General features: G+C 44.8%; 5 protein-coding genes across 19 annotated transcripts; 3 read left to right on the forward strand and 2 right to left on the reverse strand.

Annotated features, from left to right (window-relative positions):
• Positions 1-30882: 30882 nt before the first annotated feature.
• Positions 30883-84116, reverse strand: KCTD10 (potassium channel tetramerization domain containing 10). 4 transcript variants are annotated; one of them, XM_029620088.1, is made up of 7 exons: positions 83946-84116; positions 81193-81406; positions 51828-51997; positions 51092-51181; positions 41027-41079; positions 40281-40476; positions 30883-31528 (listed from the first exon to the last, which is right to left on the reverse strand). In XM_029620088.1, exons 1-7 carry the CDS (start codon positions 83946-83948, stop codon positions 31310-31312), a joined length of 945 nt encoding a protein of 314 aa, XP_029475948.1. In that variant the 5' UTR covers positions 83949-84116; the 3' UTR covers positions 30883-31309. The 4 variants fall into 4 exon arrangements, with proteins under 4 accessions (XP_029475948.1, XP_029475949.1, XP_029475951.1 ...); XM_029620089.1 differs by having other exon boundaries at positions 51092-51178; positions 83946-84112; XM_029620091.1 differs by lacking the exon at positions 83946-84116 and adding an exon at positions 83796-83874.
• A 313-nt stretch (positions 84117-84429) lies between these two features.
• Positions 84430-209805, forward strand: UBE3B (ubiquitin protein ligase E3B). The gene is made up of 28 exons (XM_029620092.1): positions 84430-84649; positions 85250-85385; positions 85666-85835; positions 97992-98106; positions 105666-105725; positions 109497-109601; positions 120656-120752; positions 121569-121654; positions 136555-136637; positions 137976-138081; positions 138258-138378; positions 140880-141057; positions 152943-153100; positions 155214-155381; positions 156372-156543; positions 157429-157547; positions 157650-157764; positions 159299-159398; positions 160172-160291; positions 167173-167349; positions 167532-167642; positions 176274-176411; positions 184654-184719; positions 186206-186264; positions 187824-188006; positions 188992-189103; positions 205048-205140; positions 206822-209805. Exons 3-28 carry the CDS (start codon positions 85675-85677, stop codon positions 207011-207013), a joined length of 3195 nt encoding a protein of 1064 aa, XP_029475952.1. The 5' UTR covers positions 84430-84649; positions 85250-85385; positions 85666-85674; the 3' UTR covers positions 207014-209805.
• A 3228-nt stretch (positions 209806-213033) lies between these two features.
• Positions 213034-240806, forward strand: LOC115100958 (aldehyde dehydrogenase family 3 member B1-like). Of its 3 annotated transcripts, none has more exons than XM_029620081.1 (11): positions 213034-213175; positions 214473-214627; positions 215005-215209; positions 217385-217495; positions 217809-217929; positions 226267-226352; positions 236091-236169; positions 237074-237460; positions 237737-237903; positions 238332-238431; positions 239499-240806. In XM_029620081.1, exons 2-11 carry the CDS (start codon positions 214575-214577, stop codon positions 239696-239698), a joined length of 1509 nt encoding a protein of 502 aa, XP_029475941.1. In that variant the 5' UTR covers positions 213034-213175; positions 214473-214574; the 3' UTR covers positions 239699-240806. The 3 variants fall into 3 exon arrangements, with proteins under 3 accessions (XP_029475941.1, XP_029475939.1, XP_029475940.1); XM_029620079.1 differs by lacking the exon at positions 213034-213175 and adding an exon at positions 213202-213571; XM_029620080.1 differs by lacking the exon at positions 213034-213175 and adding an exon at positions 213599-213751.
• MMAB (metabolism of cobalamin associated B) lies at positions 227056-260019 on the reverse strand. Of its 5 annotated transcripts, none has more exons than XM_029620085.1 (9): positions 259814-260019; positions 255595-255656; positions 250664-250757; positions 249294-249351; positions 248089-248161; positions 247644-247741; positions 247454-247518; positions 243891-243950; positions 227056-230277 (listed from the first exon to the last, which is right to left on the reverse strand). In XM_029620085.1, exons 1-9 carry the CDS (start codon positions 259933-259935, stop codon positions 230190-230192), a joined length of 720 nt encoding a protein of 239 aa, XP_029475945.1. In that variant the 5' UTR covers positions 259936-260019; the 3' UTR covers positions 227056-230189. The 5 variants fall into 4 exon arrangements, with proteins under 5 accessions (XP_029475945.1, XP_029475946.1, XP_029475942.1 ...); XM_029620086.1 differs by lacking the exon at positions 227056-230277 and adding an exon at positions 230284-233361; XM_029620084.1 differs by lacking the exon at positions 227056-230277 and adding an exon at positions 241165-241369.
• Positions 260020-260194: 175 nt separating this feature from the next.
• Positions 260195-311472, forward strand: MVK (mevalonate kinase). Of its 6 annotated transcripts, none has more exons than XM_029571450.1 (11): positions 260195-260284; positions 266651-266742; positions 272978-273125; positions 280974-281121; positions 286296-286451; positions 287355-287458; positions 287814-287859; positions 292477-292567; positions 300496-300612; positions 301358-301511; positions 311164-311472. In XM_029571450.1, exons 2-11 carry the CDS (start codon positions 266665-266667, stop codon positions 311328-311330), a joined length of 1209 nt encoding a protein of 402 aa, XP_029427310.1. In that variant the 5' UTR covers positions 260195-260284; positions 266651-266664; the 3' UTR covers positions 311331-311472. The 6 variants fall into 6 exon arrangements, with proteins under 6 accessions (XP_029427310.1, XP_029427309.1, XP_029427308.1 ...); XM_029571449.1 differs by lacking the exon at positions 260195-260284 and adding an exon at positions 260312-260712; XM_029571448.1 differs by lacking the exon at positions 260195-260284 and adding an exon at positions 260324-260378.
• Positions 311473-576716: the final 265244 nt, after the last annotated feature.

Genomic DNA, 576716 nt, shown 5'->3' on the forward strand with positions numbered 1-576716 from the left:
ACTTAAAGATCACAATGAAACGCTGTGTCAACTGTCCATAATCATCACAGAAGCCCCGTCTTCTGCCAGATGTTCATCTAGAAAGGACAATAAAAAGCCATTCTACAGACCTGGCAGGTATTATCCACCTGCTCCTCGTGGAAGAACAACTAGATCACCTCAAAGAAGACATCCTGGGCAACCAAGAACATCCAGACCTCAGCCTCCCCCTCAAACAGGCCAAGCATCTGGTTTATGAAGAACTCCCAGAGAACAGCAGCCTCTCCAGAAATCCAAATCAAAGTTTACCAGTAGGAGGCCGGGTTCATCATTTTCTATCCAACTGGATACGCATCACCACAGATCAATGGGTACTTTCTATTATATCACAAGGTTACCGTTTAAACTTTCTCACGGTACCCAGAGATTCCCCACCCAACTTACTGTGGGTATGCAAAGATCGCACAACTCTTCTCGAGTTAGAATTATCCACCCTACTAGGAGCCAGGGCCGTGGAACCTGTTCCCCAACCTCAGCAGGGCAGAGGATTTACTCCTGCTATTTTCTCATTCCAAAGAAAACAGGAGGCCTCCGCCCCATCTTAGACCTCCGCATTCTCAACAAATTTCCATGAAAAGAAAAATTCAGAATGGTGTCCTTGGGCACTATGCTTCCCCTTTTACAAACAGGAGATTGGCTCTGTTCTCTGGATCTTCAAGACGCTTACGCTCACATTCCAATATTCCCACCTCACCACAAGTACCTGCGCTTTCTAGTGGGAAATCAACACTTTCAGAACCGGGCAGTGGCATAGCCACGGGTGGGCAGCTGCCCAGCCAACTTAGACCCAGGCCCACTCAACTGGCACTGGAACTGCAAGGCTGTCGCGGGATCCCATCCCCATGACAGCGAACAAGAGAACCCACACCTCGCGTGCCATCACTGCACACATGGGGAAGCGCTGCTGCGGCCATATGGCCAACCGATCTTCCTATTTGGGGGGGGGGGAGCGGAAGCGCCACGCACAGCTTCCGCTTCCTCCCCCCAAAGCAGGAAGATCAGCTGGCCTCTCCTGCTGCCACCGGCCTTCCTGCTATCTTCGGGGCCATAGGCCTCGCCGAACTTCCTGTTTGGAGGGGGGAGCAGAAGCGCAGCGCATAACTTCCCAGCTTCCTTCCCCCCCCCCCCCCAAGCATGAAGATTGGCGGGCCGTAACGGCCCGACCCCCGAAGACAGCAGGAGGTCGGTGGCAGCCGGAGAGGCCAGCTGATCTTCCTGCTTTGGGGGGGAGGAAGCGGAAGCTGTGCATGTGCTTGAATGTGTATGTATGGATGAGAATGGGAGTCTGGGTATGTGTGTGGGTGAGAATGGAAACTTGAATATGTGGGTAAATGGGAGCTTGAATGTGTGTATGTGTGGGTGGGAATGGGAGTCTGGGTTTGTGTGTGGGTGAGATTGGGTGCTTGAATATGTGTATGTGTGGGTGAGAATGGGAGTCTGGGTTTGTGTATGGGTGAGAATGGAAACTTGAATGTGTGTATATATGGATGAGAATGGGAGCCTGTGTTTGTGTGTGGGTGAGAATGGGAGTCTGGGGTTTGTGTGGGGGGGGTGAGAATGGGAGTCTGGGTTTGTGTGGGTGGGTGAGAATGGAAATTTGAATATGTGGGTGAATGGGAGCTTGAATGTGTGTATGTGTGGGTGAGAATGGGAGCCTGGGTTTGTGTGTGGGTGAGAATGGGTGCTTGAATGTGTGTATGTGTGGGTGAGAATGGGACCTTAAATGTGTGTATGTATGGGTGAGATTGGGAGCTTGAATATGTGTATGTGTGGGTGAGACTGGGGGCATGGGTTTGTGGGTGAGAATGGGAGTCTGGGTTTATGTGTGTGGGTGAGAATGGGTGCCTGGATGTGCGTCTGTGTGTGCATAAGAATATAAGCCTGGGGAGGGGTGAGAAAGTGAGAGCTTGTATGTGTGTCTGCAGAGAATGTGAGCTTGTATGTGTGTGTGTGGGGGGGGGGGAGAGCATATGAGAGTGAGAGCGTGAGTGTGTGAGGGGGAGTCTGTGAAAGAAAGCGTGTATGTGTGTGTGGAAGGGAAGAAGACAGTAATAGAAGAAAGACACTGAAAAGGAATTAGGAAATGAGTGACAAGGGAATAAAATGGGAAAAAGAGACCAGGACCAACTGATTAGAAAAATACAAAGATCAGACAACAAAGGTAAAAATATATATATATTTTGAGATGTTAGCAATTTAAATATAAGCAACACAACCGCTCTCAAAATTTATGGACAGGTAGTAGCTATGTATAAAATCGTAATAATAAGAAGGCTAAAGTACCACAAATCACCGTGAATTATGTTTGTATCATTAAGTAGACCTCATACTTAGGCGTAGATGTGAATGCTATTCTGCATAATGTTTTACACCAGTAGTATAATCATGGGTCAGAAAAGAATTTTATATGCTTAGTGAGTCCAAAGTGAAAAGAATTCAAAGTTGATGTAGCATGACATTTCCCATTGTATTCATTGTTGCAGAATTTCTTAACTCATCATAGTATTGACAACATTCAGTTTCTTAAGATAATGTAGCTACTTAGCTTTTTTTGCATGTGAAGAAACGCCTGAGAGTTAAAGATGATACAAGGCTCGAGGTGTACTAGCCTGACACTGACCGTGTTTCGGCATCTGCCTTCATCAAGGACCCGAATGTATGTGAGATGATTTTCGTGGCATTTTCACCAACATGGAAGTAATGCGTTTCCTCACATTCCTACATCATCTTAAGAAATTGAATGTTGTCATTACTATGATGCATTAAGAAATTCTGAAACAATGAATACAATGAGAAATGTCATGCTACATCAACTTTGAATTCTTTTCACTTTGGACTCACTAAGCATATAAAATTCATTTCTGACCCATGATTATACTATGGTGTAAAACGTTATGCTGAATAGCATTCACATCTACGTCTATGTATGAGGTCTACTTAATGATACAAAAAACCGTAATTCACTGTGATTTGTTTTGTTGATAATCTGTTGTACTTTAGCCTTATTATTACGAGCAATTTAAATATGTCATCTTTGGGAATGTGTATTTCTTATATTTTTGTATTTTGCTCTTTCTAAAGTATTCCACTGTTCAGAAATTTTAGTTTCTCAGGCTTTCTATTTTGGTTTTATCTGCATGTTTCTGTTTCTAATTTATAGTCTCTTATTTCTATATTAGGTAAGGGTCGGTCTCAGTTTTGCCTGTGTGTGACAGAAATGCAGTATTTCTGCTAGTGTGTAGTTTCTCTGTAGTAGTAGTCCAGCTTGTTCTGTTATTCCTGTAGGTGAGGTATTAATATTCTAGGGCCTGGTGTATTTTCATTGCTGCTTTTTCATAAGTTTGCTGTTATTTGAATCCTGAGAGTCAGTGCTGTGACTGTATGGCAAGGTTCTAGATGCCTCTTTCTTTGCAAGAGTTTATGTTACTTCACAAAATAGCAGTGGAGGGTTATTTTTTGCTGAGGTGACACCAGAATTTGAATTTTTTTTTCATATTAGTTGTAATGTGAATTGCCCTAGCTCTGTGCTGCACATGTTCTGATGATTAATTATATTTTATTGTATTTATGAAGATTTCTGGTTTTCTGCAAAGATGGTTCATGAAAGAATACATTAATTTTTGTTTTATTACATGATTGGATCTGATTGTTTTCTATTCTTCTGCATTTATAAACTGCAATAAATACAAAATAAATTCTGATTAGTAAGGAATTTTTAATGCTGGTAAGTGCTAGAAATAATTGAAGTAAATTATTTTAAAGTTTCATACATGATGCATAATGGCTGTTGCAAATTACTTAGAAAGCCATTCTAGGATGCAGTATATGGCATTATTTATCAGTAAACCTGCATGTCTCTACAGCCCACCCATGTTAACCTTGTGCCCACCCAAAAAAATCAATTCTGGCTACGCCACTGAAACCGGGTCCTGCCTTTCGGACCTGCCTCGGCACCCCGGGTATTTACAAAGTGCCTAGCAGTAGCTGCGGCCCATCTACGCAAGAAGCACATACACATCTTTCCTTACCTGGACGACTGGCTCATCAAGAGCCAATCCATACAAGGAGCTCTCAACGCTCTCAATCTCACTAACAAGCTGCTTCACTCGTTGGGATTTCTCATCAACTATCAAAAATCCCACCTGACTCCAACTCGCCTGCTACAATTAATCAGAGCAGAGTTGGATACCACCATAGCAAAGGCCTTCCTGCCCAACGACCATGCAAACACACTCGCCAAGCTAGCTGCATCTCTGTGTGTAAAGAAAACAGCTTCAGCCCATCAATTCCTTACACTGCTGGGGCACATGGCTTCCATGGTCCACATCACTCCTATGGCCAGATTAGCCATGAGAATAATGCAATGGACCTTGAGATCACAGTGGCTCCAAGCCATTCAACCACTGTCATCTCCAATTCAAATAACCCACCAGTTACATCTATCTCTTCTCTGCTGGACGAACACAAACAACTTGCTAACAGGCCTGCCTTTTCAGCAACCAGTTCCGCAAGTAACCTTAACTAAAGATGCATCCACCTTAGGATGGGGAGCCCATGTGGACAATCTTCAGACTCAAGGTACTTGGACAAAGTTCGAAGCAACATTTCAAATCAACTTCCTGGAGCTTCAAGCTATTCGTTATGCTCTTTATGCATTCAAGGACTGCCTTTCACACAAGACTGTTCTAATACAAACAGACAACACAGTTGCCATGTGGTACCTGAACAAACAAGGAGGCACATGCTCTTATCTCCTCTGCCAAGAAGCCACGCAGATTTGGGACTGGGCCCTAACACATTCCATGTTTTTCCGGGCCACTTATCTAGCAGGCATACACAACGCAGATCGCCTCAGCCATCAATTCTATCCCCATGAGTGGTCCCTGGATCCTGTGGTAATGAACAGAATCTTCCAACGCTGGGCCAATCAACAATAGACTAGGGATGTGAATTGTTTTTTGACGATTTAAAATATCGTCCGATATATTTTAAATCGTCAAAAATCGTTAGGGCCACGATACAATACCAATTCCCCCGATTTATCGTCAAAAAATCGTAAATCGGGGGAAGGGGGAGGGCAGGAAAACCGGCACACTAAAACACCCTAAAACCCACCCCCGACCCTTTAAATTAAATCCCCCACCCTCCCGAACCCTCCCCCCAAATGCCTTAAATTACCTGGGGGTCCAGCGGCGGTCCGGAACGGCCTCCTGCAATTGAATCGTGTTGTCTTCAGCCGGCGCCATTCTGCGCCGCCATTTTGCAAAATGGCGGCGCAAAATGGCGGCGGCCATAGACCAACACGATTCGACTGCAGGTCGTCGTTCCGGACCCCCGCTGGACTTTTGGCAAGTCTTGTGGGGGTCAGGAGGCCCCCCCAAGCTGGCCAAAAGTCCCTGGGGGTCCAGCAGGGGTCCGGGAGCGATCTCCTGCCGCGAATCGTTTTCCGTACGGAAAATGGCGCCGGCAGGAGATCGACTGCAGGAGGTCGTTCAGCGGGGGTTCTTTAAATTAAATCCCCCACCGGGAGGGTGGGGGATTTAATTTAAAGGGTCGGGGTGGGTTTTAGGGTGTTTTAGTGTGCCGGTTTTCCTGCCCTCCCCCTTCCCCCGATTTAGCTACGGACCGCCGCTGGACCCCCAGGTAATTTAAGGCATTTGGGGGGGGGGTTCGGGAGGGTGGGGGATTTAATTTAAAGGGTCGGGGTGGGTTTTAGGGGTTTTAGTGTGCCGGTTCACGATTTTAACGATTTTCACGATACTCTAAACACCCAAACGGCGACGATACGATTCCCTCCCCCTCCCAGCCGAAATCGATCGTTAAGACGATAGAGGACACGATTCACATCTCTACAATAGACCTCTTTGCATCCGAACTGAATCACAAAGTGGACAGATTCTGTTCCCTGCACAAGCAACGAAACCAGTTATCCATGGACACCTTTGCTCGCCCCTGGAACTTAGGCCTCCTATACGCGTATCCTCCGATACCGCTGATAGCCAAAACTCTCGTGAAGCTACAAGTCAAAGGGTCAATGATACTCATAGCCCCATACTGGCCTCAACAAGTATGGTTTCCCATACTTCTCGACCTCTCAATTAGAGAACCAATTCACTTGGGCACAGCGCCCACTCTCAAAACTCAGAACCAAGGCATGTTACACCATCCAAACCTTCAGACCCCGTCCCTCACAGCTTGGATGTTGAAAGCTTGATCCTCCAACCGTTCACCCTTTCAACTCATGTCTCTAAAGTGCTTGTAGCTTCACGAAAGCCTTCCACACGAAAATCCTATCTTTCTAAGTGGAATAGTTTTACCATATGGTGCACACAAAAAGGTATAAACCCTTTTTCCTGCCTCACTCCATCTTTATTAGACTATCTCTGGCACCTTTCAGACTCTGGCCTCCAGACTTCCTCAGTGAGGGTGCACCTGAGTGCCATCTCAGCATACCACAAGGGAGTAGGAGATGCCCCAGTAACAGCGCAACCCATTGTGAGTAGATTTATGAGGGGTCTATTGTAACTTAAGCCCCCTTTACGGCCACCAGTCCCTGAATGGGACCTAAATGTAGTACTAACAAGGCTCATGCGTTCCCCGTTTGAGCCTATAGATTCTTGCGATGTAAAATTTCTTACATCGAAGATTCTCTTCCTAGTAGCCATTACTTCTGCTAGAAGAGTTAGTGAGTTACAAGCACTTGTAACATACTCACCCTATACCAGGTTCCTACATGACTGAGTGGTCCTACAAACTCACCCTAAATTCCTTCCCAAGGTGGTTACTGCCTTCCACTTGAATCAGTCTATAGTCTTGCCCACATTTTTCACAAGGCCTCACTCTCACCAGGGCGAGAGAGTTTTACACACCTTGGATTGTAAACGTGCACTTGCATTTTACCTAGACCGCACTACAGTCCATAGGAAATCCACCCAACTCTTTGTATCTTTTGACAACAACAGACTAGGAGTTGCAGTGGGCAAATAAACTCTCTCCAACTGGCTAGCAGACTGTATCGAATTCTGCTATGAAAAAGCAGGCCTTCTTCTCCAAGGACGAGTAAAGGCACACTCAGTGAGAGCAATGACAACCGCAGTAGCATACTATCATTCAGGTCCGATTGTGGACATCTGTAAAGCTGCAACATGCACACCTTTGCAGCCCATTACTGCTTGGACAAGGAAGAACGACAAGATTCTCCCTTTGGAAAATCTTTCTTATCGAACTTATTTCTTTCCATTATAGTCCCAACTCCTTCTACATCCAACCTGCTGTGATTTCAGGCTGCTTCATTTTTTCCAACAGTACACCAGTTGTTGTGCCTGTTGCACAAGTTGTACGCTGTTGGACCAAAACAAATTTATTTATTTAATTTATTTAACAGTTTTATATACCGACCTTCATAGTAAATAACCATATCGGATCGGTTTACATTTAACAAGGGGTATAACTGGAGTAACAATTCAAGTGAACGAAGATAACAAAAGGTAGGAATAAGTCAAAGTTACAATCAACAGGGGAGGAGAACTTGGAAGCTTGCAACAAGCTGGAAGGAAGACAAGGCGGGAAGAAATTATAACGTATTACAACGTGTTACCAAAAAAGCGTACGGGTTAAAGCTTAAAAGGTGCTTTAACCTGGAAGTTTAACCTAGAAGTTTCAGAGTCCATTGTTCATGAGTATAAATGCTAGGCTGGGTTAGATTGAAGGACAACTAGTGAAAGACTGGTGGATCGGCGAAGGCTTGGTGAAAGAGCCAGGTTTTAAGTCTTTTTCTGAAAGTTAAAAGGCATGGCTCTAATCTGAGATTTGATGGGATGCTATTCCAAATGACTCAGCCTGTAGCTTGCTAATCACCCATATGCGAGGACTACCATCCTGCTTGTCCTGGGATAAAGCAGAGTTGCTTACCTGTAACAGGTGTTATCCCAGGACAGCAGGATGTAGTCCTCACGAAATCCACCCGCCAGAGTTGGGTCCGAAACGTTTTATTATTTTATTTTTCGCTCGCATTTATTGCTACAAACGAGACTGAAGGGAGACCCCTGTAGCTTGAGGGATAATGGCATGCTGGGCATGCTCAGTAGGCTCACTGTGCCAGTCAAAAGTTTCTAGAAACTTTGACAGAAAGTTTTCCGTGATAGGGCTCCATCTGGTGACATCACCCATATGTGAGGACTACATCCTGCTGTCCTGGGATAACACCTGTTACAGGTAAGCAACTCTGCTTTACCTCAGCGAGAGGGATTATTCCATCATTAATATCTCATTGACGGAATCGAAAGCCAGTCACAGTCATTACTCAAGAGTGACACCTGGTGGCTGAGTTCAAGGCCCATGAGTGTAGAGCTCCAGAGGCTGCCCTGTCACTATTATAGTTATGTAGAGGGTGGGGGTGGGATATAAAAATATCTCTGTAGTTATGAAAGAAGGCTCATGGCACCAGATCCCAGCCCTGTTTCCGACTGAGCTGCATGTGCAAAGGAACAGGAAACAATGTGCTGTGTCAAAAAAAATAAAAATAATCAACCTATAACTAAAATACCTCTACACTGTTCATAGGTCAATGGATTCTAAAATCCATACTCTTCCTACCAATTAGACAAATGGAACAGTAGGGTTATTTTTTAAAGTAACTTTATTCCACATATATGCATGAGAAGCAGAATGACATAAACCACATCTATAAACAGTTGAAACGTATGTGCATAGCAACAAAGTGACAGAATTTCAAAAAACTGTACAAAAAACAATACAGAATAAAGTTTCTAAGTTACAAACCTCTGTCCTATGAAAGGCTGTGTTCGATGACCGAATACAGTGCATGCCGGGATGAGCAACCTGAAAGTAATCACTCACAAATCTAGCACTTAAGCTCTCCACTCACACCCCTAAACCAAACAAATTACTGTTGCACCGTTTGAGTATAGAAGAGCATCAGATAATGTTTTATACTGCACCCAAGGATTAACAGCATTTTGTTGCACAAAACCACGAAAGACAAAGTCATGAAGCGGGAATGTTTTCTGATATTAAAGCATACGCACACTAACAAATCTTACAAATGTTTCACATTGCCTGTACAACTTTTGTGTGTTAGATTCTATAGACACTTGGGAGTCTCTTCGCTGATGCATTTTTACCATAAGCTTAGAGGTAGACAGTCCCTCTTTAACTGTGTTAACAAAAGCTTTTCATAAGCAGGTGATGGAGTAAAGCTAGTGTCCCTCCCTGATCCCAGTGTAAGGTGGCCCTAACATTGGTAAGGCAAGAGAACAGGATGATCAGTTACTGAGGGATGGCAGCCTAAATCCTAATGCACCTTTACTAGATAATAAGCGACCTTGTTAAGAACACTTTCTTTTTAAACTCAGCAGATATAATCTATACGAGCCTTATGTAAACATGTCAAGGGTCCCATTCTATGACTGAATTTTATTGCCACAGGTCCACTGTAATTAGACATCACGTTAAATTATTTTTACAGAGGGAAAAAATATCAGCAAAATGTTCCATGGTATTTGAAGCAAAAGAAAATTCATCTCAATTCACTGCACACATGAACCATTTCGAATGCACTAAAAGCATGTCTGTACATGTATTTATCTTATTTACATCTCACTTGCTTGGATTAAATCTGAGATATCAGGAGTTTGCACAAAACATGAGAGTTTGTCTTAAAGGAATCCATGAATTACTATTTGCACTCCATTTTCAGCGTTTGGTTAAAGACACTCATCCACTCTATACTGCACAAATATGTATCTACCTGCACTTGGTTGTACAGAAAGCTACAATGAAAGGCTCCCACTATTACGTTCTCTTCTGACTGAAATGCTTTCCCTCTGTGCAAAGGTCATTTCATTCTAAGCATTTCAGGGCAAACTGTGGTTTTATCTACTAGCTTTTACTAGTTTTAGTTTTACAAACTACCGCTTGAATATTTAGTCATTTTTCAGTGCAGACACTTACAAATCAGGACTTCATCTGTTGAAATCTAAGCACTTTCTTCCACTCTCCCACCAAAAGCGCTGGTGAATGAAAAGGCTGGTTTACATAAACTAACACATATAAGGCTGATGAGATAGAGCGCCTGCTGATGTGTCATTTACTTTCCATGGCAAGTGTAGTGCAGTTTTAGAAGCCATCCTGATTCTGGCGAAAACCGTTTTTGAGTAGGCTTGCTGGCTGTTGCTGTCAGCATGTCCAAGTTGTCAGTTATTCATAGACTATTTTTCCATTTTCATACTGGCATTCTTGAGGTAAGAGACTTTTTTTTCTGTGAATTTTTTTGCTGGTAGATTAGTGTGGATTTGCATCCTTCCCATTCTTTGACCTATTAAATGGCAGTGAAGCTGTGTTTACCAAACTGTCATCAGTGGCCAGTAGACTGGAGTGTCTTAGGTTAGGAGACCTTTTAACATACCAGCAAAAATCAAAGTTTTAGTATCTGAGATTTGTAAGACCACATAGGTTCACTTCTGCAGGTGAGGTCTCCTAAGCAAATGTTACAGCATCATTTTGGTTATGAAATTACAAAATGTAATTACAAGATGTAAAATAACTGGACAAAATAAACAAATGCATGAATACAAAAAACAAACACATAAGTACATTTTTGTCTTAGCAACGGTAGAAAGCTTTGAGAATTGTTAACATCTATACCAGGGAGCAGGTAAACGATGGCCTGGCACCACCTTTTCCGAGCTCCATTATCTCCGGCCCGCTGTGCTCTGACCCGACATCATCATTGATAGCTCCATCTCATGTGCATCATTGTGGGCCTTTGATGATGATGTCAGGCTGGCAGATGGAGGGCAGTGGAGCCAGCATGTGGGAGAAGGGGAAGCCAGCGGCTGCTGCTGGACAAGAGGGAAAAGAGAGGAGCCAGCCACTGCCCTGTGGGAAAAAGGCAGTGGTTGAGGGAGAAAGAAAGGAAGTTTCTGAGGTAGGAGGGGGATGCTGGAGGTCTGGCTACAATTCTGCTGTCCTTTCTAAACTCCGAAAGGGACTCCCTCCCCTCCGCCCTGGTGCAGACAAGAATCACAAATATGGCATTACAATAAAAACCACCCTGACCTATACACAATACTTGATATGGATATACATAAAGAGTCTCAAAGTCTGAAAGTACAGGTCACAGAAACCATTATACAGGCCTAGAAACTAGGTGCCTGTCATCATGACATTCTAGAAATGTATTCATTTACAAAATGCAAGCTGTCGCTGCTTTAAAAAAAAAAAAAAAAAAAGTTATGCTCTACAGTACAGGAACAGTTCTGCCATGGTTTCCAAGTAAGGACATTGTCAGAGACACCAAAAACACACAGTAGCAGACTCCCTAGCTTATTTTATCATCACGTGGGTTGGTCTTTGGTTATTCCACGTGAATGACGAGTCGTTGTGGGCAATTCTCCTCTCATTATGGGGGCTCATCATTTATCTGCAGGAAAGATTAGCTACACAGAAGACAGACAGAGGGAACCATGACAATCAATTTCCATACAACTCTGCTGGCACAAAGAAACGCAAGTTCAAACTAAAATATGTTACAAGAGTGAAGCAGTACTTGAGTAATCCGACACACCAAAAGATGGTGTATTGAGTTCAGCCTTCTCCAAAACTACTACATAATGATTTAGCTGACAGATGAGCAGTCTGAGTTTATTATTTATACTGAGAAACTTGTACATGAAGGATACTCATAGGACTAGAGAGCATGCACTCTTAAACACCTCATTAAAAGGAAACCAACACCACACAGACACCAATAATTACATTCTTATTGCAGGGGAATCTGAATCAAACAGTCTGCTGTCATTGCTAAACTGTGACTGGAAGCCTTAAATCACTAGAAACTAACATGCTCCAAAGCCCTCCTGGTCCTTCAGTGATTTGGGAGCCATTCTGCATTAAAATCTCAATTCAGAAACATGTACACTACAGACCGGTTAGCCTGACTTCAGTGCCAGGAAAAATAGTGGAAAGCGTTCTAAACATCAAAATCACAGAACATATAGAAAGACCTGGTTTAATGGAACAAAGTCGGCATGGCTTTACCCAGGGCAAGTCTTGCCTCACAAATCTGCTTCACTTTTTTGAAGGAGTTAATAAACATGTGGATAAAGGTGAACCTGTAGATGTAGTATATTTGGATTTTCAAAAGGCGTTTGACAAAGTTCCTCATGAAAAGCTTCTAGGAAAAGTAAAGAGTCATGGGATAGGTGGCGATGTCCTTTCATGGATTACAAACTGGCTAAAAGACAGGAAACAGAGAGTAGGATTAAATGGGCAATTTTCTCAGTGGAAGGGAGTGGGCAGTGGAGTGCCTCAGGGATCTGTATTGGGACCCGTACTTTTCAATATATTTATAAATGATCAGGAAAGGAATACAACGAGTGAGGTAATCAAATTTGCAGATGATACAAAATTGTTCAGAGTAGTTAAATCACAAGCAGATTGTGATGAGTTTCAGGATTTCCTTCTGAGACTGGAAAATTGGGCATCCAAACAGTAGATGAAATTTAATGTGGATAAGTGCAAGGTGATGCATATAGGGAAAAATAACCCATGCTATAGTTACACAATGTTGGGTTCCTTATTAGGAGCTACGACCCACGAAAGAGATCTGGGCGTCATAGTGGATAACACATTGAAATCATCAGTTCAGTGTGCTGCGGCAGTCAAAAAAGCAAACAGAATGTTGGGAATTATTAGAAAGGGAATGGTGAATAAAACGGAAAATGTCATAATGCCTCTGTATCGCTCCATGGTGAGACCGCACCTCGAATACTGTGTACAATTCTGGTCGCCACATCTCAAAAAAGATATAATTGCGATGGAGAAGGTACAGAGAAGGGCTACCAAAATGATAAGGGGAATGGAACAGCTCCCCTATGAGGAAAGACTAAAGAGGTTAGGACTTTGCAGCTTGGAGAAGAGACGGCTGAGGGAGGATATGATAGAAGTGTTTAAAATCATGAGAGGTCTAGAACGGGTTAATGTGAATCAGTTATTTACGCTTTCGGATAATAGAAAGACTAGGGGGCACTCCATGAAGTTAGCATGTGGCACATTTAAAACTAATCAGAGAAAGTTCTTTTTCACTCAACGCATAATTAAACTCTGGAATTTGTTGCCAGAGGATGTGGTTAGTGCAGTTAGTGTAGCTGTGTTTAAAAAAGGATTGGGTAAGTTCTTGGAGGAGAAGTCCATTACCTGCTATTAATTAAGTTGACTTAGAAAATAGCCACTGCTATTACTAGCAACAGTACCATGGACTAGACTTAGTTTTTGGGTACTTGCCAGGTTCTTATGGCCTGGATTGGCCTCTGTTGGAAACAGGATGCTGGGCTTGATGGACCCTTGGTCTGAACCAGTATGGCATGTTCTTACACCCCAGAGATCATTTTTTTTGACTCTGCAATAACTACAAGGTAAGCACATCTCAATTGTAGCTGCTTTATGAGCCCCTCGTTCGATAATCACTACACCATAATAATTACATTTTTCAAAAAATAATATGGCACTACTGTGGGTGTAATATATATTTAGAAGGGATCTGGATTCATTTCCATGGCTACATTTTGTGTCCATACAATTTTATGCGCACAAAACAGAATTTATGAGGGTATACTATTGAAAACGGACCCAAACAAATCCCAAAAAAACAAATGAGCAAAATGAATTTGTGTGTGTGCACATCCCTAATATTTAACACTCAATATACTATTATTTTTTATGTACAGTCCAATTCTATAGAACTGCTGTTATTCAAGCCTGAATGATTTGATAACCTTCCAGATTAATCAAAGGGAGATTTATTTCCAAGGATCCATATAGTAAGCAAATAAAGACAATCCACTCAGAGGTAGTATTTTGAAAAGTGTATATTTGCACACAATTCTATAAACAAAGCCTTAGAAAGGATGTACATCCATGACAGTCATTTGCATTTCAAGCTGTCTATAGGGGCACTGTTCAAGCAGGCCTTTCCTTTCCCCTTACACACTAACTTGCCGTTACTGAATTGAAGAAAAAGATTTGCAGGGACCTATTTAAAAATGCTTTAGGCATGCTAAACTCAATTATGTGAGAGCAGATTGGGGCCAGTATAGTCTCTGTGCGCCACATCTGTAATACTGCTCTATTCCCATTCAATTAGTGATCAGGGTTCATGACAAGAGATATGGAAGAAGACTGAGGTCTTTCCGCCATTTCCTCAGCTCAAAATTAATGAAAAGTAATGAGAAATTTCTACTTACCTAATAACTTCCTTTTCTTTAGGACAGTCAGATGAATCTAGACAAGTGGGTTATGCAGATGGAGAAGGAGCAAACTGGTGTGTGTGTGTGTGTCTCCAAAAACTTGATTAAAAACAGATAACCATTTCAATACTCAGCCAACAGGAAACACTGAGCTCAGACAAGAATGTACTAATGCTTGTCTAGGGACTGGACTAACACTTAACCAGTAATCCCTGTAAAACGTAACCACGCAGGAGGAACATAATAATATCATTCAGCAGCCAAGGGAGGGAAGCTGGATTAATCTAAATGTCCTAAAGAAAAATAAATTATCAGATAAGTACAAATTTCTCAGTTTCCAGTCAGATGAATCCAGAACAAGTGGGATGTATCCAGACTACTTCCAAACAGAGTGGGAGACTGCCCGCAGTCCAGTCAAAACTGCGTGTGCAAAGGCCACATCCTCCCAGGCCTGCACATCCTGAAGATAATACCTGGAAAAGATGTGAGGAGGACCATATTGCAGCTCAGCAAATGTCAACTGGAGACAACAATCTCACTTCTGCCCATGACACTGCTTGAGCCCTAGTGGAATGAGTCCTGAGTAGGTAACGGCTTCCCAGCATCCACGTATGCAGCCGTCACAACATCTTTAATCCAGTGAGCTATTGTAGCCTGCGAGGCCGGTTCTCCCTTTCTAGCACCGCCGTGAAGGACAAACAGGTGATCCAACTTCTGCAAAGGGTCAGTAACCTCTAGAAACTTGACAATATGTCTCTTGACATCCAAGGGTTGCAACAGAAGATACTCCTCTTTCTGTCCAGAGACAGCAGGGAGATGGACTGATTCAAGTGAAACTCAGTGACCACCTTCGGTAAAAAGCAAGAAACAATATGCAGCTATACTGCCCCTGGAGTCACTCAGAGAAATAGCTTCTGGCAAGACAAGGCCTGCAGTTTGTAAACCTTATGCACAGAACAAATTACTACAAGAAACACCATTTTGAAGGTCAAAAACTATAAGAACAGAGTACACAATGGTGTAAACGTAGGGCCTGTCAAGAAATTCAGGCCCAAATTAAGACTCCATAGGGGACCGGAAACTGCAACCGCAAAGGAGGACAAAGATGTTTCACTATTTTCAGAAAATGGGCCACATCAGGATGAGCCAACAAGGATTCACCATTTATCTGACCCCTGAAACAGGTGAGAGCTGCTACTTGTACCTTCAAGGAATTGAGAGCCTTTATTCCAGCCATCCTGAAAAAAGTCCAAAATTAGTGGAATCTTCACCAAGGAAGGAAGAATTCCTCGACCCTCACACCAGGCTTCAAACACTTTCCAAACCCGCACATGAGGCCAAGGAAGTGGAGAACTTTCTGGCTTTTAGCAAGATGGAAATCACTGCTGCAGAGTATCCTGCGTGCCAGAAGTCGAAGAGGCGAGTCCACCAGGAGCCTCCACAGATCTCCATACCACGGTCCTCTGGGCCAATCTGGAGCGACCAAGAGCACCATCCCTCTGTGTCGCCCAATCCTTCAAATCAATCTGCCCAACATGGGCCGTGGAGGAAAGGCATATAGCAGCTTGTCTTCCAGCCATTCTTGCATTAGGGAATCGATCCCCAATGACTTTGGATCTCTCCTGCATCTGAAGAATCACAGAACTTTGGAATTGCGTGAAGTCGCCAGCAGGTCTAGGAATGAGAGACCCCAGTGATCCAGAATCAGTTGAAACACCTCGTCTGTCAATGCCCACTCTACTGGGTCCAGACTCTCTCTGCTGAGAAAATTGTCTCTGCCTGCAAGTGCGAGGCTGAGATTATCTGGAGATGCACCTCTGCCCATTCCATAAGTTGATCTAATTCCTGTGACACTTGTTGGTTCTTGGTACCAACCTGTCAAGTGAGTTAAGCCACAATCATCGCATTGTCCAATATTAATTGGACAAATTGACCCTGCAACCTGTTGCCGAACTGAAAACATGCCAACCGGACCACCCTGGCTTCCAGCTGATTGATGTTCCAGAGAGACCCTTCTGGGGTGCCCCACTCAAGAGCAATCAATCTTGAATCGCCTCCATCACGGGCAAAAAAACAAAAGGCTTTATATGTAAGGAAACTAAAATAGAATTTCTCTTTGGCTCAGTCACTGAATCTGCCCCAGGAACTCCAAGCATGTTCAAGGTCTGGGAAATTAGGGCTGGCAGTTCATTCCTATGAAAGAACCGTAACAGTTTTATACAGTTATAATCTGGGGGGAATTTCACCATCTTCAAGAGAGTCACGATCGGCATCATCATCTGTGCCATCTGGATACTGATCTTTTTTCATCGTGTTGATGGATATATATGAGTCTATTTAAAATGGCAGATTCAAGCACATTTTTTTTGAAGTGTGTGTTTATTATTGTTTTATTATGTATGTATTTTTGTTCATCGCCTAGGCCTATTCTGTGTTAAGCGATCAATAAATTTTAATAAATGAAAAAATGAAAATGAAGGATGTTGTTTCCTACTATTGAATGAGGATAAAGAGTTTGCAAACTGTTGACCTAGACAAGTATGTTTGTGGGTTTTGTTTTTTTAAGTTTTTTGCATTATATTTTATTACATATTAATGTTAAGCTCTTTTGTTTCAGAAAAAATCTTTTTACTTAATGCCTCATTAGCCCCTGAAGAAGGAAGATTTTCAAAATGTGTAGGACTTGGGCTTTATAATATTGGCATAAGTTTTCAAAATTACTTTATAAAGGAATTTAAGTGGCACACTATTCAAGATAAGTAAGTGTCTATGGTTAATTACTGTTAAAGTTTAAAAAAAAAGTTTCCATGTAAGAGACTAATGATTAAAATAATTATGGGCGATTTTCACCTTAGTGGTTTAAAGATTAACTAAATATCGCTATATCCATGGATAAATAGTTTCCATTTATCCCAAATAACTGATTATGAAGGTCTCTTTTCTTGGCACTTTTGCAAGTTCTGTAATTTATGGCATTTTCTTGGTTTAAATCTGCTATGATTGTCACCAAGCATCTCCAAGTTGTAACTCACGTTACAGAAAAGGGGCTGAATGGTCAAAAATCTAAATACATCTATAAAGACAAAGTATACAAATCTAATTTCTCTGTTTAGAAAAGTACAGTGTCCTAGGACAACCTAGTCATGGTATGATGGGGATAGGTCTGTTTATTTCCTTTAATGACTGGCAGCCTTGCAGCTGCTAGATCAATGAGAAGAACAGGCCCGAAATGGTTGTGGAGAATACTGCACAAGGGAGCATGTGTTTAACAAATGGGAGACTGAGAATGGGAGGGCAGAGAGCTAAACAGCAACTGTGCTGGTGAATGAACAGGATCTGGGCATATTGCTTTGCTGGGGAATTTATGTGACTTAAATCTTGGGAGAGCAGAGATTGTGGGGTAAATTGGTTATTCCTGTGGTTTTGCTTGTAAATTATTCCTGTCTTTTTTTCCCCCACCTTCCTCCCTGAACACCTACCCACCCCAAGACTGTTGTCCCAATTAAAAAAGGACATTTTTAAAACAAGAGTCAATTAGGGTTGTAGAAAAATCAAGGGAGTAATCCTGCCCTTATAGATTTAAGTGCTAACTCCTTGCTAGTCACTGATAAATTAATGTTTAATACACCAAATAAGTTTAAGGGACTTTACTTTAAGCATCCCTAATCTCTTAGCACTCTTAACAATTCAATAATATTAAGAGAATGAGTCTGATCTCTGGAGGTGCTGAGGAAGACAGAGAGGTATATAGACGAGACCTTCAGGGACATAGTAGAGTGGTCCCACTTCTGGTCTAACAGCACCGTTACAGTCTTGGAGATGCAAGATCACATGGAAAGACAGCATCAAGCTGGTGTGGCAGGAAATGATCCTGTATCTAGGACCTACCCTCCAAGTGATGCAGTATCCTCTTGCACTGAGGATGTGTCTTCAGGGATATATTCCCAGGAGGGAAGGGTTGGGATGGCCATTGTAGTTGATGATTCAATCAATAGGATTGTAGAAAGCTGGATGATTGATGGGTGAGGGTGGCTTGGTAAGTTGCCTGCCTGGTGCAAAGATGGCAGACCTCACACATGAGCTATATAGGATTTTAGACATTGCTGAGGAGGTGTTGCAGTACACGTGTGTACCAATGACATAGAAAGGTGCAGTAATGAGGTTCTGGAAACTAAATTTAGGCTTTTAGGTAGAAAGCTGAAATCCAGAATTTCCAGGTTAGTTTTAGAAATGCTGCCCATTCCACATGCATAACTCCTGAGTCTCAATGTGTGGATGAGACTATGGTACAGGGAAGAGGGCTTTAGATTTGTTAGGAGCAGGGCAATGTTTGAGGAAGGGGAAGCCTATTCAAAAAGGATGAGCTCCATTTTAAGTGAGGAGGAACCTGGCTGCTGCCATTAACCATTACAAAGGAGATAGAACAGCTTTTACACTAAATCATGGGGGAAGCTGCCATGCTCAGGAGCACATGGTACGGAGAGGAATCTTCAAAGGGCATAAAGATGAAGTTAGAATATCCTGACAGACAGCTTGTGATAGAGGGGAAAGTAGCCCAGTTGTGTTTAAATAAATAGCAGAGAGAGAGAGAGAAAGGATTCCAAACTACTCATTTTAACTGCAAAGCAGATTGTGAATGCAATTAAAATATATACTTTTAATTGTTTGTATCAAAATGCTAAAAGTAAAAAAAAAAAAATACGATTGGAGAGCTGGAATGTCTGGCACGGAGCATGTAAGTATAATGTGCATCTCAAAAACCTGCTGGAAGGAGGATAACCAATGGGATACCGATACAAATGTACAAATTATATTGAAATGGTAGGCCAGATCAAATTGGTGGAGAGGTGGTGCTATATATTAAAGATAGCATAAACATAAGAACATTAAAGATGCCTTACTGGGTCAGACCAAGGTCCACTGAGCCCAGTATCCTGTCTCTAATACTAATTTGAGTCACAAGTAACTGGAAGATTCCACAATGTAGATCTATTTCTTGTTACTCCCAGGAATAGCAATAGATTTTTTAGTCTACCTGGCTAATAATGTTTTATGAACTTTTCCTTATCCAGATCTCTCTTAAAACCAGTTATGCTAGTTGCCATGACCATGTCCTCTAGCAACAGATTCCAGTTTGATTGTGCACTGAGTAACAAAGCACTTTCTAGAATTTGTTTTAAATCTGTAGATTGTTCGTTTCAGGGAGTGTCCCTCATTTTTAGTATTCTTTGAAAGTGTAAATAATCACTTTATTTAGCTGTTCCACCCCCCACTCATGATTTTATAAACTTCTATCATATCCTCTCTCAGCCATCTCTTTTCCATTAGTACATATAAGAGCACAAGACTTGCCATACTGGGTCAGACCAAAGGTCCATCAAGCCCAATATCCTGTTTCCAATCCAGGTCACAAGTACCTGGCAGGATCCCAAGGGGTAGAGAGATTCCAAGCTGCTTATCCCAAGAACAAGCAGTGGATTTCTGCAATTCTTTTTTTTTTTTAAAACGCAGCTACACTAATAGCTTTCACCATATCCTCTGGCAATGCATTCCAGAACTTAATTATATGTTGAGTAAAAAAAAATATTTTCTCTTATTAGTTTTAAATGTATCACCTAGTAACTTCATTGTGTGTCCTTTGGTCTTTGTATTCTTTGAAAAAGTAAACCCGGGGGGGGGGGGGGGGGGGAGGGGCTTGCTGTCAGGCATTCATGGTGGTAGTCACATCTCAGTTAAACTCCATATTCTCGGGAGCTTACCCTGGCAATTATCCTGCTATTGATCCCCACAGTCCAGTAATAAATTGACTTGGAGATGCTCCGTCAGTCTGGTTTCAAAACCGTGGGCTCAGATTAACTGTGGATCTAATCGGGGCAGAAGGCACGGTGATGTGAGATGTCAGTCAGGTGCACCCGCAGTACTTTAGAAAGGCCAATTACAGACTTCTACAGAGAGGCAGGTGAGTCGGAGGCAACTCCTGACACAGTAAGGGAGAATAAGTCCTGGGGGAGGACCAACAGAGTTCCCTGAGCAGGCCATGATGGGCAATGATATTGAAGAAATTAAGAGGGCTGCAAACAGAGGTTAATTAGGATATGGGCCAGATGAAAGCCTCCATGGAGGAAATAAGGACTCAAATGGACTCCATGTTTCCCCAGGTAGAAGAGCTTGAACAGCGGGTATCTGCGGAGGAGGACTGGGAATCGTCCGCTGTGAATTCCATATCTGGGATGAAAAAACTAATCATGCAACTTGAAGATAAAAGTTGTAGATTTAGAGGACCATTCTCGCTGCTTCAATGTGCGCATCATGGGAATCCCTGAAAAAGAGGAAGGGTAGAACATAAGGGAGTTCCTGGGAAGGTTCTTTCACAAAGCATCCAGACCAGGGGGGAAAGACCCACAAATGGGCACAGACAGGGGGCTCGAGTTCCTGGGGGGAACCGGCCGATCAAGAATGTCCCAAGGGCCATTATTGTGAAATTTCACAAGTATCTGGCTAAAGAATTGGTGCTGCGAAAAGCATGGGAACTAGGCCCGATAAACTATCATGGCTACCTTGTGGCGATATTCCCCGATTACAGCACAGCCACGGTGAAAAAGCAGGCTGAATATGCACGTGTGAAAAAACAGCTCCACAAAAAGCAAATGGGGTTCAGTCTCCTGTAGCCTGCTAAGTTATTGGTAGAGGTGGATGGTGTGTGGCTGCGTCGGTGTTTGTAGAAACGCAGGGAGGAGGAGGATCACCATCTCCCCAGTCAGAAGCTCAGCAATGGAGATGCAGGTAAAAATAGCAAAAATAACTCTGCGGACGACGGCTGCCATTCAAAGGGGAATAAATCAGGGCAACTCTAAGAACACAACAAAGTCCTGAACATTGGATTCTTTCACCCACCAATGAGGAGTGGCCTAGTTTGGCTGTGTGTGCGGGGTCTCTGACAGAGTTTTAGCAAGATGGGTGGACAAAACTCAAATGGAGAGGGGGCCTGCAGCAGTGTGACATTGGACCAATGGAGAAAAAGCCCAGCAGGGAATGCTACAAGTGATGTGGAATGAAACAGAAGGCAAGGGGTGGGAGTGACTACCAGGTTGCACAAGGAAGAAAACAATCATACAGGACACATGCTGCAGATATCCTTTTATTCGGTTAAATGATTGATAAATTGGAAGAACAGGACTGACTGGGCTCAGTAAGGTCTGGAGGGGAGTGAGCTCCTGAGAGGAGTGAGAGATGCTTCGGCAGTAGGTGGAGGTTTTGGAGGCTGGTGATGGTGTTGCCGAGGGGGATTTGGGTTACAAATATATAGTATTTTCCTTGTCTTTCTATTTTTGTGCCACTGGGGAAGAAGTTATATCGACAACATTCAAGTTGGACAGCGATACCCTGTGTGGAGAGAATGCTGCTGACTAGTTCCAGAACTGTATTTATTCCGATCCAGGAGTTCAATGCCGAAGCACAAGCAGGGGACCTTGGCAAGATGAAAGGCACAAGGACAGGATAATGATGTCATTTTGGGGCTGTTTCAGAGGGAGAGGAAGGGAGAGTGAGGGAAATGACAGATGGGTGGGGGTATGTGGAATAGGGAAAGATTATGGGATAGGGGGAGGGGAGGCACATAGGAAAGGATGGAAAACAATTATATCAGGAAATTAATACTAAAGTAGATGCTTCTGGGTCCAGACATCTGTCCCACGCAGGAGATCCTTGTTGGCAATTAGGAGGGCTGGGGTGTCAGGGCTGGACTACCCTTTTTGAAGGAAAAGTCGTAGGTTGTGTTAGTTGAAGGGATTGAGTTCACCAATGTTGGGGGATGGGGGAACTTCAAGGTGGGAGTTCAGGGGGGAGTTGGGGGTTGGGAATGTGGGAGTAGTGCATTTGGAAAATCAGACAGTAGCACTTCATAGTTTGTTAGATGGGAATGCCAAGCAATTGTGGTCACAATGAGTGGGCTGGAATTAAGGAGGTTAATCATCATTTGTTTTTCTTAGTAGTTTGTTATGGGTCAGATTAAAATAGTCTCTTTGAATATTAGGGGTATTTCATATCCTATAAAAGGAAAAGGTTGCTATAATTCCTTAAAGGGCCATATATGTAGATTGTTATGCTACAAGAGACACTTAAATAGAATGGAACATGAGAAGCTAAAAAGGGACTGGGTGGGGCAAGTTTAGGCAGTTCCTTACACATCACAGAGCAGGGGTATATGCGTTTTAATACACAAGAATTTGCCGCTCCAAGTGTTAAGTCATAAAACTGATGGGGAGGGAAGATATCTCCTGCACTGTCATCTCACCTCCTGGGAGTTCAGAGAGAGGGTATTGGGTTACCATTATTACAGACGTTAACTACTACGTCTTTAGCTGTGAGAAGGGTTTTGAGTAGCAATCCAATCATAGCTCACACAGTTCAGGTGTGAAGGGTGAGAAAACACATGGATGGGGTGGAGGAGGAGATATCCCCTATAATGCCTCTGGCCAAAAACCATATTTGTCTTACTGCTCTTTTTATCTAGACATGGCTAATTGGCAGGATTCAGGCCAGAGATATGTAGGGAAACTGTTGAGGGGGGGGGGGGGGGGCAGTTTCGGGAATTTGGAGACCTGATTACGGACTACCAAATTGAGCAGAAGACTCATTGTATTCACCTGCAATTACGATGTTCTTTGCACAAACAGAAAGGGGAAGGATGGGCTCCAAGAATACAAATTCAATGGAACATTTGATGAGTGACCCAGCCATTAAAGGAAGAGTGATATCACAACGCTAGAGGGATATCAGTGACAGTGATGAGATTCCAGGAAAAATTTCTTCCATAATAAATAAATGAAATGAAGATTTGCAGCTTTTGCTGAACAATACAGATTGGGGTGTGATACAACAGGCACCATACTGTGTTAATATGTGCCAAAAGGGTTGACCTTATGGTTAAATTATTACATAAAAGTATATCATTACCCAACTTTCTTTACTGCCTTTTCTCACTTGGCCTCCCCACTACGTTGGCAAGGTTGTGGGCTAGATGGCATGTACTTACATGTTTGGTGGACATGTCCCTACATCTTGGCTTCTGCGGAGATATGGAGTGGGAGATTCAGCTGATTAGTAAAACCAAATTTTATTAATACCGAGTCTGGGGCTATGGAGCTACTGGCAAGGTGAACATATGAACATAAGAACATAAGAAATTGTCATGCTGGGTCAGACCAAGGGTCCATCAAGTCCAGTATCCTGTTTCCAACAGAGGCCAACCAGGCCATAAGAACCTGGCAAGTACCCAAACACCAAGACGATCCATTGCTACTAATGCAATTAAAAGCAGTGGCTATTCCCTAAGGCATGGAGGTAAATGTTAATGGTTTGGATAGAGCATTGACTAACTATTGTATCCATGCAGCACGGGCATACTATTACTTTGATTTGGAAGGAGGCACTTAATATATATCAATGGCAGGTACAATTGACAAATTGCTTTGATAGAAAAGATTACTTATTCGATATGAGGAAAACTGGATAAGTATAACAAAATTTCAAAGAATTACTGCTAATATTTGAAGCAATGAGAGTTAGGATCTAAGGATGCTGAAGGGCATAGAGTGAAGCGATTAAAGTGAAAAGGATGTTTTATAGTATTGCCCATGATTTTTGGGTAGACGAGTTATTAGCTGTGCAGTTGACATTATGTGTATTAACTTTCAGGTTATGTACTGTCTGTTAAATAAAGAGTTTAGAAAACAAACCAACTGTTTACTCATTCCACTCCACTCATTTTATAGACCTCTATCATATTTCCCTTCAGCCTACTCTTTTCCAAGCTGAAGAGTCCTAACCTTTTAGTCTTTCCTCTTAAGGGATTCAGTCCATCCCCTTTATCATTTTGGTTGCTCTTTTCTGACAAGCTCTAACCTGTGAAGCCTCATTATAGAGGAGCCATTCCATCCCCAAACAAGATAAAAGTTATGCAGGAGACAAACTGCAATGTGGAATTTCTATGGATAAAAAGTCCAAAGAGTATAGCTGTGAGGGGATACTAACATCCAGTTGGCTAGGGTGAAGAGACAATAGGTAAATTGGTTCTTACCTGCTCATTTTTATTCCTGTATCATCATAGATCAGTCCAGACTCCTGGTTTTTGCCTCCCAGCCAGCAGATGGAGAAGAGGGTGAAAGTGCACATGATAGAGAACCGCTTTGGACTCTGCTCAGATTTTTTCTTTTTTTCACAGAGATGTCTTGCTGAGTTTGTTGGCACACACCCTGAACATGCTTAGGGTAGCCGAAGGTCAATTTTAAGTTAAGCGATCTGTTTCTTTCCCCCACTCATATCCAATTCATGAGATATTGGATTTAAAAGAAGGTACAAGGGGCTCTCAAGGTTCCCCTTTTCTGTATAGAAAAGGAGGTCTCTCAGTTTCTATATCTGCAAATAGCCATCAGGCCGGAGCACCAGAGATTACAGAGGTTCATGGTCATATGGGAACATTTTTGATTTTGAGCCCTTCCTTCTGGCTGATGACAGCGCCCCGTACCTTCTCCAAGGTGATGGTGGTGAGGGCAGCCGCATTGGAAAAGGAGAGTGTGTTGATGTATCCATATCTGGATAACTGGCTCATTCATGCAAAATCAGATGACCTCTGTCGACAATCGGAACAAAAGGTACTGATGTGCTTGAAGTCTTTAGGATGGGTGGTGAACCTAGCAATGAGCCAATTAGTCCTCTTACAAACTTTGCTAGTATGTTGAACTGAGCTCCCAGATACTCCAAAGTGTTTCTCACAGAGAGATTGCTGAAATTGCAGAGTCTGATTAGGCTTCTGCTAGAGCTTTCGATGCCCAGGGTCTGGGACTAGCGATAGGTAATGGGTTCTATGGCATCGCCCTTGGAATTAATGCATTGGGTGTTTGCATATATGTTGCCTCTGCAGGGGGCTCTTCTCTTCTGCTGAATTCCGTTATTGGAAGAGTTTCATCTTCCTCTTCCATTAGACAGGGAAGCCAGGGACAGTCTTTGGAGTGGCTTATTAGCACCAATCACAACCGTGGGGTGGAATTGGAGATGCTGAATTAGATAACAGTCACCACCAATGCTAGTCCCTCTGCATGGAGGGTGGTATGGCAAGATCAGTCAGCACAGGGCCAGTGATCGAAACAGGAGGCCTCATGGCCTATCAATCGGTTGAAGAGGAGAGCGGTGCATTTCACATTGCTTGCCTGACTGCCAAGGTTACAGGGCCATCCAGTACGGATCCTATCACACAATGTGATACGATGAACTACATCAACTGTCAAAGCGGAACCAAGAATCAGGCAGTGGCTCGAGAGGCCCAGAAGTTGATTCTCTGGTTAGAGCAGTACTTGGAGTGGCAGGCAGCATCTCACATTGCCAGAGTGAACAACATTCAAGAGGATTTTTATCAGTTGGAGAAAGTTCCCAGATCTGATCAACATGGCCATAGAAGGGTACCTGAGGTTCAGACATCAATCGACTGTTTTCCACCAGGACCCAATATTTTTGGGTCAGGAGGCTCACTTCTGTCTCGCGGCTTCGCTTCTGAGAGGAGACGATTCAGATGGAAGGGATATTCTGAAGCAGTTATTTCCACCTTATTGCAGATTAGGCAACCTTCTACATCACTGACGTATGTGCGAATTTGGAGGTTCTACGAATCCTGGTCTACTGTGACAGAGTACAGTCTCAGCCAGTGTTGCATATTTTGGCTTTTCTACAGAAAGATTCTGATCAAGGGCCTAGCCTTTAACTCCGAGTCCAGGTAGCAAAATTGGGTTCTCTCTGGGGTAAGGTGTAAAAATATCTTCTGTCTGCACATCCGGATGTATTCCTTCGGGGAGCTAAGAACTTGGGTCCTCAGGTACGGAACAATTGTCCATCTTTGAATCTGAATCTAGCCCTTAGAGGATTGTGAGAGGCTCAGTTTGAACCACTAAAGAGAGCTATGGTTAAGGACTTGATTCTTAAAGTGGTTTTCTTGGTGGCTATTTGCTCAGCAAGGAGAATTTCGGAGCGCCAGGTGCTGTAGTGTCGAGATCTCTTCCTACAGATATCTGATTCAGGGGTACTTTATGCATGGTGTCTTCTCTTCTTCCTGAGGTAGTCTCGGTGTTCTATCTTAGTTAGATAATAGAGCTTCCAGCTTTTATGGATTTGGATTCCTCTACACTTAGGCTCTTAGATTGGAAGTATGCATTGAGGTATATAAAGGTCACTTGTGATTTCCATAGATCGCATCACCTCTGTCGATTGTATCACCTTTGTACTGTGGAGTGGTCCAAAGAAGGGAAATAAGTTGTCTAAGGCTACAGTTGTGCAGTGGCAGAAGGAAGCGATCAAGTCAACTTTCATTTCTAAAGTGTGCTGGCTGCTGGAGAATTAAGGAGCGCACTTAACGCGTTCTCAGGTGACTTCCAGGGCTGAGTCACAACAGGTGTCTCCGCATGAAATTTGCCGGGCGGATTGGGAAGTCATTGCATGTTTTTTCTAGGCAATATCGCTTGGATGTGGGGGATCCAGTTTCCATGTGCTTTAGTGAAAGTGTTCCATGTTCCACCCAAATTAAGGGGAGCTTAGGTACATCCCAGGAGTCTGGACTGATCTGGATACAGGGAAAGGAGAATTGGTTCTTAACGGCTAATTTTCATTTATGTGTAGCACAGATCAGTCCAGAGACCCACCCATTTACTAGGAGAGGAACAGTCTGCTACTCGTACTGTAGCTTTGTATATAATGCAGAGTTGGAGATTTTCAATGCTGATCTCTTATGCTAAATTTGGGAAACGAGTTTTCCTTTGTCTTTTTGGGCAACTTCACCTTCTTCTGGCTCGTTGGAGGGGAGTGAGTTTGGTTAGAGGTTTATGGTTGTTGCTGTCATCTTGGCTTGGGTACAGGTTATATACAGCGTCAGTGAAACTTTGTCTCCATCTGCTGGCTGGGAGCAAACTCAGAAGTCTGGACTGATCTGCGTACGTACAGGGAACAGGATGCCAGGTTTGATGGATCTTTGGTCTGACTCAGTATGGCATATCTCATGTTCTAAAGCTAAGTAGAGATTCCTCTGAACACCCATCAAGCCTTTCATTAAAGCAAACTCTTTACTGCCAGCCAGACAACTACTTATTGTTTCTATAGTACCAGAAGACATTGTGCCACACTCTACAGCAGGGGTCAGGAACCTTTTTGGCTGAGAGAGCCATAAACGCCACATATTTTAAAATGTAATTCCATGAGAGCCATACAATATGTTTAAAACTAAATACAAGTAAATGTGTGCATTTTATGTAAGATCACACTTTTAAAGTACAATAAGTCTCTGAAAATATTACACCAGGCCTTAAGACACCAATACATCTCCTATTAGGAAAACGGACCAAGTCAGGCTGCTATAGAGTCCTACACAGAAACTACACGCCAGCAGAAAACCTCACCTGAATCACGTGCTGTCCCTCACCTAACATAGAATAAAGAGACCAAAACGCATAACAAGAAGCATGCAGAAAAAACTGAATTGGAAACTGCAACAAGCCAGAGTCTCTGTATGCAGTGTAACAAAGGAAAAAAGAAACATCACCCATCCTTATAAAACAAATCAAGAAATATAAAATCAGCAGTAAAACTGTACTAACAAAAAGAACATATTTTGAAACAGCTGATGAGTGGAATATCCAATAATTAAAAACTCATATAAAACATTTCCAGATACCAACAAAATATTTCAAAATAGCAGACACAAAGACCCAGTAATGAAAAATAATAAGGATACAAAAATTTTTTTGCTCTGCATACCTTAGAACATTTGATATCCAGGTGTCCTGAGATTGTTCTGAATTAGCAGGAGGTGGGGTGGTTTGCTTGGAACTTTCTCCTCTCTCAGTCACATACCAGCGCTCTCTCTCACACTGGCTCTCAATGACACACCTATACACACATGCTCTCAGTACTCACATATACACATGTTTTTTCTCTCTCACTTATATAGGCTCTTAATTACACATTTACACACATGCTATCTTTTCACGCTTACACACACACACACAGGCTTTCAATCACATAAATACATGCTGTCTTTTTCTCACACACAGACTCTCATTCACATGCTTACAAACATGTCCTCTCTTTCTCATTTACAACCAGGCTCTCAATCACATACTCACATGCTCCCTCGCCTAAATCAGCTCTCAATCACACACAGACACACATGGTCTCTCTCTCTCTCATTTAAACACAGGCTCTCAATCACATACTCACATGCTCCATCACCTAAACCAGCTCTCAATCACACACAGACACACATGGTCTCTCTCTCTCATTTAAACACAGGCTCTCAATCACATACTCACATGCTCCATCACCTAAACCAGCTCTCAATCACACACAGACACACATGGTCTCTCTCTCTCATTTAAACACAGGCTCTCAATCACATACTCACATGCTCCATCACCTAAACCAGCTCTCAATCTCACACAGACACACATGCTCTCTCTCTCTCTTACTTATACACACAGGCTCTTAATCATACATACACATGATTTCTCTCACACACAGAGGATCTCAATCATACACACATACTCTTTCACACAAACAGGTTTTCAATCACAAACTTACACATACAGGTTCCCAATGGTAAACTTACATTCATGCTCTCTCTCTCACAGGCAGGCTCTCAATCACAGACATACTTTCTTTCACATGTACAGGCTCTCAATCATTCACATACATGCAATCTCTCACACACACACACGCCCCCCCCCCCGCGGCCCGGAAGAGGAAGTGGAGAGCATCGGGTACCTGCGCGGCAAGAAGAGGCCACGCTAGTGCGCTCGGCATCGGCCCGAAGAAAAGAAGACTGCAGCGCGGCTCGGAGGAAAATGAAGAGGTTCAACGGCGGCCGATGGGACTCAACTCGCGGCAGCAGCAGCCTCCTCCCAACGCTAACCTCTTCATTTTCAGCCCTCGCGGAGGCAGAGTCCCATCGGCCGCCGTTGAACCTCTTCATTTTCCTCCGAGCCGCAGTCTTCTTTTCTTCGGGCCGATGCCGAGCGCACTAGCGTGGCCTCTTCTTGCCGCGCACGCACCCGATACTCTCCACTTCCTCTTCCGGGCCGCGGGGCGGGGTAGGAAGAAGAGAGCACGTCGGTGCCGCTGACTCCAGCTGTCCTGCTGCGTTCCGCCCGGGCTGACAGCATTTTAAGCCCGGGCGGAGGAGGACCAGGGAGCAGCTGGGTCAGCGGGAAAGTGTGGAGACTGTCTGCGAGCCAGATGCAGCCCTGAAAAGAGCCATATCTGGCTCGCGAGCCATGGGTTCCCGACCCCTGCTCTACAGCTACAAAACTAGTCACAAGCAATGGCTACAGTACTGGCCCTCCCGTGCCCCTATGTCCTCATACGAATTCCAAAATCTAAGCTTACAGATAGACTTGACATGTGAAAATGTAAGCCTTAGAGCAGTCTAAATTATTTACTTACACCAGCTGCTGTGGGCAGCAGCGTAATCTGCAGTTTAGTGGGAACTTCCATACACTACTTTGGGAATGGCTGGCAAACTGCCAAGCTGGAAGCTCTTGCAAATTCCTTACACGACTCATGCAGAAGAGGCAATCAAGATACGCCTATTTTTACCATCTTGTTTTCGAGCCAGCCTTGTGTGTGGTCAGCACAGCTCTCTCAAGGTCACACAATAATTGGTCTGGAGATGGGATTTGAACCACCACTGCTATACTACACAAGTCTAATATCCTCACAATGCTACTCAGATCCATTGTGAGGGTTTCCGTCCTCCCCAGACTGGTTGCTGTCATCAGTTAACCCGAAAGAATTTCTCTGTTTCTTACACTTTTCTGCTCATTATTGCACTAGGGTACTAAACAGATGTGTTTTGCTGTGCTCTATGGGATTAACGGAGAAGGCTTGCAGATCATCATCACTTTGTGACACTCAGGAACATCCTTTTTGCTCCTGTTTTCTCTGCCCCCACAAGACACCTCTCTTCGTTCCCTGTCTCATTCTGGAGCAGGCTGTAGTTCACTTTTGTTTTAGTGAGTGGGGGCAGGGAGGTATATGTGTCTGCCAAGCCTGCAAGGGATTCAACATGCTCCTTTTTAAAAATCAGCAATTAAGGCATCAAACCGCTCAAGGATTACAGCATGGTACTAAGGAACAAGAGAACAGGGCTTCATTTACAGCCCATACTGATCAAGAACCGGCTGATACTATTTAGATTTGATTACTCACCTTTCCAAACCTGAGCTCAAGGTGAGTTACAGTCAGGTACAGTAGGTAGTTCCCTGCCCCAAAGGGCTTACAATCTAAGTTTGTACTTGAGGCAATGAAGGATGAAGTGACTTGTCCAAGTTGTCAGTGGGAGCAGGATTTGAACCCTGACCTCCCTGGTTCTCAGCACATTGTTGTAACCACTTGGCTACTCCTCCACCTGTAAGTACATATCACATATAGTCTGCCACAATCCAAAAGCTTGGACACCTCCAGCACTCCTGTCACATGCTCAGTTTGAGAAACTGACAAAAAGTTCAACAATTTTAAAGTTTTGGGCAGGATAGACGTTTGGACCAGTTTACTAAGCCTTTATTGTTCCTTGCTGAAGAGCTCCAAGTGAGAATCAAAGGTCTTTAAAACATCTGTTAGTAATCCGGAGGGAAAAAATCCTTTTCACAATCCATGGAAAGTGTTTAAAAATTCACAGATATTCCAGGATTCACTGGCAAATGGTTTGTGCATCATCATGTTTATTACAAAAGTGATAGTATATATATTATTCTCTTACTTGTACAATGACAGACCTACTTCAGACACTAAAATATATTTATATATATATATATAATCTATATAAAATAAAAATAATCTAGCTTGATACAAACTCAACAGACACCATAAATAATGAATTCACCTGGCTGTCCTTGTCACTTAATCACACTATTAACCCCTCCACTGCCATTGGGAGAGGGGGCAGAGCAGCTTCTCACTTTCACATGACCTTACTGGTGAAGATGAGCTCTGTCATCTGGGCGTTTCACGTGAATCCTTCGCACACGCTCAATCCGTTCCCGTTCTTCCTCCTCATCCACATGATGGGAGCGCCCCGCAGCTCCTCCCGTGGCCTCCAGCAGCGCATTGTCTGGGCCACGCCCATCCTGAGCCTCGTACAGCAAAATGTTCAGAGTCTCTTCATAAATGCGTGCTTCTGGGAACTCGACCTGCGTTCGCAAAGAAAAGGGTCACATTGTGAAGACCAAGAATAAATGCTCTCTCCGTGTTATACTGTATTTATTTAGTTGTTTTATACACCGTCATTCCAAAAGAAGATCACAACAGTTTACAGTAACAGTGTTCATTATTTGTGGTCTCCAATCATATACCGTGTGTCCACAATCCATATTTCATTCACTACTATAGCAAGTATATATCCTAGAATATGTATAACTATGAACCAGAATATCAAAGTAGCTATTATAGAAATTTACTTCATATTTCTAGTTCAACACAACAGCATATACAAATTTTAATTCTGTCAGCAATACCCTATCATTCATTATATATTGAACACTCGTTTAGCATTAACTGGTACTGTCGTTGCATATATCAGCATTTTACATGAAATCATATGCCCTTCTAAAGAGCCATGTTTTCAGTTCGCACTTGAATTTCTTTCTGTTATCTGGCATAATGGCTCTGAAATTGAATTCCACAGCTTGGGGCCGGCTATTGAAAACATTTGTTCTCTTATTTGTGTTAGGTGTGTATTCTGAGTGCAGGGTACCATTAGAAGTCTTTTGTTGGACTTATAATTGGAAGAAGGATCCAACAGAAGAAAATAGGATAATGCATAAACGTTGGCAAGTTAAATGTAAGACATTGATAAGACAGGCTAAGAGAGAATTTGAAAAGAAGTTGGCTGTAGAGGCAAAAACTCACAGTAAAAACTTTTTAAAATATATCCGAAGCAGAAAGCCTGTGAGGGAGTCAGTTGGACCATTAGATGATTGAGGGGTTAAAGGGGCACTTAGAGAAGATAAGGCCATCGTGGAAAGATTAAATGATTTCTTTGCTTCAGTGTTTACTGAAGAGGATGTTGGGGAGGTACCCGTAATGGAGAAGGTTTTCATGGGTAATGATTCAGATGGACTAAACCAAATCATGGTGAATCTAGAAGATATGGTAGACCTGATTGATAAACTGAAGAGTAGTAAATCACCTGGACCGGATGGTATACACCCCAGAGTTCTGAAGGAACTAAAAAATGAAATTTCAGACTTATTAGTAAAAATTTGTAACCTATCATTAAAATCATCCATTGTACCTGAAGACTGGAGTATAGCTAATGTAACCCCCATATTTAAAAAGGGCTCCAGGGGAGATCCTGGAAGTTACAGACCGGTTAGCCTGACTTCAGTGCCAGGAAAAATAGTGGAAAGTGTTCTAAACATCAAAATCACAGAACATATAGAAAGCCATGGTTTAATGAAACAAAGTCAGCATGGCTTTACCCAAGGCAAGTCTTGCCTCACAAATCTGCTTCACTTTTTTGAAAGAGTTAATAAACATGTGGATAAAGGTGAACTGGTAGATATAGTGTACTTGGATTTTCAGAAGGCATTTGACAAAGTTCCTCATGAGAGGCTTCTAGAAAAGTTAAAAGTCATGGGATAGGTGGCGATGTCCTTTCGTGGATTACAAACTGGCTAAAAGACAGGAAATACAGAGTAGATTTAAATGGACAATTTTCTCAGTGGAAGGGAGTGGGCAGTGGAGTGCCTCAGGGATCTGTACTGGGGACCCTTACTTTTCAATATATTTATAAATGATCTGGAAAGAAATACGACGAGTGAGGTAATCAAATTTGCAGATGATACAAAATTGTTCAGAGTAGTTAAAACACAAGCAGATTGTGATAAATTGCAGGAAGACCTTGTGAGGCTGGAAAACTGGGCATCAAAATGGCAGATGAAATTTAATGTGGACAAGTGCAAGGTGATGCATATAGGGAAAAATAACCCATGCTATAGTTACACAATGTTAGGTTCCATATTAGGTGCTACTACCCAAGAAAGAGATCTAGGCGTCAAAGGATAACTCATTGAAATCGTTGGTTCAATGTGCTGCGGCAGTCAAAAAAGCAAATGTTGGGAATTATTAGAAAGGGAATGGTGAATAAAACGGAAAATGTCATAATGCCTCTGTATCGCTCCATGGTGAGACCGCACCTTGAATATTGTGTACAATTCTGGTCGCCGCATCTCAAAAAAGATATAATTGCGATGGAGAAGGTACAAAGACGGGCTACCAAAATGATAAGGGGAATGGAACAACTCCCCTATGAGGAAAGACTAAAGAGGTTAGGACTTTTCAGCTTGGAGAAGAGATGGCTGAGGGGGGATATGATAAAGGTGTTTAAAATCATGAGAGGTCTAGAACGGGTAGATGTGAATTGTTTTTTTACTCTTTCGGATAATAGAGAGTTTAATAGAAAAATTAAACTCTGGAATTTGTTGCCAGAGGATGTGGTTAGTGCAGCTGTGTTTAAAAAAGGCTTGGATAAGTTCTTGGATGAGAAGTCCATTACCTGCTATTAATTAAGTTGACATATAATAACCACCGCTATCATTAGCAACGGTAACATGGAATAACAGACTTGGTTTTTGGGTGCTTGCCAGGTTCTTGTGGCCTGGATGGGCCACTGTTGGAAACAAGATGCTGGGCTTGATGGACCCTTGGTCTGACCCAGTATGGCATATTCTTATGTCTTGTAATTGTAGGTCTCTCTTTGATGTGTAGGGTTGAAGTGTCACTCCTAATAAGCATGGATCGATATTGTTGATGATATTGAAAATTAGGGATAACACTTTATAATGAATTCTGGATTGTACAGGAAGCCAGTGCAGGGAGATCAGCGAGGGAGTGATGTGTTCGAGTTTCCTTGTCCCCAGTAAGCGTCTTAAGAACATGCCATACTGGGTCAGACCAAGGGTCCATCAAGCCCAGCATCCTGTTTCCAACAGAGGCCAAGCCAGGCTAGAAGTACCTGGCAAGTACCCAAAAACTAAGTATATCCCTCATGCTACTGATGCTAGTAATAGCAGTGGCTATTTCTAAGTCAACTTGATTAATAGCAGGTAATGGACTTCTCCAAACCTTCGATAAACCCAGCTAAACTAACTGCACTAACCACATCCCCTGGCAACAAATTCCAGAGTTTAATTGTGCAGAGTGAAAAAGAATTTTCTCTGATTAGTTTTAAATGTGCTAATTGCTAACTTCATGGAGTGCCCCCTAGTCCTATTATCTGAAATAGTAAATAACCGATTCACATTCCAGTGGGAACACAGAGGAGAGGATCACCTTGCTGGTGGCTGAAAGGAATCAGTAAGTTTTTGCTTGGGACATTGTCTTTTTTAAAAGTATTGGGGCAAAGTTAACAATCTGGGAATATTATTTAGTGTGTTTGTGCCTTTAATAGTCAGAAAGGCAGTGAATAAACAAGTTAAGACTGTTTGTATTTTTAAATAGTCAATAAGGTAGCTAGTAAGCAATAGGTAGTGTGTTTATTTTTATAAGTTTGCAGAACTGAGTGTTCTGCAGACTTTTAAAGAACAGAGTGTTTGATTTAATACAAAATGAGTGTTTGTATTGAAAAAAAAAAAAAAAACCACCCACAAACACCCCCCCCAAAAAAAAAAAAAAGTAGCCAGAAGCAGTGTATACCTAAGTAAAAAAGTTGAATAGTTCAGCTCAGTTACTCACCTGGGAAAGGTGTTGAGGTAGTGTGATTGGGTTTGAATAGGGACCAACATTTGTTAATCACGAGAGCAGTGATTCACTTTGGCTGACTAACAGAAATTAGACTAACCACAGGTAAACTTGTTTTGGTTATGTGAGGCCCTGATAGTTCTTGCCTCCTGCCAGCAGAGGGCCTTGGTGGGCCCCTTAGTCTGATTAGTCCTTCTACTCTATGGCCCACACTTCCTGCTGGCGGCCATCTTGTTCCATTTGGACATAGTTATATTCCAGAACCACAGTTTGCACTTTGCCAGAGCTTGGTCTTGCATTTGGTCTTAGATTCGGTACTATGTTTCATATTTCTGTTTGCTCCTGGATTGCTCTGTTTATCTAGGGTTCCTGCCCTACTTCTGTGGGCACCTTCATGTCTCCAGTTTGGGTTCTATATTATCATGGTGTGTGCCGTATGAATCCTGATGTTCCTAATCCTGCCGGCTACCAGCACCTGAAGTTGCAACTCTAGGGGAAGGTGGCTGCCACATGCAGCAGATGCCTACCCTGACTCCAGTTAGAACCCACTAATCTTGCCTTGTCTGTGCACTGCCCATCTCTTGGCTTTGGGGGTCATATACCTCTGGCTAATTATGTTGTCACAGGGTATTCTGAAAAAGCCAAACTTGCTGAGTGTTCTTGAGGGCCACATCTGGGACCCAATGACATAGAATACAACAGATGGGTTGGCATTACTGAGCCTTGCAGCTGGCTAGAACTGGATCATATGGATGGGTGTGCTTGGATTACAGCCCAGCTGGCTTGCTTCCCAGTCTCTTCAAACAGCAATAGAAATCTGTATAATGCTGTTTCTATAATTTTTTTATTTTTATCTTATCGCAACTAGCCTCCTGGAGATATGCCTTGGTAATGAAACGATAAGTAAAAACAGAAGATACTGGAATTCAGCCAGATTCTGGGCCTCCATTCTGTGACTCTGCCAGACTTCTGAACTATCAGGGTTTGTTCAATAAATATCAGCAGATCACACTCCCATGAAAGACAATCAAATCAAATAGTTGATGACAAAGTTTTCATTGTGTTCAAACTAGGAGGTCAGGAAAGGAAAATTGGTTCTTACCTGCTAATTGTTGTTCTTGTAGTACCACAGATCAGTCCAGACTCCTGAGTTTTGCCTCCCTTCCAGCAGATGGAGAGAGATATTTTCACCACCACCAGCAGATGGAGACAGAGAAATTTTCACAACCACTGGCTTATAACCTGGTGTAGCTCTTACAGCATCTCAGTATTACTATGTACCCAAACTGATATCAAGTCAAGAATAGTTCCAAATAAAACTAAGAATAAAATATCCTCAGAACAAGCAGAGGAAAAAAGAAATACAAATTGTCAACTATGATACAGAGTTTAACACCAGACAAAAATAACCTGTGCCATTCTTCAGATAACAAATAGACTAGACATACAGAATTAGCGGACTCTCCAGACCTGGGCATGACTCTGGACTGATCTGTGGGACTACAGGAAAAACAATTAACAGGTAAGAACCAGTTTTCCTTTCCCTGTATGTACCCAGATCAGTCCAGACTCCTGGGATGTACCAAAGCTTCCCTAAAATGGATGGGACTGTGAGAGTTCTGCTCGAAGGACGCCCTCTCTGAAACCAACAACTTCCGGAGCTTGAACATCCAATCTATAATGTCTGGCAAATATATGCAAAGACTTCCAAGTCGCTGCATGGCAAATCTCCTGTGGAGATACTAGCTGACACCCTGCCCAGGAGGCAGCCTGGGATTGCGTCAAATGACCTCTCAACCCCTCCTGGACTGGACGACCGCGACAAATGTAAGCAGAACCAATAGCCTCCTTCAACCTATGAGCAATTGTAGCCTTTGAAGCTTTCTTTTTTTTTTTTTGCATTTTCAATAATCTAAACAAAACAAATTTTGTACATAAATACAGATTATTCGGCATTCAATGAAAAACAATGATACTGTTTAACAAAAGCAATATTAGAATCCTCTGTTTCCCTTCAGGAAAATACCAGAGCTAAACAATTATTTACTGAGTGAATTATAAGAAATTTAATTGCGTTGAGAGAGAGGTATCTTTCCTCCTCTCAATCTCATCTAGAGAAAACAATTGGTATCTTATTTATTGCGCCTAACCCAGTCTTATATTTGGGAGGTGGGAGTCTAAAAATTCCTGTAACTTAGATGTTTCTAAAAAAACATATTTATGCTCCAAATATTTAACTTCACACCTACAGGGGAATTTTAATACAAATCCAGCTCCTCTAGAGAGAACCTCTGCTTTTAATTTCAAAAATTTTCTTCTTCTATTCTGAGTAGATCTTGTCAGGTCTGGATATATCCAGACCTGATGTCCGTGAAATTTTTCTAATCTATTTCTAAAAAATAGACAAAGTAAGGTGTTTCTCTCTGTAGGAAACAAATGATACAAATGATACAAGTGTAGCTCTGACAGGTATATCCGTATCGATTGAAGTTTCAATTACTTCAGATAGATTTAATGTTTCTGGCTGCACTTTTCCTATCTGTGTTTCTCTATCAGGTTTCAAAGAGATATAATAAGCTTTTGCTAATGCTGGTAATGCTTGACTAGGCATTTTTAATATATGTAACAGATATTCTTTAAACATTTCTACAGCAGCTATCAAATCTTGTTTGGGAAAATTCAAAACTCTTAGATTAGAATACTTCAATTGATTTTCTATATATTCTAATTTCTTTTGACTTATTATTTCTGACTTAAGGTTACTCTGCACATTTTCCAACTTTTCTAATCTCCCTTCACATTTAACCAGCTTGTTTTGAGATAACAAAACCATACTTTCAACATTCATTATCCTTTGTTGAGAATTGACAGTGGTCTGGGTCAATTTATTTATGGCGAATTCCAATGATTTAATAGCTGTCCATAGTGTATCCATAGTTATCTCAGTAGGTTTCTGGAGCAGACGTTTGTCCAACACAGGTTGTGATTCCACATTATTACCCCCCTCGGCCAGGTATCCACGCCTTTCTCCATTTTTAGATAGAGTAATAACGTCATCCGAACCCACATCCACCTCTGTAGGTCTGACAGGTATTCCTTCTTTTACTGAAGGTGGGGAGGGAGCTTTAGGGGTGCCAGGGCTCAAAGAGATGTCGTTGACCAGTGCAGTTGCTTCTTGCTCTGAAGCTACAGTCACAGCAGTCCCCTCTCCCAGCATTGTACCAGTTGTGACATTAAAGAAAGAGGAGATCTGAGACTGTGCAGGTGTTGATAGAGGAGACTAAGTCTGTGTCTCCCTTATACGAGCCTCTCTCTTAGTATGAGGCATAAGGCTATTAAAGAAACTTTTTTAAACAAATAGAGTTCAAACTCCCTTTCTTTTATGTTCCTCTATAATACTATTACTTGTTGTTTCCCTGGCCTGGGGAGAGTCGAGGAGAGAGAAGGACAAATTAATGTAAGCATAAGTAATCTTACTTACAAGTTTGCAGACAAATCTTGTTCCTTTCTTGATTGACAAAATTGCCAGACAAAGATTTCAGGCAAAGCTGCGCGCCCCTTAGGCACGTGCGGCTTGGGCGACACACCGGCGGCACCTATGCACCACAGGAGGAGCTGACTTTTAAAGGCCTTCTGGTCCCTCCTTGATGACGTCTGTGAGGCCTCCTCCCCACGTTCGGGGCCTGGACAGCATCCCAACCCTCAGGCAATGTCATAACAGGAAAAACAGGTATTGGTTGACCTCATCGGGCTCCTCTCTCTCTCTCTCCTCTCCCCCACCTTTGAAGCTTTCTGACCCTTATTTGCACCACTCCACAGCACAAAGAGGTGATCTGTCACCCTAAAACTGTTGGTCACCTCCAAGTACCGTAACAAGGCCACCTGACAACCAAACTTAGTTCGGAAGCATGAGCCGAACCTGTCTCTAGATTGTGAAAAGCCGGCAGCTCCACTGACTGACTCAAGTGGAATGCAGACAAAAGATGGAACCGACCTCAATGAAACCCTTAAGTCCGAGATCCTCAAAAAAGGCTCCTTGCAGGACAAAGCCTAAATCTCTGAAACCCTTCTGGCCGAACAAATAGCCACCAAAAAAACAACCTTCAGAGTGAGATCCTTAATGGTAGCTCTTTTAAGGGGCTCAAACGGTGCCGCACAAGCCCCTAAGGACCAAATGAGGTTCCAAGACGGAAAAAAGCCCGAGTGCGAGGGTGCAAATGCTTTACTCCCCTAAAAATATGCACCACATTTAGGTGTGCCACCAATGGCCTACCATGGACCTTGCCCCCAAAACCGGCCAGGGTGGAGACCTGCACTCTCAAAGAGTTACACGATAAGCCCTTCACCAGCTCATTCTGCAAGAAAGCCAGAATCTCGGACAATGAGGCTCACTGAGGGTCAATTTCTTTATGAGTGCACCTTCCACACCCCAGCAAAAGCTAAAGAGCTGGAGGACTTACGAACTTGCAACAAAGTGGTTATAACATCCTCTGGATATCCCTTTTTTCTCAAACGCTGCCGCTCAAAAGCCAAGTCTCTAGACAAAAGCGATCCACCTGATCAAAACATACAGGACCTTGATAAAGCAGGTTTGGAAGATGTCCCAGCCTCAACGGCCCGTAAACTGCTAGATTGACCAGGTCTGCAAACCAAGGTTGTCGAGGCCACTCTGGAGCCACCAGAATCACTCTTCCTAGGTGGACCTCTATCCTTCTGAGTATCTTGCCCACCAGAGGCCATGGCAGAAAAACATAAACGAGACAGCCTTATCTGAAGCCTAGCATAGGTTCTCCAGAAGGTGAGGGAACTGAACCACCAGCTTTCAACCTCTGGCGTGGTAATTACAGCAAATTTGGGTCACCAACCCCTGCTTGTCCATCCCTACTACTAGGAGGAATGGTCCCATCAGGACCTGCCAACCCTCCTAGGAGGGAAATCCTTTGGGGAAAAAAAAAATCCTAATTCCCCCCCCAAAGAGGTTCAGAATTGCAGTTTTTGCACCTCCTCCATCTGCTAGAGACAGAGAAATACTGAGGGGTGGCAGGTGCTACACCAGGTTATAAGCATTTCTCTATCTCCATCTGCTGAAAGGGAGGCAAAACCCAGGAATCTGGACTGATCTAGGTACCTACAGGCAACCAGGTATGAAGACTCTGCAGCAGCCCAGCTATACACTTGTGCAATACTGCTAGAAATGCTTACTTTAGTCTGTTTTTTCTCAGTAGCATATACGATTGACGTACAGCAGACCTCTGCAATCTTGCGACCCTGTCCATAAAAAGACCAGCAGCAGATTTCATCTCCAATGACATCTTTGATGAAGAGGACTCGTCCATTAAACCGTAGCGACAGCTTGTCAAACAGTTCGATGTTTTTCAACATATTGTCATCAGAGTTACTACAAAAGAACACCAACACATGACAGTGAGCTATACCGGTTAGAATTAAACAAGAGCATTTGAAGCTTTACTTTTTAATAGCTATGTCTTGTTACTTACTCTCAGGAATAGCAAGTTTTTTTTAATCTACCTGGCTAATAATGTTTTGTGAACTTCCTCTCAGGAACTTGTCCAAGCCTTTTTTTTAACCCTGTTATGCTAGTTGCCTTGACCATATCCTCTGGCAAGATTCCACAACCTAACTCTACACTGAGTAAAAAAGTACTTTATACAATTTGTTTTAAATATGCTGGTTGTTAGTTTCATGGAGTATCCCATGTTTTAGTATTATTTGAAATAATAACCATCCTTTGATTTACCGTTTACCCCACTCATGATTTTATAAACTATCGTGTCCCCTCTCAGCCATTTGTTTTTCAATCTGAAAAAGCCCTAACTTGTGTAGCGTCTTATCACTGAGGAGCTGTTCCATCCCCTTTATCATTTTTGGTGGCCAGCCTCTACACCTTTTCTAATTCTGAACTCCCATCTCAGAAACAATGGCAGTACCTGGTATATGAATACTTGTTGTTACTCCTGTTATAGAGCAACTTTACTGCTGGCTGTAAAAAAAGGAAAATAAAATTTAGTTAAGTGTATTCACCAATACGGACAAGGAAAGCTGGGGATTTACAGGCAAACAACAAAAAATGATTACGATCTGAAATAGGGGCAAAGCCAAGAGGAAAGCAGACTATAAAGAAAACTGGTACACCATGATTACCAATTTTTGTATCCAAGAGGGCACCCAATGATGATGAAGTGGCACTGCCACATGGAACCTGCCACTTTGTTTGCTTTTCAAAACCATAGGTGAAGGCAGATGGCTAATAAATGAAAATCGAGCGAACACTAAACATTAGGACGTTTGTGCCAACTTTGTATCATCATCCAGCTACTTTTTTTTTTTAAACTTATGGATTTTCACAATTTATACAAAGAATCAGCTTTGTATAAGAAATACATGGACAAAAGTCAGAAAAGAAGAAAAACATAATAAATGAAGATAAATATTGTCTCTATCCATTACATACAAAAAACAACAATTTAAGGGGGGATCCAGAAAACTAAGGAGAAATATACAAAATAAAAAGAAACAGGCACAGCAAAAAAAAAAAAAGGAGGGGGATATGTCGTCATCGGAGCGATTGGACACCTAAATCAGGGCTCTGCACTTTGTCAGACCAAGCCAGCAAATATTGCAAGCATTCAGAGTAAATTATTGGCGTATTTTACCTCACTCAAATGCAGAACATAACGATGTCGATCCGACAAAAATCATTTGATTTTCACAAGTTTTCCTACAAGAAAGCAGCTGGAGGTTCCCTGGCTGAGAAGGACAAGCTGGCAGAGGAACCAGGGGTTGACTCCGATGAGACCCAAGAGGAGCAAATGCTCCCCCCTTGATTCAGAAATCCTGACCCAGGTTCTGGGAATTGCGACATGACATGAAAACATAAAACTGAGGTCATGGAGCTGGTGGGAGAATTAAAAGAAGGCCACCACCTTTGAGTATGAAACGCTAACAGAATCACAGGTGGAAAAAGCGAGCACTCTGCAAAAAGATAATAAAACTATGTCTGCAGAGGTATCACAACTTGCTATGAAGTTAGAAGATATGGAAAATAGAAATTGAAGAGTAAATCTACGATTCCGTGGAGTCCCTGACACACCTGAATATTCGGACAGTGCTCAAGTGGTAACCCAGATCTGCAAAGATATTTTAAGCGGAGGAAAAACTGAAAATACGATGCTCCCTGAACCAGAGGTTCGCATAAAGATTGAAAGGGCCCATCGTGCTCTAGGCCCGAAACCAGTGAATAGACCATGATTTTGGCTGGATATCTCTAACTGGCTGAGTGTTGTTATTAAAAGCGAGATTATATTGACTCCCAAAACAGCGTTGCTAAATGAACCATGTTAAAGAAAACAACTATCAATAGAAACTAATAAAATTTTTTTCTACAGCAGCTAGATGTGAAATGGCCAGAAAATGTAGGGAATGCACAGTGCCCATTTTAGCATTAGTTCAGACTCGCACAGAAGAACTTTATCGACTGTGCAAAATAACTGAATACAAAAATAAAAGGGTTTCAGCATTTCAAAAAAAAAAAAAAAAAAAACAGCAACAAAAGAAAAAACAAAAAAAACCCAAACAACCCACACATGGTCCTCTTATCTGAACTGGAGAACTACGCAAACTTAAAACACTGATTGTTATTTTCCTCTTTTTAAGGCATGCCTATCCAACAGACTCTTGAGAGGCATGGTTTCTTTGTATTAGCAGATTATGGGGGGGAGAGGGAGGGTTGGGATTTAGGTTCAGGGTAAACAATGACAAAAGAGACTAAACGGAGTTATAAGTTTTATTATGTTATGATAAATCATACAAATTGTTGACAAGTAACATGTAAAGAGAGTCAAAATAAGTTACTAATTATGTAGAAGCATCCTGTGGCAGAAATTATAGTAGTTCGTTTATTTTTTCTTTAGAGACTTATGGTCCTACTATTTTCGATCCATGACTATATAACTTTGACCTTTATTTTGATAAATCGGGAAGTACTGCCTGGGATATAGTTTATGTTATATTACTGTATACTTTTGTGATCTCAAATAAAGTTTGAATTATAAAAAATAAAACCCCACATTTTAATCTACACCCAAACTTCTCTAGATTGACACTGGGGAAGACGTTAAAGGAAAATTGGTTCTTACCTGCTAATTTTCGCTCCTGAAGTACCCTGGATCAGTCCAGACAAGTGTGTTTATGCATCCCTGCCAGCAGAGAACAAAAACCTTTGAGGCACTGCTACATAATAGAGAGTGCCAACCTGCAGTCCTTCAGTATTGACCTGTACCCAAGCCAAGATGTCTACATGAACAAACCTCCAATAAACCTTAGGGCGAACAGAAATGAAACTAGAACCCCCTGAAAACTAGGCCCTCTTGACTTAACACAAAGCACATACCAAACTATGTACATCTATCATTAATCTGAGTATATCACATACCAGCTCAGGAACATCCAGAAGAGAGGAAGTCTTTCAAAAGATGGGGAAGGGGCTCTGGACTGATCCGTGGTACTACAGGAATGAAAATTAGCAGGTAAGAACCAACTTTCCTTTCCTGTTCGCACCCCGGATTAGTCCAGACAAGGGGGATGTACCCAAGCCCCAAAAGTCGCCTCTTCTGGCACCCGCACATCCAAGTGGTAATGTCTGGTAAAAGAAAGAAGAAAAGACCACATCGCCACTCGACAAATCTCCTGTGGAGAAAGCAATTGACACTCTGCCCATGAGGTTGCCTGCACCCTGGTGAATGCACTCTCAACCGCTCCGGCACCAACCAGCCCTTGCAGATGTAAGCAATCTCCTTCAATCATTGTGCAATAGTGCCCTTAGAAGCCTTATTGCCCTTTTTTGCTCTACTGAACAGGACAAACAGATGATCAGCTCTCCCAGGACAAGCAGGATGGTAGTCCTCATATATGGGTGACATCAGGCAGAGCCCTATTATGGAACACTTTTGTCAAAGTTTCTAGAAACTTTGACTGACACACTGAGCACGCCCAGCATGCCATGATCCCTGTGTCCACAGGGGTCTCCCTTCAGTCTCTTTTTTTCCCGAGCTGCCCTTTGCCTCGCGTTTAAGGAGCTCTGTGAGATTTTTCTTACAACTTTTCCTCACGGAAACACAAAGTTTTACTTCACAAATAATTTCCCTACACGGGTCTCCCTTTGCGTACATTTCATCGGCTCTCGGTGAGTACTATGCCCTGTTCTCCAGTCGGTTCCTGTCACCTCACTATTGGTTTTCCCTGGGTTACCAACCGAATTGCGGCCCTCTTTTCTCCCTATGTCTATTACCCTCGGTCCGCCTCACGATGCCCGCGAGTGTCCTTGCTGCGATCTTCCACCAGGTCCATCGGGGCTGGAGGGATTGGGACGTCCATGGTTCCCAATGCCCCATCGGTGCTTCCGTCAATGCCTTCGTCGATGCTATCGAAGCCGCCATCTATACTTCCATCGATGCCCTTGACTAAAGAAAATGCTCCATACTTTGGGTTCTCAACCAGAGACCGGGGCGAGAAACAATGCCAGGAGCAGTAGAGGCACGGTGACCGTCCGTCACCAATATCATCTGGGACAGCGAGGGCATCTTCCTCGGTGCTGGAAAATAACCAGGCCGAGCACTGAGGGAAAAATTATCGCTGGCATCAACGTGGTTCCATGTTCGGTGACGGAACTGATACCACACCGGCATCAATGTCCACTGAGCCAGTTGCGAAGCGGGCCCGGGGAGCAGATCTGGGCACTACAGTCACAATGGCCTTCCTGCCCAACAACCACGCAGACATCCTATCAAATTGTCCACATCTCTGCACGCATGCAACATAGCCTCAGCCCATCAATTCTTCCATTGCTGGGCCACATGGTTTCCACGATCCATGTCACGCCAGACTAGTCATGAGAAAAACTCAGTGGATTTTAAAATTTCAGTGGCTCTAAGCCGTTCAATCGCTTTAGTCCCTGATCCATATCACCGATCCAATAACCAAATCCTCAGATGATCTTGGCCATGGTCACATCCAACTTGGGTTGGAGAGCTCGTATCAACACCCTCCAAACCCAAAATACGTCAACTCCACTCCATGAAAAGTCTCAGATCAACTTCCTGGAGCTTCAAGCCATGCGTTATGCCCTTTATGCCTTCAAACACTGCCTCACAAAACTTTGTGGATACAGACAGACAACATAGTGGCAATGTGGTACTCGAACAAACAGGGACGCACAGGCTCTTATCTGCTCTGCCAGGAAGCCGCACAGTTCTTGGCCTGGGCCCTTGCACACTTATCTAACAGTCATACTGAACATACTAACAGACCATCTCAATCGATGTCTCCATCCCCATAAGTGGTCTCTGAATCCATGTGTAGCAAGCAAAATCTTCTAGCACTGATGTCAACCATCAACCTCTTGTGTCCGAATGGAACCACAGAGTGGACAGATTCTGCTCCCTACACAGGCTTTGAAATGTGTTAGCCATGGATGCCTTTGCTCGCCCCTGCAACAGAGGCCTCCTATTTGTGTCTCTTCTGATACCGCTCATAGCCAAAACTCTCGTGAACTTACAGGACAGGTTTTCAATGATTCTCATACCCCCATACTGGCCTCAACAAGTATGCTTCCCTATACTTCTCAACCTATCACTTCAGGAACCAATTCGCCTGCCTACAGGTCAACCTTATAACACAGACTCACTGATATTCTCAGGTACTTGTAGCTTCACGAAAACTTTCCATACGTAAATCTCACCATTCAAAATGGGCAAGATTTAGCAAATGGCGTGCACAAAAAGGTATTGGCTCCTTTTTCCTGCCCTACTCCATCTCTATTAGGCTATCTTGGATATCTTTCGGATTCTGGTCCCCAGACATCCTCTGCACGGGTACACCTCAGTTCCATCTCAGCGTATCACCAGGGAGTAGGGGATGCCCTGTTAAGCTAACCCATAAGGGGTTGAGCCATTATCATGGGTTTTCTACAACTTAAGCCTCCTCTACAATCACTGGTTACGGAATGTAGTGCTTACAAGGCTCATATGTTCCCCATTCGAGTCTTTGCATTCCTATAACATTAAAATTCTAGCATGGAAAATTCTTTTCCTCATAGCCATCACCTCTGCAAAAAGGGTCAGTGACTTACAAGCCCTTGTTGCATACTCACCCGACACTAGGTTCCTCCGTGACTGAGTGGTCCTCCGTACTCATCCTAAATTTCTTCTTAAAATGGACACAACCTCTCGCCTTACTCAGCCTATAGCCTGCCCACTCTTTCCGAAGGCCTCACTCTCACCAGGGTGAAAGGATTTTGCACACCTTGGACTGTAAGCATACACTTGCATTCTATCTAGACCGCACTGCACTCTATAGGAAATCCACCCAACTCTTTGCTTCTTTGACAAAGACAAGCTGCGAGTTCCAGTGGGCAAACAAACAAACTCTCTTCAACTGGCTAGCAGACTGTATCGAGTTCTGCTATGAGGAAGCATGCCTTCTTCTCCAGGGGTGAGTGCAGCACATTTTGTAAAAGCCATGGCAACATTGGTAGCACCAGGCTGCGACATGGAGCTCTTCACACATTTACAGCCCTCTACTGCTTAGATAATGAAATCCGGCAAGTCCACCTGCACATTGACCCCCCCCCCCCCCGTGACATGGAAGCAGCTATCCTCTCCAGATGAATCTCCGCCAAGACAAACGGCTCTTGCACCCCCCGCGTTACCAAACTCTTCGTACCACCCTGGCGATTGATGTACGCTACTGTTGTGTGTTGTCTGAAAACACTCGCCTTGACTTGCCTCGAACGAGTGAAAAACACCAGTAAGGCCTTGAGCACCACCCTGGTCTCCAGACGAATGATGGACCATGTTGCCTCCTCCGGCGACCAATGACCCTGGACTGACTTCCCCTGACAAACCGCCCCCATCCAGAGAGGCTGGCATCTGTGGTCACCACTATCCAGTCGGCCACTTCCAGATCCACTCCTGTCTCCAGATTGGGTCAAGATAGCGACCACTAGAGACTCTACCTGGCATCCTGTGGCAACAGTAAAGGAAGCTGAAATTTCTCCGAAAGTGGGTCTCAATGGGATAGCAGTGCTCCCTGCAGAGGACACATGTGAGCAAATGCCCATAGCACTTCCAGCATAGACGCCATGGAACCCAGTACATGCAGGTAATCCCAGACCCTGGACACAGACAGGCTCAGTAGCCTCCGGATCTGACCTTGTAACTTGACTTATCCTCTCCGTAGTCAGAAACACTTTCCCTAACTGGGTACGAAGTGCACTCCCAGATATTCCAACGACTGGGCCAGCCTCAGCTGACTCTTTGCTAGGTTAGTCATCCAGTCCAACGATTCCAAAAGCTGAAGTACCCTCTGGAAAGAGTGAACATCCTTCACTTCTGACTTCGCCTGGATCAAGCAATCGTCCAGATATGGGTGTACCAGGATACCTTCCTTCCTGAGAGCCGCTGCACCACCACACTTTCGTGAATGTGCACGGCGCTGTAATCAATCCAAAGGGTAAAACCTGGAACTGGAAATGTTCTTTCCAGGACCATAAATTTCAGAAACCTCCAGTAATCAACCCGAACAGGGATATGAAGATAAGCTTGTGTCAAGTCCAATGACGCCAGAAACTCCCCTTTGAGCACTGCCACTACAATGGTGCACAAGGCCTCCATCTGAAATTGTGGCACCTGGAGGGCAGCATTTACCTTCTGCGTTCTAGAATGGGGCGAAAAGTGCCTTCCTTCTTTGGAACCACGAAGTACATGGAATACCGACCATGCCCTCTCTCTTGAGGAGGCACCGGTGCAACGGCGTGCAGGAGCTGATATCAGACTATCCCACACTGCCTCCCCACTTGCTTCAGGAGACGCTGCGGGAGACCACAAATGGTCCCTGAGCGGACAAGAAAATTCTAAGATACAGCAGTTTCTCACCATCTCCAGGACCCACCGATCTGACGTGATTTTGGTACACTCCTTGTAAAAAAAAAAAAAAAAGGGACCGCCATCCTCCAATGGCCACCAGAGAAGAGTGGACCAACACACTTTCATTGTCTCCCACCCCCCCCCCCCCCGAAGAGACACCGTCCCTCTGGGGTTTGTGCAGGCTCCGAAAGGACTGCTGTCTGCCAGAACTTTGCTTCTGCATCGCCAGTCCATAACTTCTGCCCGCATGAAATCTACTAACTTCCCGAAAGCGAGTTCACGGCAGAAAGGACATCTTAGGGGCCTTCCTGTCCTCTGGTAATTTATTGCCCTTGGACTCTTCTAACTGCTTCTTGAGCTGCTCCAGGTCCTCCCAAAAGAGCAGCTTCCCTTTGAAGGGGAGATTTGACAGTTATGCATTAGACCACTCATCTGCCGACCAATTATGCAGCCAAAGGAGCGTCCATGCTGCCACAGCAGAGACCATACTTCTGGCGGAAGCTCAGATCATGACGTACAGAGCATCGGCCATACAGGCCACTCCCACCTCCAAGCGAAGCTGCCTGTGCTGGCTCAGCCGCCACCCTCGACCACTTGTCATGTGGCTTCTGCACCCAGCACAAATAGGCTCTCTGCATTAAACTTCTGCACACCATGGCCAGAAGACTTAAAATTGAAACCTCAAACAGCCTTTTGAGCAGAATCTCCAACTTCCTCATCCTTTTGGGCTACCGCCCTGGCACAGGGATGGTCTTCTTTGTGACCACCGATGCAGCTGCATCCACTTTGGGAATTCTTTAGGACTCCAAGATCTGCTTTGGCAAGGGGTATAGCTTCACCATAACTCTCGCTACCTTCAGGCCAGCCTCGAGAGACTCCCTCTCCCGACCTACCAGCTTCTTCATCATCTTCGGCAATGGAAAGGTCTTAGGGGGGGTTCTCCTTAATTCCGCCAGGACTGGATTCACCCCTTCATTATCTGAGTCCTCCTGGGTGACCTTAATCCTGAGCTCCTCAATCACCTGGGGAATTAAGGGACCCAGCTCTTCCTCGTGAAATAGGCGGACTGCCTTCCACGACCGGCACCGCATCCGGATCCTGCATGGGATCCCCTAACATGTGTACCAGATCCTGGACCAGATCCCCCAAGGCATCAGCGGGGTCCTTGTCTGGATCCAACAGATCCCCTGATCCATGCCGTCTGACCCATCTTCCTCCTCCAAGGCCCTCCTGAGCCCCAGCAAATGCAGGATCCCTCGACTCCACCAGCTTTATAGCCTTCTTGTCCAACTGGGACTTCCTGGCGCAGGAACTCTTGGACCCCAACTCCTTCCTGGCTAGATAAGCCTTATGGAGGAGCAGCACAAAATCCATAGAAAGAGACTCCAGATCTGAGGAATAACAGTCTGGATTACCAACTCCCTGAGCTGCAGCCCTTCCCCCACTACCAGCGGGGTCCTTTTCCACCAGGAACAGGCTCGGGAGTCCAAGGACCCGAAATGACCAACGGAGCTTCAGCACGTGCTGTCAAAATGGTCACCAGCTGCTCTGACACCCCCCCTCCCCAGGCTTTCAGAACCAGCCCACCTGCCTTCTGATTTCTGCTGCCCCCCCCCCCCCCCCCGGGGGTCTGGCCGAGGTCCCAGCCCCTCCAAGGCACAATTGAGGCAAAACTCGGCCAAATTAAGGCAAGCCCGACTCCAACCGCAGCAACGACAAAGTCTGCCACGCTGCGCGGGAGTTGACATGCCGGCACGGTCAGGCCTGCACACACAATCAGGTCTAAAAATAACCCCTGCCGATGAAAATGCTCCCGCCGCTGTCCAGTGCTGAAATTCAACATGCACCTGGCCCGAATGAAGGCAGGCAATTCAGCCTGCTCCCTCTGCCTGCCTCCTGGCAGGAAACATTATCTGCTCCTCTGCACTGTTCAGCGCTGCAGTTGTCTTTCCCTGTTGCAAACTTTTTTTTTTTTTTTAAAGAAACAGCACATCACAGGAAAGGAAATGAAAAGAAAGTATTTTCCTGCTTCTGGAGGCCACTGAGGAGCCACGTACACCAAGGGAGATAAGGGCCCAGAGGGGGGGTGAGGAAACCAGGGTCCCTGGCTATCAATTCCCCCTGCCAAGGAGGGCAGAGTTCGGTCAGGAGTCACCACCCCCACGCCACCCGAGAGATGGCCCTCGAAGGAACCCGACACCTTGGGGAGCCAAATCCTCCTCTTATTCAAATCCTAACTTTTTAGAACTCTAGACTGCAGGTTTGCATCTCTACCATCTGCTAGAGACAGAGAAATACTGAAGGACTGCAGATGGCACTCTTGGATATGGAGCAGTGCTTCAAGGTTTTGTTCTCTGCCTCCATCTGCTGGTAGGGATGCATAAACCCACTTGTCTGGACTGATTTGGGATATGAACAGGAATGGCTTCTTGGAATCCAAAAATGCTCTAAGTTGCTCAGGAACAAAAAAAGATGAAACAATGTGTATTATATTTAATAAAACATTTACAAGAATAATGAAGACAGAGGGCAAAGGCTAAAGAAATAGCCTCATGTGAAATATCAGGAAACAGGTGAACCAACAGACCATGGAACAGTGAGGACATATTCCTAAAGTATTTACGCATGACATTACTCACATCTTGAGATGATACAAATGAAACCAACAAGGGAGCACCTTCTCAAATTTCAGTTGAAGAAGAAATTAGTCTAATTAGGAAAACCAGACTGGATTTGAACACTGGCATTCACACAAGGAGCCACTGGAAGAAAAATTTTACTAACAAATGGCAAATGCTCAGAATCAAATTTTAGAACTTCTAATATTTCTTTAAGTAATATCAGAAATTTCCCCTAAAGTCTTGGGGAAATTTAATAAATGAAGATTTAAATGTCTGGAAAACTTTTCCCAATAGTTCAATCCTTTTTGACAAGGCATTTCAGTTCTTCACTGAGATAAAGATATGAAAACTTTTCAGTCTAACATCACCTTCCAATTTTATTTTTTTTTAAATGGGCAAGCAAAACGAAAATGTGTCATAACAGATAAGACAAGTACCAGGCACTTTTTACCTTATTTGAAGTTGCTATTAACTTTTGCTCTTCCTTGGAGGATGTGATTACAGGTACTTTGCAGAAAGGTTCATAGGCATCTTTATTCTGCTGGATCAAAACATTCAGTCAAGAGGGGAATATTTAATGTGAGAACAGTCCTAATTATCTTGGTTAAGTCAGTCTTTCAACAGAGATGAGGAACAGTATCATGACAGCACAAAACTAGGGTATAGCATGCCCAGCAAGAGAACTAAAAAAGTGATGTGTGTATGCAACCAGCACAAAAGACTTTTGAGGAGAGGGGGTGTGGGGGGGGGGGAATAAATATTTTGAGCTTTTTTTTTTTAAATTAGAAATGAACAGATATCTTAGAAACCAATCCTTCCTTTTTGTTTTATTTTAATGTGATCCAATTAGAATCAGTCAACTTAATCTTCTGATGTCAGGCAAGAATTTCACACATGCAGAATCACTATCAGCTAAGCTCTGGTCTCATAAAACTGCATTAAAAACTCAAAATTAAAATGCTTTCATCTAGTTGATGTTTGCAAAATTACAGCTTTTCATACCACTTACAGTGCTCATTAAACTATCTACCACAGTCCCCTTTTAGATCACACACGCTCTTTTACATTTTCCTGCAAACAAAAGTTAGAGAGTAGTGCTCATGCTGAAAATTCAGAGGTAATTTGACATAAGATAAACAGGTAATTTAAACTGACAATTGCTCAAAAGAGGCATTCCTTGTGCTTACCTGCAGAGCTGCCTGGCATTCGTCCACGAGTCCCTGTACCAAGTAATATTTTGCTTCTGCGAGTAACTCTTCTATCTCTCGTCTGCTTTCTGGGAGAGGGACAGCACCATCGCGTAGATAATTTAAAATTGTACCAAAGTGTTTCCCACATCGATCTATTAGTATCCAGCCTATAGAAAAGGGAAAAGTGAAAAATGAACCAAAAGAAAGATGAGAGAGTGATGTCTCATACCATAAAGAGATTTCTTCTGGGGGAATTCTGCACTAATCTGGAGCGCAGAATTTGTGCAGAATTTCAATTTTTGGTGCAGAATTTGAACGAAGGCACAGCTGGTTGTGAGTAGAGCCTATCCTGCTTGCAACGAAGATTTCATAAGACCAGCGCACGCGCAGAGCACTTTGTGTTCGTGGTGAAAATGACTGAGGCCCAGTGGCCATGAATGAAGTCCAGCCCTGAACAGCTGCTTTTGCCAGAAGAGGAGAAACAGTATAGGTATATGTGCAAAGTGGAAGCGAAGAAAGCATTTTGGGAGAGGCAGTTGAGGGAATGAGTGCAGGAAAAGCAAGTTTGCTTACCGTAAACGGTGTTTCCGTAGATAGCAGGATGAATTAGCCATGCTGTCATGGGAACTGTCCATCAGGGCTTGGGAGGCGGCGCTTGTTAAGCAGAGGTCAGAGTTTTGTTCCCGTGCAGGAAGTAACAGATTCTCCTCAGTCTGTAATTAAGCTTAGGCATATAAGAGAAATGGTCGACTAACAGGGAGGAGGGTGGGTCAGCATGGCTAATTCATCCTGCTATCTACGGAAACACCATTTACGGTACGCAAACTTGCTTTTTCCCCGTCGATAGCAGGGCTGAATTAGCCATGCTGTAATGGGAGTCCAAAGCTCCCTATCACACTGTCGTATATGAGTCATTTTGAGCGTGATCTTGGAAGTGGTAGTCGGCCCTTTGTTGCACTGCATAAGTTCTATGTCCTTTTTTTTTATACTGATAAGGACTGCAGTACAGCTCGACCTAATTTCGCATCAGTCATTGATTGTTGGTCTAAACAATAATGAGAAGTGAAGGAATGAAGAGATGACCACGTAGCCGCTTTACAGATGTCTATTGGTGGAACGTGGAAAGATGTGCTATGGATGTTGCCATAGCTCTAACTTGATGAGCGTTTGGAAACTTCGGTAGAGTTTGACCTTGTTTGTCATGAAAGTTTATACATTGCGCTATCCAGCTAGAGCTTGTTCGTTTGGTCACCGGTAGACCTGGTGCATTAGGGTTAAAGGAAAGAAAAAGTTGAGAAGCACGTTCAGCAGATTGTGTTCGTTTGTAATACGCTAATGCCCGTTGCAGTCAAGCGTGTGTAGCAAACGTTTCCTGTCGTTGGATTGAGGCTTGGGAAAGAATGTTGGTAATTCTATCATTTGATTTAAATGAAAGTGCAATACTACTTTTGGAAGGAAAGCTGGAAGAGTTCGAAGAACTGCTTTTTGGTGGAAAACTGTAGATAGGGAGCGTAGTGAACTAAGGCTTGCAATTCACTGACTCTTCTTGCAGGAGTAACTGCTGTTAAGAATACCACTTTTCAGGTTAAGTATTTTATGTGAGCAGAGTCCATGGGCTCAAATGGTGGCAACATTAGTTGTTCTAATACTACGTTCAGGTTCCATGGCACTGGTGGTTTAGCAATTGGTGGACGAAGATGCGTGAGGTCTTTGATGAAACGAGACACCAATGGGTGAGTGGAGATAGGCTGATTCTGGTACGGCCTATGGTAAGCCGCAATTGCACTCAGTTGAACTCTAATCGAGGAAATTGCGAGGCCCGAAGCATACAAATGTATAAAGGTAGTCCAGGAGTAGCTCCGGGGAACAGTCCAAGTGGGGAATTTTATTAGATGTGCACCAGTTGGTACAGTGTTTCCACTTGAACCCATAATTGCGCCTAGTTGACTGTTTCCTAGATTCCAACAACACCTGCTGGGCTGTTGCAGAAATGCCTTGTTCGTTTAGTAGGAGCCGCTCAATCTCCACACCGTCAAGTGAAGAGAGGCCACGCAGGTGCTATGAGGATCAATTGTGCCCGGTCTGTTATACACTTCTGAATAGTCCTCGTGATGAGTGGAATTAGAGGAAAAGCGTACATCAGGCTCTCCTGCCAAGGAATCAGGAATGCATCCTGTGCTACTCTGTTGTGATTTGGCCATAGTGAGCAGAAACAAGGAAGTTGAGCATTCCCCTCTGTTGCAAAGAGATCCATTGTTGGGATCCCCCATTTTTGAAAAAGACTTTGAACTACGTCTGGGTTGAGAGTCCATTCGTGAGGATAAAACACCTGACTTAATCTGTCCGCTCTGGAATTTGCAATTCCTGGCAAGTACGTCGCCTGCAGATGAATGGAATGTTGGTGTGCTAATTGGAAGATCAGTAGGGCTTCCTGGCAAAGGGACCACGAACCGGACCCTCCTTGTTTATGTAAAACATCGCCACTTGGTTGTCCGTGTAGACCATCACTCTGTGACCCCGCAGACGGGACTGGAATGCTTGGAGGGCATTTTGGATCGCCCGAAGTTCCAATAGATTGATTTGTAAATGTTGTTCATATGGGGACCATAGACCTTGTGTTTCCAGGAGGTCTAGATGGGCTCCCCATCCTTTGTGGGATGCATCTGTGGTTAGGACTGCATTGTGAGGAGATGGGTTGAACAATGCTCCCTTGGAAAGGGTGGATTTCTTGAGCCACCAATTGACATCCTTTGCCATTTCCGAAGTGAGTATTAGGCGTCTGTGCAATGGTTGCGAGTATTGATTCCATTGTCGCTTCAACCCCCATTGTAGAAGTCGCCATGTGAAGTCTGGTATTGGGCACAGTGAAAATGGCTGCTGCCATATGACCCAACACCATTAGGATTTGACGTGCTGTCGGTTTGTGCGTGCGGAGAAGAATTCGTAGGAGGCGACACATTTCGAGTTTTCTGTCTTCCGGTTGGAATGCTTTGTTGCATACCGTGTCTAGTTGAGCACCAATGAATTGTAGAATTGAGTGGGTTTCAAGTTTGATTTGTGGTAATTGATTATCAGTTCCAGAGCGTTCAGACATTCTATCAACTGTTGAAGGTGTTCTACTAATATCTGCAGGCTCGATGCTACTATGAGCCAATCATCCAGATATGGAAAGATTGTCATCCCTTTATGACGTAAGTGAGCCACCACTACTACCATACACTTTGTGAAAACTCTGGGCACCGCTGAGAGTCCAAAGGGGAGAACTTTGTATTGGTAATGTTGCTGCTTGTATTGAAAGCAGAGGTACTGCCATGAGGACGGTTGGATAGAATGTGTGTGTAGGCATCCTTCAAGTCTATTGAGCACATCCAATCGTTTGGTTGTAGCAGGGGGAGAATGGACTTGAGGGACACCATTTTGAATGTCTCCTTGATGAGATATTTGTTTAAGTCCTAGAGATCCAGGATTGGACGGAGTCCTCCCGATTTTTTTGGAATGAGGAAATATGGGGAGTAGAACCCTGTGTTCCGGGTTGTCTGTGGCACAACTCGGATTGCTTGTTGTTGTAGAAACATGGAGACTTCTTGTCCGAGTTGAGGATGATGCTTTCATATTGACAGATGCTGTAAATGAGGGAGGAGGGGTTTCGTTGTAAACTGGAGTTGATATCCTTGTTTTAGTATATCTAGAACCCACCGGTCTGAAGTGATCGCTTCCCACACAGGTAGGCATTGTTGAAATCTGCCCGGGGGTGCGTGCTGAAGTAGTGGTGGCTGAAGATTCAAAAAGACTGTGTGGATTTTAATCGGGGCCACCAGCTGTTGTGCCTGTTGCCTCTGGGTCCTTGGCTTCTCTCCTATTCTGTGATGGTTGTTGTGGCGTTTGTTGCCTTTGATACTGAGGGTATGAAGGATGCCGATAAGGTTGAAAAGAACGATATGGCCTTCTAGCAAAGGGTTGGTGTTGATTGCTGCCAAAGTATCGGCATGAAGAGGAAAATGATGATGGGGTCGTCAATGACTGTACTGCTACAGCCTGCTCCTTCAGCTGGGTGACAGTAGCTTGGAATCTTTCGCCAAAGAGGTTGTCCCCTGTACAGGGTAAATTTGCGAGCTTGTCGTGAAGGTCTTCCCTAATAGCACTAGCTCTGAGCCAGGCTAATCGTCGAGCTGCCAGCCCCCTAACGGAAGCCCTCAAAGAGGTTTCAAAGCCCTCGTAAACTGCCCTTAGGAGGTGTCTGGAACATTCCTCCATGTCTTGGAGAGGCTGTGGAATTGGCTGTGCTGTAGAAGAAAGCAGACCTTTAGTCGCCTGAATGCATTCGTACATGTATTGAATCATGTAGAATTGGTGGGTGTGTATTCGCGCCCCTAGCATAGAATTTTGGTAGATTTTCTGTCCAAATTCATCTAGTGTACGATTATCCTTTCCCGGAGGGTAAGAGGTGTGGGACTTTTATCTCTTCGAGCACTGCATAGCCGATTCCACCACAATGGACGTATGTTGAAGTTGCGGCACGGTATAGTAAGATGCTTTTGGCATACGAAAACTTCAAGTCTGTCTTCCGCGAAACTGCAGAAAGAGTATGTGGGGTTTCTCACGACTTCCGAAGGACAGTGTCTAGTACCTCCGGTGGGGGTAGTGAAGCTGGTTCCCTTGGAGCCTCAAAGATTTTCAGAAGACCAAGTGTTTCCGATCTTGTGTCAGGTAACTTTTGAACCTCTAAATGGAGGATGGTCCCAAGTTTATCCAAAAACTTAGGATAAGATAAATCCTCAGGAGGAGAATAAGGCTCCTGTGGTTGATCCGGGGGATCTGTAGGATATCCTGTCGAGGAAGAAGCTGATGAGTGAGACAACGGAGAAGCTCCCGGTGATGGATGTTCGGGAACCGGTGTGTCATCTATCAACGGTGTTGGTGAAGGCTCTGGTTGTATCGGAAGTTCTTCCTGACCTTGTGTTTCAGGAGAACTAGGTGAGGAAGCATCTGGTAACTGAAAGGAAGATTGAAGGGAGTCAAAAAAGCCTGATAGAGCCTCAGATAAATGAGAGAAAGCCTGTTTCGCCAATGGAAGCATCCTCGGACGTGGGACCACAGCTGGAGGGGCTGGGGTTTTGTCTGAATTAGGCCTTACTGGTAGTGTGTTGGATCCTGGAATCTGATCTTCATGATAATTTGTTTTGTCTTTTTCGGAAGGTGGATTGGTACGTTCATACCACGGACATGTGTGACTCTGTACAGAGGATCGTGAAGGCGAGGAAGAGTATGTCCGGGAAGAGGAAATGCTGACATCCCTCCCTGAGGCATGTTTTGAGGTCCTGGCATGAAGTGATGATGCAGACTCTGAAAACTCTCTATCCGATGTATGAATCTTCCTTTGTAATTGTCTACAGGCATGATCCCTTCTAGAGGGATCATGTTCCTCGTGTCTTTTCCGTCTTAGCGTTGAGTCCAGAGACGTTGAGTGTCTGGAGGAATGCCTCCTCTTACACTTATGCATCGACTTATGTGTCCATGGCGTCGTCTGTGGAGCCGAAGGTGCCGGTATATACATCACTTGCTTCGGAGGCTGTGTGTGAGCCGGTTACATCGGGGGTCAGCGTAGATTGTATTACTCTCTGCGCCGGCTGCTCCTGCCTCGACTCCTGCTGTTCCGATCCCGACGCAGGTTGCATCAGCTTCGCCGCATGCTCCGGCGCCGACGGCGCTTGCGTCCGCTTCGACGAATATTGCATCGGCGTCGAGTGATGTTTCGACGCATGCGATTCGCGTGCTGACTTCGACCGATGTGTCGAGTGTTCCCGGCGCAGTTTTCGGACGGTGCCCTGCACCTGCGTTGGCAGGCCAGATCCCTGGGAGCCGCTTGGGATCCATGGCAAATTCCGATCCCCTCCTTTTTCCTTAAACTCTCCAGGCCTGGAGAGTTTGGAATCCAAGGATGACGCTCGTCTCGCCGTTGGGGCTGATATTTTAGTCGGCCCCGGCGAGGAATGCGATTCGGAAGGGGGGGGGGGGGGGGGGACCATACAAGCCACCTACCATCCGCTGGAGATCTTGTATTTTCTGGGCCCTCTGACGTCAGGCCCTCTGAGACATCCAGCCACACTTTTCACAGTCGGCCTGGATGTGTTGTGGCCCGAGGCAACAATAACAAACATCATGTCCCTGAAGGACGTCCCTGTTTTTTGGACATCGTGAGGAGAAATGAGTTCCGCGTGCGATCCCGCACGTGGAAAGAAACAAACTGAGGAGAATCTGTTACTTCCTGCGTGGGAACACACGCACAGCCGCAGAGGAAACAAAACTCTGACCTCTGCTTAACAAGCTCTGCCTCCCGGGCCCTGATGGACAGTTCCCATGACAGCATGGCTAATTCAGATCTGCTATCCACGGCAAGATCTGACATTCCCAGTGAGAGAGAGCCAGTGTGCAAGTGTGCCAGAGAGAGAAGAAGCCTATGTGAGGGTGCATGGGTGTGTGTGAATGTGGAGAGAGATTGTGAGGAACTGTGTATATAAGTGAGATTGGGTGCTGGGGTATGTGTGTGTAGGAGGAAGTGAGGATGCATATCTTTGATAGGAGCTTGTGTCAGTGTGTGTGGGTGTATGTGCAAGAGGGAGTCTATGTGAGGTTCGGGTGTGTGCACAAGAGAGGGATCCTGTAAGGGGGGAGGGCTGGGGTGTGAAGATAGCCTGAAGGGGAGAGAGGTGGAAAGCAGAGGAGATGGGGCTTGAGGGGGGCAGAGTGAAAGAGGTCTGGCCAAAGGAGTAGAGAGAGAGGCAGAACACGCAAAAATATTTAAAACTCTGCTATTTTGAGTAAAACCTTTTCTGTATTACATTTTAAATTAATTACTCAAAGACTGTGATGTGTAGTGTGTTATTTTGACCAATATAAAGTAGCAGAAGTTTACATTTTTGTGTAAATTCCCCCAAGAGTAAAAGATGTATTTTATTCTAGGGACGCTCTGCAAGGTTTCTCATTCATCCTAAGCTTAGCAAGTGTATGGGTTGTTTGCAAATACTCCTGCTTATACTTAACATACAGAAACCCAAAAGTATGATGCTGTTTTTCAGAGACTGGGGCAGAATGAAATTGGTGTGATCTTCTACTGGGCAAATGCTTACAAAATTTATTTAGATTTTTATATTCCGCTTTTCGCACTTTAAGCCCAGAGGGCTTACAATCTACGTTTGTACCTGAGGCAATGGAGGATAAAGTGACTTGCACAAAGTCACAAGGACGACAATGGGACATGAACCCTGGGCTCCTGGTTCATAGCCCACTGGGCTACTCCATCTTTGTGGTGTTAAAGGTGCCTTTAGTTTTTCAGACCTTTGTCATCTGCAGACTGCCTACTGCATGTGGCAGTGACGGAAAAAGTAAGGGAATAAAGGTTAGGATTCATAAACTAAAAGAAATGGCAGTAGGAAGAAGACGGGCATCAACATCTGGAAAAGCTAAGGGAAGCTGGAAACGAGGTCAAGAGAAGAAGCAAATAAAAAAAAAAAAAAAATCACCCACACGTTAAAACCAGGGAACAAGATTTACTTTATATTTTTAGAAGTGTTAGTTACAAATGGATGTGCAAAAGTGGGATTATAACACCCAGAGGTCAAGGGGAGCAATTTGTAGAGTCTGACAAGGTGAAGACAGAATTGCTTATCAAATATTTTTGTTCATCAGCAAGGAAGTGTTTGGAGTGGGAGCACAAATAACTGCCACAAATATGCATGGACTTGAGAGAGACCTTAAACAATCTTTATGAAGGCTGTTTTGAGAAGCTAGCAAAACTAAAAGTAGATAGGATACATCCAAAAGTATCAATGGAACTTAGGAAGTTCTGTCATTTCTGCTGTCTTCTTTAGCGTTGGGAGCGATTATAAAGGATTATACAGGCAGAGGTGGCCCCTCCTTACAAAAGCAGAAGTAAGGAGTAATCTGAAAACTACAGGACGGTTAGCCTGACCTCCATGGTGAATAAATCAATGGAATCTCTGCTAAGAGAGAGGATAATTCAGTTTCTGAATCCTGTAATCCATTGGATTCCTGGACCACATTGTTTTGCCAGAGGTAGTTCTTGCCAGATGAATCTAATCAACTGGGGAGAATGCCAGATGTAGTGTACTTTGACTTCAGCAAGGCCTCAGACAGTTCTGTACAGATGACTTATGAACAAACTGAGTGCTTCAGGTATGAGCTCTAAAGTGAATGCCTAGGTTAGAAATTGAGAAATGGTAAACAGAGTTCACTCTGAGATAAAGGGGACTACCAGAGTGTGACACTGGGATTGGTTTTCAATCCATTTCTGTTTAATATTTTTGTAAGGGTTATTGGATAAGATTTGCCTTTTTGTGGATACAAAAACTTGCAAAAGGGCAGACACTCTTGAAAATGCAGAAAACACAGAGGAATCTAGTGAAGCTTGGGGAATGGTCTAGAGTCTGGCGGCTAAAATATCCAAGGATTTGCATTTGGATTGATTGCTGTACTCTGTTTCTCTCCAGGTCTGCTCTGCATGTCTATTGCTCTCTCCCCACATTGTGCCCTGCTCTCTGATGTCAGGATTGGGCTGCCCTTGAGAACCCTGCTCCGCAGGGATGCACACACAAAAGGAGCTTTGTGCATTCTGTCATGCCGCCTTTGTAGCTCTGCAACTCCGGAACTGTATTTAACCATGTTTCTTTTATTATGTGGGTGACTATTATGTAGTTTTCAATATTTTAGTTCAATCTTGCTGTTTTATTCCCTTTCAGGAGACTAGACTTTCTATGGATAATTCAATCACTGTAGAACAAGGCCATGGCCACTTATCTTCTAATGGTGTTATTATAGACCTTCGTGCAACGTTCAATCAACCGCGCTATGTCTCTTTCTGCTAATAGGGTTTCATCCTTCAGACTTTTGTTGTAGTTAATTAATAGACAAACCATTCACCGGAAGATTGCAGTACTTGTTGATCTTCTTAAAACACAAGAGTCCTGACGTATTTTATGTAATGGAATTGTGGCTTCTGCCTGATGCTTTTCTTTTGAATCTCCTTAATGTTTCTGATTATCAGTTTTTTTCCCCCTAAACTCTGCATTAACAGGTGCATGGGTGGGTGAGAATTTCTAATTGTTAAGTCCTTTCTTCAATTGTCCTTCACATGTACTTCCCCATCCAATTGGGGGTTGTGTTTGTTGTACTGACCTCTGGATCCCTTCTCTTTGTATTCTCTATTAATAGAAACCTTGTTCACAATAAAGCTGATGTTAAGAACTGTGTACCGCTAGGTGAATTTCATCTGCACATTGAAGTTGTTCCTTTATCTCCTACTTATGACTATCTGCTATGCAGGTTTTAGGGTGAGTACAGTTGATCCATTTTCCCACTCATTAGCTTGGACACACAGATTTCATATTTTGTATTTGAGAGGTGGTCAATGTGATTTATTTCTTCATTCTTGTTTAGAAGTTCCCTGGTCTGACCATTCTTATACAATTACTAATTTTGGGTACAATATAAAACAAAACTGCAATGTTGGCTTTTTTAAAACTGATTTCAGTTGACAAACCACCTTGGGCAAATGCTTTACTTAGACTTTATTGCCCTACATATACCATATGATCACAACAAAGAGGTTTATTGGATATACCTTTAGCACTCAAGCTTGTTTGACTAACTAGAGACTATGCTTTCTCTGTTGCTGTGCCAACATTTGGGAACACTTTACGTGAAGAGATCAGGCAACTAGACAGTTTTAAAAAAAATATAAGTCGATGCTTAAGACCTTTTTGCTGTTAGTTTACTGCTCTGAATTACCAATCAATCAGATTTGGTTGTAAAGTACTCTGTGGCTTTCTAAAATTGTATACTTATATGTATTATTTATTGTTTATGTATTTTACGCTTTTATTTTATGATTTGTTTTTATGCTGCTTTATTTTATTTATTTATGTATGTTTTATTATATAGCTTAGTATTTTCTCTTAGGAGCTTAAGACATTTTTAATAAAGATAAAAAAAAAAGATGATTAAGTTTCCAACCATTGGATTTTATGGACTTTCTTCACTGTCTAGAAGATCTCAGGTTGACCTAAATATATTATGTGATTTGTGGCTACCAGATTTAGATAACTATTCTGGTGACAGCTGGTTTTGTGTAGGCAGAAGTCTTTGCAATCTGCCATAGTTGTGTTTGCCCCAATGAAATATTTAATCAGCAAGTGCCAAAATTGTGCTCCCTGGTTTATATCCAATTTACGTATTGCAAAAAAGCTTTGAAGGTCCGAGCATCAATGGTGGAAAGAGAAGTCAAACAATTTTTTTTTTTAAATCATATCAGGCCAAATTGGGAGGCCTACAGCACACTTTGACTGATAATGTTAAAAAGACTTTCTACTCCTCCCATATATCAGCAGTTTCTCAACTTCATGAATTATTTCAGATAGTGCACTCATTAACTATGATGCCTTTGTGATAAATATGCACCCTTTTTTGTTTTAAATAAGACCTCACTTTATTCTCTCCCACCTGCATTTCCTTCTTGCCTTTTTGAGTGTCTTCATGATGCGTAATGTTAGAATAAGTTTTAACTAACCTCATCATTGGAGGTTTGTTCAATTGTGAGTAAGATAAAGGACAACTTTTGTCCTTTAAATTCATGCTCTAATGCACCAATTAAATCCTTCCAGACTGAGTTGGGCAGCTTTATTGCTAGGATTGTTAATGCATCTCTTAAGGAAATTGGTTTGCCCCCCTTTTTAAAAACAGCAGCAAGACCATTGATAAAAAAAAAAAGGACAGTCTGGAGTCTAGTGACCCTGGTGATTATCAGATTCTCTCTTCCCTTCCTTTTCCAGCTAAGCTAATAGAAAAGGTGGCATTAAAGCAATTGCTACAGTATACTGATTTAAATGTTTGGATAATTTTTTTGATCTTTTCACAGATTTTTCTATTGTCAGGTTTTGCCATTATTTGTTGCAGCTTTGACTCTGGGACCAAGTACTTGTTAAATTGTCGGTTCAGTGTGCTGCGGCAGTCAAAAAAGCAAACAGGATGTTGGGAATTATTAGAAAGGGAATGGTGAATAAAACGGAAAATGTCATAATGCCTCTGTATCCCTCCATGGTGAGATCGCACCTTGAATACTGTGTACAATTCTGGTCGCCGCATCTCAAAAAAGATATAATTGCGATGGAGAAGGTACAGAGAAGGGCTACCAAAATGATAAGGGGAATGGAACAGCTCCCCTATGAGGAAAGACTAAAGAGGTTAGGACTTTTCAGCTTGGAGAAGAGATGGCTGAAGGGGGATATGATAGAGGTATTTAAAATCATGAGAGGTCTAGAACGGGTAGATGTGAATCTGTTATTTACTCTTTCGGATAATAGAAAGACTAGCATGTTGCACATTTAAAACTAATCAGAGAAAGTTCTTTTTTTACTCAACGCACAATTAAACTCTGGAATTTGTTGCCAGAGGATGTGGTTAGGGCAGTTAGTGTAGCTGTGTTTAAAAGAGGATTGGAGAAGTCCATAACCTGCTATTAATCAAGTTGACTTAGAAAATAGCCACTGCTATTACTAGCAATGGTAACATGGAATCGACTTCGTTTTTGGGTATTTGCCAGGTTCTTATGGCCTGGATTGGCCACTGTTGGAACCAGGATGCTGGGCTTGATGGACCCTTGGACTGACCCAGTATGGCATGTTCTTATGTTCTTTTAGAACTTTTGGCCGTGTTTGGCACTCTCAACCACCTTATTGTTTTGTACCATCTTGAGCCTTTGGGTATCTCTGGTACTCTTTTGTATGGGTTTTCCTCTTTTATGCATCATTTTTATAGTGTCTATAGGTGATTCTAGTTCTGGTTTGTTTCCTCTTCACACTGGCATTGCTCAGGGCTCTTTCCATAATTTTTTTTAATATCTATTTTCTTTATATCATGTTCTTGCTAACCTTGATGACACCTACAAGCTATTCACAGTTGATATTCAAGTTTTTTTCTTCTATTTCTTTTACATTTGAGAATACCCTGAGGAAATTGTCTTGTCTTTAGGGTAAGAAACTGCCTTGATAACAATAAGCTTCTATTGAATTTAAAAAAAAAAATTTGTTGATTCTATTTTCCTAAGGATGATAGGAAAATTAGTTTCTTACCTGATAATTTTCGTTCCTGTAGTACCAAGGATCAGTCCAGGACACCTGGGTTGTGACTCCGCACCAGTAGATGGAGACAGACTAAAACTTGTGGGCGGAGCCATATATGCCCCTGTGCCAGTCACAGCCCCTCAGTCATACGTAATGTCAAAGTAGAAAATACCAGAAGGCAACCATAGCTAACCATACAAAAACTTGCAATGTAAACGGAAAAATTCCAATACCCCTACAGGAACCAGACTCCCCAACCGGGAGAGCGACTAAACAAGGGGTCAGCGTACGGCAAACGACAATGAACGGACTCTCCGTTACTTAAGCGTATCTCTGCGGGCGGGATCCTGGACTGATCCTTGGTACTACAGGAACGAAAATTATCAGGTAAGAAACTAATTTTCCTTTCCCTGTACGTACCAGGATCAGTCCAGGACACCTGGGATGTACCAGAGCAAACTTACCGAGGGTGGGAAGCAGAGAGTCCCGCTCGGAGTACCCTCTCTCCAAAGCTCCCAGCTTCAGTAGCCGGAACATCCAACCGGTAATGTTTAAAGAAGGCATGCAACGACTTCCAGGTAACCGTCCTGTCAAACCCTAGAGGCGACACCTGAGAAGATTCCGCCTAAGACGCCGCATGAGAACGCGTCGAATGAGCCCGAAGCCCCACCGGCGGTGATTTGCCCCGCACAATGTACGCGGAACCAATGGCCTCCTTGAGCCACCGGGCGATGGTCGTGCGGGACGCCGCAGAACTTTACTTGGGACCCGACGTCAATACAAACAGATGATTCGTCACCCGAAAGGAATTAGTGACCTCTAGATAGCGAAGAAGAGATCTCTGCACATCCAGAATTCTCAATTCCCCCGAGTTCGGGTCCGAAGAGTTTCCAACCGTGAAAGCAGGAAGCCCGACCGATTGATTCAAATGAAAAACCGACACGACTTTAGGCAGGAAGGAAGGAACAGTCCGCAAGGAAACCCCCGAATCGGAAATGTGCAAGAAAAGCTCCCTACAGGATAGGGCCTGCAATTCCGAAACACGGCGAGCCGACGCAATCGCCACCAGGCATACGGTCTTCAACGTGAGATCCTTAACCGTTGACCGCTTGAAGGGCTCAAAAGAAAGAACCCAATTGAGGTTTCAGGACGGACCGGGATGACGCAATGGGGAACGGAAGTGCTTTGCCCCCGAAGTAAACGGGAAATATCCGGAAGCAGGGCCAGGGGGGGGGACCCCTGAACCGTATCACGCAAGCAACCAAGCGCTGCCACCTGTACACGCAGGGAACTGCACGCCAACCCCTTGGCGGGACCAGCCTGGAGAAAGCTTGGATCTCGGAGATGGAGGCGGAAGAGGGGACCACACCACGCTGCAGACCCCAGGTCTCAAAAATCACCCAGACTCGGATATACGCCAGAGACGTAGACTGCCTCCTAGATCTCAACAGCGTGGACACCACCGCATCTGAGTAACCTTTGCTGTACATGCCGCGAGACAGGAGTGATCCGCATCCTTCAAACAGACGGGACCCTGGCGAAGAAGCCCCGCGAACCCCTGGAGACGAAGGGGGGCGACCACCGACAACTGAATGAGATCGGCAAACCACGGACGAGGTGGCCACTCCGGCGCCACTAGGATCACTTTGGACGGGCACAGCACTATGCGCCGCAGGGTCTTTCCCATCACCGTAACATGTCCGTCGGCCAGGGAAGAGCCAAAGCGTCGACGCCCTCTGCCCTTCTCCCCCGGCGTCGGCTGCAGATGAGAAGGAAGGCGTCCGCCACCAGTTCCCACTCCCCTGGATCCAGGTGATGACGACAGAGAATCCGCCTGGACATTGTCGACTCCGGCAATGTGAGATGCTGCGATATTGCCGAGAAGTTGCTCCGCCCAGCCTAACAAGAGCTGCGCTTCCTCCGCTACCAGTGGACTCCGTGCCACGCCCTGACGGTTGATGTAGGCTACGGTGGTCGCGTTGTCCGACAATATCCGCACCGCCTTTCCCCGTATCAACGGCAGGAAGGACTGCAGTGCCAGGCGAGCCGCTCTGGTCTCTAGCCGAATGATGGGCCACTGCGCTTGCATCGCGGACCACTAGGCAAACCGCGCCCCAACCGGAGAGGCTGGCGTCCGTGGTCACTACCGTCCAGTTGGGAACCAACAGGGACACCCCACAAGACAGGTGTTCCGACACTAGCCACCATAGTAGGCTGTCCCTCGCCGGAAGCGGCAGCGGAAGGTGGATTTCCCCTGACACCGGCTTCCAACGGGATAGCCAGGAGGATCGAAATGGACGTAGGTGAGCGAGCGCCCAGGGGACCAACGCGAGCGTTGACGCCATAGACCCCAGAACCATCAGGTAGACGCAAACCAACGGTAGCCGAAGAGACAATAACCACTTAAACTGAGACAGCAGCTTGCGCACGCACTCTCCGGACAGGGACACTCGGCCCTGTTTCGCATCGAAGATGGCTCCCAGGTATTCCAAGGACTGGGTGGGAACAAGATGACTCTTGAAAAAGTGGACGACCCAGCCCAGAGACTGCAGCAGCTGGAGGCCTCTGTCCACAGCCAACCGACACTGACTCTCGGACTTGGCCCGGATCAACCAGTCGTCCAGGTAAAGGCGTACCAAGAAGCCCTCTCGCCGAAGCTGAGCTGCCACCACGACCATCACCTTTGTGACCGTACGAGGAGCCGTCGCCAGTCCGAAGGGGAGCGCCCGAAACTGATAATGTCTTCCCAGGATGCAGAACCTGAGAAACCTCTGAAAAGATGGCTGGATCCCCCCATGGAGGAACGATTCCGTGAGATCTAGCGAGGCCAGGTAAGAGCCGGGCCGCACCGAGGCAAGTACTGAACGAATTGGCTCCATTTTGAAGTGGGGAACCCGAAGGCACCTGTTCACCGCTTTCAGGTCCAAGATTGGTCTGGACGTGCCGTCTTCCTTCGGAACGATGAAGTAAAGCAAGTAACGTCTCGTGCCTTGTTGATCTGGAGGCACGGTAGAAATGGCCCCCAAGTTTTGCAACCGTCCGAGGGTCCCGAGCACGGCCGCTCTCTTCTCTGGATGCTTGCAGGGCAACCCCAGGAACTTGTCTGACGGTATTCGAGCAAAGTGTAAAGCATAGCCGTGTCTTATGACGTCGAGGACCCAGTGATCCGAGGTTACCTTGACCCATTCCTCGACAAACCACGTCAACCTCGCCCCGACGTTGTGAATTACGGTCTGGGGCAGAGGCGAGGGATGGGTCAGCCTCATCCCATTGCAAGACCTTGGACCCGTCGCCCGACGGGGTTCTCCCCTGTCTACCGGAACTTTGCCACGAAAGGACAGCGACCACGGGGAGGAGCGAGCAGGATACGACTGGTATGCGGAACCCGAGGATCTCCGAGGGCGCGACTTTCTGCTTCCACGAGAACGGGGCCTACCGGACAACGAGGACCGGGACCTAGCCCTGTCCTCAGACAATTTGAAAACCCTGTTCTCCCCCAAGGAAAGCATCAAATCATCTAGTTCCTTACCGAACAAAAGCTTTCCCCTAAATGGAAGCGAACCGAGGTGAGCCGTGTAGGAACCATCCGCCGCCCAGTTGCGAAGGCATAGGAGACGACGCGCAGAGACCGCCGCGACCATGGATCTAGCAGCAGTCTGAAGGAGATCATGGAGAGCATCCGCCCCATATGCTATCACCGCCTCTAAGCGATCCGCCTGTGAGGCTTCCTCTTCCGAGAGACCCACACTTGCCTGGAAGACCTGAGGCCAGCGCAAACTGGCTCTCCTCGCAAAGTTGGTACAAATGGCGGCCCGGACTCCTAAGCCGCTACCTCAAAATCTTCTTGAGTTGTACCTCCAGCTTCCAGTCCTGAATACCCCTGAGGGCCGTGGCTCCTGTGACAGGGATCGTCGACCTCTTGGTCAGCGCCGACACCGCTGCATCCACCTTCGGGATCCTTAACAGCTCCAACGCTTCCTTCGGCAGAGGATAAAGCTTGTCCATGGCCTTTGCCACCTTGAGGCCTAACTGCGGGGTATCCCATTCCTGAAACAGAATATCCGTCGACGAGAAATGGAAGGGAAAACCCACCGCGGGGCCAGTGAGTCCCCAGGAGTACCGGATCCATGTTGGCCTGCTGTCTAGCGACCACTGGCGGGCCCAGCTCCGCCAGAATAGCTGGGATACGCGGGGCTAGTTCCTCCCTGCGGAAGAGGCGGACCACTTTAGGATCGGCCTCCACAGCCTGCGCCCCTTCGCCCGCTCCGGGCAGGGTGGAACCGCCCCCTGGCGTCCCCTCGGTCCCCCTCGGGGACTCCTCGTGGGAATTCACCTCCTCCGAGACGGAGGACTCACTATCCGTGGCCTGTGGAGCTCCCCGCGGGGTTCTTCACGTCCTGGTGTCCGAGGACCCCTTGCGTTTCTTCCGCTTGGGACCCGACCTGTGGGTCCCCGAAACGGCCTCCGACCCCTGCCTACGCCTGCGGCTGCTATGTTTAAGGCCCTCGCGTAACAAACAACGCAAAATCCGTGGAAAACGAAGAGGACCCAGAAGCCGAGGACTCCTGCCCAGAACTAGCATCTCTAGGGGCACCACCCCTGCTGGAGCGGCCCCCCCCCCCCCGTCGGACCCGTCGCGGGGAAAGCGGAGGAGGGAAGGCGCCATTTTCTGCCAGCACTCACGCGATTTCGCGGGCCGAATTTAAAATGGCCGCCACTCCCGCGCTAGCCGGAAAGAGCTCCTCTGGCCCCCCCCCCCCCGACGCTGCTGCTACACGCGGCAGCGAGCGGATCGCCCGGGAACGGCTCCCCCCACGCGGCCCGGACAGCCCTTCCCCGCCCGGGAGACATGAAGCGCAAAAAACCGTCCCTAGAGAGGCGCGCGCCGAGCCACCTGCTCGGCAGACCGACCCGCGCGAATGCGGCGAAAAAACGCCCCGAAAGAACTTAATTAAATTAAAAAATTAAAAAATTCGCCCCCACGGCAAGCGGCCCCCCCCCCCCGATGAAGAGAGGATGGAGTCGTGACGAAAAGGAGAGCCGACAAGCAGAGAAAAGTAAAACTTTTTTTTTTTTTTGTAAGTACTCATTGCTGTCCACGGTCCTGGAGCCCTGTGCCAATGGGGGTGAGTGAACCGGGCTCCCCGGTGTCACCCCCTACGCTGCCACTTGAAACAGCCGGGCCCTCAGCCCTGGCAGCGGCCTCAACCGGGGGAGGGTAGTCCCCTCAGGACCTCTCAACTCCCCTGGGAGGCAGGGCACTCGGGAAACGAATAAAAACAAAACCCAATTTAGTACAAAACAATTAAACCTAACAAAACTAGCTCAAAAATTAAACCTGACAAACTACCAGAATCAGGTCAGGCAGGGCTGTGACTGGACCTGCACCATCTACTGGAGACAGAGTAAGACTGAGGGGCTGTGACTGGCACAGGGGCATATATGGCTCCGCCCACAAGTTTTAGTCTGTCTCCATCTACTGGTGCGGAGTCACAACCCAGGTGTCCTGGACTGATCCTGGTACGTACAGGGAAATGTCCCTATGATTCACATTTGATGGCTGTTTTATTCCTATTAGCTATCAAATCCATGAAGTAGGAGTGCTTCTTGTCTCCTCTATCTTTACATCCTCACATTAACACAGTCATTCAGAATTCTTTTTTCAAGCTGCACCCTTTTTGTTCTATAAAACATTTTCTTTTTTAATTTGTCACACCTTTGTACAGTAGTTTTCTTCGCTTGACTACTGCAATGCTCTTCTTTTAGGTCTTCCTCAATCTTCCCCGAAGGTGTTGCAGTTGGTATTAAACTCTGCAGCCTGCCTAGTGATATTACATCTGTGAGGACTCCTATGCATTGGCTTCTGAAGGTTGAAAATTTTGACCCCGACTCATAAGGCCATAAAGGGGATTGCATCCTGCTGTTTTAACACTGCCCTAAATAAAGATGCATCGTCCAGCGCGTACCATGTGTTCTGCTTCTTGACATCTGCTGGCTGTACCATTATTTAAGCAGGTGCATTTAGAAGAGTCTAGGGCAGTGGTTCTCAACCTTTCTAATGCCGTGACCCCGCAATACAGTTCCTCATGTTGCGGTGACCCCTCGCCCCGCCCTCGCCCCGTGAGGGTGGGGTGAGGGCGGGGTTGGATTTTAGTGCACACTTATCATTTAATTATGACATTTATAATGTGAATGTAACTCAACTCACCATAGGTTCTCACATGCATGGCACACTGACCCATGATCGTCACGGGGCTAGATGTAAAAGTACAGTTTGTATCCACAGGAACCCCCCTGACCCACAATAATGGATGTAAAGCAGAATTATGACATTCCCCATACAACTCACCCTACAAAAAAGATATTCTGGTTCTAGTGACATCTCAGTAACAGCAACTCAAACTCCTATTTCCAGGCTCAATAGCCCTACTTATGAAAAGACAGCAGTTTACCACCAATGCATGTCCTCTGAGAAAACACAACAAATAAGACCGATACAAACGCTTACATGCTAGCAAAATATCTCATCTCGGTAACAGACACAGAACCGACCTAACATACTCCCAGGATCTGTAGTAATGCACATAAACTAATCCGCACACAGTTACACCTGTATTATGGAATACACTCAAACAGGAGCAACCCTATCTATGAAAAGGCAACACTACAAATATTAAATCAGGTCCTAAAAACCAATACACCTCTTATTAGGAAAACAGAACTAGCAAGCAGCTATATATCCCCACACAGAAATAATTGTAAAACTATACTAATAAGCAGAATAAATGTTTCAAAACAGCTATGAACATCCAACAATTAAAAACTCATAAAAACTATTAAACATTCTCCAAACACCAATAAAATATTTCAAAAAAGCAGACATCACACAATTAAAATGGCAGTCAAGAAAAATAAACTTAAAAAGCCACCTTTACTTACCCCCTCCAGCAGCTCTCCTACTCCCCTTCCCTGCAGGCCGTGGCACTCACCAGAAGCAGCAGTAGAAGCTAAGCTCTATACTTATGGTCCTCTTCCTTAGTGCCCATGTCTCTCACACACACACACACCATACCAGTCATGCCCCCATGACCAGTTTCTGTCTCTCACACACCAATCATCTCCCAAACAGTCTTTGGCACACACACACCAGTCACCTTCCTGAACAGTTTCTCTCATGCCATACACACACACACACACACACACACACAGGCTTCCCACTCCCGTGTTCTACTTACATATATGGGCTTCTCACTCTCATAATCACTTTCTCTGTCTCTCTCTCACACACACACACTCACTCACCAGTCTCTCACTCCCATGCTTGTTCTCTCCACGTGCACAGGCTTCTCATTCCTTGAATCACATTCTCTCATATTCACACACACACACCAGTCTTTTTCTCTCACACGCACCATCACCTTACCAAGCAGTCTCTCTCTCTCATGCATGCACACTCACCCAGGTTTCTCACTCCCATGCTTTCTTTCACCCCCACAACACCAGGCTTCTTACGCCCATGCTTTCTCACATACCCAGACTTCTCACTTCCATGCTTTTTCTCTCTCACACACACAATCAGTCACCTCCCTGACTAATGTCTCACACTCTCACATACACATCAGTCATCTCCCTGAGCAATCACTTTCATTGTCTCTCACATACACACACACACATCAGCTCTCTGACCAGTCAATCACACAGGCTGGCTGGCTGCTTCTCTCTTTCTCTCACTCACTTCCTTCCCCCCCCCCCCCGAGCACAAATGGGAGCTGCAGCAGCCTCCGCTGGCCAAGAAAGAAGAATCCCATCGGCCGCGGGAGGCTCATGCTGCTGTCTCCTTTCTCCATTACCGGCTGCTTCTATTGCTCGAGGACCGATGCTGCAGCCGCTGCTGCTACTTTTTCGCGCGGCTCTCTCTCCTTCCCGCGCACCGCGATTCACTTCCTGTTCCGGGTCACGGGAGGGGGGGGGGCAGGCGCAGGAAGAAGAAAAGGCCCAGCCACGGGTGCACAGCTTCTTCTAGCGCCGCTGCCGTTCCCGCTGGACTTGAACGTGCTGACAGCCCGGCGGCAACGGCAGCGGGAGAGACCGGGAGCGTGCGACACAAGGCGACCCCTGTGTTTTGGGCGTTCGACCCCCGCCGGGGTCGCGACCCATAGGTTGAGAACCGCTGGTCTAGGGAAACTGCTGTGGAACAACGCACCATAATTAAGATTGAGGCTGAGCTCCTCCAATTTAGGAAATTACTGAAAGCATCTCCTTTTGTCTTCGCCTTTCCTGACTGGGTGAAGTAATTTGTTTTCCTTTTGGTCTACTTCTGTTCTTCCTTTTCTCACTGCAGTGCATCTGCTCTTGTAGGATCTGTTCTTTCATTATTCTGACTAATCATGTTTATTAATGCCCTTGTATTTTATTTCTTTTTTATATTTAGTTTTTATTAATGTCAGCAGTGATAAGAAACATTTGTGAGAGGACACATCTAACACATAAGAAATGTAAAAATGCTAACAGGTTTTGACACTGAAATCTCTACCCCCGCCCTGAGCAATACATAAACCACATCCAAGGAAGATGAGCTAGAGAGTCACATACTCCAAGTAACTAAGTAACAGAACTATATCCCAAGAGACAGATAAAGAAAAAGAAAAGAAAAAACAAAATATGACAGCACTACAAGAAAAGGACACCATAAACCACAACTGGAGCTGCCGATACCATCGAAGAAAAGGCTCCCAAATCTGCATGTGAGAAGCCACAGTGTCCCTCCTAACAGCCGTTAAGCAAGTCTAATAGTGAAGAGTCCAAAGCTGTCGGAGAAACAGTGTTGAAGATGGAGCAGCCTCTTCTTCCAATGGGCTGCTATTTCCTGCCGGGCTCCACAGAGTACATGATTTACTAAAGACCGCTCGGCAACAGGCCAAGCAGGTAGGTATTGTAAGAGGAGATAAAGTTTGGAAACAAGAGGATATTTACAACAGTCAGGTCAGAAAGTACTGATGCAATCCACCTCCAGAAAAGAAATAGCTTGCAACAAGACTGCCAAATATGGGAAAATGACCCAACCTTCCCACATAATCTCCAACACTTATCGGAATAAATCTTACATAGCTTAAGAGGAGTGAGATACCATCTGAGCAGGCGTTTATAGCTAGTCTCCACAATATTAGCGGAGCGAGAGACTTTTGCTATGGAAATATAGCATGATTCCCACTGCTCCACGGACCAGGTATGCCCCAGTCAGCTTCCCAATCCAACATATGTTTGAATGGAGGAAAATGTTTGGGAAACAACAGAGCATACAATTTGGAGATCAGACCCCTGGTGGTGGTGTGCTAAAAACACAGATCTTCAAAGTCAAATAAAGCTCGGGTTACCTGACTCCTGATAGATGTACTAGAAAAGCAATGTGACAATTGGATAAGACGATAATATTCACAATCTGGTAGACCATACTGCAATTACAGACCTTCAAAAGATAACATTTTTGAGTCAGCAAACAATTGGCCACACCACATCCCCCTCTGGCTCCACCGGCTAAAAGTACACAGATCCAGAGATACAGTGGGCCCCCCCTTAAAAAACCCAAAAGGTAACATGGGTGAAAAGAACTCATGACCCATCAACATTGTTTCCACTGATGCCAGATCTTCAAGTTCAGCATAGAGAAGGGATTAGCCATAGTATAGGCCCTTCTCATCTCCAGCAATCCCCAGGTCCTGGTATATAATGAACCATTGGCAGAATCAGCCTGCTCCATATAAACCCATTGCTTAGACCTAGAGGACCAGTCATAATCAGTTCTCAATTGTGTAGCAACATAATACTAGGTACAGCCAATCCACCCTTAAGTTTAGGGGAAAAAAAGCACCCTTTGAGCTACTCTGGGCAGCCACCTCCTCCAAATGTAATGAAAAACGTACGTATAGTGTAATTTCGAGAAATTAGTCAGTACTTCAATAGGGAGTGTCTGAAAAAGATAAAGCCACCTGGGCAGAACCATCATCTTGACAGAGGCAATTCTGCCCAACCAAGAAAAATTATAGGGGGGCCATATATCCAAATCCCTGGAAGTTTTTTTTTCCAGTAAAGGGAGGTAGTTCATAGCAAACAGTTGTTTCCAATCTGCTCCCAGTTGGATACCCAAATAATGAATGCTATGGCTTGCCCATTTAAAAGGAAACATCCTTTAAGCATGGCTATCTGAGGAAAGGAAAGGGAGATGTTCAGAGCCTTTGCTAAACTCATCCAGTTCCATAACTAACACAGGCAAGGACAACTGCGGATTAGCAATGGAAAATAAAATGTCATCCGTGAATAAAGAAATCTTAAATTGGGCAGGAGCTACAGAAATTCCCTTGATGTCTCCATTTTGCCAAATCACCCTCAAAGGCTCCATGCCCTTGTATTTTATTATTGTTTGGTTTGCATTTTTAGTCCATTTGTGTGTGTATGGTTTTCATTTGTTTTTGAATTGTGGGCATTAGGTGCTGGGACTGTTGTACTATTCTCCATGATCAGGCTGCAGAGCTTTTATCCTGGCTGTTTATGAATGTATTAATTATTTTTTTAAGCAATGTTTTTAGTTTAAACTTATTTTTATTCTATTGTTGTTGTTTTTTTTTGGTCTATGTATTTATTAGCTGTATTATACCCCACTGTAGATCAGTGGGATATAAGTTCTATACATGACAACAGTGAAGTTCTGTGCACAAAAGAGCTGGATCTGAGGTGATCAGATCTGATGATCTTAAGGTGGCCAAACATGTAGAAAAGGCAAAGGCAAAAACCAAAAAAAGAGTGCATAGGGAAAGGAATGATCAGCAGGTAAAAAAGGAGGACATTTTGCCTCAGTTGGAGTAATGTTACTAATTTTAGAGACTGCATCTTCAAACCAGCTGCATTTGCTTCAGGGTGCAGCTCCTAAAATGGTCAACTGTCTTCATCCTAAAGCATATGGACATTTTTTTTTTTATTTATAGTCTGCTTTTCGGATTACATTCAGATACTGTAAGTATTTCCCTGTCCCCAGAGGGCTTGCAATCCAACAGACCGATGCAATATCGGGAGGTAAGGTCAGTGTGTTGCTGAACACGTTGGACTTACACACAAATCAATACCAGGAGTAGCGTGTTCAAAACGCACATCCAAACCAATGTGAGGCTAATAGCGCTCATCACATGTAAATGCACGTTGATGAGGCTATTAGCTAGTGCGCCAGATGTTGGATGCGCCTGCTGGACGCGCATGTTTTTACACTCAAAAAATTTAATACCAATCCCAGAGCTGGTGTTAAGTTCTGAGGCGCCCCAAGCTGTGTACAGAAAATACTTTGTGATTCCTCCAACTTAATATTGTTGCAATACTGAGCAGGAGGAACCTCAGAAGCAGCAAAAAAAAAAAAAAAAAAAAGCTTTAAAATGGTCAGGTTAAGAAAAAGATGCTCAATTTACAAGCACCCATTTTCCTAACCCGCGCACAGCCACGTCTCCTGGGCGCTCGATACCACAGATGCCCTCGGGACGCACAATTTATCCCTAGCACATCCTTTTTAGCACATCTGTACTGCATTGGCCTGCAAGTTTGTACCTGAGGCAATGGAGGGTGACGTGACTTGCCCAAGGTTATAAGGCAAGCAGTGGAATTTGAACACTGGCTTCCCTGGTTCGCAGCCCACTATTCTAACCACAAGGCTACGCCCTCCACTTAAAGATATAAACATGCATACCCTAGAGCAGTGGTTCCCAACCCTGTCCTGGGACCCCCCCCCTCCCCCCAGCCAGTCGGGTCTTCAGGATATCCACAATGAATATGCATGAGAGAAAGTTTGCATGCACATAACATGCACATTCTCTCTCATGCATATTCATTGTGGATATCCTGAAAACCCGACTGGCTGGGGGGTCCCCAGGACAGGGTTGGGAACCACTGCCCTAGAGGAAAGAAGGGGGAAAAAAAAAAAAAAAGATATGATAAATATATTTAAATATCTCCATGGATTAAATGGAAAGGAGGCTTTAGAATGAAGGGTCATGGGATTAGAGTGAAAAGGCCCAGACTCAGGAGCAGTGTAAGGAAATATTTCTTTGCTGAGAGGGTGATGGATGCACAGAATGGCCTCCCATGCGTAGTCAGAGTTCAAGAAAGCATGAATCAAATACAGAGAATCTCTGAGGGAGAGGAAGAAATTGTAAAGCTAAGTAGGAGGGGGGATGGGTAGACTGGATGGGTGTATGGTCTTTATCTAGCATCATGTTCTATATTTCTAAAAAGTAGAAAAGCAGAACAGTATTAACTCAAAAATAATAAAAATGTAAAAAAAAAAAACCAACAAAGCAATTAGAAAAGTTATCCATATTAAGCTAATCAATGTTTTCAGATAGAAGTTTTTGAATGATTAAATTCCCATTAAGGACACTGCTCATGGAAAGAATTTTAGACCCCCAAAAAATCCTTTTCACCTAAAACAGATTAGTCTGATAACAGCTTCTTTATCCAGCTAATTTTCTTTTAATCAATTGTATTCTACTGGGCTTCTAGTTGGAAGCGGATGTTGAGCAAGGAGAGCAGATGTTAGTTTGCTTCCTTGTGATCACTGTAAAAACGAACACAGCTCAGCTTTTAAGATGCCACAATGAGACATGACAAATATTAAAATACTTCAGCATGGCTGAAAAACTCCTGGGCGCCATACTGTCCCAGTCCTAAAATTTGGTACTTGGTGTCTGATGCCAGGAAGAGAGGCCAAAAGTAGCAGCAGTGGCTGTAAGGGGAAGCAGTGGGGATCACTGGGGCCAGAAAGTAACCAGCAGCTAACAGCCAGGGATAAGCATTCAGAATGTGATACTGTGCATTAAGGCAGGGCTTCCCAAAACTGTTCTGGTGACTGCATGGCTAATCAGAATTTCAACAAAAAATATACATAAAAAACTTGCATGCATAGGGGAGACAGCATATGCAAATGTATCTCTTGCATATTCATGATAGATATTCTGAAAACCCAACTGACTGCAGGGTCCCCAGGACAGGTCTTTAAATACAGAAGCATAAATCACATTCCACAACTCAGAGGGCAAGTCCAGACCAATAAGAGGTAAACCTAAGGGTGGATTGTACTGAGGGATACTTGTAAAGCTCTATGTGATTTGGAAATTCTAACTTTGATATCATATTTCTCAAACATTCTTCAAGTGCAAGTGGCAGTTGAGAAAAGTCTAATGGGACTGTGTTAAAGAGCAAAGTGCCCAATCTGCAAGTCGCTTTAGGTTCAGAAACTATTCTACTGCAGCCATGTTTTATGCTTAATTTTGGGTGCAAGTTCTTGCTGAAGTACAGCTAGGATTGTAGAATAAAATATTACTAACTTAATCCCTAGTGCATTCAATCCAGAGAAAAAAAAAGATTCACATATGGGTGTTCACACACACAAACCCAACAGCCAGGCAGACAATGGCAACTATAAATTCTTGTCTCCCAGTTTTAATCAGTAGCTGGCCACATGCCCATCAAACTTCAGAGGTGATGTGACAGCTATTCCTGGTGATCACCAGGGCCGGTTTAAGTGGGGAGCACATATGGCAACTTGCCTGAGGCCCTGGCACCACAGGGAGCCCCCCCTGGTGAAGCCGAGTGATACCACTTAGGTAAGGTTTCAGGGCAGGCCTGGCACAGGTTGGGTCTACAGCCCTAGGCTAACAATGAGTGGATATCAAATATTTTGACACGTGCCAAGTTATTATAACAGGTATACTTCTGGGGAAGGAACATGCTGGGTCTAACTGAAAAGATGTTCATACAAATGAAATCTTCTTTACTAATATAAAGATAACTGATGTATTTTTATTTTGCTGTTTTACTGTCTCTTGTTAATTCCTATCTTCCAGACAGGAAACTTGTCTGTAAGTAGCATAGAATTAAATATTGTATGCTTTATGCATAAACACCCATAAACAGAAAGTAGCAGTTTCTGGTCCTGAGAGGATCTGGGTAGGAGAAATCCACTCACACGTCTCTCCTAGCACTAAACATGGCAACCGCACGCTATACCTTCCAGTCCAACCTTTTCAATCATGCACAATGAAACAACTGGAAAGAGAATCCATAGGAGGAAAGCAAAACAAAGAATGGGGTTTTTCCTGTTATTAAAAATGAGTGAACTTCAAGCGTGCTGAGTCAGGACTCGGTGAGGTCACACAGAGACCTTACTAACAGAGTCTGTTCACTTGGGACCAGGCTCAAGAATGCACTCAGGAAATGCTTGTGGGGAAGGATTCATATTTTGGACAAATAAGGGAAAAAATGAAAGAAAAGTTAGGGCACATGTTTTTACTTAACTGAACTTTCAAAAGTATAAAATAAATAAAACAAACCCCCCCAGTTACTAACTTTGGCTAGGCATAGAATTTTCCCCATGGATACAAAGCAGGAAAAGCCCTTTATGAATAATTTACATCTCCTTCTATTCATTACAGCTGCTGATTAGCTATTATTCAGAATTAAATACCACGAGCATTATTTTCATTCTCTCGGCCCCTGTGTACAACTGGGGGGGGGGCAGAAAGGAGCTAAGGGAGAAAGCGGCAGATGTGCGCTCGGTTTTACATTTATTGCAGAGGCTGCTTCCATCATGCCAGGATCATTTTACATAGTCTAAACTACTACAGTAAATTCCTGCTAGGTTGTGCCTCATTACTTAGTGCCAGAATATAAAATGATCAAACAAGAAGGCACTGGCCCTCTCTGGGACGAGATCTACAAGAGCGCAATCCCATTATTGCAAATCTTTGAAGAAGTCCCATGGGGCAAACCTGTTCTAACAGGCCTATTTGCCACAGGCACAAAACAGAAGAAAGTCTTTTGAAGGAAACCCAATAGGCATCAATCCGGCACTAGTGACATATTAGACAAAAATATATACATCCAGCTATTTTGCTGAAACATATTTTGCCTGTCAAGGTAAAGACAAGACATGTATCTTATAACAAGAAATAGCTCTCCGTAATATTACACCAGGTTGCCATAATGACTCATAAAAGGAAAGTCATACTGGAGAGAGCAGGTATTTGAAATTGCTTTAATAGAGAAAATAACTTTTATTCTTAAAGGCAAACCTGATGTGAGCAATAACATTTAGATTGAGTCTAGTATCAATACCGCATGGATAAACGGTGAAAAACCCCAGAGAGGAATATCCACAAGAAAGAAGGGGGGGGGGGGGGGGGTTGTCAGAATATTCAAAGTCCACAAATATTGAGATTGGGCAAAGATTTCCAAATTTTATTTAAGGCAAGGGATGGCACTGCAGGTTAAAAAAAAAAGTCTTTCCACCCTCCCCTGACACGGAGCCGCGTTTCGGCAATCTGCCTCGGGAGGGACCTCTAAGCTTGGCTGCTTCATTTTCAGCTTAGAAACGCGGCTCCGTGTCGGGGAGGGTGGAAAGACTTTTCCTTAACATGCAGTGCCATCCCTTGCCTTAAATAAAATTGGAAATCTTTGCCAATCTCGATATTTGTGGACTTTGAATATTCTAGATATCCTGTGGATATTTCTAGTATCAAGAACAACATGAGGAAGATGAATAGCCTAGTGGTTAGAGCAGTGGGCTATGAACCAGGGTTTGAATCCTGCTGTCACTCCTTGTAACCTTGGGCAAGTCACTTTACCCTACAGTACCTGATGTGATATCTCAGATCAAATATCGGTATATAAAAAAATGAATGAAGATAAGCTAGTGGATGAGAGCTGAAACTTACCCAATAATATAGCCAGAATTTCAGTAAGAACACCCCCCCCACTCTATCACAAGACAAGTCATATTCTGTACAGTTAAAATGTCATCATCAGGAAACCTGGTACAGTGCTAGTCACCTGGCAGTACAATTTATAGATCTATATACAATACACATTTGCTGCTGGTTTACTGTCTATCTATGCTGATTTGCTTGTGACCGTCAAGGGGTGCTGTGTACTCTAACGCATGGTCTCTGAAAGACAGCCTCTCTCGAGGGTGGTAGTACAATGGCCAGGCAGCAAGGAAGAGGACTCCTGGAGGGAAGCACAGGGAAAGAGGGCTAAGGATGATGATCAGGAGAGGTGCAGGAAAAATGCCAGGCTCAGGCTGGGGAAGGGGGCCCAAATAGTCCCTGGTGAAATCTCACTGGGTTGCAGCTACTATTCTACATTATTTTATTAGCGTTTGCAGTAAAGGGTCAAGAAACAGAGTAGATGGTAGTCTTCTCTCAGGATGGTTCTTCCAGTTCAATAGCTATTGCTTAGTGATGAAGACCCTGCCACTAGCAGTGGGCGAATTCCTCTGGTCTTAATGACATGACGAACACATTTGTTTTAGATCTAATGAAATAATTCAATCCTGCACCACCGCTTTTGACTAAACATTTCCACTGCATGGTGCAATACTTATCTCTCAGCAATAAATAAATATATAAAAGTTTCTCATTGATTGCAACAGAGCAGCCACGGGGTAACAAGACACACAAAGACAGATCCAGAAAATCCAAACTGGGCCCTGCATATAGTAACATACATAGTAACACTGTAAAAGATGGCAGATTAAGATTAATTAACCCATCCAGTCTGCCCAGCCATTTCCATCCGCACTGCTAAGGACAGGCCTATATTCATGCGCAGACTTCCTTAGCAGCGAGGCTGAGCCCAGTACATGCTCACAGCGGCAATGGCCCCAACCCCATTTTGTGGGAGATGGGGCTTATGGAACAGGGCTGGTTCACGCTCCACATTCACTCAACCAACAAATATTACTGTGCTGATGAAGCTAGTGCAGTGGGAGATAAGTGACTGACCGGCCATACCGCCGACTGTAGTCGGAAAGCCACTCCTATGGTAGAGCAGCTGCTTGATCCTAGGGTAATCCTAAAGGCTGCAGCTGCTGCGAAAGGCAGAGATGCCAGTTATCCTGTTTCTAATTAAGTAGCTTGCTAAAATTATCCACACAAAAATAAAAAAGTTTAATGTTTTCATTTTAAAGAACATTCACAGATATTTAGATTTTTTTTTTAAATACACTGCCTGCTAAACAGTTCTTGCAGACACAATCTGCCTCTGTTCTGAAATTTTTCCAGAAATGCAACCATTTTTGTCGTCTTACCTGATGCTAATTCTCAAGTCATATCCTAACAGATACAAATATAACTAGCAAAAGGGAAAAAAACCCCCCAAGACTGCTCAGCAACAGATGCAAATCCTGATTTTACCTTCGCTGTCTGTGAGGACTTCCATTCGGCCACTAAACATGGCCTTCAGCATGGTATCTTGCTTGGTCAGTGTTTGCATGGTGGTGTAATAGAGGGCTCCGCCGACATTTAACTTAACATATTTTGAGCTTGGGCTAGTCCCTTTGAATGAGGTGGTGCGAGTGGAAGCTGCCGGCACCGCTGAGCTAACCACACTTTCTCCGGACATCTCTTCCTGTAAGTAAAGGAACAGTTTCATCACGCACAGTTTAGCAGGGCCTGAACAATGTGCTCTTGAATCTTCCCTAGGAGAACATTAACTACTTTTCATTGTTGGCTCTCCTGAGCTGAAGGGAAGAGACATTTTCTAGGTTATTTCAATTGTCCTAGACTGTTCAGTAACTTCTATCTATTCTACAGCACATTCAAGGGTTGCCTGTACCAGTCACGGCTAAGCTTTTCACTGCTTCTCCTCAGTTTCAAAAGTTTACAAAATTTAACAATTCATACATTCCACAATTTTATTTTATCTATTGCAGCTTACAAAATGAATTTAGGAATCCAAATGGACTATTTTCTAGTATTTCAGAAAATGCTACAATCCAGGTGAGGCTGTTGGGCAGTAAGTGTAGTGGCTGGACACATTACAATGTCCAGTTCCATAACCTTGAAGCCAGCAGCCTTACATAAGAGTTTCAGTCCTCGAAGACAGTGTAAAAAGACAGTTTAAAAAGAGTAAGACCTGAATGTTTTTCTCATTCTATCAGAAACCCCAAATCACTACATAAGCTTTGTGATTACATTCTATCTTTTCATGGTTGTGTGCAATGGCTGAGATGAAATGCTCTTACTAAATGTGACATAACAGCCAGCCACAGCAGTTCCACCTGCACACTGCTATTTCAATGTCCATACTGCCTTACTCTCCAAAAGGGAGAATATGGTTAACAGATAAGGTATACTATTTCAGTTATTGTCAGCCACATATCAGCTTTCCCTGCTCTTATCTTTTCCACCACACAGGCTTCATGCTTCATTAACCACTGTACTTCACCATTCAGAGCAGCACAAGGCAGATGTTTAAGGCTGTCACTACACGAAAATGTATCAGGTCCCTGGATCCCCTCCCCTTACTAAAAGCTCAAAATCCTCAAGAAATAACAAATGAGGGCAGAAAAAAACAAAAAAGCCCACCCAGTCTGCTCAGTTGAGATTCATTCTCTTTTGGTAGATGTGCATATAAAATTCCTACATGCAACCCAACACCAACTTCTTGAGGTCTTCCAACCAATCTCACAACCCTCCTTTCATGTATGTCCCAAGTATGGGCAAAATCCATCAATATTGGTCTCTTCATGCTTTCTTGGAGCCTTGATGCAACTGAACCACGACTGTTTTAGGTTGTAAATGCTGTTCTATACAGGTTACCCAATGTCCTTCATTTTCAATCTCTTTGCCTATAGCAATTTTCAGCCCTATACTCCCATTTGCACCCCCACTTCCCTTCCTGAAGCCATTGCTCCTTCTGCACATTCCTGACTTCCAATGCCATTCCACCTTCCACCATAATAGTGCTGAGCACTATTATAATTGACAGAATTTTTATACTATGGGCAGGACTCAGTTCCTGCACTCCCAGTTTCACTAGCTGTTTCTTATGCAGATTCTTAATAGGCCTCATTCCTTGCAACGTTATGCAATTCAACTTATCCTTAATGTATTCCACCTACAACCAACTACTTTAATTCTTTTGGATCTAAAGTCTTACCATAAGCTCAAAATATCATATTATTTTGTGCATCTTAACTAGGATGTGGCCCTTTACATATCTCTGTACAGTACTATATACATCTAATATGTGGTATACAAATGATAAACCTGTGGGAAAAGGAGCAAAGCTACCATAGGGACTGTGAGCATGGATGCCTGTGCTCCCATACAAGGTAGGAATATCCCATCGGATGTAATTGGCAGCATCTGTCCCACCTCATCTAAAAAAATACCACAATTTGAGCATGGTATTTTGAAGGCTGACAAGTCATGCCTGATGAGTAGGCTGCCCATACAGCACTATATCCAATAAAAGGGTAGAAGGGGCGTGAGGTAAGCGAGACCAAGCTGAGCCAGTTATGGTTTTACCCCATTGCATGCAGGCAGTTCTATTTTTCTTAGGGTTCGCAACATAAGGAAGACAGAAATGCGTCTTCCTACATGCGCTAGGGTAAAGCCAGGAGAGACGCTGCTTGGTCCCCTGGACATGGAGGCTACTCTCCCTGCAGATAGGGTCAACTCGTTTTGTTCACATTCTTCTTTCCTTTTCAGTCCCATCTGCTCAGTAACCTGTGGAACTTACACCGTCCTTTTCATTTCAGCTGAAAATGACAAAATAACAAAAGCATCAGCTTTTGTTAAAGGCATCCCGAGAACAGGATAAAAGAATTAGGTGATAAACAATAATCAGAAAATATAACTCTCGGCGTCCACCATAAATAAAATAACAGAGGTTAAGACTGATCTAAAATAAAATATTTATATAACGATGTTGGTTACTCTCACATGAGATACAAATACTTCCGCTTATTAAGTTTAGCTCAGTTTTTGAGGTGAGCGTCCTGTTCTCTTACTGCAGGCGCTCAGCACGGGGCACTGCAGCTTCCAACTCGGCAGAGCTGAGCATCGAAGCTGGCCACAGAGGAAAGCGCCTCGCTAAAACGAACCCGAAACGCTAGGGCGAAGTAATAAAAAGAAAGAAGAAAAGCAAGTCCACTACTCACCATCAAACCGCGAGAGAGACGGCGCTAGAGAGGAAGGAACCACCCTTTCTCCAGTCAGAACCGGAGAGAACAACGACGTCGCCAGCACTTCCGCCCTTCAGTGACGCACTTCCCGTCTTTCCCTCTCGACCAATTAGCTTCTGCCCCTCAATGACGCAGTTCTTCCACGGTCTCAGTCTGTCTCTCACTCAAATTAGTGCAACTGTTTAGTCAACACTGAAACTGCTTCAACAGAAAAACAGCAGTCCTACGAGCAAATGTTGAAAGGAGCGCATTGTCCACCCAACCAATTAATTAATATTCTCACAAAACATCTTCTTCGGATAAAGCTTTCCACTAGCTTCAAAACGATACCTCGTTTATTCATGTACTACATTCCTAATCCAAAGTGGGTACATTTTAATATTTTGTAGTCCACTTTTTAGGACTACAATTATGCCTGTGCTTATGAGGAAACGGTGGCTGCTGGTGACATCATCAACATGTGCCCAGCTATGCTAAGGACCCCAGGAACAGCATGTACTTATGTACTCGCCTGAGCCCATTTTGTAGTTGCCTTTCCTTCGGTGGCCTCTTGACTACTGCTGTCTTAGTATTTGTAGTTTTCGAGCGACACCTCAGTCCTCAAAAACAACACTTCCATACCGATGCAGCTGCCGAGGCTGCCACCCATCCTGCGAGCTCCTCGGCTCACCTAGGACCAGGTGACTTTAGTTTTGGTTTTTCGTTTTGTTTTGTTTTTAGATGCGGCTGAACCTCACTGATTCTGCTCCTGAGACTGAAACAAACCCAGAAATATCTGAGCCAGTTATTATCACTAGCTCTGGCTGTATTAAGCGCTGCATATTTTTAACATGCTCCGTAGAGCTGTCTCTTATGACAGGATGACATTTCTTATTCATTCTGCTTTCCTTTCTGTTGCTAACATCCCACATGAATAATTTGTGACCATGCCTGCCTCACTGCTGAAATATCTTGGGGTTTTTTTTTAAACAACCTTCTATGAGGCATTTACAACAAATGATCTGTAGAAAAGTAGCTTTCATGTAAAATCTTGATCTTTTGCTTGGCACAACTTTTCATTGAGTTTATTTTTCATAAGAAAAGGGTATTTTCTTCTACCTGCTAAGAATATTTAATGCTTTATTTGGATGTCATATGCATAGATGATAAGTTGCTTTATACAGTTGTTTAAAGACATATATATATATATATATATATATATATATAATCTAGGATTTCATAGATCATGTTTATTTTGTTTTAAAAAGCGTATTAAGATGACTTCATGGTTGGGGCTGCAGAATATCTCTTTCTTTAGGTAGTGAAAGGAAGCATTCTGTTGCATAAAGGCCTTAGCAGAGTGGCATCAGTACAACGGAGCAAAAACCCTTTCTGCAGACCTCCTCCAAGCCTGCCACAACCTGGCACCATTTACAGGCAAGGCACTGTTCATTTAGGGCTCTGGGCATCACATGGGCATTAAGAATCCCTCTGGCTGGAAGCATACTCTGAATCATACAGTCTAAATTCACTTTACTTAAAATCGTGCAGTGATTTTCTTTGTGTGTGTGTGTGTCTGAGTAAAAAAAGAGCCCTCTTTCAAATATGAGAAGTATCTTTTTTTAAAACTAGAGCCTACAATTTTAAAACTTATTTTATTTACCTACAAGTACAGCAGCACTAAAATACTTGTTGCTGGCTACATTTTTATTTTCAGGTTTCAAAAATGTTCAGTGCAACCCAGCTATCAAAGGCCCAATTCCTTGACAAAGCTCGTCAAGCGCGTGAAGAGAGGAAGGGGCTGAAAGAAAGAGAACGGGCAGCAATTCAGATCCAGGCTCTCATTAGAAGGTTTCTCAGCAGATGTCAACTTCAAAGAGAGATCAGGTAGGTCTCCTTTTTTTTTTCATTCCTTTTAAACAAATCTTTCCCTAACTACATAACTACTGATACTGTAAAATGGGAAGAAAATCTTGCAACAATGTAATCCTGATATTTAAAAAGGGCTCCAGAGGTGATCCGGGAAACTATAAACCAGTGAGCTAGACTTCAGTGCCAGGAAAAATCATAGAGATTATTCTAAAGAACAAAATCACAAAACATTTAGATATACATGGTTTAATGGGACACAGCCAAATCTCCTACATTTTTTTGAAGGGGTGAATAAACGTGGATAAAGGTGAACCAGTAGATGTAGTGTATTTGGATTTTCTAAAGGCATTTGACAAAGTCCCTCATGAGAGGCTTCTAAGAAAACTAAAAAGTCATGGGATAGGAGGTGATGTCCTTTTGTGGATTGTAAACTGGTTAAAAGACGGGAAACAGAGAGTAGGATTAAATGGTCTATTTTCTCAGTGGAAAAGGTAAACAATGGAATGCCACAATGGAGTGGACCAGTGCTTTTTAATATATTTATAAATGATCTGGAAAGAGGTATGCTGAGCGAAGTGATCAAATTTGTTGATGAGACAAAATTATTAAGCATAGTTAAATCACAAGTGGATTGTGATAAATTGCAGGAGGACCTTGTGAGACTGGAAGATCGGGCATCCATATGGAAGATGAAATATAATGTGCACAATGCAAGGTGATGCATATAGGGAAAAATAACCCTTGCTATAGTTACATGATGTTAGGTTCCATTTTAGGAGTTCCTACCCAGGAAAAAGATCTGGGCGTCATAATTGATATTACATTGATATCATGGGCTCAGTGTGCTGAAGCAGTCAAAAAAGCAAACAGAATCTTAGGGATTGTTAGGAAGGGAATGGCAAATAAAAATGGAGGATGTCATAATGCCTCTGTATCACTCTCTGGTTAGTCCACACCATGAATACTGTCTGAAGTTCTGGTCACTGCATCTCAAGAAAGATATAGTTGCACTGGAGAAAGTACAGAGCAGGGTGACCAAAACGATAAAGGGTATGGAACAGCTCCCCTATGAGAAAAGGCTAAATAGGTTAGGGCTGTACAGCTTGGAGAAGAGATTGCTGAAGGGAGGATATGATAAGAGGTCTACAAAATTGTGAAAGGATTTGAATGGGTTTATGTGAAATGGTTATTTACTCTTTCGGATAATACAAGGACTGGGGCCACGCCATGAAGTTAGCAAGTAGCACATTTAAAACAAATTGTAGAAAATTCTTTTTCACTTATCGCACAATCAAGTTCTGGAATATGTTGCCAGAGGTTGTGGTTAAGGAAGCTAGTGTAGCTGGGTTTAAAAAAGGTTTGGATAACTCCATAATCTGCTATTAATCAATAGGGAATAGCCACTGCTTGTTTCTGGCATTAAAAGTATAGGATCTATTTAATGTTTGGGTACTTCCAGGTAGTTGTGACTTGGATTGGCCACTGTTGGAGACAGGATACTGGGCTTGATGGACCCTTGGTCTGACCCAGCATAGCAAATCTTATATTCTTATATTTGTTTTGTTTTGTCTCAGAATTTCCTTTTCTTGTTCATATGTGGATCAGTCTAGACTCTTGGGTTTTGCCTCCCTTCCAGCAGATGGAGACAGAGAAAATTTCACTGACACTGGCATATAACCTGGTGTGCCACCTGCAGTCCCTTAGTATTGATCTGTATTTCTCTGTCTTCAGCAGATGGTAGAGGGTCAATCCCTGTAGTCCAAAAAAAAAAAAGGGGGGGGGATTCAGAGGAACTCCTCAACTCCTCCCAGGAGGTTGCTAGGCCCTGGTAGGGCTATCCCTCCTGGTGTAGAGGTGGATGAGCAGGGGGTTGGAGACCCTTGCCTGGCTTGGTCTTTTTGCCGCCGGGGGGGGGGGGGGCAGTTCCCCCCCAGGAGAATGTTTGGATTCTTGAACATACCCAGATCAGTCCAGACAAGAGGGTTTTGCATCCCTACCAGCAGATGGAGGCAGAGGACAAAACTTTGGGCACTGCTACATATGCGAGAGTGCCCCCTGCAGTCCCTCAGTATTTCTCTGCCTCCAGCAGTTGGTAGAGGTGTTTGGAAGATTTCTGCTCCCTGAGGTGCCAGGTTCCTGTTGAGGGCCATCCCTTGGGTTGAGCTGGGCGAAGGGGGGTGGGAGGGGTTGTATACCCCTGGCAGGTTTTACCCCGGGACCACGGACAGCCAGGGGACTGGTTTCCTCAGTTGGTCCCAAAGTCCTCCTCTGCCTGCCCCTTGGGATTCAGGGAAATATCCCCCTTTGGGGCTATTTTTCTTTCCTATGCTTTCTAGCTGCTGGGGTTTCTTTAAAAAAAAAAAAAAAAAATCTAGGAGGCTCAGCAGCAGTGATAGCTCAGACTGAGTGTCTGAGCTGCCTATCAGGCGCTCTGCTCGGCAGGATTGTCAAGGGTCGGTCCTGGAGGATCTGGGCGGTGCTGGGGGGGTGGGGAGGATGGGCCTTTGCTGCCTTAGGAGCCTCCAGTCAGGGGAAAGTGCCTCTTGATATCTGTGCTCAGTGGCAGCGAGCATGCGCATTTCCCGTGGCGTCGGCGCTTGTTCTTTGCACCGGTGGGAACTTCGCAGTGGTGCGCCCTCTAGTTCCTGCTTTGTGGCAGGTGCAAGGTGCGCCCCTCCTCCCTGCGAATTCAGCAACTGGAGGTGTGTTGTTTTTTTTTTTTTCAGACAAGATGATGGATAGGCCGCTGGTGGAGGCCTACCAGGCCTGCGGAGTGTGGTCCACCTATCTCAATCCCCTCTCCCTTTGCACGGAGTGTGCGGGGGTTGGGGGGGGGAGGGTGCTTCAGCCAGACCTTCAAAATCGCGAAGGCCTTCAGGCCTGAGGTCCTTCCCCTGTAGATGGGGATTTGGGGGCTCAATCCTGGGGCTCCAGGGATTCTCCTTCCCCCTCTATCCTTCGCTGTCCAGCAGCGTGCAGAAGGGGCGTCTGGGCCGGGTCCCGACAGCCTGGAAAGGCCCTCGGGGGACCAGAGGGGCTTCTTGCTCGAATTCGTCCTTAAGCTCCACGAGTCTTTCCTGTCTAGGGAAACTGGGAAGAGGCATGTTAAAGATAGCCCAGCAGACCCTGCTAAGAGACAGAGGGGCGGCCCGTCGAGGTCCGCAGGAGCAACCTCAGGGACCCCGCTCAGTGTGTCTGGGTTTGGATACCAGGGATTCAGAGGATTCAGATGACCCTCAGGTCTCCGGCAGGGGATCTGGATGCTGATCCAGATGGGGGGGCATCCCCAGGACCCAGATGACCCTAAGGATTATTAGGGAGCTTTTGAGGGGTCCGAGGCAGAGGGCGATAACCCGCGGGTAGTCCGCCTGTTCAAGAGGGAGGAGTTGTGACCCCTTATCCCCCAAGTGCTGGAGGAATTGGGGGTTAAGCTCTCCCTGGAGGAGTCAGATAACAAAGGACTTAATCTGATGTTGGACAGTCTGCGGAGGCCCCCCCCCCAGTGCCTTCCCCATTCCTAAGAAGATTCAGAAGCTGATCAGCCGTGAGTGGGACTCCTCGGACTACAGTTTGAAAGTGGGGAGGGCGATGGAGAAGCTTTATCCATTGCTGCAGGATCATTTGGATACACTCAAAATCCCGAAGGTGGATGTTGCTGTGTCAGCGGTCACCAAGAAGACCACAATTCCGGTCGCCGGGGCAGCTGCTCTGAAGGATGTGCAGGATCGGAAGCTGGAAGTGCAGCTTAAATGGGTTTTTGAGGTGTCCGCTCTGGGGCTCCGAGCGGCGGTCTGTGCCAGTCTGATGCAGCACGCCTGTTTATGTTGGATCCAGAAACCACAGGAACGCTGTCTCCACTCTAGGCTCATATATGTGGCCGATGCTTTATATGACCTTGTGTGGACCACAGCGCGAAGCATGGTTTCGGTGGTTGCAGAAAGACGGCTGTTGTGGCTGCGCAATTGGTAGGCGGATCTCTCATCCAAGTCGTAGCTATGTAACCTTCCCTTTAAGGGCAAGCTTTTGTTCGGAGAGGACCTTGACCAACTCACGAAGTCTCTGGGGGAGACCAAGGGTAACAGGCTGCCGGAGGATAAGAAGTCGGCACGGAAGCCTTTTTCCCCTCGACCCTGGTTTAGAGAGTTAAGATGTTTTCGCTCTGGCAGAATCGCCGGATCTTCAACGCCGTGACAGCCCTCGAGTAGACAGCAGTCCTTTCGAGGTTCTGGAAAGTCTTCTACAGGCGGGTCCGCTCAGGGAGCGGGCAGACTCAAATCTTCCCAATGAAGTCAGGCAGGTGCACTCCTCAGATTTGGCGATTGGGGGCAGACTGTCCCTTTTTTACGAGGAGTGGACCAAGATCACCGCTGGCCAGTGGGTGCTAGAGGTCATCAGGGAAGGTTACATCTTTGTTTTCTCACCCGCTCAGGTAGGTCTTTCAGGAGTCGCACTGTTTTTCCCAAAGCAAAAGGGTAGCCATCGAGGAGACCCTCCAAAGGTTATTAAGTCTGGAAGCTGTAGCCCCTGTTCCAGCTTTGGAGCAAGGTCAGGGAAGATACTCCATTTATTTCACGGTTCCAAAGAAGGAGGGCACCTTTCGACCTATCCTGGTCCTTCAGAAGGTCAACTGGAGTTTGAAGGTACCATGTTTTCGGATGGAGACGTTAAATACCATGATAGCGGCGGTCCGGAAAGGAGAGTGTTTTACCTTTCTGGATCTCACCAAGGTCTATCTGCATATCCCATCAGAGGTTTCTCTGTTTCAAGGTGCTGGGTCAGCATTTTCAGTTTCATGTCCTTCCCATCAGCCTTGCCCACGGCTCCTCGTACCTTCACAAAGGTGATGGTGGTCATCGCGGTGGCCCTGAGGAAAGACGGGATTCTGGTGCACCCCTATCTGGACGATTGGTCATCGGGGCAAAGTCCCAGGAGGAGTGTACGTGGTCAGTCCTCCGTGTCTGTTCCCCTCTGGAGTCGCTGGGCTGGAACAATCTGCCAAAGAGTCACTTGGTGCCTTCTCAGGTCCTGGAGTACTTGGGTGCCCGTTTCAACACTCATCAGGGAAGAATGTTGCTCTCTGCCGACAGGGTGGTCAAGATCCAGGCTCAGATAACTCATTTATTTCACCTCCCGGTTCCCAAAGTCTGGGACTACCTACAGGTCCTGGGATCGATGGCTTCAACGTTGGAGCTGGTGCCTTGGGCATTTGCTCATATGCGCCCCCTACAGAAGGCGTTGTTGTCCTGCTGGAGCCTCCTGTTGGAACAGTATTTTCTGCCGCTGCCCCTATCAAAGGAGGCCAAGTTCAGTCTGGCATGGTGGATGACGTGCAATCTGGAGAAGGAAATGCCCCTTGAAGTCTGGGATTGGGTGTTGGTGACCAGGATGCCAGTCTCCAGGTCTGGGGGCCTGTGTCTGGGCGATGTGTCTGGGCAAGTCGGCGCAGGGCATCTGGTTATGTCGGAATGGTTGTAGTTCATCAATCAGCTGGAGACATGGGTGGTACACAGGGCCCGTCAGGTGTTTCTACCTTTGGTCTGTGATCAAATGCTGATAGTGTTTTCAGAGAATGGGACGACAGTGGCATACATCAACCGCCAGGGGGGAACCAAGAGTCCCGCCGTGGCTCGAGAAGCTCAGCTCTTGTTCTTGAGGGTATTGCTGTCTCACCGTCGCAGGAGTGGACAACATCCAAGCAGATTACCTTAGCTGGCAGCAGTTGGACCTGGGGGAGTGGGAACTGTCCCTGGAAGCCTGGAATCATATTTGTGCCCATTGGGGGACCCCTCAGCTGGACCTCATGACAACGAGAGCCAGTGCCAAGACAGAGAGGTTCTTCAGTCGCAGGAGGGAGACTGGGGTGGTGGGCCTCGATGCTGTAGTGTGATTGTGGCCGTCCAGAATCCTTCTCTATGTTTTTCCACCATGGCCCCTCATAGCATGGGTGCTCAGGCGGATAGAGGCTCAGCCAGGTTCAGTGGTTCTCATAGTGCCAGAGTGGCCGCGACACCTGTGGTTCGCAGATCTGGTGCATCTAGACGTGGATGAGCCGCTGTGTCTTGCTCACGTACAAGGACTACTGCGTCAGGGTCCCTTATTTTTGGATCGGGCGGATCGCTTCTGTCTCACGGCCTAGCTTTTGAGGGATGGCAGTTGCATCTGAAGGGGTATTCGGAGTCTGTTATTGCTACCCTCCTCCAGGCTAGACATCCGGCTACCTCCCTTGCCTATTCCAGAGTGTGGAAGATTTTGACTCCTGGTGTGGGCAACAGGGTTTGGACACGCTGCTGGTTTCCGTCCCACACATTTTGTCCTTTTTGCAGCAGGGTTTGTCCAAAGGATTGGCTTATAGCTCGCTTAGGGTCCAGGTTTCGGCTCTGGGTTGCCTCCAAGGGATGGTGCAGAGCAAGTCTTTGGCTTCCCATCCTGACGTGCGTTTTCTGAGGGGTGTTAAACATCTGCATCCCCCTCTACAGAACATGTGTTCGGAGTGGAATCTTAATTTGATGTGTTGAGTTCTCTGCGAGGATCTTTTTGAACCTCTGGCTCGAGTATCTTTAAAGGCCCTCACCTTGAAGACTGTCTTTTTGGTGGCCATTTGCTCGGCTAGACGGATCTCAGAATTGCAAACCCTTTCTTGCTGTGATTCTTTCCTGCAGATTTTGTCCAACTCTGTTTCTTTACGTACGGTGCCTTCATTTCTCCCTAAAGTGGCTTCTGCTTTTCATGTGAATCAGACAGTGGAGTTACCGGGGGTTTCCTGACTGGTCTCGGGATCCCGCTATGGGCCGGAATCTCCATCTTTTGGATGTGCAATGCACCCTGTTGCGTTATTTGAAGGTTACCAAGTCTTTTCATCAGTCTGATCATCTATTTGTATTATTCGGGGGATCAAAGAAGGGAGAGAGAGAGTCTAAAGTTTCCTTGGCTCACTGGTTGAAAGAAACAATTTTCTCGGCCTATGTTTCTAAGGGCTGCGCAGTGCCGGTGGGGCTTAAAGCTCATTCCACTCATGCTCAGGTGGCGGCGTAGGGCTGAGTGTCAACTGGTCTCTCCTCAGGAGATATGTAGGGCTGCGGTTTGCTCTTCGCTTCACATTTTTACCAAGCATTACCATTTGGATGTGCGTGCTCCAGAGGCGGCTTCCTTTGTGTACTGAGAGCGGGTCTTTCGGGTTCCCGCCCGGTATAAGGGGGGCTTGGGTACATCCCACTTGTCTGGACTGATCTGGGTATGTTCAGGAAATGAAAATTGGTTCTTACCTGCTAATTTTCATTCCTGTAATATGTAGAATAGTGAACTGCATATATCCTGCACACATGTAGTTATAGCACTGTGAAGCACTATGATCACTGAACTTACCAGAGAATCATCCAGCACGGATGACATCATTCCTGGAAGGATGGAACTAAGTTTGTTATTCTAACTGATAAGAAGAGGCCTGTGGCCTATAAGTAAGAGCAAGCTAATGTACACATGTTAAAATATATATCGATTGGCTATTAAAGGTAATGGGTGTGGATTATGCAGATGACTGATATTCAGCAGACCCCAGACCCTTATAAACCTGAAGCGCACATCTTGGAGCTCTGAGCAGATTCTGAACAGACTTTGTACACCTTTGCTTGTATTGCCTTCTCTGTATCTTTTTCTGCTCCATAGAGGAATTGTCCGCCTTCCTCTATTAATTACCTTTATCAATAAACCTCTTTCTTTATTATTGTTTGAAGCTGGTATTCATTCTGTAATTAGATAGAGGGGAAGCCCCTCTTTTAACAAATACCACAGATCAGTCCAGAGGCCCACCCTTGGGATCTGTGCCGAAAGACTGTTTGTTCTGCTCCTGGGCCTTTTGGGCTCATACGAAGAAGGTTTCAAAGATCTGTTGAGATTAACATGTTCTAGAGTTTCAATGTTTACTTTGGTTGGTGGCTATCCACTTCAGGGGTAGTTCGCCCTGTTATTAATTTATCTTGGCTTGGGTACAGGTCAATACTGAGGGACTGCAGGGGACACTCTCGGATATGTAGCAGTGCCCAAAGTTTTGACCTCTGCCTCCATCTGCTGGTAGGGATGAATAAACCCACTTGTCTGGACTGATCTGTGGTATTTCAGGAACGAAACTTAGCAGGTAAGAACCAATTTTCCTGTCCCGCAGCTCTTCTGCCACAGGGAAGTACCCTTTATTTGTTTTGCCTTCTTGGTGGATTTTTATTGAAGTTTGGGGGGGGTGGAAAAAAAAAAGAGAAGAATATCTGCAGTGTTATAGCAGCCAGGAAGGCTGCGGGTGGAGCTGAAAGTGCTCGATTTCTGCTGGGACAGGCGGCAGGGCTTGTCAGCCATGCGGTCAGGCCTTCTTTGCCAGCGCGGTGGTGCTTGTTGACCACGCAGTTTGGCCTCCTTTTGCCGGCGCGGTGTTTTTTGTTGCTGCTGTTGGATGGTGCATGGCAGTGCTTGCCGCTCATGCGGCAATGCGCGTTCGTGGCTTTCCTGTTCCGGGCTTTGCTCCCGCTGCCTCTCTGGTGGAGAGGGTGGGTCGGGGCCGGCAGAAGCCGTGCTGTAGCAGCAATCTAAGCAGAAGGCAGGTGCGGGAGTGTCTCTGAAGTTGGCAACACCGCTCCCCCCACACCAAGTGCGGGAAAGGCGTGGGAAAGGCAGCCATGTTTTCTGCGACTGAAGGCATTTCAGGGCTGTTTAGGGATCGGAGGATCTTCCTTCCCTATTGTCTCCGGCAGTGCAGGGCTTTGCTAATAGAAGAGAGCCCGATTTCAGAGGAAGGAGGGGAACCTTTCAGAGATGAATCGGAGGACCCCGCAATGTTTTTGTCAAAGTTTGTGCTCCTTATATACGAGGCATATTTAGCAAGAAAGGTAGCCGGGAAGTAGTTGGGCCGGACTCAGGGGTTCCTTGGCCCGCATCCTGGTAAAAGACCTAGGAGCTCCAAGAATCAGGAAGTCATACTGGAGAAGTGATCCTGGTAGCACTGGAGTGGCCACGGTAGCCGTGGTTTATAGACCTAATGAACCTGGCTGTAGACGGTCTGCTGTGGCTCGCTCAGTTGCCGAACCTTCTTCATTGGGTCCAATATTTTCAGATCGAGCGGATCGCTTTTGTCTCCAGGCTTGGCTTTTGAAAGGAGGCGTTTGAGAGAGAAAGGATAGCCGGCGGATGTCATTTCCACTTTATTGCAGGCTAGGAAGACCTCCACTTCCTTGTCCTATGTGAGGATCTGGAGAGTCTTCGAGTCCTGGTGTATGGGTCAGAGAGTAAGATCTACTCAGGCCTCGGTAGCTCACATCTTAGCTTTTTTGTGGAAAGGTTTGGTGAAGGGCTTGGCATTTAACTCTCTCAAGGTGTAGGTTGTAGCTTTGGGATGTCTTCATGGCAAGATACATAGAATATCTTTGGCTGCTCACCCGGATGTGGTCCACTTCCTTTGGAGGGCAAAACATCTGTGTCCTCCAGTGTGAAAAATATGTCCCCTCATGGAATCTTAATTTAATTCTAAAAGGAATATATGTGGCTCAATTTGAGCCTCCAAGGAGAGTAACTAAATGAAGGACCTCGCTTTGGAGGTAGTTTTTCTGGTAGCAATTTGTTTGGCCAGAAGAATTTCGGAACGACAGGCATTGTTGTGTAGGGAGCCCTTTTTGAAGATCTCAGATTCTGGGATCTACTTGCGGATGGTACCCTCCTTTCTCCTGAAGTCAGCGTTCCATCTGAGTCAGACAGTAGATCTTCCGGCTTTCTCAGATTTGGATGTGTCAACTCCGCATGCTAGGGACCTGCGATGTCTGGATGTGAAGCGGACTTTGTTACGTTACCTCAAGGTCACCAATAGCTTCAGGGTGTCTGACCATTTCTTTGTACTATGAAGTGGGTCTAAGAAGGGGCAGAAGGCCTTAAAGTCCACGATAGCCAGGTGGTTGAAGGAGGCAATAAGCTTGGCTTATATCTGTAAGGGGTGTCCTATCCCAGTGGGATTGAGGGCTCACTCAGTTTGGCACAGGCAGCTTCTCGGGCTGAGTACCAGCAGGAGTCACCACAAGAAATATGTCAAGCAGCTACTTGGAAGTTGTTGCACACTTTTGCCAGACATTATTGGTTGGATGTCCAGGCCCCAGAGGCCATGGGCTTTGGTGAGAGTGTTCTTCAATCGGGACTCTCACTGTCTCACCCTAATTAGGGAAGCTTGGGTACATCCCAGGAGTCTGGACTGATCCGTGTATGAACAGGAAAGGAAAATTGGTTCTTACCTGCTAATTTTTGTTCTTGGAATACCATGGATCAGTCCAGAGTCCCACCCTGCTTGAGGGGAAGAGTCCACTTGTATTTCTGTCCTGAGCTGCTCAGGATTTCTTCTCTTGATTTGGAGTTGCAAAGAACAGATTTTTTACAGCGTGGGGTTCCACCTTTTCTCCTGCTCATTGTGAGAGGTTGTTTTCTATTTCATTAGGATTGTTATGGGATGAATCTTGGCTTGGGTACAGATCAATACTGAGGGACTGCAAGTGGCACACAGGTTATGTGGCAGTATCAATAAAACTTTCTGTCTCCATCTGCTGGAAGAGAGGCAAAATCAGGACTCTGGACTGATCTGTGATATTCCAGGAACGAAAAGTAGCAGGTAAGAACCAATTTTCCTTTGCTCCTTTGGGTTTCCCATTCAGTCAGAACCAGGGCTGGGATCCTGGTGCATTGAGCCTGCATTTGCAACTACCCTGATTTGATAATTTAGAGGTCAATATTCAAAGCTGGCCATTGAAGTAACTTAGCCGGATATAACTTATCCGACTAAGTTTCAATGTATATTCAGCGGCAGGGCCAAGCCGCTGAATATACATGTATATGTGTGCACTTTGCCGGATAAGTCTACCCTGCTAAGCTTAGACCTGATCTATGAGGCACCCAAACTTAGACCTATATTTATACGTCTAACTCGTTCCACCCCGATCCGCTTAATGTGTGTACATTTTAACCGCATATGGGACTTGTATGGCTAAGCGGGCGACCGCTACTTAGCCGCATAAGTCCTGTTTATCAGGCTAAATAGCGCTGAATGGGCTTTGAATATTGACCTCTTGGTGTTTCACTTTAAATGTTCTGAAAGCAGAATACGTGCTTAGCTGGGGACTCACTTTACCCAGTCATTATATCAACCATCCTTTAGCTGGCGGCCATGCACATGAGCTGTTTCTGGAACCCTGCAATCTCGGGCCCTAAATCTGGCCAGTAAATGTCACTGTTGCGTGGTGACTGTGACCCCCCCAGGTGCTGTGAGCATTCCCTCCACATCCTCTCCAGCCCTGGCTGATGTCCACGGAGCAGATGACTTGAGCTGGCGGTTGAGCCCCGGTGTCTCTGCATGAAAATGAACAGCACTGCCTCTGAGTCATTGGATTGTCCCTCTTGCAACATTTCACATTGCGCATGATATGCAGTAGTGTTCATGTACAAATTATTTGTAATTTTAAAAGACCTATAGAGTTAACTCTGTCGAGCACTTAGCCACCACCAGAGCATCCTTTGTGCCTGCTTTATGCCTTTACGAATATTGGACATGTTCAGTTCTAATGAGTAATTACTTTTTACGTGAGTACTACATTGAAAAAAGTACCAGTATTTTGTCTAAGGGTTAATTGTCTAAGATACCGACATTCCAAGCTGCACAGCTTTTCACGCATAAGTTGTGATTTTACCTGTGTAACTTTTCTTCTGGGTCTCGTATTCAAATAAACCCAGTAGAGAAGTTATAAATATAGTTTCCTTATGGGCAACTTTGCAAAAAAGTTGTAGTTACCATTTTTTGTGAAAACCAGTTTGCAAAGATGGGTTTTTTTTTGTTTTTTTGCAGAATTCATCATGAAATGAGCTGCTTTGCTTAATTTTGCATTGTAGCAGTTCATTTATTGATGATTTAAACAGTTTTGTGCATAGTAACTTATCTACTTGCAAAGCCCAAACATTTCACAAAGTCTTTTTCATTCATGAAAAGGGGAAATTATGCGCATAAATGCAACTTTTATATATAAAGCGGATTTTGTGCAGCTTGGAATATCAGCCTCTTTGTGCTTTATAAGTTCACAAAAAGAGCTTGCAATTTATCCCCTGCTGCAGTCTGCCATAATGATTTAACCTATTGAATTCATAAATGTTTCTGTTTTTCTCCAGGAAAGAAGTTGATGACTTTTTTGAAGTAGCTGAATCTACAAAAAGAAATGCTGTTTCCATTTTCAAAGTCTCCAGGAGATTCTTGTTCATATTTAACATTCAGCAGGACAAACTAGTAAGTAGTGTGTGTGTGTGTGTGTGTGTGTGTGTACATCTGGATGCTCACGCTTGCAAACCAGGCACCATAAGTTGAGGCAAATTTTTAGCATTGATGCTTAGCTCTGGCTGTCATGGTGTAAGCAAAGCAGTGATCCTTTTATCCAAGAGCTTTAGGTGAAAGTTCCTGTTCATACTCCAGATCAGTCCAGAGAAATGGATTTTGCATCCCTACCAGCAGTTTCAGGCACTGCTACTTGACCAAGAGTGCCACCTGCAGTTCCTCAGTATTTCTCTGTCTCCAGCAGATGGTAGAGGTGCAAATCTGCAGTCTTCCAAAAATGAATAGAAATAAGGGAGTAGTGAAGGAGAAGAATTTAGGAGAAGATTATAGGATATGCTCCCTTTAGGCTGATCTGTGGTATTTCAGGAACAAAAATTACCAGGAAAGAACCAATTTTCCTTTACAGTGGCTGCCTGTAGTGTATAGGATTCAATTTAAACTGTTTCGTTAGACATTCAAGTCATTGTAGGATATGGGAGTGGCTTATCTTTTCTTGGCACTATTCAAAATAGCAGTTAAGAGCATCACAGAGAGCATATTGATAGAGACCACGCTGAAAGAAATAATTCACGTGGCAACAAGAAGAAGGGCTTCCTCTTTACCCAGGCAAGCCAGTCCACACTGTGGGTTGTGCACTCCAACCAGCAGGTGGAGATGGAGAACAAAGACTCGCTGATGTCACCCTCATATAGCTCTGCTCGGGCACCAGCCAGCCAGTTTTTCTCCGTCTCCAGCAGATGCTGGACATGCATCCATGCTTGTGGATCTTGGCCTGCCAAGATTAAGCTGGCTGGTTTGACCTCCTGTGGTGAAAGCAATAGCTCCCTCCCTAGTAGAGTGTCTGAGAACCAATCTCAGGAGACAAGCAAAAATAAAAAAGGACAGGAGTGAGGTGAAAGCTGTGGCTCTAGCCCTTCTCCAGGCAGCAGAAGAGATCCGGTAGGGTAAGAAGGCCTTGGCCTCAGCCCTGCTGCATAGTCCTCTGTCTGGTCCTGCTTTCTTCCCTCTACTCTCCCTGCCCAGTCTTATTTTGCTGGTTTTGTCTGTGTAAAGTTTATTGAAAAACAAAAAAAGCACATGTTGAGCAGTGCTGGGAGCAGGTGCTGGCGCAATCTTTTGCAGGCCGGGCAACAGTCAGTTGCGATGGCAGCCACGCAATTTAGGAGGGCTGCGGGACTAATTTTAGAACTGGCAAAGTTTCAGTGGCAAAGCCACATGCTGCAGGCACCATTTTCATTGGCAGGAACTGCTGAGGCAAGCGATGGGTCGCGTTTGCTCAGCTTTTAGAGGAAAAGAGTTTGGCATGGCATCAGGGGGAGCAGTGCGGGAAGAAGCTTTGCATCTTCTCAGCATGCCATGTTAGGGTTCTTAGTCTCAGGAGCTCCCTCAGTGTGTGTCAAAAGTGTGTGGAGGCCCAGGGGGATGCCTCTACAAGGGAGTTTGTTCCTGAAGGAATCTCAGAGGCCCCTGCTTTACAGGCAGAGGTTGTGGTGGCAACTTCTACCAGAGCGGCTGAGGAGTTTTCCCTGCTCCCTCTCCTGCCAATCCCCTTGGGAGTGGGCTCCGAGAGGGTTTTGCCTATCCCAGGGATGGATCTTTCTGCCGTTTTGTGGGAAGAATTTTTCAAGGGTTCCCATGCCTTCTGTCAGGGGCAAGGAGCTCCCCGGGAAGAGGCTAGAGATCACCCATTTCAGAGTCTCCCTCCTTGGGAACTAGAAAATGTTCCAGGGATTCCTTGTCTCCTTCCAGGAGGAATGAGGCAGACGGACAGAGAAGAAGACAATGACGGGGATCCTTCATGAGACTCAGATGGGGAGCCGGAATCCTGGGAGGGGGATCCCGATGATCCATTATTGGAAGAGCGGGAGATTCCCCCAGATGCTGAGCCTCATAGAACTATGCTGCAGCTTTTTCACAGGGACAATATGTCTGGTTTAATTTTACAGACCTTCAAAGCCACTGAGTGTGAGGAGATCTTGCCGGCAGTGGCCAAAGATCTGAAGCAAAACCCTGTAAGGATCAGCTTGCGCAAGGCTTCCTGTTTTTTTTTTTCCTCTGCACGAGGGCCGTCCAGGAGCTGATAGATTTGGAATGGAGTTCACCTGAAGCTAATTTTAAAGGAGGTCGCTCCTGAGCGTGATTGTATCGTTTGGACTCTAAAGCGAGGGAGCAACTCTGGTTTCCTAAGATGGATGCATTATTCTGTGCTGTGACAAAGCGGACCACCATTCAGGTGGAAGGTGATGCGGGGAGAGGGAAGGGAATGGATTTACCTGTTTTATAATGTTATGTTAGTTATGATATTGTAGTAGGGTGTATCAGAAATCAAGCACCCTGCTATGTATTTGCTGTTAAAGACTGATTTAATAAAAAGATTTGACATGAAGATGCTAAAGATTGGAAGATTGAGGCTGTTTTGAGGCAGGCCTTTGAAGCGATGGCCATGAATCTCCAAATCTCCTCTTGCTGTTGTATGGTGGCCAGGGTCGGGTTACATTTAGCCCAGGAAGCTCTGGGAGAGAATGGCCCATACCTTGAGCCGGGAGCTGCCTTCCTGGTGGATGTTGGCTATGATGTGGCACGCACAGCGGCTCAAGGGGTGGCTTTGGTGATTGCAGCCTGAAGGCTCCTGTGGCTACAGAACTGATCTGTTAATACTATTTCAGAATCAAACCTTTCAAAGTTACTTTTTAAATGACTCTTGTTGTTTGGGGAGAAGTTAGAGAAGGTAGTGGATCGATGGGGAGAGTCAAGATTTCCTTGGTTACTGGAGGATAAGAAGTCGACTCCCTGATTTTCTCAAGCCAATAGCGATTTCGGAGCGTTTTCGCTCCTTCAGAGGTTCGAATAGTCAGAAGTCTTGGATATTTGGGAGATCTCACTCCTTTTGGCCAAGGAAGCCAAACAAAGATGGTGCCTCCAGCTCCGGAACCCTATGTTTTTTCCCAATTAAGTTTTGGGGGTCCATGCTCCAGTGCAGGAGATAGGCGGTCGCCTATCTCAATTTTTTCAGAGGTGGACCCACATCACTTCCAACCAGTGGATTTTGGAAGTGGTGCTTTTATGGTTTCCCCCTGCATCTCTGTAGAAAAGAGGTCTGTAGTCCAGTGCACGCTGCAACGGTTGCTCACCCTAAAGGCAGTGGTTCCAGTTCCAAAGGATCAGGAGGGCACAGGGCGCTATTCTATTTACTTCGTGGTTCCCAAGAAAGAGGATTCATTTTGACCAATTCTGGATCTCAAGGGGGTCAATCGGGCCCTCTTGGTTACCCGTTTTCGGATGGAAATGTTAAGATCAGTGATCATGGTGGTAAAGAAGGGAGAATGTCTCACTTCTCTGGACCTATCGGAAGCTTACCTTCATATTCCAATTTGCAAGCAGTATCAACGATATCTGCACTTTGCAATGTTAAGTCAGTACTATCAGCTCCAAGCGTTGCCCTTTGGTTTGGCCACGACACCCAGGACTTTTTCCAAGGTGATAGTAGTCATAGCCACAGCCCTCAGAAAGGAGGGCATTATGATTCATCCGTACTTGGGCGATTGGCTAATCAGAGCCAAGTTGTTGGAAGAGTGCCAAATGGTTGCCAGCACTTGGGGTGGATAGTGAACTTAGCAAAGAGCAACCTGCAGCCATCTCAGGTCCTGGAGTATCTGGGTGTCTGATTCAACAAGGTGCAAGGCAAGGGTCTTGCATTCAGAAGATCTGAGGTCAGATGTTGGGGTCATACCTTTATAGTGTGCACTTATACATCCTCTGCAGAGTTCTCTCCTTTCTTGATGGAATCCCCATCAGGAGTACAATGTGACACTGGCCTTGCTGCCAGAGGTGAGGCAGACGTTTCTCTGGTAGTTGAGAAGGGAGCATCTAGAAAAAGGTATGGATTTGGAGATTCCCGACTGGTTGGTGGTCACCACGGATGTGAGTCTCCAGGGCTGGGGAGCACACTGTCAGGAGTTGATGGCGAAGATAGTGCGACATCCAAGCCTGGTGCTTCTGGTGGTCCTGGATTCGCCGCGCAGGCAATTCCCTCTTCTTGGGGGGGGTTGTTACAAAAGGGACCGATTTTTCATGACAATCCAAGTCAGTTTTGTCTTACGGTTTGGCCCTTGAGTGGTCTAGGTTCATAAAGTGAGATTACCGTATTTCCACGACAATAACCCGCCCACGTATATAACCCGCCCACACACATAACCCGCAGGTTTTCCAGATTTATGAAAAAAAGTTTTAATATACCCCGCCTCCTCATATAACCCGCGGGCAGACAGGGCGCTTGTCCGAGGGGCATCGCATCCCTCGGTCATTCATTCGTTCATTTAACCGATTTCTGGTTCCATGCGAACCCCTCTGTCACAATCAGACCGTGAACACGGAGCAGTGAGAGCAGGCTGGCGGGAAGAGCCGCTTAAACCCCGGGGACCTTTGCGCGGTTTGCAGGACTTGCAAGCTTAAAGCCTGGGGAGGGGAAGGCCGTAAAGCGCCGCTCAGGTCTGGGCCAGAACCCGCGCTTCCCTCCAGCCTTACCCCCATTGCTCCTTCCGTGCTAAGCGGCTTTTCCCGGCAGGGCGGACGCTGCCCGCTCTCGGAGCGCACGGCCGGGCTCTCAGTCACCGACCGGAAGCTACAGCTCCGCCATGGTTGTGAGGGCGAGACAGGCGTGAAGCGCCGCTCAGGTCTGGGCCAGAACCCGCGCTTCCCTCCAGCCTTACCCCCATTGCTCCTTCCGTGCTAAGCGGCTTTTCCCGGCAGGGCGGACGCTGCCCGCTCTCGGAGCGCACGGCCGGGCTCTCAGTCACCGACCGGAAGCTACAGCTCCGCCATGGTTGTGAGGGCGAGACAGGCGTGAAGCGCCGGGGCGGGGGGAGAGAGATGTTAACCGCTGCTGTAAAATTTTTTCTGGATAACCCGCCCACGTTTATACCCCGCGGGGGGCATGCGGGGTAGGTAAAAACGCACATTACCCGCGGGTTATATGCGTGGAAATACGGTACTCAGGAGCAGTGGTGGAAACACTTTTGAAACCATGCAAGTTTTCCACCTTGGCATATATTTGAGTGTTTGAGAATTGGTGTCAGAATCATGTTTCTTTGCCCGCTATGGTCCCTGTTCCCTTAATCTTGGAATTTATACAAGAAGGTCTGAGTAAGGGATTAGCCTTGAACATGCTGAAGGTGCAGGTGGCTACTATAGCGTATCGGGGCAGCGTACAGGGGAGACTGCTGTTTCGACACCCAGACATGGCTACGTTCTTGAGGGGAGTAAAACACCGTAGACCCCCCCTTGCATTTCTTGGTACCCTTGTGGGATTTCAGTCTGGTTCTTTCCTTTCTGGTAAGTCCGACCTTTCGTCCTCTCTGAGGTATTTCCTTGAGGTTGTTGACTCTGAAGACTGTGTTTCTAGTTGCTATTTGTTCTGCGAGGCGGATTTTGGAATTGCAAGCCTCGTCGTGCAGAGATCCTATTTTGATTATCACTCTGGTTAAGGTGCAGATTCAGATGGTACCTGCCTTTCTTCCAAAGGTGGTTTTGGATTTGCACTTAAACCAGTCAGTGGTGTTTCCATCCTTGGATAAGGATATGGATGGTCAGGAATACAGGAAATTGCGGCCATTGGACTTGCGGTGGCACTTATTGCGTTATCTGGAAGTTACGAATGAGTTTCGTAAATTGGGTAGGCTTTTTGTTCTTCACCGGGGAGGTGAAGAAGGGGGAGGCAGCTTCTCGGGGCACAGTGGGTCATTGGATTAAAGAAGTAGTGTCAGCAGCCTATGTGGATTCCAGGACACCTCTTCCAAGACAAGTCAGAGCGCATTCGATGGTTTCCTATGCAGAATTGCATTTGCTTTCTCCAGGAGAGATTTGTAAAGCAGTGACGTGGTCTTCTTTACATACGTTTGCCAGGTATTACCGACTGGATGTGGCGGCACGGGAGGGTTCTGCCTTTGCTAGGACAGTGCTGCCAGGGCCTTTCCCAAAAGGTCTCCTGCTCTTTGGGGGAGTAGCTTTGGAGCATCCCACTGGTGTGGACTGGCTTGCCTGGATGAGGAGGAAGATAAAATTACTTCTTACCTGATAATTTCCTTTCCTCAAAGTAAGGCAAGGTAGTCCACCTTCCTGCCCGGGGCTGCCGCCAACTTTCTTCTGTGTTGCTAGATCCTTGCCCAGAAAGGAATAAGGTTCTAGGATCTTTCATGCGTCTGGGTTCCCACAAATTGGGTAAGTGAATTCCGTTCTTCTAAGATATTCTGATTGTCCTAAGGGACTTTTTAAGCAGAGCTGAATCCAGTGTTTCCATTGTTATTAAAAAGAAAAGAATCCAGAAGGTTAAGTTTAATAGTGTTTGTAGGATGTGATATTATTATTAATGTTTAGTGGTAGGTATCCACAGTTTGCTTTTGGAGAATTACTGACTGGCTGGTACCTGAGCAGAGCTATACGAGGGTGACGTCAACGAGTCGTCGTTTTCTGTCTCCACCTGCTGGTTAGAGTGCACAACCCACTGGTGTGGACTGGCTTGACTTTCTTTGAGTAAAGAAAATTATCAGGTAAGAACTAATTTCACCTTTTTAATGTATAGTACCTATTTTATGTAAAGAGCTCCCTAACTGTACTAGTGAAAGCTGCTTCTTTTTTTTTTTTTTTTTTTAATTGCATGCAGCTTTTAATTTGCTTTGTAGTGGTCCTGATGGTAATAGCAGTGGTAGCAGTGTCCCTAGTGTGACCTTGTCATTGGGTGCCCAGGAGAGGTGGCTGTGCACAGGTTAAGAAAACCGGTGCTCGTAAATTGAGTGTCCGTTTTCGTAACCTGACCACCGTCAGAACTTTTTTATGTTTTCCTGATGCTGCTTTCTGTGGTTCCTCCTGCTTAGTATCGCGATGATATTAAGTTGGAGGAACCACAGAAAAGCAGAATTTTCTTCTTTTCTGTGGAGGCTTGGGGGTACCTCAAGACTTGATGCCAGCTCTGAGGCTGGTGTTAATTTTTGGGAGTAAAACCGTGCACCTTGGGTGCACAGTAATCTTTTGCATAGGGAATAATAGCTAATAGCCTCATCTACATGGCATTTACATGTGACGAGTGATATCAGCTACACGCTGGTTTGGATGCGCTGATCTCATTATTGCATGGGGAGTTATTGTATCGCGTCCAGCCAAGCTGTGCACTAGGCTGAGCACGCTGTATTGCATCGGCCTGCTAGTTTGGGCATTTCTGTGTGGTGCTTTCATCCAATGCACTGTTACAACATTTAAAGCAATGATTATCCAAAGAAGCTTATTACATAATGAAGAAAGCCAGGTAATTGAGCTTATTACATAAGCCAGGAATTTGAGAAATGGATTTTTTTAAGGAAAATACTATGGCTTAAAACAGTTTAGTGCTTTTCTCGTAATTATTTGGGAAATTAGTAAAATGAGCCCTTAATTAATGTGTGTCTTTAGGATGTACTGGATTTGGAAGAAGCCCATATACATTACTTCGTATATCAACACAATACTGATTTTTCTCTCGACAGAGGTTTGAAAGCTTATGTCGCTGCATCCTTACCAGTATGGATTATGATAATGAGCCCAAGGTCAGTAGGTGTATGCTTAAGATAAAAGTTGTGTCAGTCACTAAATAATCCTTTAACGTCACTGTCACTCAAGAGTGACCAAGGAAATAAGGAGATGCTGACTAGTCTGGCCATCTTCCCCCCCTCCCCCCCCCCCCCCGAAGGATTACCTGCACAGGTATAACTAAAGGCTTTTTATCTGTTCAAGTGTGGCTAATTAAATTCATAGGAATGGTTCAAACTGCTACAGTCTGGGAGTCTGAAAATATTCCCTAGAAATAAGTAAAGGTGGGCTTGCTGCTGACTGCAGGAGCTAAATGCTGCTGTGTGGCCATTCTCATGACTCTTCTCTCTTGTAATGCCACATAAACATAAGATTTCCTAGCGTGTAGCCAGATGGACTCAGGATCAATGGGTTGTAGGCTCCCCTGCTAGCAAATGGTGTTGGGATTCTGCCTGCAGGCCTAGCCGCAGGCAATCCCTTACTTCACATGGCCCGGAGGCCGCTGCTATGCCGGTGCCTCCGCGATCCTAGTGCCACTGCCCGGACTGCTGCTCCTGCTTCTTCGCGGCTCCTTGCCGCCGCCGGGATTTCCTCATCGCGGCAAGAAGCCGCCACTGCCTGTTACCTCCGGCGGGGGTGCCACCGCTGCTGCCTGCTTCTTCTTCCCATGTGGCAGGACGCAGCCGCAGGCTCCTGCTTCCTGGACTCCTCTTAGGCACGGGCGCCACCTCTTCATTTCTTTTAAAGGGCCAGCGGCCGGAAAGGCCCCACGGCCCTGACCTATGATGTCATCATTGTGATGCCTGGATCAGCCCTATAAAAGGGCCCTCCCTCAGTTCCTCAGGGCCTTCGGATCTGGTCTTCACAGCGTCTGTGCACTTCTTCCAGTCCAGGTCCTCCGTGGTCTTCCTGTGTCTTGATGGATCTTCGTTCCATGTTCTTCATATTCCTGGTCTCCTTCATCTTGATGTTCCTCGTCTGAGCTCCTTAGTCGCTTGTTCCTTGTTCCAGATGTCCTGATGTTCCAGATGTCCCTGATGTCCGATGTTCCTGTCCTGATGCAGTCAGTCTCATCTTCAGTTCCTCGTCTGTTCACCTTTCCTGGCGTGCCACCGTCGTGGTCTGTGACCAGCCCATGGGGGCTGTGTAGGGCACCTCATAGTACAAGGCCTTCTCGTCTGCAGTGCAAGTCTCCAGACGGCTCCTGTTTTTAATGCCAAGCTTCTGAATCTTGAGTCTTGAATCCTGAGTCTTGAATCTTGTCCCGGTCTTCGGATTTCCTTGTGCCTGCTTCCGTCCATGCCTAAGACTCAGCCAGAACCTGCTCCGCTTCATCGTGGTCCGTGACCAGCCACCAGCAACTGTGTAGGGCACGCCCTGGTGCAGGCCTCGCCTGAATCTTCGTCATGTCCTGGTTTCAAGTTTCACTGCTTCGCCTGGAGTCTGCTTCGCCTTCTGCGTGGTCCGCGACCAGCCATGGACAGCTGTGTAGGGTGCACTGTGTTGCAGCACTCACCCAATTCTTTCTCTTGAATCCTTGCCTGAGACCTCCTTGTATCCTGAAACCTTGTCTGAGTCCTCTGAGTATCCCGAGTCTACATCTGAGTCTTTGTCCGAGTCTTATTGTTTCTGCCCTCAGCCTCCATCTGGTCTCACGCATTTGTCGTTCCCAAGCGGAAGGGCTATCGAGTGGCTGGAGGGCTACTCTTGAGACCAGCATTGTGTTGCTGGGTCTCATTGGTGCTTGTAGGTCCAGTGGAGGGCTGAGCCTGTATTGTTCCTGTTCCAGACTATCCTTGCCTTGTCTTCAGTACAGCCTTGCTCCTGCTCTGCCAGTGCATGTACTTGCTCACCTCTTGCAGTGTGTCTTGAGCTCCTCCCTGAGCCGCGACGTGATCCAAGGGCTCACAATCCACCCTCGAGAAATGACCACGCCTCCGCGCTCGTAACAGATGGAGATGGAATCAGGTTTCAAATTTGACATCACCTTAGATTCACCCCTGCAGTGACCTCAGCCCTTCAGTGTATCTCTCTGTCTCCTAGCAGATGTGGATGTGCTTTCCCTATCGGGATTGCTGTACTCTTTCGAAGAAGACATTTTTACTTTTAAATTGTAGAAAGACTAAGCCCTGTTCTCCTGCGGTGATACCTAAAGGTCCCTCCCCCAGTTGAGAATTCCTGAGGTGATTTCTGAGATCCCTCAGAGGTGTGCCTTGGCCCGGTAGCCGATTCCCGGCGTGGACTTTGCTGCTAAAGCAGCTGAAAGGCAGCAGGTGCAGGAAATCGAGCATAGCAGTGATGGCCAAAGCCCTCTCCCCCTGCAGCCGGAGACCATCTCTGTATTCAGCCGGTAAGCGCTGACCCCAGGTAAGTAAAAAAAAAAAAAAACGAAGAAAATTTACTGATCCAGAGATGATTGGAGGGACTTCCATTAGGTTTCCTCTGGTCTCAGTGCTCGGCGCACTGTACCGACATCGTTCCTGCTCCCTTGGGGTACTGGGGTAGGTGCCGCTGAATTTCCCTCTCCCACAGATGGCCCAGTCCTGGGGTACTAAGATCCGGGGTACTTCTAGTTAAAACTTTGGCTTACCCATCATCTGAATGGGAGGAGCCAGGCTTAGCAAAGTCCGAGGAAGCCAACTCTTCTTGGGCTTCCTCACAGTGCTGACACAGGTTGGAATTTAGGTCAGGCTGAGAAGCCGTAATACGACAAGTGGCACAGAGAGCAAGGTGCTTAGGTTTCTTGGTTGCCAGCACCATTGACGGCGGTAACTGTGCGTTCCATTCGGCTTGTGCTTAAAAATTATATGCGCACAAATTTAGAGCGCCTAGATGGGGCGTGGTGAGGCACATGCTCGGTCCGTGCGCTCAGATTTTCCTGTATGCGCTTACGAGTTGTGCGCTTAAGTATGAGCTGACGTTACGCGCACAGCACGTGTGCTTTCAGAATTGTGCACGTAAGTACACACTGACGTTATGCTCACAGCCGACGCGCTGCGCATATAGACATCCTACAACACACACAGCAAATTGTACAAGAGGGCTGTACAACACACTCAGCAAATCGCACAAGATGGTGCTGATGAAACCAACCACGCAGCTTTCCTAATATGGGGCCTAGCCCACCGAGGGCTGCTCAACCCACTCGGAGGTCCAATTCTTCCTACCTCAATGGGAGCGGGAACGATGTCGGTACGGTGCGCCGAGCACTGAGACCAGAGGAAATCTACTGGAAATCCTTCCAATCGTCTCTGGATTGGTAAATCTTCTTCAGCGCTTACCAGCTGTGTACAGAGACGATCTCCGGCTGCAGGGGGAGAGAGCTTTGTCCATCACCGCTGTGCTCGGCTTTCTGCACCCGCTGCCTTTCATCTGCTTTAGCAGCAAAGTCCACGCCAGGAGCCGGCTACCGGACCAAGGCACACCTCTGAGGGATCTCAGAAATCGCCTCAGGAATTCTCAACTGGGGGAGGGATCTTTAGGTATCACCGCAAGAGAATGGGGCTTAGTCTTTCTCCAATTTAAAAGTAAAGATTTCTTCTTCCAATGGGTACAGCAATCCCGATAGGGAACGCACATCCACATCTGCTAGGAGACAGAGAGAAACTGAAGGGCTGAGGTCACTGCAGAGGTGTATCTAAGGTGATGTCAGCTTTGAAGTCTGACTCTGTCTCCATCTGTTGGCAGGGGAGCATATAATCCTGAGTCCATCAGGAAACAAAATTATCAGGTAAGCAATTTCTCCAGTCTTTCTGTTTTGAGTAACCTTCTGGAATTTCTGTCTTTAGGTGTGGTATGTATCATTAGCACTGTCTAAGGATCTCACATTTCTGTGGATTAAGCAGATCAAGGACATTCTGTGGGTTTGCTGTGAATTTCTCAAACAGTTAAAGGTAACCATTTTTTTTTCTCCCTTGGTTCCCCTTTATCTTGCGGCCTTCTGACTTGTTACTAGACTAGACAGTACACTGATGGGTGCCTAAAAGCAAATAATCCTAAGAATGAAGCAGTAACTTGAAAATGTAGATGTCTTACAGTTCTTTTACTGGGGACTAAGTATATACACATAAAGTCTCTTCATGCCGTTGTTCTGCTAGCAGTCTTAAAATATTAGTTTCTTAGCGTCCAAACAGATGAATCCAGAATCAGTGGGTTATGCACCTTTACCTGCAGATGGAGATGAAGCAAACTGATGTCACAGTATATATACTCCTGCAGTGAGATCAGCCTGCCAGTATTTCCCTCTCCAGCAGATGGTGGACATGCATTGCCCTACTGGGGATTGCTTTAGCTTCTAGAAGGAGAACTGAAAAGGAAAATTAATTGCCCTGCTCTCCTCCAGTGATACCAAAGGGTCCCTCCCCCAGTTGAGAATTCCTGAGGTGATTTCTGAGGTCCCTCAGATGTATGCTTTGGTCTGGTAGCTGGTTTTTCAGTCGACATGGACTTAGCAGATTGTACATCTTTTAAAGGCAGCAGAGGAGGCTGAGTGCAGCGGTAACAGCATATGCCCTCTCTCTGCGCAGTCGGAGACCATCTCTATACTCAGTAGGGAAGGGCTGAGCTCATGTAAGTGTTTTTAAAAAACAAAAAGAAGAAACAGTCAGAGACAGAGTGGAGGGGTTAATTTAGGACTTTCTCTGGTCTCTGTGCTCGGCATGCCGTCTGGACATGCGTTCCTGCTCCCGTGGGGGTTAGGGGAACTGGGCAACATGGCGGGTTGAGCGGCCCCATTCGTCTAAGCCCCTCTGTTAGCCTTCTTTTTTGTGCACTGCGTGGTAGGCCGCCATGGCGTTTTTATGTGCTTTTTTTTTCTGCACGGTGGGCTGCCCTCTACAGGATCGTCAGTGTGCGCAAGTGTATCCTGCTGTGTGTCCGATTTGTGTGCACAGTCTGTGCACGCGCTTTTTTGCATATCAGTTGTGTGCCAAGGTTTTGAGCGGTAATAGTGAGCTTAGCTTTTTCGGTGCACAAACTTGGATGCTTAAATTTTGTGCACATAAAATTTGTGTGCATAAACTTTGTTTTTTTTTTATTTTTGTCTTTTTATCTATTTATAATTTTACCAATACATACAAAGTATTAATGTACTTAAGAAACACGTATAAGCCAGTGTGAAACAACACTAAGCAACAAGAAAAATAAAAAGAAGAAAATTAAAGATATCAATGGCTTATTACTAAATCATAATTCAGCATAGCCAGGAGGGACAATTATATGAGGAGAACTAGATAATAAAACAAGGAAAGAGCATAGTCCTGAAAATACAGAGCTACCTAATATTCAAAGATATTGGAACTTTATGGAATTTAGAAAACTAAGTAGAAAATGAATCAAGAAAAGAATGAATTAGCTTCTCCCGGGCCAAAAAAGATATAGCAATCACTATCTTTTTTAACAATGCATTTACAAGGGTATCTTAATAGGAAAGTAGCTCCTAAGGAAATAGTTTCCTGTCTCATTGTTAGAAAGCCCTTTCGCCTTTCTTGGGTAATTTTAGAAATATCAGGAAACATTTGCACATTAGAGCCATGAAAAGGAGAATTTAAATGGCGGAAATAGCATGACCTTAATTTGTTAATGTCCTGTTCAACTATAAGTAATACAAGTAAAGTAGGGCGATCAATTATCTCGATACCCGAAGATTCCAAGAAAGTGGTTAAATTTTGCATATCTAAAGGAAGTCCTCCAGGATCCATTGATGTACGTCTCTCAACAGAAGCAACAGGTAGAAAGTATACCTTTATTAATCAGGCGAATCTCGGACTAATATAAGAAGTACCTCCCGAAAGTATCTCTTAAGGGTAATTAACCCTGGGAAAATGAATCAGTCTAAGATTCGGACAACGATTCCAATTTTCCAGCATTTCAAGCCTCCTAGATAAAGCTGCTCTGTCTTTAACTGTAGCCACGTTAAAAGTTTGGAGTTTTTGAATATCAGTTTCCACTTTGGCTACAGAAGACTTCACAATATGGAGAGAATCCTCCTGAGCTTTAATTTTAGAATTCAGGGAGGCAGTAAGTTGATCCATTTTACTATTGCAAGATTTTACTGCAACTGAATTTTAAAAAGGCTCCAGGGGCGATCCGGATAACTATAGACCAGTGAGCCTGACTTCAGTGCTGGGAAAAATAGTGGAAACTATTCTAAAGATCAAAATCGTAGAGCATATAGAAAGACATGGTTTATTGGAACACAGTCAACATGGATTTACCCAAGGGAAGTCTTGCCTAACAAATCTGCTTCACTTTTTTGAAGGAGTTAATAAATGTGGATAAAGGTGAACCGGTAGATGTAGTGTATTTTGATTTTCAGAAGGCATTTGACAAAGTCCTTCATGAGAGGCTTCTAAGAAAACTAAAAAGTCATGGGATAGGAGGCGATGTCCTTTTGTGGATTACAAACTGGTTAAAAGACAGGAAACAGAGAGTAGGATCAAATGGTCACAGTGGAGTGCCTCAGGGATCTGTACTTGGAACGGTGCTTTTCAATATATATATCAATGATCTGGAAAGGAATATGACGAGTGATGTTATCAAATTTGCGGATGATACAAAATTATTCAGAGTAGTTAAATCACAAGCGGATTGTGATACATTCCAGGAGGACCTTGCAAGACTGGAAGATTGGGCATCCAAATGGCAGATGAAATTTAATGTCGCTAGTGCAAGGTGTTGCTGTAGTTACATGATGTTAGGTTCCATATTAGGAGCTACCTCCCAGGAAAAAAATCTAGGCATCATAGTGGATAATACTTTAAAATCGTCAGCTCAGTGTGCTGCAGCAGTCAAAAAAGCAAACAGAATGTTAGCAATTATTAAGAAGGGAATGGTTAATAAAACGGAAAATGTCATAATGCCTCTATATCGCTCCATGGTGAGACTGCACCTGGAATACTGTGTACAATTCTGGTCGCCACATCTCAAAAAGGATATAGTTGCGATGGAGAAGGTACAGAAAAGGACAACCAAAATGATAAAGGGGATGGAACAGCTCCCCTATGAGGAAAGGCTTAAGAGGTTAGGGCTGTTCAGCTTGGAGAAGAGACGGCTGAGGGGGGATATGATAGAGGTGTTTAAAATCATGAGAGGTCTTGAACGAGTAGATGTGAATCGGTTATTTACACTTTCGAATAATAGAAGGACTAGGAGGCATTCCATGAAGTTAGCAAGTAGCACATTTAAGACTAATCGGAGAAAATTCTTTTCTCTGTACGTACCCGGATCAGTCCAGACTGTGGGTTGAGCCTCCTTTCCAGCAGGTGGAGACAGACAAATAGTCTGATCCGTGGTACTACAGGAACGAAAATTAACAGGTAAGAACTAATTTTCCTATTCACTCAACGCACAATAAAGCTCTGAAATTTGTTGCCAGAGGATGTGGTTAGTGCAGTTAGTGTAGCTGGTTTCAAAAAAGGTTTGGATAAGTTCTTGGAGGAGAAGTCCATTAACGGCTATTAATTAAGTTGACTTAGAAAATATAGGAGGTGAAAAATTCTCACCCGATGTAGAGGGGACACAGTCAGATGAGGATAAAATAGGAAATCCAAAGGAGTCAAAGAAACCTCCACCGACAAATCTTTTCCTGTCCCTGGCTGGGCAGATGCCAAAAGCTCTCCATCCTGCAGCTCCAAGTCGTTGATCTCATCTTTCAGCGATGCCTGCAGGGCATCTGAAGTCAACACACCCCTAGCTGCCAGCTGTCGAGAATCGGGGGGGGGGGGGCTGAGGGAAACCTCCGCCCCAGGTGAAAACGGCTCTCCTTCAGACGAAATCGCAGCGGGGGAAACCCCTCTGACGTTTGTAACTCCAGGAGCCATGAAGGTGGTAATCAGAAACTGTTCAGATACGGGCCAATACAGTAAAATTCGCGGGAGAGCAGGCAAGCGAACAGAACACTCTCCTGTGCATGCAATACAGTAATTTAATTTATTTAAATTAGGGCCGGCAATAAAAAGAGACGCTAGGGACACTAGCGCGTCCCTAGCGTCTCTCTTTTGACGGAAGCAGCGGCTGTCAGCGGGTTTTTACTGCTTTTCTGTGCACTTCCCCGGTGCTGGCAGAAATTAACGCCTACCTTTGGTTAGGCGCTAATTTCTTAAAGTAAAATGTGCGGCTTGGCTGCACATTTTACTTACTGAATCGCACGGGAATACCTAATAGGGCCATCAACATGTATTTGCATGTTGCGGGCGCTATTAGATTCGGGGGGGTTGGATGCGCGTTTTCGACGCGCTGTTACCCCTTACTGAATAAGGGGTAAAGCTAGCTTGTCGAAAACGTGCGTCCAATCGCAGGTTAACAGTGCGCTCTGCTGGAGCGCACTGTATTGTATCGGCCTGTAAGTGAAGGAAAAACCCTCACTTTACCTTTGCATTTAAGCAGCATAAAGTTTAACAAAGCAATGCAAAGAAAAGGCTAAGAGCAGCTCTCACTCGTGGCTTCGTTTAGAACACCATCTTGCCCCCCTGCCGTGCACATAACCTTTGTTTCAGCAGGGCTTTGTCTGGATGCATATCTTCAGTCACCTGTTAAGTGTACTGATGGATTAATGGCGCCAGTGGCTAAGAAACCTAAATGCCTTTCTCTTTGCTGCCTGTCACATTAGGGCATCTCAGCCTGGAGTGCCCTCTAACTTATGCCAGCGCTGCTTAGAGGCTGAGGGAGAACTATCTTCCTCTGATTTTACTAAGCCTGGGTCTTGCCTGACCTTGGAACCTCCCTTGATTGGTTCCTCAGCAGGGGATGGCAGCTCAGTGGGTGCTGCACAAGTGCCTCCTAGTCTTGGCATGAATCCTTCTGCCTTTTCTTGGTTAGAGGTTTTTCAAGGATTGCAATCCTTCCTTCAGGTGCAGTCCTCAGCACCATCCAAGCCTGTCAGTTCATTTCCTCAGGCAGTAGCTTCTCCCTCTTCCGGTATGTTTAAGTGCCGAAGTATACCTCAAGCTGCAGGTGTACCTGACAACCATATAGATCTGTGTTGATGTTCTTTTATAGAGATGAATTACTGGCCCTGATTTCCCACCATTGAAGGTGCTGGGAGTCCCTGAGGCAGATTCCATTTCTGAGCTAAAGAGAAATCCCATTTTGGTTTTGTTGAGTAAAGCCTCTTTTTTTTTTTTTTTTTTTCCTGGTTATGGATGCCATTCAGGAATTGCTTGATCTTGAGTGGGATGCCCTGGAGGCAAATTTTAAAGGGGTTCAGACCTTGGAAGGACTGTAGCTCTGGATCCAGTGGTGAGAGAGCATCTGCATTTTTTGAAAATGGATGCACTTGCCTGTGCAGTCTCTAAGCGGATGACTATCCCTGTGGAGGGAGGAGTGGCCTTGAAGGATGTGCATGATAGAAGGATTGAAGCCATCCTTGAGCAAGCATTTGAAGCAGTGGCAATGACATTGTAGATATCTTCCTGATGGCTCACTCTTGATTGCTTCTCTGTCAGGAGGTTGATGACTCTGGAGTGAATTCCTTGGCAATTATGGAACCTGCTGCTGCCTTTTTAGCAGATGCAGGCTGTGATTCGGTCCACACCTCTGCCAGAGGAGTGGCTTTGGTAATAGCGGCCAGATGCCAGTTATGGCTGAGAAAGAGGGTGGTCAATGCGACTTCCAAAGCTAATCTTATGACATTGCCTTTTAAAGGATCGCTCTTGTTTGGGAGCAAGTTGAAGAAGCTGGCCAGTAAGTGGGGCAAATCCCCAGTTCCTTGATTTCTGGAGGATAAGAAGCAGTCACTGCGCCCTTTTGCTATGAGGGGTCGTGTCAGGGGTTCCAGGCGTTTTTGCCCCTACAGAGGGGCGACCTTTCAGAGGACTCGGTCTTTTGGCAGGTCTCAGTCCTTTCATCTCAGATAGCCAAGTAGGGAGCAGTTCGGGTAGTGGAACCTCCCGAGCCTCCCAATGAAGCTTTGCCGACCCACGCCTGGGAACAGGAGATAGGGGGGGTGTCTCTCTCTCTTTTATCAGAGGTGAGTCGAGATTACATCGGTTCAGTGGCTCCTGGAGGTAATACGAGAAGGATATGTGCTGGAGTATCACAGTATTCCTCGGGATGTGTTCATGGTATCTCCCTGCCATTCTTCACTGAAGAAGCAGGCAGTCGAGAGTACGTTGTCATAGCTCCTGTCTGAGGGCTGTGGTTCTAGTGCCCACTTCTCAAGAAGATATGGGTCGATTTTCTATTTATTTTGTTGTGCCCAAGAAGGACTCCTTTCATCCCATCCTGGATCTTGAAGGGTTCAGTCGTCATTTGTGGGTGACTCATTTTCGCATGGAAACATTGTGCTCAGTGATAATGACCGTCCAATCGGGGGAATTTCTGACCTCCTTGGATCTGTCCGAGACATACTTCCATATTCTTATCTGATTGGAGAACGAACGTTTTCTGTGTTTTGCGGTACTGGGGGTGCCTTTATCATTTTCGGGCGCTGCCTTTTGGTCTAGCCACCGCTCCCAGAACCTTTTCCAAGGTGATGGTGGTAATGGCGGCAGAACTGAGAGAAGATGGGAGCCTTGTACACCCGTATTTAGACGACTTGTTGATTCAGGCCTGGTCTCTGGAAGAGAGCCGTCTAGTGACCCGCAAGGTGATTTCCTTGTTGCAGGAGCTTGGCTGGGTGGTGAACCTAGCAAGCAAGCAAGAAAATGGCTGGTGTGATAAATGTTACTGCTGTTAAAACAATATATCTTTTTAAATTTTTTTGAATCTTTTTTTTATAATTTTTAATATGATTTTTTGAGAGGAAAAGACCTCAGCACTGGTTTTCTACTGAATATTTCATCAGATTTTTATACCAGTTAGTGCAATCATAGGTCTGAAAAACCTCTCTATATTTTTATTCCAATTATTTCTTTAAAAAATTCTTCTCTGGTTTATGATTTCTTTTATATTCATTTGAAAGAATGGTTTTTTAAACCAGACTCAGAATATGTATAACTCTTCTTCTCTTTCTATTTATAACAGCATATTTGCACATTATTAGAAAACACAAGTGTGAGAGGCCATTACAAATGTGGACATTGTAGCATTTGCGAACAGACCCTACAATTAAAAGAGTTGCAAGGAGTATGGAGTAGGCAGAAGTGCATCTTCAGGAGATCTCAACCTCGCACATTGCAGGAAAAGACAATGTAAGAGCAGACTTTCTCAGCAGGGAGAGTCTGGACCCAGGGGAATGGGTACTATCAGACAAGGCATTCCAGCTGATAGTGGATCGCTGGGGTCTTCCATTTATAGACCTGATGGCGACTTCTCGCAATGCAAAGGTTCCTCGATTTTTCAGTCGCAGGAGAGAGCCGAAGTCCTTAGGGATCAATGCTCTTGTGCAGGTCTGGCCAGAAGGCAGGCTGCTGTATGCTACCCCCCCCCCCCCCCCCGGGTGACTGCTATTGGGAAGAATGGTTCAAAGGATTGAAGTCTACAGCAGGATGGTGCTTCTGGTGGCACCGGATTGGCCCAGAAGACTATGGTATGCAGATCTATGAAGACTTCTGATGGAAATCCCCCTTCGTTTTCCACTGTACAGGAACCTGTTGCAGCAGGGGCCTGTCCATCATGAAAATCCATCTCAGTTTTGTTTTACAGTATTCCCCTTGAGAGGGCTCGATGTTGAAGCATGGATATTCTTCTGTGGTGATGCTACGAGCATGAAAGTTCGCCACTTCCTTAGCCTATGTGCAGGTTTGGTGAGTATTTGAGGCTTGGTGTGAAGACTGAGGAGTACTTTCTCATTCAATTGGGATCCCGCTCATTTTGGAATTTTTGCAGGATGGGTTGAATAAAGGGTTGGCCCTTAATTCCTTGAAGGTATTGGTAGCGGCTCTAGCTTATTTCAGGGGCCAGGTGAATGATGAATCCTTATGGTCTCATCCTGATGTGACCCGTTTCTCGAGGGGAATGAAACATCTTCATCCTCCCTTGCGGTTACCAGTTCCTTTGTGGAGCCTTAACCTGGTGATGAATTTCTTGGCGGGCCCTACGTTTCGACCGCTGCATAGCCTTTCTTGCAGTTACTGACCTTGAAAATGGTATTTCTGGTGGCGATTTGTTCTGTGTGTTGAATTCCGAGCTGCAGGCTTGTCTTGTCGGGAGCCATTCCTTACTTCTTGCCTAAAGTGGTTTCAGATTTTCACTTGAATCAGTCCATTTCCTTACCGTCCTTTTATAAGGAAAGAGATACAGAGGAATGCTTCCTGTTTTGTGTCCCTTGCATGTCAAGAGACATGTCATGAGATAGCTGGAAGTTTCTAAATCTTTCCGAAAAACGGATCGCCTGGTGAAGAAAAACAGGGTGAATGAGCTTCGTGAGCTACAATAACTCATTGGATTAAGGAGGTGGTCACGGCCGTGTATATGGTGGCTGAAAAGCCGCCTACTCAGGTCAGGGCTCATTCCACTAGGACTCAAGCAGTGTCATAGGCGAAGGTCAGATTGTTGTCTCCTGTAGACATTTGCTGAGTTGTGACGTGGTCCTTCTTACATACCTTTTCCAGGTATTATCGTCTGGATGTGCAAGCCCGGGAGCATGCGGCCTGTGCACTTGCAGTTTTGACTGGACCATGGGCAGCCACCTGCCCTGTTCGGGAGTAGCTTGGGTACATCCCACTGGTTCTGGATTCATCTGTCTGGAAGCTAAGAAATGAGAAATTACTACTTACCTGATAATTTCTTTTTCTTTAGGACAGACAGATGAATCCAGCTTCCCGCCATTGGCTGCCAAATGATTGGGCTATGGTCCTGCATTGCTAAGAGTTTCCAGGGATTACTGGTAAGTGTTAATCCAGTCCCTAGACTAGTGTTAATACATGCTTGTCTGAGCTCAGGGTTTTGTGTTGTTTGAGTACAGACTTGCTTGTCTGTTTCTAATCACATTTTTTGCTAGTCTGTCCACAGCTGGCCTTTGCAGAGAATACTGGCAGACTGATGTCACTGCAGGGGTGTATATAATGTGATGTCAGTTTGCTCCGTCTCCATCTGCTGGTAGAGGTGCATAACCCACTGGTTCTGGATTCATCTGTCTGTCCTAAAGAAAAGGAAATTATCAGGTAAGGAGTAATTTTTCATTTCCTAGGTACTTTTACTCAGTTTGGTTTGACAGCGGTAAGAGGGCAATGCCTTATACCCTCACTGGAAGGTTGCAATGCTTACTGATGCTATTGGACAGGGCAGCTTTTTCGGAAGCAAGTTGGCTGCCTGGCTATAATTACCCCATGAGGGTTTCAACAATGTGCCCGCTTTAAGCCAGATAAAAAAGTAGGCATGTCTGGGGGGAGGGGAGTGTTTAGGGCAGAGGAGAAAAGTCCCGCACATGGATTCTGTTTTCAGATCTATGCGCATTTATTTTGTATGGGAAAAGTTCCCGTAGGAGAAGCAGATGCAGAGCTCTTGCAGGTACATTTTTCCCAGGAAAAAACCACACATACAGGTCGATACAGTAAAGTGTGCTCCGTCGGAGCGCACTGTCACCCTGCTCTGGACGCGTGTTTTCCCTTACCCCTTATTTAGTAAGGGGAGGAAAACACGCGGCCCACCCGCGGCACCTAATAGGGCCCTCAACATGCAAATGCATGTTGAGGGCCCTATTAGGTATGCCCGAGCGATCCAGTAAGTAAAATGTGCAGCCAAGCCGCACATTCTACTCTAAGAAATTAGCGCCGCCCAAAGGTCGGCGCTAATTTCTTCCGGCGCCAGGGAAGTGCACAGAAAAGCAGTAAAAACTGCTTTTCTGTGCACCCTCCGACTTAATATCATAGCGATATTAAGTCGGAGGTCCCCAAAAGTAAAAAAAAGTAAAAAAAAAATAATAATAATTTTGAATTCGGCCCGCGGCTGTCGGGCCGAAAACCGGACGCTCAATTTTGCCGGCGTCCGGTTTCCGAGCCCGTGGCTGTCAGCGGGCTCGAGAACCGACGCCGGCAAAATTGAGCGTCTGCTGTCAAACCCGCTGACAGCCGCCGCTCCAGGCCAAAAGGAGGCGCTAGGGACGCGCTAGTGTCCCTAGCGCCTCCTTTTCCTCGTTTGCACCGCGTCAGCTCATTTGAATACTGAATCGCTCACACCGGCCAAGGGCCGGTGCGTGCGCCGGGAGAGCAGGCGTTCGTCCGCTCTCCCACGGACTTTACTGTATCGGGCTGATAGTTTGGCCTTGAAAAGCTGGTGCAGAGCCCCTTGGGTAGAAGAAATACCTGCAGACGTTTCTTCTTGTGGGCAGAAAATTGCCCCCTTGATGCTAATTTTTAGGAAGAAAGATATCAGTTTGGGGGGAGTAATTCTGAGTTCTAAATCTGTTGTTATTTTTCAGTGTATAAAATAGATTTTTTTTTATGTGTATGCAGTGGCTACACTGTTCTGGACTCATAAATGATTACGGGTTTTATTTTTTTGCCATTCTGTGTCCATGGGGAAAAAAGCTTAGCAAAGCAAGCCTTGAGTCGGTTTCCTGCTCCCTTCTGTTATCCATATTGTGTTTTACTCATCTCTTTCTACTCTCTTACTGCAAGACTCATTCTCCCTGAACAGAACTGGAAAATATGTATCTATTAAATTGTATTTCCCGCCTGAGTTCTTTGTAAACCGGCATGATGTGCTCCACGAATGTCGGTAAATAAAAGTAAATAAATAAATAAATAAATACACACATATTACAAATATGCTCCCATACTATATTTATCTCCTGTTTCTCTTTACTGGGCTTCAAGTTCATATACAGGGACCTTCTTGGATAATTTTTATGTAGGCCCAGTGCTGGGTATTGTAGCCTGTGAAGAACCACGCCCAGCACAGCTGACCAAACTCTGCACTAGAGCTGATGAATAAATGCAAAAGCTAAATTGGGTTTTAATACTGTGTAGCTGGTGTAATTGTAACAACTAGCCATGCCCCTAATTTCACCTGGCGACTTGCAATATAGAGTGACTGCATGGTGCTGCTTTGAATTTTTTTTTTTCAGCCTGACATCTTACAAGACTCCAGACTAATCACGTTGTACCTCACAATGCTGGTCACTTTCACAGACACATCCACGTGGAAGCTCCTTCGAGGCAAAGGTGTGTGTCCTCTTTTCAAAATCATGGAGCTAATGCTTTGTGTGACCTGCCACCAGCTACCAGCACAGACAGCCTCGGGATGCTCTGTTTTAAGGATTTCCTTTCATATATAAATCATTTTATGCCATCTTGATACCTAGTTTGATTTCAACAGACTCCAATCCAATCAGGCAGTTTTGTGTGCTCTTATCTGTACAGGCGGTGACCTCGTCCCTCCCTTTAGAACAAAGAAGGGAGGAGCCAGTGCATTTGGTAGACAGAAGATTTACCATTTCATTGACAGAACAAATACCAAATTACTTTGGGGAAAAGAAAATTTTGTTACAACCAAGAACTATTGTAAAGGGTTTTCTTATAAATCTTGGAGTCTTTATTAAAAATAAACGTGGAGGGGTGACGTGCAGTGTTTCAGAGGGCAGCCCAAGCTGTCTGAGAGCCGACAGATTTCCATTGCTTGGCATTCTGACATTTCATCTCTGAGTGCTTAATCTTAAGCCATATGGTGGCTTACTCCATGGAACTCATTACATCCAAACTTATTTGTAATTATTCATTCCCTGTAAGTACCCAGATTAGTCCAGACTCCTGAGTTTTCCCTCCCTGCCAGCAGATGGAGACAGAGAAAGTTTCATTGACACTGTACACAACCCAGAGTGCCACCTGCAATCCCTCAGTATTTCTCTGTCTCCAGCAGATGGTAGAGGGTGTAAAACCTGCAGTCTGGAGAGAAAGAGAAAAAAAAGATTAAAAGACAAATTTTCTGGATCATCCCAGGGAGTTGTGGTAGGGCACTGACATTTTTTTTCCCTCTGACAGGAGAGACTCTGAGACCTGCCATGAACCATATCTGTGCAAACATTATGGGACACCTCAACCAAAAGGGATTTTACTCCGTGCTGCAGGTTTGTTTTGCTGAATTAGCAAAGTGAGGTGGCAAACACACAGTCTTTTATTCTCTTTCTCCCACATCTTCTCTTTCCATCAGAATTGTTTAATGAAAACTAAATTAACATTTCATACGTTCCCTGTACGTACCAGGATCAGTCCAGACTGCTGGGTTATGCCTTCCTTCCAGCAGATGGAGTCAGAGAAAAGCTGAAAAGCACCCCCTAGATACACTGGTGTGCCACCTGCGATCCCTCAGTATTCTCTGGCTCCAGCAGATGACAGGTTGACCTAACCTGCGGTCCTGAAAAGAAGGGGTGGATGCTCCTTACAAGACAAAACTATTTATTAATTACTAAGTTTCAAACAGGTTTCTAGTTGTTTTTTCCTTACGCCATTGACTAGATCAACAAAAACAAAACAAAACAGTATCAAAAAGACAGGAGCAGAGCGCTCTCTAAAGGCAGGCAAGGCTGGGCAGTGCCCTAGGCCTCTATACTCGGAGATGTGTCCCTTACCCGGTGAGTTGGGGGGAGATTTACCGGTGGGCCGGTCCCTCTCCCCTCTCCTATACAGGACCAGAGAAGGATTCATTCCTCTGGTGAATGGTATTGCCTGTGTAGTGCATGCAGGGACAGTAATTCCCCTGCTTGGTGGCTTAAAAAAAAAAAAGGGAAACGAAAAAGGGGTGTTTTTAAGACATTTTACATAGCACTCTACCTTTTCTTGTTAAGCCCTTAGCCTGTCGAGTTTCTCCCGGGCTTCCGGAAGGGGTGGATTTCTTCACCTAGCTACCGATTCATTTTTGCATGTTTTTTCATGCCGCGCAGGTCCCGTTGTGGTGCTTGTGGGGAGCCGGCGTCGCGGCTCTCCCATGAAGGCCTCTGCTCCCGATGTATTCCCGGGGACAAGGGGCCTTCACAGCGGCCGTTTCAAGGGCAAAAACCGGCTCTGCCATGCTCGCGCGGCTCGGGGAGCAGGCAGGCAGGCAGCCCGGGGACAGGGTACTGCTCCGTCCCCGCTTGCATCGGGAGCGGCGGCCATCTTGCCTGATCACGATGTTCAGAGCTCGGAGGGAGATTCCCCTCCGCTTTCCCCACCCTCACTAAGCCCTCAAAGGCATCGCGTGTTCCAGCCTGATTTAGCTCCTCCCTCAGTATTACCTCAGGACTCTGCTTCCCCCACGGGGGGGGGGGGGGGGGGCCTTAAAGCGGCAGCGCCCATTTTCTTCTCAGTTTGTATTGCTGATGCATAAAGTGTATTTGGAAGCTGAAGCTGAATGGGAAACGCAGCTTCCCCCTCCGGCTAAGGTTTTGAAGCCAGCGGAGGGGCAGGGCAGTGCTGGACCACGGCTCCCTCGTCCAATTCCTGGTGGTGGGCTCCCAGACCCCTCCTCAGGGGATATGGGGGATGATGTAGATGGTAACGCTCCGGTGGAGGGGGATGATCCACAGGTGCTCCGTTTTGTTCCGCAAGGAGGAACTTGATCTGTTAATCCCTCACGTGCTTCAGGAACTGGAGATTCCAGCTCTGCAACCGGTGACGGATTCTTCTCTGGGAGACTCTGTTTTATCCGGGCTTCGAGCACCGCTTCAGACTTTTCCTTTTCATCTGAAACTTTTCCAGATTGTATCCCGGGAATGGGATGCACCTGAAGCCTCTTTGTGGGTTAGCAGAGCCATGGAAAAGCTTTATCTGCTGCTGAGTGAGTCCTTGGATCTCCTCAGTATTCCTAAGGTGGACTCGGCAGTCACAGCCATAGTTAAGCACACGACGATTCCTGTGACGGGGGTGGCAGCTCTCAAGGATCTTCAGGATAGAAAATTGGAGGTTTTACTCAAGCGGATATTTGAGGTATCCGCCTTAGGTATGAGGGCCGCCGTCTGTAGCAGCCTTATGCAGAGAGCTACCTTCCGATGAATTCAACAGTTGCTCACGTCCCAGGAGCTACCTCCGGAGGAGGTTGACCAAGCTAACCGCATGGAATCGTCGGTTACCTATACAGCGGATGCGTTGTACGATCTTCTACACACCTCTGCGCATACCGTGTCTTCGGCGGTGTCCACAAGGCGGCTACTGTGGCTCCGTAATTGGTCTGCTGATGCTTCTTCTAAGTCTCGGCTAGGATTCTTTCCTTTCAAGGGAAAGCAGTTGTTTGGGGACTAGCTGGAACAACTTGTTAAAGCATTGGGAGACAACAAGGTTTACAAGCTCCCTGAGGACAAGCCCAGACCACCTCGTTCTTTCGGTGCGTTCCGAGGGTGCTTTCGGGGTCAACGCCGTTTCCGTTCAAGCAGGGGTTCTTCCCTTGCTCCTCAGCAAAATTCGACACGGTCACAGGCATGGGCACATTCCTTTTGTGGCAGACTGCCTCAGCACACCGGCAACTCTCACAGTTTCGCCTCCAATAAGGCTCCCCAACGAAGGTGCGCCGGCCCATTCCTCCGTTCCGGAGATCGGGGGATGGCTCTCCATGATTCGAGAGGAATGAGTCAAAGTCACGTCGGACCAGTGGGTTCTAGATATTATAAATCGAGGTTATGCTTTGGATTTTGCTCGACCGCTTCAGGATCTGTTTCTAGTGTTTCCCTGCGGGTCGCAGAACAAACAGCAAGTAATTCTTCAAACTCTGTCATGTTTGAAGGCACTGGGAGCGATTGTCTCGGTTCCGTCAGCCGAGCGTCGGACCGGTCATTACTCCATTTACTTCGTGGTTTCCAAAAAGGAAGGATCATTCCGGCCGATATTAGATTTGAAGAAGGTCAACAGAACGTTGCGAGTTCCATGGTTTCGGATGGAGATGTTGAGATCTGTCATTGCGGCCGTCCACAAAGGCGAGTCTTTGGCTTCTTTGGATCTGACGGAAGCTTACCTGCACATAGGAATCCAAGAGCACCATCAGAGGTTCCTGAGGTTCATGGTTTTGGGGGATCATTACCAGTTTCGAGCCCTCCCATTCGGACTAGCGACGGCTCCAAGAGTCTTCACCAAGGTGATGGTGGTAGTAGCGGCATGCCTTCAACGGGAAGGGATTTTAGTTCATCCCTACCTGGACGACTGGCTCATTCGGACAAAGTCGGAAGAGCTTTGCAAAATTTCGGTTCAGTCGGTTTTACGCCTTCTGCATTCGCTAGGATGGGTCGTCAATTACCCCAAGAGCCAGCTGGTTCCGTCCCAGGTGTGGGACTATTTGCAAGTTCTTGGTTCTATGGCATCTACCCTGGAGTTAGTTTTGTGGGCTTTTGCTCATATGAGACCTTTGCAGAGGGCTTTGCTTTCCCGTTGGGACCCCAAGTCGGAGCAGTTCCAACTGCCCTTCCTTTGCTGGAACCGGCCAGGTCCAGCCTGGATTGGTGGTTGTTCTGGATCACTTGCTTCAGGGCATGGACCTGGACATTCCCCGATGGATAATCATGACGACGGATGCCAGCCTGACCGGTTGGGGGACAGTCTGTCAGTCACAATCTGCACAGGATCAATGGACCCCTCAGCAAGCCAAATGGTCTACAAATCGTTTGGAAACCAGGGCAGTTCACCTAGCACTGTGACACTTTCTGCCGCTTGTCCGAAGCCGGGCAGTAAGGATCCTATCAGACTATGCGACCACCGTGGCATACATAAACCGTCAAGGGGGTACAAAGAGTCGGCGGGTAGCATCCGAAGCGGACAAGTTTATGGCCTGGGCGGAATGCAATCTGACCCGCATAGCGGCATCTCACATAGCCAGAGTGGACAACGTTCAGGCAGACTTCCTCAGTCGGCAGCGGCTCAATCCCAGAGAATGGGAATTGTCCGAGGAGACGATGTGGCTCGTGACACACCGGTGGGGAACCCCCGGCTGGACTTAATGGCGACTCGACTGAACGCAAAAGCAGCTCACTTCTTCAGTCGCAGAAGGGAGCACGGAGCGGAAGGGGTGGATGCCCTGGTCCTTCCATGGCCTCCAGACATTCTCCTCTGTGTTTCCTCCTTGGCTATTGGTGGGAAAGGTTTTAAGGCGAATAGAATCCCACCGGGGACCGGTCATTCTGGTGGCTCCAGAGTGGCCACGACGGCTGTGGTTCGCAGATCTGATCAATCTATCAGCGGACATTTCCCTGTGTCTGGGTCATCTGCCGAACCTGCTGCGCAGGGTCCCGTATTTTTCGATCAGGTGGATCGCTTTTGTCTAGCGGCTTGGCTTATGAGAGGAGACAATTGAGAAAGAAAGGCTATCCGGAGGCAGTGATTACCACTCTTTTATGCGCACGAAAGACATCTATCTCCCTCACCTATGCTCGGGTGTGGAAAGTGTTTGATTCCTGGTGCAGTGGGTTGAACATGTCCCCACGGCGGGCCATTATAGTACACATTCTTGCAGGAAGGTTTGAAGAAAGCTTGCTCCGGGTCCAGGTAGCGGCGTTAGGCTGCTTAAGAGGTAAGGTTGATGGTACTTCCATTGTGGGGCATCCGAACGTAGCCCGTTTTTTGAAGGGGGCCAAACATTTACACCCGCCGGTACGGTCGGTCTGTCTCTCGTGGAGTTTGAATTTGGGTCTCCGGGGGCTCTGTGATTCTCCCTTTGAGCCTGTTAAGTGGGCCACGTTGAAGGATTTAATGCTTAAGATGGTATTTCTCGTAGCTATCTGTTCAGCTCCCTTCAAGCGTTGTCATGAAGGGAGCCGTTCTTGCGAATAACAGCCTCTGGGGTTTCGCTTCGGATGGTGCCTTCCTTTCTGCCAAAGGTGGTTTCGGCGTTTCACATCAACCAGACGGTTGAGTTACCGGCCTTTCCGGATGTGGATAACAGTTCTCCTCAGGCTCGGGATTGGACATCCGCAGGATACTTCTGCGGTATTTGGAAGTGACTAATACCTTTCAATTGTCAGATCATCTTTTTGTCTTATGGAGTGGTCCTAAGAAAAGGTGTACGGCTTCCAAGATTACTATTGCCTGATGGTTGAAGGACACTATTGCTTCGGAGTACATACGTCATGGGCGACCTATGCCGGATGGTCTTAGGGCTCATTCCATCAGATAGCAGGCGGTGTCCTGGGCGGAAAACCAATGTGTGTCGCCTCGGGAAATTTGCAGGGCAGCTACTTGGAAGACCCTGCACACATTTGCTAAACATTACCGTTTGGACGTCTGGGCTCCGGATCTGGATTCTTTTGGCAGCAGTGTGCTTCGAGCGGGACTCTCCGGGTCCCACTCCATTTAGGGCAGCTTGGGTACATCCCAGCAGTCTGGACCGATCCTGGTACGTACAGGGAAAGGAAAATTGGTTCTTACCTTCTAACCAAGGATCAGTCCAGATGCCTGCCCGGGGATATAGTATTTAGGAGAGTCCACTCGGCTATTTGTTTGTTTCTTTTTACAGATCTTCGACGCCTTTGAAGTGTCGCACGAGCTTATACATAGTTTTCACAGGTTGTTGTTTTAAGAGAATTATATTTCGCTTGATCTAGTCATTGGTTATTAAATTTACTTCATTCTGCTTTGATATTGATTATACTGAGGGATCGCAGGTGGCACACCAGGTTATATGGTGGGTGCTTTTCAGCTTTTCTCTGACTCCATCTGCTGGAAGGGAGGCATAACCCAGCAGTCTGGACTGATCCTTGGTACTACAGGAACGAAAATTAGCAGGTAAGAACCAATTTTCCTTTATATTATCAAAGTAAAGCATCAAACCAGTGAATTTTGGTTTCTTGTGAAATGGAGAATGCTGGCCCTCACTTTCTGCCTCACCTTATTCCCCTCTACAGATGTTTGCGATGCTGCTCATATCTTTTATATTTTGCAAGTGATGGTACTTTTTTTCACGGGACAAACATGAGAACTGTCCAGAGGGAATGTTGGTCATGAGCTTTTGCGAGCATTTAGGTTTCTTCTTCAGATGTGGTTTTGAAAGCTCACGTGCCACATCTTTTATCTGATCCTTGTGTTGATTCAGTAAAAAGTATGACAGCCCACACAGAATCCAGTTTCTAATGCTCTGCACTTCAGAAAGTTTTAGTCATTAGGTTGCGGGGCCTTCAATATTTATCATGAAATCTCTGATTCATAAGCCAAGATATAGGATAGGCATGCTATGGATACAGCTGATACCCGTACGCTATTTTTGACGTGTGTTTCTTTTCCAGTAATATTAAGGAATTTATCATGATATTTAAAGAGTGCTGTTAGAATATGATACAGCAACATGTCCCTGTACGTACCCGGATCAGTCCAGTGGGTTAAGCCTCCTGTCCAGCAGATGGAGACAGAGAAAAACTGAAAGGGTATCCTTTATCAGGACAGTGCTCACCCTGCGTCCCTTCAGTATTTCTCTGTTTGCAGCAGATGCAGGCAGTTGAACCTGCGGTTCCCTCTTCCTAGCTGTTTTCTCTCTCTCAGTGGGAATTTCTTCCTACCTTTTGGGTTCTTTTTCTTCAGGATAAAGCAAGTATTAGTTGCATAAATTATATAAAACAAACAAAAAAAAGAAACAAGTGAGACAGTTCTGTCTCACAGCTCTTACAGGGTCCTAGGGGGGTTTCCCCTTGATTATTCAGCTTAGGAGCCCTTATTCCCGGTGCCTTCTGTCTGGCTGGGGTGATACTGGTGGTCCAGTCACTCCTCCTCATGCTTTGGTGACCCCTGAGAAGACTCATGCCTCGGGTCCCACTGCAGAGCTGTTTCCCTGCCTCTGCTCTGTTAAGTTTCAGCACTTAATTACTGAAAAGCACTTTTGGCGGCACCCGCGATTGATTTTGAAGTGCAGTGGAAAGAGGAGCGTAGCAGAGCTGAATCGCCTGCTCCCACTCGTGCTCTCAGCCCGGCTCAACTGATTTCATTTTTTCTCCGCGGCAGCTTGTTTTCTCATGCCGCACTCAGCTGTCTGCCTGCGGGGAGCCTGCTTCGAGGCTATCCCGCAGTGGTCTGTGTTTCCTTTGCTTGCCCAGTGGGGAGGGCCCCTCAGTCGTGGCAGCGAACTCAGCGGTCCATGGTCGAACCACCAAACGTGCTCCCAGACCGGCCCCCTCAAGAAAAACCACGGGAATGGCGGACATATTACCTTTAAGTCTTACAGCATTCGGGGCAGGAGCCTTACAGCATGGCGGTGATTTGCCGCCAGATCTAAGCCCCGTGAACTCCCCAGGGACGGACCCTGACCTTTCCCACCAGGTTTCCCCTCACCCCCTACCCGGGAAAACTCGTCACCGTTTTTCCCCGGTTTGTTCTTTTGATGCACAAATCTTTTCTAGCCAGCCTGGAAGAACAGGTCGATCCTTCCTCGGGTCCACCCCCCCCCTCTGGCTAAGGTTCCTCGGGTGTCCGCTGGGCAGGCCCCTCACGCCCCGGATTCTCAGGGTTCCGTCAGGGTCAGGACTGTACCGGGCGTACTAGATCCCCCCTGATCTGCCTCAACCCTCTCCGCTGCCAGACCCAGATCAGGATGTGGACTTGCTCCCAAACCCGCCTGTCGAGGGGGAAGACCCGCGGGTTTTGCGATTATTCTGTCGGGAAGAACTTGACCTGCTCATTCTTTTATTCTGGACAAGCTGGGTATAGAAGTCCCTCCTGAAGAATCCACGAGTGCCTCCACTTCTCAGACAGTGGACCCGGTCCTGGCGGGGCTTAGGGCTCCTCCATGTACTTTTGCATTTCATCCCATGCTAATGCAGCTTCTGCTTCAGGAGTGGGAGTCCCTCGAATCTGGTTTCCGGGTAGGTAGGGCGATGGATAAGCTCTACCCCCTACCAGACCAATGCTTTGAGATGCTCAAGATCCCTAAAGTTGACACATCTATTTCCGCTGTCACTAAACGGACCACCATCCCGGTTGTGGGGGCAACCGCGTTAAAAGATCTTCAGGACCGTAAATTGGAACGCTATCTTAAGAGAATTTTTGAAGTCCTGGCCCTTGGTGTCCGGGCGACAGTCTGTGGCAGTCTCATGCAGCGGGCAAGTCTCAGGTGGGTTCAACAATTACTTGAGCACCCAAGACCTCCCGTCTGCAGAGGCAGAACAGGCGGAACGACTTGAAGCTACGGTGGCCTATGGCGCTGATGCTCTTTATGAGCTCCTCCGGGTGCAGGCCAGAGCCATGGTTTCTGGGGTGGTGGCCAGGCGCCTCCTCTGGCTGTGAAATTGGGCAGTGGACTCCTCTTCTAAATCCCAGTTGGGCACTCTACCTTTCAGGGGTAAGTTGCTTTTTGGCGAGGACCTGGATCAGCTTATTAAATCTTTGGACGACAACAAGATTTATAAGCTGCCTGAGGACCGCCCTAAACAGTCCAAGTCATTCTTCCCTTCGCGCTCTCATTTCAGAGGACAGCGTAGATACAACAAACCGCGTGGAACTTTTCAAAGAAATGCTTCCACAAGATCTCAATAGTGGTCTCATTCCTTTCGTGGGCAACGCCCCTTCCGAGATGGTAAACACCAAGGCGCTGCTACAAAGTCATTACAATGAGATGTGGCTGGCCCATTCCTCCGTTCTCAACTTAGGTGGATGTCTGTCCCTCTTTTACGAGGAATGTGTCAAGATTACCTCGGATCAGTGGGTCCTCGAAGTCTTCGAAAGAGGCTACGTGTTAGAATTTGCTCGGGATCTCCCGGACTGCTACTTAATATCTCCCTGCGGCAGTCGAAAGCACTCGGTGGTCTGCCAGACTCTAGATAAACAAGGAGCTCGGGGCCATAGTCCTTGTTCCCCTGGAGGAACAGGGATCCGGCCAGTATTCCATCTACTTCGTTGTCCCCAAAAAGGACGGCTCCTTCCGACCGATCCTGGATCGCAAGTGGGTCAACAAGGCTCTAAAGGTCCCCCATTTCCGAATGGAGACACTGAGGGCGGTAATAGCAGCGGTTTGCTCAGTCGAGTTCCTTGCCTCTCTCGACTTGACGGAGGCTTACTTACACATTCCGATCCGACAAGAGCACCAGAAGTATCTTTGCTTCAACATCCTGGGGATGGCACTTCCAGTTTTGGGCGCTCCCATTCGGTCTCGCCACTGCTCCTCGCACTTTCACCAAGGTCATGGTGGATGTAGCAGCCTTCCTCTGCCGGGAGGAAGTCCTAGTCCATCCTACTACCCCAAACCAAATGTGCCTGATACTTCACTTTCGATGCATATCCAGCATGGCTCTCTGCTTCAACAGCATGGGAGAAGAATAAACTGATACTTCAAGCATATCCAGTATAGCTCCCTGCTTCAACAGCAGGGGAGAAGAAAAACAACCAATAAGGGCTGTATAACATAGTCTGGGTAAAACAAATAAGCATGGGTGTAGCTTGCTTATTGCGGCGGTTACTACCCCTACTACCCCTAACTTATCAGCTAGATATTCACTTGGATGCAGCTCCATCACTGCTTTCTACATTAATGGTGGGGGTGGAAGGGAAATAGAACCAAGAGCTAAGAGAAACAGATAAGTATGAGAGAAAAAAGTGTGTGAAGCTTGCTGGGCAGACTGGATGGGCCATTTGGTCTTCTTCTGCCGTCATTTCTATGTTTCTATGTTTCTTTCCTGGACAGCTGGCTCATTCGGGCAAAGTCGGAGAAACTCTGTGCGATAGCCGTCGACAAGGTCTTGTCACGCCTCACTTCCCTCGGGTGGATAGTCAATTTCTCCAAGAGGAGCCTCAAGCCCTCTCAGGTCCTGGAATTCCTAGGAGCATGCTTCAACACCCACGTGGGCAAAGGCCTGGGCACTCAAGCTCGTGGGTCAAGTGCAACATCTGTTATCTCTCTCGGTGCCCACGGCCTGGGACTACCTTCAAGTCCTGGGATCTATGGCTTCCACCATAGACCTGGTTCCTTGGGCTTTTGCGCATATGCGACCTTTACAGAAAGCCTTGCTCTCCCGCTGGAAGCCGGTTTCGGAGGAGTTCCGGACCCCTCTACCGCTCTCCGATGCTACCATCGCCAGCTTGCAGTGGTGGCTCTTTCTTGCTCACCTGTTGAAGGGGATGCGCCTGGAAAAACCCCAGTGGGTCATTGTTACGACTGATGCCAGTCTCTCCGGCTGGGGAGCGGTGTGCCAGACTCAGTCTATCAAGTCCAATCTCGATGGCACATCAATCATCTGGAGACCCGAGTGGTCCATCTGGCACTCAAGATCTTCCTGCCCTTGATTCGTCACAGAGCTGTGCGAGTTCTCTCCGACAATGCCACCACTGTCGTTTACATTAATCACCGGGGAGGCACCAGGAGTCGCCTGGTGGCCCTGGAAACTAGCAAGCTGCTCTCCTGGGTGGAGGCCATCTGGATCGTCTAGTGGCCTCCCACATTGCAGGGAAAGAGAATATTCAAGCTGATTTTCTCAGTCATCAGCACCTGGACCCAGGAGAGTGGGAGTTATCCGAAGAGGCGATGGAGCTGATCATGTGCCGGTGGGGAACTCCCCACTTAGACCTGATGGCCACTCTGAGGAATGCGAAAGCCCCCAGATTCTTCAGTCGCAGACGGGAGCACTGCTTGGAGGGGGTGGATGCCCTGGTCCTACTTTACGTGTTTCCACCCTGGCCTCTGGTCAGCAAGGTACTCCGAAGAATAGAACTCCACAGAGGGCCAGTCATCCTTGTAGCGCCAGAGTGGCCCCGGAGGCCTTGGTTCGTGGACCTGGTGAACCTCGCGACGGATGGTCCTCTTCGACTCTGTCATCTCTCTCACCTACTACATCAAGGTCCCGTATTTTTTGATCAGGCGGAACGCTTTTGTCTTGCGGCCTGGCTTTTGAGCGGCGGCGACTGAGAAAGAAGGGGTATAAGGAGGAAGTGATATCCATGCTGCTGTGGGCATGTAAAACTTCCACCTCCCTTGCTTATGTTCGGGTTTGGAGAGTGTTTGAGAATATGTGTGCCGAGTCCAGAGTACCGGCATGCAAGGCTCCGGTGTCCCTGGACCTCTCCTTCCTACAGGTTGGTCTCTCCAAAGGTTTGACCTTCAATTCCTTACAGGTGCAGGTTTCAGCTCTCGATTCCCTCTTAGGGCGAGTCGATGGTTACACGGTGGCAGCCCATCCAGACGTGGTTTGGTTCCTCAAAGGTGCCAAGCATTTGAATCCGCCTGTCCGAGCTACTTGTCCGTTGTGGAGTCTTAATTTGGTACTTCGAGTTCTCTGCGAGCCACCTTTCGAACCCCTACGGCGGGCCACTCTTAAGGATCTGACTCTTAAGACGGTATTTCTTGTCTCTATAGCTCTGCCAGGAAAGTGTCCGAGCTACAAGCTTTGTCCTGTAGGGAGCCCTTCCTCCGCATTTCTGATTCAGGGGTTTCTCTTAAAACGGTCCCCTCCTTTTTACCCAAAGTGGTGTCCTCTTTTCACGTAAATCAGTCAGTGGAGATTCCAGCTTTTTCTCCAGAGGACATTGCCAGTATGCCTGGCAGAGAACTGCGATGACTTGATGTTAAGAGAGTCCTACTGCAATATTTACAGGTTACTCACGAGTTTCGAGTCTCTGATCATCTTTTTGTTCTTTGGAGCAGACCAAGTAAGGGGAACAAAGCTTCTAAGGCTACTATAGCTCGATGGCTAAAGGAAGCAATTGCTTCGGCATATATCTGTCGGGGTCGGACGGTTCCAGAGGGCTTATAGGCTCATTCTTTGCTTTCACAGGCAATCTCGTGGGCGGAGAGCCGGTTGGTGTCTCCACAAGAGATCTGCAGAGTGGCTACCTGGAAATCTCTGCATACATTTGCTCGGCATTATCGTCTCGATGTTCAGACACCAGTCTTTGGTTCCTTCGGCAGACAAGTGCTTCAGCGGGACTATCTCAGTCCCACCCTACTTAGGGAAGCTTTTGTACATCCCACTGTCTGGACTGATCCGGGTACGTACAGGGCAAGGAAAATTGGTTCTTACCTGCTAATTTTCATTCCTGTAATACCATGGATCAGTCCAGACTCCCGCCAAGGCTGTTGCGTCCGTCGGTCTCAGACGGCTTCGCCCCGTATGCCTCACTTTGTTCACAGCTCCTCCCGCTTAACTTGGGAAAATGGCTATCGCCGCATCTGCAAGCTGCCTTCTCTGGTGTCCCCGGAACGGCTATGGCGTTGCCTCTCGCCATGTTCCTACTAGGGTGCGCACGCGTGTGCGCGCGCTAACCACATCTTTATTCCAGCATTGGTGCGAACCTCAGGGGCGTCCCCCTCAAGTGACATCACGCCATCCGGGTATATAGCCTGTACTTGTTTGCTAGCTCATTGAGTTAGCAAGGATTGCATTCGTCCGGTCTAAGCTACTCTTCCGCTTCCGTGCTGCCGCTGGAAGCTCTCTCTGCCCTTCGGGGTATTGACTAACCTGGGTACCTGCTCCTCGGGGGCCCTCTGCTTTATTTCAGGTGCCTTACAGGGATCAGGTACTCGCTCCTCGGGGGCCTGCTCTCCCTGCCTCGGTGCCAGAACCATCTATTTCAGCCTGGTGGAATCGCCTACCTTCAGCTACCATCTAGTGAGTAATCTAACTCTGTCTGTCTCATCTACAGCATTAAAGGAAAAAATTGAGCAGCTGTATATAAATAAGTGGTACGGACAGAATTTATTAAAAGCCAATCTTTATTCTACTATGGTCAAAATTTAAAAAAAGGTTTTTTATATAGAGACAGAAACCTCAGAACTGGTAAACCTTGTATTTTTTGCAAAGGTTTTTAAAGAACCAGTAAGTTCGATCATAGGTTTCCTGTTGTCTCTTTTTTTGTTTTTTCTTTAAAAAGATTTTTAACTTATATATATCTTATTGGACATAGTATTCTAAATGTTTAGTGAAACTTGACATATTATGTCGGAATGAACTTCCCTTACAGTTTTGTGTTACCATTAGTAGCACAGCCGTTATTTTCTGGCTTATGAATTTTAAGCTGATTCGGTTAATATACCATAAATTAACCTCAATATGTATTTCGTTCAAATTTTTCACTGAGAAAGTTCTTATGCCTTTTCACGTTACAGAATGTCCTTTGAAAACAGTGTCCGTATCAACTTGAAAATACAGCCCAGGTTGGAGCAGGCAAAATAGTTATTATAACTTTATGCCTTTAAACAAAATGACATGGTTTGAAGACTTGTTGCTTTGCCTTCTATAATGTAGCACTAATTTTGTAAACTTGTTGCAATATGAATGTTTCAAAACAAGTCTGTGCTTATAATCCCCGCCACAGTGTTGCACTTATCTTTCAAACTTGTTGCGATATCTTTCACCGCTTGAAACAAGTGTGTGCCTAGAATCGCGATTCTAGGCAACAAGTTTGAAAGATAAGTGCAACACTGTGGCTGTATTTTCAAGTTGATACGGACACTGTTTTCAAAGGACATTCTGTAACGTGAAAAGGCATAAGAACTTTCTCAGTGAAAAATTTGAACGAAATACACATTGAGATTAATTTATGGTATATTAACCGAATCAGCTTAAAATTCATAAGCCAGAAAATAACGGCTGTGCTACTAATGGTAACACAAAACTGTAAGGGAAGTTCATTCCGACATAATATGTCAAGTTTCACTAAACATTTAGAATACTATGTCCAATAAGATATATATAAGTTAAAAATCTTTTTAAAGAAAAAACAAAAAAAAGAGACAACAGGAAACCTATGATCGAACTTACTGGTTCTTTAAAAACCTTTGCAAAAAATACAAGGTTTACCAGTTCTGAGGTTTCTGTCTCTATATAAAAAACCTTTTTTTAAATTTTGACCATAGTAGAATAAAGATTGGCTTTTAATAAATTCTGTCCGTACCACTTATTTATATACAGCTGGTCAATTTTTTCCTTTGATATATTAGAGACCAGCTGATCCCAATTCTTTCATCTACAGCATTGCCTTGCTGGGAAACCTACACCGGAATTCCCCTATACCAACGGAGTGAGAAGGGTTCCCTCTGCAGAGGGTCCCGAGACTGCTACATCTGATCTACCTCACTACTGCCACCTCTGGTGGTACACATCAAGCTGTACAATAAAAGATCTAATTCTGAGTTTGTGCGTCCTGAGTCTAGCCCAGTACTGTGGCTCCCCTTGGGGCTTTGCCCCGTGGGCATGGTCATCTGCCACAGTACCCAAGAATCCACACAAACACCGCTAAACCATAACAGGGCTACATCTGTTTTTTGATACGTCCGCTCGAAGTTTCTTTTTCACAGATTTTTTTCTGCACGTTTACGTCATGTCAGTACGATAAGGCACCGGAAGTATCTGCCAGATAGATATATACCAACCAATCACTACAATGTTTTACTTCTTGTTAAACTTTTTATCTTTCCTTTAACTCTAATCCCAGTTAGAATAACCCCTGTTTTATTGTAACTTTTTTTCTTCCGTGCACCTGTTATACTCCTGTAATGTATACTCTTATGTTTTAGTTATGTACGTTATAATGTATTGATCACCCCTTGTTTTATGTAAACCGACATGATACGAACTCTCGTGAATGCCGGTATAGAAAAACACAAATAAATAAAATAAAATAAATGTAAGAGCAGTCTTTCTTAACACTGTTTTACATTTCAAAGTTCGAGTTTGCGGTTGCAGCTTTTTTGGCTACTTGCTTGATCTTTTCTCTAGTTAACTTACACTTTCTGCTTTGATAATGTTTATACTGAAGGGACGCAGGGTGAGCACTTTCCTGATGTAGGATGCCCGTTCAGTTTTTCTCTGTCTCCATCTGCTGGACAGGAGGCTCAACCCACTGTCTGGACTGATCCGTGGTACTACAGGAACGAAAATTAGCAGGTAAGAACCAGTTTTCCTTTCTCCCTGGTTTAACAAACCTTTGTTGACCAGCTTTCAACCTGTGGAGGAGTACAGGGGAGGGTAAGGGATTTGCTCCTCAACCACCTACTGAAATTCAGACTTGACCTCCAGGTTTCACTGCTCTGTACTACACTGTCATCTGGAAATGTTTCCAGAAAATAATGTTCTACAACAATAATTGCAAATTTTCTTTTCAGATTTTGTTAACAAATGGCTTGGCCCGATCCAGGCCCTCCATATCCAAAGGCACTTTGACTGCAATCTTTTCTCTTGCATTGCGGTAAGTCACTACTGTCCTAGCTACAACTGACAGGTGGTTAAAGATTTCACCCACTTAGAAAGTCTTTGCAGTTGAAATGTTCCCTGAGTGTGTTTAGTGCATAATGTGCTGGGCTCACAAAGGAAAGATATTTTCTCTGTAGCTCCGGGGTTTGGCTCTAGGTGCCATATCGCCGGCTGCTGTCTAGCATTCTGATGAGCAGACAGGCAAGGCAGGGAATTGGGTGCATTATGTTCCCTGTGGTGTGGAGCCCCACATAGGACAGGGACATGCCTTCACTTGATCTAGCATAAGTATCAATCCGTCATGGGTTGACGGCAGAAGGGGGTAGATTCAGGAGTAATCTACAGAAAGAGGTGGTGGATGCAGGAAATGGCCTCCCAAAGGAGGTGGTGGAGACAAGGACAGTATCTGAATTCAAGAAAGCATGAGACAAGCACAGGAGATCTCTGAAGAGCTGAGCAGTTGAGGGGCTTGGGCAGACTAGATAGCCCGTATGGTCTTTTTCTGCCATCCATGGAAAGAATGTTTATTATTTTTTTTAAATTGCAAAAGTGTTTTCTCCATACGATGGTATATCACTAACATCTCCAAGGAACATTTTAACTCTGCTGAGTTTGAGTCAGCAAAGTGGAAAGGTCTCTTTAATAATCACACTCTAAAATGCTTCTCTTTTCTGTCCTGGCTCTGTTAGGATTTATATTTTGATTCTTTACATAGGTGTAAATTTATTTATTTTATTTATTTAACACTTTTTTATACCGACCTTCATAGTAATAACCATATCGGATCGGTTTACATTTAACAAGGGTATAACTGAAGCGCCAACTAAAGTAATTAAACAATAGAGGTGAATAAGGCAAAGTTACATTCAACAAGGAGTAAAGAACTTTGAAGCTTAGATAGCTGGAAAGAAGGTAAAGGCAGGTAATAATTATGAATACAATATAGATAAATATTATCTATTGAATGTGTGTGTGTGTTCTACTCTGAATTATAAATGTAGAAAGGTGCTGGGACTTGGCTTTTAATGTCTTCCTCTTTATTTCTGTATTCTATTTTATTTTTATAAGTGGATAGCAGTTGTACTTTTTGACTGGGCTGTTCCTGTGCCATAATGCCCCATTAGCTAAGATTCATGGCTTTTGCCCTGTGCCCTCTACCAGGAGATGCCACCTCAGGCAGGCATGATTGCTTTAATATTAAGAGAACAGGAGGTAAAACCTGTTTTGTAGAATTGGACTCTGTTTGTATTTCTTGGGAAGGAAGTCCGAACATTAAGTCATAACATTCTCAATATGTTCTTACAAAACCTGATGTTAGGTCTTTTCCTGTTAGTCCCGTAGTTGCCGCTCACTTCTCGGACAACTTGTTGCGGTCCTTGTTGATCCACATCATGTCTGTGCCAGCCATCGTGTCTCACCTCGCCACTCTTTCGCCCGAGGTAAGAAGCCTCTTTGCGCTAACGAGCCGCACCGCAGCGGGCCTGAAATACTCAGATACTCTCTCCCTCATCTCTTCTGCTAGTTCCACGCAGCTCCCGGAAGTAACTTAGAAAAACACGGTTTCAGCTCCCTCCTCATTTGTTCCTTTGGGATCGTGTCTCTTCTTCTCTTTCAGCGGCTGTCAGTAATAGAATCCCACGATCTATTTCGTAAATTTATCTTGTTTTTGAGCCGTGAAGAACAGTGTAGAGACGTGTGTGTTTGTCTAGAAGGAAGCCATACTTTGTGCTTATTGGGTGAGTATGTCTCCAGAATCTGTCTGTTAATTTTTGTGCTATTTTTGTATTTTGAAATGTATATTATGCCCTATGGCTTTACCCTGCCCCTAGTGAGGGGCAGGGTGGGGGTGTTGAGGTATGTGTTAGGTTTTTTATGCTTTTGTATTAATATATGTAATCTGCTTTGGACAATATTTTTGGAAGGTTAGTGGAATATAAGAATCTATAAATAACTAAATATTTTATTATGCTGTATTTTTAATTTGTGAACCACTTCGGGGTGTTTATTTGTAAAAGGTGATCTACAAATCTAAAATGAAATGAAGAAAATAGTGTAGGAAAAGATTATGCCTAATGTAGGACACGCAGAAAAGGAGTGTCTTTGTGGTTAGAGCAATGTGCTGAGAAGCAGGGAACCAGGGTACAAATTCCATTTCCCCCCGCTGCCACTCTTGTGACCTTGGGTAACTCACTTTATCTCCCATTGCTTCAGGTACTCGCTAAGGGGTTGATTTTAAAAGTGTTGTTCCTGCTAAAGTGCCCACATATGCGTGAGCAACATGGATTTTAAAATCCGCGATTTACGACCATGTATGCGTGTGCAAGAGGTAAAAATAAGGGGGCAGAAAAGGGGTATGGCATGGGCATCCTGGGACAGGGCCAACAGTTACACACGTATCTTTGTATTTTAAAACCGGAGGCCGCAGCGGGCGGTGGCTTGTTAGCCGTGCAACTTTACTGCTGCTCCTGATGAGGACCAAGTCTGCAGATCTCGCATTTTAGGCCTAACACGACAGGGTGAGGGCCCCGGGTGACCTGGGGGGTGTATAAGATGAAGGACCAGCAAGGTCTGGTTGATCTCAAGATTGACTGGGCAAACTGGTGGATTAAGTGGGAAAAACGGGGAATGTCCCTCGCGCCAACATGTTTCAAAATCTGCTTACTTGTGCTTTTTAAAGCTGGTAGAGTCCTATGGAAGATATGCGCGTAGGTTTGCTCGAGTAAACTCTTAAAATTAGGTGCACACTTACGTGCGGTAGGTGTATTTTAAATTGTTCACGCACGATTTAAAATGATAGCATATCTCTGCTTGTGCGCCACTACATGCGTGTATGGGTGCATGTGCGCTTGTTTTAAAATTAGCCTGTATGACTATTAGTACATGAATTCTAATAAATGCTGCATCATTTGGAAAGGCAGGCTAAAAATCCAGAACTTGTTGTGGTTACTTCCCTGTTCTCTGGTTACTTCATGCTTCCTCCCCTTCACCTACCTTTCGTGGTTTTTTTCCCCCATTCTCTCTCTACCATCCTTGCTTACTTTTTTGCTTCACAGGTTCAGATGCCAGCATAGTCCTGACTCAGCTGAGATAGACGATGTGGGTATAAATTGTAATTAGTTTAAACGATGGAGGTCACTTTTTAAAGGCCATTTATACGCATAAATCCTGAGATCCTTATTCAACCACCGTGCGGCTTGGTTAGTTAGCCAGAAAAACGTACCCACTTAACACATATATTCAGCAGTATACCACTGGGTATATCCTGCTATCAGCAGGATAAGTTTATCCGGTTAACGTTAGGACAAGTGTATGGGCTGACCAGAGTTAGCCAGATAACTTATCCGCCTAATTCAGCTTCTCCCAGTTACACCCCCGGAATGCCCCTGACTTATCCTCCCAAATTTGAGCTGGATAAGAAGTTATCTGGCTAGAATTTAGCCAGATAAGTGCCCAAATATTCCTTTAGCCGGATAACTTCTGCGTTATCCAGCTAAATGCTTCTAACTGAAGAAATCTGAAAAGAGAACGCTGAGAGGAAAACAGTGAGCAAGAGACCCGCCCCCCTTTGACGTCATCCCGCCTAGCGTCGAGCCGGTAAATGGAGCCATTCTACCAGGCGTTGCGCGCCGGGCGTCGTGCCCCAAAGGGGCGCAACAAAGGGGCACTCCCCTTTATGCATCCCTTCGTGCAACCCATTGTGCCTCCTTTTCATTTTTAAACTTCTATGTTTCTTCCTCTTTTCTTTTATATTTTTCTCCATGTTTTTCTTAGTTTTTATCCCTTGTTAACAATTTCCTTGTTATAAATGTTCAATGTATTAGACAAAGGAAACATTTTGCCTGCATCTTCTGTTTTAATGTAAACCGGTATGATTTGTATATTATACAAGAATGTCTGTATATAAAAATTAAAAATAAATAAATAACTATGGACCTCCCTGGTTTTATGAGCACAAGGGACCATTATAAAATAGCCCAGAGAGCATGTAAAAGTCTGCAAGTAACCCTGTTCCACAAACTGCAGGGAGGCGTTCCTGGGGAATGGAGTTGGAACATGTGCGCAAGTTAAGCTTTCTGAAGAAGTATTAAAGTGACTTAGTCTGTGCATATACATGGATTCCTATGCGTGAGTTTTCAAAGCAACGTACATACAATTCATGGTGAAGTCTGTGACTCCAAGGTATGTGTGGACTTTACCCCGCTGCGCACTCTGTAAGTCTTGCTTGTTGTGGTTGTAGGTAACCTTATATATTTGGGCTACTTGACTGAAAAAGTGTTAGAGGAGGAAGCGAAGCATTTTGTGAACGTCCTCACTCACATGCTGTCCTACTGCCAGAAGTACGTTTCCCAGAAGAAATCTAATCTAACCCATTGGCATCCAGTCCTTGGCTGGTTCTCGCAGACCGTGGATTACGGGTAAGAAGAGAAAGCAAATATTTTGAAGCATGGTGAGACAAGCTGCAAGGTAAAAGTAGCTGCTAGGTAAAAGTAGCTGCGGAGGTTTACACCTGGTTTTTCCAACAGAAACAGGCACGGTTTTGAAAATCCAAAGCTTAGATGCCTTGTTTTCTTCCCTTGCCCTAATCCTGTGAGAGGGTCTATTTACCTGGGTAAATTGCTTTCTACCTGCATAAGATACACTGGAGTGGGGGAACAATTTTCAAAATGATCTCATTTTCATGAACGGCTGCAAGTCGACTGTGGCACATTGACGCGTGTCGTGGAGGTGATGTCCAGGAGGGGCAAAGAGAGGGAAGGATGACTGTTTTTTGGGGCTGACTCCTGTTTGCTCAAGAGTAGTACTGAGATATTCAGGCTCCGAGGAGACTTGCCCGTCATCCTCAGCCTGCAAAGCTGAGCCTGGATAGAGGAGAAAATATAAGGAAACAAATGACCAGGAAACAATCTCCTTGTCCTTTTTTTTTTTTTTTTCGTGTATCTAAATTCAGTTCCCTGTACGTACCCGGATCAGTCCAGACTGGGTTATGCCTCCCTTCCAGCAGATGGAGACAGAGAAAAAACTGAAAAGGCACCCTTCCTTAACCTGGCATGCCTACTGTATCCCTTCAGTCTTTCTCTGTCTCCAGCAGATGGAGATGGTGTAAATCCTGCAGTCTTGCCCTGATTTAAGGGTTGAAACACTATTCCTTTAAAAAAAAAAAAAAAGTAGTGTAGGTTTCTTTTTTATCCTATTCTTACACTTCTACAGCGATTCAAGCTACTAAAAAAAAAAAAAGGAACATCAAGAAGTCCTCCCGGGGGATAGTTAGGTTCTAGTGAGCCCCCCCCCCTCCCCCCCGTAGAAGGCTCAGGTGCCGGGGTTGGTTACTCCATGGGGCTCCTTGCAGATAAGATGCAGGAGAAGATTACCGGTGGTCCGGTCCCTCTTCTTCCTTGCGATACCGATTGAACTTTTCTGCTTCAGCTCTAGGCACCATCCACCCCAATCCACTGAAATTTGCGGCATCCTGACGAGTGGGACAAATTCTGGTGCAGGGACGGTGAACTACATGTCTATGAACAAATTCATGTTAAAGTCTCACAATAGTATGCCCTTGAGAGGGAGAAGAAAGGAGAAAGACAAGACTAAAGAAGTTACAGGCAAGATGGCGCTGGCGCCAGGACACAGTCCTTCTCCTCAGCACATAGACTGACAAAGGGACTCGCAAGACGACCTTACAGCTCAAGTGACTAATGCAGTGGTAAAAGCTCTCGATTCGAGATTTAAAGATCTAGCCTCACAATTTCAAGAGCTTAAGATCTCCATTGAGGAAATACACCCGCGTATTCATCTGCATCCAAATGGCAGATGAAATTTAATGTGGATAAGTGCAAGGTGATGCATATAGGGAAAAATAACCCATGCTATAATTACACAATGTTGGGTTCCATATTAGGTGCTACAACCCAAGAAAGAGATCTAGGTGTCATAGTGGATAACACATTGAAATCGTCGGTTCAGTGTGCTGCGGCAGTCAAAAAAGCAAACAGAATGTTGGGAAGTATTAGAAAGGGAATGGTGAATAAAACGGAAAATGTCATAATGCCACTGTATCGCTCCATGGTGAGACCGCACCTTGAATACTGTGTACAATTCTGGTTGCCGCATCTCAAAAAAGATATAATTGCGATGGAGAAGGTACAGAGAAGGGCTACCAAAATGATAAGGGGAATGGAACAACTTCCCTACGAGGAGAGACTGAAGAGGTTGGGACTTTTCAGCTTGGAGAAGAGACGACTGAGGGGGGATATGATAGAGGTGTTTAAAATCATGAGAGGTCTAGAACGGGTAGATGTGAATTGGTTATTCACTCTTTCGGATAATAGAAAGACTAGGGGGCACTCCATGAATTTAGCATGTGGCACATTTAAAACTAATTGGAGAAAGTTCTTTTTTACTCAACGCACAATTAAACTCTGGAATTTGTTGCCAGAGAATGTGGTTAGTGCAGTTAGCATAGCTGTGTATAAAAAATGATTGGATAAGTTCTTGGAGGTGAAGTCCATTACCTGCTATTAATTAAGTTGACTTAGAAAATAGCCATTGCTATTACTAGCAACGGTAACATGGAATAGACTTAGTTTTTGGGTACTTGCTAGGTTCTTATGGCCTGGATTGGCCACTGTTGGAAACAGGATGCTGGGCTTAATGGGCCCTTGGTCTGACCCTGTATGGCATGTTCTTATGTTCTTCTGAGGACCATTGCGGAAGATAGTGAAATCAGGGGTCTGGAAGTGGGCAATACCTCCTTTGAAATAGCGGCATTTGCTGATGATACATTAATTTTCTTAACCAAACCCCAAATTTCCTTACCAAAAGTACTTGACCATCAAGCTAAATTTGGGCTCTTCTCAGGGCTCAAGATAAATAGGGACAAGTCGGAGGCCATGGTAGTGCACGGGAATCTTCAACAAAACTGGGGGTCCCCTTTTCCGCTCTGTTGGATGGGCACTAACCTTAAATATCTAGGGGTCCTTATTCCACCTGACATCAACAAAATATACCAGTGCAATATACACCCCATGCTGCAAAAAATTAAAAATCCGCTTGAAACAGTGGTCTCATCTACCTATCTCTTTAACGGGCAGAATTCACCTATTCAAAATGAATGAACTTCCCAGATGATTGTATTTATTAAAAATGCTTCCCCTATGGTTAAATAGGAAGGACCTTTGGGAAATTAACAAAGCCCTTAGTCAATACATCTGGCAGAGAAGGAAAGCCAGATTAGCATTACGTCGGCTGTGTGAGCCTTTGTCAAACGGGTAACTGGCATGTCCAGACTTCCAGAAATACAATCTAGTTTGCATGATGAGGCATTTGAAAGACTGGTTTTCTGGTTCATCATATTTTCCCCAATTACTCACTTACAGACATGGCTACAAGGCCATTCTCTATCGGCCCTAGTTAAAATCCCCCCTTCCTTTATCCCTGGGCATTACAGAAACTTTTTAATTTTAGTCTCAGGGCGGCAAGCTTGGGCACATATTTGCAAATTACTTACAATAGGTTCATACATAACTCCACTATTGACTCTTTGTGGTAACCCTCAGTTTCAACCTGGAATCGAGACTATAGTCTTTCGGAATTGGGCAGAAAAGGGCTTGGTGTATATAGGACAATTACTTGCCAGCATGTACAGTTTCCAGGACTTACAGAACAAATACGGTCTACCTAACTCTGACTTTTATGCAACTTCGGCACTATGTAGTATCTCTAGGCCTGCAAAGTTTCCCCACCCTCAAAAAACAGAAAATTAGAAGTCTTGTTTTTCAACCCCCGCTCTGTCAATGTTTCATGCTCAAAATTCGCTAAATTATTAAACGAGCACCTTCACAGTGGGGTTTGCCTGATGTTGATAGAGAGATGGGCCAAATATCCTTCTCTAGCGTTATCTGCAGCAGATATAGCAAATGTTGCTTACCTGATGTAACAGGTGTTCTCACAGGACAGCAGGGATGTTAGTCCTCACAAATGGGTGACATCGAGGATGGAGCCCACCACGGAAAACTTCTGTCAAAGTTTAAACAGAACTTTGACTGGCCCCTACTGGGCATGCCCAGCAAGGGCACTGACCCTGCAGCCAGCAGGGGTCTCCCTTCAGTCTGATTATCAGCTACAGGCAGTGCCTAGAAAGGAAAAATAAACGAACCCAACACCGCGGGGAGGCGGGCGGGTTTCGTGAGGACTAACATCCTGCTGTCCTGTGAGAACACCTGTTACATCAGGTAAGCAACATTTGCTTTCTCACAGGACAAGCAGGATGGTTGTCCTCACAAATGGGTGAGTACCGAGCTGAGGATGTCCCGACTTGCACCAAATGTACCAACGGTGTGCAGCAGGCACAACAACTGAGGGAGAAATTTGGGAAAGGGCATCCGCACCCTACCGGGGTAGGTGGAAGGGTGTTGGTACATCAGGTTGGAAAAAAGGTTACGCAAGACAGACTGGCCGAAGATGGAGTCCTGTCTTCCAGCCTTGTCCAAACAATAGTGGGCTGCAAAGGTATGGAGAGAACTCCAGGTTGCAGCTTTGCAGATGTCAGGAAGCGGCACCGATCGAAGGTGTGCCACTGACGTCGCCATGGCCCTCACAGAGTGTGCTTTAACACGGTCTTGAAAAGGAATGCCAGCTTGCTCATAGCAAAAAGAAATGCAGTCCGCCAACCAGGAGGAAAGAGCCTGCTTACCCACAGGTTGTCCCTAACTGTTAGATGGAAAGAGACGAATAATTGAGTGCTCTTCCTGTGAGAAACTGTACGGTCTAGGTAAAAAGCTAGAGCCCGTTTACAGTCTAGGGTAATGCAGGGTCTGCTCTCCAGAGTTGGAAGTGGGGCCTGGGAAAAAAGATAGGTAGTACGATAGATTGATTGATATGAAACTCCGAAACTACCTTAGGTAAAAATTTAGGGTGAGTGCGGAGTACCGCCCGGTCCTGCAGGAGCTTAGTGTAAGGCGGATAGGTAACTAGGGCCTGCAATTCACTAACCCTGCGAGCTGAAGTAACAGCCAAAAGGAATAACACTTTCCAAGTGAGATATTTCAAGTCACAGGAGTGCAGAGGTTCGAAAGGAGGTTTCAATTAGACGACCAAGAACCAGGTTAAGGTCCCAGGATGGGGCCGGAGGACGCAAGGGTGGCTTTAGATGGAGTAGCCCTTAAGAAAGCGTGTTACTAGGGTTGGACTGAAATAGGAATTACCCCAATACCCTTATGGAATGGCGGTCTACCGCACTGACATGCATTCTGATAGAAGAGGTTTTAAGACCTGATTCAGAGAGATGCCATAAATAGTCCAAGAATTTGGAGATTGGACAGGAAAGGTGATCAAGGGACTGAGAAGTGCACCATGATGTGTACCTTTTCCATTTGTATGAGTAAGACTTCTTGTGGAAGGCTTTCGTGAAGCTATCAGGACCCGAGAAACGGAATCTGAAAAGGTTAAATGGTTGAAGGATTAACCTTTCAACATCCATGCCGTCAGGGACAAGGCTTGGAGGTTGGGATGGAGGAGGCATCCGTCGTTTTGAGTGAGCAGATGCGGGTCCTTTCCTAGAGGAACGTGCCTGCGGATGGAGAGATCCTGGAGTATTGGAAACCATACTTGGCGTGGCCAGTAAGGTGCTATCAGGATCATGGTTCCTCCGTCCTGGCGTAGCTTCACGAGAGTCTTTGACACAAGAGGGAGTGGAGGGAATGCATAGAGCAGACCGGTTGTCCACTTGAGGGAGAATGCATCTCTCGGCCGAGAGTGCTGGCTCCGAATGAGAGAGCAGTAATCGTCCACTTTGTGGTTCTGAGGGGACGCAAAGAGGTCTATGCGGGGAGAACCCCACTTGTGAAACAGAGAGGTCGCTACCAGAGGATCGAGTGACTACTCGTGTGGTTGGAAGACACGGCTCAGCTGGTCTGCCAATACATTGTCTACTCCCGGCAGGTAAGTGGCCCTGAGGTACATGGAGTGGGAGAGGGCTTCCGCCCAGATCTGCACAGCTTCCTGACACAGAAGGAAGGAGCCTGTGCCTCCCTGCTTGTTTATGTACCACATGGCCACTTGGTTGTCCGTCTGGATTAAGATTATCTGATGAAATAGATGATCATTGAAAGTTCGGAGCGCATAGCGGATTGCTTGAAGTTCCAGGAAATTGATCTGGTGTTCGGCTTCCTCTTTGGACCATAACCCTTGGGTTTGAAAGTCATCCACATGGGCTCCCCAACCGATGTGAGAAGCGTCGGTGGTTAGGATTACTTGCGGATCCGGTGGAAGAAAAGGTAAGCCCTGAAGGAGATTGACCTGAGTCGTCCACCAGGTTAAGGATAGGCGCAGCGCTTGTGTGACTGTGACTATGGAGGACAGAGGCTGAAAAGCTTGAATCCATTGGTGTCGTAGAGTCCATTGTGTTACTCTCATGGCTAGTCGGGTCATGGAGTGACTTGAACCGAGGATGCCATGTGTCCTAGGAGAATGAGGAACTGGCGAGCCGTGGCAGTGTTCTGAGACTGGAGCTGGCGAGCCAGGGATATTAGGGTGTGGACCCTCTGAAGAGGAAGGTAAGCCTTTGCCTGTAAGGTGTCCAAGTCTGCCCCAATGAAGGATAAGGTTTGAGATGGGACTAAGCAAGATTTGTCGTAATTGACAAGAAACCCTAAGGAAAGGAGTGTTTGAATTGTCAATTTTAGGGAGGATTGAGCTATCTGTTGGGGTGGAGGCCCTGATTAGCCAATCGTCCAGGTAGGGTAGACGTGGACACCTTTCTTCCTTAGGAATGCTGCTACCACTACGAGACATTTGGTAAAGACTCGTGGGGCAGAAGCCAGACCGAAAGGTAGGACACGGTATTGATAATGGTCGTGGCCTACTAGAAACCGCAGATATTTGCGATGGGATTGTGTGATCGCAATGTGGGTATAAGCGTCCTTGAGGTCGAGAGAGCACAGCCAATCCCCTCTTTGTAGCAGAGGGAGCAGCGCGCCTAGGGTTACCATTTTGAACTTCTCTTTTTGAAGGTATTTGTTGAGGGCTCGAAGGTCCAAAATGGGACGTAGTCCCCCTGATTTCTTTGGTATTAGGAAGTATCTGGAATAGAATCCCTTGCCTCGTTGAGAGGGAGGAACGGGTTCTATAGCATTTGATTGCAGAAGAAGAGATACTTCCTGTTGTAATTGAGTCAAATGGGTGGATAGACTCCACGCTTGAAGAGGCGGGGAGTCTGCCGGAAGAGTTATGAAGTTGAGGTGGTAACCCTGTGCGATAATTGTTAGCACCCACTGATCTGAGGTGATCTGCAACCAAGGTTGTAGAAAATGGTACAGTCGACCTCCTACAGGAATGTCTGGAAGAGGGGTTTGGCATGTGTTCCCTACAGGGGAGTCAAAGGCCAGCCGCAGGCCCAGGAGGAGGGGCTACAGTAGGCCTTTGTTTCCTAGGCTGACGCGGCTGAGGCCTAGTAGAGGATCGAGCTGGACGAGGCCTGGCCGATGGAGGGTAGTAACGGCGTGGCCGAAAGAACGACTTCTTAGAGTCCTTCTTAAGTGGTTGTTTGGAGGAAACCTCAGACGGAACAGAAGAAAGTTGTTTCAAACGTCTCGTGGTGATTCTTTTAATTCAGCTACAATTTGCTGAATTTGTTCTCCAAACAAATTGTCCCCTAAGCAGGGTAAATCCGCTAAACGATCCTGGACCTCTGGGCGAAGGTTGGATGATTTTAACCAAGCCCAACGTCTGGCCGAAATGGCAGTAGCTGAAACCTTTGTGGAGGCATCAAAGATGTCATAAGCCGTTCTGATCTCGTGCTTCCCTGCTTCAAACCCTTTGTTAAGAAGGGTCTGAAGCTGTGGCTGGTATTGGTCAGGTAATGTGTCAGCAAAATCTTGCATCTGTTTAAGGATGGCTCTGGTATATTGCGTCATGTAGAGTTGATATGAGGCTATGCGAGAAATCAGCATAGCTCCATGGTACACTTTCCGTCCCACACTGTCCAGGAATTTATTGTCCTTGACCGGCGGAGTGGAGGAGTGTGGCTTTAGACGCTTGGCCTTTCTTTGTGCGGACTCAACCACAACAGAGCGATGATCCAGTTGAGGCTTTTGAAAGCCTGGTGCTGACTGGACGAGATAATGTGGAGTCAGCCTTCTTGTTAACTGGTGATACAGATTAAGGAGATTCCCAGTTTTTCTTTAAGAGATCGAGAAACACCTGGTGAATGGGGATGGAAGCGATGATTTTTGGAGCATCCAAAAATTGAAGCAGTTCCATCATCTGGTGTCTGTCATCGGTCTCAGATTGCAGCTGAAAAGGTACAATTTCGGACATCTCCTTTACAAAATTAATAAAGGAGAGATCCTCTGGAGGAGATCTTTTTCTACTCTCTGTAGGAGAAGGCGGTGATGGTAAATCTGTGTCAGAAGATGTATCATCACCCCAGGTATCATAGGGATCAATTGGGGGCTGAAGCCCCGATGGACCTGGTTGAGGATCCGAAGGCATCGAAGGAAACCTTGGAGGAACCGGTGGTACAATCGGTACTGGGAACGGCATCGAGGATTTCGGTGCTGCCGATGGAGGCGGTGCCTGTCTTGGAACCGATGGAGCCAAAGGATAAATCGGTGGAGATATACGAGAAGGCACCGATGGGAAACCACCCCGGAAGGGGGAATCAGGAACGGTGTTTCTCCCGCCGATGAAAATCCAGTCGGAGACGATGGCGCTGTCGGTGCTACTGGAATCATCGATGGAAGGGCATGTACAAGTGCCTCCATACGTTGTAGTAGCGGTGCCAGCGCTTCCACCAAAGGTTCGGTGGTCGGTTCCTTCCTCGGTGGCGGAGTCGGTGCCGGGGTCGATGCCGGTGGCGGTGCCGGAATCGGTGCCGGAGACGGTGCCAATGGAGGTTGGAATCTTTGCATCGCTTTCTCGATGGCCTCCTGGACCAGCCGGTCCAGTTCAGCCCGGAGACCAGGGGTAACAATACCCGCTCGACGGGAGAAGGAGGCTGAGGCAGAGCCGGAGGGACCACCGTAACCGGTGGGATCACGGCTCCCACACCCCGAGAGGGTGAGGGTTTCCTCGATGCCTGCGAACGAGACGTGGACGGTGCCAAGTCTGATCGAGGCCTCTTAGTCGGTGGTTCGGCCTGTTCAGAGGTCGATGACTGTGGATCCTCGACAGGCCGAGACTTGTGCCGTCGATGGCGATGCTTGTCCTTCCGGTCTCCTCGCCCATCCGGGGAGGGGACAGGAGTCGACGGCCGAGAAGTCATCGATGGTGGACGGTCACCGGAGGGTTGACGATGGTGGTGCAATTTCGATGGTGCCGGTTCCGATGACGTCGATGCTATCGATGGCGTTGGGGTGGGTGCATGGAAGAGGAGCCCCATCTTCTCCATCCTAGCCTTGCGACCCTTAGGTGTCATTAGGGCACATTTGGTGCAAGTCAGGACATCATGCTCACTACCCAAACACAAAACACAAACCCTATGGGGGTCTGTGATTGACATAGTCCGGGTACAATCCGGACATCGACGGAACCCCGTTGCCATGGCTTAAGGCCAAATTTAGTCGCGGGCTCGGTAAGTGCCAACAGGCCTCGAGGGCCAAATTCGACGGTAGTCGAGGAACAAGGCCAAAAACTTACCGGTTTCCGCGAAGGTGACAAAAATTTGTCGAAGGGAGACCCCTGAGGGGCAAATTTTCTTCGGAAAGAAAAGTACCGAATTCCTGTCAGGAACGTGGTAAGGGAGCTCCTTTCACCGTGTGGCAACTGCTGCGCGGAAAAAAGAAGACTGAAGGGAGACCCCTGCTGGCTGCAGGGTCAGTGCCTTGCTGGGCATGCCCAGTAGGGGCCAGTCAAAGTTCTGTTTAAACTTTGACAGAAGTTTTCCGTGGTGGGCTCCATCCTCGATGTCACCCATTTGTGAGGACAACCATCCTGCTTGTCCTGTGAGAAAAAAATATTATCTGCAAAATATTCCCAGGGTATCAGGAAACTCCAATTTAAGGGAACTGCTTCTCAAGTTTGTTTGGCAATTTTACTATTCTAAAACGAAGGCCTTCCAAATGAAGATTTGTCAATCTTCAAACTTCCTAAAATGCGAGATCTCTGAGGGTGATTATCTCCACTGTTTCTGGTCCTGCCCAAAGATCATAACATTTTGGTCACAAATACGAGCCTTTTGTTCAACACTATGGGGCGGATTTTAAAAGGGTTATACGGGCGTAACCCAGGCGTAACGCGCACATGTATAAAATCGGGCGTAGATTTGTGCGCGCCGGGTTGCACGCACAAATCTATGCCTGCACATAGGTACGAATATCTAGCCCTATATGCTCAAATTCCAGATGACCCAAGAATTTGGCTTTTTGGCATATATTCTGGCAAGCAGGCAAAAATTATTCCTGGATAAATCCACATTAATGGTTTGGCTTACTGCAGAGGCCCCTGTTTTTCAACATTGGAATAATAAGATGCTTAAACTAGCTACCTTCGATTTCATGACGGCTGGGAAATCTGCTGTTACTAAATGGGAGGAAACCAAAAACAGCTGGGACTGATTCATACAGCACCAGACCAGGGAGATTAGAGACAGGTTCACGGCCTTGAGCCCGACAGGCAAGGATAAGGATACGGGAGCGGTTCTAGTTAGCACGAAAACAATGTCAAAACTGTTATAGCTTCTGTAAAAGAGTGATGGGCTTAAGGACAGACAACGGACTCAAAGATGAGGCCAGACTGTCCTGCCTTGACCTATGATGGAACAATTAGCTGCGATCAGTAGTACAAAGTTTACAATGCACTCCGGAAGGAGGGGGAGGGAGGGGGGATGGGCGGGGGGGGGTGAGTTGGGTTAGGAAAGAATTCGACAAAACCTAAACATGATATGTAATCTTACTGGCAGAGTGCCACCATTGTCACATATACATTTCACATTTTACACCGATGAAGTATTGAACAATGATTCTGGTACTTACTCTACAAAGTAAACGACAGGTTAAATTGTCATAGTTATTTTGTTAACTTTACCGTTTGTTTACACTTTGTACTGGTATTGTTTGCATAAGTTTTAATAAAAAGATATTAAAAAAAAAAGTCAGTCAGTAGCTTTTTTTCCAGTTTGTCCTCTGATGAGGGAGCTGCGGCGTCTTGGATGTTCGGCGAGCTCTTTTACGTTATTTGGAAGTCACTAATCCTTTCAGATATTCAGATCATCTCTTTGTCTTTGGAGCGGGCCTAAGAAGGGCAGAAAGCTTCTAAACCAACGATTGCACGATGGTTAAAAGAAGCTATTGCATCCACTTACATTTGCAAAGGAAGACCTATCCCCAAGAGATTAAAGGCCCATTCCATTCGTTCACAGGCGGCTTTGTGGGCTGAATGCCAACTGATCTCGCCACAAGAAATATGTAAAGCGGCTACCTGGAAGATGCACCATACATTTGCGCGTCACTACCGCTTGAATGTTCAGGCCCCAGATGTCAGTAATTTCGGCAGTGGGGTTCTTCGCGCGGGACTCAACGTCCCACCCTGTCGAGGGAAGCTTTGGTACATCCCACAGTCTGGACTGATCCGGGTGCGTACAGGGAAAAGAAAATTGATTCTTACCTGCTAATTTTCGTTCCTGTAATACCACAGATCAGTCCAGACGCCCACCCAGGGAAGGGTTTTTCGACAAGTCCGCTCTGTTCTTCACTTTTATTGCAGATAGCTACGGAAGAGGAAGAAGGCTACAGGTTGCTTACTTAGTTACAGGCAAATAATTCACAAAAGTTAACTTTCTTCCAATTCTTGCTTGATTCGTTGTTATAGTTAAGAATATCCTAGCAGAACAGTAATAATATTAAGACTGAGGGGATACAGTAGGCCCGCCAAGTTAAGGAAGGACGCCTTTTCAGTTTTTTCTCTGTCTCCATCTGCTGGAAGAGAGGCATAACCCACAGTCTGGACTTATCCATGGTGCTACAGGAACAAAAATTAGCAGGTAAGGAATAATTTTCTTATCTCTGATCTTGTTTAGAATTTCTTTCCCAAACTAGGAACTCTGAGAAATGTCATAGGCACTTGGGAAGAAGAGAGTGGCTCTTCCTGGCTTCCCAGCTCTAGGATCCATTTGTACTGTATATGTATTTCTATCAGGAGTTTTTCGCAGTGTTCTGCTAACTGAGTGCTTCTTTTACAGTCTATAGCTAAAAGCTTTCTACTTTAGTGTGTGTGTTTTATTTGTTTTAACAAATATATATTTTTTTACGAGTATGATCTCTTGCATTCTAGGAGCCTGGTTTGTGTCTTACTCTCTTCCCCTTTCTAGTTTAAATGAATCCATGCCTTTACTGACCAAGCAGCTGCAACACCTTTGGGGGATCCACATGATCCGCATCTTGTTCAGCGATGTCCTCAGCAAGAAGCTCGCAGAGAACCACGAAGCGACACACAGCGTTTCCCCACAGAACAACCTGCCAATGAAAAGTTAGTGTCGCGCTAGCAGTGTGCATTCTTAGGCCGAGCACTTTCGGCATCCACCCTCTGTCCTGCACAGGATGGTGTTTTCTTATTTCTACACTGCACATAGATTTTCACAAAGAACTCATCAAGGTCCATATTCATTTGTTGGCCAGCTAGAAAAGCTAGCCAGGTAAACGTATTTGGCTAACAAGTTAGCTGTCTTAAAGTTAGCTGGCCACAATAGCCAGATAACTATCTGGTTAACTTAGCTGCATAACTGCGCTGTGCATTGGAACGCCCTCAGACCGCCTCTGACATATCAGATAAGTTTTCAGCCAGATAGCAAGTTATCAGCTATGTTGGGGCGGTCAGACCTCCGGGAATTTTAAATCCTTGTGTTTTGTCTGGCTAAGTGCCAAACTTCTCTGGACAAACACGCTGAATATGGACCTCATAGCAGTTGCTGCGATTGCCCAGAAGACCCACTGCTGATTTCACTGTGGCTGCAGGTCACAGTGCTTCTTTTGTCTGGCCTCCCGGGAAGACAATCTGGGAAATGTCAAGTTGCCAATTCTAACCTTTTTTCATGCAGGACTTGAACAGCATCAAAACTTTGTTCCCTGTTTGATTTATGTACCATCTTGTATTCACACTTTTAACTACGGTTCCACTAAGCAACAGAAAATGGAAAAAGTTGATGGAAAAAAATGTTGCCTGTAATGGGGTTTTTAAATGTGCTCGCAGGACAGTTCAATGTGCCTACTTCTTTGATGACTGGAAATAATGTATTACATGATGCTTCAGTCAATAACTCCAGTCTTTTGTGAGCCACCAACAGGTCTTGGCTTTAGGATAACCTAATGTACAAACAGACCTGACTTGCTGGGCGACATGCATGCAAATACATTTCATAAAAATTCATAGTGACTAGCCTGAAAACATGACGTGGCTCAGGGGACCAGGGTCTAGGACTGTGGAACTCTAAGAGGTCCATATACAGAGGCATTTAGATGGATAACTCAGAAATTATTCATCTAAATGCCAACTTTTGAATATTTTGGGCACTTATCCGGCTAAACTTTAACTAGATATTTCATCTGACTAAAATTTAGCCAGATGTGGGGCATTCTGGGGGTGTTCTGGGAGGGGTTAGGCGAGCCGGATATGTTATTCGACTAACTCCAGATAACTTATCCGGCTAACTCTAGCATGCTATAGAGCTGTCCTAAAGTTAGCTGGATAAAGTTATTCAGCTATCCTTAAGATAGCCATCTATATTCAGTAGTGGAACTGCACCACTGAATGTCCCTCCAAAGTTAACCAGGAATTATTAGGAAAGGAATGGAAAATAAAACAAATATCATAATGTCTCTGTATCTCTTCATAGTGCGATCTCGCCTTGAGTATTGTGTGCAGTTTTGGTCACTGCATCTCAAAAAAGATATAATAGGCTTAGAAAAGGTACAGAGAAGGGTGACCAAAATGATAAAGGGATGGAACAATTCCCCTTTGAGGAAAGGCTGAAGAAGTTAGGGCTCTTCAGCTTGGAGAAAAGATGGCTGAGGGGGGGATATGATAGAGGTCTATAAAATAATGAGTGGTGTGGAATGGGTAAACGCGAAATGTTTTTTTTTTACTCTTTTTCAAGAATTAAAAAGACTAGGGGACATTCAATGAAGTTATGATGTGATACATTTAAGACAAATAGGAGAAAATATTTTTTACTCAACACATAATTAAACTCTGGAATTCGTTGCCATAGGATGTAGTGAATGATGGGTTTAAAAAAAGGTTTAGACAAGTTCCTGGAAGAAGAATCCATAAACCATTATTAAGGTGGACTTGGGAAAATCCATTGCTTATCCCTGGGATAAGCAGCATGGAATCTGTTGACCTTCTGGGATCCTGCCAGGTACTTGTGACTTGGATTGGCCACTGTTGGAAGCAGGATACTGAGCTTTATGGTCCTCTGGTCTGACCCCATATGGCAAATCTTATGTTCTTAACCGGCTAACTTTGCAATCCAGCCAGTGACTGAATATTGACTTCTAAGTATCTTGGTTAACACTTGATGCTAATATGGGTTAGCAGTTTTCTCCTGTGTGTTTCATAAAAGGGCCCCTTTGTTTGTCCCCAGACCTTTTCAAGCGTGCTTTCCAGAAGTCTGCGTCCGTGCGGAACATACTGAAGCCCATCGGAGGGAGGCGCATCGATTCGGCCGAGGTGCAGAAAGTTTGCAGTATCTGTGTGCTGTATCAGACGGCGCTCACCACCTTATCCCAGATCCGGCTCCAGATCCTCACAGGTGACAGGTTCACTCCGAGATGTCCCTCCCTATGTGTTTTTCTTTTCAGTGTACACGTAAACTCAGTTTTGTTTAGCTCCTCCGTAGCAGTCGTCTTCTTATCAGGTTATACAGCGGGTCGTGCTATTCCTGCCACTGTTCGGATATAATTCGTTTCACTTTTGCAGGTTATCGGGAGAAAGTAGAGCTATGAGAGCCAAAATTCACGAGGCGGCGAGTCAAAGCTGGCAAAGAAATCGGGCTGCACTGAAAGCTGCCTGATGAGTTTCTTAGAAATTCAAGTTTCAAGTATTCTTGTAACTTGTCTTGAGCAGTTGTTATCGAGGCTAACTGCTCTGTAGTATTTTCAGAAATATGTTTTGTTGTTATCTTTCCTGCAACATAAAACCAAAACCTACGTTTCAAGGGCATAGAGTTAATTACCATTTCTTAGAAAGGAGCATGGATGTGTGGTTTGAACAGATTTAGAGAAACTTTATTAAAAATACTGGTGAGCTTCTTGCTTACTCAGACTGTTTCTTGATATCTCACTGGAAGGAGTTACTTCGCCAACTAATGTCAGCTGCCTGTGAGAAAGGGTAGGTAAAGGGGAATATCTGTGACTTTGTTTCTACCGTGGACTCATTGTGTGAGTGAAGAGGAGCCCCCGGCAGGCCTACCATCAAAGAGGCCTGGCTTTTTTATTTTTCAACAAGAATAGCTTTGCTTTAGCCAAATTCAAATGAAGGATTCCGGTTTCTCTTTTTTTTTTTTTTGTAAGAATCAAGTAACCAGGACCACAAGTTCTGCCACCTTCATCTGCTGGAGACAGAGAAATACTGAAGGAGGCTGCAGGTGGTGCACCATACTTACAAGGGTGCCCTTCAAGTTTTTCTCTGTCTCCATCTGCTGGAAGGGAGGCATAACCCAGCGGTCTGGACTGATCCTTGGTACTACAGGAACGAAAATTAGCAGGTAAGAACCAATTTTCCTTTTCATTCTCTTTCTCAGGCCTCACATATCTTGATGACTTGTTACCCAAGCTGTGGGCTTTCATCTGTGAGCTGGGACCCCAGGGTGGCTTAAAGCTTTTCTTAGAATGCTTGAACAATGACACTGAGGAATCGAGGAGACTCCTGGCCATGCTGGTCCTGTTCTGTGACTGCTCCAGACACCTCATCACGTGAGTTACTTACAGCTGAATAACAAAAAAAAACAAAAAACCAGCACAGATGAAACTTTTGCTTTTTTTTTTTTTTTTAAATCCATGGAAATAAATGTATGTTTTCAGATGGCAATTAAATTGTAATACATAAAAGCTTTTTTGTGGCTCATGTTCATGGACATAATGATGGTGTGTCTGGGACTGGGCGGGGGAGTACTTGATACTCTTTGGGGGCCATTTTTCAAACAGGCTAAACAGGCACACACTGCAAGGGTACTTTCTACCCACTTTCTGCCCAGTTTTCAAACGGAAAACTGCCCAAGGGCACAAAGGATCTGTGGACTTTGCACCTGCTTTTGCTACACAACAAGGTTTATAGATGTGAAGAGCCCAAAACATGTCAGCACTGTCTGAATTTTCAAGCAGGCTCATCACCCAGTAAAAATGTTGCTAGCAGTACATTTTTTATGGATTGTCATAAAGCTTGGGAATAACTGCACGGACTGACAGTAGCTACCCTTAAGAAAAACCTGAGGGTAACCTGCACGGCGCTGCAGATACTGCCATAAGAAGCTTGCTGGACAGACTGGATGGACCATTTGGTCCTTTTCTGCCATCATTACTCTGTTACTATCCATGCCTGTTGCTTTCCCAAACATGCCTTCCCTTGGTCCAGTTACATATGCAGGCTGAAGGGGACGGGGGCAACTGTCAGACAGTCCGATTTACCCGGGTAATTGACTTAGAGTATTGTCTGCTTTATTGCTTGTATCATGTCTGTGCATGTTTGGCTGCATCTGTAAATTTATATTTTTAACAAATAATTCATCATGCCAAGGATGTGAATAAGAGCTCTCGTGGTGTCAGATGATAACAACAAAATTGACTTCTTGCTCCTTTCAGGATTCTGGATGACATTGAGGTTTATGAAGAACAGATTTCATTTAAGCTTGAAGAGCTTGTAACCATCTCTTTGTTTCTGAATTCATTTGTATTCAAAATGATCTGGGATGGGATTCTAGGTAAGGAAACTATATTGAATGGAGCCCAAATACCTGAGGGAGGTGGTGATGGGGGAAGCAGCTGGTTCTGCCTGACCTTCTCCTGCTTCTTCCTGTGTACAGAAAGTGCAAAAGGCGAGACGCTGGAGCTTTTCCATTCCGTTCACGGTTGGCTGATGGTCCTGTACGAGAGAGACTGCCGCCGGCGCTTTGCTCCTGAGGATCACTGGTTGCGCAAGTAAGCGTCGGAGGCTGGCGCGGCTGACATTTGCTCCGAAAGCGCTCCATGTATTGTGGAGGAAACTGATTTCAGTGATGCATATAATCATTTACGTACAATCAACAATGCTAGTGATATTCACACACAAAATAAGAGCCTCTCGCCCTGACTCTTTTTTTACTTTGTGTGTTTATTATTAGCTCTTTCCTTTATAAAAAACAAAACAGAAAACTTAGGCATTAATAGAATCTGTTTCCTATACAGGGGGAGCATAGTTGAGAATAACATGTAAAATTGCTTTTTTGAAGCTTAGCTTTATGACAGGGCTTCCCAAACCTGTCCTGGGGACCCCACAGTCAATCAGGTTTTTTAGGATATCCACAGTGAATATGCATGAGATACATTTGCATATATTGAGTCTCCATGGTGTTCATTGTTGATATCCTGAAAACCCGACTGGCTGTGGGGTCTCCAGGACAGGTTTGGGAAGTCCTGCTTTACGATTAAGGATCATCACTAGGCATCTCTTCGGTCTAAGGAAATTCAAAGAACTTTGGAACTTGAAGCTGTCTCTTGTTTTTTTTTTAATTTATTTATTATTTTTTATTTATTTTATTTATTTAACGGTTTTATATACCGACATTCATCAAAGATATCACATCGGTTCACAGCGTAACAAGAAACTAGTGCCAGTGGCGGCGCTTTACATCGAACAAGTTTAACATAATACAGTTAAAAAATATTGGAACATAATAACTAGAGCATGAGGAAAGGTAGGGGAAATAAAACATTAAACTAAAATTAGAATAACATGATTACAAGATGGTAAGAGAAGAGGAAAAAGGGGGGGAGAAGTGACAGAAGAATAAAATTAGATTAGTAAATTATTGTAAGCGAAGATTGCAGGTATATACAAAGTGTACAATTATAGGGAATAATATAAAATAACAATTGTTCAGGGAAGGGGTGAGGTGAGAAGGGGGGGGAGAGGGGTAGGGAATGGAGGGGGGAAGGGTAACACAGAAGGGAGGGAGAAGAGGAATGGTGTAAGCTTAGGGAGAAGCCAGTTCGAGCGGGGACTCACCCGCTTTTAGTGAAAAACCAAGTCAAGAGGGGACAGAGATGGGAGGGTGTAGATGAGAGAAAGGGGAATTTAAGTATATGCTTTGGTGAAGAGCCAGGTCTTGAGCTTGCGCTTGAAAGTTTTTGAGCATTCTTCTTGGCGAAGTTCAACAATTTGTTATTAAAACAATTTGTATACTGCATGATCAGTAAAAACAATAAAAGCAGTTAATTAAACATCATAAAACAAACAGATCACAAAAATAACATAAAATGCTGCTGAAAGTCCAAGTACTTCTGAAGATCGAAGCCCTTTCATTTTTGCTGTGATCTCTCGTTCACACTGTACTGAAGATGACCATAAATAGCAGTCAGGTCACCTGCGAGGCCATGAATCTGTGTTGTGCCATCGTTTGGCAAAGCTTTGATAATTCTCAGGGTTTTGTTTTGGTTTTTTTTTTAACGGGCTGTGTCTTTTTGTGCCTTCCAGGGATCTCAAACCCAGTCTACTTTTTCAAGAGCTAGACAAAGACAAGAAGCGAGCCCAGCTGCTCCTGCAGTACATCCCTCACGTCATCCCCACAAAAAACGTGAGTAACTTTTACCAACCTATCCCAATGGCTCTGTTGCCAGAGTAGCACTGGCAACATTGTTGTACATCTGACCTGGACAGGTGAGTGTCACTTGGCAGTACTCTGTCAACTTTACACATTGCCACGATCATATTGCTTTACTTGTGAATAATATCTAATAGAATACAAATAATTATTAAAAAAAAAAGGTTCCAGCCAATGTTGTGAAGAGATGCTTTGGTGTAGGTCTTCCAAGCTCATCAGTTATAACTATGTCTGGAAGGAGAAATTGTCATTCTCCGATTCCATCCTGTTTACTGCTCACCTAAATATAATTACAGAATGAATCAGACCTGTAATAAAAAGAAACCCACCATTTTTTTTTTTTTAACAAACAAAGCGTGGGGAAAGAAAATCCAAATTTGCAATTAAATAAGCCTAATTTTCAAAAGCCATTGACCCGCATAAATTGGCTTTCTGACAGTTGTGCACCTTGCATGCATTTTTACCCGCACAGAGCGGAGGCATTCCTAGGGGCGGAGATCACTGCAACGCTGGTAGTTTGCAAGGGGAAAAAAATGTCTGCAGAAGAAGCAGATGCAGATCTCCGCGGGCACTTTTCCCTTAGGCAGTTCTCCCTGGTGAAAAGCCCTCGGAAATACAAACTTTGCGGGTACCTGCATGGTTATGAAAATTGAAGCCTTTTAGACAACAGAGTTAATGGTCGGCCATTTGTTTTAAAATTGGAGGCCACTATTGGTGGTTTTATTTTTGTTTTTGTTTTTTTGCAGAGGGTTCTTCTCTTCCGAAACATAGTCACACAAGAAAAGGAGAAGCTCGGTCTGGTGGAAACCAGCTCTGCCTCGCCGCATGTCACGCACATTACCATCCGCAGATCCCGGATGCTGGAGGTTGGTGCCTGCGCCACTCTCGGGGGCGTGTCATCTCTGAGCTTGTGCTCTGCTTTAACTGCCAGTCAGTAGTGCGGTATTGGTCTCCCACCATAACCTCACCTTGCTCTGTTTTGAAAGGTTTTTCCTGGTTCCAGTGGGAGTCAGTCATGAGGACCCTGTACACTTATATTTTCAAATGCTTCTTTTCTGTAAAACAAAGGAGGACCCATATTATTTTAACTGGACAGGTATAAGAATGGTTACTTAGCCTAAAACATGTGGATTACTATCTATTAAAAGGAAGGGGTTTTGCAAAGGGACATATGTGTTCCAATTTCCTGCACCATTGATACATTTCTGAGGAAATCCATCCAGTCCCATAAGAGTCAAAGGCCGGAGACAAATAGATAATCTTTGTTTTGACAATATGAGAATCACCCACTCTCTACCGATAATTGCAATAGTGTTGCCTTTCTATACTTGGCGTACACAAGCATGGCCTTTATAGAGTGTGACTCAGATGTGGAAGCCTGTCTGTTTTCCTGAATTTTCTGGGGGGAACAGCTGTTGCCAGAAAATGTGCTAGTAGTTAAATAAGACGAGGCTGTTGGGAGTTGGGGTAGGAAGAAGTAGAGCACTGGAAGAGCAGCTAAGAGATTCAAGGAAGACTCAGATTCATGATATGGGGCTCAAAGGGAGTAGACTCAGGAGTAGCACAGGAAATGCATGGCATGGCCCAATGGTGGTTTTGGAGACAAAAATAGTAATAAGATTTGCCATGCTGGGTCAGAGCAAAGGTCCATCAAGCCCAGTATGCTGTTTCCAACAGTGGCCAATCCAGGTCACAAGTACCTTGTGGGATCCCGAAAGGTCACTAGATTCCATGCTGCTTATCCCAAGGATAAGGCATGGATTTCCCCAAGTCCATCTTAAGAATGGTAGGGTAAGCACAAATAATCCTTAGTTAAGAGGAAATTTAAAGTAAAATCAGAAATCAAATAGATTCTGATTTTTGCAAAAAGAAATGAAATTGGGCAGAGTAGATGACCTTCCTGCCGTCATATTCTGTGTTTCTGAGATAACTTGGGTGAGGCCAGGAAAGGATTTGGCAGCAGCTCCATCCATTCAGAAAATGAAGGATTTTTTTTGTGTGTACCCTCAACGAAGACCATCAGGCTAGCGTGACAATGAGAACATTTGTAAGTTTGTAGTTTGCTTATCAGATGGTTTTCAGATAGAATCTGAAGATATGGCTGTTTCCCTTCCTTAGTACCTATACTGGTTAGCTATTGTCAGTAGGGTGATCTTCAGAAAAAAAGACACAAGGAATCAATTTTCAGTGGCTAGCCAACCAGAAAGTTAGCAGGATAAAATTATCCAGCTAACTTAGCTGGATATTCACTCAGGGGTAGATTTTATAAATTTACGCGCACTCGTACTTTTGTTCGTGCACCAGGCGCGAACAAAGATACGCTGGATTTTATACGATATGTGCGTAGCCGCGCGTATCTTATAAAATCCGGGGTTGGCGCGCTGCCTGTTCCCTCCGAGGCCGCTCCGAAATCGGAGCGGCCTTGGAGGGAACTTTCCTTCCGCCTCCCCTCCCCTCACCTTCCCCTACCTAACCGACCCCCCCCCCCTCCCCGGGCCCTATCTAAACCCCCCCACACCTTTGCAGGGAAAAGGTGGGGGGGGGTTTAGATGCCCCCGACCCGGGGGCTGGTCCGGAGGCCTCGACCATGCCCCCGGGCCGGCGTCACGCCCCCGACATGCCTCCCGCCCCGCCCTGAAATTTGTGCCGCCCACCTGACACGCCCCCGACACGCCCCCCTTTGCAAAGCCCCGGGATTTACGGGCGTCCCGAGGCTTGCGCGCACCGCCGAGCCTATGCAAAATAGGCTCAGCGTGCACAGGGGGGGTTTGGGGTAGGTTTTCGGGGGGTACGAGTGTATCTTACGCGCGTACCCCTTTGAAAATCTACCCCACAGTGTGGGTGTCCTCTGAGTTTCTCACAGGACAAGCAGGATGGTAGTTTTCACATATGGATGACGTCGGTGGACGGAGCCCTGTTACGGAAAACCTTTCTGTCAAAGTTTCTATAAAGCTTTGACTGACACTGGCACACTGAGTGCACTGAGCATGCTCAGCCTGCAATTATCCCTGTGACCACAGGTGTCTCCCTCAGTCTTCTTTTTTCCGCTCTGCAGTAAGCATAGTGGTTAGGAGCTCTGTGAGAAATTCTCATAATTTTTCCTCACGGAAACACTTAAACTTTTACTTCACCTTCGCTTTTTCCCTGCACGGATCTCCCTTCGCGTACATTTAATTGATGCTCGGTGAGTACTATGCCCTGTTTTTCGGTCGGTTCCTGTCACCTCACTACGGTTTCCCCAGCCTACCAACCGAATTGTGGCCTTCCCTCTCCCTATGTTTTCACAGTTAGCCCCACATAGCCTGCGAGTGTCCTTCTGTGATCCTCTGCCTGGTTATTAGTGCTAGTGGGATAGGGACTTCCACGGTTACCATTGCCACCAGGGCCTCTGTCGAATTCATACCTCGGTACCTTTGTGCAGTCGATGCCCCCATCGCTACCATTGGTACCCCCATCCAGGCCATCCTGCCTTTTTCGATGCCATCGATTCTTTCAGTGCCATCAGTGTTTTCATCCATGGCGCTGATTTTTCCATCAATGTCATCGATGCCCGGGTGGATGCCATCGATGCATACCTTTGTGTCGTCTGTTCCATCGGTGCCCAGGTCGATTCCATCAGTGCCCATGTCGGTGCCATCGATGCCGTCGACGCCCATGGCCATGCTGTCGGCACCCGTCTCCATCCATCGATGCCGTCAACACCCACATCGTTTCCATCGGTGTCCTCTTCGTTCCTATTGATGCGGTCATCGATTCCGTCGATGCTGGTATCAATTTCCCGATGCCATCGATGTCTATTCGATTCTTTGATGCCACATCGTTTCCATCGATACCTACGCCAATGCATTCGGTACCTCCATCACTGTTATTGTTGCTCTGCCCGGGCCATCAACGTTTTTTCATCTATATTTTTGACGATACCCTCGAGGCCGCTTCTGTGCTGCCATCGATACCGTCAATACTGACATAGCACCTACACGCAATGCCCGCGCCTAAACACAGTGCTCTATGCTTTGGGTTCTTAACTAAATCCCCATATCAGCCTACGACACTACATAGTGCCAGGAGCAGTTCAGGCATGCTGACAGTCTGTCATCATTCGCCATCCAAGACAGCGAGGGCATCCACCTCTGCGCTGGGGAAAGACCGGGCTGAGCACCGTGGCACTCATTGTCACCGGCACGGTGACCGTCCGCCACCGACGCCATCTAAAACATCGGTGCTATCCTACTCGGTGCTGGAGAATGCCCGGGCCGAGCAACATCGCTACTGCACCGCCACTGTTCCACAAAGTGCTGGCAGTCCTCAGTGCACCAGAATGACCAGACCGAGTTCCGAGGAATTCTGCACTGGCGTCACGATACATCGAGCCGCTGCAAAGAGGGCCGGGTTCATGAGTCATAATGGCTTCCCTGTACCCGAGGCGTTCCCCACCAACACCGGTGCGGGGTTCTGACCCTCCACAAATTACTGTGGTAGCGCCAGACACGCTCAGCCTGTCTCCTCTGTACCTGTGCTACCATACCAGGTTACAGAGTTGAGTCGGATGTTTACGTCCTTCAGGCTGTCCCTCGATGCCTCCTGAAATCCACGGAGCCATCGATCTTCACTGGCTCGTCCTTCTGCGATCCACGATGGATGGTAAGTACTCTAATCCCGCTTCAGCGACAATCCCATTAAGACCTGTTCTCTAAATCGGGCCATATGGTTTGAAAGGTTCTAGGTCATCTTGTCTTCCAAGAACTGTATTAGTGTCACATATCACTATTGCCAGCTATGTCGGACACAATACCAAGAGAACCTCTCTACCAATCATTTGGGTTTGCATCAGGGCATCCTCCTGTTGTCAGCAACAGGACTCTGTACTGATTAATACTCTAGCTTCTGGTTCCTAATTAAGGACCGAAATCCCAGATGCATTCGCTGATCTGCTAAACACAAGATCCAGCAAACACTGCCTCAGTTGCAAATCCACCTCGAGGCCTGGCGAAAGGTCTCGACGTTTTCTTGTACAGCACACAGAAATGCGGGTAAGACTTTTACCGCTCACGCTCCCGTGGGAGATTACATGATATCCAGATTACATCAGCCCCACCAGTTGGACACCTCCTGGTCTCTCAACTTGCTGGATATCAGAACGGCCACCCCACTTGGGTCCCCTGGATGCTACAAAGTGCAAGGGGGGGGAGTTTTAATCTCACTATTCTTTCTTTCAACAGAAAGTAGTTACTCTCCGCCCATCCTGGACCTCAGAAATATCAACTTTCTTCAGAAGGGACAGGTAAAATAGTGTCTCTCGTCACCATACTTCCATACCACAGTAAGTAGGTTGCCTCTCTCCTCTAGTGAGTCAACAATATTACAATCCCAAGCTCTGCTGGTTGCTTCAGCTTTGGCAACTTGGGTATTTCATTAAATCACTAGCAGTGACTACTGTTTCTCTACGGAGTAAAACATCATTCACGCTTTTCCTTGCATGGACAGCTGCATAACAACAGTCAATCCAAGCAAGGAGCTCTATCTTCTTCACGACTCACTATAAATCTACTACCTGGGATTGCTGTTAGCTCCAATAAATCCCATATAGAACACTTCTGGACACCACAGTCACAACAAACGTCCTGTCCAACAACCGCGCAGACATTCTGATATATCTCTGCACGCATACAACATAACCTCAGCCCCTCAATTCTTTCATTGCTGGGCCACGGGATTTTTTCACCATGCACTTTACTCATAGGTCTATATTTGCTATGAGTAAGATTCAGTGAAATTTCAATTATCAGTGGATCTAAGCTGTTCAACCGCTTTCGTCCCTGATCCATATTGCAGATCTAGAACCAAAACCTAGGCTGGTCCTGCTCATCCTCGCATTTACTCAGGGTTGCAGTGTTCGAACTAACATCTTCTCAACCCAATATGCGTCTATTCCGCTCCATGCAGAGTTTCACATCAACTTCCTGGAGCTTCGAGCCATGAGTTTCCAGCTACCTCACTTAGCCATGAGTTTTCCAGCCACCTATTTCCAGCTACCTCAGCTCTCAAGTTCATTTCTCCTTGTTTATTGTAAATTTTACTTCTTGTTAAATGGTCTTTTAAAGTTATAACCCCCCTTGTTCCTTGTAAACTGATGTGATATGATACTGTTCATGAATGTCGGTATAGAAAAGAGTTAAATAAATAAATAAATAAATAATGAGTTATGCCTTTATGCCTTCCAATACTGCCTCTGCAACAAACCTTTGTGCATACAGACAGACAACATAGTGACAATGTGGTATTTCCAACACACAATCACGCACCTGCAGTAGAAAACACGGGCACAAATCTTTGTGGCTACTCTTTCCCAGAGCAATCTTCGAAGGGAAAAATTATGTATTTGTTCTTTCCCTTTTTAAAAACTGTTGGAAAGCCCGCGAGTTAGAATACTCACAGATTTTGCATCGGCGTGCCCAGTTTTGAAACTGCCCTCTCGATTCTCAAATGTACGTGTGCTATTCCCTAGCGTGTAGCCAGATGGATTCAGGACCAGTGGGTTTTTTGCTCCCCTGCCAGCGGATGGGAGACAGAGTCAGGTTTCAAAGCTGTCGTCACCCTAGATTCACCCCTGCAGTGACCTCAGCTCCTCAGTCTCTCTCCGTCTCCCTAGCAGATGTGGACGCTATCCCCTCGCTAGCATTTACCTGAAGAAGATTTATGCGGTAATACCTAAGGGTCCCTCCCCCAGTCGAGAATTCCTCAGGCGATCTCCGATCCCTCAGAGGTGCCTTGGTCCGGTAGCCGGCTCCCAGCGTGGACTTAGCTGCTAAAGCGGCTGAAAGGCAGCGGGTGCAAAGCTGAGCACGGCGGTGAAGGCCAAAGCTCTCTCTCCCTGTACCTGGAGACTGTCTCTGCATTCGGCTGGTAAATGCTGAGACCAGGTAAGTTTTAAAAAGAAATCCAGAGCAAAAGAAGGGCTCCGACGAGTCTTCTCTGGTCTCCTTGCTCAGCATGCCGTACCGACTTCGTCCCGATCCTGGCGAGAAAAAAGGAGAGGCTCCGAACGGGTTGAGCAGCCTCCAATGGCCTAGGTCCCATTTTCAGCTCAGTGGGTCAGCCATGTAGCGACCCCGGCGACGCCATTTTGCACGTGGTGGGCTCCGGCCCCATCTTCCCACTTCGGTCATCTGTACGCTCGGGGCAGGCCGGCCTTTTGGGCGCACAACGGGCTCTTTTACAAGTGCATAGTCAAGCACATAACTACGCGCAGAGCACATAACTCACAGGTCCTGAGTCCATCTGTCTACACTAAGGAAAATGAAATTATCAGGTAATTTCTCCATTCCCCCCCCCCCCCCCCCCCCCCCATACACGAATAACAGGTGCAAAGTACACAATCGCTTTTAATGTGTGCGCTTTGCGTGTGTAACATGGGTAGTTCTTTCTTTGAAAATTCGGGCAAAGAATTGCATGTTAAAAGCACCCATTTAATTTGTAACTATCCGGGCTGTTTGCAGCCTGCGCCTAAAATGTGTTCTGGAGAGCAAATTAGCATCTCAGTTGGGATGAACTTGGCAGCCGCACGTATTTATTGAGCCTTTGGTGTTATGCACGGGTAAGCAGGAGCCTTAAACCACCACCCTGTGCAAGAATATAAGCCATTTCTGTAATCATGGCTATCATCATGGTAGAACTGCTCAGATGCATTTCTTGGTACGTGAAAGATGCCGTCCGTGATTGTAACGTGTTGACTTATCAATGTGCTTAGGATGGATATGAACAGCTCAGGCAGCTCTCTCAGAATGCCATGAAGGGCGTCATCAGAGTAAAGTTTGTGAATGACCTGGGGGTGGATGAGGCTGGAATTGACCAAGATGGCGTTTTCAAAGAATTCTTGGAAGAAATCATAAAGAAGGTGTTTGACCCTGCACTGAATCTCTTCAAGGTATTCGATTTTTTTTTTTTTTTTGAGGGAGAAGGGGGATGTTTGAAGAATTTTCCTTAAACATGAAAAGAACATGAATGACTATGTAAATGGTAGGTTTCCCTCTCTGAACACTAACAACAGCTGAATGTCATGCCTCAGTTTGAACTTCCTGTTCTGTTTTCTGTTTTATCTGTGGGCAGACAACTAGTGGAGACGAAAGGCTGTATCCATCCCCTACATCCTACATCCATGAAAATTACTTGCAGCTTTTCGAATTTGTAGGGAAAATGCTTGGAAAGGCTGTGTATGAGGTAGGTGGAAGAACAAACCAGGCTCGCAGAGCCACATAAGGAGTCTTCACATGGTGACTGGTGCAGCATCCCCTGGAGTTTTATTTTAAAAGAATGCACTGAAAATGTAAAACTAGATCTTTTCATGGCCTGCTAATGATTAACTTCCCTAAATGAGCCTTGCCTTTGTTACTTTTCTATCTCCTTTTGAGCAGTGTTCGCAGTATGACCGGAAGTGTAATGAGAATTTTGTATTACATAATGTTTTTCCTTCAGACAGGATCCCAATGTGTTTTATTTGTTAATATAGTCACCTGTGGGGTGAATAGCTTGGCAGGGCATGTCTAGCACAGCACTTACAGTAGGTGAATGGAGAACAAATAAAGCGAATATGGTCTCATTACATTTGGATACCTTGAGACCTGGAGATACCGTGACTTGCCCATGGTCACACAGTCAGTTTGACCTTGCTGCCGAGACTTTATTTTCACATGTAGTTCAATGTTGTAATCTCAAGACCACACCTCCCCCCATCCCATCAGTATATTTTTCAGCTAATATAAATAAGTAAAATTTATTTATATTTACCCTATGTTAAATAGAATGCAAACTACCCGTGGTCCTGCAAACCCTGTGAATAATTTTAACCTACAAGGTTTGCAATAAAAACGAAAGCAAAGTTATACACACATTTTGCTTTCATTATTGGTCCCTAAAAAATTACTCAAAACTGCACCTGCTTTTTCTGTGGATAATTTTTCTATCAGAAACAACATGCATTATTTTGATTGTAGAAAATGACGTGCTTTGTTCCATTTCTCACCGTTTTCCTGCCCCAGGAATGGCTCTTTACCCTTGGGGATGTTGTCAGAGGATATGGTTGATTTTCGGAACAGGGTATTCGTGAGGAGCTAACTAAACTCAAAGTAGATAAGGCGATAGGGCCGGATGGTATACATATGAGGGTACTAAGGGAATTAATGACCTGGAAGCTCCGCTGGCTGACCTCTTCAGTGCTTCTTTAGAGTCAGGAGTACATTTAGGATGCAAAAATCCAAGGGAAAGGTACAATATTGACGATGAAATTCGTCTAAGCACAAAGAAAGAACAGAATCTGGGGGTGTTTGTATCTGATGATCTTAAGGTGGCCAAACAGGTGGATAAAGCGATGGTAAAAGCCAGAAAGATGCTTGGCTGCATAGGGAGAGGAATGGTCAGCAGCGAAAGGGAGGTGATATTGCCCCTGTATAGGTCACTGGTGAGTCCTCACTTGGAATACTGTGTACAATTCTGGTATCTGCACCTTCAGAAGGATATAAACAGGATGGAGTCGGCCCAGAGGGTGGCTACTAAAATGGTCAGTGGTCTTTGTTCTAAAGTATATGGGGAAAGATGTAAAGATCTAAACTTGTATATCCTAGAGGAAAGGTGAAATAGGGGAGATATAATAGAGACATTCCAGTATCTCAAAGGTTTCTATGCACAGGAGGTGAACCTCTTTCAAAGGAAAGGAGGCTCTAGAAAGAGAAGCCATGAGATGACGTTGAAAGGTGGTAGACTCAGGAGTAATCTTAGGAAAGTTTTCTTTACAGAGAGGGTGGTGGATGCATGGAACGGCCTCCCAGTGGAAGTGGTGGAGACAAAAAACAGTATGGGGCAGATTTTTAAAGCCCAACGCGAGCAAATCCTGGGAGATACGCACGTGGCCGGGGCCTCGCACGCCGAGTGCGTTTTCCAAGTGGCCCAGCCACGCACATATCTCCTGGTACGCGCGGAAGTACCAGGCTTAGAAAAAGGAGAGGGCGGGATGGGGGCTGGCTGAGACAGTGCGTGCTGGCAGCCAGCCGGCGCACACAACTTCTACTCGGAGGAGCAGGTAAGTTGTAAAACAAAAAAAGTTAGGGTAGGTAGGTGGGGTTTAGGGGTCGGGGAGGAGAGGGGAAAAGGGAAGAAGGATAGGTAGGGGGGGTTAGGGAACCGGGGAAAAGGCCAATTGCATTGGTGCATGTGTAAAAAGAATTCCCTCCCCCCCCGCGCTCACGGGTATCTGATTTCATAACATGCGTGCAGCGACACGCACATGTTAGAAAATCGGCGCGGCCATGTGAGCGTGCCGGGAACCATGCGCACATGGATGCCCGCGCTGATTTGAAAATTTACCTGTATCTGAATTTAAGAAAGCATGGAATAATTACAGGGTATCTGTAAGGAAGTGATGAGAATTATTAATGCTAAATTGGATGGATGGGCCATACAGTCTTTTTCTGACATCATGTTTCTATGTATCTAGCATGGGTGGGTATAAAAGGGATTTGGACAAGTTCCTGTAGGAAATGTCCAAAAACAATCATTAGCCAGGTGGACTTAGGGAAAGCCACCACTTTTATCTCTGGGAGTGAGCAACGAGCAACTGGATCTAGTCTTTGGTATCTGCCGGTCACTTCCTAATGACTTGAATGGGCCACTGCCAGAGCCAGGATCCTGAGCTTGATGGACCCTTTTTCTGACCCATCATGGCAACTTACGAATCGTTTCCCAAATCAAGCTAGGATTTGCCCAAAGCACTTCTTATGTTCTTTTTACAGTGCTGGCAAAATTATAATTATTATTCTACAATAATGCAGGTAATTTGGCCTATATTGATAGTTGGCAATAATCAAAGCCCCCATTTTCATGGGTAAACCACTGTTCCCTGTACGTACCAGGATCAGTCCAGACCACTGGGTTATGTCTCCCTTCCAGCAGAGGGAGTCAGAGAAAAAAAAACTGAAAAGGTACCCTTCTTAACCTGGTGTGCCACCTGCAATCCCCCAGTATTTTCTCTGACTCTCAGCAGAAGGGTTGACAGAACCTGCGGTCCTGATTTTTCAGTTTCTTTAAATTTAGTTACATCTTTTTTTACAGAGTTCTAAGGCTCTGGATGAATTAGTTAACACCTTTGGCTACAGCAAGTTGGTTGTATAAAAAAAAAAAGCTCAGTGCGGTTTTATTTTCCCGGGCTTTTCACTCAGCAGGTAGAGGTAAGGCAGGGGCTGGCAGCTCTAAAAGCCTTGTTCCCGGAGGGTCATCTATCTCTGGAGGAGGATTAACCGGGGGGGGCCGGTCCCTCCCTTCGGCGCCCCAAGACGAGTTTCCTCGGTGCTGCAGCGTTCCCAGAGCTCCGGAAGGCCGCGAGTTGGCAGGGTATTTTAAGTTCTTCTTTTTTCTTTCCTACCGTGCTGTTTGGAACACACACACCTCCCCCCCCCCCCCCCCGAGATGCCACGAGGGCTATCATGCTCAGCATGTGGGGAGGCGGGGTTGCGCCTCTCGCGGGATGGGGTTTGCGCCCGCTGCCTCCCCAGGGAGGAGGGCTCGTCCGGAGTTGATTTTGGGCCCATTTTACCTCGAGGCACGGAACGGCGATCCGATTTCTCCTCCCAGTCTGAGTCCCGTTCGACCGCGCGATCCGGGGCCCGCCCCCTCGGGGAGCCCGGTCCTCCCCCCTCCTCCTCCCCCCCCCCCCTTACCTATCTGATCCCTTAAAGGGCCAGTCAGTTTTTTCTTCAAAATTTATTTTACTTATGCATAGGGCTTTTTTGGAGGCGGAAGCTCATCAGCAGGATGCGCAGCCCCTCCCGCGAAGATTGCGCGGCGGGACACGTCTCTGGATGCCCTATTGGCCCCTGGGGGGCTCCGAATCCTGCTCCCTTGGGATCTTTTCTGGATCCTGTCCTCCAAAACCTAGATGGGGGTGTTGATGAGTCCGCTCCAGTAGAGGGGGACAACCCCCGGGTTTCTCGGCTGTTTCGCCAGGAAGAGTTGGATCCCTTGATCCCCTATGTTCTGGAGGAACTGGAAGTGGAGGCACCAGTCCCCAGTTCAGAGCCAGTTAAGGGGAAACCACTACTCTCTGGGCTGCGTGCCGTGCCCCAAACATTTCCTTACCACCCAATGCTTAAGCAGTTGGTCACTCGGGAGTGGGAATCTCCGGACGCGACCCTGCGGGTGGGACGGGCAATGAACAAACTCTACCCTTTACCCGAGGAAGCCTTGGATATCCTCAGGATTCCCAAGGTGGACACGTCGGTTACTGCAGTCACCAAGTGGACCACCATTCCTGTTACGGGAGCGACGGCTCTTAAGGATTTACAGGATAGGTGGCTAGAAGTCCTCCTCAAGCGCATTTTTGAGGTGTCAGCGCTCTGTGTTAGAGCGGCGGTCTGCAGTAGCCTCATGCAGCGAGCGACCCTCTGGTGGGTCCAGCAAATGCTCACATCACAGGTGTTGCCGCCAGAGGAAGCAGATCAGGCAAATAGGATGGAATCCGCGGTAGCTTACACAGTGGATGCATTATATGATCTGTTGCGGGCATCTTCACGCAACATGGCCACTGCAGTTTCGGCTAGACGGCTTCTCTGGCTCCGGAACTGGTCCGCGGACTTTTCTTCCAAAACTCAGTTGGGCAATCTTCCTTTTAAGGGAAAATTGTTGTTTGGGGAGGAACTTGACGCCCTTATTAAGTCTCTTGGGGAGAATAAGGTGTATAAATTGCCAGAAGACAAGCCCATGTTTTCCAGGCCCATGTTTTCCAGGCCCTTTGGGGCAGCGTGTTACCGTTTCCGAGGACAGCGCAGATTTTGGCAGTCGCGGCCGCCCGCTTTTCCCGCCGACAACAGACTCAGAGGGCTCAGTCTTGGCCTACTTCCTTTCGTGGTCAGAGGCCTTTTCGGGAGGGAGGCTCTCAAGGGGCCACCGGAGGTAAGCAGTCCCAATGAAGGTGTTCCGACCTCTCTCCGGTTCCAGTGGTGGGCGGTCGTCTTTCCCTGTTTCTCGAGGATTGGGTCAGGATCACGTCGGACCTGTGGGTCCTCAATATCATCGCCCATGGTTACGAGTTGGATTTTGCCCGCCCGTTAAGGGATCTTTTTCTGATTTCTCCCGCCGGCTCTCTGGCCAAGCAAGAGGTAGTCGGGCAAACCCTGAGTCACTTGAAATCCCTGGGGGCTATTGTTCCGGTACTTCCAGAGGAGCGCAGGACCGGCAGGTACTCCATCTGTTTTGTAGTCCCGAAGAAGAAGGGATCCTTCCGGCCAATATTGGATCTCAAGGCAGTCAACCGAGCACTTTGGGTTTCCCGATTTCGCATGGAGACTCTACGGTCGGTCATTGCGGCCGTCCATTCAGGAGAATATTTGGCCTCTTTGGACCTGACCGAAGCGTATCTTCACATACGCGAGCGCCATCAGCGGTTTCTCCGGTTCATGGTCCTGGGGGAACATTATCAGTTCCAAGCTCTTCCGTTCGGCTTAGTGACAGTGCCTCTGGTCTTCACCAAGGTAATGGTAGTCGTAGCAGCAGCCCTCCGGTGGGAGGGGATCTTAGTTCACCCATACCTGGACGATTGGCTCATCCGGGCCAAATCGGAGAGCCTCTGTCGGGAAGCAGTGAGCAAGGTTCTACTCCAGCTCCAGTCTCTTGGTTGGGTGGTCAACTTTGCCAAGAGTCAGTTGGTCAACTTCCTAGGAGCACGCTTCGATACCTCAGTAGGCAAGGTCTTCCTCACTCGGGAGAGGAGGCTCAAGTTAGTGGAGCAGATCCATCGGCTCATGTCCTTACCCCTGCCCATAGTATGGGATTATTTGCAGGTTCTTGGTTCCATGGCGTCTACTCTGGAAGTGGTTCCCTGAGTGTGGGCACATACAAGACCATTACAACGTGCATTGCTTTCTCGGTGGGATCCGAAATCGGAGGAGTTTCGCCTGCCTTTGCCAGTGATGGAACCAGCCAGATCCAGTCTCGATTGGTGGTTGATTCCGGCCCACTTGTTACAGGGGAAGGATCTGGAGGAGCCACAGTGGGTAATAGTCACGACGGATGCCAGCCTCACTGGTTGGGGAGCAGTTTGCCAGTCACAATCCGCTCTGGTTCATTGGACAAGTTATCAGGCAACATGGTCAATCAATCGATTGGAAACCAGTGCGGTACGCCTGGCGTTACGTGTTTTTTCTCCCTCTGGTAGCCCAGTGTGCGGTACGAGTCTTGTCAGACAATGCGACGACAGTAGCCTACATCAACTGCCAAGGGGGAACCAGGAGCTGGTCGGTGGCCTGGGAGGCCGAAAGGCTCATGACGTGGGCAGAGCGACATCTAGTCCGGTTGGCGGACACGCACATAGCCGGAATGGACAATGTGCAGGCAGACTTTCTCAGCCGCCAGCATCTAGATCCTGGTGAGTGGGAATTGTCCAACGTAGCTTTCCGGCTGATCACTCGTTGTTGGGGCGTTCCACCCCTCGACCTGATGGCAACTTGGACAAATGCAAAGGTGTCCCGGTTTTTCAGTCATCGGAGAGACAACGGGTCGGAAGGAGTGGATGCTCTTGTTCTTCTGTGGCCTCGCAGCGTACTACTGTATGTGTTTCCGCCTTGGCCACTAGTGGGCAAGATCGTGCGTCGGATAGAGAACCACGTGGGGTCTGTCATTCTGGTAGCCCCAGAGTGGCCCCGAAGGCCGTGGTTTGCGGATCTGATCTCGTTGGAGATCAACGGTCCGGTGCATCTCACCCACCTTCCGAATCTTCTTCGACAAGGTCCAGTATTTTTAGATCGAGTGGATCGCTTTTGTCTAGCGGCCTGGCTTATGAGAGGAGGCAATTGAGGAAGAGGGGATATTCGGATTTGGTTATTTCTACCCTTTTGCAAGCACGGAAATCGTCCACGTCATTGGCCTATATTCGTGTTTGGAGAGTTTTCGACTCTTGATGCCAAGGTTTGAACGTCCCCCCTGCGTCTGGCTTCGGTGGCACACATCCTATCCTTCCTGCAGGAGGGACTGAAGAGAGGTCTAGCTTGTAGTTCTCTCCGGGTGCAGGTCATGGCACTGGGTTGCCTGCGGGGCAAGATTGATGGCTTTTTGCTGGCAGCTCATCCAGATGTGTCCCGTTTTTTGAAGTGGGCCAAGCATTTGTGCCTGCCAGTATGACAAATTTGTCCTGCCTGGAGCTTGAATTTAGTTCTGAAGGGCTTATATGGTCTTCCTTTTGAGCCCCTCCGGGGGGCTACGTTGAAGAATTTGACACTCAAGACTGTTTTTTTGGTAGCCATTACCTCCGCACAGCGAATTTCAGAGCTTCAAGCTTTGTCGTGTTGGGATCCATATCTTCATATTTCGGATTCCGGAGTTTTGCTGCAGACCGTTCCCTCCTTCTTGCCCAAGGTGGTATCGGCTTTTCATGTCAATCAGACAGTAGAGTTACCGGCCTTCCCGAATTTGGATCTGACTTCTGAGATGGATAAGGATCTGCATAAGTTGGATGTGCGCCGGGTTCTTCTTCGCTATCTAGAGGTGACCAATGCTTTTCGATTATCGGATCATTTGTTTGTCTTATTGACTGGTCCTAGACGGGGACACAAGGCATCCAAAGCTACGGTTGCTAGGTGGTTGAAGGGGAGGCCATTTCCTCCACTTATCTTTGCGCTGGGCGGGCCATACCAGAAGGCTTGAAAGCGCACTCTACCAGGTCTCAAGCAGCCTCTTGGGCGGAGAGCCAGTCAGTCTCGCCGCAAGAGATTTGTAGAGCAGCCACTTGGAAATCCTTGCATACTTTTGCGAAACATTATCGTGTGGACGTCCGGGATCCGGAGGTCGACTGTTTTGGCAGCAGTGTTCTTCGTGCGGGACTCTCCAGATCCCACCCCAATTAGGGCAGCTCTGGTACATCCCAGCAATCTGGACTGATCCTGGTACGTACAGGGAAAGGAAAATTGGTTCTTACCTGCTAATTTTCATTCCTGTAGTACCAAGGATCAGTCCAGACGCCCACCCTTGGGTTTTTTGGAGAGTCCGTTTTTTCTGTATGTTTTCTTCCTCCTTCTTACCTCGGCAGAGTTCTTTACAGGCATGGGAAGGAATCTTCTTGATTGATATGTTATGCGGCAGTAAGGTTTATTTCTTTTACCGCGCGTATTGTTGTAGCCACTGGTTGTTATGTTTGGGGATTTGTTCTCCTTTATTGGTTATTCTGCTTTGATATCGTATGTACTGAGGGATCGCAGGTGGCACACCAGGTTAAGAGGGGTGCCTTTTCAGGTTTTTTGTCTGACTCCCTCTGCTGGAAGGGAGACAAAACCCAGCGGTCTGGACTGATCCTTGGTACTACAGGAACGAAAATTAGCAGGTAAAAACCAATTTTCCTTTTTGCCCACGAAAATGACTGTTAAGTGCCCTCATTATGTATGATGAACTTGTCTGTACAGCTGACCGTTGAGAAGTCCTTTTTACGGGTGTTTTAAAATAATTAAATGTATTCTTTCAGAATGGTGCTTTTATGTTAGATTATCGCCTGTCAGTTTGGAGGTGTACTGTTTGCTTTACATTTCAAAAGTTATTACTAAAATAATTAATTGTGGGTCCTCTGTTAGTGATTCAGAGGGGATATGTAGACTTGCAGGCAGGGTCCAAAGCTGTTCATCTTATTCCAATCATGTTTTCACTCCCATCCTGCTCCTGGGGGACCCTTCTTAAACCATAAGATCTGTCCTGCAGCAGTATTAATATCTAACACAAGTATTGTATGGTGGGATGGGAGACATTTGAACCTATTGTGTTTAGAAAGCAGATGTACATGCAGACAAGGCAAACTGTAAATCTTGTGTTCTGTTTCTTTCTTAGGGGATAGTTGTGGATGTCCCTTTTGCTTCTTTCTTCCTAAGCCAATTGCTTGGACATCACTACAGCATTTTCTATAGCTCGATTGATGAACTTCCTTCTTTGGACTCTGAGTTCTATAAAAATCTCACTTCCATTAAGGTTTGCTCATTGGTTTTTTTTTTCTTTATTATTGCTAGTTGGAAGGTGTATATTAAAGGACGGGTAATTGCTTGCCAATATCAAAAAGAATTATGCATGCGTTATTGGGCATTATGGGAATTATTATTATGTTATCCTTATAAAAAAATTAATTAGAAAGCTAGCCCCAGAAAATATCTGGCAATGATTTGGGATAAAAGTATCATCAAGAGACACTTTTTTTTTTTTAAGCTTTCAAAGTATATTTTATATTATTGGAGGAATGGTGGGTGGAGATTTAATTATTCTTTCATACTTTGAGGTTGGTCCACAGGAGCAATGTTGAAAGACGTGTATAGTCAATCTTACCTTCCTGCCAGTTGCTTTGTGCCTATTCTGTCTAACTCTCTCCCAGTTTCCAGTACTATTAACGTGACGCTTACCGCAGGTATGAAGCACATGAGTAACTAGAGTTACTGCTACCCCAGCATCAATTGGGTGAATGTTTCATCCTGAACTGACAAGGGGGCATACTTTTAGATCTAATTTTCAGTGCGACGGGGGACCTGGTGGTGGAGTTGCTTGGCAATAGTGATCACAGAGTCATCGGAGGGACATAGTATTTAACTTCAGATAGGGAGACAATGATAACATTTTAGAAGGAAACTAAAAAAAAAAAACCAAAGCAGTTGTGAGGGCTAAATGTTTGCAAGACGCTTGGAGACTGTTTAAAAATACCATCTTAGAAACCCAGATAAAATATATTTCACAAGTTAAAAATAAACTGACAGAAGGGAGCTAAATGGCGCTATAAAAGAGGCTATTGTAGACCTCTGATCTGACTTCCCTTCTGCAATTGAAAAACTGATTTGTCTTCTCATTTCCTGAAGTCGCCATGAGGCCCACCGCTGGTCTGCCCAGCCTGACCTGAGTCAAGGAGAAGGCCTCCACTGACAACTCCCACTCCCCCAAATCCAGATACTGTCTGCTGATGAAGTCCACCGGCATGTTGTCCACTCTGGCTACATGGGAAGCTGCTACTCTTGCCAGATACTTCTCCCCCAAACAAAAAGTTCTTGCGCCGCCAGCGATACTAGACAACTCTTCTTTCTGCCCTAGTGGTTGATATTAGAGATGTGAATCGGAACTGAAATCCGAACCGATTCTGGTTCCGATTCACATCTATAGAGATGTGAATTGGAACTGAAATCCGAACCGATTCTGGTTCCGATTCACATATCTAGTTGATATACGCCACTGTCGACACATTGTCTGAGAACACTCTCACTGACTTGCCCTGAATGAGCGGGAGAAACGCCAGTAAGGTTTCGCACACTGCCCTGGTTTCCAGCCGATTGATGAACCGGGTTGCCTCCTCCAATGACCACTGACCCTGAGCCGATTTCCCTTGACAAATCACTTCCCCCAGCCCAAGAGGCTGGCATCCGTGGTCACCACCACCTAGTTGGGCACTTCGGGGTCCATCCCTTTCTCCAGATTGTGCCAAGACAGCCAACACGAGAGACTGGATCTGGCCTCCCCCGACAACAGCAAAGGAAGCTGAAATTCCTCTGAAAGTGGATTCCAACGGGACAATAGAGCCCTCTGCAGAGGACACATCTGCGCAAAGGCCCATGGATTTAATTACAGCATAGAAGTCATGGAACCCAGAACCTGCAAATAACCTCACACCCTGGGAACTAACAGCTGCAACAATCGAAGGACCTGACTGCAATTTGACTAAACTTTCCATAATCAGAAATACCTTCCCTAACTTGGTATTGAAGCGCGCCCCCAGATCTTCTGACAACTGGGCCAGCTTAAAATAACTCTTTGCCAGATTCGTAACCCAGGCGAACGAATCCAGGAGTTGCGGGACCCGCTGAACTGAGCGACAGCACTGCACTTCTGATTTTGCCTGAACTAGCCAATCATCCAGGTACGGGTATACCAGAACACCTTCCCTCCTGAGCGCCGCCGCCACTACCACCATCACCTTAGTGAATGTGTGTGGCGCTGTTGCTAAACCAAAGGGAAGGGCCCAAAACTGGAAATGCTCCCTCCAGAACCATGAACCTCAGGAACCTGCGGTTCTCGGCCCGAATGGAGATAGGCTTCTGTCAAATCCAATGACACCAGGATCCCCCCTTTGCGCACTGCTGCAATCACCATGCACAATATTTCCATTTGCACCCAGAGGGCAGCAAATCAAGAATGGGCCGAAATGTCCCCTCCTTTTTGGGCACCACGAAGTACACAGAGAATCAACCCTGCCCCCTCTCCCGAGGGGCACTGGACCAATGGCGCCCAGGAGCTGAGGTCGTTACGTCTCCTGCATCGCCACGGGAGAGACAGCGGGAGATTACAAGTGCGGCCCTAAGCAGTCGAGAAAATTCCAGAGTGCAGCCGTCTCTCACCACTTCCAGGACCCACTGGTCTGAGACAATCATGGTCCACTTGTCATAAAAGAGGGACAACCTTCCCCCTACCAGTTCCACGGAGAAAAGGACACCTCTGGCATCATTGGGAAAATTTTCCTCCACCGGTCCCTTGATCGGCACCATCTGTAGCGGACCTGCGGATCCTGCTTTGGACCTGGCGCAGAGGAATACTTGTCGGAATAAAACCATCTGTAATCCCAAAAATGGGACCAAGGTGGGAAAACCTTCTTGCCACACTTCTTAACTTCCGGCAGCCTGTTTACTTTGGGCTCCCCCAAAGTCTTCATCAACTGATCCAAATCTTCCCCAAAGAAGAGCTTTCCCTAAAAGGGGAGATTACATAACTGGGACTTGTACCAGGCATCCGTCGAGCAATTTGGCAACAATAAAAGCCTACTGTTTGCCGCTGCAAAAATCATGCTCCTGGCTGGAGTACGACCCGTCTTAGAGCACATCAACCACCTTAGCCACTCCAGCTTTCAGCTGCGCAGACTGAATTGTGCTAAATGCCCCAGATGAAGCCTGTTTCTGAGCCATAAACAGGCCTTCTGCATCATGCTGCCACAAATGGCCACCCTTATGCGTAAGGCAGACTTCAAACATCTGTTTCAACTGGACCTCCACGTCGTGGTCCTGAACGTCCTTCACAGCGGCATCCCCCGCCACTGGGATCATCGTCGTCTTAGTCACAGTGGACATGGCCGCATCCACCTTTGGGACCTGTAGAAGATCCAGAATCTCTTCATTCAATGGATACAACTTCACCATAGCATGTCCAACCTTCAAGCCCGCCTCCAGGAAGTCCCACTCCCGGTTTACCAGCTTATGGATCTTTTTAGGTAGTGGACAAGTGCTAGGGGGCCCATGCAGGCCATCCAGAACTGGGTTCACTCCTTTGCTATCCAATTCACCCAGGGCTACCTTTACCCCTGCTCCTCCAGAATCTAGAGAATGAGGGGCCACAACTCCTTCTTCTTGAATAGATGGACTACTCTGGGGTTATCCCCCTCCGTCATGGGGATCTCATCTGGATCTAGTTCATCCACGTTCCCATCAGAATCGGAATTTGGATCCGGGTCAGTGGCCACATCCGGGCCTGCTCACAGAAGATCCACAGCATCCTACTGCATAACATCGGAGACCCCGCAATTCCCAGAGACCTTCTCAACCCCCGCATGACCAAGACCCAGCTGCCATAGAAGATCTCCCAAGACATCAGAACATCCCACCTTCTGATTCTTGGCCAAGCGACCAGAACCTTCTCACGGGACGTTTCCCTCTTGCTCCCTTTCTCCCCAGAAAGCCCTTATGCATGAGGAGTATAAACTCTGGGGAAAATCCTCCGGATCCACAGGATCATGATCTGACAAGCTATCTTCAGACTCCCCTCCTCCATGCTGATCCTCCTCAGGTACCCGAGATACAGGGGAGAGGGGAGGAGGGAAATCACCGCCCCCCCCCCCCAGGGCCCATAGACCACTGCCCGTGCTCCTCTGATGATCCGTCTGCCGCAATTGGTCCCCCTGGGACCTCAGCCACGGCCCCCAATGAGCTTGAGGCCCTCTGTCCTTCCGAAGCGCCAGAGGAAGTTCCCTCCCCTCCTGCAGCACAGCTGGAGCAAAGGGAGTGGGAACTGGGGTGGGCTGATCAAAGGCCGCAAGCCTTGCAGGTGCTACGTGCAGCTTTAGCGCCATTTCCACATGGCCGCCAAAGGAAAAAATCTGCTGAAGGAAAAGCGACTGCAGGGATGCTTAACTGCACACACAGGCCTCACACACGGTCCGGAGGCATCACAGGTAGGCCGCACCGTGGTGAATGGCACACAGAAAAAAAACCAGCCCCGCAACCACCAGGATCTCCCGGCAGAGAAATTCGGCATGGGCTTACCCCTACCCACCTGTACCTGGTGCCGAAAGCGCCCTGCCGTCGAACCGCCTCCAAACAGAAGCTCCTGGTTGCCTGCTTCAAATTGTTCAGAGCTTTTACTTTTTTTTTTTTCCAACAACTTAATTAAGACCACAAAGACAAGAATACTTCCCTTTATGGGGACGACAGCAGGTAGGAGGAGGCTTTGGAGGCCATGAGGGAACCGGTTAAGCAAGGCCTCCGGCACCAAATGGCTACAAACAAGCAGGGGTTACCAACTCCTCAGTCGCCTAGCTCCACCAGAGGGATGGCCCACAAAGGTGCCTAACACCTCAGGGAGCAACGAGTCGAATCCAACATTTTCTCCTCTATCTGTTTTCTTTTTCTTTTTACTAAAACTAGTTAGACTGCAAGTTTGCACCTCTACCATATGCTGGAGACAGAGAAATACTGAAGGACTGCAGGTGGCACTCTCGGTTTTGTAGCAGTGCCTCAAAGTTTTTGTTCTGTGCCTCCATCTGCTGGTAGGGATGCATAAACCCACTTGTCTGGACTGATCCAGGGGTACGAACAGGAAGCTTCCATACGAGTCGTTATCTTCCAGATAACTTTTAAAGAGACATCCTCCAGTTCCTGAGATGCATTATTCGGACTACCTCCGAAGGAAACAGAATGAAGAATTGGAAGTTTAGAAACATTGTTTCCTTAAAAACAGGCTCTGTAGAGGTGAGGTCCACATTAACAGCCTCAGAGAGTCCAGGAACAGGATTGATTAAAGCAGCTGGTAACTCTTCTGTAACACCAGGGAGCATGGAACCAACCGCATCGAGGGTAACAGAGATACTATCCTCAATCTCCACTGGTGACCTTAGATGGGACAAAGTAGGGTGGGGGAGCGGACCTCCCCAGACCCATCAGAACCAATTACCTTAGGGGTTGTAGGAGCAGTACGATGTATATGGTCATCCATAGATCCTCTAAGAGGGGTCAACACCATCGGGGAAGCAATTATCTTCCCTTTTCTTTTCCTTCCCATGTTCTGAAAAACAGAGACAATGGGTGCATGGCTTCGGCACGCCGCATGCCAGCTGGTTTTGAGGGCTCTGCTCGGGCACTGTGGATGACGTCAGCGTGATGTGACAACCCGGTCTCTCCTCCTCCTGGAAGAACCTAGGAGGGCCACAGGCAGAGTAGAAGGCAGAAATCCTCCCTATTAGAATTCTTTGAAGGTTTAAATAAGCATATGGATAAGGCAAGGCATTTGATAAAGTCCCTCGTGAAAGATTCCTGAGAAAATTTAAAAAAATCCATGGAATAAAAGTCAATCCTCACTATAGGTACACAGCACTGGGTTCCATATTATGAATTGCCACTCGGGAAAAGGACCTTGGAGTCATTATGGACAATTACATTGACATCGTTAGCTCAATGTCCAGCAGCAGTCAATTAAGCAAAGAGAATGTTAGAAATTATTTGGAAAGGAAGCGAAAAAGTATGACTATTGTAATGCCGTTATATAAATCCATAGTGTGACCACCTGGCATATTGTGTCAGTTCTGGTTACCCCATTTAAAAAACAAAAAAGATCTAACAGGGCTAGAAAAGGTACAGAGAAGGACAACAAAACTAATAGAAGGGCTGAAATGGTTTCCTTATGAAGAAAATGTAAATGGGTAAGGAGCCTTCAGCTTGGAGAAGAGATGACTGAGAGCAGGTATAATAGAGGTTTATAAAAGTATGGGCGGGTAAGGAGAAAGTTAATAGGCAACGGTTATTTACCCTTTTAAATAGTACAAGAACTAAGGGACATTCCATGAAACTAGCTTGTAGAAGATTTAAAAATGTAAGAGGTTTTTTTTTTCAGTTAATGCACAATTAATCTATGGAATTTGTTGCCGAAAGTGTAGTAGTATAGCTGGGTTTAAAAAAGATTTGGATGAGTCTCTGGAGGACAGGTCCATTAACTGTTATTAGCCAGTAAGACTTGGGGTTTGCCACGTCTTACTTCTGCGAGTGAGCAACATGAAATTGATTTCCCTGTTGGGACCTAGGAACATCCCACGATTGGAGACAGAACACTGGACTTGATGGAATTGTTGCCAGAGGATGTGGTTAGGGCAGTTAGTGTGGCTGGGTTAAAAAAAGGTTTGGATAAGTTCTTGGAGGAGAAGCCATTAACGGCTATTAATCAAGTTTACTTAGGGAATAGCCACTGCTATTAATTGCATCAGTAGCATGGGATCTTCTTAGTGTTTGGGTAATTGCCAGGTTCTTGTGGCCTGGTTTTGGCCTCTGTTGGAAACAGGATGCTGGGCTTGATGGACCCTTGGTCTGACCCAGCATGGCAATTTCTTATGTTCTTATGGATTATTGGTCTGACCCAACATGTCATGTCTTTAAGTTCTTGCAGTCCACGTCCATGCTGTTTTTCAGCATTCGATTATCTTAGAAAATAAAAAATGAGAGTATAGGAGTTGCAAAAGTTAGATCAGAAAGTTTGAGTTGACACTCTTTGTGATAATGAAAAGTGGAGAGCAGTTTTACTATCTCTCAGAAGGCCACATTAACCTGTTTTAAGACTTTGAGGAGTGCTTCTTCCAACAGATAGAAATGATGGCAGAAGAAGGCCAAACAGCCCATCCAGTCTGCCCAGCAGTTTAAATTTCTGCACAGTTCATATATTTCCCAAACATTGGCCTTCAAGACACATATCATCTCCTCTGAGATTTGTCTGAAATGTTCGCAGGGAGAGGATCACTTAATCATGCCTTTTGGATATGCCCTGTAATTTTATGATTTTGGACAAGGGTCATGTCTTATACTGGTGATCTTTTGGGTTGTGATATTCCCTTGGGGACCAGAATCAGAATTGTTTGGTATGGCACTAAACAAATATGTGAGAAAAGAGGGAGATTGGCTCCTTGTTAGAAAACTGTTGGTGCAAGATAAGAGATCTATTTTGCTGGTTTGGAGAGAAGCGAGTTCTCTCTCTTTCTGGCAGTGGCACAATGCTTTACATAATAAGAGGTTTAGAGAATCTTTGGCCGCTCGTACTTCTTTTACATGCAAGAAAAGATTTTTGGATACCTGGGACAAATATATTCAGAGCTTTACCTAGCAGTGCTAGAAGTTTAATTGTGAATATTTTATAAAGCGGTTTCTAAGGTCCTCTGGGTTGCCTCCTTGCAGTGTATTTGAAGTTTAAACCCCGAGTATTGTTGGTACAAGTTTGAACATGAGTTGTGAGATGGTGGGGGGGTGTTGTCTTGTTTGGGAATTACATCCAAATCACAAGAGCAGGTATATCAGAGAAAAGACATCTGAATCCAACTGTGCAGGTAGAACTTGTTGCTGATAATGGGTTTGAGAAAAGGGGGAGGGTTTAAAAATTAAGAAAAGAAAGGAACCTGGTTGGTTGCGTTTTAATGAATGAGCTTATCCAGAATAGACGGCCCACAAACCTTTCATCCTATGTATCACCACATGGTGTTTATGCTTTCCTCATATTGAGGACCCAATTGTTCTGTTAATCTTCATAGCTGCTTCTTGTTACCCCCCTCCCAGTTCTGTTTTTCCCTGTTAACATGTAACTTCCAAGCCTAATTTTGTTCAATGTAAGCCAGTATGATGTCCACAACTAATACCGGTATATAAAAATGTATAAATAAATAATGACGGCTGTTGTTATTGATTTTTTTTATAGACTATCCCGATGTTATTTTTGTCTCTTGATATTTATCTTTGCAGTCTTCTCTTTTTCATGCATTTGATGTCATAGTGTTATTGTAATTACATTTTAAAACATGATCAAAAAGGAGCAAAACTCATATCCCCCGGCATCTGACTTGATGACAAATGATGAATAAGGGGTTTTCGTTTTTGTTGCAATTGCATTGACCAAGAAGACCTATAAACTGAACAAGATTATTCTGCTTCCTTTCTCGATTGCTTGATAGCGCTATGATGGCGACATTGGCGATTTGGGCTTAACCCTGTCGTATGATGAAGATGTAATGGGTCAGGTAGGTCTCGTCCATATTTTATTGTCCCCTTCCTAAACGTTCTTCCTTCCAACAGCTAGTTTTAATATTTTATTTCCCTAATACTCTGCAGGAACAGATCATGTTTCCTGATTGAGTAGTCTAAGCTATGTATTGCTATGTATTTCTCCAGCATATTTGTACAAAGTTGGAGCTCTATAATCTCCTTTATATTTTTATTTAACTTTGTTTAGCATGGAGAGCGCGTAGCTTTCTTCTTCAAATGTGTAGTCTAAACTTACTAATGGCTTTAGACACGTGCACTTTTGGTGTTGGAAACACAAAGTGAAGTCTAGTGGTACTGATATCAAACAACAGCTACGGGGACCGAGCCCACTGAGACATCTTACTGTAGTATTGTCATGGGGGCTTTAAAAGGGGGAAAATATTAGGAAAAGGCAGGTGACTGTACAGTTAAGTGGCACATGACTGAATGGTTTGGGAAACCTTAGCAAAAGTAACATTTCACAAGTTCACATGTAGCACCTTGTGTCGTCATCACAATACCCAACATACAGGCCAATTCAGTAAAAGTCGTGGGAGAGCGCCCAGGCTTCTCCTGTGCGCGCGATTCAGGGGGGAAGAAGATGCAAATTAGGGCCCGCGGTAAAAAGAGGCGCTAGGGACACTAGCGTGTCCCTAGCACCTCCTTTTTGACAGGAGCGGCGGCTGTCAGCGGGTTTGAACCCCGACGCTCAATTTTTCTGGCATCGGTTCTCGAGCCCGCTGACAGCTACGGGTTCGGAAAACGGATGCCGGCATAATTAAGCATCCATCTTCCGACCCGCGGGCGCCGGCCGATTTAAATTTTTTTTTTTTTTTTTTTTAATTTTGGGGCCTCCGACTTAATATCGCTATATTAAGTCAGAGGGTGTACAGAAAAGCAGTTTTTTCTGCTTTTCTGTACACTTTCCCGGTTGCCGGCAGAAATTAACGCCTACCTTTGGGCAGGCGTTAATTTCTGAAAGTAAAATGTGCGGCTTAGCTGGAGCGCACTGTACTGTATCGGCCAATAGCAAATGGCGGCAGAAAAAAGACACAAGTTGTCCATCCCATCCCTAATATAGAATTTATGAAATAGCAAACGGTTATTCGTTTGAGGTCCATATAAATGTGCATCAGCTTAAAACTTATCAATTACTACTTCTTATTTCTAAAGCGCTACTGGACATGTGCAGCGCTGTACAAATGCACTTAAGCGAGAGTCCTCCTCTGTAGGGCTTACAATCTAATCCGGACAAATAAGAGACACTACACTCTTATGATATGCTATGGGTATGAGATGCTCAAGTCAGGAAAAGGACACAGCAAACTATATTTACAGTGTTAAAAATCAAATAACCCTATTTGATTGTAAGAAAATGAGTACTTTTCTCTTCAGTAAATTGTATTTCTTCAGAAGTTCCTTGTATTTTCTTTCAAATTTCATGCGTTGCAGTTTATACATTCCATTCTGTCTCTTTGTCAGCTTGTTTGCCACGAACTTGTTCCTGGTGGAAAGACCATTCCGGTCACAAATGAGAATAAGTGAGTACTGTAAAAAGAAAAAATAAACCCATCCTATTCCGGTTGTCTCCCAAAAATCGATCTCTGTCCAGTTCCCCGGCTTTTGATTAAAATTTATGAAGACAGATGAAAGCAGAAAACTCACAGAGGTTTCCCGGTGGAATTATTGATGGCGGTTTCTCTGCAGAGACGCTGGAGTATTTTCATTTAGTTGTCTGTGTTTGACACAGTTCTTTTAAGGTCGGATGCACTGAGTCTGAGACACAATGAACAAAGTTGCTCAGGCAGCTGGAGGCAGTGCAGGTCTGACCCCCCCTGCCTTGAACTCACAGGGCGTTGATGTGCAAAGACACCTTGGAGCCTGCAGACCAGATTGGGGGAATGAGAAAATATGGCAGGAGATAAGAGAATCAGGGGAAGGAGAGGAGAATTGGAGCCCTTTGGCCATTCTCTCAGATAACCCTTTCTTAACAGCTATAGCAGAAGATAAATTTTCATCAGATTGTGTTGGCCGGTGTCAAACGCACAGTTCTGTTATTGTTCACTAGTATGCATTTTGATTTTCGTTAGGATTTTTTTTATATATATTCTGTTTCTAGATCCAGACTTAGCATTGTTCTTGCATCCAATTTACTGGTACTGTGGCAGGATAGAGAAGGAAATGAGCGAGGAGACTAAAGCAGATAGGGACTGGTCTGTCTTCGGTTCAGCTAGTAAAGCTGCTGTATTAGCTCAGTGATGGGAGTGCCGGGGTTGGGGGCTGGTGGGTTTAGGTTCAAATCCAGAGACCATCCTTTGGGAAAAGTGGGTGTGGGACCCTGCCAGATGCTTTGCATTATTAGCAAAATAGTAGGCCCTATCAGCAGCATGAATTACAAATGAGTCTGCTCAAGCCTCTGGTTGACTTTGGGCATTTTTGATGCTTTCCAACATATGGCATACTGGGAATAGTTTTGTAAAAGGAGTCCTTGTCTGTCTTGGAGCAAAATAATTCTCCAGAGAGGGGACATAAAATCACTAAATTTGGCTCAGTGGAAGAAAACGGGATTATAATTGCACCAGTTCGGAAACAAATCCTCATGTCTTTACTGTAGGGAATGGTTAAGGCTGCAGAATGATGGTGAGTGCTTAATTCCAAAATTTTCCTTCCCCGCCTCCCCAACCCTAGCAGGTTGGCCTAGAGGAAGACAGGCAGACAGAGGGTTGGGGGTGGGGATGGACTAAAACAGCTGGTGAAAGATGGTGCATCTCTCATCACTCATACCCCATAATCATCACCTCTCTCACCACACTCACCCCCTCCCACTCACAGCCGAGGGATTGGGGCAAATTTACAAGACAACTAAATATGGCCTTAAACAAAATGTTTGATTCTGAATCAGACCTGTCTTCTCTTTTCCACCCCATTCCTGAAGCCATGCCACTGTATGCTGGCCTCACTTGTCTTAAATCATTTTCTCCTGTTTTATTCTGGGATATTTGATTGATTATATTGTATAAAACTGATTTTGAAGACTTGCTGCAAGTCTCTAAAGTGCCTGACTTCCTAAAGTGCATGTTTTTCTTTCCATTTTGAGCAGAATCAGTTATATCCACCTCATGGCTCATTTTCGGATGCACAAGCAGATAAAAAATCAGACTGCGGCTCTTATCAGCGGGTTCCGATCCATCATTAAATCAGAATGGATTCACATGTTTTCTGCGCCGGAACTGCAGCGGCTCATTTCTGGGGACAATGCAGAAATCGACTTGGAGGATTTAAAGTAAGAAACAGGGAACCAGAGTATTCTAGAGAAGCGCTTCACTTGGCCAACTTGAGTGGAGCAAGTTGCAGTGCCTTCCATGTTAGTTTAGTGCTATACGCCCACAATCACGTTATATCCAAGTGCATGACATCAAGCTGCCATCTTTATCTCATCCCCTCGTACTGCGGGTATCAGAACTGCGGCAGATAGGCACAACTATTTGATACATGTAGTTGTTATGGCCTGGATTGGCCACTGTTGGAAACAGGATGCTGGGCTTGATGGACCCTTGGTCTGACCCAGAATGGCATTTTCTTATGTTCTTAAATGCCTGCTTAGGGCACTTAGCTCTGTGATAGTGAGGCGTAGTGCCCATTCAGAGGATGAATTTGATTCCTGGGTCAGCTGAGGATGAGGATGCTGTGGAGGCAGTGTTCACAACCCCTAGTGGTGGTGGTGCTGGGTCGTGGTCATTGCATCGTGGTGATACCTAGTGATCAGATTTAGGACACGGAATTGGGGAGTTCCAGAATGAACCCCGGCATGTGGCCCCCCTAGAAGAAAGAGGAAATGGGAAGTCCTCCAAGAAAGTGAGCAAAGGGGGGAGGTGGAAAGATACACTTTGCTGAAATGGGTGCATCCACGTTTATCCCAGTGGAGCTTTCCTGAGCGGTGGCATCCTGCCACACCTACCCCCTTAAAAGCACAGGGGTTAGCCGACAGCAATGTTTGTTTTACAATTCCCATTGTCACTGGCCTGCGAGCCCTCTGCATCCATGCTGCCTAGCAGGAAATGCAGGCCTGACTGTAAAACCCAGATCCTTTCCCTGGTTTGTTTAAAAAAAAAAATAAAAATCCAGTAGCTCACGCTTGCAATAATCTAGGAGCACGGATACTAAAGAAATTACCATGGAAATGAAAAATTTATTGACAACAATCAACAGCCATTGAGTAGCATTGATTAATTCTGCAAAAATGATCGTTTTACCTGTTCACGTTGCAGGAAGCATACGGTATACTATGGTGGATTTCATGGTAGCCATAGAGTCATTATTTGGCTCTGGGACATCTTAGCCAATGATTTCTCCCCTGAGGAAAGAGCTATGTTTCTTAAGGTAACTAAGGCGTCTGTGATATATTTTTTCATATGCTCATTTCTGTGTATTAAAAGTATATGGGGAGGGCAGTTTTGAAACAGGCCACAAACACTTTGTTCACATACAGGGGAAAGGGCAATGTTCAAACTGCATTTTTAAGGGAGTAGGCAGGCGTTCACCCGTGTGAAAGCTTTTGAATGTTTTCCACTTACTGTGCAGACTTAGTGAGAATTTAGCATTTCCTAGCATGTAGCCAGATGTGCTTAGGATCAATGGGTTTATGCTCCCCTGCCAGCAGATGGAGACAGAGTCAGGTTTCAAAGCTGTCGTCACCCTAGAAACATCCCTGCAATGACCTCAGCCCTTCAGTATTTCAGCAGATGCGGACGTGCTTTCCCTGTGGGGATTGCTGTACCTTCTGGAAGAAGAAGTTCTACTTTTAAATTGGAGAAAGATTGAGCCCCGTTCTCCTGTGGTGATACCTAAAGGTCCCTCCCCCAGGGCTGAGAATTCCTGAGGTGATTTCCGAGATCCCTTAGAGGTGTGCCTTGGTCCGGTAGCAGGTTCACGGCGTGGACTTTGCTGCTGAAGCAGCTGAAAGGCAGCGGGTGCAGGAAGCCGAGCGCAGCGGTGACAGCCAAAGCCCTTTTCCCCCGCAGCCTGTACTCAGCCGGTAAACGCTAATCCCAGGGAAGTAAAAGAAAAGAAAAGAGGATTTCCTCCCGATTCAGAGATGTTGGAGGGATTTCGGTAAAACTTCCTCCGGTCTCCTTGCTCAGCGAGCCGCACCAACCTTGTTCCCGTTGCAATAAGGGGAAGTGGGCTTCTGAGAGGGTTGAGCGGCCCCCCGGTGGGCTAGGCCCTGCTTTAGGCTTGGTTGGCACACTGCATGGTAAGCCGCAGCAGTGCCATCTTGCTCGCGTTTTTGTGCCTATATTATCTGCCATAGAGCTTCGGTATGCGTGGTGCGTGTCAGCTCTGCACACGCGCTGTGTGCATAACACTGAGCACAGGCTGCGCGAATAACGGTGTACACGTACATACGCACACAACTTACTAGGTGCAGAATACAAGTAAAGCCGGGTGCATAGGCTGTGCATGCGCCTCGCTGCAGCCACGTAAGCGCCCAAAATCTGTACACATAAAATTTTAAGCCTAAGCCGTCTGAACATGCAATTACTGTCGCCTGTGGCTCCAGCAAAGAAACATAAGCACTTTTCTCTCTGCGCTGCTTGTCATAATAGGGCTTCACAGTCTGACCTGGATTCTTGCTTATGTCAGTACTGTGAGGAAGCCCAGGGAAAGTTGGCCTCCCTGGAGTTTGCTAAGCCCGGCTCCTCCCATTCAGAGGATAGGTCAGCCACAGCCTTAACCAGAAGTACCCCAGATCTGAGTAACCCTGGGACTGGGTCATCCATGGGAGAGGGAAATTTAGTGGCACCCACCCCATTACCTCCTGGGCTAGGCATGGACCCAACCGCCTTCTCTTGGGTGGAATTCTTTCAAGGCCTTCAAGCCTTTGTACAGGCACAGTCTGCTACCTCACTTGCCCCTGTCTGGATGGAACATCAGCTAATAAGCCCTCCCTCTCCCAGTCCTATCGGCAGACCTCAAGGCATGCCTCGACTTACTAAGGGTATCCCCGGCAGGGACCCGGGTGGCACGCACAAAGAAGAGGATTCAGATTCCTTGGAAGATGGGGAAATCCCCCCTGATTTAGAATTATATTGCACCATGTTACAGTTTTTCCAAAGAGACGAATTGCTGGCCCTGGTTTCCCAAACCCTGAAGATGTTTGGAGTTCCTGGGGCGGGCTTTATGATGGAACCAAAGAAGAATTCCATTCTCATTTATCTATGGAAAGCCTCTTGCTATTTTCCAGTACTGGAAGCCATCCAGGAGTTGATTGACCTGAAATGGGATGCCCCAGAAGCAAGTTTTAAAGGTGGACAAGCATTTGAAACGCTATAGCCACTGGATCCGACAGCAGGAGAATGTTTGCATTTCCCTAAAGTGGATGCGCTTGTCTGTGCCATCTCTAAGTGAATAACTATCCCAATGGAGGGAAGAGCAGCCTTAAAGGATGCGCATGATAGGCGGATGGAGTTCATCCTTAAACAGGCCTTTGATGCAATAGCAGTGACCTTACAGATTACTTCTTGTGCTCTGGTAGCTCGTTCGTGCCTGCTCCTCTCTCGGGAGGTGGATGACTCAGGGGCAAATTCCAGAGCAGTTATGGAACCTGTCGCCACCTTTTAAGTTGATGCGGGCTCAGACCTAGTCCGTACCTTGGCCAGAGGACTGGCCTTAGTGGTGGTGGCCAGAAGACAGCTATGGCTGCAGAATTGGTCAGCAGACACAACCTCCAAGGCAAATCTCACAAAAATGCCCTTTAAAGGATCACTCTTCTTCAAAAGCGAATTGGAAAAGCTGGCCAGTAAATGTGGCAAATCTCTAGTACCCTGGCTACCAGAAGACTAGAGAAAGCTGTTACAGTGCCCCTCGCCCATGAGAGGTCGATCCATGGGCTCCCAATGCTTTTGCCACTACAGAAACTCAACATTTCTGAGGTCTTGGTCCTTTGGGAGGTCTCAGTCCTTTCAGAGTAGGCAGCCCAAGAAAGGGTCAGGCTTGGGTTCAGGTTCGTCCCGAAAATCCCAATGAAGTTTTGCCGACCCACCCTCGGAACAAGGAGATAGGGGGTCAACTGTCCCTCTTCTACCAATGGGGGGGTCGAGATCACTTTGGACAAATGTGTACTGGAGGTCATACGAGAAGGATATGCACTGGAATTTTACAGCACTCCTCCGGACATATTCATGATATCTCCTTGCCACTCCCAGCTCAAGAAGCAGGCAGTGGAGACTACCCTGTTAAGGCTCCTCAGGATAAGGGCTATAATCTCAGTACCTGTGCCCCAGGAAAATATGGTGCGTTATTCCATCTGTTTCATCCTACCCAGGATGGAAGGTTCTTTCACCCCATCCTGGACCTCAAGAGCGTCAATTGACATCTACAAGTGATTCATTTCCGCATGGAAACCCTACGCTCCATGATAATGACTGTACAATCAGGAGAGTTCTTAACCTCCCTGGACCTATGTAAGGCCTAGCTACATATTACAATATGGAAAGAAAATAGTTTCCTACGCTTTGTGGTACTGGGTCGCTGTTATCACTTCTGGGCACTGCCCTTTGGCCTGGCCACCACCCCAGAACATTTTCCAAGATTAATGGTGGTCGTAGTGGCAGCGTTGAGAAAAGAGGGAATCCTGATGCACCTGTACTTGGACAACTGATTGCTCCGGGCAAAGTCCATAGAAGAGATTCTCTGGGTGACCAACAGGATGACCTCCTTGCTTCAGGAACTCTGTTGGGTCGTAAACCTGGACAAAAGTAGTCTCAAACCATTCCGGTCCTTGGACTATCTGGAAGTCCGGTTCGACACCAAGCAGGGCAAGGTCTTCCTCCCAACCACGCGGATAAGGAAGTTGATGTCCCAAGTGCATCTGTTGATGAACACGATATGCCCAACAGTGTGGAGCTACCTTTAAGTCCTTAGTTTGATGGTGGAAACCCTGGAAGTAGTGCCGTGGGCGAGGGCACACATGCGACCACTTCAATGCCCCCTGCTGTCTATTTGGAACCCGCTGTCTCAAGACTATTCAGTTCACCTTCCCTTACTGATGGAAGTATGCTCTCAACTCCAGTGGTGGCTGCAGGAAGCTCATCTGCGCAGGGATGTACCCCTGTCCCCCTCCGAACTGGCAGGTCCTGACGACAGACGTGAGCCTCCGTGAGTGGGGAGCTCGCTGTCAGGAAATGATGGCCCAGGGGCATTGGACCAAGGAAGAGGCCCTCTGGAACATAAACCGCCTGGAAGCCTGGGCAGTCAGATTGGGGTGTCTACAGTTCAGCCACAAACTCCAGGGTCAAGCGATCCACATAATGTTGCACAATGTTGCACAATGTTAATTGTATTTCTATCTGTTATATGTAAGGGCTCTGCCCAAAAGTTCTTGTTTTTGTAAACCGATGCGATGTGCGAACGGCTATCGGTATAGAAGAGACTTTAAATAAATAAATAAATAAATAAATAAATAAATGGTAGTCTATATCAACCACCAGGGTGGAACCAAAAGCCAGTAAGTGTCACAGGAGATAGATCTCCTTATGGAATGGGCGGAAATAAATCTACAGATGTTCTCAGCCTCCCACATCACAGGAAAAAACAACATCAGAGCAGAGTTTCTAAGCAAGGAGAATCTGGATCCAAGAGTGTGGACGTCGTCGGCCAAAGCCTTTCAGCTGGTAATAAATTGCGGGGGTCTCCCGTCCATCGACTTGCTGGTCGCATCTCACAATGCGAAGGTTCCCCAATTCTTCAGTTGCAGAAGAGATCATTTGATCCTGGAGATCAACGCTCTCGTTCAGACCTGGCTGGAAGAGGAGCTCCTATATGTCTTCCCTCTGTGGCCCCTCCTAGGCAGGGTCATTCGCAGAATCAAGCACACAGGGGATTAGTTCTACTAGTAGCTCCAGATGGGCCCAGGCGTCCATGGTATGCAGACATGCAAAGACTCCTGGTGGAGATCCCCCTGTGCCTCCCACCACTCAGGGACCTGCTATAGCTGGGATCAGTCCTTAACAAGGATCTGACTCGATTTTGTCTTACGGCCGAGGGCTCACCTGATGAAGCAATGATATTTTTCAGCAGTAATTGCCATCTTACTCCGCATGCGGAAGTTATCCCAGGACAAGCAGGATGCTAGTCCTCACATATGGGTGACGTCACTAGATGGAGCCCTATCATGGAAAACTTTCTGTCAAAGTTTCTAGAAACTTTTGACTGGCACACTGAGGCCACTGAGCATGCCCAGCATGCCATAATTCCCTGATCCACAGGGGTCTCCCTTCAATCTTCTTTTTTCTGCGCTGCTATTAGCCTCGTGGATAAGGAGCCCTGTGTGGTATATTCACACTTCAAAAAACTTGTAAAAATTGTTGGAAAAAGTTATCCCACCGTAGGGGTCTCCCTTTTTTTTCACCACCGGTGAGTAAAACGAATTTTCCAGTCGATACTGTTTTCAAAACTTTTAGTCAGAAAGTCACGACGGCTGTCCGGCTTTCAATATGTCCACTGGGTTTAAAAAATGCCCGAATTGTACTCACACCATGTCCATAACGGACCCGCACACTGAAGGTGTGCTATGCTTAGGCGAGAAACACAACGTATCGACATGCCTGAAATGTGCTGAAATGACATCGAAGGGCAGACTAGCTCATATGGAAAAGATGGAGCATCTTTTCCATCTTCAGTTGTTGCCGTCGACTTTGACTTCAACCCAATCGTCTCCGGCTGGAGCGGTTAACAAATTGGTTTTGAAAACTCGACATTGTCCGGACGAAGCGGGTGACCGACCATCATCGACTCCTTCTCGGTAGCCTATCAAATCAACCTCGATCATCGAGAAAAAGAGTGCCGAGCATCGAATGAAACATCGGCATCGAAGGACTCTGGATCCAGATTCTGACGCGATGCCCGGAGTTCCTTCGATGCCTATTGAACCAACTCCTAATAAACCTCGGATGGATGAGTCATCGATGCCCTCGAGGCCTATGACTCCCAGGCGATCCCCACCAACATCAGTGCCGGGTACCGTGCCACCACAGGGACCTGTGGACTGGCTGGTTTCGCCCTCACTGCCACCCCCTATAGCTGCTCTGAATTCACCAGCTATAAGGGCGGAACTGGACGTAATTATACGCCAGATGGTTCGAGATGCTATCCGAGAGTTATCTTCGATGCCAGCACTGGCGCCGATTCTACCTTCGATGCCGATTCCATTACCGTCACAGTCCATTACCGATGCCAACACCTTCACTGGCACTAGTGCCTATGCCAATGCTGGATATGTCGCTGTTGGCGCCAATACTGGCAAAATTGGACACTCTTATCAGTGCCATGCCGGTGCAGCTGCTAGACATTTCGATGCCACGGCCCACAGATGAGGATGTTTCGAAGACTTTACCGATGTCTGAACCAACACCAGGTCCATCGGGAGTTTCTCATCCCAAACCTTCCTTCTCTCCATTACTTCCATCAAGGCCACCGATGAAACCGTCAATGCCCTCGATACCATCTTTCCATCTTCCTTCGACGCCTCCACGTCGACCTGCCTCGGACATCTGGGAAGTTGCAGGCACCGATACTTCATCAGACAAAGTCCTATCTGATCCGTCGCCTCCGGAGGAAAGAAGACTATCCCCCCCAGAGGATCTCTCTTTTTCTACTTTTGTTAAAGAGATGGCTGATACCATCCCTTTCCAGGTAGAGACTAAGGAAGATACCAGACAAAATACTCTATAAGTTTTACAATTTGTGGATCCACCAAAAGAAGTTCTTGCAATACCAGTGCATGAGGTGCTTGTGGACCTCCAACACAGGTTATGGGAACACCCTTGTACAATACCACGTGTCAATAAATGGACTGATGCCACCTATTTGGTACAGCACATTCCAGGGTTTCAGAAGCTTCAGCTTCCCCACCAATCTGTGGTGGTGGAATCGGCTCAAAAGAAATCTAAAAGAATCAAGCCACATTCATCTACTCCTCCTGGGAAGGAGCACAGATTCTTAGACACCATTGGAAGAAAGATGTTCCAAGGCTCAATGCTGGTTTCCAGAATGGACATGGTGCGAGTACAATACGCTGGTATTGTGTCATATATGACACAATACCAGCGTAATCTGTGGAAACAGCTGCAAGAACTATCTGATTCACTTCCACAATAGTTCCGGAAAGCATGAGGTACGTGCAGCATATGACAGCTTTGAAACATCATCCAGGATGGCTGCAACGGGCATCAGTGCTCACAGATGAGCCTGGTTGAAGGCCTCAGACCTTTGGTCAGAGATACAAGAAAAACTCACAGACCTCCCTTGTACAGGAGATAATCTCTTTGGAGACAAGGTACGTGAAGCTGTATCACAGCTCAAGGAGCACTCAGAAACTCTACGTCAGCTTTCCTCTGTTCCAGCAGAACCCCAATCTTCTGCACACAGACCTCCCAGGAAAGACTCAAAAAAGCCATATTACAGACCACGGAGATACTATCCCCCAGCACCCCGAGGTAGGTCATCAAGGCCTGTGCAAACAGCCCAAGTCCGACAGCCAAGAGCTCCTAGAGCCCAGCCTCCACCCCAGACAGGTCCGGCCTCAGGGTTTTGAAATCTCACCAGAGAACAGAAGCCTGTCCACCAATCCAACCCCAACTCTACCTGTAGGTGGTCGAATAGCCTTCTTTCATCAAAATTGGTCGCACTTCACCACCGACCAATGGGTACTGTCAATCATATCTCACGGTTACCATCTGGAATTTATAACTGTACCAAATGATGCTCCACCCAGATCATTTTGGACAACTCAAAATTATTTCACGCTTCTACAAAAAGAATTATCCACCCTCCTGAGAGCCAGGGCCGTGGAACCAGTTCCCTGACCTCAGCAGGGCAGAGGATTCTACTCCCGATATTTCCTCCTTACAAAGAAAACAGGAGACCTACGTCCCATATTAGACCTCCGGAAACTCAACAATTCCTGCAGAAGGAAAAATTCAGAATGGTATCCTTAGGCACCATGCTACCTCTACTTCAAACTGGCTCTGTTCTCTGGATCTTCAAGACGCTTATGCTCACATTCCAATATTCCCTCCTCATCGCAAGTATCTACGCTTTCTGGTGGGACATCAACATTTCCAGTCCTGAGTTCTACCGTTCGGACTTGCCTCAGCACCTCAAGTGTTCACAAAGTGCCTAGCAGTGGCAGCGGCTCAGTTACACAAGAAAAGTGTACACGTTTTTCCCTACCTGGACGACTGGCTCATCAAAAGCCAGTCAAGACAGGGAGCTCTCAACTCTCTCAAGCTCACAATCAATCTACTCCATTCCTTGGGATTCCTAATAAACTACCAGAAATCCCATTTCATACCATCTTGCCTATTGCAGTTCATCGGAGCAGAATTAAACACCATAACATCAAGAGCTTTCCTTCCAAAAGAACATGCAGAGACATTCTCCTCATTAGCGGGATCTCTACGCACAAAGACACATGCGACAGCCCATCAGTTCCTAACCCTACTCAGCCACATGGCCTCCACAGTTCATGTCATTCCTATGGTCAGATTAGCCATGGGGATCACTCAATGGATGTTGAAAGCACAGTGGATACAAGCCATTCAACCATTGTCGTCTCCAATTCAAATAACTCATCAACTACGTTCCTCTCTCCTCTGATGGGCGAACACAGACAACTTGCTTACAGGCCTACCCTTCCAACAGCCAATTCCGCAAGTAACTTTGACTACTGATGCATCCACCTTAGGATGGGGAGCGCACATAGGAAATCTCCAAACTCAAGGTACTTGGACGAAACTCAAAGCAACATTTCAAATCAATTTCCTAGAGCTTCAAGCTATACGTTATGCGCTACATGCATTCAAGGACTGCCTTTCACACAAGACTGTTCTCATACAAACAGACAACACAGTTGCCATGAGGTACCTGAACAAGCAAGGAGGTACAGGCTCGTATCTCCTTTGTCAAGAAGCAGCACAAATTTGGGACTGGGCCCTGACACATTCAATGTTTCTCCGGGCCACTTATCTAGCAGGCATACACAACGTCATTGCAGACCACCTCAGTTGTTAGTTCCAACCTCACAAGTGGTCCCTGGATCTCTTAGTAGCGCCCAGGATATTTCAATGTTGGGGTCAACCAACAGTGGACCTCTTTGTATCTGAGCTGAATCGCAAAGTAGACAATTTCTGCTCCCTATACCATCAGACCAACAAGTTTGCCAGGGACACCTTTGCTCACCCCTGGAATTCAGGCCTTCTATATGCATATCCCCCAATACCTCTACTAACCAAGACTCTAGTGAAACGACAACAGGACAAGGGGTCCATGATACTCATAGCCCCATATTGGCCTCGACAAGTATGGTTTCCCATACTCCTCAATCTCTCGATACAAGAACCAATTCGCCTGGGCACTGCACCCACTCTCAAAACTCAGGATCAGGGCCGGTTGCGCCATCCCAACCTTCAATCCCTATCTCTGACAGCCTGGATGTTGAAAGCTTGATCTTGCAACCACTTAATCTTTCAACTAATGTCTCTCAAGTGCTTGAAGCTTCATGTAAACCTTCCACACAAAAAACTATCATTCTAAGTGGACAAGATTCACCACATGGTGTGCACAGAAAGGCATTAACCCTTTTTCCTGCCCCATGTTATCTTTATTAGACTATCTTTGGCACCTTTCAGACTCAGGTCTCCAGACCTCGTCAGTAAGAGTACATCTCAGTGCAATCTCAGCGTACCATAATACAATAGGGGATGCACCAATATCAGTACAACCCCTTGTTAGTAGGTTTATGAGAGGTTTAATTCACCTTAAACCCCCTATACAGCCACCAGTCACAGAATGGGACCTTAATGTGGTACTGACAAGGCTCATGCGTTCTCCTTTTGAACCCATGGCTTCCTGCGATATTAAATTTCTTACATGGAAATCTATATTCCTGATAGCCATTATATCTGCTAGAAGGGTTAGTGAGTTACAAGCACTTGTCACATACTCACCCTATACAAAATTCCTACATGATCAAGTGGTACTCCGTACACACCCAAAATTCCTTTCCAAGGTAGTTACGGAATTCCACTTGAATCAATCCATAGTCTTTCCCACATTCTTCCCAAAACCTCACTCTCACTTGTAAACGTGCACTTGCATATTACCTAGATCGCACCACAGTCCATAGGAAGTCCACCCAACTCTTTGTTTCTTTTGATCCAAACAAACAGTGGGCAAGCAAACTCTCTCCAACTGGCTTGCAGATTGTATAAAGTTCTGCTATGAAAAAACAGGCCTTCCTCTCCAAGGGCGAGTAAAGGCGCACTCAGTAAGAGCAATGTCAGCTTCAGTAGCACACTATCGTTCAGTGCCAATAGCTGACATATGTAAAGCTGCAACATGGCGTTCTCTTCACACCTTTGCAACTCACTACTGTTTGGACAAAGAAGGAAGACAAGATTCAGCCTACAGACAATCTTTCTTAAAGAACTTGTTTCCAGCATAATTCCAACTCCTTCTACATCCAACCTGCTGTGATTTTAGGCTGCCTCATTTGTTTTTTCCAACAGTTCACCAGTTGTTGTGCCTGTTGCACACTGTGTTCCCTGTTGGTCCACTACACAATGATTCAGCCACAGCTTGCTAATCACCCATATGTGAGGACTAGCATCCTGCTTGTCCTGGGATAAAGCAAAATTGCTTACCTTGTAATAGGTGTTATCCCAGGACAGCAGGATGTAGTCCTCACGAAACCCAACCGCCACCCCTCAGAGTTGGGTCCCGATACGTTTTATTATTTTATTTTTGGCTAATGCTTATTACTATAAACGAGACTGAAGGGAGACCCCTGTGGATCAGGGAATTATGGCATGCTGGGCATTCTCAGTGGACTCAGTGTGCCACATAAAAGTTTCTAGAAACTTTGACAGAAAGTTTTCCGTGATTGGGCTCCGTCCAACGATGTCACCCAAATGTGAGGACTACATCCTGCTGTCCTGGGATAACACCTATTACAAGGTAAGCAATTTTGCTTTCTTTACGTCCCTATCGTATGTGCGGGTCTGGCGAGTATTTGAGACCTGTTGCAAGGAACGCGGTGTTTCCCCTTGGTCAGTCAAAATCCCACTAATTCTGGAATTTTTGCAGGATGGCTTGAATAAAGGTTTGACCCTTAACTCATTGAAAGTCCAGGTAGCGGCTTTTTCCTGTTTCAGGTGTGAGGTGAACGGAAGCCGCCTGTTGGCTCATCTGGACATGGCTCATTTCCTAAAAGGGGAGAAGCACCTCCAGCCACCCTTATGGTGGCCGCTTCCCTTGTGGAATCTTAATCTAGTATTGGAGTTTTTGGCAGGGCCTTCCTTTTGGCCGCTGCGCAGTCTTTCAGGTATCTGAAGGTCTGTATCTTATCTCCTCTGCACCCCTCTCCTCCAGGGTATACATAGCTCCTTCAACTTCTCCTCATAAGTCATTTGATGGGGATCACCTGCCTCCTTCCTGTCTCTGTCCCTATGGAGATGCGGTCTCCAGAACTGAACACAGTACTCCAGGTGAGGCCTCACCAAGGACCTGTACAAAGGGATTATCACCTCGTTTTTCTTACTGGTTATTCCCCTTTTTATGCAGCCCAGCATTCTTCTGCCTTTAGCTATCACCTTGTCACATTGCATTGCCATCTTCAGATTGCTACACACTATCACCCCAAGGTCCCTCTCTTGCTCCGTGCACAACAGCGCTTCACCTCCCATTATATACAGCTCTTTTGGATTACCACAGCCCAGATGCATGACTCTGCATTTCTTGGCTGTTATGAATCAGCGCTGCCCGCGGGTCCCCCCGTGAGCAGGCCACTTACCCTCGCAGCTTTCTTCGCCAATGTGGCAGGACGCCGCTGTCAGCCTGCCCACGCAGCCAGGAGGCTGCTCTGCTTCATCCTCCGCTCCGCGGTCGGAGCCGTGGCCTTCTTCAGGGCTGGGAGTGCCCCCGATGTCATCTGCCTCTTCGTGGCGTTCAGGCCGCAGCCCCGGGCTCGAGTAGCGGCTGGAGCTGCCCCTGGGGCCTCCTGCAGCGGCTGGAGCCGCTGCCGACGTTGGAGCCTGCGCCCAGGCTCAGCCCTGCCTCCTCTGACGTCTTCGTGTAGAGCCGTCGGTGCAGGCCGCTGTCTGCGGTCCTGCACAGCTCCTGCTCTCCTAGGCGCGCGGCCGCGTCTTCTCTGCATTTAAAGGACCAGACACAGGAAGTGTCTGGGCCCCACCTTGATGACTATTTCCTGCTTCAGCCCTTTAAAGGGCTGCTCCGTCAGTTCTTCAGTGCCTTGCATCGTCGTCATGAGTCTTCGCTCTGGAGGCTCCTGCCTACCAGAGCCTGTTGTAAGGTCTTCTCATCTCGTGGAGCTCCTCATCATGTTCATTGTTCCATGTCCAAGTCTTCGTGCCTGAGGTCCATATCCAGGTGTTCCTGCCTTCCTTGATGTTTCTTCCTACGCCATGCCTCGTCAACGCTCTCGAGCCTTCTGGTACCGGTAGGCCGGGGGTCCCTCAGATGCAGTACTCCTGGGTGGACTGCCTGCCGCTGGACGGTTGTCCTGTGCTCCTGAGCCGTCAAGTCCTGATGTGTGTTCCTGTGCTGTCCCGCTCCCGTCGTGGTCCGTGACCAGTCTGCAAGGGCTGTGTAGGGCGTGTAACGGACAGGGTGGTCCGCGACTCAGTCCCGCGGGTGGTCTGAGTAGGGCGCCCTGAGAGACAGTGCCAATGACCATGCCTCGTGTTGCCTTTGTGGATGTCAAGAGTCTCGTCTGGATGCCGTCCGCATCGATCCCAAGTGTCTACGTCATGGATGCCGTTGCATCAGCCTTGTGTCCTCGCCATGGATGCCGTTGCATCAACCCCTAGTCTTCGTGCCTCGTGATGTCGTCGCATCAGTCATGTGTCTTCGTGCCTCGTGATGTCGTCGCATCAGTCATGTGTCTTCGTCCCTGGATGCCATTGCATCAGCCATGTGTCTTCGTCTGGATGCCGTTGCATCACTCCACAGTCATGTCTTCATGTCAAGGCCAGTCTGCCCTCAACCTCAGGCCAGGCCTGCTGCTCCATGCTGCTCGCAGCAGGTCCGAAAGGGCCCGGAATGGTCGGAGGACCATTCACCTTCCAACATCCTCGGATGTTTGGCCATGGGAGCTTGCCAGCCTGGCGGAGGGTAGACCGTCAGCCATGCGGGACCACCGTCAACCCTTGGCTCGGTCCGGAAGGTCTGGGTCGGGCTGAGGCCCATGGGCACACTAAACCACCCATGTACAACATTGGCATTGAATCCCAGCTGCCATATTTTCGACCACTGTGCAAGCTTTTTTAAATCATATCTCATTCTTTTTTTTTTTAATTTTATAATTATCAATTATACATTCACAATCAAATGCATATACAGAAAAGGATTTATCAATAACACTATAAGAAATATTTCTTCCTCATTACAGCATTTAAATAACTCTACTCTTTCCTAGTCTACATTATATAGGGGGGAGTTGTACCCAACCTCCTTACAATTTTCATTAACAAAGAAATAAAGACTAAAATGGACTGTTGTAAGGGAGGTCTCTTAATTACGTGATTACAACAAGCGTTCTTACGGCGTTCATCCAGTTATGCAGAGCTTATAACTTCACTTGTTTTATTTGCCAAGAAATTTAACACCTGATCTGGAGTAAAGAATACATAAGTGTTCCCTTGATTTTTCAGGATACACTTGCACGGGAATTTTATTAAATAAAATGCTCCTAATTCTAACACTCTACTTTTAAGGTTCAGAAATTCTTTTCTCTTCATCTGTGTTACTCTTGACACGTCAGGAAATATACTTAATTTAAAGCCCATAAACGATTCTTGTCGTTGGCGAAAATATAGTCTCATAATCCACTCTTTGTCAGATTCTATAAGAAAGGTAACAACCATTGTGGAAGGCACTAATAATTCCTCATTTCTTGACTCTAATATTCCAGATATATTCATCGGGGGGGGAGGCTAGTGTAAGAACTTGAAGACCCTCTCGATTTAAGGGGCCTTTTTTTTTTTTTTTTTTTTTTAATTGTTTATTGGAAAGAAAGAGCATAGCATAATAACAATAGATATAGCCGTGTCAGGCTAAACAAATGTTATACAAAAGCGTAGAACATCAGTTATTACAAAAAAAAACATCCATTCCTGTTTTAACAAATAGAAAATATATTCCCTGTAACCCCCCCACCCACCCAACAGTGAGTATCTAATCAATGGTTGGATTCTCAGAGATAGCAGATGGTGAATGCTGAGGACCCGCTAATGAACCTTAGATATGTGTACTGTATTTGCTGATTTCTAGACATTATAACTCCTGGTGATCAAGTTATGTTATTATGCCTTATCCCTTTATTTCTCCTCTCATGTATTTAAGGGGTGGTATAAAATATGCCTTAGATATTATTGGTAAAGACTGCTCTGAAATCTTAAGTATTTGAAGCATATACTTTTTTCATAGTTTCTTTAGCTGATATCATTGGTTCTCTTGGGAAATTTAATATCCGCAAATTTTTCCCCCTTATTACATTTTCAAGCCTTTCTACTTTATTCGTTAGATCTGTTTTCTTTAACCAAGTTTATTTGAAGATTATTGTTTTCCTTAATTTCTTTCTTTAAAGTCTCTATATTTTCAGTTTTTTCAGTTATATTCTTTTCTAATTTATCCATACGCTGTTCCATTACTTTTTGAGCATTTACCAGAGGGTTGATTTTCATCTGTAACTTCTAGTCAAAGTCTGGATGGCTTCCCATATTACTTCCAAGGTGATTTGTTCAGGTCTTACCATAACCAACAGCCTGATTGCTCATTGGGGAGAACTTCTGTTGCTTGTTGCCTCTCCGGTCAGAGCTGGTAAAAGAAACGGAATCCCATTTCCTCCGAGTGTGAGCTTCAGCATGGCTGCCTCCAAATCAGCAGTCTTGCTTACTTCCCCTCGTTCTTCCTCTCGGAGTCACTCCTACTTCTGCTGGGTTCTCCTGAGCCACACGCATGATCGGGGACAACGATGTTTGCAGTTCAAGCGAGGCCCTGGTTTCCTCTTCCTGCCGAAGGCTTTGCAGCGAACCTCCTCTACTCAATTCCAATCCTCTCCAAGTCAGGTGAGGATCCATCGGTCCAATTATTGAGACGGCTTGGAGCGCTGAATGTATTTCGCGCTCCCTAGCCCGGCGCTTTCGGGCTGAGTGTGGCATAACTCTCCACAGAAGAAAAAATGCAGAGGAACCACTCTCATCAGCAAACGGTCCAGTTAGCCATCTTGACTCCTCCCCCCAATCATGTCTCATTCTCTTTACTCCTTCCGGCATGTTCACTCTGTTACGGATCTTAGTATCAGCCGCAAATAGACAAACTTTACCTTCTATCCCTTCCGCAATATTGTTCACAAAGATATTGAACAGAACCGGTCCCAACATCGATTCTTGTGGCACTCCGCTTATCACCGTTTTCTCTTCATTTACTATCACACGCTGTCTTCTGACCGTCAACCACTTTGTAATCCATGCCACCACCTTGGCGTTCACTCCCAAGCTTTTCATTTTTTGTGCAAGCCTCCTTTGTTGGGACCATATCAAAAGCTTGCCGAAATCTAAGTAGCTCCCATTGAGTGCTCTTCCTCGATCCAATTCTTTAGTCACTCAATCAAAAAAATCAATCAGATTTGTCCAGTCCCTAGATCAGGGCATCTATAATCTTACTGGAATTCAATGTTTATGTTTGGTTGAGTACAGTTATGGTTATCCGATTTTAGTCGAGTTTTTTAGATAGTATGTCCACAGTGGCTTTTGAAGAGAATACTGAAGGGCTGAGATCACTTTAGGAGTGTATCTAGGGTGATGTCAGCTTTGAAACCTGACTCTATCTCCATCTGCTGGCAGGGAAGCATAAACCCATTGGTCCTGAGTCCATCTGTCTACACTAAGGAAAACGAAATTATCAGGTAAGTAATTTCTTCATTCTAGTTCACCCCTTCCAATATACATATATTGTAATAGAGTCAAAAAGCTCCTAGCACTTAATCCAGGCAGAAATCTTGGCTGCCTAGTGTACGTTTATGTTAACAAATTGGATTGCCTGATTCATAGTTTATACCAATTTTTTCAGTCTTAATAAGTTGACATTCCTTATTGGAGGAAAGCAGACTGCTAAGGGAGTGCATTTTGGTGTGTGATGATTCATTAAACAAGCTTCTACTGTGCTGTTCAGTAGGGATCTTTTTTTTTTTTGTGGAAAATGTGTCTTAACATTTCTAGATTTGAACAAGAAATCTTTAATTACAGTTTGTTACCAGCTGCTCCAGGCCTCCTCTTCTGGGATTTGCCTACCTCAAACCTCCTTTCTCCATCCGCTGTGTAGAGGTCTCAGATGACCAGGTATGAGAGTTTAGTTTACTGATATTATTTACCTTCTGAGACTATATGTGATTTCCTTATAAACACATTTAAAAATTAAAAAACAGAAGAGATTTACATATGGTGATTACATTATGGGATAAATAATTTAATTATTACATAAGTTTTGATCAGATATGATGAAAATACCTGCACATTAAAAATAATTGCTGCTCCAGCTGTTGTAACATTTGTATTATCTTATTGTTTTTTTCAGTAACATAAGTTATTTATCCATATCTGTTTGTGATGTAATTAATAGCAGAATATATAATGCGGTATGGCAGCATAAAACTGTTTTATAAGTTTGGCATGAGAATATAACTCAGACATAGCAGTCACAGGTGAGCTATACAGGTTGAATTAAATATATATATATATATATATATATATATACTTACTCAAGACCAGTCATTGCAGCGACAACATCTGGGCAGGGGCCATGCACTTTGCAATTGTGGGTCCTAACGTCAGCCACCAGAGGTCGCCATTGCTTGATGACCATGACTCTCCCCTACCTCCCAGTTGCCTGTGATCGCTGCTGCCTCCACAACATCCCCAGGCCTGGCCAACCCCCTCCCCCTCCCCAAGTCCCTGTGCATGGCAGTGAAAAGCAATTGCACTGAGCCACCTGATCAGCCTACGCAAGTTCATTTATAAGGAATGAAGATAAAAATATCCTTGTTTTCCATTTGCACATTCCATCTGTATTACAGTTTTTGTTTTCAAGAAATAATTTTCAGAGAGGTTTTAAGCTTCCGGCAGCATTCATCATGTTGTGACTAATTGCCTGAACACCATGAAATGTGTAATTTGTGGATCCTATCTGTGTGTATAATATATGTTTTCAGTTTTGTATTATTTTTCCTAGGAATTTCAATGTTAAGTGGAAAAATTAATTTATTGTAATACACAGGAGAAAAATCAGTGGAAAAGTTATATACTATAGAAATGTATGTAATGGTCAGTGACTGTGTGCAAATAAAGATAGCAGGTTGCAGTAAAATAACGTTTTCCTTGGACTAAATATATATTGCCTAGTTCTTGACAGTTAAATGACTCCAGTAAACTGGCATCGCCTGCCACCTGTTGGTTGACCTTTTGTCTCTTTCAAGCAGTGGTGTGGAATAATATGGTGACCATGTTACTTCACTGAAGGAGGCCTTTTATTTGATATAAAGAATACATAATGCTTGCTCACCAGAGCAAGAATTCCGTACCATAACCCTTTCTCTTATGAATGAACAGTGAGAATAATATGTATCAAACAAGCATGTGTGAGTTTAGTTTATGTCATCTAATAATAGCTCTTTTTTCAAAAGGCCATTGAATTTGCTCCTTGTGTCCGTGTGAATGCTGAAATTCTCTGACGATGACCTCAGCCTTTGTGAAAGCAGCTCTTGTGCTTTGTGACATCGATCACAGCCGATGGGTTGGAAATGTCTGTTGCATCCCTGTGTTCCCAGTTCAGAGCAGTTCATAAATGTTCCAAAATTAATATTTTTCTGGGCATTGTTGCTTGGATGCTTATTTCATGGCTGCTTGAGTTAAAGGTCTGTTAGACTGATGACCGTTGAGCTTACCTATAAGTTATAATTGTCTGTGCGCAATGCAAGTGTGTCTCATTAAAAAAAAAAAAAAATACCCGACCTTTCTTTTAAAGGATACCGGAGATACGCTGGGCAGCGTGCTGAGAGGATTTTTCACGATACGCAAGAAGGAACCCGGAGGGCGCCTTCCTACTTCTTCGACCTGTTTTAACCTCCTCAAGCTCCCCAACTACAGCAAGAAAAGCGTTCTGCGGGAGAAACTGCGCTACGGGATCAGCATGAACACTGGTTTTGAGCTCTCATAAGACTACAGGCGCGCAGCTGCGAGTGGCAGTCCTAATGCCATTAGCAAGGGACCTGTAGCCGAGTCCTCTGATCTCAGACACGTTGACTTCAGTGAAATCCTTCAGCTGTGTCCGTCTTATCCTTGTAACCGAGGCACGGACATGGGACGGCGCGGATTCAAATGAGGATTCGGAAAAACTTTGTCAGGGAAAGGAGGATACTGTGTATCACCTGAAGAGACCCCCACTGCCAAAATACTTTTTCTGTGTATATATATTAAAGAGAAAAGCTATTAAAGCAGCATTAATGGACCACTCTGGATCATGCACACAAGAAGGCTAGGGATCTTTATTACACCCGGTGCACGGGGTCACAGACCATTTCTCTTTTATAAAATTATCTTTGCTGAGACCCATGGCGTGTTTGCGGTTTTTCTCACCGATGGAGGCATCAAGGTGTGGTTGTGCACTTGAGTTACTTAGAAAGAGAGCGATGGGAACATATCTTCGCCTGCATGGAGTCTGCACGCTGCTTAATTTCGGATGCCCTGCACCACACATCAGCTTCTTTAAAACCTTCACTCAGGTCAGGCACAATAATTGCGACTCCCCCAGGGCCTTAATGCAGCTGCCAAAAACCCCATGTTCTTTGAGGCACTTTGGGAGCTTCAGGAAAACAGAAAGAGAGGCTTGTCTTGAACGCTGGCTGTTTCTTTCAAGCCTCTGTTGTATAGTAGTAAAAATGTGTATTCCAAAAAAGTGAGAAGGAGATCATGCTGTCTTAAGTTTGCAGGCTCTGGGGCTTTTGCCAGCAGAGAGAAGATAACAGGAGTCCACTTTCCGTCCTCTGCTGCTGAACTCGACACAACTTTGTTTTATTTTGTGTGCAATTTTATTTAATCTTCCAGCAACCAGAAGCTAGTGGATTGCAAGGAGCCTATCTGTATGTCCACCATTTTACACTGAGGGCTTGAGAAATTTTTTTTTCTTTCTCCAATATAAGAAAATATATCAAATTCTCATTAATGTTTTTATGATGAAATCTTATTGCTAATTTAAATGTTATGAATTCAGAATTCTTTTTATAGGTGTGCAGTTATTATTTTATTTTAATGTCAAACTGTTGTGGCACTATATAAATGATACATAGCAGCGACGTTGTGCCGTGTGGCGTTTGCCTCACAGGGACTGGCTGATGTTGACACGTGACGTTTGCTGAGCACTAATGTTTTCTTATCACTAACATCCACCTTACATTTTGATCCTAATTTGCTTTAAAACTGCTTTGAGTCATCCAGCAAAAAGTGCTATAATACAATGAGTGTAATGCTGCCCTTTCTACCTCAACCCGTTTCTACCGTGCACCAGGTCTTGGCGTGCGTTGTTCCCATACCATCCTGTTTCAAAGGTTCTCTCATTTTTTGTTTGCTGTTGATAATTATTGTGGATAAAATGCAACAAAGATCTTTGAAACAAGGACCACTTTAAATAAAAAGCACTGAAACTCTCTTTGCTTTTCCTTTCTGACATGTACATTTTTTAACGTTATGATAAAAGTAACTCCTAGATTTCTTGCTCATGAAGGTGAAAGCACTAACTCTGTTGTCCAGTTAAACAGCTTGCTACAAAAATATCTGTAGAAAGAGGTTGAATCGGGCAGTAGAAATAAGATTTATATTTCCTTTTTTAGGCTGTGACATTTTGAAGGGTTTTATTCTGGGATTCATTGAAAGCTTTGCAGATGTAGTAGGTCCTACAACAGTTTTGCTAAAGAAAGATCCAAAGTCCTCCCAGGAAGAGAGAGACATTAAAAACCTCTGACTGTTTGTAATGTTATTTACAGATTGTCAGATAATTTTGTTACCAAGTACAGCAAGAACATTTTACGTTGAATTCTGTTGTCACTTTGTTTCCCCATTCTTTTTAGTGCAATTCAGTTCAGTTAGTGTTTTAGAGGCACAACAATCTAATGAAAGCATGTCATTTTAACAGACATATATACTGAAAGTTATATTTGCCATCATTCCACAAATGCATAAAGGATAGTTTACATTTATATAAAAACCTGTAAGTGACGATAAGGAGGATCAAAGTGGTAACCATGTGCCCTTTCCAGGTTATCGAGTAAATATCCTTGGCTTGAATCCTAGGCGCTTGGTTTGCATCCATTTCAGTGTTGAGAGTGTACTGTACCCTCATCAGGCCTGCACAGTAAACATTTGTCAGAACCTCTTGTGTTTCTCATGTTTTAAGATGCAGGATTAGGGAGGAAAGCCATCTTCTCAAATCTGGTGAATCCCCAGCCATCATAACTTTCTGTAGTCATCCAAGGTCTGATTCCTCTATAACATTGTTTGATTGTCTTTTCTTTGGTTAAAGTTATAATTGTAATGTTTCTTTAGAAGGATGTACATGTTGCACTATTAAATACCGAGGGCTCTTATTTTAAGAGATGTTTTCTTGGTGGTTTTCTGTTGTCTGGGAAAAACCTTTCTGAGACCAGGCCTAAAATCTGTAATTTTGTAGTTAGTGTACAAAATATGATTTATATATATTCTTGCTGTAAAATGTTATGTAACTAACTTATGTATTGTATCAACAATGCTTTATTAAATTTCTACTTAAGCAGTTTATAATTTGTTTTTGCACATAATCGCTGTAGTTGGCATGTGCAGATTGGAAAACATTGTACAAAAAGGTGTTTCCTTTGTTTCTTATGATAACTTTTTTGTTCTCAAACATGTTAATATTTATATCTCATGTATGAAACAGGTAAAAAATAATACAATAAAATTAGATATTAGTTATTTGCACAAGGCAATTTCTTTTAAGGATGGTATAAGAACAGACATAATGCTGTGTGCCTCTATATCTGGGTTTACTTTATCTGCAGCTGACATTCGGGCCAATACAGTAAAGCGCAGCCGTGGTTACCCGGTTCTTAACCCGCTTTGGACGCACGTTTTGGACGCGTAAGGCATACCCGCGATACAGTATCGGCTTTTACGCGTCCTTACCGCTTGCCAAAAAGGACGCGAATCCCTTTCCGCCCGCTGCATGTATATAACATGTTAATGATTGGATTAGCTATTCCCTCTGATACAGTAACGTGCGCCCAAATTATCGCCCTGTTAACCAGCTCATTTACCGCGTCTTTAACCTGAATATTTACCGCCTACCCTGTTCCTGGTGTTAGTGTGGTGTTGAGTCAGCTTCGTACCGGACAGCGGTTGAGAAATGCTCGAAATGCTCAGCAAGGTCGTAGCTTAGACGTCCGAGGTCGGGCGCTCAAGGCAGCGGTGCCTACAGCGGCTTGGACATCCGCTGCCTTGAGCGCCCGGCCAGACGCCCAAGCCACGACCTCGGACGTCCAAGGTTGCGGCGTCCGTGATCGGAGGCACTGCTGCCTTGAGCACCCGGCTGGACGTCCAACAGCTTGGACATCCAGCCCGGCTTGGATGTCCAGCCCAGCTTGGATGTCCAGCCCGGCTTGGACGTCCAGCTGGGTGCTCAAGGCAGCGGTGCCTCTGATCATGGATGCCCAGATATTTATCAGACCCCATATGATGGCAAAGAAAAAAAATTGATTGTTTTCCTTCACACTATTGAAATTGAAAGGATTTAAGCAAGCTTTTTCCCCAATGTGGAACTCAAATTTGACACAGAGTCAAACCCAAGAGAAGAACTGTGGTACCTTAACAAATTGAAATGATAAGATCACTTTAAAAAACATTTTACATTGAAACTGATAAACAAGCCTCGAGCTTGGACGTCCTGCCGGGCGCTCAAGGCGGCGGTGCCTCCGATCATGGACGCCCGGATACAGGCGGGAAGGTTGGACGTCCGAGGTCGCGGCTTCCATTCATGGACCTTCCCGGCTGTATCCGGTCGCAGCTTGGACGTCCGGCCGGGCGCTCAAGGCAACGGGGTCTGTAGAAAAGAACCATCCACTTACCTGGTGGAATGACATTTCAAATGACAGGTACCAACGCACCCTGGATATCGTATAGGTGCTGCATACTGCTCTATACAGTAAAATGGTTGCGAGCGCCTACCGCTTCATTGACGCCCTTTGGATGCCGCTTGGATTTGCATCTAATTTGAATACTGAAGAGCGGTATGTGAACCAAAATATGCGAGCGGCAAACGAGCGAGCGCCCGGCACTACCACACTGTTTCTTATGCGTCCTTACTGTATCGGCCCGATTGTGCAGATAAACCTCCATTCTTCAAAGTTCCATTGAACCAGTCCATCTCCCTGCTATCGCTGATCAGGGAGAGAGATGTAGAAGTCTCATCTGTTGCGGTCCTTGGATTTCAAGTGGCATATTGTCAAGTATCTGGAGTCACTGGGCCTTTGCATAAGTCAGATCACCTGCTTGTCCTCCATGGTGGTACCACATAGGGAGAACCAGTCTTTCGGGCTACAATAGCTCGCTGGATTTAGGAGGTAGTCACAACTGCAAACATGGATGTTGGGAAGCCATTATCTAGTCTGGTTCAGGCCCATTCCACTTGAGCTCAGGTAGTGTTATGGGGAGAAGTTAGATTGTTGTCTCCCATCGACATTTGCCGAACTGCGACTTGGTCCTCCTTATACACCTTTCCAGGTATTATGCAAGCCTGGGAAGATGCAGCCTTTGCATGTCCGGTTTGACTGGACCACAGGCTCCTCCCGCCCCATTTGGGAGTAGCTTGGGTACATCCCACTTGTTCTGGATTCATCTGACTGGATGCTAAAAATGAGAAATTACTACTTACCTGATAATTTCCTTTTCTTTAGGCAAGTCAAATTAATCCAGCTTCCCTCCCTTGGCTGCCATATGATTGCATAATGATCCTCCTATGTGTCTGTCTTACAGGGCTTACTGGTAAGTGTTACTCCAGTCCCTAGGCTAGAGTTATTACATTCTTGTCTGAGCTCAGTGTTGCCTGTTGGCTGAATATTGAAATGGTTATCTGTGTCTAATCAAGTTTTTTTGCCAGTCTGTCCACAGATGCTTTTGAAGAGAATACTGGTGGGCTGATGTCACTGCAGGGGTTTATATACTGTGACGTCAGTTTACTCAGTCTCCATCTGCTAATAGGAATGCATAACCCTCTTGTTCTGGATTCATCTGATTGTCCTAATGAAAAGGAAATTATCAGGTAAGTAGCTAACCCAAAATTTTCTTTTCATGCTGAAGGAAAAAATAAAGTAGGGCTGCCACACATTCTTCAGTTCTGTCCCAGACAGTGTTACACTTATGCATAATTCTCTGCATATATCTGAGTGGAGGCGTAGCCTAGTGCTTAAGAGATTGTAAATTCCCTTTGACAGTGACCTATCACCTGCACTTGAGTTTGTAATGTGCCTTGGGCTGCAATTTGGAAAGGTGAGTAATTAAAACCCAATTCCAAAGCCCACAACCGTTCTTGTGAAAATCATACAATTGAGACACGTGCCTCTTGAAACAGACATTCAAGCTCCGGGCAACTAATAGCCTCATCAGCATGCATTTGCATGTGCTTAGTGCTATTAGTTTTCGGAAGGAGGGGGGCTAAACCCCTTACAGTATAAGGGGTAATAGACGTGAGTTGGAAACGCGTGGACAAGCACGTGCTAAGTGATGCGCTCGCCCAAGCGCACTGTACGGCATTGGCCTTCTTGACTGAACCATGACCCTGTTTTTTCTTAATGGGGCTGGATTTTTTTTTCCATCTATGAAATATTTAACTGTCTCCCAGCTATGTTGCATGGATTCCATCTTTTTCTTGAAAAACAGTAAACAAACCCCAAACCACCCCAAAACCCCTGCAACTGCAAGCACTGAAACAAATTAACAAGGTCATCCAGCGTAGGATTCTTTAAAGGGCACTGCTCCAACAACAAAAGCAACCTGAACATGATTTCACGGCTCCTCAGAAACTGAGCGCTATCAACGAACCCCTAAAGGCAGTCGCTGTATACCCAAACCTACTGTATCTGTTCCTTGGTTTATACAGAAATCAGTTGGGACGTTTCTATTTAAGCAGAGCCCAGGAGTCTACAGCTATAATCCTATAGCTGAAAAGCGCGATACAAAGAATGGTATTTTGTCACGCCCCAAAACTCCCGCTAATGCGCGCGGTCGGACCCCAACGGCGCCGACGCACGTGCACATGAGCCCTGCGTCCCTTTCCCGAAGATTCGGGATCCAATAGGTGGGCGCTGGGCAGGTTTTATCTGTGACGTCACGGCGCGTTGTCCCCTGAGCGTTAGATGAGAGAAGCCGCGCGCCAGGGGTGGAGGGGGCTCGCGCTAGCGGTCCAGGGTTGGGAGTTTGATTAAAGCGGGCTTCGGGCACTCTCTTTTGCGCTTTGCTCGTCATTGCTTTATTTATTTTGCTTCTAGCGATCTGGCTTCTCTGGCAAACTCTGTGACTTTGGACGCTCCGGAAAGGATTAGTCTTCTCTTGTTATGGGCAAACCCTGCCCCAGAACGTAGTAAAATAATTATAAAAAAAAAGTTTTGTTTAGAGTCCCCCCCCCCCCCCCCCCCTTCCTAGTTATTATAAATTCTGGTAGAGGTTGGTAAAAGGTGTGGATTTTAATGAAACGGTGAGGAAATGATGGGTTCGCCAGTTTCTCCTTGTGAGAGGGGGTGCAGCCTTCTAACTTATAATTAAGCTGCTGTGAATTTATGACATGTGTGCAGTTAGGTAGAGGACTTATTTTTAAAGTTGTTTAATCTATGGTGGTCAAATTAATTCCGCGATACTAATGGACGTCTAGCCTAGGGCAAGTATTTTCTTGCTACAACTAAAAAAATGCACAAAATGAAATGACAGATTCTATAACCTGGTTTCGGTAGGAGTGGGGAAACTGACTTGGCTGCGATGTTAATGTGTTGGATAAGACCAAAGTTAGTTGAGAAAGATAGCAAGATACCTTATAATGCAGCTGTGCCCTGGGGGTTAGGGTTGCGCCGCTACCTTACCCCCAGGTCAACTGAACAGGCTGAGCCAGGCCTAGTTTTGCCCCATTGCATGCACGGATTTGTAGCCCTGAAATTTTTCTCTAATGTTCTAAAAAAAATAAATCAGAAATCCATCCATGCAAAGGTGCAAAATCGGACCTGGATCAGACTGTTCGGTCGATCTGGGGTGAGATGTTAACTCTGCCTAAGACGTCTCTTCTGGTAGGGAGGCGGTCCAAGCTGTTGAAAGTGTGAGGTTTTATGGTTTTTGATTTTTTTTTTTGTTGCAACTTCTATTTTCATAGCTTCCCAGCCAGTTTTTTTCAAGCTATACTAATTCACTTAGTGTAAATTTTCTCCATTTAATTGTTATAAAATGCAACTACTCATTCAAATTAGCTAATGCAAACGAAAAAGTCCACAGACGGTTACTCCCGTACCACAGAATCCCATCTAAGTTTTCATGCAGTATTTTGAGTGGTGTTGGTCTTGCCCAGATTCTCCTTGTGTTCTCTCTTGAACTGCTTTTGCTTTCTCTTCCAGGTAGGTATACAGCTGAGTATGTGGATCAAAAGTGGCTTCTTATCCAAGACTAGTTTATTTTTTCACACTTATAAACTACTAAAATTGTAATAAGGGTGAGCAATGGACCTATCCTCGACTTCTCCGGCTGCTCGCTGGCTCAGAGCTCTCAGGAGGTAAAACTTCTCAACTGCTTTTCTTTTTCAATAGACTTTCTATAGCAAAAAAGCATCCAGCCTGAATCATGTCACTACTTATAAACAGAGTATCAGATCATTTCCAAAATATTTAATAACATTTCAGTTCTTCAATGAGAATAACTTGTGTATGTCTTTTTAATTTTAAGAAGCAGTTACATGAAACATGAACATAGCTTCCTGGAATATTATAAGAACCCTGAAATCAGTTTCTGTCCTTGCTCATCTTAGTCTCTGTTTCTGTAACTTTTTTTAGGATTAAAATATAGCATTTTCAGGCTTTTGAGTGTGCCACTGTTACCAGATGTTTTTCAGACTTTTTTTTTTTCCCCAAATGCATTTTCCTTTCCCCCCAGAACTGTGTCTGGTGAAAGCAATACCCCAAGGAAACCTTCCAACTCTTCTATTTGTGATGAAATCCTTAAGAGAGCTCAAGGGGTGTTCTTGGCAGGAAAACCCAAGCCTTTCAAATTTCGAATTGCCCAGTTAGAGGCTATTGTTCAGATGCTTGAAAATGATGAAAGTCTATTTGTAGAGGCCTTGGAGAATGATTTGCACAAGGTATGTACAGACAGGGCAAATGTCTCCCCCTTTTTTTTTTTAAAGTTCTTTTTCACTTCTACTTTGAGATAGATGAATCTTTGTAACTTATAAGGAGTCTGGGTTGTTCCAAAACACATTCGGATCGATACTGTAAAACCGCGGGAGAGCGGACGAACGCCCGCTCTCCCGGCGCGCGCACCGGCCCCTCGCCGGTGCGAGCGATCCAGTATTTAAATGAGGCGACGCGGTGCAAACGAGGAAAAGGAGGCGCTAGGGACACTAGCGCGTCCCTAGCCCCTCCTTTTGGCCTGGAGCGGCGGCTGTCAGCGGGTTTGACAGCCGCTCAATTTTGCCGGCGTCGGTTCTCGAGCCCGCTGACAGCCACGGGCTCGGAAACCGGACGCCGGCAAAATTGAGCGTCCGGTTTTCGGCCGACAGCCGTGGGCCGAATTCAAATTTTTATTTTTGTTTTTTTTTACTTTTGGGGACCTCCGACTTAATATCGCCATGATATTAAGTCGGAGGGTGCACAGAAAAGCAGTTTTTACTGCTTTTCTGTGCACTTTCCTGGCGCCGGAAGAAATTAGCGCCGACCTTTGGGTCGGCGCTAATTTCTTAGAGTAAAATGTGCGGCTTGGCTGCACATTTTACTTACTGGATCCCGCGCGCATACCTAATAGGGCCATCAACATGCATTTGCATGTTGAGGGCGCTATTAGGTGCCGCGGGTGGGCCGCGTGTTTTCCTCCCCTTACTGAATAAGGGGTAAGGGAAAACACGCGTCCAGAGCAGGCTGACAGTGCGCTCCGACGGAGTACACTTTACTGTATCGACCTGATTGTGTCCCAGGGTTTTCGGTCTAATCTCCATTCGTTGAGCTTCCTGCTCAGTTGGAACTGGGCTCCACTGGATACAGTACCACTTGCAACCATCCAAGTGTTTTCCCTGTTTCTCCCCCCCCCCCCCCCCCAAACTCAGCCCAGCTAACGTGGACCCTAAGACCGGGCGCTAGGCAATGCCATTGAGAAATGGCTCTCTCCCACGGGGACACCTACATGATATATGAAACTTTCCTCCAACTCCATTAATATAATTTTTATTACAGTATAATTTAAATCAATAAGTATACAGTATTCCACACAATGTAGGTGTAGATAAGCATATTATAATTCACCTTAAAATTGAATCAGCATTTTACATCAGCGATTGAGGTTCAGCTCATGATCGTTTAGATATACAGTTTAGATCGCTGAATTAGTGGTGTATTCTATTGATATCTTTTGACTCTCCCACGGGGCTGGGAACGCTTCCTTGACAGCATCCTTGGCCACTTCGGGAAGCAGAAGCTGAGATATAGAATCAAATGCATGGCAGACCCTGAGCCACCAGGCTAGCCCCATGGTGGATGGATTTTTTTTTTTATTAAAATCAATAATACAGAGTAAAATTAAAGCTTGCCTAGTATGGCAAACAGTACTTTCCCATAAATTTTAATTTCTATTTCCAACATAGTTGTCACACTGCAGTATTTTCTATGTACTCTTTTTTTCTGATTTATTTATAGTAGCAAAAATGAAAAAAAAAAAAAAAAATTCCAGCTAGGTGCTCTGGAGAAAGAGAGCCCCAGTAACTGGGATAAAAAGATAAGGCAATGTATTTTATCCTTCTGAACAATTAATTCTCTGAAAAGGGCACAAGCATTCCAGTGAAGTGTGTTGCAAGGCAGTGCTGTGACAACTAATTGTATTGCTTGTAATATTATACAGAATATACTTTTATTAAAAGTATCTTCATCTTGTAATGTTTGGTGTTTTAAGCCTTCCACACAGTGTTTACACTCAACTATAATGTAATGTCTGATATCTATCGATCGATCTATTGCTACCATGCAGAAGAAAGATGAAGCCATAACCTGTCATTAGTTCTTTACTATCTGTTTCCATTGTAAATTACTTTTAAATGTATTTTCCTTCTGAGATATTGTATCTGAGACAAAGGTTCTTAGACCATTATCTAGGCAGGCACAAACATGGCAGCAAATGTTTTAGAAGATGAACTGGATTAAAAAATTTAAATTTAGAATATAAATCACTTTAATTTTAGTATCTATGGTAAATATAAGATTTCCGTAAGAAAGCTGGAGTGGAGTACTTGCTTTATAATCTTTTGTACTATTGTGAATTTTGTCTCTAGCCTAGGTTTGAAACTCTATTATCAGAGATCACCACTGTAAAGAATGAAGCCTGTTATGCTATAAGTAACCTTGAGAAATGGATGCAGCCTGAATACATCAAGAAGAGCATAGTAAGATTTTTTAGGAATCTGCATTAAAGCAAACACATTAAAGGCCCTGTGCACGAAGCATTTAGAAGAGAGCCTCCTAAACCATCTCTCAAGATGCCAAGGGCATGATTTTTGCTATAGTTTTTCACCCTTTAGTCTTATTCCTGGTGGTTCTGTCTTTCATTTGGCATGGTCTATGCTTTCAGAGTTAGTGGTAGCATCTGAAGAGGTGCAAGCCCTATTTATTTTAATAGCTGAATTGTGTTTTTCAGTCCTCGTGTATATTGCAGAGCTGTTAGGTATGGTTAATGCAGATGTATTTTCTTTGCACTAGACTTCTATATTTGATGATTGCTTTGTCCAGCGTGAACCGATGGGCGTGGTGCTGATCATAGGTGGCTGGACATTCCCCTTCCAGCTTTGTCTCATCCCCTTGATTGGAGCTATTGCAGCAGGTAGGAAGCCTTAGAAATAAGCATAGTTTACCTGTCCTAGACAGTAATATTAAATTTAAAATGCTCAATAGCTCTCTCTTTTAAAAATTTTGGTAGCGCTTCACCGCTTTATTTCACAATTCTGCTCATGTACTATGAGGTCCTGTTCCAGTACCTGCTTTGTGGTGCGCCAGCTGGTTTGCAAGCTCACTGGTATAAAATTGCTACAGTTTGCCAACTTTTCCTATTTTTTTTTTAGTGTGTTGGGGGGGTGGGAGAATCAACCTCTCTGTTCTTGAACAGCCCATGTTATGATTTTTAAGTACATATTAAAAAAAAAATTGTATTCACTTTACAGCTACTTGATGCAAATATTTGTAGGCAGTTTGGCCTTGAGGCAGGCAAGCAACATCTGTTGGCTAAATTCTCAAAATGCTTTACAATCGTGGCTAGATTAACATCCTTTCCCCACGGTGGAGTATCAGCTCAGTCTCCTCTTCCGTTACCTGCTGTTTTATTTATTTAACTTAGCTTATACTACATTTCTAAACAGAAGATTACCCAAAGAGGCTTGCTTACATAAGCAGAAATATGAACACACACACACCTAAAAGGGCATAAAACAATCTTAAAAACAAAAATTTGTAGATGAATCCAATGTGGGTCTTACATGTTGAGACTGCAGGGCTCAGTCTCTCCAGCCATTTCCAAAATTTCAAGGTTTGCAGTAATCTTATGAAAGGAGGACGCAGGTTTTTCACAGTTGGGTGTACTTGCTGTCTCATCTCTGTTGGTTTGTTTGAAGGTTAAAGTAAGTTAAATAAGATATTTTAGGACGGGCCATGCTTTTTTTTTGTTGTTGCTAATGCAATAGGAAGAAAAATTCTAATCTGTATGAAGTCACTCTGTGTTTCCATTTTGCTCACTCATGGGGTAGAATTCAAGCAGTTATGTTGGTTCTGGATGGTACTAGATATTTTTTGTTTAAAATAAAAAGAAAATGGCCCCACAAACTTTCAGTTTTATATAGGTCCAGCTGGAGTTTAAAAAAAAAAAAGAGGTGTAGATCTATTTTTTCTGTTTAACTATTACTACTTTTAACTATTACTATGCTGCACCTTTTTTCTCTTTTCAAAACTGGATTTCTGGCTAGTTGATGTCTATTGAACCAGTATAAGAATTGGCCAGTAATGATGTCTGACTTTCACTATGTATGAGGTGTCTTCAGATGTCCACCCTGAAGAATGGATTTATGATCTCCAAAAGTGCTAAAACTGCCCCACATAGATCCCTAAATAAAGCAGTCCAAGGGTGGAGTGGATTAGAAACTGGTTGAGAGGATGGAGCATGGTGGTAAAATAGACTTCACTTTTGAAGGAAAAAAAGTTGAGTGGAGTATCTCAGGAATTGTTCCTGGGGCCAGTCGCGTTCAATATCTTTTGAGTGATATTGCGGAGGAGCTGGAAAGAAAAGTTTCATCTTTTGCAGATGACACACAGTTCTCTGTATGTAACCAGATTAGTCCAGACTCCTGAGTTTTGCCTCCCTGCCAGCAGATGGAGACACTGAGTTTCACTGACACTGTACATAACCCAGTGTGCCACCTGCAGTCTCTCAGTATTTCTCCATCTCCAGTAGATGGTGTAAAACCTGCGGTCTGGAGAGAGAAAAAAAAAATTAACATTTCTGGATTCTCCCAGGGGGTTGTGGGGGCCATCTCCCCTGGGTTGAGGTGGATGAATAGGGGTGTTGGTGACCCTTCAGATCAGTCCTGAGGTCCGTGGGGTGGACATCTGGTGGTCCACATACCTCATGAGACAATGGTGGAACCTGCCGGCAGTTTTACACTGCAAGCCCAGTGGAGCAGGGAAATATCCCTTTTATGTTTATCCTGGGCTGGGTCACTTAGTTTGGTGAAAGGAGACTGATATAGCCAGTGGTCTGGCTCTTTTCATATGGCCTGCGCTTCTGGAACCTCTGCACCAAAGGAAAATATTGGTTTCTATGTATCTTTATTTGTTCTGTGTTAAAAAAAAAAAAAAAAAAAAAAAAAAATAGTTGGAGGAGTCTGTGCTGGATTTGGGTTCCAATGGGGGAGCTACCTTACCAGCTCAGGGAACTTAGTGATGAGGTTTTCCAGCAGCTTCTCTGCCTGTGGAGGAGACTGGGTGTTGGCTCTGTGGTGCTGAGGAACTGTTCCCGTTTGCCATTGAGGTGGTGGTGTGGAGAGGAACAGCGTGTGTGTGTGTGTGGCAAAAACAGCATGGCATTCGGGGGGGGGGGGGGTCTGCATCAAACATGGCCATGCCAGTAGTGAGCCTTGCGGATGACTGCAGCCGTTTTCAATTCCCTAGCAGTGTCGGCGGGGAATCCCCCTCCTCAACTATCGCTGATGGTTCCCTGTCCCACGAAGATGCAGAGCACTTGCACCAAGGAGGAGTTTCATCTCCCTCTTCCATTAGAGGGGGAAGCCAGAGTCGGTCTTTCATGGTGGCTTACTTGCACCAGTCTTGAGCATGAAATGGAACTGGAGGTTCCAAACTGGGTAATAGTAATCACCAGTGCAAGCCTCTCCAGATGGAGGGCGGTGTGGCAAGATCAGTGAGCACAGGGCCAGTGGTCAAAATAGGAGACCTCATGGTCTATCAGACTGTTAGAGTAGAGCGGTACATTTCGCATTGCTTGCTGTCTGCCAAGGTTATGTGGCTATCCAATTTTGATACTATCGGACAATGCAACAACAGTGACCTACATCAGCTGTCAAGGCAGAACCAAGAATCTGGCAGTGGCTTGAGAGGCCCCGGGAGTTAATTCTGTGGGCAGAGCAGCTGGCAGTATCTCTCACCGGAGTGAACAACGTTCGGGTAGATTTTCTCATTCAGAGGAAGTTAGAACCTGGGAAATGGGAATTGTCAGAAGCAAAGTGCCTCATTCATGGAAGACCAAAGAACTCCAAGGCATTGCGGTTTTACAGCCACTAAACAGAATACAGTACAGAAGGAATCTGAGCTCTGGAGCTGCCATGGACTTGAGGGATTCTTTTGTCTTCCCTCCATAGCCTCTGGACAAGGAATTAAGGCGGATAAAGAAACATCTGAGCAGTGTGATCCTGGTAGCACCAGAGTGGCCACAATTGACCATGCTTTCCAGATCTGATCAACATGGCCATAGATGGGCCTCTGTTGGACATCAGTCGATGCTTTTCCATCGGGGCCCAGTATTTTTGGGTCAGGTGGCTCACTTCTGTCTCATGGCTTTGCTTCTGAGAGAAGACTGAGATGGAGGGGATATTCCAAAGCAGTTATTTCCACCTTATTGCAGACTAGGCAACCTTCTACATCTTTTGACATGTGCAAATTTGGAGGATCTTCGTCCTGGTCTACTGTGACGGAGTGCAGTCTCAACCTATTCACCATACTTTGGCTTTTCTATAGAGGTTCTGATCATGGGACTGGCCTTTAACTCTGTAAGAATCCAGGAAGCGACATTAGGTTGTCTCCAGGGTAAGGTGCAAGGATATCCTTTGTCTGCACATCCAGTTGTAATACAGCTCATTCGGGGAGCTAAGAACTTGCGTCCTCAGGTGTGGAACATTTGTCATTCTTGGAATCTGAATCTAGTCCTTAGAGAATTGTGTGAGGCTCAGTTTAAACCAATTAAAAAGAGCTACGGTTAAGGACTTGACTCTTAAAGTGTTTGTTCTTGGTGACTGTTCAGCCAGGAGAATTTAGAAGCTCCAGGTGCTATTGTGTCAAGATCCCTTCCTACAGATGTCAGATATGGGGGGGGGGGGGGGGTATCTTTATGCATGGTGCCTTCTTTTCTGCCTGAGGTAGTCTCTGTTCCATCTTAGACAAACACTGGGGTTTCCAGTTTTTCCGGATTTGGATTCCTCTATGCTTCATGTGGAGAGGAACTTAAGCTTTTAGATGGGAAGCATGCATTGAGGTATCTAAAGGTCAATAGTGGTCCAAAGAAGGGAAGTAAGGCTACAATTGTAAGGAAGTAAGGCTACAATTGTGTGGTGGCTGAAGGAAGTGATAGTCAACTTAGATTTCTGAAGGGAGACTGCTGCCGGTGGTTTAGGGGCATACTTGACGCATGCTCAGGCAACTTGGTGGGCTGAGTTGCAACAGGCGTCTCAGCATGAAATTTGCTGGGCGGCTACTGGGAAGTCGCTGCACACTTTTGCTAGGCACTATTGTTTGGATATCTGAACTCCAGCTTCCATATGCTGCTTTGAGAGTGTTCGAATGGAACTCTCCAGGTTCCATCTGAGTTCAGGGGAGCTTAGATACATCCCAGGAGTCTGGACTGATCTGGGTATGTACAGGGAAAGGAAAATTGGTTTTTATACATGCTAATTTTTGTTCCTTTGGTACCTCAGATCAATCCAGAGAATGTGGTTCGTGCAGTTAGTATAGCTGTGTTTAAAAAAGGATTGGATAAGTTCTTGGAGGAGAAGTCCATTACCTGCTATTAAGTTCACTTAGAGAATAGCCACTGCCATTAGCAATGGTTACATGGAATAGACTTAGTTTTTGGGTACTTGCCAGGTTCTTATGGCCTGGATTGGCCACTGTTGGAAACAGGATGCTGGGCTTGATGGACCCTTGGTCTGACCCAGTATGGCATTTTCTTATGTTCTTATGTTCTTATCCAAAGACCCGTCCATTTATTTGGGGGGGGGGATGGGGGACAGTCCGCCATTTGTATTGATTCTTTGTATATAATGTTGAGTTGTTGGGAGGTTTTCAATGCTGATTGCTATGTTAAATTTTGGAAACAAGTTTTCCATTGTCTTTTTGGGCAACTTCACTTTCTTCTGGGTCATTGGAGTGAAGAGAGTTTGCTTAGAAATTTATGGTGGTTGCTGTCATCTTGGCTTGGGTACAGGTCAATACTGAGGGACTGCAGGTGGCACACTGGGTTATGTATAGTGTCAATGAAACTTTGTCTCCATCTGCTGGCAGGGAGGCAAAACCCAGGAGTCTGCTCTTACCAGGAGCAGGTAAGAACCAATTTTCCTATCTGCGGTAGTGGACACACTTGAGGGAATACAGAAAGTATAAGAAATGATCTAAGAAAGTGGTTGGCTACTTGGCAGTTTCAGTGCTAAAATGTAGTTTTATGCATTTGAAGTGCAGACATCTTAGGAACTGATATATAACTGGGGTGAAGAATGGATGCGATATTGATGTCCACAAAGCAGGACCTTAAAGTAATTTTATATCCAATTTCAAGGACAAAAGCAGTGGCCAGAGCTAGAGGGATGGTAGGATGCATAGGGAGAGGCATTGCTAGTAGAAAATGATTAATTTGTCATACAGTTAAACTTCACCTGCAATTTTGCGGAGGCTGTACCTCCGGAAGAACACATTTAGACGTTTGAGAGAAGGGCTACCATGGGGTCTATTTCCACAAGGTCCAAGATGAGACTTAAGGATCTAAATACATAAGCCCTAGAGGAGGGGAGCTGTGGAAGACAGTTCAAACACCTGAAAGGTATTGATGATGCACAGAAGATGAGCCCTTTTGTCAGTGGAAGGGAAGCTCTAGTTTTGAGGCTCTGAGGGGGTAGGCTCGAAAGCAAAGCTGGGAAATATTTTTTTTAGGGTACAGTGGTGGATGCAAGAAACACCTTCCTGAAGTGGGCAGTGGAGACTGAAATTATAATAGACTTTAAGAGGGTAATTTTTATAACTAGGGCTAAAGTCTGCAGGTGGTACTTAGCCTGGAATTTCAAAGCGGATTTATGCGCATAAGTCTGCTTTTGAAAATTTGTGGGTTCACTAGGTATGCATGTGGACATACATGCGCAAAGTTACACCTGCTCCCTGGTTAGTCATTAATATTTTATCCTCCACCGCTCACTCCTGGAAGGTATTCACATCCACCCCTATACCCTAGTTATGTCCCTTGGCTACTGCCTTTGTTGCACATAAAGCGCTTTTGAAAATCAACATCATAGGGGGCAGAGGTTGAGCACAGAGGGTAATGGACTTCTCCAAGAACTTCTCCAATCCTTTTTTTAAACCCAACTACACTAATCACATCCCCTGGCAACAAATTCCAGAGCTTAATTGTGCGTTGAGTGAAAAAACTTTCTCAGATTAGTTTTAAATGTGCCACATGCTAACTTCATGGAGTGCCCCCTAGTCTTTCTATTATCCGAAAGACTAAATAACCGATTCACATTTACCTGTTCTAGACCTCTCATGATTTTAAACACCTCTATCATATCCCCCCTCAGCCATCTCTTCTCCAAGCTGAACAGTCGTAACCTCTTTAGCCTACCACTCAGGAAAAAGGTCTAGGCATCATAGTGGATAATACTTTAAAATCATTGGCTCAGTGTGCTGCAGCAGTCAGAGCAAACAGAATGTCAGGAATTGTTAGGAAGGGAATGGTTAATAAAACGGAAAATGTCATAATGCCTCTATATCGCTCCATGGTGAGACTGCACCTGGAATACTGTGTACAATTCTGGTCGCCGCATCTCAAAGAGATAGTTGCGATGGAGATGGTACAGAGAAGGGCAACCAAAATAATAAAGGGGATGGAACAGCTCCCCTATGAGGAAAGGCTGAAGAGGTTAGGGCTGTTCAGCTTGGAGAACAGATGGCTGAGGGGGGATATGATAGAGGTCTTTAAGATCATGAGAGGTCTTGAATGAGTAGATGTGATTCTGTTATTTACACTTTCGAATAATGGAAGGACTAGGGGCATTCCATGAAGTTAGTAAGTAGCACATTTAAGACTAATTGGAGAAAATTCTTTTTCACTCAACGCACAATAAAGCTCTGGAATTTGTTGCCAGAGGATGTGGTTAGTGCAGTTAGTGTAGCTGAGTTCAAAAAAGGTTTGGATAAGTTCTTGGAGGAGAAGTCCATTAATGACTATTAATCAATTTTACTTAGGGAATAGCCACTGCTATTAATTGCATCAGTAGCATGGGATCTTCTTAGTGTTTGGGTAATTGCAGGTTCTTGTGGCCTGGTTTGGCCTCTGTTGGAAACAGGATGCTGGGCTTGATGGACCCTTGGTCTGATCCAGGATGGCAATTTCTTATGTTCTTATAGCATGGGTTATTTTTCCCTATATGCGTCACCTTGCACTTATCCACATTAATGTTATATGTAAGGGTTCTGCCCATTTGTTCCTTTTTAACTGTAAACCTTTTTAACTGTAAACCTTTTTAACTGTAAACCGATGCGATGTGTAAACGGTCATCGGTATAAAAGAAACTTTAAATAAATAAATAAATAAATTAAATTTCATCTGCCATTTGGATGCCCAATTTTCCAGTCTCACAAAGTCTTCCTGCAATTTATCACAATCCGCTTGTGATTTAACTACTCTGAACTTTTTGAGTGTGGAAATTATGTAAAAAAAACATTTGGGAGAACCATTTGTTGGAGCAGCATTAACCATTTATTACATGTTGAATATTGCACAAAACTGCGTGACTTATGATGTATTTGATTATTGGTTCATTTTTATTGGTGATAGGATGTTTTTAATGTTTGAGTGTTGCGTGTATGAGATAATTTGTTGGTGTATTTTTTACGTGATATTTTGTAAATAAAAATTGACTCTCATTCATGTGATTTGGTATTTAGTAATGAGTCCTGTGTAATTCCACCCACATTTTGCTACCTTAACTTTTTAACTTAAACAATTTCTAACATCTCCCTTCTGCAGCATCTCTCTAGCAAAAGCAAAGCACAAAACTGAAGCATACATGCTACTGAATACTTATTAGTGATTATAAAGCTACTTATGATCAAAAATAAAAAAAAAAAAAAATTAGGAGACAATGACTTCTTGTGTGACATGTCAAAAAGTTTCACTGCCTCTTCACCACTCTTATCACAAGTCATGCCCACAGCAGGGGCTACAAACACTCACATTAGTGACCTGGATTGGCCACTGTCTGAGACAGGATGCTGGGCTCGATGCACCTTGATCTGACCCAACATAGCAATTTTGTAGTTTGTGGCCATTTGTAAGAGATTGCTCCTTTATTTAGGACAGTATTTGTCGTTATCTTCCTCTGTACCCCACATTGGTTAGAGGAGTGTGCAAGATTGCCTATTTAGTTCCCACCCAGCAGCCCCCTCTGTTCCCATGTTGAAGAACTAAGTACCAGACTGTGAAATACACAACATTTTTAAGTTTAGAAGCAAATGTGTGGGGTTTTTTTTTTATTGTGGCAGGATATACGTGAGAAACTGAAAACCATTCTTATCATTGCCATACAAAGGTGCATGCAGCACACCACTTGTTTCCAGAGTTCCTGTGTTCAGCCCCTTGCTTTATTGCTAAGAATGTGCTGGGTTTTTTTGTTTCTTAAAGGTAACTGTGTCATACTAAAGCTGTCGGCGATAAGTTCCAGCGCTTCTGAGCTGTTACAGAAACTTCTTCCTAATTACCTAGATAATGTGAGTACCAAAATCAACTGTGGGGAAGCTATGTATTGCGCTTTTCCTGGTGGGGTGGGATGAAATGTTTACGAAAATCCATTCTTTGTGAAACTGGTGTTCTGCAATGCAGTAGCGAAACAGAAGACCATTTTTTAAAATCTTTTCAGTAACAAGTAGGTATTTCCTTTCCACAGTGGGCTTAAAATCTATTTGTGTCTAAGGCGATGGAAGGTGAAGTGACTTGCCCAAGATCACAAGACACCTCAATGAGAAAAGTGGCATTTCATCCCTGGCTTCCCTGGTCCTTAGTCTGCTGCTCTAACCCTACTACAGAGCTGCTCCACTGCATGCCTTTTGACTTCCATTGGTGGAAGACTAACAGATCCTTCAAGTCCTTTTTGATGGCTACAACTGTTTGCCATCATGATCTGTGCCTGCCTCTCTTTGGACCCTATTCTGCTACCAGGTCTTAAATCCAGAGCATCTCCGCATCTTTCCAGCCGCTGACTGCACATTCTGCGCAGTGCTTGGACCCCTGATTCAGTATGGGCAGGCTGAATTGTAAAAACGTAGAGATCACACACAGATGACATTTAAAAAAAAATGTGATTGCATTTCAAATCTTAAACACAAATAGCAGATACAATTTAAACCTGATGGAGTGGGTTTCTTCAAACCATCAGGTGAATCAGCACGATGAGAAATACATTTTTTGTCAATTCATGAACCCCCTTTCCCCTCCCCCTATCCTGAGCTATTACAATAACAAATTAGTGCTATTTCCACCATCAGTTTGTTTCATAATGAGACAATCATGTTGCCAAGTCATTTATAATCAAACCCCTTGCATAAGGGGACAAAACTTAAATATACTTCCCACCTCTTCACAAAATCTCGCTTTTTCCTAAACCATTCTTTTTTTTCAATATATTTATCTAATATGCCCATTTGATGCCCAATATTCCTTAATTGTGTCAAGGTTGGTGGATCCATGGATAACCATTTCTGCAAGATGCATTTCTTCACTAACAATATCGTCAGTCTGCACCACCATTTAACATATTTATTACAAAAGGTGATTACCTCTCTTAGTCCCATAAAAATATATTTACCTCTAACAGGAATGTTAAACCACTCACTCTATAAAGGTATCCTTTAACAGTGCTCCGAATCTGTGGAGAGGAGGACATATCCAAAACTGATGACTCAGGGTGCTTTCCACCTCTCCGCATTCCTTACAATGCCCCAAATCTGTAATGCCCAACCTATTAGTCATGGATGAGATGTAGAATCTTTGTAGAAATTTGAATTGGGTTTCCTTAAGATTAACCTTAACAGATGATGCTGAGCTCGTGTGAAACATCCAGCAAAATGTCAGTTTCGTCCCCAATTCTCTTTTATTTGAATTTATTAATAGCCCATATTCTGGATGATGTACATAAAAATAACAATCATAGAAATAATTTTGATTTGTGTGTATTTAACAAATCATGGAAAATACAGGAACTTTCCGTGGACTTTATAAAACGCTTGCCTGAATAGCCATATTTTTAGCAGGATCTTCAGTCTTGGCACTGACTGCTATGCATAGAGCTTCAGGGAGAGATTTCCAAATGACGGAGGCAGCCACAGAGAGAGCACAGTCTCTGGTATCACTCAGTCTGGCATGCAAAGGTGAGGGCACATCTAACAGGCTTCGTTGTGCGGAACGAAGCTGATGGAATGGACAATAGCTGTAAAAGAGCGATGCTCCAAGGTGAAGCATCTGAGGAAAGAAGTTGAATGTGATAGTTGCGATCTTACTTAATGCATTCCGCAATTGGAAGCCAGTGTAATAATTCAGCGAGCATTGGCATGCTGATGATATGCTCGCAGTTAGTACCGGTAATAAGTCGCGCAGTGGCATTTAACAATAATTGAAGAGGTCGAAACATTATCTCAGGGAGACAAAGGAGTGTGGAACTGCAGTAGTCTAATGGTAGTATGGAGGCCTGTGCCACTGATGGAAAGTCTGCTTTCTCTAGCAGATGCTAAAGGCCACAAAGCACATGCATTTTGAAAATCCTGCCCTAATTCTGTTTTTAACAAATCGATGAAAAGATAAGGCAAGGTCAAAGAAAACACCCAGATTGCATATACAAGAGATCTGTTAAAATGAGGTATTGTCAATCAGAATACAATCATGAGGAAATTTTGACACAGAGCAATAAATTAACAAGCATTGAGTTTTTGAAAGGTTTAGTGACAGTTTATTGAAAAATAGCCATTGCTTGATGGTGGATACACACAGGTTTACTAGATCAACTGTTTCAGTCCATGAAGGACGAACATAAAACTGGATATTGTCTGCATACAATTTGTATCCATCACACAGCCCAGCTAAAAGTTGCACAAAGGTGAACGGTACATGTTAAATAGCATGGCTGATAATGCTGAACCTTGGGGCAGTTCTGTGGTGACTTCAGTCCATTGAGAGGACTTGTTAAATTCGACACGCTGAACTCTGTGAGTCATGAACAAAGTCAACCACTGTACCACGGTTCCGGAAATGCCACAGTCACGAAGGCGATATAATAGGATAGCATGGTCAACAGTGTCAAATTCCACGGTGATATCTAGCGACTCCAAGATGTAACTGTGGTCTGAGTCAAGGCCTCTTCTAAATAGTCTATAAGAGACAAAACTAGCAATTCAGCACTTAGAGGTTCTGAATCCAAACTAGTGGGGATCCAGAATTTGATAGGACTCAGTCAATCCGTTAAGAACACTACTTTCAATGAGTTTTGCCAAGAAAGGGAAAGAAAAATGGGCCTGAAATTGTTGAGATTTACAGGGTCTAAATTGTTCTTTCAAATGAGGCTTGACTACTGCTTTAAGGGATGCAGGAAGTGAGCCCTCAGATGGTGATTAACTAAGACACATAGACATGGTAAATAGTGTCTTTGATCCCCTTCAGCATCACACTGTTGCAAGGATTCAAAGAGATTCTGGCTGGATTTAACTTAGAAATGATCTGCCCTAGTTCTAGAGAAGATACAAATTCAAAGTTACTCCATGTAGGTTCGGAAAATATAATGTCTGAAGGGAGCCAGTCAGGGACAGAGGAGAATGAAGCCGCAAGAGTAGAAATTTTGCCAACAAAGTGCTTCAGAAAATCAGTGCAATTGAAATCACGAGGGGACATAGAGCGCACCTGCAGAGGAATTTGTAAGAGATTTAACTATCCTAAACAGTTCTTTGGGGTTATAATCTTCTACCAAATTTTCATAATTCTTATACCAGAAAGAAACTGTGTAACTACTCAAATCCTCTAAGTCTAGAAAATCCAAGAGGAGTTCCCAAACCGGGTTATGGAGTCTCAGGTAAAGATGAAGAACTAACATAATGTCTAATTTGTAAGTAAGCAAAAAATTGCTTAGGATTTAGATCAAATTCTTCTTGAAGGGACTGAAATGAATGTAGTTGATTCTTTTCTTCTACTATGTAGGCTACAGTATTGAATACCCTTGGTTTGCCTATTCCTAAATATTTCATTCTGTATGCCAGGGCTGAAATCATTGCCCAAAATAGGCAAATAATGAGAAACCTGAGGTTGCACTCCTACCTTTTTGCAAAACCATTTCCATGCTTTTAAGAGAGGGTCTATGAGCACACTACTCTGGAGATGTAGTGGCAGAACACTTTGTTTTATGTAAAACATACCGTAATTCTAATGGTTTAACTTTAAAATTTTCTATGATAAATGGAGCATAATAATTAGTACCATCAATACAAGTGCAAGAATAAAGTAAGATCCTGGGAAAGTTTTTCAAATTGGTTATTTATTTAATATTTTCATTGCGGCTACTCCTTATTTTAGATACAGTCCTTAGATGGAATCCCCCAACACGGTCCCGTGTTTCGCCACCCGGCTGCCTCGGGGGGGAATAATTTAAGCAAATATCTGAAAACACAAGCATACACAATACCCAGGATCTGAATTAATACCTCACAGACTATTGACATAAGGTGCATAGTTTCATAAACAATTAATATACAGATTCTCAAAGAACATACCTGTATCAAACTGACATGGATTCTGATCGGAGTGCACCTACGGCGTCTTGCCACGTTTAAAAGCGCTCCCTTTGAGCGCGAAAATCACCTCAATAGTTTGCCAGCTGTGATGTCCAATGAACGCCGGCCTGAAGTGCCGACGTCATTGTCCTTATATGGAGTCTGTAACTGGGTATACCCCGCTGACGTGATGACGCGTAAAACTAAAGTGTGATGACATATGAACTAATGGGGAATTGTAATACTGTACAGGCGAGTCCGTTCGGCAAATGACTAAAGGAAATGGTTCCACTCAATCTCACTGTTGAGACCGTGTGGAATAATTGTATTAAGTCGGAATATCCATCTTTGTTCATGCCGTAAGAGAATGAGGGAATAGTCTCCTCCTCTTGCTGGGGGCAAAACGACCTCAAGAACAAAAAATTGTAAATCAGCTGTTGTATGGGATTTTTCTATCCAGTGAGAGACTAATGGAGCATTCTCCTTGCTAATATTGATACTTGATCTATGTTCAATAATGCAAGTTTTTATGCTTCGTTGTGTCTTGCCCACATATAGTAATTGACAAGGGCAGGTGATGACGTATACTACCCCCCTCGTATTACAGTCCGAGGTGCCACTTAACTTATATAGACAGCCAGAGTGTGGATGTGCAAATTGAGTGAGTGTATTGGTATGTTGACAAACTGAGCATCGGCCACAGGGTCTATGTCCACCCTCATATGTCATATCGGCTGGATGTCCTACTGTATGGACTAGTATGTCTCTCAAGTTTCTACCCCTGCGGTACATAAATCTTAATGATCTGAAAAATTTGTCTAAAGCTAATGCTGCCCAATGTTTCCGTATAAGTGCAGAAATCGTTTTGCTAGATGTGGAAAAAGGTAATATACAATTTACCGTGGGGTCTTGTTGGTGTGTCGATTTTAAAAACAAAAAATCTCTAACATAGAGTGCTCGCTTGTAAGCTCTCTTTAATATTTTGTAAGGGTATCCTCTTTCTTGAAACCGCACTATCATATTTTGGGCTTGTGTAATGTACTCCGTTGTGGAAGAGCACAACCGTCGAAGTCTGAGGAATTGTCCAGTAGGAATGTTAGTTTTTAAGTGGTGTGGGTGGAAGCTGTCAAAAGCTAGAAGGGTGTTTCTATCTGTGGATTTACGAAATAGCGAAGTAGTGAATTTCTGATTTTGATACATTACTGTAATGTCCAAAAAATCAACCTGACTATGGTGTATGTAATGGTTAAATTGCAAATTGGGGTTGCACTGGTTGAGCCAATCAAGAAAACCAAAAAACTGTGCATCTGTTCCAATCCAGATAAGCAGAACATCATCTATATAACGCCACCATTTAAAAATCAAGGGCCACCATTCTGATTTATATATGTGGTGTTCTTCAAAGGCTGCAACGTAAAGACAAGCTAAACTGGGGGCCATTGTGGCCCCCATAGCTGTTCCCTTAATTTGTTGAAAGAATTGTGTCTGAAACTGAAAATAGTTACATGTCAGTGCTAAACTCGCTAGCTGAATCAGAAAAGATGTGGGTACCCTAATGGGGGTTGGACGAGTATCCAAAACCTGTTCAATCACCATGAGTGCCTCTGCTTGCAGTATATTCGTGTATAATGATATTATATCAAGCGTCACTAGATAGCACGGTCCATGTGGGGACTCAGTTATCTAAATAAGTAATTAACTGCGTAGAGTCTCTAACATAGGATTGACTAAGTGAGACAAAGGGTTGTAAAAATGTGTCCACAAATTTTGATAGTGGTTCTAAAATAGAACCTATGCCTGATACTATGGGGCGTCCTGGTGGCTTAACCAGCGATTTATGGATTTTTGGGACTATGTAAAAAGCTGGAATAGTAGGATTTGTGGTGACAAAAATTGTGATTCGCGAGAAGTAATATACTGAGCATCCATTGCCTCTTGTACTAGTTGTTTAATATATTCCTTTAATTCTTCAGTAGGATCATCTGTCAGTGGTCTATAGAATTGTATGTCATTAAGTTGACGCCAACATTCAGAATCATAATCTTCACTATTCATAAGAACAATCCCCCCTCCCTCGTCCGCTGGTTTAATGACGATACTGCTATCTTGCGATAAAGTTTTAAGAGCCTTGCTCTCTGACTGACTTAGGTTAAAGTGCACATACGGTCTATGCTGCATAACTTCTGATAACTCTGATCTCACTAACGATTCAAATACCGTCAAACATGGATCATAAGGGCCTGGTGGAATCCATTTGGACCGGGGGTATACTAAAGAACGATCTTGAAATGGCAGGGAATCTCTAAAGAAAGCTTTAATTTTTAAAGCTCTAATAAAACGATAAAGATGTACTTGTATATCGAATTCATCTGGTATAACAGTGGGAACATAGGATAAACCTTTACTAAGTGTCTTTAGTTCTATGGTAGTAAGTGTCCTGGATGATAAATTAAAGATAATTTGTTTGTCAGTCATTGCCACGGATCTTGAGTCTGTCGCGTGGACCGTGTAATTCTCTGCGATTGTTGGAAAGTCTGTTGTCCTCTTGTTCTTGGGTTCCTCGTATTGCGTAGTATGGATGCAGGTTCTAAAAAAGACAAGGCCGATGAAGAAGATGATGTGGATGAAGTTCCTCTCGTAGCTCCCATGTGAGTTTCTCGGGTAGCAATTTTTGTTGATCCTTGTTCCTCGCCGGAGCTGTCGTCTGAGGATGACTGGGCAAACGCCACCCGACGTTTGTTGGTGCGTTTTGTGGATTGCCATATGTATACGTAGCCCTGTTTATAGTCGTATTCGCGTCTCAAAAATTTTTTATGCTTTAGATTTTTTAAATCACTGGTGAATTTGGTTAAGTTGTCCTTAAATTCTGCCAATTGTTGGTCAAACTTGTCAATGGGGGCATTAATCTTTATGGCTTCCAACTGTCCGGCCAGTTCTTCTTTAAGAGGAGTGATCAAAGCTTTAGATGTTTCTATAATAAGAACAATAAGATCAAATGAACATTTGTTCAATATTTGTATCCATCTTGTCAAAGTCCTTGTTCTCCGCATGTAAACGAGGTTCTTTTTTAACTCTGAGGCCTCTGGGAATTCAGCTCGAGTTATACGTTTCTGGAGGTTGATGACGTCAGTCCAGGATACAGCGGGAGTAAACGTTGCAGATTCTTCAAAAAATGGGGTGTCGGTTATAACTGCATTGAATGCCTCATCGGTGTAGCTGAACGTCAAGTCGTCTGTTTCGGTACCCATTTGAAGTACTTCTCCAAAGGGAAATTGATCCAATACACACCGAAGTAGACCTTGCACTCTCAATTATGACTATCAATACAAGTGCAAGAATAAAGTAAGATCCTGGGAAAGTTTTTCAAATTGGTTATTTAATATTTTCATTGCGGCTACTCCTTATTTTAGATACAGTCCTTAGATGGAATCCCCCAACACGGTCCCGTGTTTCGCCACCCAGCTGCCTCGGGGGGGGGGAATAATTTAAGCAAATATCTGAAAACACAAGCATACACAATACCCAGGATCTGAATTAATACCTCACAGACTATTGACATAAGGTGCATAGTTTCATAAACAATTAATGTACAGATTCTCAAAGAACATACCTGTATCAAACTGACATGGATTCTGATCGGAGTGCACCTACGGCGTCTTGCCACAACGTTTAAAAGCGCTCCCTTTGAGCGCGACAATGACCTCAATAGTTTGCCAGCTGTGATGTCCAATGAACGCCTGCCTGAAGTGCCGACGTCATTACAATTCCCCATTAGTTCATATGTCATCACGCTTTAGTTTTACGCATCATCACGTCAGCGGGGTATACCCAGTTGCAGACTCCATATAAGGACAATGACGTCGGCACTTCAGGCCGGCGTTCATTGGACATCACAGCTGGCAAACTATTGAGGTGATTTTCGCGCTCAAAGGGAGCGCTTTTAAACATTGTGGTAAGACGCCGTAGGTGCACTCCGATCAGAATCCATGTCAGTTTGATACAGGTATGTTCTTTGAGAATCTGTACATTAATTGTTTATGAAACTATGCACCTTATGTCAATAGTCTGTGAGGTATTAATTCAGATCCTGGGTATTGTGTATGCTTGTGTTTTCAGATATTTGCTTAAATTATTCCCCCCCGAGGCAGCCGGGTGGCGAAACACGGGACCGTGTTGGGGGATTCCATCTAAGGACTGTATCTAAAATAAGGAGTAGCTGCAATGAAAATATTAAATAAATAACCAATTTGAAAAACTTTCCCAGGATCTTACTTTATTCTTGCACTTGTATTGATGGTCATAATTGAGAGTGCAAGGTCTACTTCGGTGTGTACTGCATAATAATTAGTATCCATAGTCCAATCCTCAACATGTCTTAAGTTGCGAGCAACATTATGCATCCTAGTATCAGCTAGACCCAATCCCCCTTGTATCTTAAGTCTTGTCAATTTAGTTAACGCTATACGTGGTTTTAAATCTCGCCAAATAATTTGCTTTTCTATGCCAGTAGACTTTCCATGTCTGGTAGATTGGGGCCAACTGCATCAAGTACAACCATTGTGGAAGAATCTTTATCTGATAAAGTGCTGCTCTTCCAGCCAGTGAAATCGGAACGGCCATCTTTTATTTTTTAGCTGATTTCCAATACAATGCCACATTTCTTTATAATTTATTCCTTGTAACTTATTGGGTTCCTGATGCAGCTGTAGCCTCAATACTGCAAAGAATCCTCTTCCCCAAGCCAATCCTGAAGTTCTGCTTGAGTTAATAGGACCCTAGATTTTCCTAAATTCAGTTTTAATCCTGCCACTTTCCCCATAGACAGTAAATTCCTCTGGTAATGCTGCCCAAGATACTTCCAGGCCACTGATATGCACCAAGATATCGTCCGTGAATGCTGGCAGCTTAAATTGTCACCTCCTCCCGTCCCATTGATATCCCCCTGCTATTATCACTTCTCCTAATTCGATTTAATAGTGGCTCCAGGGTAGTAAGTAAAAGTGGGGATGGGGGCACCCCTGCCTCGTGCCTCTTTGGAGTTCAGAGTGGGCTCCATTAACTAGAGGATGGAATTTAAAACTCCAGGTGGGATGTTCCTTTTATTTCCTTGGGCTGTGCTGAACTTGGATTTTTTTTTTTTGGGTGGGGGGGGGGGGGGGGGAAGGAGGATATTTCGGCATAAAGGATGAACTGTAACTTATTGGTCAAATTGGAGGTGCCTTTTGAATATGAGATTTGAACAAGACTGGACTAGATGTGGAGGATACCTGAGCTGGGTAAAGGCAGTTCTGCAGTATATATATTTATGTGACTTTAAATATATTTATATTTTAAAGTTCTGCAGATTTTCTGTTCATTTCCCATAAAATTGGAATAACCTGAATTTTTGCAAGTTTGAACAAGACTTGCAAGTAAGGTTTGGGCTAGAAGAGCGGAAGGAAGGGAAGGGCAGATCGTCACTTTTAGAGCGCTGCTTGGAATGTGGCTTCCAAACATGGCAGCTGCAGGGTAGAAATACAAATAGAAATATTCCCGTTCTTCCCCATAATACCTAGCAGCAATGTGGGTTGAGGGAAAGCAACATAAATCAACTTTTCCTTCTCAACAGAAGAACCCATGCTCTGGGAAAACAAATTATATTTTTCTGTGTTACGGACTTCTGCCTCTCTCGTGTTATATATAATTTTTTCTTTTTAATAGGAGTGCTATCATTTGATTGGAGGAGAAATTGATCTCACAGACATACTAGAGAGCAAGTTTGACCATATATTCTTCACAGGTCAGTAGATGTGTCTGGATTAGCTCAGCGTCTTTGCTCTGCTTTTTTTTTTGTTTGTTTTTTTTTAACCAGCGTTCAGCTTGGAAATTGGAGCTGATGTACACGTTGATGCTTGTCTGCTCTAAGACAGACATATGCAGTTCAAGACTTAATTTCTGGGGCAGAAAATGTGATTCCATCTTCGTTTTTTGGTTTTTTTCCCTTTCTCGTGCAGTAAATGGCTATAATTTTCCAATGCTGCTTTAGTTTCAATTTTTTACTTTAATTCTAGTTTTGATTTTGCCAAATTATTTTTCTTTCCCTAGCAAGTAAGTGGTTGGCGCAGTCCTTGCATAACTTCCCAACTGCAGCTGTGCTGTTCATATGTTGGTTTACCTGAGTGTGGGAGCTGAAGGTGGATTTGGCTGTATTGAGCGAGATTAAAAAATGCAGAAAGGAGAAAAACTTTACTTTTGTGTTAAATTCAATTTAAATATCTGGGAGACTGGATTCTTATGCTGCCATTCGTTTTTACTTTGCAATTACTTAATATTTGTTATTGCTGTAATGTATACAGATGACTTATGTTTTTTGGTTTTAATGCTGGTCCTCACCCTGCCTGGAGCTTTTTAAGGAGACACTGGTTTAAAATCTTACTTTGAATAAGTGTCTCAAGTAGCTCCAATATAGTTCTTAGGATGGATAGGAGGCGTTTAAATGATTCCACAGATGTGGAGCAAGAGGATGTGCCCATGAGGTGAAGAGCACAAATAAGAGTGAAAGGAAGTAAGTGTAGAGAATCAGTAAGAGAATAAGATTTGAACCCATAATGGTGAGAGGAATTGCTGCTTTTACTTACCTAGGACTGACTTGACTGAGCAGAACTCCCTCCCCGATTCACACCTGCATTTCCTTGTGCCTTCAGGTGACAGTATCACTGCAAAGCTGATCATGCAGTCAGCATGCAAGTACCTGACGCCAGTCTCTCTCGTAGTAGGGGGCAAGAACCCTTGCTATGTAGACAAAGACTGCGATGTCCCCGTGGCAGCCAGGAGAATCGCCCTGGCCCGCTTCACCAACGCAGGTCAGAGCTCCCTGGCCCCAGACTATGTCCTCTGTCATGGCGACAGGCGTGACAAGCTGATGCAAGCGCTTCATTCGTCCGTGCAAGAATTCTATGGCAAGGATCCTCAGAAATCGGCACACTTTGGGCGTCTGGTAAACGTGGAACAGTACAGACACGTAAAGCAACTTCTCACCTGCGGAAACGTGGCTTTTGGAGGTGACACCGAAGAAAGTGATAAATACATAGGCACGTTTGCATCTTCCCCCTAATTGTATACCTACTCCAGTGGGCTGTCCATTTCTACATTACTTTTCAGGGTTGGCATTGAGATAATGATGGACATAAATTATCTACCTACATGACTGCTAATTGGGGTTTGCAATGGGTGGTCCTAGGTGTTGTCTTTTTAATGGCATGGGGCCAGGGGTGGGGATTGGAAATAAGGAGGTGACGACATCTCTAAAGCCTGTTTTTTTGGAGAAATTAATTCATTGCAGCAGTCCCCCTCTTATTCTTCTACAGCTCCCACCGTGCTAGTCGATGTACAGGAAATGGATCCAATTATGCAGCAAGACATTTTGGGACCTGTGCTTCCCGTTTTGACTGTGCATGGCCTGGAAGAGGCAATTGAATTCATAAACAAGAGAGAGCGGCCATGGGCAACCTATGTCTACTCTGATAATTCCCAGGTACTTAAGAGAAGCTGCCTGGATTACAAACAAGCTGGGTTGATCAATGGAAAGGCCTGAAGAAGCCTTTTTTTTTTTTTGTTTAAAGCGTATCTGGCATTGCATTGTTTTTGCATTTTACACATTTATAATGTGTTTTAGCTGGTATACAATAGGCAGAATATTACTTGACCTTATCTTTTATTTATATTTTTTGGTTGAACTGGCAGCATTTCAGTTAGCTTGGGAGAGGCATTCTGCACTGATAGTGGGAAGCTTCAGAACTTCACCAAGACACACAACATCGGTATCCCCCCAAATTATCCAGAGGATAAGAGCTTAAGGGCAGATTTCTATTTTTCATGATCCCAATGCAGTTGCTGCTGTTTTGCACCATCTGTGCACATGTAGGCAGTTTCCTCAGCACATTTTCACCTCTTCCTCTGCAGGTAATTGCGGAGCTGATCTCTAGAACGTCCAGTGGAAGTTTCTGCTCAAATGACAGTGCAGTGCAGAGCGTGCATGTGGGCCTCCCTTGGGCTGGATCTGGTAAGTACAATTTGTCTCCTAGTGAGACCTCTGAGTGCATTTTAAAATGTCTCGAGAGCATGACAACTTTTGAGTTGCAGGTGGTATAAATGTAGAAATATGATCAGCCTTATGGGGTTTTTTCTATCAGGCCTGCCCATGCAGAGCAGCTGCCCAGCTGTACAATCCCTAGCAGAGATGCACTGTACTGGTCCCATGTTTTCTTGAATTCAAATACACTCCTTGTCTCCAGCACCTGCACTAGGAGGCTGTTCCATGCATCCACCACCCTTTCTGTGGTGAAATCCTTCATTAGATTACTCTTGAGTCATCCCATGACACCCCCCAGCTCCAGAGCTGTTGAAGGAGGTCCGCCTCCTGTGTATTAATACCTTGGAGGTATTTGCCAGTCGTATTTTCTGTATCCTGCCTTTCCTCTAGGTGATATGTTTAGATCTGTAAGGTTTAGATTGTGCTGGCTCTTATGTCTACTAATTAATCCCTTTTCTTAAGCGTGCAGGAGCTCACTGCTTTCATTCCTAGCTTTCACTTGACAGTAACTGCAGAGAAGTAAAAAATAGGCAGTTTCTTTGTAATTTTTGAAATGTCTAGAGCTGCTTTTTTCCCATGCATCCCTGAGAGTAGCCATCATACTTCACCAAGGCAAGGTAATTTATCTGCAAGGTTTCTAACTCTGGCTGCCTCACTAGGGTAATACTTCACACCTTTTTAGCTTGCAGTTCAACCTCATGGATTTAGGTGGGCTGGAACTGACAGCTGTGGTTTGCAGTTCTGAAAACAGGTTTTATATATCTCTTGGAAATGTACGTTTTCCCTTAAGTCAGTTACATCCAAGGTTCCCTCTAAATTTTTGGGGGGCTGTGAGCACAAGATCATGCACTCACAACGTTTTAGAGGTGGTGTACAGATGTGTGCACAGTGAAACATTCTGTTTTCCTTTTCTTGTGCATGCAGTGTTTTCTCTGTGTGTATGCACAGCTTACAGAGAACCTCACATCTGGTTCTTGCATGTACATGGAAATCGGAGGCTGCTGTCTTTTTTTTTTTTTTTTCCCCCTCCCTTGCAGGAAACCGAGGAGGAGGAGTGTATGGCGGCAGATATGGTTTTGACACCTTTTCCCAGAGCCGTGCTTATGTGCTCCGACACAGCGTGACCGAATGCATCACTTCCTTCCGCTACCCACCCTACCTGGACAAACACTTGAATCTCATGCTGTGGGTCAGCTCCCTTTCCCGCAAGAACGACAGGTGGTGCCAGATCTTATAGAAGAGCAGGAACTTGACCCGAGGCATGGAAGGGAGGATTTGATTTTTACACCGTAACATTTTAAAACACAGCCGAATGCTTAAAATGGGACCTTCTTGAAGCTGGATTGGCTGAGAGCAGCTTCCCGTATAATTTTTTTTGTTGTTGCTGTTTGACACTACTCATTGAGTCTGCTAGTAAGATTTTACTATTTAAGGCAGCAGCACCTTTTATTAGAGGAAAACATGAGTAGTCTTGCTCCTTACAATGGATTAATATCTGTGTCTTAATAGGAAGTCTGTGGGTCTCATCTTGGTATTGATCCATTCTCATTCTTATCGTGGCTAGGAATTTCCTATCAGACTTATGTGAGTGGGCTACTGGCTACAGAGACAGGCAGGCCATCTGCTAGTTGAAGGCAATCATTTACTCCTTTAATTGAATTTTTCCTCTACCCCTTAAAACTTTATATACTTTTTAAATTTAGAAATGATTTGATTTATATATAATTTAATATTTACCTCAGCTTTGCACTGTGCAAGCCACTCATTTCCTTTTTGTAAAGGAAACACCTTCATGGACAGTGCCTTAGATTCGGGATGACGGTACATTTAGCAAGAACATATGTTAAAAAAAAAAAAAAAAATTTTGTTCAAGTAAGCTTGAAGCGCCTCTAAGTTACTGAAAAGACGACGAGTATTTGTTGGCAAGAGGTAGTAGGGAGGGACTGCCCACGGAGCTTTAAAAGGTCACATAAGGCTGGGGATGGATGCTGAGAGCAGCAGGCTGATGCTTGAACTGAATGCCATTCCCGCTTCTGCTGTAACTCCCCCTCCCACCTCCAAAAAAGTACTTGTAGCCCAGACCATGTGCAGTAATGGTAGTAAAAACGTGATGTATGCCTCTCGGGCCATTTTGGAGAAGAGGATTAAGTAACTCCCATTCTGTATGGACTTCTGCAGTGTTGCATTCCTCCAGAGCCTTGCAGCAAAACTTGGCCGGGCAGAGGGTAACCAGGGTCACGAACTTCCCTGTTACTTCGACAGGAGGTCTTACTTGATTTAAAGACAGCAGAATCTGAACTATTGACTTATCTTCATGGAACAGAATAAACAATCTTCCTCTGAAATCCGGGCCTTTATTCACGTCTCTTTTAAACATGCAGGTTACTAATGGGCTAAGGGGAACTCTCTGGGTGGACTGCATGCACTCAGCATATTCAGTTGGATGGGTTGGGGGCAAGAGTTTTCTAAGGAATCCCAAAAAGCAAGATTTTGGGTTTCTTTTAATTGATGTGATAGATCCATGGAAGTAATTAGAGACTTGCTGGTTTTTTTTTTGTTTTTTTTTTTAAATCTGAGTACTGAAATTCAAAAGTGTTACCTTTTTAAAGATTTTCTCACAAGCTGTTTCAGATAAAAGTACTGATAAGAGGTGTTCATAAAATAAACTCCAATAAAACCTCTACTATCCTTTAGAGTAGACAGATGGCTATTACACACCCCGCTATCTATTTTTTTATTTAGATGTTTCTTGAATAGAAATGTCACTATATATATATACATTGAACACTTTACATATTCATTACATCAGTGCTAGGAGGTTCATTGATGGCTTTTTGTGTAGACAGTTTCCTGGTTACCTTCCACCTTTGATGCATGACGGGCTAAAGTGAAGAGATAGTCACTAAGCCTAGGAAAGAACAGAGATTAGGCAAACACTCCAGAAATGGATTAAAAGAACCACCCATGCTAACTTTACACCAAAGAGGCAGAGCCCCTTCCCCTCCCACCACTGCTGCACAGGAGGGCCTTCTCCTGCCTTTCTTAATACAGCCCTCACCCACAGGGAAAGAAATTCAGTAAAACAATCTGCCAGCAGCAACCCTGGGCAGTAAGACATCAACAAAAAACAGCAGTGACTACACCTAAATATTAATTAGGGCTGCTGAGATCATGGATTTAATTAAAAAAAAAAATGTTAATGGAAATTTACATTAAAAAACCCCTACATTTTACTAACAATGCAAGTAGGTTGCTTTGTAATTTAATCTGTATATGGCAGGACTGCTGCTTGCTCTGTCTTCCTGTCAAAAACTGCATGTTGCGTGGGGTGGAAGGGCCCAAAATTAAGTGAATAACCATTTTTATACAACTTTTTAAAAATTAAATCTGCTTACTATACAATATTAAAAAAACAAACTACAGGTGCTATAGGCATGAAGTCTGTTAAAAATGCTGCTGCCTTCCATACCAGCCTGGTCCTAAACTTGCACATCTAGAGGAGGTCATCCTTGCAGACTAATAGTTATTCCTAGGGCGGCATAGAAGGGCTGAGTCTGAGTTTCCCTAACTGCCCAATCTCACCCACCTCATGTTCCGTTTTCCTTGGTTTGTGGCCTACTAACCACAGTTCTTGCAACTTTCCCCAATTAAAACTGTTCATTCCCCTCAACTCCCAAATATTAATATTTAAAGGCTCAAAGATAAGTTATCACTTGTTCTCTTGTTTGTAGTAGATTATTTAAAATTGCAGAGAACTGTTTGAACCTTGCAGGAAATGCTAATTAGTCTGGGTTTCAGGGTAAGGCTACTATAACAAACTTTTTGTCAAGACAATAAGTTCACATCTCTCCTCCCTAGTGGCTTTTCCTTATACATCACTTTGCTCAGTTATCCTTTTTGGTTATTCTCTGTTTTAATCCACCCGTTCAGTGAAGTCTTATGTTTTCGGGTTTGTCCTGTCTAGACTGTAAACTCCGAGGCGCAGGGACAGTCTTGTCTCAGCAGTTGGTTGCAGCACTGTACCCTCTGCTATACAAATCACTAATGGATGAGAAAGCTCAGCCTGATGCTAGTTTACATGCAAAGTGATTGACACAGGGATGGCTGCTCCCAGAACCAGCAGAAAACCTGACAGGCGGAGGCAGAACAGTGCATTCTGTTGACAGCACCTTTTTGCCTGGACTTGAGCCTGCATTTTCTGCATGCAAAACTTAACTCCTTGCTGCATTGGAGTACTGCTTAGTGCCCTCACATGGAAATCCTATGCAAATGAGGACATTAAGCATTACTCCCAAACTCAAAGACTGCATTGGGCACTGCCCCACCTTTAGTTCTGGGGCAGGGCTGGAGTTAAGTTTCCAGTGCTATGGAAAAAAATAGGAAAAAAAAGTTTACAAATGTAAAAATAAGTTTCTTTCTGAGGGGCTGATGTAACAATGTTTGCAAGGGGGGGATGCCATGCAATATGTAAATTAGGGGGTCACGCTAGGAAGGAGGCACTAGGGTCACTTGCTCGACCTTAGTGCCTCCTTGCTAAGGCAACCCACCGCGGCTGCCGGTTATGAAGACCAACACCAGTAAACGCGGCCTCTGTTTTCATAACCAGCCTGTCTGCCAGTAATGAAAACAGCTGCCATTTTCATTACTGGCAGACGGACGGTTATGAAATCAGACACCGAGTTTACCGGCGTTGGTCTTCATAACTCAGCGGTCTGCCGCGTCTTTACTAAAAAAAAAAGTACAAAAAAGCAGTTCTCCTTTTCTGTACTTTTTACCTGCGCTCATCTATTAATGCCTGCTCGATAAATGTGCTTCTGAGACGCACACTTATCTTTTTGCATGAGGAGTGATTAATAGGCTCATTCACATGCATTTGCTGAGCGCTCTCTCATTCACTCTTGATGCAGGTTAAATAGGTGCTAATTCCCCTATTGCATTAAGGGGTGGATTAGCGCTTATTTATCCAGCGCACTGTATTGCATCTGCCCCTGGGTAAGAGCCCGCCCCTGCTGCCACTTAACCAGAGTTACTGACTTATATGGGTAAATGTCAGCAGCTGCCACTGCCACTTAGATACCAGTGTATCCGTCGAGCTGGCAGTGGGAAGCAGCTGCTGGATAAGTCTATTTAACGGGGTAGCTGGTGCAGGTCACTGATACTTTACTGTATAAACTGACCTGCGCCAGATACCTGGAAAAATGCAAACTTATCGGGCAGCTGCTTCTCAGTGCCAGCTCAATGACAGCCACATCAATACCAGTTTAAGTGGTGATGGGGGCTGCCCCCACTTCCATGAGCTGTCTGCCCATACCCCCCCCCCCCCCCCCCATGTCTGTGTACTACCCATCCCTGCTCACACTCGAAGGGTGCTTAGCTTGTTTTGCCTAAAGGAGAGAGAGAGACAGATAGTATGAATGCCAAGCTCTCACCTGTTTAAGTATTTGGCGACATTGGGATCTGCCTCGCCTGCTTGCACTATAGGATGGACGCTGAAGGAAGAAAAAGACAATAATGGTTTTAGTTTGTCTGCAGATTAATCTCTAATAACAAACGGCTGGAGCCCTGCTCAGGCATAACGCTGTGCGGTGAGGAAAACAGCCTTCAATGAGTGCAGCTGAGTTGTAGGGTCGGCAGCACCAGTCCACTCCCTGCTCTCTGTAATAGCAAACACTAAAGGGCAATACCCAAGGAAAAGTAACTGAGCAGTTACTTGTAGAAAGCTTTTTTTTTTTTTAGATGTGCTTTAATAAAAATGGAGGTTTATTGCATGGTAAAATGTCTCTCACCAGCTTTGGTAGAACTGGACCTAGTGCCACCAGACTTTTGATGGAGTAGGCCCCCAAACCACCCCAACCCTTCAAATTTAAATGCAAACCTCTCATCCCCCCCCCCTACTGTTACTGGTGGTCCAGCAGGGGGCCCAGGAGTGATCTCCCACTCTCGGGCCGGTGGCTGCCCTTTGCACTTGCCATGCGACAGGGGCTACCGCTGCCATTGGCTGGCCCCTGTCACATGGTAGGAGCAATGGACAGCAGCACGGTCCCCTCCCCCGTTGGAGTTCAACACGGGCAGGGACCGGAGTTGACTGCGCATGAACAACGGCTTCCCCTGCACTTGCTGAGAGAAAAAAAAAAAAACCGCAGAAGAAAAGGTTTAAAATCAGCCGAGCTCCTCAGCAAAGTTTTAAGCACAATGGACAGCCCCGGCAGCGTGCAGAGTTCAGTCTCTGCCCTCGCCGACGTTAGCCACTCAGAAGGCCGGCCACGGGTACCGACGGCTGAAGGGGGAAAAGAGCGCGCAAGATGGTGCCGCCACGGATCGCCACGTGATGAGTCGACAGAGCCGAAACACTTTCCCCTTGCCCGAAGGGTGATCGGGAATGAAGTCAGTACGGTGCGCCGAGCAAGGAGAGCGGAGGAAAGACTTACCGAAGCCCTTCCATGTCTCTGGACCTGGGGTCAGCGCTTACCGGCTGAGTACAGAGAGGGTCTCCGGCTGCGGAGGGGAGAGGGCTTAGGTTGTCACCGTCGCGCTCATCTTCCTGCACCCACTGCTTCAGCAGCAAAGTCCCCGCCGGGAACCGACTACCTGAGCAAGGCAAACTTCTGAGGGATCTCCACTGGGGGAGGGACCCCTAGGTATCACCGCAGGAGAGCGGGGCTCGATCTTCTTTTAAAGTGAAGGTAAAAATGGGTTTGTGCTGCAATCCCGCTAACACCGTGCTAGTGTGGGGATCGTGACCGCATCAGCTAAGGAGACAGAGAGATACTGAAGGGCTGAGGTCACGGCAGCTTTGAAACCTGACTCTGTCTCCATCTGCTGGCAGGGGAGCATAAACCCACTGGTCCTGAGTCCATCTGGCTACACGCTAGGAAAGTAGTAATTTTACCGTGGGTATAAATTTATACAGCCAGATAACTTTAAAAGAATAGAGCCAGGTCCGTGGTGAAGTGCTAGGTTAAAAAAAAAAAAGCCCTGCCTGACTTAAACAGCCCCTCTACTCTCTCCTTCCTAAAACTCCTATTCTTTAAAAAAAAAAAAAAAAAAAAAAAATGGGTTGGGACTGGTGTTGGTTTCTGCCCCTCCCCCCAAAGGTTACATCATCAGGGTCTCCTTTCCTGCCCCTGCTGGTACTTTTAACTGAAGCCTTTTCTTCAGCCTGGATCACGCTAGGGCCACGACTGCTAAGCAGGCAGGATGGGAGGGCAGGAAGCGGCTGCGAGGGAGGCCGGGGGGGGGGGGGGGCGGATGCTGGCAGTGCAGCTGCTGAGTGACAGCAGAAGGCCTGGGTCGTAGTAAAGTCGCTACCGCAATCTGGGCTGAAGAGAAAGCTAAACCTGTGGTGGGGGGAGGGAAGGGGATGAGGTGAGAGGGTGGGCCCTGGAGATGTAACATTTGAATACCTTACAGCCGCTCAGGGCAAAAGGGGCCAAAACCCACACCGGTCCCAACCCGCTCATTTTTTAAAGACTAGAAGGCATTTGAGGAGGGAGCCTGCAGGCAGGGCCGAGCCTTTAGAGCTAGAGCATGCGAGGAGCGTTATTCCTCTAAAGAGCAGTGTCTACCATGATGCAGATGTTGGTATTGTCCACAAAAAGGCAAATCTTTCCCCAGAGCCCTGCTAAAGTATGGTTGGCAAATGATGAAGACAAGTGGCCTGAGCCCTTAGTCACAGGACGGGTCACCTCTCTTTCACTGGACTGAAGTCTCTTTACCATGACCTTTTAGCTCCCGCTCTCGTGTTTCTAACCTCGTCAAGGTAGGGCCCATAGCCAGCAAGCTCCATTTGTTTATAAGTCGCTTATGCAGAAGTGGAGCAAAGGCTTTGCTGACAGCCCACGTGTACCCCAAATGTAATACTTCCCCCTCTAATGCTGGTTACCCAGCCAACAAAACAGGTCCGATGCCTCAGAGGAGACCTACCTGGGCCTAACAGATCCCAGCTCTACTCTGATACTTTCTACTTATTGCCCTCCCCCGGCCGTTTTATGGATTACAAAAGTTGAGTTCTGGTTTGCTAAGACTTTTGTCTTTCATACCTATGAACCAAAACTCGTTAAAACAAAAAAGCAACAACATGCTTTTATAGATTCCCAACTAGCTAACTTATGCACCCCCTCCTTTCACAGTAACTCTGCTTAGTAACAGGTCCTACCGTCCACTGAGCCTCTGGTCGATGAAGTGAAGGGACAGCCTCAGCTAGGACTCCAGTATTCATAAACCACTTTCCAGGGTAATAAGTACCACGCCTGTGGAGCTGAAAGTGGTTTGTAGCTCCTGCAACCGTTCATACAGTCAGTCTCCTGCCCCCCCTCTACTACTGCAGCATCCCAACACCACCCCTGCTTCACATTTTCAGATGAGCCTCTGGCACAGAACAGAGCGATGGGGCCTGAGGCTAAACAGGATCCTAATAACCCATCCTACCCGAAAAATGCTGCAGGAGGCTTGTGTTCAGATGTCCTCTCTCTATAGCCCATTGCTTCTGTGCTGTGTTTTCCTTTAATCTTTATAATGCTATGGGTTGTTTACTAAAGCAACAGGAAGTCAGGTGACCACCACAACGGCAGGGAATAGAAAAGAACGAGGAACATTTGCCATCTCTCGTCCGTCTCTGAAATGGCTGGAGGTGCGCGCTTGTTCCCACCCCTGCCGCTTCTATACAGAACTGAGAGAGCTTAGGTTGTCGGAGGCGTAAACGCCTGCAGCTGGTTATGATTGTCCCTCCCCCACCCAAAAAAACCACTTGGCAGGATCCTCTTGAACCCCCCCCTGAAACTTCCCTGTGGATAACACACTAATGACAGACGTGCGGTGATCACAGAAGCTGCCTTCTCACTAGCGGGCTGAAAATACCACGAGCCAGCTACCTCCCAGCGGCTCAGCTACTGCCAAAGCTGCAGCACTTTTACAGGGAGAGACACCCACACACACACAGCACTGCAACTAGATAAGATTATAAAGAGTAAGGTAGGTCCCTCTCCTTACTCACCATCTCTCTGCTCTGCGGCAGACTGCTCTGGCCAGGTGAAGCGAAGCACTGCTCTTCCCTCCAGACTACAAGGAAACGACAGTGAGCAGCCGGGCGCCTTATAAAACTGGCATTCAGCATCAAACTGCACCGGCCACTGCCGGCACACAACCTTTCTAGCAACGGTGCGACAGTGGTGCCCAATACTCACAGGTAAAATGAAGGAGGTGAGGGGCGGAAGCCGAGCGCAGTGCTCGTCGATCCAGCGCTCCAGCTCCAGGACGGGGCTCTCAGCAAAATTTGTCCTTTCTGCAAGAGAGGAGAGCGGGTGCCTTAAGAACCATAGGAAGAGAGGCCCACGCCAGACGGCTTTCTCGATCCGCCGCTGGGACTCCAGCCAACGCTTTCTAAGAGATTTTACTGTCTGCCTGCGCGGGGTAAGAGATTCCACAACCCCAGAAATTTCAGCTGCAACACACCTTTTGTAAGAGATTGCAGACAGACACTTCTTGAAGATACAAAATTCACTCAAAGCGTTTTACAGTAAATCAGAACCGCAGCATAAAAACAAGAGGTCGTTTACTGCTTTAACATCCTCTCCCCTCTCCAACACAACAACCGTGACAGTCAATGCCAAATAATAAAGCTGGAAGTACTTAGGTGGCTCTCTCTCGCCGACGATACTGGTGTTGCAATATTGGAACCGATGTCTTGCAGCGTACACTGAATCTACAGGCACCAAGCAGAGAAGAAAGATTAGGCCGAGTACTGCCAACGAAGAACGGCCAATATGACACCGGCACACAGAACAGAGCTCCCGCCTCCTCCAAGGTTAAAAGTCATCACATTTGACTTGCACAACTTGACAATTTTCTGCAGTCTGCTGCTGGGGAGAGGGCGATCTGTCAGGTCACTGCTGTAGCTTTTTCTCCTTTAATGCTCCCTCTCCTCATGCTAACCCGAGGGGTAACGCCAAGGTGACCCTCAATGTTGCTCAGTACTTTGTCCAAGCCTTTTCTTAACCGACCTGGATGTAGTGATACGAATTTTAGAAACTGTACCAAATCACAGTGCACAGTTTCAGTGGAAAAAGATTTAGCGCTACAGAAAAATAAATAGCGAGCACTGGCATTCATGGACACCTGCTCTGAAATACCTTCCCAGTTCCAGCCTCAAAATCAAATCAGCTCTCTGCTGTCCTCATCTAAATAAAATATTTTGATTTTGTTTTTAAGTTTTATTTATAGAAATTTTGAATATATACATCAACAAACAAAAAAAAATCTTAACCAGCAAGCAATGAAGCTACCCCAGATGGATAAAAGTCACCTGTGCACAGAAAAACAGAATATTTAAGTTTGAACAAATCCAAAAATTGTAAATTGAGCCCTGATTGGGTAGGCCCAATCCAGACATTTCGTACAACCCTGCATTGGTAGAACGGAAGGACTTTACGTGCCAGAAATTCAGAATGGATGAGTTTTTCTGGTGCACGCACACTGCTGTTATATGGCTACAACCTCCCCCCAGGCATGAATGAGGGCCTGTGTAACAATTTGTATCGTTACAGGGATGGTAAACTACATCAGAATGTTCACCAGAGGGAGAACTCAGTGTAAACAATGTGATATTAAACTGCAACAATGTATCTTCCACACTGAGGTTACAGTGTAAACAATGTGATATTAAACTGCAACAATGTATCTTCCACACTGAGGTTACAGTGTAAACAATGTGATATTAAACTGCAACAATGTATCTTCCACACTGAGGTTACAGTGTAAACAATGTGATATTAAACTGCAACAATGTATCTTCCACACTGACGTTACAGCAGGGAGGACAGGAAGCTCTTACTCACCTTGTCCAGTTCTTCTACAAACGTATGGCCATAGTCAATACAGAATTCCCTAGCGAGCCTAAACAATGAAGACCCAACAGAATTAAACAGGAACTACACATAAAATACACAGACGAGACCCTAGGGCCCATTACCCTGTGGACGCGGTTTATTTTGCTAACCAGAAGAGCTGATGGAGGACAGCTGTCAGTTTAACTTTGATCCAGTCTAGCACAAGTAACCACTGGCCTTTCTTTAATAAGAACGTGTGGCCAGCAACACAAAAATAGGAGAAACCTTGAAGGAAATCGGTTAGTAAGCTCCTCCTCTGAGTGAGGCTCCCATCAAATGGGAGTGCGGAGGTGGAGCAGGAGTCTTGTGTGGCCTGGGTTGGCAAACACAGGCGCTGAAAACGGGCGCTCGTGTGGACACGCAGCCCCTGGGCATCCAATGCAGAATTTCAATGAGAGGTCGCATTAAAAAAAAAAAAAAGCGCGCTAGGGAAGAACTGTGCGGCCATAGTGCGCAAATGCACTGGGCACTCAATTTGTACATCCGTTTTTATCCCGCTTATTCAGGCCGAGTGCTCTGTTACTTTGCTGAAGAAGCCTCAAGCTAAGTGCATCTAAATTGTGCGACCAGAAGAACTGTATTATTTATTTTTAAATCAAGCCAATCTACCTTTATTTTTCAACACAGCAAGCAGTAAACTTAACTGTCACAATGATACTAAGTAGGAGGACACACAGAGAACCATTTCTTAATTTTATTTTTCATGAGCCCCTGACTCAAATTGACTTTACGCCACTTCCAGGACTGGAGTTAAATTTGCCACATTAAAAAGTGTGCGTTGGGTGCCCAGCGATTTCGTGCACGGGGGGAGGGGTAATACCCTCCTCTACATGGAGTTTACATGTGCTGGACGCTATCAGCTACGCGTTTGTTTGGGTGCGCGGTTTGGATGCGCTAATCTTACTGCAACGGGTCTAGTCTAGCGCGTTAAACGCCCGCCCAATCACGTGTACACCCGTGCACTAGACTGAGCGCACTTTATTACATCAGCCCCTCGGTTGTCTGCATAGTTAGGGGTCTTTAATTTGCAGTGCTTTGGCTTTGCCCCTTTTATTAGTGCTAAACACACACACACTTCTTCCTATTATTTTTAACCTTTGGTGCCCATAGTTAGGACACCATAACCTGAAAAATGTATGGAAGCTGGTAGGAAGACTTCTGTGGGCAAAAGACATACAACAGTAACTGAAAAGTTACACAAAAAATGTTAACATAGCTGCTGTAACTGTGCAGAGTAATAGCGGCAGCTGTGTTAAAGAATGGTACAGACGTGCATAAAGTTTCGGGAGTTATTACGAGAAAGTAAAGACATTTACTACCCAATGGCTGAACTTAATTCATCTGTTGTTCCCAGAGCTTCAAAGATCTGGTCGTCTTTCGGTCTTCTTTCCCCGGTAAATGTGCTAGAAAATCCTTAAATGCACGAAAAAGGAAATCTCAGTTTAAGAAGTACAACACAGAAAAATAATAAAAATTGCATTTGTGTAGCTGGATTAATGCTTTTATAACCTTAAGTACTCACACTAAAGTCTTCCCTAAGAAACGATGGAGGAATGCCAAGCAATTGTTAAACATCAAAGAATCCAAATGTGTTTAGTTTAAAAAAAAAAAAAAAAGCCAGACTACTACTAATACCAGTCCTTCCGTTGATATTTTACGTCTCCAACTTGTTAAATGACAACTTTCATGGTATATGTCCAGCTAGCTGAAAGCCCCTGCTCTCTGGGCATTCATTTTGAATATGAGACTGCAACTACTGACTGGAGGAGGAGAACCGCCAGTGATGGAAGCTAATCCCCCATTCCTTCGCACAATAAATTCTGCTCTAATCCCCCACTCCCTTGCAGGATAAGCTCTGCTCTAATGCCCCGCTCCCTTGCAGGATAAACTCTGCTCTAATCCCCCCGGCTCCCTTGCAGGATAAGCTCTGCTCTAATCCATCGCAGGATAAGCTCTGCTCTAATGCCCCCGCTCCCTCGCAGGATAAGCTCTGCTCTATGCCCCCGCTCCCTTGCAGGATAAGCTCTGCTCTATGCCCCCACTCCCTTGCAGGATAAACTCTGCTCTAATCCCCCCGCTCCCTTGCAGGATAAACTCTGCTCCAATCCCCCGCTCGATAAGCTCTGCTCTAATGCCCCCGCTCCCTTGCAGGATAAGCTCTGCTCTAATCCATCGCAGGATAAGCTCTGCTCTATGCCCCCGCTCCCTTGCAGGATAAGCTCTGCTCTAATCCCCCGCTCGATAAGCTCTGTTCCCCCGCAGGATAAGCTCTGTTCTAATGCCCCCGCTCCCCCACAGGATAAGCTCTGCTCTGCTAATGGCACACTTAGTCCAAACACCTATTTGCCAGCTATTTGCCACTTTTGCCTGGGTGAACAAAAAGCCTTTCTTCATTTTAGCACAAAAGCTGTCCAGTAATTTTGAGATACTAATCCTGTCATTAACAAGGCTGTACCTTTGTTAACCCTTACTTTTCCAGCTCTCTAAGCAGCACCCCACAGTCCCACTGAGTCTTCTTAGCGAGCGGGTGGCACATTGCTGCACACTGACTGCAGCTGAATGATTCGTAGGGGCCAGGATGCACACACTACCCGGTCCTATCAGATCCCATTCCAAGTAAGGTCAATTGTGACAAATTTCCCAAATACAGTTTTCTATATGGAATTGTAAGGAAGTAGCATAAAGAATTATTTAAGAAAAATTATAAAAACATTTACTGGAATAATTTCATTGACAGACTGCAGATATTAAAATGTACTTTATGTACTTCTGAAATAGTGCAGAATACAGCTGGTTTGTAAAGCACCTCTGTTCTCTGGCATTTTACAGAATTACCACCCAAGCTGTAAAGAGAAAAGGACCCCCTCCAGTTTTTATGCACAAGTCTATATACAGTGTTGCCCACATAAACAACTTCAGGTATAAATTACACAAGTCCACATCTGGGATTTTCTTGAACGTGTTTGCTTCACCAGAGACATAAGGAAATATGTAGGTGCCACCCACCCCTGTGTAAGGCTGCAGGAAGGAGAAAGCAGTGGCTGAATTGGCCCTGCAGTAGTCACAGCTTCAGGAGGTGGGGGGTTAGAGCAGAGATCCCAAATCTGTCCTGTTAACCCCATAACAAATCGTATTTTCAGGATATTCATAATGAATATGCATGACATAAATATGCATATACTGGGTCTCCAATATAGGTAAATTTACCTCATGCATATTCAATGCGGACATCCTGAAAACTAGCTGAAGGATCAGAAAGGTTTGGCAAGCCCAGGGTTAAAGGCTGGAGGAAGGGGGTAGCATGTGATGAGGGTGAGTGCATGGGAGCGCTTGGAAATCCTTTTATCCCTGCCAACTGAGAGCATTCAGGGTCACCAGAGCTCACAGGTTCCCAGGTATGCTGATGGGGATATATCAGAAATCTAGCAGCCATCAGTGGTTGTGACAAGGGTACCTGCACCCCTGAGCATGTAGTATGTGTCTCTGGAGTGAGCAGCACAAGGACTTTAAGTGACTTAATTTGACAAGCTGCTTTTAAGTTCTATGCAGGGAAAATACCCAGAAACTATGAAAGCCCTTTACTGAGATAAACAGGATTTATAGCAAGAAAACCTGCAGAATACATGTTCCCTGCTCTTCAAAGCCTCCCCATCCCCTCCCGAGGACAGCCAAGCAGGAAACAGGCTGGAGAGGAAATGGAGAGATGCTGGCTTCTGCAGAAAGGAAAGAAGCAGGGGGGAAGCTGGCAGTGAAAGGAGACCGGGATCTGGCTTGTGGGTGAATCCCATGCAAATAACCTCATGGAGGCGCGCGACACCAAGAGGAGCATTGCTGAGCAGCAGCGAAAGGGGAAGAATCTCTCGAGGGGGGCCAGGGTCCCGCTGGGAATAACCTCCTCCCTTGCTGTCCTTTCCTACCCTAGGAGACTCTGGCTGCAGTTTCTGTGGAGGGGAGGGGGGGGGGGGGTGTCCTTCCTCCGCAGAAGGAGCCAATAGAGATGAGTAAAAAACAAACAAAACAATGTAAAGCTGGACTCTGCTGGTGGGAACCAGAGGCTTTTCCCTCAAGGTGTATCTTTACTGGAAGCTACATTGTGCTAGGAGTTCCGCCTTACACTCGCAAACACTACACGAGGGACAAACTGCGGGGGGGATTTCAAGCCAGAGAAAACCCTCTGTGCTGTAAAATCTGGGACCAACAGTGGCTGCTTGCTTAAACACACGCAGTTTTGAACTAAACCCATTTTCCACAGGAGGGTCCGTGTCAACCTGCCACAGCAGCCTTGGGTGGACATTTGGCTTATTCAGGAACTGCAGGGCCCTGCCATGCCTTTGGTTTGTTTTTTTCTTGTGCATGCATCACCAGGACTGGGGAAACCATTTTTATTTGTAGCAGCGTACACTGGGCTGCCTAGATGCCTTTTGCAGTTTCTGGGGTTGCTATGAAACATAGAAAATAGAAATGACGGCAGAAGAAGACCAAATGGCCCATCTAGTCTGCCCAGCAAGCTACGCACTTTATCCATTTTTTTCCACTTTTTTTTCTCTACCACCTGTTACTATTGGCTTCCAGTACCCTCCAGCCCTAATTCCCCTCCACCCCAAAACCAATTTAGAGAGCAGCGCCGTATCTGCATCCAAGTGACATCCAGCTCAATTAGGGGTAGCAACTGCTGTAACAAGCAGGCCACACCCTTGCCCCATACTCTTACCCACCCCTGTTTTTATTTTTTTGTTTTTTTATTTTTTGGAGATAGCAGCCCTCCATCCTTCCACTCCGTGAAGGTGGAACACCAACTACTGGCCACTGGCATCCCGCTCCGTGAATGCCTCTGTGGCTACTGCCGCTCCGTGCAGTGTTTTGCTGCCTCCACTTTATTCACGCCCTCTAGACTTGATGGATCCACAGTGTTTATCCCACGCCTCTTTGAAGTCATTCACAGTTTTAGACTTCACCACTTCCTCCGGAAGGGCATTCCAGGCATCCACCACCCTTTCCGTGAAGAAATACTTCATATATATATATATATATATATATCCGCAGTAGCAGACAGGAATAGCAGTTTATATATACACATACACACACACACACACATACATGTGCATATATAAACTGCTGTTCCATCTGCCACTGTGGGGCATTATTCTGCTGTTTTGATTGCCATTGCATTTATGTCTCTTCGCCTTTGACAAAGATTAAAGTTGTGCTGAAAGTTTCAGCATGTTGTAGTGTATCCTGGGTCACCTGCTCAGGAACAGAGGTATTAACTGCATTGAAGCTGGGGTGCCTGGATCATTTCCCCCCGTATCTGAAGATCCCCCTATCAGAAGGGAGCTGGAGGACTCTTCTGCTGCAGCACACCCCCAGCTATTGGTAGCAGGTTTCTCCCCACGGTGCCTGGTGGGGGCCCTACACCTATTTTTAAACTTTTCACAAATATTTCATAGTTATAAGAACAGAATAACTAAATCGCAACAAGCCAGCTTCAACTCTATTGTCAAACTTTATATTTATTTATTTATTTATTTAATTTATTTATTTATTTTTTTATTTTTAGTTTTTATATACCGATTTTCCTGCATAAAATGCATATCAAACCGGTTTACAATGAAACAGAATAAGCAGGAAGTAGAATTCCTTAGTCTAATACATTTAAACGTCAATAACAAAAAAATTGTAAACAAAGCAAACAGCTAAACAACATTAATAAAGGTTAAATTAATAACAAAAACATAAATACAATTATTTTAGAAGGAGCACAAATGGTAGCACGAAGGGGAAAACCCTAGTCCTAGTCACAGGAAACACTTCAATCCATGCTACGAGACAGCTATAGCAGCAAATGGAACATTACTTCATAAAGGCATAATTTCTGGGTGAAACTATGCCAGTTTAAAGCTCACACACAGGCACTTCAGAAACAGACAGAGCAGTGGACCGATTTCCTGCTTCCATGAGCTCTTTGGCTCGTTTTTCTTAGGCATCCCAGCTAAAGGGTCCTGACTCCCTCTCAGAATCCAGTTTGGCAAAGATATTTGCTCACAGTTCTCAGGTGATGACAACAAAAGGAGCTCCTGCAAGCAGAAGATTTTTCTGTTTGTATTAACATTGACCTCCCAAGGGGTGTAAGTGCTGGGAACTCTCCACATTTAGACACCTGACTCCAGGTCTCCAGGAGAGCGCCTAGGATCTCTGAGGCCTAAAAATCATCTTTCATGCCCCAGCATTATATGCAGTATACTGTACAAACCTTTATCACCGGTTTTAGTGTAAATCTTTGGCACTTTTGTTTTCTTCTGTTTGGATTCAGAGCTAGAAGAAAACAGACAAGATGAGTTTGCTGAAACAGTATTTTATCAGTGTTATTACTATATTTTGTAGCTGCTATGGCTCTTGTTCTTGGGTACATTTCAGAACTGAGTGGCTTTACATTTTGTAAAATAAAAAACTGGTTCATATAAAATTGTTTCCATATGTCCTGTTGAACAGCACCATAGCCATCATATCTGACCTCTTTAATTGGGGTGTGATATGTGTGCCTGAGACCAACATGGAGACTCTGATTGACCCAGAATCCTCTGCTGCCTTGGCCTGCTTGCAGTTCTGGCCATGTGAAACCTAAATGCCCTATTGAGCCTGACCTGGAGAAATTCTAGGAGACATCTGGACAACAACTGAAGCTGTCTAAAACTTGTGATGGAGGGTCATAAGGTCACAAAAAAAAAAAAAAAGCAAAAGGTCACAATCTCAGCTAGGATATCAACTATAGTGCACTGAGGGTGAAAACATGACAGGACAAACGACTGATGTGAACACCAAGCAAGTAGGCCTCAATTTGGGAAAGGGATCAGGGTAACATAGATCTAGCTTATCTTCTTTTTGACATGAAAAACTGTGTACGTGGGAGAAGGAGCAGTGGGGGAGAAGGAGCAGGGGAAAAAAGATTTCTTTGTAACAATTACCTCTCGTCTGTGCCTGAATACTTTCCTGGAGAAGGTAAAGACTGCTTGCTTCCTGGTTCCTGGGGTGACGCCCACTGAACAGCAATGTCGACGTCAGCAGCTAGGGGCTGGAGCTTAAAAGCCAGTCTCCCTCGGCGCGGCGCGTGTCGCTACCAGGGAATATTTGGACTTGACTGGACACAAGTAAAGTGAGTAATCACTTTTATATTTTCTCCCTGCTCCCAACCCGCCCAGGTCAGAGTCTTAAATTGGAGAAGACTTGGAGAAAAGTAATATCTGGTATCATTCTATAAATTCTTAATAAAATGCCACATACAAAAAGAAAGGCAAAGATAAGAGAGGCAACAACACCCTCTCTATCTGAGCCATATCAATCTCAGATACCAGCAATCTTTTCATCCACTCCTAGAAAAGAGCTGGAGGAGGTGGTCATTGTAGATCAAAGCACTGAGCGGGCGCTTAATCTACCGACCGAAACATCTTTGAGCCCCGGAGCTCCGGGTACCACTCCACTGCCACAAGCAAATTCTTTGGAAGTATCAAAAGTTTCCTTATCTTTAAGTGAAGGCAGTGGAGAGGTCCTGGCTAATAAGGGGAAAGAAGAATCAGGCACAGGAATAGATTTGAAAGTTTTACCACCTAAACCAAACGAAATAACACTTGATTCCCTATGGTCTGCTATTGTCTCTCTCGAAACTGCAATAATAAAACTAACACAACAAACTACAGATGCGAATCTGCAAACAAAAAATTTGGAATTTTCATTAGAAAAATGAACAAGGAAAAACAAGGAGTGGAACTAAGATTGAATGCGCTTGAAACCTGCCATCAAAGATTTACAAAAACAAAAGATATTACACAACAAGAGATTAGAGATGATTGAGAATCAACAAAAGTACTTAAACTTAAGAGTACTCAATTTTCCTAAGCTCAATCTAGTCTCACCCTTGGACATGTTTAAGGAATATTTATCATCTATATTGAAATGGCCTGAGAAATCAATGCCTACTATATCTAAAATATACTATGTGGATATTAAGAGTAACATAGCTGAGGGAAAGAAAGAGGAGGGATTGCCATTAAATTTATCAGAAGTGTTAGAAATGACGTTAGAATAAAAAATTGAGGATAGAACTACCTTACATGTTAGTTTTGTTTTTGCAACAGATAGGGATGCTATATTCAGATTGTTTATGAAGAAGAGAACAGAACTTTTCCACGGTGGAAAGATCTGGGTTTACCCAGATCTTTCCAGAACAACTCAATTAAGGAGAAAAAAATTCCTAGAATTAAGAACAGACGTGGAAAGTAAAAGGTGGGAAAATGATTGTAAAATATCCATGTAGGTGTGAAGTTTGGAGCAATGGTCAAAAATATGTTTATTTTGAGATAACACAGTTAAAAAAGTTTCTTGAATCTCCCCCCCCAGTGAAAATTAGCAACAGGAATGAAGCAGTAATATATATATCTAGGTGTGTCTTTTTTTTTTTTCATTTGTAAAAGGTATTCCTGTTTTCCTTAAACCGCTCAAATTTCTCTCTCAATCCTGGAGCACTACCTCTTACATTTCTTATTGCAGATTAGAGATATATACCTAAGTTATTATTGATATAATAATATGGAAAATCTGTAACCATTTGTTTACTTTCTTCTATGTGATTGTCAAAATCAGCATAAATAAAAAATTAAAAAAAACAAAAAACAAAAAAAAAAAAACTGTGTACATGATACTCCCACCACTCCTCCCATTTGACATACCATGTATATTTCAGCTGTATATATTTCCATATATATATATTTCCATGTATATTTCCGCTGACTATAATCCATGTTTCTGTACTACTAATTTATTGTTTTATGTTAATTTATAGTTTGGAATTTTTGTTAACTTATTGTTTGATTACTTAATTCTGTCCTATCTTCCGACATCCATGTTTTTACTCTCCCTGTTTTAATGTAACTTCTCATTTCCACTTATACGTTAATTGGTTTTTTCCCCTTGTTCTAATGTAAACCGGTACGATAAGACCTGGTCTTGAGTGTCGGTATAGAAAAAGAAGTTAAATAAAAAAATTAAAATACTCCCATACTTGCATGTAATTTAGGGATTAAGACCATTTATGTTATCTATAAAAAGAAGACTTTACTAATGTACAGAGAGACAGAAAGTAATGCTCCTCCTGAGCATTTTCCCAGAGAACTGCTGCAACTCTGTACCTCCCAAGGGTACCTGTATTACTTATTGATATGCAACAAAAAATTGATATTTGTTTCTACAAATTTTGGTATGGTATCCTTGTGTCCATGGAGAAGCATCTTAAGTGTGTTTGGAGCTTAACAGGTGAAAAAGTAAAATGGTAAAATACAGATTGCAAATTCATTGGGTAATTTCTGTCCAATCCAGATTTTAAACATCTATCCTAATGTATAATATGTATAATCTAATTTCTTTAAATCAAGATTACAAACAACGTTAATTTTCAGTACAATACTCAAAGGAAACATGGGCAAATATAGATCATCATGTGTAATTCTGGATAGGACCCAGTTTTTAATTCCCATCATAGTACATTGTGGGATATGAATTTCAATTATTTCTACTAAGGAAACAGTGATAGCAGTTTCAGAATACTGAGATCATGGGCATGGAAAACAAAGATTGAGCCAAATTAACACAGATAAATGCTAGAATTAGCTGGCAAGTATATTAATTTTTCCTAAAAAAAAAAGTAATTAAATGAAGTCATCTAACAAACACTGGGGGGCTGATGCAATATCAAGCACGGAAAAACATGCATCCAAACTGGGCACACAATTTTTTCAACACGTGCACATCCTTCTCCTGGACGTCCAATGCAATAGGCAAATGAGCTGCCTCACTAAAAAGAACGCACTAGGGTTAAATTGTGCGTTCCTAGCACATCCATAGCATCCAGCGCCCAAGAGATGTGGGTATGCACTGGTTAGTAAAATGGACACGCAATTAATGAGTGTCCATTTTCCTAACCGGTGCACAGCCAGAGGTTAGGAAAACAGACACTCGTAAATTGAGCATCTGTCATACTGCTTCCTGTAGTTGCTCCTACTTGGAACATGTGAAGACTTAACATCAGCTCTGGGGCCAGCATAAAGTTTTGCATGTCAAACGTGTTCGTTGGCCACAAGGTGAATTATTTTTGCAGCACGTGTAATAGCTAATAGCCTCATCGACCTGGTATTTGCATTTCATGAACTCTATTTGCTACACGCTGGTTTGGTCGAGCTAAGACCATTTATTGCATCGGTAGTTATTGTAGCTCATCCAAAACACACCTCCAACTGTGGGGCAAGCTATAGGCTAGGCCGACTGCAATGTATTGCATCGGCTCCTGGAAAACGGAGCGGAGCGTACATGAACCGTTCTCCTAAGAAAACAAGGACTTATACCAAGCACGGTTCCAGGCGATCACGTGTGTGCACGTCCCAAGGGAAATCTCACAGTCACGTGACGCTCACAGCACCACTCACCTGCCGTCTTTTGCCTGTTCACAGTATTCACGAGCCCGCAGCGGCCTCCCTAACACCCTAACCAGTAACAGCGCGCTGCCAACACTCAACCGACCGTAGGCTCTGCCCACTGCTACAGCCATAGCATCCTAGCCAGCGATGCACGCGCCCCGCGCAGCTCCCACCCGGCCAGGTTAATCCTAGCCTGAACCACCCTCGCCCCGCCCTCAGGTGACCGCCGCGCCAGCGCACTCTCCCAGCTGATTGGTTAATGGACTCCTCCGACAGGCAGTCGTCTGCAGCCCGATAGGCCGCAGCAGTTCACGTGCGTCGCCTCGCCAGAGCTTCGGGGCGGAGTCAGCCCGACCTCTTGTTGGCGCTGATAGGCTGAGAGGAAGGTTTAGCGCCGGCACTGATAGGTTGAGAGGAAGGTTTGGCTCCTTACTCACGGAATGGCGTGAATTGCGGGCCCGCCTGGACCCTGCAATTCACGTAAGTGGGGCTGTGGCTTACCTCGGAGGGTTGCTTGTTTCTTTAACAGCGTGCATGGGGAGCCAGGATGCGTGTTACTCTGGTGGGCATCTCGGTACGCGTTACCCCGGAGGTTATAGCCTATACCCACACGGGACGGCTTCGAGTCTTAAAATATTTGGTAAAAACTGAGGGTTTGCGTGTTTTGCTGCTGGATTTTCTGCGTAGTTCCTGTGCAACATAATCAGGTGTTCTATCGGCTTCTTGTTTGGTGGGCAGTATTACTGGATCGGCTCTTGGATGCCTGCGTGCTGTAAACCCTTGCATATTAGCTCATGGAACCTCGTGCATGTGACCTTTTGTGTGCTGGAAGTCTGTACAGAGAGGATTAGAAATTCCAGGGATTACGTTAGAATTTCATTATTCACCTTGCTGCATCCGAGTTCAAGGTAAGATAGTTTCTTGCACCAAAGAGCTTGCTAAGTTGAAGTGACTTCTTTAAGGAGCATCAATGGATTCGAACCCTGCTTTCCCTGCTTCTCTAATCAAAAATTTTCTATTAAACTCTGGTGAGGAGCTAACATCCAGACCTTGCATAGAAATTCCAGTAACGCAGCCTGCTCCTAGTCTGGACTTGCTAGGCTTATGATTCAATGGGGGTTTTTTTGGTTTTAAACAATAGTCAATTTACAACACTGGGGTGGCTGGGTTCCTGAACCCACCCCAGAACAGAACACTCAACCGCAATCAAACTGCAGATTATTCCCCCGACCCCCCACCCCAAGACCCACAGAGGGCTATAGGTAAGCTACAGGGAACTAAAAGGTTTGAATCAGTCAAATACATCACACAATACAAACTCTAACAGTTAATCATTAATTGCGAGACTGCGAATCCGATGTGGGAGGGATTGTAGATATGCTTGCCAGACCACAAGGAAGCGTCGTCTATGGCGTGTGGACTTACGAGAGGCCAGGCACTCCATGGACATCAGAGCATGCAGACTGTTTCTCCAAGCCCAAAAGGACAGGTTATCCTGGGATCTCCAAACTGAGAGGATCATCTTTTTTCCTACAAGACAAGCTTTACGCAGAACCATGCGCAAACCAGGATCTCAGATCCTAATTGGGGATATACACCCAAATAACCATAAAGGGGTCACCCTGAACGCAACATCTAGCAAATGTAGTCAGCCACACGGCGCCAAAAGCACAGTATGGGGGGGGCATGACCAAAAAGCGTGTGACAGTGTCCCTGGGACATGGCCGCAACGGGTACAGCCTGCCCCTTCGGCTATAGTAATTTGAAAGGCCATTTGGGGCGACATACACGCCCGGCTTAAGAATTTCAATTGTAATTCTCTGTAATACATACTGTCCGAGATTCTGGTTATGCGCCTAAAGCAAACCTTTAAAATGGGCTGGGTAACAAAAAAGTCCCCATCCTTATTCCATCGTGCTTCTAGAGTGGGGCACACATCTCCCTCCAACGGGCCGATACATTAAAGTCCACGGGAGAGCGCACAGGCCACCCTACTGTGCGCGCGATTCTCTATTCAAATGAGGCCCGGCGGTAAAAACAGGCAAAAGGAGGTGCTAGGGACACTAGCACGTCCCTAGCACCTCCTTTTGGATAGGAGCGGCGGATTTGACAGCAAACGCTCAATTTTGCCGGCGTCAGTTCTCAAGCCCGCTGACAGCCATGGGCTCGGAAACCGGCCGCCGGCAAAATTGAGCGTCCGGTTTTCGACCTGACAGCAGTGGGCCGACTTCAAATTTTTTTTTTTACTTTTGGAAACTTTCGGGACCTCCGACTTAATATCGCCAAACGAAACATCTGATCTAAGGTATGAAACACCACTGGGTCTTTGTTAGCATCTGGGATTGTGTGTATATAATGTTGAATTTGTAAATACGGGAACGTGTGCGTAGCCCCGACTCCATATGTTGTCTGGATGTCTTTAAAGGATATAAGCACCCCATCCCACGTGGGCAAATGATCTAAACGGGTAATTCCCGTGGTGTGCCATACCCGAAAACTTGAGGACCGTGTGCCTGGTAGAAATTCAGCATTCCCCATTACTGGAAGAAAATATGCACACTTGGCAGGTATCTTTAATATTTTCGTCACCCATTTCCATGTCAACCTAAGAGGCCGCACAAGAACGGTACTCTTAAGAAAGGCCGGGAGGTGAGCTGGGCTGGCCTGAAGTACATATGCAGGGACCATAGGTGCCATCATTGCCCCATCCGAATATAGCGGGGTATAAACCGGTATATCGGTCAGCCAATCTCCTATAATCCGTAAATTACATGCCAAATTATAGGCTGCCAAATCCGGCATTCCGAGACCTCCCCTTCCCCATCTGGCCTTCAGCCAAGATAAAGGGAGATGAGCCCTCCCCCCTTTCCAAAGGAAGCCTCGAGTGTGCTCTCGAGCCTAAAAAGATCCCCCTTGTGTAGTATTACTGGCAGATTTTGAAGTAAGTACAGCCATTTGGGTAAAATGGTCATTTGAAAGAGATTTATCCGGCCACTTAAAGAAATGGGTAGGCCTCACCAGTTGGTCAGACTGTCTTTCGTGCTTTGCAGTAATCTAGGTATATTTGCCTGATACACAAGGTCAGGGTCGGCCGGGAGATTCACCCCCAAGTAACAGATGTGATCCTTAGCCCACTGTAACGGAAAAGGATCTGGCCAACTAGCGGGCAGAGTAGGTTGATATGCTAGCATGGGGGATTTAGACTCATTGAGTCGCAATCCAGAAAAGCCACCAAATTTCCCCATTAAATTTAGCAGGGACGACAGAGAAGTCAGAGGATTTGTGATAAAAACTAATAAGTCATCCGCAAAAGCTACTCCTTTAAATATGCGCGAGTCAAACAGTATACCCCGAATCTCTGGACACTGAGAAATGGCCAGCAAAAGAGGTTCCAACTGCAAGATGAATAGTAAAGGTGAGAGTGGACAGCCCTGTTGAGTTTCCCTGGTCACCTCTAGGGTTTCCGAGCACATGCCATTTGCGAGAATGGCGGCTTGGGGATTCGTATATAATAATCTCACAGCCTGTAGAAAAAAACCAGAGAACCCCATTTGCTCCAATACGTAAAATAAGTAACTCCACTCTACCCTATCAAACGCCTTTTCGGCAACAAAACTTATAACCAAATAGGGAACGTCCATCTGTCTACCCATTGCTATGGCAGTCATTACTCGACAAATGTTGGCCAAGGCATATCACTGCCGGACAAATCCCAATTGGTGATCACCAACAAGAGTGGGTAGAATATTTGCCAGATGATCTGCCAATATTTTAGCCAATAGTTTATGGTCCTGATTTAGCAAAGAAATCGGGCGCTAGGACTCAGGAGCAAGAGGGTCCTTGCCCGCTTTGGGGATTAGTGTAATTAATGTCAAATTTTCATGAGTAGGAAAGGTGCCACGGTTTATCATTACGGAAAAACCCTCCGCCAAAGGACCTGATATTAGGTCCCCCAAAAGTTTAAAAAAATCAGCAGTATAGCTGTCAGGTCCAGGGGCTTTAACATTTTTTGCTCGGTTAATAGCCAAGCGAACTTCGTGTTCCGTGATGGGCTGGTTAAGCATTTCCTTTTGGGCTTGTGACAAACCAGGGAGGGGTAGGTCGGAACAAAACCGCGCACACTCCACAGCATTCCCACCCTCTGTTGCATAAAACCTAGTATAAAAATCCAGAAATTCTTCCAAAATGGAAGGAGTGTCCCGAGCCACTTTGGCAGGGGAAGTTCGCAGCACTGGGATAAATCTATTCGCCCTAGCAGACCGAATCAAGTTAGTCATCAAGCGTCTCGTTTTATTACTATACGGATAAAGTTAATATTGATAGTAGAGATAGCTTTTCTTCGCCCCCTGATGTATAAGGGAGTTAAGGGCTGATTGCAGGGAGTGATAGTCGACCCTTGCATTTTTACTCTCAGCCGCTGCCAATTTTATTCGGGCTTTACGCAATTGGCCATTTAGCTCTAGAATGCGTTTATCTAAAACCTTACGGTGATGGAAAGGATATAATATCTCCCCGTATTAAGACGCTTTGATGTCAAGTGTGCTTTGTTGAGGTACCTTGAGATCACTAAAAGTTTTCGGCTAATGGATCACCTCTTTGTGCTATGGAGTGGTGCAAAAAAGGGTTGTAAAGCTTCGAAGATCACGATTGCACGGTGGTTAAAGGATGCTATTGGTTTGGCATACATCTGTCAGGGTCATCCTGTTCCGGAGGGGTTACGAGCTCATTCAACCCGTTCTCCAGCAGCATCCTGGGCTTAATGTCAACAAGTGTTGCTCCAGAAGATTTGTAGAGCGGCTACTTGGAAGAATTTGCACACTTTTGCAAGGCATTATCGTCTGGATGTCCAGGCCCCAGAGTCAACGAGCTTTGGGGAAAGTGTGCTTCGAGCAGGACTGTCACAGTCCCACCCCATTTAAGGAAGCTTGGGTACTGAGCTGGGTATGTACAGGGAAAGGAAAATTGGTTCTTACCTGCTGCTGTTTGTTCCTGTAGTACCACAGATCAGTCCAGAGTCCTGCCCAGAGGAAGTCTTGGATTTGGAGAGTCCGCTCGATCTGTTATAGTAATCAGTCTGAAGAATGGCACAGGTTTTGTATGTAGTCCTGCATGTTTTTTTGTTATTGAAGTCAAGTTCTGAGTTATCAACTTCCCATTGCTCGTTCAGGGGATTATAACTTGGTGGTTGTGGTTGGTGTTATTGTCATCTTGGCTTGGGGACTTATCAATACTGAGGGACTGCAGATGGCACCTCAGGTTATGTTGCAGTGTCAGTAAAACTTTCTCTGTCTCCATCTTCTGGAGGGGAGGCAAAATCTGGAGTCTGGCCTGATCTGTGGTACTAAAGGAATGAAAATTAGCAGGAAAGAACCAATTTTCCCATACTTCTGGTGGCCAAGTGCTTGCCAAGAACTTGGCCTACACCAGAGGAGAGAGGCAGCCATGCTGGGGCATGAAAGATGATTTTTAGGCCTCAGAGATTTTTAGGCGCTCTCCTGGAGACCTGGAGTCAGGTGTCTAAATGTGGAGAGTTCCCAGCACTTACACCCCTTGGGAGGTCAATGTTAATACAAACAGAAAAATCTTCTGCTTGCAGGAGCTCCTTTTGTTGTCATCACCTGAGAACTGTGAGCAAATATCTTTGCCAAACTGGATTCTGAGAGGGAGTCAGGACCCTTTAGCTGGGATGCCTAAGAAAAACGAGCCAAAGAGCTCATGGAAGCAGGAAATCGGTCCACTGCTCTGTCTGTTTCTGAAGTGCCTGTGTGTGAGCTTTAAACTGGCATAGTTTCACCCAGAAATTATGCCTTTATGAAGTAATGTTCCATTTGCTGCTATAGCTGTCTCGTAGCATGGATTGAAGTGTTTCCTGTGACTAGGACTAGGGTTTTCCCCTTCGTGCTACCATTTGTGCTCCTTCTAAAATAATTGTATTTATGTTTTTGTTATTAATTTAACCTTTATTAATGTTGTTTAGCTGTGCTTTGTTTACAATTTTTTTGTTATTGACGTTTAAATGTATTAGACTAAGGAATTCTACTTCCTGCTTATTCTGTTTCATTGTAAACCGGTTTGATATGCATTTTATGCAGGAAAATCGGTATATAAAAACTAAAAATAAATAAATAAATAGGACTCTGTCCTGTAAATAAAAAGAAACTTGTTTTGGCATTACAGCTAATGGAGTTGCCAGCACTTATTGCAAGATTTTAGCCCAGTAGAGGTACTTTCCCTGAATTTTAAGTTTGTACTAACAAGGAGGGTTTTATCCCTCCCCCAGAGAGAGTTTGGTCAGCATTTCCCAGTAATGGTTTTTTTTCACTCCACTACAACATCTGATCTCCCACCGATTACATTAGAACTCTAGAACCAGTCCCTGACCTGGAACCTCTGTAAACCTCCTTTTCCCTACTGCAGCTGGAGGCTGCCTCTAGCCCCATCCTGGCACCTGCCTAGAACCTGTGCCTTGCTGATACCCCCTAATGCTGATTGTGTATTTATGTTGTGGTCAAACTTAAAGGTCCGACGGTACAATTTTAAGAGAATAAACGGAATTGGGACATTTTGTGGGAACAATGAGGAATTAAAATTTATTTTAAAATATTTTATATCCTGTTGATCTGAGCATCAGTGTTCCTCAGTGGATTACAGTATAAAAACATACACAACAATGGGATAATCGCTGCTATAAACATAATAATTCTGGGGGGTGATAACGCTCTTGGTGAAAGGACGTATAAAGTGTGTTGTAAAATTCATTATCCACATCTATTAAACTGAGAAGTGCCGGTTGCTAGTAATGAGTTGGTATGAAGCATTATAAGAACGTCTGTGTTGTCTTTGCAGAGGAGGGCTTAAAAATGCTGGATCAGGATTTCACAGTGTCTGCCCCTGGGAAAGTTATTCTTCATGGAGAGCACGCAGTGGTACATGGAAAGGTAGGTATTTATTAGCTTTTCTATACCGATATTCGAGGGTACATCACATCGGTTTACATATAACTGAAGAGAAATACAATAAAACACAAGAGGGGGTAAGGGAGCAGCGAGGAACAGACGATATGCAAAGTGGGGAGGGGTAAAAAAGGACAGGAAAACTAAAGAGTGAACAGAACCTTGTGGTGAATCAAAGTGAAAAAATATGTACTAGTCAGTAAGTATCTATATATAATCTTGCAGAATGATACAGTGCAATCAAAGAGAGGGGTCTTGAAGAGGTAGGGGGGAGGGGGAGAAGAGCACTGTATACAATCTTTAAAGAGTTACAAAACAGAGGCATGGCAGGGGGGGAGAGAAGAAAATACATTATAGGCATAGAGGGATGAGAAATATATACGATCTTGCAAATTATACAAATGTATATAACTTATACGAAATAACGCATGGCAGAGATTTGGTGGGGCAAGGGAGGAAAGTTGAACGGGGGCGTAGAATAGGGCAGGGGTGATGAAGTGGGGTCCAATTCCAGGAATGCTTGTTTAAAGAGCCAAGTCTTAAGCCCTTTTTGAATTTTTGAGTACAGGATTCCAGTCGGAGCTTGAGGTCCATGGTATTCCAGAGGGTGGGGCCTGTGATAGGGATGGCTCGCTCCCTGGTGGAGGTGAGGTGTGCGATTTTAAGGGTGGGGGTGTACCTTTGTGAGCTGCTCTGGTTGGACAGTTGGAGGGGCGGAAGCGGAAAGCATCATCAAGCCAGGGGAGGTTGTAGTTGTAAAGGGATTTGTGAATGATAGTAAGGGTTTTATATACAATGCGGGCGGAGATGGGGAGCCAATGGAGTTCCTTAAGGATGGGAGTGATGTGGTCGGCTTTTCGAGTATTAGTAAGGATTCTGGCTATTGCGTTCTGTAACATTTGGAGGGGTTTGATAGTAGACTAAGGGAGGCCTAGGAGTAAAGAATTGCAGTAATCCATTTTTGTAAGTAGAGTCACTTGTAAAACTGTACAGAAGTCGTGTGCATGGAGCAGGGGTTTACATTTTTGGAGGATATGGAGCTTGAAGAAGCCTTCTTTTAGGGTAGTGTTAATGTGCTTTTTTAAGTTTAGATGGTTGTCTATGGAGATCCCAAGATCTCGTACGCAGAGCAGGAAGGAATTCGAGGGGAGGGTGGGATCACAGGGAATGGATGGCGTTCGGTTGTGATGGTTAGATATGATGAGGAGTTCCATTTTAGAGGTTTAGTGGAGGTTGGTGAGGACTGTGTTTATGGAAGTGAGGCAATGTTCCCAAAACTTTAGATATTTGGGGAGAGATTCTTGAATGGGGATGAGGATTTGGATGTCATCAGCATATAGGAAAAACTTGAGGCCAAGGTCAGAGAGGAGATGGCAGAGGGCAAAAGGTAAATATTAAAGAGGGGGAGGATAAGGAGGAGCCCTGGGGGACACCTTGGGTAAGGGGGATGTGGGAGGATTCAGAGTTTGCGATTTTTACAGTGTAGACTCTATTTTTCAGGTAGGAGGTAAACAAAAGTAAGGCTGCGCCTGTAATGCCAATTTCAGATAGGCGGGTAAGGAGGATCTTGTGACTAATAGTATCGAAGGCTGAAGAGATATCAAGGAGGGCAAGGATAAAGGATTGCCCGTGGTCCATGCCCTTGAGGAGGGTGTCAGTGAGTGAGAGTAAGAGGCTTTCTGTATTGAGTGACTTGCGGAAGCCGAATTGGGATGGGTGTAAGATGTCATGATCTTCCAGGTATTCGGAGAGCTGGGAGTTGATGCCCTTTTCCATAATTTTGGCTAAAAAGGGAAGGTTGGAAATGGGATGGTAATTAGAGGGGTTGGTAGGGTCGAGGGTAGGTTTTTTGAGGAGGGATCTTGACAACTGCAAGTTTGAGAGGGTCTGGGACTTTGCCATGGGAAAGGGAGCAGTTAATTATATCGGTAATGGGTTTTGAGATGATCGTGGGGATGGATAGTAGAGTTTTAGTGGGGATGGTGTCAGAGGTGTGAGTGGCAGGTTTGATTTTTTTTTTTTTTTAAATAGATTCAATTTCCTTGGCAGAGGTTAAATCAAGGGATACTAAGTTGGTGTTGGGTTTTTTGGAGAGCGGGTTTGCCGGAGTGGGGGTAGTGGAGAAGTGGAGGAGGATATTTGCTATTTTATTTTTGAAAAATTGGGCGAGTTCTTTGCATTTACTATTGGCTTCTTCATCAGTGATTGTGGGGGGGGGGGGGTTGATTTAGTGAGTTCCGCCACGTCTGAGAAAAGGGCTTTTGCATTGTATTGGTAATCATGGATTTTTGCAGCACAATAGTCACGTTTGGTCTGGAGAATCGAGAGTCTGTAGGAATGCAGCGTGGATTTGTAGGTGGCTGAGTGCTTTGGGGTGGGGTTTTTGCGCCAAATTCTTTCTTTGATTCTGAGGTCGTTTTTTAGTTCTTTTAATTTAGGGGTACCAGGGTTTTTTTGTTGTGTGAGAATGATGTATCTCTTTATTAATGAGAGGGCATATTTGATTGGCTGTGGTGGTGGTGGTGAGGTTATTCCAGGAGGAGAGTGCTGCGTCAGGGTTGGTGAGGTCTAGGTTGTTAAGGGAATTGGTGCAGGAGGAGATCAGGTCATCAGTGGAGCAGCGTTTACGGAAGGAGATGGTGTTACTGAGAGTGGTGGGGGACTTTATAGTAAAGAGTGCTTTGATGAGGGCATGGTCTGACCATGGGACAGGAATACAGGTGGGTGAATCGGGGCAGTGAATATGGGAGTTGATAAAGATTAGGTTGAGGGTATGGCCTGCTTTGTGAGTGGGGGAAAGTGATAAGTTGTTGGAAACCAAGGGCATGAAGGGAGTTGAGGAGGGGGTGGCATCTGCATGGAGATTAAAGTCTCCTAAAATTACAGCGGGGGTGTCTATATTGAGATTGTCAGATATGAATTCGATGAGAGGGGATGGATTGTGTTCCAGTAGACAAAGTGGAATAAATTCCAATGCTGTGCAGACCACAATTAAATCAAAAAAAATTTTCGATTTTGAATGAAACCACATCAGCAAGCCAGACGACGGCAGTGAAAAACACTTGCCGCCCGGACTACTCGTCACTTGCGGTTTAGATGTATCAAAGTGTATATTTAGAGAGTATGATTCAAAACAGTCTTAGAATATCAGCTGGTCCCTGAAAGTAAACTTCAGAAGTTAAATCCCCGACAGCGGCCGGTGTTTCGCGATGCAAGGATCGCTTCCTCAGGAGTGCTTTATGAATTGTTGGTAAGGGTGCTGACAAACAAAAAATCAAAATGTAAACAAAGTTACTTATCTTAAAGTGGCACAGCTACACACACCTTCTCTGTGGACGGAAACGTCTCAAACATTGTTGCAATCAGAACGGGACAGCAGGAGCCTTGAAGACGCCGTGTCTTTAAAAAAGCCCGCGCTTCTTGTGCGTGATGATGTCAGGACGATTCTGACGTCACTATTAAATTGCGTTACCATAGTTACATATAAACAATCTCAAATCATTGAAAAAAACCAAAACATTTAGAGGAACACTTGAAGTTCTAGAGACGAATTCAGACCTTCAGGTTCCACACAGCCAAGTCTATGAATCATTTTTCAATGATTTGAGATTGTTTATATGTAACTATGGTAACACAACGTTAGTGACGTCAGAATCGTCCTGACGTCATCACGCACAAGAAGCGTGGGCTTTTTTAAAGACACGGCGTCTTCAAGGCTCCTGCTGTCCCGTTCTGATTGCAACAATGTTTGAGACGTTTCCGTCCACATAGAAGGTGTGTGTAGCTGTGCCGCTTTAAGATAAGTAACTTTGTTTACATTTTGATTTTTTGTTTGTCAGCACCCTTACCAACAATTCTTAAAGCACTCCTGAGGAAGCGATCCTTGCATCGCGAAACACCGGGCGCTGTCGGGGATTTAACTTCTGAAGTTTACTTTCAGGGACCAGCTGATATTCTAAGACTGTTTTGAATCATACTCTCTAAATATACACTTTGATACATCTAAACCGCAAGTGACGAGTAGTCCGGGCGGCAAGTGTTTTTCACTGCCGTCGTCTGGCTTGCTGATGCGGTTTCATTCAAAATCGAAACATTTTTTTTATTTAATTGTGGTCTGCACAGCATTGGAATTTATTCCACTTTGTCTTTCTTGTTTTGGGATTTTGATTGATAAGACTAGTGCCGAAGTTCTTTGTTTCATTGTTTTGTGTTCCAGTAGGCCAGGGGGGAGCATATATGAGGCAGATTTGAAGCTCCTTGGGTTTGAAGAGGCCGATTTCCAATCTGGGGGGGGGGGCGCGGTGATGTTGAGAGGTTTGAGTTTGAGGTGTTTTTCAGTTGCTAGGAGGAGACCACCAATTTTTTTTTTTAAGCCTAGGGATGGAGAGGAAGTCATAGGTGTGCATGGGAAGCTGATTTAGGACGTCAGTGTCAGTATTCTTGAGCCAGGACTCTGCGATAGCGCAAATTTCGGGATTGCAGTCTGTGAGGAGGTCGTTGAAGATGGGAGCGTTTTTCAGGAGTGATTGAGCATTGAAGGGAATAATAGAAAGGGAGGTGAGGCCCACGAGTTGGGTTAGTGGGGAGATCATAATTGGAAGGAGTGATTTGCGCTGAGCAAGGGGGCGAGAGAAGGCGGGTGTGGTGTATCTGCGAGTGGGGTAATGAATGCGGGGGATGGGGTGAGAGGTCATAAAAGGACCAGGAAGGGGGAGTTGAGAGCAAGGAAAGATTCTCAGAGATTGAGGGGTAGAGGAGGTGAATCCAGCAGAGAGCAGAGGGGTTTCGAGGGGACTTTGCTGTGCGTGGTGAGTCAAAAAATACTATGTTGCTGTGCCTCACTTGGGGGGGGGAGGGGGGAGAGGAAGATGGGGTGAAGACCAGGGTTATCAAGGTAACCAGAGATTGGGGGGAGGGGGGAGTAGGAGTAAGAAGAGTAAGGGAGGGCGGGCTACTCAAAGAGAGTTGATAGAGCCAATTGAAGGAGGACTGGGGGGAAGGGGAGGGCACTAAGGGGGCAGGCTCCTTCGGCGCACGACGCCAGGGGACGGCGCCTGCTTATCAAGCAGGTGAGAAGTCCCTTACTGATGATGTCGCTTCGGGGGGTGGTCTTTCACGTCCGGTGTAAGCAGTAGGCCGCGATGGGAAGCGTGCTTGGAGGCCGGAAAGGAGGGCCGCTCTCGAGCCAGGCACCCTGGCCCCGATGGGTCGGTGCCGATTGCACGGGTGCGGCAGCGGGAGGTTTGGACGTCGGCGCAGCAAAGAAAGAGGTAGAAAACGGCTCACCTTGTTTCTGGATTTGGCTACAATACTGTCTGTTCTGTCAATCTGAAAAGGTTCGGTTTGTTTTCCTTGACCCCGTGCTTCTGTTCCATTTTCAAAACAGCCTTTCTGTCTTGCATTTGAGGAGTCTGCTGCTTTGTGTCAGTGGCTTCTTTAGCGGTCTTGTAGTTAATAGTAGCGTGCTGGAAACGTGCATATTCCAGTCTTCAGGGTGGTTAAAAGCTGGAATGGAGGAAGGGAGCGGTAACCAGCCAGGCCAAGACACGGAACAATCAGTTGCTTGCACTTTTAAAGGGGCAGTGGATGCCCGTTCTGTGGGCCTGCATTTCGTTTCGTTAGCATTTTTGTAAACCTTTGTAAGCTTCACTTTTGTGACATCTTCAGAAGGATTTGCAGTGTTGGTGGCCGATTCTTGTGCACTGAGGTGAGCTGATACTGGCATCAAGAATTAAAGGGATGTTCTGTCAGAGTTTGGGGATGGAGGGAACTGAAACACCTCTGAAAGATTAAATCTTTTAGTGGCCCCTCTGTGTCCAAATCAGGAGTCTTCTGTGCTCCTTCCTGGTATAAGGTGACACTTTCTGGAGATCCAGACAGGGCTCAGATGGCAGCCAGGGGTGCAGGGAAAGAAATGTGCAAACATCATGGGGAATAGGAAAATTTAAAAAAAAAAAAAAAAAAAACCACAAAAGAGAATCTGTGGTGGTATTTATGAAACCTGTCACATTCTTGGGCCTGGCGTGCACTGAAACGAGCACTTTCATACCTCCTCCTGTGCTTTTACTTTATTGCATCTAATAAAATGAAGTATATAAAACGAGGCATCTTTGTACCTTTTGACATATGCATGTCGTTTGAGTATGAAGCAGGCTGCTGGGCACGTTGAAACGAGCAGGACTTACAGCTCTCGCACGCCTCGTTTTCTCTCTGTCCCCAGGTCGCGCTGGCGGTGAGCTTGAACCTGAGAACGTTCCTTCGAATGAGACGCTGCAGGGAGGGGCAGGTGTCCTTAAAGTTACCGAATATTGGAACCCAGTTAAGCTGGGAGGCTGCCACGCTGCGCTCCCTCTCCTCGGCATTTCCTGGTAAGCTTAAAAGGTTTGTCCCAGAGCTGGAGGATGAACGCTCCCTATTTTGGGTTGGTTAAAAGGTGTAAGGGAATTCTTCTGCACTCCCAGGATTGATTTGTATTAGCAGCGTTTTCCCTAACTGCCAGCTGCTCTCTGGTTTGACCTTGTGGCATCTGTTGAGGTCGGCTGGCAGCGAGTGATAGTGGCTTTCGTGCCCAAGCAGTGAAAGTCTTTCAGTAAAAAAAGAGAAACAGGTAAAGAAGCGTGGAGGAGCAGCGGGCTGCAAACCAAGGCTGTAATCCCATTCCTGCTCCTCGCTGTCTTGGCCAGATCGTTTCACCTTCCACTGCTTTAGGTCCTAAGCCCTCTGGGGATAGGGAAATACCTATAGTACCTGGATGTAATCTGCCTTGAAGTGCTGATCAAATAAAATATTCTCCCAAATGGACGTTTGCAGTGCTGGGGTGGGAACGCTCTTTGTTGATGGACGCATCGTGCAACCCCCAGAAGCTCCTGCCACCAGTCATGACGTCCGGCAGTGGGTTTGGTAGAGTTTGTCTGGAGTAATTTGCTGGCTGATAAATCCTTTCTGTTTCTGAACTCATCCTGATGTGGCGCCATTTGCTAATATCTATCTTTTTAAATCATTTTTTCCACTTTAGATTTCTCTCCCCCCGCCCCTCTTTTCCAGTAACTTGAGGACTGGGGTGGGATGAAGTCTGAGACCGAACCCTCTTCCCCAGACTTCAGCGCTGCCTTTGCTCTCTTTTGAATCGGACCAGCAATGGCACCCGCTTTCCTTTTGCCCTTGGAGCTCCAGCGTGTCGCCACCTGAGCCCTGTCGGACGGGAGACTCAAACCTGAGTCCCTTCTGCTGCCACCTCTTCCTCATATTGCAGTAGATCTACTGCAGCCCCAAAATCCATGACGATTTTTGTAAGGCCATAAGGCCTGATTCAGTTACAAACTTTCCATAGGACACAGCTTGACTGGTATAGATGCTAATAAAAGCTCATTTAGGGGACGGGAAGTGTGCAGTTGAGATGTGTGGTGGTAGAGTATGCAGGCTGGACTCGGGTGTGTTGTGTGGTAGAGAGTGGATTCGACATATCGGAGGGGGTGGGATGGGGCTGGAGAGTACTGTGAGGGGCGGAGCTTGATTTCCATACAGAGGGGTAGGGAAGGAAAGGGGTGGGGCTCATTTGCATACCAGTGATGCAGGTGCAGGGCAGCTTTCTTCTTTATTACAGATATATTATTTGGCCCAGCAGTCTTTCTGCTCCTTTTGGGCTTTCAGCTCAATCGGAACTGGCCTCGCTTGCATCGCACATATCAACAGCTACCCCAACAGGTATTAGCTTACGGCATGGCGAAGATTGTATAGATCCACGTTTCAACAATGGTCCCAAGGGGGCCTGGGAAATATCTGTGGAAAAGAATTAGCCTTCCGGCATTCAGATAGGTACCCTGGCTCATAAGAACATAAGAAAATGCCATACTGGGTCAGACCAAGGGTCCATCAAGCCCAGCATCCTGTTTCCAACAGTGGCCAATCCAGGCCATAAGAACCTGGCAAGTACCCAAAAACTAAGTCTATTCCATGTTACCATTGCTAATGGCAGTGGCTATTCTCTAAGTGAACTTAATAGCAGGTAATGGACTTCTCCTCCAAGAACTTATTCAATCCTTTTTTAAACATAGCTACACTAACTGCACTAACCACATCCTCTGGCCCCTACAGTCCGGTGGCCTTTTGAGTATACGATAGAATTTAGCACACTATTTATTTATTTATTTAAATTCTTTTACTATACCGTTACTCAAGACCAGGTCTTATCGTACCGGTTTACAATAGAACAGGGGAAACCAATTAACAACTAAGTAGAAGGTAAAGTTACATTAAACAGGGAGAGAAAACATGGGAGATGGAAGACAGGAAAGATTTTAAACAATAACAACTGGAGAGAGATAAAAATAATCAACGAAAAACAATAGAGTAGCGAGATATAAACAGAGATTTATCCTAGGCGATTATTAACATAATATATCCTGTGGGAGGAGGAGACATGGGGAGGTGAGCAGTCAGGGCAGGGACTGGAAACGGGGAGGGGGGGAGGGATTAGGGAAGAGGTCAAAGGGTGAGAGTCACTGATGGTTGATAGAAACCTGAAAACTATTTCTGTGGAATCTGCGTACTAAAGTGTGTAACTGTTAATGCAGGCTTAATGGGGGCCTAACACACCGCACAGAAATGAGCTGCACTGCATGGCAGATGATTGCTGAGCAACTCATTAATGAATATGGGTTAAGTTTTTGGTTGTTGCCTAAGCCAGCTCACACACGAGGCAAAGGAAAACAGAAGCCAGTCAGCACCATTTTGGATTAAGGAGCCACTGTAGTTGGAGGGAGTCCTCTCTCCTGCCCCAGCTTCACTTACTAAAACCTTTTGGGGGTAAATGAAGGGAGATGGGGGGGACAGAGGACCCCACATTGGCAGGGTGGGAGAGGATATTGGGGCTCAGTCTCTCCTTTATTTGGGGGTGAGGACATCGGGGTTCAGAGCCCCTTCAGCAGCACTTGGAGCATGTTTTTTTCATCTTTTGAGGCACTTGTTAGATCAAATGCCTGTAACCCCTTTTGATTCAGGCTTTTATTATTTTGAGACTGGACTATTGCAATATTCAGTATCTGGGACTGCTGCACAAGTCTATCTGCAGGTTGCTTCTTATTCAAACTATGGCAGCCTGACTTTTCTTTTTCCTAGGATAAAATATGGGGAGCACATTACACCAATGCTAAACCACCTGCACTTGGTCCCAGTACATTATAGGGCCCGTGGAAAGCAAGGAGTTTGGGATTTTAAAGTTATACGACATCAGGGATCATGTTATTTCCAGGAATGGTGGTTGATATACCCTCTTGGTCATACCCTTATTTGTAAAGCCTGTTGCTCAGTTCTGTTCTCTGTAAACCGACGAGATGTTCCCAACGTTCGTCGGTATATAAAAGCTATTAAATAAATAAAATAAAATAAAATTTCCACTAAAGGTATTTTCCTATTAGTTATTGACAGTAAAAGAAGTTAAATTGTCACAGACAGAGCCTTACCTTGTGTGGCTCCAGTTGCTTGGAATAAGGACATGTGTCATTGGACAGGTTGTGCAGGGGTCTGGCACAGCTTGGAAACCTGGTTCTTTGTTCAGGCCTTCAGGCTGGGATTATGGATGGGGTCTAGCTTGACCCTCTACAGACTACTGGAGTCTGACGTTTTTGATTTATTATTTGCTCTTGGTTGAAAATGTTTTTTTAATTTCTGTGATTGTTCCTTTAGATCAGTGGTTTTTCTGTCAGGACACACCTGACAGATGATGATCGCATGCATGACACGCATACTCCTATAGGAATCCCCTGCCACCCCACAATGGGTATAAGACAGAAGGAGGGCACTTCCTGTACAGCTCGCCATACAAACAAGATATTCTGATTCTGTTGACATCTCAGTAACAGCAACGTAAACTCTCTCTGCTACCCAGGTGCATTGTAAAATAGAAAACCTGCAAAAAAAAACCCTCTGCACATACGTGGCAAACCTGCCATAGCATAGCAGCCCTAACCCAGAGGACTCAAACAGCGATACCCTACCTATGAAAAAGCAGCCGTGCACCACCAATGCATGTCCTAGTGAGTAAACACAACAAATAAGACTGATTATAAATGCCTGCATGCTAATAAAATACATCACCTTGGACACAAACCCAGAACACAGGCAGACCGACCTTCACCAAATACAGAATAAAAGGCCACAATTTACAAACGTGGAGACAAACTGGAATGAAAGCTCCAAGCATGCAGTGCAAAGCTGGAGAACTAGAAACACACTCCCTCCTATGCTAAGTGACGCTAGAAGAAAAGCACGTCCCCTCCATGCCCTCGTGATCCCTCACCTCTCCCCAACTACTCCTTGTCAGTCATCCCCTCCCAGGCTCCTCTCTCCCCCTCCCTATTCAGCATACCCCCAACCTCCTGTTACCCATCTCTTCCTGCCCAGCAGGCTCCTGAACTGATACTGCTCTGCTTCTGAAATATTGCTGATATTTTTCTGTTATATCCACGTCTCATGGTGCGTCTCTTTTTGTGTCTCTCTTTTTGGATTTGTTAAAATCTTAATGTCATTTTAAGAAATTCCACCTTGATTATAATGTTTCTTCATATCAGAAGCAGTTGTAGGGTTTTCTTTTTTTTCATTAGTAGTATGCATGTGAATTATTTTCCTAACCGGTATAGAAGACCAGCTCTGGAAGCAGAGTAACCTCTAAACTGAGCCCATGAGCCATCGCTCGTACGTTTCAGAGCATCGCTCACAGGTTTTACATGGTCGCTCACATACGTTTTTCTTGTGCTGTGTACAGAAACGCAATGCGCTCAAAAATGGTTGGTTTAAAAAAAAAAAAAGTGCACACACCCTAGCCACTCCTTGGAGGGAGCATTGCCTGTGAGCCCTTCAGTGCTAAAACAGTAAAAATTTTTTTTTTTTTTTTATGTTTTAAAGATTGAAAGAAACTTTTTTTTTTCTTCCAAGCTGCTCCAGCTGCCGTGTGAAGCTCCAGTACTGAGATGCGTCTTGACTGTGGCTCGATATCATTTCCAGTGCATAAAAGCATTCCATTATTCAAGCACTTTGCTGTCCAACCGCATAAATCTGATTTCTATGTAAAATAAAAACGTCCTGTAGTGTTTGCTGGAGACGTGGTGCGAGGCAGAAGTCGAGACTCAGCATGCCAGACACGGATTTATGCTCCTCTCCTATGAGCTGAGAAATAGTTTATCCTGGTAGAAAAAAGGGTTTGTTCTATGCATCAGTAAAACAAAAGCAGAGCATATTTTATAGGTTACATTTGTATAATTATATTTAAAATGCTTTAGTGGAGCACTCTGCTCTGTTGGAATGCCATAAAGGATATAGATGAGGATGGATATATTGTCTTAGTGGGAGAATGTTTGTGCTTTTTTTTTTCGTTTCGATGTGGCTCAGGGTAAGTCGCGTTCGGGTATAGTTATAGCTATCCCAGAGGACTTGCATCCTCAGTTTGAACCTGAGGCAGTGTCCCTGTAACCTGTCCGTGGGCTTTGCACCTGGTTCTCAGCCCGCAGCTCTCGCCTCTTGAAGACTCCTCTCCTTTTTAAGGTTTGGCAGGTGCCAGAAGCCTGATCTTCCCGATGCAGGGCTTTCCAGAACATCTGCCCATTGCAAAGGTTTCATCTCATTTGCATAAAACTTGGTTCTCAGAAAATGTTACTGTGCACACTTGATGTCACTAAGAGATTTGTGATCTGATCTAGCATGTTTGACATATATATTGAGTAACATAAAAACCTGCCATATTAATTTTTTTTTTCAAATATCCAGGTAGTTGAACTGTAGTGTTTCTTTTTGGGGGGAAAAAAATCAGCGAAAACACTTAGGGGTAGATTTTAAAACGCCTACGCGCGCCAGTCCTATGTCCTGGGGCTTCGAAAAAGGGGTGGAGCTAGAGATCCCCATCACAGTAGCCGTTTCCCACTGGGCATGGGGAACTCGTGCCGGTTCGTGCAACCTGCGCCAGACCCAAGGCAGGTGCAAACGGTAAGTTAAAGGAATGGAGGGGTTAGAATAGGGCTAGGGGGCGGGAAGGCTAGAGTAGGGGGAAGGCAAGTTCCCTCACAGACCGCTCCTAAATTCAAGCGGCCTGGGATGGAATGGGTGAAGGCCGCGGGCGTTGGCATGCGCACTAGTGTAAGCTGTTGTGGGTGAGCCGGTGTCTGCCCGCGCATGTTATAAAATCGGGCATTCATGTGTGCGCGCTGGGTAGCGCATGTGCTCACATGGACACTCGCACGCAAGTTCTTAAAATCTACCCCTTAATGTGGTTTACATTTTTAATTTGTTTCAGTAAAAAAAAATAAAATGTAAATTTCCAAGCTTGCTTAATATTGCATTGGATCCATTCATGATTCTATTGAATTGTATGAGACAATGATTTTTTAGAAATGGAAAATTTTGCACCCCATGGCTCTGCTGGTGGAAGTCGAATTCACTCCCAGATCCTCTTAGTGAGCACCAGACTTCTGAAAATGGGGCGAGGGGTGTCTGGTTGAGAGGACATCTGGTGGGGGCCCTCGGCGGCATGTCAGAGCTTTCTTATAGACTGTAAAGCAGGGGCTGTCCAACTCCGATCCTCAAGGGCTGCGCACCATCGGGGTTTCAGGATAATCCTAATGAATATGCACGAGAGACGTGTGCAAGCGCACTGCCTCAGCTGTATGCATATTCGTCAGGGATAAACCAGACTGATTTGCAATTTGTTGAGGCCGTGTGCTTGCAGACTTCTCATGCATTGTCATTAGGGGTATTCTGAAAACGGGACTGGTGGGTGGCCCTTGAGGACCGGCTTTGGATACCTGTGCGGTAAAGGGAAAAGCTGGATCCATGACTCCTGTGTGAATTCCTCAAGTGTCAGAGAAACAAACCATTCTTTCCTCATGTAATAGTCTTTTGTATTGCCCATAAGGATGCCCTTCACCCAAGCTTTCTTAGGTGACTTTGACCTACTCTTCTAAAGAAGAATTTCAGGTTACAGAGTTGGCTGTGGCCTCTTCTTCAGCCTCCAGCGGGTTGAGGTCTGCTGGCAGCCCCTGGGTCCTCTCTCTCTTTCACCACGGTGAGGGTGGCGAGAAAGGAGGTAAACAGAAGCAGAGGTCAAAGGAGGATCCACATCTCCACCTGCTGTAGACCAGGGGCAGCTGAGCAGACCATGACCTCCGCTGCTGCTGAATCAGGAAGCCTGCTCCAAGCCTCACATGCAACAGCAGGAGGTGAATTTCACCAAACATCTCCAGCTGCTGTGAGGCCGGTCTCGCTCAGCAGGAGATGGTGTTTTGGTTAAATGCAACCTCTGTGGGGGGTGGGGGAGGAGAGTCAGAGGCCCTTCAGCTGTCCAGTGCCAGAGCACACACGCCAAAGGCTGGCCCAGAACAAATGGAAATACGAATCTCCTTTGGCCTTTGCCCCATCCCCATTCACCTGCCCCTGTACCCATTCATCTGCTTTCCCCTCATACCTCTAGCCCACACTACAAGCTCTTCCCCCCCCCCCTCCCCCCCAGTGTAGCTGAGACTGCTATGCTAGGAAGGGAGGAAATCTGCAGGAAGGGAGAATTTTGCATTCCGCAGAGCACGGAATTCCCCCGGGACTAGTTGAGATGTTCAGCCATCATTGTGTTGTGCTGTTGTGTAGTGTTGTTCGCTCTTTGCGAGTGTATGTTTCATTATTTATCTCCCCTCAGTGTTGGAGGCAGTGAGGGTCTTTTTCCCTTCTTTGGCGATTTTATCACCTGCTGCCGGGTGCCCTAGAAACAGATCACAGAAACATGACAGAAAAAGACCATAAGGACCATCGAGTCTGCCCTTGCACACCACCTGCTCAGCTCTGCAATCCCGACCAATCCCAGGCTTGCTTGAATTCAGAAACAGTCCTTGGCTCTTCACCACCTCTTCCATGCATCCTCCACCCTTTCTGTAAAGTTTACTCTTCCGTCTGCCCCTTTTCATCCTCATCCCGCCTTCCCGTGCCCGCAGAGAACATGTATGCCTTTAAGTGGTGGCTCACGAGTCCCACTGAGGTCGGGTGGGAACGAAGGACAGAGAGCCCCAAAGCAAGCAGCTGGGAATATTTAGATTAATTAAAAGTAAGCTGTTGTCTACTAAAGTGTGAGATCTCGCTTGCTCCTCATGCCCTGTACAAAGAGACATTGCTGATTTTCCATCATGTTGTGGGTCTCGCACCTGCACTGTAAATATTTAATCTTGCTAATGTTTCCTTCGCAGCTAATGCTGATGAGCTTAAAGCTCCCAGTCCAGAGCAAATCACAAAACTGGAGGAGTTTGCAGGGGTAGCGGACAGATCTACGGACACAGAGAGCCTGGCCGTCCTGACCTTTCTCTACTTATATTTATCCATTGGCGCCGAGTACAGGTAATTGTGTTCTGTGCAGACTTGAGATAGTTCCAGCTTTGCATGCCACCCTCCTGCACGTCTGCCATATTCCTTTTGTTAATTAAGATTTACACTGGGGGGAGGGGTTGTTGCTGGTTAAGTTGAAGCATATAATAGTGTTTGGAGTTGGCTTGTCCCAGTAAAAGAGGTGAGAAGGGTAAGAAGAAGGAAGCAGCTTTGGGTGCAACATTTATAAAAGAAGGGGAAGATCTTTGTTTCCTGGTTTGTACCTTTTTGAAGTTCTGTGCTGAGAGACTTTAGAGGGCTTTTCATGACCAGGGGTGATGTCTTCCTCTCAGAGATGTTATGCAGATCAGACATGAACACTTGTGGCCTCCTGCAAGATGACAGCTTATATCTTTCTCTGATCATTTTCTGCCACCTTCCTGACCAGGAACGCTGTAGAACTTGGCTTCTTTTTGCCCGTTGCAGCTGAAGTGGAAGTCAGAGGTTGCCGCTGGCCGTGACCTGATTATTTTTAAAAGATTGCCGCTGCTTTAAAGTCCTGGTTCTTTTAAACCTGTAGGGATCCTGTTTAGATAACCATGCAAAGCTTTTGGCAGATACAGAAATGCTAATTGTACCTATTCTGTCCATTCAAGTCATTGGCTCGGTTTTATAGTCCTTTCCTCTCCCTCTGAGATCCTCTGGGCTTGTCCCATGCTTTTCTGAATTCTGTTACTGGGAGGACGTTTCATGCATCCACCAACCTGTCTGTAAAGAAATGCTTCCTGAATCTTCCCCCTTTCACCCTCATCCCATGACCCCTCATTCTAGAAAAAGGCTCACCTCCTGTGCATGTAACCCTTTCAGATATTTGAATGTCCATCATATCTCCCCTATCTCACCTTTCTTCTAGGGTATACATGTTGAGATCTTATTTATTTAAAATATTTGTTACCCGCCCTTCCTATGTTCAGGGCGGGGTACATGGATACAAACATAATTGTTAATACATAAAGCATACGTAAAAGAAGTAATCAAAACTTAAAATCACAATAAAAATACATAAACAAAAACATACACAGACCAAATCATCAAAACTTTAAAATGAAAGCCAAATAAAGGAAAATAAAATCTAAAATAAAAACACTGTAAATAAACTTAAAGAACAAAAGTCTGGCTGGGTATATAATTTAGGGACAACAGTGTAGTTTATATCTTGTCTGTCTGATTCGAGAAGGCTTTCTTTGTCTATCCTCATATTCTTTAGAATGAAGACCACCGATCATTTTAGTATTTATTTTATTTATTTAGAGCTTTTCTATACCAGCATTCGAGATACAATCACATCATGCTGGTTTACATATAACAGGGGGAGTGGTAAACTTGAACCATTAACAAGTGGCAGAAGTAAAGAAGTTACAATGAAACAAGGAAGTTATAACGGGGGTAGGAGTAAGACAAAGCTAGAGTAACTTAACAGTAGGAAAAGCAATTATTTACAAAGTGTTGTCAAGGCTTTCAGTGGTTGTTGTGATGATTCAGTTAGGTTCGGGAAAGGCTTGTTTAAAATCACCCTCTGGACTGACTCCATCCTGTTTATATCCTTTTGAAGGTGCGGCCTCCAGAATTGTACACAGAGAGGGCTCACCAGGGACCTATACAGGGGCAATATCACCTTCCTTTTTCTGCTGGTTATTCCAGTCTGGCTTTCAGGATATCCCTAATGAAAAATATATGGGATAGTTGTACAAACTGCCTCAACTGTGTGCAAATCTCTCATGCCTATCCATTAAGGATAGCCTGAAAATCAGACCGGTTTGCAGCCTTCCAGGACTGGAGTTAGACAGTCTCCAGTAAGGAAATTCCCCCATTATCCCCCCCAAATCCATCCCGCCTTCTCATTTGCATTCCTGTACTCTGTTCATGTTTCAGGGATTATCATTATCTTGCTGGAAGCAAGACACAGAACCACATGATCTTTGTCTGTCATCACGCTCTAGGCTTCTGTGGTTGCAGCCCTGGAGGACTGGAATCGGACGCTAAGCCCTTTTCCCTCAGGAAGGTTCTCTTATAACGCCCGCCTGCACGTTTTACAAATAAGATGTTTCCCTGTTCAGACCCCCAAAGAACTTGCGTTCCCACCAAACACTTTTTATATGATGATTTACTTTGAGGAAAAAAGATTTTGGAAGAAATCAAATTTATTTAAAGTAAAAGTAAGCGAGGCTCGTCTGTAGCTTGTTTAATATGAGAATAAAAAAGTAGGGCGTCTGGGAAGAACCTGTGCTGTGGATTTGGTGCAGCCGCACTGCTGAATATACCCGGCTGTCTTGGTTAGCCAGTGCCGTATCACCAGGCTAGCTTTAGGCTCAGCCAGAGTTGGCCGGATAAATCGGCTGGGGCTACCTCTGAATATCGAGTTAGCTAGCCACTTCAGCTCCTTCCCCATATGCCCAAGTGGCACCCACTGACCATAGCCGGATATTCAGCGGCGCCCCTTAGCTGGCTAAGTGCTGTTTTCAGTATCGGGCTCTATGTTTTTAGCTTTTTATTTACTTTATGTGGTGTATACGGCTTTGTTTATTTAATGCTGGTATTTGGATAATTATGAATGTGTGTTACACGTGAGCACTGAGTTTCTGGGTACAGATGGACTCCATCGAGATGTAATTTAAGAGTCAAATGGGTAACAATGCGGATCGGTTTTCTTTGGGGGGGAGGAGGGGCTGCTTTTGCTGCCTCTGTGAGGGTCATTTTCGATTTACTGAAGCCATTTTGATTGGCTGCCAAGTTGAACAGTGAAGGAGGTGCCTTGGGGAATTATGGGTCTTAGGTTTTTAAAGCCAGGGTTTTTCTCTACCTGTAAAGGCCCGGATGTTCCTTCAAGTAAGAAAAAGAGGCTTCGAGCAGTGGTCGTCCCTCCTTCCTTCCAAAATCCTGTCCGGCTGTTTTTGGACATTTTTTACATTTTGGTTTGGGCAAAGATCAACTGCTGGATGTCCTGCAGTTTATGTAACAACCCCAGTTCCAAGAAGGAAACTGGCGTGATATAACTGTTTTGTCTGTCCCCCACCCCTAATAAGTTCCGAATCATTCAGATTTCTGTGACAGATGAGCAGTCGCTGACGCCCTGCTCACGCTCCTCGGGCTCTTCATGTCCCCCTCTCGCTTTTTTTATTTTTTAATTACTTTATTTCCTGTAGAGAAGCAGGACCAGCCCAGCTGAAATCTCGAGGAGGCCGGCGCAGGCACCTTTAAGGCTGCCTTGCTATTGACCAGTGCCCGTCGTCGCCAGCTCGCTTCATTTTGGGTTTTTTTCCTAGTTTCCTGTCTAGGAAAGCCATCCCTTAACAACGTACTTAGGGCACTGCGAAAAATTCTGTACCGAAGAAGGAAGTGAGGATTATTCCTGCAGGATCAGGCGGCAAATGTTTGTGTGTAATTTACTCTGTAACAGAAGGGATTGGCTTCTTGGGATGATATGTTGACGTCTATAAGTAAAATTGCATTCAGTCTAAGGGCAATTTTTTGGCTACAGGTCAATATTTCTATTTGCTCTGCTTTATGTGTCTTGGGGAAAGATTACGGCCTCCAAGGAAAGGACAGGATCGACTTTGCGGAATGCCTAAGGGGTGGGGGGGAATAAAATTGACACAATTGGGAGATTTCATTTTGCGGGTAAATGATCGATTGGGAGTGGAGCGTGTGAGACTGGGAGACGGGTCACAGGGACCGCTGGGCGACAGTCTTTGATGTGGAAGGTGGGGAATAATCAGAGCCCAGTGGGGGGAGCAGATTGGAGGGCTTGAGAAGGAGAGAAATAAAGGGAATTACGGGATTGCAGGAGGATAGAAGGCAGGAACGAAATATCAGAAGATGCAGGGATAATGAGACAGAATAGAGGAAGGGAGCGACTCGGTGATGTCTGGAAAGGAAACTGAATTTAAAATGCCATAAAAACAGAAGAGGTTAGACCAAGAAGAGAGGGATCCAAGACAGAGAGAAGGGCAAATGAGACCTAAACCAAAGACACAGGGTGGAAGAAAACTGTATATTTTTATTGCTGCTACTTCATTTTGCTGTGGGGTGAAAGTCGGAGTAGCATACTCTAGGTATGAAACTCTAGATATGAATCTCTAGATATGAAACTCTAGATATGAAACTCTAGCAGAATTACACTGGCTACCCATAGAACAAAGAGTAAAATACAAAGCCCTATGTACCATACATAAACTAATACATGACGAAAAAGCCGACTGGCTAAACACCACACTACGGGTACACGTCCCACACAGAAACCTGAGATCAGCAAACAAAGCTCTCTTAACCATTCCCTCAGTCAAAACAGCAAGACTGACCCAAGTGAGAGAGAGAGCCCTATCACTAGCAGGCCCCACACTGTGGAACATAATGCCCCTAGAGGTCAGATTACAAAGAGACCTCAAAACCTTTAAGAAAAGTTTAAAAACATGGCTTTATAAACAAGCCTTTCACAAAGAGACCGAAGAATAGAAAATACACAGGAATAGGCAGAAGAGCACCAGCAAACAGCACTATTTCCTAAAATGTGCTGGATAATATTTTTAATAACTTTATTTCACAACTAATGTAGTAGTAAAACTTAAAGGATGTGAATTTTACCTGTGAATAGTACCTTACAGGTACACATGGTCAGGACCTACATCACTAAACAAGCAAAGCTTTTTTGTTTATGATAAAATGTAACCGAACCTTTTTGGCACCTGTTAGAATGTACTATAGTACGCTTTTACTTACATTAAATATGTGCCTACATGTAAACCGTTGCGATGGTATATAACTTAGCGACGGTATAGAAAAGATTTTAAATAAATAAAGATGTCGCAGTCTTTCTCCAGCCTCTCATTTATCTGCACCTTGCCAACTGAATAATGGTTGGGGGCGTGAAACTGGCCTTGGTGCTTTGCATGGGGGACCCTACATACACTCTCGCTGGATGGTCTCCTGTCGTCCTGATATGCTTTCACTGATCTCCCAGGCTGGGCGAGGAGGAAGAGGGGGCTGAAACGTAATGGGTTGGAAATTGAGCATAGCTGGTGAAAATGAACTTCCAGGATTTGCATGTGGGATATTTTTCATTTCCTTTTTCTCTTCGTCTAGTTTTCATTCTGCCATATAAATTGCTTCATGGGTTTTTTTGTTTTGTCTTTTTTTTTTATGTGCAACAGAGACTTTCCAAGCTTGGATATAATAGTGTGGTCGGAGCTGCCCACAGGAGCTGGCTTGGGATCCAGTGCGGCTTACAGCGTTTCCATGGCTGCGGCCCTACTCACTGTTTGTGGAGCTGTCTGCTTCCCCTTGCACGAAGGGGCAGACTCGGCCAGGTAAGCCGCGGAGACTGACTGACACCTTTTGGAGGACGGCGCATTCAGAAGCCTCACGGGTGGATTCGGGGCTTGCACGGATGGCTCTGGCGCTGCCTCCTTCCCACCTGATCTGTCCGGCCCCATTCCTGCTGCAGTGCCGCAGACCCCTTTCATCTCCAAGGATCCTCTGTGCTTTTTTCCCGGGCTTTTTTCTGACTCTGTCTCCACCACCTCTCCTGGGAGGTCGTTCCGTGCATCCATCGTGGGGCCAGCTCTGCTTGATGTGGAGTTGCGAGGGAGGCATGTAGCAAATGCAGGAAACGGTCTTTTCATTCAGAAATGTCCCATTAAGTGTAATGGTGAGAAATCGTGGCCATGGTTCTTTTGCACAGAATTTCCCCACCTAGGCAAAAGCCAAGCTCTGCCAACTTTTCTTTTGCCATGAATGTGCTTTGTGAGCATCTGCAGGGAAAGGACCTTGTGATTTTACGTTGTATATTGACAGTACTTTACAGATTATAAAAATGATAAAAACTTTCTATGTCACCAGTCAGTGGTGCTGCATGCAGAGTGTCTGTCTGAACCTTTCTGTGCTGGGTTGGCTGATGATAGTTGGTACGTCACAGTAATAAGTCTTAGACGTACCCGGCCGGCTTCTTTCTCTCGTGGTATAGAGATGGTACCGATCTGCTCTGTTTAAGACTCCATTTGTCTCCTGCAGCTGAGACCGTAAGTCATTTTCTCTGGTGTCCCAGGACTACATTAACAAAACAGAACTGGCCGGGAAGGTCCTTTTACAGTGCGTTGTCCGCGTCCTGCTTCTTGCGCTTAGTTCTCCTGTACGTTGCTCTCTTTTTTTGCCAGATTGTTTGCTTCTTTCTGCCCAGGATGGGATGTGATAGTGGTTTCCTTATCTCCTAGGTGGACAGCAAAGGAACTGAATCTGATTAACACGTGGGCCTTTCAGGGCGAAAAGATCATCCATGGGAATCCTTCTGGAGTGGATAACGCGGTAGGGACTTGGGGTATGTTGGGCACGTTGGTTTGAGAAGCTGGGCTGGAGCCTGCGGGGTCTTCTGATCAGAGGCAGACGATGCACTTCACCATGCTCCCAGCTGTACACTGAGATCCTGTTCTGCCTTCAGCGCGGGGAAACATCACAAGGATGTAGGATGGTGTTAATATGTGACTAAAGGAAATAACTTCCTAGCATGCATTGAATTTTTAGCATTACAGGTGGGGCGTTTTGCTTGCTTTGAATCCCCCTCCTCCCCACATGTGTGTCAGGGCTGTGGGTGTAAACTCCTTCCCCTCTGGTCCCTTCCAGCAGTTTCTGCCCAGAGTTGTTAAAGATCTCCGTATCATCTTTTCCCTTTTCAGGAGGAGCTCTAAGATATCAAGCAGGAAAAATCTCTTCATTAGAGAGGTAATTTTTTTTTCTGTATAACCTTTTTGTCGTCCTCAGAGAAGGACGTAGTAAGTATTTTACAGAGACACGGAAATTCCTTAATCGCCTGGAAGTCCAGCAGTTCAAGTATTGATTACAATATTATTTCCTGAAGAAAGATCATTTCCTGATTGTCCTGCCAGACCAGTCTGTACAAGTGGGATTAACCTCCAGCCAGCAGATGGAGACAGAAACCAGAAGCTCATCATTAAGCCCCTTCTCCATTTAAGCGTCCGGTGCTGCCTCAGTAAGGTCTCTGCAGATGTGCATGTGCAGACGGATGATCTGGTGCTGTAGCTTCATGGAACAGAAAGGAGTGACACCAGGGCCACGGTACTCCATACTCTGGGACAGAGGTCCTCCAAAGGGCTGTACTTCTCTTCCCCAGTGCAAACAGATGTTTCAGAGGTGCTTCGAGGTAGCCATCCATTGAAAGAGGAGGGGGCTATACTGAGACAGCCCGCATTCCCCTCCTGGGGGAACCTACTCGGTGGAGTCTGAGTCCCAGTGCCAAGGAGCAAGCACTGGAGGATCAGTCCCTTGGTAGGTCCGGCAGCAGGAGCTTAGGACTGGGCTCCCAGGGCAACAGGCCAGTCCAGGTACTGATTTCCATGGTGGAGCGGGGTAACAGGCCAGATAAGGCTCTGGTTTCCCTGGTAGGGCAGGAGCCAAAGAGGGAGAAAGGAAAATGGTGCAGGTAAGTCTTAGTAGATCACGAGCCTCTGCTTCCCTTGAGTAGCAGAAACAGAGCTTGGGAATCCTCCCTTGTTCTCCTACATGGTAGCAAAGCTCCAACCCACAACCACTGCTGTGAATTAGCAGGCGGGCAACTCAAGAGCACAGTGAGAACATGCCTTGCTGGTAATGAGTATAGTAGAACTGGTTTTGGGATACTGGATGAGCTCCCCTGTTGAGGCTGGACCCGGAGAGCCAGCCTCAGGGGAACCAGGAGAGGAAGGGGTTAAGACAAATGACTCTAAGCAGGAGAACCAAGGCTCAAAGCTGCTCTGTTGCATAGTAATTCTTTCCAACACTGTTCAAAGCCATTCATCTCCTGTTTCTTGAGATTCACATTTTTGGAGCTCCTGGGTTCAGATCCCAGCAGTGTTATATCATAGCAAAATGCAGACATAATTGCAATTTTCCTTATAGAAAAAGATAATTCTATTTGTGGCTATAGAGCTGGGAAAAAATAGTAGATTTGCAGGTTCTGAAACCCTTGATGGGTCACAACTGTGGGGAAACTCCCTTGATGACAGGATCACAGCAACGATAGGCAAAGCCAGTTAGGAGTTCACAGTAGCTCTTCTAAATACCAATAACCAAAAGAATTTTATCTCCCGCCATTGCATACAAACACCAAAACTTTAAACCCCCATAAAGGACTTACCTTGCACTTTCAAGGAGAAACCCGAACTGCTCCCTTTACAGTGGCTCAAAAAATCCCTTCGGAGGATGGAGGAGCCAGAAGCCCGTATATTCCCTGCACTTAGGCTGGGAGGTGCACGAAAGGGCGCATGTTTTTTCTACGTAGCCAAATAACCTAGAAGATCCATGACTTCTCGGTTAAGAGAAGCAGACTATATAAGGAGGATAATCAGTGGCAGGTGTCATGGCTGCTGGTGCTGCGTAGGCGTAGGGTCCGGGGCCTCTGTGAGGTCAGGGTGCAAAAGGTATAACATTTCCCGTTGAGGAGTCCAAGCTCTCGATGGTGGCCTCCCACCAAAGGAGCCTGGGAGGCAGGCATGATGCAGAAAGATTACAAGGGCAGGCTCGGTTTGGCTTGCTGAAAGTGACCCAGAAACGAATGCCTCCTGACTCCCCTTCAGATTGCCTTCTTCTGAGTTCAGGCCTCCTCAGCTGGGAGGTGGATTCACTTAGGATGTTGTAGGGTGGCATCTGGAAGACGGTGGTGGAAATCTGTCTCTGTGGTGCCTTAGAAAATCTTTAAAGGAAAAGGTATCGGGGGTGCCCAGTCTGAGCCCTTTTGTTTCAATCGTGGTTTCTCATAAATCGAGATTTCATTACTGGGCTTTAGGAAACAGAAGGTCAGGGAGCTTAGGACCCTCAGAGCACTAGAGATGCACAAGGCTCTGAAGCGATAGTGCAAAGTCACAAGGAGTACAAGAAAGCCACAGACTTTAATGAGGCAATTGCAGGAACAGGAATATTGAAGGCAAAGCCGATGCCCCGAGGGCCTAAAGCATTCTTGGCATAGGCCCAGGCATTATGCTGGACATAGTATAAAGTAGAGAACCCGGCAGAAATCTGCAGGGCGGACACAGGGGTTTTTCTGCATGTATTTGAGGCCGAACCCTCAGGAGAATGGCACAGTATTACCTCAGGAGTCCTGGAAGCAGGTCTAACTTACTCCCACCCAGGATAGGTACAGCTTTGATACATCCCACTTGTACAGATTGGTCTGGCAGGACGATCAGGAAAGTTCAATTAGGATCTTCTCTGCTAACTGGCTTTCCTGTAGTCCTGGCAGGACCGGTCTATAGCTGCCCCACCCCAGGAAGAGAACCGGGGGGGGGGGGGGGGGGCGCCACGGGGGGACCGTGTGCAGGCGTGATTATATAGGTTGTCATACACAGAAAAATGAGCGAAAGGATATTGTTTGTGTCTTTGAGTTCCAGGGGATCCTTATTCCCAGAAAACAAACAGGAATCCTAATCAGAAGCGCGATGTAGGAATTCTTGCTCCTCTGCCAGTAGCCAGAGAGTGAACATTGGTGATGGTATCAGGTTTTGTTTATAATGGGGATTTGGAAGCCAAAACTAACAATTGTCTTTGGATGATTTAAGCTTTGGCATAAGGAACTGAGGCAGCAGTGGCCGCTTATATGGCAAAGGGGCTTAATGATGAGCTTTTGGTCTCTGTCTCCATCTGCTGGCCGGAGGTCAGTCTCACTTGTACAGACTGGGCTGTCAGGACTACAGGAAGGCCAGTTAGCAGGTTAGAACCTAATTGAACCATGTAACTAAAAATATTCTGGCCAGACTCTGAAGAGGCTCTCGCCATGAAATGTTGGGTAACGTAGAGTTGAAAGAGTTTTGTATGGCTAAGGTCAACTGCTTTAGTTGCCAGGCTTGTAGATTTCCTGAGTTTTACTGATAGTGGAAGAGTGGCATGTTATTTGCAAGGGAAGCGTAGATATAGATCTCTTGGGCAGGGATTCCTATGGAAACGGCACTGATACTACCACTTCCTGGTAGGCAGGACCTGAGCTGTGGTTTGGGAAGGAGAGACGGCAGGCTCAAAGCTTCTGAGTGCTCATTAGCTTGAGTGTTTGGCTTTTTTTTTTTTTTTGTTGAATGCTGGGGGTCGGGTCAGTTGGTGGCCTGGGCAGGAGGGACATCCTTTTCCTCTGTCATCATTCCTTTAGACTGAGATCTGCCAAGGGTACCAGATGTGTGTGTGTGGGGGGCGGGGATACTTTGAGTGGCCTGTGGGGAGGATAGACGTGAGGTGCTGAAACATCAGGTTGTGGGGAGAAAGGACTTCAAGGGCTGTGGGGGAGAGAATAATCAGAGGATGGGGGCTGTGGTAAGGGGGATGGTATTCAAGCATCGGGACCTTCAGAATCGGGAAGGGTAAAGTTTGGCTAAGGGATCCAGTTATATTTTAGGGGGCTATGTTGGGTATGGTTAGAATTTGGCTGAAAAACAGATGGCTATCGTAGCCGCTCAGCAGCACTTTGAACATGTAGCCCACGGTAATCGCATTAAGACAGAGTAAAGCCGTTCGTTGCATTGTGGCAAAATTTGGGGAAACAACTGGCATGCTAAAAGCAGAGCTGTACATGTACTCCTGTGTCAGCCGGGCCGCCTCTGCCCAGGGACACTGAGGAGATCATGCCCTGCTTAGCAATGCGATGGAAGGTGCTTGTTGCATTGTAGCTTAAAAATGACACTTCCATGAGGGGTCAACTGACTTTTTTTTTTTTTCTGTCTGATAATTCAGGGTGGCGAATTTTAATGAACCAGTAATTGGTGGTGTTTTAATAAGTAATTTCATAGTGATGGTAAACAGTGCATGTAACACACCCACAGATGTGAGGTCGGCTTAGAAAACTCCTGCACCAGACTGAATTGGAAAAGCATTGTGTGACGGCATTACAAGGAAATACTTCCCACTCTATAGTCCATTCTAGCAGGTTACAATTCAGTATTCAAATAAAACATGGGAAATAATCCTATCCTGATGAATCAACAAATGTAATACTAGATAGAAGGAAGCCGGATTTCAAGCTAACCATGTCCTCCTGAACAGCCCATGTCTAACTGGCAGTATCACTTTGATGGGGCAATACCCAGTAAGTAGCCACGGTCCAGAGATCTCCCCATCTCAGCTTGCACTGCGCTGGTCTGAGGCGGGAGACCGTCATGGCAGCGTGGCTTCCTGCTGTACGACTTGACTTCCTGTTAGCGAAGAGGTCGGAGGAAAGCCTCGGTGTAGAATGGGTCTTTATAGATGTCGGGTCACTTTCTGGCATCTTCAGTGAAATAAGCCTGGTTAAGAAATAACAGAAATGTGAACCAGAACTATAGGTGGAGGGAAAAACTGAATGATTTTTTTTTCTTTTCTTTTTAGGGTGCCAAGGCTAAGAATTTTATTGACGAACACAAAAGTACCTCGCAGCACAAAGCTTCTGGTGGCAGGGGTCAAAGACAAAATTCTTAAGGTTAAAAATTTCAGTAATTTTTTTTAAGTACAAGCCAATGCTGAAGCAAACTTTAATGCTCCTTACAAGAAACACTAGGTTCCTAGGTACTCGTGTCGGGGACATGGACATAATGGGTGCATCTTTTTTTTTTTTTTTTGTAGCCTTTTTGCAATTGCTTTCCAATAAAAATCTAACTTGCATCTTATGGGACCGTTTGGCCCCGTGGCTCTGCCTGCGTCTTCTGAGCTTCCTTTGTTTGGAGACTTGCATAAAACCAAACGTAAGTGAAGTAACAGTACATGGGGAATTCTGGTGAGCAGAGAAGAAGGAAACTGACAATTTATTGCACTTCCTGTTGGAGTTTTTGAAGTTTTAACAGGCATGGGATAACCCGCATGGAGCGGCATTTGTTACTACCGGAAGCAACTTGCTGGGCAGATTGGATAGACCACTTGGTCGTTATCTGACGACATTTACTGTATTGTGGCACCCTTCTTGAATACAAAAGCTTGCTGTCTGATATCCCTGGATATCCGAGAAATAAACAGGTGTGCCCTGGGAGGGTCTGTGTATGATCTGCAAAGTGCAATAAAGGGAGGATTGTTATGCTGTGTAGGACTCAAGACTTGGGGGGTGATGGGGTCTTCGTAGTCCCAAAGAGCACAACAATCCTTCCTTTATTGTACCTCTCAGGTCACACACAGACCCTCCCAACAGGGCAGACCTGTTTATTCCTCAGCCATTATATCTTAAGAGAGAGACCCTGCCGCGTGGGGAGGATGCATATGGTGGCAGCTGGAGAGCAGTCATTGATCAGCTTGTCGCCTGCTTCCTGCTAGGGAGTGAAACAAGCTGACATGGCCGACACCAACCAGAAATGCTCTCTCCTTTATTTTAGCCTGGAAGTTGTCCTTTGCATGATTGTATGGTAACGGGGGAGTGCAGTGTCCGTTGTCTGGATGGTGCAAAGTGCAGACACATGGGGAGGCTCGCAGTCACCTTGGATTTTCTTACCTGACATTTGCAGGGGTAGACTCGTCCAGTGGTAATGATGTGAAAGGGTGACTGATTCAGTCTTCACGAGTATCCTCGCGTGGCTAATTGATTGGTAGAGGGTGCCTCAGTACACTGGAAGGAAATGTCTTTTCAGTCACCTGTAGGGTACTCGGGGGTAATGAAAGAGAAAACAATGGTTTCCTAGTGTGTAGACAGATGGACTCAGGACCAGTGGGTTATGCTCCCCTGCCAGCAGATGGAGACGGAGCAAGCTGACGTCGCAGTATATATTATCCACTCCCGCACATGGTGGACGTGCTTTGGGTTTTTTGGAAGGAGAAAAATTAAATTTGACTTAAGGAAAAGGAAAGCCCTGCTCTCCTGCAGTGATCAAAAGGTCCCTCTCCCAGTTGAGAATTCCTGAGGTGATTTCCGTGGTCCCTCAGATGTGCCTTGGTCCGGTATTTGGGTTTCCCGGTGTGGGACAGCTGCTCGTTCAACTGAAAGGCAGAGGGTGCAGGAAGCCGAGCGCGGCGGGTGACAGCAGATGCCCTCTCCCCCCGCAGCCGGAGACCATCTCTGTACTCAGCCAGTAAGCGCTGAGCTCAGGTAAGTTTTAAAAAAAAAAACCAGTTACAGGGGATTTTAGGACTTCCTCTGGTCTCCGTGCTCTGCGCGCTGTACCGACATTTGTTCCCGCTCCCGTTGGAGTTGGGGAATTGAGCAGCCTGGCAGGTTGAGCAGCCCCAGTGGGGTAGGCCCTGCAATCAGGCTTTTCACTTGCATGTTGCGTGGTAGGCCAGGGCGGTATTTTTTGCACGCTCCTGTGCTTGCTTTGCTGCATCGGCTCTGCGCACATGTGCACTCATTTTTGGGCACGCCTTTTGTGCACATAACTTTTTGAACTGTTTCAAATGCTTTAGCTTGGTGCACAAGTTGTGCGTGTGCCTTGCTGCGCTTATTTCTCTGGTGCTTTATTTTTGTGCGCATAAAGTTTTGAGCACGAGCCATTCAGACGCACATTTACTGCTGCGATGGCGCCGGTAAACGAGAAGGCTGGCACCTTTCTCCTTGTGTGGTCTGTCATATTAGGACTTTTCGGCCTGACCTGTCTTCTAACATGTGTCAGCGCTGTTTGGATGCTCAGGATGAGTTGTCGTCCTCAGATTTTGCTAAGCCTGACTCCTCCTATTTTGATGATGGGTTGGTTATGGCCTTGGCTGCTGAGATGCCAGACCTTGGTTCTCCCTTGACTGACTCCTCCGCTGACAAGGGCAGTTCTGTGGGACCAGCTCCAGTTTCTTTTGGGCTTGGTCTGGATCTGGCTGCTTTTTCTTGGGTGGAATTATTTCAAGGCTTACAAGCCTTTCTTCAGGTACAGTTCTCCGCTTCCCCCATTTATGTCCGGTCAGTCCCTCAGCTGGTGGCTCCTCCCTCTTCCAGTCCTATGCTTAAGCGCCGGAGCTCGCCTTTGCTCCCTCCAGTGGTTCCCAACAGGAATCCGGATGGCATTGATGATGAGGCAGATCCTGATTCCCTGGAAGATGGGGAAATTCCGCCAGGACTGGAACCGTATCAGACCATGTTGTGTTTCTTTCATAGAGATGAACTGCAGACCCTGATTTCCCAGATTTTGAAACAGCTGGGTGTTCCTGGTACGGATGCCATGTCGAAGCCGAAGAAGAGTCCCATTTTGGTTTCCTTACGTAAAGCCTCTTGTTTTTCCCTTGTGATGGATGCCATTCAGGAATTGATTGATCTTGAATAGGATGCCCCAAAGGAAAATTTTAAAGGGGGTCGGACATTGGAAGGCCTGTACCCCCTGGATTCGGCTGTGAGAGAGTATTTGCATTTTCCCAAAGTGGATGCATTGGTCTGTGCCATCTCTAAGCGGAAGACTGATCCTGTGGAAGGAGGAGTGTCCTTGAAGGATGTGCACAATATTGAGAATTGAGGCTATCCTTAAGCAAGCCTTTGAGGCAGAAGCAATGACTACAGATCGCTTTGTATTGTGCCTTAGTGGCATGATCTTGTCTGCTTCTCTCTCAGGAGGTTGATGGTTCTGGAGGGAGTTCCAGAGCGGTTATGGAGTCCGCTGCTGCCTTTTTAGCAGACACAGACTCCTCGGCCAGAGGAGTGGCTTCGGTGATAGAGGCCAGGCATTAACTCTGGTTGTGAAATTGGTCAACTGATGCAGCCTCCAAACCTAATCTTACAAAGATGCCCTTTAAAGTCTCGCTCTTGTTTGAGAGCGAGTTGGAGAAACTGGTCAGTAAGTGGGGCGAATCGCCGCTTCCTCACTTTCTGGGGCATAAGAAGTAATTGCAGCGCCCCTGGAGGTGATACGAGAAGGATATGCACTGGAATTTTTCAGTATCCCTCGGGACGTGTTTATGGTGTCCCCTTGCCACTCCCCGCAGAAGAAGCAGGCAGTGGAGTTTACACTTCAAAGCCTCCTCAGACTGAGGGCTGTGGTTCTGGTGCCCGCGTCTCAGGAAAGTAGGGGTCGATACTCCATTTATTTTGAAGGAGGGTTCCATTCGTCCCATCCTGGATCTCAAAAGGGTCAACCGTCATTTGAAGGTGACTCATTTTCGCTTGGAAACCTTATGCTCTGTGATAGTGGCAGTGCAATCGGGAAAATTTCTGACATCACTGGATCTGTCCAAGGCCTAGCTTCATATTCCCATCCATTTGGAACACTGTTTTCTACATTTTGTGGTGTTGGTGTCATCATCAGTTTCTGGCACTGCCCTTTGGTCTAGACACAGCTCCCAGAATGTTTTCCAAGGTTATGGTGGTGGTAGTGGCAGTCTTGAGAAGAGAAGGGATCCTGGTGCAACTGTACTTGGATAACTGGCTAATTCAAGCCAAGTCTCAGCAAGAGAGCCACCTAGTGATATACAAGGTGATCTCCTTGTTGCAGAAGCTCGGTTGGGTGGTGAACCTGGCCAAAAGCAGTCTTCAACCATCCCAGTCATTGGAGTATCTGGTGGCAACCCTGGAAGTGGTGCCGTGGGCGAGAGCGCATATGCATCCTCTTCAGTATTCTGTCTTGTTGGAACCCACAGACTTAGGACTATTCGGTTCGGCTCCACTTGCCGATGGAAATCTCTCGTCTCCAGTGGTGATTGCAGGAGGCTCATCTGAGAAAGGGAGTCTCCTTGTCCTCCCTGTCCTGGTTGGTACTCACGACAGATGCAAGTCTCCAGGGTTGGGGAGCTCACTGCAGGAGCTGATGACCCAAGGGTGTTGGAATGCCAAGAGTCCTGCTGGAACATCAAACGCCAGGAAGCCCGGGTGGTCCGGTTGCCATGCTTGCAGTTCAGCCACAGGTTGAACTGCAAGCATGGTAACCGGACCGTCAAGTGGTCTGCATGATGTCTGACAACAGTGGCCTACATCAATTGCCAGGGAGGAACCAAGAGCCAGCAAGTGTTGCAGGAAATAGACCTACTGATGGAATGGATGGAAGGACATCTAAAAATGCTCGCAGCCTCTCACATTGCAGGAAAAGCCAACGTTAGAGTGGACTTTCTCAGCAAGAAGAGTCTGGACCCAGGAGAATGGGTGTTGTCAGCCAAGGCATTTCAGCTGATTGTGGATCGCTAGGGCCTTCCATTCATAGACCTGCTGGCGACTTCTTGCAATGCAAAACTTCCTTGATTTTTCAGTCACAGGAGAGATCCATGGTCACTGGGCATAGATGCTCTCATATGGGTCTGGCCAGAAGACAGGTTGCTTTATGCCTTTCCTCCATGGTCCTTGCTGGGCAGAATAATTTGCATAATCTAGGGCCACAGGGGGCTAGTACTCCTGGTGACGCCAGACTGGCCCAGGCGACTGTGCTATGCAGAGTTATGAAGACTCCTGGTGGAGACCCCTTTTGTCTTCCACTGCACATGAATCGGTTGCAGCTATGATCTGTTCTTCACGAGGATCCGACTCTGTTCTGTCTTACGGTTTGGCCCTTGAGAGGGCTCACCTGTTGATGCATGGATATTCTTCTGCAATGATTGCCACCTTACTCTGCACTCAGAAGTTCTCCACTTCCTTAGCCTATGTGCAGGTTTGGAGAATATTTGAGGCCTGGTGCGAGGAGCGTTTTGTTCTTCCTCATTCAGTTAAGATCCTGCTCATTCTGGATTTTTTACAGGATGAGTTGAATAAAGGATTGACCCTTGATTCCTTGAAGATGCAGGTTGCAACTCTTGCCTGTTTCAGAGACCCAGTGAATGGTGGTTCCTTGTCTCATTCTGATGTGGTCCGTTTTTTTGAAGGGAGTGAAGCATCTTAGGCCTCCCTTGAGGTTACCAGTTCCCTTGTGAAGCCTTAACTTGGTGATGGAATTTTTGGCAGGCCCTACATTCCAACTGCTGCGTAGCCTTTCCTTGCAGTTATTGACCTTGAAGACAGTGTTACTGGTGGCTATATGTTCGGTGCCCTAAATCTCCGAGAGATGGGAGAACATGAAAGAGAAGTGTTTTTCGGGATATTGGAAGTCCAAACAGGACCCAGAGGTTGAAGTAAATTGGTTGGTGTTATATAAAATATAAGAGAAGTGTTTGGTAGACTTCTAAATTGTAACCCTATCATTTAAGAGGAGTTGAACACCTTGGTGCAGATGTGTGTAATCTGAACAACAATAGTCGAGGGATCCCGCAAATAGTTGAAGTGCACAGCAGAAAATAAAATTGGCTGTAGACCAAGGTTCAATGGATATTGGACTGGTCCATGAAATAATTGAATAAATAAAGAAAGAAATTGCTTTGGACTTTTAGAAAGAGGATATTAGGAGAAGTTCTTGTATCATCGATTACATGCTTAAGTGAATTGCAAGTAAATCTCATTGGATTATTTAATCGTTTAGGAGTTCAAATGATCGGACCAGCCATACTGATTGAGACATTGTTGATCAAGGAGAATATTCAATAAAGGCATAAGGAATACAGCAAAAAAAAAAAAGGGATACACTTTAAAAACTTTTTTTTATAATACATACAAAAATACAAAAAATAGAAGAATCAATTTAATAAAGAAGGGAGTGGGAGGGTGGTAAGTTCATGATTACATTTACATGAAAACTGAAGCAAGGCCGTGGAGGCATGCATCAGAACCTGTATGAAACTTACCACATCCCATTAAAAAAATTTTTCTAAACAGAATTGGTTTAGACTTATGACAATATTTATTGAATATATTATAAGGTGGGATTTTTCTTTGGGATATAACTAAATCTCCGAGTGGCAGGCCTTGTCTTGCTGGGAGCTGTTCCTTCGGGTGACTCCAGGGGTGTTTCAGCTGCATAGTGTTCCATCCTTTTTGCCCAAAGTGGTTTTGGACTTTCATTTGAATCAGTCCATCTCCTTGCTGTCCATGGATAAGGTCAGGGATGTGGAGGAGTATCACCTCCTGCGCCCCTTGGATGACAAGAGACTTGTCATGCGGTATCTGGAGGTTTCTGAACCTTTCTGGAAGACGGGATCACCTGTTTGTCCTCCATGGAAGAAGTAAGCAGGATGCTCCAGCTTTGATAGCTACAGTCGCTCATAGGATTAAGGAGTTGGTCATGGCCACGTATGTGGATGCTGAGAAGCTGTTGCCTACTCGGGCAGTGTCATGGGTGGAGGTTAGTCTGTTGTCTCGCATCGATATCTGCCAAGCTGCGACGTGATCCTCCTTACACACTTTTTCCAGGTTTTATCATCTGGATGTGCAGGCTCGAGAGGATGCAGCCTTTGCACTTGTGGTTTAACTGGATTGCAGGCAGCCTCCCACCCTGTTAGGGAATAGCTTTGGTACATCTCACTTGTCCTGACTCCATCTGTCTGCACACTAGGAAACGGAGAAATTACTTACCTGATAATTTAGTTTTCCTTAGTGTAGACAGATGGACTTAGCTTCCCACCTTCAGCTGCTGCATGAGTGTGTCAATAGTCATCCTGTGGGGGCTCTGGATCCCAAAGGATTACTGGTAAATGTTCATCCAATCCCTAGGTTCTTATGTGAGTTCAGTGTTTCTTGTTGGCTGAGTACAGTTATGGTTGCCTGTTTTTAATCAAGTTTTTTGCTCGTCTGCCCACACTTGTTTTTGAAGAGAATACTGGCAGGGTGATGTCAGTGCAGGGCTATATATACTGTGATGTCAGCTTGCTCCCTCTCAATCTGCTGGCAGGGGAGCATAACCACTGGTTCTGAGTCCATGTGTCTACACTAAGGAAAGAAATTCAGGTAAGTAATTTCTCTATTCCCCTGCCTCATAAGAACATAATATTTGCCATGCTGGTTCAGACCAAGGGTCCATCAAACAGTATCCTCTTTCCAACAGTGGCTAAGCCAGGTCACAAGTACCTGGCAGGATCCCAAGGCGTAGAGAGATTCCAAGCTGCTTATCCCAAGAATAAGCAGTGGATTTCTGCAACTCTACCTTAATAATGGTGAATGGATTTTTCCTCCAGGACCTTGTCCAGACTTTTTTTTTTTTTTAATATGCAGCTACACTAATGGCTTTCACCACATTCTCTGGCAACGAATTCCGGGGCTTAATATTATGCCTGGAGTAAAAAAATATTTTCTCTTATTAATTTTAGTAGCACCCCACAGGCCTCCCTCCAGCGTGAATTAAATTCCTCCCCTTGTGACAGGGAGGGGATGAATATGAACAAATTGACTGAAGGGGGGTTAGGGAGAGCTGCTTCTGGAGTTCAGTGGTAGTCCCTGGTTGGGAGCCTTAAGGCTGCAGCTTCAAATGCAGAGATCCCCAGTTAGGAAAACTGAGGTATGCACAGACCTTTTCACAAGGGAGTCCTTACTTTGGGCAGGGAGGCCACCTCGGTGCATACATAGGGCTGGCAGTAGTGTAAGGGGAACACGGAATTATAGGGTTACTGCTTATAAACAGGAAATCCGAATAGCACTCAGATGTGTTCATTTTTTCTGTATTTTCACAGTATCCTGCTATACTGAATCCAGTGCTGACCTCGATAGATGCTATTTCTCGGGAGTGTGAGCGGGTTCTAAAAGCAATAACAGAAAACTCTTCCCTGGACTGTTACTCTGTGTTAGAAGTAAGTAGGGATCTTTGCAGGCATTGCCCTGGTGTTGCATGACCTGATCCCCTGCGACCCTCTCCCCAGCAGCTGAAACGAGAAGCCCCTTTTGTAAAATCCCCTTTTTTTGTTTTCTACCCTCCTTTCTCCTACGATGAGCTCTGGAATGGCCGACATATACCCCCTGTTGTGTTTGGATGCTCATTGCGCCTTGCAGAGTTATAGGGGCCCTTGTGCTTGCCCATCAAGCAGTGTAAGCTCCGGTTAGTTAAAGGAAATCGGACCCATGGTTGCTTCTGTTTTTGTCCTGTAAATGCAGTGAGCCGCCACCTCCCTCCCATAAACTTCTGGGGGAAAAGCAGCAGGTTTTACCCTCTGCCCGTACTCTCGACCGTTTCTTTCCAACAGGGATCACCCAAGTGATGCCAGTGGTAGCCTCAGCCAGGGCAGATCAATCTTATACCTCATTTGGCTCCCTGTCACCCACTGTGTCGACAAAAATAACTCCTGTGCTCTGGTGGAAACGTTTGGTCGCTTGATGTCTGTACTTAAATGAACACACAGACCGATTCTTCTAAAAGTTATCTTGAATTCAGTCCGAATGTGCACTGGCAGTGCGGGCCAGATTACCAGTGCTGAGAGCAGGTGCAGAAGGGGATCATGGAAGGACTTTCAGTATGGGATGGATTAGAGGAATTATAATTGGGAGATTGGCAACAGTGAACTCTAAACCTAAATGAAACCAGTGTCTGTTTTTTTTCAGGAGCTGTTTGATATAAATCAACATCACTTGAATGTGCTGGGGGTGGGACACCCCTCCTTGGATAAACTGTGTCAGGTGACTGCATCACATGGTCTGCACAGCAAACTGACAGGTGCTGGCGGAGGGGGCTGTGGGATCACCTTGCTCAGGCCAGGTAGGACACCGCCCTCCGCTTTTTCTCTGTTATGTCTTTGGATGAATCCAAATCAAATTGAAGGAAACCACAGACAATAATAAACCAATGTGGTCGGCGGTTCCTCCTAAAATTAGATAGGTGTCAGCAAGCCTGTCAGCATGTCCCAAGCACCTGAACTGCCTGGTCAGTTCGTTCATCCACTTTGTCTAATGAAACAAGTTGGTTTTTTTTTCAAGACCGTTTTTTGAACGCATGTAAAATAATCCCAACGGTCCCAATGTTGAACTTTAAAGTGAGCCCAACACGGCCAATGTTTCACTTAACCAAGCTTCGTCAAGGGTAGAATTACATTCATTGACAAGTCATTAGGCTGTCATCTATAAATTTATAAAAGTCATAGATCAACCAGCATGTTCAAATTATAATAAAAAATACTTATCTGTGAGCCAAGACTTACCATGTGTCAAGGACCAAAGAGTCTCAGCCATTTTTTTATAGACTCTATATAAGGAGCTATCGTTTTCTCTTGGTTTTGGTTTGTTGGAATCGCCAAGACTCTTGGTTGATCTGTGATTTTTATAAATTTATAGATGATGGCCTGTTGACTTGTCAATTAATTTGATTCTACCCCTGATGAAGCTTAGTTAAGCGAAACATAGGCCATGTCGGGCTCACTTTAAAGTTAAACATCGGGACTGCTGGGATTATTTTACATTCAAAAAATTGTCTTGAAAAAAACTTGTTTCATTAGATAAGGTGGATGATTGAATTGACGGTGGTTCAGGTTCTTGGACACACAGACAGGCTTGCTGACACCTATCTAAATTTAGTAGGAACTGTTGACCGCATTAGTTTATTATTGTCTGTGTGGATATTTCATTTGGGTCACCTTTGGCTGTTTGTGGGAACTTCAATACGTCTTTAGTTGAAACATGATCTGAGGACTGATAGATTTCAGCACTTTTGTGGCCAGATCTTTTGGATATGGGAGGGCATCGAAGGATGTGCTTGATTTGCAAATCTGCCGTGTTGAAACTGCCCCCAAGCTGAAGTTGTGATTTTGGATTTGAGATTTGATTGCTCACAGTCCCAAATCTGAGCTCAGGATGTTACAGTTCAGGTGCAGTAGGGAGTTCCCTGCCCCAGAGGGTGTATAATCTAAGTTCAATTAGTGGGTGAAGTGTCTTGCCCAAGGTCAGAAAGGACATCCCTGGTTCTCAGTCTGGTGGTATGGGACGCTACGCCAGGAGAAGTGGAGTAGCAGCCTGGCGGTTAGAGCAGCTGAAGCTCCAGAATACATTTCAGCATGTGCATGTGACTTTTTTAGTTGGGAGGATGTTAAGGTAAAACCAGTGCTGGGGGGGGGGGGGAATGGAAAATGGGCAGGCTAGCTGAATTTTGAAGTCTTTATCTGCTAATCAGTCTGATTTCTGTGATCTGTATCTTTTGAAAATCTTGAATATAAACTGAGCAGAGCTGAGCTTTGTTTTTGACCACACGGGTGTTTAATATGTAAAAATATTTTAGGATGTTTATATCAATAGTTACGATCACTTTATATGATGAATTGAAAAAAACAAACCATATCCCTTTTAGATTCTGTTGAACACACAGGGTTTTATGTGGAAACTCCCCCCGCTCAGAATTAATGGAGTTGACCCCCCCATCCAGCTCCCGCATCTGGGCTGTAATGTAATTAATTGACCTTGGATGCTGTAGATTTGGACAACATTTTAAAGTCCCCCACGTCCTTCAGCTCAGTTCAAGCTATAATATGCATGTAGCAGACAGGCTGACTTTCATCTTCAGATTTTTATTTTCAGTGTTTAAAAGCATACGGACAATGCCCTCCCTCGGTGTATGAGCCTGAGTGTTTGCAGCCTACACTGCTGCTAATAATACGCTAACTACTTTGTAGTGTAATTAAAAAGTAACGACAGTGCAGTGCGCTCTTTGCACCGCTACATGGCAGAGGTAACCCTTGATTAATGGCATATTCTTAATTAATTGCTATAATTACAGCCCATTTGTGAGCCAGGCTGGGCCCAGTGTCATTTTCCAGACATAAAATTCCAGATTACTTCCATCACTGTTGCAGGGATTTGAACCTGAGAAGCAACATTCTCTATAAATTTCATTTCTTTAAAACTAGGATGCTCTTTGTAGAGAGGCAGTGAGTGCATTTGTTGAAGGGATTTATGATAGATTACATTGGCATTGTCTGCCTGTACGCCAGAGGATGATGGGATGAATGTTAAGAGAGCAGCGGTAGTTTGATATTTCACATCAACGTCTGTTTGTTAAGGTTAAATAAAAAAACAAAAAAAAATATAAGGCAATACCTTTTTATTGGACTAACTTAATACATTTTTTGATTAGATTTCGAGAGCTAAGGCTCTCTTCTGCAGGTCAGAATTCAAATGAGTTTCTTAGGTGTAATTCTTCCACACTCCTAACTGATCATTTTTTATCTGTTTTTTTCTTTTGTCTTCATATATTATGTTTTCATGCTGCTTTTTTTTTTTTTTATTACTTTGCTCTTATTTTGAAGAATTCTAGCCCCAGCCTGCACCCGTAATCTGCTAGGCCCGGGCTCTGTCTCCACCGTTTTGAGGCCAGCTGGACCTGCCTGTTGCGGGGCACAGCCGGGAGCGAGGTGCACTGGGGCAGAGCTCGGCGCTTCCTGTTTCGTTACGGTCCTTTTCAGACTGTGCCACCTGCCCCTTGCCCCTCACCTTATTTTAAATGCTTAACTTTTAAAAATATTTACATCCTTGGTCTCCATCCAGCTACTCTGATATTTTTAATTTCTTTTGGAGAGCCTGAATACACAGGCCGTCAAATTCTACCTGTCCAAATGGTGCTGAACTGCGAATATTTCCTGTCCTCTGCGTGTGAAGCTTGTGCTAAGAATAACCCCAGCAGGCACTAAGATGTGGTACAAAAGCCAAACTCGATGGTGCGATGAGACACAGCCATCCTGGAAGTGGTGCAAAGTAAGACCTAGATCAGACAATATTATTCAAAAGGTACGGTGATATTCCAATGCATACCATGCCTTGAAACCAGCAGTTACTCCTCTCCGTGCAAACACGAATGCAGCTGCTCTGCAAAGCTTTGGAAATTGGGAGCTTGTGCAGAAAGCCGTTTACCCGGGGGAAATCGCCTGCCATGTATGCACAGGGATCAACACCATGCCTTCCCTTTTATTTGTGGGGAAAAGTTGGCAGGGCTAGGACGGGGGAGGCAATGGCATGTGTGTAGTTTTTTGCATTTTTAATGCTAGCCATGTCATTTGCTTTTCAGGGACGAAGTATCTGCAGAAAAACGCAGTGCAAATCTCTGCGCTATTTTTCCACCTCTCTGAAATTGGTGTAGAGTCCATGGGGGGGGGGGGGGGGGAAGTGCCCACAAACTCTGCAGCTGCCCACACAGCTTTTGAAATTGCTCCTTGCATGCCATTAATGCACCCTTGGGCCTAAAAGCAAATAGTTCCACTTACCACTGATTTTTTGTGAGCCCCCCATGCACTGTGGGTTTCTGTGCACTGCAACTAAAAAAAAAAAAAGAGTAGGTTTGAAACTCTGCATTTAAACTCAGATTAAAGTCTTCAGCCCACATTTTAAATGCAGCTTCTCTTCTGTTTGTTACGCTGCTGACTCTGGACTCTTGCCCCAGCCTGGCTTCCACGCTTGGAACAGCACTCTCCAAACCTTTTGCCAAAACTGTTAGTCCAGCACTTTTTCCATAGAATTAATCGCAAAATACATAAACCTAGACTCCCCCGCCTTGATACTAGGAGATTTCAACCTACATGTTGACAACACTACACTCACAACCAACTGTGAATCCCTACTGTCCACACTTACAGCCATGGGCTTCCAACAGATTATCAAGGAGCCTACCCACAAAGCAGGTCACACCCTGGACCTCATTTTCATAAACTCTGGCATCAAGCACTCGTCCCCTCCTGCATGCACACCGGTCCCCTGGTCGGATCACTCACTAATATCCGCTACTTTCTCAATATCTGAATCCTGTAACCCTCACCCCCCTCAATCTTCATTTACCTTCAGAAGATCCTGTTCTTCCGCTGACCTCAGCATCCACCTGGCTAAAGAACTTCCACACTTAAACCTCTCAGATCCCAACTCAGCCTTATCATCCTGGAACAATATCACAGAGGAAATAGCAAATAAATTATGTCCACTATCAACAAAAAAACTCAACCCAAATTCCCCAAAGAGGCAACCATGGTTCACTAATGACCTACAGAAACTCAAACACATCCTCAGAAAAAATGAAAACAAATGGCGCAAAACTCCTTGTCCCAACACACTTTCCGCCTACAAATCTGCCCTCCATCTTTACAGGAACTCAACCATAAAGGCAAAAAGGGATTTCTACGCTCACAAGTTTCATGACCTTACCTTTGACGCAAAAGCACTCTTCTCCTTCGTTTCCGAGTTAACTCAACCTAACACACCACCTATCCCTAATGAACAAGCACAAGCCAAAGCCGATGAACTAGCTCTATTCTTCCAAAACAAAATCTCCAATCTCCTAACCCTCCTATCCCCTAGCCCCACATCGTCGACTACCTCCTACCACCTCCTCAACAAAAGAACCTCGCTGGATGCATTCGAACCTACCACCGCTTCAGAGATCCAGTCTCTATTAAAGAAAATGAAGCCTTCCTCCCATCCCTTCGACCTTATACCGTCAAAACTCCTTCTGCTAATACCTGAAACCATCTCCAAACCACTAGCAGACATTATAAACTGTTCCTTAACACAGGGAATCTTTCCTGACGCCCTAAAAATTGCCTCTCTTAAACCACTACTGAAGAAATCAGACTTGGATCCCAAGAATCCCAACAACTTCCGCCCAATTTCCAACCTGCCTTTCGTAGCAAAGATTTTGGAAAAACTGGTCAATTCACAACTCTCAGACTACCTTGAAGATCACGAAATACTATATCCCTCCCAATATGGGTTCCGCAAGGCTTTAAGCACTGAAACCCTACTCTTATCGCTAACAGACCACCTCACCATGGGTTTGGACAAAGGATAATCTTTCTTATTAATTCTCCTAGACCTGTCGGCGGCGTTCGACACTGTAAAGTTTGTAAACCATACCATCCTCCTCAATCGCCTATCAGACATTGGAATAACAGGCTCGGCACACACATGGTTCAAAACATTCCTTTGTAACAGAGGTTACAAAGTTAGAATCAATAACAAAGAATCCCCCCGCTACAATTCCTCGCTAGGAGCTCCTCAAGGTTCCTCCCTATCCCCTACTTTATTCAACATTTACCTTCTTCCTCTATGCCAACTGCTAACCAAACTACAACTAAAACATTTCCTATACGCCGACGACATGCAAATTCTGATACCCATCAAAGAATCTATCACCAAAACACTGAAACACTGGGATAACTGCCTCTGCGAGATCAACCGTCTCCTCGCCAACCTAAACCTAATACTAAACTCAGCCAAAACAGAACTCCTCCTCATCACTCCCGAATACAGCAACTCCCCGCAAATTGCCCCATCTAATACCATTGTCACACAAGCAAGAGACCTAGGAGTAATAATAGACAATCACCTGAATCTAAAAACATTTATCAACAATACTACCAAGAATTGCTTCTACAAGCTACAGGTAATAAAAAGAATGAAACCTCTCCTACACTTTCATGACTTCAGAACAGTCCTACAAGCCGTTATATTCTCCAAGATAGATTATTGCAACTCTATCTTGCTAGGTCTCCCGGCCTCATCCATAAAACCACTTCAGATGCTCCAGAATGCGGCAGCTAGAGTCCTGACAAACTCCAGAAGAAGAGACCACATCACTCCTATTTTAAAAAAAATCTACACTGGCTACCAATACACTACAGAATTCTACACAAGTCTATTACCATTATCCATAAAACCATCCATTCCCAAGCCCCTCTCAACCTCCAAATCCCCCTCAGACTACACACATCATCCAGACCCATCAGAGAAGCCTACAGAGGTTCCCTGCTCATCCCCCCCTACCAAATCCACACACCATCTACAACTCAGAAACCGGGCCTTTTCCACGGCGGGCCCCTCTCTCTGGAACACATTACCACCTGATCTCAGACTAGAGCCATGCTTATTAACATTCAGAAAAAGGCTTAAGACTTGGCTATTTAAACAAGCCTTTCCCGAGTCTAATATCCATTAACAGACCATTGCTGCATAATGTAAATACTGCTCATTGTAAATAATTTACTTCTGTATAATTTCTTTAATTATTGTCTCCTTGCTCCACCAGTTCTAGCAACCCTGTTATATTGTAACTTTAATGTTTCTTATGCACTTGTTATATGTACGAAGTTACTGCACCCCTTGTTATCTGTAAACCGGCATGATATGATTGTATCATGAATGCCGGTATAAAAAAGCTCTAAATAAATAAATAAAAAATAAATAGCATAGCAGAGAGAGGAGCTGCACAGAAACCCCTTCCCTCCCCCCCAGCTTGACTTTCGTAAGCAACTAAACTAGAGGAAAACCCTCAGCCACCAGGTAATATGTCAAGAAAATATAAATACTATTTCTTAAAAAAATGAAACTCATGAAATTCACAGGAAGAAAGTTTATCTGAATGTCTTTATTTCCTCCCCCACCCCCCCCAAAACATTAATCTACACCAGACGGGCATTTTCTGACCTTCCTGCCAAATCCATTTGCCCCATTACCTCCAGCCCGGCAGCGCCTTGAAAGATGTCCTGGACAGTGAGCCAACATCGCAGGCCTTGGTTTTGTGCTGATTGGTTGATAGGCTGGGGGGTGGTGGTGGTTGTGGTGGAGCAGCATCCCCCTCTCGGAGGCATAGCTAGCACGGGGGGAGGAGCAGAACTGGGGAAGAGGAGCAGCATCCCTGCCCCCACCGGAATCGGTGGCGGGGCCTTAGCTTTTTCTCATCAAGCAGAGTTTGGGTTCCTTCTCATGGCTCGAAATCATCCTGTCAGCCACGGGGGCTGAAGACTGAGACTGCTACTGCTTCAAAAGGGGAGAAAACTGAGTGAAAGGAGTACAAGAGAGAGAGAAAGTGTGTGTGTGTAATAATCCTTTTGCCTCTCTGCCTGCTAATCCATAAAATCAAAAGTCCCCAGGTATGGGGAATGTTGAAAATCCTTACTACTTTTTAATTATTGGGTATTTGATATCTGTTTTGAAATATTTATGGGCATTTGGAAAATTGTTATATGAGTTTTACCTATTTGATGATAAAGTTTTTCTTTTGAATTATTCTTTTTCTTGGTATACTTGGTGCTTGCACTCTGGAGTTTATTTGCCGCACCCTGCTAACAGCGTTACCCCAGCCCCTGGTTAGGATGAGCATTGCTAACGTGTCCTTGTTTAAAAAAAAAAAAAGTTAGCTCACCCCTGATATCCACGAAACCTAATACTGATTCTGTACCCACCCAGACTTTTCTTTTATTGCCCTTTACCTTCACATTCTTTTGTGTGTGTGAATTTTTTAAGATAACTTGATAGTGGCAGCTAACTGTAGGTTGTGGCTTTATAGCCTCGGTCACCCTTAGCCATTTGCACAGCTGGTGCCTCCCTTATTCCTGTCTGCAGGTCATGCACATCTAATTTGCATCTCAGACTTGTATGTTTGAAAATCCTTTCCACACAGTCATGAATGTATTTTATTATATCTCTATCTTATTCTGTCTTTTTCTTTCTTTCCTAATCTTTCTTATTATTTTCTGTCTCTCTGTATTTCTTATACTCTTTCACTGTACCTCTCTCTAGTTCCGTTTCTTATTCTTGATCTTTGTTTATCTTATTTTTTATTTGCAGTCTCATTCTTTTTCTCCATCTTATTCTGTATGTTTCTTAATCTTTTATTCTCTCTTAATCTATATCTTTCTTTCTTATTCTTTTCTTTTTATCCCTTTTCTCTCAATCTCTTAATTTCTGTCTCTCTTATTCTATATTCCTCTTATTCTTGATCTCATTCTTTTTCTACATTTTTCTTTTTTCTCTTATTCTCTCTCCCTATCTTATATTTAATTTCTCTTCTCATTTCTATCTTAATCTCTCTTTCTCATGTCTTATTTTCCATCATTGTCTCTTATTTTCTGTTTCCCCATACAATTAAAAACTCTCTGGAAATAAAGGTCAAACATTTTTAAGGGGATTCCTTATTTTTGGGCCAGTTACACACACACGACCTGCTCATTTTTTTTGGATGTGATGATGGGAGTATAATTCCGAAATTCTAGTTGAGAAATGTATTAAGTTACTCTAAGAAAGAGATCCCGTGCTATTCTTTGACCCTTCTACCCATTCAGGTGCACTAACATAGCATCCACACTACCTTTAATAAAAAGCTATACTACCAAATTAAAAGTAGGTGACTATTTTTCCAGTGTTTGTATATTGACTTTTACTGTAAAGAGCATTCCATGTCTTGCCCAGTTATTCAAACGACTCTATCCTCGTTGGTCTAGGTGTTGAAATCAAATATGTAAATAGGGTTGCATAGTTATTCTATAGTGTAAAAAAAATAAAAAATTTGAGGTGAATGAAAATCTTTTTTTCTTTTTAATAAAAGTAGTGGGGTTGATACCAAGTTCATTCCTTCTTCCAAACTGATCTGCACCAGACTAAGCGCCTTCAGCTGCTCAAGATCTGGGATGAGGTTCCTTTACCCATCCACCAGGACCCGATCTGCCTCACTTTCTGGGAAAATGCCAAGGCATGGCTCTTCCAGCAGCCCTGTCCCCAGCCTCTGCATTAGGACTATTAAAGATTTTTCCTACCCATGGTCCTTATGCCATACAGCGGCACTCAGAGTGAGCTACATTTAACAGTTATATCTCTAGAAATCTTAATTTCCATAATAGGCTTCAAGACCATCCCTGCAGAAGAGCCCGATATCAAATATGTAGAAATGTCAGCACATAACTTTTTTGTTCTACTGGATGAACTTACTCCAGTTGTGACTAGCTTTCAAGAGCTAGTCACCTTCTCAGACCCCCCAGACAATCACTAGTTGCCCTTATTCTTACCCGGACGATGGTCTTTTATCTTTCTGAACGATGGACTCCGGCACTTCCAGGTTAAAGCACATTAAGCTTTAACCCGTACTCTCTATTGTATTATTTTATAATTACTTCCTGCCTTACCTTCTTTCCAGCTATTTAAGCTTCCAAGTTTTTTACTCCTTGTTGAATGTAACTTTGCCTTTTCCCTCCTCTATTGTTTAATTACTCTAATTGTTGCTTCAGTTTATACCCTTGTTCAATGTAAACCGATCCGATATGGTTATTACTATGAAGGTCGGTATAAAAAAGAGTTAAATAAATAAAGAGCTGTGCCCCCTTCATCAGCGCAATACAAAATGAGATGACCTATAGGCTCTGTAGCGTCACCTGTACTAAAAGGGTTTTCTCAGTTTGTATCTATGCTTCTTGGGCTGTAGTTGCTTTTGAGAGTTATGCTCCCTTCATCTGGGCAGCTTATGCTGAACTTGTTTGACTCTTTCTAGTCTGGGTTTGTCATGGCCATTTTACGAAGTGTTGGGCAAGAGTTGGCCGCCTGCCTGTCCTGAATCTCCTGGAGCTTCTGTAACAGTCACGGTGACCTCGCTAGTCTTCTTCCCTTTCCTCCTCCAGATACGAATCCAGCTAAGGTGGAAGCAGCCAAGCAGGACCTGCAGGCTTGCGGCTACGAATGCTGGGAAACGTACATTGGAGCGCCCGGCGTCTCTCTCCATCCCTTTTCGGTGGTAAAAGAAGATGTGCAGCAGGTTTTCCAGAGCTTTGACAAGACTGAATCTTAATCCCTCTGTAATGGGAGTGAATTGTAATCTGCTTTGTGCCTAAGGTAGAATATCAAAAGTATTTTCTTAAGTAAAATAAATAATTTCAATTTGGGTCATGACGGATAAACTAGTACAGTATATGATTAAAAAAAAAAGTGTCTACAGGGGGTTTTGGTCTTCAGTGTGACTCAGCTCTTCTGTCTCATTTTATGCTGCATTGTATAACTTATTATATTGTTTCTATGTACCGTATTTTTCGCTCCATAAGACGCACTTTTTTTCCCCCAAAGGTGGGGGGAAAATGTATGTGCGTCTTATGGAGCGAATATAAAAAAAAAACCAAACAAAAATCTAACAAACCCCCCCCCGACTCCCCCAAGACCTGCCGACTTAATTTCCTACAACCCCCCACCCCCCAAGACCTGACAAATTAATTTCCTGCAACCCCCCACCCTCCTGACCCCCCCCCAAGACCTGCCAAACGTCCCTGGTGGTCCAGCGGGGGTCCGGGAATGATCTCCTGGGTGTGGGCCGTCGGCTGCCAGTAAACAAAATGGCGCCGACGGCCCTATGCCCTCACTATGTCACTGAGACCGACCAATAGCAGCGGTCGGTCTCAGTGACATAGTGAGGGCATAGGGCCCTCGGCGCCATTTTGTTTACTGGCAGCCGACGGCCCTATGCCCACACTATGTCACTGAGACCGACCAATAGCAGCGGTCGGTCTCAGTGACATAGTGAGGGCATAGGGCCGTCGGCTGCCAGTAAACAAAATGGCGCCGACGGCCCTATGCCCTCACTATGTCACTGAGATCGACCAATAGCAGCGGTCGCTCTCAGTGACATAGTGAGGGCATAGGGCCGTCGGCGCCATTTTGTTTACTGGCAGCCGACGGCTCACGCCCAGGAGATCATTCCCGGACCGCTCCTGGACCCCCGCTGGACCACCAGGGACGTTTGGCAGGTCTTGGGGGGGTCAGGAGGGTGGGGGGGTTGCAGGAAATTAATTCGTCAGGTCTTGGGGGGGTCAGGAGGGTGGGGGCTTGCAGGAAATTAATTCGGCAGGTCTTGGGGGGTCAGGGGGGTGGAGGTTGTTAATTTAAAGGGTTGGGTTGGGATGGGGGGGGGGTTTGGGGGTTCCCAGAGAAAGAAAAGTTTTCTGATCTGGGGAGTGGACCGAAATGGCCCTCCCCAGACCCGAAAACAAAATGGGGAGAAAAAAAAAGCTTTGCACGCCCCTAATTTGATCCATAAGACACCCAGACGCAGAGCCGGTTTAGCACAATTTTTTTTTTTAATTTTCCCCCTCTGAATCCTAGGTGCGTCTTATGGTCAGGTGCGTCTTATGGAGCGAAAAATACGGTAATTATGGTTAACTTGTGATTTTATTGACTATTTTGATTTATTACCAGAATGGTGGTCAAACAAATAAGTTTACTACTAAAGCAATAAAAAATCAATCTGTACCTTTAACCATAACTCACTGATTAGATAATAAAGTCCTTGGGACTTTAGGTAAGTCACTTCACCCTCCATTGTGTCAGGTGCAAACTTAGGGCCGGATTTACTAAGGCTCTCCTCCATCCAATTCGGTGGCTAAGCTTAGAAAATCAGGTCTTTAGAGTGTAAACCCTTGAAATGGAGAAGGGCCTACTGTGTTCACCTTGAGCACAAGTTTGGAAATATTAAATTGAATCAACACTACAACCAACTCTAAGGGTTTTAGACTAAATCCCAAATCTCCCGCCCACGTACTCACAGGCAGAGTCAGTCCACACAGACTGCTTTTGGGGAACTAATCCATAGTTTAATCGGCTGTGCACCATCTTTTCCTTGTTCAATTGAATGCTGGCTCGGTTTTCAGTCTCAATGTACTCACAGTTCCGTTTTCAAACAGGAAACCCGAGGGATAGAGTGGATGGGCTGCTATGGGCACCCTGCCTCTGCTTCGTGAGGAGTTGCAGCCAGTGCCTTGCACACTTTGGGCAGGGCACTGGTCAGCTAAGCTGGCATGGGGGCATCCTCATGCAGGGTGGTTCTGTGAATTGTTGGTTGGGTGTCTTGTTTTGCTGCATCCTAAGCACCTCAGGCTCTCTTGGGTTTTTTTAATAGATATCCATATCCCAATGAACGTACAGTCTACGTGAATACCTGAGACAATGGAAAATGTCATGCCCATGGTCACAAGGAATGTCAGTGGGGGATGTGGGATGTGAACCCCACTCTAACCATTAGGCCAGTCTGGTGAAGCTGCTGGGTATGGAGGCCACACCTCTTTCTGCCGTTCTGCTCTTCCAGGCCAGTTCACTCATGGGTCCTTGGGGGAGGGTCAAAGGCTGGAAGTTGAAAGAAATGGAAAGCTTTTTATGATTATGGCTAATTAGTAAGGTATCTTCCGGAGGCACTATGGCTATCACTGGAAAGGTTGTTAATTACTTTCCATTGTCATCACCACTGACAGCAGCTCATGGTTAACGTCTAAAGGAGTTGTGAGCCTGCTTGAGAGAAAAATCTAAGAATATTATTTTATAGATAGACAAGTGTTGCTGCACTTTGAGTTTTGTTCAGTGAGGATCTCATGCATGGGGTGCATTTCTGAGGCAGCATTACCAAGATGCATGGTGGGTTTTTTAAAATTAAATAAATCAGCTTAGTCTTAGAAAACAAAGTCTGCTAATTCTATAAAAATATGAAAGTGCTGCTACTGAGCTAGGAGCATAATGCACTCACATGTCTGGGGAATTAAATATGTTTCTATATGAATATTGCTAGTAACACAACTGTTCACTTTTAACTGAGCAGCAAGATAGGTTAAAAAAAAAAAAGGCACATCTGTATGATTAAAATGAAACCTGCTTTGTGTTTGAGGAGTGAATTTGGGTGCTAGGATTTATGGCAGACTGCCCCATCTCAGACTTTCACAGCAGGCCCTGTGTTCTCTCTTAAGGCCGTTTGCCTCTCCTTCACGCTTTGGCCAGCAATACTGGACACAGGAACACTGGACATTTCCGTAATGCTCTTTAAATTTTCAGAGCTGTAATGTACTACGTCATCGGACGTTTGGGAAGAAACAAACATCTGTAATGGAATTCTATTGACCAATATATATAGACTGCAACAGCATATAGACTGCAACAGCCTTGTAAGAGTAGACTGGATTAATAAATATGTTAGATTGCTGCTGTTTCTAAAGGGGATTTGAGATGACTTATCAGGCTACAATAGCATTACTTAGGGAATAGCCACTGCTATTAATTGCATCAGTAGCATGGGATCTTCTTAGTGTTTGGGTAATTGCAGGTTCTTGTGGCCTGGTTTGGCCTCTGTTGGAAACAGCATGGCAATTTCTTATGTTCTTAATAAAAAGGGAATTCCAATGGATTTTAGAGTGCGGGGCTTTTCATTGTTTTCATACTTTCAGGTAAATGTGGGTAATACTCTTGCATTAGCAGAATGCTGCAGCAGATGACCACTGGGTGGCACTCAATGTCTACGTTTCTCAACCCCCGAGTCCCACTCTGCGAGAGTTGGTTTTGGAATCTTACTGATTCCATGCCCTCTCGCAGGTTATCCCACTGGCTCTTGGCTGGTGAGAGCCAATACCATCTGTACAGGAAGTGGATGAAGGCACAGATTTCAGTCTAGCATAGCTTTGGGTTATTCCTACCGCTGGCAGTGGTGGGATGTTCCACATCTGTTTGCCCAGCCTTTGGTGATCATTTATTTATTTAGAATTTCTTATTCCATTTTTCAGCACTTCAAAGCAGGTATTCCCTATCCCCACAGGGTTACAATCTAATTTTGTACCTGAGCCAACGGAGAGTAAAATGACTTAGCCAAGTGGGATTTGAATGCTGCTTTCCCTGGGTCATATTAGCCCGCTGCTCTAACCACTAGGTTATGCCCCTCCCTCATGGACCCTCTGTAACAGTGAGTTTTCTCATTGCTGGCTGCAGCACCTGTTTTTTGGCAGGTGGCATCTCATTCAGATGCTAGCCTGGCTCAATCCTGCTTGGGTTCAGACTGGTTTGGCCTCTCTCAGTGGTGCTGCCAGGGAATGTTACCAGTACTGGGTTGGTAATTGCTTTAATTAGCATTTAGCTCTATGCCCAATCTGTTAGACATAAGCTTGCATCAAAAGTCCATCAGGCTGATGCAGTAGTGGGCTTAATGCGCAATTGGACATGCGTCCATAATCCCAGATGCTAAACTGGGGTTAGCGCGTCCAAAACGCGCATTCAATCGCGCGCATAGGTAATAGCGCTTATCACATGTAAATGCATGTTGATGAGGCTATTATCTATTCCCCCCCCCCCATGCAAAAAAAATTCACCCGATGAGCCTATTTTTACTCATCAAAATTAACGCCTGCCCTGAGCAGGCATTAAATTTTGAGGAGCCGAAAAAATGTACAAAAAAAAAGCAGAAAATACTGCTTTCCTATACTTCCTCTGACTTAATAGCGTGGTGATTTTAAGTCTGAGGAACTAAAAAATAACAAATGTCGCCCCCCCCCCCAAAAGGGTTCCTGCTATGCAGAGGTTAGGAAAATGGCGCTTTCAAACTGAGTGTCTGTTTTGCTAACCGGCTGACAGCCACCTCTCCCGAGCACCCGCTGGCAAAGAAGCGCTAGGGGTGCACAATTTCCCCTAGCGCTTCCTTTTTGTCACGGCACCAATTTAAATATTAAATCGGCGCATGTTAAGGGAGCTCATGATTGAGCGTAGAGATGTGAACCGGAACCAGAATCTGTTCAGATTCCGGTTCCGATTCACAACGTGTTTTTTTTTTCGTCCGGCCCAATCGCGATTTTATCGGCTGAGCCTGAGCCGATAAACAAAAAACCCACTCCAACCCTTTAAAACTAATCCCTTAGCTTCCCCCCCCCCCCCCAAAAAAACATTTTACAGGTACCTGGTGGTCCAGTGGCTGCCACTAATCAAAATGGCGCCGATGGCCCTTTGCCCTTACCATGTGACAGGGTATCCGTGCCATTGGCCGGCCCCTGTCACATGGAGGGAGCACTGGATGGCTGGTGCCATCTTTAAAAATGGCGTGGGCCATCCAGTGCTACGTTTATGCATACAGGGCCCCTGATCCATTTTCCTGCCTAAAACAGGGGGGTTTATACACGCAAGTTGTTTTGAAAATTTCCACCTTTGCCTTTATGCATTTGTCTTACACCGAGCCAGCTTACTTGTTGATTTTATTATGAACATAAGAACATGCCATACTGGGTCAGACCAAGGGTCCATCAAGCCCAGCATCCTGTTTCCAACAGTGGCCAATCCAGGCCATAAGAACCTGGCAAGTACCCAAAAACTAAGTCTATTCCATATTACCGTTGCTAGTAATAGCAGTGGCTATTTTCTAAGTCAACTTAATTAATAGCAGGTAATGGACTTCTCCTCCAAGAACTTATCCAAACCTTTTTTAAACCCAGCTACACTAACTGCACTAACCACATCCTCTGGCAACAAATTCCAAAGTTTAATTGTGCGTTGAGTGAAAAAGAACCTTCTCCAATTAGTCTTAAATGTGCTATTTGCTAACTTCATGGAGTGCCCTCTAGTCCTATTATCTGACAGTGTAAATAACCGATTCACTTCTACTCTTTCAAGGCCTCTCAAGATTTTAAAGACCTCTATCAAATCCCCCCTTAGCTGTCTCTTCTCCAAGCTGAACAGCCCTAACCTCTTCAGCCTTTCCTCATAGGGGAGCTGTTCCATCCCCTTTATCATTTTGGTTGCCCTTCTCTGTACCTTCTCCATCGCAACTATATCTTTTTTGAGATGCGGTGACCAGAACTGTACACAATACTCAAGGTGCGGTCTCACCATGGAGCGATACACAGGCATTATGACATTTTCCATTTTGTTAACCATTCCCTTCCTAATAATTCCTAACATTCACTAGGAGTCCGTCTGTGGGCCATGCATGTGACATTAGTTACGTAGTTGTGATGGGCTGCTTCAATGAGGCAAGAACATAACATAAGAAATTGCCATACTGGGTCAGAGCAAGGGTCCATCAAGCCCAGCATCCTGTTTCCAATAGTTTCCAATCCAGGTCACAAGCACCTGGCAGGATCCCAAGGGGTAGAGAGATTCCAAGCTGCTTATCCCAAGAATAAACTGGATTTCTGCAACTCTACCTTAGGAATAGTTCATAGACTTTTCTTCCAGGAACCTGTCCAAACCTTTTTTCAAACACAACTACTCTAAATAGCTTTCACCACATTGTCTGGTAACGAATTCCAGAACTTAATTATGTGTTGCGTGAAAACTTTATTTTCTCTTATTAGTTTTAAATTTATTACCTAGTAACTTCATTGTGTGTCCCCTGGTCTTTGTACTTTTCAAACGAGTAAACAACTGATTAATGTTTACTCGTTCCATTCCACTCATTTTATAGACCTCTATCATATCTCCCCTCAGCCATCTCTTCTCCAAGCTGAAGAATCCTAACCTCTTTAACCTTTCTTCATAGGGGACTTGTTCCATCCCCTTTATCATCTTGGTTGCCCTTCTCTGTACTTTTTCTAATTCTGCTATATCTTTCTTGAGAGGTGGTGACCAGAACTGAACACAATACTCAAAGATGATTCACACCATGGAGTGATACAGAGGCATTAGGATATTCTCTGTTTTATTCTCCATTCCTTTCCTAATAATCCCTAGCATTCTATTTGTTTTCTTGGTTGTTGCTGCTGCACACTGAGCAGAAGGTTTCAGAGTATTTTCAACACCTCGATCCTTTTCCTGACTGGTGCCTCCTAATGCGGAACCTTGCATTGTGTAGCTATAATTTGGGTTACTCTTTGCTAAGGGGTAGATTTTAAAAAAGAACGTGTGCGCACTACCTGGAGTGTGCATGTTATAAAATCCCAGTCGGCGCGCACAAGGGGGGTTAGGATTTCGCTAATTTCACTAGTTAAAATTTGTAACCTATCATTAAAATCATCCATTGTACCTGAAGACTGGAGGGTGGCCAATGTAACCCCAATATTTAAAAAAGGCTCCAGGGGCAATCCGGGTAATTATAGACCAGTGAGCCTGACTTCAGTGCTGGGAAAAATAGTGGAAACTATTCTCAAGATCAAAATTGTAGAGCATATAGAAAGACATGATTTAATGGGACACAGTCAACATGGATTTACCCAAGGGAAATCTTGCCTAACAAATCTGCTTCATTTTTTTGACGGGGTTAATAAACATGTGGATAAAGGTGAACTGGTAGATGTAGTGTATTTGGATTTTCAGAAGGCGTTTGACAAAGTCCCTCATGAGAGGCTTCTACGAAAACTAAAAAGTCATGGGATAGGAGGCGATGTCCTTTCGTGGATTACAAACTGGTTAAAAGACAGGAAACAGAGAGTAGGATTAAATGGTCAATGTTCTCAGTGGAAAAGGGTAAACAGTGGAGTACCTCAGGGATCTGTATTGGGACCAGTGCTTTTCAATATATATATAAATGATCTGGAAAGGAATACGACGAGTGAGGTTATCAAATTTGCCGATGATACAAAATTATTCAGAGTAGTTAAATCACAGGCAGGAGGACCTTGCAAGACTGGAAGATTGGGCATCCAAATGGCAGATGAAATTTAATGTGGACAAGTGCAAGGTGTTGCACATAGGGAAAAATAACCCATGCTGTAGTTACACGATGTTAGGTTCCATATTAGGAGCTACCACCCAGGAAAAAGATCTAGGCATCATAGTGGATAATACTTTAAAATCGTCAGCTCAGTGTGCTGCAGCAGTCAAAAAAGCAAATAGAATGTTAAGAATTATTATGTTAATAGAACTGAAAATGTCATAATGCCTCTGTATCGCTCCATGGTGAGACCGCACCTTGAATACTGTGTACAATTCTGGTCGCCACATCTCAAAAAAGATATAGTTGCGATGGAGAAGGTACAGAGAAGGGCAACCAAAATGATAAAGGGGATGGAACAGCTCCCCTATGAGGAAAGGCTGAAGAGGTTAGGGCTGTTCAGCTTGGAGAAGAGACGGCTGAGGGGGGATATGATAGAGGTCTTTAAGATCATGAGAGGTCTTGAACGAGTAGATGTGAATCGGTTATTTACACTTTCGAATAATAGAAGGACTAGGGGGCATTCCATGAAGTTAGCAAGTAACACATTTAAGACTAATTGGAGAAAATTCTTTTTCACTCAATGCACAATAAAGCTCTGGAATTTTTTGCCAGAGGATGTGGTTAGTGCAGTTAGTGTAGCTGGGTTCAAAAAAGGTTTGGATATGTTCTTGGAGGAGAAGTCCATTAACGGCTATTAATCAAGTTTACTTAGGGAATAGCCACTGCTATTAATTGCATCAGTAGCATGGGATCTTCTTAGTGTTTGGGTAATTGCCAGGTTCTTGTGGCCTGGTTTTTGGCCTCTGTTGGAAACAGGATGCTGGGCTTGATGGTCTGTTCCAGCATGGCAATTTCTTATGTTCTAATTCACTCAGCGACACATCTTCGGGCTTCCCCAGTTCCCTCCCAGTCTGCTCCAATTAAGGAGCGGATTGGGAGGGAACTTCCCTGCCTCCTACCCGCCCCTATCCCTATCCTAGGGCCCTCCCCCATTTTTTAAACTTACATTTTGCTCCTGCAAAGGAGCTGCAGCAAGTTGTGTGGGTTGGCACAGCAGCAAATGGCGGCTGAACCGGGCGCCTCTAGCCCCACCCCGCCTCCCAGACTGCCCCTCCCTGCCCCTCTGCTGAGGCCTAATGTGTGCGAAACAGGGGTTACACGCGCGGTCAGGCCCCTTTTAAAATGCGTGCAGCGCACACAAGGCCTGACCGCATACGTAACCCCTGTGTTTTACACGCGCAGGCCATTAAAAATCTGGTCTTCAGTGCATCACTTTGTGCTTGTCCACATTAAATTTCATTTTCCATTTGCATGCCCAGTCTCCCAGTTTTGCAATGTCCTCTTGCAATTTCTCACAACCTCTTACAATTTAATAACTTTGAATTATTTTGTGTCATCGGCAAATTTGATCACCTCACTTTTTTCTCCCATTTCCAGGTCATTTATAAATATAATAAAAAGCAGTGGTCCTAGACCAGATCCCTGGGGCACTCCACTATTCACCGGTTTCCCTTGGGAAAATGTACCATTTGGCCGTTGCACCGTGGCTCTACCTTTAAACCTGCCTCTCTTGTTACTCAGGTCGCTTCCACTGGCAGTGCTCTGGAAAGGACCCCCTTCAGTAAGGCCTGGTACCTGTTTTGTCTGAGTATTGCCTTATATCTGTGCTGTTGCCTCTTTCAGTGTTTGTCTCACCGCCCACCTCTTCTGGTACAGATGTGTAATGAAGCAGCTGGCTCCAGCAGCGCATTAATCCATTCTTCTTTATGTTGGTTTTATCATCTTACGAGCTGCTTAATGAGGTAGCATCCCAGGTTTACAATTTTCTGCAGGTGGGTGGCAAAGCAGAGCAGGGAGCCAGGGTTTTCATAATGCTTAATCTGGGCCCGGGAAGTTGACCGCGCTATGAAATTCTTTCCTGAAATTCATTGGAGGGCCAAACCTTTCCCATGCTATTTATAGCGCTGCCCTTGCATTAAGGATTGCAGTGGGCAAAAGCAAATTCCGTCACTGTGGCTGACCTCTATTGTTAAGCTGGTGTTACCTCATGAACCGCCGCCTCCCTGTGGAGCAGCAGTGACATCCTGCCTGTTATTAGGAAGTAGGGGCTGCATGGCTGAGCCAGTACACATTACACAATTACTACTGATCAGGATCTCTCTTTTGCACCTCGCAGAGTTTTGAAATGGTTGCATGTAAAATAGCTCCAATACTTAAACTTTAACAGCAGATTAAAGCTCACGACAGATATCGAACACTAGCAGTAGTGTCCCATTGCGAATGGTGACATATGGCATGGAGCACGAGAGATGCCACGAGCAGTTATTTATGAATTAAGGATGTACCTGTGTTAGATTTGTTTTCCTTCATTGTATTCATTAGAGGTTTGTATACATTTCCAGGACTGACTGTTTTTACTGCATTTCAAATATATGAAAAGTGGTAGGAGTCTGGCCCAAGGAACATTGCTGTAATAAACCCTTAACTTTATTGGTTATATTTTGTTTGCGGGTTTTTTTTTTGGCACCTAGCTGTTTCCCTCCTGCACCTTTTGGGGTTCCCAGTTCAAGTGGAACTGGTCTTTGTTGTGCCACAGCTACTCTGGGCTTTTTCCCTCTAATTTCATTCCCCTCGCCCCCTCCCATTAGCCCAGTCATAACGACGGGCAGCTTTGAGCCAGGGGCCTGTACACCAGGGCTCCTTCTGGAACCCTGAAATTCATAAATCTGGCCACTAGGTGTTGCTGTTGTGTTATGACTATGACTCCAACTCCCTCTCCCCCCCCCCCCCCCCCCCCCCCAAGATAGCTAAAGCTGTTTGCTGCCGTCTTAGTCCACTTGAATGCAGCAAAAGAAAACTTTACTAAAAAAATTATCTATTATGTGATACCTTTTGTTTTTATTGGACTAAATACACGTCTGGCTACGTGAGTGCTGCCTGATGCACTTGTGAAACAGAAGACCCGGGGCGGGAGTTGAACCCTGGACTTCTGCTGAGCTACTGGCCCAGGCCATATCATAAATTTCTTTTCAACCTGTTTTCAGTTTGGCAGGAATCGGCCAGAGGCAATGCGTGTGGGTTGAGGCTTCTGCTTTAAAGGCTGTCCTGCTCTGCTTCTCCTAAGGACATGTGTAAGGAGGTGCTCGTTAATCTTACCATAATTTTGTAGAAAGCTGGTCAATTAAAACATGTTTTGTTATTTTGTTTCTAATGATCTGCCTTGGAGCTGTGCTTACAAATAACTTCAAGTTTCTTTCCAGCAGGCACAAAAAAATGAAATTAAACGTCTTGCTAAGCAGGGCCCTGCCATTGTAAATTAATTTAGCTCTGTCTCCTTTCTCCTAGCCCGACTTGTGCTTGTTTTTTCCTGTCTATTATATGTACATTGCACTCCCCGTAACAAAATGGTGACACTTAAAAAGCTTCATCATTCCTAACAGAAGCTGAAATGCTATTGCAAAGCTCCGCGTCTCCTGGTCAATTCCACAAAGCACTATTCACAGTCTGGTACTACTTTACTCCCAGATGGAGCTTTGCATCATCATTTACCATTAAGATCCCAAAGAGGGACATGCACGCAGGGCTGGCCTCTGGGATGTGCAATCCGTGCGGCTGCACAGGGCACCATGTTTAAGGGGGCACCGCAGTTCCCTCTCTCCTACGTCACATCTACAGGCAGGAAATGTTGCACAGGAGGAGGGAAGATGTGCTCTGTGAAGGCAGGTGACGGATTAGCCTGTTGGGAGGAGGAAGGTGTTGTTGCTGGTCAGGAAAGGAGGGAGAGAGAAGAGAATGCTGGGGAGGAGGGGATGGGAGAGGGTGCTCCTGGGCCCTGTGGACAGGGAAAAAGAGAGAGCAGGGCAGCAGGGATGTGGGCCACGGGTGAGGAGGAGACACGTGTATACTGGGCTGGAGCTGCCACCATTGCTGAAGGAGGGAGTGCTGTGCAGGAGCTGCTGCAAAGAAGGGTGGAGGAAGAAGGCACCAATTTTAGTTTTTGCATAGAGCCACCCTGGAAGTAGGAGAACCTTTTGCTAACAACTCTTATCAACTCTAACAACTCTTATCATAATGCCTCTATATCGCTCCATGGTGAGACCGCACCTTGAATACTGTGTACAATTCTGGTCGCCGCATCTCAAAAAAGATATAGTTGCGATGGAGAAGGTACAGAGAAGGGCAACCAAAATGATAAAGGGGATGGAACAGCTCCCCTATGAGGAAAGGCTGAAGAGATTAGGGCCGTTCAGCTTGGAGAAGAGACGGCTGAGGGGGGATATGATAGAGGTCTTTAAGATCATGAGAGGTCTTGAACGAGTAGATGTGACTCGGTTATTTTCACTTTCGAATAATAGAAGGACTAGGAGGCATTCCATGAAGTTAGCAAGAAGCACATTTAAGACTAATTGGAGAAAATTCTTTTTCACTCAATGCACAATAAAGCTCTGGAATTTGTTGCCAGAGGATGTGGTTAGTGCACTTAGTGTAGCTGGGTTCAAAAAAGGGTTGGATAAGTTCTTGGAGGAGAAGTCCATTAATGGCTATTAATCAATTTTACTTAGGGAATAGCCACTGCTATTAATTGCATCAGTAGCATGGGATCTTCTTAGTGTTTGGATAATTGCCAGGTTCTTGTGGCCTGGTTTTGGCCTCTGTTGGAAACAGGATGCTGGGCTTGATGGACCCTTGGTCTGATCCAGCATGGCAATTTCTTATGTTCTTATCGTGCAAAGCCTAGCTTCCAAAACTGCAGAGGCTTCTTGAGCGGCAGGGAGAGATTCTTAAGTAGAATTAATACAACAGAATCGTTAGAATGCATTCTAACGACCAAGGGCTTCACAGAACAAAGCATTAATGACCAGAAAGCATCAGCCCTTTGTAAGTTGATGTGTAAGGGCTGGAGGTTTCTTTTCATGTTTTCACCTTTCTTTCCCTCCTTCTCCAACCTCTATAAAAGCACATGCGCCCCCAAGATAGATAGGATATTATGGCAGAAGTGGCCAAATCAACTGGTAAGATTGATGGATTCCACTCTTCCCTCTCTGAAAATCCCATAGATTTATTTAAAGAATTTATATATCGGGGTTCCTGTATAGTATACATATCACCCCGGTTTACAAGGAACCAAAACTATCGCTAAGGAACCGTAACTATCGCTTCATTTAGCGGTTTACATTGAACATTTAGCGGTTTACATTGAACATAGTTAATTTGAGAAAACATAAATAAACATAAAATAGTTAATTTGAGAAAAGGTATAGATCGGATCAGAATTGGATCTTTTTTGCTTTTTAACTCTTCAGTGGAAGTTTGTGCTTCATAGCAGATTGGGTGTTTCCTGCCATTAATACTCCCTAATTGGTCGTTAGTAATTGACTAGGACCTGCACTATTTGAGTCTAAATAAATGAATGAAATCTAGGTCATTCACAGAAAGGCCTGCATGTGAACACTGGTCCTTGCTCATTCAATATATTACGTCAGCAAGTTACCAGGGTTTTTTCTAGGAGATGGGATCACCTGACACAGAACTGCTAGGACAAGGAGTAATTGAAAATCAGACCTCTTCTTGGCTTTTAGTTTTATAAGTGCATATGATCAGAAAAGAGATGCATTAAAAGATTTGGGTCATGGACTCTGTGTGTATGTGCTAGTGATACCCCTATGCAAGATCTTCTGATCTGGGCATTTGACAAATTAATATATTGGACACAGAGCAACAAGTGCACGAAAAAAATATTGAATCAGCACAAGTCTGAAACTTGCAAACTGTAGCAGCAATTGTCAAAACTTCAGCCTTAGCTAATAGAGAACATTATTACTGAGCAGCAGCCAGCTGCACAGTAATAACTTATAAAGGCCTGTCAAACTGCTGAGTTAGTCAGAAAGGGTGCCTCAGCAGGCCGTGCCCCTAGGATAGTTCCTTCTGTTCACTAATGCGGAGCATAATATTTATTACAGAAAAAATAAAGGCACTCAAAGTTGCAATTCAATTTTTTTAAACTCAGTTTGTACCTTCCTAGGTCTCCTTTCTTGTCTATTTATTTCTGACATTTATATCTCTCCTAGGAGAAAAACATTTGCACTTTTTACAGCTTCCACCTCCATGTTTAAAAAAACAATCTCTTTTCTCTGAGAATATGCTAAGGCTGTTTGTGCTACTTTCATGAGTTTATAGATGGATTCATAGCAATGATTGGTGTCCAAAGCAGCTCTCAAACATTTTCATTCACTTTTGAAATCAAAATAAAATTTGGAAAGGAAAAGGCAATCCATCTGTGGCAAGCACTGAATGAATTAGGTGTCCCGTCTCCCCTGTGGGCGGAGGGTGCAGACCCAGACAGCAGAATGGAGAAACAAGGAACTGCAGAATTCTTCCTTAAAATCAAAAGAACGTATTCTTGCATTCATAGCCTGGGTTTTATAAATGCTTCACAGGATTTCTACCATTCAAAGAAAAAATGATGAAAACAATTCATTTTCTTTTCTCTTATAAAGTCCTTTATATCACAATCTGCCTGCCTTTCCTTCTCTGGCACAGAGTCTCCGAGGCACGGCCTCTCGGCATCCAGCGTCATGCGTAGTCCTGAATCAGGGGACTGACTTTGGAAATCCACAGTAAATCAGTATCCCTCCCCCTTCCCCATCTTCTTCGTCCCCACCATTAGGTTAAAAACCGTCCCATTCGCTACTGGAAAGGTCAGTTATCCCTTCCTCTAATGTGTACTCTATCGCTTGCTCTACTGCTTCCCCGCAGTCGTGGTGGTGGCCCGTGGTATCGGGCAGGAGTCCCCGAGTCTAACGCAGGGCTTCTCAGCCCAGTCCGCTGGATCTCTACAATGAATATGCATGAGATGGATTTGCATGCATAATCTGTGGGGGTGGGGGTGGGGTATTAACGACTGGAACTGCCCCAGCCTGGCACTTGTTACTATGAGGAGCCATGAAATGCCACCAAAGAGCTGAAAAGCAGAGAGAGGACCTAACTGTGATCCTGACATCGCTGGCGGAGAGGGATTTTCAGAGGAGGGAGGATGGAATTGATCAGTCTCATTGGTCGGGACAGTTCCTGTCACAGTGCCACTTCAGCGCCTGCCAGCTCCTGGTGCAGTTTAATTACCTCTGAGCTCTTCCACTCAAATGGCAGGCCGGGAGGGAGGAATACAGAGGCGGCCGTGAGAGCTTCATTGGAAACTCGCTCCCCTGCAAGGCACAGATGGTACATTTTTAAAAAAATATTATTTTAGTGATGTCAGCACTCCTTTCTGCTTCGATGAATGGATTCTAAAGAGGCAATGACATTATTAGAGATTACAGAGAGAGCAGAACAAGGGTCATGATAGAGAGAAAATGTCAATGTGCCCAGATCAAGAGAGGGAAGGGGGATTAGTGTGGAGGGGCAGGGATTACAAATGGTAATCGGTATATAAAAAAACCTTTAAATAAAAATAAACAGGGTCGGAGGAGTGGGGGAGAAGCAGGCCCATCGTGTCCCAAGCACTTGAGAGATGAATTCTTCTGTATAAAAGTTTGAAATTCTGATGGGCACGATCCGGGGGCAAGCTGAATCCAGAGCCCCCCCCCCCCCGCAAAACAGTGTCTTATCCCATATTTCCTTTTCAATCCAATGCAATTAAAGCCCAGGATTGAAGCAGAGCAAAGAGGAGGGATCAGAGCTTGGCTCCTCTGATAGGCAGCTAAGTGGCGGGGATTAGTGCTGTTTACGTGTGCATTGCTCGTCTCCAAGACCCTCAAGAGATTCTGTGGATAAGGATTGTTTTCTCTTTACTCCTTTCTTCTCCCGAGTCTTTTTCACCTCTCTTTTCAGTAGTACTTAGGCTTTGGTGGCAGAAAAGCAGACCGGGCCTGCAAGAAGGGCCTATATTATGCTGTCTAGGAATTCAATTTAATGCCTCAGTTCTCCCCCCCCCCTGCTAAACCACAGCATGGATTCCAAATGACTCCAGGAGCAACTTGTAGACAGTGGCATGGACGCAGCAGCTTATCCAGATTCAGGAAACCTTAGCGCCACGGCAGTTTGTGTTAAGTGTTGCCAAAGTAATCTCCTGCAACCCTTATTTGCTTGCTTTCTTTTTTTTTTTTTTTTTATATTAACTTTCAGAGGTAAGCATTTCCCAAGGTTAATGCTCCAGAGACATGAACGCAGAACACAAGAGAGAGCGGGTGCACCATAGCTGCCACCCTTCGTGTCAAACGTGGCCCCCAATGCCGAGGATGAAGAATGCTCTAGCGAGTTAAGGGCTCTTGGCTTTGCGATGGATCCAAAATGCTCCCCCCACCACACACACACACACACACACTGGGGAATTAACTGTCGGGGACCATCCTCGGTGTCGGCTGCTATTTCACTTCTTTATGAGCTCAGATGGCAAAGCATTTGGAAACGTGGTCTCACCAGCGTTCATGGAAGAGCTGCTCAGGTTTTTTTCCCCGATTCCCTCACTCTAGGAAGGCCTAGCCCCCTCACCTCAATGCCACTCAGAGCCCACACTGGCCCAGATATCCTAAGCTCTTGCACATGACTCCAGTCAAAACGCGCAATACGGTACATCTGGCCCACCTCTGCCATCCCTGGCATGGCCGTGGCTTCTTTCCTATCACTCTGCTTGCAATAACAACGCCATCTGCATAAGAGGAATAGTATATTATTCCTGAGATGTGACAGCAGAACATATACATTGTAGCAAAGCAAAGAGCACAAATGCAAGCAATTCCATTAAAAAAAATATAATAATTACTGTTTTCATTCCAGAATCATAATAATACTGCAACGTTTGCTATGCAACACGGCTAAATGTGGAAAAACACCACATTGAATTCAGTTCTGTTCAGGTGATGGGCTGTTTGCTGAGCGTTTTAATTGTCAATTCCTTTGTGTTTTAGAATAAAGGGGACAGAGAGCTAGCCACGATTTTGCTATAATTTTCTCCACAGAACGTTTAAAGTTGTCCCGTGAACGCAGCAGCCGTGCAGAACGCGCCCCTGCGAGTGTTAAGTTCCAGGGGGTTTTGTTAGTTGCTCAAGTTTCGGAGGGTTGCTGTCTTGCAGACTGAATCATGCTTGCTGTTCAGGGTTTTGCTGCTGGAAATTCAGTTTCTGCAGGTGGATGGTGCTACTATTGACTGCAATGAGCTCTTCTAGCACCAAAAATAATCCTCATCGCTATATATTTTATATTACACGTATGTATGTATATATAAACCACACTTATTTATTAACCACCTTTTACATTTGTATAAGGCTCATGAAAAATGGAAAAATAGGTGTTTATACGTAAGCAGTCACTCTCACGACCTCCCTCTTACCCCTCTCCCCTAAACACCCCTTTTCTCAGCAGAGGAAGCTCCGGGGGCGGAGCTGCCCATGGGGGAGGCGGGGCCTCTCAGATGATGATGTCAGCCCGCTGAGGTTGCCCCCTCGGATGAGGCGGCCTCAAGCTAGAGGTCACGTAACAGCTCTGGAGAGAAGCAGCATGAGGCATTTGGGTGCAGCGGTTTTTATTGTATTTTGTGTTCAGCTAAGATGATGAAGAGGCAATTTGGAGTGGGATTACTAAGAGTAGACCCTAAGGAAATGAAATCAGTCAGTAAATTTCCAGAAAAGTCCATGCAAAGATGGTTTTTGGAGTGTGACTGACAGAGCGCCCAGCACCCAAACATAGCAAATTTTACAGAGAGAGAAATATTTCTTGTTATCATTAGGGCCCGATTTTATTAACATGGCACTCAGGACTGAAGGCGGACTTCGGCCCTGATTTTCAAAGCAGGCTTACATGTGCAGATCCACTTTGACCATTAGCGGGCATGCGCAAACCCTTGTGTGGCACATCGGCGCGTGTTTATGCCCGCCCAGGAGCAGACATAAGTGTCCACGCGTACCCGTACGTACATCCTCCACCTGCCCCCGGGAACACCTCATCCGAGTACGCGTGAAATTGCTTCGGCACATACTTTGTCACTTACAGTCCCCGGGGGTAATTTTCATTAGGCGTATAGAGATGTGGAAGGTGGCGTTTCACGTGAATATATGCTTCTGAAAATTCAGTCCACAGTATTTTATGAGCAGTTTTACAGTTGCCAAAATATGGCTGCCCTTCTTTTCGCACCTGTCTCTGGAGGGCTATTAGCATTGCGCTGTACGCATTTCTTGATTTGAACTATGTAATTATCATGTTGTCGATGTTTGCATGCTGCCTTGTTCACGTGTGGTTTTGGAATAGCAAGTTAAAGTTATAACTAAATCAAATCATCCCAAGATCATATCAAAAAACGTTCTTATTGGATCTTGTTACCTGGCTCTGCTGGTTCTCAGGTTACAGAATTATTCTGCCATTGCTTTAATGTATTGTACCTTATGGAGTTCTATTTTTTGGGGGGTGGCAGGGGAGGGGGTAAGGTAGTGAGAATGAGAAAGCTGTGCCAAACACAGTGATATGCACTGGAAAAGGTGTTTGTGGCTGCACGTAAAATACATTTGAAACGTTTTTTTTGTTTTTTTTTAAATTCCCTTGCATCACATATGGTTTTATTTCGGCCACATCTAGGTGAGGTTCTCAATAACCTTCCACTTCCCCCTTCTGGTTCAGTAATCCAGCCACTTCCTTCACTCCCGTCTTCCTTAGAAGTGGCAGAAAGGTCAAATGCTTTTGAAAATAATTTCTAAACTAGCCATTTTAAATATGGCTGCCCACAGACTTTTGGAGGGATTTTTCTAACAAGTGGCCGCACCCTGTCCTTCTGCTCCCTGGAATGTGCATTTCTATTGGCTAAAGCAGACAGGGGCGGTCTGAGGATGCTGCAGAAATCTGACAGTGGCATACCTTAAAAATGGGTGGAAAACACCTTGACCCACCAATTTTTCAGTCTGTTTTTAGGAGGCGCTGCTACTTTAAGCCTGTGATGTTGAGCATAAAGTCTCACTGTACTCTGCATGTGAGTACTGCATCTTTTCCAAAGAAAACCCGAAAGGTCTAGAGTGAAACTGGTCTCAGATACATTAACTTGTAAACTAAAGGAAAGTTTGCTTTATAGTCCAGATGGCAAGATCCCCTGAAGTCTACAGTCAGAGTAAACTGAAGAAACTCAGACTGATTCTAATAGGACTGCGGCTCAGGCTGATCCACTTCTGGCTTTACCTTACTATATCCGTGACCTTGCAGGGTTAGGGGAGGAGCCTGAGAACCAGGAAAGCCAGGGTTCAAATCCCACCTCACCCTCCATTACCTCACTTATGAAAGCTTGTAAGCCCTCTGGGGCAAGGAACTACCCACTGTACCTGATTTGTAATGCTCCTTGACCTTGGATTTGGGAATGTGACTAATTAAATCCAAATGCCCTTCTAGTGGTAATCAGAGAAGAGGATGATTATCTGGTGTTCAGCATTTAGCTGGATTTTAAGAAAATATTTGACAAAGCACTTTATGAGAGACTCTTTAGGAAATTAAAAAGTCATGGGATAGGACGCAATGCTCTATTGTGGATTGAGAAATAGTTAAAAGATAGAAAACAGAGACTATGGCTAAATGGTACATTTTCTCAATGGAGAAGGTGGAGTGCCGCAGGAATCTGTGCTGGGACTGCTGCTATGTAACATATTTAAAAATGACCTAGAGGTAGTCAAATTTGCTGATGATACAAAATTATTCAAAGTTGTTAAATCAGAAGAGGATTGTGAGAGGTTGCATGAGGCCTTGTGAGACTGGGAGACTGGACATGCAAATGGTAGATGGCATTTAATGTGGACAAGTGCAAAGAGATGCACATAGAGAAGACGAACCCAGATTATGCTGCTTAATGCAAGGTTTCACATTGAGAATCACCACCCAGGGAAAGGATCTAGGCGTCATCATTGCTCAGTGTGTGGATGGTGGCCAAGAAAGCAAATAAAATGCTAGGAATTATTAGGAAAGGAATGGAGAATAAAACCGGAGAATATCATAATGCCTCTGTATCGCGCCGTGGTGTGACCGCAACTTGAGTATGGTGTGAACCAGGGAAGCCAAGGCTCAAATCCCACTGCAGCTCCTTATGAGCTTGGGTGAGTCATTTTACCTTCCATTGCCTCAGCTACAAACTTAGGGGCCGAGGGCACTGTATAACCCGCACTCCGACGCGGACAAATAGGCGCTATTCCACCCCCTAATGCAATGTGATTATCGCCTATTTAACCGGCGTCAGACACGGAGTGAATGTAATAGCACTCATCACATGAATGAGGCTATTACTCATACACTCTGCATGCAAAAAAATAAATGTGTGTCTCAGACACACATTTATCTCTCAGCTATTAACGCCTGCCTGGAGCAGGCATTAATAGCTGAGTGCAGGTAAAAGAAGTACAGAAAAGCAGAAAAAACTGCTTTTCTTTATATTTTTTTTTTAAGTAAAAAAAAAACTCAGCAGGCCGCCGAGTTATGAAGACCGACGCTGGTAAACTCGAGTTTATCGGCAGCCATTTTCATTACTGGCAGACAGCCGGCTATGAAAACCAACGCCGAGTTTACCGGCGTCGGTTTTCATAACCGGCAGCCGTGGCGGGGTCGCATTAGCGCCTCCTTGCTAGCGCAACCCCCTAATTTGGATATTGCATGGCGCCCCCCTTGCGGATGCCATGTGTGCATTAGGAAAGCGGGCGCTGAGCATTGACTCCTCAGATCAGAAGCCCTCTGGGGTAGGGAAATATCTGCAGTATCTGCATGTAATCCGCTTTGAATATAAATAAACATAAACACATAAAATATGCAGTTCTGGTCACCGTATCTGAAAAAAAGATGTAGCAGAATTAGAAAAAGCACAGAGAAGGGCGACCAAAATGATAAAGGGGATGGAACATGAGTGGAATGGAACAGAATAATATGAATTGGTTGTTTACTCTTTCAAAAAGACTAGAGGACATTCAGTGATGTTACTAGGTGATACAATTAAGTCAAATAGAAGAAATTACTTTTTTACTCAACTCATAATTAACTCTGGAATTCATTGCCGGAGGATGTGGTGAAAGCTATTAGTGCAGCTGGGTTTTAAAAAGGTTTAGACAAGTTCCTGGAAGAAAAGTCTATAAACCATTATTAAGGTGAACTTGGGGAACTCCACTGCTTATCCCTGGGATAAGAAGCCCAGTATCGACCAAGCTTTTGTGATCCTGCCAGGTACTTGTGACCTGGATAAGCCACTATTGGAAACAGGATAATGGGCTTAATGGACCTTTGGTCTGACCCAGTTTTGGCAAATCTTGTGTTCTTTTGCATTCCATGCATGCAATGGAGTACAGCCAGGACTAGACCAGCCTTGAAAACAATGGAGCTGGTTGGTATTTGTAAATCACTTTGAGTTGTTATGAAGAAAAGGCTTTACATAAATGTAAATAAACCCTATAACCTAGGACTGAAATGTCCATGTAGGCAGTAGGGTAAATCCAGGACTGGATCAGCCAGTTAGTTGGTATGGGGAGCACGGTCTCTGGGTGGCTGGAACACTTGGGAGAAGGCCAGAAGTAAGAATGAATGTCTTTTTTTTTTCCCCATCCTGAAGAATATGTTAACTGTGCTAAACATCTGCCTAGGGAGCAATTTTTTTTTCTCTCTTTGGTGCTAGCTTCCTAGTTGAGGGCCTGCACAGTGCACGTCCCTGCCCGTCACACTGCGCTGGAGGAGCTCCCCCGTGTGATCTGTGTGCCTGCCACCGCGCCTCAGGCTGAGAGTGCGTGAATCGCCCGTCACATTCAATCTCAGGGCACAGTCTGTCTTGCGTGGCGAGGGGGGGAGATACGGGCACATCTGATAGGGAGAGGGTGGCAGCGAGTGAGAAAACGATCCGACCTCTCGACAGAAGCGTCACCTACCCTCCGGGAGATGGGAGCCAGCGATTTTCAGGGCAGTCCCTACCATTAATTAAACCCCACACGGGCCCCTTCCTTGTGAAAGAAAAGCTGGGGTGAGGGGCAGCTGCCCCCCTATGTCAGAGGGCTCATGAAAGGTTTGTGGCGTTCTCTGCCAATGAAATCTTGAAAGTACCTGCTGTCCTGTCACTGCGGATCCAGCTATGAAATACAAGCTCGCCGAAGATATAACTTCACAAGTGCTGTGACTTTACAAGAAAATCCGTTTTCCATGGAAACAGGGTGATGGCCTCTGATATTGCTGGTGGAATATAATTCTTTTTTATACGGTAAAGCTCAATTCCTTTTCATTCCCTGTCAGACGGTCGGAGTCTGTGTATCAGCACAACAGAATTTTCCTTCGCCCAGCCTCCCGCTCACAGGCCCGTGCGATAATGTATGCATTGAGGAACTGCGCGCTGGATTGCAGCGCAGGGTTTTAACGCACAGATTAAAATTTATTTTTAAATTCCCGACGCAGCAAGCTAATGATATGCTAATGCATTGGGAGTTAAAAAATGCGCAGGCTGAGTTAAAATGTGCATCCTTCGCAGGCCGAACATACATTTTAATTCTGGGTGGAGAACCGGGGAAGAAAGAGACCGCGCTGAGAATAAAAGTAAAAGATAGCCAGGTAAATTGTACTTATCTGCCACCTCTTAGTCGGATAAGTGAGTACTTATCCAGCTATCTGGCTGTGATTAGCCGCCACCACCACTACCGAGTGCACAAAACTCCTTCCTGTATTGGCAGTAAGCCTTGCGTTCAGAAAATGCATATTCCAAAGCAGGTAAAGCTGTGCTTTTGGCTGAATGCACCTTTCTGCATGGGCTTCTTGGTGACCGAGCCACTCCTTCAAGCAGAATGAGCGAAGGGAGGCACAGTGGTGTGCATTCAAAGTCCAGGGCCTGCTTCTCTTGCATTCTGCTCGGCTTGTTACTAGTGACAAAACCTGACACTACCATCCATGGCTGTTTCAAGCAATGAAAAGCATGCAAATCTATCTCATGAATATTCATTGGGGATATTCTGAAAACCAGACTGGTTGGGCGAGACCCAGGAACAGTTCAAGTGTATTAGGCACCTTAGGCGCCCCTCCCCCTCAAGACCTTCCCACACAAAATAAAACATTATGGGCCGGATATTCAGAATTACACGAGCATGTAGATTTGTGCGTGCAACCCGGCGCGCACAAATCTATGCCCGATTTTATAACATGCTCACGCAGCCGTGTGCATGTATAAAATCCGGGGTCAGCGTGCGCAAGGGGGTGCACACTTGTGCACCTTGCACGCGCCGAGCCCTAGGGGAGCCCCGATGGCTTTCCCCGTTCACTCCGAGGCCGCGCCGAAATCGGCGCGGCCTCGGAGGAACTTTCCTTCCGCTCCCCCCACCTTCCCCTCCCTTCCCCTATCTGACCCGCCCCCCAGCCCTACCTAAATCCCCCCCTATCTTTGTTGTCCTATTTGAGCCTGCCTCTGGCAGGCGTAACTGCATGCGCTGGCTGGCTGCCGGTGCGCGATTAGACCGGCACGACTGCCATGCCGGAGGCCTCGGTCCCGCCCGGACCACCCCCGGATCAGCGCCCTGCCCATGGCCCCGCCCCCTTCCCAACCCTTTTTCAAAGCCCTGGGACATACGTGCGTCCCGGGGCTTGCGCGTGTTGCCGAGCCTATGCAAAATAGGCTCGGTGCGCGCAGGAGGGGTTTTAAAATGTTACGCGCGTAACCCTTTGAAAATCCGCCCCAATGCATTTATAATAACATATTTTATATGAAAAAGGACATTTTGAGGTACAAATATCACTTACAACATGTATATTATAATTACATACACTGCGGTAGTGTCAACCAGAAAACCCTACAAAAAGACCCTTGGAACCCATATGGTATTAGGTCTGCTGATGAGAAAGTGAATTACAATACAGTGTATGTCCCATACCAGAACAGTACTCACTGCTAGCACTCACTGCTAGCACTCAAAACACTATGAAAAGGCAATACTGCAAATATTACACTAGGATCCAACACACCAATACACCTCCTATTAGGTAAACAGAACAAGCCAGACTGCTACACATACCTATACAGAAACTATGTACTAGCAGAATACCTCAAGAAACCATAACTAGACACCACAATAAGTCAGATTCTGTATGCAGTGCAACATGGAAAACCAGAAGCATCACCATTCCTCATAAAACAAATAAAATCAGAAATATAAAACTATCACAATTGTAAAACCATACTAATAAAAAATAAATATTTCAAAACAGCTTACGAACAGAATAGCATCCAATAACAAAACCTTATTTATAATTTTTTTTTTAATCTTCCAAACATCAACAAAATATTTCAAAGCAACAGACACATCAAACACTCAATAATTAAAATAAGGATTTTAAAAATACCCCTGCTCTCCATACCTGGGAACTTTTGATTTCCAGTCACTCTGAGATTGTGGATGATTAGGGGGAGGTGGACGCACAAATGTTTTCCTCTCTCGTTCATATATACACAATTGCTTACTCACACACGTTCACACATTCAAATGCTCTCTCTCCCACAGGCTCTCTCACATACACACACACTCTCTTACTTTCTCTTGTTCTCAGAAACACTTGATCTCTCTAATATATATAAATGCATTCTCACACACAAACATACATAAAATACTCTCATTCTCTCTCTCTCTCAGGAAGTGCAAGCATCACCTGTTAGGAACCCCGGCTGCGGCGCCCCGCAACCGGGCGTCATGGCCGCCGGCCGCGGTGGGCCGCGGTCAGAGTCAGGTCGGCGGTCATGACACTAATAGATACTCACCGGGAGCGCTGGAGGCTCCCGCGGCGCAGGAAGGACCTGTTCGGGTGTTCGCGGGGGCTGCTGCGGTCCCGCATGGCCGCCTGGTGCTCGGCGGTCTAACTCCTCCCCCTCAGCTCTCTAGGAGCCGCGCGCGCAGCTGAAGCTAGATTTAAAGGAGCCATGACCGGATATTGTCATGGCTCACCCTGGGACTCCACCTCCTGGCCCCTGCATTTAAGGCAAGGTCTGAGAGCCAGACCTTGCCTTGGTATTGAGATCTTCGCTTGGTTCCTGTGTTCCTGGTATCCTGGTTCTTCGTCCTGCTTCTGCTCTGCCCTCCTTGCTGGATTGATTCTTCTGGACCCCGACCTCTGGACTGGCTTTGGACCGCTCTTTGGACTCTGACCTCTGGACTGGCTTTGGACCGCTCTTTGGACTCCGACCCCTGGTTTGGCTTTGGACCGCTCTCTGGACACCGACCCCTGGACTGGCTTTTGGATTTTCTTCAACATCTCTACAGAGACTACCTTCGACCTGCTGGAGGCGCCAGCCGTCTGGAACCCACGACCTGCAGGAGGCGCCTGCATCCAGACCATCTTCAGTCTTCAGGGAGTCGCCTAAGTCCCAGTGGCCGTGTCCCTACGGGCTCCTCCTGGGGGGATCACGTGCTTCCAGGGTGAAGTCCGCTCTACGTCTTCAACAGGCCTCGCCATCTGACGGTAGAGACCGACGAGGGTTTTCCTCCTTCGCAGCATCACAGACTCTACCTCGGAACAAGGGTCCACGCTCCAGGTCCTAACATCACCATACTCCTTCTTGGGTCCCCGCGGCATCGGGATATCCCGTCTCTCTTCCTTTGGTGGAGGCGGATGCTGCTCTCTCTTCCAAAGCTTCACTTGCTCCTCTCTTCATCCTTGCGGGCACAGCTGCTGTTCCTTCCCCTCTGTAAGGCTGGGCGGGCCTGGCCGCTGTTCCTGTTCCTCTCTTCCACCGCGCAGGCCTGGCTGCTGGTCCTTTTCCTCTGTAAGGCCCCTTGGTCCCGCCCACTATTCCTTCTCCTCCGTAAGACCGTGCAGACCCGGCCATAGCTTCTGCTCCTCTCTAAGGCTGCGCGGGCCTGCCGAGGGCCGATGCTGCTCCTGAGCCACTGAGCTGTCTGCGGGTCCAATGCCTCCTGCTCCTTCCAGTAGTGCGACTGGGCTTCCTTCTTCTCGCCTGCACAGGCGCACGGCACACTTTCTCTTCCAGCCCCTATGGGTGGGAAGAAGGAAGCCCAATTGCTGCAGTCTGGCCACCAAGAAAAGTCAGTGCTGCTTCTACATATGGGTAGGGCCAGTGAAAGCGCCAGGCTGCTGTCCTCAAACCCGTGGTGCTTTGAGCAACTGCCTACTTCACCTAGTGCTTCCACTTGCCCTAATAGGACCTGAGGACTGGTTTAAGCAGCCCTGTACTAGATGGCCTTCTTAGGTCCCTTCCAGTCCTATATGATTTTGTTCTTTTTAAGTAATATAATATTAATTTACCTGTTTTGCCCCCAGAACCTTTAAACACCTGTTAACTAGCTAATGGGTCCGGAGACAGTAGGTAGCTCAACAGGTGTGAATAGTATACAGGGGGGTGGAGAGGGGCAGGCTGCTATTGCAGCCAGCTTAATGAGCAGAGCGTTCACCACAGCACAACAGCTATCGCTGGTACTTCCTCTCAGGTCACTAGGGAAGAGGAGGAATGGCCTAGTGGTTAGAATAATAGGCTGAGAATCAGGGAAGTCAGGGTTTAAATCCTGCTTTAGGGTGAAAGGGGTAGACTCAGGAGTAATCTTAGGAAATATTTCTTTATAGAGAGGGTTGTGGATGCATGGAACGGCTTCCACTGGAGGTGTGTGGCACCAATTGTGGTCTTACAGTAACAAGAGGATAGATTCTGGCAGAAATATTGCATACATTTCTTTATTAGTGTCAAGAAAAAGGAAAAAAGCAGCTCTGCTATTCTTCACAGTTGAACAGCAGAAATGTAGTATTACAACTTAAGGTTCAGCAGTGTTCTCTTTCTCTAGGCTTCCTTCTCTCCCCTGAGCCTCCTGTACCTCCCTGGGCCTGGCTAGTTATACACTTCCCAGGGACCTCCACCCGGACCAGGATTCCCTGCTACCTAATCCCTGGGCCAAATCCTTTAAGGTGTTTTGGGGTTTTCTCCTGTATACTCCTTCACAAGATGGTAGAGGCAAAAACAGTATCTGAATTCAAGAAACATGGGATACATACAGGGGATCTCTGATGGAAATTGTAAGGGCTAGATAAATTGGATGGATGGGCAGACTAGATGGGCCATATGTTTTTTTCTCTGCCATCATGTTTCTCTGTTGTTTTTTTTTTTTTAGGATTAGAAGAGGCAGAGTAGTGGGTGGACATTTCCCCGGCTCTGACAGCAGAGGGCGCTAAATTCTCTAACCATGGAAGGCCAAACTCTCTAAGCAGATTCCCTGACCCAAGGCTTCTACCATGAGCGGAGACCTCTGCGTGACCTCTGATATTGATATCAGGATTGGGCCTGAAGAGATCCCCACTTCCTCTCCTCCCCCCCTCAAAAAAAAAAAAAAAGATTTGTGCTGACAAAGCAAAATTTAAAAAAAAAGAAGAAGAATCTGGAATAAATAGTATGATTCCAGATATTCAGTTTCTTTTCCTCTGCTTCATTAGTGTAGAGCCAGAGGTACTGAGCAAATCCCCACAACTGTCTCTCTGAGTTATGAAGAGATGAGCACCAGCCAAAGGTACATTTTTTACCATGTGCTGAAGGTTTTGAAAGTTAAAGTATTACCGTCTGCTTTGTTGTTGCCTAACTACGCCAGACAAATTGAGAACTAGTTGTCAAAATGTCAGTGGAAAACAAATCAACATTCAGGATGAGTCTCTGCACGATGTGGTGTATAATTAAAAAAGGAGAAAAAAAAATCCTTTTTGAAATTTCAGGGAGGGTTGGCTCAGCTTTATATTTGTCTGCGTGATTAATAAAGGCAGCTAATATTCAGACTTTAAAAACAGCTAGAAAATAGCTCCTAATTACATATTAGGCTCCAAACGTCCCCTGCTGAGCTCCTGTAGCATTGGTGGCAGTAGTGGGGGTCGGTGAATTTGGCAAAGACTAATTGCATTCTGAGCATCATCTAATTTTAGTTAAATGTAATGCAATCAGCAGCAGATGTCTGAAATAAAATATGAATTATGAATATGAGGAGATTTCATTCTTGAATAAAAAAAAAAAAAAAAGTAATTTGCTGTTTCGTTAATGTGTAGAAGATTTCTTTGGATCAGCTCTGCAGTTTGGGAAGGTTGGGGTTCACACAGTCAATTTAAGAGACCACATATCGTCTGCTCTGTGACTGATAAGCGAAAATGTAGTGCAATTAATATTAGTTTGTATTTATGACTTCCAAGTACATCGGCAGGTCTTAAGAAGTGAAACACACTTTTTGGGATCGCACTAGCATTGGACTGGCGTGAGGCTGGCCACTCCGGCCCCTAGTCAGGGATTTGTAGAAACAGTTCCAGTATCCGAGCACTATGGGCCAAGCTTCCCGTAAGCTTTGGATAGCAGGCACTCTCTCTATCCTGGCTTCTGAGTGGACACAGCCCAAGTTTCAGCTTCTGAATGGACAGAATACCTTTATCATTTTTTACATTTTTGTAAACGGGGGGGGGGGAGGAGGTTTAATCCTCCTGCTTTGGTTGTTAACCCTTTCATCTCCCCAGTGGGGGTCTGTGGCAAAGGGAACACCCCCCTTACGCCATATTATCCAGGTTCTCAGTCTCCGACAAGAAAACCTCCTTAGTTCATGGTTCAGAACTTGAGCCAAAAAGGAGGCCGACAGCATGCCTTCCGCTCTGACACTCATGTTCTCTGAAAGCCCCTGTAGGATCGGATTCAAGGCATGGACAACAGCCCCTCGGTGCTATTTGGCTTTTAGCTTGCATAAAATGGTCAGAACATTTCTTCATCCCGCCCAACGAGATTCCAGCATTTAGCCAAATTAAAGATCCCAGCTCCCAATCTGACTAAACTTTCTAGTACAAAAGAACGATCATTCATCATTGCTGGATCAACAATATGGAACACCATGCCCCCTGAATTACTCCAGGAACTTTCTCACAAAAAATTTAAACAAAACCTTAAAACCTGGTTATTTAAAAAAGCCTATTATTAATGATCTGAGTCCTCTACTATTCTTTACAATTTCCACAGTCTCTCATATATTGATTATATTCTATTAATACAAAGTTATACATGGTATTGTATTCGTTCAGTTACTATGTTATATTGTAAAGCGCAATGCTGAATTATTGTTTGAATGTAAACCGAGGTGATGTTACATACGTACCCTGGTATATAAAAATCTGTAAATAAAATAAATAAATAAATTTCTGTTTTGCAGCAAAACGTTTGCCTGGCTCAGGTGAGACCTGGGCTGTTTCAAAACTACACAGGAACTCCGAATGCACTGTGAATTTCAGACGCATCTGTTAAGTGATAAGCTCATTTTAAAAAAAAAAAAAAAGGATGCTTTTGGTGCAAATTTACTGAAAGCAAAGAGCTGGGCACCCTGCTGAAATTTTTTCCTATTGATTTACTGGTGCCAGGCTCTAGACGACGTATGAAATTTACATGCATGGCATAAAACCAGTATAACACGAAAAGACGACGACCAAATAAAATCAGTCATGAAAGTCACAACAATATGACAAATCAAATGCTTCATGAGAAGGCCCTGCTGGAAAAGAAAAGCCTTAAGCATAGACTCAAATGTCTTCGTACAAATCAAAAGAACGAATGGCCGGATTATCCAGTGCCGGGCGTGGTGAGAGAGAAAGCCAGAAGAGCCATGCGTAAAGGCGGAACATCCAGTGAAGTCTCTGTGGGACGGGCGCTGTGCACGAGAAGGGTTGTATACATGGAGCATTGCACTGGCCCAAGGAAAACGTAGTCCACTTTCCCAGCTCCTTGGCAAATGGATGAGCTTTTCACATTTTTAATAAATGTTTCCACTATGAAAATACCTCAAAAGGGAGACAAACTCCAGGACATGCACTTTTGTGAGGTTTACAGTTTTTAGAAAATACAGTTGGTAAGTCAGATTCTTGGACGAGAATTGTTGGTGAGGGCCAGCCCAGAGGCCCACTGACTCTATTTTGCACACTAAGTTGAGGCGTTTTCCGCCCCAGCGCCTCCTTGCTAACCCGACCCCGATAGGTTTTCTTAACTCGGCCGACTGCCGGTTCGGAAAACCGACGCCAATTTTAACGACGTCGATTTCCCTGACTCGGCTATCTTTTAGGTCCTGTCTTTAAGCATTTAAAACAAATACAGAAAAAGCATTTTTTTCTGCTTTTCTGTACTTGTTTTAGATGCACTCAGCTATTAACGCCTGCTCCATCCATTTGCATGTGATGAGCGCTATTACATTCACTCCGCGTTGGATGCGCGTTGAATATGCGCTAATCCCCTTATTGCATTAGGGGATTGATTAGCGCCTATTTAACCCGCTTCCGACTGCGGATTATAAACGCACTGTATTGCATCGGCCCCTAAGTGGGCTGAGTGATTTGGTAGAGGATATAAAATAGGGCAAAAAAATCATGGAGTAGCAGTGAATAAAGGCTCATAGTGCCAGATCCCAGCCTGATTCTTATTGCTGTAGAAATCCAAAAGGAAGAGGAAGCAATTACAAAGCCCAAATCTTGCCTACACCCCTTCCCCCCCCCCCCCCAAAAAAAAGTAATAGGGGAAATAGGCTACAAAGGATGTTATATATTCAATTATTTATCCCACTGGAAAATTCAATATTTGCTTTCTGTTCCCCAATATTACTTATGCATTATAATTTAAAAAAAAAAAAAAAAGCTTCAGGGTCAGACGTAACCATATTAGGAAAGAAACTGTGCAAGAAATGTTTTGCTAATTGTTGCACGTCCCATCCGCACTAGGCCCGTGCCCGGGCCTGCTCACCTTGCTCCTGCGCTAATGGCTCCCGGGCCGTCCTTTCCTGCGGCCGCTGCCAGCATCACCCGTCCACGGTGTCCCGTGGCAGTATCTCCTAGGCCCTCTACCTCAGGCCTAGCTCCACGCCGGGGCGCGGTGTCCTCTCCGGCGCTGGCCTCCCACAGGCGCGCACACGTACGGACCGCCCGGCCCTTTAAAGGGCCAAGGGCGGGAACCAGCTCCACGGTGCAACCCAATGACGTCACCTGACTCGAGTATAAAAGCGAGGCCCTGTTCCCTAGGACCTTGCTTTGGCAATCGGGTCGACACCGGTGGTGTAGTAGTTTGCCTGTGTGTTCCAGCGTCTCCTTGTTCCAGCGTCTCCTTGTTCCTGAGTCTCTGTGTGTTCCTGCTTCCCTACTCAGGTAGTACCTCTATGGACTGATCTTTGGTACTGACCTCTGTCTGCCTGACCATTCTCTCCTGCTGCCTGGAATTGACCCTCGCTTGCCTTGACTACGCTCGGACTGACCTTGATTTTGACCCCTGCTTTGGCTGACCACTTCTGGACGGATACTCTGGCTCTGACCCTTGCACTTCACTCGGACACTCTCTTCTGGCTTACTGTGACTACCAGTCCAACCTGCTTGGAAACTAACTGCGGCTTCCACTTGACTAGTCCCGCAGGCACTGCCTGCCTCGCCCGGAGAACCTTCCTGAACTGTGACCTCGCTGAGGTCTCTGGAGCTTCCAGTTCGGGTCTGGTCCATCCTCTCCGCATCAGCCACGCACCCTTGCTCGTGGTGGGCACACCCCTCCGCTACCTCTCCGGGATACCATCTGAGGCCCACCTAAGTCCAGGGGTCCGGGTACCCAAGGGCTCAACCTGCGGAAACCCCGGACTGTTATTGGTGAAGCTCCAGCCAGCCTCTGTCTCCTCGTGTGCTCCGCCTCCTGGTGGCAGGCGCTCTCTGGGTCCGACCAGAGGGCCGTACCAATCCTGCACCAGGCCAAGGGTCCACCTCCAGCGCAACACTAATATTCTGGTGAAAAGTTATTTGAATCATTCACCTAGGCCTCAGAAAAGATAAAGATCTCATGGTGATGTATCTCAAGTCCAGCAATAAACCCTCACACTGCTGTCGGTTCCACTGTAGCATTTTGCTTTTGTGCAGGTGTTAAATTTTGATGCTCTCAAAAAGGTTTAAAAACATGAAGAATCATCACTGCTTTCCTATTTCTTTGCGTTTTTGGAAGGTCTTTTACAACATATTTTTTGACCAGTCCTTAAAACAGGTACTTGGTGTTCAAACAGCGAATAAAAGACTGGACTGTTTTTTGTTCTTTTTTTTGGCTACTCCCCACTCCTCTCACCCTAAAAAAAAAAAAAATGCTTTTGCCTGAGGGCTCCGAATCAGGAGAGTTATTTCCGAAGAGCGGAGGAGGAGGAGAATGCTTAAGTATGAAAAGAAACTGCCGGCCACTAAAAAGGAGCGAGAAGGCCTGGGCAATGCCATTAGCTAATGGGACCCCCCGCTGCCGCGTGCTGGCAGTCGCTCGCGCCTTAACAGCGAGGCGCGCGCTCCGCTTCCCGCCCCCTCGCTTTCTCTCTCCTGCCCCTGACGCACTCTGCCTGCGTTTCAGCCACTTTAGGCCGAACTTTGCTTTTTTTTTTTTTTTTTTCCTGCAGTCATCGCACGAGCGGCCGGGCAGGCCCAGCGGAGCAGCAGCAGCAGCACTCCCCCCCCCCTCTATTCATCAAGGGCGTGACAGCGAAAATTCATTTCAGGATGAAGACAGTGCAGGCTAATCCTTCCTGCGAGACAGTGATAGACTAGCGGCTCGGGAAGAATTGCACAGCAGTAATGAAATTAGGCGAAAACTGCTGGAGGACTGCAGATAATTGCCCTTGTCTGTCACCGGGAATAACGTCTCCAAAATCCAAACACTATCACCGCTCAAGTTACAGGGACGTCTCTCTTTCACGGGCCAGGCAGTGCCCTCCCTTCGTCTTCGGAAGGGCCGGCTGCCTGTCAGCCTGCTGGGGGGGGGGGGGGGGGGTCGGATTTAGGCGGCGGCCTAGGGCGCCAACTTTTGAAGGCACCAACTATTCAGGCCAAGGAGGAGCCTGCTGTCGCTTGCCTTGGGGGCAGTGTGGCAGCACAGCCTCAAGGGGGCACCCGCTGTGGCATTCTGCCTATGGGCGCCAAAATCTTAACATCCAGCCCCTGGGCCTGTTAAAATAAAACAATGAAAAGGAATGCTACGGCTTTCTGTCACTGGGAATGGCTCAGTGTTTCTAGGTTCGGATTAAACTAAAGCCCGGGCCAGTGCAGCAGTAAATCTATGTTCTGATTGTCTGGATGAGGCCGGGTCCCAGGGAAGCACCAGCAGCAGATTTCATTCTGCCACTGACAAGTGATGGGAGCCTTGTCTTTAACAGTTCGAGACAGGCGGAGAGGATCTCCCAGCACAACTGGAGAAATGCAGCCCAGAGGCCTACTGCCTGCATCGGAGATTTCACGAGAATGTCCCCCTCAGCCCGAAAAGCGCTCACACGCAATGAATCGCAAAAGAACTATATGTGGGAACTACCTTTCATCCTACCCACCTGCCTTACGCAGTGGAAGGCCCCAGTTGCCAGATTTCTTCAATACTTTGGTAGGATACTGACGGCGTGGCTGGTCCTCAAGGGCCACAGAGCGAGCTGGCTTTCAGGACGCCCCTCGATGGCTGGGGCTGGTCTTCATGATTCGCGGAGACTGTTTAATGCCTGCAGGGCTCAAGGCGCCCCCCGCCTGCTCTCCCTCTGTGCTGAAATTTTCCCGCTTTATCTGCATTTTCTAATTGTGCTTGCCCTGCACTTTTCTTGAATTCTGTTGCCCCCCCCCCTCCCCCTTTAAGCCTCTTAGGGCTCGTTTTATGGGGCCGATGCAATACTGTGCGCTCAGCCGAGCGCACTGTTAACCCACAGTCGGGCGCGGGTAGAATAGGCGCTAATCGATACCCTAATGCAATAAGGGGATTAGCGCCTATTCAACACGCGTCCAACGCGGAGTGAACTTAATAGCGCTCATCACATGCAGATGCATGTGAATTAGGCTATCAGGCATTCACTCTCGATGCAAAAAAATAAAAATGTGCGTCTCGGACACGTTAATAGCTGAGCGCATCTAAAACAAGTACAGAAAAGCAGAAAAAACTGCTTTTCTGTACTGCCTCCTACTTAATATCGTTGTGATATTAAGTAGGATGAAAAATTAAAGAAACAAAGAAAGTTAAAAAAAAAATAGACAGTCGGGTTCAAGAAACAGACGCTCGACTGACAATCGTTCACTTCCTGAACCCTCGGCATCGGTTTTCCTTACCGGCGCACGGCTGAATCACAAAAACCAATCGGGTTCTCGTTAGCAAGGAGGCGTTAAGGTCGCCCCCTTGGGGCGCATTAAGAGAGCGGGCACTGACTGTTCAGCGCCCGCTTTCTACGCGAATTTATTGCATTTATTGCATTTTTAAGTGTTACACATTTTAAAAATCAATTGGGGGGGGGGGGGGTGGAAGGCAGTGTGTGCAAAAACGTGTGCATATCCTGGTGTTGCGGGTCCTTTTCTGCATGCTGGGGAGAGGCGTTCCAGGGGCAGAGTCGCAACTATTGCACCGACATTTAGCATTTTAAAAAGCACACAGGTTACCTCGCGCACGTTATGGTCCTGCTTGAAGCACACACGCCGCCAGTTACCCGAGGATTTCCAAAAGGGAGCTTAAGGCTTATAACTTTGCCTTGAAAATGCTCAGCAAAATCTGCGTGTTACAATGCAGACTATTTTAGAGAACCCGGTTTTATGCATGTAAATGCTTTTGAAAATCAGGCTGTTTAGCCTCCAGCACCGGCCAGCTTGTCTAATCCCTCGTTCTAATCCACAGGGTCCACGGCGAGCAGTCTCGGCAGCACTCTGCGAGGGAGGCGATGTGCTCCAGCCCCACCACGGCAGGCTGCTTCTCTGGGGCCCGGCCTTGCCAGCACCGCTGCTGACCAGCAGCGATTAGCTGTATAATTTATCGAGGGGAGGTAGACAGCATGGCTGAGTAAGTGCACTGGCCAGCAACTGCAATGCTTTATACGCAAGGGCCGGCATGGGTAATTTAGTGCGGCCGACAGTAACATATTTCACTTCCCCCGTCTCCCAGATGAAGATTAGTTGTGTTTGAAAGTGCCTGAATACACAGTCAGTTCTGCTTAAACGTCTACAGCCAGCCAGGCAAAGATTCGCCTTTGAATCTCACACAGCACAAGGTAACGATAACTCTACAGTGAAGGTAGCTCAGCCTAGATAAAGTGACCCCGCTGTGCAAATGGGAATAGCAGTTGAGCATGCACTTCTGTAACGAGGTTGTACTCGAGTAAATGGGCTTTTGAAAATTTGTACAATATGTAACCATTGAATTTTCCGTGGGATTTACTCCATAAAAGGCTTTTTAAAATTGCTAAAAATAATATGTTACATTTGCACAGGGAGCTCCTTTGAAACGTTACCTGCCAAGGTTATAGCACGCGCCTCCCAGTTCTTCATCCCCAGAAACTTTCAGTGGGTTTAACCATCCCCAGAAAGGATTCGCTGGTGCACCTCTAACTCGTCCCATTTGCTCCTCCCCGGACGATTGTATTTCGAACAAACTCCCATGCGCGCAAATCGCTGAATACCTGCAGATAAGTGACCTATGTCAATATTGTCTCATGCTGCAAAAAAACACAAAAAAGATTTAGTGGTGGGGGGGCGAGGAAGGACGTGGTATGTTTGTTAGCTCCCGTGGAAATTTTCCCACATGCATAATGTTTTGCACATCTACAACTTTACAGAAGAGAGCCCTAAATGTGCTTTTTGAAACACAAATGCGCCCTCCCTGCCTGCGTCTAAACAGCAGACAGAAAGGTTCATGGATTTTTGAGGCTTTTTTTGGTTTTGTCTGTCTGTGTGTGCACATTATCTCACAAACCCTTCAACCTACAGAAACCAAACTTTCAGGCTCTATATATCTGTATTAAAGCTAGAAACAGGATTACAGTAATTATCTTATGTACTCACCACTCATCCTCTTTTTTTCTTCCATGTCAAAAAATCTTACCTCCTCTCCCCCAGTCCTGTAATGCCCTCAGTAACACTCATTCCCAGGCTGGCGCTGATCTCCTCTTTCACTACCCCAGGTGCTCTCTTGCATCCCCTTCCACCCTCCAACCATCCCCTCTTACATGCTCCAAATTTTCTCTTAGAACCCCTAGGTCCTTTCTCCCACAGCCATTTCTTCTGTAGGCTTATCTCCTCGTCAAACCATCCTTCTAGATCCTCCCCTCTCAAATTGCCCCCTCTCCAGCCCAGTCCTCCTCCCCACCCCCCCAGAATGTTGCTCCCCCTCAAAGGCTCACCAGCCCCACTGCTGCTGCTGATCAGAACCAGCAGGAGGAGGGCGCAGTGGCACCTCGGGCCATCCTCTCCTTCTCTGAAGCCCAGAGCTGGGAGTGTCGGGCTCTGATCCGAGTGCACCAAAGCACCACTACTCACCTCCTCCTGCTTATGTCGTCAACTGGCCACATGACGGAGATGGGGCCGGTTTTGGAAGTGACTGTGCTTTACAAAAAAAAAAAGAAAAAATCTACAAGGACGCAATTTTGCACGGCACTTCGACTTCAGCTGTAAGAGCATAACAATTGCAATGTCTCTGGAGTCCCGGGATTTGTAGTAAAATCCTAGCAGTGCTTCCCAAACCTGTCTTGAAGACCAATCAGGTTTTCAGGATATCCACAGTGAATACGCAAGTGATCCATTTGCATGCATTGGAGATCCGGTATATGTAAATTTATCTCATGCATATTCATTGTGGATATCCTGAAAACCTGACTGGCTGGGGGGTCCCCAGGATAAGTTTGGGAAACACTGCTTAGAGTTATCAACTATGCAGGGGCAGGCAACCCGCTCCCCCCCCCCCCCCAAACACTCTGCCTCTGTATCAGTGAAAAACCTCCTTCCATGCATACACAAATATTGTTTATCTACTATCCCCCTGGGATCCCAGAATACAACATCTTCCTGTGTTATTCCAGGAAGAAGAGCTGAAAAGAGGGTGTTAATATTTTACAGGAGCAAGGTCTGGGCTGCTGGTTTAGCACAAAATTAAGAGTAAGGTGCTGAGGCGGCATTGAATAATTTATTTCCCACTGACTCTCTGCATCACTTCTCAGTTTACTCCACTGTATTAGGATAAGTGAGCGGATCACTTTTTGGTCTTTCTGCAGAGACAGATTTTTTTAAGAACGGCACTTTTTAAATGATATCATTAATGCTGTTTTTGAGAGAGGCTACAACGGCAGCAAGAACCTAAAAGTGACAAGGAGGATTATCAGACTCTTACAAGCTTCTTGGGGAGGGGGGTGGTCTCTAGTATTGCAAAACAAATAAACCTATAAAGTCAAGGCAAAATCCCCTGCAAGCCACTCATTCCTTCCCCACCACCCACCCTGAAAAGCATAAAAGCTTTCTGTATCCTCCTGATAATAAGGTAGTGTGAGTTACCCGATTGCTCTCTTTCTTTCATGTCTGTGTGAACCTCTGCACGTTTCTGTGTAAGTGTGTGAGCATGTGAGCACGTGGATGCACACCTGTAAGCATAGGTGTCAGAATGAGGTGGGCCACAGGGGCCATGCTGGCCTGACCAAAATCTCTCCGACTGGCAGCATCATTGCAGGAGATACGGTGTCGAGTCAGGCAGGCAGCAGGAGTTCAGAGAGGGCACTGGTGCTTCAGCCACATCCTCTGCTTCTGGGCCAGACTCTACAGCCACAGGATTCAAAGCAGGAGGAAGGGAGGAGGAAGGGGCCTGAGGCAGCACCGCTCTCCTCCTCCTGCCACTGATCAGCGGGGGGGGGGGGGGAAGAAAGAGAGAGATGGCTGGGAGGAGAGAAACAGGCACCAGAGGGTGGGGGGGGGGGGGGGAGGGACTCCCTCCCCCAACCAAAAAGGCATTCCACTGCCCTTGCATGTAAATGTGAGCATGTGTGCAAGCGTGTGGTGTGTGTTTATTTTAAAGAAACTTGTACCCCACTATTCACAGCAGATTCCATTAAAAAAAACTTCCATAAAAACCCAAACAAAAACATATCAATAATTTCATCACTTCCTCCTTGCAAGGGAAAGATATGTATCTCAGTATAGCTGATCTTTCCAATAAAAAGAAAATAGGACCCTTCTCCTTATAATCTCTCCTATTTCACTCAGGCAACCTATATGCCTGCCTGAACAAGTGCACCTTTCGCTATTTTTTAATTGGTTTTTTTTTAAGGGTTTGTGACAATACCTTGTACTTGTGTGGGAAGGGAATAGCAGAACCCTAGACAAGTGCCAGACAACACTTTCTCATGAGCCTCAGTCAGGGGGGGGGGGGGATGATGGAGCCTCCATCGAGTCCTGTGTATGTGCGTTGGGTTGATACCCAACGCACATAAGTCAAAAGCTATCATGTGGAAGTGCTGACGGGTTTCTATTAATAGCTCGCAGGACTGTCTGAAAATTAGACTGGACAGCAGCAGTGTATTACTGTGACCCTAAGCTCTCATCTCCCTCTCATCTCTTCTCACAGCACCCAATTCGTGTAAGAGCAGATCGGATCATACAGCATTTCCACCCCCCGAAGTCTCCCAATACCTGACAGCGCAGGACTCCAGCAGCTGGCAGGAAATGCTAGCTGCACCTTTAGTGACATTTAAAGCCAACAGAACTGCTAATGCTATGGCATTTTGGACAAAGAGGTAAGAAAGGCCAAAGAGTGTTAAAAGGTCAGGAGAGGTCAGAATTGAAAGCCCCGGTCTTCTGGTTCTAAATGAATCTCTTCTTAAACTAAGCTGACAGCTACAGTACAAAAGCCGCATTACCGATTCTCCCTTTGCCCAGATACTCAGAATGCAGAACATTAATAGCACACTCAATATTTCAGATTCTGCCCTTTGTTGGGAATAAAAAGGGCTTCCTTTCAGACTGAGGCTTTCAGTGCTTCCTGATCTTCGGATATGGATCATTCTTTAAGAGAACCGTCAAGAGCACACGTGATTTCCAACATGCAGAAAGTACAATTTGCTTTATCATTTCCCTTTATGTTCCTGTTGCAGAACATAAAGTGACAATGGGTCTGAAGTTCCTGAGGACATTCTATGATCATTCTATCTAATTATTACTATCACTTTGTTAGATTTCAGCAGAGAAACTGCTCACAAGGGAACACTCCTGGAGGCAGCAGGATGCTAATGGTGGCAGGAGGAGGATTTATTTTTTTACACCGTGGAGGACCATGCATCTGCACTGACATTACTGAAGAGAGGTGCTTTTATTTTATTTTATTTTTTTTACTTTTCTCTGTTGTGCTCTGCATTTTTTATTTCCCTTCACTAGATGGTACGCCTGGGTGGCTCGGGGGGATCTTTGCCAGCCCTAGGGCTGTAGAAGCGGCTCCCCTAAAGCTCCTCCTCCACTATCGGCGCCACTCACTGGCTTGCAGGGGCTGACACCATAGCAGCAGCTGTTTAATCTCCCCCCTTTGTGGATGCACCTAGGCCCAGTCAAGCCTTTCAAAAGAGAGGGCCGAAAATGCGCACCTCCATGTCACTGTGCTTGGCACTGTGGCCCGAGTCATGGAATCAGCCCAGAGGCAAACCTTTTCCAGCAGCTTTTCCTAGATCGAGAGGAAGGTTTCAAGCCTAAAGGTAGCTGAACTGTTTTCAGAAAATGTAACAACTATAAAAAGGAGGAGGCCTTAGGAGAGCCGGTCTTCCTCCATTGTTATTTCCACTGTCCACACTGTGACTCGAATGGTAAAAAAAAACCCCAACCCCAACCTACTACAGCAGAGGCAGTGAATGTTTCCCGCGGAAACTCAATCTTCGTAAAAGATTCAGTGGGCGTACCTACTGCCAGAGCTTAGAGGAAAAAGTGTTTGAGCTGATGGCTGGATGAGAAAGTGCCAAAGGGGCCCTGATGATAGCATTTCCAAGAACAATTCGCTGGTAACAATAATTACTATGTGCTCTGATACCGGATGTGTACACCCGTGTGAGCAGGCGCTGGAGCTGGAGAAAACCTGGCCCAAGATGAAGAGCCAAGATTGAAAGCCAGTGGGGAAGATGAGTGCAAAGGCCTCACGACCAGGTGTTACCGCCGTGCTGGTGCAGGCTGTCGTCTTCTGCAGAGGAATTTAGAGACTGTGCCGAAGACTTTGAAATATAAGAAAGTTCCAGTGACCTGGCTCCTGATATGCCAAAGGGGAGAGCTACTCGCCAGTCTTTAATGCCTCCTGAATGGACTCTTTGGAGGCTGCAGAAGAAACAGTCCCTCCAAAGAGAAGAGCCTAAGTTTTCCTTAAAAGAAAAGTGTGACACCCAGACCCTGGTACCCGTCTGTCTATTCTGTGGACACCACCAGCTAATAGGAAGGCGGCAGCAGAGTCATCCCAATATACTGCTAGCAAAGAAAGGGAAAACTTTGTCGGGCCTTGCCTCATTTGCACTACACCCGCCTTCTTTACACTGCCAGGAGGAGGAAATAAAGTTCTCATCACAGATAGACCCCACCAAGTTCAATTCAGCATTCACCCTCTCCCACTTTAACAGCTACAAAATATGCTTCTGGTGCTTAAAAAGAGAGAAATGATTTATTGGATGTGCAACAGCATCAAAACCAAGGTTAGTGGATCCACTTATTTTGCTGTTCATTTTGAAGGAAACTGCATCCTAATATTCTAATTTTGACCTTCCAGCTATCCCTACGGTCATAAAACAAACATGAACAATATAAATTTCAGTAAAGAATCCATTCATTGATTCAAAACGTCAGGAATGAGGCTCAGTGATTGCCAGCATCATATCCTTATACATGACAAATATCCAGCAGTTGAATAATTACTTAAAGCACATTAAAAACACAAACACGTGAAGGCAAATAAGAGAAATATTATTCTGTTTCATACTGGGTCAGATAAAAGCTACAGTAATATTAGCCTATGCTTCAGGCATCCTCCCATATCTACAGGGCATACAACTCTCTCCACTGATGATGAAATCTCATGAAACCCTTTCTGTAAGGCTCACCCACAGGGTAAATGTCCAGCTTGGAACTTGCTTCAGAAACCCTGCTGCTGACCAGCACATGTCTGCTCCTGAACTCCCCTCAGACTGCATGAGGACCAAGATGGTGTGCCTGTCTGCCCTTTTATAGCACTTCACATGCCAACACTGCACTATGAGAGCCAACTGGCTACCAGCATCCACCTGAGCTGTCTCTCTGACATCAGCAGCACGCTAGGAGGAGGAAACAGCTTCCTCTTCACAGGCTTCAGACCTCAGCACGCTCAGAAGGGTCCCTCTCTTCTTTTGCCATGAATTAGATGCTGTGTTTCCCCTGTGTTCCAGCATCATGGGAGGCAGCTTATCCCCTAGAAGTAAATGGGTGAACATTTTCAACATTTCCCAAGATTCTCAATAGTCCAAAAACCATAGGCAGCAGAAAGGGGTGGGCACAGGGGCCATGGCCCTCCCCCACCACCAAATTCAGGCCGCTGCCAGCAACGACTGCTCCCCCCCCCGCCCTTGTAACATTTCCATGGGGCTCCCTGCTTACCGAGCCTATCTAGAAACTTGTATTGTTTGATGTTTCGTGAGGGATGGTGATTTCTAGTTCAATTTTTGTTTGCACATTTCTATTTGTACTTTATGGTCTCTTTATTCTATATTTGGCAAGGGTCGGCTGTACTCTGCATGATGTAACTGAGGTAAGGTATTCGGCTACTATGTAACGGATTTATAGCAACCTGACTTGTTCTGTTTTCGTGATGGGATGTGTATTGGTGTTTTAATGCCTGGAGTAATATTTGCAGTGTTGTATTTGCCTGATACCATATGGGTTCCAAGTGTCTTTCGTAGGCTTTCCTCGGCACCCACAGCAGTATACGAGAATATAATAAATATTGCTGTAAGTGATAATTTTACCTCAGAAGACTGAACTTTGAATGTCCTTTTTCATGTCAAATCTGTTGTTATACATGCATAATGTGTTGAGGCTGTAAGATTTGTCTAGGGTGCCTAATGCCCTTCCATCGAGCATGAGAGAGTTCAGAACACACAAGCCCTCACCGTTCATCCTCTCCCACTTCTCCAGGCTGGAAATGCAGGGGAGACATATCAAGGTGAGCTCGGGTGTTCTTTTTAAGCAGGCGAGTGGTACCCAAACTATTAGGACTATTTTGATAGGCCACATTTTCTTGGTTTCTGATTACATCTCTTGGTACTCTATGATCATCTCTCTCTCTCCACTTAATACTGACACTTCTATTAGTAATGCTGGTTTTCTCGGGGGCAGGCCATCCCTGTCCGCAAGCAGAAAGAAGACCTTAGCGGTTTTCTAGCATCAAGTATTTTATTGGTAGGTCTAGGAATGAATAATTCTAATCTATGATTTACGCAAAGAACGTACACAAGAATGACATTAAATGTAAATGAAAAGTAAGAAAATGGCAGTGGGGGGAGGAGCTGGGGGTGGAGCTGGAGGTGGAGCTTAGTTGACACCCCTCAACCAAAAAGGCGTCCACTGCCCCTGCCAAAAACATCAAAAATCATTCAGAAAAGGCTTAAATCATGCTACTGCTGTAACCCAATCACTTCAGGCCCCAAATTGGGTGCCCAGTTTATGTTAACCACTTGCTGGGTTTCAAAGCAAGCACCAGGACCTGAGGCGATTCTTTCACTGGTCAGGGTGGTAGTCCTCTCTGTGGCTAGAAATAACCTTCTACTTTGGCTAACTCTTACCTCAAAAGAATTCAAACCCTGAATAAAGTTCAGATCCTATGCGACAGGTGATAGTTGTATTTAGAAGAAGAGAGACCAAAATAAATTACTTATTTATTTATTTTTATTTAAAATTTTTATATACCGGCATTCATGATACAATCACATCATGCCGGTTTACATAAAACAGGGGTGTACAAATAACAAATTGAGTAATCTATTAGTGAGGAGGAAGCAGTTACAAATAACAAGGTACTAGAACTGGGAAAAGAGAAGAAAGGGAGAGGATAACATAGGATGTAGATATTTACAAATAACAAGGTACTAGAACTGGGAAAAGAGAAGAAAGGGAATAGCCACAGGCTCCACAGTAGCCAAATATTAGAGCATCAGCAGCACATTACAGCAGCAAATACTCCTGATTGATTGAATTCATTTTTGGCACAAGCATTGTGTCTTCTCCTCACGCTCCTTTTCTCAGTTGAGGGAGATGGCGAAACATCTAGTAAGGTAAGGTTCTCAATTTTTGCTCTCCATGGGCTATAGGAGTTAGGCCAATGGGCCTAGGAGAAGGACCTGCAGTTTTTCATGACGTGAGCTGCACTAAAGCCTGCGTCTTCACTACTATGAACTGCAGAATTCTTTCAAGGAAAACTTCCCCAAGCTAATTCTCTCCTCCCACTGCAAGTCTCACTATAGATAATCCAGGATGCCACTGATGTCAGAGCTTAAAGTCACAGCGTCACAGTTGGTAATCAAGAGTCACCTTTTTTGTGACAGGGCTAGACCATTATTGTTTGTATAGTGCATCCCAGGTGTACGCAGCGCTGTACAGAGACCCAGAATGGACAGTCCCTACTCCTGGGAGCTTACAATCTACTCAAGACACACAATAACACAAATAAGAGGCTTTGAGTTGACTCTGGTGCTGATATCTATCAAAAACAGTTACGGTATGTACACTAGAAAATCCCCTCAAATAATACCTCCGACATCTACAAAATGAGCGTAACTTCTTTGTTAAACTGGGACCCCTCATACATCCCGGCTCTCACTCAAACACTGAATTTCCCATTATAATCATCAGTTCCCATAGCTCCCAGAACATTCTTCTTAAACTATTTTTTCTTTCTCAGTTCACAATAGACCCGACATGGCTTCATGTTTCCTTATGCACTTCTTGAGACGTTTAAACCTCCTCTACTTATTTACTTCTCTGCCACCGTGCCTTAGCGCCATCTTGAAAAGATCACAGACAGGTCAGCTGGATTTTAGAAAAAAACCTTGACATGACACAACTGTGCTCATCTGCAGTTACTCTCTTTCAAATATCACACATTGAAGCATTCAGTTTAAATCTGCTTTCTTCTGTCTTTGAGATTTTCTCATGAAATCCCACTAACCATTATTTACCCTCCTATGCAGAAAATACTCAAAACGGCCAGTTTTTCCAGTTAGATATTCGAGTTCGTGGCCAGTGCAAAGGCCTGAGATCTCAAAAAAGTTCCTAAAATTAATACTTGGAAGATTTCTCATTATGAAACATAAACAGAAAGTATTTTAAATTTGAGAGAAAAACATAGGAAACATAAGAAATTGCCATGCTGGGTCAGATCAAAAGGTCCACAAAGCCCAGCATCCTGTTTCCAACAGAGGCCAAACCAGGCCACAAGTACCTGGCAATTACCCAAACACCAAGAAGATCCAATGCTACTGATGCAATTAATAGCAGTGGCTATTCCCTAAGTAAACTTGAGTTTGGATAAGTTCCTAGAGGAGAAGTCCATAAACTGCTATTAATCAAGCTGACTTAGAAAATAACTACTGCTTATTACTGGCATCAGTAGCATGGGATATACTTAGTGTTTGGGTACTTGCCAGGTTCTTATGGCCTGGATTGGCCACTGTTGGAAACAGGATGCTGGGCTTGATGGACCCTCGGTCTGACCCAGTAAGGCAACTTCTTATGTTCTAAAGTAGTATATATTTTTTCCACCAATGTTTCTATCTGGATTCTATTATTTTATTGTTTTGTGAGAAAGTGAAAGAGAATTTTTTTAAATGGTTAAGGAATCACCCGCTCAGGACCGAAGCAGTGGACGAGGGAGGAGCAAGCGCATGAAGAGCGGGGAAACAGATTTTATTATTATTATTATTATTATTATTCCCTTCTTGAGGCCGATGCAACATAGTGTGCTCAGCCCAGCGCACAGCTTGACGTGCAGTTGGGCGCACGTTTTTACGCGCTGTGCATTGCGTCGGCCCCAGAGATGTTTCAGTTAATTATTGATCAGAATGCTTAGCGGGAATTTTCAGCTTCACTCCCAGAGCTAGACCTAACCTGAAGCGTTACCTCTTCCTGCCCCTGCCCTCCTCTGGGCCAACAGCGGTCCCCCATCAGGCCGCTGCCCGCCTCCTTACCAAATAATAACGCCCTCTGAATCTCGACCATTGTCAACCAGCCCCAGAGTCAGCGCAGCCACATAATATGCGTTCACCCTAGGGGATAATAAAGTTTGTTCAGTCAGCTCCAGGGCAGCCACCACCCCCTCTCTAGAATGCCCCTGTTCTTCTGGGCCAATTCTTTCCTTTGTCCCCTGCCAGCTGATTGGGAGACAATGGCAGTCAACTTTCAGAAGATAATACCCTGTTGTGGTGGGGGGAATTATGCATGCAGAAGACTCAGCCTGTCATGGCATCTACCAGCGAACAATGGAAACACAGTGCTGAGGAGGAGATAATACACCACTGTTTTTGGGTGGGGGGAGGAAGGGGGAGAGGCCGACACATGGCTCCATGAGACAAAGGACAAGCCTGGAGTATTGAGTGTATGTGTGTGTGTCTGTCTGTGTGTAACTAAACTCCACAGAATTTTTGTTTCCCTCCCCAAAGTCAGTTTGAATTTCCGACATGGACTGCCAGGACCAAATCCAGGAGGGCAGTAGATAAAAAAGTTACAAGGGGATTTGGTATGTACTGGGGAGTGTCGAGGGTGGACCCGTGGAAGAGCTCGCCCTCCAGGTAAAAGATGGCATAAGCGAGCAATAAATAACCAGCAGAAAACACTCTCAGCTTCAGATTCTGGGGATTGGGGAGACGGGAAGAAATCAGCCAGGGACTTTCGATGGAGGGGAGGACAGAGCTGGGCTTATGAATTCTGTCAGGAGGGGACACTCGACAAAATGCCCAGCAAAAGCAGTCCCCTTCGATCCCCAAGTGTGATCCTACCCAGCGTCTGAAAATCCCCTCAAATAATACTATTTATGGTTATTTAGTGATAAGTGAGACTCTATGTTGTAGGCCTAATTAACTTTTGGAGCAGTCGTTACAGATACCTGCGGGAAGCATCCTGTTTCTGGCCCCTGGAACTGGATTGGTAGCAGTGCAGCGGAGCAGGGAGGCCGGTCGGATGCAACGCACACAGAGTTAGACACTTCTGCAGGGCTCAGTGATGGTACAAAAGTCACTCTAACAATGGTTGTGGAAAAGGCTGGATGTTGTCATAATTAACAGGCCCATTGCCAAGCTAATTGGCCTCCTGTGCGGTTGTCCCTTTCCGAACCTCTGGCCAGCTGTGATACTGCAGGCGGCTGCCGTCCCCTTCTGACAGTGCGCTGCGGGCTCACTTACTGACTGGACCACGGCAGCATGGTCTGCGGGTGCCCTCACCCCTGGCACGTGTCCATCTTCCCAGCCCCTTCCAAGGGCTCTGGTAATTAACTTGTGGCTTCACTACTTTTCAGTCCTATAAGAGAGAAACCGTCATTTGCTCTTAAATCAAGGAGAACAAAATCCTTATCTGGCAATGGGATGTGTTTCTCTGTAGCTTTGAAGTTCTGAGAAACCTAAACACCTCTGGAATGCCTCTTCAGTACTATGGGAGCCCTTCTGCGTTGTGCGTAATATAGTTAGGGTTTCTGAATTTAGGTTTTAACTGATCAACATGGGTACAACACCCTCTGAAAAAAACATTAAAAAAAATAAGTGATTATCCAATAAACGCAGAAAATGCCCCACCTCTCCTAGTACTGTCACACCTTCCCCTTTGCCTGCCATTCTGTTTTTGTGCCTTTACCACGCTGCTTTCTCAGCTGCACAGATGCATGTATTTAATTCAACCAGAAAAGTGACCAGCAATAATATCTGCACCAAAAAAAACAATAAGTACTGATTTTTTGCCTTTTCCATGCTGCTTTCTCAGCTGCACAGATGCATGTATTTAATTCAACCAGAAAAGTGACCAGCAATAATATCTGCACCAAAAAAAGCAATAAGTACTGATTTTTTGCCTTTACCACGCTGCTTTCTCAGCTGCACAGATGCATGTATTTAATTCAACCAGAAAAGTGACCAGCAATAATATCTGCACCAAAAAAAGCAATAAGTACTGATTTTTTGCCTTTACCACGCTGCTTTCTCAGCTGCACAGATGCATGTATTTAATTCAACCAGAAAAGTGACCAGCAATAATATCTGCACAAAAAAAAACAATAAGTACTGATTTTTTGTTCTCCCAAAGATCCCCTAATTAGATGGAAAATAAACATCTAAATTTACAGTTTATAAATGTCCAAGAACAGAAGCCCTAAATATAGTGACAGTTCACTGTGGCTGAAACCTCTCCCTAACCTTCAAAGGTGATAAAAAAAAATATAGTCTCCGCTTCCTTTTATTCCTCAGAAAGCATCCGTTTTTATTTACAAGCTACAGGTTGGCCAGAAGTCAGCAATTGTGTGCATAAGATACAAAACAGCAACTGATAGAAATAATATTATTTCTCATCCAGCTCATTCAAACCTCCTTGGTCAGCGTTACCGATGGTTAACATAGAGCATCGTAACACCCATGTAGCAGCCATAAACTTATTCAGGCTTTCACCGCATGTCTGGGTCACATACAATCATTGTTGCAGGCTTAGTTCAAAATCCAAATGTCTTTCTGCTACCAAGTCCACACCCTCTGCTTTGGGAATTTGCTTTTCTTAGCTTGTGAGTTCCTTCTCCCCTTTCTCCTCTTCCCATGTGCTCTCTTCCTCATAGGAACATAAGAACATGCCATACTGGGTCAGACCAAGGGTCCAGCAAGCCCAGCATCCTGTTTCCAACAGTGGCCAATCCAGGCCATAAGAACCTGGCAAGTACCCAAAAACTAAGTCTATTCCATGTTACCGCTGCTAGTAATAGCAGTGGCTATTCTCTAAGGGGTAGATTTTAAAAGAAGCGCGATCAGCCTACTTTTGCTTGCGCATCAGACTCAAGCAAAGTACGCTGGATTTTAGTAGATACGCGCGGAGCCGCGCGTATCCACTAAAATCCTGGATCGGCGCGCGCAAGGCTATCGATTTTGTATAGCCTGCGCGCGCCGAGCCGCGCTGCCTCCCCCCGTTCCCTCCAAGGCCGCTCCGAAATCGGAGCGGCCTCGGAGGGAACTTTCCTTTGCCCTCCCCTCACCTTACCCTCCCTTCCCCTACCTAACCCACCCACCCGGCCCTGTCTACACCCCCCCCTTACCGTTGTCGGGGGATTTACGCCTCCCGGAGGGAGACGTAAATCCCCGCGCGCCAGCGGGCCTGCTGCGCGCCGGGCCGCGACCTGGGGGCGGGTACGGAGGGCGCGGCCACGCCCCCGGGCCGTAGCCACGCCCCGTACCCCCCCCCAAAACGCGGCCGACACGCCCCCGAAACGCCGCGTCGACCGGGCCCGCCCCCCGACACGCCCCCGACACGCCCCCCTCCGAAAACCCCGGGACGTACGCGAGTCCCGGGGTCTGCGCGCGCCGGTAGGCCTATGTAAAATAGGCTTACCGGCGCGCAGGGCCCTGCTCGCCTAAATCCGCCCGGTTTTGGGCGGATTTAGGCGAGCAGGGCGCTGAAAATCCGCCCCTAAGTGAACTTAATTTATAGTAGGTAATGGACTTCTCCTCCAAGAACTTATCCAATCCTTTCTTTAAACACGGCTACACTAACTGCACTAACCACATCCCCTGGCAACAAATTCCAGAGTTTAATTGTGAGTTGAGTGAAGAAGAACTTTCTCCGATTAGTTTTAAATGTGCCACATGCTAACTTCATGGAGTGCCCCCTAGTCTTTCTATTATGTGAAAGACTACATAGGGATGTGAATCGTTTTTTGACGATTTAAAATATCGTCCGATATATTTTAAATCGTCAAAAATCGTTAGGGCCACGATACAATACCAATTCCCCCGATTTATCGTCAAAAAATCGTAAATCGGGGGAAGGGGGAGGGCAGGAAAACCGGCACACTAAAACACCCTAAAACCCACCCCCGACCCTTTAAATTAAATCCCCGACCCTCCCGAACCCCCCCCCAAATGCCTTAAATTACCTGGGGGTCCAGCGGCGGTCCGGAACGGCCTCCTGCAATTGAATCGTGTTGTCTTCAGCCGGAGCCATTCTGCGCCGCCATTTTGCAAAATGGCGGCGGCCATAGACCAACACGATTCGACTGCAGGAGGTCGTTCCGGACCCCCGCTGGACTTTTGGCAAGTCTTGTGGGGGTCAGGAGGCCCCCCCAAGCTGGCCAAAAGTCCCTGGGGGTCCAGCGGGGGTCCGGGAGCGATCTCCTGCCGCGAATCGTTTTCCGTACGGAAAATGGCGCCGGCAGGAGATCGACTGCAGGAGGTCGTTCAGCGGGGGTCCGTAGCTAAATCGGCCATTTTGCGCCACCATTTTGCAAAATGGCGGCGCAGAATGGCGCCGGCTGAAGACAAGACGATTCAATTGCAGGAGGCCGTTCCGGACCGCCGCTGGACCCCCAGGTAATTTAAGGCATTTGGGGGGGGGTTCGGGAGGGTGGGGGATTTAATTTAAAGGGTCGGGGGTGGGTTTTAGGGTGTTTTAGTGTGCCGGTTTTCCTGCCCTCCCCCTTCCCCCGATTTAGCTACGGACCGCCGCTGGACCCCCAGGTAATTTAAGGTATTTGGGGGGGGGGGTTCGGGAGGGTGGGGGATTTAATTTAAAGGGTCGGGGGTGGGTTTTAGGGGGTTTTAGTGTGCCGGTTCACGATTTTAACGATTTTCACGATACTCTAAACACCCAAACGGCGACGATACGATTCCCTCCCCCTCCCAGCCGAAATCGATCGTTAAGACGATCGAGGACATGATTCACATCTCTAAAGACTAAATAACTGATTCACATCTACCCGTTCTAGACCTCTCATGATTTTAAACATCTCTATCGTATCTCCCCTCAACCGTCTCTTCTCCAAGCTGAAAAGTCCTAACCTCTTTAGTCTTTCCTCATAGGGGAGCTGTTCCATTCCCCTTATCATTTTGGTCGCCCTTCTCTGTACCTTCTGCATCGCAATTATATCTTTTTTGAGATGCGGCGACCAGAACTGTACACAGTATTCAAGGTGTGGTCTCACCATGGAGCGATATAGAGGCATTATGACATTTTCCGTTTTATTCACCATTCCCTTCCTAATAAATCCCAACATTCTGTTTGCTTTTTTGACTGCCGCAGCACACTGAACCGACGATTTCAATGTGTTATCCACTATGACGCCTAGATCTCTTTCTTGGGTGGTAGCACCTAATATGGAACCTAACATTGTGTAACTATAGCATGGGTTATTTTTCCCTATATGCATCACTTTGCACTTATCCACATTAAATTTAATCTGCCATTTCAATGCCCAATCTTCCAGTCTCACAAGGTCTTCCTGCAATTTATCACAATCTGCTTGTGATTTAACTACTCTGAACAATTTTGTATCATCTGTAAATTTGATTACCTCACTCGTCGTATTTCTTTCCTGATTATTTATAAATATATTGAAAAGTAAGTGTCCCAATACAGATCCCTGAGGCACTCCACTGCCTACTCCCTTCCACTGAGAAAATTGTCCATTTAATCCTACTCTCTGTTTCCTGTCTTTTAGCCAGTTTGCAATCCACGAAAGGACATTGCCACCTATACCTTGACTTTTTACTTTTCCTAGAAGCCTCTCATGAGGAACTTTATCAAATGCCTTCTGAAAACCAAGTACACTACATCTACCGGTTCATCTTTATCCACATGTTTATTAACTCCTTCAAAAAAGTGAAGCAGATTTGTGAGGCAAGACTTGCCTTGGGTAAAGCCATGCTGACTTTGTTCCATTAAACCATGTCTTTCTATATGTTCTGTGATTTTGATGCTTAGAACACTTTCCACTATTTTTCCTGGCACTGAAATCAGGCTAACCGGTCTGTAGTTTCCCGGATCGACCCTGGAGCCCTTTTTAAATATTGGGGTTATATTAGCTATCCTCCAGTCTTCAGATACAATGGATGATTTTAATGATAGGTTACAAATTTTTACTAATAGGTCTGAAATTTTATTTTTGAGTTCCTTTAGAACCCTGGGGTGAATACCATCCAGTCCAGGTGATTTACTACTCTTCAGTTTATTGATCAGGCCTACCACATCTTCTAAGTTCACTATGATTTGGTTCAGTCCATCTGAATCATTACCCATGAAAACCTTCTCCGGAACGGGTATCTCCCCAACATACTCTTTAGTAAACACTGAAGCAAAGAAATCATTTAATCTTTCCACGATGGCCTTATCTTCTCTAAGTGCCCCTTTAACACCTCGATCATCTAATGGTCCAACTGACTCCCTCACGGGCTTTCTGCTTCGGATATATTTAAAAAGGTTTTTATTGTGAGTTTTTGCCTCTACGGCCAACTTCTTTTCAAATTCTCTCTTAGCCTGTCTTATCAATGTCTTACATTTAACTTGCCAACGTTTATGCATTATCCTATTTTCTTCTGTTGGATCCTTCTTCCAATTTTTGAATGAAGATCTTTTGGCTAAAATAGCTTCTTTCACTTCCCCTTTTCACCATGCCGGTAATCGTTTTGCCTTCTTTTCACCTTTTTTAATTTATTTATTTATTTAACTTTTTTATATACCAACATTCAAGACGGTGGTCCCATCATGCTGGTTCACAAGAAACAGGGGTGTAATTATAATAAACTTTACCATTTAAACAATAGTGCAGAAAAGCAGTTACAAATAACAAGGAAAACAATAACTTGGAATGAGAAGGGAAATGAAAGTCAGATAGTTATATATAAGTATAAATAACATTGTAAGAGGTGGCTATTAACGCTAATGCTAGCGGAGCGTGTTGAAAGAAGGAAGTTAGATGGAATTAGAGTTAGGAAAGGCCTGCGTGAACAGCCACGTCTTGAGTCTTTTCTTGAATGTTGAGATGTTGGGTTCCATTCTAAGATCCGGGGGAATAGAGTTCCATAATGTTGGACCGGCTGTGGAGAATGCCCGATCTCTGAGCGTGATGTGTTTGGTAGTCTTGGCTGGAGGTACTTGAAGTGATCCTTTGTAAGCATCTCTTGTCGGTCTTGTGGAATGGTGTAATCGGAGGGGGATATGAAGATCGATTGGGGCTAATTGATGGATGTTTTTGAAAATGGTGAGAATGGCCTTGTAGATTATTCTGAAGTGGATGGGCAGCCAATGGAGGTCCATCAAGATAGGTGTTATGTGTTCTCTTCTGGTATTGGTGAGTATACGGGCGGAGGCGTTTTGGACCATTTGTAATGGTTTGGTGTGTGATGAAGGGAGACCAAGCATGATGGTGTTACAATAGTCCAGCTTTGCGAAAATGATTGATTGTAGGATTGTTCTGAAATCATGTGTGTGGAAGAGGGGTCGTATTCTTTTCAGCACTTGGAGCTTATAAAAGCAGTCTCTGGTGGTTTTGTTGATGTTAGCTTTCAGGTTTAGGTGATTGTCAATTTGAACTCCTAGATCTCTCACTTGTGTGGTGTTTGGTACGGTTGGATGGGTGTATGAGATGGAGCTGTTTTCTGGTGTGATGAGTAGAAGTTCTGTTTTTGATGAATTTAGTATCAGGTTGAGACTTGTAAGAAGTTGTTTGATATTTTGGAGGCAGGCTTCCCAGTGCAACAGTGTTTTTGCGAGCAACTCTTCGATGGGGATCAGGACCTGAATATCGTCAGCGTAGAGAAAATGTTTGAGATTGAGGTCAGTAAGAAGTTTACATAAGGGTAATAGATAAATGTTAAACAAGGTAGGAGACAGGGATGAGCCCTGAGGGACTCCTACTGATGCGGGGTGTATAGAGGATTCTTTATTATGAATCTTAACCTTATAACCTCTGTTGCTGAGGAAGGTTCTGAACCATGATAGGGCAGTGCCTGAGATACCTATGGCTGATAATTGGTTGACGAGAAGGGAGTGATTGACCGTGTCACATGCAGACGAGAGGTCGAGTAGTATCAGAAGGAAGGCTTGTCCTTTGTCTAATCCTAGGATGATGTGGTCAGTCATAGAGATGAGGAGGGCTTCCGTGCTTAAGGTTTTACGGAATCCGTATTGTGATGGAAATAGAAGGTTGTTGTCTTCAATGTGGTTTGAGAGTCGTGAGTTTACCAATTTTTCCATTATCTTGGCTATGAATGGGAGGTTAGCTATCGGTCTAAAATTGTTAGGATCGTTTGGGTCGAGATTTGGTTTTTTGAGAAGGGGTTTGAGTGAGGCAAGTTTGAGGTTGTCCGGGTAGAATCCTTGTGTGAGGGAGCAATTTATGATGTCTGCCAGGGTTTTGGAGATGGATTCTGGAATTGCTAGTAGTAGTTTGGCTGGGATGTGATCCGAGGGATGAGAAGATGGTTTCATTTTCCTTAGTATTCCTTGGATCTCGGCGGATGAGGTTGTGTCAAGTTCTTCTAACCGAGTGTAGTTGAATGGGGGTTGAGGAGTTGTTAGTGGAACAGTGGGGTTCGTGGGGAGCTGCGATAGGAGAGTATTGATTTTGTTGTTGAAGAATAGAGCTAATTCTTCTGCTTTTGATTGAGCTTGGTCATGTGTAATCTCTGGTTGGTTTACTTGTGTGAGGTTGGCTACATAGCTGAAGAGGGCTTTGGCATCGAAAACAAGGTCGTGTATCTTCGAGGCGTAGTAGTCTCTCTTGGATCTTAGGGTGCTTGATTTGTATTGATGCAGAGATGATTTGTAGATTGAAAGGGTGTTGGTTCCTGGGTTTTTGCGCCATTTAGCCTCATTTTGTCTTAGTTGGAGTTTGAGCTTTCTTAATTCTGCTGAGAACCATGGCTGTCTTTTGGAGGAATTCTGGTGTGGTTTTTTTGTGATATGTTTTTTTGTGATGTGTGAAATACATCTGGACTGTGCTTCTAGGATGGTATTTTTTAACAATGACCACGCCTCTTGCACACTTTTTACCTTTTTGCTGCTCCTTTCAGTTTTTTTCTTACAATTTTTCTCATTTTCTCATCCATCTTGGTTTCTCTCTTAGGCAGGGCTTTTAGCAGCAGTTCTCATTAAGGTTCTCCTCTCCTCTCTCCTACTGAGCTGCTGTTTATGCAACTTTTCTCAGGAGTATTATGTAAAATAGGGAGTATAGTACTACGTAATACAACAACCTGCATTGTAAAAGTTAGAACATTTTCGGGGATGAGATAGAAGTGTCACTGTGACCAGATCCACTTCAGAACCAGATCAGTTAATTACATTTACTAAAGATCTGGCCTTTGGCCTTTAATTTATTTTCAGTTATAAATCTGTTAACCCTTTCACTGCTTTGGAGTTATGTGCATGGGCTCTTACAGCAGCCATTTGCTATGTGTGTACATATATACCCACGCACACGCAGTATTCAGCAAAGCACAGTAGTGGTACTGCATGGGATAAATCACAGAAGGTAATGCCCCACTGAATTTACCTTCTAAATGCCAACACGGAGGTTTAGCGATGCATTCAAGATCAAATGGAATGTGCTGGAAAAGAGCTTTCTCTGCAAGTCCAAAATCTACTAAGTCAATGACCAGTCAGTTTTCCGGATCGCATGGACCAATCCATGAGTCACAAAACAAAGTGGTTTTCTGTCTTTGGCTCAAGTCGGTTTTGAACCTGCAGCTTTGGGTTTCACAGCTTTGTACTTTTGGGCATGACAACAGCGAGAGCTTAAAAGTTCATTGGTGGAGTACTGTGACCCAGGAGGTGAAGCACGGCGCGCTCAAGCCGGAGATGCAGGTTCAAATTCCACCTCTACCACAGACTGAGAAAAGATTTTCCCCCAACTTACCACTGACCATGCGTCTTAACCTTCCCATTATCAAAATTAGACCATTTTATGTAGCCAGGACCCGATAAGCAATGTACACATTGATGGCTTCATAATAAGCAGCTTTATTATAACAGAATTTTTGTAGTTTATACACCAGCCCAGCTCACACAGATGTAAAGTAATTAATGACATGTTTATTCACCTGAAAAGAAACTGGCCTAAAAACAAATATATAAAATTCAGAATGTGCACAGGTGCCTGGACAGTTTATTTCTCTTGTGACTGAAAATGAACATCCCTGAAGAAAATCCTTTTCCTGCAATGCATTTTTGATGAGTTACTGTGGTAACAAACTGATGGAAAAGATACATCTACCAGGGAGAGCGTTCACACATGCACGCACGCACCAGAAAGTGATAAATGACAAATCAGCAGACAGTAAACATCTACTAGCACAGAAATAGCCCTGAACATTTAACAAAAACTTCCAAAATTAGCAGAACTAAACCAAATGGAAGTTTTCAATTTCCCTAAAAAATTTTTTAAAAGGGAGTGTGTGGCTGGGGGGGGGGGGGTCTAAAATCATTAAAAAAAAAAATGCACATAACTGCGGCCTTTGCAGCTCTCTGTTACCTGACTGATTTTCTCCTATGCACGCAGTCGACCGCATGCTCGCGGGGCTTGCTATTAAAACAATGACATGAGGTCATGAGCCTTCCAGGTAAATGCACGAATGTGTCCGCGCCTCACTGCCTGTGCACCTGAGGTTTCAACACAACATGGCACCAGCACGGCGGCGAAGCTCACTATGGGCAAATTTAAAAAAAAAAAAAAAATGAGAAAAGAGGTGAGTTCCCGAGAGCTTCTCATCTGCCCTGTCACAGTTTCTGATACGGCAGGAATTGCATTCTGGCAGTTAGTGCAATCCAGAGGAGCTTCATTCACCACCCAGCTAAAAAATGCCGCCAAGTTAATAAAAAGCTTCTACCCCCTGCTCCATTGCTTATGACGTGCCCTTGCAGGATTACAGCACCATTGCTATTCACAGCAGAATCTAGAACTATTTCCTTAGAATCTGCAAAGACAGCAAATGATAACTCATGATTATGAGGCACAAGATAGTTCCAACAGCTCATAATACACAATAACAGAATTCAAGAAAGCCTGGGATAGGCTCCAAGGATCCTTAGCTGCAAAGACATGAAGAAAAAGCCAGAGATCAAGTGGAATCTGTGGCATTGTAACAGGAAGTAAAATGGGCAGGCTGGATAAGCCTTATGGTCCGCGTCTGCCATCATGGTCCATTTTCCTCACCTGTTGGTTGTCCCATCATGTGACACAGTCCTGCCAAGTTACACCAAGGGCCAAATACCTTTATGAAAGTAAAGAGCCAGCAAGTCGCTAAACAGAAAAGACTCAGGAATCATGTCTGATGCCCTCAAAGTGGCCAGTCAATGTGACCAAGCAGTGGAGAAAGCTAACAATATACTTGGGTGCATAAGGAGAGATATCATTAGCAGAATGAAAACGGTGGTAATATTACCTCTGTTGAGACTCCACCTTCAGTACTACGAAAGGACATTGGACAAAGCAGAGGAACTCAAAGGGAGGGCCACCAAAATGATGCATGGTCTGTACTATAAGGTGTACGTAGAGGGCCCAATATTCAAATTCATCTGGTTAGCTTCAAAGGGATAGTCAGTGGCGTGGCTCTGCCGCAGAATATACTGAGATAAGTTCTAGTTAGCCGGATAAGTTACACCTGGCTAACTTTAGACTGGCTATCGAGCAGGTCTAGCTTATTTGGTTAATTTAACCGGATAAGAAGCCCCGCCCTGATCCGCCCCCAAGATATCTGGCTATCTACATAGCCAGATAAATAGCCATGCTGCCTTCCTCCGTTCCCTCCCTGGCAGAGCGGCCTCGGAGGGAACTTCCCTACCCCCCCCCCCCACACCACCTTCCCTTCCCTTCCCCTACCTCCCCCGCCCTTCCCCCCCTACCTTTTCCTTGTTTTTTTTCTATTTCAAAACTTACTTCAGCCCTGGGCGCGCAATCCCCGGCACAGCAGCAAATGGCCGCTGTGCCGGGAGCCTCTGGCCCCGCCCCTTTTTGCAAGCCCCAGGACTTACACGCATCCCGGGGCTTTACGCACATCGCTGGGCCTTTTGAAAATCTGGCCCATGGGGGCAATAATTAGAAGTGCCCACATTGGTGCAAACTCTGAAGGTACTTATATCCACGGAACTTACACCAGTGGCAATTTTCTAAAAAAACCCAAACAAACATATATATATATATATATATCATGTCAGGGCCAATGGCCTCCACCTTCTGCTCCAGTTGCAATAGGGAAAGGGAAGCGTGTTCAAAAAGGTTCCAGATCAGCCACCTGACAGAAAATCACCATTTCTTAGCACCAATAAATCGATTATTAGCTAAGGAAACATTTCCCACAGAGATTTGCAGAAGAAAATGCATGCAGTTTTGTTTGATGCAATACACACGCGTGTTACTCCATTGCCTGCCAGGAGTGACTGCGTCATTTTTCCTGCATGCAGGGTAGGCAATAATCAAGAACAATAATTTTACGCCCATTTTTGAGAGTAAAATACTTTTGTATCTGTGGACATACTTTTAATTATTGCCTTTCCTTTCCTTAGAAGAAAATAGGGAAAAGGATGATATACAAAACATTTATCGGGCTTCCATAAGTATCAGAAGGTTCAGAATGAAAAGCTGAAGGACAAGGGGTCAGCATATGAAGGTGGAAGGTGGAAGGCTCAGAAAGGAATATTAGAAACTACTTTTGCTAATAATGTGGTGGACAGGTCTGTCATTGGCTGGGCCGAGCGATGCCCCGGGCAGTACAGGGGGGCAGGTCCCACCTTGGTTGACACAGTTGTATCGGAGCCCAGAAAAGCTTCCTGCTGATAAAACAGTGAGATTTGGGAAGAAGGTGAATAATTAAATCCAAATCCAAGATGCAGTGCTGCCTCCCAGTGAAGCACCCTGTGCCTCAGGCAGTCGCCCGCCTCGCTCATCTTTTCTGACGGCCCTGGTGGTGGACGCCAACGAGAGATCCAAAGAAGAGGGAAAATACAAGGATTCACAGGACAGACACAAACGGGCCAATTCAGTAAGAAGCGCGGGAGAACGGGACGCTCCCTGTTGAGCGCCCGCTCTCCCAACCCGCACCCAGCGCACGATCCTGTATTTAAATGAGGGGTCGCGCTAAAAGGAGGCGCTAGGGACAATTACGCCCAGGAGAGGTGGCTGTCAGCGGGTTCAGAAAATCTACAGACAATTTTACGAATGTCTGTTTTCCAAACCCTATGACAGCCATCGGTTAGGAAAATGGACGCCGGTAAAATTGAGCATCCATTCTCCTAACCGGACCAGGAATTTTATTTTTATTTTTTTAACATTTTTGGTTCCTCCAACTTAATATCGCTAGGATATTAAGTCGGAGGGTGTACAGAAAAGCAGTATTTTCTGCTTTTCTGTGCACTTTTCTGGATTGGCCGCACATTTTCCTTTCGGTATCCCGAGCGACTAACTAATAGCCTCGTCAACATGCATTTGATTGTGATGAGCGCTATTAGTTTCTAGGGAGTTTGGCTGCGTGTTTTTGACATGCTAAACTCTTTATAAGGAGCAATAGACGCGCATCGAAAACACGTGACCAACCGTGTGTTAAACAGTGCACTCGGCCAAGTGCACTTTACAGAATCGTCCTGAAAGGAACCCTGGGAGCAGAAGGACAGAGAAGACCACAGGTTAAATGAGACCTCTGACAGCAGGCACAAATGAGACAGACCAGGTAAGCCAAGTGGTCCTTATCTGCAGACATCTTCTATGCTTCTGATTAATATACACTGCATATGAAACTTTTACAGATACTAATCATGGGGCCAGGCAGGGGTGAACGTGGTTAACGATAATTATCCTAGCATGAAATAAATACTCTCAATACAGTGCTGAGAGGCTGAACTATAGCACTGTTTTACCATAAAATCCTACGACCTTGCAAAAGCGTTGTTGTACTGTAGGTCCACGGCGAGCCATCATGCCTCCCTCCTTATAATGTTATTACTAAATGAAAATCAAACACAGACAGAGAGCAATGAAAGACATAATATACAAATAGGCCAATGTTAGAAAATGAAAAAGCCTTTTGTGAACTATAGTAATGTATGTCAGTCTACCAGGCTTTCGTGGAACAGAATCTGACTTAAAATGCCAGAAAAGTAAAGGTCAGTTTAGACTTAGAAAGGAAGAAAACCGTTAGCTTACATATTTCTTGCCGTGTTGTCGTGCTGCTCAGTGGAAGTCTTATGACCAAGATACCTAGGCAGGGTAATTGTAGAACTGTGCATGTTGTGGTGAAGTCCACGTGAACTTTTTACATGAAAGCTTTACTCCAAATTTTCAGAGAGCTTATATGTCTGCAAGTACTTTTTGAAAACTCTGGTGCCCGGAAGGTACAAGCACTCCCCCCTCAGAAGGTTATGCTCACTCTATCACGCACGTAACGTGTGCGGGTTGTCTGAATGCACACAGGGGTCAACATTCGGATGGCTTGTCTAGCTTAGGTTCGAGACTGAGCTTCAGAGTCTCAATGTGTGGATGGCGTGATGATGCATGGAAGAAGGCTTTAGGGACCAGAGAAGATTTTGGGGAAGCTGGGCCTATTCAGACAGGATGGGCTCTACCTCAACCAGGGTAGAACCCAGCTGCTGATGCTAACATTTTAAAAGGGAGAGAGAACAGCTTTTAAAACTAAAACATGGGGGAAAGCTGACAGCCACTCAGGAGCATGTGGTTCAGAGAGGAGTATCTAAGGATGCTGGCATAACTGGAAAGTTAGAATATGCCAATAGAGAGGTTGTGGTAAAGGCTTGAAGTAGCCCAAGTGGAATTAAATAAGGGGCAGACAAATATGAAGGATTCCAAATTACCTGTACCAACAGTAGGCCCGGCCCAACCGGGTATGCATACCGTGCATTTGCACAGGGCGGCACACCCATGGGGCTTGACGGGCCAGCGGCAGCAGGAGAGGCCACGGGGCCACTGGCAGAGCCTAACCTGCCGGCGGCTGAAGGAGAGACGCTGCCGGGGGGACTCAACCCACCGGTGGCTGAAAATGAAAGGCTCGGTGTTGCCTTGCACGTTTTCACACGCGTCCGCGCCCAACTTTAGCCGTAGGTGCACACAGCTTCTGCTCCCCCTTCCCTCCTGCAAGCAGGAAGGCTGGTGGGCCGTGGTGGAGCTAATACCACCACAGCCTGATGACAACAGGAGGCCCGCAGAGCCCTGGTGGGATGAGCTCCACCATGGCCCAATGATGAGAAGAGGCTGTGTGTGTGAGCTTGTATGTGTGTATGAGTGACAGCCTGTGTGTCTCTGTGTGTGTGTGTTTTTGTCTGTGAGAGAGCCTGTGTGCTTGTGTGTGTTTATGTGCCTGTGAGAGTCCATGTGTCACGTAAAGGCTCTCACAGGAATATACAAACATACATAATCAGGGCGATGCAATACCGAGCCCTCAGGCTAGTGCACTGCTTAACCCGAGGTTGTACGTGCGTTTTGGACGAGCGTCCACAACCCAATAAGGAGATTAGCGCATCCAAAACGTGCGTCCAAACCAGCACGTAGCTAAATAGCGCATTTCCCTAGCAGGAATCCTTAACAAGTGGAAACAACAGGAATGTAAATTTATGTTGATGAGGCCCATTAGCTATTATCCATGTATGTAAAAAATAAATGTGCGCAAATCCACGACGATCTCAGGGTGAGTGGAAATCAGAAGATCACAGGTAGGGAAAGCAGGAGATTTTTTTTTTTGGGGGGGGGGAATAGAACTTTTTTTTAATTATTGGAATTTTTATTCATCAGATGTTTTGAAATATTTTATTGGTGTTTGGGAAATGTTCGATATTCTATTCATTAACTGGTTTGAAATATTCTTTTTATGAATATGATTTTACTATTATGATGTTTATATTTCTTGATTTTATTATTTAATGTTTAATGAAGAATGGTAATGTTTCTGTTTTTCCAGGGAGAAGCGGTCTGGGAGGCGGAGGGGGGCGGGGCTGGAGGCGGCCGGTACAGGGGCCAATTGCCCCTGTACCGGGGAAGGGAAACCAGTACGCACAAGTTGCTACTGCTCCATTGGAGCAGTAAGCAACAAAACAAAAATATATAAAGGTAGGAGAAAGGGTTTAGGGGGTGGGGAGCAGACTGGGAGGGAACTGGGGAAGCCCGGGATGCTTAATTCCACCCCCTTTCGTGTGCTGCACACACATCTGCTTGTGGCCTGCCGATTTTATAACATGTGCGCAAATGTTATAAAATTGGCGCGTTCATTTGTGCGTGCTGGGAAGTAAGCTCACTTGGACGCACGTGTGCATGTATTAAAATCTACCCTTAAGTGCATCCTTTGCATTGTCCACATTAAATTTCATTTTCCATTTGCATGCCCAGTCTCCCAGTTTTGCAATGTCCTCTTGCATTTTCTCACAATCCTCTTGTGATTTGACAACTTAGAATAATTTTGTGTCATCGGCAAATTTGATCACCTCACTTGTTGTTCCCATTTACAGGTTGTTTATAAATATATTAAAAAGCAGTGGTCCTAGAACAGATCCCTGGGGCACTCCACTATTTACCTTTCTCCAATTTTCTATCTTTTAGCCAGTTGGCAATCCACAATAGATCACTGCCTCCTATTCCATGACTTTCTGATTTCCTAAGAAGTCTCTTGTGACGAACTTTGTCAAATGCTTTATGGAAATCCAGATACACTATATCAACTGGCTCACCTTTAGCCACATGCTTATTTACGCCTTCAAAAAAATATAGTACATTGGTGAGGCAAGACTTCCCTTGGCTAAATCCATGTTAGCTTTGTCCCATTAAACTATGCTTATCTATATGTTCAGCACTTCCTAGTGACTCAGACTGGCCACTGTCTGAGAAAGGATGCTGGAATCAGCGGACCTTTAATCTGAAGCAACATGGCACATCTTATGTTTTTATGTGGTCGTTTGTAATCATGATGACATTTGTTGTTTTCTTTTGCTTCATTTCATCTGAAATGATACAAAAAAAAAAATTTTACTTCTGCAGAAGAGGACCAGAAGGCTCATCTGCATACTGCTCCCAGCATCCCCAGGGCGAGGAGTCCAGAGGTCACCGCAAGCGATCCAGTGATTGAATTCCACAGCCCCAGCTTCCAGAGTCCCGCATCCTTTGTAGTAGAAGGGGATCGGAAGTACGTGCCATTAGGCCCTTGAATCTCAAACCCTTCAATTAACTGAATGAAGATCAATTTAATGGTGATTAAAGAGGATTGGTATGTATAGCTTTGGGAAATCTTTCACTTATAAAAGTTTGGTGAAAGGTGAAATAGAGAGATATATTCTTTAGAGTTTGTGTGTGTCTGAGGCAATAAGCAAGCCAGAGATAGTTAATTCTAGTGTCTGTCTTTCCCTCCTACTCAACCCTTGATTTTTAGGCACGAGACACTTTCTCATTAAAAATCAATCTTATCTAAATCATACTATTGTACCAGCCCTTATTGAAAGTTTAATCATCCCCTTGTAGGACACTAGCTGATTAATTTTAAACACCTCTATCATATCCCCCCTCAGTCGTCTCTTCTCCAAGCTGAAAAGTCCTAACCTCTTTAGTCTTTCCTCATAGGGGAGTTGTTCCATTCCCCTTATCATTTTGGTAGCCCTTCTCTGTACCTTCTCCATCGCAATTATATCTTTTTTGAGATGCGGCGACCAGAATTGTACACAGTATTCAAGGTGCGGTCTCACCATGGAGCGATACAGAGGCATTATGACATTTTCCGTTTTATACATCATTCCTTTTCTAATAATTCCCAACATTCTGTTTGCTTTTTTGACTGCCGCAGCACACTGAACCGACGATTTCAATGTGTTATCCACTATGACACCTAGATCTCTTTCTTGGGTTGTAGCACCTAATATGGAACCCAACATCGTGTAATTATAGCATGGGTTATTTTTCCCTATATGCATCACCTTGCACTTATCCACATTAAATTTCATCTGCCATTTGGATGCCCAATTTTCCAGTCTCACAAGGTCTTCCTGCAATTTATCACAATCTGCTTGTGATTGAACTACTCTGAACAATTTTGTGTCATCTGCAAATTTGATTATCTCACTCGTCGTATTTCTTTCCAGATCATTTATAAATATATTGAACAGTAAGGTTCCCAATACAGATCCCTGAGGCACTCCACTGTCTACTCCCTTCCACTGAGAAAATTGCCCATTTAATCCTACTCTCTGTTTCCTGTCTTTTAGCCAGTTTGCAATCCACGAAAGGACATCGCCTCCTATCCCATGACTTTCTAGTTTTCTTAGAGGCCTCTCATGAGGGACTTTGTCAAACGCCTTCTGAAAATCCAAGTATACTATATCTACCAGTTCACCTTTATCCACATGTTTATTAACCCTTCAAAAAATGAAGCAGATTTGTTAGGCAAGACTTCCCTTGGGTAAATCCATGTGGACTGTGTTCTGTTAAACCATGTCTTTCTATATGTTCTGTGATTTTGATGTTTAGAACACTTTCCACTATTTTTCCTGGCACTGAAGTCAGGCTAACCGGTCTGTAGTTTCCCGGATCGCCCCTGGAGCCCTTTTTAAATATTGGGGTTACATTTGCTATCCTCCAGTCTTCAGGTACAATGGATGATTTTAATGATAAGTTACAAATTTTTACTAATAGGTCTGAAATTTCATTTTTTAGTTCCTTCAGAGACATTTAAATACCTCCAAGGTATCTACTCACAAGCCTCTTTCAACAGAAAGGAGGCTCTGGAATGAGAGGTCATGGGATGAGGGTGAAAGGGAATAGACTGAGGAGTAATCTAAAAAAGTATTTCTTTACAGAGAGGCAAAAAAACGAAACCAGATAGCATCCAGCTCAGCATTCTGAAACAAATTGCAAATATTAATAGTAATCTGTAACTTCTCATTTAAAACAGCCACAATACCTGAAGACCGGAATAGGCCAATGTGCCACCGATTTTAAAAAGGGCTCCAGGGATGATTTGAGAAACTAAAGACCAGTTAGCCTGATGCTGATGCCAAGCAAAATGGTAAAAGCATTCTTAAAAACAAAATCACTGGCCATGCAGACAGACAAGGCCTATTGGGGAGGAGTCAACATGGTTCTAGCAAAGGGAAGTCTTGCCTTACCAATCTATTGGATTTTTTTGAAGGTATAAATAAACATATAGCTAAAGATGAGACAGTTGATATAGTGTACTTGGATTTTCAGAAATCATTTGACAAAGTCCCCCATGAAAGACTCCTCAGGAAATTAAAAAGTCAGAGGATAGGAAGCAATGTCCTATTGTGGATTGGTAACTGGCTAAAAGGCTGGAATAAGAGGGTGACTAAATGGTCAGTTTTTCAAATGGAGAAAGGTCATTAGCTCAGGAATCGGTACTGGGACCTGTGCTGTTTAACATATTCATAAATGATATGGAAAAGGGATTGACGAGTGAAGTGATCTAATTTGCAGATGACATAAAATGACTGAGTTGTTAAAACAGCAGTGGATTACGAGGAACTGCAGAAGGACCTTGTGAGACTAGAAGGTAGATTTTCAAAGTCGTGCGCACGCGCACATGGACGCACCGATTTTATAACGTGCGCAAGGCCCGGCCACACGCCTAACCCCCGAAATGTTTGCACGCGGCCCTTTTAAAATTGGGCCTTAGGAGACTGGGCAATTGGATGGCAAATGAAATTTAATGTAGAAAAGTGCAAAGTGATGTACATAGAGAAAAAATAATCCCAAGTACAGGTACATGAAACTGGGTTCTGTATTAGGAGTCACCACCCAGGAGAAGGAATTTTGGAGTCCTTGTGGACAATACGTTGAAATCCTTGACTCAGTGTCCTGTGGTGGTCAAAAAAGCAAATAGAATTTTAGGAATGATCCAAAAAGGAGTGCAGAGTAAAATGGAAACGATCACATTACCTCTGAGCCATGGTGTGACCATACCTTGAGTATTGTGGCAGTTCTGGTCACCCCCATCTCAAGAAAGACAGAGCGGAACGAGAAGAAATGCAGAGGCGGAGGATGCAACGGCTCTCCTATGATGAGAGGTCACGCAGGTTAGGGCTCTATAAGTGGGAAAAGAGAGGGATGAGAGGGGACATGATAGACGCTGATAAAATCATGAGTGGGGTAGAAAGGTAAATAAAGGGTGGTTTTTACCCTTTCAAATAATACTAAAAAAGGGTGATATTCTATGAAACTAACAGCCGGCAGATTCAAAACAAATCATAGAAAGTACTTTTTCACTCCGTGCAATCTCAAGCTGTGGAATCTGCTGCCAGAGGACGTGATCAAGGTGACGAGCATTGCAAGGTTTAAAAGGGGTTAGAACAAGTTCTTGGAGGAAAAGTCCATAACATGTAATTAGCCAGGTAGACTAAAGAAAACTACTGCTATCCCTGGGAGTGAGAGAAATGCACAATTAAACAGGGGTCTCTGGAACTAGGGCAACAGCATCTATGAATCAGAACGTGGATTTAAATGTGTCTTTAGTAAGAGACCCCAGGGACCTTCACATCTGCATCTGTGCCCTACAGTGTGCTCTGCTGCTCTCAGCGCTGCTACAGTGGGAAATGGACTTCCTCATTGCTCTCCAGCTTCCCCGTGGCAGGACATTCCTTCCGCAGCCCCTGGTGAGGGATTTTTCATTAATGAATGCTGATGTATCATGTGTCCCATTTATCTTCATTTGGTATCAGCCAGCAGGGCTCCGAGCCCCCCCAGCCAGGGGCCGAGCACCGATTCTTAATCACTCTCAGACGATAGGATTTTATATTAGCAAGACCATGGCAAGCAGAAATGATTTCCGTTTCCTAAAACGGGACAAGGAGAGTTTAAAACAAAAAACCAAAAAAGGTCTCGCTCATTTCAAGTTCATTGCATGTATTGAATGTGCTAACAGAGAAGCTGCTTAATTTTATTTTAAAAAATGCAGAGGAAAAAAAAAACCCCCAAAGGTTCCTGCACTTTACGCTGCTTCCGTCAGTTGTTTGTTTTGGCAAAGAATAAAATGAGACAGGACACCTAGAGATTTGCAGCGCTCTGCCAGAGCACAGGCCTCTCCGTGCCAGGCTGGGGTGAACTGCAGAACGTGCAGCGGGGGATATTTCACCCTAACCTTCTCGAGGATGCACAATCACATTCTCAGACGAACTCAGGAGAAATTCAAACCCGGGGTCTGCTCCTAAAATGTGGCCCTGCGGTCTGGAAACAGCCTTAGCGTGGGTTCAAGGTGAGCAGCATGGGGTCCCCACCTCTTGCTGACCCTCTGTAGCGCGTGCACAGGGCCAGAACCAGACCTGGGGAGAAGCCTGTCTGGCGCTTCCCGTCAGAGCCCGGGGGGAGGATTAGGATGGCATTCTCCTGAGGATTGGGGAGTGGGGGGTCCAAAGGAGAGGGGAAACTACTTGTATGTGCAATGGGATATAGAAACATAGAAATGACGGCAGAAGAAGACCAAATGGCCCATCTAGTCTGCCCAGCAAGCTTCACACATATTTTCTCTCATACTTATCTGTTTCTCTTAGCTCTTGGTTCTATTTCCCTTCCACCCCCACCTCTAATGTAGAGAGCAGTGATGGAGCTGCATCCAAGTGAAATATCTAGCTTGATTCGTTAGGGGTAGTAGCCGCTGCAATAAGCAAGCTGCACCCATGCTTATTTGTTTTACCCAGACTATGTTATTAGCCCTTATTGGTTGTTTTTCTTCTCCCCTGCCGTTGAAGCAGGGAGCTATGCTGGATATGCGTGACGTATAAGTCTTCTCCCATGCCGTTGAAGCAGAGAGCCATGCTGGATGTGCATCGAAAGTGAAGTATCAGGCACATTTGGTTTGGGGTAGTAACCGCCGTAACAAGCCAGCTACTCCCCGCTTTGTGAGTGCGAACCCTCTTTTCTTCTCCCCTGCCGTTGAAGCAGAGAGCTCTGCTGGATGTGTGAAGTATCAGTTTTTCTTCTCCCCTGCCGTTGAATCAGAGAACTTTGCTGTATATGCATTGAAAGTGAAGTATCAGGCTTATTTGATTTGGGGTAGTAACCGCCGTAACAAGCCAGCTACTCCCCTCTTTGTGAGTGTGAATCCTTTTTTCCACATTTCCTCTTGCTGTTGAAGCTTAGAGCGATGTTGGAGTCACCGTAAGCCTGTGTATGTTTATTGAATAAGGGTATTGTCTCCAGGCAGTAGCCATCATTCTGGCGAGTCACCCACTCTTCATTGGCAGCCTCTTGACTTTATGGATCCACAGTGTTTATCCCACGCCCCTTTGAAGTCCTTCACAGTTCTGGTCTTCACCACATCCTCCGGAAGGGCATTCCAGGCATCCACCACCCTCTCCGTGAAGAAATACTTCCTGACATTGGTTCTGAATCTTCCTCCCTGGAGCTTCAAATCGTGACCCCTGGTTCTGCTGATTTTTTTTCTTCGGAAAAGGTTTGTCGTTGTCTTTTGATCATTAACACCTTTCAAGTATCTGAAAGTCTGTATCATATCACCTCTGCTCCTCCTTTCCTCCAGGGTGTACATATTTAGATTCTTCAATCTCTCCTCGTACGTCATCCGATGAAGATCCTCCACCTTCCTGGTCGCCCTTCTCTGTACTGCCTCCATCTTGTCTTTGTCTTTTTGAAGGTACGGTCTCCAGAACTGAACACAGTACTCCAGGTGAGGCCTCACCAAGGACCTGTACAAGGGAATAATCACTTCCCTTTCTTACTCGATATTCCTCTCTCTATGCAGCCCAGAATTCTTCTGGCTTTAGCTATTGCCTTGTCGCATTGTTTCGCCGACTTCAGATCATTAGACACCATCACCCCAAGGTCCCTCTCCTGCTCCGTGCACATCAGCCTTTCCCCCCCCCCATCGAATACAGTTCATTCGGATTTCCACTCCCCATATGCATGACTTTGCACTTCTTGGCATTGAATCTCAGCTGCCATATCTTCGACCACTCTTCCAGTTTCCTTAGATCCCGTCTCATTCTCTCCACTCCTTCCGGCGTGTCCACTCTGTTGCAGATCTTAGTGTCATCCGCAAAAAGACAAACCTTACCTTCTATCCCGTCCGCAATGTCGCTCACAAAGATATTGAACAGGACCGGTCCCAACACCGATCCTTGCGGTACACCACTTAAAACCGCTCTCTCTTCAGAGAAGGTTCCATTTACCATCACACATTGTCTTCTGTCCGTCAACCAATTTGCAATCCAGGTCACCACCTCGGCACTCACTCCCAAGCTTCTCGTTTTATTCACCAGTCTCCTGTGCGGAACCGTATCAAAAGCTTTGCTGAAATCCAAGTATATGATATCCAAGTATATGATATATGATATGATATGCTGTATATTATATTATTTATTTATTTATAGCTTTTATATACCGAGGTTCAATTAACAGGATTAATTATCACTTCGGTTTACATTACAACCACCTAAAACAACAGTGACACAGTCTTGTCTTACACTGAACAGGGTAGAGAAACCTGGATAACATAACTAGTAGGGATGTGAATCGTTTTTTGACGATTTAAAATATCGTCCGATATATTTTAAATCATCAAAAATCGTTAGGGCCATGATACAATACCGAACCCCCCCCAAATGCCTTAAATTACCTGGGGGTCCCACGGCGGTCCGTAGCTAAATCGGGGGAAGGGGGAGGGCAGGAAAACCGGCACACTAAAACCCCCTAAAACCCACCCCCGACCCTTTAAATTAAATCCCCCACCCTCCCGAACCCCCCCCCAAATGCCTTAAATTACCCGGGGGTCCAGCGGCACACTAAAACCCCCTAAAACCCACCCCCGACCCTTTAAATTAAATCCCCCACCCTCCCGAACACCCCCCCAAATGCCTTAAATTACCCGGGGGTCCAGCGGCACACTAAAACACCCTAAAACTCACCCCCGGCACACTAAAACCCCCTAAAACCCACCCCGACCCTTTAAATTAAATCCCCCACCTCAAATGCCTTAAATTACCTGGGGGTCCGTAGCGGCGGTCCGTAGCTTAAATTACCCCCGGGTCCGTAGCTAAATCGGGGGAAGGGGGATAGCAGGAAATCCGGCACAGTAAATCGTGGTGTCTTCAGCCGGCGCCATTTTGCAAAATGGCTGCCGCAAAATGGCGGCGGCCATAGACCAATACGATTCGAACGACCTCCTGCAGTCGATCTCCTGCTGGCGCCATTTTCCATACGGAAACGATTCGCGGCAGGAGATCGCTCCAGGGGCCCCCGCTGGACCCCCAGGAACTTTTGGCCAGCTTGGGGGGGCCTCCTGACCCCCACAAGACTTGCCAAAAGTCCAGCGGGGGTCCGGAACGACCTCCTGCGTCGAATCGTATTGGTCTATGGCCGCCGCCATTTTGCGGCGGCCATTTTGCAAAATGGCGCCAGCTGACGACACCACGATTTACTGTGCCGGATTTCCTGCTCTCCCCCTTTCCCCGATTTAGCTACGGACCCGGGGGTAATTTAAGCTATGGACCGCTGTTACGGACCCCCAGGTAATTTAAGGCATTTGGGGTGGGGGATTTAATTTAAAGGGTCGGGGTGGGTTTTAGTGTGCCGGGGGTGGGTTTTAGGGGGTTTTAGTGTGCCGCTGGACCCCCAGGTAATTTAAGGCATTTGGGGGTGGGGGATTTAATTTAAAGGGTCGGGGCTGGGTTTTAGGGGGTTTTAGTGTGTGTTCACGATTTTAACGATTTTTCACGATAATCTAAACACCCAAACGGCGACGATACGATTCCCTCCCCCTCCCAGCCGAAATCGATCGTTAAGACGATCGAGGACACGATTCACATCTCTAATAACTAGGGTGAAAGCAGGTATAGAAACATGGGTAGACATAACTTGGGCGAGAGCTGGGAACTTATATTGGGAAGGACTATGCTAACCTCCTTATGGAGACAGTAACATGATGATACGGACTGAAACCATGGCGGAAAGGAGTGGTTATGGGAAAGCTTGGCCAAACAACAAAGTCTTAAGTCTCTTCTTGAAGGTGATTGGACATTGTTCAAGTCTTATATGTGATCAAGTATACCCCATTTGCCTCCTTTGGGTCTTTCTGTGCTTGAAAACTTGTCTTATTTAAGGAATTCAATAAAACATCCATTGTTGCTTTGCCTTCCAAAATCTGTTTTCATTTTTTTCCCTGAAACCTAGCATGATGACGATTTTTGAAGATCAAACAAACCAGCAGAAACCTATAATTTGAACTCTTCCCCCCCCCCCCGACAATCACATAAAATCAATGATAAGCCCTTCCACTTCCTGAAAAACAGAGATAAGACTTAAATAGATCCCCCCTCCCCCCACTATCACCACCACAGCTAACCGTGCAGCTGCCGCTGTCATTGCTGTCATTCGATTGCCAACTTCCTGCCTGACCCGCTGACATTTGCAAGGCAGTCCAGGGCACAGGAGCTCGTGTTCTTACTCATGCTAACAGAAATCCAGTGGCACGATATAACGCCACCTTAATTGCTTGCTGCTTCCACTGTATCCACCGCGCGCTTGATCTCACCTCACTTTCTTCTACTTTGTACCCTCAAAGCCATTTCTCAGTTTCACTTGCTTTTCAAAAACTTTGAATGACTTATTTGCCCTCAAGCCGTGCCTTAATATACTTCTGGCGGTAATGCCTTTATGCCTTTTCTTTGCATAGCTGCTGTGTCTTTTGGATTAAAATGTCAACCTTTGCATTTCTTTTCAATCTTTTGTTAAGTGCGTCTCGTGAAAAGACACACCGAGATCGATTTTTCAAAAAGAGGTTGACTGTGTGCAAGATAACGAGAGGAATCCTTTAGAAATTATGACCCATTTTTGTTTATAGCACGGCACTTAAAAATCTTTTTAGATGCTCATTATTTGCAATATTATATCACCCAGTAGAATCAGAAGGGGCTAATTACAATAATATAACCTTCTACAAGAGCCTGCTCAGTTGATGTACTGTCCCGATGCTTGAACAGAAAAAGGGGGTGGGGGTGGGAGGGTCATATGTGTGTTTTGGACTGAAAGCATTTACATGGACCCACAGCCTTATAATTTGCTGGAGATGGGCAGACTGAAGCAGATCCATGAACTGAGAGCCTGTCATGCAACTACCAGTTAGATGGTGGAATCTGCAGTCGCCATAGGATTAACCACGGCCTCCAGACCTGAAAGGATACTCTACGTTTTCTACTGGCATCCTATTCCCAGCCTCCAATAATTAAAGACCAATTATGCAAATAAAACAATTATGCCACCTAGTCCACTACTGCCTTCATGCAGGAATATCATTTATTTCTAATGCATGATGGGGTACCTCGGGCTTGGGATATAATAGAACTGCCTTTCCTGCAATAATGATTTTCAAACAGCATCTTTTCTATTAATCAAAAGAAAACTGTAATTAGTCCGTGCCAGGCAGCATTCACATGAAATGTTTACCCACAACCGTAAATGTTACTTACAATCTTTCTCAATATTTTGCGCGGTTCTTTGGGCCATACTGGTGTCAGAAGCAGCGTCAGTTCTCATAAGCTTCCCTAGATCCACAGTCGTAGTAAGAAGTATCGCAATGTGACATTTCTGTTAGTGGATAACACATTGAAATCGTCGGTTCAGTGTGCTGCAGGAGTCAAAAAAGCAAACAGAATGTTGGGAATTATTAGAAAGGGAATGGTGAATCAAACGGAAAATGTCATAATGCCTCTGTATCGCTCCATGGTGAGACCGCACCTTGAATACTGTGTACAATTCTGGTCGCCGTTCTCAAAAAAGATATAATTGCGATGGAGAAGGTACAGAGAAGGGCTACCAAAATGATAAAGGGAATGGAACAGCTCCCCTATGAGGAAAGACTAAAGAGGTTAGGACTTTTCAGCTTGGAGAAGAGACGGTTGAGGGGGGGGATATGATAGAGGAGTTTAAAATCATGAGAGGTCTAGAACGGGTAGATGCGAATCGGTTATTTACTCTTTCAGATAATAGAAAGACTAGGGGGCACTCCATGAAGTTAGCAACTAGCACATTTAAGACTAATCGGAGAAAGTTCTTTTTCACTCAACGCACAATTAAACTCTGGAATTTGTTGCCAGAGGATGTGGTTAGAGCAGTTAGTGTAGCTGTGTTTAAAAAAGGATTGGATAAGTTCTTGGAGGAGAAGTCCATTACCTGCTATTAATTAAGTTGACTTAGAAAATAGCCACTGCTATTACTACATTACAACAGTAACATGGAATAGACTTAGTTTTTGGATACTTGCCAGGTTCTTATGGCCTGGATTGGCCACTGTTGGAAACAGGATGCTGGGCTTGATGGACCCTTGGTCTGACCCAGTATGGCATGTTCTTATGTTCTTATGTACATCATGCACATGCTCGCGCAGCACGGAGCCTGATGTCACGGACAGTGGCATGTGCCACACCTTCGGTAGCCCCTGCCAAACCTGGTGCTTTCCGATGACAGCACAAGAAATACTTCAAGAGCTTAAAAAAAAAGAAAAACCCGAAAGTTTTACCCTAACGTTTTCCCTGTACCACATCAAGGATCCCTATTATCCTCTCTTTCTTTTCCAAGGTTAGGTTTACAGGCTCAGACTTTGTCCTCCAACACTGGATATCTTCAGTGGGCTGAGTCACTGCTATTGAGGACACAAACGCAGTACAGTACTGGAAAATAAAAGACGTTGTGAGTCATGATAAAGCATTACCTTGGGACTAAATTTAATTATATTGCAGTGTATAAGATTGTATATTACAATTGTTTTTAGCCAATTATGTTTTTAATTGAATAACTGCATATTTGTATGAATGGGAAACTACATAATGTGTGCAGCTGGTCCCCTATGTGCCACTGTGGTGATCTGGACGAATAAGCATTATTGTTTACAGTCACCATTTCAATTTTCTTACCCACTGACTTCAAAAATCAGTTCAGACTGGTTTTAAACTGCAAAAATAACTTGTCTTCAACCATCATGTTATGTGTGAGGTACGCCTTTACATCCCACTTCATACTGGGTTCAGTTCTCTCCTCTTCCCTGGAGCTGTTGGACAGTTTGGGCTTCGGGTGCATCCCATCAGTTCAGCTGCTCTTACGTTTTAGCATGCTTGCTATCAGTTCCAGTCTGCGTGCTATGGTGAGACTATCCTCGCCATCTTTTCGGGGTCCGGTGAGGGAGGACTTCTATTTCTGCAATACTGCGCTGCAGGCTGATTGGTTCTTGCACTCATCCAATTAGATTCCCCAGCATTAGGAAAGAGCTAATCAACATGGGTGGTGCAGGTATTCAAAATAAGGAAGCAGCAGCACACACACGAGGTGTCTCCTTCGAGAGGCACCCTAAGCGCTGCTGGTTGGTTGACAGGGGAAGACTGCAGTAGCAGCAGCAGCAGCTATCTTTCTACTCTGCCTGGGCCCCAGGGGCACCACCTCTGTGAGATCCCCTTGCACTGTAATGCAAAGAGCTATGGACTGAGCTACAGGGCTGGCCAGCTTATGTATTTATTAAAAGTAGAAATTATTCTTGGTTCACTACCTTTCGGTAGAAGAGGTAGAGCCAACATTATTTTCCAAGTTTCTCCCAAGCTGTATCCTGTCTTGGTCATTTTTTTCCTTCCTTTCATGGCATTTAAAGTTCCCTCTGTGATCGCCTTTCTGCAGTCTCCATTCAACATTTATATTCTTCCTTTCTGCTTGAGCTGAGTTCTTTCCTCACCATTGCTCCATCCCGTCTTTGATATATTTTCACCCACACCTGCATTTCCTATCAGACTCACAGTGATTGACTGTACTCAGCACATCTCTCAGCTATTTGTCTGCTTCATTTTTTTTTTTTTTTACATATGTGTCCAATTTGTAAATCCAAACACACTTGGCAAAGCACACGTGCAAATGATTGCACATTTGTTTTGCTCACTGGTGAAAGTTGAGCTGAAAGATTCTGTGAGCACAGGGCTCTCTGTGATTGCAGGCTCTAACTAGGGGTGCATATTTGTTTTGAAATGACACGAAAAATGCAATGAACCTCATAACAAAATGAAATGAAAAGATAAACCCCATGAGATTTGTTGGGATTTCCTTGTCATATTGGAATGCAGCGCTGGCCTGCTGCAGCCAAAACCCGCACTCCCGTGATGTTGCCACAAGAAAAAGATTAATTCCCCCCCCCCAGGCCTGCTGAGCCCTGTTGTCAAAATGGTGCCAGCCGGCCCTGAGACGCACCATTTTGCTGTACAGCTGGAACCATTTTCAAAATCGGAACTGGTGGAGCAGGAGAACCCAGGGAATGCTCCTGCCCCATTTTGACCTCTGTGGTTCCACAGATGGGCGCGATGGGTGGGGACAGAGCGAGTTTGGGAACCCAGCCCCCTTTCTCTTCTTTCCTATTTTTTTCCATCGGTTTGGTGTTTATGTCATTTCAATGAAATGAAACAAATTGAAATAAACATCAAACAAAATGAGAAACAAATACAAAATCAATGAAATGAAAAAGCATCATTAAATCTTTACTTGTGCACAACCCTAACTACAGCAGCTTCTCTGTGTGACTAAGGGTCATATAGTTCACATATTCAAGCACAAACATTTTGTTGTATTTCTTACATTGTAAAGACTGGGGGAGACCATTTTCAAAGTGATTTACATGGGTAAAAAGTGTAAATACGGTAGTTGGCTATCTGAAAATTGCTCTCACTTATTGTGGCTAAAGTCTATGTATTATTCCACTGAGCATTAATTTTTTTAATTGAGCCCTATGTGTTTTCACTTCAGTCTGATTTTTCTCATTCATTAAAAATAGAGTTGATTCTGATATCACATCATTTGAGTTGATGCAGGAAGGTATACTGTTAAATAATGGAAAATCACAGAAAACATATATGAGGTTTACTGTGAGAATGGTACAGCTATCACAAGAAACCTTTTTTTGTCTAACACAGCTTGGTCTTTGACTGAAAAACAAAACTCTTTGTAAGCCATGATAATTCTTACTTTGGTCCATTGAACTGATGTAAAAAAACAAATCAGTGTGAATCCTGAAGATGTGCTAGCACAAACTGACAAATAAAAAGCAGCAAATCTCTGGGCCCTGATGGCATTCATTCCAGGGTTTTAAAGGAACTCAAATACGAAATTGCAGATATGCTACTGATAATTTGTACCTTATTCAAACCTGCCTCTGTTCCCAAGGACTGGAATGTAGCCAATGTAAAGGCAATTTTCAAAAAAGATTCCAGAGGTAACCCAAGTATCTACATACAAGTGTATGTAGAAACAGATAAGTATGAGAAGAAAAAAAAGTGTGAAGCTTGCTGGGCAGACTGGATGGGCCGTTTGGTCTTCTTCTGCCGTCATTTCTATGTTTCTATTATGAGTTTTTGCCTCTATGGCCATCTTCTTTTCAAATTCTCTTTTATCCTGCCTTATTAATGTTTTACATTTAACTTGCCAATGCTTATACTTTTTCTAATTTTCTTCAGATGGATTCTTACAGGTTTTGAAGGATGATCTTTTAGCTAAAATGGCCCCATGAATCTGTACCTGAACTGGTGGTGTTTATTCAGTAATGGCCTGGAGAAGGGAGCAATGAGTGAGGAAATCAAATTTGCAGATCACAAAAAATATTCAAAGTAATTAAAACGCAAGCAGACTGAGGAGCTGCAAAAGGACCTTGCCAGACTAGAGAACTGGGCAACTAAATGTCATTTTAAATTTAACGTGGACAAGTGTAAAGTGTTACACATAGAAAAAATAATCCTATGTACAGATACACAATGCTGGGTTCCATATTAGGAGTCACCACCCAGGAAAAGGATCATGGTGTCATTATTGACAATACGTTGAAATCCTCAGCTCAGTGTGCAGTGGTGGTCATTAAAAGCAAATGGAATGTTAGCAATTATTCGAGAAAGGAATCGAGAACAAAACTGAAAAATGTATTGATCTATGGTGTGAGTACTGCATACAGTTGTAGTCGCCCCATCTCAAAAAATATATAGTGGAACTAGAAAATGTTTAGAGAAGGACAACAAAAACGATAAAGGGGAAGGAATGACTAAACAGGTTAGGGTTCTTCAGTTTAGAGGAGATAGAATAGAGGTTTATAAAATCATATGTGGGGTGAAACAGATAAATAGAGAATGGTAATTTACTCTTTCAAATAGTTCAAGGACTAGGGGACACTTCATGAAACTAATTGGTAGCAGATTTAAAACAAATTGGAGAAAGTATTATTTTCCCTCAATGTACAATTAAGTTGTGGAATTTGTTGCTGGAGGATGTGGTCAAGGTATCTAGCTGAAGTTAAAAGGGATTTGGACAAGTTCCTGGAAGAAAAGTCCATAAACAATTATTAGCTAAGCAGATTTGGGGAAAGCAAGCACTTATCCATGGGAGTGGGTGACAAGAAATGGATGGACTCTTTGGGTCTGCTGGGTAGTTCCTAAAGAGTCAGATTGATTACGGTCAGACACAGGATGCTGAGCTTGATGGACCTTCGGTCTGACCCAACATGGCACTTCTTATGTTGTTGGACATGAGCTTTTGAGATTGGCACAAGTTCACTCTCTTCTGAAAGAGAGACCTACGGGATCTTACATCTCATGTGATTCAACATCTGGATGATATTTCTCTCCATCCAATAAAAGGCCTTAGTACCTACAAAGAATCCAGTTGTCTTTAAGACCAAGTATAGCTATAGAATCCCATATGCCTGAAAGAATAGCTCAAGACGCACCTGTACATTGCTTTGCTCCTTCTCACTCATGACTTTGACGTCTCCAGCGCAGTCTCCTTCGGCGGGAGTCTGATTAAACACATTCCTAAAGGCTTACAAAGGAGCACAAAACATGTGACCTCTGCAGGTCTCCCTTTATACAGTTCCATCCCCCCAACACATACTCTTCCCTTTCAAACAACCAGTGGGAACAGTTTCAGAGACCCAGAAAACGAAGAACAGTAAAAGTCAGATAGTACATTACAGCTGTACCATGCAACAAGTCATACTTCATTCTGTCCACAATTCACAAGTTCATTTTTTTTACCTCCCAAGCAAAATTGAATATATAGGCTTATTTCTACATGTGTTGGTTCTCTCTAACAGTCATAACTTATTTTTCTCACTTCAGCAACAGGCACTGCTGTGACCTCATGATCCCTTTGAAGTCCCTTTGAAAATTTCCTTTATGGTGGTCAGAACAAGGGCTTAGGAGCAAGTTGCAGACGTCGTCGCTAGCTCCTTGCTGAGCCATCCGGGCACATTACAAGCAAATGGTGCACGTGGTACTGTAGCGAGAGAATCTAGCTCCTCCCGCCCTCTCTTTATGCCAGGGTGGTAGGCGATCCCATTCTGTTGCTGTGTTCTGACAACCCAAGCTGCGTCCCCCCTCCAAGATGTACCCAGAGCCCCTGTTCCAACTGCAACCCCCCCCCTCCTACCCCAGGTGCATGGCATACGTCATACATGTTGGTTTGTCTGAACCTGGGGTACTTGCCTATAAACAAATACAAGTAATCAGGGTTAGATCATCCCTATTAATTATTCTCTACAAAACTTGTAGTATATGCCGCAAACTCAGTAGTGAATTACACCGGCTAATATTTATCCAGTCTCTCTCCTATCACAAGGCAAGAAAAACCCCTTAAATCTCTTACTAACGCTGCAGAATTTAATTTGACTGCAGAACAAATGACCTGAACTATCGTCTTTAATTAATCCATCATGTTACCCTAGAGAAGCTTGTAATTGTTTAGTATCCATGGCTAGAAGTGGGTAGAGGCTGTAGTGTTTAAACTACTGTACTTGGCATCCTCTGTAATGACAACAGATTATCCTTAAGGTTCTGGTAATGGCAGTAAGAATAAAACAAAAAAAAAAGGTGGGTGAGGTAGATATGAGGGTCAGGGAAATGCACATTCATACCCATAAAAAAGCAAATGCACAAGATTTTCTAATCCTAATGACACACTTTGTTTTCCCAAACAATTCTGTCATCATATAATCTCCCAGTGTGAGCAGTCCTTCACCTTTGCGCAGAAACACAAAATACAGTATTTTCCAGAACAATTTCAGAAGGATTTATGTTGCAATTAGCATTCTGTAATGGCGTATGGTACAAAACATTAAAGTGACTTTACAATTAAAGAACAGGAGGAAGAGAAGTTACTGTGACTGGCTCAGAAGGTAGAAACTGCAATTATACATAATAAAAGTTGAGCCAAAATCCTCATGATACGTTCCACCCTATTATTGAGCTATCCTCAGGAGCAAGGCTTTCTAAGAGCTCAATTAGTTTTTAATCACTGGTTGAGGTATAGCAACCTTAAATTAGAGAGCTTAGATGAGCTAAACCTGCAAGCCTGAAAATCCACAGAGAGATGCAATCTTCTCTCCTTACTTTCCAGATTTCTAGAAACAAGAACAGCTTGGCTTGTGTGGGGTGCTTTCTCTCAAAAAAAAACAAAAAAACCCAGCTTCCATGCCACATTTCTCCACAAAACCAGCAAATGTAAGTACTATCAATGAGGCTGGAAGCAAATGGAGCCGTTGGCAGGGACCCTGCAGAGCAATGAAATGGTAACCCAACGTTTCCTTTCTGTAAGTTTTTACGTTTCTGGTGGTTTTTTTGGGCGCAGATTTTTAAAATTGCTCCAAGGCCTCCTACCACCTTAATCTGGCTTTGGAGACCAGGATAACTATGATACAGCAAAGCACAACGCAACAGTGCAAGCTTAGCCCAGGAATAATTAGGACATTTGCAGTGTGGAAGGAGAGGGTAGAGAGGAATTTGGAGAAATAAAATGCCTTGAAACAATCCTACTGACTATTCAGAGGGCAGGCTGTCCTACTGACCCAGCATGAGAAGCGCTGGTATCCTAGCCTAGTTGAAGCTGCTCTCTCTTTCCTGCCATTAGAGGGCATTTATCTCACAAGTGATACCAATGGAAGTGGTAGACAGCTGAATCCTGTTCTTCAGAACTCTATGGTCTAGCCGCTAGTTTATACCCCTGGTCCAGTAAAGTCTAGAAAACCAAGTCCATGCCAAAACTAAGTGGGGAAAAATTACCGTGGAGCTTTGCTCACTTCGAAATATTTAGCTCTGCTGGGTCATGCAAAAATTTAAAAAAGAGGAATTCTCCAGTCTGGTAGTCTGATCTGGGGTTTTTCAGCTGCTTAAATCCCCCCTAAGGCTGACACATGAACAAAGGTTAAAACTGGGGCTTGGCATATTTCCATTGAGGGACAGGAAATTTGGATGATTCATGCTTATTATGGAAAAAAAGCTTTAGCACCATTGCCATTCTATTCTTCAACAGTAAGTATGAGATGAGATTGAATAGGAATCAGCCCAGAATCCTGCCTGGAGGAAAGTGCCCAGGAGGAAGAAGCTTGCATGGGGTAGGCCGTTCGTTGTGTAAGCCATTGCGGGGCTGTACACGTTCAAAATTACAGGAGCTTAGGGAATAAACGTGTCCCTCTGCAGAACTCACGCGAGGCTGCCCCTCAGCAGCACATTTATAAAAATCACACACGCATGCACCATCTGCCAACTACCTTTTAATTCCAGGTCAAGCCTGCAGCAAAACTGCTAGGTAAGTCTCCAGTAAGGCACTGGGCTATCATGCAAACAGCGAGGAGGATCCTGGGAGCCCTTTGCTAAAAATTACTTTATGGGAAAAAAAACCCCATCTCTAGGGTTTCTATCTGAGCCAGGTCAACCCCAAGAAGCTGATCTGATTCTGGTTCTGTCCCATAGCTTATATGGAGATTTGCAGTCCCTGCCTTCCTAAGAGAAACTGGAGCAGATGCAACCCCTTCCCTTTCTCCACCGGAAGGCCTCCTTTCTAATAAATTATTTGCTGGTGCAAGTTTTCAGCTCCAATTTAATACTGATGCAAAAATAATTAAATGCCATAGAGGTCATTTACAGTTCTACTGATCTGATGCTGTATAACTCCCTCACCAGCTTTTCTTTCTCCCTCCTTATTTTCCCCTATTCCAGGCAGCATTCCTGGGTGGCACGAGGAGCCCTCTTTGGCTTGGAGGGCTAGATGAACATCACCTCTGAGACGATCCCTCAGAGCTGCTGTGAATGGCCCTCAGGGCTGGTGCAAGCCTATTTGATGCTCTAGGCGAGCCTTCGGTTATTCACCACCCCCCCTCGCCCCCCCCCCCCAACATCTATTGGCAGCAGCTCCAGCACAGCGCTCCCTCCTACCCACAGCAGTGGCTCCAGGACTGCGTGCCCTTCTTTGTCTCTTTTGGCTCTGATACAGCACCCCATCTGGACCTCCCACTGGAGGGTTTTGCCACCCCCAAAATCCTGGCGCTCTAGGGGACCACCTAGTTTGCCTAATGGAAGCACTGGCCCTGATGCCTCTACTGTGCCAGTTCCTTTTCCCTCGCTCTCCACAGCAAGGCTGAGCTCAGCCGGCCTGATTGGAGAACAGACCTGCAGCAGTGCCTGTTGCGCTAAGGCCTGAGCTGCAACCGGTGCTGTTTGAATGCTGTCCTGTATGTCCTCTATATCGCTCCATGGTGAGACCACACCTTGAATACTGTGTACAATTCTGGTCGCCGCATCTCAAAAAAGATATAGTTGCGATGGAGAAGGTACAGAGAAGGGCAACCAAAATGATAAAGGGGATGGAACAGCTCCTCTATGAGGAAAGGCTGAAGAGGTTAGGGCTGTTCAGCTTGGAGAAGAGGCGGCTGAGGGGGGATATGATAGAGGTCTTTAAGATCACGAGAGGTCTTGAACGAGTAGATGTGACTCGGTTATTTACACTTTCGAATAATAGAAGGACTAGGGGGCATTCCATGAAGTTAGCAAGTAGCACATTTAAGACTAATTGGAGAAAATTCTTTTTCACTCAACGCACAATAAAGCTCTGGAATTTGTTGCCAGAGGACGTGGTTAGGGCAGTTAGTGTAGCTGGGTTCAAAAAAGGTTTGGATAAGTTCTTGGAGGAGAAGTCCATTAACGGCTATTAATCAAGTTTACTTAGGGAATAGCCACTGCTATTAATTGCATCAGTAGCATGGGATCTTCTTAGTGTTTGGGTAATTGCCAGGTTCTTGTGGCCTGGTTTGGCCTCTGTTAGAAACAGGATGCTGGGCTTGATGGACCCTTGGTCTGACCCAGCATCGCAATTTCTTATGTTCTGTACCCCTGCAGTAGCCTGCGCCTTAATTCTTATGAGATTAGTTACACTTTTAACATGGGAGGAGGGCTACGAGTGCAGAGATAAGGTAAGGCCTATGGGACGGAGACAAGAGACAAAAGAGGGATATAACTAAATAAAATACTTTAAAAATATTTTTATCTATGATATTTTTTAAAGTTCAGAATGCTGTAGAGTAATATTTTACAGTCTTGACAATTTTTCAAAGGCGTTTCTGCAGTCAAAACAATATTTTATGGGTAGAAATGGTCTTTCCCCAAATTTTCCACCTGATATGCAGATAAACCTTCTCACATAGTGCCTGTTCACACATAAACCAACTCAGATTGAGCAGCGACATTCCTGAGGTAGAACTGGAAAGGTTTGGACTTAATGCTCACACTTTTGCATCTTCAAAAAGTATGCGGATAAATTTTCCACACACATAGGAGCAAATGTAATTGAGTTTGGGTAAATTTGGTGGGATCATTTTCAAAGCAGGACTGATGCATGCAAGTCTGACTTGAAAACAGGAGTAAATTGTTGCCTAATACAGGTGGGCTGTTCTACCATTACTCCCTCTCCCCCAGTCCATTATAGCTAAAAAAAAATAAAAAAAATTCTGCTAACCTAGCTGAGTTTTTAAACTTTTGGGGGGGGGGGGGGGGGGGGTGAGGGGGGTAGTGGTAATTTCAATTGTCCTTGTTATATACGAAGTATGAAGTCTGTTGTAGCCCATGCCCATTGCAGCGGTTCGTAAAAGGAAATGACTCGCATTGCTTCGTTTTGAAACTGAGCAGTCGCAGAGCGCGTGCATTAAAAGTGTCGGCGTGCTTGGCTCCTGGGGGGCGGGGCACATGCACTTTTGGAAAACCCATGTAGGCATGCCGTGTTCTTCCCCCCACTCCGGACCCAAACACATTCACAGGAACGCCTCCTTGCCACGCAGCTACAAGTCCACATGCGACTGCGGCCGCACTTTTAAGCCGCAGTCGAGGATGGCAATATTCAGCCTGGCTATGTTACCCCGGGTGAATGCCTTTGAAAATGGCTCTCCTTGTTTCATCACCATTGCTGTGACATTTGATTCTTGCATTCTTGGGAATGAAGGCCGAGGTAGGGGGAAGGCTGGGCACAAAGCTGTAAGATTCACTTAGGGGTAGCTCTTAAAACGCGCGCGCGGGTGTAGATTTGTTCGTGCAACCCGGCGCAAACAACTCTACGCCCGATTTTATAACATGCGCGCACAGCCGCGCGCATGTTGTAAAATTCAGGGTCGGTGCGCGCAAGGGGGGTGCACAATTGTGTAACTTGTGCGCGCCGAGCCGCACAGCCTTCCTCCGTTCCCTCCAAGGCTGCTCCGAAATCGGAGGGAACTTTCCTTCTGCCTTCCCCCACCTTCCCCTCCCTTCCCCTACCTAACCCGCCCCCCAGCCCTACCTAAATCCCCCCCACCATTGTTCCAAAAGTTACGCCTGCCTGAGGCAGGCGTAACTTGCGCACACCAGCCGGCTGCCGGCGTGCCATCCCCTGGCACAGGCCGCTGTGCCGGAGGACTCGGCCACACCCTCGGACCGCCCCTTTTTCGAAGCCCCGGGACATACGTGCGTCCCGGGGCTTGCGCGCACAGGAGTAGGTTTTCGGGGTTACGCGCTGTTCACCCCTTAGGGTACCTAGTACCTTTGCACTGATCCAGATTAGAAAAAGAATACAAATTAAATGTTAAAAAAAAAACAGATTGAGGAGGGAGGCCAGCCTAGTAATTGTTTGCACAGGGATGAAGAAACGTTAGCACTGGCCCTGCATGGCGCAGACCCTCCCTACGCCTCTACTAGGGACTATTACATAAGAGATGTGCGGTTACTTTAAATCGACATGAAAACATCAGTATTGGTGGTTATATCATTGCGTTTCCCATCCAAAATGACACAAAAAACTAAAAATTTCATGTCTTGTTCTGCCATTTTAGGACAAGCTATTAGTAAAGTACATGTTTTGTACAAATATAGGGGCAGATTTAAAAAAAGTACGCGAGCGCGTACTTTTGTTCGCGCACCCGATGCAAACAAGAGTATGCCAGATTTTAATAGATACGTGCATAGCCGCGTGCATCTGTTAAAATCCGGGTTCGGCGCGCGCAAGGCTGCGCCAAATCGGCAGCCTGCGCGCACCGAGCCGCGCAGCCTGCCTCCGTTCCCTCGGAGGGAACTTTCTTTCTGGCACCCCCACCTTCCTTTTCCTTCCCCTAACTAACCCGCCCCCCGGCCCTAACTAATTCCCCGCGCTGCCGGTGCGTCATGTTCTGGTCCGGGGGCTGGTCCGGAGGCCACGGCCATGCCCCCCTGGAACGCCCCCGATGACGCATCGGCCATGACAAGCCCCCCCTGACACACCCCCAGGAAAGCCCCGAGACTTATGCGCGCGCCGAGCCTATGTAACATAGGCTCGGCGCGCGCAGGGTTGGAAGGGGTAGCTTTTCGGGGTTACGCGCGTATTTTACATGCGTACCCCTTTGAAAATCTGCCCCATAGTGCATGGTAAAACAAAAAGAAAAAAGGATATGCATGGGAAAACATAAGAGAACATCATAAATCTGAAACAACTTTTCCCCACACATACACCCCTATTATGAGCACATGGAATGTTTCGTAGGGTAGGAGTTTGGTTCATCCACAGTCTCTCTGTACAGAGTTAGAGGGCCTCACAGGCCATGGCTACAAACTATCCTATAGAGGCCTGAGTGCCCCCTCCCTGCTTTAATTAACATTTAGAAGCAATTAAAAAACGGTGGCAGATGAGAAATCTTTAAAAGTGGCCCTGTACATTTCTTAATACAGATGCAACAATTTTTGCAATTGATCAAATGATCCATGACTTAGTTGGCCGAGTGTTGCTTGTATGTTTCAAGGCTACCCTTTGTGAAATCAATGCAGCAACAAATCATTAGCTTTGCCAGGGACTATCCTGCACAGTTTCCCTCCTTAGCTGGCCCAGCTGCTCTCCGAAGACATGGGCTTTACCATTGCTAATTGCCATGGTAGGAATGCTAGACTTTCAGCACATAAGTCACAAGGAATTAAAGTCATTGTAAAAGCTTGGCATCCAAAGCTTTACAAACAAATGTTAGTCTCATTAATGGCTGCATTGACGGAATGACTATGGGTTTCAGACTTTGGGGCAGTGGTATTTAAGTGCTTTGAAGAAATGATGCATTTTAGCTTTGTGTGTGTGTGTGTGCATGTGTGCAGAGGAAGAATGATACTTTACGTTTCTTGCTAGCTAATCGTTGAGGGGTACCGAGGAGTTTAGTACAGTTGGCGCCATCAAGAAAAGAAATCAGGAAAAGTAGGGATGCCTATGGAGGGCCATTTTAAAAAGCTTTGAAAATGATGCCTCCTCCCTCCCCGTCTGCACACAAGTCTCACCCACATTCTCGGGGAGACGTTCCTGGAGCAGGATTAGGCTGGGCCAGGCAAAACGCACGTGGGCTTGGATCGACTGTTTGGGCTCTGCCGGGCCGTTGTGACCTGGATAGGCCACCGTCAGGGTCAGGATGCTGGGCTCAATAGGCCTTTGGTCCGACTCAGCATGGCACGGCTCACATTTTTACATTTTAGCTGGGAAAAGAACCTCTGTGGGGACTTTTCCCCTTGGGCAGTGTTCAAATGGTGCAAAGTCCGGGAGTACGTTTCCCCACAGATTTTGTACCAGGTCTCAAAGGGTACGAGCCAGCTCATTCTTGGTGAGAAAACCTTTGGTTTTTGGGGGTTTTTCTTTTTAATAAAATACTTTAAGGAAAGGTTTTTGGGAGCCTCCAGGAGACCCTCTCAGCACATCACTGCTGTCGGGCATTACTGTTGTCGCTGCAGACCATGTAAAAAACAGCAGAGCCTGCCTTTGGGGCTTGGAGTAAAATCTATATTCAGAGAGAGCCACTTTCCTGCATCTGATGAGAGCTCTGCCATTTCAAAAGAGGTAAGGAAGGAAAGACGAGGGACACTGGGTACTTGCTTTGAGAGGCCTCACTATAATTACCAGGGCACTGAAAAGCATTTCCCTCCAGGGGACCCTGGGCTAAATTGTGCTGGCACCGGAAAAGTGAGTGGCTCGTACCTGCAAGGAGCTCCCTTTCTCTTATTGGGACTTTTAGTCGTGGATCTTTTCTGTCCACACAACCCTGCTGCTACTTGTTCTTCTGTTTAGGGAGGATTGGTTTAAAGGTCTCTGTACCACACACAATTTCTTCAGCATTTTATTACAAAGATGCCAAAAGGGCAGGCGCCCTCAACCTCTCTTCCTGAAGACCCCAGAGCGTGCGTAAATAATGTTTGGATGCCTGAGAATAACGTCCTACGTCTCGGTAATATGGAAGGGACCTGGAGCAAAAGGTTCACCAAAGCATTTACAATTACAAATGAAATAACCCTGATCTGAAGGTCTGTGGCACTTTTCATGTAACCGCAATCTTAATCTTTACAATTGTAGTTTTGCTAAAAAAAAAAAAACCAAACAAACCAAAAAGGCTACAGCTGCTTTTAAGGCAGATGGTGTAGCAACACATTCTTTGTACCTGGCCTGAATGTAAGAACATAACAAGCTGCCATGCTGGGTCAGACCAAGGGTCCATCATCAAGCCCAGCATCCTGTTTCCAACAGAAGCCAAACCAGGCCACAAGAACCTGCAATTACCCAAACACTAAGAAGATCCCATGCTACTGATGCCAGTACTGGCAGTGGCTACTGAAAGATGGTATAAGAACATAAGAAGCTGCCTGCTTAAAAAAGGAGATAAACATTATATATATATTTTTAATTTTGAAAGAATGTTATTGAAATTCAATTAATAAAAACATTTTAGCAAAACAATTAACGCATCAAAATATGTCTATAACACCATTCCCTGCTCTTCCCAACATGCTGGAAGGAAAAATTCATATGAAATAATACATTCATTTTACTTTTATTTTATTTTTAGCTTAAATAAAAATTCCCCGTATTATATTCATTCAAATAACTGATTCAGAGGAGACTCAATCAATGAACATGGAAACTCCCATTTTCTAATTCCATTCCATTCCAGAAATGGCTTCCAAATATTCACTAACATTGCAATATCTTTTGTTTATTGTTTGAATTAGCTCTTCCAATGCATACATATTCCAGAACAATTATATTCAAGCTTCTCAAGGGGGTAGAAGAGATTTATTCCAGTCACTAGCAACTATCTTTATTTCTGCTATGAAGATGTAGTTAATTGAAGGAAGACCCTTTTTAAATCAAAAGGGTACCTGTTCTTCTAAAGAAACTAACAATAATACTACAAGATCTTTTTTTTTTTTTATCATTCAACAGTAGTTGCATAACTAAAATACAGAGAAGTAAAATACAAAAATGTTACTCAACAATAATAGGCTTTCAATTTGATCCAAATGGAACAACACAATGAATTTAATAATTTTTTATTTGGTTTAAGTCAACTGAACTGAAGGGGGCAGATTTTCAAAGAGTTGCACACGTAACCCCGAGAATCCGCTCCTTTGTGCGCCGAGCCTATTTTGCATAGGCCTGGCAACGCGCACAAGCCCCGGGACGCTTGTATGTCCCGGGGCTTGAAAAAGGGGGCGGAGGTGGGGCGGGGGTGGGGCCAGAGCCTCCAGGCACAGTGGCCATTTGCCCGGAGGCAGGGGCAACTTATCAGATAAAGATAAGGAGGGGGGGTTTAGGTAGGGCTGGGGGGTGGGTTAGGTAGGGGAAGGGAGGGGAAGGTGGGGGGGGGGGGGCGGAAGGAACGGAGGAAGGCTGAGTGGCTCGGCGCACGCAAGGTGCAGAAGTGTGCACCCCGTTGCGCGCACAAACCCCAGATTTTATAACATGTGCACAAATCAACGCCTGCGCGTACGTTTTTAAATCTGGCCCAATGGCTGCAGTCCCTGATAAATTCAAATCCCTTTTGGTTTATTCTTTTCAGTTTCATTAAAGTCTATGAGGAAAACAAAGCAATGCAGTTTTTGGACTTGAAGCCAGAGCAGAACTGGTTGGGAATGGGATAAGGAAGGATCAGGAACAATCATGTTTCAGCACTTTCACAACTAACATCTCAGCTGGCAACCACATGTCATGACTTCCTCATTTTGTCAAAGTGAAAGTGAAACTAAGAATACTTTGAGCAGAGACCATTTTGTTCAGTCATTCCTTTGTTGGATTTCTGAGAGGGAGAGAGGACAAAGATTCTGACGCTCCTTGCTTCAACATTTAGAGCAAAAGAAGAGATTAAAAAAAGAGCCATAGTGTGCCTATGGCCAATATGTCCACGGCCATAGAGACCACTACCAAAAAGCAACATAGCACTGCCATGTGCCAAGGAGAGCAGTGCAGCCGGCGGGTCCTCAGCAAAAGAAAAAGCAGCGTGGCCCCGTCGAAATTGACAGCGTGGTCGGCACAGCTTTAGTAAGTAGAAAAGCAGTGTGGCCCCACTGGCAATACTGCCGATTTTGGCAGGACCATGCTGGTTTGGAGGAGAAAAAGGAGGAGATTGCCAGAAGCAGTCCAATGCCCCGTGTCCAGAAGTCATCCCTTGGCCATGGAAGCTGAAGAAGGAAACTGCTGCTGCTGCTGCTAAGTCAAGGAGGAAGTGAGTGAGAGAGAGCATGCGTGCATATGTGTGTGGGAAAGTAAGAGCATGTGTGCTTGTGTGTGGGAGAGTGAGAGAGAGATGTGTGCATGTGTGTGGGAGAGAGAGAGAAAGCATGTGTACATGTGTGTGGGAGAGAGAGAGAAAGCATGTGTGCTTGTGTGTGGGAGAGTGAGAGAGAGCATGTGTGTGGGAGAGAGAGAGAAAGCATGTGTACATGTGTGTGGGAGAGAGAGAAAGCATGTGTGCTTGTGTGTGGGAGAGTGAGAGAGAGCATGTGTGCATGTGTGTGGGAGAGAGAGAGAAAGCATGTGTACATGTGTGTGGGAGAGAGAGAGAAAGCATGTGTGCTTGTGTGTGGGAGAGTGAGAGAGAGCATGTGTGCATGTGTGTGGGAGAGAGAGAGAAAGCATGTGTACATGTGTGTGGGAGAGAGAGAGAAAGCATGTGTGCTTGTGTGTGGGAACGTGAGAGAGACCATGTGTGTATGTATGTGGGGCAGTGAGAGAAAGCATGGGTGTGTATGAGAGGGAGCATGTGTGTGCACAACTACCCCATTTATTCTCTGCCTGCTAATCCATGAAAATTTCAGGGCATCTGGAAATCAAAAGTTCCAAGGTATGGATAACAAGAAATTTTTAAAAATCCTTATTTTAATTGTTGGGTGTTATTTGATGTGACTGTTTTGAAATATTATATTGATGTTTGGAAGATTTTTAAATTGTCGCGTCCATGTACGCGTGCCAGGAACCTGCACGTGCTCCTTTCAAAATCAACTCCTAATTGTTCTGAATTGTTCTTTTCGTTGGAATGATTTTACTAATTTTGTTTTATGTGGAATGGTAATGCTTCTGTTTTTTACATTATTGCAGTGCATACAGAATTTGTCGTGTTGTGGTTTCCAGTTCAGTTTTTGTCTGTAAATTTCTATTTATACTGTATGGTCTCTTTATTCTGTACTTGAGGATCTATCTGTGTTTTGCATGTGTGACCGAAGTGAGTTATTCCATTAGGGGTAGATTTTAAAAGACATGCATGCAATTCCCAGCACGTGCACATGGACGTGCCAATTTTATAACATGCGTGTGTCACCATGCACATGCTATAAAATACGATCCCTGCGCGCGCATGTGCACCCGACTTTATATCGGCACACACATGTGTGGGCGGGCTGCGAGTCGCACGCGCAAGGGGGGAGTTTTCTCAAAAGACGCGTGGCGACTTGATCGGGCCTACCCCAGTTCCTGCCCTACTTACCTTTCCTCCCTTTTCCCCTCCCCCTAACCTTATCTACCCTCTTTTTCCTTGTTGCTGAACTTACCCTTTCCCCTGAGCAAGAGTCAGTTCTGCACGGTGGCTGCCTGCCAGCGTGCGCTTCCCTGGTACTGGGCCTAATGGCCCCTGCCCAGCCCCCGCCCCTGTGTCAGAGCCTAGCATTTCTGCATGCACTGGGAGATAGGAGCATGGCCGGGCCGGAGTTGAAATGTGCGCAGCGTGCGGATGGCCCGGCCACATGCTTATCTCCCGCTTTTTGCGCATGCCGGGCCTTTAAAATTTAGCCGTTTGTGTGTAGTTTCTATGTAGGGATCTACAGCAGCTTGGATTGTTCTGTTTTCCTAATAGGGGGTGTATTACTATGTTAGGCCTGGTGTAATATTTATAGAATTAACTTTCATAGACAGGATTGTTGCTGGTTGAGTGGCTCTCTGAGGGTCATGCCCATGCCCATGCCCATGCCGCATTACATTAGGCCTAATTCCATACAGGTTCCAAGCATCTCTTGCTTTTTTGCAGGGTTTTCTGCTTAGCACCTCAGCAGTGCATGTAAATATAATATACATATTGTAAGTGATATTTTTACCTCAGAAGACTGCTTTGTATGTTCTTTTTCATGTAAAATCTGTTATTATAAAGGCATCATTTGTAATTGTGGGTGAGGAGAGTGTGATGGGGTGCGGGGTGCAAGGCTATAACGTTTTCCTAGGGCACCTAATACCCTTGCACTGGCCATGGGCGTTGTTGTACAAACACTGAACAGACTCTCCCAACTCGTGGTGTCATGTGCTGTGTCATGGGTGAGGGCGCAGTTTTTCACTTGGCCATAGTCGCCAAATTGCCTGGCTCCAGCTCTTTAGGGTGCTGTTAGAGTCACTCACTGACACTGGGCCTAGTTATACTTTGGGGTGCTGCCTAGTAGGGATGTGAATCGTTTTTTGACGATTTAAAACAATCGTCAGATATATTTTAAATCGTCAAAAATCGTTAGAGCCGCGATACAATAACAATTCCCCCGATTTATCGTCAAAAATCGTAAATCGGGGGAGGGGGGAAGGGCGGGAAAACCGGCACACCAAAACAACCCTAAAACCCACCCCGACCCTTTAAAAGAAATCCCCCACCCTCCCGAACCCCCCCAAAATGTTTTAAATTACCTGGGGTCCAGTGGGGGGGGGGGGGGGGGTCCCGGCACGATCTCCCACTCTCGGGCCACGGCTGCGTTAAGAGAAATGGCGCCGGTGGCCCTTTGCCCTTACCATATGACAGGGCAAAGGTAGCGCTGGCGCCATTTTGGTTCCTGTCCCCCGACGTCACGAGTGCAGGAGATCGCTCCAGGACCCCCGCTGGACCCCCAGGGACTTTTGGCCAGCTTGGGGGGGCCTCCTGACCCCCACAAGACTTGCCAAAAGTCCAGCGGGGGTCCGGGAGCGACCTTCTGCACTCGGGCCGATTTGCCAATATTCAAAATGGCGCCGGCGCTACCTTTGCCCTTACTATGTCGACATAGTGAGGGCAAAATGGCGCCGGTGCTACCTTTGCCCTATCATATGATAAGGGCAAAGGGCCACCGGCGCCATTTCTCTTAACATAGCCGTGGCCCGAGAGTGAGAGATCGCGCCGGGACCCCCCCCCCCCCCCCCACTGGACCCCAGGTAATTTAAAACATTTTGGGGAGGTTCGGGAGGGTGGAGGATTTATTTTAAAGGGTCGGGGTGGGTTTTAGGGTTGATTTGGTGTGCCGGTTTTCCCGCCCTCCCCCGATAAAACGATTTTTTAACCTAAAAAACTAAGACGATCAGATTCCCCCTCCCCCCTCAGCCAAAATCGATCGTTAAGACGATCGATCACACAATTCACATCCCTACTGCCTAGAGGTGGTGATGACACTGCTCTTGCTGCCTTTCTGCACTCCGTGCCTTGGGATATTAATGCTATTCCTTTTTCTGTTTTACCCCTCACTCAGTGTCTGGCTATGCTGATGCTACGATGTTTGCAGCAATATTATTTACACTGTGCCTTCAGGTCTTTCTGCCTCTATTTCTGCTACTTTGCCCGTCTCTCTCAATGTCTTGGAGTGTTCATGGCACTACTGTTGGTGACCTTTCCCCTCTTTTGATGCACTGGGGTCTTCATGCCGTTATGTTTGCTACTATACCCCTGTTTTGGTGCCTTATGGTCTTCATGCCACCGCAGTGTGCTCTGCTCATCAGCAGCTGTTCTCTCTGCTGCTGATGCCTGCAAATTCCATTAAACTTGGATTGAAAATCCCACCCTTAGAGCCCCAAACAGGGTGCATTGCTTCCCCCATTGACTTTAATGGAAACAAAAGAAATAACAAAAATTACATGAACAAAGTTAGGAACCAAAATGAACTAAAAATGACAACCAAACTGAAAACGTTTTTCCGTGCATACCCTTACCACTCAGTCTATTTTAGAGTCATGTGTAGCCCATCGGAGCCTTGTTGTGACTCTTCTACGTGACAGAACTGCTTAAAAATGAGCAACACTGAAACATGAAGGGTTAGTACAGCAAGAACCTTTGACCGTGACTCTGTGGGACTTGGCTTGCTGCTGAATGGAGACACCCCCTGTGGGAAACAAACATGCAGCAGTACCCGTGCCACCAGACTTTTGGAGAGCAGGGGATGAAGGGATGGGAAGGGGAGCTGGCTCACACCGCTAAGCGCAAGAGTTTCTGATGAAACTCAGGCTGAAGCAATGCACTGCCACAGACAGCTCAAGTCTCTGTTTTAAACTTGCATGAGAAAACCTGCATCTGTTTGTGTGTAGGGGGGTCTGCTGCTGTTCGTCTCTTGGAGTACTGTCTGGTTTTGTGCCTTCTCCATGTGTGTCACATTATATTTGCCTAGCACAGCAGTCTTCAAACTCTTTAACAATAATTAATTACCATAATAATCATGTGATGTGTACCTCATCTCTCAGAGAGCACTTTATAATGATTATTAATCAATTTCAATGGGTACTTGTTTTATTTGCTTTGGAAAGACGAAAGGCTGAGCCAACTCGTTTGAAATTTCCCCCAAGAACTTCATATTTGCAAAGATTCACAGATGTTCAAGGGCTTAGAAGGTAGAGCTGCCTTTCCAACATCCTCTTATGTACATGAGAAAAGGTTTATAAATGTCAAGCATGTTGTGACATCTGACCATCTGCTGTTAATGTCATGAAATGAAAGTAGATTGACTAATGAAACATAATATGTTTACCCAAATAATAGCCGAGAAGAGGGGAAAAAAAAAAAAAAAAAGAGACAGAGAGTTATAACCGGAAGACTATGCGCATATGGGCTGCGACTTAGGAAATGTACCAGAATTTTGGGTAACACCTTTCCGCTGGTAAAACAGGTACTCAATGCATATGGCAATGCTTAGTTAATAAAAAATAAATACACATAAACATAGTATAACCATAAATTATTACAGAACAAAACAAGTCAATATATGCATACACATATTACATACACAGCAAAGCAATATCAGCATAAAACATTGGAGCAAAAACAACCATAATAAAATATATATTTAAAACTGTATAATCTGCTCTAACTTCAATTCTAGGCAGATGACAAATTAAACATCCGTAAAATCAAACATGAAAAATAATTACACATATTATACATAAAACATCATGTTAAAATTATATAAATGTTAGTCTAATAACCAACACTAACATAATAAACCCAAATATCCCCCTTCCCCCCACACACCCAACTCAATAGGGAGGGGAAGAGGCTACATCAAATAACTGTACCATTGGAGGACAATTTATAAAAGGCACCCAGGCCATCTGAGGAACATGTTATACACCCGCAGAGCTCACTTTATGTCGATAACGTTTTATTGTCACCCAGTGCACTATATTTCCATGGAGGGGAGGGGGCAAAAAAAAAAAAACATCTTTTGTGGCGGACGACTTCTTTGTTACAGTAATAAACAGTGGGCAGAAGAGGTTATTTTCAAGAAAGCAGTAAGTCAGCCTCCACCATCTGTTCCGCCTTCTAATTAGAAATGTGAACAGAACATAATTCATGACAGCATCATAAAAGAGAAAGACATAAATGCAAGCGTATTTTCTTTATTCACTGCTGTGTACATCTGCTGTATGTTGTCATGTTCCAGATACAAATCACGGGAGCTGGTTTTCTGGCAAGGGAGCATGATGCCAAAAGTAACAGGAAACAGATCTACTTTACGGGATCTGCACTGACCACTGTTGGAGGCAGGACGCTGGGCTTGATGGGCCTTAGTCCGACCCGGCTTTGCATTTCGTGTATTCTAAAGGCAGTTGACTACCTTGGAGGAACAACCAAAACTGTTGTTTTGGTTTTTTGTTTTTCCAAAAGTTGGGGGTTATGGCTACCATTACGATAGATGGGGCTTGAAAAGTAGGAGAAGAAACACTGGCAGCAGCTCCTCTTATATGGACTTTTCCATTTGGATTCCAGGATATTTCCCGGTAATGCTATGAAGTTTATTTTAAAAAGTAACACAGTCGTAAATGTAATCAACTCAACCAAAAAAATGATCCCTACTGGCTGAAGGATTGGATGAGAAGAGAGAGCATGGGAGGAAGAATGGGAAGTGTGAACCTGTGTCTAGCAGGCATAGAGCAGATCAGAACAGGGAAAGAAACGGGTAAAACTGATACAGGAAGGGCCATTTTACTATTTCTATACAACTCTCTCCAGTAGTGCAAACAGAGATAATGCTCCTGCTGCAAACACGACCCCTCTGGGATTTCATGCAATCTCTCTCCTTGCATCTTTTGATTAAAACAATCCACCAGATATCCTGAAGAACCCGAGGGCCGTTTTGGGACAGACCAGTGATCCACTGAGCCCAGCATCCTCTCGCTGTGGATAGCCACATCCCTGGCTGTCTTCCTGCGAGTGCTCAAAACATACCTCTTCCAGCTGACTCATCCAAATGCCCAACTCCTCTATGGTCTTTGTCTCTTAATTTCATGTTCATCTGAGCTTGGACTGCTGAAAGTTGCTGCCCTCTGCTTTAAGAAGCAACCTGCACAGAGTTCCATATGAGTGCTGTAAATAAAATATTTTCCTTTTCCGGTATAGAGGACATTTTCATCCCAATTTCCTCTCAGGCACAAAACTTGGGCATACTTTCAGATTCATCTCTTTTTCTTCGCCCCCAGGTAATGTCATTTGTGAATAATTCTTTCTTCAAATTATGACTGCTCAGAAACCTTTTCATAATGAACATGATATGCAGACTGTCGTTCAGTCGCTTGTGATTTCTTCTATCAAATATTGTAACGCCCTTTATCTTGGCCTTCCTCAGTCCACCATTAGGGCTCTCCCACTTATTCAAAATGTGGTCACTTGTATGATTATCAATACCCCCCATCCGTGAACACATAACGCCTGTTTTAGTTAAAATTCATTGGCTCCCAGTTTCTTGGAGGATTAAAATCCTCACATTGTTTCTTAAAGTGATTAATGGTCTTGCATGTCAATGCTTTTCTTCTGCCCTAAAACTATACTGCCCCCCCCTCCCAACTCCCCCATCCTTTGTGGTTCTCATCACTTCACCTGCATCATGAATGATCCCAGAGACCTGTCAAACTGGCTGAATCCCAGGAGAGACTCTTTCAAGTGGCTGGTCCCATCCTCTGGAACTCATTTAGTTGAGGGTCTCAAATCTGAATCTTCTCTGCCCTAGATCAGGAAGATGTTATAAACCCATTTATTTGCACTTGCCTTGAACGAGTAAATGCTATTTACCCCGATTCATGGTCCACCACATTAGTACCTCATTGGTCACTATCTACCAGTTCAATGTCTTTCTGCACAGTAAGTGCCATGCCATGTGGCAAATCAAATACTTTCTTCACCCCAAACAGAAGATTTAAACTTACACTCTGAGGCACCCAGGCCATGGAGTACTAGAGTGCACTGACTGCTATAAGCTGCAGCCAACACAGCCACTTCAACTTCAGTGTTGCAATTGCTCAGGCCTACTGTATACTGAAGCCAGGCTACCTTGCATCCTCTCACAGTAAGGGGTCTTGGGCCACATTGGAAAAAGTGGTGAAGAAGGGAGAGTCAACATTGCCATCAGAGGCCTCTGAGGGGAGTGGTGACCAGGCGGCAAGAACATTGGCCCAACATGGGGAGGCCATCAAACCTCCAGTACCATCTTCTGGAGGTGAGGGAAATCATGGAAATCAGGGTTCCCAGCTAGATGCTCACAAAAGAGAGAGAGCTGCCGGGATCCACGGTTAGCAGACTCAGCTGGGGAGATTTGGTGGAGGAGAGCCATGGGACTGAAAACCCAGAGAGAAAGAGTGAGAGAAACCTTGGAAAACTGTGAGTAAGACCAAATTGAGATCTATAAGGAGCCCAAATTGCAGTCTTCACCCCTGAGGAGAGAGGAATTGAGACTCTCTGTGCAGAGACTGTGTTATCCATTTTTAGCAGTTTGGAGAGCTTTTCTTCCGGACCACTTGGGAATCCCATATACTCCATGCCCTGGAGGGTGAGTGTTTCCCTGCCCTGGTAGTAAGAGACCCTTGCACAGACAGAGGAAAAAGTGTAAACTGGAAAGACCAGCTGTGCTGCTAAAGACCGTTTTTGACCTGTGCCATTTATTTACCTACAGTAAAGTATTTTACTTGGACATTCAAAGTCTCCATGAGTCTTTGGCACCCTACAGCCCTCACAGCAGAAACGGGATCATACCTCTCCCAGGGAAAGAGTTACCAAGACAGCCCTGTCACTCTGAGCCCTGAAGGCAAATTCCTTCCTCTCACCTGGGGAGCCTGTGTGATTCCGGCCCCAGAAGCACACATTCTGTTATGGCCCATGAGGTATATAAGAACATAAGAAAATGCCATACTGGGTCAGACCAAGGGTCCATCAAGCCCAGCATCCTGTTTCCAACAGTGGCCAATCCAGGCCATAAGAACCTGGCAAGTACCCAAACACTAAGTCTATTCCATGTTACCATTGCTAATGGCAGTGGCTATTCTCTAAGTGAACTTAATAGCAGGTAATAGACTTCTCCTCCAAGAACTTATCCAATCCTTTTTTAAACACAGCTATACTAACTGCACTAACCACATCCTCTGGCAACAAATTCCAGAGTTTAATTGTGCGTTGAGTAAAAAAGAACTTTCTCCGATTAGTTTTAAATGTACCCCATGCTAACTTCATGGAGTGCCCCCTAGTCTTTCTACTATCCGAAAGAGTAAATAACCGATTCACATCTACCCGTTCTAGACCTCTCATGATTTTAAACACCTCTATCAAATCCCCCCTCAGTCGTCTCTTCTCCAAGCTGAAAAGTCCTAACCTCTTTAATCTTTCCTCATAGGGGAGGTGTTCCATTCCCCTTATCATTTTGGTAGCCCTTCTCTGTACCTTCTCCGTCGCAATTATATCTTTTTTGAGATGCGGCGACCAGAATTGTACACAGTATTCAAGGTGCGGTCTCACCATGGAGTGATACAGAGGCATTATGACATTTTCCGTTTTATTCACCATTCCCTTTCTAATAATTCCCAACATTCTGTTTGCTTTTTTGACTGCCGCAGCACACTGTACCGACGATTTCAATGTGTTATCCACTATGACACCTAGATCTCTTTCTTGGGTTGCAGCACCTAATATGGAACCCAACATTGTGTAATTATAGCATGGGTTATTTTTCCCTATATGCATCACCATGCACTTATCCACATTAAATTTCATCTGCCATTTGGATGCCCAATTTTCCAGTCTCACAAGGTCTTCCTGCAATTTATCACAATCTGCTTGTGATTTAACTACTCTGAACAATTTTGTGTCATCTGCAAATTTGATTATCTCACTCGTCATATTTCTTTCCAGATCATTTATAAATATATTGAAAAGTAAGGGTCCCAATACAGATCCCTGAGGCACTCCACTGTCCACTCCCTTCCACTGAGAAAATTGCCCATTTAATCCTACTCTCTGTTTCCTGTCTTTTAGCCACCCAAAGCAGGGGTTACATCTGTTTAGATATTTTTGTTTTGTTTTTATATAAATTGTGATTTTATGAAGGTTCTCGCTTATTACCCACCTAGAACTATGGATAGAATGGAATATTAGTTTTAAAATAAATAAATACAATTCAGCTAGAACAATTCACCTCCGCTGCTGCCAGCTAAGAACTGTTTTATATGGATTACTATCTTTATATCAACTATCCTTGATTAAAGAGTGAAGGACCTTGCATCAGGGCTGGATTTAAGGTTTTGGTGCCCATAGACAGAAGGGTTCTCCCGCCAGAGATCAGAGAAAGGGGGGGGGGGGGTTTGAAGGGGTAGGAGTGAGTGGGAAAGTGGTCCACAGTGCTACGATGCCTCCTCTTTGAAATGGCATCAACGGCAGCCCTAAAGCAAGCATGACCTGGATTTTATTTGGCGCCTTTAAAGTTTGGCACCCTAAGGATTTGTCGGAGTTGCCTATGCCTAAATCTGGGCCGGCCTTATATGCAGGTTGCAATCATGTACAGCAGCACCATAACTGTCCAATCAATTTTATAATCAAATTTTATTTTAGAATTTAGTATCCAAATAGAATTGGCACAGAGAAAGTAATTATATATATTCTTGTTGTCACCAAATTATATACTGCCTCACTTAAAGCATTAATCCATCAAAACAGCAGCTTGGCTTACAAGGATGTACATCTGATGCCTATTAATATATAGTTCAAAGCAAGTTCACATGAATAAGAGAAAAAAAAATGTTGCTATCTCAGTAGGATTATATGGAGGTAAGACAGTATCAATAACATAACTAAAAAGGCTGTACCATTCTATGTCAATCAGATGGGCTGTGAAAACCTCTCTAAATCCTCTGAGCTTGGTTTTGTTACATGCACTCCGGTTGCAGTCTGAGCAAAAGTCAGTTCATATTCAGTATTGGTATCCAGGGTTGCTGACTTTTCTTACCATCTGATGGTCTGAGTATATGATCTTTGGTTAAACATTATTCTCTCTAGACCAGTGATTCTTAACCCTATGTTTGTGTGTGTGTGTGTGTACATGTATGTATGTATGTGTATATATATATATATATATATATATATATATTTAAATATTACACATACATACATGAGATATTTTTGCATACATCTGTCTCATGTATGTTTTCTGTACCTATCATGAAAACTAGACTGGATTAGGGTTGAGAAGCACAGATCTAGCCTAGGAAGTAAGCAAAACCAGATCTCAACTGCCACAAACAAGTCTGACTTTTAGGTTATCTACAATGAATATGCATGAAATATAATTGTATACAATGGGGCATGCATGAAAATGTAACATGTCGTTCTGTGCAGGTTACCCCCTAAGCCTTCTGTTAAGGGCAGAAACTGCTGCTCCATGTAAGTTACCTCCAAGAAGAAATGTAAACTATTTCTTCATTTCTATTCTCTAGCCAATAGGAATCCTCTGCAAATAGTAAGAAAAATACTAAACTTTGCGCATAATCCAAAAACCCTTTTTAATATAGTAAAAAAACTGACATGTGCGAATACCCCATCTAACACCGACACCGATAATAGTTTCTGTCATGAACTAGCTAAATTCTTTAAAAATAAAATTGCTAAATTGATTGAAATTCTTGATAAAACTGCTCAACAAAATATCGCATTGTCTATGAAAGACGTTAAACAACTGGGCCACTTTTGAAAGGGTCTCCAATTCAGAAATTGAAGGTCTAATTAAAACCTTAAATCCAGCTAATCATTCCCTCGATGAGATATCTATTTTAGTATTAAAGGAATTAACACAGACAATTGCCCCAACTGTTACATCAATTATCAACAAATCCCTAGAAGAAGGAATCCTACCGGACATATTGAAATTGGCATTCATAAAACCCATTATTAAAAAAAAGAATTTGGACCCTACTGACTATAATTATCATCCCATTTCAAATTTATCCTTCCTTACCAAAGTAATCAAGAATATAATATTAAAACAACTTTCGGAACAGTTGGAAATTAATGATATTCTATACCCAACACAACATGGCTTTAGGAAACACTTTAGCACAGACACATTACTCCTCTCTTTAACTGACACCATCATGAGAAGCTTTGATAATGCACATAGATATCTTCTCATACTTCTCGATCTCTCCGCTGCTTTCGATACAGTCAATCACAAAACTCTCATCTGCAGATTATCCAAAATTAGTCTTTCTGGGTCAACTTTACAATGGTTTCTATCATACCTAAGCAATAAACCTTTTCAGGTACACTATAACTCTTTTACATCAGACACACTTACTCTTGACTCGGGTGTTCCACAGGGCTCCTCTCTCTCTGCAACCCTTTTCAATATTTATCTCCTCCCGTTATGTCAACTTCTTTCTGGACTTGGCCTAACATACTATATCTATGCTGACGACATCCAGATTCTCATTCTCATTCAGACACTATTGAACATACGTTTAAACTAACTGAAATGTATCTTAATGTGATTAAACAGCTACTAACCCATATGAGACTCAGCATCAACCTTGAAAAGACAGAATTTATGTTACTAGAAAGGAAAATATCGTCTTCAAATGTAAACAGTATTATGCAGCTTGAGAAACTTACGATTAAATTAAATGATAAAGTCAGAGATCTTGGCATGTGGATCGACCCAGAGCTAAATTAAAAAAAACACATCTCAATAAAGATTAAAGAAGGTTTTAGTAAACTTTTAATGCTAAAACGTCTTAAACCTCTTTTAGAACACAATGATTTTAGAACTATTTTACAATCCCTAATTTTTACAGGCATTGACTACTGTAACTCCCTCATGATAGGCTTACCTAAATCAATGATTCGTCCACTACAGATCCTTCAAAACGCTGCGGCAAGAATACTGATGTAAAAAACAGATCACATCACTCCTACGTTAATGGCATTACACTGGTTACCGGTTGACAAACATATTGAATACAAGGTATTATGCATACTGCATAAAGCGATATATGGCAACCAGGTAGAATGGCTAAATGCCTAGGTCCAACTTCACACACCACAACGCAATCTCAGATCCTCAAATAAAGGGTTATTATCAATTCCCTCTTTAGCATCAGCACGTCTTACTACAGCCCGAGAAAGATCAATTTCTCTTGCAGGCCCAGGACTGTGGAACTCTCTTCCAACGAATTTAAGGCTGCAAAATGATCTAAAACTGTTTAGAAAACAGCTGAAAACCTGGCTTTTCGAGCAAGCATATAATGATGGCATTACCTAAAAAGTGAAATTCATTCCATGTACATTGCACAATTTTAATAGTGTAACAGGTTTAGTTTTTAGACCATCTTAACTTGCTTTTAGTATAATGATTTATTTATTGTTATTAAATTTACACCCTTAGGGGCAGATTTTCAAAAGGATACGAGCGTAACCCCCGAAAAGCTGCCCCTTCCACCCCCTGCACGCGCCGAGCCTATGTTGCACACAAGCCCCAGGAAGCGCGTAAGTCCCGGGGCTTTCCTGGGGGGGCATTTTGTGGGCATGTCGGGGGGCGTGCCATGGCCGGCGCATCATCGGGGGGGGCGTTCCAGAGGCGGGGCCGCGGGCGTGGTTCCAGCCCAGGGGCATTCCTGGGGCATGGACGCGGCCTCCAGACCAGCCCCCGGACCGGAACATGGCACGCCGGTGCGCGCAAGTTACGCCTGCCTTGCGCGTACTGACCCTGGATTTTAAAAGATACGCGTGGCTACGCGCGTATTTTTAAAAATCCGGCGTGCCTTTGTTTGTGCCGGTTGCGCCAAGAAAAGTACACGCGCGCGTACTTTTTAAAAATCTGCCCCTTACAGTATATCATATCTACGATCTTAATCTATCTTTAGGAATTTAAAGGCTGGTCTTAGTTTTTTAGTTTTTAAGTTAGTTTAGTTTCTAGTTTTTAGTTCTTCTAATTTACGATGTAATAGTTTCATTTATCCTTTTTATTGATTTCATTGTTAACTAATTATTAATTGTTTTTTAGCATTATGTTTATTGTTTTACAAATGATTATTTTATTTTCATCTCTCTGTAAACCATTGTGACGGCTTGTACCAAATGATGGTATAAAAAAGTTTATAAATAAATAAGTAAATAAATATAAATAAATAAATAAATACATACATACATTGAGGATAACCTGAAAGTCAAAACTTTCTAGAAAGTCTAGAACTTTTTTTTTTTTTTTTTTTACTGGTTTGGCAATAATTCAAACTCTAGATTGGAAACTCATTTTGACATTACCTTTCATTAGATTTGTCATTTGAATGTTTTATAGCAAACAGCAGGTGATATATTACTTTTTCTCAGAATGAACCGCAGGAATGTTTGTCTTCGTTTGAACCACTTTATATCTTAATCCTTACAATATGGTTCACATGTGCCTCCTCTCAGTACGAATAGCTTTAGGATTATTGGGATGTGTGAGAATCCCGTGCTCGGCTGTCCCTTCCTTCTGTCTAGGAAGGTGATTTTCTTAGGTCTTAGGGTTTAGAGGGCTGAGCCTTTTTTTTTTTTTTTAAACTTTTATTTAAATGACATCAATGATTCACAGAATGTCAAAAAAAAAATTGGCAGATTTTGTTATTTAAGAAAGGACTGCATTCCTTTCAGTTTGTAATTTTCACATACTTTCCCCCGGGCCCCTGTCCTTGTGTCCTACCACAGCACAGAGATAAGATTCTGCATCCAGGGTTTGAATACTGCAGCACAATTTTTAAGACTCTGTAGCAGTTCAGTGTATTTGCATATAATTCTTTTCTTTTTTTATTAAATTGGTGCTTATAATTTAGTCAATCAGATATGTGGATCCCTGACTGAAGGTCTTTTGATGGCAGGGGGGTGGGCAAAAACTGAAGTTTTGTGCTTTGTGGAATATGAGAGGTAAATGCAATGATCTTACTGTTTATTTTGTTAGTATTTTTAGTTTTGATGCTGTGAAAACATGAGTGTTATATTCTGTGCATGGTGTCTAAAAAAGTTATAATAACTGTTTGTGGTAATATCTGTATTTTATGTTTAATATCTTTATTATCAAAACAAGATAAGCAAAACAACAAGGCACTTAGAAAAGGAGATTATATAATAACATCATAATGAGCAAGAGCTAGTCCCGTGCAAACATACTCCTTATTCAATGATAAAGTAAACATGTTGAACTTCAATTAATGAATATTTTCATTTTATAATAATTTTTCTCCCCCCCCCACCTCTCTTCCCCTCTTAACACTGTAAGATCAAGTCATCAAGTTTGTTTCAGATAAGCTTATTCTTGTCTATCTAAACCACGAAGTCAACACGCAGCACCTATTCCCTCTCCCCCCTGCCTGTCATCCATATAATTGGAACTGTGGTTCCAATTATGGAACCACAGTTCCATAATTGATTATGGAAATAATATCATCTTTTAGGAAATAATATCATCTCTGTATAAAGTGTTTAAAATTAAATTATGAGCTCTGCTTGATAAAATTTGAATATATTGGTTCCAAGTGTTCAAAAATTGTGTCTTGGATCTAAACGACATTTGTGCAGCCAAAGATTCCATAAACATAACATTGTGTACAGCATCACACCATGGCCAGCAGGAAGGAGAAGTCTCTTCCCTCCAAACCAATAAAACAGAGCATTTCCCCTGCACCAATAATTTTTTTTAACTAAGAGTTTCTCTCCATCCCTTTGTAAATACTTATGCAGCCCTACTCCAAATAATACCAGTTCAGATACCGAAAGAATATCACAAACCATAAGATCACTAATATATGATAAGACCCTTTTCCAAAATGTGGATATTATCTGGCAGCCCCAATAGGCATGAGTAAGTGACCCTCTATCAAGAGAACACTTTATACAAACGTCAGAAGTAGTAAGTTGTGCCTTAAAAGCTAGCATTTGACCGCTTTATGCTCTATGTAGAAACAAACTGTATTTCCCTTAGGAAGCTATTAGACAAAATTCTTTTCAATGTCTTAAAGCAAGTTAACAAAACTTTTTGAGACATAGGAAAGCCACTCTCCACCCTCCAGTGATCCCAAAGTGTTTGAACCTCTACTTCCTTATCTACTGTTCATTAAGCAATCCCTTAATGAAGCCTGGAAAGTGATACCCTTCTCCGTTCTGTGTGAAAAAAGTATCTACCTTATCAACCACATTCATGTCTAGATTTGTCTTGTTTAGGGAAATGATGTATTGAACTAACTGGGCCGGTTTTTTAAACATACGCGCGGGGGGTACATTTGTGCGCGCTACCCGCCGTGCACAAATGTAGGCCCGATTTTATAACATGCGCACGCAGCTGCACGTATGTTATAAAATCCAGGGTTGGCGCGCACAAGGGGGTGCACACTAGTGCACCTTGCGCGCGCCGAGCCCTAGGGGAGCTCCGATGGCTTTCCCCGTTCCCTCCGGGCCCCCCTCCACCTTCCCTTCCCCTATCTAACCCGCCCCCCAGCCCTACCTAAATCCCCCCCTACCTTTATTTTGTAAATCTCGCCTGCCTCTGGCAGGTGTAACTTGCTCGTGCCAGCCGGCTGCCAGTGTGCGATCCCCTGGCACGGCCGCTGTGCCGGAGGCCTCAGTCCCGCCCACACCCTGCCCCTTGCCCCTTTCACAAAGCCCCGGGACATACGCGTGTCCCGGGGCTTTGCGCGCATCGCGGGACCTATGCAAAATAGGTTTGGTGCGCGTAACCCTTTTAAAATCTGCCCCATTGCATATATGAAAAAATATCAACTGCATTTAGGTCAAATTGAATCTGTAATGTCTGGAAAGATGATAATGTTCCCTCCTTAGACAACAAATGTTGGAGTTGTGTAATTCCTTTATCTTTCCAATACTGGAAGCGCTGAAACTGTCTACTTGGTATAAATTCTGCATTTCCCTGAAGTGGTAAAAATAGCGTGTAAACACTAGAGTTTTTCATCATTTTCACAAGTTTCTTCCATGCCCAATACAATGGTGCCACTTATATTTGGCTTGCGAGGCCTGAAGGTAACTTATCCGATGGGGCCTGCAATACATAGTGCAAGTCTAATTTCTCTACAATCATTAACTATGAAAGTAAATATAGAGCCATCATAAAGCCAGTTTCTGACCACCCATAATAAACTTGCTAGATTATAAGATTGAAAGTCCCAATCCACTTTGCTTCCAACTTCTTTTCAACTGTTGAAGTGCAATCCTAGATCTTTTATCAGACCATAGGAATTTTAATATAAATTTGTCCAAAGCCTCGATATCCTTACGGAAGAGCCGAAGAAGTAAAGTCTGCAAAACGTATAACCATTTAGGAAATATGACCACTTAAAAAGATTCACACGTCCTCCTACGGATAATGGTAAATTCTTCCACTCAGTTTGGACCTGGCACACTGAAGTAAAAGTGGTATATTGAGTGCATAAATCTGCTTTAAGTTCAATGTGCTGTTTATCTCTAAGCAGCGAAAAGACTCTGTAGCCTACTTTAAGGAGAAATCTTCCCCCCCAATTAGTTTTGATTTCTTCCAGAAAGGCTAAGGCTTCCGATTTGTCTTTATTAAGTTTGAATCCTGAATATTCCCCCAAATTTTGAAATAAATACAATTATTTCAATAGGGATCTAGCAGACTCCCATAAAAAAAACTAGCAGATCATCCTCAAATGCAGCATACTTAAAAGTAAAACCTATAAGTAAAACCTTAATGGCTGGGTCTTGTTGAAGAGCTATCAGTAATGGCTCCAACACTAATAAAAACAACGGTGACAATGGACATTCTTGTCATGCCCCTCTATTGACTATAAAAGTATCTGAACATTCCCCGTTCACTGTCACTTCTGCCACCAGAATCCCATATCAAATGAGACCGTCTAGCCGCATGTGGTCTAACAGTTCAAATAAATATTGCCATTCCACCCAAATGCTTTTACAGCGTCAAAACTGACCACTAAAAAAGGTGTATTCTTGCTGGTGAATAAGGAGATGGCAGCTAGTAACCTACATACATTTACTGTGACATGCCTACCTCAGTCAAAGCCAACTTGTCCTGATCCAATAAATTCTTGTAGCTACAATGCTAAACGATCAGCCAAGATTCTGGCTAATAATGTTTGATCAAAATTTAGCAAAGAAATCGGGCAGTAGGAAGCCACAGAAGAAGAAGTATCCTTCCCTGGCTTGGGAATGACTTATTACTGCTTTACTGGCATCACTGGGATAATAGCCTCTATCAATCAATGCTAGAAATGTTTTACTGAGCAAGAGAACAAGTGGTTTGACAAGATTTTATAGAATTCAACATTAAACCCATCCAGTCCAGGGGTCTTCAACATCTTAGCCTGCTGAATTCCCCCCAGTACTAATAGGTCTGTTTAACTTTTGTAGGTGTATATCTTCTAAGCTTTTCAATCCTAAATTTTGTAAAACGCTACAGCATTTGGCTGTATCAAATCCCTCAGATGTATATAAATTTGTATAGAAGTCTACAAAAGAGGCCAAAATATCCCAATTAGAATGGAGTAATCTGTCCTCCCTTCCCCCTTAAATGAGAAACATATTTAGGCTCTGAATCAGATCTTATCAGACGAGCCAACAATTTATCTGCTTTATCACTATGTTGATATAATTTAAATCTATAATATAAGATACTCTTTTTAGCTCTTTGATGCAAGAGTGTATTTAATGCTACCTGAGCTAGATAAATGCTTCCCTATTTGTAGTAGTATTAGCTTCAGCCAAACATTTTTTCCATGGATGTAATTTAGATTCTAAAGTCAATGGGGGTAATTTTCAAAGGAGTTACGCGCATAAATGTAACTACTATTGTAGCAATTTTCAAAAGCCATTTACTCACGTAAAGTGCACTTATGCGAATAAATCCTATGGACGATTCAATGGCATATATTGTAGCAATTTTCAAAAGCCCACTTACTCAAGTAAAGTGCATTTACATGCGTAAAACCCAGATTTACACATGTAAATGCTTTTTAAAATCTGGCCCAATATCTGCTTATCCATCGCCCTTCTTCTCCAAATTAAGAAATATATTATGGGGTAGATTTTATAAATGTACGCTGGATTTTATAAGATACGCACGTAGCCGCGCGTATCTTATAAAATCCGAGGTCGGCGCGCACAAGGGGGTGCACATTTGTGCAACCTGCGTGCGCCGAGCCCAGCACGCTGCCTGTTCCCTCCACCTCCCCTCCCTTCCCCTACCTAACCCACCCCCCCCGGCCCTATCTAACCCCCCCACCTTTGTTGGAAGATTTACGCCTGCGGAAAGCAGGTGTAAATCTGCGCGCGCCAGCGGGCTGCTGGCATGCCATCACCCAACCCGGGGGCTGGTCCGGAGGCCTCAACCACGCCCCCGGGCCAGCGCCACTCCCCCGGGCCCACCCCTTAAACGCCGCGTCACTCGCGGCATGCCCCCGAAACGCCGCGTCACTCGTGGCACGCCCCCGGCACGCTCCCGACACGCCCCTCCATGCAAGCCCCGGGACTTACTCATGTCCCGGGGCTTGCGCGCACCACCGAGCCTATGCAAAATAGGCTCGGCGCGCTCGGGGGGGGGGGGGGAGCGGGGTTGGGGTAGGTTTTCAGGGGGTACACGCGTACCCCTTTGAAAATCTACCCCTATGTCTCCCCTTAAAACAGCTGTAGCCGTGCACCAGGCCAGAATTGGTGACTCTTCAATATGAATACCATTGTGAGCCGTGTAACCCGCCCATCTTTGTTTCAAATAGTCCTGAAAAGAGGAGTCAGTAGCCAAATAATATGGGAACTTCCAAGCTATGTTGGGAGGCCTCCCCAACCCACTCAGTACAATCCAAACAGGAGCATGATCCGAAATTTTTATTTCCACAATTCCAGTTTCTTCAATATTAGAAAACCACTTTGCGAAACAAAAAATAATCCAATCTGGAGAATGTGGTATGTGCTCTAGACAAGTGAGTATAGTGTCTTTCAAATGGGTGGAAGGTTCTCCAAGAATCTAAAAGATGTAGCTCTGAGTTTAGGAAGGAAATACTCTTGTTCACATCTGAACCTCAACTCTTACAGGATTTGGATCTGCCACTACGTTAAAATCACCCCCCACAATTACCACATCCATCAGATTAGGCAATATCAGATCAAAAACCCTTGTAAAGAAAGCATGCTCATATTTATTAGGTGCATATATATTACAGACACTACATGTTTCTTTCCCAATGCTGCTATTAGTATTAAATATCATCCCTGAGGGTCTTTGATTTCCCTTTCAATCTTCAGGGGATCTTGTGGTAGCCGAGGCATAATAAAGCTGCCCCACCCAATCCCTCCCAAACTTCCGGTGTTCTGCATCACTCATATCCATTTCCTGCAAATAAGCTACGTCAGAGGCTAATTTTTTGAGAGCTGTCAAGATTTTGGTACACTTTACTGGCATGTGAATGCCACACACATTCCAAGACACCAATTTCTGAGTTGTTTTACTCATTCTCATATCTGCAAGGCAGTAAACATCCAAGATAAATTCTCATTTGAAAGTGAGCACCTCCCCAGCTAAAGTACCCACTCATCCTCATTCCTGCCCCTCTCAACAGAACTCTCTCCCATCCCACGCATACAACTCTCCCCGTACCTCTTCCCTTCCTCTTTCCCCCACACCCCCCTCTCCCAGTACCTCCAATATCTCATGTTGTCACCCAAAATAGCGAGATCAGTACTGATACCATAATCCCTCTAGCCTGCCACTCTCTGTCTCTACACATCCCCACAAGTAAATTATTCAATATCAATAAAACTTTACAAGCCACCTCTCAGAGAAAAACTGAACCATAACTTCCGCCCTATTCCCACCTTCCCCAAATATGACACAAAGTTTTAATTTCCAAGGAAAAGAGTAGTTCTGTGTTCCTGGCACAGAGCATTCTCCGTGTCCTGGGGTACCATGAGCTCTTCAAAAAAGCATTTCACAGTGAGGTAGCTGAATAACAACACAAAAACAGCTGAAAGTCACCAGAAAAATGCAGAGTTGCTTATGTTTTATTATTTTTCCCATATTTAAGTATTATATTAGAAAGACAGTATAAACATATGATTACGCTAACAATCATAAATGGTAACCATACCCATTCCCCATTTAGAGTATATTATTGATCTATGTAACCGTACAATACTGGCACCTTTTGGATAATTTAGAAACCAAACCAAACATATTTGTGCCTAACTGTAAACCGTTGTGATGGTACACTACTAAACGACGGTATAGAAAAGTTTTTAAATAAATAAATAAATAAATAAATACATAAATAAATGCAAGTATATAGCAATGAAAAGTTACGATTCGGCTTGATTCACTGAAGTTCTGCTTCTGATGGAAAAAACCCCAAAACAAAAACCAGCCAAACTCCCTAACAAAGCCGTAGCAAAGTGAAATCAATGAGCATAAAGATGCCGAAATCTCCATGGTAGAAATGAAGGAAAATCGTTCCAGGGTTTCAGATCTCGTTTCCAGTTGGAGGACAGGAAGCAGATGTGGCAGGAGGTTGAGAGGAGCAAAGGGAATTGCATCTCTCCCCAGTCAAGGCATCACGTGATCCTCCAATATCTGTATTTTTTAAACTTTGCTGTGATCTGCTTTGTATTGGTTTTTGCCCCAAAAGGTGGAATACATATTTTTAAATGAAAGAAAGAACAAATGAAGCTACTTCTTGATCAATCTACTCAATGGGGATTATTAATTTAAAAGAAGTGGTGAAAAAAGTTGAGAAAAGTTCATAGCCCTAATCCAAAATGTTTCAGGCTGCTAATGGTCTCTGGTTTACTTATATTATGATATATAAATATGTAGTACAATCTACATTATAAACATGCAAAAAACACTACTGGGACTGTTACATTTACAGGTTAGGATAACATTTCAACTCACCCAAGGAAGCCACAGATGTTTTAAGTGCAGACTTCCAATAAATATAGAATTAAAATGTAATCTTGCATGATCTGCAGCCCAGTGATGAGCCTGCTGGTGTCAGTGGCTGGAGGGGAAGAACAGGAGGGAATGGAAAAAGTTACAGGGATTAGAAAGGGGCATATTTAGTATTCGGATGAAATTCTGCCTAGGATCCTGGCCAGGTCTTCCGTGAGATCTCTGTTGCCAGGACAGCCAGAATGATCCATCCCGAGTTCTCAGGGAAGACCAGAAGGCCTAGGGCAGTGGTTCTCGTGGATATCCTGAAAACCCGACTGGCTGGGGGGGTCCCCAGGACAGGGTTGAGAACCACTGGCCTAGGGGAAAACAGGCAAAGGGTGGTTGACTGTTCAATATTTTTCTGTAACTGAGCAAGCAAGGAGAATGAAGTTCAATGCTTGGCATCAAAGGAGTTTGGTGCCAGTATGTGACATTTGAGTAACGCACCCTCAAAAGAGGGACACAGCAGTATGTACAGGTGACTCAGGTACAATGGCAGACGAACGCTAGAGCTAGCAGAAGCAGTAGTACAGGACATGCGGCTAAAGAGGCAGGAGGCATGGGAAGCAGTGGGAGCAGAAACGGGGAGATGAGAAGAAAACCGAAGGAAGGACGACCCTGTTGACTTTAGAGACACTGATACATAGCGCCTCTTCCTCTCACTGCAGTGCTAGCAATGCACCAGAAGAAAACCTTTAACTTTTTTATATTCCGTAGGAAAAGAAATTATATATGTATAAAACTGGCTAAAATAAAAACAGACCACTGAAAAGAATGAGAGCCTATCCAATGGCCTTACCGTGTGATACAAAGGAAGAGGCTTTCAGAGTAACCAAAGTTTCACCAACGAGAAACAGCCATAGCTCTCCTATGCACACAGCAAAATGGAGGAGGAATAGAAATGTCTTGATAAAAGAAATAAAGAGGGGATAGTTGTGAAGGCACAAGAAAAAGATGACAGAAGTGGGTATTGAGTTCTGAAGTGAAATTTTGTAAGAGGGCAGTATTATTGCGACAAGAAGGGATACAGAAAAGGAGACGGTCTCAGGATGTAATGATTCATACCTCTATCAGTAAATCTTAGACAAACATATATGATGGTGTCACAATTTTTTTTAACTAAATTCAGATAACAGGGAAAATAGGGGGGAGAAATAGCAAAGCCACTGATGTGGGTAAATATTGATTTATGCACGTAAGTTGGCGGTATGAAAATAAAGAACATAAGACATGCTATACTGCATCAGACAAAAGGTCCATCAAGCCCAGCATCCTATATCTGACAATGGCCAATTATAACTTCTTGTTCCTCACTCCTTTGGATAAGTGGTGGGTTTCCCTGAATCCCTTAGTTAATAATCATTTATGGACTATTCCTCCAGGAACTTATCCAAACCCTTTAAAAACCCCACTATGCTAGTTGTCTTGACCACATCCTTCAGCAACAAATGTCACTGCTTAACTGTGCATTGAATGAAAAAAATTTTCTCCAATTTGTTTTGAAATCTATCTGTTAGTTTCAATGAGCTACTACTATTTGAAAGGAAAAATAGTGATTCCCTATCTACCTGTTCCACCCTATTCATGACTTTATGAACTTCTATCATATTTATTTTTCTATTCCGCCTATATAACACTGTTAGTTAAAGCGGATTACAGCATAAAACAAACAATGTTACCCTAACAACACAGACTGAACATAAAATCAAACTGAAGCAAAAGCTTCACTAAAAAGAACTCCTTTTATATGTTTCCAGAACAATTAAAATCTGCCAATTCACGAAGAGCATCGGGTAAAGCATTCCATAAAGAGCGCCCCCTGATCAAAAACGCCCGGTTTCTAGTGTCCTGATAATGTTCAACCCTTCCAGATAGAAGCACTAGAAGCTTCTTGTTGGCAGAGCGCAACAATCATATCCCCTCTTAATCCTCTTCCCTAACCTGAAAAGCCCTAACCTATTTAGCCTTTCTTCATAAGGGAACCGTTTCATACCATGATCAATTTAGATGCCCTTTTCTGTACTTTTTCTAATTCCGTTATATATCTGAGATGGAGGGATTAGAAATGCACACACTACTGAAGGTGTGGTCACACCACAGATCTGTAGAGGCATGCTTTCTGCTTTATTCTCCATTCTTTTCCAAATAATTCCTACCATTCAATTTGCTTTTTTGACCGCTACTGCACATTGAGCTGAGAACGCCAAGATCCTTTTCCTGCTAATCCAGAACCCAGCATCATGTATCTAAAGTTCGGATTAATTTTTCCCTGTAATTGCCCTCCTTCAATATGGCTAAAAGAATGCATGTACTTTTAGCTGCATTTAGAGGCACTCCCATGCGTGTAGTTAGTCCAGGGGAGAAAAATAATACATTCAGATTGCATTTTCAATGCTATGAGTGTTATTTCTTATGCAAAAAAATACCCACACAAAAATGAGGTGCAAACGTAAGTGGATACAAGACAATTTGAAAGTGAAAATATATGCCTACTCTTTGAAAACTGGTGCAAAATCTCCTGGTAAAAGGTGCAGAAAGTCTGAACATTTCCTCCCCTAACAATGATTATTGTAAATATACAACATGAATGGTTGCTATCTTCATAACAGATTTCAAGCATGGACAGGAAAAACACAAAGGGGCCTTTCATGGTCAACGGAGGGGAAACACCACAGATTGAGTATTGCAGATGATAGTACAGTGGGCAGGCACAAATGGGTAGGCTGGGTGGACCAAGGGGTCCTTATCTGACATCTTTTGTGCTTCTATGTGCCTAGCTAAGGCTTACATTCAGTGACAAAAGAAACTTGAAACAGCTCCTTGACTTCTTTTCTAAGAAAAGAGGAAATGCTTAACAGCAGGGGAGACCAAATGGTTTATCTGAAAGACACTGGTTTATGGCTGAATTTCTTCAGAGCTTAGTTAATTGACTTACTGTAACTGACTGTGAACAATCAATAGAGATACATAGTTAAGCAATACATTCCCTGTTCATCTCTGTAGCCAGTACAGGCAAGGGATCAAATATTAATGAGATTTATTCACCAATCACAGGTGTCTCCTTAAAGCCTGAAAATAAAAGATGGACTGTCTGTTTCAGAGAGTGAGAGGGATAGCCAGAATGTGAGGTCAGATGCTAATGGCAGCCTGCTTTTTGGCTGTGGAGAAAAAAAAAAGAGGCATCCAGTTTTTGTACAGGTAGTTTAAAGATTGAGAGAAGTCTGCTACCTAATGAAGTGTTTTAATTATCTGGAGAAGAAACAGGTCATCTGTGTAAGTAAACTAAACAAGTATAGCTTTTTGTTGTTTTGTAGAAAGGGCAAGTAAGGTGATTTTTAGATAACTCTTAGTTTTGTTTTATTTTTAGCTAGCTGAACAGTATTAGGATAGCTGTTTAAATTAAATTTATACTATGCAAACTGAGTATTAGGGAATAATCAAAAGGTCTGTCACAATTTTATTCAGAATAGAGTGGGAATTTGTATCACATTTTTGGTGAGGTTTTGGTGAGAGTCTTTGTGAGTCAAAGTGAATTGATTTCCCAAGTCCATGTGGATTCTCCAATCCTGCCATTGGCTTATCATCCAACAACTGCCGAGAAATTCATCTGAAGCATTATGTAAATATGTGAGATTGAACTGAGAAATCACAAGCTAATTCTTGAACAGAATTTAAATGGGGACTTTAGGGACTCAATTAGTTTGAACTGAGAACTGTAAAATGCGTGGGGTCCGTGGTTTTCTGTTTATAAGTTGCAAAAAGCTAAATTTTCTCTCTTTTGCAATACTAATAAATTCCTCTCCTATAGAGAATAAGAACTTAATGTGTTATGTAAATGTGCATGTCCTGGTTACTTGTAATTGTAATTTTGTTTTTCTTTTTAATTTAATCTAATTTTTTTTCCTGGTCGAGTCTCTACTCTCCATCTCTGGAAGAACCTTTAGTTGTGCCCATTCTTAATCTCACAGCTGAGAGATGGAGTTATTGATGTGACCCCCTTCCCTTGAGGGCCTGATGTGCACATTATAAAGCATAAATCCCAAATTTGATGCCTAGGAGTTCATGAGAGCAAGCTGTTCAGTACATGAGTATAAGTGTTGTTGAATAGGTTACCAAAGTTTCTGTGAAGTAAAATTCATTGATCAAGGATAACATAGAAGTGCATCACTCTCCAATGTGTAATATATGCCTTTTACTTTTCATCCTCTACCACTTGCCCTTGAATTTGTTTCGCTTTGCTATGCTTTATATGCAATGCTGAGAATTAACAAGCACTGTGGTCCTTATCTTACATAAGAAACAGAAGAATTGCCAAACTGGGTCAGATGAAAGTTCCTCCTGGCCCAGCATCCCATTTCTGACTGTGGTAAGCTGAAGGTGCATTCCACTTCCTAACCCCTGCTGACAGAAAACTGGAGCTTAGTGGAAAGCTCGGGGAAATTAAGGTTGTGCTTGAGTTTTTTCTGCCTTGATTTTGTGTAATTTCACAAAATCTCATGCTGCACTAATATGAAAAAAAAAAAGAGGTGTAGCTCCTGAAAGCTAAGTAGAAATGAAGTTAGTCCAATAAAAATGGTCTCAATTACAAGTTGCTTGTTGACCTTTGTGTTTTTCTTCTCTCTCAATTATTATTTGCGAGGGCTGTCAGTTTTTTCCTACTTCTTTCAGCTCAGTTGGCAACAGCCTTTTTTGGACAACAGCACCATAAGCCTTAGTTCACAACAGCCTGGGGCATTTCCCCTAGTTGTGTAGCCTTCCCTAGCTCAGGCATTGCACTGACAGACCTTGGCACGGAGTCACAGACGTCTGCTCTCTGGAACTCGGAACATGCGCACTCTTAGTCTGAGCAATAGATATCACTGTCGAGCAGTGGCAGGGACTCTCTCCCCCCGAGGCCGTAAGTGCTGCCCCCACAGAGTCCTCAGTCAGCCCAAGAAATAAACCTGAGCCAAGTCCTCTGTATGGCAGCACCCAGCACTTACTACTGAGCCAGCCCGACTATACGTATCTACAACAGTAACAAATTTCAAAATGTTATGGGATTGCAGATGCGTTACTGAGTAGCAGCACAAGCCATGGGGTAACCTGCACAGAACGGCCGTTATGGCCTTAACAGCCGCTGCTTTCAAGAAGGCATTGGATAATCTGCATGGACCAGCGGTTATGCCCATAACAGCAGTGGTGTGACTATAATTGGTCTTCCCAGAGGGTATTGGGATAAACTGCATGAGGTGACCATGGCTAAAATCCCAAAGTCAATGAGCTTGGAGAGGCCAGATGTTTTGGACAATGGCTTTGCTAGTATTGGCAGCTGTGTAGTTTATTAGAAAATGAGATAATAAGTCATGGAAGGGGACCTGGTTCTTCAATTTAGCATTGGTCTTATAAAAATCATAGAAGACGAGAAGGTCTGAAGTAGCCAACTAGTGGAAGTGGTGGAGGCCAGTACTTGAACGAATTCTGGGCATGCTTGGGATGGATTTGGAGAGAGGGATGGGGAGAAAAGGCTTAAGAGATCAAGTAAAAGACAAGATGAAGAGGGGGAGGGACTTCTGTAGCAAACAATTTTAAGCTCCAGTCTACATTATGAAAGTCTTTGCAGGAAAGATTTTTTGCATTCAGCCTTTTTTTGGGGGAGGGTATAATGTCTTATTATACAATAGCAATGATAAATATTGTTAATATAAATCTTCATATGTAGCTTGCATTGTACATCGGCTTCTAGGACACACTGGTCCCTTTTCAGTAATCCTTATGGGCTAGAAGCTAATGTAAATATATGAAGTAATGTATAGCATATGCATATAATTTATAATGATTCAGTATAAACTAGTAACAACTACTGGCAAATTCAGTCTTTGTTAAATAAAGCTTCAAAAAAATTCTTTATTGGGAAATTCCCTGAAAACATTTGAACATAAGAACATAAGAAGTTGCCATACTGGGTCAGACCAAGGGTCCATCAAGTCCAGGATCCTGTTTCCAACAGTGGCCAAACCAGGCTACAAGTACCTGGCAACTACCCAAAAACTAAGGGCCGGATTTTAAAAGCCCTATGCGTGTAAATCCAGAGTATTTACGCACATAGGAGGTGTTACGCGCACTGGGCCTGTTTTAAATAGGCCCAGCAACGTGCATAAAGCCCTGGGACGCGTGTAAGTCCTGGGGCTTGCAAAAAGGGGCGATCCGGGGGCAGGGCGGGGGCTGGGCCATGGGCCACCGACACAGCGGCCATTGCCGCTGTGTTGGAAGATCGTGTACCGGCAGGCTGCCGGCGCGCACAACCTGCGCCTGTCTCCAGGCAGGGGCAAAAGGTTAGCTAACAATTTTTTTTGGGGGGGGGTTAGAGTAGGGCTGGGGGGGGAAGTTAGGGGAAGGGGTGGGAAGGTTAGGTTAGGGGGAAGGGAACAGGGGAAGGCAGCGCGGTTGTGCACCACATTGCGCACGCCGACCCCTGATTTTATAATTTGCGCGCGCAAGTAATAAAATTGGCCATACATGTGTGTGCGCTGGGTAGCGCGCACACATGTACGCCCGTGTGCTACTTTGAAAATCTACCCCTAAGTCTATCTGGCACTTCCAGGTTAAAGCACATTAAGCTTTAACCCGTATTCACTTTTGTACTATGTTATATTTACTACCTGCCTTACCTTCCTTCCAGCTATTTAAGCTTCCAAGTTTTTACTCCTTGTTAAATGTAACTTTGCCTTATTCACCTCTATTGTTAATTACTTTAGTTGTCGCTTCAGTTATACCCTTGTTCTATGTAAACCGATCCGATATGGTTATTACTATGAAGGTCGGTATAAAAAAGTGTTAAATAAATAAAATAAATAATAGCAATGGCTATTTTCTAAGTCAACTTGTTTAATACCAGGTAATGGACTTTTCCTCTAAGAACTTATCCAAACCTTTTTTAAACCCAGCTACATTAACTAATCACATCCCCTGGCAACAAATTCCAGAGTTTAATTGTGCGTTGAGTGAAAAAGAACTTTCTCTGATTAGTTTTAAATGTGCCACATGCTAACTTCATAGAGTGCCCCCTAGTCCTATTATCCGAAAGAGTAAATAACCGATTCACATTTACCCATTCTAGATCTCTCATGATTTTAAACACCTCTATCATATCCCCCCTCAGCCGTCTCTTCTCCAAGCTCAAAAGTCCTAACCTCTTTCCTCATAGGGGGCTGTTCTATCCCCTTTATCATTTTGGTCACCCTTCTCTGTACCTTCTCCATTGCAACTATATCTTTTTTGAGATGCGGCGACCAGAATTGTACACAGTATTCAAGTGCAGTCTCACCATGGAGCCATTATGACATTTTATTCACCATTCCTTTCCTAATATTCTGTTAGCTTTTTTGACTGCTGCAGCACACTGAGCCAATGATTTCAATGTATTAGCTACTATGATGCATAGATCTTTTTCTTGGGTGGTAGCTCCTAACATTGGGGGTCATTTTCCAAGGAGTTACCACAAATATTTAATTCAGGGGGCGGAGTATATGTTAAGTAGGAAAGAGTTATCGTGTGCTGCAAAACAGCTGCAGTGTAGCTCCTAACACAGCCAATAGCTACACCTCTTTCATTTGCAGTATGTTGTGCACTAGAGGCTGGTAAAGGTTTATATATATGAGAGAGGGAGAGAGAGAGAGGGAGAGAGAGACTTGTTATAATGTTGCTTCTCTAGACAGCTATTTGTATCCCTATGAGAGGCTCACCTAGTAACTCGAGGTGGGGATTACGTATGAGTGTAGGGGATTGGGGGCCACTTTCACATTCACCGTGAGACGTACGAACAGAACAGTGGTTTCTTGTGAAGATTTGATGGCCTTTGGCGTGAGGAAACTCACTCCAAGATGAGATTTGGGCAATGTTCTCTCACACTAGCTTGATGGACACTCTACCTGGGCAACAACAAGCTGGTGTGAGAGAACATTGCCCAAATCTCATCTTGGAGTGAGTTTCCTCACTCCGAAGGCCATCAAATCTTCACAAGAGACCACTGTTCTGTTCGTACGTCTCACGGTGAATGTGATAGTGGCCCCCAACCCCCCCTACACTCATACGTAATCCCCACCTCGAGTTACTAGGTGAGCCTCTCATAGGGATACAAATAGCTGTCTAGAGAAGCAACATTATAACAAGTCTCTCTCTCTCTCTCTCTCTCTCTCTCTCTCTCTCTCTCTCTCTCTCTCTCTCTCTCTCTCTCTCTCTCTCTCTCTCTCCAGAAACATCATGAACTGCAATATATACTCACAAGGTAGCCCAAATTGGGTTAAGAGTGTATTGCAATACATATGCTTATTAGCATTTGGTATCGCATGCGATATTGGAAAATGAGGTCCATTGTGTAACTATAGCATGAGTTATTTTTCCCTATATGCATCACCTTGCACTTGTCCACATTAAATTTCAATGCCCAATTTTCCAGTCTCACAAGGTCTTCCTGCAATTTATCACAATCTGCTTGTGATTTAACTACTCTGAACAATTTTGTGTCATCTGCAAATTTGATTACCTCACTTGTCATATTCCTTTCCAGATCATTTATAAATATATTGAAAAGCTATAAATATATTGAAAAGCACAGGTCCCAGTACAGACCCCTGAGGCACTCTACTGCCCACCCCCCTCCACTGAGAAAATTGTCCATTTAATCCTACTCTCTGATTCCTGTCTTTTAGCCAGTTTGTAATCCACAAAAGGACATCACCACCTATCCCATGACTTTTTACTTTTACTAGAAGCCTCTCATGAGGAACTTTGTCAAACGCCTTCTGAAAATCCAAGTATACTACATCTACCGGTTCACCTTTATCCACATGTTTATTAACTCCTTCAAAAAAGTGAAGCAGATTTGTGAGGCAAGACTTGCCCTGGGTAAAGCCATGCTGACTTTGTTCCATTAAACCATGTCTTTCTATATGTTCTGTGATTTTGATCTTTAGAACTTTCCACTTTTTTCCTGGCACAGAAGTCAGGCTAACCGGTCTGTAGTTTCCCAGATCTCCCCTAGAGCCCTTTTGAAATATTGGGGTTACATTAGCCACCAGTCGTCAGGTACAATGGATGATTTTAATGATAGGTTACACGTTTTTTCCTAAAAGATCTGAAATTTCAATTTTTAGTTCCTTCATAAACCTGGGGGGTATACCATCCAGTCCAGGTGATTTACTACTCTTCAGTTTTTCAGTCAGGCCTACCACATCTTCTAGGTTTACCATGATTTGGTACAGTCCATCTGAATTATTACCCATGAAAACCTTCTCCGGAATGGGTATCTCCCCAACATCCTCTTCAGTAAACACTGAAGTAAAGATGGCCTTATCTTCTTCCAAGTGCCCCCTTAACCCCTCCAACTGACTCCCTCGCAGGTTTTCTGCTGCGGATATATTTAAAGAAGTTTTTACTGTGAGTTTTTGCCTCCATGGCCAACTTCTTTTCAAATTCTCTCTTAGCCTGTCTTATCAGTGTCTTATATTTAACTTGCTAACATTTAAGCTTTATCCTGTTTTCTTCTGTTGGATCCTTCTTCCAATTTTTGAATAAAGATCTTTTGGCTAAAAGAGCCTCTTTCACCTCACCTTTTAACCATGTTGGTAATCATTTTGCCATCCTTCCATCTTTCTTAATGTGTGTAATACATCTGGACTGTGCTTCTAGGATGGTATTTTTTAACAATGTCCCTGCCTCTTGCACACTTTTTATCTTTGTAGCTGCTCCTTTCAGTCTAACTATTTTATCAAAGTTTCCCTTTAGAAAGTTTAGCACTAGAGCCGTGGATTTGCTTACTGTCCCCTTTCCAGTCATTATTTCAAATTTGATCATATTATGATCACTATTGCCAAGCAGCCCCACCACCATTATCTCTCTCACCAAATCCTGTGCTCCACTGAGAATTAGATCTAAAATTGCTCCCTCTCTCGTCGGTTCCTGAACCAATTGCTCCATAAAACTGTCATTTATTCCATCCAGGAACTTTATCTCTCTAGCATGTCCCGAGTTACATTTACCCAGTCAATACTGGGGTAATTGAAATGTCCCATTATTACCGCACCACCAATTTGGTTAGCTTCCCTAATTTCTCTTAGCATTTCACTGTCCGTCTCACCATCTTGGTCAGGTGGATGGTAGTGTACTCCTATCACTATACTCTTTTCTAACACACAAGGAATTTCTACCCATAAATTTTCAATTGTGCATTTAGTCTCATGCAGGATCTTTATCCTATTGGACTCTATGCCATCCCAGACATAAAGTGCCACTCCACCACCAAGATGCTACTCTCTGTCATTGCTATATAATTTGTACCCTGGTATAGCACTGTCCCATTGGTTATCCTCATTCCACCATGTCTCTGAGATGCCAATTAAGTCTCTGTCATCATTCACTTCTATTCATTCTAATTCTCCCATCTTACTTCTTAGAATTCTGGCATTAGCATACAAACATTTCAAAGTGTGTTTTTTGTTTGTATTTTCATTCTGCTTTTTAATTGATAGGGATAAATTGGAATCTTTTAGCTCAGGTGAATTTTAATTATAGGCACTTGGACTACTTTTTGTATATCTTTGTGTAAATGCCACAATCAAGTTCCTCAGCTATACCAGTATCCCACAATTCTTTAATTTAATTTGGATTTTAATATTGGAATACAATACCATTTATGAATGTACAACGCATGCTTTATCTTAAAAAGTGTTTGTATAGTAGCAAAACCAGATTGGATGAATAGATGTTTGCGGATAGATATAATGGTGGCTAAACCAGAGACGAGAAAAAGATAGCAAAGAAAAAACAAAGCAAAGCAAAACTCTCCACCAACAGCACCAAATATTAAACACTGGTCTAACACCCTCATTGGTATCTTGCCTGACAAATCTTCCACCATTTAGAAATGGAAGACTGAAAAGCTATAGTGCAATGTGGGGTGACTTTAGAACCTTGGTGACCTTTGTTCACCTTGAACCTATTAGTATAGGGCTTACCAAACCTGTCCTGGGGCCTAGGGGTGTAGAGGTCTTTCTTCTTTTATTCTGGAGAGGTTTTCTGTATTTTTTTTTCTTTAGTGTGTGCTATTGCTATATCCTATATCCATCAAAAACAAACAATTAAAAACATCCTCCCACCAGGGACCTTTTCCTCAGAATATGGTAGGGGTGAGGCAGGACTAACTAGGGATAGCTCCTGCCCCCTTTTTCACTTATGAATGGGAAAAAGAGGCAGAAGGGCAGAAGACAGCCTCGGGGGGGCGTTGCTTGTTTTCATGTCAAGGCTTGAATTTTCAAAATGAAATGAACAAAAGTTTGGAAATTCCCTATTCTGTTTCCAAGAAAGTACATCCCTACTGGCGATCCTACAACCAATCCAGTTTTCAGCATATCTCCGCAGAATATGCATGAGAATATGCATTTAAAACATCTTGCCTCCTGCTTCAGCTGCCTCTCTATTACCAGCTGAGGCTTTCCTGCTTCACCTCTCCTCTTTTCCCCAAAATAACTGCCGCACAAACCCATGCGACTGCTCTCCCCCACTTAAATCTTGGGCTGCAGATTGAAAAGCGCGAGCACCGGCAGCACCGTGCGTTAAAGGATCGCGCACAAGGGACTGGCCCCTTTGTGCGCCCCTTCATGTCGCCCCAAAAAAGAACATTGATAACTCTTACTGGACTCATCATTGGAAAGAAGTGAGTAAAATCATGGCTGAAGCTTGACAAAATTTTATAAATGTTATAATAAACCAAGGAAGGTTTGGCACTGGTTCAAATAAGCAAAGACAAAAAAGAAATAGAAATATTCTTCAAATTCCACTCAATCAGAGCACTTCTGCTACCTCATGCTATCTATACTTTTGATTAATGCACAATCTTTAACAAGAAAAATATCGGTAATTAATGATTTATTGGATGAATACACCCCCCCGATTTGCTGTATTACTGAAACGTGGCTAAAAATGCCGGATTCAGTTTTAATGAATCAAATTGTGCACCAATCATATAACATCTTTTCAATACCAAGAAAAGACCGGAAAGGTGGTGGCCTAATGGTAATTACAAAACAAGATTTAAATTTAAAGCAAATTCAAATATCTATTGCCCACCCCCTTTTGAAGTAGGTTTGTTCAAAGCCGGCCATCTTCAGTTATGTTTAGTGTATTGGCTCCCCTGATTTGCTGGAACATAATAGCTCCGCCTTGATGGAATTACTGGTAAACATCCTAGCAGGTGATGTTCCAGCTGTTATTCTAGGCGATTTTAATCTCCACGTAGATACAATACCACACTCACCCGCATGTGAGGCCTTCCTCGATACTCTTTCAGCACTAGGCTGGGATCAGATTGTTAATGACGCAACTCACAGGGCAGGATATACACTTGACCTAGTCTTGGTAAATAACGATATAGTCGATGAAACGGTAACGGTTACCAAATCTGTCCCCTAGTCTGATCATAAACTAATTCATGTTACCATACCTCACAATACTACACTAGTCCTCTCTCTACCAAGACAGAGGACTTAGTAGAGAAACTACCAGGAGCCCTCAAAATACAACCTACGATAATTTTGAAACAGCAGTGATATCCTGGATAGATATTACTAGTACAACTGCTGATGAATTTAGTCCTGTTATCAGCAGGCACCTGAATGATAAAAGGCCAAATACCCCATGGTATGCCCATGAGATAAGAGAACTTAAAAGACTGCTCAGAAAGAAAGGAACATTATGGTGAAAGAAGCCCTCTGATCAGACATTAGGAATATATAGAGTCCCTCTCTAAGTATAGAATAAATAACACAAAATGAGAATATTATGCCAAAAACAAAATCCACGATTTGAAATATAATCCAAAAATCTTCTTCTTGGTGGTACAAAATTTGACAAAATCTAATCCAGATGACCAAATGATAGATCCTGAAATATCAGGAAGTAAATGCAACGAGTTTGCAATTTTCTTTAAGGAAAAAAAATCCAAAAATGAACAAATAGTTTTACTATATCTTCAAATCAGAATATAATGTTACAACCTCGTGATACTACCCCTTGGACACTTTTTGAGACTAAATCCTCTTTAGAAATTGAATCAATTTTAAAAATTATAAATATGCAAACATCCATTAGATGCAATCTCTATAAAAGTATTAAAGACAATTATGAATTCAGCCTCTACTTCCATCTCCAACATCTCCAACATCACTTTCTGAGGGAGATATGCCATCACTTTTAAAATGCACATCAATTAAGCCCATCCTAAAAAATAAAAACACCGACACTAATGTTTTAAATACTTTTAGACCAATTTCAAAGTTACCATGAATTGCAAAAATAATCAAGAAAGTAGTACAAGCATAATTGGTTGAGCATCTTGAAGAGAACAACATTCTTTTTCCATCTCAATTAGGTTTTAGAAAGTATTTTAACACTGAAACCTTATTATTAGCATTAACAGACACTGTTTTAAGGAGTTTCAATGCAGGCCAATCTTATTTACTAATCCTATTTGATCTGTCTGCCACATTTGACGCCATGGATCAGGGCAATTTGATTCATAGGTTATCTGAAATTGGTGTCTGTGGTCAAACCCTTCAATGATTTACCTCATATCTAAACGATTGATCCTTTCAAATGAAGATTGGTAATTCCTTATCAGAAATAATCAACATGGGCTGTGGGGGGTACCACAAGGGTCATCCTTATCTGCGACTCTTTTTAACATTTGTATGCTACCATTATGCAAATAAATAAATAAATAAAAATTAGGCATTATCCCCTATATATACACAGATGACATGCAATTCTTAGTTCTGATTAAATATTCTATAGAAAATACCTTGAAGCTGGTAGACGTTTATATATTGGCAATCCAGCAATTATTGATTCACATGAAACTGGTTTTAAACCATCAAAAAAACGAGATTATACTATTAAACAGAACATTATCATAAAAATGCCTATTTATCTAAAAACATTCTATGCAAATAGAATTGATTAATCATGCACATGATCTGGGTATAATAACTGATGGTGATTTCAATATGAAGAAGCATATCAATCACAAAATTAGAGATGGCTACAATAAATTATATATCTTAAAGCGTCTAAAACCTCTACTTAATTATGAAGATTTTCGCTCAGTACTTCAAACAATGAATTTCTCCAGCCTAGATTACTGTAATGCTCACTTATTTGGTTTGCCTGCAAGCACAATAAGACCATTTCAGTTATTACAAAATGCTACAGACAGGGCCCTGACGGGCAGCAGAAAATTTGATAAAATCACCCCATGGCTCTACATTGGTTACCTGTAAAATTCAGAATTTATTTCAAAGTGCTGAGCATATTACATAAATCCATTAATAATGATTAAACAGAATCAAGCTAGGTAGAGAGAGCACGGAACAAATCTACTCTTCTTTCACCTTTCATCCCTCCAAATCACATAAAATCTTCACTGAAGGTAACTGTGCTGTTCATATGTATGACAGTGCATGTTAAACTGCCCCCTAAAACTGAACTGACTCCACAGACCTCACCCCGAGTTACTAGTGCCTCCTCTTACAGTGGTATAAAAAGTTCAGAAATCAGTAGGCTTCCACAGAGGCGCTCTCTCTCTCTCCTTCTCCTCCTCTCCCTCCCCTCCCCCCTTCACAAAACGGGAGGCACAGCTATTGCAGACATAAACGCCCAGAAAAAAGGTGTAGTTATTTCTTCGGTTAAATCCATGATATTATGTTATTGCAGTCTGTGCATAGAAGCCCTCATTTCATTAAATTCCTCCCACTTGAATAACATTTTCAAATTTGCATACGCATTTCGTGATGTGGTGTTTATTGCATGCGTTACAATGTTATCGTGGGCGTTAAAACCCTAATGCCCGCAATAACACCCTAATGCATTTTGATACATGACCCCCTAAGATTACAAAGAGACTTTTCGGAATTTAAGACACATTTGAAAACCTGGTTGTTTAATCAGGCATCTGAGAGCACTGATTTAACTTAAACTAGGTGAGTTATTGGAATTAGGTTATTGTAAGGAGATAAGATAGAACTGGAAAATTATGAACAACTGAAGTCTTCTTTTTCTTTTATTTAGGAAAAGTACTAAATTGTTTTATTATTATTATACTAAAGTTTTTTTATGTTATCTCTTATTTTAATGTAATTTCATGATTTTATTGAGTTTGATAATTATATTCTCATTTTTCTTTTAAACTGTCGTGATTAGCCACAGAATGACAATATATAAATACAATAAATAAAATAAATTAGCATATATTGGTTTATGCAAATTTCCATCATGCATATTCATTGTGGATATCCTGAAAAAACAGCTGGCTGCGGGGTCACGAGGACAAGTTTGGGATACTCTGCATTAGGGTATAATGGGCCAGATTTTAAAAACTACTCGCGGGCGTAGATTTGTGCGCACAACCCAGTGCAGCTGCGCGCATGTTATAAAATCCAGGGTCGGCACGCGCAAGGGGGTGCACAATTGTGCAACTTGCGTGTGCCGAGCCGCGCAGCCTTCCTCCATTCCCTCCGAGGCCGCTCTGAAATCGGAGCAGCCTCGGAGGGAACTTTCCTTCCGCCCCCCCCCCACCTTCCCCTCCCTTCCCCTACCTAACCCGCCCCCCAGCCCACCTAAATCCCCCCTTACCTTTAATTTTTAACTTGCGCCTGCCTCCAGGCAGGCGTAGGTTGCATGCACCGGCGAATGCCGGCCCGTGATCCCGGGCACAGCGGCAAACAGCAGCCCTGTGCGTATCTGCCCGTTTGTGCCATAGAACAGGTTCAGCAAAAAGGGGTGGGCGGGACAGTGCCATTAGGCACCGTCCCACTGAAGACGCGCTGGCAGCCAACCAGTGTTCGCAACCTGCTACTGCTCTGGAGAGCAGATAAGTTTTAAAACAAAAATAAAAGGCCGGATTTTAAAAGAGCCATGCATGTAAAAACACGGGGTTACGCATGTGGCCAGGCCTTGTGCGTGCCACGTGGATTTTCGGAAGGACCCAGCTACGCGCCGACATGCCGGGCCTTTCCAAAGGGGTGGGCGGGCCGGGAAAGCGCCAGTCTACGCTGTCTTGGGGAAGCGCGTGCCAGCAGCCGGTCGGTGCGCGGAGTTTACTTCTGCTCCTGAGGAGCAGTAAATAATTAAACAAACAAACAAAAAAAAAAGTAGCTAGGAAGGGATTAGGGATCAGGGAGGAGAGGGGAAGGTTAGGTTTAGGTAGGGATGTAGGGAAATTCCCTCCCAGTCCGCTCCATAATTGGAGCGGACTGGGAGGGAACTGGGGAAGCTCTACTCCCATCACCGCACGTGGCTTTTTGAAATTTACCCTCTGCGCGTGCGAGTCGCGGGCCACCCGCACATGCGCGCACAACCACCAGATTTTATAACATATCAAAAAAAAAAAAATGTACGCCCGATGTGCATATTTTTACTCTCGAAAATTAACTCCTGCCCCAGATCAGGCGTTAATTTTTTGAGGAGCCCCTAAAGTTAACAGAAAGCAGAAAATACTGCTTTTCTGTTCCTCTAACTTAATAGCGTGGTGATGATAAGTCGGAGAAACAGAAAAAAAGGAGTAAGAGAAAAAAAAAGTCGCCAGTGGTCAGGTTAGGAATACGGACGTTGAATTAACGAGCGTCCGTTTTCCTAACCCGCTGACCGCCACCTCTCCTGGGCACCCGCTGCCGAGGAGGCGCTAGGGACACACAGTTTCCCTAGCGCCTCCTTTTTACTGCGGCAGCCCATTTAAATATTACATCAGCGCCCTGGAGAGGTGGATCGGCGGGCATTAGGAGAGCGGGTGATCAATCACGAGCGCCTGTTTTCCCCGCACTGATATTGCATCGGCCTATCAGTTCTGTGATCAGTTGTAGACAGGGCTACGATGAGGACCTTGTAATACTTATGATGCTGAACGGTAAAGTAAGGAAGACGCAACTCTTGTTCTCTCAATACAGTTCTTTCTCCTGTGTGTGCCCGTGGCAAAATGTCTTGGGGTTTCATTATTATTGGAATTATTTAGACAGGGTGCTTTTGGGGAATATAAATAGAGTGTTTCCTGGAAGGCCCTTTGCGAATACTTTTATGAAAACTCAAGGGATGACAGAGAGGCTGTAGCTAACAAACAGAAAGGTCCTTTTTATGGTTGCAGGAAAAGCAGCTGAGGCACAGTAGCCCTGGGTGTACTATTTGAAAGAAATGGAGCCAGAATAAATTTTTTTTTTTAATTTTGCTTTGAAACAGTTATATAGTACTATAAGAAAAAGAGATTTTCTGCTTTAGTATTGTGTTTTTGTTCGGCATTCCTATCGTCCTTTTACTCTGGGTAGAGTGTGCTAGCTGACTATCAAACCTATTCAAATGCAAGAGGAATAAAACTTCCATCAAGGCTGCTACACCTGGAGCATGCTAGACCCAGGCCAGGTCAGAGGCCAAGCCACCATACAGGTGATTCCAGTTCCAAAGCAGCCAGTGGTGGTGGGAGGAATGGGACTGGGGGGGGATTCGTGAAATCCAGACGGACCACCTGGCTTTTCTTACTATAGATCCATTTGAACTTTCTCAGTCCTTTATTGCAAAGAGACCAGGGGAAATACATTTCTTGGTTTGTTTTTTTTAACTCCCTTCTCATCCTATTCATACCAAATATGCATTTTGCAACAAGGGCGTTGGTGTCACCACCGTTTGAAGAAATCAGCAAGTCCTGTCTGATAGGATATAGCAGCACTGGGTGGAGAAGGAAGAAACTGCAATGTTCCCATGGAAAACTGCTTTCCTCCAAGGCGGCTTAAATTATGCTTGTTCTTCTACAAAACATGGGGGGTCATTTATCAAAATGCGAAAAGCCCATTAACGCATGTGATCGCATGGTGCGATGCAAATTCAGAAAATAGGAGGAGTGTGGGCTAGCCTGTCTGCAAAGAGCTATAACACCAATTTTAATGACACCTCTTTGGATTGTGTTATAAGGTTTCCTTGCCATGTCTCCTGTAAGTCATATTTCAGGCAGAGAGAGAGAGAGAGAGAGAGAGAGAGAGAGAGAGGAGAGAGAGAGAGAGAGAGAGAGAGAGAGAGAGAGAGAGAGAGACTGGCCATAATGTCATGGCCCATAGGTAGGTATTTGTATCCCTATGGTAGGCCCACCTAGTAACTCGAGGTGGGGTTTAGGTAAGAGTGTAGGGGTTAGGGGCCACTTTGACATTCTACGTGACACTTACGAACAGAACAGTGGTCTCTTGTGAAGATTTGCTGGCCTTCGGAGTGAGGAAACTCACTCCAAGATGAGATTTGGGCAAGCTAGGTAGAGAGAAACTCTCTACCTAGCTTGATGTTACCCAGGTAGAGAGTCCCTCAAGCTAGGTTGAGAGAACCTTGCCCAAATCTCATCTTGGAGTGAGTTTCCTCACTCCGAAGGCCAGCAAATCTTCACAAGAGACCACTGTTCTATTCATAGGTGTCACATAGAATGTCAAAGTGGCCCCTAACCCCCTACACTCTTACCTAAACCCCACCTCGAGTTACTAGGTGGGCCTACCATAGGGATACAAATACCTACCTATGGGCCTTGACATTATGGCCAGTCTCTCTCTCTCTCTCTCTCTCTCTCTCTCTCTCTCTCTCTCTCTCTCTCTCTCTCTCTCTCTCTCTCTCTCTCTCTCTCTCTCCCTCTCCCCTGTGTGTCTTGGACCATTAACAATGGTCCCCTGGTGGTTGAATGAAGGAAATACAACAGGTCTGGCACTTATCACAGAATCTGAAAATGGCATTGCAATTTGTGCTAACTTAGCTCTTTGCACAGGTAATTAGCATAAAACATGCCCCTTTTGCTATCGCATGCGGTACTTACCGCATTTTGATAAATCCACCCCATGGACTTTTAGCCACATTTACAGGAGGCATTCCTCGTGGTGTGATTGGTCAGGGGAGAAAAAATCTGCATGTAGACTGTATTTATTTATTTAAAAACTTTTCTATATTGTCATTTAGTAATACACCATCACAACGGTTTACAATTAGGCACGTACATAAGTTTGGTTTAGTTATTACAGAATTTGTGTAGGATTCTAGAATTTCATTTCATAATTTAAATTGTATATATATTTTTGGGTTATATTTGGTCATAGGTATCTATATGTGTTTATAATTGAATCAGAGTTTTATTTTATTTGTTCATGATTGTTTGTGATCCACCTTGAGTGAAACTTTGGATTGGTGAATAAAAATAATGGAAGGAGATGACCTTTTCAGCTCGGTGCTCATATACTTTCCCAGAAAATTTCTATCTGCACAAGAAGCAGGTGTGCATGGCTGTGGGTACTATGTACCCGTGGTGAAGTCAAGTGAAAGTGCATATTTACTCTCAATGTGAAACTTGGGGCAAAGCCCATAACAGACAGCTTGAAAATTGCTCCCTTACTAAATTCATCGAATAGCCAAACCCAAATTCTCTAGATGTTTTATAAAAGCAATGGGAGAAAGCCTCGCCGACACTTCAACTGGAAAGCACACCGCAGTAAATAGAAAAAGCACTAACCCATGCCTGGAAGGGTACAGGTTTCACATGCTCTGATCTGTCCAGGGTAAAGGACATCCCAGAGATGAAACCCATGTCTAGAGAAGGCTCTAACACCTCTCCACAACAGTTTATAGTTAGAAGGAGCATGCCTCTCTCTGAAGATCCCCACTGAAGAAGACTACAAAGATATTTTAGCATTTATAAGGCATCGCATGACAAATCACAATATAGACACAATACGCCACTCACCCAAAGAGCACACAATGTCATGACCTTTTGCCCATGATCACAATGAGTATCTGTAGGAGACACAAGGTTTGAATAGTACTCTGCTGGCTCCCAGCCAAATCACTAACAAGAGAAAAGTACTCAATAAGCCAAGCCCACAGAAAGGCCGGTGATCCCTGAAATATAGCAGCCTTGAAGTGAGCTTTAGAGGAGATGCACTGTGCTCTTTCAGGGCCTCCCGTTCAATGCATCCCTAAGTGCTTGAGCAATGCTTTCTGGCATAAACATTTTCAGGATTAATAAATGATGAAGCATGGCCACGAGGTGCTGGATGCTGGCGATTTTACCACAGTCCCTCAGGACCTGGAGTGACACCACTGCAGTAATAATTTCTCTTAAAACCTTTTTATAGCAGCAGTATCCGATCAGAGGAACTCTTCATCACTAGGGTCAGGGCTAAATTCCAACTGGAGGTGCCAGAAGTGAAAGGTCACCTTCTAATCCCCGCCTCCCCAGCCTCTGCTAATTGATCATGGCGTTTTTTTTTTCCTGTGGTAGTAATTAGGTGCTTGATCGGAACTAGACCATATTTCAGGGTCGCTTTATTACTGCACAAATGCTTCCCCGTTTTAGGTAAAATAAACACAGAAAACTGGAGACGGAGAAGATCCTCAGAGTAGTTTGCATGTACCGTATTTATGACGGGAATAACGTGGTGTTTTACAGAACAAAAACAAACCCAGGAGTCAGTACTGCAGAACAAGTGTGAGGCACAGTTTTATCACCCCCCAAAAATAAAATATCATTCATACTTAAGACAATTTGAGTTTTATTTATCCAGCTTATTCTATACCCTCTCATTCTTTGCTTTTAGAGAAACAGAATTAAACGGGTAAGAATTCGGTGCCATCTCCGATAAGAAGGTTGGAGCACATATCCTATGGTTCTGCACTGACTTTCTCTGTAGATCAGACTTTGCCGCCCCATTGCATGCACGGTCTCGGAGTCCTGCATTTCTTCAGGAAATCAGAAGTACAAGTCCATGCATGATTGGATGGGGGGGGGGGGGGCTGAGGAAAGAACCGTGGCTGGATCAGCCTGACCGGCGGAAAAACGGAGCCAGCTGGGAATGCAGCAGACACCTTGACCTCACAATTCCAAACCCGTGCACGTCTTTGCCAGGAAAACTTTCAGGGAAATGTTCCAAGAACTGCATATGTGCTAAAAAAGACTGCATGCCCTGCTATTAATTGCTATTAATTGCATCAGTAACATGGGATCTTCTTAGTGTTTGGGTACTTGCCAGGTTCTTGTGGCCTGGTTTTGGCCTCTGTTGGAAACAGGATGCTGGGCTTGATGGACTCTTGGTCTGACCCAGCATGGTAATTTCTTATGTTCTTATCAAAGCATGAGTTTTGTTCTTTCTTAGCTGCCCTCTTGACTCACCTGGCGGTTGACAGTGGAGGCCAGCAAAGGGCCATTTCTTCTAATTACTAATGTATCTGTAATCCTAATCCATATCCATGGGTAATGTGACTTCCCCCCCCAAAGCTGTTATGCACTAGCAAAAAAAAAAAAAAGGACAAATGATTGTAATCACTCTCTCTCCCATTGTACTGCATCTTCAAGATACGAATCTCCATGCAACTAGATTGAATTGCTAATGTATTTTTAATGCACCGCTTTTTTGTTATAAATGTTATCTTCAAGGTCCAATTTAGTTGAAACAGGAACCAAATTATTTTTTTACGTGGAATGTACTCTGACAAGAGGGCTGTAATGCGGGATATTTCTGCCACCGTGCAGCACCCGAACCCTCAATTTCTGACACCCAGGGAGGGCAATTTGCAAAGCCACGGTCATGGCTAAAACAGTGCTTTACCCGTGGACGGGAGAGGAGGGGAGTAGTCTTTGAAAATTGCCCACCCTATGTGCAGGTAAAATGGCCAGCGTGGTACCCGCAGTGAAAGGCGGCCATTCCCAGGGGTGAGGGCCGGCAAAGGGCTTACAAGCAAGCAGGTACTTTTACATTTTCAAGTGCATGCGTGCGCTGACTTTACCTGGAAGGTGGGTCAGGGAACGCTTTCCCTTTTGAAAAATTGGTGCAAAGTCTGCGGGTAAAAAGTGCATCCTCGGACTTAGCACTCCTGTGGGCAGCGTGAAAATTATTCTAAAGCTCAACTTCTCTCCACCACTCTCAGAATTTGCACCCCCGTTGCAAACTAATTTTAAATACATGCTTGGATTTTGGGCAATCTTGGCAAGCCACCATTAGCAATAATCCAGAATTTCTGGTCTTCAGTTTAAAGGCTAGCAGGCTAATTTTAAAGAGTGCGCGAGCGCCCATACATGCACGTATAGGTGCACGAGCAAACATACGCTGGAATTGTAAATCATGCGCGCATTCACATGTGTAAGATTTTAAACACGCCCAGCGCGTGTAAGTATGCTAATTTCAAGAGGTAACTCGAGCAAACCTACTTTGCATATTAATTTATTTATCTATTTATCGAGTTTTATATACCGTCGTTCGGTTTTGCCATCACAACGGTTTACAAGTTTCGATGTTTAACAGAGTTTCCAAAAGAATCCTGTGATTGTTAACATAGATATAGTAGGCTATGTTATGGTTCGGCTGTCAAACTATATAGATTCAGTTATCTGTTGCATTACGTGCTTGCATTGGTTCCGTATGTTTGCATAGGGCTAGTAGGGGGAAGTAATATCTGAGAGTCATTGGGTGTTTTGGTAGGCTTTGGTAAACATCCAGGTTTTTAGTTCTTTTTCGAATGTTTTGGCATATATCTTCCATAGGAGTTTGCTGGCTTTCACATGCATATGTAAACAGATTTTAAAATATGCTCACGTGAGGGACAATCCCACTTCTTCCAATTGGTCTACCAGTTTGCCCAGTCTACCTTGACGTCATTCAGATCCCTCTAGTTCTTCATCCTGCATGCCCCCAGTTGACCCAGATCCCTCATCCTGTCATGTAAACCCAAAAACACGAGATGTGCAGACTTGCTCCTCATCAGAAGCAGCAGTAAAGTCGCACGGATAATAAGCCTACGCCATACCTCTATGCTGCAGCATAGAGTTTTAAAGTATGGAGTTACGCGTGTTACTCTTGGCCCCTCCCTGGAATGCCCATGTCCCACCCCCCAACTCCACCCTTTTTAAAAAATACACACACACATATATATGCGCATAATTAACAGCTTTTAAACTGTGTCGCTCGTGCGGCCCAGATACTCGTGTATATGGGCTTTTTAGCACGAGCAACACTTTTAATATTTGGTCCTGAGCCTACCAGACCTGAAATCAGTGAAGTAGGCAAAATATGTGAACAGTCTCATTTACATGTTCTGTTTTCATAGTAATTCCCCTAGTTGTTAGAACTTGTGGGTTAGTGGACCCTTGGCCCGAGGTGAGAGATGGTACTGCCCACGGGGAGGAGCCCCACTGGGCCTCACCGTTGGGAGGCGAGGTCAGCAGCAATAAGTGACACAGCCCAGAGAGTACGGAGAGAGGGATGTGGATACAATTGCCAGAATAGGTCCCCCTAGTGGTGAGGAGCTGGGCAGACCCCGAGGCACGGGGATGCAAGCTGAGTATGGGGGAGTGCAGAGAGAGAGCGTCCCCGGGGCGGAGCCACGGAGAACGTCAGCATGGAAGGTATGATGTAGGCTTATCCAAGGAGTGGGGAAGCCCAGGGGTCTCTGGCAATGAGAGAGAGAGAACTACCCCGAGGAGCAGGGGAGTGCGGTACAGTCTCTGAGATGCAGCAGGGCTCTACCCTGAGGAGCAGGGAGTGAGGTGTAGTCACTGGGATACTCAAGGCGCTACCCCGAGGAGCAGGGAAGCGAGGCACAGTCACAAGATACTCTACGCGCTGCCCCAAGGAGCGCGGGGGGGGGGGGGGGGGGGGGTGCGACACAGTCACAAATAAAAGGCAATGGCCCGTGGGGCAGGGTACACCTCCGATGGTCTCCACGAAGCAGAGTAGGAAGGCAGTGGCCCGACGGGTGGGGTAACGTAGAGTCTTCACAAGGCGAAGTGGTTCCGGGAGCAACCCCAATGAGCAGGGGAGCTAGTAGGCAGAATCCACGGTGCAGGGCCCTCTGAGGAGCGGATAGCCGGAGACAGGAGCAGGGCCCCGGAGGAGTGGGTACCTGAGAGTGTCTGACGCCCGGAAGAACGGGAACCAGGAACCAACGTCCACAGAGAGATCAGCAGGAATCAGCAAGGAAGGAACTCGTTGTCAAGTCAATTAGGGCCAGGCCCCGATGGAGCTTAAGAGTCCAGGGCTAGTGATGTCATCAAAAGGAGACGCACCTGAGGTTCCCGCCCTGGCGTCCATAAGAGGGGCTACGTAGCGGGCGCACGCATGCCTAGGGAGGCCCGGAGGAGACATGGCGGTTGGTGGCATCCTCGATGCCCCGGGGAGTCCTGGAATGGAGCAATGAGCGACGGAAGCGGCTGGCCACAGGGAGAGAGAGAGGCAGAACACGCAGTGAATAACACTAGTGTTCTCCTTTCATCTCTCCGTTTTTAAATTCATCCTCTCCTCTTGTCTTCTCCTCACTTCAGATCAGCATATGTACAACTGAAGAGAAGAAAAAAATAGTGGCACTATACAAACAGTTGCAGTCCATGGTAAACAATCCCCAAAACAGAATCGATTCAACAGTGTATACATAGAAATTGGAGATATGCAAATTCAACAGAAGAATGTCAATTCAGGGGATGGGCCACTTAATGAGTAAACATTTGGTAAACTGGTGCGTGCCTAATTGCATAATTGGAATTTGGCCATGAAAAAAACCTGATGGTGGTGGATGACAGTCTGAGGTTCCTTTAGGTGCTGTGGACTTTGCCAGGGCTTGCTCTGGCAACCTGATGCACTTCCACTGACTTCAAAAAGAGAAGGAATGCCGAGCCTTACAGGGGCTGACTTTATACTGTCGATAAGGAGGATAATTTTCAAACTGCCTGAACTTTTTACCCACAGACGTTAGCCCAAGTTTTTAAAACAAATGTATGCACATAAATCTGTTTTTGAACATTCACAGGTGTGTGTGGACCCGGTGCAGACAAACATCACAAAGCTGCACCGGCTCGGAAGCAGATGTAACTTTCTGCTTGTACACTTATGCTCATACTTTTGAAAACTGAAAGTGTGTGTGTAAATCATGATCCCTCCTCCCACCCTGGAACTAAAAGTACATAAAAACCTTTTATTTATTTATTTATTTTTTTTAAAGGACACAACTCCCTGGGTAATTTTAAAAGGCCAATTAATGCACTTAAAATGGAGCTTTATACATGTAAATGACTTTGAAAATTACCCTCCAAATGCACAAGGAACCCACTGAAGCATTTGGTGCTTAATGCCCCTAGAGAGAACACTGAATCCTGGTCTCAATATTGACAACATTTCCTGAACAACAATATTTCCACAAGGTCAAAAAGGGATGGATTTAATGCATGGTCTCAGGAGTTGACTTTTCAACACAGTAACACATGGGCTGGGAAGACGCTCATTTACACATATCAAGATGATTTGCTATAGCAAAAATGTGACTGTCATCACAAACATAGCACAAGAGCAACTTCCAGACTTCCATTTGTTATAACCATAACTCGTGACAAAAGCAGCACTGCTCTGCCATGAAACACAGCTCGCACAGACAGCATTCAAGTCAATGGATAGGAGGCTCGCAAATGATGAGCTGTGCAAATTGTTGGTTTGGGCAATCATAGGCTTTCAGAGTCAGAAGGTTTCTAGAGAGCTATTTAATAAGCGTATTGTTTAACAAAGCAACCGGTCGGGACTTGAATTTGTTATTTAGCGGAATGCATTTTTATGAATAATTCATCTTCTCTGCATCTGTTGTTCAGTACTTAATTAGTCTTTACAAAGAGAGGTGACCTCTTCCAGGTTGATGGTTCTTTTACTTGTTTCCCTCGGTCCTCTTACCATAGATTTAGTCTTCAGACTTCCATGGCTTGAGTAGATGATACAAAAGCAGACCTACAGGTCAGCCCCTCTTTTGACTTGCTTGCCAGTTGAGACTGGAATGGCTTTAACCCCCTTTGTAAACTGCAAAATGAACCATCTACTAGCCGTGATGGAATGCACTTAAAACGTGTACGAAATAGGTTTCAAAATGTATCCTGAGAGGAGGAGGAAGGATCTTCTTCATCAAATAGGACTTACCTCATCTGGTCTATGGACAGACTTCTAGAACCAAAACTTGTGTTTTATGTGCCTATTGCAAATCTGCCTTGAGCTATAAATGGAAAATGATAAACCAATACAGAGTCACCTTTTTAGCTTGGCAGGCAGGTCTTGGTTTCAGACACTGACTCATTTTTAAGGGAAGTGCTTGTGAATTTTATGCCCTGTGTCACATCCTCAATTTGCGTGGGATGTCTGTCAGACCCGAGGTGACTGTGACTGTTGGGGAATGGAACCTCCGTCCTCCTGCCTTCTGATAAAATGCTCAGCGGGTCTGCTCCTCTGAAGGGTTGCACGTGCGTCTCAGTAGCACAGAGATACTGCTTGCTCTCCCTGGCATCATGACTGGTACGTGGTGGGTGAGAGGATTTACAGTTCAGCTCTTCAGGAATTTTATAATACAGGAAGACTGGCTTTATAAATTCATCAGGTCTGTGTAGCTGTCTCCTCCCCCCCCCCCCCCCAATAACTTTTGAACCATTCATTCAATGTCATCACCATTTCTGCCACAGGGAGTAGTCCACCCAATGATTCCCCACCTCTTCACACTTTTCAAGTGCCCTCAACACCCCTCGCACTTAGACTTCTTTCTGTTTTCCTATAGGCAGATAGCCACCAGTTTAGCTCAAATCCCAGATAGGTCCATGCACATTATGTGATGTCATCAAGCATTTTTAAACCTACCCTGCCATTGGTTAATCATACCCATAATGCAAATTTCTGTTCCAAAGAAAGAAACTATGCTGAGTTTGAGGATTGGATTTAAAATATGATACTCACAATCAGAAGTCACTATCGGAGGCCACAGTTGCAATGTCTATGGGTACTTTTGCCTGCGGACCTTTCACCAGTTCTCAAAGGGGAAGTACAAGTGCACTTTCCCTTTAAAAACCACTGAAGGTTAAAGTACCTGCCAAGATCTGCACTGCTTTTTCTGCGGGTGCTCCTTCCCCTTCAAAATGCCACCTGAAAATCTAATCTGCGCATGTTATTCCTTCCTCTGACCCAACCGCATGAGCCCGCCCTACTTTTTGTGCATTTTAAAAGTGCAGATTTTGTTGATCTCCCCACCGAGTAAGGGATGGGTAACTTTTCTAACAGCCAATTTAGCCAGGTAAAAGGCTTCTGAAAATTGTAAAGTAACAATGAGCAATTTTAAAAGGCTATATTAGTCAGCATGGGAGTAATTTTCCAAGCCATTTATCTGCATAAAACTTGATTTTCTGTTCATACACGGCAGTATTAAAATAGCCTGGGACTGAGTACCTGTGAAAGTATGCATGTAACCTGGATTTACACAAACCGAGCAGAGTTGTTCCAGTGGGTGGAGCTGCAGTGGAGTCAGCATTTACACTTGTAAATAGATGTCCTCCGAAGAGGTGCAACTTTCTGCCAGCGATTGCGTGTATGCATATTTGGCTGATTATTCAAGGATTTACTTGTACAAGCTCACTTTGGAAATCCATAGTAAAGACTGCAGGTTCAATGTACATGCAGACTTCAACGCTATGCAGGTAGAAAGATAGACTGGGAGCTCTCTAAGGACAGGGAAATATCTACAGTAGCTGAATGTAATCCACTCCGAAGTGCCGAAAAGCAGAACATAATTAAATATAAATAAAAATAGTATATACGGTTTTTTGGACTTAAAATTGAGCTTGCAGTGCTGAGAATGTCTGCAAAGGAATGCACCAAGTGACATCACTGAGGAATGGTCGTCCTTGGGGCTTACGACATCCTTTCCTGCAGAAGTCATCCAAGTTCAGGCAAGAAACCATTCTGGTCCACGGTTTGCTACTCATTAAACAGGTGCATTTTTTTAAAAAAGGGATTTTTAACCAATTAACAGAGCTGATGTGACCTGAAAGTAATAAAGCAGCTGCAGCAAGCTAACCCCAAAAGGTCTCATTTTTACAAAATGACTTTTATTCATTGGTGGCCCCCTTTATCATTGCTAACTGAATGTTCTCCAGCAATCTAACAGCTGGACTAGTTTGATAATTTTGCAGGTGTCCGATTATGCAACTGAATAGCTCTGTGACAATAGGCTCATTTCACTGCAATCATTAGGAGAAAGCTGGTATAAAGTTATGCTGGGTGGTAGCTCCCTGCATGCAGTATATTATAAGTGAATAGAACATTCGCTTTCATTCCAAACACTTTGATTGGCTGGATTTTAGAGCATTAGTTATCTGGAAACACCTGGTTTCATGTGTTTGAAATGCCAGGGGGCTACTGACAAAAAAAAAAAAGCAAAACTATAAAATTATTTTTAAAAGTTTATTTAAACCCAGTGTAACTGCGCTGTTTCTTCACTAAACTGATGAAAGGAGAATATTTCTCAAAAACTATTTATGAATGTGTCGAGTTATGAATGTATCTCGCCTATAAAGGAACTCAATAAGAGGAACAGTGGGGAGAATACTTGGTGAAGCTGAAGAGATGAGGAAAGAAGTCAGGTTGGCGAAAGCTCGAATGGAAGAAAGGCTTGCCAAAGAGGAAAAGAGAGGTGACAACATTTTTTCAGATACTGTATTTCAGAGAAAGAAGGAAGACTAGAGGTGGTATTGTAAGACTGAAAGGAGGCCAGGGTTATTCATTGTGCGGAGAAAGATAAGGAAAAAGCAGAAATATTAAACCAATACTTGAGCTCTGTGTTCACCAAAGAAGATCCTGGAAGAGGAGGGCCATTGGTGGTAGACAAGAGTGCAGATGGGAATGGAGTAGATACAACCCCATTTACAGAAGAGTTTGGATGAAACTAGCAAAACTGAAAGTGGACAAGGCCACAGGGCCTGATGAGATACATCCCAGAATACTAAGGGAACTCAGAGAGGTTCTGTCAGGTCCACCGAAAGACTTGTTCAATAACTCCTTAGAAACAGGAGTGGTACCACAAGATTGGAAGAGGGCAGTGGTGGTTCCACTTCACAAAAGTGGAAGCAGAGAGCAGGCTGGAAACTACAGGTCAGTAAGCCTTAACTTGGTGGTGGAAAAATTAATGGAAAAACTGCTGAAGAAAAAGATAGTCAACCATCTACAATCAAATGGGTTTGCAGGATCTGAGGCAATATGGTTTTACCAGAGGAAGTTCATGGAAACAATTTGATTGTTTTTGGGTTGTTTTTTTTTGATTGGGCAACTAGAGAACTGGATCAAGGAAGGATGTGATTTATCTAGATTTCAGCAAAACTTTCAATAATGTCCCCAACAAAAGGCTTATGAACAAAATGAGAAGCCTGGGATTGGGTCCCATGGTGGTAGAATGAATTATAAATTGATTGACTGAGAGACGACAGAAAGTGGTGGTAATTGGAACCTCTTCTGAGGAGAGAAGAGTGATAAATGCAGTGCCTCAAAGGTAGATTTTGGGGCCAGTTTTTGTTTAATATCTTTGTGAGCGACATAACGGAAGGGTTGGAAGGAAATGTTTGTATGTTTGCAGATGACACTAAGATCTACAACAGAGTGGACACACCTGAAGGAGTGGAGAAAATGAAAAGTGATCTAAGAAAGCTTGAGGAGTGGTCAAAGGTTTGGCAGCTGGGATTCAATGCCAAGAAGTACAGAATTATGCATTTGGGGTGCGGTAATCCAAAAGAGCTGTATGTGATGGGGACGAGAGACTGATGTGCACAAATCGGGAAAGAGACTTCGGGGTGATAGTATCGGATGATCTGAAAGCAGCAAAGCAACATGACAAGGTGGTGACTAAAGCCAGAAAATGTTGGGCTGCATCAAAAGAGGCATAACCAGCAGGAAAAAGGAGCTGATAATGCCCTTGTACGGTCCCTTGGTGCAGCCTCACTTGGAATACTGTGTTCCGTTCTGGAGACCGTATCTCTAGAGACGGGATGATGCAGAGGAAGGCGACCAAAAGACCTATAAGAAGAGGCTGAAGGATATAAATATGTATACCCTGGAGGAGAAGAGATGCAGGGGAGATATGATACAGATATTTAAATACTTGAAGGGTATAAATGATGCATGGGAATCAAGCCTTTTCCAAAGGAAAGAAAGCTATAGAACTAGGGGTCATAATATGACACTCCAAGAGGGTAGACTCAGGAAAAATGTCATGGAAAGAGTGATGAATGCATGGCATGCTTTCCTGGAAGAGGTGGTTAAGATGAGAACTATAAAGGAAATCATAGGAACTTGGAATAAACCCAGAGGATCCCTAATGGCTAAAGGATGGAAATGAAGATAAGGGGTGACCTGCATTGGTAACCTTTAAGGAGCAGCAGTTATTACCCTTAACAGAAGGCACAGGGACAACCTACATGGAGCAGCAGTTACTATCTTTAACAGAAGGTACAGGGGCAACCTGCATGGAGTGGCGGTTACTATCTTTAACAGAAGGTACAGGGGCAACCTGCATGGAGCGGCGGTTACTATCTTTAACAGAAGGTACAGGGGCAACCTGCATGGAGCGGCGGTTACTATCTTTAACAGAAGGTACAGGGGCAATCTGCATGGAGCGGCAGTTACTATCCTTAACAGAAGGCACAGGGGCAACCTGCATGGAGCGGCGGTTACTATCTTTAACAGAAGGTACAGGGGCAACCTGCATGGAGCGGTAGTTACTATCCTTAACAGAAGGCACAGGGGCAACCTGCATGGAGCGGCGGTTACTATCTTTAACAGAAGGTACAGGGGCAACCTGCATGGAGCGGCAGTTACTATCCTTAACAGAAGGCACAGGGACAACCTGCATTGAGCGGCAGTTACTATCCTTAACAGAAGGTACAGGGGCAACCTGCATGGAGCGGCAGTTACTATCCTTAACAGAAGGCACAGGGACAACCTGCATGGAGCGGCAGTAACTATCCTTAACAGAAGGCACAGGGACAACCTGCATGGAGCGGCGGTTACTATCTTTAACAGAATAAAAATAAATACATTAAAAGAATAAATAAATAAAGCTTGCTAGATGGACCACTTGGGTCTTTTTCTGCTGTCATTTACTATGTTACTATGTTAATTTGTTGTTTGACCCTTAATTCTACATAAGGAGTAATTGCAATTAATTTCTACTGGCAGTTAGTGTCCCATCTGGGCTGAAGGCCCTTCCCCAAACTTCAAGCCTTCATCCAATTCATCCAGTGTAAAAAAGCTGCCAGCAAGTGACCTGTTTATCAAGGACTCTGCTAAGCTTAATAAAAGAAAAAAAAAACCCTAAGCTTCATAGATGTGTGCACACATGTTCCCTGTAATACAATTGTAGGCTTTTTCCATGAAACTTTGCCCCAGGAGATAGGATCTCAGACCCTTGATAAAATGTCCCAGTCCCACCCTCAAGCCTACTGTTCCCGCTGCCTTCATAACATGCTGTGCACATGCATCTCCTTAAGAATCCCTCACTGGTCCTTACCTGTCTTGCCAACTATCATCCCATCTCCCTCCTCCCTTTTGCCTTCAAACTACTTGATGGTGCTGTTCATTGCTGCTGTCTTGACTTTCTTACATCTCAACCCATTCTTGATACACTCCAGTCTAGTTTATGTCCTCTACATTCAACTGAAACAGCCCTTGCCAAAGTCTCAAATGACCCGTTGATGGTAAAGCCAAAGGTCTTATCCTCTTTGATCTGTCTGCTGCTTTTGACACTGTTAATCACGACCTACTCCTTGATATTTTGTATTTTGATATTTTGTAAATTTTGTAAATTGTCCAACCTTGCCTTGCCAGTTACCGAAGTTGCATATCCTCCCGTTTTACCCCGCTTGCCTTCCTAGTTCCCATGCTGTAGTTAATCTATTCTGTCTCCTACCTTTGTAAATACTATTAATGAGCTGTTAGATGTTTGCTGTTCCCTAGTTCATAGTTTACTGTTCCATGTAAAGGCAATGCCTATAGTTTTTAGTTATCTGTGAACCGATACGATGTGAAAACGGTTGTCGGTATATAAAAGTTTCTAAATAAATAAATAAATAAATAATCTGTCCTTGCTTGTATTTCGGGACTCTGTCCTGGTTCTCTTCTTTTCTCTTTCATCGCACTTTTAACGTTTCCTCTGGTGGTTTCTCCTCTACTGGCATCTCACTATCAATTGGTGGGCCTCAGGGCTCTGTCCTGGGCCCTCTTCTCTTTTCTGTGTATACTAACTCCCTTGCTGCTCCGATTTCCTCTCATGGCTTTTAATACCATTTTTATGCTACTGTCTCTCAGATCCACCTTTCTGCACCAGAAATCCAGTCCTGGATCTCGCCCTGCTTGTCTGACATTGCTGCCTGGATGTCCCGCTGCCACCTTAAACTCAACACGGCCAAAACAGAGCTTATCATCTTTTTCCCCCAAGTCCACCTCCCGTCTTCTTCCTTTATGTGTTTCTGTTGATAACACGGTCATCTTCCTGGTCCCATTGGCCCATAACCTAGGAGTCATCTTCGATTTCTCTCTCTCCTTCTCTACGCATATCCAAACCCTGCCAAAATGCACCATTTCATTCTCTGTAACATTGCCAAAATCCATCCCTTTCTTTCTGAACACACTACCAAAACCCTTATCCTTTCTCTCACCTCCTTCTGCTTAGACTATTGCAACTTCCTCCTCTCCCGGCAAGCCATCTCTCTCCACTACAATCCATCCTATATTCAGCTGTGCAACTTACCTTTCACCAATGTTGCTGCAATCACATAACCTCTCTTCTGAAGTCACTGAATTGGCTCCCTATCTGTTCTTGCATACAGTTCAAGCTCTTCTTACATACCTACTAGTGCCTTCATTCTGCAGCTCCTCTCTTTCTCCTCTCTCTCTACAACCCCTCCGCATGCACTCCACTCAGACAAGTCACTCCTATCTGTGCCCTTCTGTACCGCCAATTCATGCTTTCCACCTGGCTACATCTTGTGCTTGGAACGGATTTCCTGGACTAGTGCATGTGCTCCCTTTCCCACCTTTCTGAGGCTGTTTTTAAATCTTAAGCTCTTGGTTCACCTTCAGCCTCATTAACTAATTTTAACAATTGTCTGTTGACCTGTATGCTTGTCTTGATTAGAATGTAAGCTCTACAGAGCAGGGAATGTCTCTTGTGTGCTGGTGCTTGAATAACGCTGGGTACGTCCAGTTGCACTATAGAAATGTTAAGTAGTAGCAGTAGTCTCAAAAGGGAGTGGAAGATGAGGAAAGGCATGGATGCCCTCCCCAGACTGCTCTCTATCCACTGAAATGTTTTAGTAGGTCAGAACATAGAAAGGTCACTATGAAGACATTGGGACAAAAGTTCACAGGAACTTTTTTTTATCCACTAACTTTGCATCCAAGTTTCCAGGAGAGAATGCACCCATGCTTTCACTTTTTATCCATGGACCTTTGCACCTCTGTTTTGTGGCCAGTATTTTTTGTGTGGAAAATAATTCACGCCAATTTGAAAAGGCCCGCTTCATGCGTCATTTCCCTACCTCCACTTAAACCCTCCCCCCCTCCCCCCCCAAAAAAACATCTCTTCTAAATCCAGCTACAAATACATGCATTATGAAACAAAGCGCATACACTTTTCGCTTTAAAAATTTCAGCAGCTTTCAAAAATCAAATAGCCATAAACACTATGAGCAACGTATCCTTGTCTCTGTAACTCCTTTCAGCCACACTGAGGGAGGACAATATTCAGACAGCCTAATAAATCGTTATTTACTCATGTAAATGGCTTTAAAACACAGTCTGCTATCAACCAACATTTTTATTTCAAAAGCCAGCAGAGAAATGTAAATGACAATAAAAATTCCTAAGGCCACTACCTCTGCTCCTTTGGCATAGTGCAGAGTGCACATAACAATTGTGGAGAAAATGACTTCCGCTGGCGTTTCTTGTTCCAGCGTACAGAGCATGCCTTCCAGACTCATTATAACTTCTTATCCCAGGGGTTAAGGTTTCTGACACAATGTAATGAGGTGTGTTTGCTATAATAAAAGGGTTTCTCTCCTAGCATTTGTTTCCTCTGCTTATAATGCAGGGCCCAGTGAGGGAGATGGCAGGAAGATAATGGCCTGTGAGAAAAGGCAGTCGGTAATTTGTGACAAGCTTTCAGGCTATAGAAAAGTGAATTTGCCAAAGGCCAAGAAATCATTCAACCTGTAAACTTAAGACTACTCTCTTTCCAAAACTTCAATAAATAATAAACAGGGGGTCTGATTTATCAAAGGGTGTTTCTCCATTCAGTGACTATGTGGGAAAAAAAATAAAGATAAACCAGGGCACGAGAGTTTAAAATATCATAAAGACAATGGGAAAAAAAATATGGCAAATTGCTGGCTCAGCAAACATGAGATGGGCTTAATTAATTACGGTTTACATACACACACACTTTAAGATCATGATCATTAGGAATGTGGGAAGAGAAACTGATTCAAACTATGCCTTAATTACCTTGATCAGTGGCCAACAGGCATGAGCGGGGATAGGCTACTCACTCGAATCTGGAGCGATCAAATCCCTTCTTCTTATTGTGTAGAGCAAATATGTCCTTCTCTAGCCCAAATTAAAGCAAAGTGTGCTGCAGTTTCTGTAAACTTTGGTGACTTTGATGGAGGTAAAAACGGTTGATATATGGCTTCATCAAAGCTGTCAGAAATTTTTAAGAAACCTACTTCAGAGACATGTTTGGACCATAAAATTAAAATCCAATCTTCTACCTCAGCAAACTTAAAGATGAACCGGGGGATAATCCACATGAATTGGATTTTCATCACACTCTGGGTTAGATTTGACATGCTAAGTCAGCCGCCACCTGGGGATCTGAGGTGAGGTTTGATTTTCTCATCCTGTGCTAGGGTAGTCAGAATTTGCTCTCTTCCAGCTGGTATTTATTGGTTGAGGTAGTGTGCGCCTCTGACACCGGTGGCTGGTGCTTCCCTTAGGCAAACTAGGTGGTCACTTAGAGTACCAACATTTTGGGGGCAGCAAAATACACTCAGTGCATGACCCAGAGGAATGCTGTGCCAGAACCAATAGCGCCAAAGAAGGGAGCGCTGTGCTAGAGCCGCTGCCGCCAGTAGGAGGGAGAGCTGTGCTGGAGCTTCCACCAATAGGAAGTCGGGGGGTGCATGACCAAAGGTTTGCCTAGGGCGCCAAATACTCTTGCACTGGTCCTGCGCTATAGCATTGTGGTGCATGGCTAGTGAGGTATTCAAGGTAACCCTGCAAGTGGACATGTTTCGAAGACTTCTACATTGAGTTATGTGTGGTATGTTTTCAAGGAACTATTCACAAACAAGCTAATTTTAAAACCAGCATTTTAAAAACGTGCGCCTGGGCATGCAAGTGAACATACATTGGAATTCGAAATTGTGCATGCATTTACATGCGTAAGATCTAGAATACACCTAGCGCATGTATGTGAGCTCCTAAGTTTAAGCTGTTATTCGAGAAACATACTTTACGAATCTTCCTTAAGAAATTGCTGGCTTTAATGCACATTTGTAAGTTGTTTTTAAAACATGTTCACTCAAGGGACAGTCCCAGTTTTTCCAATTAGACCACCAGTTTGTCCAGTCAATCCTGAGGTCATCAAGACTCCTCTGGTTCTTCATCTTGCATGCCCCCCAGGTGACCTGCACCTCTCACCCTGACATGTAAGCCCTAAAACACGATGTCTGCAGACTTATTCCTGATCAGGAGCAACATTAAATATAGGCAGCTAACAAGCCACCGCACACTATGGCCTCCAGTTTTAAAATACAGAGTTACGTGCGTTAACTGTTGGCCCTGCCCTTAAATCCACTCCTTTCTTTTTACTCACGTACGGGTAATTTCCAGATTTTAAAATATGCATCGCTTGCGTGTGGCCCAGATATGTATATGGGCTTTTTACAGCGAGCAATGCTTTTAAAACTCGATCCAATGGGGGCAATTTTCAAACTATCTGCGTCAGGACAAATGTTTTTGATTCAGTTTACAAAGCTGGGAATAGCTACTCAAAATGTGGCTATGAGGTCATTGGAGAATACCATGCATACTTTTAGCTGCACTGAGAGAAGGGAATTGTCAGATATCGAATGTATATATGCATAAATCAGGCAGTGGAAGCATGGAGTGCCCTTCTGGGGTGGGTATTGGCACCTAAAGTATTAACGGGCATGGGATGAGCAAAGAAAATCCTTAGTTACTAAATGTGGAGAGAGCTGGAAGCAGGACCCAGTGAGACATGTTTGAGCATTCAAAGTGCCATACTTGCCCGATTCAACAAATGAGTGTTTGGGGCTACCAGAATGAATGTCAAAGATATGTTAATATGAAATGCTGAAAGTCTTAGTGGAAACACAGGCAACCTTGTGGTTGAGTTGTCCGACAGGTTTTTATGATAGAATCAACCTGCAGCTGAGCCCTTCTAGCAGGCTGCAAGGTGAGCAATAATTAGAAGTCTTGTTGGAAACCCAGGCACTCACATAGCTGGGTCTGTTGGGCAGGCTAGGCAAGGGACACAGAAGGCCCACTAGCAATGGTAGCTATTTAGACTGTGATGATATGCAATCAAAATAGCAGCTGAGTTCATCCGGCAAGCTGCAACTAGGTGTGTGCACTGAAAAAATGTTTTAGTTCTCTTTTTTTTTTTTTTTTATATATATTTTGTCGGTTCAAAAGAAAAGAAAACCAAAAAGGGAAAAACAAAAGAAACACAAAATAGCATCCCTCTATGGCAGCACCTGCCCACCCAAACTGCAAAACTGAATTCTCCTCCCCAAGACCCCCTCTTTAAATGGGGCAGGAATAATTCCCAGTCACTTCTGCTCTACTGCTCTTTTTCAAAATGGCGCCTGCATCAGGGCAGCCAGTGCCATTTTGCTGTACTACAGATTTGTTTTTCTTTTGCTTCATTTTGAAACTGCAAGGAAATGAAATAGGAAATTTTGTTGAAATTTCCTATTTCAAGTGAAAGCACATTCCTTGAAATAAACTACAAATCCTAGCAGGAATGCAGGCATTCTTGTAAATAAGAATACAAGAACATAAGATATGCAATAGAGATGTGAATCGTGTCCTCGATCGTCTTAACGATCGATTTCGGCTGGGAGGGGGAGGGAATCGTATTGTTGCCGTTTGGGTGTTTAAAGTATCGTGAAAATCGTGAAAATCGTGAGCCGGCACACTAAAACCCCCTAAAACCCACCCTCCCGAACCCCCCCCCCAAATGCCTTAAATTACCTGGGGGTCCAGCGGCGGTCCGGAACGGCAGCGGTCCGGAACGGCCTCCTGCAATTGAATCGTGTTGTCTTTTGCGGCGCCATTTTTCAAAATGGCGGCGCAAAATGGCGGCGGCCATAGACCAACACGATTCGACTGCAGGAGGTCGTTCCGGACCCCCCGCTGGACTTTTGGCAAGTCTTGTGGGGGTCAGGAGACCCCCCCCAAGCTGGCCAAAAGTCCCTGGGGGTCCAGCGGGGGTCCGGAAAACGATCTCCTGCCGCGAATCGTTTTCCGTACGGAAAATGGCGCCGGCAGGAGATCGACTGCAGGAGGTCGTTCAGCGGGGATCGGGAACCCCCGCTGAACGACCTCCTGCAGTCGATCTCCTGCCGGCGCCATTTTCCGTACGGAAAACGATTCGCGGCAGGAGATCGTTTTCCGGACCCCCGCTGGACCCCCAGGGACTTTTGGCCAGCTTGGGGGGCCTCCTGACCTTTTAAATTCTTTTTCCATCTTTGTCCTCATTATCTCTTCCAGGAGGGCATTCCATGCATCCATTTTGCTTCCTGACATTTCATCCTGACCCTAGCACCTTGGAGCTTCATATTATGACCCCTTGTCCTACAGTTTTCTTTCCTCTGATTCCGAAATCGGAGCGGCCTCGCAGGGAACTTTCTTTCTGCCCCCCACCTTCCCCTCCCCTCCCTAACCCGCCCCCAGCCCTATCTAAAACCCCCCTCACCTTTGTTTTACAAGTTGCGCCTGCCGGCCGAGTGCCAGCACACAATCCCTTGGCCTAGCGGCCCTACGAAGCCCTCTGGCCAAGCCCCTGCCCCAGACCACCCCGCCCCTTTTTTCAAGCCCTGGGACATACGTGCGTCCCGGGGCTTGCGCGCATCGCCGGGCCTATGCAAAATAGGCTCGGCGCGCATAACCCCCCTGCGCGCGTAAATTCAGCTGGATTTACACACGTAGGGCTTTTAAAATCTGCCCCTAAGTTTGTACCTGAGACAATGGAGGTTGAAGTAACCAACATAATCAGTTAGATATTAATCTTAAGCAGTAAATTAAATTGATTTAATACCTCGAACATGACAGAGACTATGAGGAGTCAATGTCTTAAAGAACTGAATTCATTGGATTTACCATCTGAATTATTAAAAGACTGAAGGAAGTCACAAACTAACTAAAAAGCACTTGTAACATATTAAAAGAGACTATATCAGCTGTAACGACTATTTCATCAATTGCATCTCATCAGTAAAGAGAAACACTGGAAATCACCAAAAACACTCAAGTATTTAAGTTGTGACTTTAATGATTATCTCTGCTGTGATCATCACTGCTGTATACAATACATAAACTTGGGACTTAAAGCTAAGCAATGTAGAGCCTTGAAAGTAATCTTTCCCCTCTTGCAGGAAACCTTGGAAATCACATCTTATGTAATAATAATAACAGTGTTCCACATAAAATAGAAATTTGAGATAAGACCTCTGGAACTGTTATCCGGGTTCAACCATCAACATATAGAAATGTAAAGTGTATTAATTATATATCAAGCTGTTCTGTTACTGACAATAGAACATCTTAGGGCTTTGGATATTATCTTCTTCCTTCACTTTTCCTGATTTTGATTGCTCATTATTATCTAAAATAGCTCTCTAAATCTTGCTGTGCTATAATGCTTTCCTTTAATGCAAATCGAAGAGAATGCAATTTAAAGATAACAAATGGGCATTTAAAAGGATAGAGATTAATATTGTTGGATTCCTGGATCCTCTTCAGACAATTATAGGCTGACGAAGTTACTAGCAAGACTTTATTGCTTTTACCAAAAAATGTTTATTTCAGCTATTTTGGAAGGAATGTAGGTCTTTAAGTCTATGAGTTATGAGTCAATTCAATATGTACATAAACACACAGCACAAAAGATGCATTATCAGAAAACTTGCTAAGTAAAAAATCATAACCGGGCAGCCTGAATGGATCCATTGGTCATGTTCTGCTTTCATCATCAGCTATGATGGGCCATGGGGGGATGGAGAGGGTGGGAAGAGGGCTGCTGGAGAGCTTGTTGCCGAATGGATGTGTGACAGACCTGCTCTCTGAGGAACAAGCCATAGAAATCAGTAAAACCCCAACTAGGGACCTTCATCACCACAAGGGGAGGGGCCATTTTCCAAAAGGTAATTTACCCAGTCAAAATGAAAACCACTCTCCTCAAATAAAGTGTAACCCTGAACTCAGGGACCCTTTAAGATCTACAGTTCGTACGCTGTCACAGTCCACTCTCTTCAAGCCCTGTTCAGTGGATTCTCCATCGGGGGAGGGGGTGGAAGATATCCTCCATGACCTCAGATATTAAAAAGTGAATTCTAAAAGAGTTGCATGCATAGAAGAATAGCGCATATTCACACAACTGCTATTTTTAAAAAACCTCAAACATACGCGTGCAAGTTATGGTGCCCGAATACATTTGCTCATATAAAAAAGGGGCAGATTGGGGGGGGGGGGGGGGGAGAGAACCAAGGGTGTCCTGGGCAGGGTCAGGATTTATGCGTATAAGGTGCTATTTTAAAACCTGCAAACGTGACGCACTAATTATCAGGTGAAAGTGAAAATCAAACTCTATATAGCCAAATACTGACCGGGTGAGGGGTCTGGGTAAACTGGGGGGAGGGGGGAGGATTGATGACCCTGAGATAGACTGGACAAACTGGTGGACCAATTGGTTTAACTGGTAATTTCCTTCAAGCGCACATGTGTTATAAAATTTGATCATATATATGCATAAAAGCCACGTGCTAAGGAAAATAAGGACGCGGCTATTTTATAACATGCGCATGTCAGGTCCCGCGTGCACATGCGTGCCGGATTTTCATGTCCGCGCACACACATGCAGGCAGGTGGCCTGTTCTGTGCTTGGGGGGGGGGGGGGATTTTAGAAAAATACGCATGGCGACGCAAGTAGGGCTTCCCCAGTTCCCTCCCAGTCTGCTCCAATTAAGAAGCAGATTGGGAGGGAGCTTCCCTATCCCCCTACCTAATCTTCTTACCTTTCCCCCTCTCCTCCCCTCCTCCCTTTCCTCGCTGTAATAATTATTTTTGGTTTTTACCTTGCTGTTCCCCGGGTGGCCCCTTTCAGCAGGCCCGGCACTTGTGCGCATATCGGGGGTTACGCGCGTGGATGAGCCCGTTGTAAAATGTGCACGGTGCAGGCAAGGCCCAGTCACACGCGTAAGCCCCGAAATTTACACGCACACTACTTTTAAAATCTGGCCTTAAGTTTTAAAAAGCTCTACTTAGCCGGATAAGTCGCCACAGCGCTACTTATGTGGCTATGTTTAAAATACATGCTGCAAACATATTGTTGGATAGATTTATGAGTATTCATCAGTATAAAATGTGGGCATGAACGCGTCCATATAGCTGCATATAGGTGCACTCGCGCAAGTTATCCTTCCTGTGTGTCGATCACCAAGTACATTTAAAAAAAAAAAATAATAACAGAGGGACATTTGACTGGGGCTCCAGCATAAAGTCTTTACTGAAGAACTTTTGCAATAAAAGAGATCTGACATAGGCAGAATGCACTTCTTCTTTGGTAAATCTATAATCCAGAAATAAATAAAAATAGTTGAACCAACAACTGTGTGGTCCTTCCTTTCTGTTACCGGGGTCCCTCTTATTCCTTTCTAAAACACAAGGCCTTCAGCAGCTTTTCCAACTGGAATTTAGGGACTATCAGGATTCTGTGCCATGGGCCCTGAGTAATGCTGTGACTCTGCTTGGATCCTTTCCTTCTCTTTCCTCGTTGGTATCTGCTGGGTACCCCCCTGACACCAGATGGGTATACGCTGTGAGTAAGCGGCCTGCGGGTGTCATTTCTCTTCCCTTGCTTCCTCGGGATACCGGATGAGTATTCTCATCTTCTCCAAGACTTTTGCCAGTGTGGACACAGACTCTCTCAAGTTGAGAGGATCAGACAGTGCTGCGCCAGAGATGGACCCTTGGGCCGAGGTGGGGTTGACGCAACCCATAGGTAGGGACCTACGAGTCCGCACCGTCTTATTATCCTTTGAAATTTCACCTGCACAAAAAGCAGGGGCAAAGTCCATGGGTACTTTGCACCCACTGACAATTTTCGAAGAGAAAGTATGCACCTATTTTCCCTTTGAAAATTAGGCACAAGGTCCATGGGAACAATATCCCTTCAGACTTTGTACCTAGGTAAGGAGTTTGGAAATTGCTCCCGTTATCTTGTCGTAATTTGCGATGTATCAAAGTTAGATTTATTTTTTTTTCGCTTACCCTGGAAAAGACTACTGACCCTTTAAAGGCACATGCTGCAGCAGGAAAAGCAGCAGGACGCCACCGGTGCCAAGGCTCACATTAGTAAGGTGGACTCTAGAAGGAAGATTGTAAAACGAGCGTGCGCGCGTCCATGTGCGCGTGGTTCCCGGCGCCTGCACATGGACGCGATCATTTTATACCATGAGCATGTCGGCAGGTGCGTGTTATAAAATACGATGTCTGGGCGCACATCTGGACGGACGGACCACGAATCATGAGCCCAGCGGGGGGGATTTTTTTAATTATGCGCGGCGACGTGATCGGGCCTTTGCCCAGTTCCCTCCATGAAGCGGACTGGGAGGGAACTTTCCTTTAACCCTGGCCTACCCATCCTCCCTTTTCACCTCTCCTCCCTGACCCCTAAACTAATCCTACCTATCCCCTTGTTTTTTTTTATTTTCATACTTACTGCTCCTCGGGAGCAGAAGTGAACGCTGCACGCTGGCTGGCTGCCAGCACGCGCTTCTCTGGCACAGCGGCTAACGGCGCCGTCCCGGCCCGCCTCAGCCCTCCCAGACCATGCCCCCTGGGCCGCCCCTTTCAGCAGGCCCGGTGCTTGTGCGTGTATCGGGGTTAGGCGCGTGGCCGGACCCCTTCTAAAATGTGCGCGGTGCACTCAAGGCCTGGCCACACATGTAATCCCCGTTTTTTACGTGCGCGGCCCTTTTAAAATAGGGCCTTAGGTGCAACGTGATGTCATTGCTCACGAGACACAAGGCCACAACAGTTGTCTTAAATCTGCAGACTTATCCAGCAAACTGCACTACAAATACAATATTCCCTAGTGTCTTGGCTACAGAAATTTATATAAAAAGACAACTAATGGCTGATTTTGAAGGTCTAGGGAGAGGGCTTAGCCCTCAGTGCTCCTGGGTGTGTGCTAAAAATGTCATCAGTGGTCCCATTAGAAACAGCTCCATCTTAGCCTGAAGAGGTTTACAATCTGTTGCTTAAAAAGGTTAATTTTTTTTAGTTACAAATCTTAATTTGTGACAGTTAATAGCCCTGGTTTTGATTAGCAGGATCGGAAATCACAATTTGAATATTTACAATTTTGAGGGCATGCATTTCGAGTGAAAGGGGCAGTTGTACAGCATTAGATGATAGCCTATCGCTTGCGGCAAAGCGACCGCCTGTGGAGAAAGTTCTCTCTGCTTTCCTTTAAACTAGAAAAGTGGTTTTGAAAGAAAATTGGTACCATTACTTGCAGAAGAGAAAAAATGTACCTGGTGATGTGAAAATAAATTAAAATTACTTCAGGAGAAGTCAGAAAGTAATTTAGCTGTTTATTTTAAAAACGGTAGTTCGGATGAATCTAAAAATGTAACCCCGAAAAGCACATTTTATTATATCAATCAAAACACGATTTTTAAAGCTAAATTAAAGGAAAACAAACTGTTCCGTTTAGTTCAGGGGCAGTGGGACACCTTTTTTGGGTTGGGGGGGGGGGGGAACCAATCCAAGCAAGCTTTGTGCCCTTTCCACCTCCTTCCTCTGTCCATCAGTCTCTCTCCCTTCCTTCCTCTTCCTCAGCTACACAGAAAGCCTCCTGCACAAATGCAGATTCGGAAGGTGCTTGCTTTCTTCCTCCTGCTGCCAAATAAAACTGCTTATACCTGCCCTACCTGGCCCCAATTCTGTGGGTGGGCCAGGTTTGTATTGGGCCCCTGGCTCCTGTGGCCCTCCCCCCCCCCTTCCAGTGCCTGTGGTTTAGTTTACAGAGGTGCTGTGGATACTTAAAACAGTCAAACATGGAAAGCTTCACTGACCAGAAACCCACGGATGAGTTGCTGAAGTTAGACCCTTAAAAATGTTGAATCACTGACGTAACTGTATGTGCGTGACTTAGGAGCATTTAAAACTCTCTTTCTGCCTATGCCTGGCTAAAGTTAATTTCAGTGACAAATGGACATGAAACAGCAACCTGATTTTTTTTTTTTTTTAAGATAAAGTGAGGAAATGGTCACAGCAGGGGAGAAAGAAATGTCCCTTTGAAATATAAGGGTTTATGGCTGAGTGCCTTGATAAGAATGAATATCTCAGGTTGTCTCTTTTCCACTGAAGATTCAATAAGTGGGGGAAAGGGACTGTTAAATAGCTGACTTGCCTAAAAGCTTAGTTAAGTGATAAATTACCTATTCATCACTGTAGCCAATAACAGACAAGGGACCAAGGACTAATGAGACTTAGTAACATAACAGTGAAGGACAGCACATAAAGACCAAAATGGTCCATCCAATCTGCCCAGCAACTTTTATTTTAATTTTTTTAATTTAAATTTTTAAAAATTAAAATGTTTGTTTTGTTTTTTTTTTTAGGGTAGTAGCGAGTGCTGCTCCATGCAGGCTACCCTCAAACCTTAACCAGTCGCAACTGCCTCTTTGAAATTAGGAAATAAAAGGTTTTTTTTTTTTCGTTTCAAGAGACAAAGAGGGGATGGAGTGAGGAATCATGAGGCAGATTCATGAGCTTCAGCTCGTAAAGGCTGAGATAAAATAAAGTGAAAGGAGATTGTTAGTTGGCTGCCTTGGTAAGAAATCCCTTATCCAGTAAACTGAAACAAGCAATTACCTTTTGCTATTTTGTAGCAAGGACAAATAAGCTGATTTTCAGATAAATCCTGGTTTTGTTTTCTTTCTATCTAGCTGAACAGTGTTGGAATAGTGCTTATATCCTATAATACATTAGGATAGCTGAGTTTAGACAATAACCAGAAGATTGGCCACAATTTTATTCGGGCTAGAGAGGGAATTTTATTTTGGTAAGGTTTTGATGATTATTTTCTCCATGAGGTAAAGTAATTGCCTGCTCTGTGTGGAGCACTGGAAGTCCTTGGGGAATTCCCAAGCATTCTGCAACTACATCATCACCCCAGAACAGCAGATAAATTCATCTAAAGCATTTGGCAATCATGTGAGGTTGAAATGAGAAATCATATGCTAATATTCTGGCCAGAATTAGATGAGAATGGTAGGAACTCATCTAATTCCTACAATTCTGTCTTCCAGGTGAGGTTCCTTACCTGGACATTTTTGAGTGGCTCATAAGGGGCTTTAGCTAGCGCTCTCAGCACCAAGTTCAGATCCCATGCTGGCACTACTAGTCTACAGGGAGGCTGTATGTGGTTTGCCCCCCCTAGGAAGCAGACCATGTCTGGCAGAGATGTCACCGATAAGCCTTTAATCTGATTTCTGTAGCAGGCGATAGCCACTACCTGGACTCTAAGCAAACTTACCACCAGCCCCTTGTCCAGCTGTCCTGTAGAAACTGCAATATGCTGCCGTGATTGCCTTGCCTGTGGCAATGTTTCTCCAAGAGCACCACCACTCAAAAAGCCTCCAGGTCCTTGTATATGCCACTGAAGTTGATTTTTTCCGTGCCATCAGAAGTGTGCCTATTACCTCCATGGAGTAGTCTCTTTCCTTGAATCTTTCCCTCTCAATAACCATGCTGTAAGAGAGAGTTGTGCTGGGTCTTCCATTTCGACTGGCCCATGGTGCAGGAGGCCCTGTACTGGCTGGAACCTGATCGGCTCCTCCATGCTTAGCCTGCTTAGGTCCACGTACCACGGACATCTTGGCCAATCTGGTGCTACTAGGATTACTTGACCTTGGTGGCTTGCTACTTTGTTGAGAATTTTTCCCACCATAGGCCGGGGGGAAAGACAAAGAGAATAACTCCTATGGGCCACTGCTGGGCTAATGCATCAACACCCCTGGACCCATACTCTCTCCTCCAGCTGAAAACGTTGGCTGCTTTGGAATTGCTTCTCTTGGCCATGAGGTCCCACTGGGGTTGCCCCCACTGAGTCACTATCCGTTGGAACACTTTCTCCAATAGCTCCTACTCTCCTGAGTCCAATCTTTGGGGGCTTAGGAAATCTGCTTATGTGATTTCTGTCTCTGCTATGTGAGCCGCTGAGATATCCTGCAGGTGATGCTCTGCCCACGTCATTAGGCAGGCAATTTCTATCCCCCACCTGTGGGCTTCTGCTTCCTTCCTGCCTGTTGATGTAGGCTACTGTTGTCGCGTTGGCCGAGAGGATCCGGACTGGGTGATCTCTCACCCCTGATCTGAATCTGATTAGGGCTAGAAGCGTCACTCTGGTCTCCAATCTGTTTATGGAGAAGTTCCTCTCCTGCCGTGACCAGAGCCCTTGTGCCACCTGATCATTGTACAGCGCTCCCAGCCCTTGCTGCTGGCGTCTGTCTTCAGTACGGCCCATTGGCGGGGTTCCAAACTGGAGCCTCTGGCTAGGCTGCCACTAACATAGGCTTTCCTTTACCTGCCACGGCAATGGCAGTTTCTGCTCAAAACCCAGCTCTTGCGGTGCTCCGCTTGCTAGGAGATACTGCTGCAGTAATCTCATGTGTGTCTTTGCCCAAGGCACTGCTTTGAGAGCTGCCGCCATCAATCCCAGCACTTGAAGATACGCTCTTGCCTTGGGTTCCCTGGTGGCTATCAAGCTGTTCACCTGTCACTGCAGCCTGACTATTCTTTCTTCCGGCAGGAATTGCATCCCTCTGCTTGTATCGAACAGTACCCTGAGGTACTGCAACATCTGAGATGGGCACAGATGACGCTTGCATTTACTATCCATCCCAAGGCTTCTAGCTGTTGAATGACCCTTTCTGTTACTGCGACCCCTTCTTGCCTTGAGTCGCTCTTATTAGCCAATCGTGTGGATAAGGATGGACTCCAATTCCCTCTTTGCGCAGGATGGCTGCTAAGACTACTAAGACCTTCGTGAAGGTACGAGGGGCCATTGCTAGACCAACAGTAGTGCCTAGAATTGCTAGTGATTGCTTAAGACAGCAAAGTGCAAAAACCTCTGGAAGTTTTCCCACATAGGAATGTGCAGATAGGCTTCCAGTAGGTCCAGGCAGGAGCTAAACTCGCCCCTTCTTACTGCTGCCTTGACTGCCCCTAAGGACTCCATTCTGAAATGTTGGATTCTCAGTGCTTGTTTTACCTTCTTGAGGTCCAGCACTGGGTGGTAAGATCTGTTCTTTTTTGGCAGTATGAAAAATATGGAGTATGTGCCTCTTCCCTTTTCCTGGCTGGGAACTGGGGCAATGGCTTTGAGATATAACAGCCTGGTCTCCGCTTCTTGAACTGCCTGCTTCTTTGCTCTGCTGCAGGGCAGGGGACGAACTGCTCCCTTATGCTTCTCTTTAGTGCCGGGTAGTATCCTTCTCTGTAGTCTCGAGAACCCACCAATCTGACCTTACTAAGCGCCACTCATGATAGAGCTCTTAGTCTGCCCCCGACCCATGGAGGTTTTGAGTGGACCTTCAAAACATCATTGTGCCCTCTTGGGATAATGACCTATTTTCCATGCCTCTTGAGCCAGGGCTGGCCCTCCCGAAAGGGCTGCCCAAATGCCCTGCCTTCCCCACTGGGCTGGAATCTTGACCACCTTGCCTGTCTGGTGTCCCTGGGCCACTGCCTACCGGCACCCCTTCGCTGTGGTCTCCTACTTCCGTCCTCCAGAAGCCTCAAGGGCTTGGACTCCGGGGCCTTCATCAAGACCTCCCCAAAAAACAATTTCCCCTTAAACGGGAATTTGCATAGCTTGGCCTTAGATGCTGAGTCTGCTGCCCAGCTCTTCAGCCACAAGAGGCGCCTGGCCATCATGCTAGTCGTGGCCTGCTTGGTCATAATGGGTATCAGCCACATAGGATGCAATGGACTCTGCTTGGGCCAACTCTTGGTTACTGCCCCTTCTGCCTGACCTACTTTTGGGAATAGCTGCAGTGTGCAGAGTAAGGCCGCATACCCTCCACAGATCGCTGAGCGTAGCGCTACGTAGACAGTTCAAAATCTTTCCTTAAAAGTGTCTCGATCCTTCTATCCTGCAAGTTCCTGAGGGCTGCCTCTCCTTCGACCAGGATAGTCATCTTTTTGGAGACTGCAGCCACTGCTGTGTCCGCCTTAGGGAGTTCCGGTAGGCCCTCCTTCCCCGCCTGATCCACCACATACATTTTTTCTATGTTCCTTCTACTCCGTAGTCTAGAGTCTGGCAAGGACCACTCCACATTAATCATAGCTTGGATTGTGGAATATATGGGAAAAGCCCTTGCTGATTTCGTAATCCCCTTAAGGATAGGATTACCCTTTAGCCTAGGGCCCCTGGGCTGTTCCTCCAAAAGGCTGAGGACCTGGGAAATTTTTGAACTCCTCAGCCCTACACAACCAGACCACTGAGTCTTCCTGCTCTGGTCCCAGATTCTCCTCCTCCTCAGTCTCCTCCAGGGAATCCCCATGGGATGAGTCCTCCTGTTCATCTGACAGGAGCTCCTGTATGAGCCTGGGTTTCTCCTCCTCCTCCCTAAATTCCAATTTCCTCTTCTTTCCTACAGGGGGAGTGAGGTCAAGGTATTTGCCTTTGGGGACTGCACCCATGGGCTTCCCCTTCATTTCCTTATAAGCTTTGTGCATTAGGAGCAAAAATTCTGAAGAAAACTCCTCTCCCCCCCTCGGAAAAGTCCAAGGCTGCCAGGGAGGGGGCGGGGTGCTGTCCAGCGATGACCTCCGATAGTGGCGCCAAACCCGGGACTGCCTGACTGCCCTCTGCTGCGTCACTGCCTCCCTCTCCCAACTGCTTCCAGGCCAACGGCTGTCACATCGTCACAGCTGCAGCAGAAAGAGCCAGCGATGGTCAGAATGCCCCACGCGCTAGGCACTTCCTGCCCCTCTCTATACCTTGTCGCTGTGAGAGCTTCGGGGGAATTTGGGCCGGATCCCGCGGTCTTTAGGTGCTGGGCCTAACTCACCGCTGCCGCTGCTGTTTGAATTTCCTGTGTGTGGAAAATGCTAGGTCACAAGACCTGATCGCCCGACCTGGGGGAGAGAAAAGCAACCCTAGGAGGGTCCCTGACCCAGCCCAGGCGCTTCCCCGAGGGAAGAGATCTCAGGGAGACTGCTGCCTCTGCCTATTCCTCCTGCCGAACCAGCTCCGCCTACCATCTGCTGGAGGCAGAGAACTACTGACTCCTTCCCTGCTCAACCAGCCTGTATGGAAGAGCCTCAAGGACCTCTGCCTCCATCTGCTGGAAGGGGCAACAGGTGCCACGCTTGCCCATCAAGGAAAATGTAAGCTGGTCCAATGATTGGACCACTGCTACTGAAGGTCAGAACCCCAGCCATGGGAGAAAGCCTGCTCGCTGAAAGCTCTCCCTCCCTGAGTTACATTTTCCAGTCAATGCACTTTTTATAACTCCCAGTGCATTAGCACAGCATTAGCTTGCTGCATCAGAAGTTTAAAAAAATGCTAATCTTGTTTGTTAAAATCCAGTGCACAGTTTCTTAATACACATGTTGTTGCATGTCCTGGCTGCAGTAGCGTCGTGGCCGGGTCTGCTCACCTAGCGCTTCCGTCTACCAGCTCCGGTTCCCCCTCACTCGCAGCCACCGCCAGTCGTTCACGGCACCCCTGGGCGTCTCCAGACCCATCAGGGCCTTCAGTCTCGCAACGCTCCTCACGTTGGGGCTCGGCGTCCTCCACGGTGTCGGCCCCGGCCCTAGGTGCGTGTGCGAGGACCACGCAACCCTTTAAAGGGCCCAACACAGGAAGCCAGTCTGCGGCGCCTGCTGATGACCTCACATGAGGTCGACACCGTTAGTGTTCTAGTTTGCCTCGTATGTTCCAGTGTTCTCTTGTTCCAGCGTCTCCTTGTTCCCTGCATCCTTCTCAAGTAGTACCTCTTCGGACTGGCCACTGCCTGCCTGACCATTCTTCTGTCTGCCGCCTAGAACTGACTCTGGTATTGACCCTTGCTTTGGCTGACTATTCCTGGATGGATACTCTGGCTCTGACCCTTGTGCAACCGCCCTGAGGTCTCCAGAGCTTCCAGTTCGGGTCTGGTCCATCCTCTCCGCATCAGCCGCGCACCTCCGCTATCTTTCCGGGAGACCATCAGAGGCCCACCTAAGTCCAGGTGGTCCAGATACCCAAGGGCTCAACCTGCGGAAACCCCGGACTGTTATTGGTGAAGCTCCAGCTTGCCTCTGTCTCCTCGTGTGCTCCGCCTCCTGGTGGCAGGCGCTCTCTGTGTCCATCCAGAGGGCCGTACCAATCCTGCACCAGGCCAAGGGTCCACCTCCACGCAACACATATATTATTGCATCGGCCTGTAAGATCATACCTGAGGCGATGGGAGTGGGAAGTGACTTGCTTTAGGTTACAAGGAACATTAGTGGGAGAAATGGGATTTGAATCCTGGCTTCCCTGGTGCTCAGCCTGCTGCTCTAACATTTGTACAAACCTTTTCCTGAATGCTCAGCAAAATTCACAAAATGTATTTGCCATAGGCTCTAATGGGAGAAATAATATGCAAAATGTAGAAAATGATCAAATATGCTAATTCTGCAGTATTTAATTGAAATTAACCATGGTTAAAGGAAACCACTAATTTCTAAAGAGAGAAAAGTTTGCAAAGGTTTGTAGAACCAGCACTTTTTGAAAAATGGTGTCTAGAAAAGACTTCCTATGATGTTGAATGCAGAAAGCAGACTCTTTCAGCTGCGTGCCCCCCAAAAACCAAGCATCCAAACTGATTAGACTGTATTATTAATTGTAGAGAGATGCGTAGGCGGAGCACGTTTTCTTAGTGCTGGAAACTTAAGGGTGAATTTTAAAAGCCCTATGCCTGCCAAAGTCAGGAGATATGCGCAGAAGTCGCGACCGCGTGTGCTGCACGGATTTTAAAAGGCGCGTGAGTGCGTGCGTATCTCCCAGTACAAGCACAAAAAAAAAAAAGGACGGGGCATGGGCGTGGTCTGGGCGGGGCATGGGCGTGCCAGGATTTTTGAATGAAACCAGCGCATAAACACTTTCTGTGCACCAATGTGTGCCAGGATCCCCTACCGCCTAACTATGTGTAAGTTGTAAAATAAGACATTCTAGGCTAGTCAGCGGGGTTTTAAGGGCTGGGGCTAAGAGGGTTAAGAGAAGGCTATTTAGCTGGGGGATGGGCAAACTGGGAACGAACTGGGGGAATTGGTAATTGTGTTGGTGCGCTGATAGAGGCAGCATTTGCGCGCATCTATATAAAAATGGGCGCACATGTATGCAGGTACAGCCTGTTTCATACCATGCATGCATATACATGCGCATGTTATAAAATGGCTGCGTCTATTGGCGCGAGCCGGCAGAGGCGCGTACACGTGCGTCCGCGTGGCTGGTTAAACGTTACAGTCCCCACTCCTAGTCAGAGCATTATGTTAATATTTTTTTTTTACCACGCAGATTAAAAAACAATGCTGAAATTTCGGCACATGGTTTGCCTGCAAGCTTTATTACATCAGGCCCTGTGTGAGACATAGGAGTAGAAAGGAAACTGCAATCCATGCCTTCACGTCCACCCAAAATATAAAGGGGGGGAAAAAAACCCCCAAATCTGAAGTCGGCTTGATATCATTAATGGGAAGTTAACTACGGCGGGAGAGCCTGCAAGAAAATGGACTGCCTTCTTTATTTAAGCACTTCATTTCGTTCGGAGGGAGCGCTAACAAGGCACTGATTGACTCTCCGGGAACGCGCTCCATTAAGCCTCTTCACAGGGCTGCAGGGGAATTTGCACGAAGGCAGCAGTGTTGCAGCCCCTGGAGATACCGGGGCTGCGGGTCCCGGCCCACAGGCCACATCATTTCCCCCTGGGAGTTTATATTCACCCACTTTTCCATTAGGAAGTAAGGGGAAGAAAAAAAAAAAGAGACCATCCGGAGTGGGCTAATTCATATCTATGATGAGCACTTTACATGCCCTGCTTAATAAGCAACTGCTAGTGTTAATTGCCTTAATGCAATGGAAAGCGCCATTTGGAAAAGCAAATATTATGCTTTTGAAACTGGAGATTTTCTGGGAAGGGAGAGGGAGGGGAAACAGTTCCAAAGTTAGTTTTCAGCTTGTTTTTATCTTGATTGTTTAATATGATAAACTGCAACCTAAAAAAAACAATGTTAGCATTCTAACCGTATCATATTAATTTATTTCTTGTAGGTTCTTTTCTCAGAATTACACTTTGCCACGCGTACTTACATGCTTATTTGCATTTGACCTAGCAACATGGATAGAGTTACATTTCCACTGCATTTTTTGGTTCCGCAAGAAATATTAAAAAAAAAAAAAAAAATGTGCCGGTAGACAAACCTTTCCTGCGCATTTGGGACTGAAGATTTCAAATGCTAGTGCAGAGAAAATCATTTTTTCTTTCATTACCTAAAAGCACTGGGTACCAAAATGATGCTAGTACATAAGACATTAACTGGATGGGATGAGCTAGGGGACATAAAAGAGCAGAACAGTGGGCAAAACTGAAAGGAGATTTTGTAAGGGTAACAAATCTTTGTTAGGAAAATAAATAAAAAGAGGAAAAAATAAAACAAAGAAGCCATTGTAATTCTCAAAATAAGTGGCTTAAAAAGGTAAGAAACAAGTGTTTGCATTCATAAACTACAAAAGATAGCAGACAGAGGAAGATGGGCAGCAATAGCTGAAAAAGCGAAGAGTTAAGGTGCAAATGGAAGGAGAATGGCTGAGACAGTAAAACAGGGGGACGGAGTTTTTAGATGCATTAGTGACATAAGGAAGTGCAGAAGTGGGATTGTAAGACACAAAGGTGAAGAAGGGTGAGGAGTATATCACAGCCAACAAGGAGAAAGCAAAATTGCTTAAACGTTCAGGGAGGAAGGGCTTAGAATAGGAGCACAGAAAACTGCCACAAACGGGAGTGGAAGTGAGCTAGACCTCAAGCAGTTTTCAGAAGGAAGTAGACAGAGCGAGGGGGCTGGATGAGATGCACCCGAGAGGACAGGGGGAACTCAGGGTCCTAGCAGCTCCACCGTCTGACCTTTTTATTTATTTATTTATTTAATACATTTATATACCGTTTCACCAAATGCATGAAATGACCGAAGCAGTTTACAATATTTTTCAAAAATAAAATCAAATAAACAAATTTAAAGTAACATAAATTAAATAAAAATAAAATAAAACAATTAAAAGAATCAAAAAGGAATAAAAATTACATTAAAACATCATAATCAATATCAACCAAAATAAAAGATAGGAATAACTTTAACAATTAATTTATAAATAAGAAATAGAACATAACAGTTAACAGAAGCCTAGTTGGTTATAGCAGCAAAGGAATAACTAACATACCTAGAATAGTCTAACCTTAAACAGGATCTGGGTTTCCTAAAGCTTCTTTGAAAAAGTAAGTTTTTAGAGCTTTTTTAAATTCTTTTTTATTATGAATTTGTCTTAAGGGATCAGGTAAGGCATTCCACATTATAGGTCCCGCAACAGAGAATGCTCTTTGCCTGGTGATGTTTAACACGGCCTTTTTTACTGCTGGGACTTCCAGAAGGTTTTTTCCTGATGATCTAAGATCCCTAGAAGGTTTATACATTCTTAGTTCTGAACAAAGCCAGATGGAATCGACATTGTTTAATAATGAGTGGATGAGAGTAAGAATTTTATATTTTATTCGATATTTAACAGGCAGCTAATGTAACTTCTGTAAAACGGGAGAGATATGTTGCCTCATAGGTGTCGCTGTAAGGAGTCTAGCAGCAGAGTTTTGAATAAACTGAAGTGGCTTGATAGAGGATTCAGGTAAGCCTAAATATAATCCATTGCAATAGTCTATGCCGGAAAAAATCAAAGCTTGCAAAACAGATCTAAAGTCGTTGAAAAATAATAGCGGACGTAATCTTTTTAACACTTGTAATTTAAAAAATTAATTTTTTACCACCTTAGAGATGTGTTGTGAAAGTGATAAATTTGAGTCAATCCAGACTCCCAGATTCCGAGCAATTTTAGTGATTTGGATAGTATCTTTACCCAACTTAATATTTTCAGGAGGAGCATTGTTAGAGTTCGATATAAAACTCAGTAACAAAATTTCTGTTTTCTTTTTGTTAAGTTTTAGACAGTTATGTGCCATCCATTGTTCGATGGTGCTAATGTATAGCTGCACCATGGATAATGTTTCTGACCAAGAAGACTTATAGGGTACAAAGAGTTGGATATCATCAGCATAGATCTTGTACTGTGTGTTTAATGATGAAAGAATATGACATAACGGAAGCAAATAGATATTGAATAATATGGGTGATAAAGAAGAACCCTGAGGTACACCGGTTGATTGAGAATAATGATGAGAGAAATGAGAGCCTATGTTGATTTGACAATGACGGTTTGAAAGAAAATTTTTAAACCAATTCAATACGGTGGAACGAATTCCTATATATTGTAGAATGGATGCTGCTTGGAGCCAGGGGTGGTTCCAGAGGACTGGAGACAGGCAGCTTTGGTTCCTCTCCATAAAAAGGGAAGTAAGGTGGAATGAGAACTACAGGCCAGAAGGTCTGAGCCTGGCAGCGAATGCATTAATGGAGTCCCTGCTGAAAACAAAGGACGGGGCAGGCAGCTTCTGGAATCCAATGGCTTACAGCAAGGCCCCCCCAAACATTTAAGGGAAGGAGGGAGTTTCCTGAAGGGGGCATATCTAGCCCTTTGGATGATTTGGGAGAGAAGAGGGTTCCCAGGGGTGTGGCAGATAACATACTCGCTTCCCCTTCCCCCTGCTTCCTTGAGGTTTATCCCTCCCCCTCCTTTCCCGCCTCACTCCCTCATCCCCTTTCATTCACTCTCTTCTCCCCTCCCTTCCCCCACTCTCCTCCTTTCTCTTCAACCCCTCCCACCCCCACCTTTCTCACTTATCTACCTCCCTTCCTCTCCACCGGGGGTGGCGTTCAGTGGCTTGGCTTCCAGGGCTGCTTCTCCTTGACAGTCTTTCTGATACTGCAGGAAATAAATAACCCTGCACCCCCCCGCCCCCAATAACTCAACAACAGGAAGTAAAAGCACGGCAAGCCTGCCAAACGAACTCTGCAGGCTCTCACGATCTGAGGCCGCATGGTTTTACCATTGGTAAGCCTCCTCGGCGAATGTGATCCATGTCTGCGATCGGATGACTCGAGAGTTACTTGGAACTCAACAAGGCTTCTGACGTAGTTCCACATATGAGGAACGGGCCCTAAAGTGACTGACTGGGTTACAACTGGTTAAGTGCGAGGCAGCAAAGGGTAATGGCAGTGCCCTCTTCCCGGGGAAACAAAAGTGCCAGTACTCACAGGCACTGCATTGGGGTTTTGAGGGACCACAGGGCAAATCAAGCAGGTGGAGGAAGAAAGTGCTGGTACTCAGTACTAGCAAATACCCCTGAAGGAAAGCTCTGGGTCGGGGTAAACAGAATTCACTCCGAGGAAAAGGCAGCAGCGGCGTGTGTGCGTTACTGGCGGGGAGCCACAGGGATCGGTCCTCCATCTACTTCCGTTTAACATTTTTGTTAGCAATTATTGCTGAAAGGCCATCGGAAAAGATTTGTCTTTATGGATGTTACCAAAATATGCAAGAGGATGGACACCCTGGAAGGTAGGAGGGATGTAGTGAAGCTTGAAGGAATGGTCGAGAGCATGGCAGCCAAGATTTAAATGTTAACAAAACGCAAAGTCCTGCATTTGGATTACAGAACCCCAAAGATGTGGTATAGTTTGGGGGTGGAGTTCTTTTGGGCTCTACTCCTGCACAGCTCAAAGCCTCCCGCTGTACAGAAATCAGTGAGCGTAGAGAGGGAGCCTTGCAGTCACAGGTCCCGCCCCCTCCGCATGGAAGCCCAGAGGAGGCGGGGCCTGCGAGCACATGGCTTGGCTCAGTCTCCACACTTACTGATTGCTCAGCTGGAGTCCTGAGCTCTGTGAAGGGGCACAGGAGGGAAATGATCGCCGATCTGGGGCAGCAGAGATGAGCGTCAGGGCAATTGGGTTTACAAGGGTAGAAAATCAGAGGACTATGGAGGAGGGCAGAGTCAGAATCTATACAACTTCTAGGGATATTTAGCTATGTAAATGTTAAAGAGAAACTTTTTGAAAACTGTGTAAAGGACTCCTATAAATGGGAACATGCATTTGCCTATAAAGCCTTCGAGACTAAGGCGATCAACTCTTCCCAGGGGCTAGCAGTTTACTTTTCTGGTTAAAGAGTGGCACTTTATTCATATGTAGAAACATTTTAATTCAGCAGGAAAGGCAAGTCTGAATGTCTTCAGGTCTTTCATAGGATAGCAGTATACTTTTCAAGGACAATAGCAACCACCCTATTAAGTCCCTTTTTCTAGTTCTTTGTGTAAACTCGCGCCTCATATCTCTGTTTCAGATTCTGTGCTTGCCTCTCTTCCTACTGTATCCCATTATGACTTTCTGTTTTGCTACCTTCCACCTCGCATACTGGGGCGACAGGCCTTCGCCATAGGGTGTGGGCCCAGAAAATGTCACAGTTGCCGAGACACCCTAATTGCAGTCAGGAGGAGACAGAACCGCTGGTGGAGAGGACAGATGATTAAACGCCACCAACTGTATACAAGAGAACACAAGAACATAAGAACATGCCATACTGGGTCAGACCAAGGGTCCATCAAGCCCAGCATCCTGTTTCCAACAGTGGCCAATCCAGGCCATAAGAACCTGGCAAGTACCCAAAAACTAAGTCTATTCCATGTTACCATTGCTAATGGCAGTGGCTATTCTCTAAGGGGCGGATTTTAAAAAGCATTTACATGCGTAAATCTGGGTTTTACGCATGTAAATGCACTTTACTCGAGTAAGTGGGCTTTTGAAAATTGCTACAATATATGCCATTGAATCGTCCATAGGATTTATTCGCATAAGTTCACTTTACGTGAGTAAATGGCTTTTGAAAATTGCTACAATAGTAGTTACATTTATGCGTGTAACTCCTTTGAAAATTACCCCCACAGTGAACTTAATAGCAGGTAATGGACTTCTCCTCTAAGAACTTATCCAATCCTTTTTTTAAACCCAGCTATACTAACTGCACTAACCACATCCTCTGGCAACAAATTCCAGAGTTTAATTGTGCGTTGAGTAAAAAAGAACTTTCTCCGATTAGTTTTAAATGTGCCACACTCTAACTTCATGGAGTGCCCCCTAGTCTTTCTATTATCCGAAAGAGTAAATAACTGATTCACATCTACCCGTTCTAGACCTCTCATGATTTTAAACACCTCTATCATAACCCCCCTCAGCCGTCTCTTCTCCAAGCTGAAAAGTCCTAACCTCTTTAGTCTTTCCTCATAGGGGAGCTGTTCCATTCCCCTTATCATTTTGGTAGCCCTTCTCTGTACCTTCTCCATCGCAATTATAACTTTTTTGAGATGCGGCGACCAGAATTGTACACAGTATTCAAGGTGCGGTCTCACCATGGAGCGATACAGAGGCATTATGATATTTTCTGTTTTATTCACCATGCCCTTTCTAATAATTCCCAACATTCTGTTTGCTTTTTTGACTGCCGCAGCACACTGAACTGACGATTTCAATGTGTTATCCACTATGACGCCTAGATCTCTTTCTTGGGTTGCAGCACCTAATATGGAACCCAACATTGTGTAATTATAGCATGGGTTATTTTTCCCTATATGCATCACCTTGCACTTATCCACATTAAATTTCATCTGCATTTGGATGCCCAATTTTCCAGTCTCACAAGGTCTTCCTGCAATTTATCCCAATCTGCTTGTGATTTAACTACTCTGAACAATTTTGTGTCATCTGCAAATTTGATTACCTCACTCGTCATATTTCTTTCCAGATCATTTATAAATATATTGAAAAGTAAGGGGCCCAATACAGATCCCTGAGGCACTCTACTGGCCACTCTCTTCCACTGAGAAAATTGTCCATTTAATCCTACTCTCTGTTTCCTGTCTTTTAGCCAGTTTGCAATCCACGAAAGGACATCGCCACCTATTCCATGACTTTTTACTTTTCCTAGAAGCCTCTCATGAGGAACTTTGTCAAACGCCTTCTGAAAATCCAAGTATACTACATCTACTGGTTCACCTTTATCCACATGTTTATTAACTCCTTCAAAAAAGTGAAGCAGATTTGTGAGGAAGACTTGCCTTGGGTAAAGCCATGCTGACTTTGTTCCATTAAACCATGTCTTTCTATATGTTCTGTGATTTTGATGTTTAGAACACTTTTCACTATTTTTCCTGGCACTGAAGTCAGGCTAACTGGTCTGTAGTTTCCCAGATTGCCCCTGGAGCCCTTTTTAAATATTGGGGTTACATTTGCTATCCTCCAGTCTTCAGGTACAATGGATGATTTTAATGATAGGTTACAAATTTTTACTAATAGGTCTGAAATTTCATTTTTTAGTTCCTTCAGAACTCTGGGGTGTATACCATCCGGTCCAGGTGATTTACTACTCTTCAGTTTGTCAATCAGGTCTACCACATCTTCTAGGTTCACCGTGATTTGATTCAGTCCATCTGAATCATTACCCATGAAAACCTTCTCCATTACGGGTACCTTACAGGAGGGTTAGATGAGACTTACAAAAAAAAAAAAAAGCCTAGAGAAGAAATAAACTCACAAGGGATTTTTCTTTGCATTGTAAATATGCAAATTCAGTGAGAAAACTCTAAAAGTGGAACAAGATGTTTTCTATCTATTGAAGACAGAAAACATTTTTTATTCTAATGCAATGCAGAAAGCAATTGCCATGAATAGGTCAAGCCTCTGAAAGGAGACCGGCCTCTCCCCCTTCTTCCTGCCAGTGGCCAAAGTTCAGAGTCTGTGCATCTCCTGTAAGAATGACTGCTCTGCTTAGAGACAACGTTACAGCAATTCTCAGGAAGCCGCACTGGTTGCTGATTAATTTTAAAGCACAATTTAAGCTGTTGACCCCAGCACGTAATAGGGATACACAGGGCAAAGTTTTTTTGGTTTGTTTTGGTGTCAATTTTCATTCCTTTTCTTTCATTTCCTTTCCTTTTCCATGTTCATAAGTTTATGTACAAAATGCACTTTGTGTGTGTGCATTAGAAGTTGTGCACACAATTTGGCAAGTTGGGCCCACAAACTATGAACTGCGCACAAAAACTTCCAAAAATTAATGCAAACAAAACTTTTCGGAGGCACTGCCGATTCAGTTTGTTCCATTTGGAATGAACCAGAAACAGGCTTTTTCATTCTGAAAAATGCATTCATTTCAAAACAAATGCACATCCCTAGCATGTAAAGCACTACATGAGCTGGGGCCCAGTTATCTGAAAGACAGGCTAGATCCATATATACCCAAGAAGAGTACTTAGATCAATGAAGGATGTGCTTCTTAAATACCACTGCCGAAGTAAGTGTGGCTTATGGTAACTATGGGAACATCCTCTCTCATTTGCTGCTCCTCCCGTTTGGAACCTCATACCAAAAAACATGCAAATAACCAAGGTGGTGTATGGTTATGGCCTTAGTGGCCTGCCCATCTACTATTAAGGTCTGTCCACGGGCAAATTTTAATGTCATTCGTGGCTTCATTCCAGCAGAAGAGAATAATGCCATGAAAATTTTAATAGACCCATGTTGCCAGGTCAAATGGAATCAAACTTGCAAGTACCCAAGTGTAGCGAAGTGCTGTCCACATTCCAATGGTCCCCAAACACAGGTTTGTCCTCCTCTGCCAGATCCACTCTGCAGGACTCTGCTTCCTATTTGCTGTTGAATTGGCCCTATTTCAGGCCTGTATCTCATGCTATTGAGATGCAACTTGGGATAATTATGTCTCTGGCTTAAATGCACTTTAAGTTTAGACTCCCAAACTGAATCCTATCTCCTCTTGCCTCAAGACTCAAGATTTTATTGATTAAGCTTGTGTCCTTGGACATATCCTCTTGTCCAAAAGCATGCTCATTCAGACAAGTATCAACAATCCCTTCTTTATTCCTGAGTACAGCCGATTGGGTTTCTTAGAGGAAACACATTTACCCCTTGTCAGGTCTCTGATGTCCCTGTAAAGTCCAGGCAGCTTTCAGAGCTCAGCTTAGCACCATCACAGTCTCCTCTGCTTTTAACTCTAATATCAGCACACAGCCTGCACTATTCAGTCACGGCTGCGGTTTCAGTGTCCAAAGCCCAAACAGGGTCATATGTAGAACTCTCATTCCATTGCTGTATGTCTCTTACCTTCTTTACAGCAGTGTGTAATCTTCTCATCCTCAAAAGGTTATAAATCCATTGTGCAAACCATTAGGGCACCTTATAACTTGTCCTCTCTACCACTGACTGCGGGCAGCTTCTTTCCCCACCTCTGAGTCGGCACAGCTCACTCTTCAGTTACACCTGTGTGCTGGGGCTCCTGTCCTCCCCCAGAGCCCTCTGTCTATTATTATAGGTGAGCACTGCCACAATCTCCCTGCCATCTCTCCTCTTTCTTCCCAGAGGTATATAAACACCATTACAGCAAGCGGTGCATAATTACGGACTTAGTAGCCTTTACACACATGCTTAAAAGACCTGTTTTATTTTTTTAAGTCAAGTCCTTTTAGCTATAATAGTTCTAGTTATCATTGCTGCTTAGACGTTCTTCACTTTTAGACTATATGCTAATTGTATTATGGTTTTATTGGTTATTTAGAGTTGTATGTGTTATGTGATGCATGTGTTATGTGATGTGCATTTTTTATGTTTCTTTCCATGTTTTATTTTGTAACCCATCATGAGCAAACAACGGAAAGGCAGAAAATAGGTTAGAATGAATAAATAAGGCAATGGGGTAGAGCTCAGGGATGAACTTTTACATTTTTTTAAAATACTTTTTTATTTATATTCCATCTTTTGTGACACTTCCTTGTGGATTTACGTTCGGGTACTGTAGGTGTTTCCCTATTCCCTAAGGCAATGGCGGGAGAAGGGACTTGCCCAAGGTCACAAGGAATTAGCAGCAGGATTACAATCCTGTATTGCAGCCTGCTGTCCTAACCACAAGGCTACTCCTCCACAGGGAGACAGATATAAAAGGCCCGCAATGTCATTCACCAATCGGTCATCTTTGCTTGCTCATGCAGAAGTGACTCTCAATTCAAAAAACTTTATTGTCAAGACAGTTTGTTCATGTGCTGCTATGCTTGGCTTCTGCCTCATTTTTAGCTTGTGAACTGAATCTTGTTATACACTAAGAGCCCAATTCACTGAGGCTCTGCTCCTGTGTCTATATGAAACCTTTGATGAGTCAGACCCAATGTATTTTGCATCTGTGAACAGAGACACAAGGGCTCTTGTCTGGAATTTATAAACCTACTCTCCATGGAAAATATTCTGTGGGATTTGGAGGTATGGAAAAATTATGGCTGAAGTAACCTCCATAGAGACAGATATTGTCCCTAAGCTGATTCAAATATTTTTTGTAGCATCTTTCTGGAAATTTGCAGACTAGGGGCCTATGTTTAAGCTAGTGGGACTGGTGCCTGTAAGTAGAGAAACCTTCTGTAGCTGCCCAGGACTGTACTGTACATGTTCTATATTAGTTATTCAATGGAGACTCATTCTGCAAATTTTTCAATATAATTTACACAAGATTAAGGCATTGATGAACAAAGCCTTTAATGTCAATTATATATGCAAATTGCATCTTCCTTTGTGACTTCTGGTAGAAAGGTTTAAAATATTTCTCTTCCACTTCAAAATGAATTTTAATGGCACACTCCAACTATTTGAAATAGCCTTGGCGTGCTCTTTGCGTGGTTGATCATTATTTTAAAATATTTGGGCAGGCAACAGATGCTTCTTTTCCTTCTGCGACTTGAATTCCCATCCTCCTATTTAGAGGCATAGACCCTGTGACGGGTGGTAAGAGCAGAGCCTGAAAGTTAGAATTACCCCTGGATTCTAAGCCTGGCTTTTCCATTATTTGTTAGAAGGGTTTTAGGTCATGCCATCCAAGGTTCCAAGCAGCTTTCATTCATAATTAAAAACAAACAGACATCCGTTAATAAAAACCTACATCAATAGCTAAGGCAGCCATTTGCTGAAAGGCTTGCTTAAATAGATAAGCCTTTAGTTTCTGTTTAAAAGATTGAACTCCCTGTATTTCAGTTTACCTCTCTAAAATCTAAGCTGTTTGTTTTGTCAGTTTTGAGATTAACTGTTTAGTGTTTTGGGAGATGTATAGAGGTTGGATAGACGGTTTAGTAATGTTTTAAATACAATTTGTTTTTATTGTAAAAAATATGTGGTTATTTTCACTGATGACCATTTTCTTGTAAACATTTGTTAATACACAATTTATACTGGAGTTTAAACAAATGTGTTAGGCCAGAGAGCAAAAATTTACTGTCCCAATGGGTAATGAAAATATTTTACTATGCAATTCATTTTGCTCTATAGCAGAGATTCCAGTCCTGGAGGCACACCGAACTTGTCTGGTTTTCAGACTATCTAATGAATATGCATGAAATATTTATATACATTGAAGACCCAATGTGTTTAAATATATCTCATGCATATTTGCCTTAGATAGTCTGAAAACCATACTGGCTGGGCTTGTCTGGAGGACCAATCGGGCATTCACTGCTGTGCGGTAAATATCATTTCTCCAGCTACTAACAGTCATTCATAGAGCACCACAAGATATATGTAATGCTGTAAAGAAGCAGAGAAGTGTCCCTGCCCCTTGGAGCTTACAGTCTAGTCAAGACAGACAAGACAAATAAAAGTGTTTGGGAAGAATAATGTAAAGCATCAAAAGGTGGGGTTTAATTAAGTATCAGGACCACTTTAATTAGGTAAACAGTAAGAAGTCCAGCTTCTGCCCCTCTGAAAATATTTAAGAAATGGAGAACGTGGAGTAGGTGGTTCAGCCTCTTAGTCAGACAGGGTTTCCTCTATCGTTAGTCAGACATTTTAGTGCATGTTAATGCACTTAAACATGCATATTTAAAACGTGATAAAGCTTTAGTGAATGACCCCCATAGTGAGCTATGTGGTGCAGCTGAAAGAAAGGCTATATAAGGCCCATAAAATAGCCAGGGATAACCTACAGAGACCCCAGGAGTGCCAGAAAAGCTATTATGACAAAGGAGCCTGAGCGAGGAAATTTAAGGAAGGGGATAAAATCCTGGTATTGGTACCCACTTCCCCACACAGTTTGATTACCCAGGGGCGGGGTCCATGTAAAATTCACAGGAAGCTGGGACCAGTGGATTATAAGGTGGCCTAGGGCAGAAACAGAACCCTAGTTTTCCATGTGAACTTACTCAGACCCTGGGTTGAAAGGGAGGCCAAGGGGACGGGGGAGACGAGGAGGAGGAAGTGGATCTGGGCCCCAAGGACAAAGAGCAAAAAAGGAGAACATAGAGATTGGTACCACATTCTCCCAAGTACAGAAGCAGCAGTTGCAAGCTGTTATTGACTAGTTTCCAGACATATTTTCTATGTATCCCGGGAAGACGCGAATAGTCCAACATAGAATATTCACGGAGCCGGGGAAAATAGTGAGACAGAAACCCTGTAGACTCCCTGAAGCTAAAAGGAAGGAAGTTGAAAAACAACTAGAAGAAATGCTGGAGCTAGGGGTGATTGAAGACTCCCATATTGAGTGGGCGAATCCCATGGTCCTGGTCCCGAAGGCGGATGGGACGACTCAGTTTTGCATTGATGTTTGACAAGTAAATGCCATCTCCCGCTTCAATGCATACCCAATGCCCAGAATTGAGGATCTTCTGGAGCAGCTGGGAGCTGCCAGATACTTGTCCACCCTTGATTTAACCAAGGGTTACTGGTAAATCCCATTAGACCAAAAATCTGGGAAAAAACAGCCTTTATTACTCACAGGGGCCTATACCAATTTAAAGTGCTCCTGTTTGGGGTACACAGGGCTCCTGCCAGTTTTCAAAGGGTGATCATCATAGTCCTAAGACCCCACCAATATTATGCGGGGACTGATCTAAACAATGTCATAATTTTCTCAAAAACTTGGCGAGCCCATATAAATCATCTCACAGGACTCCTACGATCCCTGTGCCAAGCTGAGTTAATGGAAAATCAAAAAAAATGTGCACTTGAGAAGACAGAAGTACAGTATTTAGGACAAGTGGTAGAGCACGGACAGATAAGGCCCAGACTGAAGAAAATAGAAGCCATTGAGAACATGCCACAGCCTAAGACAAAGAAACAAGTGAGAGCTTTTTTGTGGAGTTTGGCAGATTATTATAGGAGATTCATTCCCAATTTTGCAAATTTAACAACCCCATTAACAGAATTGCTAAAGAAGGACCAGCTGAATCCAGTTAGGTGGGACTATGAGACTGAAAGGGCGTTCAAAGAGATAAAATGGAAGCTATGCCAGAATCCGGTGTTACATAGCATTGACTTTCAGCACCAGTTTGTACAGCAGACATATGCCTCAGACATAGGATTGAGGGCAGTATTATCCCATCAGGTGGGCGATGAGGCCCAAATGAGAAACATGGGTGTAGCTTGCTTATTGCGGCGGTTACTACCCCTACTACCCCTAACTAATCAAGCTAGATATTTCACTTGGATGCAGCTCCATCACTGCTCTCTACATTAATGGTGGGGGTGGAAGGGGTGGAAGGGGATGGAAGGGGAATAGAACAAAGAGCTAAGAGAAACAGATAAGTATGAGAGAAAAAATGTGTGAAGCTTGCTGGGCAGACTGGATGGGCCATTCGGTCTTCTTCTGCCGTCATTTCTATGTTTCTATGTTTCTATTATACCACCATAGAGAGAGTATCTGGCTATTAAATGGGCTGTGGAGACTCTCCAATATTATCTGTTGGGAAGAACCTTCACATTGGTCACCGACCATGCTACCCTAAAATAGCTCAACCAAATGCATTCTTCTAATGCTCGCCTTAGAAGGTAGTGTATGGCATTGCAACCTTTTAAGTTCTCAGCACAGCATCGAGTGGGAAGGGATAATAGAAATGCAGATGTTTTATTCCGAGATGCAATTCCCCCCAAAAAGGAGAAGGAACCAGGGACCTCTGAAAAAAGGGGGGAGGTATGTCCCATTACTGAGGCTAAAGGGGAATGGAATGCAGGAGAAAGCCACTGCAGGCAAAAACTCTGTTGGGGGAGGGGAGGACTACAGCTCCCAGAGGGCTACGGGGGCTGAGAAACCAGGAAGCTGCGCAAGATCAGGAACCAGATGGCGACCTGATTAGAAGAGAGCAACCTGATATACAAGGCTGGTGGGAGAACAAGAAGGAGGAGGACAGCACCAGAGGAAGCAGCTGGTAATGGATGGTAAAGCAAGTTTCCCTTGGATTGCAGTGGGTGGAGTAGGAAAACACGGAGATACGTGAGTTGGAGACAGCATTTGGCTTTCCTACAGAAAGGAGGAGGTAGCAATCCCCTTCAGCTCTGGAGAAGCACTGAGCTGGGGGAGGGGAATTTCAGAGTGTTTGTGGCAGAGGTTGAACTCTGAAGATAGGCACAGGGCCTGATTGAACTACACTGTGGAGGAACCATTGTGCCAGGAAAAGCACAGCTTTAGGGAACTGAGTTTAAAACCTTTGCTGTTACAGCTGTAGTGCCTGGACAGGCACTGCCTGACTGGATTCTAATTTGGGGAAGCAGTTGTGCTGGGGAAAAACACAGCCTTACTGAAGAGTTTTGCATTTAACCCGTGTGTGTTAGGACTCCACTCTGCTTCAAGCCATACCCAGGTTTTTGAGGGGCGCAGGAATACTGCAGCAAGGACCAACCTGGGGAAGTGCAAGCAGCAGAATTCCACCCGGCGGGTGCTTACAGGATATAGCCCTGCATTTATGGAATTCAGTTCTTTACCAGATCCACTCAATTTCATCTTACTTGAAGTTTAGAAAAATGTTAATATTCGGGTCACTTGATTTTGCCTCTGAAACGTGAATATCCTGGAGTTTTTGACTTCTGAGGATAGTCATTTGTATGTTAAATTAGGGTAGGATTTATTTTATTATTGCATGATAAGCTGTAGGTTGAGTGGTTGGGATTTTGAGGTGGAGTGGGGTTAGAGTTTTAGTGTTTCAAAAGTTTGATGTTATTTACTGTATTTTTATTGTAACCGAGAGAGTGTTTCTACAATGTAGGTACAGCCAAAATCAATCCAATGGCTTATTAAAAAAGATTTCCTTCTACGGATGTGTGTAAAATAACTCTTGTGTTTGTCAATGATAACTAGACTCGTTCGTGGGACTGCATAGCAATAGGGCATGCTTCTTTATCTGCAAGTCAGGGAGGAGAAGGTCTGGTAGCTGAGTAAAATCAGACATTGCAATTTGCAGAACACAGCTGCTTCAAACTTTGAGTACCATTTCCTTCAAAATTGCTTTCTATTTTCCTTCTGCTTGCTGCCTCACTGCTTGGGAAATCAAACGTAAAACCTTTTTCTCTCCTTGCCTTTGCAGGCCAAAACACATCCTACTAAGAATTTAAGAAACCAATTTGGCTGGTGCTTTGAAGAAAAAGTCAAGATATTCCTCAGTTAATTGGCATAAACTGAGATTTGTCTTCCAACATCTGACTACTCATCCAAGTCATCTTTCCCTACTCAAAGAACTGGATGTATTGTTTTAATATTGTATTTTTTAGGATCAAATATTTTTTATTGTTATTATAATCATTTTGAAACAGTGATAAGTCACTCAATGAGATCCTCCAATAATACAAAGCATCTATCACAAAGTGAAATACAAAGAGTAGGAAAACAACAGTCCCCCATCAAATCTTGTTCCTCCTCCCCATCTCACCTATGAAACAAGAAAATCCCTCCCCCTCCCAAATTAACAAATGTGGAAGCATCTGAGAGATCCAGTTGGCCATAATTTTGGCTATCAGTTTCACGTCAAAATTTAACAATGAAATGGGTCAATAGGACTCAGGAATCAAGAGATCACAACCAGGTTTAAGGAGGATCAACTTTTGCAGCCTTATTAGCATCATATGAAAATGTACCCAGTTCAATCAGTTGTTCATACAAGGATTGTAAGGGTAAATCAATATGATCTAGTAACAATTTGAAAAACTGCCCTGAATAACCATCAAGTCTCAGGGTCTTATATAACATGGCAGCTGCTATAGCATTGTCTATCTCATCTAAACCTATTGGTCTACGTGATAGGGCTATCCCAGTCACTAACATAATCCCAATGTAATTAATGACACTAGGAGGAGTGTTGATATTTTTTATTTCTCCCATTGTTTTAACCCCACCTTTCTGGGGGATAGGCTTTTAGGGGTATAAAGACCTATGGAGCCTGCCCACTGCTTCAGTGGGTTGGTGAGTGGAAAGGAGATAGAGGAAGAGTGAGGAGCTGAAACCTTCCCTGGGTTTCAATAGAGAGTGGGCTGGAGAGCTGGAGATTCCCCCTTGATCTCCCAGAAGGAAATTCAAGCATTTGGCAAAGAGGTTTTGAGGAAGAGATGTTTTGAGAAGACTTTTTGGATTTTGATTGACCAGTGCCTGAGGGAAGGGCATACCACCGGTATTCCAAAGGACTGGAACAAAGATCTCTTTGCCCACTCGACCAGTTAACAGATGGGAAAAAGAGAAGGATATAGCGCTTTGAGCCAATAATTCAAGAGACTTGTATTTTTTGAGAGTTTGGATTAAAGTTGAATTGTTTGGCTTTTAAAGAACCCAGTTTAATATTTTTGCTTGGGGATATTTTTCTTCTTTCAGCCCAGTTCATGCCAGAACTGGAACTACACTCTAGTCATCCCCTTATCCCTGGTGAGGATATTTTCAATCAGGATGAAGGTGCAAGAACAGGAAGGGAAGTGAACAGAAGAAGGATGGACAGAGAAACCATTTGTTTTTTATTGATCAGAAGAGATATGCATCAACAGCAGAGAGAGCTGGAGGTGAGAGGGGGAGACCCCACCAATGCTCCTCAGGGCCCCCTCCTCATGCCACCATCCTGCTCAGGCTCGGTGCAGCCGAGCTCCTCCCCGGTGCTGCCCCCTGTTTTCTCCCACTCCTGTTGAGGCCCCAGGAAGGGCCAGAAGAGCTATGCAGCAACAGCAGAGAGAGCAGGACCACCCTTTCTGGATGTCCCTTAACAATTTACCAAAGGCAGGCCCTCTCACTGCTGGCCCTAACACCGGAGGGCTGTGCCAAAGGGCATGCCCCTTTGTGCGCAACTTGGGAAGGAACATGCTGTGTTTCTGCTCTACTATAACCCTACACCCTTTCTTGGGCCACTCCTGTGCTCCTATTCCTGATGTTCTTACACTCTTACCCTACTGACACCATCCCTCCTCCCTCAGGCAGTAGAGGCTGGACTAATTCTTGGAAGCTAATCTTCTTATTTTCAACAGGAAGGTGGCCCATTCCCTGTAATTCTCTTCCCAGTAAGGAGGTCCTTTTATATGCATAGACCTTCTCTCCCTTATAATGTGCCTCAACAGAACCTCATTCCCAATTCCAGATACATGGGATAGAAGAACCCCCTCACCTCCCAAACAGTGCTGTACTAGATACCTCCTCCCAATCACTTTACACCACAGGAATGCCTCTAATATGTCTGAAGTTCTCCCTCCTTACTGCGTCTGGGTCTCTGTAACACTCAGGAAACAACAAATCTCACCAATCTATTGAAGAACTTAACCTTTATATCCTCTGCCTTATTGAGACACAGACTGGAGATGGAGACGTCTCCCTCACTCAACTATGCCCACCTGGATATCAAATACAATACACATTCTATATCTTGGGACATGGAGGGGATGTCATCATCATATATCAACACACCCTCTCTCTCTTCCACCTGTCACTCAACAAATAGGAAAATCTGATTGCCTGGTGCTAAACTTCCAAGGTAGCAAAGGTCCTAAGATTGTCCTGATCTATCAACCACCTGATACCCACCCCGACTCCTACCTGAAACTCTCAGAGTTCATCTGCGACTTGATGATTAAGTCCCAAGATATTTTAGTTCTAGGCAACATCAACTATCATGCTGAGAATCCCCTCAATGATACTGCATCCACTTTCTCTCAAAACATGGATGGTCAGGGTTTCACCCACCTTACCATGGTCCCTTCTCACAAATATGGCACACTCTGGACCTAATATTTCACACTGCAAATATTAATATTGACACCAAAACTATAACAGTGGACCCTATTTCTTGGTCTGACCACTTCCTAGTCCAAATCAGCTTACCTATCCCAAGACAAACTCTTACTTCTCCCCGTCAAAAACCTCCCTTGAAAAACCTCTCTTCCATTATAATTGATGATTTACTCCAACTCCTCAACATACCTGAAACTCTTACCTACTCAGACCCATCTGTGTCCCTGGACTAACGCTGGAATTATGAATTCAACTCTGCACTCAATTCACTGGCTCCTCTCAAACCAAAATCTACCAGACATCCTAGAAACTGCCCATGGTTCCATGAGGGCTTTCTCCTCCTCAAGAAACAATCCTGCCAGCTTGAACGAGCAGAGCGGAAACACAAATCAGACACCAACCAGCACAATTGCAAGGTACATGCTAGAAAATACAAAACAACCATTCAACATGCCAAAAAAGATTACATCACCAAACAACTCAAACTCTCAATGAACCATCCAAGCAAACTCTTGAACTTGTTCAGAAGCTCTCCAAACCATTGTCTCACTCCATCACTAGTCCAGTAACTGATCTCACCAAGAATATTTTGCTCATTTCTTCTCTGAAAAAAAATCACAGTTATCCGCTCCTCCTTCATCAACTCTCCTGTAAGCAAGTAAACTGAAGATCATGGGTTCGAACCCCATCCATGCCTCCATAGGGAAGGGCAGGTATAGGTATGTCTTGCCTTTGTACTGGTGAGAGGCTATGGCCGTATTTAGAAGCTCATGATAGTGGCGGAGTAAATGACACACACATATGGAGCAAAATGCAACATATCTGATCCGTGGCAGGCGTAAATCACTCTGACTGTGTCTACAATAAAAGTCTTTCTTCCTGAGATGTATTAATCAGTGATTTATGCCTGCCATGCATCAACTATGTTGTAATGTATTTAGAAGCTAATACCTCTGCTCTGTCCCATGCCTTAAGCTTTTCCCGTGGATCTGCTAATCTCTCCCTATCTTGGGAAAAAGGTTGTCTGTGGCTCTGCTTCAGAGATAAAGAGCTGTGTATTACATTATCTTTTTTCTCTTTCAATAATTGAACCATACTTTAGGACAACTGTAATTGACACCTAGACTCTTAAATCAGATAACAATTCTTGATTTTCTTTCTCTAACTTTAAATTGTCTTCATGCAGCTGGCAAAGATGAGCTACAATTTGTTTGCTTTGCTTGCCTGCAGAGAGTTTCTTATCTTCCTCTATTTTAACAAGCATTTGAATCCATACAAGTTGTTGAGTTAATGTTTTATTTTCAGCTTTTAACAATTCAGTCTCAGTAAGGTATGTCTCCTGAAGAGGCAAGCTCTGTAATTCAAGCTGCCAGATTTTTAAAAATCTTTTTCAGTGGCCTGAACTTCTAACTGAGGGCACTTCCTGCTCCACATCTTTAAATCACTATTTTGGCTATCAGTCACAGTTAATTTAAGTTGTAGGTCAGTTAATAGTTTTTTTTTAAAGACTTAAATCTTTTTGACTGACTCTTCTTGCTGAGTTTTAATAGTTAATTCTAACTCCTGAACTCAATCTGTTTTGCCCTTAGAATCTCCCTCAGAGTCCCCTTCCTGTACTTTGATTTGTTCAATGTATTGATGCAGCTTATCTAAACTAGGGGGTGTGGGCTGAGCTCCAGCAACCTGCTTTTCTAAAGCGTGTATTTTTTCTGTTAACTCCTGGCTCTGTTTTGTCATTGATTTGTGGTCTGCTTCTTGCACAGAATACTTTTGAATGATGTCATCTATCTCTGCTCTTAGCTGGCCAACATCATTTTGTAATGCCTGATTCGTTGCTTTTAAATGTGAGTTATCACATTGCAGTAATTCTCTTAGTAAGTGCAAAGTGGTAGCATATTCAGCTAATGTCTTAAGGGTTAATTTAGATTCACTAATAAAAAACTGCAACGTTTTCAGATTATAATTAGTAACATTTCCTAGCTGCTGGTGCATTTCTTTTAAATTCTCACATAACCTAGAGATCTGGAATGGTAAATCTTTTTTAGTGAAAACCTGTGTAATTTTCAGTATTGCTTCATTTTCTAGTTCTGCTAAATCTATCTGCGCATCTGACGTCATTTCTGTGGATGGGCATGGTCTATCCTATCTTGGTGGAACTTCCAGACTATAAGTAAGTTTAGGGGTGCAGAGACCTATCTGCTACAGGACACCTCCAATTGCCCTCTCACCTTACTTCACAATCCTAAGGAAAAGACAACATGTATTCTCCTCAGAAACAGACTTTTATTTATCAGATTTGGCAGGATATACATTTAGAAAATAACAATTCCTGTCTCTAACATCCTGGCCCCTAAGCACCAGTTTTCCCTAAAGAAAGTTCAGTATCATTCCATAAACCTTAGGCTGCTTAATATTAATACTTATGGCTAACTTACTTACCCCTGGTACAGCTTCAGGTGATCTCCCCTGTTTACCTCTGAAGCAGGCTCCGGCTGGAGAGCTGGAAAGTGTGGGCAAGCAAGGAGACTTGACTCTGGGATGGGTTCTGGCAGAGCTACTGGCTCCGATCTGGGAAGGAGACTAGCTTCTGGCTCTGGTGCTTGCTGGGCTGTCTGGGGCTTGCTCTCATCCCTCACTGTCTCTGACTCCATGTCATTATCTGCATCTGAGCAGTTTGTCTCATCTCTCCAATCTCCTGTCCCAGTCTCCAGGGACACACCTACTCTTCTCACTCCTCGATAGCAGATCTGCTTCAGACTTCCCTTTTGCTCTTCCTTTCTGGGTCACTCTCAGGGTCCGCTTCCCAGCCTCCAGGGGGTCCTTCACTTTCAGGTTGCTTTTAGAGTTTTGCTGGTTTCAGGGTTGCTTCTTGGGTTTCGCTCCCTTCTTCTTTGCCCCTCCCATCTTATACTTTCCAGTTGATAAATATACATAATCTCATGCATAATCAATATATTTATAAATGATCTGGAAAGAAATATGACGAGTGAGATAATCAAATTTGCAGATGACACAAACTTGTTCAGAGTAGTTAAATCACAAGCAGATTGTGATAAATTGCAGGAAGACCTTGTGAGACTGGAAAATTGGGCATCCAAATGGCAGTTGAAATTTAATGTGGATAAGTGCAAGGTGATGCATATAGGGAAAAATAACCCATGCTATAACTACACAATGTTGGGTTCCATATTAGGTGCTACAACCCAAGAAAGAGATCTAGGTGTCATAGTGGATAACACATTGAAATCGTCGGTGCAGTGTGCTGCGGCAGTGAAAAAAGCAAACAGAATGTTAGGAATTATTAGGAAGGGAATGGTGAATAAAACGGAAAATGTCATAATGCCTCTGTATCGCTCCATGGTGAGACTGCACCTTGAATACTGTGTACAATTCTGGTCGCCGCATCTCAAAAAAGATATAATTGCGATGGAGAAGGTACAGAGAAGGGCTACCAAAATGATAAGGGGAATGGAACAGCTCACCTATGAGGAAAGACTAAAGAGGTTAGGACTTTTCAGCTTGGAGAAGAGACGACTGAGGGGGGATATGATAGAGGTGTTTAAAATCATGAGAGGTCTAGAATGGGTAGATGTGAATCGGTTATTTACTCTTTCAGATAACAGAAAGACTAGGGGGCACTCCATGAAATTAGCATGGGGCACATTTAAAACTAATCGGAGAAAGTTCTTTTTTACTCAACGCACAATTAAACTCTGGAATTTGTTGCCAGAGGATGTGGTTAGTGCAGTTAGTATAGCTGTGTTTAAAAAAGGATTGGATAAGTTCTTGGAGGAGAAGTCCATTACCTGCTATTAAGTTCACTTAGAGAATAGCCACTGCCATTAGCAATGGTTACATGGAATAGACTTAGTTTTTGGGTACTTGCCAGGTTCTTATGGCCTGGATTGGCCACTGTTGGAAACAGGATGCTGGGCTTGATGGACCCTTGGTCTGACCCAGTATGGCATGTTCTTATGTTCTTATGTTCTTATCATGTGGTGGGTGGAGGTCTTTGCCATATTGCACGTCTTTTCCCCCTCCCCATTACTTTGGGGGGATCCTGACACATTACAGGTGTTTTCTCCTCTCCCCATTTCTTTGGAGGAAGAACTGCCACATATGTATGACAAGCTGTGAGCCAAATTGTTTTTCTCCATCTCTGTCCCCCTTTCTTCCAAGGGTGGGGATCTTTCTGACCTATGGACTTGCCTTGGCTGGTCCCTGACACTGGCTAATGAGCTTGTCGTATCGACCCTCTGCGCTGCTCCTGTTTACACAGAGACATGCATTCAGACACATCTTGATAAAGTATCCTTCAGTGTATCAGGGCAAGTCTGTTGTTTTTTCCACTGAGCTGTGATAGTGCTTTTGGGGCCTGTCAGTACACTAGCCTGTACGTATCTTGGCTATTATGATTCATATTTGGTGATTCAGTGGTAAAACACAGCTCAACAGGAAACCTCCCACATTCACAGGTCAAAACCACATTGTCGGACTTCAGCCTTATTATCCCCAAAGAACTGGAAGACATCCTGCAGCGAATTAGCCAATCTGCAAGCTCGCTGGACCCTATTCCCACTAGGTTCATCTGAAGCCTAAAACATAACCTAGCTCTGTGACTTTGCAATATAATTAATGGCACCTTATCTCATGAGATCTTTCCAAACACACTGAAAGAGGTGGTAGTCAAACCTATAGGAAAAAAACAACCCCTGACCCCAATATCCTGGATCATTACTGCCAAGTTTCTAGCTTCCCCTTCCTATCAATACTTGTGGAAAAAGTGTTCTATCACCAACTACTAGTATTTCTTGAAGAGAGGAACTTACCACATTCCCACCAATTGAGCTTCAAGACAGGTCACAGAACTGAACCTGTCCTCTTAGACATCACACATGAGATTCACCTTAATGCAGACCAAGGAGGCAACTCAGTCCTTATCTTACTTGATCTATCTGTGGCATTTGATATAGTTGATCGCAATCTTTTTATCCTGCGCCTGGGAAACATTGGCAGTACAAGCACTGCCTTCAGATCATTTGAATATTTTCTCTCAGAGAGAACTCAAACTGTTTTGTGGGCCTACAAATCTTCTGCCCCCAGCACTCTCATTTGTGGTGTACCCCAGGGCTCTGGTCTTTCCCTAATTCTTTTTAATATGTACTCCCATCCAATACATGACCTGATTCAAAGCTTCAATGTCAAATGTCATTTATTCACTGATGATATCCAAATTATCATCAAAATAGGATCTGTCCAAGATACTCCCATCTCCAGTCTCAACAGCTGTATCTTGAGGGAGTACTATGGCTGTCTAAACATAAGCTTAAACTTAACCCTGCCAAATCTGAACTGCTGTAGTTGAGCTGCCTTGGTCACTTCCTATATGTTTTACCTTCCCTTCCAGGAAGTCCTCTCCATCCCGAAAAAAACAGTGTGGAGCCTAGAGGTGCAACTGGATGCTAATCTGTCGATGACCCCTCACATTACCAAAGTAGTTAGAGTTTGCTTCATGCATCTCCTCAGTATCTAGCTGTTGTGCCAGAGGTGGACCCTTGGGCCGAGGCAGGGTTGATGCAACCTATAGGTAGGGACCTACGGGTCCCCACCGTCGGCAGGCGGAGTGGGCTGATGGACGGAGGCCAGCTGGCGCTTCACCAATACCAGCCCTCATTCCATGTGGGTTGAGTCTTTGGGTGCTGAGGCTGACTGGACTTAGGTGGGCCTCTGTATGTTGTCGACAATGGAGAGATTGAGGTCAGCCCAGAGACAGCAGGAGAGAGATGATACAGCATGGTATTGGACGAGGTAGTGTCCCGGAGACCCGGGCGCCAAAGGAACAAAGTCAGACACGGGGCGCCCGAGCAAAAGCAGGCCAAAGCCTGAATAGGCCAAGTCCAGGATGTAGACTGAAGAGGCATCATAGAACAAGTTTGAGTCAGGGCTGGCAGCAATCTAGAAGCAGTGGCAAGCAAGGCTGAAGTCTGATCACGGAGATAGTCAAACATAGTCAGGCAAGGCAGAGGTCTGGGCTGGAGAGAGGCAACAGAGTAGTCAGGCAATGAAGAGGTCTGGGTCTGGAGAGAGGCAACGGAGTAGTCAGGCGATGCAGAGGTCTGGGTCTGGAGAGAGGCAAGGGAGTAGTCAGGCGATGCAGAGGTCTGGGTCTGGAGAGAGGCAACGGAGTAGTCAGGTGATGCAGAGTTCTGGGCTTGGAAAGAGTCAACGGCATGGTCAGGCAAATCAGAGGTCCAGGCTTGGAGAGAGTCAACGGCGTGGTCAGGCAAAGCAGAGGTCCGGGCTTGGAGAGAGTCAACGGCGTGGTCAGGCAAAGCAGAGTTAAAGTCCGTGTAGGCAATCCTAGGAAGGGTGACAAGCAGAAACGTAGGAGCGAAGGAATCAGGAACCAGGGTCAACAGGGAACAGGAACACAGGAACGAGACAAATCTCTCAGGAGGCCACGAGAACTCGACTAGCGAGGAGACCTGTTGCAAAGGCAAAGCTAGGGAGCGGAGCCTGGGCTTAAGTACCAGGGCTCTGCTGACGTCATCATCATCCGGGGCCACATCTCAGTTCCCACCGCGGGCCCTACTTAAGGTTCAATGATGCGTGCGTGTGCCTAGGGAGGGGCACGGTGCCGAGTAACAGAGTCTCTCTGCGGGCCACACGGAGAAGCCCGGCATGGAACAGTAGTGGTGGTAGCTGGACTGGAGACACAAGGGTCTATAGCTGAGCCAGAGGCAGCAGGGGTGGCCCGAGAGCTGGCGGCCCACTGCCGCCTTGCCGCCAGAGACGAGGGACCAGGTGCTGGAGTTACTGAAGAGAGGTGAGGGGGCCGTGCCATGGGTCTGCTGCGAATGGCAAGCATAATACTAGCAGCTTCGCAATTACTTCTATTAGCATAACCTGGCCTCTGTCATTCACGCTCAGATCACTGGCCACTAAGACTATTGCAACTCCCTACTAAATGCGATCTCCAAAACAAACTTGAAATGATTGCAACTTGTACAAAGTACAGCAGTTAGACTCTTGGTAGGCGTCAAATCCTCCGTCCACATCATGCCCATTTTCCACAATCTTCACTGCAAGTATTACGGAGTAGTCAGGCAAATTACAGAATAAAAAACGCCCGGTTTCTAGTATCCTGATAATGTACATCCTTTCCAGATGGAAGCACTATAAGCTTCTTGTTAGCAGAGCGCAATGATCAACAGGGAAGGTACTCGACAGATACCAACAGGGAAGGTACTCGACAGATATCAACAGGGAAGGTACTGAGACAGATATTTAGGTGCTTGATATGATGGACTACCTTAAACATTAAACTCCTATAGAAGCCTTGATTATTTATTTTTTTTCATTTGTTTTATTTCTAATTCTTCTATTCCACCTATATAACACTGTTAGTCTAAGCGGATTACAGAATAAAACATCAAACAATGTTACACTAGCAAAATAGACAGAACATAAAATCAAATTGAAGCAAAAGCTTCACTAAAAAGAGTTGCTTTTACATGTTTCCAGAGCAGTTTAAAATCTGTCAATTCATGAAGAACATCAGATAAAGCATTCCATAAAGAGACACCCCTAATCGAAAACGCCCTGTTTCTAGTGTCCTGATAATGTACATCCTTTCCAGATGGAAGCACTAGAAGTTTCTTGTTGGCAGAGCGCAACGATTGATAGGGAAGGTACTCAACAAATAACTCAGACAGATATTTAGGTGTTGCGATCCTGCCCGTGAGGAGCGTGGGCAGGCTCTTACCTTCTCGCAGCCAGTCGGGCTGCTGACGCTGCTGCTTCTTTCTCCCTGAATCAGCTGGGGCCGTCCCTGCAGCTGTTGCCATGCGGCCGGCTCCTCTGCTCCTGTTTCTGCCTTTCCCCGACGTGCTGCTGCGATCCCGGGACCTTTAGCCAGCAGGGCGGCCGTCTTCGCCGGTGCCTGCTTCAGCCCGGGTCCTTGCCTGGCAGGGAAGCCGTCCCTGCCGGTGCCTGCAGCCTCTCACAGCTCCCTGCAGCCAGCACTTCTCTCTTCAGCCTTGCAGCGTGGAGCAGTGCCTGCAGTCTGCTACAGCCCCCTGCTTCCCCTGAAGCCAGCCTTACCTCTCTCTGCTTCTTCCTGCTTCAGTCCTTGCGGCTGGGAGCTGCTCCAGCGACCTGCCTTCACCCAGCTCCAGTCCAGGGCTGCTCCGCGGCTTCCTTGGGCCCTCCACGTGGCTGAGGAAGCCACCAGCTTCCAGCTCTTCTCTCCAGCTTCCTAGGGCGCGGGCGCACGCCTCTCTGCTCCTCTTCAAGGGCCAGCCAGGTGTGGCCCCCTGCTGACCCCTCCCTGGGCGTTGTCCACCTCAGCTCTACTAAAGGGCTCAGCGTTCAGTCTGTCTTTGCCTTCGCAAGGAGTTGGTCACTCCTGAGATCCTTCGCTCCAGGAAGTCGTCCGTATTCCAGCACTTCTGCAAGGTCCTGTGTTTCTTGTTACCTGTTGGAGCTCCTCGTCCAGTCCTGATGTCTGCCTGCCGTTCCAGTCCCAAGGTCTGTCTCTTGATCCAGTACTTGTGTTCCAGTCCTGCTGTTCCAGCCCTGAGGTCTGTCTTAATCCTTGTTCCTGATCCTGATGCTTTAACCTGCCTTGAGCTGCCAGGAGTGCAGCGTATCTGCCTTGAGCTGCCAGGAGTGCAGCAACCTGCTTCTTCCCTGTGCTCTCCCGCTCTCAGCGTGGTCCGCGACCAGCCTTCCAGGGCTGAGTAGGGCGCGCATGGGAAAGGGTGGTCTGCGACTCAGTCCCGCGGGTGGTCTGAGTAGGGCGCCCTGAGGGACAGTGCCCATGTCTTCCTTCAGCCCTCGTTCCTGACTCCACCTCTGTGCATCCAGTACCTCGTCTTGAGTCGACGTCTGTGCCTGTCCACGTCTATGCATCCTGCACCTCGTCCTGAGTCCACGTCTGTGCCTGAGTCCACGTCTATGCATCCTGCACCTCGTCCTGAGTCCACGTCTATGCCTGAGTCTACGTCGTTCCTGAGTCTCGTCTGAATCCATGTTCCAGTCTTCACTGCCCTGGCCTCCATCTGGCCTGCCGCTTCGTGCCGTACCCTGCGGCAGGTCCGAAAGGGCTGGGAACGGTCGGAGGACTGTTCACAAGACCAACATTGCGTTGTTGGGTCTTCCGAAGCGTGCAGGTCCGGAGGAGGGCCTGTCAGCCAGTCTTCACTCCAGCTTGCTTCTGTCCAGCCCATGCTCGGGCATGCCACGCCTCCCGCGGCACCTCTTCAGACCCCTCTGGCGTCGAGCCGCGGCCCAAGGGCACACACATCTCCCAGGAGTGGGATCACTCTCCTAGCGCTCCACAACATTAGGTGCTTGATATGATGGACTACCTTAAACATTAAACTCAAAATGTTGTAATTAATTAAAAAATTAACTGGCAACCAGTGCAGCTGAAACAACAGAGACATTATGTGCTCCCATCGAGAAACATTAAGGACTAAGGCTATACTTTCAGGGATCATTTCTATAGGTTGTAACAGTGCTGAGGAATTCTGCAGGAGCTGTAAAGCTCGAGTCTCATATCCAGGAGTACCCAAATACAGGGAGTTGCCATAATCTAAAGTAGTCATAACAAATGCCTGTACAAGGGTACAAAAATCATCCTGATCAATAAGATGTTTAAGGTTCTAAGTTGCTTGAGTTTATAGTACCCTTAATTTGCTTCTTGAGGTTTAACGAAGAATGTAAATAAAACCCCAGGTTTCTAACACAATTGACAAAGTCTATACTTTGGTTCCCGATAGGTATTTTGGGCAAACTTTCTGGCCTCGGGTCCCACGAGAACCATACGGCCTCGGTATTAGCCACATTCAGGACCAGGGCATTATCCTGCAATCAATTTACAACAGTACCTAAACAGGTAGTAATCGAGTTAAATGTTACTTGGTAGTCCACATTAACAATGAAATATAACTGTATATCATCTGCAAACATTTTAAAAAAGATGTTAAAAGAATCCAATACAGTACATAGTGGACAGAGATAAATGTTGAAAAGCGTTGGGGACAGAGAAGAGTCCTGAGGTGTTGCGATGCGGCCCGTGGCTGGAGCCACGAGCCGCCTCTTACCTCTGCGGCGGTGCTGCCGCTGCCACCACCCCGCAGCCCGGTAAGGCCGCAGCCTGCCTTCCTTTGCGGCCCAGAGGCCGCCATCTTCGCCACTCCCGCAGCCAGCCTGAATCCGCAGCTTGCCTCTTCTTCTTGTGGCCAGAAGGGCCGCTCTGGAGTTCCTCTTCATGGCTCAGAGGCCGCCACCAGTGTTTCCTGGTGGCTGCTGCCGCCCCCGGATCTCCTCTTCATGGCTGGATGCCACCAATGACGTCAGGGCTTGTCCGCGGCCTTCCTCCTGCTCTTGTGTTTCTCCGTCTGCTGCAGGCTGCTGTCCAGGGTCCTGCACCTTCTTCCTGCTCTCTCCTTAGGCGCGGGGCCGTGCCTCCTGTGCAGATTTAAAGGACCAGTGGGGGAGTGGGCCCTGGATGACATCACTTCCGGGAACTCCCTCTTCTGCCCTCCACTCAGTCTACCTTCACCTTGGAATCAGGTTGTTCCTCCCTAAGGACATGGGTCACTCCTGCCTGATAGCTGCTCGCCCTGGATTGTCTTCTCTGCTGACCGTTCCCGGAGTACCGTTCCGTCCATTGGCTCCTTTCCAGGTAGCGGGGGCACCAGTCCAACAGGACCTTCATTGAACACCCTCGTCGGGTCGTGTCTCCTGTTCCAGTGTCCCCTGTTCCAGCATCTTCTGTTCCAGTGTTCCTGTTCCGTTGTCTTCCCTGGTAGTACCTCTGGACTGAACTCACAGTACTGACCACTGTCTGTCTATGGACCATGTTGGATCACCGCCTGGATTTTGACCTTTGCCTGACCTGACTTCATCTGGACTGGCCTCTGGTAACTGACCCCTGCCTTGGCTAATTATTCTGGCCTGATCTCTGGCCTTTGACCCTTGCTATCCTTTTGGACTCTCTTGCTGGCCTTCCGTGACCTCCGGCCTTCCTCCTTGGACAACGACCGCGCACCCTTGTTGTATTGGGTACTTCTCTGTACTTTCTCTTCTGAGATTCTGTGAGGCCCACCTAAGACCATCTCCGTCTGTGCTCCGCCTCCTGGTGGCAGGCACTCTCCGGGCCCGACCGGAGGGTGGTACCAACCCTGCACCAGGCCAAGGGTCCACCTCCAGCGCAACATGAGGCACATCTCTCCCTACTGTATACCAGTCCGAACTATTTAAATCCACTTTCACCTGCTGGCCCCGGTTGAATAAAAAAGAGGAAAACCATTGGGAAACCAAGCCAGAAACTCCAAGAGACTGGATACATAAAATATCATGGTTAACCAAATCAAAAGTAGATGAGAAATCAAGATAAACAGCGATAATTGAGTGATCTAGATCCATATTTCTTAATAAAAAGTCATTTACTGAGACTAAAACTGCCTCCGTACTATGTGTTTTTACAAAAAACACTTTGATTGAATTAAAATATTTTTAGCATCCCAAAATTCACTAAGCTGAGTTAACACTGCTTTTTCTAATAATTTACCAATAGAAATCAAATTAGAAAAAGGATGGTAATTTTTAAGGACCTCCCCAGAAAGTGGCCCCCTCTTTTTGATTGGGTGGACAACTGACATTTTTAATGCATCAGGAACCTTGTCCTCAGACAGTGAAACACTAACAGATTGGTAAGAATTGGAATAAATTGCTCATTCAGTGGTGAAAATACCCACACTGGGCAGGGATTAAGGGGAAAAATTGTCCAGGATCCCAATTATGTCCAAGTGTGCCCTAGCCAGAAAACCATACCAAGTCCAGTACCACAAAATAACACAGTCCCATCAATTCAATGATCTCCCAGAATCTGAAGGAATAAATGTGCATCTTCTACGGATTCAAAAATTATACTTTTCCCTACTTGTATCACTCCTAGTTTAGTAGGAAACTGGAATGTGATGCACATATTTTTCTTTAGAAACTGAATACAAACTCAAGCAAACACTCTTTGCTTTGCAACCACTGAGGATGAGTAATTCTGAAAAATCAGAATTTTTTTCCCCATTGTAAGTAAGCTCCTTTTTCTGCCGATATGCATGCATTATGGCCGATTTATGCTCAAAGTTGAGTATTCTAGTGATGATGCCTTGAGCTACAATGAAAAGGCATGAGCTAAATACACAGTATCCGGGAACAATTAGTGTCCACCATTTTCTGGCTTTGCCAGTGGGCCCTTTCAACTTCCAGGAGATCATGTAAAAAAGATTACAATTTAATTCCCGGAGAAGCCAAGATTCTAATATGGCAACCAGTCCTGCATCACTCACCGACTCAGGAAAGCCCACAAAGCAGAGTATGTTTCTGTGTGAGTGGTTTTCCAAATCCTCCACGTTGTCCAACAGAGTAGCATTCACCGAATGCATTTTCTCCAAATCAGTTTCCAAAGTAGTCATTCTGTCATTAGCACTGGAAATTCCCATGTCTATCTTTTGTATCTGTTGCTTAATTTTGGTAAGTTGGGAGCTCAGAACATCTATCTGCCTGGAGATCTTATTCAACTTGCCTTCCAGGGTCTGTGTGACTGCATTAGCCATCTCCTGCAGACATGTCCCAGGATGTGCTACCAGCAGGCCATCCATCGGTGTGTCTGCCATTTTAGGCTCCATGGCTTTAGGCTTCTTCTTATCTCTCTGAGTGATTTTTGTGACTATCTCAGAATCCCGCACATCAAATGTCCCACAAATCAAAACAGCCAATCTTTTAAGCACTAGGAAATGCCTCTCAAGCTCAGATAGCCAAAGAAAAATGTAGCTGTCTTCTAAAAGAGAGTGGAAGGACTCCAGAGTAGATGAGGTCCAAGTTCTCCTCCCTCTCAGCGCATCACGTGATTAATTAATTAAGCATTTTTATATACCGAAATTCTTGTAGCAAAGCTAAAAATCAATTCAGTTTACATTTTAACATTAACAGGCATGTAAGAATGCAGTTACATAGAACAAGGAGAATTAAACTTAAATAGATTTAAATATTTAAATAGATTCTGTCCATTGTGAAATGTCTCATGACTTGTAAGCTGTGTGTTGAATCCATCATCGTTCTTGATATCTGTACTCTCCTGTTCTCCATATATATATATATGTATTTTTTTTTAAGTTTTATTTAGTTTGCATGTGTAGCGGTGCACCTGTTTGGCTGGTCGGCACCATCCAGGGGAGTTATGCTTGTTGAGGTTCATCTGGCGGGGAAAGCTTGACTTCCTGGGCCCTTGGCATGGTCAATAAATCCAGTCCTCAAAACTGCATGATTCACACTAACTGGGCAAGGGAGTTTCAGGAGGAGACACATAAATGCCAGAAAAGTAAAATACAAATTACCAGCAGCCACTCCACTTACTGTGCATTCACCACTGGAGAAGGGAGGAAAATTAAAAATAGTCTGAGTCCAACTGTATTCAAAAGAAAAAAAGTTTACTTTAGTTTGAAAATAAGAGCCCAAGCAAGAACTGAAAAGATGAGGAACAACATCAGATCAGGAAAGCCATAGTCTCCTTGTCTATTTTACTTCTCCTGGTCATTCTCCTCCCTGCTGCACCAGTTTCCATATCCAACAGCCCTTCCCCTTGAAGGGTAGGGTAGCTTGAATGTAATTCCAGCAATCAGTGGGAAAAGGTCACAAAAATCCCTTGGTTCAAAATTAGTCTTCAGAAACAAAAACTGATTCAGCACAGCCTACTGGAAAGTCTAAAATCCAAAAAGTTCTCTTCACCCTTGCCTTTGACTGGTTAGCTAGGGCAAAAAAAAACAATGACAGAGCCCTTTGGATATTGGGGGGACTCCCTTCCTTCCAGACTGGTCATAATCCAAAATCACAAATGCAACCCTTTCTTCCTGTTCTTAGTCGATCTGCCTGGAGGATAACAATGACCAAGAGCAAAACTCTCCTTACTAGCTTGATCAGTCCTCTTCAGGAGAGGCAATAACCATCAACAGAAGCTCCTTTTCTATCCTCAGCAGCTCCTTCCCTTCTTGCCTTCCCTCTAATTCCTGAGCATGCTCCATAGAACCCTCCCACAAAAAGGTGGGGTTAAAGCCAGGGGTGGACTCAAAAAATGATGGAAAATTATAAGGGGAAACTCTTTGGTGACAGGCAAAGCCGGGTCACATGTGTTTTGGTATCACTGGCCTGGATTCACCATTCTATCGCAGAATGGTGAATCCAGCGAAAACGGGGGGTGGTGTTTTCGCTGCCGGCTTTCACACCCAATAGCGCCACCGTGAAAGGAGACGCTATTGGGCATGTTACTGGCGACAATAATGTTCTAACCTTATCACCGCCAGCGAAGACACAGCCGAGTCTGCCTCCTCGCCGTCCTGCCTCCTCCCCTCACCACCCCGACTCCGCCCCAGCATGCTATCATACGCGAAAAGGGCATTTTCGCGTGTGATAGTGGGTTTTCGCACGCTATAAGCCTTTGAAAATGACCCCCACTGTTAGAGCGAATTTGAAGAATGTAATAAAAATGGGTCATTTGGTTCTGCTTATCAAAATGAATAAAAACAATTATTAGTGATGTATGTTTCCAAAGATCAACCATTTCTGGAGTAACATGAGGACTCAGGGACAAACATCAAGTATCTTTGCTGGGAAACTAATCCAAGATCAAATAGGACTGTATCAGATAGCAAACTAGGCAAACTGAAGGGACCTTATGGTCTTTCTGCTACAATATTTTTTTTAAATTTGAAGTAGAACTAAAAATCAAAGTTGATATTTTGAGGAATGTAGATACTGTTTGAAGAATAAAGCCTTCACAGAATGAGATGTGACCTAAGTAAGCTCAGAGAGTGGTCAAGAGTAAAGAATCAATGCAAAAAAACTCTTCATTTCGAGTGTAGAAATCCAAAGGAGGATGAGATATTGATTTTCATTAACCTAGGAGAGAGATCTTTAGCTGACCATGAGATGAGCTCCAAGTAATTTAACAGCGTGATAAGGCATAAGAAGCAAGCTTTTTTGAGAGGAAAAAATGCTTTAGAACAAGAGCTCATGGTATGAGGCTCCAGGTAGTAAGCTCATGAGCAACATCAGGAAATATTTTCACGGAAAGGATGACAGATGTATGGACTGGCCTCCCAGTGAAGTCAGTGGAGACAGAAAAACAGTAATGGAATTCAAGAAAACTTGGAATAAGTACAGAGAAACTCTCATTGCAAAGAAGTGAGGAGAAAGCCAGGGGACCATTCAGGATTGTGGCATTGCGTTGAGGAATGAAATTGGGCAGATTATGATCCTTATCTGCTGTTATATTCTCTGTTTGTGTTTCTTATTAAAAACTGATGTCAAGTTCTCCAGGTAAGGACCATATTTAGTCTAAGGAGCTATGCTCTGATAAAGTCCACTTATAACAAAAAATGAGAAGGTAAACACTCAGCTGTAAAAGAGAAACCACAGCTATTCTTCAAAATAGAACAAATAGTGGAGGAAATATCACAGCAATTAGAGCTCCTTGATTTTAAGCAGAGTAAGTGCAAAAGTGAGAATGCATGTGAGAGAGAGAGAGTGGGGCCTTCTTTCAGTGCAGGCCTTCAAGATTTGTAACAGCTTTCTGTTTTCAGATTCCCTAGGAGAAGGGGGTCTACTGGTCCATGCATACAATGGGATAGGATGAAGACTAGATTAACCAATCCTAAAAAAAAGAGAGCCAGTTGACACCACTATCAACTGCCAATTTTTCCTCCCCAGTAGTAGGATTTTTTTTTTTTTAATTACTACTATCATTTAATATTTTCTCTACAATATGGAGTCATGGTCTCTATGTGCACTCAAGTTTTGCTTTGCTCTGATGTAATCTATCAGCAGCATTTAGCAATTCCATCAAATTGATTGAACCAAACCGTAAAGCCCAAAGCTGTGAATTGCTTCAGTTCTGATGTTCTGCTGCCTTTTGATTGCAAACCTTATAAGCAAAAACCCTGTAGATTCACATTTTACACATTGCCACTTTAGGGGGTGGGAGGGAACCACATTTTTATCTGAATTTGCAAAACTAACTATAACTAGAAGATGTGTACAATTACACAGCATCCATTTGCTATGTTAATGAAGAATATAACTTATCTAGCTTACTTTTTAAACTAACCATAATGAAAAATGCAATAAAGAAGGTCCAGATGAGGTCTATATCATTCTCACAGGAAGTAAACTGAGCATTCAGGGGGCTCTGGGATGCCAGGGGGATGATAGTTGTTGGCACATTTTTTTTTGGGGGGGGGGGGGGACAGGGATGGGAGGAAATCTCCCTCACTAACCAACTCTCTAACGTTGGGCTGGTTAGCACAGGTGATCTTCCCAGCAGCGGGTGCGGACATTGCTCTTGTAGAATGTCCTTAGTAAAACTGTATTACATTGCATGTAAAGATCCTACCAAGTTGCACACTAAACTTCCTTTAGTACAGTTTGTACTGCAGTGCATGGACCACACAGTGGTGACATAGGGTCAATACTTCAACTCTTTCTAAGTGTATCAACTTTGAGGTGGATTTTAAAAGCGCAGCGTGTGCCAAAATTGGAAGACAGGGGCAGAGGTTGGGCTCATGCGCGCCCACCAAATTTGAAAAGTCGCTCGGATGCATGCGCACCTCCCGCTGTGTGCACATCGCAAAGGTTTTCAAAAAGGAGGGGGGTGTAGGCATGGTCTAGGCGGGACATGACCAATAGATGCGCGCGTAAATACTTAAGCGCCTGGGCACACGCCCAGACCCCCTACCGCGTAAGTTTACTTCTTCTAGGGATAAAAATAAAAAGAGCGAGCCATTTCTCAGGAGTTTAAAGGGTCTGGGGTAACTTGGGGGAGTGCAGACTCTCAAACCAGGAGGGGTTTGGAGGACTGAGCTGTTAATTGGGCAAACTGGTGAAACTGGTAATGGCATGGACGTGCACTCCTTTTAAAATTCCCCGACTTACACGGTAGGAGCGGAATATACACACATGTTATAAATTGGCCACGTATCTGGGCAAACGCCGACGCACACACGGCAAAGAGCACCCGCGCACCAATGTGAAAGTTCCCATCTGTACTGTAAGCTAGATGATATGCTATGGTACCTGCATTTAACTTTGCTCGTCAGTTACACTGATGATACCTGCTTACTTACGGAGCTGCACCAGATGCCTGGAATAGACTTCTTGAATTCTCGTGTCACGCTCCTTCTAGTCATATTTAAATCTACTTTGAAAGTTGTTTTTAAATTCTAAGTAGTTCTGTACAATAAATTCACTTCCCATAGACTCCTGTTGTCATGTGTGTGTCTTGAGTTGATTGTAAGCTCCATGGAGGAGACACTGTCTCTTATGCATAGACGTAGAGTGCTGCATATGTTTATAGCACTTTAGAAATGATAAATTAATAACAGTAAATGTCTCAATTTGATTTAACTCTAGAATAATTTTGTAGATTGTCGTACCTTTTGAGGGGAGAACTTCCAACAACGCACTCTAATACACACAAATTCAGTATCATAGAGAGTTAAGACTTTACAGGTCCTGTTTTCCTAAGCTGAATCTATAGCAAAATTCCCAGCAGGGCTATTTAACCTCTGGCATCCAGCTCAGCTCACAGCTGGACAATATAATCGTTCTCCTCCTGGCCATTTCCTGTTCTTTTATCTTCTGTTTAAAGCTACAGTACTGGGAAGACACTTGTAGATAGATAAAAGTCACTGGAAATGTATGTATTTATTTATTTATAACATTTATAAATCGCTTTCCAGATTTTACAAAAAAAAAAAAGCTTCCAAATCCTCTCTCTCTGACCCTGATGTAGATTTAATTACCGAGGAGACATGAGCATGTCACCGTGAACACACTGATGAACCTGAGCTGCTCAGGGGGACTCCATCCTCCGATCCAGGGTTGAAACCTTGACGATTGGGCCTCCGCTCACAAATTTCAGACTTGTGCTAATTCTGCCCATTTGTGTTCACTACCATACATCCAATACACGCGCACAGGGAAGATAACTTTCAAACACATATGGCCACGAGCGGATCTATGCAAGTATTTTATAACCAATGAGTATGATATGCACAAGTCTTATAAAATATGCACATCTCTACCCCACATCATACACATGGATGTAGGCTTTCGCGTGAATACACACAGTGCACTGAAACCACGTATATCAATGCATTGATTCTGCATACTTTTCCTATTTATTTTTAAAAATATATGTGCATACATTTTATGCCCTCATGTAAGTCCCAATTTAGATGCGGAAGTCAGACAATTTTAAAACATGCACGCGTAAATGAAATTAGCCAATTAGTCCACCAGTTCACCCAGTCCTTCTCCAGGTCATCGAGACCTTCCTGGTTCTTCAGCCTGAACTCCCCCCCCAGTTTACCCAGACCTCCCACTCAATCAGTACCACACAATAATCAGGTTTATTATTACGTACGCCATATAATTAGCAGGTGTACAAACATGCATGTAAGTTCACAAATGCACGTGTGTATCTTTTAAATTTGTGCATGTAAGTATTGGCTCTGCTCCAGAACACCTTTAGACCTTTTTTTTACACACATATGTGTGTGCAAGAAAGTGACAATATGCCCATATTTTCAACTTTTACAAAATATGGAATACTCGAGTAGAGGCTGCTTTCATACAAATATGCTCATGTTTACATGCAGAGCGTTTTGAAAGTTCACCCCCCCACCCCCGATGTGTGTAAAGCACGGAAACTGCAGCACTAACAGATGAAAGGTAGATTCTGGCAAGGGAATATTTCAAAACAAGGAAGGCAGCCACAAGGAAAAGCAGAATCAAGCCTAGGAATAAGAGGAAAAGATACAATGGAAACAAAAATGAGGCAGCTTAATATTTTGGAAAAATCTAATTTGTATTGCTTTAAACCCTCTGATAGAATAGATTAGTTTTTTTTTCTCCTTTCCTATCAACTTGCAGGATGTATGAAAGCAACATTTCTTGAGTTTCCAATATCTTACTATATACATTGCCTCTGTATCACCGGGAATTCCCAGCATGACCGGCTATGTGATCCATCAGAGTGTGGCTGATAAGATGCACCACTATAAACATACACTGCTAGTTTATCATACAAAATTGCTATGTAATGACTATTCCTGGCCACAAGACAATTTAAGAGAGTTATGGGGCAATAGGGACGTAAACACACACCGCACTGCTGTCCCTAAGCATTACCCAACTATAATAAGACAGAAATATAGCAAAACAGAAAGTTAAGAAGCAGTTTTGGGAACGAAAGGGATTATTGTCATTCTACATCCAAAAGACAATCTATGAACTGCAGAGACCACAGCAATGGGAGAAGTTCACACTGAGCAAATGAATCTTATTGCCCACTGGACATTAATTTGCATAGTGTAGATGGGATGCAGTGCTTTGCTCCAGTTTAAGATTTTCCTAAGTTTCCATTGTGCAGATGTTCAAGGCGTATGTGCACTTATCCTGACCCTGCAGAAAGCCACGGAAGCGATGAGGCTGGCTCACCGATTTGTGCTTCCTCAGGAACCTTCCCTTTCAGTCCAGCTGTCTGCTTTTTGACCATTTCTCCAATCTCTTGTTTATGCTGGCAGCTGGGCCCCCGGTGCCCAGTTTATGTCCGTGTAGTTTGCTGCAGGAGAGCACTTCATTTCTGTTCCCTAGGCTGGTGGTGTTTGGTTCTGGTTTGTCACAAGTCAGATTAAGGGACCTAGAATGAAATTCAGAAATAAAAAGAGAGTGGGATCCAAGATGGCCGCGGAGAAATGAACGGCTGACGCCGAGCTCCGGAGCAAATTTCTCTTTTCGCTTTATTTCCTCAAGAAATTCTTAATTTTCCTCAAGGTAGGGCTGCAAGATGCCCCACACGAAGCGAAAAGCTAAAATTAGAGAAAATACCTCGACTCCGATTCCGACAACAAGGCAGCCCCAGATCGAGGAGGTCTTCGCCGGACTGGTGCAGACGCAGCCTGAGGGAGGAGCCACTGGAGGTTTCGGAGGAGAGCAGACGCCGAGCCCCTTGGCTATCGAGACATCTCTGAGCCCAGGCGCGCCTTCCACACCGGATCCCCCGCTCGGGAAAATGACCCCTGAGCAGATTTCAGCTGCTCTGCTGGAGGAAAGTACTGCTGGGGAGGATGACAACCAGAGAAGGAGAGACGGTGGTCTATCTCCTTTGGAGAGCCCAAAGACAGAGGGCTCCAGGGGCCGTCCAGACCTAGCCCAGCATCGAGAAGAGAGGTGAGCCCTTGGAAAAGAGAAAGGGTGATGAGGGAATTTGTGTTGTATATGGAGCTCCTGAGCTTAATTCAAATAATGTGACATTAGTGGAAATCTTGAAAGCTATATCAGCTATGGAAAAATCGATTACTTCTCTAACTTTAATGGTGAAAGAAAGTATTGAGAAACATCAAACTACAGAAAATAGAGTTGGAAATATGGAAACCTCTGTTAAAGGGATCGAACAAAAGGTTGCTGAGTTAGAAAAAAATTCAAGGGAATTTGATTAAATCCAAAAATATGCAGATGGCAAAAATGGAAAATCTTGAAAATTACCTAAGAAGAAATAACTTAAGAATATTAAATATTCCTAAGCTCAGACTGTTATCTCATCGTGAACTGTTTAAGAGCTACCTACTGAATCTCTTAAAAATTCCTGAGCAATCCATTCCAACGATTGTCAGAATATATTACCTACCTCAGGTTGAAAAAGGAAAAAACTCAGAACAAAATGAGAAGGAAAATCTTTTGTATGATTTAACATCCATATTAGAAAAATCACATGAGTTGATTGTGGAAGAAAGAGCAACTCTTTTTATTCAATTTGCAACTTCATCCAACAGAGATTTAATCCTGAGAACATTCTTTCGCAACCAGCATTTAAAATTTTACGGATATCCATTAAAGATATTTCCGGATATAACCAAGAACACTCAGGTTAAAAGGAAAAAATGTATTGCTATGCGGGGAGAAGTCCTTGCAAGAGGAGCTAAGTATATGCTCAGATATCCATGCTATTGTTTGATTACTTATCAGAACTCACGATACATATTCAGAGAGCCAGAACAACTGCGAGTATACCTCGATTCCCGCTCTGAATAATTTCCAAAGGGAAAGGAAGGCAATAAAAGTAAAGCACCGGTTAATTTTGAAGCAAGTTGTATATCACATTGGTTTGTATTTCCTAGTATTACTGCTTGATTTACATCTTGGATCTACCAATTTCCTATAAATATGACAAATCGGGGGGAATTGTATGTTTTTATCATTGTGTTTTGCTATACAGAATTATATTCTGAAACCTGTTGTCAAAATCATGAACGTTTGCGTTCTGTATATTTTTTTTTTTAAAAATCCAATAAATAAATAATTAAAAAAATAAAAAATAAAAAGAGAGCACAAGAAAAAAAGCAGGCTCGTTCTCTGCCGATGCCCAGAGCCATGACGATTCAGAATGGAATGAGTTAGCTAGGATGGTGCTCCATACTTACAATCACCCTTTTTTTTTTTTATCTACACAGTTTTTCCAAGAAACCCTTGTTTCATATTGTGAACGAATGCCACCATGCATTCCACCTGCTTACATTCGTGTCACAAACACACGGCCAGGGATTTATCCTTACAGGTCTTGGGAGCTTGGGAAATGATTTTCACTAAAAAACAAACAAACCCCAACCCATGCAGCATATTGCTGTAAAAATTCAGTTACCTGTGTTGGCATCAAAGACTCAGGCCGCAGCACCGTGTACTGCAGCATAGGGGACTCCGGTTTTGGATCCCCATTGTTGGGAAAGATTTGGACCATGGAAGTGGCACTGGAAAGGAAAGATGAAGCTGCTGCTATGGTGGCGCCTGTTGGCGAATGAGTGGTATGAGGATACATTTTGTAGGAGACTGCCCTTGGGTTGGTGAGGGTTCCTTATGCTGTTTAGGCCACTGACGATGAAAATGGGGAAAACCAAACTTATTTGTAGTTACCTTATGTTACTATAGTGTAAATTTCTGTGAAAACAAAAAAAGATTTCTTGGAAACGAATTCTCAGAAACACTGAAAACTTATCAAGCCTTTCATAAAATATGAACGCATGCGTGTTTTGGATTGCAACACCGCGTTATCTCCACTAAGAAGGTGAAAACCACATTTTCACTTCATGAATAATTTCAGGAGAATTTGGTAAGGGCCTCCTTACCGGCTGCAAAACATTTTGCGATCGGATCTAATGCAAAATACCTTGCGTAGTCAGCAGCTGGAGAAAGCTTTCAAGATCAGGAAAACATTCATCAGTGGAACATCTAGAATACATGGAAAACAAGAGGCTTAGGGAAAATTCGACAGAAACCACAAAACAATGCAAAGTCAGTTGGTCATTTATAATATATTTCCATGCGTTTGGGGCAAAAGAGGAAGAGGAAATAAAAGGAGAATTTTCACCACAAGGAGCAAACATTCCTGTTTTTGCACTCTTTGCTCTTGGCGGCCTATGTACTAAATATCATAGAAAATGCCACAAATGGTACTTTACGCGCTATTTGCAAAGTTTTTCGCCTTTTCGGGGGATTTCATGCCTAATGTTCCATGTGCAAAATGTTACTGAAATCAATAGTTGTGAACTGCTGCGATGCTAAATTAGAGTATGCAGCTCATTAACTATTAACATGCAAACTGCATGCAAATTGCCTTTATGTGCTATTTTTCTCTCAAAAACTGCAATACTGTGGACAAAATGGCACAATTTAATATGAGCTTCTTGGTAGGAAAATGATTTTACATCTGTAATCCCCACACAGGAAGCCGCACTTCCACTACGATCTTATTACCTTCAATTGCACGGGCAAAACTCCTTGGGCAAGTCATTTGTGAAGGCCCAAGTGACACAAAACAAAACGCAGTAAGAAAGCACAGCAACTCCTGAAAACATTCCCCGCGCCATCTCTGAGGAGACGATGGAGGTGCGATTGACTGAAATACCCGGCACATTACCTTAATGATAAATGCACATAGATGCAAATACAGCAAACGTGTTTTACCTTGTTTATGATTCATCTGCCTTACAGTACTCCACCAACATTGCCACAGTTTGTCAACCAGACGAAAATATAGCTCATCCTCTGTACAAATCTAGAAAAATGGCAACATTAAGAGCTTGCGATATCATTAAGCTTGTCACAGCAGCAGTTGTATCACAGGAAAAAAAAATCAGATTCTGATCTCTCAAAAAACTACACTTTGAAAACTTAATGTGTTTTTCTGCTATTGCTCATCTCCCATTGTGCTGTCAGCTATAACTCACATTGCATCCTGTGTCTCCTTTTTCTATCCACTTACATCCCAAGCTCTTTGGGGAATGGGTAATTTCCTCCTACCTACTATGTCTAATTTATCTTAATTACAAAACCCCTATATTATCTTTATGCATAACTTGCTAGCATGATACCAGCACTATGAAAATATATACTGCTACTGCTACTATTACAGTCCTGAAGGATTAAAAACTAACTAAGGATTAAATAATAACCATGCCAAATCCAATTTGAATGAGAGTGTTAGTGAGTTAGAGAAAGGTCATGCACCTCAGTATAACTTGTTCATCTTCCTTCCTCTTTCAAGTTCTTTTTCTGACAGTGCTTCCCTCAAAAATGTAACAGAGCCTAGTATGCACGGGATAACTGTGATAAAAAATACAACCCTTCTGTCTCTCCACTTGAGGTTATCAGGCATTTAAACTGTCCAGTGAATGTACTCATAATGCATTTCCAGTCTAGCTGGGAATGTCAATATTAACCAGCAGGAACCTCTGAATGCTAAAAATGAAGACACCCTGACATTCTTAAGAAGGTAACTATCTAGACTGCCCATAGAGAAGACTGCAGAAGCCAATACAACTTCTGATGCTGATGGATGAGATACTGCATCCCAGTGAGGAAGAATTCTTTCAACCTGACTCCTCTGCCATCAGAGCAGAACTTAAGCCTGATTTTCTTGACTAGGAGACAGCTGGCCAAAGTACCAATCATCACAAGTGCTGCCTTTTTGTATTTTATTCTAAAGTAGGGCTTTAACCAGCTTAATATGTGCAACCGTGAGAGCCATACTTTTCCCTCTATTTCTGTATTGTGCTCCTCTACCATGGCGGCAGACAAGAACCATTAGGTGCATCTGATCTACCCAAATTCATTCCTCATGCAAAGCCATATACTCCAGTGGATCTCTTGTTTTACCCTCACTAGAGATCCGCTGTGCTTATTCCAGGATTTCTTGAATTCCATTACCAATTTTGATCTCCATCACCTTCACTGGAAGACCATTTCATGTATCCACCACCCTTTCCATGAAGACTTGTTATCTGATATTGCTCCAGAGTCTGCTGTCTGAAGTTTCTTATTATGGCCTCTTGCTCTAAAGTATTCTTTCCCTTAAAAGAGATTTGCTTCTTGTACCTGATTTGTAGTTTTGAGGTATTTGAATGCTATCATATTCACTCCTCCATCCCATAGTATACATATTTAGGTCTTCCAATTTTATCTTATGACTTTTGATGCTGACTCTGTCCCATTTTGGTAGCCTTTCTATATCCTTTGAGGTATATATCATATTTATTTATTTCACAGATTTACAGTCCACAATTTGCAAAGCACCAAAGCGGATTGCAGCCAACATACACATTAATAAATACATACGGCCTCCAGAGCCGGACACATTATTCTAGGTGAGGTCTCACTGAGATGGCTTCCACTTCTGGTTCCTTTTCCTACTGTACATTAACCAAGTCCATCTTTATGATGATATCGGACCAAAAATGTAGTGGTCACAAGACCCTTAAACTCTCTCTATGGGATGCCCAAATTTACCTATGACAACTATTGAACTGATTCAACAGGACTATTATCTGAAATTCTTCTGGGGTTTTGTTCTCTTTTAAGCTCTCTCATGTTTACATTCACATCTCATAAGCATTAATGCAAAGAAAGGGAGTGCAACTTGTGTGGACTGTAAGGCATGAAGATTAAATATTCTCATAAGCATTAATGCAAAGAAAGGGAGTGCAACTTGTGTGGACTGTAAGGCATGAAGATTAAATAAGGAGAATCTAGACTATCCCATAGGTATTTCAATGACTGAATTGAAGCCCACCTTACCAGATGCACAACAGAGGGATAAAAATAAATTTGATTGCAAAAGGATGGTGGCGCTACCACATTTCACTTGGTAAAGAAAAAAACCCCCACAGCTGATTATATCATGAAAGCATTTAAATTGGACAATTAAATTGTGTCTGGACAGCCAGTAAATGCTTTGATATAGTAAAAATATGGAGGCCTCATCACTACTAAAGACTGATTGCCTTTCATGAAGAGTACAGAGAATGTTCCAGTACAGAGACGAAGATGTAGTTTTGTGCTCTGCTAGAAGAGGGGTAATGCAGAAGCTTTTGGAAGGCAGTTTAGTCTAAGCTGTCACAGCCTGCTCCGCTGAAGGCAGGCCAGGCAAGCTGGAGCAGATGTTCCTCTGCCTTAAAGCAGCCACCATTCCCCAGAAGTTGGGCCCTTGGGTTCAGGCAGCCACTAGGACTTACCAGATGGAAGCGCAGGAGCCAGGAGCAAAACTGAGGACCAGGACCGAAAGAGGAACACTCCAGGCCAGGCAAACAGTAGAATCCTAGAGCAAAGGACTGTTGAATCAGCAAAGGCGTGTCAGGCTGGGGCTCCTTATATCCAACCCACCTCATATTGGTCCAATAGGGAGCCTCCGAGGGCAGGTCGCCCTGCTTCTGTTTAGCTTAATGGTTCTTATAGGAGTCTTACTGAGTCAGTCCTGCTGGCTCTGCTGCAAGATCACCTGGGCCTTGAACACATGAGGCCACAGGTTTGATCCCTGTTGCCCCTGACAGAATACCCACCCCCTTTCTTTGTTTCTCTGATGTTCTCAGTAAAACTGGGCCACCAGTTCTTTGGCATGGGCATTTTGGACTGCTTCCCAACTATGCCTGTTCAGGACACACCCTTTCCAGTCACTAAATATGGACAAATGCACTCAAGTTGTGCTAGTTTTCAAAGCAAATTTTTGCATGAGCATTTGCTTTGAAAGTTATCCCAGTAAAACTACATACACACATTTACATTGCTAGCTGGTGCATGTAATTTTAATGAGAGAATTTATGTGCACACTTTTTATAAGAAACAATTATGAGCCACCTATGCCCTGTGCATAAAAACAGATGCATGCAAGGCATAGGCATGTAATTTTATGCACACATCAGTCACGCAATTTTCTAAAGGTTCATTTATGGGCAAAGCACTACTTTGCCCACAGAAATTCCTTTGAAATTTTGTCTCTCCGTGCAGTGCTGCATACATCTGGGATGTGCTACACAAATCATTATTAATACAACTGAAGCCAACAACCAAGCAAGGCAGGAAGCAAGGCAGGAAATTCTAATTTTCATATTATGCATCAAACCAATACGTTATTAGGTGTAGGCCCAGACTGAAGATCATTTCACTAATATCAAAAAAATCCATCTGACAAACAGATACTGCACTAATACCAAGAAAGCAATTAATTTAGTACTGTTTTTGCACATGGTTAAGCAAAAAAAAAATTATTATTTTTTTTTTTTTTTAAAGAAAACCAAGAACCTTTTCAGTTTACAATTGTCCTTGGCATGATTGACACCCCACACATACACAAGCCTTTGCAGCCTGGTGGAACCCGTTATCAGCATCTTAATTTCATCCAGCAGCGATCCATCCCACCGTAATCGCCGCACTCTTCAAAAGTAGATCTTCTACAGGCCGACTGGCTTTTGTTTGCTTGCCAAGTTTTTCCTCTCTCCTTCCATCCTGCTCGACATTTCTTTAACACTAGGCATTTCCCAGCCTGTCTCCCAAGCTCTATCTTGAAAAAGGCTAAATGATGTGCTGACACCTTAATTATACCCTATTGTCACAATGCAGCGTGGAAATTGTATGAGTGATATCGGAAGAATGGGTTGCAGCGTGCGTGTCAGCTCCTTTGATTTGCCATGGCAGATTGGAACTGACACAAAATGGGGACTTTACCTCCTGAAGCACCCCATGCGCATGGCGTCTGCATTCCAAGCGATGCGACACGGGGTGGATGCGATGAAGCCGTAAGACCGACATGACATCCGTTCATTTGTAGAGAATATGCAGATATTGTCCTGTGCATTAAAAGATGCAGGTCTCTGACCTTTAGCCTAAGGAACTGGGGGGGGCAGCAGGATCCCAACCCTAATTTTCATGATCAGTGTTAGAGCCACTTGAGCACCTTTTAGTTCAAGAATCTGGAAAACTTCACACGGCAAGATGCTCGGTATTCCTTTTAATTCAGGGCCTGTGAGAGTTCAGCCTTTGAAAATTAAAAAGGGATTGTGTGTGTGGGGGGGGGGGAGAAGAACATTGGTTCAGGATGCTTTTGTTTTTAGCTCATCTGCGGTTGAATTCTGTTTCTAAACATTTTTTTAAGATCATTCATTTCGGCAAATAGCCGCACGCTGGCTGCTAAAACGAACGATCTGAAAATTATGGGCATTTTGAGATGCGTTGCTGTTTGTTGCAACAAACCAAACCTTGACTCTTTCATCATGTTTCTTACATTCTGAACGTCCAAATACAGCCCTTTTATTAAGAAATGCACTGAAGTGGAAAGCATGTTTCCTCGATGGTCTTTATCGGCATAGTCAGGTACTGTGTTGGAAAAAGGCTCTTGGGACACAAATACTTGACAGAATACCAGCACACAGAACAGCTTCATGTACAAAAATGTATCTGAACAGGTATTTCACTATAATCAAACTGAATGATATACAAAAGGCAAAGCTTCCTTCAATAATTAGCTCCCACCTTTCAGAGGAAGGTAAATCGGGATCTTTTTTTGGCAATAATGTGCACAGTAAAATTCAAACCCCTGTTCATATTCAAGAAATACTTTGTTAACTGGCGAACTGGTTAAATAAATGGGAAACATGTACTCATAGTACTGATTCAGGCCTACATGTAACAAGACTCAAGAACCTTTCAAGGACAGTGAGTCATTAAAGCAAATTTTAAAAACATAAACCTTAGGGGTGCTTTGTATCTCAGATAGGAAACAACGCATGCTTCAATCAGTACAGATATGGCGGCAGTTGTACTGTAGAACAAGAGGAAGCTACACATTCTGGAGATTACTATTAACTTATTCCATATCACCTTAAATGCTTACACACCTCGGGGTGATCAACACAAAAAGTTCCCAAGTGCTAGTATGTAAAAAGTAAAATATCAAAAAGCCATGCTTACATAGATTTGGCATACTGGGTCAGACCAAAGGTCCATCAAGCTCAGTATCCTGTTTCCAACAGTAGCCAATCCAGATCACAAGTACCTCACAGGATCCCAAAAGTTTAATAGACTCCATGCTGTATCTCCCAGGGATAAGCAGTGGATTGCCTCAAGTCGACCTTAATAATGGTTTAGGGACATTTCCTCCAGGAATTTGTCTAAACCTTTTTTCAAAAGCAGCTACACTAACAGCTTTCACCACATCCTCTAGCAACAAATTCCAGAGCTTAATTATGTATTGAGTAAAAAAATATTTTTTATTAGTTTTAAATATATTACCTAGTAACTTCAGTATGTGTCCCCTGGCCTTTGTACTTTTTGAAAGAGTAAACAACTGATTAACATTTACTTGTTCCATTCCACACATTTATTTTATAAATCCCTATCATATCTCCCCTCAGCCGTTTCTTCTCCAGGATGAAGAGTCCTAATCTCTTTAGCCTTTCCTCATAGGGGAATTGTTCCATCCCCTTTATCATTTTGGTCGTTCTTCTCTGTACCTTTTCTAATTCTGCTATATTCTTTTTGAGATGTGGGAACCAGAACTGCATAAAATACTCAAGGTGTGGTCGTACCATGGAGTGATAGAGAGGCATTATGAACAGTGGCATAGCCACGGGTGGGCCTGAATGGGCCATCTCCCACCCACTTTGAGCTCAGGCCCACCCAACCAGGGCTGTCTGACATTGGAGCAGCAATGCCGTTGTGGGATCCCATCCCGATGATGGCAAAGAGGAGGGCCAGAGTTGCAAGGCCATCATGGGATCCCATCCCCGCAACAGCAGAAGAAGGAGTTTGACTATGCCTAATGAAAAGGCCCCATGTGTATGTGGGTGAGAATAGGAGCTTGAATGTGTGTGTGTGTGTGGGGGGGGGGAGAATGGGAGCCTGTGTGTGTGTGTGTGTGGATTAGAATGGGAGCCTGGAGGTGTATGTGGATTGGAATGGGAGCCTGGGGGGGGGGGGGTATGTGAATGAGACTAGGAGCCTGAGTATGCATATCTGTCTGTGGGTGAGAATGGGAACCTAGGTGTGCATCTGTGTATGTGAGAATGGGAGCCATGGAGTGAGAGTGAAAGTTTGTGTGTGTGTGTGTGTATGTTAGAGCATGTGAGAGTGAGAGCTTTTGTGTGGTGGGGGAGAGTATATGAGAGTGAGAGCTTGTGTGTGTGTGTGTGTGTAGAAAATGTAAGAGTGAGAGCTTGTGTGTGGTGGGGGGAGAGTATATGAGAGTGAGAGCTTGTGTTTGTGAGGGAGTCTGTGAGAGAAAGCATGAGTGTGTGTGTGTGAGGGAGAGAGGAAGGGAAGAAGACAGGAGAAAAAACAGAATGAGAATATAGACCCTAAAAAGGAATTAGAAAATGACCGACAAAGGAAAAATGGGAAAAAAAAGAGACCGGGACCAACTGATTAGAAAAATACAAAGATCAGACAACAAAGGTAAAAAGAAAAAAAAAATTTGAGATTTTAGCAATTGCAATATGCCATCTTTGGGAATGTGCATTTCTTATATTTTTGTATTTTGCTCTTTCTTCAGTATTCCACTATTGAGCGTCTAGTTTCTCAAGCTTTTTATTTTGGTTTAGTCTGCTTGTTTTTGTTTCTAATTTGTAGTCTTATTTCTATATTAGGTAAGAGTAGGTCTCTGTTTTGCCTATGTGTGACTGCAGTATTTCTGCTAGCATGTAGTTTCTCTGTGGCAGTCCAGCTGTTACTCCAGCAGGTGATGTATTAATGTTCTAGGGCCTGGTATAGTATTGGCATTGCTGTTTTTTCATAAGGTTACTGCTGTTTGAGTCCTGAGAATCAGTGCTGTGACTGTATGGTATGGCAAGGTTCTAGACGTCCTTTTTTTGCGGGAGTTTGTGTTACTTCACAAAATGTTTAGCAGTGGACGGATATTTTTTGCTGCGGTGACACCAGAATTTTAATATATTTTTTTTCATGTTGGTTGTAATGTGAATTGTCCTAGCTCTGCTCTGCACCTGTTCTGATGAATATTCTATTGTAGTCATGATGATTTCTGGTTTTCAGCAAAGAGAATTCATGAAAGAATACATTGATTTTTGTTTTATTACATGAATGGATCTATTTGTTTTCTTTGCTTTTTACATGATATATTTGTGCATTTATAAACTGCAATGAATTTAAAATAAATTAATACAGATTAATAAGGAATTTTTAATGCTGGTAAGAGCTTGAAATAATTGAGGTAGAATGTTTTAAAGTTCCTTGCATGATGCATAATAGCTGTTGCAAACTACTTAGAAAGCTATTATAAGATGCAGTAAATGGCATTATTTATCAATAAGAATACAACTAGTAGGTCTCAGACTTGTATGCCTACAGCCCACCCATGTTAACCTTGTGTCCACCCAAAACAATCGGTTCTGGCTACACCACTGATTATGATACTTTTCTGTTTTATTCTCCATTCCTTTGAGACTTTAAAAAAAATGCTGTTCTATTATTTATTATCAAATATGTGAAACCCACAGTGGTACTGAACTCCCAGGTTCAGTTTTTAGGAACTGGAAAGACAGCAACTCCACAAGTGGCTTATGAGGCACGGGCTGCTGATCCCTGGCCCAGTGGAATGATAATTATCATAACTGTGAAGAAGTTTTTTTCCAAAACAATCCATAGATTAGCAGAGAAGGGGTTAATGTTAAATTCTAAAATGGGGAAAGGAGGGAGGTGAGGTCATTCAGGACAGACCCATGATCAGTGGATTATGTGGTTTCTCCTGAGATCTCACACAATTAACTTGTTGCTGCATATTTTACAACTTGCCACAGAATCAACAGTTCTGAAAGCTTTCACACCTCTTAATTCAATCTATTGACCAAAGCTGCAGGGTGCCTGCCTGCCTGCCTTCAGTCTCAGCTCTCTCTGCTCCTGGGCCGGGCCCCTCTACTTGTAAACAGGCTGCCAGGAAACCTTCTTCTGATGTCCCCTCCACCCCACCTCCTCCTATCCTGAAGTGAAGAGTGGGAGGTGAAGTTGGAGTTGGAGTGGACAGAGAAAGCAGTCAGAATGTTTTATCCCTCAAAGATCTCTTAAATCCTCATCAAATCAAAAATGGTTTTGATATAATTCCTGGATGGAGTGAAGAATTTCATTTTTATTCAGAGGTTCTTGTACCTGCGCATGTGGCAAACCACACACCATTTACATAGACCTGGATGTGCTTTGAAAGTCTGAAGCTGCTGGTGTCCTACAGTTCAGTTCATAGAAGCCTCGATGACTGGCACTACTGCTGACAAGTTTCAGCTTGTGCCAGTTCAACCCTTTTTTGTATCTGTTACTTGTGTGCAATATATGTGCACACCCAGCATTTCTCTGTCTAATTAAATGGATAAGAAACTGCTAATGTGGAGGGCATTTTTAGCTTAAAGAAGTTTATATACTCAGAAAGAGAAGGATGTCCTCAGTCCAGCCATCCTTTTTATGTTCTTCCCATTTCAAGTCAAAATAAAAAGTGACATTTCACAGTTCAAAATTTATAACTGATATGTCTTAACTTGATAAGTTGTTGCCTTTTGCACTTAGTACATCTTTTTATTTGTATGTAGTTTAAATATTGTTTATAAACAATGAGGCTGATATTCAGAAGCCATTTAGACAGATAACTGAAAAATTATCCATCTAAATGGCAAAGCGGTGATGTCTGAAGCTGTATGCGGTTAATTTCAGGGGCAGTCCGGGGGCGGGCCACAGTTAGCCAATATTCAGAGTTAGCTGCTTAACCTATGTGGCTAACTCTGGTCGTGCCGTCGAGCTGCCCTAAAGTTAGCCAGATATACTTATCCAGCCAAGTTTAAGATAACCGGGTATATTCATACTGTGCCATACCATACCATACCATACAGTACAGTACTCATCGGCGCGGCTGTGCCTCTGAATACCCTGGTTAAGTTAGACAGATAGAGATATCCGGTTAACTTAAGTAGCCGCTCCACGGCTGAATATGGTTTAATAAAATTGACTCTGCATAGTCAGGTGTGAAGCTTTATGTAAAACTAGCAGTGCCCGCCACGCGTTGCAGTGGCAGAGTCAGGTTCTTTCCCCCCTTCCCCCTTCCCCTTGCTCATATACCTCAGTCATTCATCCTCCTCCCCCTTGGTCACTCACCCCCCCTTTCCTCCCCTGTCCCCACACCAACTCTCTCCCCTCACACTCACCCCTCTTCACTCCCCTGTCCCCACACCAACTCTCACCCCTCACACTCACCTCTCCCCTCTGTGTCTCTCCCCTGACACTCACCGCCCCCTTCATTCTCCCTCCCCTCACTGTCACCTCTCCCCGCCTACTCCCTACCCTTTCGTCAGTGACAGCACACCCTCTCTGAATCTCCTTCCCTGACTCAGATCCCCTCCGGCTCGCAATGCCCTCCCAGCTGATCCCCCCCCCCCCGTCCCTCTCCCTCTTGTGCGGTTCTGCGCGGCCCGCTCCTGAAGACGCGAGGTCAGCGAGGATCCCTCCCTGTCGTGCACGTGAGCCGTACCAGATCGCCGCCGCAGCTCCTCCCAGGTGTCGAAGTTCGGCCGGCCGACACCACCACGCCCGATATCGCCGCCGGTCCGCAGCTGCTGCTCCTCCCAGCACCATGTTGGTCCCGCTGTGCCCGACGTGCACCGCTGCGGCTCCTCCCAGCGCCATGTTGGTCTCGCTGTGCCCGACGTGCGCTCCCGCCCATGCATGTGCAGTACAGCCACTTCATTTCCAAGGTAGGTAACGTGTGTTGCATGTCTGTCCAACAGATGTCGCTGTTTTCCCCACACATATGTAAAAACATGTTTTTCTCTGTCACCGTGTGACATCTGTGTAATCCAGATAGAGAAGAACCTTGCCGAAAGTGAAAGCAAGGTTGTGTCCAAATTTGAAAGCAATTGGTGCAGTAGTTTCTGAGATTATCGATTACGTCCAAACTATTTTACATTTTTATTTATATAGATAATGCAAATTTGCCACCTTAATTGCCGCAGGAAACAGGTGGCTCTGCCTATGGTAAAGCCTAGGGCACTATTACACCCTGGGCTGGCGTGGCCCAGAAGCCCGCTCCCGCTTGCTTCAATGTGGCACTGCCAGGGCACTCCAAGCCCCTCCTGATCTCCCCAGAGAAATCTATGTTCCCCTTTCATTTTTTTTGCCTCCACATTAAAAAAAAAAAAAATTTCACATAGGAAATATTGATTTTCTGCTACAGAAAAAAAAAAAGGGAAATCGTTCCCTTAAATTAGTAAATGCGGAAGAAATCCACCCTTTATAGTTTGCAGCGGAAGCGAACTCTCATATTCCTCTCCATTCTCCCCCAAAGAGAGGTCTAATTGGAGGAAATTCCCTGTCACAAGCAGGAATAAACTAGTGGCTAAAATGCCAGCGGCCTGTGGGAAACCCGGCGGCTTCTGAACACAAGAACGAAAAGGCCTCGGCCTCCCCCCCCTTTCCTCCATGGCTTTCAGATACAAGAAAACCTCATTATGAGTTTCCCTGCAGCAGGCGAAACTGCTTGGCTGGAATTCTAAGAAGGGTCATTTTTATTCAACAGTCAATTAGTTAATGTCATTAAACATTAGTGGCGGTGTTTGGCAACGCGACTATGCCAGCGACGATTACCGCTCGCTATCACCGCCGAGCCCCTGCACAGCTGCCCGCTCTGGCCCCCCAGGGCCGGGTTTCCATCCCCCAGCACACCCGGAGCTGCCGGAGCGGGGCTGGAAGCTGAGGCGGCAGAGGCCGAGAGGATGCGCCACAAGCACCGAGCGGGCAGCGTCCCCACTCATGAAAAGAGACCTGCCCCCCCCACACCTGGACACAAAGTGCTCTCTGACTGCCTGCATGGAGAATGTGGCTCTGCTGCTTTCCTGTGTGGTTGAAACAGGACAGGACAGTTATTTCCAGGTCTTCCCTTCACGCCCCGTCCCTCTCCCCATGGCCCAAACAAATTAGGAGATCAAACCGCCTAATATGTTCCCAGCAGACAAGCTTAACTTACACACACAGTTTATTGTATTAAATTGTTACCGCACTATGATGGCACATGTTTAATTTGTAATCTATACCACTCACATTTTCATTAGCGTGCCTTGCTGTAAACCGTTGTGATGGTTGTCTAACCTAACCACGGTATAGAAGAGTTTTTAAATAAATAAATAAAATAAATCCTTAAAGTGGTTCAACAGATTTTCAAATCCAATTCTTCTCCCTCTTCCCTCTTGTACGTCCTTCTGCTTGACCTCCCAGAACAGACTCAGTCCATCTGCTTTTAGGGCAGGAATAACTGGCAGATCGTTCCCTAGATAAGCCAATTGCTTTGAATAATAAAAATCAGTTTTGTATCTCCCCTTCCTTCCGGGTCCTCCGTGAAACAGGCAAGAGGCTGCCTTCCAGCACTGCAGCCTCAGGTTCAGGATTGTACCAGCGGGGAGCAGCTAAAATCCGCAAGACCCAAAGGATTACTCAGTATACAGTAAAAGTATGCAAGAGTAACCCCCACCTCCCCTCCCACACCCACCCACCCACCTTTAAAGTTTCATAAAGGGAGGCATGCGGTGACATTCACTGCTGGGCATTCAAGTAACTGCACCCTGTGAAATAAACACCTTTCCTTCCCCAGCCCTTTGCCCAGGCAAAATCACATTCCCTCCCCCCTGTCCCAACTGTGCAGCTCCAGTTTCAGCGGGAAGCCAGCAGGGAAGGCAGCAGCAGATAAGCAGCCGTTCCCTGGCTCCTGTGGCAGGCAAGAGCCCATTGCAGAGAGGGGGAGGAAAAGATGTTACTAGAGGTGACAGCAGCCCGGTCCCACCCCTCTGCCCTGGTCTGGCATCGCTGGCGCACCTGTGCCTCTCTCTCAGCGGTTAGGGACATCTGCAGCAGGGGCTGAGCCTGATGGAGATTCACTGAATCTCCCTCGGAGACCCTGACCAGGCGCCTCTGAGCATAGAAATGCAAATTCTCATTCCACCTGAGTAAATTGTCAGACCTCTTCTTGCTCTCAATGGGTTCCTCCCTCCCTTAGACCCCTATGTGGAGCTTTAAAAAGTCCTTTTCTCCCTCCTGAGAGATCGCACAGATCCCGAAGCAAGCCGGACCTGTAATGATTGAGACAGAAAACTGCCTGGACCATAGACAAAATGCCCCCTTCCTCCAGGAGCCTGCAGAGTCACAGCCCTTGCTACCTCTCCCTAGTAATTCATGGAGTCACCTTTATAACCTTTGAAGAAATGATTCATCTTGGCTGCCACTCAGAAACCAAATCTGCACCCATGGAACCTCCCTGCAAAGTTTCCCCACTATAACATATGGTGAGGTCTATTTCTTGATTTGATTTATTTCAAAGCGGATTACATTCAGGTACCGTAAGTACGTAGTCAGCCTTATCATATCTGTCAAACTTTACTAACTTGCACAACCGGTTTAAAGCAGAACAAACCATAGTGCAAATCAGTTTCACAAGTTGTGAAAGAATAATTCAAAACTACTTAGATATGTTAACAATTTTATACACAATTAAGAATTGTGAGTCTTTGCACTATGCAACAGGTAAAAAAAACCTCTTCAAAGCCCATGCTGAAGCCACCGGTAGTACTGTAGCAGGCAGCCCGTTATTCAAGCAGAAGACATGGCAGGGTGCGTTGGCATGTATCGCACTAATGCTTGTTCCTGGAGCAGCTCTGCTGTCTAAATGGAAAATGACACATTATAATGCACTGCCACTTCCCTCGGCTAGGATTGCCCTGTTAAGTGCCCTGCCACACCTCCTTCACTAGGGTGCAGCTGCAGTGCAACCCTAATAGCAGGGGCTTAATTTGTAGACAAAAAGGAAGTGGAATTGTGGAGGGGGTGAGATGGGCGGGGCCAGGGCCAGGTGTGAACTCTCTCTTTCTCTCTCTCTCACACACACACTCACACACACACACACACATTGGGGTAGATTTTAAAAGAAGTGCGCACAGCCAAATGTGCGCGCGCGCATGTTATAAAATTCGGGGGCGGCGCGCGCAAGGGGGTGCACAATTGTGCACCTTGCATGTGCCGAGCAGCGCTGCCTTCCCCCCGTTCCCTCCCAGGCTGCTCCGAAATCGGCCTAAGAGGGAACTTCCCTTCCCCCTAGCCTGACCTTCCCACCCCTTCCCCTAACCTTTCCCCCCCTAGCCCTACTCTCTCTGTCCTTTGTCTTACCTTTTGTGCCTGCCTCTGGGCAGGTGCACGTTGCGCATGCCGGCACGCGATCCTCCAACACAGCAGCAATGGCCGCTCTGTCTGAGGCCTCTGGCCCTGCCCCCGGACCGCCCCTTTTGTAAAGTCCCGGGACTTACATGCATCCCGGGGCTTTATGCGCGTCACCGGGCCTTTTAAAATCTGGCCCATTGTCCCCAGTGGTCCTAAAGCCTTTAAGTCCTGTGTTCCTTGAGTGCCTCCTTTCACTGGAAAATCACCCTCTCCAGCAACTCTCCTCGGCCAGTAAAGTGCAGTACAAACAGCTGGCTCACCTCTGTTTTAGGGGGCAGGGGCAGACTGGTGTCCACTGTCCTCAGTCTCCTTGGACAGGGGTGTGGGGTCTGGAATTCAAAAGCTTTGCCTACTCTTTGCCTTCTTGGGGGTGGAAGGAAGGGAGGAACCCCTCATGCTCTCCTCACTCAATCATTTTTTCTCTCTCCCTCCATCACACCCAATCCTTTCTCCACCCCCTCCAATCATTTCACTCATAAACTGGCTCCCCGATCATCTCATTCACATCTCATAGTCCCTCTGATCCCCTCACTCACACGCTGCAGCACCTCTGATCCCCTCACTCTTTCCCCCTCCCCCCAGCCGTGCCCTCCCATATCCCATCACTCACTCTCCTTCCCCTCCCCCCCCAATCTCCTTATTCACTCTTTGCCTTTTCACCCTCACCAGCGGGGTCACCAGCGGCAGAGGCGGCAGGGCCCAGGATGACAGCGTGATCAGCAGAAAGCCAACACACCCAAAAGTGGCAGGAGCAGTGGGCCTGACAGCCATTCACCCCGCGTGTTGTTTTGTTTTGTTTTTTTTAACTTTGACTGCTGTCCCTCACAGCCTCCTAAATAGTGCTGGGAAATTGCACAAAAATCAAAGTCATGTGGCTGCCTTTGCCTGAGGTAAACAGCTCCAGCACTCTCTTGTTCTCCTCTGCTTCCTCCAAGGACTGGAGGGGGAGGAGAAATAAGTAATCCATGCAGGCACCGACTCTATTCAGTTTCCTCAGGCAAGCCAGAACTGATTTACACTGCTGGCTCTGCTCCGCTTTCTCCAGTCCCCCCCCAAAAGGTGGCAGAGCGCTGTTCTGCCATAAATCTAGCCTTTGGTAATGGACACAAAAAAGGGTGTCCATTCATTAAAGCCGGGGTTGCTAATTCAAACCCTTTTGGGTCTGTTCTGTGCTCTTATCACCTTGCAGCACAGGAGGAAAGTTCGGGGGGGGAGGGCTGGACTTGGGAGCAGAGGGGCTGTTCTCCAGGCTCTCTCCCTCTCCTCCTCTTCCCTGCAGGCCACCTGGAGGGGAGGGGCTGGAGCAGAAACCCTCTCCGCTCCCCCCCTGCTGTTCTGCCTCTTGTGCCTGAAAATAAGTCCTGGAATTGCGCTTCCGGCCGTTCCCCCACAGATTAAACCCTGCAGGGCGGATGATTTCATCCTGGTTTCAGCTCAGTGGAATTTGGAGATTTCACCCAATTCAGCCGGGGAAGCCTGTCACACTTTCAGCCAGTGCGGGGCGGGGGGATGTAAAAGAAAGTCCACAAATAAAAAAAAAACCAAAACAGATGAGCTAAGAAAATCCTGGGGTGGTTTTTTTTTTTTTGGAAAATCTGAAGAAAATTTCCTGCACTTCAGATTTTTTTTTTTTTTTTTAGATTTTCCTTTGTTTAAACTTCAGAAATATTTCAAGAACTGTGAGATTCCTCATCTGCATGACCTTTGCACATCTGTTCCCCCCAATTAGGAACCAGCGATTAGCATGTATGAAAGGATTTCCTTTGCAGAGCTGTCTGGTCTGAAGATCGTCCTGTGCCGATCCAGAAATGTGCAAAGCAGCCCTGAGCAAAAGGGAGAATCTGATTTATAACCAGCAAAAGTCCTCTGCGAGAGAAATTTCTATCAAAGAAAACCAGAAGCTTTGTGCAGGAGCAGCCCAAGTCTGCCTCTTGGCTTTGAAGACCAATACGTCTGTTTCAATTCCTCCCCCTTCTGGTCCCTCCAAACATTTAACATGGCTATTTAGAAAGATAGAATAGCCCTCCCCCCCCCCCCCCCCAACTAATCCTCCGTTTTACTTCCTTTCCATAGGGTGAGGATATTTTTTATTTGATGACCTTATCCAGGGCATAGCAAAAGGCCGGTGCACTAAAGCGTTCTCAGCCCAGCACACAGGTTAACTGGCGTCCAGAAACCCCGATGCAATAAGAGGATCGGCGCCTCCAAAACGCGCGTCTAAGCAAAGGCGTAGCAAATAGCAATCATCACATGTAAATGCCATGCAGATGAGGCTATTAGTTATTACCCCGCGATGCCAAAAAAAAAAAAAAATCTCGACAAATTTTACACCTGCTCCGGAGCAGGCATAAAGTCTTCCTGTGCGTCAAGGGGTCTACAAACAAAAAAATACTGCTTTTCCATGATTCCTCCTACCGAATGTTGTTGCTATACAAGTAGGAGGAACCACAGAAAGCAACATCCTGGAAAAAAAAAAAAAAAAGACTTGAAGAAAAAAAGTTTTCTGGGCACACAATACACAGACACAGTATACACTCTCCAGGCCGTGTATATTGTGCATGCATATTGTGCCGGTAAATTCACTGCCGCAGGATAATACGGATACTCGTAAAATTGAGGGTCCGTTTTGGTAACACACAAACAGCTTCGCCTTCTGGGCGCCCAATGCCAAGGATGTGCTAGGGACGCGCAATTTATCCCTAGTGCGTCCGTTTTAGCGTGGCAGCTCATTTACATATTGCATTCCCTGCCCAGGAGAGATGGATGTGCACGCATTAAAAAAACAGGTGCCCAGTTTGGACACATGATTTTTATGCTCACTTTATTGCATCGGCCTCCAAATATACACAAGCCCCAGTATAATAAGGTGCACTAGGCCGTGCACACATATCAGTGAATGGTTCTGCACACATTTTTGTGTGTAAAACTGTACTTCCAATGCAGCAAGAAATGTGATACACAAAAAAATGCATGCACAATCTTGAGTAAAAAAAATGTGCAAACAGATGAATGCACCTCCATGCAAATTCCATGTTAATTTCTTACTCTCCAATAAGTGAGTGTGTGCGTGAGAGAGAAAGGGAATGCATGAGAACCTGTATGTGAGAGAGAGAGCCTCTGTATGTGAGAGACAGCATGTTCAAATGTGTGTGTGTGTGTGTGTATGTGTGTGTGTGTGAGAGAGAGAGCGAGAGAGAAAGAGGGGATAAGGTTTGCATGACTCCTCTCCCCCAGTCCATGACAATAATAGGGTGACTGGAAATCAAAAGATCCCAGGTATGGAGATAGGGGAATATTTTTTTATTCTTAGTTTTAATTGTTAGGTGTTATTTGTTGCATCTCTTGTTTTGAAATATTTTATTAATTTTTGAGAACTTTAAAAAAAGATTTTGAGTTTAATTATTGAATGATGTTCTGTTTGTCAGCTTTTAAAATATTTATTTTATTAGTATGGTTTTACTATTATGATTGTTTTATGAGGAGCGTTGGTGTTTCTGTTTTACCATTGTTGCACTGCATACAGAGTCTGGCTTCTTGTGGTTTCCTTGTCTGCATGCTTCTATTTATAATTTATAGTGTTTTTAGTTTGTATTTGGTGAGGGTCCATCTATTTCCTGCATGTTTGATTGAGGTGAGGTATTTTGCTTGCATGTAGTTTCTGTGTAGGGTTCTATAGCAGTCTGGCTTGTTCTGTTTTCCTAATAGGAAGTGTATTGGTGTTTTAGGGCCCGGTTTTTGCAGTGTTGTCTTTTCATAGTTAGGATTATTGCAGTTTGAGTACTGGTATTTATTTAGTGCTGTTTTGGTATGGGAGGTTTACTATATTGTAATTCAGTTTACTCATGGCTTTCTGAGGGCCAAGCTCACATCGAACACACTTTACAATAGGTTTAATACCATATGGGTTCCTAGTGTCTTTTTTTGCAGATTTTTCTGGCTGGCACCACAGCAGTGCATGTACAAATAATATACATGTTGTGATTTTTTTTTTTTTTTTAAATCTCAGAAGACTATGAATGTCCTTTTGAATATAAAACCTATTTTAAATGTTTAATTTGTAATTGTGTGTGGTGAGAGAAGGGGTGCAGCGCTGTAAGGCAGTCTAATACCCTTGCACCAACCTGGTGAGAGTCTGCCATTCACAGATCCCCCACCATTCACCAATCTCCCACTTCTCCAGGGGACAAAGGCAGGTTGTAAAACACCTGGGAGTGTGGCAGGGTCGCCAGCTTGCTAGAAATAGTACCACTGGCACTGGGAACTCTGACCCCTCTTCAGCATTTCAAACCATGGAAAGAGCCTTGGGGTTGGGGGAGTCGCAGATTGCCTTGAGCTGCCCCTGGAGGCCATGACTGGGAAAACTGAACCTGGTGGGATAGAATGGATTTGTCTCCTTTTCTGGTACCGGTCAGAACTGTTGGGTCCTGCAGGGACCCCCGGGATGCAGGTGCAGTTAATTGAGGAAGGGGCACATTTATTTGAGAAGAGCTCGTAGGCCCCTTAGGAGTTTATATGAGACGAGCACTCATTGTGGGGGGGGGGGGACTTTTAAGTTAGGCCATTTGTACAATAAAGGTGGGCTTGCTGCACAGAGACCAAGCCCCCGTATGACCCATTTTTGGAGCCAATAGTAAAACCAGTAAGTTCACCATTACCCCAGCTCCGGTATCAGCTGACACAAGTCGTAACCGAAGAATCCAATAAGAGCAGGCAAGGGAAGAACCTATTCAACTATCACCAAAGAATCTCCACCTTCAGGGAGCTAGCAAATGCTTGTGCAGATAGTTAAAAACTCAAATGAGGGGAAAAAGATCTCAGAAATACATTAATGCGTCTTTGAGATTGTACACAATAGAAGCATTTGCTTGGCTTAATCACCGGTCTTAAAAAACACCTCCGTCCAGCCCGCTCTTTATTAAAGAGATTTTTTAAAATATATTTACCACTTAATGTCCTTGTGCTTATTTTTTTCATTTAACTTATTGAATAAAAACACTTATTGCATGAAACGGAGTGAAGCAGGGAAATAGCCTCTCCTTCAATGCTGTTCGCCTTCAGCTGACGTCAAAACACCGACAACGGCCAGCATTTCGCAAAAAAGCTGCTTCAGGGTGATATCTGAGTTTAAAAATAAATATTGCAATCTTAAATGCCACTACATGTAGCTTACAGTCAAAACAGCATGATGGAAACCTACACCATTTAATTTATTCAATCCAAAACGACATTTCATCGGAGCAAACCGCTCTCTCAGTAAGTGTTGTATGCAAAAAAAAGAAAACTAAAACGCCCAGACATGCACAGAGTGACTTATAGAAGATACTAGACATACGAAAAAGCACCATTAAATCCAATAGTGATTTAGTAAACAAACAGGCCTATCCTGTAAAGTGCGGCCGCGTTTACCCTGCTCCTAAGCCGTTTTTAACTTCGTTTTCGGCCACATTAGCCCTTCCTGCGATCCCGAATCCCCTTTAACCTACTCCTACCGCGGCCTAAATTCCCTGGGCAACCCCTTCCGCCCGCGGCATGCATATTGCATGCAAACGAGCAAATTAGCGCGATATTGCATGCAAACGAGCGAATTAGCTATTCACCTAGCATCCCGTAACCCGAGCCCCGACTAACGCTACCTTTCCCTGCCGTTTTGTCGCGCGTTTAACCTGCAAACTTACCGCCTACCCTGACCCAGGCAGTAGAGGCATGGGTAAGGGTAGGTGGAAAGCTTTCCCCCAGCCCCCGCTCACCTGCCCCCGCCGCGATCATGGGTGCCGGTCTCCGTGGCAGCCCCAGGCCTCTCCCCTGCTCCCGAAGCCAAAAAAAAAAAAAAAAGCAAAAAAAAACGTTGCAGCCCCCCTCCGATGTCCGGACTGGGGCTGCCACGGAGACTGCAACGGCAAAGCGACTTTTCAGTGTCCCCCCTCCTCTCGGAGCAGGGCGCGAAAAGCCGCCTTGCTCCGGGAGGAGGGGGGACACTAGCAACGGTGAAGCAACGGCGAAGACAGCGCAGAAGCAACGGCGAAACGACTTTTCAGTGTCCCCCCTCCTCTCGGAGCAGGGCGGAAAAGCCGCCTTGCTCCGGGAGGAGGGGGGACACTGACAGCGACGAAGCTTTCCCCCAGCCCGGACACCGGCGAAGCCAGAAGACAGCGGCGGAGAAACGGCGAAGCGACTTTTCAGTGTCCCCCCTCCTCTCGGAGCAGGGCGCGAAAAGCCGCCTTGCTCCAAGAGGAGGGGGGACACTGACAGCGGCGAAGCAACTTACTTTTCTGAAGCCATCATCAGGATCGTAGCTCCTCCCGATGAAGACAAAGATGGCCGCCTGCACGGGGAAAGCGTGCAATTGGCTGCTGAAGACGTGATGTCGTGACGTCACGTCTTCAGCGGCCAATTGCACGCTTTCCCCGTGCAGGCGGCCATCTTTGTCTTCATCGGGAGGAGCTACGATCGCATGTGTTCCTGATGATGGCTTCAGAAAAGTAAGTTGCTTCGCCGCTGTCAGTGTCCCCCCTCCTCTCGGAGCAAGGCGGCTTTTCGCGCCCTGCTCCGAGAGGAGGGGGGACACTGAAAAGTCGCTTCGCCGCTGTCTTCGCCGTTGTCAGTGTCCCCCCTCCTCTCGGAGCAAGGCGGCTTTCCGCGCCCTGCTCCGAGAGGAGGGGGGACACTGAAAAGTCGCTTCGCCGTTTCTCCGCCGCTGTCTTCTGGCTTCGCCGGTGTCCGGGCTGGGGGAAAGCTTCGTCGCTGTCAGTGTCCCCCCTCCTCCCGAAGCAAGGCGGCTTTTCCGCCCTGCTCCGAGAGGAGGGGGGACACTGAAAAGTCGTTTCGCCGTTGCTTCTGCGCTGTCTTCGCCGTTGCTTCCTGGTATCTGTCATTTCAAATGACATTTGAAATGACAGATACCAGCGTGGCGTGAAGCCTTAGGCCCGCGCACCCAGGATCCTGTATAGGCGCTCTATCCAGTATCCTGGTTGCGCGGGCCTAAGGCTTTTCGGACGCGGCTTACATTTACATATAATTAGGCTTCAGGATCGAGCGGTAGGTGAGCTGCACTGTGCGGGCGGTAACCGCGGGTGCCGTAGGCACTAACGCAGCTCTTCCTACCGCTCGGTACTGGATCACCCTGAAAGTGAATATGTACATGAAAATATCAAAACGGAAATATTAAATTAAATTAGATGTCCAAACTTCAAATGCAAAGTATGGAAAATAAAAATTGCTCCTTTTAGTATGTGCAGTTATGGTATTATATTAAATGACGTTCAAGCAGGTCTTTATGATATTTATTTATTTATTTATTTAACTTTTTTTATATACCGAGGTTCTGGTAACAATGTTACCAATCACTCCGGTTTACATATAACTTAGGGATGACATAACACAAGTGTCTTACATATAACAAGGAAAAGAAGAACTGGGAGAATAATTAAATAAATTAGATTAAATTGCTTAAAGCATTAAGAGAAACAACATTTTAACTTAATGAAATCTAACATACTAGCGGTTAGGATATATACCAAATGGATTGGTAAATTCATGTGTCTGATGGGTAATGCGGCAAACTGAACAACTACAGCATCTGTAATGACCAGGTGCTGGCGTGGTGCACTGGTTCGCAAATCCAGAGACCGTACAGGCCGTAATAATGAAGGAGATGCAATCTCTTTAATGTTCTTAGGGCAAATACTTGCAAAGCGGATTGGTTTACTCTTAGGGCACGAATGAAGCTGTAAAACTTGCTGATGTCTTCTCATAATTCTAGTAATGCAGGGCATAAGTGAGGAATATCTGGCTCCAAAGGTAAGATCTCCTTGTTTAGCTTGAGCAGTCAATGCTTTAGAAAGTAATAAACGCCCACATTTTCAGAGCACTGGGCGTGCTAAAACCGGGACATATGCAGCGTGGCTGGGCCGTGCGCGCGCCAAGCGCATTTTAAAACAGCCCAGCCACGCACGTATTCCCCGGCACGCGCAGAAGTGCCGGCCTGTCTCAAAGGGGCAGGCCGGGTCAGTGGCCATTAGGCCCTGTCCCAGGAAAGCACGCGCCGGCAGCCAGCTGGCGCACGTAACTTACTTCTACTCCGAAGGAGCAGGTCAGTTATAAAACAAACAAAAATCTAATAGATGGGGTTAGGGGTCAGGGAGGAGAGGGGAAAAGGTAGGAAGGGTAGTTAGGTGGGTAGGGAACTGGGAAACCCTACTCCTGTCCCTGCACATTTTTTTGTAAAATCCTCCCCCCCCGTTGTGCGCGGAAGAGGCCACCCGCCCGAAAATGCACGCGCGGACATTAAAATCCGGCACGCATGTGCATGCGGGAATTGTATTTTATAACATGTGTGCGCACAGAGAACCGCGCGCACATGGCCGTATGCGCATGGGTTTTAAAATCCACCCCAAAGCATTTAAGGAGAGGCTATTTTCCCGTTTCAAGGTCTGTTCCGTTGCATGCAAGCTAAGGGGCGGATTTTAAAACATATGCGCGCGGCGTACATTTGTGCACGCAACCCGGCGCGCACAAATGTACGCCTGATTTTATAACATGCGTGCGCAGCAAATGGCCGCTGTGCCTGGAGGCTCCAGCCCCGCCCCACCCCCGCCCCACCCCTTTTTTCAAGCCCCAGGACTTACACGTGTCCCGGGGCTTTACGCGCGCTGCCGGGCCTTTTGAAAATAGGCCTGGCGCCCGTAACCCCCTTACGCGCGTAGGGCTTTGAAAATCTGACCCTAAGTGTTTTTATTTAATAAGTTAAAAATCTCAAGAGGCATCAATGCATTTCTGAGGTCTTTTTCCTCCCATTTTTCTATGTGCACAAGCATTTCCTAACTTACTGAAAGTGGAGATTTGTGTGGTACAAGTGTTAACCGGACAGACAAGTATTAGCTCCAAACTCGTTCTGAGAAAGCTCGGTTGACCATCATGTCCAGCCTATTACATTTTGCTGGATTACATCCAGCAACTACTTTTCTGTACTTGTGCTAACGAGTTTGCTTGCTTTTATGTTCTTTCTTTCACCATATTCTCATCTCTACCTCCCGATTCAGCCATGCCCCTTCTAAATGGTTTGAGCAGTCTCTAAAACCTCCATTTTCACTAGGCCGATTTGATTTAAGTTTGTAACCATGCCCTCACATGTCATAGGTTGCTCGGTTTCCTGGGAGGCCCCTTCCTCTGCCTGCTCACTCCCAATCTCACCATGGATTTCGCCTGTGGGTGACCCTGCTCTCCGCGGGCCTCAAAGGATATGACACGCTCATGCAGATTATCCTTTCAAGACTGTCAGTCAGGGGAAGGCAGTTCTTAACACAGAGAACATAGGGGCCGATATCTCGGCTTTATTTTATATTTGTCCCCTGGGCACATGCTTGCCAGTGACGGTGCATCCTCTCGGCAGCATTTTTTGGTTACTGCAAATGTCTTATAGGAATTTGCTTTCAGGAATACAACACGCGAGGCTTTCCAATATTTATCCTGGGTTGATGCGTGGTGCCTTTTCAATCCATTATATCCTGAAGCTATCGCAATGAACCGAGGTGAGTGAGGGTAACGCAAGTTATAATAAATGGTGTGTGTATAGAGACTAACAATGCTGGAAGTGACGGTACACCTGGTAGATATCCAGGAAGGGTAAGAAATTATGCATTTATTCCAAATACAACATTGGTAGAGCGATATCATTCATAAAAACTGAAGGTTGCAGGTGGGAAGAAGCCCTTGCTGTCAACAAAAAATTCTTATTCAAAAGCATTGAAGGATTTGTACTTTATAATAAACTGCTAGTTACGGGTGCCCAGCGTTCCTTTCAAGGACAGCTAAAATAAATAAATAAATAAATGCAGTGGCGTAGGTCATCATGCATAAAAGACTCCTAAGAGATGATTCCCATCAAAGGGTGAAAAGATCAACTGTTGCCTTCTCCCATAATTGCACACGCTGCCAGGAAAGAAAGAATCAGATCACAGCAAAATACACGGGGATGCTCGGTCATCTGTTTCAACCAGCTTTCTACTGCGATCGCTCCAGAACTGTTCTACATAAATAAATAGTGGCCAGGGCCCACGGGGACGGCTTTATAACAGCGCAACTGTTTACACGGCAGGGTACAGCAGGACAAACAAAAAAACTGAATCAAAAAAGAAAAAAAAAGTTTAAAAAGGTGTTACAGGCTGTTACGCTTCTAAAGTATTTAGTATTTTCGCGACGACAATAATGCCCATTTCATTGTCAGAGATGGTCGTGTTCGCTGGGGTGCAAGGACCCACCTGTTGGGGCACTTTATAGGCCACAAGGTATCTTTTGGAACGCTCACCCAGGAAAATGGAGAGAATGTGACGTTAAAAGGTCAGATCAGGTTTTCTTTAGTGATATGATTTAAATCACACTGCCCTGGCTATGTGTTCAGAGAAAATTTGGAGCCTATCACTAAAAGAAAACTGAAAAAAAGCAGCTTTAACACATTTTGTATTTAAATCTTTTTATCATTAATAAGCATGAACCCTGCATTCAGGCTACAGGACTGAAATCCACTGAAATTTCAACATTATTTCAGGTATGACCCCCAGCAGTCTCCTCCACCCAAACCAGCTCCTCTGACTCTGGCACTCTTCCACTCCAATCCCCAGACTGACCCCAGTACTCTGATCCCCACCCACATGCTCTCTTCTCCCCCATCCTGATCCAAGCATGCTGTCTCCCACCCCTAGGCAGACCTTAGACTATGGCCCCTCCCCCCTCAACTGCGGCCCTCGTGTGGCCCACGCAGGCCAATAGAGAAGCTTCCTCCTCCTGCTCTTGGTTCAGATGGGCTGCTCCCTGCACTTTGAGGCATCTTTCCCTACCTTACCACCATATGGTCTTGGCCCCCAAATAACAAGCACTGAACGTGCACTGACAGACAGCCCCCAGGAGTCTAGCAAGTGTATTATATGTTTATTTATGTTTTGTTTAGTTCCGAGTTACCTCTGCCTCTGGCTCCTCTTCTTCCCAGTTCGAGTATCCCTGTTTTATTGTAACTTTTCGCTATCTTTGTTTATGTTAACGTTATTTCCCCCTTACATAAGAACATAAGAAAATGCCATACTGGGTCAGACCAAGGGTCCATCAAGCCCAGCATCCTGTTTCCAACAGTGGCCAATCCAGCCCATAAGAACCTGGCAAGTACTCAAAAACTAAGTCTATTCCATGTTACTGTTGCTAGTAATAGCGGTGGTTATTATCTAAGTCAACTTAATTAATAGCAGGTAATGGACTTCTCCTCCAAAAACGTATCCAATCCTTTTTTAAAACACAGCTATACTAACTGCACTAACCGCATCCTCTGGCAACAAATTCCAGAGTTTAATTATGCGTTGAGTGAAAAAGAACTTTCTCCGATTAGTTTTAAATGTGCCCCATGCTAACTTCATGGAGTGCCCCCTAGTCTTTCTATTATCCGAAAGAGTAAATAACCAATTCACATCTACCCATTCTAGACCTCTCATAATTTTAAACATCTCTATCATATCCCCCCTCAGCCATCTCTTCTCCAAGCTGAAAAGCCCTAACCTCTTTAGTCTTTCCTCACAGGGGAGCTGTTCCATTCCCCTTATCATTTTGGTAGCCCTTCTCTGTACCTTCTCCATCGCAATTATATCTTTTTTGAGATGCGGCGACCAGAATTGTACACAGTATTCAAGGTGCGGGCTCACCATGGAGCGATACAGAGGCATTATGACATTTTCCATTTTATTCACCATTCCCTTTCTAATAATTCCCAACATTCTGTTTGCTTTTTTGACTGCCGCAGCACACTGAACTGATGATTTCAATGTGTTATCCACTATGACGCCTAGATCTCTTTTTTGGGTTGTAGCACCTAATATGGAACCCAACATTGTGTAATTAGAGCATGGGTTATTTTTCCCTATATGCATCACCTTGCACTTATCCACATTAAATTTCATCTGCCATTTGGATGCCCAATTTTCCAGTCTCAGAAGGTCTTCCTGCAATTTATCACAATCTGCTTGTGATTTATCTACTCTGAACAATTTTGTATCATCTGCAAATTTGATTATCTCTGTATCATGAATGTCGGTCTAAAAAAGCACTAAATAAATAAAATAAATAAATAAATGTAGCCCCTCTTCTGGTATTTAGTGGAGAAGGCAGGAGTCACACACAGCCCTGGGGCGTGAATACTCTGAAAGGGGCCCAAGGTGCAGGGGATAAGTCCTTCAGGGGCTGCTCTCTCAGCGTGAAGCTAGATGAGTTTAGGTACCAAACAAACAGGCTGGACACTGGATGGGGGTTCCAAACTTGCTTTACTGTAGCAGTCAGCTAATTAACCGGCACCATACACATTTGTTCTTAGTTACATCTATGACCAGACTCAGATTTTCCAAAAATCTCTTTATCTATGCACGCATCCCTCAGTGTTTGGGGGTCCCAATATATAGTTCACCCTCCAGGACATGGAAAAATTAAAGTCCCAGATAGGCCGAGGTCTTCTAGATGTGGGTGGAATTATCTTCCCAAAAAAATACTTGGAGGTCCTGTTGCTTTCCAGCTCTCTATTTCTCAAAGTCTTCTTTTCTTGGAGCACAGACTCCAGTGAAAATCTTGTACCTAATTCTCCTCTCCAAATGGTAACGTTGGCTCTTTCAGAGTGAAAGCTCCAAGATTAATCTCAGCAGAGACAACTTATCCTTTTTCCTACTGTTAGGCAGGAATGATGACAGCAAAACTTCCTCCCGACACAAACAAGGCAAATCTTCACAAAATTATTCATAGTCACCACTGTTTATCCAGTGGGTGTGAGATGGAAATAGTTGATCTCTTTTTTTCTATTCTTCCCAGAGCAGGGGATCTTTCCTTCCTGAGCAAGGACAGGATTTCCAAGAAAACTCAAAAATTAAATCTAAAATGCTTCAAACAATTCAAAAACCCTGAGACACCAACCAGGTTGTGGACTAGTTGCCTCCTTCCTATCCTATCAACCCAAGGATGTGAAGCCTAGTCCCATGGGGATAGGGGTATCAGCAAAAATAGCTCTCTTTAAATTCTAACCAACAAATGTCACACCGATCTATCAATCTGCCTGCACTTAGCAGGCATGAGCCTAGCACAACTGCTGCCACACAGGTGCTGTAGCATGTGGTTTCTTCCACTCCATAACTCCTCTACCCCAGGTCTTTGACTAGGGCCAACTAGTGAAAATCCCAAGGGGGTCTCTATATATATATACAGAGAGAGACAGAGTGATTTTATAGGTACCGAATGAAAGAAATAAAAAAAACAAACACAAGCAACCAAGGTAGTAGATTCTATTTTTGTCCTGCATGAAACAAATTATTTGCTGAATATTTACATTAGCTTCAACATAACCTAGAGGGGAGGGTCCATAAGGGCCAAGTGAGATGGTCAGTGGACCAGCACTCCAGCCACCAGCAGCAGGAAAAGGTGAAGTAAGAGAGACCCATCCACGCTCCCGAGGGCTCCCTCCCCCAATGGACATTGAATCATCATTCTTCAGGAATGGGGCTGCCCTGGGCTCAACCCTACATCTGACATCACTCCAAGAGGGAGGGCTCCTAAGGGCTGACTGTAGGTAGGTCTTCCTGCTGGCAGGCCCGACGCAAGCCTCACCTGGAGTACTATGTTCGGTTCTGGAGCTTGTATCTCAAAAAGGATAAGGACAAGAGGGAGGTGGTCCAAAATGGTTTGGGGGTCTATATCAGAAGACATATGAGGAGAGGCTGAAGGATCTAAATATGTATACCCTGGAAGAGAAAAGGTGCAGTGGAGATAGATGTTAAATAGTTGTGAAGATAAAGCAGACCTTTGAGGCACTCCAGTTTGCATTTCATACCAATCAGAGTACGCATCATCCAGAGTAACTTCTTGTTGACTGTCACATAGATATGATTGGAACCATTTTAACACTGTACCCAAAATCCCAGCTTCTCTCAAACAATAGAGAAGACTCACATGGTCTACCATATCAAAGGCCGAAGAAATCTCAAGCATCACCAGGATGCATCTATGGCAAATTTCAAGACCTCTTCTAATGGCATCAATGAGTGAGAGGAGTAGGATTTCAGTACTAGGAATATGCCTAAACTCAAACTGAAATTGATTGAGTATCTCATGATCTTCAATAAAGTCAGCCAACTGCTTCAACACAGCTGATTCCATTACTTTTGCCTCAAATGACAGAGATGAGATGGGTTGGTAATTGGCTAGATCGATAAGATCAAGATTCTGCTTCTTAAGTAAGGGTCTTACAGATGCCTTCTTTAATGCCTCAGGCACAAACCTTTCTGAATTTCATGGCAACAAAGGCCCAAAACTCATTCTTATCTATCAACCTCCAGAGAATCACCCTGAATCCTTCTTCAAATTATCCGAGTTCATATGAAACATTGCTACTATCTCTAACAACTTGTTAGTCCTAGCATACTTGAGGTACTATACAAGGGCTCTCCTAAAAGGCTACGCCTCAATATTAACTGACAAACTGATGTACTAATTGGAAAACTGGGAATGTGCCTCGTGGAGGCATGTTTTAAAATCCTCTGAAATACATGCGTAAAAGCCAATAAAGTCTTATGGAAGACAAGCGCGTTAGCTGTGCTTGAGTAAACTCTTAAAATTAGGAGCATACCTAATGGGTGGTTGGTGTATTTTAAAACATATGCAAGCAAATGCGCGCACAATTTAAAATTCCAGCATATCTTTGCTTACGTACCAACATGCGCATGTAGGGGCACACGCAGGCTCATTTTAAAATTACTGGCTTAAAGTTTAACGCTGGTTGCCAGATAAGAATGGAACCCACGACTCAAGCTTTCAAAAAAAATCTAAAGATATGGTTCTTTCAAAAAGCCTATGCCTGAATCTCATGAACCTGTCATTCACTGGGAAGAGTATACCATTAACTTATAGAAAGACTATGAAAACCCTCTACCGATACGCAATAAGAATGTTTAGTCTAACGTTGTTAGTTTTATTTAAAATCAGTTAAGGTTGATAAGATTTACTGTAATGAATAACACATTCCAATGTGTTTATATAGACTAACGTTGTTAGTTTTATTTAAATTCAGTTAATGTTGATTCTAAGTTTTACTGTAATGAACAATGTGCCAACACTGTTATTACTAGCATATTTGTTTTCTCTGTAAACCGATGTGATATGTCAAATTCAATGTCGATATAGAAAAATAAATAAATAAATCTGTAAATCAGGGATAGACTGAGCCATTCCTGGTTTTCTCTCATTCCATCTAAAGACAAATGCGTTATTTTTATTTATTTTATTTATTTGGTTTTTTTTTTTTAAAGAAAAATAGTACAACTACAACTCCATAAATAAAGTGTGACAAAGCTAGGACTGGTCCAGCCAACCCTTACAATGATGAGATCAGCGGCATCCTTGCAATAAATCCAACATTTTCCTGTTTAAGACAACTGCCAAAAACTGTAGTTCAGAAGTGGAAGAGATGCTCTGATCTTTGGGGAAGCAGCGCAAGCTTGTCTTGCACTGCGATGATAACTGGAGGCAAGAGAATGGAAGTTTAGAGGTAAAGGGGGGGGGGATGGGTAAGAAGGAGAGAGAGGTGAAAGACAGGTCAGCCAATAGGAGAGAGGGGATTCAAATGAGCACGGGGATTGGGGGAGTTTAACATAAGGTATTGTGGAGTGACCGTTGGTGGGCAGTAGGTGAGGAACGGCTGAGGCACAAAGGTCGATTTCCAGGGGACCCTGGTAAGGGAAGAGGGAAGGTGTAGCCAATTAATTTGGCAAAATTGTGGTGGGAGTTTGTTTGGAGATATAATTTGGTATAGGTAGGGACCTGTGTAGGTTCATAAAAAAAAACAAAACAAAAACCCCAGAGATAATAAAGGTTCTGCTGATATAGTTAATAATTTTTTTGAAGTACTTTAGTGTTCAATTTATCCTTACGCCAGCCTGTGGCCGGCGTTATGCCTAAAAAAGTTAGAGAACGCTCCCGCCACCCGGCGGGTCGTTCCACTGCTGCGCCGTCTCCCTCCCGCCCCCCCTTACCTCCTGCTGCCTCCGCCTCTCCTCTCCTTCCTCAGCATGCCTCCGCGCCGGTACTTGGCCTCGCGGCTCCCTTGCGCCGGGCTACCCCACCTCCTGATGCCTTTTCTCAGGCTGGTGTTTCGGCGTCCTCGGGCCTTTTCCAAGCGGATTCGGGGGAAAGTGGTCCTGAGTCGGCGGCTGCCGAGGCCCCCCTCTCCCCCCCGCACTCCGACAGCTCGAGCGGCCTGCTGGGAGACGTGCAGGAGATCTCCCTCAACGCGTCCGCCATTAATTTTAGTTTTCTTGAGGAGGGCGGGCCTCCTCATCCTTCCCCTGCCCCGCCCCTACCCGGCCCCTCCAGGCACGCACGCGCTGCGCGATCTCCCGGCTGCGTCAGGTGCAACTTAAAATCCCCTCCGGGGCCCGCTGGGGCAGCGTCGGACCGCAAGGGGCTTAGCAGGGACAATATCATTCGTAGCTCAAGCGTTGCCCGGCGTTCGCGGGCGCCAGTGCGCGGCAGGGCTAAATTTGCAGCGTTTTCCTCTCCTGGAGCGCGGGCGATATTAAAAAAACCCAGCACTTTTTCGCCGGGCCAGATGCCAGCCAGAGGTGCGTCAGTGCCGTCGGTTTATAGGGGCCTCAGGGGAGCTAGGGCCCGGAGGGCTATGGGTGCCAAATTCGCATTAAGCCGATCTCCTAAAGGGGAGAGAGTAGGGGAAGTTTACATGGGTGGAGAAATAGGAGGGTATGCGGGGTTACAGAGGCAGCAGGAGGGGAGGGTAAGTGCAGGAGATGTACGGAGGGAGGGGAGCGTTTTTGGAGGTTGGCCTACCCAGCTGGGTAGGGTTACAGGGTCTAGAGGAACATGTCCTAGCACTATGCAGGTGCCTGATCCCTATTATACAGGAGGGGAGAGTCTGATGGTTAAGATGCGTGAGGGTTGGCGACCTGGTGGTAAGTATATAGGGAGCGGGGGAGAGAGTTGGGGCCATAGCAGAGGCAGGGAGGTTTCTTTCCTTGCAGATGTGGACGCGGATGATTGCCCGGGTACTTCAGCGCGCGACGCGTGGAGGGAGAGAGATTTCCAGAGCGAGTTACCTCGGCAGGAGCATGGAAGTAGGGAAGAAAGTGGACGGCAGGTTGCGGTGGATCCAGGGATCAAGGTGTCGATAGGTCCAGGTGAGAAAGCGGGGGAGAGGCTGAAGGGTAAAAAGAGGACGGGTAAGAGAAAGAGGGATACATCTTCTAGTTCCTCTTCTAGTACTTCGGATTCCTCGGGGGATTCATCGGAGTCTGGCCCTCGATATAAATCTGCATTAGAAGCGGGCCCGGTACATGGAATGGGACATACAGCTAGTGCAACATTAGCGGAGTTATGGGAGGGAGTGCCAAGGAAGGTACGGGGAAAAATACGTAGGAGGAAGTATGTGAATATTTTCAGCTTACTGGAGGGCAGGCAAGGGGCTAAGAAGAGTAAGAAGAAGGATAAGAAGAAGCATAGTAAGTCGGGTAAGGTAAAGGTAGCTAAGAATATTGTTAATTGGGTGCAGGGATTTTTCAGATTAGCTAGTGTGGTGGGACACTACGATTCCTCCCAATATGGGGCTTTGCTGTCTTATGCTGACAGCATTTTGGGAGCGTTTCGGGATTACGAAGGTTGGGCATGGCTCAACTATGATGAGAAATTCCGAGATAAAATGGCGGGGAATAAAGCAATGTCGTGGGGAGGGCAGGACATCAATTTGTGGCTCACACAAATGACGTATAAGGGATTCACAGCGGCAAAAGGGGCGGGAGGGGTAAATAGTGGTTCGGTACTGGCTGGAGGGCAGGGTAGTAGTGGGGTGTCGGGGTATTCCTTTCGGTCGGGAGGGCAAGTTAAGGGCTTACAGGGAGGACAAGGAAAAGGGGTTGGAGGGGATACCTGTTGGAGATTTAATAAAGCGGTCTGTCTGTTTCCCGACTGTAAATTCAGACATGTCTGTGCCATATGTGGAGGAGCGCATGCAGCTATCAAGTGCGGGCAAGGCATTAGCGGACAGCAAGGGAGAGGGGGAAAGTTGTAGCGAATTGTTTCGGTCGGCAGGGTCGCCGGTGTCTCTTGGGGCAATGAGTTATTGGTTGGATCTTTATCCTAAAAGAGACATGGCCAATTTTTTATTTGAGGGGTTTAAGGCGGGTTTTGTTATCCCTTACGAAGGCCCACTGAGCAGAGTGAAAGGGAGGAATGCACATTCAGCCAGGGATTACGCAGATATTGCAAGGGAAAAAATAGGGGCGGAAGTTAGCTTAGGAAGGGTGGCAGGGCCATTTGGGTTTCAGCCTTTCAGACACATGCATTTGTCCCCAGTGGCAGTTATTCCTAAGAAGGAGGCGGGTAAGTTTCTGTTCGCTGGCAGAGTGGGAATCGGAAGGTTTAACTAAGAATATCACTTTTTTGGAGCTATTCCCGATAGTGGTGGCGTTGTGCTTATGGGGGAGGCAGTTGGGGCATAAGAAAGTCTTGTTTTGGTGCGATAATTTGGGGGTAGTGCAAGTTATTAACAGGTTATCCGCTAAATGTGCGAGAGTGTCTGAGTTGTTGAGGGAATTGGTTTTTAGGTGTTTGGAGTTAAACGTAACCATTAGGGCGAGACATGTGCCAGGGGAATTGCATGCAGATGCACTTTCTCGTTTCAAGTGGTGGGAATTTCGAGAGCTGGCGCCAGAAGCGAATATGGAAGGAGAGCTGGCGCCAGAAGCATCTGTGGCTGTTGGGTCGGGGGAAGCGTGGTCGCTGATTAAGAAGTCATTGGCTCCATCCACATGGAACTCTTATATTAGAGGTTATAAAATGGTAGTTCAATACTTGGGGGGGGAAGGCTGGACGGAGGGAGATACTACAGTTGACAGTATGGTACGCTTTATTTTGTGGGCGAAGAGTATGGGATATTCCTTAACCGCGGTGCGTTCTTATCTAGGAGGGTTTTCCTTCTTCCAGAAACTGAATGGATGGGAGTCTTCGGTATCTAGTTTCCTGGTTAAGCGAATTCTAGCAGGATGGAGGAGAGATAATGGATTATTACAGGATAAGAGGTTACCATGATGACTTGAGGATGATAGTAAGTCGTTTGCATGAGGTATGTTGGTCCAAGTACGAAGTGGTTTTGTTTCAAACGGCATTTGTATTGGCTTTTTTCGGGGCAATGAGGGTGAGGGAACTGGTTGCGTCTTCTAGAACAAACGCGGAGAGTTCAGGTCTAAAAGCAAAAAATGTATGGGTGAGCAGCAAAGTGGTGTCTATTTGTATTCATCGTTCCAAGACAGATCAATATGGCAAGGGACAATTTGTCATGTTAGTGCCGGCCTTGGACCCTGAGGTGTGTCCTGTTTTGACTGTGCGACGTTTCGTGGAATGGAGACCTGCGTTAGGTGGTTTATTTTTGTTGCATAACGATGGGTCGCCTCTGACGGTGTTTCAGTTTGTGCAGGTTTTGAAAAAAGTAGTGCGATTATTAGGTTGGGATACATATCGTTTTACCTCACATTCTTTTCGGATTGGGGCTGCGACTTCGGCAGCGGAGAGCGGTTTGTCAAGTGGGGCGATACAAAATATAGGACGATGGAAGTCCAAGGCATTTCTGTCGTATGTGAGGAGATAAAAAAAAAAAAAAAAAAAAATCAATGTTGGAGAGACGTGAAAGGGAGCGTTAGCGGTTCCAGCTTTAGGGTTCGAGCTGGGGGCACAGTTATTAATTGTTGTTTGTTTCTTGCAGAAAGCCGAAAGTTACAAAGGGAACAAGAATGTGTCTGGGTGGTGGGCCATTCTTTCATACACTGGGCGGCGATTCGAGCGGAAAGAAGGCCGTATGGAGTGAATCTGGAGCTGGACAAACATAATTGGAAGATCAGATGGCTGAGTCACCGCGGACTGAAATGGGATGGACTGTTACCTTTCTTGCAAACATGCGTTTTGGCATATGATCTTCCAGCGATTTTGCTGATTCACTTGGGTGGGAATGATGTGGGAGAGGGCTCTTGTAAGGAGTTGGTGAAAATCAAGAAAGATTTTAGTCAACTGTTGAATGTGATGCCAGTCACTCGGCTGGGGTGGTCTGATATCATAATACGGTTAAAATTCCTGGGATGTCCGTTATGGTATAGAGGGGTAAAAAAGTTAAACAGGCAAATAGGAAAGTGGTTAGTGAAAGAAGGGGGGTTTTGGGTGCAACATGATTGGGCTGGAGAGGTCATTCCGGGATATTTCAGAGCTGATAGAGTTCATTTATCTGAAGTGGGTATTGACTTGTTCAATAATACCCTGCAGGAAGGTTTGGAACGAATTATTATGGAACTTAAGGGCCGCAGTGGGGGGGAACAATGACAACGGTGTTGTCGATTGTTCTATGGCGGAAAACCCGAGCCCAGAAATGTTATTGCATTGGATTGTACTGGTAAAATTTGAAAAGAAGTGGAATCTCGTGCAACGCGGGGGGCTGTTGCACAAGATGGACAATGAGCAAGAGGGGGGCCGATGCTCGGAGGTTATGGCACCAGGAGCGCTACCACTGGAAGAGGTGGGGGCACCATTAGGTGACCAGAAGAATGGGGGAATTGTTGTATTGTGTTAAAAGTTTGAGGGCTCGGGTCTCATAATAAACTGCGGCCTTTTATTACCAAACAAGGATGTCTGTGTGTTATATGGGAGGACGATAGCAATGATTTGAGAGGAAGAAAAGGGGGTGTGACAAAAGAGAGAAAAGGGGGGTGCGGTGAAATCTGTAATGATTCTTGCATCTCTCAGTTATTGAAAACCATTTTTATCCATCAACTCCTGTCTGACAAATCAGGCAAACCCAAGTTAACTTGCAAAATCCAAAATCAAGCCAAGGCATGCTAGTCAGGAAAATTCAGAATCAGGATGAAGGCAGCTTTGAAAGCATGAGCCGAACTGCTCTGCTCCAAACTGGGTCACAGGCAGCCCATCCATCTCTATTATTGCACTGCCGTTGTAATCATAGCTATAATGAGAGCTACAAGAATAATTAATCTACTGTATTGGGCTAAGTCTAGAACGGACACCACATTATTTTTTTTTTCCCCCTTGCAATCTCCATTTTGAAGGAGAGAGAGCGAGAGAGATCTGAACTGCTGAAGGTTAATTGACTGTTAGCTCTGCAAAACGGAAAGCTCTTTCCCCGGGAGAGAGCCCTGCTGGCCTCAGCCCTGACCTCTGACTTTGTAACTGAATTTCTAATTCGTACTACGGGGAAACAAGTGGTTTGCTGGCGTACGAAATGTCTTCAACGTTGGCATTTTAAAAGAAAAAAAAAAGAACTTATTGTACCCGAAAGCACTGCCCTGCTTGTGAAATCGGAGTATTCACACACACACTGTGGCTGCTAATCAGAATCCGAATCATTTAATGAAGTCCAGAAGCGAAATGGACAAGGAATCAACTCTGAAGATCCAATTAATTAGCTGCCATGCTGGCAAACTACCGGTAGCTACTACTTAACTTTCAACCCGTTATTAAAATACAGTTATTGGGAGCACAGCCTATTAGCACCTTATTCTTCCTCCATTGATTAAAGTATCAGCATGCCCTATCCCTTCCCCACTATTTGAAAACTAATTAAAAGAAGAGAGAGTTAATTTCTTACAGTTTTATCTTTGGGAGTTAAAAAAAAAAACATAATTTTTAAAAAATTTATGGCCATGCCCCTCCCGGTTTATTTGTGTCAAACATCTTTCCACAGCCACCATGAACTTCTCACAGGAATGGCAAACGGAGAAAAAGAATCTTTGCAATTATCGCCATCTATCTAAAGCATTACTGAGTATGGTAAAAGAAAAATGTGTTCAACATAACCTAGCAGAAGCTTAAAGGGAATTATCTAGAAAATCAGGAAGCCCGGTGTTTGCAAATACAAAGGACACCCTGCCAAGAATAATAAAGAGATTAGGAGAAGGGATTTTTAGATTTTCTTTGCCTTGGATATCATGCGCCCTGTGTTCTCTTACATTCTGTGCCAGGGCACAATTCACTAAAGCACCGTCGCTCTTCCGAGGTTAAGTGGAGCCGACGGTGGTTACTACCGTCATGCCCAGACCACCCGAGTCTATGAAGATGTCCATGCTGCTTGCCCAGTTCTCTGTCCGAGGCCATGAGGATCGCAGTTCTGTGCGGACGTTTGGGTAACAATATAAGGGGATGGGAATAGTCGGAGGCTGGGAGAGTGGTTAGAAAGCTCAGGTTTAATTGATCGATCCTGCTGGTGCCATGAGCAGTGAACTACTAGAAACCCCTGAAGTGAGCAAAAGCCTCTCTCGCTATGGATACTGGAAATCTATTCAAATGAGAATTTGGCAGAAACATAAGCTCTTATGCCAGCCTAAAATGCATGCTAGCTGACGTTTCTATTAAATCTATTTAAATGTACCCAGCACAAGTGATAATCGCCTTCTGATAAATGTAACCAATTTGGGAATAGCTTTAAAGAGAGAAAACCGATTTCTCTTATTATGCTCACTAGGGATGTGAATTGTTTTTTGACGATTTAAAACAATCGTCAGATATATTTTAAATTGTCAAAAATCGTTAGAGCCGCGATACAATAGCAATTCCCCCGATTTATCGTCAAAAAATCGTAAATCGGGGGAGGGGGGAGGGCGGGAAAACCAGCACACTAAAACAACCCTAAAACCCACCCCGACCCTTTAAAACAAATCCCCCACCCTCCTGAACCCCCCAAAATGTTTTAAATTACCTGGGATCCAGTGGGGGGGGGGTCCCGGCGCGATCTCCCACTCTCTGGCCACGGCTGCGTTAATAGAAATGGCGCCGGTGGCCCTTTGCCCTTACCATGTGACAGGGCAAAGGTAGCGCCGGCGCCATTTTGGTTCCTGGCACCCGACGTCATGAGTGCAGGAGATCGCTCCCGGACCCCCGCTGGACCCCCAGGGACTTCTAGCCAGCTTGGGGGGGGCCTCCTGACCCCCACAAGACTTGGCAAAAGTCCAGCGGGGGTCCGGGAGCGACCTTCTGCACTCGGGCCGTATTGCCAATCTTCAAAATGGCGCCGGCGCTACCTTTGCCCTATCACATGGTAAGGGCAAAGGGCCACCGGCGCCATTTCTATTAACGCAGCCGTGGCCCGAGAGCGGGAGATCGCGCCGGGACCCCCCCCACTGGACCCCAGGTAATGTAAAACATTTTGGGGGGGTTCGGGAGGGTGGGGGATTTGTTTTAAAGGGTCCGGGTGGGTTTTAGGGTTGTTTTGGTGTGCCGGTTTTCCCGCCCTCCCCCTTCCCCCGATAAAACGATTTTTTAACCAAAAAAACCATGACGATCAGATTCCCCCGCCCCTCAGCCAAAATCGATCGTTAAGACGATCGATCACACGATTCACATCCCTAATGCTCATTGCTCAAGCCTCTCCTTCTTGAGGTTCAAGTTTCTCTTATGTGAAAGAATTGGTCTGTGCTCACTTTCCAGTGCTTGCTTTCTTCCTCACCATGTACCCATTCTAGTCTTACCTTCAGCAGTAATCCTCCTCACATGAAGGAAACGTGAAGAGGTGGAAACTCACAGACCGATCTAATAAAGCGGCACAGAAAACGGGCACTCAGTGTTGCGCGCCCGCTTTCCTAACGCGTGCCCAGCCACCTCTCCTGGGCACGCGGTAAAATATTTAAATGAGGGGTCGCACTGCCAAGGAGGCGCTTGGGACAAATGTATGCTCCCAGCGCCTCCTCAGCAGCGGGCGCCCAGGAGAGGTCGGCTGTCAGCGGGTTAGGAAGAAACAAGGACGCTCAATTTTATGAGCGTCCGTTTTCCTAACCTGTGTACAGTCACAGGATAGGAAAATAGAGGCTCTTTAACTGAGCGTCCCTTTTCCTAACCTGACCGCTGGCACACTTTAAAAAACATTTTTTGTTTTTAAACTTTCTGTCCTTTTTGTTCCTCCGACTTAATATTGTCATGGTCTTCCTGCAGTAACTCTAAAACCCTTACAACCTCTGCTCAATGCAGCTGCGCATCTTATTTCTGGAAGCCAAAGACGGGATCGTGTCACTCCCGTCCTAATGGATTTACATTGGTTACCCATCAGTGAACGTATTAAGTACAAAATCGCAGTCATTACCTATAAATTGATTTCTGACTGTTTCTTCATGCAGCAATGCTTTATAAAGATGTGCATAGTTTTGAAACATCGTTTCAGGCTTCGTTTTTGGTGAACTACGGGAAACTTCATTTTTCCCGCGGTTCGGGGTTTTTTGTTTTTTTTTTGTGGGCACTAACCCGAAATACAAATTTTTCCGAAATTTCGGAAAAATGCTTTTACAGTTTTGTTGCCCCAAACCATGCCAAATTAGACAATTTCATTGAAATAGTCTAATTCAGCAAAAACGAATGCACATCTCTAAGCTTTATGACATCTGTATTGCCCCACCCGACAACTTCACTCTTCTCAGAGAGGCCCTCCTGATGTGCCTTCCCCATCCCATGCCAGGGCGGTGTACAACCAGGGAAAGTGCTTTTTCCGTCGCAGCTCCTATTTTGTGGAACACTTTTCCAGTTGAACTTTGTTTAGCAGACAATTTAAAAACTTTCAAATCCCTATTAAAAACTTGGCTGTTTAAGCAGGCTTTTTACTAAACTATGGCACTATTGCAAGCATCTCCTAATTTGGCTACTGTCTATCCATGTTCAAGTATATTTACTAATATATGTATGTAATGTATATTTATTATTTTATGTATGTTTTATGCTGTACATCGCCTAGGGTTTTATTTAGGCGATTACATTTAAATAAAAGAAAGATAAAAGATGATATTAAGTTGGAGGATGCACAGAAAAGTAGTATTTTCTCCTTTTCTGTACACTTTTTTGGGCTGCTCAGAAATTAACGCCTGCAGGTGTTAATTTCTGAGTGTAAAAATGTGTGGGTCGGGTGCACATTTTTTTTTTTTGGATCTGGGGAGAATAGCTAATAGCCTCATCAGCATGCATTTGCATGTGATAAGCACTATTAGTTTCGCGGGGGGGGGGGGGGGGGGGGTTGGGCGTGTGTTTTGGACGCGCTAATCCCCTTAAGGAATACGGGATTGTGGATGCATGTCCAAAACCCTCATCCAGCCACGGGTTAAAGAGTGCGCTCGGCTGAGCGAGCTGTATTGGATCGGCCTGATTCTGTGTAAGACAGAGGGAAGAAGACCAGGCTTTCCTGTATTTGATCGAAACTCTCTCTCTCCCTAGTTGGCGATTTTGATTTGTTATTGCATTGGAGTTCTTCAGGGGTCCCCATGGCGGTCACATCTCTAGGGGTAGGTCCTCCAGGGTCAGTCTCCCACCAGCTCAGGGCTTACAATGAAACTGGCAGCTTTTTTTTGGGGGGGGGGGGTGGTGTTCGGCCTTCTAAGCAGACTCTTGCAAAGACGTTGTGTGAGGCATTGGACACAAAATGGTTTGCCGGCAGGATTCATTTGTGGGCTTTTTTTCCTTTGTGTCACTGGTTGTACATTTTGAACTGTGGTGATCGGAGTGGAATAAGTTAGGGGATAATAAATGGAAAAATACGGCAAGATGGAGTGGTTGGAAATTCTACTGGAAGGGACGCCAAGTCCTTACTAATAAAGATATGATTTAAGTAAGTATTGGGTTTGCAAAGGTCATTGCTGCTCCTTGTGACCTTGGGCAAGTCACTTCACCTTCCATTGCCTCAGGCATAAACTAAGATTGTGAGTCCTCTGGGGACAGGGAAATGCCTACAGTACCTGAATGTAATCTGCTTTGAAGGGCCAAAAAGCGGAATATAAATAAATAATAAAAGTTTCTTGAGCTCAGGTGTGTGGGGGATGGTACAGTAGGAGGGGGGGGAGAGTAGTAGAATTAGCAAGGAGTCTGGAGAGAACAGTGTTAGGAGCTGCGCAACAAGAGTGCTGGCCTGCGCCCCGGAGAGGTTCTCCAACTTATTTCCAGTGGGAAGGCTGCTTCCCTTCGCACACATAATGGGTCTGTTATTGTGCTTCTCTAATATTTTTATGGGCGTGGGGGAGCTTCCCCTTATTTTTCTCAGAAAAGGAAGAAAGCGCAACCTTCTACAAACATTTTGGGTGACTAAGGATCTCTGGTCGTGTGCTGGAAATCCACAGCTATGTGACTGTGTGTGTGTGGGGGGGGGGAATGAGAAATCTGCGACTGCAACGTTTGGAGAGAGCGTGTCCTTCTCAAGAAGAAGAGAGCCAGCCCAAGAGGCTACAACATTTACAGGTACCAGGGGTGAATCTGCAAAAGGATTCTGTGTTCTTGCAGGAAAGTCTTATAAACAAGAGAATCCAAAAAGGACCCACTGGAGTTTTTACTGCTGATCTACTTTGTGTATTTTTGTTGGACTGTGTGTTGTTTGGAGAGACCAAGCTTGGAAAGGGATTTTTGTCATTTCCTATCACTTTTACATTTTCCTTCAGTAGATTTTTTTTTTTTTTGACGGGAAAGATTCTGTAGATGTAGAACATTTTTTGAGTAACTGAGACGGATCCTTTCAGATTGCCACCAGAAGCAAGTTGTGAGATGAAATGGTGATGATCTGGGGTGGGCTTAAGTGCACAGAGCAGCAGTAGGCGACACAAGGGTGGAGTGGAGCGGTCAGCTGCAGGGAGTGGCACATATCATGTGATACTCAAGTGCACGCCTGGCGTCTGCCTCTGGTGGTCAGTCAGAGCAGTTAGCTGGGGGGTGAGAGGCCTCCTTTGAGTAGTAGGGTTTTCTTTGGTGGCCTGGCTGCTGTGGTGAGGTTTTGGTTGTATATTTGGTAATGATATTTGTGGATTGTTTATTAATGATGCGGCCTCTTTTTTTCTACTTGAAGGAGTATGTAGACTAGTTACTTGTGAATTAGTACAATGTTTCTGAAGCCAATCCTGGCTTACTCTCTGGCCAGACTGGTTATGAATGGCTACATGAGACAATCCGTCGTTTTGAAAATATGAAAAATATTGGTCAACATCCATCTTCTGCGTGCCATCAGAGAGATAAACAAGGAAGAATATGTCATAGAAGATGAGCAGATGTGAGCTGAAAAAAAACCAAAAACCTGTGTCGAATGAGCTGTACTGTACTGGGGGAAAAAAGCTGCAACGGATTGTCAGACACACAAATATGCTGAAGGCATATTCTTGATGAAATACTGAAGAACTGAAATTGATCTCAGGTGATGGGAGAAGTTATAAATCCGAGTGTTATCAATGTTCTGGAAGTCAATTTTCAGCACCACACTCAACTTAAGAAAAAAAGAAGGGATCCAGGTGCCCAGTGCCAACCACAGATATATGAAGACTTCCGCATGTCACTAGAACATTTGGCTGGCAGGAGAGCAGCAGAGGTATTAAACCAGTCAGTTTAATGATTTCAGCAAGCTGGGATCTGTGCTGCCAGGTAGTCAGAGAAAGCAGCTAATGGAGTACGCATGAGAAATGTTTGGCCAGAGACCAGGCTAGGGTCAAAAGCTGGAAGAGGCAATCCAAGGAAGGCCATGTGAGGACAGGCAGAAGACTAGTAGCTCCTAGATAGGAGATAGAAGCCTAAGGCGACAGCAGGTGAAGATGAGGCAAACAGAAATGCAAGACAGATCCAGCTCAAATGTTCCTACAAGAAGCAATACAGCTCCTCCAAAGGCTGGGTTCAGCAGACCAATCAAATTTATGGGACAGTTCAGAATCCAGTAAAAGGTAAATCTAAAATCACAGATCCCCAGCTCACAGATGCAAAGGTCATTGCCTCTCCTAGTGACCTTGGGCAAGTCACTTCATCCTCCATAGCCTAAGATACAAACTAGACTGTAAGCCCTCTGCGGAACAGAAAAATATCTACAGTACCTGAATGTAATCTGCCCGTAATTGTTCGTATTAGCAGTATCTAAAGGTGGACTTTTATTTATGCCTGCATGTTTTAAAATTGGCAAATTTAGATAAATTGGGATATACTGTAAGTCCTAGTTTACTTTCATGCATAAAATATATGTGTGTATATTTTTCAAATAGGAAGGACAAGTAGAGGTTCAGTGCATTGATATATGTGGTTTCAATGCATTGCATGTATTTGCTCGTAAGCCTGCATCCGTGTGTAGCATATTTGGGCCTGCTGCAACCGCAGGAATAGTTCAGAAATATAATAAGACTGAAACATATAGAAACATAGAAACATAGAAATGACGGCAGAAGAAGACCAAACGGCCCATCCAGTCTGCCCAGCAAGCTTCACATTTTTTTCTCATACTTATCTGTTTCTCTTAGCTCTTTGGTTCTATTTCCCTTCCACCCCCACCATTAATGTAGAGAGCAGTGATGGAGCTGCAACCAAGTGAAATATCAAGCTTGATTAGTTAGGGGTAGTAGGGGTAGTAACCGCCGCAATAAGCAAGCTACACCCATGTTTATTTGTTTTACCCAGACTGTGTTATTCAGCCCTTATTGGTTGTTTTTCTTCTCCCCTGCCGTTGAAGCAGGGAGCTATGCTGGATATGCGTGTAGTATCAGTTTTTCTTCTCCCCTGCCGTTGAAGTAGAGAGCTATGCTGGATATGCGTGAAGTATCAGTTTTTCTTCTCCCCTGCGGTTGAAGCAGGATATGCATTGAAAGTGAAGTATCAGGCTTATTTGGTTTGGGGTAGTAACCGCCGTAACAAGCCAGCTACTCCCCGCTTTGTGAGTGCGAATCCTTTTTTCTTCTCCCCTGCCGTTGAAGCAGAGAGCTATGCTGGATATGCGTGAAGTATCAGTTTTTCTTCTCCCCTGCCGTTGAAGCAGAGAGCTATGCTGGATATGCGTGAAGTATCAGTTTTTCTTCTCCCCTGCCGTTGAAGCAGAGAGCTATGCGTGAAGTATCAGTTTTTCTTCTCCCCTGCCGTTGAAGCAGAGAGCTATGCTGGATATGTATTGAAAGTGAAGTATCAGGCTTATTTGGTTTGGGGTAGTAACCGCCGTAACAAGCCAGCTACTCCCCACTTTGTGAGTGCGAATCCTTTTTTCCACATTTCCTCTTGCTGTTGTAGCTTAGAGTGATGTTGGAGTCACAGTAACCATGTGTATGTTTATTGAATAAGGGTATTATCTCCAGGCAGTAGCCGTCATTCTGGCGAGCCACCCACTCTTTATTGACGGCCTCTTGATTTTATGGATCCACAGTGTTTATCCCACGCCCCTTTGAAGTCCTTCACAGTTCTGGTCTTCACCACTTCCTTCGGAAGGGCATTCCAGGCATCCACCACCCTCTCCGTGAAGAAATACTTCCTGACATTGGTTCTGAATCTTCCTCCCTGGAGCTTCAAATCGTGACCCCTGGTTCTGCTGATTTTTTTCCTATGGAAAAGGTTTGTCGTTGTCATTGGATCATTAAAACCTTTCAAGTATCTGAAAGTCTGTATCATATCACCTCTGCTCCTCCTTTCCTCCAGGGTGTACATATTTAGATTCTTCAATCTCTCCTCATAAGTCATTTGATGAAGACCTTCCACCTTTTTGGTCACCCTTCTCTGGACCGCCTCCATCTTGTCTCTGTCTCTTCGGAGATACGGTCTCCAGAACTGAACACAATACTCCAGGTGAGGTCTCACCAAGGACCTGTACAAGGGGATAATCACTTCCCTTTTCTTACTCGATATTCCTCTCTCTATGCAGCCCAGCATTCTTCTGGCTTTAGCTATCGCCTTGTCACATTGTTTCGCCGACTTCAGATCATTAGACACCATCACCCCAAGGTCTCTCTCCTGCTCCGTGCACATCAGCCTTTCTCCCCCCATCGAATACAGTTCATTCGGATTTCCACTCCCCATATGCATGACTTTGCACTTCTTGGCATTGAATGTCAGCTGCCATGTCTTCGACCACTCTTCCATCTTCCTTAAATCCCGTCTCATTCTCTCCACTCCTTCCGACGTGTCCACTCTGTTGCAGATCTTAGTGTCATCCGCAAAAAGACATACCTTACCTTCTATCCCTTCCGCAATGTCGCTCACAAAGATATTGAAAAGGACCGGTCCCAACACCGATCCCTGCGGTACACCGCTTAAAACCGCTCTCTCTTCAGAGAGAGTTCCATTTACCATCACACATTGTCTTCTGTCCGTCAACCAGTTTGCAATCCAGGCCACCACCTCGGCACTCACTCCTAAGCTTCTCATTTTATTCACCAGTCTCCTGTGCGGGACAGTGTCAAAAGCTTTGCTGAAATCCAAGTAGATGACATCGAGTGCTCTTCCTCGATCCAATTCCTTGGTTACCCAGTCAAAAAAGTCAATCAGATTTGTCTGACAGGATCTTCCAATGGTGAATCCATGCTGCCTCTGGTCCAGCAATTCTCCCGACTGTAGATAGTTCACTATTCTCTCTTTCAACAGTGACTCCATTACTTTTCCCACCACCGAAGTGAGGCTAACCGGTCTGTAGTTACCAGCCTCTTCTCTGTTCCCACTCTTGTGAAGCGGGACCACCACCGCTCTCCTCCAATCATTCGGCACCACTCCCGTTTCTAGGGATCTATTGAATAGGTCACACAGCGGACCTGCCAGCACATCTCTGAGCTCCCTCAGTATTCTGGGATGAACTTCATCAGGCCCCATGGCTTTGTCCACTTTCAGTTTCACCAGCTCTTCCCATACATTTTCTACTGTAAATGGAGTTACATCTACTCCATTCCCCTCCAGTTTCTTGTTAACTAGTGTCGGTCCTTCTCCAGGGTCCTCTTTAGTGAACACAGAACTGAAGTATTCATTTAATATTTCTGCCATTTCTTCGTCTCTCTCCACGCATTGATCCTTTCCACCTTTCAATTTCACTATACCATTTTGAACTTTTCTCTTTTCACTGATATATCTGAAAAATGTTTTGTTACCACTCTTTACCTCTTTGGCAATCCTCTCTTCCGCTTGACTTTTTGCCATCTTGATTAATTTCTTCGTCTCCCTCAGTTCTACCAGATATTCTTCTTTGTGTTCCTCCTTTTGGGATCTTTTATATTTCTTGAATGCTGTTCTTTTAGCCTTTATTTTGTCAGCCACCTCCTTTGAGAACCAGATAGGTTTCATTTTTCTTTTGCTTTTCTTTACCTTTCTAACATATAGATTAGTTGCCTTGGTGATTGCTCCTTTTAGATTGGTCCACTGTTGATCCACATCTCTCTCGTTTTCCCAGCCTTTTAGTTCTTCCTCCAGGTACTTCCCCATTTCATCAAAGTCTGTGTTTTTGAACATCAAAACTTGGGTTTTTGTGCTTCTTTTCCGTGTCCTTTTTGTGATATTAAACCATACCGTTTGATGATCACTGGTGCTGAGGTGGGCACCCACCTGGACGTCTGAGACATTATCTCCATTAGTGAGCACTAAGTCGAGTATAGCTCCTTCTCTCGTGGGTTCCATTACCATTTGTTTGAATAAAGCTACTTGCAGGGCATCTACTATTTCTCTACTATTTTTAGATTCTGCAGATGGGATTCTCCAGTCTACATCTGGCATATTAAAGTCTCCAACGATCACCACTTCTCCTTTCTTTGCTATCCTGTGGATGTCTTCAATCAGATCTCTGTCCAGCTCTTCCTTTTGGTTTGGAGGCCTGTAAACCACTCCAATAAAAATGGATGCCCCATCTTTTTTTAAGTCTGCCCATAGTGCTTCTTCTTTGCCCCATCTTCCTTGCAGCTCAGATGCTTGGATATTGTTTCTGACATATAGAGCCACTCCTCCCCCTTTCCTATCCTCTCTGTCCTTCCTTAACAAGTTATAGCCTGGTATTGCCGTATCCCAGTCATGATATTCCGTAAACCATGTTTCCGTGACAGCAACAATGTCCAAGTCCGCCTCCACCATTAGGGCTTGCAGCTCTGGGATTTTATTACCCAAACTACGAGCATTTGTGCTCATAGCTTTCCAGCTTTCTTTGCTCAGGTTACTGCTGTTCCTGGACTCCTTTTGTGACCTATTTAGTTGAGGTTTGTTATCCACTTTTCTCTTTGCATTTGTGCAAGGGAAGATATTAATGCCTCTGATGACAGAATCATCCATCACTGTGAGCTTTTTCGTTTGGTTTCTGATTTGGAATTTCTGTATGCATTGGGTTTTTTCTCTCTTTCCGATAACATTTCAATCTTTTTCTCAAGGACTTCTTCAGAATTTAATACAGAGAAGGCATTTTGTACTTGTTGCACTTGATACAGTGTGTGTCTACGGAACACAGGTCTTATTCTACCAGAGCCCACTGAAATACTTTTAAAGTTCCTTAATGGCCTGTGTGAGTGGTGGGATAGAGTTGTGGGTTGCACAGCTTTCAATAATGGGTGTCTGTGGGTTACAGGTCTTATCCTACCTGAGCCCACGGTAAATCTCTTTTTTCTTGAGTTTTGGTTATTCAGTGGTAAGTGGAAATTATTTCCTGAATAATGTACCGTGGCTGAGACTCTCTTTATTGAAGCTAATTCAGCTTTAAAGTCATCCAGCTCCTTTTCCAAGGTAGAGAGTTCTGAACAAAAGGGGCAAGCCTTAAGTTTCCATATGATTACCCTCAATATAAAGGCTCCACAGCAGTTGCATTGAATAGTACTCATTTAGGTAAGTTATTTGATTGGTGCACCTAAGGAATAATCAATTTACTAATTTATCTGGTTGCCTATTATGAAGTTAGGATGACTACATTAGAAATACAAACCTAGGGGTGGGTGGGCAGAGGGGTAGGGTGGGAGGGAGTTAAACAGTTTATACCTAGGTCAAGCTGGGTAGGGCAAGACACTTTCTGAAAGTTTACTTGTCCTTTAGCTAGTAAAAGGATCCCACAGCACTTATATCCCAATTTGGAACAGATTATATAACAGTTATACAATTAGAGGGATACTGGGAATTTTTTTCTTTTTTTTTGTGGCTTTTTTGAATCTTACAACAATCTAATATCAAGAAACCAAACAGATTAGTATACAATATAATCAAGAAACCAAACTGATTAGTATACAACACTGGAATAGAAAGGACCCGCTTAGTTATGGGCAGTTATTATTTATAGTGCTTCAAAGGTACAAGAATCAAGATAGAACTCACTTTGCGTTAGGCACAACTTACAGGTAAACATTCTCCGTCTGGGGTCTTATGGAAGGGTGAAGGGAACTAGAATCCCTTGCGGCATTCTGTCTTAAGGAGGACTGGGTTAAAATCTTGAACCAGGTTCCTTAAGGTAGAATGAGGGAGTTGTTGGTGCACTCTGTCACACTGTGCTTATGTTCTGGGATAGAGATATGCATTAGGGATGTGCAGCAGGGACAGATTTGTCCCATTTGGTATTCATATTCGTGGGGAGCCAAATCCATTGCATCTGTTCTCGGGGGACTCCAATCCGTTCATTAATTACGTATGTATTGGTTTCCCAAAAAACCCCCCATCCCAACCCTTTAAATTTAATTAACTACAACCTCCCACCCTCCTGACCCCCCCCCCAAGACTTACCAAAAGTCCCTGGTGGTCAAGCAGGGGTCCTGGTGCGATCTCCTGCACTCGGGCTGTCGGCTGCCGGTATTCAAAATGGCGCCAATAGCCTTTGCCCTCCCTATGTCACAGGGGCTACCGGTGCCATTGGTCGGCCCCTGTCACATGGTAGGAGCAATGGACGGCCGGCGCCATCTTGTGCTCCTATCATGTGACAGGGGCCGACCAATGGCACCGGTAGCCCCTGTGACATAGTAAGGGCAAAGGCTATCGGCGCCATTTTGAATACTGGCAGCCAACGGCCTGCGTGCAGGATATTGCTCCAGGACCCCCTGCTGGACCACCAGGGTCTTTTGGCAAGTCTTGGGGGGTTCAGGAGTCCTTGTCACATGATAGGAGCATGGTAGGCCCCTGTCACATGGTAGGAGCAATGGACGGAGGGTGGGGGGTTTATTCGTTAAATACGTTGTATTCGTGGGGGTCGTTTCGTGACCCCACGAATACAACGAATAGGGACATATACGTAGCAGATTGCCAATATGTCGAAAATGAATGCACACCCCTAATATGCATATTTTATAAAATGTATGTAGATCGTACTCATGTAGATCTGCTTGTGGTCATATAATGCACGTGTGCTGCTGTGCACATTTGTTTGAAAGTTATCCTCCCTGTTTTGAAATTCCATAGTTTTTAAAGTTGCCCCCATAGTGTCTACACTATATGGTGCCCTTGTCCTAAATTGCATAATCAGTCAATACAGAAGTTCTTCAGGGAACTTCTGTATCACAGCATCTCTTCGACAATTTACAACTGTCTGATTGACCGGATCATTGGTGTGTGGGTGGCTTTTCTAAAAGACTGTTGCAACTAAAGCAACTGTGAGTTCACTGTTTGTAAACTTTGGATCCTGCAGGGTCACATGCAGAATAAAATTTGAATGCATTTGTGATGTGTTTTTGACTTTTACCTTTTGGTCTCCTTGGCTTCCAGATTATTTTCTTCTTTGCACAGATTGGATCGGAAATGATTTCATCCATCAGCCTTTAGATGAGATTGGGGAGTTTCAGTCATCAAGACAGCGTTCTGGCGATGTCTGGACTGGCGATGTCTGGACCGGCTTTGTGCACTACTGGATTTGTTGCTTTCTACTTCTGTGATTGGTTTTTGGCTAGCAATGAGCCTGTGGATCAGATAAGTAGTTTGACTTACAAACTCTCCTGAACCAGACGTTGCTAAGTAGGCACCGCCAAACATCAGCTGATATCAAGACTTTTGGAACCTCTCGCATTCAAAGAAATAGGAATAATGCAGTTTACAGTGGTTTACATCTTTTCTATCAGAAAAGTACCAATATGTGAATAGTGAGGGACCAAGGCCATCATCATTTACACTGAATATGGGAGTTCTTCAGGGTTCGTCATTATCAGCTACCATGTTTAAATGTTTATATTTTCCGGATTTGTCAGCTACTAGCAAATCTTGGTGTTGGTTACTGGCTATATGCCGATGGCTTCCAGTTCTTTTTCCCTTTTCTTTCCTCTGTTGATGGTACAATGAATAAAGTCACTCAGTATTTGAGTGTGATTAAACAGTGACTGTTGGAAAGCAGACTTGAATTGAACATCAAAAGACAGATAATGTTTTTGGCAAGATTCCCAGTTTTGGATGTTCCTGTTCATTTTTTGTAAGAAATCAAGTGAGAAATTTAAAGGTGAATTTTAAAAGCCCGACATGCGCCAAAATTAGGGGATGCACGAACATGTCGGCTGGATATGCGTGTAGTAGCCGCTGTGCGCGCAAATGAAAGTTTAAAAAAGGGGCAGGGCATGGGCATTCCTGGATTTAACTATGAAATTATGCCCCGGGGTCCCCTGCCGTGTAACTTTACTTCTCTTATAGATGACATGTAAGAAGTAAAAAAAAAAAAAAAAAAAAAATATATATATATATATATATAGGCAGATCAGTGGGGTTTTAAAGGTAGGGACTAACGGGGGAAAGGAAGGCTATTAAACTAGAGGGCTTTGGAAGTCCAATCCCTTAACTGGGTGAACTGGGAACAAACTGGGAAAACATCCAATGGTGTTGGTGCATGTGGCTTATAGATGACATGTAAGAAGTAAAAAAAAAAAATAAAAAAAAAAATATATATATATATATATAGGCAGATCAGTGGGGTTTTAAAGGTAGGGACTAACGGGGGAAAGGAAGGCTATTAAACTAGAGGGCTTTGGAAGTCCAATCCCTTAACTGGGTGAACTGGGAACAAACTGGGAAAACATCCAATGGTGTTGGTGCATGTGGCTTTTAAAATTCCCCCACTTCCGTGGTAGAAGTGGCATTTGCGCACACAGGCATGCATCCATTTAGAATTGCACGCACATGTGCACGCGGTCAGACTGTTTTATAAGATGCACATATGTTATAAAATTAGGTGCGGGCCGACGAACACATGCACATATGCGCCCACATACCGCTGTGAAAGTTACTGTCCTAGGCTTTATGATAATTCATTATCATTACGGCAACAGGTTAAAAAAGTAGCGAAGCGTTTGTATTATTAGCTTCAGATGTTGCATCAATTAAAGCCTTTTCTTTCTGAGACAGTGATGCATTTTTTTGGTTATTTCTACATTGGATTGATGCAATGCTCTGTATGTTGGGCTATGCAGCTGGTGCAAAATGCCGCTCCACAGATCATCTTGGGAATCAAAATTTGTGAGTACACCAGTATTGTTTGGACTTTCTTGGTTTCCCATCAGCTAGCTTATTAAATTTAAGATTATTTTACCGTTATTTGAGATAATTCATGCTATGCTCCAAAGTGTTTTCCTTCTATGTTGAAGATTTATCAACCTATTCATATTTTAAGATCTAGCTCTCAAAGCTTGCTCACGGTATCTTCAGTAAGAAGACAGATTCACCTGCTGGAATCCAGAGAGAAGCTATTTTGTGCGGCTGTGCCCTGCTTATAGAATAAGTCACCTGAAGAATTAAAATCTGAAGGCTTCATACTGAGGTTCAGGAAAGTGTTGCAGGCACATCTGAGGTGTTAATCTAAATGGTTTAGGCGTTTAAAAGGGAGGCTTGTGCTGTAGTTGAAATATGATACGTGGATAAATCTTGATGCAGAGATGCTGGGTAATTGTGTAGCTATGTATCTGTCCACTAAGATCAGCCAATAAAAACCTATCGGAGGTGCCTTCTCCAAAGTTGGCATGCCTGGGCTTCACAAGGGAGAGAGCTTTTTCTGTGACTGGACCAATACTTTGGAATTCTCTTCCAGAACAACTCTGAGCCTTCAGTAACATCGGAACTGTCTAAGACTTGAATTGATAATGCCTATTTTATGTTTTGTCTATATTTTGTGTATGGTTTTTATTTTCTGTTTGTTTTGATTTTGTACCCTGCAACAAACACCACTGCGAGGTGACTGGGTAACAAACTATTTAAAATAAATAAATAAATGAACAAACAAATTATTTTTAACATTTTATTATTTTTAAAGGATTTGTGTGTTTGTCTGCCCCATGGAAATGTCACTGACTGTTTTCATGTGCATTTAAAGTGTGTAAAAAAATACTGGGGTATGGGATTTACTCTCATGGCTTATAGTCTGCTAATCATAGTTGGCTCTTGCCTTTTTTTGCCGGTAGCTCAAGGTGAGTTACATTCGGATACACTGTCGCTGCATCATGCTGGTGAGCACGTTATTTCCCTTACACTGGGCAGAGTAGTTTGCATCTAACGGACTTCATTTACGTGTGTACATGTAAATTTTAGCATTAAGCACTAATGTCTTAATGTGCCTGCCGACCTCAGAGTCTTAGCACACATGCTAAGGTTTAGTGCATAGGTCTTGAAGCCTGAGCAGGGGGAAAGAAATCTTACTGTACTATGAAGACACATCTCCACCAATAATGGGTCGGAAGCTATTTTGGCAGGAAATTTAAGTCGGCAGCCTCACTGGATAATTTAACCAGGGGTACAAGAAAATGAAACGAATGGGAACAATGATACTCAAAAGCAGACTTAATCAAATGGAGAGAGAAATCCCAGACTGCTGGTGCTTTTCAGCAATTTGGGAAATAAACTGATTCTGACACTAGCATGAGAAAAGCAAACAAATATTGCAGCTACTCAGAACTTCATACAGATTGAAGACATCGTCTCTCTAACCCCTTCCAACTATGGCTATACAGAAAACTATTTTATACAGGTATACTGTAGATAAGAACATAAGAACATAAGAAATTGCCATGCTGGGTCAGACCAAGGGTCCATCAAGCCCAGCATCCTGTTTCCAACAGAGGCCAAAACCAGGCCACAAGAACCTGGCAAGTACCCAAACACTAAGAAGAACCCATGCTACTGATGCAATTAATAGCAGTGGCTATTCCCTAAGTAAACTTGATTAATAGCAGTTAATAGACTTCTCCACCAAGAACTTATCCAAACCTTTTTTGAACCCAGCTACACTAACTGCACTAACCACATCCTCTGGCAACAAATTCCAGAGCTTTATTGTGCGTTGAATGAAAAAGACCCTTCTTCTATTGATATCCCAGGCACAAATTGATATCCCAGGCACAAATGAGAAAAAGCACCCAATCGGTATCTTTCCTATGATTTTTTACTATTTTTTACATTTTTCTTAAATTTTTAGAACACAGCATAAGACAAATGGTTCTCAAAATTTCAATAATCTGACTCTTGCCATGTAATGGGCTGCAGACAAAGCACCTCTAGAATCATTCATTTGCTGGTCCAGTGTACCACTTCAAAATATATCCCTAAACCAGCTTAGCTTTGTATTGTTTTTCCAATGAATTGAAAACCAAATCATAAAAACATTCGCTGCATATTGTCACTCAAACTGTTTCAGACACCCAACCGAACATAGGCCATGTCTCAGCGAAAGCTTCACCTGCCTCAGAGGTCACATATCTAAAAATGTACAAAAGTACATATTAATCATTACCGATCCTTCATGTCTCCCTCCACATGACATACTTATAAACCACCACACATGTACCTTACATCATTTTAACGCTGGCATATACACTCAACATCCCCCCAATCAGAAACCAGATTATTAAGTGTACCACAACCAATCAACAAGCACGCATCCAAACTCATCACATATCACTACCTGAAAGGTAGTGATATGTGATATTGTACATACTCCATATGTACTCCATATGTACAATCAACTGTTACCAGTACACTAATGTGCCCAGGAATGAAAAGAATTTCACACTTCCCATCAACAAGAAAAACAATCTATTTCTTTGTTAAATCCCAATGGCTCTTCCGATGAGCAAATGTAGGAGCCATTTTCATTTAATGGGCAGGCCAAAAGGTGGTGCATGGTCTGCCTTTCACCACTTATACAACTGAGCTTTGAACTCATGGCGTCTCCTAAATTGTTGTACAGATTGCTGAGCACTGGACAACTCCCCACTTCTTGCTAGATCCGGTAAACGAATAGTCTGTGGCTGTATCACTGTTGGATTTCAGGGTGATCACGATCACTTGACAACTCAGTTAAGTAGGGCCAGGCATGGTCACTGCTTGGATAGGACGTTGCCAAAACTGCAGAAAAATGTTGGCTCAAGAAAGTGGGGGGTGCACTATGTGCCCAAAGGTTTTTCCTTTCAGATGACATGTCCAACTGGGGTCTTACAGACATTACAGATCATATGGCATGTTTGACTAGAGCAAGAATATTTATTTAATTATTTACTAAAATTGCTTAGAACCCACTTATCTCAATGTCGGTTGTGCTAAGTGAGGAACATCATACATAAAAAAGCAAAAGTGAAATCATAAAACATACAAAAGTAAAATACATAAAACAACAAAAATATGCACATAAAGGGCCGGATATTAAAAGTGTTACGCGTGCCGGGCCTATTTTAAAAAGGCCCGGCAATGCGTGTATAAGTCCCGGGGCTTGCAAAATGGGGAAGAGAGGGGGGCGGGGGTGGGCTCCCGGCACAGCGGCCATATTTGCTGCTGTGCCGGGGATTGCGCGCCGGCAGACTGCCGGCACGCGCAACTTACTTCAGCACCAGGGCTGAAGTAAGTTTTGGAACAAAACTAAGGAAAAAAAAAAAAGGTAGGGGGGAAGGGCAGAGGAGGTAGGGGAAGGGAAGGTGGGGTGGGGGGGGGGAGGGAACGGGGGAAGGCAGTGCGGCACGGCACGATGCGCGCAAGGTGCACAAATGTGCACCCCGTTGCACGCCAACCCTCGATTTTATAACATGCGCGCGCAGGTTCGTGCCGGGTAGCGCGCGCACGTGTACGCCGCGCGCGCTCCTTTTAAAATCTACCCCAAAATGCATCAAAACAAAATTATTCAAAAGCTTGAACAAATAAATGTTTGAATTTCTTATGAAATTCTTTTTCATCCGGAATAGAATGCAGATCTAATCCTGGCTAAAATTTCATCTAATCTTGCTAGTCTAGAGAGCCAAATTGCCTCAAAATAAGAATCTAATTAGGCTCAGAAGATCTGCCTCATTAATTTGTGTGTCTCATTTCATTAAAGTTGTATGGTGATTTAAATAAAAACCATACAAAAAAATGCACACATTTTTTCCCCATTTTCAGAATTGATCACTAACCCAGCCTCATATGAGTGGCAATCATATCCACTTGAGTCAATGTGAGTCTGCAGAAAGCCCTCCAGATGGATTGTAGAGTTCCTAGAACGTGATGTGGAAAACTGCTCTTCCTCATCTAAATGAAACAGCATTCTGCATCAGGTGCTAATACACATTTTTTTTTTCTTCATTTTAATGAGCTATGGAAGATTACTACCCAATTGCAACAGCATAATTTCATTAATTAAAACATCTTGACTAATCGACAGGTCTGAAGTCCTCATCAAGAATACCGCATAACTTATAACATTTGCTGGATGCCCGTGCATTAATTACTTAGTTCACCATCATAGGTTATGTCTGTATTAAGGCATGAGGTTAAAATGTTTTTTCTTCTACATTTTTTTTTTTTTTTTGCACTGCTCAGCAATTTCCTCCTGCTCGTTTAGGCTTCCAGACAAATATGGCTCTGAGCTGGAGCTATCCTGCCACGAGCCTTCATTCACAGCTCCGTAGGGTTCTCCCCCTTCCCCAATTTGAACCCTCTCCCGATTTTCATTTAGCCCAGCCATCGCAACGAGGTTTTTAAGCCAGAGGCCACAGCTCCCTCCGGGGCTTGATACATTTATGTACGTGAACGTACATATCTCCCTCATCGGAAGAGCATTCAAAGCAGTCCAAAAGTAAGGCAGAAACCATTTGCCTTAAATTAAAAAGAAAAAAAAAATGTAATACAAAGAAAATTCCTATCCAGCCTATGCAAGGCACCAGCCAGCCCACACATCCAATAAATGAGCAGAGAAAATGGTGTCATGAAAATCAATTGAAAAAGCTCCTGCCTCAACCACCAAATGATTATTCCATGTGGCACATCCATGGCATAATGTCCAGATTTCCCTTAAAAATGCAATTATTCTAAGAATCCGCAAAGGAAGGAAAAGACCTGGTAAAAATCATTAATGACCAATGGGCCCTTCAAGTTCACTAAATACCCAGGTTTTCAATGTCTCAAAGCACAAAGGTTCACGTCTGACCCAGATCAATGAATGGTGCTGCCACAGAGAGAGCCTAGTCTCTAATATGGGCCAGGGGTAATATTTGCCTTGATGATATTAATAAGGCTTCCTGGATCCCACCTTAAGTGCTGATCTAACATGAGGTCTGATATCCAGTTCCATGTCCCCTGAATGCATGAAAAGCAAGGACCAGAAGCTCAAATTTGGTTCTTAAGCCAATGGGAGCCAACGTAATTGGTGTAACAGCAAAGCATGTTGTAGTCATGCGAGAGGGGCTGTTTCACAATTCCAGTGGTGGTGTTTTGAATGAGTTTGAGTCTGTGTGTGGGTTTGTTAGACAGCCCAGCATATAGGGCGTGACAGTACTCTTGGGGATGTACCAGTTGGTTAATCCACATTTAAAGGTGAAAATGCATTGCTGAACATGGCGTGCAGCAGGCCTTGACACACCACAGCAGAGATGAATCCAGAGCCACTCCCAAAACATAAAGGGACTTCTGCTAGAATGATAGGATGAGCCTTTCTAATCCAGAGTCTGGCGACTAGGTGTTACCCCTGCGATTATGGAGGTGAATGCTGCTCCCACATGATCCCCAGCTGTCAGGATGTTGTGTACTTAAATATATGCTCTTCAACTCTGGTGTAACTTCTGTGGTACACCATGTCCTGTTGCAGTGGTCAGGTGGTTTAGTGGACTGAAGAGGGGTGGGGTGAGCTTTAAAATGTTTGCAGTCTCAGCTTTACCCTTTAGGTAAGCTGAGACTGCTGTAATGGCGTGTACGGTTCCAAAATAAATCAGTTTATTTCCATGAAGAGGATAATTACAAGTCCCATCCACAGGCAGGTCCCAAGCAAAACAAAACCAATTTATGAGCTGTAGACAGTGACAATAGAAGACAAATTACAAATCTTGGAGGCATTCTTCTCTGGGTAAGGCTAAACCAGTTTAAGTCCGCAGACCCACAGCGGACTGAAGAGGGGTGGGGTGAGCTTTAAAATGTTTGCAGTCTCAGCTTACCCTTTAGGTAAGCTGAGACTGCTGTAATGGCGTGTACGGTTCCAAAATAAATCAGTTTATTTTCATGAAGAGGATAATTACAAGTCCCATCCACAGGCAGGTCCCAAGCAAAACAAAACCAATTTATGAGCTGTAGACAGTGACAATAGAAGACAAATTACAAATCTTGGAGGCATTCTTCTCTGGGTAAGGCTAAACCAGTTTAAGTCCGCAGACCCACAGCAGTTCAGACGTTGCAAATCAGCTTCTAAGTCCCTTCTTACTTGAGCTGACTGACAGCACAGAAAGGATAGAAAAAAAGCTCCAGGAAGGAGATCTTTTAGGATGTCCCTCGTCTTTCCTCCGAGAGGCAAGCGAAGCCGAGCCTAGGAATGGAAACCTCCATGCTGGGAAAAGAGCTGGGCTGATGAAGCACAAGATGCCAAGCCGGGTCAGACCAAGGTCCACTGAGCCTGCATCGCAAGAAACCGGCAGATCCCAGAAAGGGAGTCTATTCCTCATTCCTCACTCTCAGGAACAGTGATAGCTTTCAGGCTAATAACGTTGTAGGATTTCTCCTCCAGAACTTGGCCAAATCTCTTAAATCCTTCTATGCTGGTCATCTTGAGGTGTCCTCTGGCAACAGATTTTACAGCTTGATTGTGCTCCGAGTGAAAAAGGACTTTCTTCTGTTTGTTTTAAATCTGTTGGTTAGTTTCACGGAGTGACCCTTGTTGTAATTTTTGAAAGGGTAGGGAACCATCCTTCATTTTCCCATTCCACCCCACTTCTTTTACGAACTTCTGTCACGTCCCCTCTCCGCTGTCTTTTCCAAATTGACACTGAGAGCCGTAAGTGCACAGTCCATCTTCTTGCCCTCCTCTGCACCTTTTTAAAGTTCTGCTATGTCTTTTGAGAAGGCGTTGACTAGAATTGCAGACAATACTCAAGGAGCAGTTGCACCATGGATAGATACAGCGGCAAATATGATTTTCTGTTTTAATCTCCATTCCTTTTCCAGATCATTCATAACAATCTATTTGCTTTGTACACCACTGCTGCACACTGAGTTGAGGATTTCAATGTATTTATTGTCCACAAGGACTCCAAATAATGTTGGCCAAAACCTCTAGGGTTTTTTCTATCCTTTCTGTGCTGTCAGCTATGCAAGTACTGAACACACCCACAACCTCATACCACTGTATGGACACACAACACAGTATCTAATGCATAAGGGCTTCACTTGGATGTTAGACATTTGTTCAACGTGTAGATCCTCACTCAGGTTAATATATTGGGATTCAGGTAGAACCCTGACCTCTAAACTAGAAGGATTCCATATATCACAATGTTTGGGGGGTTTTCCCCAAATAATTTCAACTAAAACAGTTGGGAAGAAATGATTCCTTTATAGGGCTGGCAAACGTTTAAGACGCAAGCTTTCAGGGCTAGTAAAAAAAAGGGGCCTTATTTTTGCTGGAGTAAAAGTACACCCTTTCTGCCTCAAATAGTGGAACTGTAATAGACACAGAACTTCAGCTATGCATTTATGCATGCGAAGGAAATTATGCACAAGCACAATCTAGGCCAATGAATGCAGAGCACAGAATCAAAAGCATCAGGGTTAAATACCACAGAAACCAATTGGGAGAGTTACCCACTGCCTTCTGCTCCCGCTCAGCAGCAGGAAAAGTGTCTGAGCTGAAGGCTTTACTGTGCAGTGTTGCAGTCCTGTACTTTTGGCTATGAAATTTATGTGTGCAAGTTTATTGTTCATGTACAACATTGTGGTTAATTAGCTTAACAGATCTAATGTCTAATATGCAGTGTTCAAGCAAGTCTGATAATGATGGTCTGGGGAAGTAATTTATCCATTGTTTAAGGAAAAAATGGAACACATCATGCCTCTCTCTGATTCTAAGTGCTAGAGTAATTCCAGCCTTCTTCCATAAATTCTTGCTCTCTTTACTTTCTACACTTAAATGACAGGTCTGTTAAAGAGACTTACATTCTGTGGAGACCATTGCTTGGCTTGCACAACCAGTCCATGCTGTCCCTCCCCCAAGTCCTGTGCATTGTTACTAAAAGGTCAGAGGCTCCCAATGCAGCACGGTAGGGGGTCCTCAAGCCCACGGATCAGGAAGCACACAGCACACACCAATGCAAGTGAAAAATCACCAAAGCAGCACCTGGTTACTAAAGCCATCTTCTGCACTGGGAGGGCAGCTTTAAAACATGTGCGAGCACCCCCATATAAGCAGCTATATGGACACACGTGGAGTGTGCACATGTATTTTATGTCAGGCGCGCAAATGCACACAGACACTACAGCAGTTTGCCCAGGTTCTTCAGCCTGCACTCCCCCTCAGTTTACCCAGACCCCTCACCCTGTCAGTATTTGGTTATGAAGTTTTATTCTGTAGTACACAATAATTAGTTTTTTTTTATTCCCAGCCTAGATAATAATATCCCAGAAACACAGTTTAATAACTGCATGCGTGCAATTAGACAATGGTTAGAACAAAATGTTTTAGAGCTTAATGTTGACGAGACATCTATTTTATGGGTGGGCAAGTGCTCACCATTAAGTATGCCAAGTTTATATATATATTTATTATTTTTATATACCAACATATCACATCAGTGGCAATGGAGGGTAAAGTGACTTACCCAAGGTCACACAGAGCAACAACGGGACTCAAACGCTGGTCTCCTGGGTCATAGGCCACTAGGCTATTCCTCCTCATTATGCTATTTCCTTGCCGGTTATGTCCAAGCAAGGAACCTGGGCGTCCTAGTGGACTCCCAGTTAACTTTTAATCCTCGCATAAGTTGTGCAGTGAGGACAGCTTTTTATAAACTGAAATTGCTCTTTCCATTAAAGAATTTGCTGTCTTTGGAACCTTTAGGATCAGCTTTCCAATCAGCGCTTTTTGGTCAACTTAATTATTGCAGCGCTCTGTTGGTGGGCCTACCCACGACTCATTGAAGAGCTGTGCAGCTGCTAGACTTGTGTTTGGGATGAGGACCTCATGAACATATCTGCCCTGTGTTACCGAAGCTACATTGGTTGCCTGTTTAGCGGTGTTCTCAGTTTAAAATATTGACTGTCGTTCCTAAATTAAGTTATGGAGAGCGCTGCTGCACAGTGCACACCTCATTCATTACAAGCAGAGCAGCCCACTCGTACATTGCACTCAGCAGCTGTACCCCCACTGCATAACTATAGGATGCAGACAATACGTGCCAGGGCATTTTGCTATATGGGGCGAGTACTTTGGAATGCCTTACCTTTGGAACTGGGGGTAAAGCAGATAGAAAGATGCCTAGAAAAATAAAAGCGTTCTCTTTTAAGGAAGCGTTCGCCTGACTTTATCCATATTTCATTGCTTTGGGTTTTACTCAATGACTGCTGTTTTTATGTTGCGATTATTTTATGAATGTTAATTTGTAACCTGCTTTGCACCTTTTGCAGGAACGTGCGGAATATAAATATGTGTAAATACATAATTAGCAGGTGTAATTATGCGCAGGTAACAGCCGTGCGCTCGCCACTTTCACGGGTTATAAAATACTTGCGTATGTGCCCCTTTTTTCACACAAGCACAGCTATTTGAACATCAGCACTTGCGTGTGTATGTGTGAGGTTTATAAAATAACACTTCCGTGAAAATGCGCTGTTTGCGCATGTGTCTGCACGCACTTCTCTTTCACAATTCACCTTTAAATGCTTTCCTATGCCCCGTGCTATATCTGGCATAAAGTGTTCCCGCAAGGAATGTGTCCTTCTGAGTAAGCAGTCAGAAGTGCAAGTCACTTTAATGGCCCGCATCACCCTCCCCACGCTCTGGTTCTGAATGCATGAAAATGCACAGTAATACAGCATGAAATGAGCAGTATCTCAGTACCTCTTACATTAGAGCCACAAATCTAGTGCTCGATATTGGGGATGGGAGAGGTTAAGGGATCTTTGAAGTACAGAGCCAGCATCTGCTAATGACCTAATTCTTCCTGGGATATACTCAGCTAAAAAAAACAACCCACTTCCTGTCTTCCAAAAGGAGCATCTGCTGAGCTCCATAAGGTTAAACATTCTCCCCCCCCCCCCCCCCCTCTTTTCATAACAACCAGTGGATGGTCCATGCTAATGGAGGGTTTTGCTGTACCAGTGGCAGGGGGGGCTGGGGGGTTTAAAGCACAAAACTACCAGGATAGCTTTGATATGAAAATAAAAAAAAGCATCAATCTAAAAGTTGCTCCCATTTAAGAAAAATGTTCTCTTTAGCACATGACATGATTTGAAAATTGGCTGTCACACAGATTCAGTCTGATTGCCAGACTCGTGGCATTTTTACAGATGCATTCAGCAAATGCATTGTTTGAGAAAATTAAGGCCTTTGGGATGATCCTACTCCAAGAAGGAAAAAAAAAAAAGCTTGCTCAAACAACTGTAAAATGTGTCTTTTAAATAAACATGAAAGAAATGGTTTTACCTATGATTTTTACCCTCCTTTGTTGACATAGAATTCCAGTGAAACAAAACTTGGAGCGTCAAGGCCTCCAACTGCAGCCTGCTTTACTAGATATCAAACTAAAGATGCTCTGAGCAGAGCCTTGTTTTCCCTTACTCAAACACAGTGGACAAAGTCACCTGGCGATGACCTGTTTAATCACTTTGGGGGCTTTTATGCAGCAATTATAAAAACTATAATGCTACAAATGTTTGCCTCTGGGCTGGGCCTTCCTTGGAAGGTATCAAGGTATGTCCATCCGGGTCCCTCCCCGCGGATCCTCTGTATACCTGTCCACCTGAATCCAAAACTATGCCAACAGTTGGAGGCTTGGACAGTTAGGCCCTGCCAGCTGGACTTCATTTTTAAAATCATGAGAAGGTTTATAGTATGAGTCTTCATAAATAGGTTTAGCCTTAAAGATGTCCACAATGAACATTCAGTCATCTCTGTCAACACTCGCTCCAGGAGCCAGGTTAGTTTGCCTATCTTGATAAACCTTTGGTGACCTAGATTTCTAGCTCATGGTCCTCTCCCGGTTGGAACAATTAGCCTACAACAATTAGCCCATGACAGTTAGCCCATGACAATAAAACTCTGGGGCAACTCAAGCTAATTGTTATGAAAAATGGAAAACATTAAACATGGAACAGCCATGTTATTCCTACACCAGCCAATGTATACATTCCAGCTATTGCTTTGCCCCTCTGCCACTCCAGGGCTCCCCCAGCCTACACCCTGTTTTGAGAGCACCCTCACTGCCTAGGCCCCTTCCCTCCAGAATAGTACTGTTAAATCCCACCCCACCACAGGTTATTAAATAAGTCCCTTGGACATGAATTACTAACTTACTAGTCTAACTGCAGTGAAGTCATTTCTCTTTAATTCCCAATTACTATTAACCTCATTCTTAACCATTATTTATCTACTCCTGGGAGAATTCTATAGTAAAATCTTACAAATTTTGCACACAATATTTTAAAATTCTATAAAATCCTGCAGATTTTATTTGCTTAGATAAAATATAGTCACTGTCTAAGTAACAGTTAATTTATAGTGCTATAACTCAAAGTTGCAGATTTTTCCCCATCTTAAGGCCTGGTCCCTTCAGATTGTTCTCCCCTCCCCTAGACTCAATGACCCTCCTCAGCTGTCTTCCCCTTATGACTTGAACCCCTTCCCCCCAGGCTTGATCTCTCCTCTCCCTCGGGTCAATCCCACACTTTACTTGCTATCTCCCCCCTCAGGGCTGACCTCTCCCCCCTCACCAGTTTTCTCTGCCCCACCAGCTGAATTGCTTCTGTATGTGAGGATTCCCTCTGCCATGTCCCTTCTCCTGCCTCCTGTTAGTTATACTCTTTCTTCTATTTGCATATCTGAAACTGTGTTGTGAGAAATACAGGTGATTTCCCAAAATACAGTCCAGGCCAAGAACCCCCTCCTCGCATCTGTTACAGTCTGCTTTGTTTATCTTATTCTGTGAAGCCTCTGAGTACCTGGGGGGGGGGGGGAAGCTGCCTTTTTCCTCCCCCTCCCTGAATCCCACAGCCCACAGGATGCTCTTTCACTGAACTGATGCACATCAGTTGTTTACCTCTGCAGGTGACTTCTGGAATGCAGGGGCCCAGAACAGTCCACAGGGCCACCGTCTCTCCTGGATCTCATTTCTCTCTTTCTATCACAGTTCAAAATTCCATAGTAGGCCACTGGGGTGCTGGGTTCTCCTAGTGGGGAGAAGGGCATGTCTCCAGGGCCCTATGCTCACGAGGGTGGGGACCTTTCCACAGCCTCTCGAATTTCTCACAAATTGGTTCACTTAGGTCAGATGTCCAAGTTAGATTTACACAGTTACAAGCGGAATTTAACCCCCATACATCTTTTGAACATCAATCCCAGTTGGCATTCTTCTAGCAATTATCAGCATCTATGACATAATGATTTATCGATAAGTCATTGTGATAAAATCATGATGCCAGGACATCATGTGTCTGACAGTTTCATCCCTGGTAAAACTAGAGTTGAGCTGAACATGTTCACTGAATGTTTGCGGGAAAAAAAAAAAAAAGCACTCTTACTATTTCAATTGTAAATAAAAAAAAAAAACAACCAACCCAATAAGCAAACTTTGGAAACTTTTACAAGATATAAGTCTTTTTGGAGCGTGACTGAGTAGCATCATCAAGACGGTCAGACTGTAATGCAGGCATGTGTTGATGTTTCCCAGATGCTTATGCATCCCAGCTGGGTAGTTGTACATAAGCGATTATACTAGCCAATCTAGTTCATGGCACTTATAAAGTTTCAGTCCATTTCCTTCACTTTTCCTTTTCATTGCTCAAAAGATCAATTTCAAGGTTAATACTCAGCATTGGTAACATTGAGCCTTTGCTTTCCTTTTGCAGTTGGATTGTCAAGCTGCTGAGAACCCTTAACCTTCCCCCACCCCCAAAAAAGACGACCGATTTTGCCCTATGTTTTTATTGATGTAGGACATTTTAAAACTGTTCTTATACTAGGAAGCCCTGGTATTGTTCCATTACTTTATCGCAAGCAGCAGAAGGAGGGATATTGGCCTCTTCGTTCACATTCAGAATGGTGGAGAAGAAGGCGATGGCACAGCACGACATCACAGAACGTTCCTGCTCTAAGGCGTGCACAGCAACCTGTACCCGGAGACTTGCGGGCCATTTTCTGAGCAAGCTGGCATACGTGGAAGTAGCATCCAGTGAAGAAGACTAGCTCCCCTGATCTCTGGCGAAAGAGCAAGGTATCCTGTTGGTAAGACATAAGGCAGGACTTCCCGAGCCCGTCCTGGTGAACCTACAGCCAGTCGGGTTTTCCAGATATCCACAACAAATATGCAATAAAAATAAAATCTGTGGACATATGGAGAACCATTCTATGCAAATTTATCTCATGCATACTAATTGTGGATATTGGGGCAACCTGACTGCCTGTGGTGGGATCAGCAGAACAGGTTTGGGAAACCTTGAGCTTCTTTAATAATTTCCACAAACAATGGTGACGCACTGGTTTCTTTCTGCTTTATCAGCTTCTCACATGAAAAACCACAGTAGCTTGCTGCACAAATGAGAAAAACATTTTGGTTTTTTTTTTTTTAACAATAAAATAAAAAAAACGAAGGTTCTGGAATATGCATAAGTTTTAAGTTAAAGAAAAAATAACCAATTTTAGAAACTCAAAGAGGCCAGTTAATTCTACATTTTGCTTGCTGTGGTTTCTCTTTTTAATGTAAACTTTTGACATGACTAATAAAGTAAGAGGCATGATGGTTTGTGAATGGGACATCTTCAGAGCTTTGGTTTGAAAGGCGGAGGAAACGTCCATAACACATTATTAGCCAGGTAGACTAAAGAAAGCTATCGCAATCCCTGGGAGGGAGTAACAGGAAATGGATCCACTTTTCGGAATCTGGCCAGTTTCAGAGACAGGTTGCTGGGCTTGAGGGACCTTGGCCTGACCCAGCATGGCATCTCTTATGTTCTTATGAGGTTTTCAAGGCTCACTGTGCTGAAAACTCAACGTAACCCCTCCCACTCCCACCCCCCCAACGAAGAAAAGCAAAAAGGTGGAGAAGTAGCCGAGTGGTTACAGCAGAAGACTGAAAACCAGAGAATCCGGCATCCAAATCCTGCTTCTCCCACTGATGCTCTTTGTGTCCCTGGGAAAAGTCACTTCACTCTCCTTTGCCTCAGCTACCAACTTAAATTGTAAATCCTCTGGAGACAGGGAACTATCAACTGTAACTCAATTTGTAATTCAGATTTAGAAAGGCAAGTAATTCGATCCCAAATCCTACTGGTCTGGGTGGTTTGTGGTTTTTTTTTAATAGAAAACGTTTTTCTGATTCCATGCAGCAGATTAGTCATGACCTTCAATTTACTTTTCTCATGTGCACAGACAGATGTGCAGTACATGAAGCCCACGGCACTGACAGCGGTAACTTTGCACAAAAATCAAGTCCTACACAAGGCTCAATTTGTAGAGAGAAAGGAACTGTGGAGAGGGGAGGAAGCGTGAGGGGAACAGGGCCAGGGCCAGGAGGAAGGGCCAGGGCTGGGTCTGAACTCTCTTGCTCCAAAACACAAACATTCTCTCACACATATGCTAACACACCCAATAGCAGCAGAAGCAGTGGGGCTGAGACGCCTTCACCTTGTGTCTCTTTGACCTTTGCCATTCTCCCTCATGGCCTCCTCGGTTTTGACAGGAAATTCCACAAGTCAAAGCCATGTGGCTGCTCCTGTCTTAGGGTAAGCAAGTGCAACACTCTCTGCTCTGCTTTCTCTGAGAACTGGGGAGCCAGAAATGATCCATGCCACCTCTGTTTCTGCAGAGAGCCAGAGCAGATTTACTCCACCAGCTCTACTCCATTTCAATGAGGGAGACAGAACTCATTGGCTACCAACAGAGAACAGGATCAGGTTCAAAACTGTCTGCTTTGTCTTCAAGCACATGAATAAATAAACCCTAGAATATCAGAGTTGCTTACCTGTAATAGGTGTTCTCCAAGGATAGCAGGATGGTTATTCTCACACATGACATGAATGACATCATCAGATACAGCCCGATGCAGAAAACATATCAAAGTTTCTAGAAACTTTGACTAGGCACACTGAGCATGCCTAGCATGCCCTATACCATGTGTCCACATGGGGTCCCTCTTCAGTCTTGAAACATAGAATTACGATAAAATAAAATAATAAAAAATAGGAGAAACCCAACGCTGCGGGGTGATGGGAAGGTTTCGTGAGGATTGACATCCTGTTGTCCTCAGACTTGCTTACAGGTAAGTAACTCTGCTTTCTCCGAGGACAAGCAGGATGGTAGTCCTCACACATGTGTGAATCCCTACCTACAGGCTGCTCCCAACAGAAAAGGGGACCAACAGACATCTAACCAGATGCCAATGGGCACAGCAAGACCCAAACAACAGCCAAACAGCCTTAGATTGGGAGAGTTGAGTTCTACACCTCAAACAGGTTCCTACGGACAGACTGGCTGAACCTACTGTTGTGTCAGCCATCCCTATCCAGACAGCAATGTGAGGTGAATATGTGGATAGAACTCCAAGTCATAGCCTTGCAGATCTCCTCCACGGATACTGCTTGCAAGTGGGCCATTGATGCTGCCATGGCTCTGACAGAATGAGCCTTGACATGATCCCAAGATGCAGTCCTGCCTGGGCATAACAGAAGGAGATACAATCTTCTAGCCAATTGGATAGTGTCTGTTTGGCAACGGCAATGGCAACGCCCAACCTATTCTTATCAAAAGAAATAAAAAGTTGGGTAGATTGTCTATGGGCTTCAGACTGCTCTAAATAGAAGGCTAAGGCTCACTTGCAGTCCAAACTGTGCAGTGATCGTTCACCTTGCTGAAAATGGGGCCTGGGAAAGAAACAATTGGCAGAATGACTGACTGGTTAA

Source organism: Rhinatrema bivittatum, chromosome 11 (assembly GCF_901001135.1).
Source record: "Rhinatrema bivittatum chromosome 11, aRhiBiv1.1, whole genome shotgun sequence".
Classification (NCBI taxonomy): domain Eukaryota; kingdom Metazoa; phylum Chordata; class Amphibia; order Gymnophiona; family Rhinatrematidae; genus Rhinatrema; species Rhinatrema bivittatum.

Excerpts from the sequence above, each read along its gene's own strand:
- KCTD10 (XM_029620088.1), bottom strand. Across the intron at positions 40,477-41,026 it reads AACAAGTATTCATATACCAG|TAACTCTGATGACAATATGT; the intron begins GTACTGCCATTG and ends GTTCTTTTGTAG. Across the intron at positions 31,529-40,280 it reads CTGAGAAAAAACAGACTAAA|GTCGAGTTCCCAGAAGCACG; the intron begins GTAAGCATTTCT and ends TTGCGAACGCAG.
- UBE3B (XM_029620092.1), top strand. The coding sequence starts at position 85,675 with ATGTTCAGTGCAACCCAGCTATCAAAGGCCCAATTCCTTGACAAAGCT. Across the intron at positions 155,382-156,371 it reads CCGGCTCCAGATCCTCACAG|GCCTCACATATCTTGATGAC; the intron begins GTGACAGGTTCA and ends TCTCTTTCTCAG. Across the intron at positions 167,643-176,273 it reads TTGGAAAGGCTGTGTATGAG|GGGATAGTTGTGGATGTCCC; the intron begins GTAGGTGGAAGA and ends TTTCTTTCTTAG.
- LOC115100958 (XM_029620081.1), top strand. The coding sequence starts at position 214,575 with ATGGACCTATCCTCGACTTCTCCGGCTGCTCGCTGGCTCAGAGCTCTC. Across the intron at positions 236,170-237,073 it reads TGACCATATATTCTTCACAG|GTGACAGTATCACTGCAAAG; the intron begins GTCAGTAGATGT and ends TTGTGCCTTCAG. Across the intron at positions 237,904-238,331 it reads TCTACTCTGATAATTCCCAG|GTAATTGCGGAGCTGATCTC; the intron begins GTACTTAAGAGA and ends CTTCCTCTGCAG.
- MMAB (XM_029620082.1), bottom strand. The coding sequence starts at position 231,986 with ATGGTGATTGAACAGGTTTTGGATACTCGTCCAACCCCCATTAGGGTA.
- MVK (XM_029571447.1), top strand. The coding sequence starts at position 260,339 with ATGGGGAGCCAGGATGCGTGTTACTCTGGTGGGCATCTCGGTACGCGT. Across the intron at positions 266,743-272,977 it reads ACGCAGTGGTACATGGAAAG|GTCGCGCTGGCGGTGAGCTT; the intron begins GTAGGTATTTAT and ends CTCTGTCCCCAG. Across the intron at positions 287,459-287,813 it reads TAACGCGGTAGGGACTTGGG|GAGGAGCTCTAAGATATCAA; the intron begins GTATGTTGGGCA and ends TTCCCTTTTCAG.